The 576,716-nt window shown below is 38.9% G+C and overlaps 2 protein-coding genes across 9 annotated transcripts; one reads left to right on the top strand and one right to left on the bottom strand.

Annotated features, from left to right (window-relative positions):
• Positions 1-111,415: 111,415 nt before the first annotated feature.
• Positions 111,416-119,117, bottom strand: LOC116784139 (translation initiation factor IF-2-like). The gene is made up of 3 exons (XM_032682431.1): positions 118,504-119,117; positions 111,891-111,979; positions 111,416-111,607 (listed from the first exon to the last, which is right to left on the bottom strand). Exons 1-3 carry the CDS (start codon positions 119,115-119,117, stop codon positions 111,486-111,488), a joined length of 825 nt encoding a protein of 274 aa, XP_032538322.1. The 3' UTR covers positions 111,416-111,485.
• On the top strand, positions 118,768-508,049 carry FHOD3 (formin homology 2 domain containing 3). 8 transcript variants are annotated; one of them, XM_032689333.1, is made up of 28 exons: positions 118,768-119,280; positions 157,177-157,283; positions 174,146-174,210; positions 295,744-295,811; positions 310,178-310,283; positions 350,751-350,845; positions 379,268-379,379; positions 386,268-386,362; positions 392,116-392,259; positions 394,166-394,398; positions 407,308-407,406; positions 409,729-410,100; positions 413,667-413,792; positions 424,129-424,263; positions 427,511-427,561; positions 431,755-431,969; positions 438,666-438,977; positions 442,585-443,474; positions 450,084-450,242; positions 458,500-458,682; positions 463,790-463,909; positions 464,377-464,538; positions 474,240-474,430; positions 475,990-476,182; positions 481,540-481,563; positions 484,116-484,287; positions 486,380-486,541; positions 502,150-508,049. In XM_032689333.1, exons 1-28 carry the CDS (start codon positions 119,116-119,118, stop codon positions 502,230-502,232), a joined length of 4,839 nt encoding a protein of 1,612 aa, XP_032545224.1. In that variant the 5' UTR covers positions 118,768-119,115; the 3' UTR covers positions 502,233-508,049. The 8 variants fall into 8 exon arrangements, with proteins under 8 accessions (XP_032545224.1, XP_032545237.1, XP_032545253.1 ...); XM_032689346.1 differs by lacking the exon at positions 427,511-427,561; XM_032689362.1 differs by lacking the exon at positions 438,666-438,977.
• Positions 508,050-576,716: the final 68,667 nt, after the last annotated feature.

Here is a 576,716-nt window from a genome sequence, read left to right as displayed (position 1 = left end):
CACTCCTCATTAGACTTGTGCTCCAGACCCTTCAACAGCTTCATTGCCCATCTCTGGACATTCCCCAGCACCTCCATGTCCTTTATGTAGTGAGGGGCCCTAAACTGAACAAAGAACTTGAAGTACAGCCTCACCAGTGCCAAGAGCAGGGAGACAATCCTGCTGGCCACACTATTTCTGATACAAGCCAGGATGCTACTGGCCTTTTTGGCCACCTGGGCACACTGCTGAGTCATGTTCAGCTGGCTGTCAAACAACACCAACAGGGTCCTCTTCCACTGGGTGGCTTTCCAGCCACTCTGCCCCAAGCCTGGAACTTGTTCTGACAAAAGTGCAGGACCCAGCACTTTGCCTTGTTGAACCTCATACAATTGTCCTTTGGCCATTGATGCAGCCTATCCGGACCCCTCTGCAGAGCCTTCCTGCTCTCCAGCAGATCAACACCCCCACACAAACAAGGGCCCCCTCATGGGCCAGGCTGACACCCACAGGCAAGAAGGACATCATTACAGGTTTGGCATTTTGGTCCCTATACACAGTCCTCCAACACTTTTCTAGCATTGACCAGAGGAGTAAGCATCGTTCCCTGGAAGATCTGGTAAACTTAATCACATTGCACTGCTCAGGATACAGTTTTGACTCCTGTCTTTTGGTATACAAGTTTTCCCTTGACTTTTTGTCCTACAAACATTTTTCAAGACCTCCTTTGAATCTTGCTAACTTCTTGGCTTTAGTATCAGCCCATGAATCAATCTAATTGTGCAGTTCCTGCAGTCTTACAGCATGTGCAGTATTTCCTTTCAACATTTTAAACATCACTCCCCATTTCACTAAAAAAAATTGGCAAAGCATATTTTTCTTGTTTATTATCTGATTCAATATCTCACTTTCTGTTCTCAGGGCATCTAAACAAGATTTAAGAGTGATTAACTTCATTATCTTGCCTATGAAGTATTCCTTTAATCCTTTTCAGTTGATAAGTTGGGTCCTCTTTCCATGTTCAAGGGGTGGAAAATAAACCATATTTGAATCTGTGGTGGCTTCTTACGAGACTTTCTCTAAAAAATCTGAGATTCTCACAATTTCTCTCGATCTTCACACACTGTGCTCTTCTAGCTACAGCTGGACAAGTAGTTCCTCTGATCAACAGCCCAGAACAGAAAGTTTTTCCAACATGGGGTTTACCTCTTTCATTGCCCTGATAATCTTTAATCCATCCATTTTCATCAATCTCCCTTCTAAAATAGGAGAGCCTATTCTCATCCACATCCTTTAACATGGAAAACTAAAATTATTTCCGTCACTTTCTCCAAAATTCAGTCAGTAGCATCAGGGGAAGTACCTATAAGTACAAACAGAAGTCCAAATGAAATTGCATTAAAACTTTTAGAAACTGAAAAAAAAAAATTCTTTTTATGGTTTATGCATTGTACTTATTCTCTTTGCTATACTCTATCTCCTTCCTCAGACAAGTTGAGAAACCATTTGCTATTTTTGACTAAATATGAGAAACCAGAAATCCTTTACAAAACACCCACATTGATGTTCGGGTTCATCAGCTGACACTGTTCATTTACTACAACACAGGAAAACACAAGGACTGTTCACACTTTTTTTCCTCTCCTTCTACAATATATTATTTTGCTTCAACAGTATTTTGAGTAACATGTCTGTGACACCTCTGCTTCAACACCTTCCACATACACACAACAACCTAGTAGACAAAGTCACTATGTGACCACAGGGCAAGAAAACACCTTGGTAAGTACATATTTGCTTTATAATTACGAGCCAACTAAATGGAGATGCTGAAGTATTTCATATGCTAATTTTACTAAATTATCATATGATTACATAGGTAAATTGACATCTGCAAAGTTGTCTGAATGCCAGACAAGCCCAGCAGCAACATATTGTATAAATTCACATTTTAACAGCATGAAGCTTATTCCCACAGGTCTGCTGTTCCAAATCAAGCTGTCAGTATTATTTGGTGTGATTCAGGTGCTTATATGTGCCAACATTGCTATATTGTCTCAGTCTGAAAGCAAAAAATATTAGTATACACCTAAACAGAGAAAATATGATTATCAATTCAAGTAATTACACTTTAGTATACATCACCAATAAACCATTTAATTCAAATTCTTATCCTCATATTCACATCCTTATTGACTTTTATTTGTCCCTTCTAGGTCCCATTACTTTTCACTTTCACCATGTGAATTCAAGTTATATAATTTAACATATCATATTTTTATATTACGAAAATTATGCATAACAGCTTTTATTTGTGAGATATTTAATCATAATATTTTGTACTCAGCATAAGATCATTTGTGCCCGAGTCGCAGAGAACTTTAGAGATATCAACAGGGATTTCTAGCCTTTTTCCCTCACCAATATGGGGAAATGTAAGACAAAAATTAAAGTTAAAAATTATACTGTCAGGCATTGGTCCTACCCAAAGGTCCATCAGCTGTGACTCTGTTCAGATGTATATGGAATTCATAGAGGCTTTCTGTGAGGGCCAGGTATAATGCCATAAGATACTAAGGAAGTAAACAAGCTCTCAACGGGGATAAGAAAGACAATCATATTCCTTAATCAAGCATTGTCTCAAAAGGCCTTAAACTCTTCATGCTCAGTTCTTGAACAACTCTTTGTTTCTTTCAGTGAAGAGTCTCCTTTCAAGCTAAAGGCCATTGGGCTCAGTTCTTCAGTTTACTGCTAAGGGGAGGCAACATATGTGCTAGAAGAAGGACAGTCATATGTCTCATGGCAAAATCCTGGCAAGAATACTTTTGAACAGACTAACACCTGCTATAGCAGAAGGAACTCTACCTGAAAGCCAGTGTGGTTTCAGAGCCAATAGGAGTACCACAGACATGGTATTTGTTCTCAGACAACTGCAAGAGAAGTGTAGGGAACAGAACAAAGGTCTCTATGTAACCTTTGTTGACCTCACCAACTGTGAGCAGAAAAGGTCTATGGCAGATTTTGGATTGCTTAGGTTGTCCTCCCAAGTTCCTTAAAATGATCATCTCACTCCATGAGGATCAGCACGGCCAAGTCAGATATGGTAATGCACTTTCTGAGCCCTTTCTAATAAGCAATGATGTGAAACAAGGCTGCATTCTCACACTAACCCTATTCACAATCTTTTTCAGCATGATACTCCAAAGGGCCACAGCAGACCTCAATGATCAGGACGGTATCTACATTTGATACCGTACTGATGGAAGCCTTTTCAACCTAAGGCGACTGAAGGCCCACACTAAGACCTTAAACCATCTTGTCCGGGAGCTGCTTTATGCTGATGACGCCGCCCTTGTCGCCCACACAGAAGCAGCCCTGCAGCGTTTAACATCCTGCTTCGCAGAGGCTGCTGAGCTCTTTGGGCTGGAAGTCATCTTAAAGAAGACTGAAGTTCTCTATCAACCTGCACCTCAGGAAGTCTTCCATCATCCCCACATCACCATTGGCGAATCAGAGCTCAGATCAGTCCAGCAGTTTAATTACCTTGGTAGCCTCATCTCCTCAGACGGTAAGATTGACGGAGAGATAGACAACAGGTTAGCAAAGGCGTATAGTGCCTTTGGAAAGCTTCATAAAAGAGTTTGGCGAAATAAACACTTGAAAAAAAGTACAAAGATCAGTGTTTACAGAACCATTGTGCTGTCTACTCTTTTATATGGTTCCAAATCATGAGTCATTTACCGCCACCACCTGCGTCTCCTAGAACGCTTCCATCAACGCTGCCTCCGTACAATCCTAAACATCCACTGGTCAGATTATGCGACTAATACATCTGTTTTAGAACAAGCAGCAATCACAAGTATTGAGGCCATGTTGCTGAGAACACAGCTGCGATGGGCAGGGCACGTCTCAAGGATGGAGGACCACCACCTCCCTAAGTTCTTGCTTTATGATGAACTTGCCACCGGCTACCGCATGAGAGGAGCCCTGAAGAGAAGATACAAGGACTCCCTGAAACAAAATCTCAATCTTGGCCATATTGATCACCATAACTGGTCTACTCTGGCCTCCAATTGGAGGTCTGGAGACACATCATCTATAATGGTGCTGCTGCTTTTGAGAAAACATGCAGGATCACTCTTGAGGAGAAAAGACAATGCAGAAAGAATCATGTCTTGCAGAATATACCACCTAAAGAGTCCTTCTGCTGTGCCTTTTGCAACCAGACCTGTCTATTTCGTATTGACCTTTTTAGCCACCAGCGCGCTTGTAACAAACATGGGTAGAGCCCTCCCCAAATCTTTGTTCATGAAGCCCAGCTATGAAGAGTTCGTATTAAATAAAATATAAGCAAAAAAGGGATAACAAATTCGTCTACATGCTGATTCCACAGCTTGTTAAAAAATTGTCTTGTTAGTGGTTGCTGGGCTTGGAGATTTATTTTAAAGTAAAGCAGTATCACAGAGAACACTGAAACTTCAAAATCCATTTACCAGTCTCCTCATCTACAGTTTTGATTTTTACATGGCAAGTGATAACTCAAATACTTAATTCTCTTTGGTAGAAAGGTACACTAAAAAAAAACATAAACAACCCACCTTTAGCTTTATTCAAATTGAATAGCTTTATTCAAAATCTGTACAAGGGTGTGTTTAGTCCTCACCAAACAAGCAAAGCTGATATGTTCTTGATAATTGAGGTTAGTTCAGTTGGTTAGAGCATGGTGCTGATAGTGCCCAGGTTATTTGGTTTGATCCCCATACAGGCCATTTAATTAAAGAGCTGGACTCAGTGACCCTTGTGCATTCCTTCCAACTCAGTTAAACAATTTTAAATGGGACCAAACATCATCGTTACCTCAGGTAAAAGTGATAGCTTGGTTCAAATCCAGATCTAACTGCTGCTGTAGTTTTACACTGACTCCATGCAGAAAGGTACCTCTGCGTATGCCTTCCAACAGGAAACATAGGAAAACTGAGTCTTCTCCAGTCACTGAAATATGCCACTACTAAGCCAAACCGCACTTAATGGGGTGGCGGGGGGGGGGGGGTGTCTCTGTTCATATTGTCAGCACAATAACCTTGTTGCCATACAAGACATTCACAGTTATGTTAATCTGCTTCCAGTAGAGCAACCTTTAATCACCAATGATGTATTACTCAGCACTTCCTAATTCACTGCAAAACCATGAGTGTTCTTAACTTAGTTAACAATAGCTGAAAGTGTGCTATGACTTAGTTTCAGGTGAAAGAGTAAAGTCACACCATATCTACAGGCAATAATCAACCAGTTCTGGAGTGCGAGACTACAAATTAGGAAACAGTAGAAAACAACTGGGTTTAGTTAGTTGTAGCTCCTCTGTAATTCCCAACTGTACTGGCACAAGGAAACAAACCAAAAAAAATAGAAAATAGGTACTGTCAGATTTTGTGCTCAAGGCTGTTGGGAAGCCAGGAATATACCTCAGATGCTAACTCTTTGGAAGTAGGCATTATGAAGAAGAACATTTTCAGGTTAGGTATCCATCACGAAGCAGCCCAGTACTGGGACATCTACAACACCACTGAGTTTATATTTCCTGGCTATGTAAGCAACTAGCCCTAAATAGCATGTAACCAGCCTAAATGATGAAGTTCTCCATCTGCAGTTTCTCTTCTGTGAATAGATACTGCAAATGAATGCAGCTGAGGGAGGAATAAAATGTATTTATTTTACGATGGTAATTTTAATAGAATCACCTATGCTTATACCTGACAAAATGTTTGATTTGCCAAATGTTGAACAGGCATTTTTAAGGCAGTTTCACAGACATTTTAAAAGGTCTCATAGATAACTCTCTTCGCATAGTTTTCTGTATCTCTTTATTGGCCAATGTTTGCAATAAGTAAAGCAACACATGCTATGGCATTCCTACATCATCTTTTTGGCATATTCTTGATATGCTTCTACATTCATTTTTGTCCTTCATATATTTTGTCCTTCACACATTCAACTACCTTAATGGAAATTTTACATTTACTGTTTTTAGTACAATATATTATTTTAACATACCAGTCTACAACCTAGTTCTAAGAAATCATTCTTCTTAATATTATATTGCTATGAATTTATTTGGCTGGGAGTTAAGTCTGAGTTTCTACATATTAAGGAGGATTATCATGGTACTTCTTCCCTTTGGTAAATGGAGGCCATTTGACATCATATATCTACATAGATGCATACAGAGAACTAGATAATGTCTTATGGCTTACAATGTACTGCAGTACTATGCTAGTAGAATTCTACAGGACTATAGAGACTGACTATGATTTATTTTTTTTTATGCGGCAAGCTTTAAATTAGAGGTCTTTATCACCCTGAATAGATATATTCTACTGAGACATAGCTGAAAATAAATTTCACTTATTCCAAACAAATGACTCAATTACATCCCCAGGAAAGGTGCCATCTTAAAAAAGTAAACAAATTCCATTGGAGCAACTGTAAAATCACAAACCAAAGTGTAGCAAAATTATTTAGTGCCAGGATAACGAATGATGTATGACTCAACTCAATGTATGAACAAAAAGAAGAAAGAAATTCTTGGTATAATTCAAAAAAAATTGATGTTCAGCATCAATTGCTAAACATTCAAATATCCTGTACTGATCATTAATAACAATCTCAGTCTCCATTCGAGTTCTATCAGGGGACGTTGCTTAGCACCATAAAAATTCCATAGAACAGGGAGCCATACACAGTGGTTTTTTTCCATTTTATTCTCTCCCCCACCCCTTCTTTTCTTCACTTTTTTTTTAAAGAAACAGAAAGCATAAACAACTTGTTTCCCTTTGCAGACTTCACTGTCAGTAAATAGGGCCTATTTACACTGAGGTCTACTTGCAGATTGTACTTTGAGATTCAGTATCTTTAGTCTAGCACTCTCTCTTCATGAAGATCATGTCATGCATCTCACCTTCCTACCATTACATACCACATCACCTCTCCTCCTGACAAATAGTGTGTTTTCAAAACAAGACACAAGAGCAAACACTTTGTCTTGAAAAGTATAATCTCAAAACTGACTTTCAGCTGTCTTAGTTATTACATGAATTCCACATTATTGAAACGTGAGAATGAGAAAGTGTTAACACAGTTAGGAATCTGCCAGCAATAAAATAACCCAGGAGATTTTCTATTCTTCCACCAGCTTGCAACATAAACATTGTGCAAATTCAGGATCATCAATAAGGTAGACTCTCAGCTGTTCTATAGATGTACTACTGGCTGGAATGCTTTTCAGGCGCTGAAATGGGACAAGGAAATTAATACTGAGCACTCCAATGAGGCAAACAAAATGCTTAACAGTAACTGATTTTGCCGATTCAGAGACTGAGGCTTGCAAATAAATTGACTACAGAAGGGAGATGGATACTCTCTTGATCTCCCAAAAGCAAACAGTATAATTCAGTTTATGTCACGTGGCACAAACAGCATTCTCCATGCCTGTTGGACTGCTTTGTAACACCCCTGATGGCCCACTGTTTCACTTGGTTTCATTTTGTTTCGTTGGTTTCATTTCGCTCCCCTTGGAGACTGCAAGACAAAGTCAAAGATGTTTGAATCTAATGAACTTAATGCTTCACTACATTCTCAGTCAAGAAATTCTCTCAACAACTAATACCAATTTCTAAGTTTTTGATGTTACTCTACAGAGCCCCAACATTCATAAAACCTAGTTCAATAAATTAATATAATGTCCTGGGGTCCATTTGCACCTTGGTGACCCCCTTGGTAGGGATTAAAGAAATTCTGCTCTATTATGGCTTAAACTAAGACACTAAAGTATGTACGCTGCCCAGATTGCACATAACACTTACTTCTCACTACTAAATGGAGTAAGAACTGAAAAGTAAATTCAGCAGCAATATTAATTCAGTGCATATAAATGCTTGTGGAGGAACAGAGGGCAAACTGAATTTCTGCATTTCAGAGTCCAATTTTTTTACACTGTATTAATTTAAAACCCTACTGGTGCACTGACCGTATATTTCTCTGTTGCAGTATGCTAACAATTCACTGAAAGCTTCTGATTAAAAAATTCAAGTTAAAAAAAAAACCCAAACATTAGTTTCAAATGTTAAGATGCACAGGCAATGCAAGAACCCAGCATGACTGTGGAAAAACTTTTTCTCACTACTTACCTCTTCCTAGCTACATTACACAGAGAATAGCAAGCCTTGTGTCTAATGATTGTAATGTCTCCACATCAAAGGCTATGTACCAAAATGATCTTTCTTTTCCATTTCCTCCAGTGCTTCAGAATCTGAATAAAATGCACCTTTTTAGGCATAACTTCAAAAGCTAAGGTAAATCAGGCTAAAGATGATAAATTGCAAGCGTCATGACATACTTATAGAAATTCTGTGCTTGCATCGTCACAGTAATTTTAAAGGACAAGATATAGTTTTCTTTAAGCCAGCAAATCACAAGAAAATTCAGCATCATGTCAGAGTAGAAAGGAGCATTTAATTTATCAGAGACAATGCCATGATTTTGCAGATCCTAATGATTTTTCTGGGAAGTGATTTGGAACTAGTGCTGTTCAGAACAAAGGCATACCCTACTTCAGAAAACCAAAGAGTTTCTATGAAAAGGGAGCCGCTCAAATATAAAAGCCTGAAATTCTGGAGATTTAATGATGGATGTTATATTTACCACACAGAAATACAAAATATGCACACATTCACATGCACCTGGATGCCTGGATATTTTGCAAAAAAAAAGAAAAAATGCAGCCATCCATAAAGCTTTTTACAACTACGCAAAGACTCTTCTGAAAGATTAAACATCTGCAGAATAATCATGCCGAAATAATTTTGAATTCATTTACTAGACAAGACCTATATAATTGTATATTCACAAATCAAGAGTAAGGCAGTCATTAAATACTTCATTCAAAAGATAAAAAACACAACTATTAATGCTAATGGATTTTAATCTATTGTATCTATGAAGTACTATGAGAAAAAAAGATTACCCTGCTGTGGTAAATGTATTTTACCTTGAAAACTCTTGTGAAAACTTTAGGCAGATTATCTGCTAGTGAATTATTATTTCTCTGACGCTTTGCTTTTTTCTCCACTTCTGTTTTTTGTTTGTTTTCTTAAGTTTTTATTTTACCTCTGAAAAAGCATGAGCGCTATGCACAATTTATTTTCATCATTTTGCTTAAACCGTGCAAGAAACCTATTTCCATTTAGAGAGAACAGTCAAACACTATAGTATAATAATTCATTTCACATAGCTGGAGAGAAGAGACTTAATGCTAAACTCTATGCAGTGATTGTCCTGTTGATCAACTTACATGACACAAAGGTGTCTACTTTGAAGCCTTCAGCTAAAAATCGTTTTCAAGAAGTCTCCTATTCGTTATAACTGCAAGTTAAATTAGACCCTAGAATAATGCCACACATTTTAGCTATTAATACAACCAATTAAAACATCAGTATTAACTGCAGTACCTGTAATGAGATACCTCATTCTTCATATGTTTCTAACTAGGTATTTATTTTTTTCAGAAAAGCCTCCTGTCCCCTCATTCTCCTTCTCTCTCTAGGTACTTTTATTGCCAATTAATCGGTAATTGGGCCAAAGTAATGCTGCTTATGACTCACATACCTCAAATATAGTGACCTAATACTAAAACAAAATTGGAAAAGCTTTAATTGCAGTATGTCCATTTTAATTAAGCTAAATTTTAGAAAATAAGGTGAATGCTTGATCAATAGATTCTTCTCGACCAACAGATTTCTCTGCAAATATTCCAGTTTCTTCTTGTCCTTTTAAAACAACACAGTATTTCTATGATTTATGTGTCTCTTAAAAAACACCTACTGTCTATTCAGCGTGAAAAACATCTGTCACCTTGCAAACTGGCTTTTTGAGTAATCCACAGTGAAAGGCCTTTTCTTGATGCCCCACGAGAAGTCACCTTCACAGAATTGAGGACTGCTAGAAATTAGGATATCAAAATGTAAGAGACACTGTACTCAAAAAGGAAAACTTCTATCTCTTCCTAAGTGGCAGATCCAGTGGCTGTAAAATGCTGATGATGTTCTTAAAGCTGTAGTTTCAGTACTTTGTCAGCTCCTCTTGTACGTATTCCAAAGTGTCCATATCTGTTGATATTGAATGCGACATGCAGCAAGGGAATGACACTTAAAGAATCAAAGAGGTTACTGATGACGTCTTGTCTTCAAGGGGCTAGTGTTCGTAGCTTAGTCACACTATTTCATCTCTACTATGCAATCAAAGGAAGAGAAACTTAGCACACTACTATAAATGATCACCAGCTCTGATGATTCAAGCATTATCTAAACATTGTATTGGCTGCTGAAGGGAAGAAACTTTCACCTGTAATTCATGCCCTTGACCACAGCTGTTCCCATAAGAATATTACAAAGCTTTTAATAAGACTGGATTTTCATTCTTGGAAAAATAAAGCAGTTCATAGAAACTTCTTGAAAAATATTTCATTATTTTTTAATATTATACATAATCATTATTTGAAAGTGGGTTTCCTTATTAATTCTACCTAAAGCCTATATAGTTTTCACAGCCATTTGTTCCACAAGTCCAGAAACTGAAAAGTTTACATTCCTGATTGTTTTTTCAACGTTTTTACATTTATAAGAGCAGCTCAGTCCATCCTAAATCAATTCTATGAATTTACTTTTTCATTTTGGTGTTCATGCTACCTCTCAATAAGCGTGTAATACTCAGCGCCTCACAAAATACACCCATTGCTTCCAAGGTGGCTAGATACGCATGTTTGCAGCAAACCTGCTTATGTACGCTCAGCAAGCAAGGATTGAACTGGTTTCATCTTCTGTAGATGGCATTACATCCAGTTACCCCTGCAATACACCCTAATTCTTTTTGCAGATGCATTAACAAGAGTCCTGTCCCCTTCTCTCCTTCACGTAGTCTATGCTTTGATTTCAATACACTCATATTCTGATTGATCAAGATAAAATAATAAGTTTTTTGATATATAGGTAATTGTTAAAATTGTTTTGATCATCTAGTAGCATGATGCATATAGTTACTACTCTAGCGTTTTCTGTCTTGTCTTTTCAGAAAGTATGTTCCTTGGCTCTGTATTATCACCAGTAAGCATACTTCAAACATTCCTTATAACTATCTGTGATTTCATAATTCTCCAATTCATTTTCATCCAGAAATATGAAACCTTCTACATGTAGAGAGTCACTAAAAGAAAAGCTCAATTTTGGCTCTACAGTAGTTCAATATGCTACTTATCTGCTTATAATAAACATGGAAAGTAAGACAGCAAAGTCTACTGCAGTCTTCTTAGCTGTACCCATACAATACCCTGGAACACATCATTTCTGTGCCAAGGACAAACTGGTTCTCCCTGTTTCAGAATCATTGTTATTAACAATATCAGGCCACAAAACAACAACACAGAGGAAGGTGACTACAAGTCTAGCCTTTTACTAATCTTTCTAATTTGTAGTATTTCAAAGACATGGAAAGAGCTAAGTCCAGAAGAAGGGGGGCTCTGGATGTCTAGCAGAAAAGGTTAAAATTTATATCTAATCCACTCTCTACTATAAGATCTTCCCAGGCAACTTTGAGAGTTGCTCTACAAAAACTCATCAAAGATGTGTTTACATCTCACCAGTGAACGTGACTTTGTTCTCTTTCCCCTCAAAGTTTTAATCAGTATTTCAGGAGTACAGCAGAGCTGATATTTACCATAGATGTGTTTTAATTTTTGTTTGCCTTCATACTGGAAAGAAAAAATAGTGGCATAAAGTGTGGGTAAGTAGAGCCCTGAGGCTAATACCTTTATAGTAATAATGATGAGCTGACAGAAAGGAATCATCTCTTTGACAGAAGTCTACACAATGAATGTGTGGAAGTCTACAAGATTTTTTGAAATGCTAAATACATAACAAACTTTCTAACTTTTGGCTTAAATTGATTCTTCTAGCCCATCCTATCAGTCCCAATAAAATAATCCTTTGACTTCAGAATGGAGGAAAATAAGAGTTATTCTCCAACTTTGTAGAAGTGTTTTGCACTTTGCACAGTTTTACTTAATATTGTTTCTTCTTAAGAAGCAATCTGAGGTATCATCATCTGCATTTTTCTTTTATGCAAGAAAACCAGAAAAATGTTCAAGCTACTGCATGTGTTTTGCATGTAGGTACCCAATATATATTTTGACATATAAATAATGTAACAAATTCAGAGAACAAATGCATCTTAATTTTTCTAGCTTACTCTAATAGATGAAACATCTCAACTAAAGTCCTGGAAAGAAAAGACTGTAGAAACTCTGCAATCATGTACATTTTCAGAACACTGTATGTAGACAGAAAAGAAGAATAAGTATTTCTCTTGTGAATTGGTTTGCACATTCCAGATGACTTCCGTTGTTTAATAATAAAATCTTTCTCATCAAGTACAAAAAAAAAACCTCAACTGCCTTTAAATGCATCTGTTAATTGAACTATAAGATGCACTAGGTAAAAAAATAACTTAAAATAATTTTAATGGTTGTGATCAGGGATCTCAGAATCACAGAATCACTGAGGTTAGAAAGTGACCTCTCAAAATAATATAGTCCCAGCCCCTGCTCAAGAGAAGTCATCTACGGTAGGTTGTCCAGGACTACACCCAGCTGACTTCTGAGTGTCTCCAAAGATGGAGAATCCACAGCCTCTCTGCCCAATCGGTTACCCTACTTGACCCACCTCACAGTAGAACAGTGTCCTCCTGTGTTCAAATGGAACTTCACATGTGTGAATTTTTTGTCCATTGCCTCCTATCCTGCCACTGGCACTGCTGAAAAGAGCCTGTCTCTATCCTCTTCATTCCCTCCCATCAGGTATTTATACAGGTTAAGTTTTCCCCTGAGCCTTCTCAGGCTGAAAAGAGAGGAACGATCACCTACCTTGACCTGATGCTAGCTTTCCTTGTTACAAGGGTGCATTCACTGGGTCAGCTTCTTGTACACTGGGACCCCAAGCTCCTTTTTTGCAGAGCTGCTTTCCAGCCAGTTGGCCCCCAACCTATAAGTCATCTTTCATATCATTGCAAGAATATCTATTTTTTTGATCCTACACATAAAAAAAAATGTCTGTTATGACAAATTCCTTTCTTATATGACATCTTCAATACCGTGGATCTTCTGTTGGTCCAAGAAATTACTGCAGAAAGAAAGTAGAATGTATGGAAGCAGAAGACACCAGTAATCAACACTGCATCAGGTTTCTGTGATGGAAGAGCACATGAAAACCCATTTTGTCCAGGCAGAAAGTGGCAAGGGTGCTTCTACTCTTTTATAAGTAGTGAGAACAGATATTCAAAGGAGTGGGAGAAAAGTCTGACAATACACCCTCTCTATAAACAAACTGTGTGTACTAAGAAGAGACCAGTCTTGCACAAGAACCTATATGATCATCATAGGAATGCAAGAACAGTGGAACAATAGGAGAAACAAATGATGGAAAATGCACACCTAGAGCCATAAGGTGCACAGAAGCCCAAGGAAACACAATCTGATGTATCAATCGGAAAAGAAATTGGCCCACTAACCCATTCCAAGGTGCACTGTACTAAACACATCAAAAAACATTTCTTGGAGAGCGTAAGGACAACAAGAGGTTTTGACATCCAGTTTTGGGTATATTCTAGCTCAAAGCTTAAGGAAGGAAGAGATGAAATGAGTATGAAAGAAACCCAGCAGACAATATCTCTCACCTGAAGCTACTTTTTATAGTTCTTTTGCCTAAAAGACTTTCCAGAATTACATTTAAATTTTCCATAATTTCACTGGGTTTGTGTGGCAATATTTTGGTAGCACAAGGCCAGCGGGTGAGGGGAATAGAGGGTGAGGCTAGAAGGGTGGCTTCTTTGAGAAGCTGCTAGAAACTTCCCCTACATCTGACAAAGTCCGTGCCAGCCAGCTGTGAGATGGACCCGCTGCTGGCCAAGGTTGAGCCCATCAGTGACAGTGGCAGCACCTCTGGGATAATGTATTTAAAAAGGGGGGAAAACTGTGAGGAGTCCTCCACCTGAGGAGGAAGGAGTGGCAGAGACAAAGTGTAATGAACTGACTGCAGCCCATGTTCCCTGTCCCTTTGTGACACTGGAGGAGAAAAGGTAGAGAAAATCAAGAGTGAAGTTGAGTCCCAGAAGAAGGGAAGGGGTAGGGGGAAGTTGTTTTAGTTCTCATTACCCTACTCTAATTTGTTTGCCAATAAATTAAACTAATCTCCCCAAGTCTAGCTGTTTTATTCATGATAGTAATAAGTGAGTGACCTCTCCATATCCTTGTCTCAACCCAAGGTCCTTATATTTTCTCTACCCTGTCCAGTTAAGGAAGGGAGTGATAAAGCAGCTTTGGTGGGTACCTAGCATCCAGCCAGGGTCAACCTACCACACCTACTTAAAAGTGTAAATGGAAATCTTATTTTATTAATGCCTGTGTTTCCACAAATATACTTAACTTCTACAGTAACACAGAAGGGTTGCTTTAATGGGCTGCTTTCTCAAAAATATATGTCCTGAAAAAAATCATCAAGAACATGCCTATCTTGAACCACAAATTGATGTAACTTAGACTTCCCCATAATGCAATGAACATTCTTTTCCTGAATAATGAATATGAATATTCCCATGTATTATGCATTCCTGACCACTGAGAAATAGAGTGCTCCCTCTGGGAAGAGAAAGATTGAAATGTTCCCACTGAATGAAATAGCATATTCATATTGCAGCATTTCATCCGTGTCCCACAGGAACCTAACACTTTTTAGTGGTCAGTTTGCATTGACTTGATGGAGAATAGAGGTTGCATACTGGATCCTTGCATCTAAATATTCTTAGAAGCATTTAAGTGAATTATTTACTCCTCTCATGGCAGAAATTTTCTCCAGCTTATAAAAATAAAGACTTGTTCATGTTATGAAAAGTAACATATTTCTCTAAAACATGTGTTCTCTATTTCTGGATCTTCCCTAATCTCATGTAGCATAAGCACATAGATATGAAGTATATTTAAAAAAAAATCAGTTTGGAGTTGCTAAGTAATTTGTTTAATCAATGCAGTAACTAATCCGTAATTATATAACAGAAAAAAAATACATTTTTTGTGACTCTGCAGTGTCATATTGGATTTTACTGCTTAGACAGTCAAAGCTACGTGGAGTGCTAAGTTTTAATATTTATACTTATTTAATATTTAAAGATTTATCATTATTACATCATGTACCCAACATTCCTAAATCGACAGTATTCCAAAAAGATCACTAAGTGGAAGCAAAGCCTTAAGAGAACTGTTTATTTGAACTAAAACAATTAAAGGGTTGAAAACTAAAGTGCTAGAAACATATAATTAATGACAAAATGTGTGCACATTTAATTGTTGTTACCTCATTAAGAGTGAAAAAAAATTGATCATTGTTGTTCTATAAATTAATAATTTGAAGGGAAATGGTCTATGAAGGAGCTCTCTTTGCTAGAAACTGAGTCAAATCTAACTTAAGTTCACAGGCAATAGTTGTGGACTCATTCTATAAAACCGGCTTAAGTTAGTTAAGCTCTAGAATAAACCAAACTCAGGAAAGATTTTGACTCATCCCATTTTGCTGCTGAAAAACTGTTTGAAACAGAATTATCTTTCTTTGTCTTTCTGGCAGTTTCAGATACTTGAATTTAAGGAAGTGGATGAGAAAGAGAGATAAAGCATCTGCTCCTAAGTAGATATATATGGAAATGCATAGCCATACTGAAAAACAAATGCTCTTTTCAAACCTGAGGAAGTGGTGTGTTCTCCATTAAGCTCAATATTTCTACATCATGCTTTTTTTGTGCAATAAACACATACCCAGTAATACATCAGTGGGCATTTTCTATAGTCAAGATCCAGATTAAAAAAAAATGAATAAATAAATAAATAAAAGAAAGGAAAAATTGGCTCTTCAGAAACAGTTTCTGTCATATGGTACACGAAGCTAGACAAGGTCGCTAAAAAGATCACAAGAATATAAGTAAATTTTACAAATAAACTATGAAATTTCTCTAAACAAGCAAGGAAGCACAAATCTCAATAATAATTACAGGAAGATATTGAATGCCAAGCAATATCATACAATGCTACACAATTTAGATGAAGAGCATCCTCACATCTGTTGAAAGAAATTTGCTTACTTACTAAATGTCATGTAGATTTTTCATATTTTTAGAATAAATACATAATTATGTACTATTTTTAAACAAAATACTGATTTTTTGACTATTTACTCCAATTGTTCTCTCTCAATCCTCCTTCCTCAGCCTCCCCTTCACAACCAAAAGAGAAGTATCAAAAATTCCATAATTTCCTCTGATACTCATTTGCTTAATTTGTGTTCTGCTCAGTCTAACTTTGTGATATAGGAAGAAGAACATTACTAGAGTCTAAACAGTACTTAGTTTAGAATCACCTGGATTTCTGAACATATGAAGTAATTCTCTCCCTGAAATCCGTATCCCATAAACTAAACCTAAAGTATCAATATTGGACACAACACCAAGAACTGTGATCTAGAGAATATGTTTCAATGTTGTTATTTGACAGCCAGCACGACTTCACCAAGCACAAGTCCTGCCTGACCAGTCTATTGGCCTTCTATAATGGAGTGACTACATCAGTGGACAATGGAAAGGCTACAGATGTCATTTATCTGGTCTTCTGTAAAACTTTTGACACGGTCCCCCATAACATCCTTCTTGCTAAATTGGAGAGAGGTGGATTTGATGGGTGGACTGTTAGATGAGTGAGAAGTGGTTGGATGGTCGCATCCAGAGAGTAGTGGTCAAGGGCTCAGAATTCCAATGGACATCAGTGATGAATGGTGTCTCTCAGGGGTCTGTATTGAGACCAGTATTATTTAACACTTTCATTAATGACAAAGACAAAGGGATTGAGTGCACCCCCAGCAAATTTGCAGATGATACCAAGTGTTGGATTCCAAAATATATCTGCAGAGAGAGATTTGAGTGATCTCTGCAGTAAGCCATGGGCTAGGAAAGATGGGGAAAAAGCCTCCATGTAAGAAGCAAACAAGATACCATCGGTTTGACATGCCCTGCCCAAGGCAGAGAGTCCGCACCCTGATCTCATCAGACCTGTGCAGAAGACCTATTGTATCTTATCTCTCCCTTTGTGTTCCCTGAACCCCTGCATTCTGTAGACTCGAATACTTTTCCCCCCTGTAAAATCCCCTAAGATAAAATGGGGTTTTCCCCATGGGGTAATTGTTAAGACCCAAAAATTTGTTAATCTGGGTTTTTCCCTTTTGTCAAGGAAGGTGATTCTGCACCTGTTCTTTGCTCTCTTAAGATCCCACCTGAAGTATCGCATCCAGCTCTGGAGTCTCCAGCACAGGAAGAACATTGAACCATGAGAGCGAGTCCAAAGGAGGGTCACCAAGTTGATTAGAGGGATGGAGCATCTCTCTTACAAGAAAGGACTAAGATCACTGGGATCACTGGAGAAGAGAAGGCTTCACAGTGACCTAATTGTGACCTTCCCCTACCTGAAGGGAGCCTACATGAAAGATGAAGAGAGACTTTTTACAAAGGCATGTAGTGACAGGACAAGAGGGAATGGGTTCAAATTGAAGGCAGAAAGGTCCTGCAGAGAGACCTTGACAAAATACAGGACTGGGCAACCGCCAACCATATGAGGTTCAAGGGAAAGTGCCAGATTTTGCATCTGGGATGGGGCAACCCCGGATGTATGTACAGACTGGGGAATGAGATGTTGGAGAACTGTGCCATGGAAAGGGACCTGGGGGTCCTGGTCAATGGCAAGCTGAATATGAGTCAGCAGTACCCTGGCAGCCAGGAGGGCCAACCATGTCTGGGGGGGCATCAGGCAAAGCATCGCAAGCTGGTCGAGGGAGGGGATTGTCCTGCTCTGCTCTGCATTGGTGTGGCCTCAACTTAAGTATAGTGTGCAGTTTTGGACACTGCAATATAAGAAAAATATTAAACTCTTAGAGACTGTCCAAAGGAGGGCAACAAAGATGGCGAAGGGCATTGAGAGGAAGCCGTATGAGGAGAGGCTGAGGGCACTTGGTCTGTTCAGCCTGGAGAAGAGGAGACTGAGGGGAGACCTCATTGCAGTCTACAACTTCCTTGTGAGGGGAAGAAGAGGATCAGGCACTGATCTCTTCTCTGTGGTGACCACCGACAGAACCCAAGAAAATGGCCAGAAGTTGTGTCAGGGGAGATTTCGGTTGGATATTAGAAAAAGGTTCTTCACCGAGAGGGTGGTTGGGTGCTGGAACAGGCTCCCCAGGGCAGCAGTCACAGCACCAAACATGACAGAGTTCAAGAAGATTTTGGATGATACTCTCAAGCACATGGTGTGACTCTTGGAGATAGTCCTGTACAGGGCTAATGGTTGGACTCAATAATCCTTGTGGGTCCCTTCCAACTCAGCATATTCTGTGATTCTGTGAAAGAGAATAGGTTTAGATATTAGAAAAAAATTCTTCACTGTGAGAGTGGTAAGGCAGTGGAACAGATTGCTCAGAGACGTTGTGGATGTCCCATCCTTTGAAGTGTTCAAGGCCAGGCTGGATGGACCTCTGAGCAATCTGGTGTAATGGAAGGTGTCTCTGCCCATGGCAGGGGGCCTGGAACAAAATGATCTTTGGAGTCTCTTCCAACCCAGGCTATTCGGTGATTCTGTTATAGCTAATCTGACAAACAGAAAGAAATAGATAACAGGAAAAGACTGGAAGTATTAAGTCCAGCAGTTTGTCAATAAAACAAGTATTACACCTGGCAACAATGATCCATCCAATGATTTGCATTTTATCTTCATTAACTTTGTAATAATGACGTTCTTTCACATCCAGTTAAATGCTTCAAGAGTGACAGGCAGCCTGAAACAATAAAGCTCATATGTGGAAGTGAAATCCTTTAATATAACAAAAATCTGAGATTAATGCAGTGTCCTAATTTCGGCTACGACACGGGAGAGGGCATGGCTGAGGGAGTGTGGTCAGGACCCAGATGTTGTTCTATAGCACCTCAGATCATTGCTGGGGGTGGGGGAAGGAACACTGGCTTCTGAGAAGAAAGACATGGCTTACAGATGAAAAAAAATGTGGCAGGCAGGCGGGAAGCCATCCATCATTGTTCATTGCCTCAGGGTCCACAGTGAGCATTTCTGTAGGCTAATCACCCTCTCTTTTGGATACTTTTGTTATTAATACTGTTGCTGTTACTGTTCATTTTCTTATCTCGGTGCTGTTTCCAGTAAATTATTCTTATCCCAACTCATGATCTTCAGGTTTTGTGCCTCCAGTTTGCAACTCCATCCTGCCACAGAGGGAAGGGAAAAGGAAGGGGTGTTGAGAGAGTAGGATATGGTTTGGGAGAGTCTCAGTGGGGGCACTGAACTGGGGAGTACTATTCCTAAACCACGACATGCAGATGGTATTTATTTGATATATGAAAGTGCAGCTCAGATAGCCTCACGTGGCAGATGTTCTTCAACAACTGCCCAGAATTAAGGCGAAACCTTTAGTATCATACAGAGAAGTGGGCACAAAAAGAAGGGGAAAAAAGTTTGTTAAGGCTGTAGGCAGATGACCAGTCCCTGTCTCAAGTATTACCTAATTGGGCTAAGTTAGGTAACTGAGTTACCTCATATGCGAAACCACATAAGAAATAAGAAATTGCTGGAGATAAATTGATAACATCAAGCTGCTAACATGTTTCTGAAAGCACAGTAGGAGCTCTATCTGTTGGTAGATTTCACAGATGATTAAGGAGGAGGTATGCAAGAAAATACCAAAATTTGTTTTGTAATTGGAGGGGAGAGTAGGGGATCTTTTGGAAGACAGATCTTCCAAGATCAGCAGTAGTCCCATTAATAATACCATTCTTATGAGCCAGCTGAGAATACTTGTGTGATCCATGAGCACACATTAAACCAAATTAACTAGAAAGGAGAATCAGGCCAGGCCAGTAGATTTGTTCATGTTTTCTGTGGATGCTGTTTATTTTTCTGTGGATGTCCCCAAAAGTGTTTTTCCCCTGCCTGTTTTAATCTTTGTACAACCAGCTGTGTCTGTATTGTGTGGATGCACCAATTGGAAGCACATGCTCAGTCTCAAGGATCTGGAAACTGCAGCAGGTCTTGAAGACAAGCATTTGGGCTACCCCTAGCAATTTATATGGAGATTTGAGAATGACAGAAAGAAAATTGTTTTCTATTTGAGAGAGGAAAAAGAATGTCAATAATAAACAGGTACCTGGAGTTCTTGATTTCTCAAATGACCTTTCCAATTGGTTGTTGACTACTCTTACCATGCCACTTTAACAGAAAGGTATTTCTCACCAGTAAGTGATTTATACCAACATAAAATCAAATTTATCATCTCTTATGACATATGTTATTGGTACACATATTTGAATAAAGTTCTACTTTTTTTCTTTAATACTTTTGTGAGCAGATTCATGCTATTGCATTACTTTGGAAAAACCGAATTTGCAAAAGCATCTGGTGTCGTGTTTTCTTTTTGCAAGTGTATTCACAAAGCCTTCCCCTTGAACAGCACAGATCTGACAAAAGCTAAGGGCGAGGATCTGATGAAATCTATTTGTCACTAAACCAAATAAACTTCCTTATACATAATAAGAAAGATTTACTAGTACTGAGCCCACAACTGCACATTGTTGGAAGCAGACGTCATGTTTTCTAAAAGTTAATGCAGCACATTGATAATATTCCATCATAATCCATTTCTGTTATTCAAAAGAAGGACTTGCATTTCCAGAGTCATTGGTTTCTTAGATATTTAAGATCTGGGCAATCACATCTTTTGAAAATTGACACACTTCTACTCTAAAGTACCTCAAGGAGCCTAAATTGGACAGTAAATCTTTTGCAGTGCTTAGAAAATTACAGAATGATGAGGAAGGAAAATGTCAATCCACTTGGCTTGGTTGACTCCAGACATGGCAAAGTTGCAAAGTGTAAGCTGAGTCCTTATGTTTTCGAGTCTTCAGTAAATTGAATTTACCACATCTATATAAGATATATAGATGTAAGTATCTATCCAGATTTGATCAATTGTTGATGGAATAGTTATAATTTTTCAGAGACCTTTTGCCCCACAGCTCACATAACCACAATGTTGTTCTGGTCCCTAAGAAACAGTGGGCTTCAGCATATTTGCATTTTAAGTATCTAGTCCTATGTTTTGTGCTCCTCTCTCACCCTGCCTCTGCCCAGCATCCAAAACAAATTGGTTAAAACACATATCACGTTTAAACAGATAATTCTGTTCTATCACAAAAGCAAAAAAAAAATCCTTTTTTATAAGTTGAGTTGTCCCATTACCAAGTAGAGAAAACTTACTTCATTCTTTTTAAGATGGAAAAGTTCCGTTAGATTTTTTTTAAACATTTTAGAGGTAAATTATAAAGAAATTTACTCTTTAAAGCGTGAATTTAAAGAGTGAATTTAAAGAGTGAATACACCTGTACATTCTGTTGGTCTGAATATCTGCAATACAGAAAACCATTGTTCAAAGAGTAGCAATCTAAAACAGCATGACAGAGGACTGACCCTTCCCTATGTGGAAGAACTACTTCCACACTCTGCAGAATAACGTCTCAGGGAAAAAAAAGTGATCAAATACAGTCAGTTACAGTTAGTTATAAAGCTACCTTGAATACTCTTTAAAGGGTTTGCAGATGCAGCTGTGGCAATGGGAAGAGTACTTTAAAACAAAATTCATCCAAGTAGTTAAGGAGCAGAAAATCGAACTTATGATCAGAGGGCTAATAAATTAAAAAATACATTAATTAATACTACCAAGGGAACACTCCAGTTCTGTTCAGAATCATAACTCAAATTGCAGTGAGGCACTGGAACAGGTTGCCCAGAGAAGCTGTGGATGCCCCATCCCTGGAACTGTTCAAGACCAAGTTGGAATGGGTTCTATCAGCCTGGTCTAGTGGATGGCATTTCTGCCCATTGCAGGGGGCTTGGAACTAGATGATCTTTAAGGTCCCTTCCAACCCAGGCCATTCTATGAATCTATGACTTATCACCATGAAAACATATTTAGTCATCAAGGAAGGAAAATACAACAAATAAAAACCAAAGGAAAAAAAAACACAAACAAACCCGAAACAAACTACCACACTGAAAAAAAAGCAAGGTGAATGCAGTGTTGTCTCTGAATTTTAGGAAACAAATACATATTATTGCAAATTTCATAAAATTTCAAGGAAAACCTTCAGAGAATGCTGTAGTTTCTGTGTTTGCTAGGCACTCATTGAACTTCAAAGTTTGTTACTTAAAATGCACCCTTAAAAAGCCCTCTACTTCAACAGCTAAATTTAAAGTGCTTTCAGTGCAAAGCACATACAAAAGAGAACAAGTCCTGTTCTCGGGCTGTGTAGAATGAAAAATTCTCCCAGAATTTCTGCTGCACCTCTCCTGGACAATCATGAATCAGCCTCATGTGAGAGTGCCTTTCAGGACTCAGCTTACAGCTGCACTTGATGAGGTAGTAATGATGTCCTGCAGCCCTACTGCATTTCAGTGCAGGGCACTGAGGAAGCCACTGGGACTCGGTTGAGCTAGAATGCTCTAACACGAATTTTCTCCTTGGTTCCTCACTCTACCATAATGTGGGCCCTGGTCTACTGTGTAGCTGAGAGTAATGCTTACGTATTTTTAGAACAATCATGTCATATAGAGAAAAAGGAGAAATCTTTATTTTGTCAAATTCTCTCGTGATGGTAACAGTTCACTCACTGTCACTGACAATTCATTTGCTGTGCCTGTCTCAAATGTGGTTGGAGCTACGCCATTCTTGCATTCAATTATTACCTTGAGGAGAGCTTTTTTCCAACACTGTGCTGATACTGATATTGCAGGGTAACAGGGAACAGTGCTTCCCACAGACAACCCTACAACATGTTTTCCCGAAAGAAATGCAGAAATTCCTTCTTCCTCCTCATTACTCACCCTAGCATGACCCCATTTACTCCCTATATCCTCCAACTCTCAAATACAAACAAAAGTAGTCAGAATAAACTACCCTACTCTCCCTCTCTAGGAATAGAGGTATTTTCAATGTTTTGGGAAGATTTTTCAAGATGGCCAACTGTATGAATTTAAAACAGGATTCAGAATTGTGTGTATGGGTTGAAATACGTAAGATAGGTGAGGAGAATTGGAAGTGGGGAAAAGGGAAGCTGTCTAAAAGCTGCAGGGTCCAACACACTCACAGATTACATGCTTTACATTCAATGAAAAGAAACATTGATGTTCAAGTTGTAGGTTAAAATATGCTAACTTCTGAATAAGTTTTCTGGAAATTTCTGTGTTACACGGGTGCGTTTAACTGAGACATTTGGCAGCACTGGTACAATATAAGCAGCTGCTGTTCTAAAAAAATCCATGGATACAAAGGAATAGAGAAGCACTGGTGAAGGGAAAGAAAAAAAGCATTGCCTGGATGCATTGCCAAAAATATAATTTATAAATAAACAGCCACTTTTACTTAAGGTCTTTCAATATCTGTCCTTACAGCTAAGTTACAGCTGTTTGAAAGACTCAATGTGAGCCATACAACAAAGCTATGGACCTTGGAACTGAGTTCCTGAGCAACAAAATATTACCTGGCATTTTTATTGTGTAATTCACAGATATGTTTGTTTGTTGTTATTTAGGAGCACTGTAGTAGCAAGCTGTGTAAAAACAACACTTGCAAATCCCAAAATTCTTATGAATTTTTCAAATGAATGCTTATTCACTCTCATTAGTAAGATAGGGTAGCATTCCTCTTTCCTGCAAGAGACAAAATGACAACATAGCAACAAAAATAGCACAGAGAATCAGAAAAAAAAAACCTCCAACACTAACTAAACCAGAATGTGATAGTGACTCACGCAGATTATGTTGGAGATATCTACCAATAACTGTATACACTGAAATCAAGACTTAGTTGTTAGAAAGACTATATGAATCATGATAAACGATTATTCACTGATTAAAATGAATGAATTTATCCCAATTTTTCTTCACAAAACACAGAAACAAGTGGTTAATTCTGTAATCAGTTGTAAAATGTAACACAAACTAGTTCTTTAAAGTGCCTTCTCAGCTAAAATATACAGAAGATAAAAAGCACACCCTAAAAACATCTTGAAGTACACACGAAAGATAATAATTTAGCTGACTTAAGAGGATATAGCATAGGCAGTAAACAACAAACAAAAAACCCACCCAACTTCAAATTCAAACATTGCATATTTAATGAGGAGTAAAGTACAGCTCAAAGGACCAGTGACTCAAGCCAATAATTCTAATTAACCCTCAAGTTTTGCACAGCCTTAAGGTAAATCTTTTACTGGCTAAAGTCCTAAGACACAAATTCTTCTTTCTAGTAAGAAAGCAAGATAAGATTTGTTCTTTGAAGCTGGTAGATCAGAGTAGTAAGATACTGAATTGCCAGTCAGCTCTTTCATACTGCATTCAGATGGCAAGAAACATGTCCAAGATCTTTATAGAACCACCTTACTTATATCCTGCATTTTCCTCCTACAAAAGTCAAAGAAAGAGTGACACATAAAAACAATGGGGAAACAGGAGAAAAGGGGGAGATTTTTGGTTTAATTAATTTTGCCAATCTCTAATAGTTATACCCACAAATAAAACTGACTTTGAAAAAAGGTAAAATTCAAAAGTACTAGCTACAAGTTATTTACATTCTCTCTCCTGTACCAATACCCTTATTGATAAGTCTTGTTCCTTCCCAAAAAAGCAACAAGATCATAATTGGAATAACAGGTAAATCACTATTGCTACTTCTAACCTCAAATTTGGAATGCATATTTAATTCTTTTTTAAAGTCTCACTTAATAATATTCTGATTTTTATTTTTCATATTCATTTGCTTTTTCTTAAAAACTGGTCAGGCATACATGACTTTTATTTTCATGAGACCATTGGGCATGTACTTACAGAGGACTATAAAGGACTGTGCTTATAGCTTTCCCAACGCTCCTTCCCCCTTAACCACTTCTCAGTATACAGTCAGTATACAGTCTTAGTATACAGGGTGAATTTAAAGAGAGTTATACACATGTCCAAAACACTGCTTTCAGACTCATCAACTTGATCATCATCGCAAAAAAAAAAGTACATAAGGGTTCACAATTTAAGAGAAGCTGAGAACCACAGCTCCAGATGCTACAAAAATTTAGCTACAGAGACAGCAGTTAAATATAATTTTTCTTAGATTGGCTTATTATTCCACCTCTCCTTCCTGAATCAAGTTATTATTTCACTAAAGATTTTTTTTTTAAGTCTTGTTTGTTGTGTTCACAAATCATTTTGCCAACAAATTAGCACAAACGGAAGACAGCACCAGTGTGCTGTAGCAATAAGTAAGGAAATTTGAGACAGAGTTTCTTTAACTCCTGGAAAGAGTTTAGCTTTTTTTCCCACCCCCACAACAATTAACTTACTACACGATCCACTTCAAAACAAAAATAATAGGACACCAAAGGATTTCTTTGCTTGACCATAATAAGACAGAAAATTACATTCTATTTCTGTCATTCAGGAATGGCTGTGTCTAAGCATCTTCTCACATTTGGAAATGTTTCTTTTCTTCTCAAAATCTTTCCCACCAACTTGACATATTTAATACACCAATCATCATTTCTACTTGGATTTCATATTTAAAGAATTGATCTCTCAGCAAGACATAAGTGCACTAAAAACAGAAGAATAATGAGTTATTGATTTCATCCAAAAAGACCAACAATTTGAGCAGTAACACTGAATTTAGGGAGCAAGAAGAACTCAGAAATTGAGAGTGCACAGAAACAAGTTAGGAGAAAAAATAATGTCAAGATAAGCAGTATTACAATTTTATTGTCTATAATTTTATTTTAAAAAAATAACCAAACACAAAAAGCAGAGCTAATCAAGTATCCATTTCCTTACATTCAGAAACAGAATGAACAGGGTAGTAAAAGGATTTTTTTCCTTCAGATAAAAAACATTTTGTTCCTTCTAAATCTCCCAGTGAAAATTTACTTTTGCCTTCACTTACAATTTTAAGTGATAAACAGTTCAGAGGACGAGCTAAACTTCACCATTAGTCCATTTATTGCAAACCTCTTTGTACAAATCCCTTCCAAGAATACTCAAGAATAACTGTTATTATTGATTTAGTTGTGGTCTTAAGAACTTCTGGAAAGTACTAAATTACACTGTCATAATGGTATTATACCCAGAGTCTATATAACCGCTCTATCCTAAAAAACCTGTTCGACTCGGACAATAGACTGAGTCAAACATGGCCTATAACCTTCCCAGGGCTTTCCCCTCAAGGAGGGCTGACTTAGCTCACAGGTGCTGATGCCTTTTGAGATAACTAGTAAAACTAAGGGGATTAATATGTCACAGACATGTGGCAAAGATAACATGAGTATTCACGAAGCAGAAAGCAAACGAATAAGAAATAACTAGTCACACTCAAAATTCTACAAGAAGCTACCTGTTATTTGCTTAATTCCCTTTAAGAAGAATAGCCTATACTACCATATACAATCTTTAAAGAGCATGCTTGTTTACAGATTAATTCAATTCCTTTGAAGAATCCACCATGTTTCTAACATATATGCAAGAAATAGTATTTATAGCAAGGATTTAATATTGACAAGGGCATCCGTGACATTCAGTTCTAATATAGTAATATTTGCAGCAATTCAGGCTGCTTAGTAAGAAATTCATTTTTTTATATCACATCTAATTCACAAAGATTCCTCATTTCATTTACTTGTACTACTTCTTTTTTTTTTTAACCTGGAAAACTGCTGAATTTTTAGATAAATGTGTTTTGCCATGCCTCAACAGTTAGCTCTGTCAGCAAGTATAAATACTTCTACGACACACCAGAGTTGGATATTCCAAAAGCAAGGTTTCTCAAGCAGAAAAGTGACATTTCCCGGCTAAGCCTTAAAAAGTTTTACTACATAAGTTAGAAAGTTATGGAAGTAGGATTTCATTCAGCCTTTGGAGTGCCTAGAGGAAAATTTACTGCATCAATGAAAGAAGATAGAGTAGGCAAGGATTGGGAAAACTAGTAGTCAAATAATGCCCATGGGTTCTGCCCATCTCGACAGCCAACTGGACTCTCAAGATGTTGCCAAAAAACTTCAAACAGAATGGAGATTAGCAATGTCATCATCTCATTTCAGCCTTACCAACACGTCTTGGGAGACAGAGTAGAGTGCTTGTGTTGTTCCAAACCACAACTCAGTTCTGTCCCTCATTCCAAAAAAATTGTAAGAAATGTCATCACAATCTTCCTAGAGACCTCAGATCCATCTCTCAAGCAAATGTCATGACCAGATTTACAATTTTCCAGGTGGCAGCAATGAATCTGAAGAACATGCACATATGTGTATGTCATATTCCTACACCTTATTTGTTCATACTCACAGTGGGTGAAATGTGTCACCTTCTTTCCCTTCCCAGGTACTATCAAACACATCAAAAGTTACTTCTGCACCTTAGAATGAACCCAGACAGCAGGTGCTTACACACTTAACTAAAAGTCTGATTATAGCATGAGGTTTTTGTGGGACTTTTTTTCCCATACAGGCGAAATACTCTCATGTTGGGGACGAAAATCACCAACTACGAGAGGAATGGGAACGGTTCCAGGCGTGGAGGAGAATCTATGAATCTTAAAAGACTGCTTACCCCCAGATGGACACTTTAGCCTGAAAAGGCTACTCAGAAATGGACATTTGCAGCCCTCAGAGGCTGCCCCTGGACTGGACTACTCTCTTGTGTTATCCCCAGTTAGCTGCAGTTTCCCCCAGTTTATTGTTGTGAAGTTATCTGTGTGTTTGTACCCCCAGTTGTTGTTTAAAAATCAAATCCTCCATGTTGTCTCCTTCCTCCCCTCACTGTTTTCCCGCCTAAAGTTGTTTACTCCCCTGCTTTCCCGCTCCTCTGCCTGTGATTGGTTGCTAGTTGCCGCAGTGCAGAGGTAGCTCTCATTGGTCCTTTCCCCCAGATACCCGAAGTCTCCACCCTACCTCATTATACCATCCAATCCCAGCCATCCCTTACCTGTCAATCCTTCTCTCCTCCCCTCGCCTGAGTCCAACCCCCAAGTTACCCTATATAAGTCCGAGCTTTCCCTCAATAAATTGGCATTGCTTCACCGACCTCGACTGTGTCTTAGCCCTTCCTTGCAGTGCCCTTTCCTTTTCCCAACCCACGAGCTGTGGCACTCTCAGGTTCCTAAAGTCTGAAAGCTGGGGTTAGTACAGATGGGGACAGATGCAAGAAAAACAATCATCAACTGGTCTTAATACAGTGTTAGTTGTATGTTATTAGTGCAGTTATTCTGAAGACACGAAGATTAGGAAATCAAAGATTAAGTGATTTTTAGTAATAAATTCCAGCTGATTACCGAGCATCTTCCAGAGCTAGCAGCAGCAGCAGCAGCTGCAACACTTTGTGTTTAGCCTGATATTTATGGCTGGGTGGTTACAAACTTCATTCTACAACATTCAGGTAGACTGGGCCAGTACATTTTAACTACAAATTCCCATGCCTCCTTTTTCAAATCATTAAAAATGAACCATTTTCACATAAGACCTCAAAAAAGTGAGGTTAGGTACTCAGTTCCTTTGACATAAACATGATTTAGTGTCTCAGGCCTTTCAATGAAGGCCCGAGACAGGATCAGATGACAAAAGAACCATCACTACTTTTCTTTTGACATACACACAAATCCCTTTTAAAATATAAAATGATCTTTAAATCATTAGCTTTCTACCCACTAAGGAATGTGCACAGACTAAAAAGTAAGGTGCCTCGACATAAGTAATAGTACCACTTTCAGAAGGTAATACAATATCATAATATAGTTCCCACAGTCATCCAATATTACTCCCCATAAAAATGTCAGCAGAAGATATACAGCTGTTCTGCCTATGAAACTGATATGAAGGGCAGTAAAAAACAGGCATATTATTGCATGTATGCTCTAACACAGACACTGTTAAGTCTGCATCCAAAAGACTTGCTCCATTTTTATGCATTGCTTGAGTAGTTATACTTCATCCACTGCATTAGAATAAAGGTTAAATTAAAAAAAAATAATGATACTTGTGCTGGACCCTGTCACCTGCTCACTTGACATGTGAGAAGAAGGTGAAACCCTCAAGAATGCATTGGCTCATGCTGAGGTCCTAGTCTGCATTACTAGACAGAAGTCCATGTAAAAGAGTATTTAAGGCACTGCCAGTACAAGTCAGTCACACTCATTTCAAGAATTTTCCTCTCACTCATTTTAAGAATTTGCCTGTGTCATGGTTTAACCCCAGTGAGCAGTGAAGCACCACCCAATCACTAGCTTACTCCCTCACCATGGGATGAGGGAGAGAATCAGAAGGATAAGTGTTCACCACTTCACATGGGCAGGCAAGTGTGCAACCATTCCCAGGAAAGCAGGGCTCCATTGCAGCTAACAGCAACTTGGGAATACAAACACCATCACTCCCAATGTCATACCCTCCTTCTAACTTTTTCCCCCCTCTTCCTTCTTCCCCTATGCCCTCTGGGTATAACTTTATATAGTATAGGATACCCCTGTGGTCAGTTGGGGTCAGCTGTCCTGCCTGTGTCGCCTCTTAACTTCTTGTACACTCCCAGCCTCCTCAGTGCTGGGACAGTTTGAGAAACAGAGAAGACCTTGATGCTGTATAAGCATATCCAAAACATAGAACCATACAAACTGCTATGAAGAAAATTAACTTTATCCCAGCCAAAACCAATAGAGCCACATTACTTAAATAGTCTAAGACAACTAACTATCAAAGAGATAGATAAGGAAAGTAATTTTTCCGTACAAGAGTGAAAGATCAGTCAAGCTTAGTCAAGACATAGATCTTCCTGTCAAAACCTTCAGAGCAGTGACAAAGATACCACTTAGTTCAGCAGAGTTCACTCCGTCTTTCAGAGATGAGGGCAGCACAAGTAGCCTGCTGCTCTTGAGAAAAGCATGTCTGAAACAGATCTGCCCATGAAAGCATCTTGCTAGTCACTAATTTTGTCTTGGTCTGAGTTTTTATCTGGTACAACCCCACTAAATATTCCTGAGAGGGTATACATTTATGAGTACATGTCTGAGTACACAGAACCTGTACAAATTAAGCGCAGTTAATTGACTACCAAGTCTCCCTCAAAGCTAAAGAGATTTTGATAAAAATAGAAAAGGCTTACTAAGATGCTACAGGTTTTATCACTTCCACAGCATTCACTGAGACATAATCCCATTTGTGACTATGGAACGGATGGATTGCAACTTTCCAGCCATAGTCTTGGTTCCTCTAGTCTACAGGCCTGTACTGTCACATCAATCTCTTCACAAGACCATCAAATGCAAAGTCGAACTTACTAGCTTTGCAATACTCCAATTGAAAAGGTTGATCTTGAAAGAGCTTTTGAAATTCATTTTAGAATTTGGCATAGTTTCCAGGGTCATCATAACTGTTGGATTAAACTAAGACACCTAAATTTTAAAGACTTTTTGGTAAGAAGAGATGATGGCCAAGTGGAAAACTAGGACTTCTAACAATATGGTAATAGTTGCTTGTGGAAAGGCTCATAGATACTCTTTGGGTTACAGCAGCTGCAATTTCTGCAGGAAAAGAGGCAACTGTGTACAACACAATGAGAGGGTTGGTTTGAGGGTTTTATGTTTACGGATCTGGAACACTGGGATTGCCTCTGTAAAGGAAAGAAGAAGAAAAAAGAAAACAGAGATTTAAAAGAGCGTTGTAGGACTTCCCAACACATCTCCACTGAGTGTTGCAGATGCAGTAGAGCACAGAGAAGTTTGTGTCACTGTGAAGAATCAATGAGGAAGAACTGTTCATTTAATTTAATAAATAGAAAATCCACAAGCACAAAAGAAATTTTCAAAGTAGTCTGTAGAGACTGGATGCCCTACTACATGGAGAGATGAGAAGAAAAGGCTTATCGCAACAAAGGTAAATGGTTAATTAAAGAAACTGACTGTACAGTGAATCAAAAAGTCCTTTCAGGAGAGCTCAAATTCCTCATAGAAATAAGTAGACATCGTTCCTATCTTAAGAGATTCAAGTAGCAAGAAGGAAACATCTTCAGCCAAACAATACTCAGCATCCTCCTGTTTAAGACAAGCCTCATTTGCTGGCTGTTACCTGGTAACAATTGGGAAAAAATATGAAGGAACAGGATTAGAGAGAACTAAAAGAAAAGGGGGAAAGAAGTAAGCCTAATATCTTGGTCTTCAAAAGGTGTAGAGTTGGGTTTATCTCAGTTAACTAAACTATCAAGTCAGACTCATCACTTGTAGTAAACCTCATAAATCAGTTCCGCTGTTTTAGTCCTACCTGCATTTTTGCCAAGATACAAGCTCACTAAATTCAACTATTCTTAAAGAAAAATTCAAAGCATAGGGCTGCTGTTAGCTTGCTTAGAGAAAAGAAAAAACTAGTAACCATTAAACTCCCTAAAAAGCAGAGGTAGCAACTAAGAAAACTGAGGTTCAATTTAGACTTCAACATAAATGGAATGGTCCAAAAAAGCATAAAAATGAGTTAATATCATCTTAGTGCAGAGCAAGTAGAAGACAGTACAGCAAGAGAAGTGTAAAAATAGTAACTCTTGCCACTAGGTACACCAAATGCAAAATTCATTTCAATCAGTGTGTGAAAGATGCCAAAACATTATGAGTAGTGTAAACAACTGTTGACTGTTGTTCTAATGTTTATTTGGGTTTTGCCTGACTTTTTTCAGTTTCAGTTTTGAGATGTTAGCTCTTGTTATACTTCCCAGAGCTCACTGAAACACTCTTCTGTTACTGAGGTTTTCTTCCCTGTGAAAATACTTTTAGAATTATCTTAACCTTTTCACAGCAACAATCACAGATGATAGTAAAATGCTGCAGGCAATGTAACCACACATATATAAAGATAAAACCTTAAGTATTTTCTATGCAAGCAGATCTCAAGGGTGTTTAACTGTCAAAATCTTGAGGTTAGAAAATATCTCTTCAGTTTTGGATGAAAATAAAGTTTGACACAACTTCTAAAATCCTAAGGTAGAGAATCTAAACGTATTTCTGCTGTGGGAATTTAGTTCACTTTCCAGTATTAAAAAATGTAACGTCATTCAAATAGACCCAAATGTTTCCACAAGTACAACTGGAACATTTAGACTGGAATTGTTTTAATTTTTACCTCTTCTAAATTAATTTTGTTGTCTCCAGATTAGCAGGATCACAATCTTCTTTTTATTTCATATGCAGTGCTATACAACAAAGTTAACAGAGTTATCTCACTGTGCTTTTACCTGAGTTGAATTTTGAGTCTTCTCCATCTTAAATATCCTTATCTTGTTCTCCCTCATGTCCCCCTCAGACATCTTTCTAACACCTTTATTACTTCTCTCTAGACTTTCACCATCATCCCACATTCCTCAAGATGTAGTTCAACTAGTATTAAAAGTGGCATACTCACACCTTCAACCTATGGTACTACTTCAGTGTACCTGAAATAAATGTAAGTGTTCTATTTAAACTCCCTACATCTGCTTTGGAATTAAGAAAAGTTCTTGAGTTCGAAAAGACGATTTGGTTAGGGATATTCTTCTGGAAAAGAGGTGCTGGTGAACAACTTGCCCTTATCCCTGTTATACTACCACATACAGACATATAAGCTTCATACTTTTAACATCAGGTTACGGTTTAGTTACCTCCCTGTGTCTTCTTTGTCCTCACATTATGGTCTGTCATATCAGCTTTCTCCAAGACCTAGAAAGTTCCTGAGGAACACGGAGCAGCCCCTCACTCCAGGGAAACCCATGGGAATGGAGAGCTCCATGAAACCAGAGCTCCCAGCACCACTCTTAATTAGGTTGATAATGCCTTTGATCACCAGAGGAACTCCATTGAACAGCTACAGTCATTTGTTGTTCAGAGCCCTTGTTCTCCAGATCTGCTGAATTCTGAAATATTTCCAATAAATTTCCACTTACCTTGCATGTTAATTATTCACAACTACAGCATTTTGAAGAGCTGTAACTGTAAGCACAATAGCCATTTATTTTACCAGCTACTGCCCCAGAGCAAAGCAAGGAGTATCTGTTAGAGGATTTCAGTGCCTCCAGGAACTCTAGCAGCTTGTGCTTCTGGAGGTCTGTGAATTATCTTGAAAATAAAGTGAGAGACTCTCATATTAGAAAAATAGTAGCAATAGACTTGACAAAAACAATATTGATTTTCTAGATCAACACTCACAACGCAATAAATGCTTTTCAGAGTTTAAGAATACAACAAACTCCGAGTGCTCACAACTGCCCATCATGTCAGTAACAACAAAATCCAAGACCCACAGTGCAGTTTATACTTATCCCAACATGAAGCAACACCATTCACTTTTTATAACCCAGAGCAATCTAGCTAATCAGTTCACTGAGTAGTATCAGATGACAGTGTTTTAATGTTGATGGCCCTTTCTGTCCTAGAAATTTGGATTAAGCATCTAGGATGGCCAGAAGTAAAATTAGAAGAGTTAATAGTTTCCTATTCTCTGGAATAGGCACTGTGTGATCTTACAGCTGTATTATTCCATTTTATTTTATTTTAGGGCAGGGCATGGAAAGAATTCATCTCTCTAGCATCATAACAGTGCTAGGAAGTGGAGCTCTTCAGAAGACTGCAGATCACAAATCCATCAATTATCTGCTCACCTGGTTCTTCATGACCCTTTACAGCAGTAAAAAAAAATTCTCTGGAAGTGAAGAGAACCCTAAAAGCCTCATAGAAGCCAAATCAAACTAAGGAAAAGCAATTTAAAGAAAGCACTTTGTTTCACTTTTTGCTATACCAAGCATACCAAGTATTGACCTAGGGACGCGGAGAAAACACGTTTTTGTCCTGGAAAAAGGTCAAAAAAATCTTTCCACAAATAATCTTGAAAGGAAGTGGATTATTCAGTTCAAAACATATGGTTCAAATTGCATTCCAAGTGATTTCTCACTAAAGCATCTTTTGAGACAACAACTAACAACTATTAGCAAGAGAGAAGATGGTCTGTGTAAAGGCATACAACAGGACCACAATTTTTCCTCGACGAGAAGGACAAAAGTTCACTTTTGTCCATAAAGGAATATGCTTTGATCTTTTCTTCCAAATACAAATCAAGAGCAAATATATCATAGAATCACAGAATGGTTTGGGTTGCAAGGGACCTTAAACATCATCTGGTTCCAACCCATTTAGCCATGGACAGGGACACCTTCCGCTATACCAGGTTGCTCAGAGTTCCATTCAGCCTGGCCTTGTACACTGCCAGGAATGGGGCATCCACAGCTTCTCTGGGCAACCTGTTCTAGTGTCTCAACACCCTGACAGTAAGGAATTTTTTTTCTAATACCTAATCTAAACCTACTCTCTTTCAGTTTGAAGCCATCCCCCCTTTTCCTGTCACTACGTGCCCTTGTAAGAAGTCCCTCTCCATCTTTCTTGTGAGCTCCATTCAGGTACTGCAAGGTCACAGTTAGGTCACCCCAAACCCTTCTGTTCTCCAGGCTGAACAATCCCTAATCTCTCAGCCTTCCCTCATAGGAGAGGTGCTCCATCTCACTCATCAACTTGGTGGCCCTCCTCTGGACTTGCTCCTTCCTGTGCTGGGCTCCCCAGAGCTGGATGCATCACTTGTGGTGGGGTGTCATAAGAGCAGAGTAGAGGGGCAGAATCACCTCCCTCAATCTGATGGATGTATTAATAGACAAAAAAGGTCTTCTGTAATAAAAAGGGAATAGATCTATAAAAGGAAAGCAGCTAAACAGTCAGAAATGCTACCAAAGTAAATTTAGAAAAGAAGAAATGCAAAACTTAAGTGACTCCCAAAGATTATGAAGCACCAAGTCATATTGTTATAGCCAACATATATTGTTTATCCTACAAGAGATTCATTAAGTTAGTCAGATGGTCTGAAATTATTTAAATAACAAATATTGGAGGAAGGTTTTTGGCAAGAAGAAAGGAGAGGTTCACAAATAAAAGTAAACAGCCATTTGTTAATTAATTCACAGACAGAAAAGATCTAACTGTTCCTCACTTTGGCAGCTCCTGGTGGTAAAGCAGCTCAAGTAGTTAATGACAGGTAGGTATCCATAAGATGTAAATAGTGACAAAATTCCCTTGTAACACTTCCCTGCATCAACTTTAATGATGCTGTACTGTACAAAAATTTATTTCTGCAATTACCTTTTCAGAGTTTCAACTAATTTTTCAGAAACCAATGTTACTAAGCAGAAGTCAAAGGGTTCACATATTTTGTTCAATCTAAGTCTATTAGTAAGACATATCCCTAGCTTGTTTTCAAATGACAGTCACTGTGCATACGACATTATGGTTCTCTAATCCGTTTTGGGAACATAGACTTTCTTTGACTTTATGTCTCTGAAATACAGCACCTACAACCAATATATTTGCACTGCTGTTGGAGTCATAGAGACCTTTATGAACTTACCTGTCATAAATCTATCCATCATTCCTAGCCACCCAGTCAAGCACAGCTGCTAGCACTGTCTACTGTTTCTAGCTCTCTCATATTTCTACTAAGCCTGAAAACACTTCCCTGTAGTTTATCATCCCTGTCATTACAATGAGGTGCCAAATTATCCTTGCACTACTTGCTTTTGAGCCAATATATATAAACAAAGAAAAACTTTCTCTACACTAACTCAGATTGCAAAAGTATACTGGTTTAAAGAAAATTACTGATTAGGAAGTCTTGTTTTCTATCTATATCAGTAGTTAAAATGTACAAGGACAACTTGATTTATATTCCACTTCTGTCCCATTCTACCTTCCCCTTAATGTTACCTTAAATAGCTTAAGGGCACTGATTTGTCTGCATATCTATTCAAAAACAGTGGTAAAACCAGTCAGTCTATTCCAAAGTTCATTTTTGTGCATTTGTTCAAATACCTGTAAGCAGATGCAAGCACTCACCAGCAAGAAAATTTAACTACTTCTAAGACATCCCTATCGTCATTCAGTTTACTTTCCAACTACCTTTAACTAGGAGTGAGAATTCTGAATAACCAAACCAGATAAATTTCTATCTGAAACTAATTAATGATCTATTTAGCATATTTAATTTTATTGCTTTTACAAAACAGGACATACCCTCACGCTGAGGAAGAGGTCTTCAAGAAACCATCCTCTCCCTCCTTTCTCATCTTCCAGGGGAACACATTCCTCCACCTTGCGCAGACCGAGCTGAAAGGCCTATAGGCCAACCCAAGCACACAGAAGGTTCTGGAGTGGCTTGTCACCCATGGCCCCAGAGCCAGGGACTTTGGCCAAAGAGGAGGACTGGGAATGCAACATTCACAAAGAGTTGTCCCATGGGATGTGGGAAGAGGACCTCAAAAGTCCAATGCCCTTGGAGATTCGGGAAGATTACAGCAAAACCCAGGTGTTCAGAGATGTGTCAGAAGACCACGGCAGCAAAGAGCTGCTTCAACAGGAAGATACAGAGGGCACAGCCACAGCAGGAGAGGCCGTCAGCAACCAGCAGAGTGCATCTCCTGCCCTGAGTGATGCTACCAACAGCAGGGATGACCCAGCAGGGATGACCCAGCTCGACCCCAGAGTCGAGCACTACCCCAGCCAGGGCAGGTCTGGCCCAGCCATCCTGGAAAGCAGCACCACACACACCAGCGCTGGCCATGCACTTTCTACTCTTCCCTGGGAAGAACCCTCAGCACCAGGGGTGCAGGTAGGAGCTTGCCTGGTGCCCACCCAGCTCCTTGGGGACAGATCTCCTTCTCCCACAGGCATTCACGCCCCAGCCCAAAGGCCACAATGCTTCCCATTCAGGCGGGCGCTTGGGGCTCTGCGAAGGGTGTTCCTTGGCACCTGCAGCCCACGGGAGCAGGAGCAGCAGTGCCCAGCTGCCAGCACTGGGCAGGAGCCTGGAGATGATCACCCTGAGCTTGACCAGTGTTCCTCTGAGAGAGCAGCACAGGGAGGCACAGGAGCCATGGATGCAGGGACAGTGCCTCAGGCACCCAGCTGTCCCAAGGGCATCCCGCTGCCAGACTACTCTTGACCATGGTTTAATGGGACCAGCCTATGATTACCCTTCAGACAACTGAATTAGTTGTTCTGCTTAGAAGGATTTTGTTCAAACACTTTTGCATGTGGTCCACATTTAAGAGTAACAGAAACTTCCCAAAACTGTGCAAAAACAGATTAGAGTTGGTTTATATTTTTATCACAGATATTTTTGTCAAGATTTTATACATCTTCTTCAATGAAAAAGGCAATTTAGCCCAATTAAATGAGTTGTATAATACAAAAAATTGGATTCAAATACAAAAAGTTTGCAGGTATCTGAGATAAAGAACAGTTTTAAATTTCAGATGATCTTTTTATTATCTCTAAGCGGGTGACAGACATTGCAGGTATAAAAACTATCTTCCTTGACTCCAGTCTTCAGTCTTCTTTAACTTTTTAAACTTTGAAAGGAAGATTATTAAATGAAATCAGGAACTTTCGCTGGAATTTTCACTGAATTGCATTTTAATTAGTGTACTGACTTTTCCCCTTAGAGTTTTCAGCTATTCAGAACTTGAAATTATCTAAATAAATACTAAGGACTATATCTAGATGACTTGATAGAATAATTTTAGACTTCTTCCTGTAAAATGTTATAGCAAAATAAACAGATTTTAGTAAGACCGATATTCCCTCAGACATGTCTTCAGTGAAATTTATAACAGTTCAAATCTCCTCTCCCAGTCCATTTGCTTATTCAAATGTTTGAGCACATCAAAGGGGGAAAAGATTATTTCTTATTGTTACTTTTACTTTATATTTAGAAACCATCATTTTAGGAAAAAGAGGATTAGAAGAGATCAGGTGCACCCTCAACAGATTTGCAGATGACACCAAGCTGAGTGGTGCAGTGCACACACTTGAACAACGGGATGTCATACAGAGGGACCTGAACAAGCTGAAGAAGTGGGCCCATGGGAATCTCATGAGGTTTAAAACCACCAAGTGCAAGGTGCTGAACCTGGGTCAGGGTAAACACCAGTATCCCTACAAGCTGGAGGATGAACAGATCGAGAGCAGCCCTGCTGAGGAGGACTTTGGGGTGCTGATGGATGAGATGCTGGCCATGAAGTGACAACCCCTTTTTGTCTTGGGCTGCATCAAAAACAGTGTGGCCAGCAGGTCAAGGGTAGTGATTCTGCCCCTCTGCTCTCAGGATACCTCACACCAGAACTAGTTCATCCAGCTCTGGGGTGCCCAACACAGGAAAGACACCAAGCTGTTGGAGCAAGTCCAGAGGAGGGCCACCAAGCTAATGAGTGAGATGGAGCACCTCTCCTATGAGGGAAGGCTGAGAGATTAGGGATTGTTCAGCCTGGAGAAGAAAAGGCTCCAGGGTGACCTAACTGTGGCCTTCCATCACCTGAATGGAGCCCACAAGAAAGACTGAGAGACTATTTACAAGAGCATGTAGTGACAGAAGAAGAGGGAATGGCTTCGAACTGAAAGAGAATAGGTTTAGATTAGATATTAGGAAAAGATTCTTCGCTGTCAGGGTGTCGAGACAATAGATCAGGTTGCCTGGAAAACCTGTGGATGCCTCATCCCTGGAACTGTTTAAGGTCAGATTAGATGGAGCTCTGAGAAACCTGGTGTAGTGAAAGATGTTCCTGTCCACACCAGGTGGGTTGGAATCAGATGATGTTTAAGGCCTCTTCCAACCCAAACCGTTCTATGGTTTTATGATCTACAATAACATTTCCACCTTTTATGTTTCATTTTCTATTTCAAGGAAAAGTCCAGGTTATAGAGACTTACTTTTACAGAAATAACTCAAGCTTGGTTTGGTTTTATAATATTTATAAATATTTATAAATATTTAGATTTTTCCCTTTTTTTTTAATTTTATTTTTTTGTTGTACTGGTGGTGGTTTTTTAAAATGTGTTTATTAAGGGATCTACTCTTGTCTTTATGTCTATGATATATTCAATTTTTGTAAAGAGAAGTAGCAGCCCCAAAAGAAAACTGGAGACAAAACATAATCTGATGGCTGGTCTGTATACACACGCTCCCACACAGAAACACACTAATCATGATAATAAAACACCATCTGTCAAAAGCACACAATGTAACTCCTAAGAAAAGATTAATGAGTAAAAGATGGAGAAAAGTTTTCTTAGCAGGTTTTAGTGAAGGAAGATTCATTTTAAAAGCACTTTCTGGTTTGTAAATTAAGAGAGGAACTACCACAGCCAGGAGAGGTTTTATATTTTATACTTAAAATTTTTAAGCAGTAGTACAACTTTTTGTGTCAAGTTTATCCTTCTACCAGGTCTCCGTCCCTCTCTTTCTCCCTCCCTCTCAAGCATTTTGATGCTTTTCTCTATTGGTTCTGTTCTCATACTGTTGTTGTTCCCCAGAATGTACCATGTACATTGCTAATTAACATTGTTTCTGTTGCTAATTAACACCATATAAAGAACAGCCACAGAATCACCCTTTCTCTGAACCTCATAAGCAGACTTTTTTGCAAAAATACAAATCAAAACCAAAATTTGAGATCTCACAAATCAAGTTCAAATCCACTCATGTAACTTCCAATATATTTATTCTTGTTGTGAGCTCAGAAACTCAAAAGAGGTTCCTCCTGAAACATAAGTATGTCAGCAAATTGCATGTACATTCCCTTTTTTTCCGTATTAAAGGTTCAAAAACTTACTTGAAGGATGAAACACACCTTATTATTTACCTGATGTACTCCAAACACAGTTCTATTCTATAAAATAAATAAATCAAGACTGGTTTCCAAACAGATCATAAAAATAATGAACACAGGGGTTTAAAAAAATCCCACCTTCAAGTTCTCTTGTGCAAGCATGAGAGCAAGAAACATATTCTTGTTATCATAATAAAATTAAGTATCATTTATACTCATAAGAGTCTAGGCATTTGCTATTTAGGAAAGATACCACACAGCATCAGACTATGAGAACAGTGGAACAGTTAGAAATGCCAGGCATCAGTCTGTAGTTTACCATAACTGGCTTTCCTCTTACCTTTTAAAATAGCACTTCTCCCAGATAAAGATCACCGTCTTTTTAAAAGCAAATAAAAGCCATAATGAGCTCTCGTTGAAAGTGGTATCTATCCAGGACAAAGCCATCGCTGTGAAGTTCTTCCTCATGTTGAGGTGGAACTTATTGTGTTTTAGTTTATGGCCATTGCTCCTTGTCCTCTCACTGGGCACCATTGAAAAGAGTCTAGCATCATCCCCTTGACAACCACGCTCAAGATTCTTGTGAGTATTGATGAGATCTCCTCTCAGCCTTCTCTTCTCTGAACTAAATATGCCCAACTGCCACAGCCTCTCCTCATAAGAGAGATGCTCCAGACCCCCAGTCATCTTTGTGGCCCTCCCTGAACCCTCTCCAATAACTCCTTGTCTTTCTTAAACTGTGGAGACCAGAATTGAACAGAGTACTACAGATGTGGCCTCACTAGGGCCAAGTAGAGGGGGAGGAGCACCTCCCACAGCCTGCTGGCCACACTGTTCCCAATGCACCACAGGATACCATTCGCCCTCCTGGCCACAAGTGCACACTGCCAGCTCATGGTCAGCTTCTCATCTACCAAGACGCCCAGGTCCGTCTCTGCAGAAAATAACTTTTAGCAGCAGAAAGTGACTCATGCAAAGGAGCAGCCCTGAAGAATGCTCCAGAGCACAGCACTTGTCCACACACTTGAACACCTGAGATCATACTACCTGAAAATGTCTCTTATAAATAATTTCAGCAAAAAAATTAAAATATTTACACTGTCCTTGTACATGTAATACAACTGATAAATCTGAGATTTTGACATTGGAAGACTGTATCTCAAAAATATCTTTGTAATTACAGATTATATGGATCCCATGGGTGATTGAAGATTTACCCATTTGTGTGCAGGCAAAGCCTTCCTTTGTTTGCAATATAATATTCCATGTGTTAGTGTTTGAGTGTCAGCAATTATTTTAGGTAATACACCTTACAAGGGATTTAACTAATCAGAATATTGCAAAAATGAATTCAAATGACATATGATTTCCAAGCGTAAAATGTCTGTGTTCTTCCTGCAGTTAAGAGCAACACTACTGAAAGAAGAGGTATTGGTATTGCCACTGGTTTCCAACCCAATTTCTGTATGCTAGACAGTTTATGGAAAAGAGCAGAGGTTCCTCTTAGGGTTTAGGGTTTGGGATTTTGGTTTTGTGGGTTTCAAAGGGGGACGGCGCAGGGCAGGGGGCGTGTCTGTGTGTTAAATGCACTCATGCAAGATTCTCCACTAGTCCACAGTGCTTGTCAATTTTTGATTTCATGTATAAAACTATTCTCAGTCCACATTTTTGTTATTAGCTTATGTAAACCATCATGTCTGAGTAGTAGAATACTCTGCCTAAGTGGGGGTAAAATAGATCAAACTTTATTTGCAAGTTATCAGTGGTGGGTGGGTCACACTCTTTTGGTCTTGAAGAATTCCAAGACTAGCCTGACCCATCAATGCTGAAGTTAAGCATTCTGAGGATGTGAAGAACAATGAGAAATGAACACCATCTCAACCAGACCCAATACTCTGTACTTAATAATTACTTTGCTAGCTTTAAGATAATTGCTTTAATATTCCTTGAAAAAAAAAGTGCACTATACTAGTAGTTATAACTATCAGTACTGTGTAGTAAATAATTCTGATTGAAGTTTTTTGGTCTAGTAATTATAACCAATATGAATAAATAATTAATCTTATTTATGTAAATATATTTAGTTTGTCATCCTTAATCCCACCTAGACTGCTCTCTGAGAAGGAGTTTAGAAAACAAAAGGGTCCTTTCTGTGCATAGTGACTCAATAGGAAGGTCTCCCTGATAAACCTGTTTTGAAGTTTCCATTCTGCCAGTGACACGTTTTAATAGATTCCATCTGTATCTGTTTCAACATTCATTGAAGTGTATAATAAGCATAAGGTGAGCTTTACAGTAGTTTTTAAAAGCTTGGTCTCATTTGCTAAAGTAAACTGCCCTAAAGTGATACTACTACAGAAAAAATGCACTAAGCAGTCACATGCACAAAATCCCATGAGAGAAAAAAGAAAAAACAAAACAAAAATTCAAACAAACTCAGCCCCCCCTCCAACCTCCTCTCCCCCAAAAAAACCCCACACAATTTTTCCTTTGAGAGTTTCCACATTTACTCTTTCCTCCACTTTCAAAGTCATGACATCTAACTGTAAGAAGGCATTTGACAAGATATTCCTCTCTTCTGTCATCACACTAAAAATGCAACAACCATAGCAAGACACCAGAAAGGGAGGCAAGTGAAGTAAGTAGATATTGTATGGAGACATAGAAATTCTTAATGAAAAATACTTTCAGAGATGCACTTTATATTAAATCTTATAGGACATAAATCACTACCCTTGCAATAAAAAAAAAAAAAAAAAGGCATTTCCTCTTTCTCCCAAGTTTATATGAAGATTTCCCTTCTGCAAGAAGGCAGTCATTTTACTTCTGAGTAACCTTTCAAGATGGAGTAACATGAAATATCTGGGTAAAGCAATCAGAGAACAAAAAGCAAACTTTTTTCCCCGGTAAGGAAAAAAAAAGGTGAGATAAACATAATCATTTTATTATAGAAAATAAGTTAACGGAGTATTAGCTGTAACCTTTCTGTAATACATTAGTCTTGCCTCTTTCCATTCAAAATACAAAAATGAGCTTCCTATATAAGCTAGTTAAGCAAGAGGAAAAAAAAGGGTTATCTTTCTGATATGCACCATAACAGGGGTTTTTTTTAAGTTTGATGGCATTATGACTTTAAATGCATGCTAAATGACAGAGAGAGGGAAGATGAAGGACAGGAAAAAGCTTAAAAAGCCAGTTATTAAGTACCAAGGAATTATGCCAGAAAGCTATAGAAATCGGTATATACAGGAAGACATCACTTCCATTCATAGACCAAGTTCATAGCTTTGAAAAGTCTCTATAGAAGACACTGCCTTTATGCATGTATTTAAGCATAGTTATTTTATGTACACCTGTTGTTCTGGCCTCGTTTTGGCATTTCTTCCACAACATTTTAAGTAGGAGAGGTACTGTTCTCCATGGGCCTACTTCTTTCATGATGAAGATCAAGAAGTATACATACTCTGTGTCCAATTAAATTGATTTATATCAAGTGTCAAGCAATTTAAAAGCATAATTTTATTTTCAAAACCATCCAAATCCTCTAGAAAATTTAATTTTTCATTTAAAAATTTAGGGTTTCATGACTCATTTAGTGGCTGAAGCATTAGAATAATATTTGCTTTTAATGACAAAAGCTTCTTTTGTGAGTTTTTCTAAACAGACTAAACTCTTCAGTTCCCCACTTTCAATCCTCTCCATTTCCCAGTATTCTCTAGTACAGTTCTAATTTCAATATCTTTCAAATTGAGTAGAAACAAAGCTTGAAATAGAAGGTTTTCAAAAGATATAAAACTGAGAATAAGTACTCTGCAAACAAGCCATTATTCAGCTTTTAGTGCAGACACTCTTGCTGCTTGCACTCCATTTTTCCTGGCAACATTCTTAAATATAAACATAGAATCACAAAAATCATAGAATCATGGAAAGGCTTAGGTTGGTAGGGACCTTAAATATCATCTACTTCCAACCCTTGCACTGTAGGAGAGATGTTTCTTATAATGACATTTATATATGAGAATCAGTCTTTCAAGTTTCCTCAACTTGAAATTAAATAGTTGGGTTTTTTTCTCTGTGGTAAACATCATTACCTAGGTGCTTGAATAATACAAACTTAGGAAAAAGTCTGGGTTTCCTGTCATACAGAAAGAAGTATTTTTGGTCCTTCGCCTGCAAATCTCAGAAGTGACAAAAAGGCAATAAATTATTTGTCCCTCTCTACCAGAGAGAGCTCAGGAAGTTTCTCCATCTACAACAAGTCATACAAAGTATGAGGTGGTTATCTGTTGTGTAATTCATCAGCCACATAAAATTTATGAACAGTAACAGTCCAGAAATACACTCTCATCACTCTGCAACACTATTTTCAAAGAAGTTGGTCTAGACTATTCATACTCTCCACTTAAATATGTTAAAACATGAAAAAAACCCTAAATATGCAAAAACATAGATTTTTTTTTTAAAATTGAGATGTAGTTCATATCATGTTTTTCCATACACCAACTATGGCAAAGATATTGCTTACAGCCACTCAGTTACAACAATGCTCAAACTGTCATCAGAGCAGGAGGAAGGTACTAGAGACAGAAATTTGGCATCTAGTTGGCAAGAGAATTTTTTCTTCATGACTTATCAGGGTTATATGACAATCTTGATATGTGAAGCTGTCCATATACACTCACAAAACCAGACTTTTTGTCCAATTCAGGCATTTTTTTATTTTTAAAATATTTATTATTATTATTATTATTATTATTTAATTAGCTCTTCAGAAAAAGCTTAATCAAGAACCTTACTAAGAAACAGCCTGGAATCTTGACTGCTGAGCAGAGTTTTGGGGAATGGAAATCAATGCAAATCTTGGAATATTAATCTTGAGGCAGAACATCCTCCTGTTTGACTAGACAAGATGGAAAGATAACAGAAGGTGGGGCTTACTAAAACTAGAACCCCAAAAATCTGTGTCAGGATGGTTTCCTGCCCATTTTTATGCTGTTTTCCCATTGTTGGCAAAGTCCTGTTTTGTGAAATCAAAAGCTATAGAAAAACAGACTTAATTTTCTTCACAAGGTACCACTTCTGCTCTCATTTTCATGTTTATATTATTTCAGTTCAGGAATCACAACAGCAGAGTGGAGCCTAAGGAAAGAGTGATAATCTGCACTTATTCTACTGCTTCAGCTTGAACTTAAAAAACCACACCTGATTACTATAGAATAGAAGAAAGAATGGGAGAAAATAAGTCTGAGAGAATCAGCAGGAGTGAAGACTCAGTATTATAGTTCACTGGTGCTTTATTCTGAATGAAAATAAAGGCTCACAACATTAAAAAGAAATGCAGGACAGGCCCTAGATTTGTTTCACTTTTAAACCCAAAGTCCATGCTTTTAAAAACTGAATTTTAAATTGAAAAGTAGAACCAGATACTCTCCCCTAAAAGCTAAGCACTACATGTTACTTAAATAATAAACACATTTTACTCATAATTTATGTTCATGCTTCTGCACTCCTAACATGGCTGTGGGAATCCACAGAAGCAGAAGGAAAAAGGAGTTGAGTTCAATTTCCCTCCTCAACACTCAGTACTTAAACATTTACCTGTAAAATAAAATCCGTTTATAACAAATACATTGTCATCAGTATCATTTTGTGCTAACTACTGATAAATTACATGATTATACAGAGATTTGAATAATGCAGAAATTAAATTGATCACTTTTTCATATTAAACATCTGACTTATTAATTTCATCTACAGGGTACCATTTGGTAACAATAACTGATCCCAGCTTTGTCTGTTTATTCTACTATTTCTCTTTATTTGATATAAATATTTAACACAACAAAAGTAGGAAAACCCCCTCTCAGAACTGCAATTAAATTCGAAGTAGATGGTCTTCGGGAGCTGAAGCAAAACAAAACATACAAGTGTAAAAAAGTTGTTGGAAAGTTAACCCATATGAGAGCAGAGCCACTCTTTTTTAATAAAAAACACTATGAGTGAGTCGTGAAATAAAGAATGGATACGACTTCTTCCATAGGTGATAGCAAACCCACACACACAAACATTAGAGCTTTGAAAAGTACACAACTATTTTTAGGAACCTGGAAGCAGTGGGTTTTGTAACAAGGTAGAAAAACTTCCTAATAACAACAAGTAAGTAAACAACCTTCCAAGTTTCTGTTGAACTATATCCTCTAAGACTTGTTCCCGCTTTCCTTCCACTCACCAGTAGACCTTTGTGAAAATTTTGGAAGTATATTTTCCAGAAAACAGAATCCGTGGTGGCACACCAGCTGCCAACACAATATGTGAGCAAACTGCAGTAACAATTAGTCCTCTGGTCTACTCTTACTTTCAGAAAAGAATACCTGAATTCTTTTTAGGACAAGCTGAGCAAGTCCAGTAACGCAACCTTTTCTAGACACCCACGCACCCACCACCCATCCCTAGAGATTAGCATTAGACACATCACCTGCATGGAAGAAATGGATACAGCCTATCCTAGAAGTTCTGTTTTGGGCTCAGGACCAGCACAATTTCGATTGGTCCAGGGCGTTGTGGATGCAGACAAGGAGAGGCTTAGCCTGTATGTCCCTTACAGATGTTTTTCAGGGCAAAGGAACTGCCTAAGCATAGAAAAATGGTGCACAGGTACAGATAAAGGTGATATTGGGGAAGGTATCCCAGGTTTATAACTGACTGAGAGGAAAGGGATTGCCTTTACAGTAAATCAGAAGAAAAATGCACAGGAAGACCACAAAAAGATGAAATTCCAAATAAGGAAAAGTAACTCCTGAAATTACAGTGTCTTTCAACCACAGAGGTAAAAAAGGTGGAAAACTTGATGTACTGGATAGTTTTTGCATAATTCTGTCTTTCTATTACTCCAATTTCTGTTCATGCTAATTATAGCAAGCTTCTTTTGAAGTATTGGGTTGCCACATTGCCACTTCCTCTGACTAGAGCATACCAAGTATGATGGAAAAGGCTAGAAAAAAACATTTAAGCAGAAAAAAAGGAAAAAAAGAAAAAAAAGAGTCACTAAATAAGTATTTTCTCCTCTTGTACTCATCGTAAAGGCATTTCATTGCCTAGAAATTATAATTCCATAAAAGGAAATCCTATCCCAGGCCCTAACTTGACATCTATAGTTCAAATTTTAGAATTAGTCTGGATGCATGCAAAGTTGTGCCCTTAATAAATGTTGGTTTAGAGTTGCTTCACACACAAACACAAATAGCACTAGACTTTTAAAGATAAAAAAAAGACTGCAATAAGACTATAAAAACAGTGACATTAGCTGAAATGAACACAAAATGTCATTGATTGCATTTCACTGTGCAATCCTTTCAAAATAAAATGCGCTAATTCATTACCATAAAGTAATGTTTGATATTCACATTAAATACATGATTATGCATTCATTCATGTAGAACCAACATAAAAAGCACCATGTTATACAGTGAGAGTTGGCAAAGTTTTGCATCTCTACATATCTTTCCTCAGGTCATTAGTCTTTTACCATTGATTCAAAAATTGCTATATAATCAGAAATACAGGAACATATATATAGTTCTCTAGAAGGAATAAATCTTCATTATATAGCTTGTATTAATAAATATCTGTCAGTGGGGGAAAAAGAAACTGTTAATAGAAGGACATTACAGACTAATCAAGGTGTCCTTGGTTGACTTACACAGCAGAATTTCACATAATGAGGACCATGACAAAGTTTGTGTTCCAAAGCATTTTATGTCATTTTAACCTTGCCACAGGCACCAAGGTTAGTGCTAATCACTCTAGTTAAAGCCATTAACTTTAGAAAGCTAAAACCAAAAAAAAAAAAGGATGTTAATGAACTCAAAAAAAATACCAGCATAGACTCTTTAGCTGAATTTATTACTCAGACACTGCAGAACACGTACCTCAGAGTAACAGCAAAATTCACATTCCTCCACAACACCATCAGTCTGGAGTGGTGTAGGGCACCAAATGAATAATGACAAATTATCTAACCTATTATTTACTGTTTAAATATCTATTCTCTTGATCAGTGGTCTCTGACCTATTGGTAAGTAAATTTGAGCATGCACCCCCAATACATACATAGTTATTTCATTAAAAGTTACATAAATGTACTACTCTTTTAGTACATTATGCCTATTTTCAATCACACAAAATATAAATTAAAAATAATTAAAGATTAAATAATCAATATTTTTAATTATTATTTTACTTATTAATAGCACCAAAAAAATTTTTGCTCTTCCCGAAAATAATATTATTTTTTTCAATTTAACCTTTTAGGGGAAAGTATGTGATCAAATATGTTCCATTATTTTTGAAAATCTGGTTTAACACTTTGTGCAGCAATTCAAAGGTCTGGTTCAAAGTTCCATTTATTTCTATACTGATTGTTTAATTTTTTTTTCTTGTCAGATCTGATAAGGACATCATTGTTTTTACATCATAATGCAGCCAACAAAGAACTTCTATGGGGAGTAGGAAAAGTGTCAGCTCTGCCATTTTCTTCTTGTTTACTTGTGCTCACATTATTAACATTACATTAAATCCACACTTTATTTGCAGGGGTCTTTTTAAGACACTTGTCTACTTTGTGAGGGTTAGTTTAGCTAAAAGTAGATACCGTAATGTTTAAATCCACACACATGTAAACTTTCATACATTGCAATATGTTTCAAGCGAATGAACAAGTGAAGGCACCATTGTCAACCTCTCTATATTTTGGAGCATCCACTCTTCCCTGAGGTGACCTTGGGACCTTACTGTGGCCATCTGACATACGGACCAAGTAAGAGCACCAGCGTCAAGCCATATATTAAATATTGGTAAAGCTTAATTTTGTTTTTTTTTTTTAATCTAAGAAATAAACAAAAATGAAGGTTCCAGTATTTCCTCCCACACTCCAATGGATCATCTTGCACACACCCTGCAGTGCACATGCCTTACTTTGGAGACCACTGTTCTGTTTCTATCCCTACAAGATGCCACATTGTATTTTTTAATAGAAGAATGACAATATACTGCCCAATATACCTACTTCATGCTTGATGGGGATATTAGCTGCAAAAACAAATATTGGGTTTTTTATTATTACTATTTATTTCTCACCATCACTATTTTGGAAGGGGAGAAGTCCAAATTAAGGATTGTCCAACACTTCTTTGAAAAATACACATTTAATTTGAGTCCAAAAGCCAAGACTGCAATCCCAGTTAAATTTCATGTATCTTCAGTCTCCAAAATTATTATGTTTTCCTTCAATACCTCAATTGCTATGCCATACAGGTCACCTGTTCCATAGCATAATGAGAGTAAGGTCTCTGAGTTGCCACTGCCTATATCTTCAAAACATGCTTAGCAAAATACATACTAACAGCAGAAACATATTTCAGTTATTCATACAGCCCATCAAGCCCAAGAAGTGAGAAACTTGTTTGTTCACTTAGTAAATAGAATAATAACTTTTGCAGGTGTAACACCCCAGGCTCTTTTCACAAGCTCATCAAAGAGGTCTTACACTGAAAATATACAAGGCTCCAAAAATCAGTCTGACAGATTTATTAAAAGGACCTTCAGTTCTTTTACACCTCTAGGCCATGCACGGGAGAAACACTACAACACTTCTCTGGGGGACAGAGTGATTTTATTTTCTCTGTACTCCCTGGTCATCCCCCCAGGTGGGTCTTCCAGTGTGCCAACTGGGGGCTGGGTTAGGGGCTCCAGAGTCTGTGGTGTGGGGTAGTGCTCCTGATGTACCAGTGACTGGCAGCTGCATCAATGGCTCTCAAGGAGGCAGGGTTATGGAGGGGGCAAAGCACCATTCCACCTTGGCAGAATCTGATCAACCCCATCCCACACACACAGAGCTGTTTCAAGCCAGTAATGATTTTTTAATACCTTTTTCCAGTCCCTCGCAGCATGGGATCCAAAGCCCTCTGATCACAAGCAATGACTGAAAATTTGGCAATCACATCCTTGAAAAACATTCACGGGATAGAAAAAAAGGGAAAAAAGTCTAGACAAAAGCTTTTGATAGTATCATTCGTCCTCCACAGAGGCTGTGGCATCAAGATCACTTTTTAGTAGCCTCTGGTATTCACTGCTTTGTTCATTAGTATCTCTTGAGACATTTTTAGAAGTTCAGCAACATAACAGATTTCCTATCCCTTGTACTACTGAATTCAAACTCTTCTCTACATAGACAATATCCAAGCAAAGTATGCTGCTTCAGTATAGAAATTAGTGGAACAATTTTCTTTTAATATTTTAAATTCTCATTTGATCCCTCCATCTTAACTTTGCATAACAGCAGAATAAAACTGATGATGACTTCAGATTTATACATGTCATCACTGATAAGTTTTTCCTTCCAAGTTACACACACACAGAGAAAGTGTCAATTTGACTACTAATAAAACAATTATATATCAGAAAAGAGTAAACATAAAATGTGTTTGGTGCCATCCACACAACTTGCACACCATTATTGTTTCAATAGTAATTGATACAAAATGCAAGTCATAACATACATTTAATTGTATCAAGTGCAGCTAGTTAGCATAAAGATGTATGCAGCAGAGAAAGAATCAAATCTGATTTCCTCAGTTTTTCTTAAAAGCAGGAGGTCAAACAGCAAAGAGGCAACTTTTTAAAAAGCAATGAGCAATCAACTTGCAAATCCCATCCACACACTGAGTCTGGACTGATGGAACAGTGACATTACTAATGCAGCCAAAAGACTATTCGTACAGTTACAAGAGAAGGATAAAAAGTAGCTCTCAACTTGGAAGTCAGTCCCTCTCCTGACTTTAACTTCCCTTTGTCTTTGTAATCTACATTCCATGAAATGTCACTGTACCAACCACTCTCCAGAGCCACCCAGTGCTTTGGAAAGGTACTCATGCATGGATGCCACAGGCCCAACCACAAAGTGCTTCCTCAGCTCAGAAACCTTCTGTCTTAAGGCTTTTTGGTGGCCTACAGTTGTAATGTCAATAACACTTCTTTGCACAAAAAAGTCTGTTCAAAAAGGCTTTCCCAGAGAGTTTCTGTTCTCTACATGGATGTAATAAATAATAACTTTACAAAGTAGCCATTAAAAAAAATGGCCAAGAATGATTCAGGATGAAAGACTAATCAAGGATGCACTTGCAAAAGAAAAGCTTCCTGCTTTAGTCTTCCTTGTTTTAAGAAAAAAACAAATAGCCAAAGTTCTAGGAATAGCAACCAGATATCAGTGTGGGGGGAGGGGAAGGGAAGGAAAGAGGGGTGGGAGGAGTTGGGGGAAGAAGCCACAGACATGGAGAGATAGCCCGTCACTAAATTTAGGCTACATTATGATTTCATAGTTAATTGTTAGCCATATGCAGAATAGTTAATTTAAAGCAATAACATAAGAGTACAGTATTAGAGATAGAAAACTCCCATGTCAGATTCCTTTCAACTCAGGCCCAGGACATCAAAATTAGAGGGAGTATAGTATGCAAGAACAGAATTTGAGTTAGATGTTTACAAATTATGAGGATTTATATAAAGTAACTGTCACGGTTTTGCAGAATATAAGCTCACATGAATTTTTTTTCTACCTTCACTAATGCGTGTAACACTGCTTAAATTGACCTCTGAATTTAAAATTCTTACATTCATTTATTATTCATCTACACTGAACTCAACATTCCAGCAGTGTATACATACAGCAGGACTCTAAATTAACTAACATCAGGCATATGCACTCTGCAAGACAAATTACCACTTAAGTTAGAACCTGAGCCTTAATTTTCAGACCATTGCTTGCAGAGTTTTTGTTCTCTTCCTTACAACAGCTAAAAACCTTCTTGGAGTAGAATACCAAGAGCATATCAGGTTGGTAGTGAAGACTGAACTCTTCTTTTACGCAGCAAGAGCCGTAAACTGTGCAGATACTTCGGCAACACACTGAGTGAATTGCTCTCTGTGCTTGCCTGAGTACTCATCTGCTGTTTCAGTGCAAGAGAAAACAAGTGAGCTTCACTATGGACTGGGAGAAGACAACTACATACCAATTCTTTGAAAATACGCAGAAATTATCAGCAGTAGTCTAACATAGATTTGATTTTAGTTTACAGACACACTACTCAATAAAACCAAGTCTGAATCTTAACTACAGCAATTCTATTTTCCTCTGCACATTCTGTAGAATTAGTAAGCCCCATCTCTGCTCCTTTAATACAGCAAATAGTCAGTACAGTTCACTATCAGACCAGGACGAGTCAATCAGCTTTAAAGACTCTGATCTGTGATACTTAAATAAGGGTGTCTCTCAAGCTCTCAAACATCAGGCACTCATTTTTGTTCTTCTAAGTGAAGGCCCCAGCTATTAGGCTACCAAGTCAGCCTCACCATCAATGTCTTGAAGAGTTATTCAACCCAAACCAGTATGATCTTTCTTTTCCATTTCCAACTAGCCAGGCAACTCTACAGAAGAGGAGGAATACCTTCCACTCCAGACATATTGGTGCTTTGACAGAGAAGTTCTTCTACCATTGCTTCTTTTGTCCACTCAGTCCATTCACAAAGTGATTATTATTCCTGGTGTCAGATCTATCTGGTAAGCCCCATAACCCTGCTCCCATAGTTTCCCAGTCTGAGGTTTATTACTTGACCGAGGAAAGAAGAAAAGGCATCATTACTTCATTTGTAATGTTCCCAGAGTGTTTCTGACTGAAGAGTATTTGTGAAAAAACTTTCTAAAAAAAAAAAAAAAAAAAAAAAGGCAAAGAACTGTCTACTCTGAGTGTACTATAGATGTCACTGTTAGCAGACCATATCCTCTAATCTCTACAGCCATCAAGCTCTAGCAGAGAACAGTCTTTCTTGAACAACTTTCAAGAAATAGTAACACAGAAGAGCTACAATCAAATGGATTCTAAATCAAGCCAACTGATATATTATGCATATATTTCCAGATACAATTGTTTGAAGACTTTGCAACAGCAAGAGGTTATTTGCTTTCTACTTTAAACTATTACCCTTCATTTATTAATGTCTTCCTTATGAAAATAGATTAAAAACATCAACCTTCTGTCTTCTCCAAAATAAGCTCCCAGACAGCCCCTCCAGCCAGGTTGCTTTCTTGACTCACCAGATCTCTATCCAGAAGAACCTTTAATTTCAAAAAGTTCACCTCAAACGCATTGCCTGCCCTTCTGCAGTCACAACAACCTACACCACGCATACACTTTTGCTCTTCAGTAATCTAACTCCAAATGCTCAAGCGCCAAGATCCAGTTTTAAATGGGTGGGACCTCCCACCCCCTTGAAGGGGTAGCAGGCTGCACATTCCCATGCCTGCAGCTGCCAAGCACAGTGTAGGTACAAACACTGAAGCAGTTTGAATGTTTAGCTATACCTTCTCCTTCAGCAAACCTACCCTTCAGTCTCCATGCAAGACAATTATACTACGGAAATATGGCATCTGCTCAGTGTGCAGACCTGCTTTCCAAGAACATTTCAAGTCATCTTTGCTGAATTGACTCATTGATTGAAGTGCTTCCTATTCCTGAATGCACTGCAAAGCCAGCATAGCTACAGACAAGATTGGATTCCTTGTTTGAATATATGAATTCTGACACAACAGCACGTTGCCTGAATTTCACCTGCTGAGCCAAATTACTCTCTGTAAACCGCAGTCCCACTGAAGACAATTAAGTGCATCTGTGCAGATCCACAGTCATAGTCACAGGTGTAACAGGGCACAATCTGAAAACAAGTTATTCCACCCTGCCAGGACTTCCCATGTGTGAACAGTTAACAGCTGCTCCTCACAAGATGTCTTTTACATATAGAGAACACTGGGGTATTTTTAAGGCATTACTCTAAACCCTGGCTCAAATAAATTATGTTAAAATAAAAAGTTCTTCTGTCTCCTCTGGACAGCATAGGGCATAATTTAGGTCATAGGAGCTGAAGTCATCCACCTTGCTGCCACACAGTGAAAACAATAAGCCATTAGTATATTTTAATGACCACCTCCACTGCATTCAAGTTATCCTGTAATTTAAATCTGATAAGTACCCACAGAAGCTACTTAAGGCATCAGAAGTCCCAGTTCAGAAACACAATGTGCCTCCTATCTGATCTCTGTCTTTCTTTGCCTGGGGTTATAGGCAGCTAATTTTTAAAACCTGAAAGGATAGTACACGGAATAAATAAATATCACAAATATCGCCACATATACCACATAGATTAGGCTTTCATCTGTATAACCAAGGCTGTATAGGTGGAAGAAACAGGACAACTACACAGTTTTGCCAGTGGAAATTTCTGATGTTGGTAATGGTTTGTAAATTAATGAACCTGTTTGACCTCCAGGTGCCAAAGGGGAGTACTTGGGATGTCTGATTCACACATTTCTTTTCTCTCTATTTTAAAGCTGAGCGCACACACTGTGCGTAGTAAAAGCTGCTGTGAAGGAAGGGATGGACGAAAGGGGGATCATGGGAAAGGGCACTTTTTTATCAGCTATCCAACAAGCCTTGTTGCTACCGTCATCGTCTGTGAATTCTGAAGCACTTAAAAGCATTATAACATTCGAAAATTCACTTTGGGGAGAACAAATAACCTGCAGGCCTTAAAAGGAAACCCACATTTGCCAGGGTTTATGATAACAAAATAGTGAGAGAACTACACATTAATTGTGTTACCCTATTAATAACTCAAATTATGCAATAATGACTAAACTCCATAATCAGATAGTTGTATTGTGAAGGGTGTAATAAATTGTTTCAAAAGGAGACAAAAATGGAGGGATTACAAAAGATATCAGACATCTTGAGATGTCTGAGGGGAGTGCATCCTGACAGATATACAGCTGCCATTAAGGTGCAATCCCTCATTAGCTTAATTATCATCAGCAATAGTCAGCTGAAAGCAGAAGCTTCCTAAGGAAATGGTTTACATTTCCCAAGATGCTCCCCAAGAGCAAAACTAAAATCATCACTAGATTGTGGTTTTGTCCACACATAGTGTGTTATTAGGATGAGGTACTTTGGCTAACTATTCTCCAACAGGCTGTCTTCTCACAGAGAAGAAAGAGTCCTAAGGAAATGCTGAATTAACAAGGGTATCTGACAGCTTGTTATATCATCAAGGACAGCCCTTGATAGGATAACTGGGGATTCTAGTACTGGACAGGAGATTGCTTGACAGGAGATGCTAAATCCTCCCAAGAGAAGCAAAAGGACCTCGATTGCTCTCAAAGCCCCACAAAACTGCTGGCCATATTAAAGTGTTCATCAGACTGAAATCTCTGATTGCTTCAGTCAGCGAGAGAACCCCTATCCAAACTGCTCAACTAAAACAGTCTGAAAATGGTAGAAGACTGGAAAGAATAGAAAACCTGAAAGAAACAATGTCAGATACCTATATTCACAATGCTTCTGCCAAAATAGAGAACATTAGCTGACATTCCAGTATCTTCCAGAAAAAAAAAAAAAATCAGAATCACATAGGACAGACTTGAAACAGTGTCAGGAAACACATCACATCCTTCCTGCTCTACACACAGGGTGACACGACCAAGGTCTGCAGGACACCAAGGCACACTGAGCTTGTGACAGTTTGCATCATTCTGCATGATATAATTCCTCAGGACTCTTCTCTTCAGAAAACCCTCTGCACAGAATCTCAAATCTACCTGGGGCTATAGTTGTGAACTTAGGTGTAGTGGGTTGACCTTGGCTGGACGCCAGGCGCCCACCCAGCCGCTCTATCACTCCCCTTACCAGAAGGACAGGGGAGCAAGTAATGTGGGAAAAAAGAAAACAACTCATGGGTTGAGATAAGACAGTTTATTTAAAGCAAAAAGCAAAGCAAAGCTTGCATGCATAGAAGCAAAGGATAACAGGTTTTATTCTCTACTTCCCATGAGCAGTGATGCTCGGCCACTCCCGAGAAGCAGGGCTTTGGTACACGTGACGGTTTCTCAGTAGGCAGCCATTAGACAATGAATGCCCACCCTCCTGCTCTCTGCCTTAGCTTTTATATCTGAGCTGACGTCATATGGTCTGGAATATCCCTTTTTTCAGTTTGGGTCAGCTGGCCTACTTGGGTCCCCTCCCAGGATCTTACCCTCAACTAAGGAAGGAATGTTACAGTGCTCATGGTGTGCTCAGCAGTAGCCAAAACACCGGTGTGTTATTAACACCCTTCTAGCTGCCAACAAAAAGCACAGCACTGTGAGGGCTACTGTGGGGAAATTAACTCCAGCTCAGCCAAACCCGATACATTAGGCCAAAAGCTTTCAGAAAATATTATTTTGCTGTACTGTATTTGGTTATGCCAGGAAAATTGAAGGAAAAAAGCTACCTTAAGTGCAATGCCAAGGCTCTCTTTGTCAATCAAAGCACTTGTCTTTCCTGCCTCAGTTCACTTCCCAATACAGGGAAAAGAAGAACTTCATTCATCCTGTGCTCCAGCTGGCAAGGTTTCCCAGTTGCTCCATCTCTAGGATCAAAGACTGTGACCAATACTGCTCAGAGAGCCTGTCTAGCTGTAAGTATTCACAGAAGCCTCATTTTTCATGAAATGGATAATTTTGTATATCTAGTTTAAGAATCCCTGGAAGATACTTTCTCAAAAAAGGTAATTAGCTCTGAGCCCTCTGTGCCCTCCTGCAGTCTGATGTTTCTCCTGTCATGTATCTGGGTTGAATAACTCATGGCAATGTATCTTCCTTTAGGTTTTTTGGAATGAAGTAGTGACTGCCAATCCTATGAGGAAAAACTCTGAGGAAAAACTGTAGAAGAGCAAAACACACATAAATACACAGACTTATAAGAAAAGGAAGGTTAAAGTCTGACTAAAGGACGGACTTTGCATTAAAAGATCAGAGGCCAAATGCAGCATTTATGTCATCACTTCCTTAAATAACTCTAACAACTGATGGACTGTCTATGGTATTACTTTGAAATAGATTTCTAATGCTTCTCCTCACACCATTTTGCCCATATGTCCTTTTGTATATATATATATATGTGTGTGTGTGACAGGAGACACTACTTCATTACGCTTTCAGGTCCTTGCTGTACTGACAGGTTAGAAGCAAACCTCCATCTGACAAGCCAGACATTCTAAACTACTAAAGTTCTACCTTCAGACAAGTGTATCCGTATCTCCCTTGCTAAAAGAGCAAAATCCTTTTTGAATTAATATTGAAGTAGGCTTACTGTGAAAGAGGCATAAGTTCCAGCCGCCACTAATGAAAGTGACAGTTTCAGTGTTCATAGGATAGATTCAGATGTTCCAAATACATAATTAAGAATAGGTGCAAAGGCAACAATGACCTAAAGAGGGGCAAACTGATTACTATCACCTACTTCACTACAAAAGAAATAAGAAGAACATTGGATTGTTTCCCCTGTAAAATGTCAGCTTTTGTTCTGTCTATAGTGTGCTTTTCTGCACTAGGCTGACAAGGAGTCTTTTCTCAGGTTGATAGCTCCATTATTTTTTATTATTTCTTTTTAATATCAAAACAATGCTGTAGTATCTCAGACGATAGTGCATATAAGCTACTACCTATTAGGGTCAGAAAGCCTTCTGGGTTTTTCATCTGTTGTGATACAGTAGGAAATTGTGACTGGCATCACTACACTCTGAAACAGTCCATAGGAAAGTCATCTCACAACATCTGTGATATGACAAGTAGAAAATATTTCAGTGCCCAAACCTGTCTTCTCGTCAAGACAATGATACACTATAACCTTGGAAAGGGTGAAATTAAAATTTATTTCTAATAACCCAGAGGTAAAAGTAAGCAAAATAACTTGAACAAAGAAAATATATTGATTTTTCTGTTCCCTTTTAAACTGATTGGCAGTGACTGCTTCTTTACTCTTTTTTCAGAGCACCAACATACACCATCACCTTTAGTTCCCTAATCTTTGCTGGCTAATGTTTCCTCCAGCCTCTGGGCTGGATTCCCTTCCATTATTCTGGTCTCTCCTGTGAGAGAGATTTTACAAAATTTCATTTTAATTTACAGGCTTTGGTATATTTATCAACCACAGACTGCAAGTTTGGTTTCCTGGAAAGAGGTATGTCCATTTCTTCTTATTTTGGTGAGTTTTTCCCACTTTTTCTTTTTTCACTTTTAATCTGTGAAGCATAGACTTGACAAACACTCTTAAAATTCCCTGCATTCCCTCTTCTTATGGAGCAGGAGAGTGTGGGACATTTGCAGGAAAATGGACACATTATGAACAATCCATCTTTTTAAGAAGCACTGGGCCTTGCTTGGCGTAGCTTTGGAGATTACAAGCTGTGTGAAAACTCTTTGTTTATACTTGCAAACTGTGTGAAACTATGCAATGTGTAAAAATCATGTGTTTATAGTTAAAAGTTGTGGGAAAACTGGAGATAAAGGGACACCTGGAAAATCTCAGAAAGCCCCTAAAGGTGGATCGATAGGAGGGACTTTGCGTGGCATGAATGATGTCAGAGTGCGTGGACAGAGCACCAGAACCAATGAACTGAAGGCATGAGATGCGTGCACAGACTGAGCTATCCGATCACCTTGTTGTGATCACGTACCCGGAAAAAACTAAACTATATAAAAGTTAACTCATTTAAATAATAAATTGAACATCGTCTGATCATATTGATCGTCTGTGTGTGTTCCGGAACTCCTGCCATCCATAGGAGAGCAATAGATTTCAGAGATTGCTGAGAAACATTCATCACAGCAGTCCCCAGTATTTTACTCCTCCCTGTTGGTCTTCACCGCGTTATTTCCTTCATTTCTGCAAAGGCAGATTCTGAGTAGTCAGAACATTGCCGGTTTAATTTTCTAATCAGAAGTCTTTAATAATAATAACTCACAAGCAAGCCTCCACGGAATCACTGCCATGGCTCAGCAGAGAACAGAGCTCATTTGTTGTGTCAGATATCCAGTTACGCAGTCAGCTGTGAAACCACTGCAGTAACAGGCTGGTTTCTGTGGGTTGCATTCCCAGCTATCCCTTCTTTTTAATTGCTCTGTTTTAATCACTTCAGCTCAACCCCAGTAGTTAACCAGAAGATTCCTACACCAAGCAAAAATCTCCGAAGTATGACTCATAAAGCAATGCCTCAGCACCATCTGCAGCAGAACCTTGTCTGCGAGAGCACATCCCAGCAAAAATTACCGATGGGAGGGGGTGCTCAGGTGACCATAAGGGCATGTCTAACACAGAAAGGCCACTATAGTGTAGATGCTGGGAACTGCTGTCACTATTTTTGCGGTGTGTATCTTCAGTACCAGAAAGGGCATCTGTAGTCCATTTGACACACTTTACAAGCTTCATTCTGCAGCTCACATGTATGAGAAGTTACATTATTTTCTAAAGCTGCATGCAAATCAAACCAGTTATTGATATTGAGAAGGGTATACTAATCCAAGTGTGGTGTATATATAGGGAACTCTTCAATTTAGTGCTGGTGAGTGAAACTCTAAAAGGCACAAGGATGAGGAGTGTACAGAAATGGTTTTCAGTTGCATTCACAAACCTTGTCCTCAGTCAGCTACATGTGGCATTTCCTTATATGTTTAAGGGTCTAGTCACCAGTTTGGTTCTTGTCATGAGACTTCAAACAACTGAATTTCTTCTCAAAAAAATGATACCAGGATTAAAGAAGTAATCTATACCAACAGTAGCAAAAAACCTGCTGCAGGCCTAAAATTCATTCCATTTCCATTCCTTTGAGACTCCCTATAGGACAGCATGAATTTTTTCACTAAGCAAATCAGAATTTGACTAAGGTTCACATCATAGCAGGTCCACTTCTAGACAACCTACTCAACTGAAAAGAGAAAAGGGGAGATGCTAAAGCATATTGCTTTTATACTTACTTGGACACTTATTCAGCATAAATACATAAGTTTAAAAACATGGAATCATAACCACTGAATGGTTTGAGTTGTAAGGGACCTTAAGGCAACCCCCTTTCCGCTAGACCAGGTTGCACAAAGCCCCATCCAACCCGGCCTTGTACACATTGAGGGGTGGGGCATCAACAACTTCTCTGTAACCCCATTGCAGAAGGTTACTAAATTTGTCAGGCACAATTTGCCTTTAGTGGCACCATGTTGTCTGTCACCAATCTCTTCCTGATTTTCCATGTGCCTTAGCATAGTTTCCAGGAGGATCTGCTCCATGATCCTGCGAGGCACCCAAGTGAGACTGACTGGCCTGTAGCTCCCTGGGTCTCCCTTCTTCTCTTTTTTAAAAATGGTAGTTATATTTCTTTTTTTTAGTCAGTGACAACTTCACTTTTCAAATATGATGAATAGTGGCTTAGCTACTTCCTTCATCCTTTTCATCAGGGCCCATCAATATGTTCACCAAATCCCATGAACTTGTGCACCTTCAGGTTCCTTAGATGGCCTCAAACCTGATCTTCTCCTACAACAGGCAGTTCTTAATTCTCCCTTGCCTTTGGCAAATATGGTAGTATGGCTGGAGCACTTGTCAGTGAAGGCTGAGGCACAAAAGTCGAGTACTTCAGCCATCTCCATGAACTGGGCAACCTGGTTTCCCGTTTCCTTCCAGTGAAGGCCCAGATTTTCCGTAGTCTTCATTTTATCACTGATGTACCCGTAGAAGCTTTTCTTGTTGCCCTTGATGTCCCTGGACAGATTTAATTTTATCAGTGCTTTAGCTTCCCTAACCTGATTCCTGGCTTCTTGGCCAATTTCTGTGAAGGTAGCCCCTGTAGGCTTCCTTTTTGAGGTGGAGTGGATTCAAGAGTTCCTTGTTCTTCCTGCCGTTTTTGCCTGACTTTGTTGGCATTCATCTCTCAGTAGCTTGGAGGAGAATATGTGATGTCTGCAAGTCACTGAACTATGTCCAATTTAACACAAATTTCTCTCTAAAGGGAACCGAGTAAACTGTGCGGCTTGTATGTTGGCATAAATATTCATGAATTGCTAAGAAAGCTAATAGAACCAATAAGAGTGCAACCTAAAAGACTACATCTCTCCTAGTAAGCAAGGATCCAATCCTGTTGACAGCCAACTCAAGAAAACAGTTTGTCATTGTCTCTCTAAGAGTCAGGGCAGGGAACGAAATTGCACAGAACTACTCCGCAGCCAGTGTTGTAGTCTGAAAGGAGCACTCAGCTTGGGAATCACATAGAGGCTACCAATAATACATAGGTCTAGTGAGAAAAAGTATCTTGCCATCTAAAAACTGCAACAAAACAATTTTACAAAACTGCAAAAGGAAAACACAAGTACAGATCTGAGTTAAAAATTAATGTTCCCCCACTCCTTTTACTGCTGTTTTTTTCCTTTTCGCTCCACTGGACCTTTGAACTGAAATGGCTGCCTGCATAATTCTCTACATCGTGCTTTACCTTTCTGCTTCTCTGAGGATCTTCTCACTCTGCACCACTGCTGGCAGAGGGCTCCGACAGCTTCCTTTGTCATTCCCCTCAGTTTCTGTCATATCACATGAATGTTCTCTGGAGTATGGAAGAAGAGACTCTTCCAGCTCTAGTGACCAAGGACACCCCATTTTGCCCACTGTCACTCTGGTGATGAGTATGCCAGTGTTTACTGCCAGTAGAACACTGTCCATATTCAGAGCCCCATTATGGAACTCCCACATGCAGGGACCACAGAATACCCTCCAGACATTTGAGTTCAGCTCTCCCTTGTCTTGATGGGGCACACAGGGGCAGGGGCTGGCTGCATGCTGCCTTGAGCCTCCTGCAGTCAGTTGTGGGTGGTTCTTTGGTTGTGGGTGGTTCACAAACCCCCTGTGAACTTCAGAACCTCCACAGGCAGAGAAGCCAGATAGGGTGCATGACGAGGAGTGTGAGGAGAGCAGGCACGATGGGCTGGGCCCCTGAGGGGCCACAGCCCACCCACAATGGGGCTACTGTTGGGACCGAAACTCGGCTGTCAGCAGGAAAGGGTCTGATGGGATTGAGCAGCCGGCCTTGAGCAACAGGAGCTAAAATTCCTTCATCTGAGGACCAACTGGATGCTTCATCATAAGACTTGTTAATATTTAGCTATGTTTGATTGTCCTGTCTCTTTCAGCAAGATATGAAAGACTTTGTGATGATGACGTCAGACGACGTAGAAACCCTTTTGTTCTCCTCCCCCCATGTGGTCCTCGCTTCAGGAGAATATTAACCACCTTGTGTAATTGCAGTAGAGAATTGTGTAATCCTCTAGTTAGCATAACCCATACCCTAGTTAGCACAACCCATCTTCTTCATTAACATATCCCGCCCACCTGACCCTTATATTGCATGTCGCGTGTTCAATAAATATTCCAGCTTCTACCCCCGACCTGCGATCGCGTAGTTTTATTGACCACTTACATCTGCTGAACATTCAAACTTGTCCACCTACATCTCTGCTCTTTTATAATCATTAGGCCTTCTGAAGTGAAGTTCACTTTGCATTGAGCCTTGTTCTTGTGTAAATGACAGGTTTTGTGCCTGTAATGTCAACAAATCTGGAAAAGAAGCTACCATTTTGAGGAAGACAGACAAACAAAGTTACCAGGTGTGTTACCAGGACTATTCCTACACTCTTAAAAGTTGGTCTGATTTGTCAAAGCCCCATCCATGTTACAGGTGTCCACTTTTAAAGTGAGAGAGAAGAAGGGAGAAAGACAAAGGAAGACAAAATGTTTTATTGCCTTCTGGAAGCAGGCATATTTTTATAAAATCTCATAAAAAGCTCTGTTCCCAGTGTATGGACTTACAGAAAGATTTTTTTTTTTTTATTTCTGCTTACAGACATCTGTTCACATTTTCTGGTGGGAATTCTTGGATTTAAACAGCCATCTGCTTCCCACTGTAGCAGCTCAACAACAAAGGGCATTTTTTCAACTAGCAAATAAGAATCTTTGACTAATATAAAGACATAGTTATGAACATATGCTACTTTTTCCTTTTAACCTTAGTCAATATATTTTTTGTCCATTTAGATTACACCAATATACCAAAACAAACTGAATAACTTGTTCAAGAAACTGAAAAACTTGTTCAACATCTCATTCAGTGAGTTGAAACTTCAAATAAAACTTCAGGTGTGCTGCTATTGTATTTCTGCATGAGCATGTTGCTGAACTCTGTAGCCTAGCAAAGATGAAGAAATTCCATGAGGTTGTACTAAGGCTTATTTGTTTGAACAAGACGGGGAAAAAACTACATGGCTTGTACAATAGAAAGCAAAGCACACCCAACATGTCTAGGAAGCAGAAGGCATCTGGAAGCTTCAGAGCTGTCTATGTGTACTGTTCTGCTAAAGTCTAACTGATCATCATGAAATATGAGACTAGCAAGGCTAGACAGCTTCTGACATGTGAGCTTGTCTCTGCAATAATCAGACTAGGCATTCTTTATGATAGGTTTATGGGCAACATGTTGTGTATTAACTTCCTATAAGTGGTACATGCTAAATATAATATTGAAGGGTCAGTCTTCCCCTTTTCCCCTCCCACCAAGGGCATTCAGAGTATTATTAACATTGCTTTATATTATGTGAATAATCATATTACAGTTCCAAGATATAATCTATCCCTGAGCACTAAAGATCTTCAAGGATTAACTCTGAGACAGATCTCCATTTAAAGTAGGTAACATATGCATTATATATATACTTAATGAACTGAAATGAAGCTGGAAGTTACTGTCAATACAGATGAGATCAAATCCGAGAAGAGCTAAGATGACCTGGAGGAATTTATAGTGATAGAACTGGAATAGAATACAAGGTCATGAACAGGCATTTCTACCATACAGTAAGCATGTATTAAATAGAAGCTATAGAGCTACTCATTTGATAATTCTGCTCCTGGGATACAATTTTAAGTTGTACCCAGACATGTACTTCCACTGGTCACCTTAGGATGTCTGTGACCCTTGTAATGTAGAGTATGTTCATTTTGTTGCTGCACTTGGGAAAGATATATTCCAAACAAACCACAGAAGAGATAGAAGGCTAACGGAAGAGTGTAACTCAAAAGAGTGTACACTCAAAAGAGTGTAGCCTCTGATTAGAGGCAAGACTTAATTTTAAGTTACCACTGGCTAAAAGGAGGTTGAGATGAGTTTGTTCTCAATAAATTCAGCAGGAAACAAGCAGCAGGAAGAGTAAACTGTGACATAGGCAGGAAGGTGATGTTGGCACAAGAACAATAGGTATAAGCTAGCTATGAAAATAATTTATAAACAATATTAAGTTCTGGAATAGTTTTTCAGTGAGAGTGGTATAAACAAAGAGCAACAGTCTTCAGAGATACTTCAATCAGTTTATTAATGGGATTAAATACTGTATTTTATTACAATGACCCACAATGATTTCCCCCCAGAATTTGGGGGAGCTGTCACTCCTGCCCTGCTGTGATCTGGAGAAAGACTGGGAAATTCTTTGTGATGGACTTGCCTTCAGATCATAAAGGTACATGTGTTGTCTGTTGTGAAGAACTCTACCATAGATTTCACCATTTCTCTCCTCATTTTTTCTTTTTTTTCTTTCCCTTTCCCTCACCCTCCCCCTCTCCTCCCCTCTCCTCTCCTGTCCTTTTTTTTTTCCTTTCTTTTTTTCTCCTTTTTTGTAGGCTCCATTTGCAGTTACATCTCTTCTCTCCAACAAACATTACAAGGTTTTTTTGGCATATATCTCCTCTCCTCCCTGAACCTTTTCTTGTCCAATTTCACAAAACTAGGATCCTACCATATTAAATCTTATACTTCTGTTGGTGTGGGTAATATGTGATACAGATCCATATCTGATCTTACTTATACCAAGTGTTTGTTCAAAAAAATGAAATGAGCCCATCTTAATATGCCAGATTTTAAAAAGTGTAGATTTGTGACATTGTTGAGGACAAAACCTCCACAGTCCACTAATTTGATGAGCTTGACCTTGGCAAACATAATCCAATTCAGAATCTCGAAACACAGTGAATGCTATCTGAATAAAGGTTTTTTTCATTACAAATTCCAGTAAGTTTGTTGCTATGGACAAACTTAGTGGGGCACAAAGTTTAAAGCATCAGGGACAGTCTTATATGAAAGGTCAATGGGAGAAAAATAATTTTTTTACTCTCCAATAATCCACTGACAGGTCATACCTTTATGTGGTTTTTACATCCATATATCCAGGTGGGATTTGGTTGGGCTTTGTGTTGTCACTCCAAAGTGTCCCATTGCTAGAAATTTCTGCATATGGTCCTTTTTCCAGATCAGCTTCAGTTATGAGTGACACCAGTTCTGCCACAATTAGAGGACCATCTTAGAGAAGGGATGTTCCTATCTGCTTGGAAATGGGCATATAGCATAGGATTCTGAAAGTACCTACTGGCTTCTGAGGAGTTAGCTGGGATTTTATAAAAGCACCTACTCTTTCAAAGATCTGCTCTTTTATTACCAACAAGACCACCCAAAAATAATTATTCATTTTTAACTCTTGGTCACTGATATTAAAAAATTGTCTTCCTCTCTGTCCACGCAAAATCTTATTAAAGTTTTGTCCACTGGCAAGTGGAGCAGCTTGTCAGTCAGAAGACTGTCACTCTGGAGTCACTTAAAATCAGTGGATGTCGGCCAGAGGGTTTCAAGAGCCCTCTCCCACTGGTATTAGAGCTAGAAGATTAGGTACATGTCTTGTCTAGGTACATCTCTTTGATGTTGGGCCTGGAGAGAGGAAATGGGAAAGTGACCTTTTTACTGCACATACAATAAACAAAAACGTTTAGGAGGAAAATGGTAAACATCTGTTTCAATGAGCAAAACAAGCCAATTAAAAAGGAAAAAAAAAAGCCCCAAAGAATTAAAAGTACTATTAGATGAGACCAGTCCAAGATGTTGCTGGGATCTATGTACATGCACAGAGACCCTGATGCTGAATTCTGAGTGGCTACTTAAAATTAACTGTCATTTCAAGACCACTAAAGTTGTCCATGCAAATCCACGTTTAATATCCTACTGAGATGCATTTAAAACCCATTAGCAAGATAATATTCATATGCCTCATAGAAAGGACATGAAAAGAATAGATTTTTAAAGAGCTGAATCTTCACTGATTTTCCTGGGAGCTTGCTTGAGGAAGGACAGAAAAAACATTTCACCATTTCTGTCAAACTGGGCTAAAGGGGCAACCTGTTTTGGCAAATAAGTCTTGTCAAAGAAGCAAGTCTTTGAATTCCTTCCACTCAAGGAATTCCTCTCAAGCTGCTGCTACGAAGTTAAACACTTTTTTTCAGTAGAAACCCATTTACTCAGCTTTCCATTGCTGGAACAGACTATTCAAGGTCTGTCTTAGGAACAGGTCAGAGTATGAGGTCACACTTCTTTATTTGGTTGTATCTGAGTGCTTCCTAATACATCTTGCTAAAATGTCTAGGGCCTGATCCCTTGCTGGTGATCAGAATCTTTTCATTAGTCTAAGCAAGGAAGATTTGACTCTCTCTTACTGGTTTATCGTTGATGCACCAACTCAACAGAAGAGGGAGAGTCTCTTAGACTTTAACCAATTTATTTGCTATCACAGTCAGTTTTACTTGTCTCCCTAAACCCAAAGACTGTATGTTTTTCAGTACATCACTTGTTATCCTCTGTTTTTAACTAAAGCTGACAAATTCTATGGGGAACAGAGTTTTGTAACCGATTTCCCTATTGCGTTCTTATGTTCGTTCAATACTTTTACGTGTGGTGATCTCTCAATGTTATTGTCTCGTTTGCTTTATATAACCAGCATTCTTCCCCCACCACTGTTTTAACCCTTCTCTGACAGAGAGTTGAAAGAAAACCAAAAGAGAAACAAGGCTAAGTCCTTGAAATCTGGAGTGGGGAGGGAGTTCTTTCTCCGCTTTTTTCTGTAGTCCAGGTCTACAGGATTTGTGCAAAATAAGGGATGGACACCATTTCTGTGGGTGAGATAGTATTTACTTCAGGATTTTCACTTAATTTAATACCAATTAACAAACTTCAAGTTACTGATTTGGGTATTGAAAAAAACCAAGACAATAAACACTTATGGAAACATTTTTCTTCTCCTTCCCCTAGGCTCAGTTTCAGTCCAGAACCTCTCCTCCCCCCTTTCTAGTCTCAATTCCTCTTGTTTTTACTGTAACTTATGTTCAGTTCCCTCTCAATTCCCTCTGTGAGGTAACAAGTGGTGCTGAAGGCTGGGGCCAGTGTATAATGGTTTCTTTCAGCTGCTCTTGCTCCTTACTCTTTTTTGCCTCCACTGCTCCGTGCATCTTACTTAAAAAACGCAGAACCTGGAAGGTCACAACAGTTTGAATAAATATCCATTACAATCTCAATCCTTTATTTCTACACACTAGACTATGTAATAATACAAATTCACATCGCAAACTTCTGGCCTTCTTTGTGCAAGACTCATAGCCAAGAGCATTGCAGCAGTTTCATTACACTCGCATTACAAATTCCACTTTTTGTCACTGCAAGGGGGTATCTCCTTTGCAAGAGCAGCAGGATTGGGCCATCACTGATCCCGAGGTCATCTTGCATTTGTTGGGGCAGTTTATATAAGGGAAACAGCCCCCAAGTAAGGCAGATCAATGTTTTCTTAAAATCATTATCTGTATCCCAGCAACATCACTTTGGTTGTGACCAGGGGGATGTTGGTCTCTTTTCCCAGAAAATGGGGGGGGGGGGGTGACCCCAAAAATCCAAGCTCAAAGCTCCCCCCACAATTTGCCTCTACACCAAAGAGAAGTTTTCAGAGAGGCACACCTCAGCATGGGGGAATTATATTACAATTTATTATTACCACACTAAATACTATAGAAACTAAAGAGCAAATAAATACACAGTATTAATAATAATCTTTACTACCCCTGGACCCTCCCACATCAGTTCAGGAGAAGTTTTCAGGGCGATAGTTAAAAGTCTCTCTCTTATTGGGGTATTAGGGAAGGGATTTTCTTGCACCCCCACCAGCCCTCAGCTCCTGCTGAGGTCTCCTCCTGAGCTGCAAGGGAAACACTTGCATCATCAGGTGTTCATCACAAAAGGTCCAGGGAGTCAGCTTTTGAGTCCTTTCCCCAAGGTTCATGAAGGTTTCCTCCCAGAGAGTAAGATATTCACTCTCACTCTCCAGGTTGCAGGCTTCTAGGTCTCACTCAGTCTTTTTTACCCCAAATAGTTTTTACCAAAAGACCTTACCCAGAAAAAGCCTGCTGGTTTGGCTTTCTCTCTGTTTTAGCTGCTGCAGCTTCAGCTCGACTTGCCACGTGACAAAGGGAGGCCATCCCCTGCATTCCTCATCCTTCGTTTTTCGGCTGCCCTCGTCCAAACCTCACATAGGGCCTCCTCCAAGCCCTGTCTCCCAGGTTGTAGGTTTCTCTCTCTCTCTTCTGCCTAGAGTTCTTCCAGCCCTGCATATCGCAGCTGCTTCTCCAGACCCAGACCACCCCCAGCCCATCTCCTGGCTCAGCTCCAGTGCCAAGTCATAAGTCCACACCACTGCCTCTCCTGGGCAGTGGGGGAGAAAAAAGCCCCCTAGCCTTGGCCACAGGTACCCAGTCCAGTTAATATACTGTCCCAGGCTCCCCACAAGGGGCCAGAGGCCTCCCTCCTCTCACCTCATGGTCTCACACTCACACACACAACTGCCAACAACGGCTGTTGTAATATCCAATTTTCACAGGGGCAAAAAACCAGCTCAGATTGGTCCCTCAGTGGAAACTCAGCTGGGAGCAACCATTTCCAGCCCCCTCCCTGGAGAATGGCTCAAACCAAGACAGTATCCCAGCAACATCACTTTGGTTATGACCAGGGGGATGTTGGTCTCTTTTCCCAGGTAACAAGCAATAGGACAAGAAGAAATGACCTCAAGTTGTGCCAGGGAAGGTTTAGACTGAATATTAGGAAAAAGGGCTGCCGTAGCCTGTGGAGGTCAAAAACTAAGCAATCCCAGGTTGGGGGGTAGAAGTGGTTTTAATACAGGGTTTGTTCTTGAAAACTTTTATTCAGTCTAAACACCTCTGCAAATGAGCAACTGCATTTATCTCAGGGTCATGTGTCTTCTGTTTTTTGTCTGAGGGTGCTTATGTATATATGAGGTAATGTGGTTTCTGTATTTTTTGAGCAAACCATAACATACCAATTGTCATACATTCACACATTTACATGCTTTCACACAAACTTTCATACATGATGGCCATCACCATGTTCTCACACAAACAGACTTTTGAGTTTTATTTTACTGTGTGTTCTGGTTATGAAATGAGAAATTGTTGTTCTTGTTTCTTACCCTTAGAATAGCAATATCTAACTGTGTGTTTCTTTGGTCCTTGAATTACTGTTTTGATGAGAATATAACCTGTAAAACAGGTTCTGCCTCGTGTTCAATTTAAAATTCAAAAAACACATAATTTCTTCATAAACATTCCTATAGTTCAGAGGTAATATATACCCTCCCCCTATTTTCAAAGCAAATATCCATCTGCCGATGTTAATTTGCTTGGGATCTAAAGAGAACTTGTCATAGTTATTGCAAAACCTAGTAAAAATTGTCACAAATACAAAAACTTCATTCTACTAGGGACTGCCATCTAGATGAACAATTTAGAAAACAGTTAGCAAGGTTACTCTTGAATTAGTTTACATTATTAGACATCACTTATTTAAACAAAGACTTGCTGGTTGAGGTATCTGGGCTAATTAATAAAATCTTCGTTATGTCCAGGCATGCATCTGAAAACAATTTTGGCTATTAGCTATGGAAGGGTGTCTTCGTCAGCCTTGCTGCGTTCCAGTTGTTTGCTTTCTTTCCTTACTCCCCCCAGTTTTTCTGTCTTGCCTGGGGGCACGGGGGGGCTGCCAGGCCATCTCTCCACCGGCAGCACCCTGCCTGCCCTACACACGCAGAAACTGAAACAGTCAGTTAATTAGCACATGAACAAAGAACTTGCAAAAGAACAAAAACCAGCCTTTAATATAGCCAACTCAGGCTGCAAAGAAAAAAGGAAGGGAGGGGTGGCAATGTTCCGCCGCTCCCTGGGGCCAAGCTCTCACGGCTCCATGTCCCCTCTGCCTGCCAGGCTCCCCACAAGTTTGCAGGAGAGATCCTCTACGGCACAGCGGCAGCAGAGATGCAGGCGCCCCCAGCCAGGTTGAAGCAGGGCAGGTGGAGGCTGTACCTGTTCACATCGCGGGGGAAAGAGGCAGGCGACCGGGTGATGGCGGCAGGCAGGGCCATGAGCACCATTAGGGGTAGCTAAGGCCTCACCCCACACCGCTCTGCACCACCCCATGGGCCACTTCCCACACTGACGGACCTGGCGCCACCGCTGGCGCGACTCCCCCAGCCCCGCCACCCCATCTGCCGCCCTCGCCATCTTCACCAGGGGCTGTCCAAGCAGCAGGGCCGGGCAGGGGCAACATCTTCATGCTCCCATCCCACTGCTTCGCTCAGCTCTCTGAGTTCTCCTGGCTGCATCATGGCTCCACCCACCACGATGGTGTGGCACACAAGTTGGAAATGCCACAGTGCCGTGTTGGATACATGTGTCTTGCGTGCAGAGACTCTGCCGCTAATCCCAGTCCGCGCTCTCACCGCACCGTCAGAAGCTCACGGGCACCTCATGGTTGCTCCCGCTGCGTGGACACTACGTTGGTCGTCTGTGGCTCTCTCAGTTTTCCGCCACCTGGATCCCAGCGATCCTCATTAGGGTCCTGGGCGGCGAGGGCTTTAGATGCATTCGGGAGTGCCGGAGCAGAGGGATAACCGCCATTCTATGGTCGCCTTTCCCTACGTAATGGTGCAGATAACTCGCCTAACGATGGTTTGGGGAAAGCGCTTTCTTCTCCTGCCATATCTTGTGGCAAATAGTCAAGATGGTTATCACTAGTTTTAGAGGAGTGTTTTTTAAGAGTCTCAAAGACTGTCCTCCATGGCCTGAGAATTTTTGATGCTTGTTTATCATTCCGATTGCAGTATGCTCCTCAGAGAAAGGAGTTTCTCCCAGCTCCTGCTGTCCTCCTGCAAGGATTGTTCATCAGTCTTTGAGCCATACTGTTTAAGCAGGTGCTTCATGACCGAATAAGCGTGGCTTTGATCAGAAGACAGCTGCACCCCCATTCCCTAATTTTACGTTTCAAAATCTATCCTAAACAACTTAACTAGTTCATGGCTGCTCACCTGCAGTCCCACTGCAGTGTGACAAATTCTGTTCACATTCTGTCTTCCAGTTCAGCCATGCACCACTACGGGGACAGGAAGCGCTGCTATTCCTGCCAATGCCAAGGGCTCTGGATGGCTAGCCTCTAAATATTAGAGACTGAGGCTCTTGGCCCTACTCTTGGACGCCATTTGTAAGTAGTCAATAAAACTACATGATCCCAGGTCGGGGGGTAGAAGCTGGAATATTTATTGAACATGTGATACACAATATAAGGGTCAGGTGGGCAGGATATGTTCATGAAGAAGATGGGTTGTGTTAACTAGGGGACAGGTTATGCTAACTAGAGGATTACACAATTCTCTGTTGCAATTACATAAGGTGTAATTGCTTCAGGTCCTCTCCTGAAGCGAAGACCACATGGGGGGAAGAGAACAAAAGGGTTTCTACATCGTCTGACATCATCATCACAAAGTCTTTCATATCTTGCTGAAAGAGACAGGACAATCAAACATAGCTAAATATTAAGGGGTCTTGTGATGAAGCTCCTCAGAGCAAGGAGTTTCTCCCAGCTCCTGCTGTCCACAGCCTGCTACATAATCCTATTAGTTTCTTTTCTGCTGATAGCCAAGTTTCAGATTCCAACAAGCAGAGGTTTTGCTAGCACAACCTAAGTCCTGTGTCTCTTTTAAATACACATTTTCCTTCATTGTTTTTCATTGTTTTGTATCCAATACACTAGAGAGGAAGACTGCTTACTCTTAATTACAACATTTCACATCTAATAGTACATAAAATTTAATGCACAAACATGCAGCAAAAGATTGACAGCTGCCCATAGGCAGCATTTAGTGTCACAGATGCATAATGAAAGTTTTGAGTTTTGAAAGAGGAAAAAAACAAATGGAAAATACAGACTTTATAATATGACACCCCTTGGTGATTACAGAATATAAAACCAGCTTAAACTCAGTTCTTGTGCCCTTAAGGATTCCACTCTGATTTTCTCTTACAGTTGAATTTCAGCCCTTGAAACAAAAGCAACCACATCTGAGCCTTCTCATGAAGTTGATGAGAAAAAAAGTATCTTCATGACAGTTAAAGCAACATCTGGAAAACATCCCTATATTCACATGTAGAACAATGGGTTTCCAGCCGTCAGAATGTGCTGTTAGGGTTACTACCAACTCAGTGCTCAGTAGTGGTCAGAAAAGCAAATGAATGCTAGGTATTATTAGGAGAGGATTAAATAGCAGCATGGATACTATCATTTTCAAATTGTGTAGGATCATGGCCGAACACCATATACAACACTGGTCTTCCTTTTCCCTTCAGAGAGGGTTCAGAGGACAGTGATAATGATTTAAAATATGCAATGGCTTCTAAAAGAAAAACAACAAAAAAAAAAAAACCTGCAACAAATTAGGATGCAACAGAGGTCTGTAAGATCTGTGTATAATGATAGGAATAGATAGAAAGGAACTGATTGTTCCCTGCTCCTCTCAATGTGAGGGCTGCAGGCCTTCAGTAAAGCTGACAGTTGCCTAGTTTAGAATAGGTAGAAGGGTCTGATTATTCCCAATAACACATAGTTAAAATATAGAATGTACTATCATATGTGTTATATGTTAAAATTTTACAACTAATGTGAAAAAATGACTGGGTAAGTTCATAGGTAAACCCACTGAGGCAGTATAAATGCATAGAACCCCTAAGCTAAAAATGTTAGACTAGACTTCAACAAGGCTAGAACAGAGTAGACCATTTCTACTCTAGAAGGGACCTAATGATCTATTATATATTAGATGAATGATCATCTAGTCCAACTGCCTGACCACTTCAGGACTGACCAGAAGTTAAAGCATATTATTAAAGGCACTCCAAACACCTCTTAAACATTGACAGGCTTGGGGCATCCATCACCTCTCCAGGAAGCCTGTTGCAGTATTTGACCATCCTGACAGTAGAGAAATGCTTTCTGATGCCCAGTCCAAACCTTCCTTGGCAGAGCTTTGAACCATTTCAATCCATCCTGCAACTGGATCCCAAGGAGAAGAGCTCAGTATCTCTCTCTCCACTTTTCCTCCTCATATTGCTGCAGAGCACAATGAGGTTTACCCTCAGCCTCCTTTTCTCCAGACCAAACAAGACCAAAATTCCTAGGTGCTCCTTACAGGACACTCCTTCCAGTCCTTTCACCAGCTATGTTGCACTTCTCTGGATTCAGGGACCCTCATGTCCTTTTCCAAATTGTGGGGCTCAGAATCACACACAGTACTCAAAATGAGGCCACACCAATGCTGAATACAGTGGGATAATCACCTCTTGACCAGCTTGCAGAGGGATCTAGACAGGTTGGAGCATAGAGCAACAATTAATGGAATGAAATTTAACGAGTTAAAATGCCAGATTCTACACCTAGGACAGAGCAATGCCAGCCATAAGTATAAACTGGGAGAGGAGTGGCTGGAAAGCAGCTGTACATAAAGGGACCTGGGAGTGCTGGTCAGCAGCAGGCTCAGTTCGAGTCAGCAGTGTGCCTTGGCAGCCTGGAGTCCAAACACAGCATGACCAGCCAGTCAAAAGATGTGATCATCCTCCTGTATTCAGTGTTGCTCCTTGTAAAATGTTTGAAGGTTGAGCTGATTCTGCTCTTGTTCTCTGACATTTTAGCACCATCAGAGACAGGATGCTGGAGCAAACAGATCTTTGGGCTAGCTCAGGCTGGTTCTCTCTCTGCTATGCTGTGCAGAGGTCCCTACAGCCTGACAAATATCTAATGCTACCACAGATGGACTGTAGAAAAGATTAAGAGTCTCTGTTCTTCCATGCAGTGAGGCACTACAGACATCTTCCTAATGCTGTAGAAAGAAAAAAACAGAATCAGAGCAACATTAAAGGTGCACGTAAACCGTATCATTTTTGCTAGGCAAATTCAGAGGGTTATTAGGCTCCAAATGTATCCTATTGGGACTCATAAATATAGCTTTCAGATACACATCTTCCATTTAGCATGCATGAGAACTTTAGACAGCAACTGCATGCATTCAGAGATAAAAGAAGAAATAGATGTGAAAACAGAATTATTTCCAAAAGCACGGCTAGAGAGAGCCACCCAATTAGATAGAGTATCTTTAATTTTTTTAATAAAATTGGGGGAAATGTTGCAAAAAGAACAGGTATCAAGCAAAATCACATTTCAAAGCAACTAATTTTCTAATAAAAGAACATGCAAAAAAGCATTCTCTTCTTACTAAATACTAAACTAAGCCGATAATCTGAGTGCAAATCATTGTCACTGGCAAACACTCAAAAGATTATTATTTCAAGAATTTTAGCTTTGCACTCTTTGTATCAGTCTTAGCTTATGATGAAAAACTGAAGTTGTGAATCACACAGATTAAGAGTTTTTCGTTATGATTAAGTGCAGATAATGAGTTCATAAATCCATGGCAGTGGCAATCAGAAATCCATGATTCAGCTTAGAGCTATGAATTTCAGGGGGTACAATTTTTAAAAAAAGTTTTATCATATACACCCACAATTCCAGAGGAGGTCTATTCCTGAAAAAACAGGAGGACACAGTCAAAATGTCCTGTTAATTCTGATTAACTCTTAATCAATATTCTATTCAACTTAGTGGGCCTACTGATTTTTTTTCAACTATAGGGACTTGTAGGTTTTCACTTTGATTAAGAAGTACCTATTTCCGCAGTTCCTTACTTCTTGCTAGGGAAAAGAAACACTGAAGTCATCCATAAAATCAAGGAGGTTTTTTTCTGCATTTTTCTATCTCACTTTCCTCTGAGAATCTTTCAGTGCTTATAGACATTTATTGGCAGCAGAGTTAACTTGATATAAACCTATCATTTCTTTTACTCCACAATCAAGAGATACCAGGATAATATTTCTCAGGACACAATAATTTCAAGTGGACTTAGACTTCTTTGTGCAATTTCTTTGTAAAGCAAACTAACCACATGGAAAAGCACAAGATCGTTGAGTACAAGATATGTGAGTGGGAAGGAAATACCCAAGCTTTCTAATATTGAAACTGTTTGAAACAACCAACAGCATCATTTACTAAACTGACACTACTTTCTGAGGAGTTTCTGACAGCTGTTATATGTCTTTGTCAAAGAGCCTAAGTGACACTCACAGGAATATAAGTAGTTCTTTATCACTAATTAGCATGCCATTGGCTTTGAGATCTTTCAGGAAGAGTTATTGTTTTTAGAACATGGGTTAATATAGAGAACTCAAATCTTCATGGTTCATTGCAAGCCTGACATTCATACAAGGAAGAGATGTCATAGTAGGAACATACAACAGGTTATAGAACTGATTAAATGGAAAGGAAATGGGCAGTAATTTCAACAGATCTGTCACTCATGTTAAGATGGTCTATAAAGCATTTAATTTTAATGCCTCTGTAAAACTGAAAGAAATAAAATCACAGCTATGCTGGTCCATACTCTGTTCTCTGTTTCCAGGCCATGGGCAGAAAAGCTGTTTAGAACCTCAGAATTAAGATGCCTGTCTTTACCATAAATGGTGGAACACTTCTTCTGGTAGCCACCCGATGAGCACTAAGCGAGAAAATAGAAAAAAATTAAGCAGTGCACATTGATGAAATTAAGTTCTAAAAAAATCCCAACAAAAAATTAACACCATCATGCTTGAAGGAACTATCCTGTTTATTCAACAATACAGCATTGTTCAGCTTTAAGCAAAGTCCAAGATATCTGGGATTTTACTTTCTACTGCACCCAAAATAAAAGGTTCAATTAGTCTTAGCCAGATTTTAATGGGATTAGCATAAAGCGGAGAATTTCCATTGAATGTCATTACAGAAAGCATCCAAGCTAGATTAAGGCTCATACTGGTTTCAGAGTTACAAATCAGAAGGCCAGCTTTAAATCCGAAGCACTAGTCCTTCAAATTCTATTCCTTCCCTGTACCCTGACAATCAAGTAAATGCAATTCACTCCTCTCCACCCTCCCTCTACTACCCCCTCCAAACTTTTCTCCCTAGCCTTTATTTTCACTTGAATGAAAACAGGAGATTTTACCTCTATGAAAATTGCCAACAGAGTGTACCTGACAGGAGTCATATAAGTCAGCAGTTTGCGTCACAAACACAGATACTGGACATCAACAGGTACCAAATATTACTTTGCCCTACATGGGAAAATGACACGTACACCATGTGCACTTGCAGGAATTGAGACAGTACTGAAACCTTCTTTTCTTTCTGAAGATGCAGAAATGAGGCAAAGAACAAGTTTTTAAGACAGAGAAAATAATGAAAAATGGGTAGGGCAGGGGTTCCGACTACTTGAAGTAGGGGCATGAGGAGTTTCCTTACCTTCTCCTCCTTCCTGAAAAGAGCTCTACAGAACATAAGACAAATAAGTCAACTGCTTCTTCCAGGGTCTGCTTATGTTACTTTCAGAAGGCAATGTTTGTTGCAACAGATGCCTTATTTAAGATGTAAAATCAAGTGAACTGGAAAACCTGTATGAAACATTTTTTTTTTTTTACTCTTAGCTTATGAACCAGCTGCGTTCATCTCCAGACATTTTATGCTGGTATGGGCAGGAGTTTCTTTCTCCATCCAACTGCTTCTCTAATCTGCTATAAGGACCTCCTCATTCTAACTTCTGCCTCCCAGACAGCCCCTCTGGATCTCACATTCAGTGTTTTCCACAGTAGCAAAGCAGTAAATAATATTTGTGGAATAGTTAAAGAATATGTCAGGGCACAAAATTTTTCAAAGAAAAAAATATCAAAATCTAGACTTGGACAGGTTTGTTTGGGTTTTGGTTTAGTTTTTTGGTTTTGTTGTTTTTTTTTTTTTTTTCACATTTTAACCACTGTGAGACATCTTACTGTAGGATATTTAGGTCTTAGTGACCAGGTTGTTTTAAAAGCGCAACTGTAATGTGCAGTATCTAGTCCTTTTCCTCCTGTTTTTTTCATAATACAGTGACCATCACATGTAGAACTTCACATCACTTAAGAAACTGGGCCTCTGGTACTAAGTGTTTAATTTCTGCCACTGCTGTAATTTCCTGATGCCTGTCTCCCTGAACTGCTACTTGGTTTATCATCTGCTTCTGTGTGTGCAAATCTGCACCTCACTGATGATTTTATACAGGTTTGTCAAACTGCCTGGAGTTCTGTGAGTATCACCAGAACACAACAGTAAAGAGGCTGTCAAAAGAGCATTAAATATATGACATAAATATCACATACAGGATAATTTTTATCTGGTTTTTTTTGTTAAGGTACCTATGGCATAAACCAAGACAGAACTACAAACAACAGAATTTAAAACTTGTTTTTTGCATGTAAGACTGGAGTGAACAAGCAGTAACATAAAAAAAAATAAACATCACATTTTTATTTTTCTTTAAATGAAATTACAGGCATGATCTCAGTCTTCAGAACTATAATGTCTGTATAAACAAAGAGCTGTTTCATAGAGATAAATGAAGACTTTTTTTGTGGTGATATAATGCCAGAGCGAGTTTTTTACAACATAGCTCTGAAGATCTGGGCAAAACAGAACTGATACATAAAGCTGTCTCACAGCTGATCATCAGAGTAGTTCTATGGAGCTATTCCATACGGCTTTAGAGCAGCCATTTGGGTGCTCTAGGGTTTGCTCACACTCATTTCAATTTGCATTTGAATTCAAAATTAGAAATATCAGTTAGAAGTAAAAGTAGTTTTCTGCATCCTACACGAGTGGAAGTCAGTCACATTCACATTTCTGGGCCAAAGCTGGAGATGGCAATAACAGGTCATTTGCACTGGAAGCAACAGTGTCCAGAACTGGACATTGTTGTTCATTTTCAGTTCAGACAGTGTCTCATTTAAAATACATTTGGGGCACACTGGGATTCAGGAAGTAACGTGAAGTGTACCTACAGCTGCAGCAAGCAGTAAAAGAAGGTGAATCAGGTCTGCTCTGGATGGCAATGTTGCATTTCATAGTTGTTTTCTCACTACTTCAGATCCATATTTAGAAAAATACTGAGTCATCTAAAAATTAAACTAGATCTTGCCTGTCAGTCAGATTAAGTACTCAGTTTGTTCTCTTAGATGATGTTTTGCCAGATATCTGCCACTTGCTACATCTTTGCTGCTTTAAAAGTATTTTCCATTTATGCAATGTTTTACGTATTGGATGAAATGCATGAATTACAGGAAAAAAATAAGGGGTACTAAAAAGCTTATGATAGGTTTTGCTTAAGAAGAAATAAAATGTAAAATTAATGAAGGCTAGGCAGAGAAGTGGAAAGAGAATGTGGAGTGATCTGCCCATATATTCTGGCTCATGTTTTATTTTTACTTTTTTTACTTTGAAATCACTCCAGTAACCAGAACTGCCTGATACACAATAAATATTACATTTGGTTCTTCTTTAGCTTTACCATTACTTTTTATCCCAATCCTGCACAGCACTACAACCTATCAACTCCTATGCCTGAAGTCAAAGTATAAGCTGGCTATCTTTGTTGCTGTAGTATGTTAATATTCTAGTTGCTAAGGTGATATGCTTATTGAGTTAACTCTTGATGAGTAGTTTGCCTTAAGAACACGACATTAGTTAGTGCAGAGTACTGTAAAATAACAGCTAGATAATTCCTGATTTTTCAAGTTGAGTTCTTTAAAATTAGTATAGACATCCCCAAGCTACACTGCATTTTGCAGCACAGCTTATAGATATGCTTCATTTTCCACAGTGCCATCAGAATAAAAGAACTAAAAAATTCTCCCATATACCAGAAAACAGAATTTGTTGCTCTCTCTATTTGTTTTTCTCCCCCATAATGATAGTAATATTATAGTATTCTGGACACCACTTGAAAGGGAGAGAGAAACAAACATGGACACTTTGCTATGTTCACAGAGTATCTATTCATAGCTGAATGATGTTAAAGCCTCAGTAAGAAATCCACAATTCTTGGGTGCTTGAGTCAGAACAAAGATTAAGGGACAGGAAACAGCCTTTTTGGGAAAACAGCCTATTTGCCTCCTCTTGCCCCCATCTATCTGCACTTGTATCTCTATTCAGCCAGAAAACATTTCACTGAACACCCATCCTTGCAATTTAGAAAAAGCATTTAGTGACGCTATCATCATCCTACTTTGTACTTCTAACCACCTACGAGTGACATTGTGTTTCTCTAATAGGCCATTATGTTGTCTGCTCGGAAGCATTTGATACGATTCCTTGCAAAAGTACTAGATCTCACATTTGTTTCTATCTTTCTAAAAGTATTTCAGACGTTTAATTTTTTTCTTTTTTTTTTCTTTTTTAATGATAATACTTTCAAATGAAAGCAGTTCTCTACCTGTAACTTCAGATCTGTTCTCCCATATTATGATTGATCCTTCCTAACAGTCAGGAAGGCTGTGGTTAAGTAATTTGGTTTTAACACTCTCCACTCTCCCTGTATTACCACACAAAAAGCCCAGATTTAAAAAAAAAGTCCATCCAGCTCTCACTATTCCCAGAGATATCTGGGTAACTCCCGCTGAATGAAGGGCAAGAGTTCTAGGAGTCTGTTTTGAGAGCTGACAAACTTTCAAGAACAGCTTTTAACTAGCTTCAAATGAGGAGTAAGGATGTTCAGAGACAAGCTGCAAGTGAACAGTTCTTTCCCTAAATTGTAAGCTATTATAAATTATTTTAATAATTTTCCTTATTCAATTGTTAGTTGTCATTAAAAATCAAAAGTGAAATCAAAACTCATCTGTCTTCTGGGCATAGCAGTTGCAGAGGGACCTTTCATTTTATAACCTTATTTCATAGGCATGCTACTTGGAGATAGCCCTGAAGATAAACCAGAGGAGCCAGGTGATGCAGACTGGGAACTGCAGATCACTCCAGGCATGTGACAGTGTAATCATGAAGGCAGTTATAGATGCAAATGAACTCTAATACTGAAAGATGTGAACAGCCAAAGTTCTGAGCTATCTGCATATATGAAAGTTACTCTGTACCAGCACTAGGTGACATTGATGTAGATCACTGTGTATCAGCGAGTAAAAGGTTGAGGGGAAGATGGGATTGTTTACTCTTCTCCCTCTTCATTTTAACATTCAACCTAGGAGGGATTTTTGAAGGAGGAGATACACAAAGCCTTGTGTGTCTGGTGAGGAGTCTGTTGAACAAGAAAATACTCTCTCTACCTCTTCCCTGCTGATCTAAGAACTTCCAAATAGCACACAGACAACATCTACATGATATATTTGCAAAGCCTTTTAACTCATCTAGATCAAGAAACTCCTGGAAGATATGAACATCCCTTCCCTCCACCCAGTACACTCCTGGTCTTCTGAAGAAAAAGAGGGAAGCAGAAATGGCAGGCAGAAGTCCTGACCTATAGAGGAGCTCCATGCTGTGAAAAAAGCCATGAAAAGTAGAATGTTCCTCCATAAGATCAGGCTGTTCTCAATAGATTGTGATGGTAGGGTCAAGTCAGCATCTTTATATCCAAGTTGCGTGTTAAGTGATCTTTCCTTGGAACTTTTCTATTCCCTGGAAGACTTCTCTCTAGCAGAGAGAAGAAAATCCAATCCAGGTAGTAGGTTTGAGGAGTTCAACAGTGGGCCTAAGTAGGAATACTTATTGCATCTCTATGTTTCTCCTCCATTACAAGGGGGCTTCTTCAAAATGTGAATTACACCAAGGAAACTTGCTGTTATTTATTCCACTGAAAAGAAACTGTGACAAATCCAGCAGCACAAAAATTTAATAATAAACCCACATAAATAAGGAAAAAAACATAAATAATGTCCTATGCACCGGTCTAGCCACTAAATTCTGTCTGCCATCAAACTGTTGATACTCCCAAGGGCAAGGCTGCCATTAAAAGGGACCTGGACAGGTTGGAGGAATAAACCAACACTCACTTGGTTAAATTCAACAAGGACAGAGTCCTGCCCATGGGAAGTAAGAGCTCATTTTAACACTGCAGACCGGGGATGGACTGTCTGCAGAGAAGCTCTTTTGGGAAGACCTTGGAGATGTACGTAGGTACCAAGCTGAAAGCGAATCAGCAGTGTGCCCAGGCAGCAAAGAAGCTAACAAAGTATCTAGGGCTGTATGAAGAGGTGCACAGTCCCTAGACTGAGGAGAAAGGCTATCTCCTCCTACTTAGAACTCATTAGACTGCATCCAGACCTCACAATGGTATAGACAAGCTGTAGGAAGTTTAGCAGAGGCCACCAGGTTGATGGGGACTGTTGGACGAGGACTTACCCAATAAGGAAAGGCTAAGGGAGAGAGGCTTGTTCATCTTGGAGGAAAGACTGCTTTGGAGGGCCCTCACAGCATTCCCAAGCACCTACAAGGAAGGCATCGAGAAGATGGAGCCAGACTCTTCAGTGTCATGTGGTTGGAGGATGAGAGGCAAAGGGCATCAGTTGTACCAGGAGAAGGTCCAGCTGGACAGGAGTTACTTTCTTACCTTAAGGACAGACAAGAAGCAGAACCAGTTGCCCATGGAGGTTTTGCAGACTCAGAGATTTTCAAGACCCAATTTGATAAAGCCCTGATCGACCTGTTCTGACCTCAGAACTGGCACTGCTGGGGAACAAGAGGTTAAATTAGAAACCTTCAAAGATGCTTTCCAACACAGAAAGTCCTGAAATCCTATGAAAGGAGGAAGAACATGCAGATGTGGCCACTGTTTGCGTCCCCAACATACAGAACTCCCATATTAAACATATAAGGACATGTATACCCATTCCCTTTTGTCTGTGGACCTCTTATTCATGAATCTGGCTAAAACCCTTCCCCGCTACTTTCCCTGCAGATATTGTGCATATGATTTTACAAATACTAATTTTAGAACAGTTTACAAGTATTCCCTAAGCACAAAGTAACTAAATTTAAATTATTTGGTGAATTATCTGCCTGACTCCATGGTCACAATAGCAGCTGCACTTTTAATCTCCAATTCTGCAAATATTTATAAAAGCACTTTTACTGACTAAGCAGTCCACACACTTTTCACTTTTACCAGGATTTCTTATCTGAGTGAAGTTACACTTATGTTCATGGTTGCAAGGGCAGGTAATTAATGCCATCTCTCTGATCTTATCTCCAAGTCAGCAGGGAAAATAACAGGTTTTTAACATAGGAAGGTATTTTCAAATCCTTAACTTGCATTTTCTCCATGCTGCTCACAAGCAGTAAACAAACAAAACGAATATAGACCAGAAGAGGTAATATCAGTGTTTCTGAAGAGCACCCTGTCTGCATATGGAGAACTTCCTCACTTTTTAACATGCTGCACAGAGGCAACTGAGCCTTATTTCCCATAACATGTTCTGAGCCTCAGCCTGAAATTATATTTCAAGTCTTTGACTTTTACCTGATGCAACAATTTGTGCTACTGTGGGGCACGTAACCATACCGAGATAGTAAAATTAGCATATTAAATTTGGGTTGTGGGTTTTTTGTCCTTTCAGTGCAAGGAAAGGATTTAAACTTAAGTTTTCAAGCTATCTGTTCTCTTGAAACAGGCTCCACTCTGCATGAACCCTGGTGTTCTTGGTGGAGTCTAGCTAGCAACAAGCACTGGGCCGGCAGGTTATGTTTGCAATAAGGGATAACATCCTGTGAATTTTCAGATAAGGCAATTCCAGTCAGTCCTCCATTTTCCTTTTGATAAAAATTGAAATGGGGTTAATAGTTTGCAGGATAAAGGCAAACATGCTTATGAAGGAAGGTCCCTATGAGCCTAGGGCTGGATAAACTCTGCTCAAAAATTGAGTTAAGTTAGTTATTGCTCCACATCTTCCACATCTCATTCTTCCTCTCAGATTGAGGGGCTGGAGTGTGGCAAGCAGCCAGGAGCAGGCACCAAATGGGCACAACAGGCCAGAGGAACACAGAAGTGCTTCAGTACTACTGAGGGCCTGAGGACCAAGATGGCAACCAAAACTGAGTCAGTTCTATAACAATATCTCTCACGGAGCTCCCGAGAACTCAGGCACGGACCAAACATGGAACATATCCACTGTGCATTGCCACTGCTGACAGTCTCCTACAGGCAGACATACTGTTCCAATGCTAATGCCAACCCTATAATTGTATTTCACTTTTATTGTTTTACTCCTTTGAACACTGTATCCCTTGAATGTTTCTTAGAATGGAATTCCAGAGCTCAAAAGCCCCTTGAAAGAAAAGGAAGAAATCCAGGGTCACTTTCCTGGACTACAACGGTGGATTTCTGTCTCTGCCCAGCACTGTGCAGTATTTATTTCATCTTCTGGCTTTCTTATGCTTTGCTCTAAAGTAATGAAATTTCTTGATTGGCAAGAGCACTGATCAGACCAGTAATAATCTGCTTACATGCTTCACTGATGAAAAAGAGCCAGGTTATAGCAGGCTTGTACTGTGCTTCGTCACCATATCCATTGGGGATTAGGATGATTACAGCAGTGATCAAGGCCATGGAAAGGATTTTGTCCTGATCACGCTTTTCCTGCTGACACACTATCTGTGGCAGCCATTTCCTTAGTCAGGTTAATGAAACTCTCTTTCATTTGTGTTTTCTCATTTAAGATGACAACTGCTATAAGAAAAGATAACCCCTCTGACCTCAGCCATCATCTCTCACTGTGGTTTTTCATCACTGAATCTGTTAATTGAAACTCCAGAGTCAGAAGAGCAGCACTCTACATAGTTCAGTTCCTAATCACGTGAAACCTGAATCCCAGTGAGGAATTTATGTATAACACTAATTATGACTGACATTGCCTGTTAGGATGGGAGATAAAAATCACATCACAGTGTAGCTGGAATGGTCTTGCAACCTCTCTACAGCTGGCTTAATGTTTCTATACAAATAGCTTGACCTTTAGAAAAGAGACAGCGGAGGAAAAGCAGGAGACGCTTTTAGCGTTAAATGATTCCCATTTGTAACTCTATGAATGGCACATTTGGTCCAATTTCCAGACTCTGGCATTTCTAAACTGCCATGTTACAAACAGGTAGCAGGTTATAAACTTTCTCCCTAGAGAGAAGAAAGGCATTCAAGTCAGTGCTCCCCACAGCAAGTCTGTGATGCTGCTGTGTCAGAAATCCAGCACCCACAAGACAGTGCAGTGGCAGTTCCATGGAGTTACAGTACAAGGCCATTGGCAGCATGGTAAATACAGCAACAAGGAGCTAGTGATGTAGATTGATGGTACTTCTGCAAAGTGATGCTACAGAAGGCATAAAGGTGATGGAAAACTGGGACTCGGTTCCTTTTACCGCCTCTGCATTGCTCTTAATGCACACAGGTACTGGAGAAGGTTGTTCCAAGGCTAGTATTTCTTCCTCTCGTTCTCAAATGCAATAAAAGGGTCTGGGAAAAGAAGAAAAAAATGAAGGAAAGAATCAATGTAGAAAGAAAATTGAGGCTTTGACTGAAAGTCACAGAGAGTTTGTCACTCTGCAAGTCTTGCCTTTTGCCAGCATCACTAGGACATATCATTGTTCATATGTTATTGTTCATATGGTGAATGTAAGGAGTAGTCATCCATGACAGACAGCAATTTTACAATACAAAAAAAAGTATCCCAATTGGGGGATTTGTTAGTCATTGTTCAGGAATTAGATTTGATGGTTGGCCACAAATTTAAATTTACTCCTGTTCCACCCATAGCTCTTCCATGATCCAAGAGATATTGAAAATTGACCAACAAATGGGTTCATACAAAGTAAAGACATCAGTTTTGCAGGGTGGAAGGGGGAGAAATTCAGTCTGGGCCCTTATATCTTCTCCTAAAACCAGAAGACTGTCAACTGCTGTTACCACACAAGAGGTTAAAAAGGAAAGGACAAGGTTGAACAACATCAAGAAATGAAGATCTTGTATTTCAGAGAGGTGCTCTACAGTTCCTTCAGTTTGTTTATGTGTTTTTCTATAATTTTCAACTCAAATACATTGCTTGCTTTGTTTGCATAATCTTAGCTTTACTGGTTTCTATGTATTAAAACTAGTTGGGAGGAAAATTTAAATATATTGAGCAAATAATACGTATTTCATGCCTAAAATTCTTCCAAAGCAAAAAATACGTCATGGATTTGCTAAATTGGGGCTCTCACCAAGCTCAAATCAAACACTTTATTCACATGGGTTTTGCCATACTGTTTCTAATAAGAGCAGGAAATTACATACTCAGACTTTTCAGCATCTGATGGTAATGACTTAGAGAGTAGACTCAATAAAGTTTGCATTCTAGCTCCCATTTGGCACCTTACAGCACACACAAGCTACAGCTTGCCTTTATCATGAACTTCAGGAATGGAAGAGTTACAAGACTGTCGTCACAACCAGCAACCAGGAGGATGCAAAAGAATCAGCCCTTGGATGGACAGCTCTGTTATTTTAGTGATGCTAGGCAGGTATATACTGTAAACAAGGTTTGCTTTTTGAAATATTCACATATGTCACTGCTTCTAGCAGCAACCACTATTCTCAAGACAAGTGTGGAATCTCCCCTTTTATCACCTCTGTCTTCCTGCCAGTCATAAGCAGGATCTTAATTCAATTTCACATTCACAACAGATTACTTACTGGCAACTAGAGTACCAAATAGAAAGTTCTACAGATTTACAATTTTGTTAGGCAGCTACACAAACATTTTCAGATGTTTAACTTTTATAGGAGTGGATGGGATTGTACATTAGGTATCTCTATATGTGGACATGGTTTGTAATCTTGAAATTGCAAGCTGCGTGGATATATGCTTTAATTGGATTGATGAACATTAAATCTGAGGAATCATGACAGCAGCAGGAGTTTACACTTCTGCATATAACCCAGCTATGGTATGCTCCATGTGTCATCACATGCGTGTATCCCCAGTGCCAAGATTTCATGGCAAAGCAAATGAGTTCGGTCTGAAATATTTGGAAACAGACAGAGAACTGGGTGACAGGGGGATGAACGTGACATGGAGAGGACACATACATGACAACTCTCCTCGAAAGCCACTGTTAGTGCAGGGGTGCCAACACTAGGAAACATACTTACGTCTTGCCAGTTCAACTAGCAGTGGAGTTGTGGGAACATAGGTTGTGTGATAGAAGGGGAACACCCACACATGACAAGATGTTGTGCCACACCTCTGGCAGCAGCTTGAATTTTTATCTCTTTCTGCTGTCTGATTTGAAGAACAGGTGGCAGTCATCTCCAGAGGAGTACTATGAAACTTGTATCCATATATGCTGTTTCTGAGGGGAAAGGAGTTATTAAGTCAAAGAGACAAGGAGAACTTAGATTAACGGTCTCAATTTAGTGACCTTCCTTGGAAACAGGACACTCCTTTACAACCAGAAGAGCAGTTAGTAATTTTCTGCAGAAGTTGCTACAAGAGCTATAACAGGTCTTGCTAAGAAAGGAGTCCTAGACAAACATATGGTAATATCTAAAGACGGGCAAACTACTCCCAGTACAATATCAAGTGGAAACATTTACGTATTATAAGAAGAAGCAATGTTTCAGAGGCCAGGACAAGCACTTTTTCCATGCATAAATTGGCGTTCAACAACTCCCAGTTGAAATACTACAAATGTGCTTATTTAAAACACATATTAAAGTGCATGAGAAAGTAGCATTAGAAAAAATTGTCACCAAGAACAGTTGAAACATTTGCCCACTACAGAATAGGCAGGCAAAGGAAAAAATGGCTGAAATCAGTTCTAAGCAAAAAAAAACCCTCAGCAAAAACTATACAAAACTTTTCTATAGTTCCTATCAGCATAGGGTGTATGGTTCTTTAAAAAAAAAGGGTCATCTTTCTTTGATTGCCTTACCCCCAAAGTACTCCTTGGCCGCTCAATTTTTGCTAAGGCAATTAGACTTTCTGAATTAATTCTTCTTTTCCCATTGTGGGGGAAGTTTAAACCCCTTAAAATCTTGCCTAAAGTCTTTTACATGACAAAGGCAGTCTCATAACCCTTCTTGAACTCGGGCTCAGCTGAGAGTTTAAATTCAACATAGAATTATTTGGAATTTGTACTAAAGAAAAAAGAAAGCAAGGCTTTCAGAGAAAGTCAGTTCAGAAGTTCGCATTTTAGGAAAATTATATATATATGGATTATATATCATATATATCCAGAACATGGATAAAATCACTCTCTGGGAGACTGATCTTAAAAAAAATAATCCCCCCAAAAAAAGAGAAGACACATATATGTAGTATAATTACTTAAAAAAAGGTTCAGAGTGAACTGTTCCTGATACCTTTACCAAAAAGCAAAATAAAAATGAAGAACTAATTCCACAGTCATTCTGATGGAGAGAGAAGAGGTGGAGGAAACAGAGAGAATCCTTACTAAACGAGTGACAATCAGCAGGTATCCATTTATTTGGCTAAAGCAGCACTGCGTGCCAAAAGCACTACCTTTTGCATTGTATTGCCTCTTTTTGACTTTTACTTCAGATTATTTTCCTCAAAACTGGTATGAAAGAGTTTCTTTTCTTCTCTAGTGGTTCCAGTAGAATTTAAAACATCTGGCTGGCATAAGCTATCTCCACAAAAGAGAAGATAAACACCAAAGACTCCGAACATGCACTCTTTTGGAAATATGCCTCTTTCAGAAAATTGTTATACTTGTCCACACTCTCTTCTGAAAGGAAAAGTTGCACATACCGGAATTTAGGTCTTCAGAGACTGTACTCAGACAAAGTGCCTTATGATAACATGAAGTGCTATGTGTACTTGGGATGTGTTGGAAACAGTATCCACAGCAGGCGGTAGAAAAATACCTCCTTGGAAATGACAGAAGACACCAATTACTTACAGTTTAAAGATTAAAATACAGACATTCGCATGGTGTTACACATCACTAGTCAACTCCTCCACATCATTAGTCCTTCCACTGACTTCAAAGCAGAATAAATCTCTTTCATGGAGAAGCATACTTCATTAGTGCCATACTGAGAAGGACTAACACCCTCCTTCCTCCTCCCATCCTGTCATTCCCATTCCCCTCTAAACAGAAAACTAAATCTCAAATCAGCTTTTCCTTTCTCTTGCACAGGTGCTCAAGAAAGGTCTCAAAGAATAGCTGTTTAGGAAACAGCAGGAGAGAGCAGATTTTGAAAGCATGGAAGAACCCTACTGTGAGCTTCTTTCATGATGGATCCAGGGCTGTATTTACAACAAGAAAATTATTATAATCCTGTAAAATAAAATGTTCATTTTCAGTACCTCACCTCTTGGTCACATATGGAACTTCAATAACTGTATGTGTACTACAGTATAATTAACAACTCCATTACACTTATTAAACAACTTCTGTATGTAACTTAGAGACTCATTTCAAGGATAAAGTCTACAGTGCTCAAAAGCTGGTGACCCAAAAAGCAAGCTTTGAGCAAAACAGTAATTTGGTATCTGCATGCATCCGTACATGAGGCCACTTTAAACAATTTTACTAAGTTTGACAGATATCAAGAGTGGTTCCTGAATCATATTTTCCCCTTTTCTTCTCATTTTAGCCCATTAGGAAACCCATTTTTCTTCTTATCTGGTGCATAGTGGGAGTGGGCAAAGAAACATAAAAGCAAGTCTCATTCTTCTTCAAAAGCATTTGGAAAAGTGGGGGCTGGAGTGCAGGAAAATAGTTAGCTTGTTAAGGCTGTCCAAAGCATCAATACCCCAGTCTTCCCCATTTGTACATATAAATACTGCATTTTACATTTGAAACAACTTCCTGGTTGTTTTGGCCTGACATGGAAATTACTAGAAGCCAGTATTTCTTTTATTTAAACTTTATCCTTTAGAGGCAGGCTAGTTCAGTTCCAATGTCACCACCACTACTTCTACAAAATGCTGAAGATTATTTTATATGAAATGCTTACTAGACTGAAATTACACCCTCAAGTCATTTCATAAGCAAACAAGAGAATTAGGGAGTGAAAACAGCATGGAAAGGAAAAAGGTTGTAATTGCAGAAGATAGGCAACATAACCTCGCTTGTACGCACACTTCAGGTTTGATAGAGGTTTCTCCTAGAACTGTATTTGGATGTATTTTAGGCTTGAAATAACAGCTTCAGCTACTTACTCTCTGTAGTTACAACAACCTCTAAGACAGTAATTAAATATTAATGAATAGAAATGGCTATTCCACCACTCAGGCTCCCCCCCCCCCTTAATTCTCACAGCAAGATCTCTTGGGCAGATTTCTGTAGAATTCAGCCAACCTATACCTTTGATCAGCAAATCAGTCTGACACAGAAAGAACCACTGGTAATCAAAAGCTAGGGAGAAAGTAGTTTGACAGAAAATGTGTTTGTACATTAGGAGCAAGGGACCATGTAGAGATTTGAATGAATCAGTATTTGCACTTGAGACAGGCTATTTCAGACCAACTATTTAGTTGTGCTTTTGCTTAAACCTAAGATAAAACATTAAATGTCATGTTTGGAAAAAATCACTTACCTTTTAATAATATCTTTTTCCTCATTATCTTCTTGACATACAGGCACCTATCAAACTATTTTACCAAATCTGTCACAACTTTTACTCACAGACAGATCAATTAAAGGTTTAGCATCTGTTGGTATTTTTTCCTGACAATTGCTTCAACAGAGTAATTGCCCATAGACAGGAATATAGTAACTTTTTTTTATTTTACTTTTTCAAATACAGTAAGTTGTCATGGTATAACTTGGGGCCACAGGGATGTGAGACCACATAAGGGATAAAAGAGGGAAGATTACAGTTAAAGGTTCACTGTTTTAAGTGCAATACTACTTCTCTTAAGAGTAAAGATTTAGGAGATTTCCAAATTTTATCAGTTAGCAGTAGGATTTACAGAAGGGAATAGTTCTATCATTTGCCAACATTTCTAAGCATTAGATGAAGGAGGAATTATGAATACTTTTATTTAGCTCTTGAAAGACTTGATCTTAGTAATAGGACAGATATTAACATATGAATGATATGACTTTATACACATCATAATGTAACCTGCTATTAAAAGTTTAGTCTGCTTTCTCCCCACTCCTCGGCTTAAAAAAACAAAAGGAACATAAAAGAAAACCAATAATGGTGTTTGTCTCTATTGAGGAAAATATAATGAAATTACATTCTCCTTTATATATCAAGATTTTAGATAGGGATAGAAGTGCTCCAGGCCAGCTCTGACACATATGGAAAACACAATTTCAGCCTTTGTATGAAGACAGAAAGCAGAATAATAAGTTCTTAAAGAAATAATGCAAAACAATGGAGACATAAAGGACTGACATGAACGTTGAAGGAATAATTCATTTGTTTAGTGCCAGACTATCAGATAATATTGATTATTTGGAGTCATATTTTTAAAGGCTGTAAGGTGGGAGTTTTTAGCAATTTCACTTTTTTGCTGTCTTGCTCCTCTTTTTTTAGTGCAATAAAAAACTACAAAACTGTTTATAAGCGCTGTGCAGCAGGAATACGTAGTAGGCATCCAAGTTCCCACAGCTGGCTCAAGTATCTAACTCATCTCAGTAGCTGACAGCATTTATGTAGAAGGACCCATGTGGGAGAGCCTTCCCTGTCTCCATTTACTTTGGGCAATGCTTTACAAGAACATAGTTCAGGAAAATAGCTCATCGTCTGCAGATAGCCACTCCATAGTGAAAAATGCAGAAGCACAAACTGAACAGCAGCAGATGAGGAAATAAGAACCAGTGAATACACTTTTTCATGGTTTATCTTCTCCTGCCTCATTCCTACTTGGAATAGGGCAAAGACATTTCTTACATTTACAGAGATCTAACTTAGTGGAGCTTGGTGCAAATTTAACCATAGATTTCATATTAATTCATACCACACCATATTCATAATTCATATGCAATTATAACAAAGATATGAATTATAGCATACAGATTAATATATTATGTGTTATATATTATTCTAATTCATACAATACCATATATTTCTTATTAATTTTGTAATAATTCAAAACTGAATATTTATATCTGGGATTTTTAATTAAAAAATACTATTCTGAGAACCTAGCTACCCAGCATATGTTTAGGTACTTAACTCCTCTTGAATTCAGTGGTGTGCAATTTAAGCATTTTCATATTTCAGAGCTCTTGAAAACAGTCATTATCCAGTGAATCCCTACAGACTTCAGGGAGGGTAGATATATAGGAAGCAAATATTCAGGAGTCCTGTCAGTAGGAGATACTGTTTCCATAAGCAACAGGCACGGAGAAAGATTGTTAATCTGGATAATAATCATACTATCTAAAATACCACACAATTAGCTGCCCAAAATTTACAACCTAAGATGTTATTCTTCTCTTTTAACAGCATTCCCACATTTCACTGCTGTTGCAAGTTGCTAGATAACTCCATTCTCCATATTTACTATGGGTGTGTTGTCCTAGGTTATCTGCCAGGGACCTGGCACACAGGGATTTGCTCATCGGTGACTTACTGATGAGCTACTTTTCATAGAATCATAAAGGCATTTACATTCAAACACACTTCTTTCCTACAGAGCAAAGCACAACTGATGATGAAGGATCCAGAGGATGGAACCTCACCTGTGGGTGATAAGAATGTCCGCTTGCTCCACCAAAGTGCGCCAGTTCCCCAAGCCAAGCATTTCCAAGATCATCTGTAACCAGAAAAGTAACAAATGCCCACACTAACAGCCAGAGAAAAGCTCAATTATTTTCATCTAACTGCATAGCAAATAAATTTCACAGGTTCATATCTCAAAACAATCATGTCAACAGTGAGACTTAATTCCCATTGCACGCTAAGCAGCATCAAGATCCTGAGAGGGAAACATATGAGAAGCTTAATTTTTAGCCATACAGATCAGCAGTTCTCCACAACAGGAACAGAGTGGCATTTTACAACTTTCAGTGAAGCACAACCTCTTTCACCTAAATTCACCATAGGATTCATGAAAGAAACACTTCCAGTGTTTGCTGGCAGCTGAGCATCAGGCATCAGAGCAGCACTGGTACCTGGGCTTTTTATACCCCCTATGCAGATCCAGTACCAAGAATGAATACAGAACAGTCACAGTGCAGTGAAAGCAGAGGTTCTCATATACCTGCGAGACAACGTTGGAGACTGTGCCTTGACTCTAGCCCCAACCCAGGAGGCATCCAGCAAAACAGTCCCAGTAGAAATATAGAGGAAAAAATTCTATGCAGGACTTGAATGCCCAAATTCTGTGGGGAGGTAAAAAAGAGGTCTTACCCAATATAGACTTGTGTTGTGAACTAGCATGGAAAGGCAACCAAGACCAAGTTCTTTGCCTCAGAAGAGATAACAAAGGGGAGTTTCAGCCCTGTCTAGGTGTTTTTGCTACCTAGCCACAAGCAGCACTTCTTACATCAGCCTAAGCAGGTAAGATCTGTGCTGCAATTCTTATTACTCATCTGAGGGCTTTAAGTATGTAAGTAAATGATGATTTTCACTCTTTTGTGCACAAAATTAATATTAGTAGATTCCAAGCCTTTTTTTCCCATAAATATCCCATTTCCTACAATTCAGCGCTCTTTCATGCTGTTTGGAAACTTTAAATGTTTTTTGGCAGAGCAGATAATTAATCTAGATCTTTCCATACTCTAGGTCATTCATCTAACTGCTAGTTTCAGACCACCTCTGGTCCTGGTCCACTGAAGCACTCTGTATGAAGTGATTTCACCCTTGTATTACCTTTATTCTGCTTCTGCTGCTCCTCTCAAACCTGTAAAGTCTTAAGCAAATAAGTAATTTTATTTGTGTTACACAACTGACAAGTCGGACTCAATATCAGAACTCCTCTAGCAGAGGACAGCAGAGTGAGAGACAAGCTTTATCCTGAAGACAGGCAAATTAAACTGCTATCTCCATTGTACAGACTAAGCAGCAGAGGGGGAGATTAGGCGAGTTGCCAGAGGTTGCACAAGAAAACATCTGTGATAGTGTAAGGAGCAGAGATGCCTTGAACCCTGTTCAAAGCTGCAGATCATTGCTTTTCTTTAGCCTATAACTAAAAGGACAGGGAAAGCTTTACCTCAGTGAGTCTGGAAGGCAGGTTGTTTCTCAAGTGTTATCAGCTTTGTGAACGGTTTTGTTCATCTGCCTGGTGACATTTCCCACTGCTGCTTGCAAGGTCTCACACTGCAGCAGGGGAGAAGAGATTGCTGTGTGCAAAGCCAGGAAATAGGAAACCTGAAGGAATCAGCAGAAGAGCTGACAGGCAGGCAGAGCATCCGAAACAGCTTCAACTCATCCCTTAATCAATTGAATTGCTTTCCAGCTGATTGAGCCCCTTAGGCTTTCAAATCCTAGCATACAGACTGAGTATTAAAAACTACCTTTTGGTCTGCATTTGTAACTGTAGGATTCAAGGTCAATTCCAAATAGGAAATCTTCACACAAATCTTCAAGATGATGACTTTAAAAAAAAAAAAAAAAGCTGGGAAGAAAATTAACCTCACATGAAAGCTAGTAATAATCTTGACTCTTGACTCCGATGCTCTCTATGGTTATTATTCCCTCCCAACCCCTTAAAAGAGGAAATCCAGGCAGAAGCAAAAATATAAGAAATGGATTTTTCTGAGACGACACTGCCACCTATTGTCACTGCTACGGTGTTTCACTTTTTAATTGTCTTATTTTACTGTTCATCAAATGTCTGGTCAAACCCAAATCTTTCCACTTCTCCCTCAATCAAAAACTGTTTGAATTAACCCCAGCTCTTTTCTTCTGCTGAAGATACAACCTCAGGAACAGTTCAGAATTTTGTTACTGGCCTTCATTGCTCCAACAAACAAAACAGATTTAACTGAGAGTAAGCTCATTTCCTAGTCCATGTTCTTCAACTTAAACTATTCCTCTTTTCATTTAGTTACCTTTATCCTTTCCAATTTTTAGTTTGTACAGTGAAAAAAATAACATTTTTCTCTTATAATCCAACTCCAATGTTTTTGCTAGCTTCCTTGTACATATTCACACACATTTTATGTTTAGATCCCAAGTATTTAGGATAAGCCAGGAAATACCCAGGGGCACCAAATGGCTCCATATACAACCACTCTCAGTAAAACTGTACACAGTTGCACTCCCACAGACTGACTTCATGAGCAAAATTGACAAGAAGGCTCATGCAGCCAACACACAGTGCCCATGACAGACCTTTAGGTCTGCCCTACTGAAGCTTCCTCCTGAAAAAGCCCAAAGTAAGAAACTTCTAAAGTCACCTAGCAGGTAAATGCTACCAATATGGCCACAAGTGAAAACATTTGTGCATTAACTCAAATTTATACATGAGTAATTCCAAGTTAAAGTGAATATACTAATATTGCTATATGTAAGTGATGAACAGGCCAAAACCAATGAAGGATCAGGTACTTAATATAATTTCTGGAAGCATTTTTTTGCTTTCTACAGATACTTTTGGTGCCTGGGTAATAGTACTTGAGATGGTGCTTAGAGTGATTGCTGCCACAACTAGAAGAAACAAGTAGCAAATCCCAGCACTTGTGGAAATTGAGGTGCTAGGTTTAGCACCAGAAATCATGCAAGAACAGCAAAAATAGGCAGAACACATTGGTCTTTCAAGGTTCTTGTATAGTTCATCACAACTTCCATGTATCCCTGGGGGAGCCCTGCAGCAAGGAACAGGGCTGTAATCTCTTCCTCAGGGCAGCCCAGTGGGGGGGTCCTTGGTGACCTTCAGTGATCACATGCTGTGGTCAGAGCTCACCAGATACTTAATGTTTACCTGGAGGGGGAAGGCTTAGGTGCTTTTGCCTTCTGTTACTCTTCTAGAATTAAGATGATTCGAATTGGTTTTCCTTTTTTTTTTTTTTTGCCTGACCCATTCTTGGTTGCTTACAACCAATGTGATGATTATTTCTCTGGCCGGATCCAGCCCCATCTTTGCTTTCAAGGTGCTGAAAGTATCCAGTCTCCTGTCTTCAGTCCTTTAGGAGAACACAAGGCTTTTAAGTGTTATCCTTCCCCTCCCATTAAAAAAGACCCTGTTTGGTTTATACACTTTAATTATTTCAAAAGAATACTAACAATTTTCCTCCACAGCAAATTTCTTAGAAGTGTTATTACAACAGCAGTTTTGAAGGTGCAATCATTTCTTGCAAGTTGTTTTTCTAATGTGTTTTAAGTAAAAAAAGTTCAGAGCCAAAGGAAGTTTTTGACAAGAGGGGATCATTTAAGCATGAAAACTCATTTGAAAAATAATTACTTCAAGTCTTGTCAGTCCTGTATATTCACCAGAAGCTGTTAAATCCCCCAAGTTAAAAAAATAATACATAAACAAATAAATCAGGTGGGAGATGGGGCAATAAAAGGGGAAGTATTTTAACAAAGACTCAATAGCAAAATGTGGTAAGGAGCAGTTTCTACACAATTGAATATAATGATATTGTGATGTGGGACCTGGGGAACATTTTCCTCAGGTTCTGTGAGCCTGTTAGTGCCTTTAACTGCACTCTAAAGAAGAAATCACCAGATCAACAAGATACACAGCACAGTATTGCTCTGTGTACACATATTCATTGGCAGAGGAAAATCATTTGGCTTCATGTCTTTGCTTTTTCTGGACGACTTCTTTGAAGAGAAAAAGATACTGCAATTTAGAAAACTCCTGTGGCAGATCTCAGCCTGAATCTTGGTGGTTGTAAGCAACCTTTATTGCATGGAAAAAAGCCCTTGGTACAAACAGAATGCTCCATATGGTTGAATTGTAAAGTCTCTATAAACACGAGCCCCTTGGGCCCCTTTTTCTTTATTATAAGCACTTCTGTTTATTTCTTCTCCCCATAATTCCAAATTCATGCCCTTCGACATGGCTGAGCTACCACGGGTAGCAATAAAACGCACAGCCCTGGCAAATAAACAGGAACCTGTGGGATGGTAGGACATAGGGCTCTGAAGACATCAGGTAGCTGAGTGGACCTAGGATGACTTTGTCCTCCATGCTAGGGCCTATGCCCATCACTGAACACTACCTGGAGAGTGCATGGTAAAGAACATGGTCACTTCTCTGTAGCTGGCAATAACTAAAATAAGAAGGACACTTATTTTCATTATATTTTTCTCTTGATTACTCTTCAGTGGTTTAATTGTTCATTTTTACACTCTCTGTTCAGTATTTGCTACAATTCTCTCCCACACATCACAATCTACTTTTCCTAATTATTTCTTCCATTTACCTTTGTTTTTCTAGCTTTTCCTACCATATGAGATCAAATTCCCCTGCTGCCCTTCTACTGTGTCCAACAAGCTACATAACTACATTCCTATATCACCAAGTAAATCCATTATCTTCTAATGGACTAGATAGTATTAAGCATAGTCTCATGTTAGTTACTGGGCAGAGGTTATTTTTTTTTTTTTTGTGGAGCATTGACCTCCAGGATATCATTTCATAATCTCCTTTCCATCCCACTAGGATGATGGGGAGCTAGCAATAGTAAATACGCATAATCTGTGCTACAGATAACTTGGAGGACTGATATTTGCTGCCTCTCTTCACCTTTATCTCAGTCTTAGGAGTTCTTAATCTCAGACCTCAGGTAGCTCTATGAAAAACTGAGTGAAAATAAATTGCATCTGATGAATCATATTGTCCCCAGCACTTTCACACACCTGCTCTTGAAACTAATGCTATTTTAATATTTAATAATGCCCTCTTGTGGAGATTCTAATACTAGATTTTCTTATTTTAAGACTTAGCCCACAATCAGTTGTTTTCAGAGGGATGCTTTTTTTCCCTAGAGACCCAGTCAAACTTCCCTACAGCAGCAATTCCTGGCTTTCTCTCACACACACTTGGGAACACCTTGTACTTCAGCTAATATAAAAGGAAAGAGATGAGCACACCACTGCTGATGAGTTGTATGTTTGGGAAAGCCAAGTGGCATAAAGGCCAATTATTCCCCATGGTGCATGGACTTAAGTGGCTTAAGCTACCCAAGCCTGCCTTACCAGTCCTTAAACTGTGCACCTTCTGAAAAAGAAACAAAAGTCTGCTAGGATTCTAGGCTACGTCATATTCATTGCCTTTCCAACGAGTCATCTGGAATTCAATGTACAAATCATACCACAGTCAAACATGACTGAAATGTCCTTATCACAAACTTAGGTTTTTCTCTGTAAGGTCCTATGGAGTAAAAGCCCTACATACACACACTTTTCCATTAGCAGTGTAAGAGATGGAGCTATAACACTACTATGAGCTATTTAGATTTGAATATTTTATCTTAGACTTTCAAACTTTGAACTTTCAGGTTCCTTGAACATTACTCAACATAATCCAAGGGTGTATATATACAAAAAAATCAGCATTATGCTAATATTGAAACTAAAGGAAAAACAGTGTTTCAATCTTCCCCTGCAAATCCAGATTGAAAACTACAGTTAGCTGAATACTTTGTGTTTGATGAAAATTCACTCATGATTTCAAAGCTTTTTTCAGAATGAGTGACAGAAAATTATTTTCTTACTCTTTAATTTCAGAAATATGACATCACTTCTCCAGGTCCTTCATTAAGAACCTAGGAGTCTTTATTCTGTCCTTTAAGTAATTGAACTTGTAAAATGTGTTTCTGCTCTTGATACCATGTTAACCATGACTGGCTTGTTTTGATTGAATTGGCTGTGCCTAATAAAGTTCAGAAGCAGAGGACATTTTTAGTAGCAATCTGTATGTCAGTTATGTTAGTTATACTTCCATTTTAATTTTCCTTTAAAGTTTTCAACTTTTTTTGCTCAATTTGAAAATGCAAATTCATAATCAACAGAACACCAGTGTCTCCAGTGTCCTCTTGACTTATTCAAACCACTTAGTTCCCAAGATGATCTTAATGACTGTGTTTTTCTCAATTTAGGTTTTGGGGTTTTCTTGTTTAGCCCAGAAGCCAGCAGGAATATTGAGAGGGGGGGTTAGTGTTGTTTTCTTTTAAAATTATGCAAAGGGTATTTCAGAAAAAAATGGAAACTTGTACAAAGTGTCACTCAGGCTAATGGATTACAACAAATATTCTTACAAACATCATTTAACCCCAAAGCTGCAATTTATCTCTGAAATGGAGTACTGAGTGCTTTTGTATCATACCCTTCTTAATTATTTTTTTTCCTTTGAGAACAGCAGCAAAGAAGTTGTTTTGCTTTAAAAATAAAATTCTGATTCCATTCAGTCCTAAAAATACAGGCCAAATCCTTTACCCTTGTATCTTGACAGTAAAATTACCACTGGCTTTTGAACAACAAACTCAGGTTGGTGGTAACTAAAACAAAATTCTTAGAGCAATTCCCAAAGTCACTTGAGTTTTTTGGGGTTAGCATGGTAGTTTCCTTGTGATGTGCTGTGTAAATCAGCAATATGGTGTCAGCATCTGGGAGCCATGGCTGTAGCCCAGCATATACATACTACATTGATGCTTTTTCTTGCTTTTCTAAGGCATATTCCAGCTTTGCATCCAAAGTCAGAGATACGATGGTTACAAGGCACCAGTGAAAGGATGCCAGAGCTGCAACCACCATCTGCCTTTTCCTTTCCAGATTTCTTGTACTTCTGAGTTTCTTAAAGATCACCTTCCATCTGCAGATTGCTTTAATGACTGCATGCACTACTCTGCTGAAGTGTAAAATATGTTTGACATGTTTCCAAATTAATTTGTAAATATTTTTAAAGCAAGCTTTTTTATAAGCTGCAGTTTCCTCGGATTTCAAGTGTATGGAAATATGGGATGGTAGTTTGCCCACATGACGAGACAAGCAACTATGAAATCTGTTTAAAAGCTCGGATTCATCTAACTATTTAGGAATCGAGGAGTTTTCATCCATTTCAGTGATGAGTACTCACCATATATTTTCAAATACCCTTTTTAAATTAATATTAATCAAAGTGTAAGTTTCCGAGTCTTAAGGAATCTTAAAGGACTATTAAGGACTTCTTAAAATAAATTTAATTGCAAGATATATTTGACATTCATTATGTCTTTTCACATATATTTCTGGATATATTCGACCTAAAAATTCACAATATATTTTCTTGCTAAATTAGGTATTGGCTTTATCAATTCTTTTACTCATTTTGATTATTCATAATTTCTCTATGCCATTTTCAGGACAAATAAGAGGCACCTTGGGGTTGTTTTTTTTTTAAAAATGTTCTCAAATTTCAGTCCTGTGGATTTGTCCATTACACTATTATAATAATAATATTACATTCACTTCAGTCATGGCTATGGCTTTATTTATTTCATTTTAATCTTCTAAGTTGGTGCTGCAGGTGGCACTCTATGCCCAGTAAAGAAATCAGTCATCTTTAGTACAGTAAGGGCTCACTGGTTCCCTTTCTTCTGAGTGCAGTAGCTGCATAAAGCCTGTATTTGATCCCTGAAATAGTAAATAATGATCCTTATCTAAAAAAAAGAACTTAGCCATCTTACATGCAGTGCTACTCTGTGCACTTCACTGATCTGAAGCAACATGTATGAAAATCAGCCCTTAGTGTTGTACACCTGTTTTCTCTAGGTTAAGAAAGCTGTAGCTTCCAAACTTAGGACTTGAAGCTTTGAGAGCATCTAAATCTTCATATATATACAGATTTTTTAAGTACTTTTCCATATGTTTGGAAAGTAAAGGTGCTAGCAGTTCAAGTAAGGAGGCAGTAGCCTCATCAGTAGGTCTCATGGGTAGGCAGACTACTGCATTGTACTACAGATACCCAAGGATGCAACAGCTTCCTGTTACCCCCTTTGCCATGTTTTCCCACATTTGCTGAGCTCCTGAAAGAGCATTTGCTTCCTTTTATTTTTTTTTTATTTTGTGTCTATTTTAGCTGTTATACTCTAATCACTTCAGTGGAGACACTCAAGCACATCAGCAAAAAGCCTTACATCAGTAAGACCCCATTCCCCACTGATGTCTAGGCATTATTATGAAGCTAAGCTTGAAAAGCTTAATGATAACAACAAAATTGGGAAAGAAGATGTTTCCATAACTTTGCTTTTTTTGCTATTCTCAAAAAATAATAGCTGATTCACAATGAGTTGAGTCCATCTGAGGCTCTAATTTACCATTCTATAGGTAAAATGAAATCTGAGAAAATCGAAATCCAGATAAAAAAGTGAGACACTGCATTCATATAGCCTATTATTCAGAATATAGTAGGGTCTAAAAAAGTCACATAGAAAATAAGCAGTAAGTGTGTTTATATGGATACAGTGCCTCCAGGAAGCACAGCTACCAGATGACACCAGTTTGGATGCTAATTAAGAACATTGCTTGGGAATTAAGAAGTTTATATGTTACACCCAAAGCTACAAAATCCCTTTTCTCTTTCAGAAAGAGGGGTGTTTCAATGAAAAACAGCTATACAACTAACAATGCATAACAGCAAATATGTTCTAGAGAAAGTATGTGAAGGCTTTTGCAGCTACTAATTTGGTATGATGAAAAGGTTATCTAACAGGTAACCTGATCTGGACAGTAGTAAAAAAATGCAAGGGAGCTGATCCTGAATGGTCTAAGCATGACAGCTTTAAAGAATAGCATCAGGTAACACTTTTCAGTTGACTTTTGGAGAAAAAGAACAGCCATCAGCATCATTTATCTTTCCTTCATAAAAATCATTTTGCTCTGGGGAAGCCCAGATTCTTGTCAATGCCTCAACAGTCCTAATAGGCAATAATTGCCCCATCATTAAGGATTGGTGAGGCCCAAACCAAAGCCAGATATTGGAAGAAACTCATGGATCTCCTCCAAGTGTAAACTCCCCTGTCCTCATTGCACCATCCCCAAACTGTATTCCTCCTTAGAGATATGCAAAAGCCACCTGGACGTGGACCTATGCTCTTAAGCAAGAGGGTTTGACAAGATGACTGCCAAAGGTCTCTTTCAATCTTGAGTGTTCTCTGGGTCTGTGAAACCAGCAGGCAGGCAGACTGGATTCTACCCCATTTCTGCTTCACTCACAAAGAGAGTGAATGAAATCATGTAACAAGACCTCCAGCATCACACCAACTTTCTCCAAGATGGATGGGTGACTTCCCCTCAACAGTCAGTATTTTGCCTATGGCAATAACATCCACATACCTATGCCACAAGCTCCATTCTTTGCTAATTTCAGTTTCTACCACCAAAGTATTCCAGCCCCTTCCCGCATTCCTACAGCCTGCTTGCCCAATTTCACCAAGCTCACAATCTCCTCATAAATAAGGCCAGAAGAATCAGTGAGAGGCCAGCAAGCACACGTACCCAGGCATTTGCTACCAAAGTTAGGCAGGTTTAGCTTTCTAGAAAACACAGCCTGATTATTCAATCATCTGCCAAACCAGACCATTTTCATATGGGGCCTTTTCCCACTGCTGACCTAAGCCCACTAACAAACTTCCTTGAGCACACACAGTCCCTGTAAATCCATCTTGGTTTTTTTGTACTTCCCTGTTAAAGCCAGACCTTTTCCATCACCAGCCCAGCTCACACGCCCCAAAAACTTGGACATGAGCAGCCAGATTATTAAATACAACAATTTTTTTCATTTTAACTTATTTCAGCAGAAGCTCAGCAGCCACCAGAGGTAAAGACTTGACCAGTACCTCATTGACATCAAGCTTCCTTTCAATTTCTGGTCTTTCCAAATTGCTACTGTTTTTCCTGAGTTGATCTGGGACTTGACTTTTTATTTCACCTCTTTGTGTTCAGTGAGGGGCTGGTAAAGCCTGTAGATCTCCTATTTTTTGACTGCCCCTGCTCAAGGGCTAAGTTTTGTTAGTGAGACTCTTGTCTGTGTTATAGTCATCCTCAGCTCCCAGCTTCTTCTTCCTCATGAAGTGGTCTTGCTCATAATTAATCCCATTGTCTTTGTATATCATAGTATCATAGAGTGGTTTGAGTTGGAAGGAATCTTAAAGGTCATCTATTCCCAGGCCCCTCACCATGGGCAGGGACATCTTCCAGTAGACCAGGTTTCTCCAAGCCCCATACAACCCAGTTTGAACACTTCCAGGGATGGGCATTCACAACATTTCTGGTCAACCTGTTCCAGTGCCGCATCATTCTCTCAGTAAAGAATTTCCTCTAACATCTAATCTAAACCTGCCCTCTTCCACTTTAAAACCATTCCCTCTTGTCCTGTCGCTATCTGCCTATGTAGAAAGTCCCTCTCCCTCATTTTATAAGCCCCTTTTAAGTATTTAGGGAAGGCTGCTGTCACCCCTTTCTTCACGCATCTGTCTTACGTGTGAGGTTGTGATACAGGGATTTTCTGAGAGAGTTTTCCTCATGTACAGGACAGGGACAGAAAGGAGCTTCGGAAGCTGGCATCGCAGGTGGGATCTCCGTATGTGTTAGGTCAGCCTGGATGTGAGGCAAGTGGTCTGATAGCCTCCTCTCCCAAACTCATGAGTACAGGTACGCTGAACATGAGGCTCACATGGTTGGCTCCCACTCTACAAACACTGTGCGGTGGAGGGGAGGTATTGTGCCCCTTCACTGTGGCTACATAATGCAAGGAAACGAAGAGGTTTGCCTGTGGAAAAGCAGGGGATAAAATGTTAGGTGCAAACTGCAAATACCATTAGATATCCCACTTGGCTGGGAGCAGAGCTGTGGGAGGCTGTGACTAAACATAAATGTGCTGTGCATGGGGCAGGAACTGACTTATCGTTTGATCATAACACTTATTTCTGGAAGATGTCAGTCAAAGAAAATGTTACAATGTTGGTTTTTATTTTACTTTAATTGAAACAGGTTGAGATGTGGAGCTGCTTGCTCCCACCCATGAAGAACAAAGATTTAAGAAGACAAAGGGGGGAGACTTAAAAGACGGGAAAAGCATAAGAATGTAAAAACTGAGCTTACATCAATATTTTAAAGTATGGAAAAAGGTAGTAAAGCAAATACTAGTTTTCTTCATTACATTCCTGGTGGTTTATGACTGTTAAGCTTAAGTTAATTAACATACCAAAGCAAAGATGTAATGTAAATACATTGTTAGTACTTTAAGTAACACATAGAAATTATAAACAAGAAAGTTGTTAATGTTTGTGTAGCTAAGTTTATTTTACCCAAAGCATTTACATATTTATTATAACCTTATACTCTGAGATCGCACATATGTGAATTCTCACATATCTACTGACCAGCTCCAAGTGATATGAAAGAATTAATTTTCTGTCAGTGGCAATCTGGAACACCAAATTTATTAGGTAATGTCAGTGCCAGCACTTTTAGTACCCTTTAGCCCACAGTAATTAATTGCAATGCTAACTTGACCTAATAGCACAATTGCTAATGCTAGTCTGGATATTCCACACATTTTTTCTTTCAGGATTCAAATACTTGTGGTTTTTCTTCTGAATTTCCTGGAACAAACATTTGTGGCATGTCTAGACCAGCACTTAGTGTTGAATTCAGCTAACTCAAGTTAATTGGTAATCAATTAACTGGAGGTAAAATAGGACCAAAACCTCTATTCCACACATATTGCAATCCATCAGACAAGAAAGGTCCTGCAGCTTGACTCCGAGAGATCTTCATCTTTCCTATTTAAGTGTAAGATTCACTGAAAAATATTTGCATATGAAAGTTGGTAGCAAAGAAGTTACTTGTATAACAGTCCAGCAGCCATCTGCGAGTGCAAAGTACTCACAGAGAACTTTTTGAGGAGTAACTTTCTCCTGCTATAATGATCTCTAGGGTATAAAACTAGAGCTATTGTATGACTGGTCTGCAGCCCTGTCCAAGGCAGTGACATGGTGGAGATGTACGCAGGACACAAAGCTGCGTGCGAGCACACGGCATGGGAGCTAGTACTTGGTTCCCTGTGGTAACATTTGGCTTCCCGGCTGGAGGCTGTGCTTCCCCGGCTGCTTGATACAAAGCATCCAGCACGCCCAGCAGACACTGGTGGAACATCACTGACTGTCAGGTGGTTGTTGATGGGGTCAGCTAACCATAAAAAAGGTTCAAAGTTCTCACTGGAAATAGATCTCTGTACTTGTGCTGGCAGTGTTCGCTTTATCAAGACCAGCTGAAAGTGTTCTCCAGAACGGGTGGTCCCTGACCAAGATCCCCCGCAGAGCAGCACATCGATTACTGTAACTGCACTGGCTTTTCCTTTTATAACAGTCTGTTCTTTCCCAGCATTCTGTCACATGTTTCTCAATGGGTTCTCTGGCATTCTGGACAGAAAAACAGTATTATTTTTTCCATTTAGAAGTGATTGTACTGCCGTGGTATTTTTGTTTATGCTTACCAACTGTTCTGAGAATCCAGATTCTTGTTTTCTCTCTTAGTCTGAAAATGAGGTAAACTAATCCTGTTGACAAGATGCTCCCTGATAATCTTGTAAAAATTGCTAATCCAAGGGGTGTGTTCACTTAGAGAGTAATGGTGCTGTTTACATAATATACACAGAAATTTACACAAATGTAACATCTCTGCAGACCTAGCTATATAAAAAGGGTATTTTTAAGATTGCAAGTGGTCATTTGCACAGGACTGGAATAACTAGACTGGTGTGAGTCTCCTCAATAACACTACAGCTGCATATACAGATCTATTTACTTATGCTGCACTGATCTTGTTTAAAAAACAAATGGTCACATGCAAGCATCCCTGGGCATCCTCAGAGCTTAGAGTCTACCTGTTTTGTTTTAATCACTAAAATCAGTTTTCCAGTAACTTTTGCAGCTCCCAAACCAAATCAGTGTTTACAAGGAGAGATAAAGAGACACATCCAGTACTGGAGAAACATTATGAGTTTTCATATTTGAGCTATATATTACAGTTAGATTTTTCTCCTCTTGTAAGCTAAACATGATACAGCCACTAAAAGAAGTGGGTACAATTCAGTTTGCATTAGCTCTTTAGTGGCAGGCTTCAGCTGGGCATCAGCTTTAGTGTTAAGTGATAACACAGGGGTTCTTCACACTTCAGCTATTTGCCAAATCTCATTATATTATTTGCTAATGCAGTCAGCTTTGCCTTTCTCTCTGCATGGAGAGAGCTGGAGATGTCTTCCTGCTAATTTCCTGACCCATGGATCCCACGGGATCCTTGAACTGCTTTTTGAATAACTGCTAGAGGTGCAATAGCAGTTTGTAATAGCCAAGGTTGTCAAGCCTGAGGTTAAGCTCAGAGGACTATATTTAGGCACTTCAACAGGTGGCCTGATGCACAGAAGTGCTGAGCCTGCAAGCTCCTGCTCAGCTACTTAAATACTGAAATCCATAGACCAGCTGAGAGAGGTCAGGACTCTTGAACATCCAGACATGCACTAAGTGCCTGAATATGTTCACAGGAACACAGTGAAGAATCTTTCCTTTTAACTCTTCTTAGCGTATATTTTAAGCTAACAACAGTTTTATCTATGTGATCAGTATTTTCTTCATTGTTGCAGAAAAGCTGATGCCTGATATTCGCCATCAGTTCTCTCTTCCTCGTACAAGCACTGAGTCAGCTCGATGGCTAGATCCCACTGTCAATACCTGAGGAAAGCTAGCTGATTTCACCTTTCCTTCAGAAAATAAATGAATAGTAAATTCAGTGTTGGTTTCTTATCAGTCAGTATTACGTGGCCAAAAGATAAATGATACCTTAGTTTCCCTTTGTGCAAAACAATTACTGCCCTGTAGGAACGGCTTACAGATCACTGCTCAGTTTTCTGAGAGATTTTGAAGTGTGGGCATCTTTCTGCTCACAGTGGGCTGAATGCAAGTTTTTGAAAGAATGTTACAGAATAAAATTCTCTCCAGCCACACAAATTCTGATGATCTAACCCAATAATCTTTATCTTTTAAAAACCTTCCTATGAAATGTGATAAAATGCTCCATTTAATCTGCTGTTAACACAGACACGTCTGCATGAAATGTTTCCACCAGCTGAAATGGTGTATTTTAATCACAGAAGCGTTCTTCAAAGAGCAATAATCAAGATTCTCACCAAATTCCTGAGTGTTTGAATGAAGCTGATTTTAGTCTGTTATTGTTTTCCTTGTGAGTGTTATATATAAAAATGCTTTTGATACATAATACAGCTGTTGAAAGTTTAGTGATCTTTTGGCATGTGTCAATTTAAGCCATTATACCTTGCAGACAGTTCATAACTCCTAGACAAAAGCTAAATACTACTTTATCCAAAGTTCTTAGATGTGGCCATTGCTTGGATCAGAAACTCCCTTGTTTGGTCTAGAGGCAGATCTGAATGGGGTCCCATCCAGCGCAAAACGGTGCTGCCCAGATTCTGAAATCAAATGAACAACAGACTTTGCCTGTAGTGAATAATTAAACAAATGAGCCTAATGTTCCCCGCCTGTGTTGATTTTGGCTTATTAATTGTGTGTGTGATCCCGTGACTCATATTTCACTGCAAAGAGTAACCCCCTTGCTGGCAGGCTGTAGGGCTGCTTCCTGCTTTGTTCTCCACCACTGAGCAAACACACCATTTCTACTGTATTTAGTTTAACACCCCTATATAAGCAGGCTCAGGATTAGACCTTCTGTTTATAAGGCTAGGTTTAAAACAAGTTTGTTTTCTCTACTTAATCCAGATTAATAAGAGATTTGCATTCTGTGTCATTCTTCATTAGCTATAAAGCCCATTAGGATATATTGCTTGCTGTATGACTGTACAGATACTACAACAATACTCTGTTCTCGAGCTCAGCTATAAGGACATTCTTTATAATTAAGTGCTGTGGATCTAATTGTTTTAATATGATGCCTCTGCTTTGTCAGCCTTTTGAATTCAGTTGACAGATTGGCTTTTTCCCTTCAGAGTTATCAGCTTCCTTTAACCTTGCTTTACATTTAGAAATAGAAGATAGGGCAAGAGTAAAAACTTATAGACCGTGAATCATAACTGCCAGTTTTAGAGGAAAAATTATATCCACATGCTGTTATTAGTCTTGATGTTGCATCACTTTTACATGAATATTTAAGCTTTTGTTCTTTATTTGTGTTTTGTAACAAGGTAACTCTCAGCAGGTTTTTGGAAGGTCCTATTTTTTTCTTTCTAGCTGAACTCTGCTGTCATGGAATCTGACTGCAGATGTCCTGCAAATATGATGCTGAGATTGTGCCCTAAGAAAGAAAGACAAATCTATTACCTTTTTAATACTACAAAATCATATTCAAGTTTGTTTTGTTCTTTTTTGGAAGCAATACGACCATGTCTAGGAAAGTATTCCAAAATGGTTTTGACTATTAATACCCAAAAGATTAACTATCTATTACCTTGAAAACCACAGAAGAAAACAGTGGTTCATGTAGGTATGAAAGCCAGTCTCACAATCGAGGAGAAAAGAAACTACGCGTTATTAGGAGTTTATAACTTTTGTTCCCTCCAAATTTTTTTGCACTACAGTCCTTCATGGATTTTTACTGATGCTTTCATTTTTGCTACATAGCCAGTTCAAGTTAAGATGAGAAGAGAGAGACAGGAGGGATGTCTGTGATAGCTTAGCCAATTTCTTAATCAAAGAAAATCAGTACTAAGTAAATACCAAGCCTAGTGCCAAGGGCAAAAAAAGGCTGTCAGTGATTCTGCAGTTCCAGCTGCTGAACGCCAGAGATTCCATGATCAGTCACTTGGCCGACCCAATACTTTCCCCCAGCGCAACGTTCATAATAAAAGCATATTAAATCTGTGCATTGTGGAAGTGTCATACTTCATCACCTGGGTATATCCAGGGATGGCCCAACCACAGCAGCATAAGGCACTGAGTGCAAGTATTGGGGTAGTTGTTACAGCTAATGCAGTACTGAAAATGAGCTGTTTCATGCTGACCAATAGACTTAGCCCATCAGCCTAATTCCTGCGTCCCCCCCTTTACCTAGGTCCTGGCTGAACTTCACTGCTGGCTCCCTAACCTTCCATTCAACAGGAAAGCTGTTTGTGATCCTCTTCGGCCATCTGTGCTTCATCCACAGTCTCACACGTGACTTATTCTAGCTGTAGCCTCATTAACTTTCAATATCCAGTCTAACACTCACTGACTTGGGGGCTCGAAGGGAGAGGTAGGTCAAGGTCATCTTCTGAGTCTTGATTACAGGGTTTTATAGGAGCTGCCCAGGTCTGTTTGAGCACAGTGGCCTTGAGCAAAAATTCCCTTCACTATTCCTTATCTCAGCATAGATCTACAGGTTATTTGCACTATTCAGCAGCTAGGGGAAAAAACCCTCACAAACTAAAGAAAGTAAATCTAAAAGCTTCTCATATAGATAACATTGAGAAGTACCTTTCTGCAGTGAAGAAATAACAAGCAGAGGGCAGCACGCTGATGCAAATGAGTTTCCAACCAGAGGACATTTTCAATATTAATAATAAAATATTGTGTACAATTACTATTTCCGTGACAAGAGAAGAAATTGCCCTCTGTCCTCCTAAATCAGGTGTCCATTTCTGCTCCTTGCCTAAGATGCTGGCAGATGGCAGCTCTGGCGTGAGGACCAGGCCACCAGAATTACACATCATGGGTTTGATTTGGGGGTGCTTTCAGAAAGTGAAAAGGAGGAAACCTTGTCACATTAAAATATAGGCTTTAGTGTCTTCTGACTTCACGGTTCAATTGGTAAGCATGATATGCTGGTATCCAGAGGTGTTTTAGGAATAGCACCAAGTAAGCACACAGCTCCTTCAGGGAGTTCCTTTCTCTTGATTAAAAAAAGCTGTTAAAAATCAATGTTATTTTCAAAAAGTGAGATCTTTGTGCATATGAAGTGCTCACAGGAGTTAAATTTTGCTATCACTCTTTCTTGTTAGATTAATTTGGGCATCCTACAAACACTTGGCTGATCCTACAATATCAAATATTTATGATCCTACAAACTTTGCTTCTGCATTTTACTTAGAGTCTGATTAGCCCACCAGGATAAAAGACATCTCACATGAATAGAATAGTTCCAAGTTTTGGGCCCAGAGCATATAAAAAACTTTCTAACATCAAGTCCCTGCCCAAGCCAAGAAGGATGATGTGCCACATTCTCCCCTACGTGGGGACTGAAGCTTCTGCTGGAGAAGAGCATAGTGGTTGTGACTATCTGGCACTGCCAATGCCTATAAGGAAACTGTTGAAGAAGTGCAACTGCTTTCCCTCTTAATCTAACACAATTCAAGGAGACAGATAAGCAACCTCCCTGTAGGCTTGTTGTTTGTTTGTTTGTTTTTTTCTGTACCACTTAGCAGAAGTCCAAAGGACAGAACTGAAAAGTAATATCAAAAGGCAAACTCCTTAGCTGACTGGTGTCAAGTGGCGCAGGTCCAAGGATTAGGCCTGCAAGCTTTAACCAGTACAAAAAGTTTCTACCCATCCTGAATACATAGGGATGCCTTCCTATTTCTTCAAGAAAAGAAAAATGGACGTTTACTGAGTTGCAAGTCGCCACCTCAGGCTATGACCCAGGTAGAAGATATTTAGATTAGCAAAGCAGAAAATAGCTTGCTGGCCCAAAGGCAATAAGATTCTTGTGCCATTCAGCCCTCAATCAGGAGATTTTAACTAAGAGTCCTAGTAAGGAATTATTTTGCAAGTCTTCAAAAAGTCAATGTTCAAAATGGCCACCTGCAACTCGAGAAAGACACTTAATTGCTCCCATAAGCATGGGATATGCAGGAGTTCTGTTTGCCTATGCATGCAAATATTTATGATCAAATTTACAAGCACATTGATGTACACAAGAGAGATGAGGTAAGGCCAGTGATTACAACAAATTATTCAGAAAACTTAAAATATGCAATGTGTTTCTGCTATAAATTGGAAGAAGCAGTATGCATCTGGTACAATGTCTTATTAGGTTCTATAGTAACTGTGCCCATTCCAGGAAAATAACATTATTTTATTCTAAAGAGATAGGTGAAACTCCTGCTCCGTGTACACTAGGGGCTGGAAAGCCAAAAATTTAATAAATAAAAATATTTGGATGCATGAAGAATGGGATAAAAACTAATACAGAAAACATTACAATGGCTTTATGAAGACAGTTTCTTTTTACTCTTACAACTCTCTGTCCAGTTTTCAACTTTCCACGCCCCAAAATACAAGCCAAACATACAGCATGCTCAGAGATAGACTGAAAAATAGCACAGGAATGTAAAACTTCCATTTGAAGAGAGGAAAAAAATATTAGGTGTGTTTATTTTAGAAAGTGAATAAAAATGAAGGTGATAAAACTGTTTAAAATAATGAATGGTGTAAAAGAACAAGTATTAGTATACATGCAGTTGTATAATAACGCAAGCTTTCAAGAAAACTGAAAATAGGGGAATTCCAAAATGATGAAGAGGAAGGCTTTAAAAAAATCCATATTTAGCCTCTGGAACTTAATACTGTGAGACTGTGGTGAGGTAAAATATATGCCTGTATTCAAAAATGGAGGAATTTTTTATGCTGATAAGACTATACGAACTCAGAAAACTACATTAAAGAGGAATATTTCAAACTAAAACTTTTGTGGAATATACAAAATCATCTGCTAAATCGTGTTTATCATTAAAAAGGTATGTACAAATTATCTTGCAATTTCTTGTGATGAAGTCTCTTACTCTTCACCCTGAGGTAGGTGATATTGGTCACTAAGCTTAATATTCTCCATATTTACCTATCTCCAGAAATTTGTTTATGATCTTGCATTTACAAAAGCAGTAACAAGTAATTTTGCATTGAGGATGTTTATATCAGCATAGGACTTTTTACATCAAAATAAATAATGTTGGATTATCTACAGTCACTTCAATTGTTTATAAAAGTTGATATGAACACTCCCCTGTGTTTTCATCAAACCACAAATATTTATTCTTGGCTCAATCTTAGAATACACTTGTCGGATATGTATACACTGACTGGGGAAAATACATTTTAAGTAATATCTTAATTAGCAGCTATCTAACCTAAGGTGCAAAAGTCTGACTATGAAGACAAGTTTTAAAGCTGTAGAAGCTCATTTTGTTGACAAAAGGATTGATAAACTGTGAAGCACACTTTCAAGCATTTGTGGCCTTTTTCCATAAATATTTTTCCCCTTGAAACCTCTTTATTTTAACCTTCCTAGTTTCTAGATCAATTTGCATCAAATAAGCATCCACAATGCAAAGTGGATACCTAAAATGAAAAATTATGAACTACTTTTTCTCCTCCAAAGTTTAGTTTAAACAAGTCACCGAGGCAACACTCAGCACTACTTTATAAGATATAAAGTGATGTGATAATTAATCAGTTTGTTAATGCTGTCAGTAACAAAAAAATTAAAGCAAATTTCATATGTTCAGATTCCAAACCGAGATGTTCTGTTTTCCTCAAGAAGAGGCTATTTATTTATCTTAGAAACTGCTTTAAAAATAAACTGGGTCTTGGTACTTTTTCAGATGTTCTCATTTATTGTCATGTGCCAGCAAATGGCCACCGCATTGCCGGCCACTGTCTGTTAAATGTCTGTATGGCTTGTGTCCAGTCTGGCATTTGTTTCTATTGAGCTGAAAATGCAGAAAAGGTCATTAGAGCTACAGCATGTCTGTAAGCAGGCTTCTTTATCCCTTCTTCTTAGTCCTGTGATGATAGAGACTTTCTGTACAAACGTGTGTGAAACACAAGCTTTCATGTTTAGAAAACAAAATTAAAGTAAGAGCAGTGCCATAAATTACATCTGAAAATATAATTTGCTTGATAAGTAATGTAATCTATGGATGGGAGTATCTTCCCATTTTTCAAGAAAGACTCATTAGCTGAGTTTTATGCTAAGACCTCATACTAGCAAGATACCATTATATTTGATAAAACCAATGTCAGTTTATATCAAAATTCATATATCAAAGAATGAGAAGCAACTTACCAACCGTTCTCAGTGCTGCTTGTGGGTCTTTTTTCAGCTCACATGCTTTTATAATGGAGAAGAAGGACTGTGCTTCATTCTTTATTCCACTGAAAAGAAATTATCAATTTCTATTGCTGAACCAAAAAATCAGTTTGCATTACGCTTTCAGAGACTGCCAGGCAGGAAAATACTGAAATTTTTGGGGGGGTCCTTAGCGGAATTTGCTGTACTGGGACAGACAATTGGTCTAACATGGTTCACCTTGCTTCTGAAAATCGCCTTTGCCTCGTGTCCTCTCTGAAGACATCATCCAGGAAACCCCTGTTACCACTCTCCTGTTCTCCATTAGTGTACAGCATCAGAGAATGAGGAGAGAAATGAAGAGAGGCAAGCTCTCTCTACCCTCAAACAAACTTCCAAAAGCGGATCAAATGGCTTTTCAAGTCAAAAGTCAGACTGTGTTCAGATATAGGCTAGTATATTTCCAGTATATTCAAAGTAAGGAATCTATAACAGAAATAGAAAATGCTTGTAGCCAACTCCTCTTGCAATGATCTAAAAGAGTAAAGTCAGAGCTCACTTCAAGTTCTATTTGCAGTCAATTCATTAACTTTTTTAAGTTCCAGCAAACTCTACAGCCTCCCCTCTGCTCCCTAGCAGGTTTTCTTTCCAGTGTTTTTGTGGTGCAGTTCAGCAACCTCTCCATCTGAGCATGATCTGCAGGTTCTGAGGTCTCTCCTGGGACCCTCACTCTCTGCCTTCCCATACTCTTCAAGCTGTGTAACCTCCTCCCCATGGTCCTAAGCAGGTGCTTCAAGGAAAGGAGCAATATTAAAATCACCTGCAGTATCCCCACACCTTTATATTTTTTTAGAGGAGGATAATGAAAAATGGACAGAAAATCTATAAAAGACATACCTCACTGATAAAAGGAGAACTTTTATTCAAAGACTGAGTTTTTGTCTGATTTAATGGCCAGCTCTGGAGAATCAGTCACCATTTCAAAAATCATGTGTAGTTACAGCTCTGTAACATTACAAATGGTAAAAGATCCCACAAGCAGAAATAGCTTCTAAGTGATTCTTGCTTGTTCTCATTTTCTTACACCTATGTCCTTATATACCTTAGACCTGTTTGTGGTCTCACTGATGTCCATGGGCTTGAGACCTTGAGCAGTTACAGTTAACCGGAATTTGATAAAGCATGGATGGTCCTTGGCTGGAGGTTTGATGTGTAGAGTAAACAGTAGGGAGCATTCTCTTTAGAATCTGAAAAGGTGGCTCTGCATATGTATATAAACGTTTACACAGATGCAGAATAAAATATTTTCAGAATAAATTTTAATTCACAACTTCATATTGTATATGTCTTTTCTTTCTGAGAAAGAATCAGAGCTGAGTAGCAGACAGGGTTGGTTTCTGCAAGCTCTCCCCCTCACTTGTTGAGGTACTTAAAGTGAATGAATCCAATGGGTTGACGATTTAGGTGAGAGCATCTAATGGTTAAGCCCCATAAATGCTGCCATAGTAAAATTCCAGCGCAAAGTTAAAGTCACTCCCAGTGACTTTTTCAGAGTCTCATTGCATGCATTTCCTCCTCTTCTGTGCAATCTGGTGTTAGCTGTAGAACACCCAACCAGCCTAAGCTAAGGTCACTCTCAGCAGCACTTCTAACTCATAGTGTTCTTAGATGTTTTGGAATCTGGTTGTAGGCAGATTGGCAGAATTAGACAGCCAACAGCGGTGGTCACTTTTGACTTCATCTCCATTTTGTCTGGTAACATTCCAACCAACGGGGGCAAAATGACCTCTTCCCTGCAGAGGACCGTTGTGATTATAAATTAATAGACAGTTGCAAAGCAGTCATCTGATATAGTACTGAGCACTGGAGCAAATCTTTTGAGGAAATTAGTTCTGTCATCAGAACAGGGTTTAAGTAGCGTGCAGTGGATATGGCAGGAGGCCTTGAGCATTAAACGGTGAAGGTGAAGTAAAATACCTGTGAAGTCCCCTTGCCTATGTGCTGAAAGAGACAGGAGTCTTGTAAGAGACCACAAGTGTATTTGTGTAACCAAGACTGTATTAAATGGCATTGAGCAGCATGCACATCATAGAAATCTCACTTTTCAGCCCTTTCAACAGGAGTTATATCTTTAACACCTATCTACCTCAGGTGAAGACCTTGCAGAGAAGTAGGTGATCTATAGGATCACTGTCAGAACATCAAACATTATTTCCTAGGGTGGTATGATCCATGGATCATACCAAACCAGGGCTTGGTTTTTACAGATCTGTGCAGCATCTTTGAACGTTGAGTGATTTTGGAATCGTCAACCTTGAGCTCATCTTCACCATCAAACTGCAGTATTAGCCAGTGTTAATAGCATATAGTATTACTTCATATAAAGTATTAGCCAGCAACCACAGACGAATAATTTTCAGTACAACTCAACAGAATTGGAATGCGTGATTATGTAATTCAACCTTGATGATGACACTGACAGTCTTTGGGACCATTGTAAGTCCTTAGCTACAAAAAAGAAGTTTTTGTTAAGGTGGGCTTTTCTGTGGATGTCTTCTGTTACCCAGTCATATGACACCCAGTTCAGGTTCTATTGCAATCAGTAAAAAAACACTTCTATTAAAAAAAAATCATATAAGAATTGTATCCTTGATCTGTCAGCCTCTCAGTTTCCCCATCTGAAGGGCAGGAATAAACAGGCAACATTTAATGGTAGCTGAGCACTCTGAGATCCTTGGATGAACGAGGCCAAAATCTACAGTATTATTTTTGGTCTTGTGACAGACTGGATTTCACTTACACACCATTATTTTGAGAAGTGTGTTAGGTTATTTGCCTGTCCATGCTAACAATGATAATAAATCGCTCTCCACACTTCACTAAGAGAACAAAGCAGTATCTACAGATTACAGTGTGGATAAGGCAGAAATACTGTTCCCATCACTACAGTAAAGGATCTGTCAGCACTTTCATTACCGTACTTTAATTCCAGTGGTTCACAAGCCCATTTTGATTACCATTACCAAATAGACTGCTATTTTTCAGCTTTATTAAGGTTAAGTGAATAAATCATGGAAGTTAAAATCGCTTTTGTTCTCCCATAACTAAAATTGGCTTCAAGTTCAAAAAATGAAATTTGGAAAGCAATTCAATTTGTCTGACAGGGAGAGATAAAGCCAAAGGACTGGCCACTTCATATACTGTAATCTCACAATCATGTGTCTAGATCTGTGTTGACGTGATGATACACCAGAAAAAATAATACTCCTATGGAGCTATGCCAATTGCTCTGATACCTAGTATCATTTTTTAAAACTGCTTAAATGCACATTTACGTTGTGTCTGGGTGGTCCTTGGGTTAAAAAATATGCTTTCAATAACTTTCCCTCAAATATATATTTTTTATTTTTAATAAAAAAGAGGAAATTAAAGACAAAAAACCCCATGTTATTTTAACATTGAGGTTTCAACAATAATGAAATTCAAATTTAAACTTGACACACCATCTTAACTCATTCAACAATGTATTTCTAAGAAATGCCAATAACGGGATGAGTTAAGATGAATAAATCAGCCCTAAATGAAACCTCCTAAGTTATGTTTCATTTCTGAAAAATGTGTGCACACATTTTCCCCTTATGATTTTATGAAAGGAACTTGGGAGCTTGAAACTGGACTTTACTTGATACATGGAAAGGGCATGTGAGATAGACTCAGGGACTCCAAGGTCAGCAAGCAACACAGCCCATCTCACTTGTCACCTCCAGGAATGGGACTCACTAGTCCATGATACCACTGAAGGCAGAAGGAACACAGCCTGGACTGTGCTGAGGATTCTTCATTTCTCCTGAATGCTGTTTTCATTCAGCATGACTGAGGAAAATGCTCTCACTCTCTGAGAAGGCCTTACCTTCCATAATGAGAAATGGGGTGAGGTGACCACATCTGCTGTTCTTGTCGTGCCTCCGTCCTTCCAGATGCAATGCCCCTGGTGCTTCATGCTGTGTACTCCTGACAGGCAGTGTCTGGCTGTTCATTTGAAGTTGACTGTGTGCTAAAGTAATTTAAAAGCCATCTCATGCTCTTTTGAAAGGTTGTAGTGGAACAGTGAGAAGCGAAGTTGCCTGCTCACCTTCATTGAGCTGCTGCTCTGAATAAGCAAAACCTTGTGAGAGGAGAGAGGAGACAGGAGAGAAGAGAGATGACAGAGGAGAGCAGAGAGAGGGGAGAGCACTGTCCTTCAGTCTGCAAAGCAGATAGAGCGTGAGGGAAGGACTTTTCAAAGGACAAGGTATGGCTTTGCAGCGGAAGCATAAACTGGTGACTGGAAGAGGAGGCTATACACTGCCCTGGCTCAGGCTGATGGAAAGAGACTGCAGATTCAGAAGGCCTCTGAAGAGTATGTAGAAGAGTGGGAAACCATTCAAATGGTGAATTTAGGCATGTGTCTCTCCCTCTACATGCACACTCACAGACTTTGTAATGTTATTCTGCTTTATTCAGCAGATCTGTTTTTTCTTTCTACCTGTATTAATTGAATTCAAATTCAAGTAAAATCCAGATTCTGAAATTCATTGGTTTATAGTGCTTTGGGGATGTTTACAATTAAGAAAAGTTATAAGAAAGTGTGTGTGCGTATGTGTGTATATATATATATGGGAAGTATAGGAAAGTATAGGAAAAGGATGCACCTCAAAGCTCTGGCTAACTCGGAATCCTTTCATGCTTGTATTGCTTTATTTTCCTTCCTTCCTGGTCGTAAAATGTGTCTCCATCAGTCACCTTGTATTTGGAAATCCAGTTGAAGAGCATAACATACAAGGTTCCTTATGGGATTTAGAGTCTGTGGCTAGATGTTAAGCCTTAGGTTATCTGATCTCCATTGGCTGATCCTTCGTTTTCATTTTTCATTATTGGAGGAAAGATAATGTGATGCTGTCCCATATAAAATCCTGGCTTCCATAATTTATTTAAAACTGCCCTCCAAGTATTCATGCCTCTGCAATGAGACAAGTGCCATATATTAATTTAGCAAAAGTCAGGATTAATCCAATGAATAGCAAGAATAACAATCTTATACCACTTCATGTCAATAATTGGTTAGCAGAAAATGCCACCTCATATTAACCATTGATTAGCAGAAAATGCCACCTCATATTAATCATTAATTAGCAGCAAATGTAATTTTTTTTACAAAAATGGAATTTAAATGATAATTCAGTAAATCATAATTTATAAACCCAAAATATCCTTTTTAATTTTAACTTCACGTTGTGACAAAAATACACAACATAAATAAGCAGACATAAATACACAACATAAATAAGCAATACTGTTTTCTCTAGAAACGAAATTGTTGGCACTAAAGGAAAGGCAAAAATATATTTCTTTGTAAAATAGGAATTTTGTAAAATAGGAATTTTAAAAATCAAAACCAGGACTCCACCACATATAACTTCTCTTTTCCGAAAATATGCATAACTGCTTGCAAAACCGAACCATGACAAGTTAGTCCCAAGAAGAACAGAAACAGAAGGACAGACCACATGTGGACAGAAATCCCCTTTTGTGTCAGTGCTGACAAATACTCCCAAACCAGTAATCATTCTGGGAGGAAATTGTTACTTCATGCAAATGCTATGATCTAGATGTCATGCTTTCTTGCCTAAGACATTTCTGTGATAAATCCTGCAGTTCTCACCATGCTACAGGTCTTGCCTCACAGCCCTCTCCATGAAGGAAGAAAGGATAGGTTGTTATGAGCCATGTCTGTAAAGTACTGTGTGGTGCGTCCTCTTGGGTAGATGCTCAGCCTATGCAAATGCAGCCATTCCCCCAGGACAGGGAGCCCCTTTGTTCTCTGTATTTCACCCATAACTTATTTCATGGTCCTTCTCCTGAGGTCCACACCCCCAAGAGTGAAGACCAGAGTGTGTGTATCCTCAGTTCCCACCAATGAGGCTGCAGTCTGGGTAACATGTATAGATGCACCTTGAAGAGCTCAAAGCTCTGCTCTGTGCCTACCCAGGTGCTTGGCACTTTGTCCCCACCTTCCCCTGGGAGGAGGAAGGAAGGAGAAGGCCTAAGGAAAGAGGAGAGCCCACATGTAAAGCCAGGCAGCACCTGGCGTGTCTCCTGTCCGGGGTGGGGAGTCTGCCCAGGCCCTATGCCCTGGGAAACCAAACGAACCCCAAGTACATACAACCCTAATGGCAGAGAGGGTTGTGTACAAATACAGATAAACACATCCAACAATCTTATATCGAATACCCTGGTTTCAGGTTACAGAATCACAGACTCACAGAGTATTTGTAGTTGGAAGGGACCCACAAGGACCACTGAGTATAACCATTAAGTGATTGGCCTGAACAGGACTGAACCCACATCATCATCATCTTCGCGAACGAAGATTTGAGATTGAACCCACAACCTTGATGTTATTAGAAACAGGCTCTAACTAAGTGAGCTAATCTCAAACTTTTTTTTTTCTTTCTAAAGCGGGTATTATTTAAGGCTTCCCTTTAGAAAGGGGTAAATATTACACTAAAGATTTGGGACATTTGGGATATTTGTGACAGGAAGACTGAGCTCAGTGTACGCGCATTCTTGCCGGGAGTCAAGGATGAGTCGCTCCCGCTCCTCTGATGCGGCTGGAAAGTCTGGCGGCCCCGCTCCCCCTTTGTCTCTCGCAGCCTCTCTATCTGTTCCCGGCGGAGGCGGGGGATATCCCGGGTGGACTCTCCCTCCTTCCCGCCCGGCGGGGAGGTCTCCTCGGGTCGGGGGCGGCTCCGCCGTTGGCCGCGCGGGGGCGCTGGCGGCCGCCCCGTTGCCCGGCGTTGCTCTGGGCTGCCCGTGCCGGCCGCGGCATTCCCGCTGCTCGCTCGGCGCGCAGCGGCCGGGAATGGGGGAGCTGCTGCTGCTGCTCTGCCCGCGCCCCGCGGCTCCGGCGCCGCCTCCTGCTTTCTCGGCCTGAAGCGCTCCTGCACTAGTGGATCCCGGCGGGGAAGGGGCCATGGGCCGCCTCCCCGAGGCGCGGCGGCTGTGAGGCGGCCGGCGTTCGCTCGGGGAGCCGGGGGAAGGCTGCCGGCTGCCGGCCAGCCCGCGCCGGGGAGGGGAGTGCCGCTCGCAGGCGGCGGCGGGCGCGCAGGCAGCACCTCGGTGCCGGTGACTTGGGGGTGCCGCTGCCCGCCCGCGCCCGGCCGCGGCGGTGCATGGATGCGCCATGGCCACGCTGGTGTGCCGGGTGCAGCTGCTGGATGACACCGACCCCTTCAACAGCACCAACTTCCCCGAGCCCACCCGGCCGCCGCTCTACACTTTCCGAGAGGACATCCCGCTCGCCACCCAGCTGGCCGGGGTGCACCGCCTGCTCCGCGCCCCGCAGAAGGTACCGTGGGAGGGCAGGGACGTGTGTGTGTGTGTGTGTGTGTGTGTGTGTGTGGCGGGGGCACCGGGCGAAGGGCAGCGGCCTCCCCGCATGAGCCCGGCGGCGGGGAACAGAGGCCGGCGGGCGGCCCCCGGCCCTGCGGGGCGGCAGCCCGGGCTCTATGCGGGGAGAGCGCCCGGCGGCGGGGCTGCCCCACTGGACCCTGTGTGCCCCCGCCGGCTCCCTGTGTGTCCCTGCCGGCGCTATCCCTCGCTCCGGCAGTATCAGTATTTCCTTAAGTCCTGGGGGGAGGCCCGGGGCTCCCTCCGCTGCTTTCCTGTGCTCCCAAACGCCCTCAAGGGCAGCTACCACCTCTGCTGCAGTTGTGGCTGTAGCTGCTGCAGACATTCCTCAGGAGAAGAAAAACCTCATCAAACCGAAGCCCCAGATGGGTATCAAGTACTGTCCTTCGCTAGCGTTGCCGGAGTGTCTGGGGATACTGAGGAATAAGATGGTTCAGTACAGCCGGGCTGCGCGGAGCAGGGTCGCGCCCGGCAGGACCAGGACTTTGCCGTGGTGAGGTTTAATGAGCTAGGCAGGTCCAGCCAAGGCTTTGGTAAAAATAGCAGCGTGTCTGCTGCCCTTGAAACAATCGGTACTGTTAGTCCCTCTTGCGAAGAACTGCAGCATGGCCCTTGTCAAATCTTACCTATCTCTTCTGCATGCTTCTTCTAGTACATATGCTGGCATCTGCAGGTCAGCCCTTGAAGTCAGGCACCCGGGCATGATCCTTGAATTTTTAGTCTTCAAAGCACTGCCATTGATTGGCATAATAATAATGTTGTTTCATTATTATCTTGTATCTGCACATTAGGTATGCAGAGTGCACCGAAGAAAAAAGGAAAAATGCCCACTTCTTTTTTTTTCTACAAAGTAAAAGTTGTAAAACTTTTATTTGCATTGTGATGAAGTGGGAGGAAAATACTCTCTTAACATCACTTCTTGTTTTATGCTCATGGGAACATGCGGGAAGATGACAAAGGGGTGTGTGTCCTCTTAGATTTAAGGCTATCCAAAACCCCATAAAAGTATTTCAGAGGAAATCTCTTGGAGCAGACAGAAGTTTTGCATTTGTAGAACGATTTCTTGCATAATAGTTGCCAAGGATACAGCATCCAGTGAACAGAGCTCTGCCTAACACACAAAAACTTTGGAAGCTCTTGGTGTGCTGGGTCAATTCTGTTTTCATGTGCCCAGTCATCCCCAATTCAGAGAGTGGTCTCATTGTTTTCAAGGGAGGCCTTTTTTTGGAGTTAGAGCTAATTAAAAGAAGGGCAGGATGGATTCTGACACCTAATGAAGTAAATAAAGAGATAGTTTAAAATCTGGATTCAGAGTTAATTCAACCTCATTTTCAAGCATATTCCACTGTGTTGTGTTTTGCATTTGCTTTGCTTTGAATACTGTCCTGGCATTTATTTATAACCTTATACTAACACCACCAGCAACCCCCACCTCTACTTAATGTCCATCCAAAATCCTTGACCACTTTTATACACTTAACTCCTGCCCAGTGTTCCCACATGCAATGTTTCTCAAGTTTAATTAATGTTTGGAAACCAGACTTGCAGACTTTGGATGAGAGATGGCTTAAGTCCCCAGAGGTGCTGCAAACTGAGCTATTGAAAGATAGTACTCTGCTAGAGGCAAGTCCTGGTCCAGTGACTTGTTAATCTGAGCTTCTGCCTCTTGCAAATATTTTGTTTCTGCTGTTGTAAGAATTTGGGCAGGCTCATTGAAATCTGCTTACATGGCTGCAGTTACCTTTGTGTTTGCAGAGCCATTGCCTGTCTCTAGAGTGCCTTAATTATGTCTCTTGGCTTTGTCTTGGCTTCTACAAAGTAAAAAAAAAAAGGTGTTGATGAGACTTGTTTTCTTTTATTCCTTATACTGAGAGCACAGTTCTTTGTGTGCACTTGCAGTTAGGGCAGCATTTCTGTGTTTGGCATTACAATCTTTGTGATTCTGATTTGTGTTGCTTTCTAAGGACAGGCTTTCCATTTTCTATTTGGGAGGTGGGGATATTCTTTCTGCATCTTTTCCTCAAGACTGTATTCACCTGGTCAATAGAAGATCACAACATTAGTTGCCTGAGAAGAATTTTGCTCCATTTTACCCAGAGATCAGGGCAAACTCTGTGATCCCAGAAGAATGCAGCTGTCAAAGCAGAGCATGGGTTGAAATTCAGGTGTCAGTTCACATTGACACGTTTGAGATTTGATTGATTAATTACTTTGAAAATTAGTGAGCTAATGGATTGATGGTCCATTTAGTATTTTCATGGTGATGAGCACAAAATATCTTGAAACAGGCTTAAGAGTTTATATTTCAAATGATGTCCCTGCTCATGGCAGGGGGGTTGGAACTTTAAGGTCTCTTCCAACCCAAGCCATTCTGTGATGATAATGAAATGCATAGTAACACCACTGTCTAAATAATTTCCGAAATCTTATAAACTGTTGGCGTTTTTGCCAGTGAGTTTGAATTATCAGTGCTAGTTTTTTTTTTCATCAGGTTTTGAGTTGTCATCTCTTGACTTGGATGAATATTCACTTACTCTCTGAACAGAGGTGCCAGCTTGCTGCCTTCAAATCACTGAGGAATTTGTACATCTTGTAGATGATATATTGCTATGAATGTACTTGAGAGGATGAAGTCAGTAGCTGGAAGCCAGCTCGCTTCAGTGACTGTCAGATTTCGCTGTTCCTGTCTTGAAATTAGTAGTGACGACAGTATTTTTGTAGTTAGTAAAACAACTTGTGTATTACAAGTCCTTGTAAGTTAAACATTATAAACAATTATGAAGTAAACAATTTAAAAAGTAGATGAAAAATGCTTTGACATTCTGACCTGTCATAGTATGTCATTAGTAGCTTTTTTGTAACCAACAGATGTTACAGTTTGACTCCAAAGGGCAGGATTTCTTCAGTCCGGTTCTATGGAAATACAACTCTTAATTTCACATGTTGGTTTTACTACTTCTCTTTAAACTTACAATTTTACTTGAATCTGGATGAAAGTCTAGATTTACACAGTGTCTTCTGAGCAGCAATGTTTTTTGATCCTTGTGAAGGAGTGCAGTGAAGTTAAGAAACTGAGTTCCATGAATAGTCTCTGGGATGGGCTTTACCACCCTCAGTAAAGTGGAGCACCTAAGCTGGTTGATAGGGAAAACTGAGAAGATGCAATCTTTCTTTGGCTTGGAAGTTGGTGTCTAATTGTAACCTCCTACCTCACTCTTGTTTCTCCACTTCTCTCTGTGCACATACCTTTCCCTACATCCGTATCTCTGGATACAGCAGGTTGCTGTTCCCTGGGTTGTGCTCAGTTCTCCCTGGTATACACGCTGAGCCCCATGGGGCATGGCACTGCCATCAGGAATGCTTGTTTCAGGTATCTTCCATGGTTTCATGTGCTTTGGTCCTGGATGCTGACACACCATCTTAGTTGGCAATCCAATGAAGTGTCAAAATTCTGTTATGGTTTTTTTAGCCGCATCTACAAATTCTTGCTGAGTAACTAAGCCACATTGCACAGCTTTTGTGGGCTGCTTATATTGATTTGGCTGCCTAAGGTGCCATTTTGAATTTGACTTTTATTGTTTCTGAGGATTTTAGGTCACTCCTACTGTTTCTTCTATGAAGAAGAACTGGATCTAGTCTGGACTCTGAATTCAGATGTCCCCTTTGCCCATTTCTGTGAACCTTGGGAAAATTCAGAACTGGGTCTAAATTTGTGGCTCAGGCACAGTGCCAATAGTGAACTTTGAATCTAATTCAGTACATTGGGTTTGTTGGTTTTGAATTGCTTTGAGTTACTTGATACTTATGACTTGCTGACACAGGGTCGTTCAGGAGAGTGGCTATATATACATGGCCGATGTCAAGTGGCGTGCTTTTTTTAGAGATCTTCTTCATTATAACTTATTCGCATAATTACAGCATGCTGAGTATGTTGCCATAGTCTGTTTTCACATCCCACAGTACTGTTCAGTGTTGGGGCAGCTCTGTAAGAAATACAACTTTACAATAATATAGGAAATCAAGCTGTCTAATTTATCAAGAAAACATAATCGAAATACTTTGTGTAACAAGGGAAAACAAAAAAAAACAATGCGTATGATGTACTGGTGGTGGTGGTGGAAAGGGGAGATATAGTGCTATAAGGATAATTGCTTTGACCTTCTGTTCCCTCTGAGAAAACTGGAGGCAACTTCTGTGTTTAAATCCCATCCAAGAATTTGTAATTAGGAACAGTATCATTCAGAAAACAGTGGTATAAGCAGATAAATCCAATGAGCACTAGAGGGATTCAGGAGTTTCATTCATAAAGCAACCATCCAGATTTCCATCTTCAACTGTTGTGATTTAGCCCTAGATGAAAGCCAGGGTTGACTCTGGGGCATGGTGTGATGTAAACTGATAGCAAGGGCTGTTTCACTAGTTGTGTCCTGGCATGGAGCTCAGCTCTTGCATTGAACTCTGTGCCAGGTTCTATCCTGGCATCAACCTCAGGTTTTCTGAGAGCAGTAAACCTACCCACTGGCTCCTCTTCCCTGGGTTTCCTTGAAGCACAGTGACATTAAGAAATGCCTTGGTGTACAGAGGCTAGGCAGAAACAGAAGAAGAAAGGATGGTTTGGAGCCTAATCCCAATGGAGGCACTGGTAATTAGAGCAGCTGTTCTCTGAAGAGAGCTTTTTTGGGTTAGTCACAGTGATCTTCATGGGAGCTGAAGAACAGAAAATGAAAACTGGAATATTGTCATTGTCCCAGGGAAAATGAACACACAAGTAGGGGAAAATGGCTGATATCTTCTGCAAGTGTTGCTACTGAGTGTTAGGAAATATTTTAATTGAGGGCTGTCAGGACATATAGGTCTTTCATATTCTTCCTGAAGCAGGTGGACATCAGCCTTTTTTCATCCTTTGAGAGAAGAGGGGATTTAACACAACAGTTATTTCCAACAGGTTTCCAAAGTATTCTGACTCCAGTCAAGTATTTCTGGAGCTGGCAGATTCCCATGCTTAAAGGGAGCCGTATGTGCTTGAATTTTATAGGGAAGTATCTGTGAGGGCAGAGGGGGTAGGATACTACTTTGTCTTCTGACTGTCAAGCACAAGCTGTGTCTGAGTCCTGTGTGAAACACACTTTTCTGGGGGAGTATAAACACCCACCCAAAACCACAACTGTGAAAAGCTTCTTGGTCTCCAGGAGGTTCTGTGGTGTGGGCTTTCAAAAGAGCAGAGATACCCGTAGAACAGATACAAAGTAATAGTCAAATACTGGGCTTTAGCTGCGGCAGTTTAACGTAAAATAACTTTGAAGTTCTTTCAAGGTTCTTCTGACAAGTTATGATTTGGACAAGTTGTAGTTGTTTGATCTAGGCTTAAAAGCTCTATTGTAAATGTAGGGGCACAGATCCATCCCAGAAATTAATTTCCTTACTTTGACACTTCTTTCTTGCAAGTCACTCAGTTTGGCTGCTCATAGCTCAAGACTCTTTATAGAACTCGGTGTCAAGAACGGTGGGAGCGAAGGTGCTCAGGATTCCACTAAAGTTTGAAATCACAGATTGGTCAGATGCAGCCTCTGGAAACTTGCATCACCCTGTGTTTCCTGGAGGTTTGGAATCAAATGAAGGAGATGAATAGGAAGAAGTTCAACCTTGATGTTCCAATACTTCAAGTTTTGTACTTGCAGTTACAAATTTTGCTGTTTTCTGTCAAAACCAATTTGTTGATACCTCATTTCTTCGAAATTCTTCTTGTCCGAAGATTATTGATGGGTTCACTTAGCAAGACACTGAGGTGACTTCAGTTCCTATCTGTGTTAGTGGAGGAATGGTCAGAGATGTGTGACCTGCCATGTTGCAATCTCATTTTCTTCCTCTGTTGTTCTAAATAAGAACCAAAGTTCTAAAAACCTTCAGGAGGAGTTTTTGCTTCCCAGTGCTTGCACAGCTGTCCTACCTTGCCAGTAGTTAGGGTCTAAATGAAAGTCCCTTTTCTTTCTGTCTGATTTCACTCACTGGGTTGTGAGGATGACTATTACAACTCTTGTGCAAATGTATGCAAGGCAGCTGGGCTGTAAGTCGCCCCTCCATCACATTATCACTTACAACAACCCTGCTTGGTTTTACAGTTCACTTCTCTGACTGTAATTTAGCCAGGACAGGTGGGTACCTCTTTCAAAAGGTGTTTTGTATTTCTCAGTGACCCCAGGTGGTCTGGGCTGGGGCTGTACAGCTCCTTCGGTAAATGTTGCTTCAGCAGGCTGTATCGATGTGCTAAGATACTACTTCATTACCGGCTGGAGAAAAGAGTGCTGGCTGCTTACACCTCTGTCATCACTTTACACACCACCTGGATTGCATTAGATTAATATTAACTTTATATTGTATTACAGTTATTAATAAGACAGCAAGGAATGTTGTTACATATTTTTAGCAGAGAAACAAGTTGGGACAATAGTTACAGTGAGCTCTCTAGTAGGCTCAGCTACCTAGAAACATCTGCAACCATCTGGCATATGAAACTATTGAAGCAAAGGTAAGCGAGACTTGGAAGTTCACTTTCCACATGTCATCAGCTTAAACACATATATATGAAAAAATTTATTGCAGTTTCCAATTCCAGACACTTAAAAAGAAATAATTCTGTCATTCCTAGCATTTTAAGAATGCTTAAAAACCCCACAGAAAACAAAGGCTTAGACCTTTTCCTTTATTTCCAGTATGACTACTTGACTTTAGTAGTCATACTTCTCAACTGAACCTCTATTTTGTGAAGACAATATTGAATTACAAAGTCCTAGAAAATTGCTATTTTTGTACCTTCCTATTTACTATTGTTAAAAAAGGGCACTGCATTATTATTAATCTTTTTGATCATATTGCTCATTTAATATAGTAGTGCTCAGAAGGCTGAATAGTAAAGAATGGGGTGACTGCAAAAGCAGCTTCATCTCCTTTTAGTTGTAGTTCTAGAGTGGTTTTTAAGGCAAAGTGTTAATACTTGAAAAATGAAACTTGGACAGTGTTGTCTTGTGTTTACTAACAGTTAAATTCTTGATATCAGAAAAAGCTGATCTTGATAAGAAAAAGCTGTATAAATAAACAAGTTGCAATACAAAGTCAAGTGAGGTACATGTGATTACATGCAGTAGTGGAGGGGTATGTATGGTCTGAAGCTTTATGTTCGTCAGCCACAAAAGTAGTAAACTGTACCTTGTGCAACTAAACCAGTTGTATTGCTTTAGCTCTATTGATACAGGTAAAGCAATACACTTTTCCTCTTGTACGCAACATGCATGATTATGTTGGAATAAAATGCACTTACAAATAGCTTGTATTTCCCTATTTAGGAAAGAAAGAAAGTTTGCCATCACCTTGGTTTCTGTGTTGTCTTCTTTTTCAGAAACTACTCCAGTTAGACTATGCCAGTTAAAAAGGTGATTGTAAATAATCTTGATATTGATTAAAAAATAAAAATGCAAGACATTTCAGTGCTGTTCTTTGAAGCAGGTTGCTTGAGATTTACTAATGAACCCTTCAACATTTGTAAGTGAAATTGAGAAAAAAGATATTTTCTTTAGAATTGTAAATATACTGTTGCAGCTACATGTAGCAGCTTCAGAAGTAAAGTAGCTGTTTTAACTGCTGGTGAGATGCCTGGGGATTTTACATAAAGCTTTTTCTGATGGCTGTGTGATCAGCATGGAGATGAAGTTCCTGAACTCTCTTTGGTGGGATTTCTCAGCATGTTCGACATGAGCTACCTGGTATGATGTGGGGGCTGGCAAAGGGGGCATCTGTAGCTCTCATAGCTCTGCCACCTAGGTTGCTTATCTAAGGGTCATATGCAAGGTAAAGCTTCTTGAAAAAGCGTATTGTGTCTGTTTTCCTACTTCATTACTACAAGGCTATTTTACAGTAAGGCTTGAAAGGAAAGAGCATAGTAGTGGGGTGTGCAATCAGGAAACCATCAGGAATCTCATCTGTGCTAGTGAAATGCCAAATGGGGACTTGTGCCTGGTTTTTGTCAGAGTGGAATAGAAGTTCTGAATTTTCTCCAAAGCACCAGTGATGACCCTTTTCTAGTTCTCGGGTAGACATAAATAGACTTTAGTACTCAGAAACACTTGGCATTTTATGGGAAGTGAAGAAATCGAAAAAGCTACATATCTACCCTCTGTTTATTACCATGCTGCAGCAGCTGGCCCTGGAGTGTGACCTTTGACTCAACACACAAAGGGTTGTTTTTTTCCCCTTCAGCTCTAGCATTGTGAGGGAGATGTCTCATGCAAATCTTGAGTCCTCTGCCCTCTTTATAGGAGGTCTTGGTGTCCCTCTTGGGGAAGACTGTTCCAGGTTTGCCAGGCAGAGAATTAAGGATACCTTAATTTCAGATTCTTGAAATTCGTCTGTGCTGCCCTGTCTCACAGGCAGGGAGGACCTCTGTGTCCAACTATTGTCTGTCAAAAGCAAGTGAACTTGCGGGATTTTCTTTGTGGTTTGACGTGGGTTTATTTATTTATTTTTTAAAAGTTGGTCACTTTCAAAAGGTGCAAGAACTAGGAAGCCTGATAGTGGTGAGTGCCAAGGAGCTGCAGATTCTCGTGTATCTGGTTGTGATATTGTGCTGGTCCTAAGGCTAGTGTTATCTGAATTTTAGACGTTTCCCTCATGAGGCATACTTTGTCAAACCCCTTCCTTTAGGCATCTTTATAGGGAACTGTAATGTGATTTGAGAATGGGTATTTTTTGAAAAACTTCCTGAGGAAGTAAAAGTACTGCTAGGGTAAATTATACTATTTGTGCTTTTCAATCTCTACGTGTATTCTTTTCATGTTTTCATCATTCTTTATTTCAACTACTCTACCATGCTATTAATGGATTTGAGCTTCATTTATAAAAACAGGTGGACTGTAACTCTCCACTGACTATGAGTAAGGTAGGCAGCCTTCATTTACAAGTGGAAAAGCAGGGTATAAGGAAAAAGTGGTATTTTATTTCATAACTGATTCAGTCTGTATTAGCATTCTAAATGATTAATGTATTGCGGTGATCACTGCTGGTCACAGTTGAAGGACTCATACTTTACTGTGAATTTTTTTGTTCTGGTTTGATTATGATATATGAGATGTTTTTGTCCTGTGGCTGTACAAGGCAAAAAGAAATGCAACTCTTCTGCGTTTAGTACCCACTGTTTTGTTTGCCTGTGACTCAAGCATTCCTTACCTGTCTTATAAGCCTTCATTTTACAATGTAGTATTCCTCATTATTTTTTCTTGGTTTTGTCGCCTTTATATATTTTTGCACAGAAGTGAGCATGAATGACTTCAAGTAATGCATTTAGATTTATTATACTTGCCTTATAGATAGTAACGTGTTCTTGTTTAGATGCTGAGTTCAATTGTTCCTTTTTTTAGCCTAATTAAAAACTGAATTCGTCTGCAGAATTGTTTCAGCTACTGTATTATGGGTTTAAGGGGTGTTATTCTGCTTAATGTGCATATTACTGAAGTTAAGAAGCTTCTTTTAGACTGAATTTTGGCTTGGGAAGGAAAACGAGCCATTTCTGATAAAGCTGAAAGTTGTGAGGGAAGTGGTAGAAGAAAATCCTGATCTTTTAGAAATTAGAGAAGTATGGTTTCTGAGACTTAAACTGTGTTTCTCAGTTCAGATGCTGATGAATTAAGTGTTTCGGTTTCCTGTCTTCTTGATGGATTTTTTTTTTTTTTTTGCTTGGTTTTGAAATGCAGATAAAAAAGCCACCAGTTACTACTGTGAATTTATGTTAAGCTCATATCTTTGAGTTTCTGAATTTACTATTCAGATTCTCAGAGTTTGTTTTTTTTTTCTGGTGTCTTTGTTTCAACTTGCTGAAGAGAAATGACCAGCGCTCAAAAAGTGCCTCTCTGAGAAATGATCACTTGTAGGAAGTTTGAATTCTGGAAGCTTGTGATAATGGAGAGAATTATCTCAAGATATAGAAATCCTTTCTTTGCTAATTAGATGTGCTTTAATTTATATGTGTGTTGAGTTTGAAAATCTTCAGAATATGTATGTGTTCCTTGTAGTGTTTTTCTCTCTCTCATCAAGAGGTTTGAAGGAAGCATCTCCTGATGCTCATCTCCTGTACAAAGATGAAGATAACCCTGTTTAGGCTAGATTTCAGAAGCTGTATCAAAAAAGATTAATGGCCCTGGGAAACTGGTAATGAAACGCAGCCTTATGCTTCCTCACATCATTGATTAGTATTCAGTTCTAGTTTTAGTGTATGAAAGTCATTACTGTTTGATGGATCATTTAGCTATGTCCTAGAGGACAAGTGATTGCATTGTGGTGTCAATTTTTTTTTTTTAATAGTCTCAGAGTATTAGGTCCTATAAGTTCCTAAATTTGATGCAGCAAGACTTTTTTTCTCTTATTTTTAAAAAAAAATCTGTATAGTTGCAGGGGAAAAGCCTGAAAATGTGATTCCTGAAGATTAAAAACTCAGCAAGAGTGTAACATTTTAAATTAAAAGTTAGCACTTGAATGTGTAAAAATTCATTGGCTTGAAGATTTAAGTTGTTTTTTTTTTCAACATTATGGAAGACAGGTGTTTAAAAGCATCCTTGCAAACGTTGTAGCTGCTGCCTCATCACAAAAGTTCAGGAGAACACAGGATGAAGACAGAGTTGTCTCCTCGTTGACAGTATTCTTAGAGTAGGATTGAAGTGGACTCTTTAGCGTTAAGGCATCTGAAGAGCTGCCAATGAAGGTAAAATGATATTGATTTTCAAGGTTGCCAAAATGTTGTCTGTTTCATAAGTGCTAAATCATATTGAAAGGACTTGGAATAAAACTGTCATTTGTTTTAACGCTTTTCTTTGTGGACTCTTTGTGAAGATGGGCAAGATGCGGGTGCGCGCTCTGCCCATAAAGACATCCTCCACTGCGGAGCAACTGCTCCTCCCAACACTGACTCCAGTTTACCATCAGGTTCTCTCAACGTGTTTCAACATGTAATTGCATTGGCCTATATACAGCAACGTGGCTGTCTTGGACTTTAATCCTAGCCATTGTAAGAGTGCTGATTGAATTGCAGGCTAAAAATAGGCTGTACTCAGACGTGGTGTGTGCTATCAGTTGCACTCTGCTTTGGCAGGCTGTTGGTAACATGACAATTAAAAGTTGACAAATGCAATAGGCAGAATGCTGTCCAATGATTTCTAGGATTTCATGCTTGAAGAAGGTATTTTCTTAACTTGATGAATTTGACTCACATGGCTACAACTCAAATAAGTGACCTACTGTACTGTTCTTCGATCGTTCTGGTAGGCTGTTGAAAGAATGCCCTTGCCTTAAAACCATTCTTTAGATTGATGTTTCTTTTGTGGGAAAGCCACTGGTAATAAACCATAGCATTTGGAAATTATTACAGCTAGGTGTGATTTGAGTGACAAAAAGGAGATTAGAAATATTTTTCAGTGCAGTGTAAGTTGAGCTATATTTACTTCCTTTATGTTGTTATGGTTTGTCACTGATATTCCAACAAATATTTCAGGAAGATATATGCAGCTGATGAGGGGACAATAGCTTGCTATCTTGTGAGTAGTCATCAGCTAGTGTTATTTTAAGAAGCTTAAAGGAAGATTGATTAAAATTATGCTCTCGTGGGCTTCATCCACCCCAAATTAGATTTCTTGAAATGAAAACAGTAATTTAAATGTCTGAGATAATTAGGCACTAATTTGTAAAATATGGTTTGAAGAAATATTCAAAAGAAAAAAAAAACACAACCTTTTTCCTTTGTGAATTCTTCTAGCATGGGATGCAAGCTGACAGGTATTCAGTCTCTATGTTTAGTTGCTAAAATCAGGGAAGGGGAAAATAGGCTACAAATAATTACTATAAAAAGATTTTAGTTTCTTGGCTGATTGTGTGTATATGTAGATGCAATCAAAGTAATGTTAATCCTACCTTTGTTTTCTCATGTTAGTTATTTGTCCATTTTTTCAAAATAAGTCAGGACTCAATTGTGTTCTGTAGGTGAGTCATACAAGGTTAATGTTGAAGCCATGCCCCTGTGTTACTTTTTAACCCACTGGCTGTTTGACAGTTTAAAATAGAAGTGACTGATTTAATGCTGTATTTCCATGTGGCTACTAAGAAGTTCTATGGTTTGAGTTATTTCTGAAGGCAGATTTCTGAAAGCACCAAAGACTGATGGAGTTGGGTGATGGTGTACACAAGAAGGAAGAAAAGAGGGAAGGTCTATAAACCTTTCCAGGCCCAGAAACAAGAATCCAATCATGAGCAGGTTGCTAGCCAAATTTAGTGTCTCTTGTAGGCTGCAAACCAAACCTTTTGTTTATTTTTTGTTATCTCTGTTAAGTGTTGATGGGATTTGTTGTGAGAAGTTGTGATTGGCTGCTTGGAGAAGTATGAGTGATTTGGCATGAATGTTCTTACCGTACCCTGTAGCAGCATAACTGTGTAAACTTGCGCCTGTCCTGCCAGGGAATTTGACTCTCATTTTTGCTGTTGCAGGGGAACCTGTTTTGACTTGATTGTAAAGCTGTCACCACTGGGCAATGACCTGAGAGGTGCCATATTAGTGTCCGCCTTTAGGAGCTACTAATGGAAACGGAAAACCCTATTTACCTAATCAGATACTATTGAAGCTAATTACTGTGTTTAGTTTGTTTTTCTTGTGGAGAAGTGAGGTGAGTACAAATCCGCAACCACAGAATGTTTATACAAACACATCGAGGTGTTTGAGCAATTACAAAGGCCAGTGTAGCAGAGCAGGCTATATGATTTGTGCCAGGTTTTATTCATCCCCTTTCTGTTTTTCAGTGTTGCAGGCTGTGCTGGGCACCGGCTCAGTTTAAAACTGATGGTGGTTTGTGGGTCACTGTGAGTCAACCTCCTCAAAGAGACAGATTTTGGCTATTAATGATAACTACTTTGTTACTCTTGATGGGTGAAACCATGGTGATGAGTATTTTGTGAATGGGACAACTGTCTTAAGTAGGATCTGCTCCTTTCTTGCACTGCAGGTAACAGTGGAAGAAAACTAGCCTGGAGAAAGTCTGTACTTTCTCAAGGAGAGTGCTTATTTAAAACCCAGAAATAGTAGCATTGTAATTTCTAGATTCTCAGAAGCAGTTTCTCGAGGACTGTCTATGAAAAGGGTGTGGCCATAAAAAGATAAGCTATTAATGAATTTACACTTAAGCTTTGCAGTACAACCTCATATTGAAAACCTTGTCCACTCATGTCCAGGTTCCTGAGTTACAGTTGGGAAACTCTCCCTGTTAGTTGCAGAGGTGCTTGTACTGGGTCGGATAAAGATGATGTTAATTTTTTGACGTCACTGAGTGAAGTACTTCTGTTTGAAATAGAGGAGAGTTAGAGCTTTGAAGCCCATATATATAGAAGGGCAGAGCTGATAGAGCTGCTATGCTAGTGCAAAAGGACAAACCAAACAAAACCCTTGTAATACAGACAAAGTCTACCGCACTCTTGTATTCATGCATAATGAAGAATGCAAAACAAATATTCTTTCCTGTGTCAACTCTTGGAAACTAGCCATTCCTTCTTCCCAGAAACACGAGATGTTTTGGAACACGGACCATTGGCTCTCTGGGTGCAGGAGCAGGTGAGTGGGTGGAAGAGAGTAGCACCTGGGATTCCAGGAGAAGCATTTCAGCTGAATGTCTCCTAATGGCAAAATTGGCATGAAGTTTAAATACCACAGTGCTACTGGCAGATTATAGAGTTAATGTTTTGTTTATGCCGTTCTACTTTGAGACTTGTATGTACTTGAGTCTATGCCCTTAGCATAGTCTCCTAAAGTCATACAAAACAAAGGACTAAGCTGAATGAGAAGTCTTTTACTGTTTTGTTCTGGTGAAAATAGGTTTGTACTTAATCTATTATTTTATGATTTGGAGGCAGAGGAATTATTTTGTAGTCTTTAAATTCTTCAAGATTTTGTAAGTGAAAATAAGGTTGAAGAAGTATTTCTATTGCCTGGAACAAAAAATATGAAGTTTATCTATCTTCCCTGAACTAAGTGTTATACTTAAACCAGCCCCTGAGAAAACTTTGACAATTCATTTCACAAATGAGTTGGTGTCCAGCTGTTTTATTGGTCTGGAGGAAAAGCAGTATATATGTCTTGGTCTCATCAGTGTCAGAGCAGCAAGTGTCTAAAGTTGCTGTGAGGAAAACTGTCTTTTTGCTATATCTTAGGTGAAACGTGTTTAATCTATGGTTTTAATATACTAGTTCGGTGTAGTAAAAATGACCAGTTAGGGTGACAAAACTTCATCTAAATGGACTAAGTGTAAAACTCACGTATTTGAAAGTAGTTAGTTGAATGCTTGTTGAAAAAGTTTTGAGGATGAAAAGTTTTACAGAATTTTTCAGGGCAGTCATATCGATACTTGCTTACGCAGTTGATTTTTGAATGGGGCTCTTACCAACGTTCAGTCTCCTTTGCCTGAAGAGATCTATCTCTCCACTCCTCACCTCTCAGGAGAGGGATGTCACTGCTAAATGTGGACTATTCCTCATTTGTATTAAAAATAGAAATTCAACATACAGGATGGTGGTGATGTTTGACAGTATGACCCATCCTGCAATCCCCCTAGTTTTGGCATGTTGAATTCTATCGTTCACACGGGGAAGGTGTTAATGAGACTTGTCTTTGGAATGTGTTTTTTTTAACAGGCTTAAGAGTGTTTTAACTGTTGTGTTTCCTATTAGAATGTTAGTGATTTTTGGAATTACATTAATGAGTAGGAAGTCAGTTTAAAAAACGGTATGTATTTTTGCTATGCAATTTAAGTAATTTAAATTGGAAGAAAGTAAAGAAGGAACATACAAATGGGAACCTAAACAAAAATATCATATTGATCTTAACTTTTGATTTGAGAACAAGATTTTTTTGAACTCTCTTCAGTTTTTAGTAGAGACTATAGAAAATGAATGATGGGAAGATACTTGTTTGCAAAAATACTTACAATTGAAGGACAACACCATGTTGGCATATGTAGTGACAGACTGTCTTGATGTAAGGTGCTCTCAATACAAATATATTTTGGTTAATTTTAGTCTTACTTAGCAGATTGTAATGGGATGGTTATCAGAGGTGGGGATATTTTCTCCATGCTCTTGATGACACAGTGCTGGCTAATGCTTTGTCTCCAGGCCTTACAATAAGTAATTTTGGTATTTTCCTGCGTATCTCCATAGCGCAGTGAATGACTGGTACTTGGAAGTGATTTTCCTACTTGCTTAGCTATCTTCACTGAGGTTTTCTAGAGGAGACATTTTTCTGGGAGGTCTGAATCATCTGAAGTGGATGCAGTGGAATAGTGACCATGAGTATGGCCTGAATATGCAGCTCACTCTCAAATGTTATTTTGCAAGAGCTCTTTATGGTGAAGTAAGTGGTAAGTTTCTGTGGTAACATTATCCTTATGTAAATTACAGTAATTGTTTTATTATCCAAACCCACATTACTTCTTTCAAATATACTATAGATACCATTTGGTTACTGGATGGACATTTAGTGCCTTTTGAGTGTAGCTGGTGCGCATGCTTTATTTTGCTTTTCTTTGTGATTATGTACTTCTGTTGTCTGTTACCCCTTTGTTAGTGGCTTTTGATCACGCTGTCAAATTTTTCAGTATTCATAATATAAGACTAAACAGCTTCTGGTTCGTACTTGCCTATTGAACTTGATAGTTCTGCTTTTTCTTTTTCCTGGAAAAAGTAAATACACCCTTTTGGGTATTGAAATGGCTGTTTTGTCACAAGCCATCATTTATACTTGTAATAATAGTCATCCAGCAGCTGCTATAGGCTTTACATGGAATTTGTTGCTTTTTTTTTAATATTGTTTTAGGTCTGCAAACAAATAAAATGCTACCAAAGATTATAGAACTATGTGAAACTGGACATGTCTCAGGGTAACTCAGCAGAGTGGTTTGTCAACCGAAAGCCCTCTCAGCAGAAGTTCAACTGTAGACAGTAGTGAATATAGATTCCTTTCTCTTCACATTCTGTTGAGATTTCAGCAACCGCTATGTCTGTTTGAGCCGTAGGAGGGTCAGCTTGTTATCACGACACCGTTGTTTAGACCTTTCTGGAGTGGAAATTACTGAATGAGTTGGTTATACTCTTTGAAAAATGATCATGGTGTACCAAAAATGCCTATGACCAGGGAAAAGAATCTCTTGAGTATTTTGTACCACTATTCTCAAGTGTGACGTGTGTCACCTGATGTTAAATTCCAGCCAGGGCTCTAGTGGGAGGGAGGCATGGATACCTGGGTTAGCCTTTGACGTGTTATACATTTATATGCTGAGGTGCTCTTTGCCTTTCTGCAAAGTGCCTCTCTGTGCCCATAAGCTGTGTAATCTTTGTTGTTGTTTTATGGATTCAGTTTTCTGGTTTGGTGTCTCACCAAACTGACTCAGAGCTGTTTCTGCCACCCTTGCTTGAATTGTTGCCTTTGCTTAGCAGACCATTAAGGTGCACAAATACCTTTGCAGTCTAAACCATCTCACTACTCATGGCATGAAAAAGTTACTAAATATACCAAATGGCACTGTTTCTCAATTGCAGTTTGATCATCCCCTAACAGAGGTTGAGATGGGGGTTGCTGCTCTGGCCTCTGCCCAGACAGCCTGTGATGAGGCTGGAGATGTGAAAGTTGCTTTTGGGATAGAGACTGTCTGTGCCAGGACTTGCTAACTTCCACTTTTCTGGCATTTTGGGGACCTGTGGTCACAGACCATGTTTCTAGGTTGGGTGTAGCAAAGTGGTAGAGGGAGGGAGGCAGGCAGAGACCAGGCAAGTTCTTGAAACTTAGAATCCAATGTCTGTGGTGTCCAAGATTGCAAGTACTGTCTCTAAGAGGATTTTTGCTCCCCTGGTCTATTACAGCAGGAAAAACAGCATTGGCAAAGCTAATGAGGGGAGCCTAATGCTGGGGTTGAAAGATCCTAAATAAGCTTACATTCTAAAGCTTCACTCGCAGGATTTCTGTCTATTATGTACTTGCAGCATTCTGGCTTCTGTATTCAATACTGGACTTGAGTTGTGGTTCCCCTCCAGTGCAAGGATAGAGTTACCACTTATATAACAATTGCAAAGTATAGTAGAAATTGACTGCAGATCTATACCCTAGGCTGTTTACAGCCAACCCACCCAGATTAATAAGTTGTTTCTAAAGAAGGACTATTTATTCACCAGTAATCAATATTTTCATATGGTTCTATAGGGCAGTCAGGACAAATGAATTGTGTCTATTACAGACTTTTCTGTTGGTGCATAGAGCTTGCAGTTACACATCCAGTTACTCATCAGTGCAATAAATACTGCAATTTCATATAATAAACATTGTGTCTAATTAAAAAAGAAGAGAGTAAAAGAGAAGTATTATAGGTTTCATTCTCTTACTAAAAGTATCGTGTGCCCCAATGAACATAAAATCGATTTTAAAATTTTTGCTAGTGCAGCTCAAGATACAGCTTTGTACATTTAGTCTTATAAAAATATCAATCAATTAAATATTATCTTTTCTGAATGTGTGCTAATTGAGACAAGAATAAACTACCTTCAGAGCTCTGAAGATATTCTAAGTAAATCATTGTAAGCTGTGTTGCCAGAGCTTTCAACTTTATTCTGAGATGCAGGACGTATTGAAGATGACTGTGTGTGGAGATTTGTGGAATAGCTGTGCTTATGATGAGAATGAGAAGGGTGTGTATAACCATGAGAAGGGTGTGTATAACCATGAGAAGGGTGTGTATAACCATGAGTATAATAGAGATCCGTCTCTTGTTCCACTGAAGCGAACAGTTTTTTGTGTGCACCTTAAAAATCAGGACCATCATATTTTCCTGCTTGATATTTGTCAATATATTTTTGTAGCAGTCTTAGAAATCTGTGTGTGCAAAATCTGTCTGTCCCTACAGGTGGCCATGTAGTGTCCCCGTATCTTCTTTGGAAATTGTGCCTGTGTATCTATGAGGAGTAGGAGGTGCTGCTGCCAGAATAATCCAACAAGAGTATGTTAAATAAACCTGTGTACCTAGTCTTGTATAGTGCTGCCCAAGATGGCAGCTGACATATTTCCTGTTTAAAAAAACAGCATGTGGTATTGATTTTTATTCCCAGTGTTGCTTGCTTAGAATTCTGGTGCCACTGTCTGAGGAAAAGAAGACAAAGCTGCAAAGAAAGGTAGTGTTCTTTTCCTGGATGGTATGTGAGCCTTTTCTCAGGTCTGAAATAGGAGTTCTGAGGCCTGAATGTCAGGAACACTTGCTCATAGCTTGACTGGATCATGTTAACGTGATAAACAATTTGAGAGGGAAGATGACTTATAACTGGGGTACAGAGGCAAAGTTAGCAAAGGTGGGGAGAAGCAGCAGCAACTACTGCCTACAAGACATCCAAAAGTTACCTATTGATGAGGAAAAGCAAAAAGACACATGAAATTCTGTCTACTGAAATAACTTGACCATCAGTGGTTCTGCATCTTACTACCTAAAAGATATCTGCATCTTACTACCTAGAAGATATCTTATGGGTCTACACATCATTTAAGCTACAAAAAGACTATCCAAGGCTTTTAGAAATGAAAACAAGCCCTCATTTTGACCTACTTCATGTAATTGCAAATATAGATGATGTATTTTTTTAAATTATATTCTTTCTGTCAAATTTTACTTGCCTTAAAATGCCAAGCAAGGATACAGAATATGCAAAATACTTGTAAGAGGCAAAGACTAGTAAGACTTAATTGCTGCTCACTCTTTCAAATGGTCCTAAATCCGGCTGGTGGATTCTGCACTCATAACCTATGGATACATTTATAATAATCTCGTAAGCAACTTGTTGGAAAGAACATATTCATGCCTGTCACATAGAAAAAACAAGTTTGGACTATTAGATATCTCAGACATCTGGAAGGGCTATGAATTTCCTGGTGGAAAACCTTCTCAGTGAAACATCTGGGGCTTGTTTCTCTGTCTAAAACCAAATAACCTGAAAAATGTTTGAAGCATGTATTTAAACATAATAGCTAGCAGGATGTTTGTGAAGAGCAATGAAATGCTTCAGAAGAAAAAAAGACACAAAAACCCCAACCTGAAGTACCTCTGCTGTAGAAATTTAAGTATCATTTTCAAAATAAAGGATAAGTAGGAAAGTCTTCTTGTGTGTGTAGTTGCTTTTTGCACTGCTGACGCTTACTGAAAATGTTTTCTGAACTTTTTCTTTTTTTTTTTAAGGAGGGGAAAACTATTTTTCGTTTCTTACTTTGAACCTTCTTCGTGCATGACAAAAAGGTGCATTCCCCTTCTGTTTTAGGATGATTGAGTCAGCTATTTCTTGCCTGGCCAAGCTGAACAACCATGTTGTTTTCTTTTTAATTGGGCTTCACAATGGCTTTTGGATCATCAAAAACTTCCTGCTACTTAGGTTGTCAGCAGTTTTCCAATCTGTGGATCTTTGTTTGTTGGCTTGTGTTTTGTTTGGGTTTTTTTCCCTTGGACCACTGCCAGGATGGGCTTGAATGTTGCCTCTTGCCTTTTTTTTTTTTTTTTTAATTTATTTTTTGCTCTGGAAAGTGAAAGGTCATCCAGAGGGACTGCAAGCAGGAAAAGTGTGAGTATCCATGGCCACAGGAATGCCCTGAGGTGCCAGGGGTTGCCATGGCCATGCCCCAATCAACTACAACAGCAAAGCACCTGTAGAGAATTTCAAAACAATTATCTTTTTCATGGGCTGTCTTTTGAATGCATCCCCAATGCTCAGTCCTTGTTTTGACCCTGATAAATAGAGAAGGCTACTGTTTCAACAGGGGAAGGTTTTTACACTTAAAAAAAAAAAAAAAAAGGGGTAAGCTGTCTGGGTGGTTGAGTCCAGAGTGTGGTGGTGAATGGAGTTACAAACTAGTAGGAAGCCAGTTGCAAGTGGGGCCAGTCCTGTTGAATATCTTTGTCCATGATCTGGATGATGGGATCATGAGTACCCTCAGTCAGTTTGCACACAACACCAGCTTGGATGGGAGATCTGCTGGAGGGCAGTAGGGCTCTGCAGAGGGATCTGAACAGTCTGAGTTGATGGGCCAAGACCAATGGTATGAAGTTCAACAAGGTGAAGTTCCAGGTCCTACACTTGGGTTACAACAACTCCACATAGCTCTACAGGCTTGGGCAGAGTGGCTGGAAAGCTGCCTGGTGGAAAAGGGACCTGGGGATGCTGGTTGACAGCAGTTGAACATAGCCAGCAGTGTGCCCAGGTGGCCAAGAAGGCCAATGGCATCCTGGCCTGTATCACAAATAGTGTGGTCAGCAGGACCGGGGCAGTGATTTTTTTTTTTCCCTTCTACTGGGCACTGGTGAGGCTACATCTCGAGTCCTTTGCCCAGTTTTGAGCCCTTCCCTTCAAGAAATACATTGAGGTGCTGGAGCAAGTCCAGAAAAGGATAATGAAGATGGTTTAAGGGTCTGGAGTACAAGTCTGAGGGAACTGGGGTTGTTTAGCCTGGAGAAAAGGAAGCTCAGGGGAGACCTTATCACTCTCTACAACTCCCTGAGAGGAGGTCGTACTGAGGTGGGAGTCAGTTTCTTTTCCCAGTAACAGGCAATAGGACAAGAGGAAATGGCCGCAAGTTGCATCAGGGAAGGTTTAGATTGGATATTAGGAAAAATGTCTTCATAGAAAGGGTGGTCAGGCACTGAAACAGGCTGTCAAGGGAAGTGGTGGAGTCATGATCCCCTGGAGGTATTTAAAAGATGTGTAGATGTGGCACTTGGGGACATTGTTTAGGGATTGACTTGGCAGTGCTTGGTTAATGATTAGACTTGATTATCTTAAAGATCTTTTCCAACCTAAATGATTCTATGATTCTATGAAAGCCAAACAAAAAGGTTGGGCCTTCTTGCATGTTGAAAGAACCAGTGTCTTATTTCACTTTACAAGCTCTTAGAGAAGATGACATCATCCCTGCAGAGCTGATAAAGTTACAGCAGTGTATACATTGTGAGTACAGAATGGCACCAAAGATGTTGATGCTTTGCAAAGTACAGTTGTTTATATGCTTATTTTTTTCTTATATAAGGGTTATGCCCCTGTCTTTTTACTGCGTAATGTAAGATGGAAGCTTAACCATGCCATGCTACTCTTCCCACTGTAAGAATTGCTTTCAAATTAATTGGCAAACAAAAGCACCATGAATAAAACAGAGCTTTGTGCTTCATATTTCAGAGGTTTTGATTGTAGCTAGCTCCTGCTGGAGAGCGTGAGCAATGTGAGACATTTGCCCGTAGTGAATGAAACTGGAAGGATGAATAGCAACAGCTCCAAGGTAAAGCTCTGTTATGTTATTGCGGTGCAATAGTGGTTAAGCTCACACTGAAAATAAATTAATTCTTGCTGTATTTCATAGTAAAATCAATACTGAAGTGAGAGAGTAATGGCTATTTTTTTTTTTCTTGAATGTGTTGTTTACTTGTTCCTGTGTTTTAGAGTTGTACTACTGTTTTTTTTAAGTCAGTGAAGAGAGAGTATGGTGATTAAAGAGAAAATATGTAAAGTGAGAGACATGCCTGTCTCTCACCTTCATACTAGTTGCTCAAAATGAACACTGTTTTTATCAGAGGGGTGAATTTTACATTTTATTTGAGTCAGATACTTTATAATGAGATTTAAGTGACTTTTTTTAAGGGAAATCTGTTTTATTCATCATTATTAGTTAACATTATCCTTTTTTTAGCATAAGGTACTATATAATTAGTTCTTGTGTCAGAAGAAAGTGTATACTTTTTTTTTTTGAGACTCAAAAGTCTCAAAACAAGTACCAAAGCAAGAACCAAAAGGCCGTGTTTGGAAAGGGGGAATGAGCTTGTGATGAATGCCTTGATCTAAGGGTTGGGAGAACATTTGCTCTTTCTGAATGTGCCAGAAGCTTGCTGTGTGACTGTGGGTTAATCACCTTAGAGTTGATTCTGCTGTGGGAAGTGTAATTCTTCCCACTGTTTTAAATTTGCTCCTAGCTTTGTTCCAAACTTCAAATATTGGCCATGTTTCTCCATGTGAAAACCTTAAAACTCTTTTGAGCTTTTAGTATTAAAGGTGTCTACATGCAGCCACGTTCCCTTCACAAACCACATCTAAATTCTCATTCAACTCCAAACCATAAATCAGTGTGTTTAGTGAGGATTTTTTTTCTTTTTTTTTTTCTTAATCTCCCAGAGAAGTCCTGCGTCACAGCACTAGGAAGTCCCTAGTTTTGTGAGATGCAAGTATAGTGTTCCTGCACCTTGCAAGAAATACTAAACCCGATAGTCCATACAGCTTCAGGGCATATGCAGCTGCGAGGAGCATCTGAACTCAACCAAATGACTTATCTGTGGTACAAAATGTTACATAATTAAATTGGGCATGGAAAGATGTGTGTAGCCTAGGCCAGCTCCTGAGAGAGTACCCCTAAGGACCGGATCCACCCAGTAACCCTAGGCTTCTCAAAAATAATTTTGACAGCTTAGTCTTCAAAATAGTGTCTTTCCCTTCCTCACTAATTCTCAGCTATATAAAGGCTAGTTCTTCCATAACACAGGGGGTTTTGGCACTTCTAAACAGCTTGTCCTGGGCTGTTTTGACAGCCTGATGCCTGGTTTCATTGAGAGGAAACCCAACCATTTGTTGTGAGGTAGATTGTCAAAGTGATCTATGGTAAAAGTTGCAACTTCTGGACAGGGGGCTGGAGTACACGCATGAGGCTGTTTGCTCTGAAGCTGACAAGTGCCAACTTGGCTGATGATGACGTGTCATAAAGGTGCCATATACAAATGTAGATCTTGTAGCTGTCTGTGACCATTCCCAGCATCTTTTTTTACAGGCAAATCCATTTGGAATCAATTAGCTACACTTTTGTAAGTTCAATCAAGTACTGCAGAAAACCATGTTCAGTATTAGTGGGTTTGACCCATTTTACCTATCAAAACTGCTATTTATACTTTATTTTGGTCTTTCAGATGGGTTTTTTTTAAGCTTTGGGAGGAAACACTGAAGGCAAGGGCACCAAGTGTATTGGTTTTTATGGGCTTCTATGCTTATAGCAAAATACAGGTACTTTGTAGTTCTTTCATGCTTAGAAGAAAGTGATAACTAATGTGAGCAATCCGCAGCAGGTGATACTGAGTAGTTTAGAGGGATCACTGAGGTGATCAGTTCCAGTGCAGGCACATTCCACAGCAGAGTGGGGGATCATGGCATACATGGGTGGTTTTCCTGAGATGGGGAAATCCCAGGGGAGCGCCAAGACCTGCCAGGAGCCAATCACTTGCACGAGACATGGTGGGATGTCGGTCTTAACTGACAAGTGCTCCAGCCACAACACCCACAGTGCAGAAGGCAAAAGCAGGTACAGACAGAATGAAGAACTGCCTGCTGTAGAAGATGAGGTTTGAGACCATCTAAGGAACCTGATGGTGCACAAGTCTATGAGACCTGATGAGATGCATCCATGAGTCCTGAGGGAACTTGTGATGAAGTTGCTAAACCACTGCCCATCATATCTGAGAAGTTGTGGCAGTCTTGTGAAGCTTTCACCAATTGAAAAGGGGAAACATAGCCTCCATTTTTAAAAAAAGGAAAAAAGAAACACCCAGGGAACTACATAGGAGTCAGTCTCACCTCAGTACCCTGAAAAATCATGGAGCAGATCCCCCTGGAAATTATGCTAAGGCACATGGTAAATCAGGAGGTGATTAGTGACAACCAACATGGTTTCACTAAGGGCAAATTGTGCCTGACAAATTTAGTAGCTTTCTGTGATCTGGCTCCAGCATTAGTGGATGAGGGAAGAGCAGCTAGCATCATCTACCCATACTTGTGCAAAGCATTCAACAAAGTCATGTACAATATCCTATTCTCTAAACTGGAGAGACATAGATTTGATGGAGGAACCACTTAGTGGATAAGGAGTTGGCTACATGGTTGTGCTCAGTTGTTGTGGTCAACAGTTCAGTGCCCAAGAGGGGACCAGTGACGAGTGGTGTTCAAATGTCAGTAATGGGACCAGCACTGTTTAACATCTTTGTCAGTGACATGGTTGGTCAGATTGAGTGCATCATTGGCAAGTTTGCCGACGGCACCCAGTGTGTTGTGTGGTCAACATGCTGGAGGGAAGGGATGCCATTTAGAGGGACCTCAACAGGCTCTGCTCCCATGACACCCCACCTGGTCCCAGCCCTGGGACCCCCAACATAAGAAGGACGTGGATCTGTTGGAGAGAGTCCAAAGGAGGGCCCCGAAGATGATCAGAGGGATGGAGCACCTCTCCTATGAAGACAGACTGAGAGAGGGGGGGTTGTTCAGGCTGGGGAAGAGGGGCCTGCAGTGAGACCTTATAGCAGCCTTCCAGTACCTAAAGGGGGTACAAGAAAGGTGGAGAGGGACTTTTTACAAGGTGCTGTAGTGATAGGACAACGAGGAATGGCTTTAAATTGAAAGAGAGTAGGCTTATATTGGATATTAGGAAGAAATTCTTTACAGTGAGGGTGGTAAGGCAGTGGAACTGGTTGCCCAGAGAAGTTTTGGATACGTTGCTCTGGAAGTGTTTAAGGCCGGGTTGAATGGGGGTTTGAGCAACCTGGTGCAGCAGAAGGTGTCCCTGTCCATGGTAAGGGGTTGGAACTAAGTTCATCTTTACAGTCTCTTTCAACAGAAACTATTTTATGATTCTATGATCTATACTGAGGACCACCCTAATGGACCAATTTAAATAATAGATATTGGATGGCTTATGTCTTGAAATGTACATGTTTAATTTGCTCTTCATTACAAAAAATTAGTCTTCCTATTCCTAGAAATACTTAATGGTATGTGATCTCTAAGCTTTGAACTCTAATTATAAACTTTATTGGCCCATTATGTACTTTATCAAATGTTCCCTTTTAAACAGTTTTGCATTTCTTTCAGGCTAAAAGCATAATTAACTTTTTTTGTGTCATTGTTCTTGAGTACCATGATCCTCTCCTGCTATTTCCACCAACGTTTTCAGTCTTTTTGTTCTCTTAGGGCATCACCTAGTCTTCTCTGGTACCATTAGGGCATGTCCACTACCAAGGAAAAAAGATCAGGAGTTTATTACTAAAGCCATTTGTTTCTACTTATTTTCTCTATGTCCTTTGAAACAGAGTGATCGGAGTGTAGCCTAGGAATGAGCGTTGTTGAGATACGGCTGTTAGTGTTGTATTCATTCCTTCCCCACAAATTTATTATTTTACTTGTAACTGCATTAAGAGCGTGGGTTTTTTTTGTTTCAGTGTTATGCAGATGTTATCCTAGTGAACACAGAGGGGTTTTTTTGTTTGCCTGTTCTAGTCCAGACAACTGTTTTGAAGCTGGGGGCTGAAACTGTTTGGCAGCTAATCAAACAAGGAAGAAATGAATGATTAAAAAAAAATAAATGATGAAGCACAAGTGCCAAATAAATTCTGCTCAGGGGTAGAAAATGTGACTTGAGATCCTTTGTGCTTTTATAAAATCTCAACATTAAAAAGAGTGTCTGCAGGGTACATATATTTTCACCATTTTTTCAGTGCTCTTATATTGAGTTTCATTCTTATAAACTTTAATCATGCTCTTTTAATGACATCCCAACTGATGTTTGGTTTAGAAACCACAAAGCCTTTAAGAGGCAGTCTAACTATTAGGAAGAGTTGATGACTGTTCTCATTAGAATATTGTACCAAAGTTTTCATTTAAACCTCCAAGGTTCAGGCTGTGTCTGAAAAATGATTCCGTTGACAAGTGTATGATGTTCTCTTTGGTAATCCTATCTTACTTTATTTTCTTTTATATTTCACAGAAATTCTTCATGTGAATGTTCTTAATGTGTTTTCCTGTATCATAACCCATGGATTTGTGCTAGTGTTTTGGTATTTGCTGTTGTTGTGGTGGTTTTGGTTTTGTTTTGGTTTTTTTTTTTTTAGTTTTTAGACACTTAATTGGAAACCTCTGAGCAAAATTTTGGTTTAACATAGGACACTTTGTCCTGGGTTTGCTGTGTCTTTTACCGACTCAGTCTTTGACTCTCATCAACTCCACATCTCCCCTGCCCTCAAAAGTCTGTGAATTTTACTAGAGTTGCTGTTATTTCAGAACTGCTACCTACTCCTCTCCCTCTGCAGCTGTCTTGTTTTTCCCAAAACCTCCCTGCTTTAGGTTTTCAAATGGCTTGGTATCTTGTCCCTACCTTCTCATTTTTCCTTAGTTTTGATTTTTCATGGAGAAGTGCTCATGGATGCAAATAACTTCTTCTATCAAATCTTGATTTTTAAGTACACCTTATCTCAGGACTGACATTTCAGCTGCACTCTTCTTAAAAGAGTGCAGATGTGGGTCATATGGATGGAAAGGCAATCTGCACATTAAGTTAGTTGTTGGTGTCTTTCTTTTTGTAGTATATTGTCTAGTAGGTGTTTAACCGCTTATGGCAATGAAAACACCACTGCAGAAGATGAGTGATTGCATTATGACTTACTGTGTGCTTTGCTGCACATCTGTAAATGGTACAAGTAGTTCTGAAGTAGTCCAGTATTTTAGTTTTGTGATAGAATAGTGAGCAACTTGTTTCCAAGTGTCTCAGATGTAGTTAGAGTAGCAGTGGTGCAATCCTTAGATTAACCTGTGCCTTTTAGCTGCTCAAGCAAAGTGGAGGATATTAATAGAAAGCTTTTTCTCAGGGTTATGCGTTAAGAATAAAAGTCTGCAAGTTATAGGTTCATTCTGCTACATGACTTCAAAAAACCTTTTCCAAATATGAAATACTTCAGTTTTCCATTTAATAACAGGTGTACAAAAGAAGCCAGATGGAATTGTCATGAAGTAGTTACCATTTTTGCCTTCCTAGATCACTACTTACCTTTAAAAGAATGATTTCTGTGATTTTAACTGAGTGCTTTTCATACACACGGATACACCCACTCTGAAAAAAAGATTCCTCAGATGATAAACTCCATTGATGCTAATCCTTTCCCTCCTCCTCCTCTCACTTTTCTTGACCTATCTCCTTCTTTGAGGTTATTTCCATTTCCTTGGATACCTTCACAGTAATTCCAGCCAAATGGTAATGAGAGCGTGTCAGCTGTAGGCATCCCCTGCATATCAGCCAAAAAGTTGTATATACCTTCAAATAAAGGATCCTGTTCTTATGGTCGCTCTCCTTTCTGTTCAGCTGAAGATGTCCTTAACTGTGAAGGTGAGGAGAGCTAGCCCTTGGTCTTCTTAGTTAGGAAAAGCTGAACACAGGTGCAGAAAGAAATTTGAAGAATCTAGGTGCCAAAAAGTTTATGAGAGGATGCAGAGGTTAGGTTATTCTCATGTTATAGGTTTGTTATGTTTACTGTGAGAAAAATTTTATTTTTTATTTTTTTTTTTTATTTTTTTTTTTAGTTAAAGAGATGGAGCATTTTATGCTCTAAATTTGACTTTGCTAAGTTCTGTTGCCTGTTTGGTTTGCATGTCAGCTCAAATTTAAGTAACTTAAAATTATTGAATTAGGTGGGAGGGAAAGAATGTGTGTTAGTTCCCCATCCAACATGCAGAAATTCAATTATTTTTGATGTTTTCACTTAGCTTTTTTTTAGTTTATATTAAACATTGCGGTAACACCCTCCTCTAAATGAATTTGGCTTTCTTTTCCACGGCTATTGACATTTTGAGTATTCATATGCTTTCTAACAATGCCTGTGTGGTGGCTGTTGAAAGCCACGGTGTCACACTTGGACGCAGATACTCTAGTAAATTCTAAATTGCTCCCTGTGGAGCACTGTGTTAAAGGGAATCGTGAAGCAAAAGGCTGAGAGTCAGTGACATAACTGTCTGAGAATAGCAACAGGTAGGCATCCACACGTTACATGTTCTCTGTGATGTGTTGCCTGTATTTCAGAGACCCCTAAAATAGCAGTTTCAAAATTTTGAACTCTGAACTTCCTTTTATTATTCTTAAGTCAAACCCATAATATTAATATTACAGCTTTCTGTGTTTGTTTTCAATGTCTTTGTTATTTCAGCAGAATATTTTTATTGGCAGTGTATTTTTCCAGTGGCTCTTGAGGATCTAATGTGGCATTTATGTTTCCCTTCATGCACTGTATTACCTGACCCTAGGAGTATTTTGTGGTATCTACTAGGCCACAGATAAAAGCTGCTGTTTCAGACTACGAGTACAGGCTACTTTCAAAATACCAACATTTCCATATCAGAATAGCAGTTCCTTTTAAAGTAATTGTGCTCTGACTGCCCTACGCCCAATTGTGCAAACCTTTGGATTATACTTTGTGTGTAGGCTTGGCTCTGCCAGTGCAACTGCCATTAGCTCTGCAAAGCATACAAAGTTTATGAATTAATTTGACAATGACAATTACTGTGCTAAAAATAAATCAGATGTGCATTACATTAATAACTACTCCTTCAAGATATGCTGTTCACTCCTCAAGGGCTGAAAAATTTGGGAATAGTCTACATGCTACATTACTTGTTATAATGTAAAGTTTAAGATTTAGGAAATAATTAGGGTTTTTTTTCCCGCTCTAAATGAGTATGAGAGAGTGAGTTTGCTAGAGTTCAGAAACCTTGCTGACCTGTGAGCTTGGATGACTGAAGGTGACACAGTTGCCATCACCACAAATGACCTCGTATACAGAGCCTGTACTTAACCTTACTTTTGATATTTTGACCTCATAAAAGTACTGGTTTAATTACATTTTTAAAGGAATTTTTTTTTTTTTTTTTAGAAAATACTTTGAGTTTCAAAATTATCTTTATAAACAAAAAAGGTGTGAGGGAAGGAGCATTAGTTTTCTTTCAAGTAATTGCAATAGAACTACTTGGCGCACAGGGACTTTTAGATGAATAGAGTGCTTGTGTGTTGGGTTGCTGTCATACTTGAAGATGAGAGTGGTTTTTAGTGTACACTGCTAATTTTGGACACTAACATGTGACTTACATACAGATTACTTCTTTCCTTTTATCTCATTAATGTCCAGCTTTTTTCCCAAGATGGGTCAGTGGCATCAGTCCTGGGCTAGGTACTTTGTTCCTTTTCCCTCATGTTGCCCAAAATGATGACAAGATGGCACAGATTGGATAGCACCTACTCACATGAGAAGGGAAATACCAAGGGTCTTATTAACAGAGCAGTTGCTTGTGATTCTGAAGCCAGATAAATATTATGTTGGGTTTGCTATGATCTGTGAGATGCAATAAGACCATCCACATTTTTCATTACTCTGTGAGAACTAACAGTGACAGCAACCTTGTTACGTTTTAAAGGGCCGCCAAAGGATCACAGGCCATGTGCCAGTAGAGAAAACCTGCATCTGCTGATCTGCAATAAAATTTGTAAAACGTTAAAATATGGTGCATTCTGAAAATAGCATGTTCATTCTCAGTGTGAAGCTTGGCCTTGAATGAAACAGTATTAAATATTCATTTGCACTAATCAGTTTGTACCAGTTTGCTAAGTAATATGGAATATTTTTGGGCTCGTGAACAGGAAGAGCTGCTTTTTCTGATTTTTCCTGTGGAGTAATTGGTTTTAGTAAAGAAGGGAGGATACGGCAAAGGGAAAACTGAGACTTGCTGGCCTTGGTAACAGGATTCCCACTGTATTGGAAACAGCTGAACCAGAAGGGAGAGTGTTTAAGAACTGTATAGCTTGAGAATGTGAATGTGTCAGACTTGTGATGTGTAAAGAGAAACAAGGCCTTAGATTTAGAAAGGGAAAACTGAGTGTAAAGAAACTATGCTTTTCATCAACCCTACTCTGCAAAGCATGCTGTGAATGAAAAAGGAGCACACCATCACTAATAAGAACAATTGTAACCCAATAACGTTTAAATGAAAGATGAACTTAAAACATTTCAGTAAGATAAGGATTTTCAAAGGCTATGCCAGAAGCTAGAATTGAAGAGGGATTTTCATTTCTGCAGCTTGATACTGAATTATGCTAATCTCTCCCTCTCTCATTTCCTTTCTATGTAATTCTGGAAACAACCAAATGAACAAAATAATCTGGCTCTAGCTCAAATTACTGGAAATCTGGTGAGCGTTGGTTGTGCTTTCAGCTAGTGGCTGCGAAGTCAGTTGGTTTTGGTGATTTGTAGTAACACCAGTAAACAAGTGTATCTCCCTTCTCATACTGTAGGACCTTTTGTCTTATGAGTGTGATCCTTGATCACTGCCTAAGATGAATTTTTGAAGGGTGTCCACTTTTATTTAAATAGAAGCTAATATAGAGAGGACATTTGGCTATATCTTGGCACACACTGGTTGCTGACTTGATAACACCTTCTTTGCATTGATCATAGATTAATTTGGGTTAGAAGGACCTTAAAGATCATCTAGTTCCAATCCCCTGCTATGGGCAGCAATGCCACCCACTAGATCATGTTGCTTAAGGTCCCATCCAACCTGGCTTTGAACACTTCCAGGGATGGCACATCTACAGATTCTCTGGGAAACGTGTTCAAGTGCCTCTCTACTCTGAGTAAAGAATTTCTTCCTAATATCTAATTTAAATCTGTCCTCATTTAGTTTAAAACTGTGCCCCCTTGTCTTATCACTATCTACCCATGCAAAAAGCTGCTCTCCCTCTGTTTTTTAAGCAGCCTTTAAGTACTGGGAGGCCTCAGTGAGGTCTCCCCAAAGCCTTCTCTTTTCAAGGCTGAACAACTCCAAGTGTCTTAGCTTGTCTTCGTAGGAGAGGTGCTCCAGCTCTCTGGAGCTCTCTCCATCTTCATGGCCCTCCTCTGGACCCCTCCAATAGATCCAGGTCTTCTGCTGAGTACCCCAGAGCTGGATGCAGTACTCCAGATGGGGTCTCAGAAAGGCAGAGTAGGAGAATCACCTCCCTCATTTTGCTGGTTATGCCATTTAGAGAGATTTGTCCAAAATACGTTCTTCTGAACAGATTCTTGGGCTAGGGGATCGGAGGCAAGGGAAGAGCATTTCTCATGATTGTTTGTTGAAAAAATACAACTCTCTGGTCTTTGAACAAACAGGGAAGAGGAGAATGTCTTGTGGCTCTGCTGTGCTTTTTGAAAAGACAAGAGACTGCATCTGGCATTTCCCCTCCTTAACCTCTGCCAACCTTCTGCTGCTGTGGGGCAGAAATATTAAACCAAAGGAAAGTCCACTTTGGATGTGTGCTGATCTAGCAAAGCCTTCTGGAGGAAGAGAAGACAGACTCGTGTGAATTTTTGTTGGCACAGCAAGGTGTAGGTTGTCTCTGCGTTGAATTATGTACTCATGGGCTTCTTGAGTGAGGAGACTGTTGTGCACATGGGGCACGTGCAAGTGTGTGTGGGGAGGAGCAGGTGTGAGGAAGAGCTGCTGACTGTACTCAGTCTGGGGATGGGTGTGTGAGTTGCTTTGTTCTTCTCTCCTTGTACCTCTCACCCTCTGTTTCTAGGTATTTCTCTTCACTGGTAAGAAGCTAAAGGCAGTAGATGAAAACAAGGACTGAACTCAGATTTATTTATTTATTTATTTATTTATATTTAACTAGTTTCTGAAAATGGCAGTGGTCATTTATTGGCATCACGTAAGTGGCTGATCGTCATCTTCTCTTGCTGCTCTTTTTCCCCCCCCTGCTGTTCCTTGCTCCTTTTGGTCATGTTCTTCAACTCTGAAATGAGTAGATATCATAAGCTTTTGTGTTGCACAGCAACAAGGGCTTCTTTATAAAGAAAAATGAGTGTTAGCTCTTTCTGTGGATCAGTGCTTGAAATAAGAAAAAAATTAATCACTGGTGTACTACTATTGAACTTGCTGAGTCTTTTTAAGCTCGATAGTCTTGTAGTGTGAATTATTTTGGGACTAGCCACTACTAGCCAGATTTGATTACCTGAGCCAGAAGATGACAAACTGAACTTCTGCCCTATGGTCTTGATTTACTGGCAGCCTGTAAGGAACACTTGCATGAGTGGGTTTCTTTAGCTTTCCGGCAGATAGGCACGTTGCTGCTGAGGGCTCTCTATGTGCTGGTGAGGTGGAGATGACCATTGAAATAAGGCAAGGATCAAGCTCTGCAGCTCTGACCTTGCTATACCCGTCTCTGCTTATAATGGAAGACAGGTCACCCTTCTCCTCTTGTGTGGCGTAGTTTCATTCTGTAATGACTTAAATGGCAAAGGATGAGGGAGTTGGATGCTCTACTTTTAAATGTTCTCATATTTTAACTATTAATTCACATATTTGTTTGGTTTTTGCTTAACGAATTGTGCTAAGCTTCTCTGAGTGAAACTTAAACAAGTGTAATATAAATGTAACAGTCTAAATATTATTTGTAATCTTATGATCTTTTTATGTCCTTCCTCTTAATTTTTCTTACATTTCTGTTACATTTTCTTACATTTCCATTTTTCTATGAGAAAACTCTATTTCAGTGTTATTTAAAGAGTTTCTGACTGTGGCGATGACACATAGACATCAGTAAAATGTATTGTGCTGTAGCTATCATTCTGTCTCATTTTTTAAAATAGCCTTGGTCTTAAATACTTACATGGAGATGATTACAACACTTAAGACAAATTTATTGTACATAAGACAAAAACCTGTACATGCAACCTTTTTTTTTTTCATTTGGACACATACATTATGATTCAGTCACTAGTGGTATGTTCATATACTGCTTAATTCTTAATTCTTATTGAAAGCACATCATAGTTCTGCTCTGAGAACACCTGCACAGTAGCGTATGTGATCTGTCTTGTTTTCTGGAAATGTTTTGGAAGTGAATGAAGCAGGAATCTGCAGGAGAGAAAAGTATGTTGTGATTACAGTCAATGAATGATGCTGTCCTGAAGCTCTGGCCTTTTTGTACACTTCTTTGACTTCGGCTTCTCCGACAAAGCTGTGTCTTCCCTTCTGGCTCAACTTCTCAAATTTAGGCAGTTGGTACTTTTTTGAAAACTGCAGGTAAAAATATCTAAAATGCATGCATAACATATATCCATATATATATCCATATATATTAAAAAAAAGAATATATATATATATGGAACTATTGGGATGGTGGTGTTTAGATTTGCGTGTGCATGATGCTTTTATGGTTTTCCATTTGTATCTGTTTTGGTTGCAGCATAGGTACTATAGTGTTTGGACAGTGTGGACCAGTTGCCACTGTAACTATGGTCGGAGAAAGTTCAAATATCTCTGGTTTTGTTTTAGAATATTTATTACAGAAAAACTGTTTTAATTAAGTAGCTCTACCTGCATTTCAGGCTGTTCTGTAGAAACATCTGGTTCTCTCACTGTTTCTATGTTTCTGGTCAGTTATGAAAAATCAGTGAGTAGCTAGTGAGGTCACTGCCACCTAAGATGCCTTTCCCAGGTTCTCCTCTTGTCCAAACAGACAGCTATAAGTCAGTGAATCAGCACCTAAGCACCTACCTATCTTGTCATGACAGAGTACAGATCTTAGTATGTCAGTATGAAACCGAAGATGATAATTAGCACATCTGTTACATTTTTAATGAGTAAGACTTGCATAAAGGCAGTCCTATTCTTCTTGCTTCCTTCTGACTATCCACAGCTGGTGATTCTGACTGAAACACTTGTTTTATTGACTGTCACATGTGTTTTTGTTTCTTCAGTCCTATGAAAGAGACTACTCCTAGGTAGACCTACCCTTTGTAGAGACAAGAGATTCTGAAAATATCAATAGGGATTCCAAAATATGCCATGGATGTTTTTTCAAGAAACTTAATTTGAAAAGATAAGAATGTAATTGAACACACTTTTAAAAAATATCTTTAGAGATGCTTGTGATATCATTTTTGATGCTTAAGCTAAAATCAGAAAACTTGAAATTTTGCAGAAGACTGATGATGGAGTAACCCTGCCTTTGATTCGGAGAAGTAGCATTACATTTATCCCATCTGATAGTGTGTCTTTCTGTTCATGATTCCATGATACCTGTAATACTCTTTTAATGTGACTAGAGGAAAGTATGCAAAATTGCTGTAAAGCCTACAGGATGAGTTGCATGTAAACTACTTGTATGAACCTTTTGGCTCACCTGGGCAATACAGTAAAGTGTGATGAAAAAAATGATAAATGATTTGAAGGGAGTGGTAAGAGATTTTTAGAACAAATAGTTTTGTAAGGTTTTGAAAAGATCTTGGAGAATCTCACCTCTTGGCAGTACTATAAATGAGTTATACAGTTTAATAACAACAAAATGCAGATTGGAATTTTGGGACCAGTAAGGAATACTGAAGGGTTAAACAGACTTGTGAAGAAAAAAGTGAAATAAATAAAAGTAATTTCTAAAGAGCTGAATAGCGGTCTCATTCATGATGGTGTAAAACAGCTCAGTTAAATGTTCTTTGAAACACTGTCTTTATGGATTCTGCCTTTTCATTTTCCTAAGAGAAGATGGTTGTTAATAAGTATTTTAATGTGAATTATAATCAGTGGGAAAAGCATGTAATGAATGAACTAGATGGGGCCATTTGTGAGGGTCTCCAGAGACAGGAGAAGTGATGTGTAGCAGATAAACATGGGATTAACACTGAGCAGAGGGAAGAGTCCAACATCCTGAATTGTTACTAATAAGCCCTAATGAGTGAACATCAACCATCCTTTGTGTTGAAAAAGGCAGGCAATTTACTAATTAAAAATAATTCATAAGGTGGATTCTCTTTTTGTATTCTGCCTGTAAAATATACAAGTGAAGCTTGGAGGCAGAGTAGCAAAGTGATCCTATATAAAGAGGATTTTAGAGTTTATTATCTTAATACTTAACTTTAAAAGTATTGTTTTGCTCCCTTCCATCTTTGTGTGTACACATGCAAGAGAAGAAACAAACCAACTTTTTGGCAAGACTCAGCATTAAGTGATGGAAATAGAAGATATTGCCAATTCTCCCATTACTCTAACTCCTGTTAACAAATACAGCATGCAGTATACAGTGCTTTAAAACCTGAATGGATACTATGTTCAGCTGAAACTATGAAAATGAGATGAACATAGGTAGAATGTACTATTCTTATTTATTTTCTACATGAAGGACTTCCTGTTCTCATCGTGGTTTTTATACACTAAAGTCACAAGATATTAGTGAGGCAGAGTTTCTTTTCCCTAACTGTGCAGTATAAATGGAAATTGTGGGCAAATCTCCTAATCTCCATAGTGAGAGCAGAACATTTATCTAATTAGTAGTTTGCCTTTTGGCATTACTTTGAATAAATTAGCATTTCATTATATACCCTGAACTACTTGGAAAAAGTTTCCCAGAGTAGTATTTAGTTTTTCTTATCTAAAGAGTGTATTTTAAATTAGTATAGGTTAATAATATCCTTTGTAACTGAAAAGAGATAGAGTAGCAATACTGTTGTTATTCTTAATATCAGGGGCTTGTGCTTGCAGGATTTTGCTTTCTTTAATCCCCAGGAATCAGAGTAAAAACATATATCACCTTATTTAATGAATTACTCCTTCCCCAGGGAAAAAAACCCCAAACAAACAAACAAAAAAAAACAAAAACAAACAAAAAATGGAACAAGTTTGAAATACAATGACCTCCTCTCTCTTTCTTCAGAGGATGAACTTTTCTTTCAGATTGGAAACAGTGCAAAGCATAGTGGTGTGGACTAATCCAAAAGTTGCACTCTATCACTAATTATAAATGAGCTTTTCTACACTACTTCAAATGTAACTAATCTAGAATACACTATTTGTCTTCTTTTCTTGCATATATAAATCAGTGACAGGAAACTGAGTGACTGAGTATTGACTGCCAGATAAGAATAGTGGCTGCTTACTATGCTTTTCCTGAACAGCTACTGGGAATCAAAACTTTGATGGGAAGTTAAAAGAGGTAATTCATCAAAGATAGATTTTAATTGATTTTCTTTTTAAGTGTTAAAAAGAGCAGAAAGAAAAATCCATGGATGTGATAAAGGTTTGTAATTTCCTTTCCTTGAATCACTGGCTGTTTCAGACTCTTGCTCACCTCTTCAGAGTGTCCTCAGCAGCCACCTGTGGTAGAATTTTCACGTAAAGTATGGTGTTAAATATTCTCCTCTTCCCAAAGTGGCCTTTGCAGTACAGATGTATGGTTACACCAACGTTGCCATGGTTGCCTTTTGGTAGATGGAGGCATGCAAAGAACCTGTCAGTTTGTTTTTGCTAAATCCAGAGGAATGAAATATCTTCATTCTGCGTTCTTTGATCATGGGTCAATTTACGTGACACTGAGCCTGCTGGCAACAGACAGGGTACACCTGTCTCAAAAGGCAAAAAGGATCTTTGCACATGAGTTAGCAAGCCTCACTCATTGGGAGAGCTTTAAACAAGATTCTCAGGGGGAGGGGGATAAAATCATGATTGCTGAAGACAAGCCTGGAGGCGGCATGCCACTATTTGAGAGACAATGTGCTAGTGAGGTCCTTTGGTCTGTTGTCTCATTAGAGGTGGGGGATAGAGATCATGTGGCAGCAAGGATGTGCAAGGTTACTGAGGTACTAGAAACTGCAGAAGTGCCTGAGAGTGGTCATGCAGGAACTGGAGCTTCTCCCCCGAAAAGGCAGTGGGATTGATTACCCAGCTGAAGTGCATCTACACCAATGCCCATAGCATGGGCAACAAACAGAAGTAGCTGGAAGCCATTGTACAGCAGGAAAACTATGACAGTTACCACCACAGAGACTTGGTGGGAGCAGTCACACAACTGGACTGCTACAATGGATGGCTGTAAACTCTTCAGAAGGAGGGGCAATGGGGTTGCTCTGTGTCTTAGCAAGTGTCTTGATCCTAATGGTAATGTTCAGTGTTTATGGATAAGAATCAGTGGGAAGGCCAACAACTCCTGGAAGGAGTCTGTTATAGACCACTCAACCAGGATGAAGAGGCAGACTAAATATTCTATAAAAAAGTGGGAGTAGTCACATGATCGCTGGCCCTGATTCTTGTGCGATGAGCTCCCTGCAAAAAAAACCCAGAAAATTTCTTTACTAACTTTGGTCAAATCTGGCTCTTTTTAACAACAGCTGGAAAAATTGATGTAAAATTGGAAGATGAGGGAAGACAAGGTAGAAATAAAGAGGGTTTATTAATTGCTCCCTTCTTCTTAAGCATCACTGCAGGTAGGTTCCTGCTTTCAGTTCTGGTCCTTGGTTCTCTCGGTACCTTTGTAGGAAGTTGGCACAGGTTTCCAGTCCTCCTCCCACAATGCCTAGGAAGGTCTTTCATTGAACCTCTGAGGCCAGTTAGTGCCTGGTCCTAAAAGCAGAATGCCAGAAATATTTATGTCTTGGTTGACTGTACTCCCCCTTGCTGCAGGACCCCAACTTTTGCCTGCCACATTTTGCACTGTCCCTTGGCTGTATCCTTCCTCATAGGGCAAATTCAGTAGCTCACAAAAAAAGCTCCTTGTTCCTTCTATCTTCATCTGGAGGCCCTGAAACTGTCCTTATAAATGTACTGTAAGAACAGAGAACAGTCATTCATATCCTAGATATACATTTAAATTAATTTCTCTTTCTGTATTATATTTTAAAGGCACTGCACAAAACCCTCTCTAGTCTCCTCCTGTATGTTGAAATAAATTTCTCTGTGTTAGTTGGTTTGATATTGCTGTGACCAAGCATGGTCTAGTGAACATGGACTTGGGATTACATAAATTGCCAAACAACACCCATTTTTCTTATCTGCTCACAACACATGGTTTGTTTTAGGGAGATTTTCCTGGGGACTTGGGAAATGGAAAGGTGATGTTAGAGAATGACTGCTGTAATTTAATGGTCTGAATTTTGTTCTACAGCTTGATGACTGCACCCTACAATTGTCTCACAATGGTACCTATCTGGATCTAGAATCTACCCTAGCAGAACAAAGAGATGAATTAGAAGGCTTCCAGGAGGATGCTGGGTAAGTAAATATTTACTAAATTTAGATAAATAAGCACTGAGGTTTCAGGAGAGTGTGTTCAGATCAGCATAGGACCAGAAAAGATAAAAAGATAAAGATCTTTGTAAGCCCATATGTCTGCCCATATGTATGAATAATAATTTTATACTTCCTATCTATGTTCACTCTTACAGTTTCTCCAAAAGAAGATAGCATACTGTAGAGAAATCTATAATATGCATGTCTTCAATAGTCTAGAAAGATTTTATATTCCTTTGGAACTTGATAAATGAGGATGGCTGGTTCTGAGAACTCTGAGATCTTTCTTACAATAATAGTCAGTGTAGAGGATTATATTGGGGTGGTGCTTCTGAAGTTATAAAGTCAACTTCTTTGTGCCTTGATATTTAAGTCCTCCATTTATATTTTTGAAGAAAAGACTTGTATTGATTTCTTTTTTTTATTCCTGGAATTGATTTACCCAGCCCAGGGAATGGGGGCACGTGCTGCTTTTCAATATTCTCCTCTCTTGCTTTTTTTTATTTAATGATTGCTGGCCCACATGGATTGCTATGACACAACTTTCCATAATAATCTGAGAACTGAAAGTGAATGCAAAAGTTAGCTTCAGTTTGTGTTTTTATGAATGCATATATACAATTTGCTTTTTTGAAGAATTTTCTTTTTCTTGACCTTTCTGGTGGTAGTCTTTGTTAAGATATAAAATGAACAGACAGTCTGGATCTATTTTTGTCTTGCTGGTTACTATATTGGACTGGATAGTTGGAATTATTTTATAGGTGTGTTTGGCATAGACTTCACACATGTGAGTAATGTAGCTATTCCAGAAGGAAATTCATAAAATCATAGAATCACAGAATATGCCGAATTGGAAGGGACCTATCAAAATCATTGAGTCCAACTTCTGGCCTTGCACAGAACACCTCCAGAATCACACCATGTGTCTGAGAGTGTTATCTAAATGCTTCTTGAATTCAGACAGGCTTGATGCTGTGACCACTTCCCTGGGGAGCCTGTTCCAGTGTCCAAACACCCTCTGGGTGAAAAACTTTTTCTTGATAATTAACTGCATTTTGAATTGTCAGGGCTTGTTAATAGTAAGACATGCAGTTCTTTTGCCTATACTAGTTTATCTACTTTTTCTGATAGCTGTCTTGCCTTTGATGAATAATTCTTACAAATTTAAACTGTGTCTTGGAAGATTGTTTTATGTGGAGAAGAATTTTAAATAATATGTTACAAATATTCATGTGTGTGCATTTGTTCATGTCTTATTCACACATACGAGTTTGAGGCATGTTTTTATAACCATTGGAAGAGGAAAATTGTTCTGTTAAAAACCAGTTAGAAGAGAGTTCTTCAATAGAAAGGTAGCCAATACAAACTGAACTGAGCCTCCTTTCCCATGCAATAGGAGTGTTGAGTGTAGAAGTTGATCTAGTCCCCAGTTTTATGCAGAGGTGGTAAAAATCACTGCAAAGAACAGCAAGTTCTTATTTCCAGCTAACTTTATAATGAGTTCAAAGCAAATAAGATGAAGGAAAAATTTTGATGGGATTTTTTTTTTTTGTAGCGAAATGTTTGAGTTTAAGGCATATTTCTTTTCCTTCCATTTGTGTCTCTGTGATAATTCTAGTAATTTTTAACTTCATTACTTTTGACATCCCACAGTAGCAATTTGGCACCGCCAAGCAATTTGGCAAGTGAGAGACCACTTGGTGCTTTTCCTGCTAGACTTTGCACCTGAAATGGCAAGCTACCATTCACCTTGTTTTATTTTTATGCCTCTGTTGGGCATATAAAGTCAATGATAGGAATTGTTCCTGAAACATGACTAATTTTCTCTGTGGTGGCTATCCTAGGAAAAAATGAAACAAGACGTGAAACTAACTGTGGTGCTTGGAGTTGCATGTCTACTGTGTTGTTTTGAGCTCAAAAATCAGGATATACTTTTATGTACATGTGTGCACAAGCCTCCTCTTAATTGTAAAATCTGTTGTCATTTGAGTAATTGCTTCTTCCAATGGCTTGTCCTGCTGAGTAATGTGAAGTCTGCCATGAGATCCTTCATTCCTATGCAAGGGTGAATAAGGAGATATGAAACTGTGTGCCACAAAGGTGCATAACAAAAGCATGGGCTACAAATTAATATTTTAATTATCTTTTGAAATTAGTTTTATGAGATGAAAGAGAACAACTATTGTGTCTGTTGTTGTCATGTATGTAGTCCTCATCTTCACTGGTCTTTACCCTGCTCTCTGAAGTTGTCCCTCTCCTTGGTAATTGTGGGTCAATAGGATGTGCTCTGTTTCAGCTGCCTGCTTTAGATACAACACCAGGACAGGGTGTGTTAGATGCTGCCATTACAGCGGTTGTGAACCATCTTTCTGTGGTGTCTTCCCACTACAGTCCTCCTTCAGACCCTACTTTCTTACCTTTGTAATAAATTACATAGGCGGGGGGAGTTGCAAAGGTTGAAGTGGTGAAAATGGAAGGAAGGAAGAATGAAAGGGGTGTTGGGAAGTAAATCAGCAAGTGAAACACATAGGAGCACAAAAAGACGTGTCCTGCTGCAGAGGGAAGAGGGGAAGATTGCCCAGGGGAGATGCTACCTTCGGCACCTTTCCTGAGGTGCTTGTAGGTACAAGTGGTATATTTGCCTTGAATAATTCCAGCTTGTGCTAACCCAGCAGTACAGGGGTTAAGCTTTAACTTCATGGTTGTAAGGTTAACTTGAGGTTGAGGGTGTTTGGTTCTATCTCCCTGACATGCACGCACCTGGTAACTTGCATGTTGGAGCCCTGCAATCCTTGGGCTTTGCTCTGCTACTGTGGGATGCAGGTCAGTGAAGTACAAAACCTTGCATTTAGGAGTAATTGGCTAAGGACAAGCAAGTACTGGTCCGGCAGAAAATGAAGAAAGGATGGCACCTGACTTGTCAGCAGCATGGAGGAAAGGATCAGACATTTTTGGGAGCTGTGAGCTCAAAACAAATCAGTGATTATGATGCTGTGAAAAAGGTATGGGATCATCCTAGGGTGTAAAGCGGGAATTTATCTGCTGAAGTGCAATGAACTTGGTGTTGTCAGTACTGGTGAAGATTCAACTGGATTTCTGCATCCCATTTTTGCCCACATTTTTTGAGAGAAGAAAAAAGAAACAAGAACCACCTAAACTTTATTTGTGACTTAGTAACACTGTTACTTCAGGGTAAATGCAACTCATGTGATGTTATTCAGAAAAATTGAATATTCTAGACGTAGGGTAACAAATGCAGTCAGTAATGTCTTTCTCTATCCTATGTTTCTAGCAACCTAAACTCCATAAACTCCATTTTTGGGCCTTGCAGTTCTGAGACTAAAGCACTGAGCCTGGAGGGTTCCTGGATTGGAGCTTCTGGCTGCAGACCTTGGGAGCTTAGCAGCAACATGCTGTCTGGGAGGGACTGGCTGCAGAAACCACTTAGTCTCTCTCTTTTTCTGTCTGGGTCATTTCAAGGTCCTGCTCTTAATCTTCAAAGCTTTTAATTTTCTGAGATTAGGCTACCTCAGGACCTGCCTTTCTGCCATACTGAAGCTGCTGTGTTCATCAGGATCACTGAAGCTTGCTGAATTCTGAGTGAAGGCTTTAGTAGCTGGATATTTATGGCATTTTTAAAATTTTAGAACCTCTGCTGTGGAAACTCCTATTCAGAGTGACCGGAATGTCCTGCAATCTGGCTGTTTTCAGCATCTTTTTTGCCAAAAGTTCCTGTTTGCCCAGGGAAAAATGATTAAGATATTTATTTATTTTTTAAGCACTGTTGAAAGGAGACTTATGAGTAAAACAAAACAAGCAGAAAACGCATTCTTAAAAATTTGTATTGGTTCGAGAGGCTGCAGGTATTTATTTTCTCTGTGAAGGATTGGATGAGCATAGTGGAAAACATGGATTTTTCTTCAAAAGGAAAGAAAAGGATGGTGGCAATTAGACTGGAGGTTTATAATGTGTATCTGTAAATAACCGGTATAAGAAACACATGCACTCATGCAATTTCAAATGAATTACCTTCTGTTACTGAATATAGTGAAAAGAGGCATTTGGCAGTTGCTGTCCGCTCCAGCAGAATCTAAACTTCTGTGTAGGGAAGGAGAAAACCCAACACACATGCTCCCATAGCCTGTAGGGCTAACTGAGAATAAAATGGATGGGGATGGGACTGCTTTCGTGATTCCACAACTTTAGTGCTGCCATTTGCACCCTTAGGAATAGCTGTGGGATTCAGGAGAATCAGATAATTTTTGTATGAGGGTTGTTTTTGGGGTAGTCAGGAGGTGGCCAAATAATGAGGCTGGTCCTGCGGAAGATGTTGCAATCAGAGAAAGGGTCGGTAAGAGGATGTAGGAAAACTGGCTTTCTGTTCAAGGAATGGTTAGTTTGCTTGTTGGGTTGGCTAGTTGAGTTTTTTTTATCCACATCCTTCCAACACAAGTTACTCTGTGGATGCTTAATTGTGGAGGTAGTTTAGATGGGCTGGCTTTCAAGGTGTTTGCTAAGGTGTCCATGACAGGTAGGTCCTTTCCTTTGTGTTTCCTTGTGATTGTACACTGCAAGCAAGAATTGTAAAGAAGTTGATGCATTTAAATTACCATGGAATTGCTTAAGTTCTTTTTATGGCCGTACCTTAACAGGCCCTAATAGCCCAAAAGGTAACACGGTCCTAAACCACAGAACCCAAGTTTTTTCAGACAGTGCGCTGTGAGCAATGGAGATTTCCTCAGGGAATATGTTTTCAAGACTTATGTTCAGCAGAAAGATAGTTTTAAAATACTTTTCACAAGTCACTTCAGCACTAATGTTTTTGCATTCCTTCTACATGCCCTATCTCAAGCCATTTTGACTGGTGAGCCACATTTAAGTTGGGTGACAGACTTTTTCCCTCTTGCTACTGCTGTTCATTCTGGACTCGATTCAGAGTGTTGAAGGCAATGGAGTCTGGCATTGATCTCTGATATTCTTTTCCTGCTTATGTACTGTGGGGTTTTTTTGCCCACTTAGACTTTGCAAATAGCACAGTTGTGAACATGAAAACTTTTTGTCATTTGTTTATATAAGGAAGCTGGGGATGCATTTGAAGGTTAATTTGGTTTTTTGTCGAACAAAAATTATATGGCTCATTTCTTGAAGCAGTACTGCAAACTAGCATAGATTCTATGGTGATTTTGTATTAGTTTGAACAGAGTGTATTTGTGTTTGTTCGCTGTTGGAAAATGCTCTCAATTTATGATAGATTTCTCTTCATGTTTTGTCTAGATGTCATTTCCATAATGTTTCTCAGTTCCAACAGGAAGAAAAATAAGGGAGTGCCTGTGGAAGACTGTCATTGTATTGCTACAAACAGTAGAGACTGCCACTGCTAATTGAAATTATTTACTCATGTTGTGAAGAATGTATTAGTCCACCCAAATATTTTGATTTGTCATATTCATGTTTAGTTCTTAGTTTGACCAAATACTCAAGCTGAAAAATGTAATGGATGGTCACAATAAAAAGCATGCAACAAAGCCAGGAAAAAGTCCCGCAACCAAACCAACCCTCAAACCAAAAACCTGTGCCAAGAGGTTATGGTGATTTTTGGAGGGTATAAGACTTTCTACAAGGTAGCAGTATTTCAGTCTATCATGTATCAGATTACAGTGTTGAACCACATTTTGAAGTATGCGTAGCTAAAACTTTACTGTTACAGAATAAATGGCTGTAAAGATTAAGATTTCACATTCCTAATCAAATACATTGTTTTTCTGCATGACTAAGTTGATGCTTTTTTAATACCCTCACAAAGTTAGTGGAAAATAGCTATTACTACCTATGTTTTCAAAACTTTATGCAGCTTTTTAACTTCTTAATTTTTAATCCTAATAAAATGTCTTTCTATATAAAAGAAAAAAATTAGATAGAATGTTGAAACTAATCTTTAGGTGGAACTGTGGAAATTTGTTTTCGTAGTTATTTTGCAGTAACCCTTGACAGCAAAATGAAATAAAATTACAGGTCTGTTACATTCTCTTTAACCAAGACAAGGTTTCCCTTCTAGAGAACAATAGACAAGCATTGTCTCTGAGCATTCACGCTTCCAGAGCATGTAATCAAAATAATTACGCAAATGCACATATATTTTGTAGGCCTGACAAATGAGACGTGGCTTTGAAGGATGTGCTCTGAAAGTAAGATGGAGTCAATTAACAGTTTAAAGTTCTACCTTGGAAATTATTGATCACTTATGAGATAAGGATTTCTTATCAGTGGATCTGCTTGGCACAATATCTTGTGCAGAAATGGTTGTTGAATTAAGGTTTCTTGCTTGTCGTTAAAAGCTTCTTCTTTTGTAGTTAAAGAATGAATACTGATGTGTGAATGTAAAATTTATTTAGAAAACAAGCATCTGCGTATATAGTAGCAAACTTCACTAAATTATACTGCAGACCATGGCTTGTTTTCTCACGTGGTTTCAGCTTTAAAGCTACCTTGATGGTGTAGAAGTAAATCTCTTCTGCATATATTTAGGTCAGAGACTGCAAGCCACTTTGCTCACACGAAAAGACACAAGATGTAAGATCCATGGGCTTGTGAAAAGAACCTGTGATCCCCTGTATTGGTTGGCTGTCCAGCAGGGAGCTGGAGTGTGACAGTAAGCACAGAAATTACAGCCATCACGACTATCTCTGGTGTGTAGTTGAAATCTGGGAGTGTAAAATGGGGGTGCAGTCCACACACCTTATGAATTCATTCCAGTCTAGATGGATAACCTTCAGGCAAATAACATACAAAAAAAAGGGGTAATACGGCATAATCTTAACTTTGATATGCTGAACATGTCCTTCAAAGGGAAGCAGAGTTGGTTTTGCCCTTCTCCAAGTGCTGCAGTCTTCAAAACTGTACCACACTCCATCCAACTGAGGAGCCAGCATCCATAGTAGCGCCTTCCTTGGCTTGGGCAAGGAGGCTTCACGAGTTCTTTCTGCTCTGCGTGGTTTTGGTTTGAGGGGAGCAGCAGCCTGGAATTGGTAGACCTGACTGGGGCAGGTCATGGGCAGCTCTTGCAGTTGACACTTGTGAAATGTAAAGGGACACAGTCCTCTTAACCCATGTGCTGAATTGTTCCTGTGGTCTGGTTTTGGCCTATGGGCTTGTTTTTTTTTGTGGGTGGTTTTCTTTTTTGTGAGCATGTTTTCCTGTTGGTTTTTTTTTTGAGAACTTGTCTCATGATTTTACAGCTTTTGTTTGCCAATGCTGTAACAGCTGTGTCTATTTTGCTCCCACTTTGCCCCAGAGTTTACTCAGACATCTCTGTTGTTGAGGGAAAAAATCTACCTCTGTACCAAGGTTCCTGTGGAAACGTTTGAAGATCTGCTATTTTTGAATTTTAGTGATTACTGCTGGCAAATGAATGCAATAAGAGTGCTTTTCTTCAAAAATCATTTCCATTGCAAACTGTATTGCAAAAATACTGTTGTGCTTAGCTCTCTCCCAGGCTGTTACATACCAAATAAAGTGCCAAACCAAAAAGCGTGTGAATAATTCTTACAGTTTTTCCTTGGACAACTTTTTTAAAGATAGCCTAATTTGGCATTCAGGTTTACATGTGAAAATAGCTGAGAAGTCCAGTATTTTATGGTGGAAACTTAAATAAAAACAGCTTATGGAAACAGCTGATGCCAGATGTTCTATTTAAAACCATTTAATTTTATTAACATTGAAGCTCCTTAATAGCTATGTTTGCACTCTGCCCTCCTCCTCGATGACGAGGCTATAAGCTAAGTGAGCAGCTCTCGAGGCTTGGAAATGTGTTTCTCTTCAATTTGTGAGGAGGAAATCCCTTTCTCTCTCCATAAACAGATCGTCTGCAGGGCTTCAGGTAGGGCTGCCAGAAAGCACTGTAGGACTACTCCGAGCTCAACTCCAGTGTCAAGTAAAACCATTGATTTGAGAATCCAAACTTGGGACAGCAACAGCATCGTGTGCACTCACTGTCTGTTGGTGCAAACTGTTATAGTAGCAGTGCAATTGCCTGGAGCATGTGGGCAACTGGGCGAGTTTGTGCTGGGTAATTAGTAAAAGCTGTGAATTAGCTACACTTCCTATTCCATGGCAACTATTCCTGTGCCTGCTCCTGCCCTGTGGTAATTGTGGGGGAGATTCGTGTAACTCACACTCTGGTTTACCCCATGGGAATTCATTTGTCTGTGGGGTGTGTTTGTTTTACCAACAACTAAACTAAGGTGGTAATCCGCTTCTGATAAAATTGTCTCCAATATAACCTCCAGTTGTGAACTAACAGCTTAAACCACTGCAAATCTGTGACTAGCCCAGGATCTCCGGTAATGAAGCTGTGAAAACTAGTGACTACTGCCAGGGTTAAGACCACAGCAAAATAGAAATTTATTTCACGTTTACTGCTCTGTAATTGTGCTCACTAGCAAAAGCCTTGATGGCCCAGCAATAAATGTAAAGCCCATTTCCGGAGTGGAATTAATATGGAGAAGTAAGTGGCCTGAGGGCAGTGTTTTATATTTAAGAATTTGTATGTCAAGTTACAAAGAAGCCCTTGCCAAATATGATGCTATTGGAAAACTTCCAAAAAGCAGAAAGAAACACAAAGTGGTATGTTAATCAGTGCAAAGTAGACTTTATGTGCTTACATACACATATGCATGTTCTACTGCAAAGTAGGACAGCTTTAAAATAGTTCTTGCTGAGTCTGGTTAAATTAATTACATTCTGAGAAAGTGTAAATGGCCATTTAAGCCAGTAGGACATTGCTTTGAAATGTGTTGTGTCACTTTGGACAATATTTTCTTCAGTTTGTTATCTAATCATCAATTACACTGGAAAATCATAAAAATAGGGTTTTTTTCCTTCAGGTAATAGAGAACAATTTCTAGTAGAAGGGAAATATTGATGAAAATTTATTAAACCTATTTTTTACAAACTAAGTCATTTTTTTGCTCATTTTAATTTTGAAAAAAAATTAGATCTCTCCCTTGCTTTTGCAAGTCAGCATTAGGTCAGGTAGCAGGGGCCTTTGTGAGAATGAAAATTTTTATGCAGGTGCTGTTTGCCTCTGCTCTGCAACTATGGAACTTCTAATGAAGTTGGTCACAGAATCACAGAATGGGTCAGGTTGGAAGGGACCACAGTGAATCATCTGGTCCAACCTCCCTGCTCAAGTAGGGTCATCCTAGAGCACATGGCACAGGATTGTGTCCAGTTGTTTTTGGAGTATCTCCAGTGAGGGAGACTCCACAACCCTCCCTGGGCAACCTGTTCCAGTTCTTGGTCACCCACACAGGAAAGAAGTTCTTCCTCGTCTTCAGGTGGAACTTCCTCTACATCCATTTCCGCCCTTTGCCTCTTGTCCTATTGACTGTCACCACTGAGAAGAGCCTCGATCCATCCTCTGGACACCCTTCCTTCAGATACTTATAGACATTGATGAAGTTCCCTTTCAGTTATCTCTTCTCAAGGCTGAACAGGCCCACCTCCCTCAGCCTTACCTCATAAGAGAGATGCTTCAATTCGTTAATCATCTTTATAGGTCTCCAGTGGACTCGCTCCAGGAGTTCCCTGTCTCTCTTGTACTAAGGAGCCCAGCACTGGACACAGCACTCCAGACATGGCCTCACCAGGGCTGAGTAGAGGGGCAGGATCGCCTGCCTCGACCTGCTGGCAGTGCTCTTCCTAATGCACCCAGATCACCCAAAGTGGTCTGGGACTTTTTTCTCCTGGAACCAAAGCGGTGAGTCTGACAGTGTGGCTGGGAGCAACCAGAGGGACCCTTTTTGCCTGAAGAGGTGGAAGCATCAAGTGACTCAGTTGCGGGGAGGTTATTTTACTTTCCTCCTTGTCCTGTAGGTTCTCAGCCCTTCTAATATATTTTTTTTCAAAAATCCTGATTTTTGAAAGGCATCTGTTTTGCCAAGTGTGAAAAGGTTTTAAATTAAATTTCTGATGTAACATGAACTTCAAAGTACAGGTGGTAGCAAAACCACATGACCAGAAATTACCTGGTGTAAAGATTCCCGGTAGGAATCTGCAGCCAGAGCTTGAGAGCCACTGACAGCAGTGGGAAATATATAACCTAAGAACTGAAAAGCATTGGTTAAGTTATGTGTCTCCTTGCAAGAATATGATGCAAGGTTGACAAGAAGCGTAGAAACAATGTTTTTGGTTTTTGTTATAACCAGAAGCAATATTATTGTTGAAAGAGCTATTCTAATGCAAATTTCTTCACCATTTGCCAATTCATAAATTTTGTGTTTTCTTAATACAAAAATATAAGATACAACTCTAACTGCTCATGCTATGAGTGTTTCACTAAATAACACTGAAAACAGTTGTATATAGGTTGAACTTTGGGGGTGATAGGACATAGATTTGTTCATGAATAAGAACAGCTCTTGAAAAATGGTCAATTTGCTGACTGCGAAGGCAGCAGTCAGCCCTCAAATATTTGAGGGTCTGTTAGAAGGTTTTTGGTTTAATATGTAGAAATAGAGCCATTAACAACTGAGAAATAACCAGCATGATGATTGAGAAAATAGGAAGAGAAAGTGGGGAGGGGATTCTCACTTTCCAGCTTCTGAGGTTTGCTTGCACATAAGCTACTAAAAAGGACAAATGGAACAAATGTTCCCCCATTCTGAACTTCCTGCATTTCACAGTGTGTAAAACTGATTCATTGTCTTTTGGCAAAAATCATTGCCTTGTGGTGAGGTACACAGAAGACTCCACCCAGACCTTTACTGACACGTATTCGGAGTACATTAGTAATAAATAATTTGGTGGTATTCATGTCGCTTATAATGCATACTTGATGAATCTCTTGAATGTTTCCCTTGATGCTTTTGAGTTTCTCATTTTCTTCCCCCTTCTCCTTCTATCCTGTTTTGTTCCTGTTTAAAAAGAGGTAAAAATAAGAAAAATGGCAACCCTACCTAGGAAATGTTGTACTTGGGAAGAGTTAAGGGGACATAAAAACCCAGCACCTTGTAGTGACCAAAGTAACCTTTAGGTAGTCCTTATTTCCTATCTTTGGCTGCCCAATTTTTGTTTAGGGAATATACTGTTGAGATTGTTTCTATGTGGATTAGTAAAGTTTTAAGTTAAACTTCCATGTTTTGGTTTTTTTTAATGAAGAGTGAACAGACATCTGAATAGTCGCTGTTTACCTATTTTTGTCCACTCTTGTCACACGATTGTTACTTTAGTAAATGTGTCACGATCCATGAATACTCTGAATAAAACCACTATGCTAAATAATTAGATGACTTGCAAGTGTATTGCAAGAACAGGATGCAGACACATTCTGACTTCACACTAAGTTTTTAGATAGAAAAACTTAGGTAAGAGACAAAAGTCCACTGACTTCTTATGAGGAGGAGTGTATGTGTTTGCTTTCAGCTGCCTGTCATGTACCAGAATAGATTACTAGTGCTGTCATTCATTTGAAGCATATTGGAATCTTAGCATTTAAAAGACTTCTTTTTAATTATTGACTTTTTTTCCTGAGCTCCTTTGTTTCCATTATTCAATGGGAATAACATGAGCTTGAACATGACAGTTAGATCTTTGGATAATAATCACCAAAAACTTCAAAAAGGTTATTTGTTTGGGTAAGATTTGCGGATGAGTTTCAGAGAGATTCTTAATTCCTCTCTGCGTTCACATGTGTGTACTCTCTCACTTTCAAAAGACTTGGCTTTTATACAACTTTTTTTTTAAAGTGTCAGAGTTTTTTTTTTCCATCTCTTGAATCTGCAGTTGAATAGAGAAGCGTATCATAGTGAAACTGCAGTCAAACCATATCTTAACAGCTTTGAAATCAAAGCCTAGAATTTATGCTGTCTGATTAATAGCAGTTTAAGAAACACTTTACTTATTGTGTGCATGCTGGCTTGAAGATCTTTTTCAGGGAAAACCTGATAGATTCAAGTGCTTGAACTCTGGCAAAAATTTCATCCTTTATGCATTCAACAAGGAACAGTTTGTTTTCCACTGCTGATGTGGAGTACCTTAAACTGTGAAGCAGCTGACTGTGAAGCAATACCCCAATACAGAAGTGTTTTCCACTCCCTGAAAGGTGTGTGCAAGTGAAGATGGAAATGCATGGGTTCTGAAATGAAAATGTGAAAGACCTTTGCAAGAATAATGCACTCTAGACTAGAGTATGTCTGTTGCCACACACTTCCTTCTGGTAACATAGTATTGTCCGGGTTTCTTTTGTGGGAGTCAGTGATTCCTTCTCAAGTGTAGGAATTTTTGTTGGTTGCTGTTCTCATTAAGCTACTCCTCTTGGAAAATGTGAATGTGATTATTGGAGATGGTTAATGGTCCACGAAGAAACCTGAGTGCTATGAGAGGCTGTAACAAAATGTGAAGCATGTGTACTTTCAAAGCAGCATCTATGTTAGATAGGTTTTCATAATGGTTAGATTGTTACATCAGGCAGAATTAGGTGCAGAATTGTTATAGGGTAAGTCATCAGGTTAGGCTGATGTTAAATGCTGTCCAGGTCTGGAAATATTTTCAGCGTTGCTAAGTTAAGGTAAGTTTTCATCCAGCCTCTTCTGTCTTTGCAATAAAGAGGCAACAGCCCATGGTGTTAGTTTAGCTTGGCACAGTAATCTGTTGTGTTTGCTTTGGTAGTGGTTGCAAAGGATGATGAAAAAGTCATCTAATTATTTCAAGAGACACTTGGGACCAGGTTAATGTATGCCTGGCTGATCTGACACCAGAGAGTTGGCTTCGCTGTGAGTGATTGACTGATATTGCACCTAATAGCAGTGTAAAAAAACTAAATATGGGGGAAGCTGGAGGTTGGGGGAGCAGGAAACCTTCCCATCTAATAACGGTTGAATATACAAGATACCTATACTGTTTGCCAGCATATGATTTCCCCTTTATTTTCCCAGACTTGGTGAAACTTAAGAGGGTAAACCTTATCTAACCTGTGGGTTTTTATGTGGAGTTTCACGAGTTACATGCAGGCTGCAACTGTGAACCAGTTGCTCTTTACAGTGCTCCACCAAAGTAGGATAAGGAAGGGGGTAAGCTGTGCTGTTAGCCCAGTGCAATGGGAACGATAAGGTCCATGCTATTACTAGTTTGAATTGAAACTTCTAGAATCCATTTTCCACCACATCTAGGCTGTCTTGCCAGAAACTTGGGTGGGATCTGAGGGAAGCATGCTTTTATTAGTTTATTAGTTTAAGTACCAAAACACATAAATGCACAAAGAAACTACTACAATTTTCAAGAGGTTTTGTGTAATTGTCCTTGGTAGCATAGCTAATGATTTTTCTCTCCGAGTTATCCTTGAGAATTATCCCTATCTACAGCTGACTGATAACACTAATCTGAATGGATGAAATCCCTGCTTGGAACAGAGTAAAATGAGAGTCATGGGAATATGCTAGTTTAAAACTGCTCTGAGGGTAGGATATGATTGCTTATTGTAATTTATTTATTTAAAAAAACCCAAAAAACTAGAAGCATCCCGAAAAGATGCATCACTCTTAGTTGCTGTGTTGCCATATGAATGTGTGTAGCACTTCATGAAAGATTCAGATCCACGTTTGCCTTTATGAGGTTAGGGGTTTTTTTTAATATTCTTTAAATTTTTCAGGAATAGAAGAATGTACAGACCCTAACAAACCCCCAAACAGACCTTAGACACTCTCTTATCTACATTAACTGAAAAGCTCCAAGTTGTTCATGAGCTAAAATTGTGGCTTCCAACAGTACCAGACTTTGCTTCTGCTTGTGATAGTCTTTTGATAAATCAGATGTTTGCTACAGTTGGGGGTTTTTTTGAGCAAATACAATGAAGAATAGTAAATTTGCTTGACAGTCAACTATATTACTAGAGATTGTTATTAAACCCATTGCAATTTATCTGCTGGTGTGCAATCAAACTGTGGCTTTTTCCATGGTTGTCAAGTACTGGGTAGAAAGCAACAAGAGGAACCCAGAAGGATGTAGCACAGCCTTCTGTAGAATTAACACCCTTGATCTAGTGAATTTTTTTATTGAGTGATTAAGTAATCATGAAGAATATTTGAAAAATATTTTTCTCCTTTGGTTTTAAATGGTAAAATAATGTGTTTCCAGAAGCAGGAGATTGTTTTAAAAGAGACTACATTTATTGAATTGAAATATCTAGGCCTTTGGAAAAATATTAGGATGTCTGAATGGTTACCTGCCCTGAAAGAAAGAAAACATTGAAATAGAAAATGTATGTTAATTGATGCATTCTCCTATTTTGCAAAGATGAGCTTTGACAGTGAAGTAATTGTGTTCTGCCTTGCTAATAATGCCAGTGGATCTTAATTGTACAATTACGTAAAAATCCAGTTTTTTATACCGGCAACTAAATTTTAGTATAGAACTGAGGAGAAGGGATGTCAGTGTCCTAATAAAATAGGCTCTCTTAAAAATTCCTTACCAAGTTTCCTTGAAACATTAAGAGGAAAATTGTGTTGGTGTTGGTTTCTTTTGATGTGTGGTTGATTTGTTTGTTTTGATTTTTAAATTATTATCATTTTATTTAATAATATTTTCTCCCCTTTCTCCCCCAACACCATTCTTGGTATTTCTGTTCTGGTTGAGGAATTGCTTGGCTCAGATATAGGCTTTACTTCAAAACAAGTAACTGTTTAAGACAGCCAATCGAGGTATTATTTTTAAAATGTCATTTAAATCACGTATTGGGCATGTATAATTGACTGAAACTATTTGTAATGTGGTACTTTAAAAATTACAAAATAAAGCATTATATTGCATAAGACAGGCACTCAGTGAGCTGTTGGCTTGTGTTTATTTACATTAATTTATTAGAGAAGTTGAATATAGAAAACGTTTTGTATGTTGGTGCCTCCCAGGAGTAGCAGTTAATCTTCTTGTGATAACGATTCTAATCTCAATGTAGATTAACAGAATGCTATGTCAGCACAATATGCGGAATTTACCTACTCTACTGCTGCTAAATTGTATAGCTATTAACTCTGTTACTTGGCATTTTTTAATAAATAGTAACCGGTTGCACTCACTAGAACATATTCGTTTTTTAAGAAGTCATGTCATTAAAACTACAAGCCTTAGTTAAGAATAGATTGCAAGCTTTCTTACATGTCTAGATTTTGGTTTTAATAAATGAAGCTTTTTTGTTGAAAATTCTTTTCTGCAGTATTTTTGAACCTATTTTTTTTAATGCAAATTATCTGTCTGTCCCACTCTGGTATCGGGAGAAACTTGCTTACAGACATACTTTTTGATGCTATTTTAATGCTATTTAGGCAGTACTTTATGAATCTGTGAAATCATGGATGGATTTCAAGGTACCCCCTTTTTTGGCATGCTTACCATGAATTGGTGTGTGTATAATCATGGATGTAATAATTTTCAGTGATCTTCATTTTGCAGAGGTGTTATTCATGCTGTGTGATAGTCAGAAGCATTCAGCAGGCAATTGCGTAGTTTTTGGTGTTTTGCATGTCACTGGTCTTATTATAATTAGCTTCTTAGTAATATACGTAGTATGTCTTAAACCCATGAAATGCCTCTGTAGTGATGATCATAGTGCAGCCTGGGAAGGAGTGGGGAAATGCACCACTACAAGTGAGTCTTCATCTTAGTAATTTCTGGGGTTTGAATCATATTGATTTTGGTAGACTGGAAAGATTACCAATGTGACCAATGTGAGATAGGAACCGAAATAAATGTTTGTGAGAATTTTCTGTCTTATGAGGCACAACAGTTGGGACGATAGGGTAGAACAGAACCTGTAGAAGAGAGCTTGCTCAAAGTTTTGCTTTAAGTTTTCAGGGGTCTTTGTAGGGAGGTGAGGTAGAGGGAGAAGTAGCACCACTGTTGAAGGTTGGAGAGCTACCAAAAAAAAAAAGGTATTCTTTATACTGAGAAACATCATGAAACATCTTTAGAAAAGAGGGAAAGACTGTATGAAATTGTAGTGAAAGAATATGCTGCTGTGCAAACAAAAAAGACATTTGGCTTTTTTTACCCTCCCACCTTCCCTCAGGTGAGCAGGTTTTGCCATGGAGACAAAATGCTGTCCATGTCTTCATGCCAGTTTGCAGGTGTAGCACCTAGAAATCAAGAACAGTGTTCTTGTCCAGATTGAAGAAGTGCAGCTAATACTAATTTGTCTGAAAAACAAAGGAGGTATGTAGCAGCTAATTAAAATACTCATTCCATTTAATGGAATCTCAGTATGGAACTGAAAGCCAGAGTGAAGGAGGACTCAGTTTTGCCTCTTCGCATGGAAAACACAGCTATCTTTGTGCGTTTAAAGACTGATTAGGCTACACGAGCAGGTCTGTGAAAGTGTCGTTAACCTCTTGTTTGAACTTGCATTTTCCTTTAATGCTTGACTAAAGCTAGCATTAAAATATTTCTGTGAAAATTAAAATGTGCAGTCATCACTTGGTACTTGTCTAATACAGATTTCTAGAGAGGGGTTGTGGTGGGTTGACCTTGGCAAGCTTCCAGATGCCCACCCAGCTGCTCTCTCGCTCCCCATCCTCGACAGCAGGGAGGGAATAGAAGATGAAAAAACTCATATTGAGTGAGATAAAGATGGGGAGACTGCTTGCCAATTGCTTTCATAGACAAAACAGACTCGACTTGAGGAAATGAATTTATTCCAAATTAAAATAGCAGTGGATTATGAGAAACAAATATATAATTTGTAATACCTTCCCTTACCTCCCACCCTTTTTTTCCTAGGCTCAACTTCATTGCTTCATTCCCAACTCCTCTACTTCCTCCCTACACCTTTATATATTTTTCTTCTCTTCTGTTTTTAGGAGAGGCAAGAAGCACAGTATAATTCTGAGGACCCAGCTGTCGGTGAGAGTCCATGCCTGCATTGGTAAGTTAAGTTCCACGTGTCCGAAAGAGAAGAAATAAACAGAATCGATTTCCAAAAAGCAAATCTGGGGAGTATCAATCAGAGTTGCTGTGTTCCAAGTTGAGGATAATGGCAAATAAATTGATTTTTTCTTTTTGTTCTGCTTATTGTGTGCTGAAATTAGGTTGCATTAGTTACACTATCCTTAAAGCATGTTAAACATCCCAGGGAAATATAGTGTTTGACAGTGAAGTATAGTGTTTGACAGTGAAGTGTGATGGCTGGGAGGTGCTTTGGAGAATCTTTGATTATCTGTCTTGTCACAGCCTTTATGTGTGTCCAAAGAAGATTGTGTTCTGGATTGGGAAGGGGTTTTGAAGACTTGTTGGCTGACAGCTAACTAATGCATTTTAATAGTATGTAAAATTTATTGCTTCACATCTTGCAGATTTTGGCTGCATATTTGTCATTATCACAGTGTCAGTGTCTTAAAAACCCTGATTAAAACAATGCTGTCACAAGGAAAAGTGTGATGAAAGTCATAAAGGGTGTGTCAAAAGAGTTTAGGGTTGTGTGAACAGAGGTTGATATACTGTGATGGGGTTAATATGTTCTCCAGCGTTCTATGGAGCAGAGTGTTTCAGTGAGTGTTAGTGGCAAAGCTGATGTTCATGTTCTGATGATACTATGATATATGTTATGGGAGGCTGGTTTAAAAAAAAATAAAATTCCTGTGTGTCTGTGCCACAGTCACCTGTTTTGTTTTCAACAACAGTGTCTTCAGCATTCTAATACGTTTAACTTGTTGTTGCTCTTGCTTCAAGAGATGATAGCTGAAACCTTGAAATATCGGTATTTTCCTTGAAAGGAAGAGGAGAAAGTAAAAGTTTTGTGTCATTTCTACAGTGACACTGCTGTTGGAGGCTTTAAATACAGCTAAACTTTTTTCCCCTGCCCCCAGGACGTGTTGTGAAATGGCATTTCTGAAAATCTGAACTGAGCATAAGCAACCTACAGAATTCCTCAAATACCTTCCATTGAGAACAATCTCTAGGCTGCTTCATACAGGAACATTTTCTCCTCTACTACCATTGACTTGAGGAAGTACAGTAGAGCAAGCCTACGTGTTAAGTGTTAGAGGAGGAACAGAGATGCTGCAAAGTCTAAGCTGATTTTATAAATGTGAGTGAAATTAAGAACAGCTTGAAGAAGATTGTTCTTATTAGATCTGGAAGTATATTTGGCAAAACAGACCAGTGCAGCAAGACAAGACTTGATATGTTTCCTGGATTGAGGTTTTATAAAAAGAATTTTCATGTAATTTTTTTTCTCCAGAGTGCAGCCATTGAGGAATTAGAGCACATCAGGTTCTGAGCTTCCACGTGTGATTGCACTGTTCTAATATTTTCATTCAAGCTCAGTGTGGGCAATTAGGCATATTACTGTGCATGTATCTTGATTGTTCCTGTATGAAAGTGCATTCCTTTGTCAGGTGCTGTTACTCTCTGGCAGCAGTGATACATTCAGTGGTGAATGTGGAGGAAGCCAGGCTGCAAAATTTGAGTCCAGATTTCAAACTTCTAGAGAAGAGGTGTGTTTGGATATGGGTTTTTGGCTTGTTTCATTATAGGCAGAAGAGCCAAATGCAAGTTCTGGTTCTAATTTCCATCCCCCCTGCTGAAGTTTAGTTTTTTGGGGTAAGTTTTTGTTTCAGCCCATAGATTGATGTAGTGTAGTTTCTTCTCTCTTATTTTCTTTTCCATTTTTGCATATCAAACATGCCTTATTTTTTGGTATGGGATAGTTTGAAAGAGTCAGGGGACACCCTGTGTTTCTTAGTACTGGCCTTGTTTGGTGAGCTGTACCTGGCAGTTAAACATGTCACAAAATAGTACGGTTGTTTCACTGGCACAGTAGGTACTACTTCTCTTCATTTTGCATGTGTGTACACATCCGCTGCCTATTAACATATCTTTTAAACTGTAAGCGTTAAGTTTAGAGGTTAAAAGATGTGTTACATATTTGGGGTAGAAGCCAGGAGCTAGAGGAATCTGAGATGGTGTTATGTGGACTAAAGCTGTCTTGCTTTGGCTATTTTCTTGCAGTCTTTACAGTATGCTTGGAAAGCATTGTGGTTAGCAATGTTACTGACTCTGCAAAGTCCCCAACAGATAGCTACGGCTGCTTTCTTAGAAGATGGGGTTTGTTATGTAGCCACCTTTCTGCACAGTCTCCTGTCATCTTTGCGTTCTGGGTTTTACTTTGCTCTTAAGAGCTAAGAGGTGTAAAGTAGTAGTTTTCCTGCCATAAACTTTCCCATTTGGCAGTTGGATCAATATTTTTTTCCTTCTTCCTAACTCACTGTACTTTTAAATTGTGAGAAATACAAAGGTGTTTTTATTCAGATGTCCAGATAAAGTTTTCCATCATTAGTGACTTCAGATCTCAAGGAATTTTCTGGGCTTTAGTGTCAGAGGATGTATTGACTACAGGCCAATATTTTCTGAGACTTGTGAAGACTTAGCAAGTCCCATGTCAAGTGGGGTGGTTTTTTGGTTTTTGGTGTTTGGGGTTTTTGGCTGGGGTTTTTTTGGTGGTTTGTTTGTTTGTTTTAAGCAGGACAGTGAAAGGATAACACTTAATAACTTGAGTGCAAAAGTTGGTGGTAGTTTCTACCCTGTTGCATACCAGTCATTCTTAAACATCTCACTCATTTTAATGAATTAGTACTTTCTTTTTTTTTCTCTCAATTTGAGTTCTTGTCTTATGTTCACACTAAGGACTTTCAGCATGAAGGAAAAAAATTTCTTTTAAATACCTCCCTGTTTCTTTTCCCATTTTGGCTTCATCATGATTGAATTATGAGGACTAATCAAGGCAATAAATTTAAATGGGTTCAATACACACTTCAATATTTAGAATTTTTTTAATATCAAAAGAGTATTGCTGAAACCAGTTTTATTCGGAGAACATAATTAATTGAAAATTTTAGATGTATTTTTGTACCTGTTGATGTTCAAAGACCTTAGCAGAGGAATCATAGAATCATAGAATGGGTAGGGTTGGAAGGGACCTTAAAAATCATCTAGTTCCAACCCCCTGCCATGGACAGCAATGCCATCCACTAGATCAGGTTGCTCAGGGCCCCATCCAACCTGGCCTTGAACATGTCCAGGGCTGAGGCATCTACAGGTTCTCTGGGCAACCTGCTTCAGTGCCTTACCACCCTCACAGTAAAGAATTTCTTCCTAATATCTAATCTAAACCTAACTTCTTTCATTTTAAACACCATTGCCTCTTGTCCTATCACTGTCTGTTTATATAAAAATTGTTCTCCCTCTTTTTTTTTTTTGGTAAGCCCCTTTAAGTATTGGAAGGCTGCTTTGAGGTCTTCCTGAAGCCTTCTCTTCTCCTGGGTGAACAGCCCCAGCTCTCTCAAGCTGTCTTCATAGGAGAGGTGATCAGAGCATCTTTGTTGCCCTCTAGACCTGCTCTAACAAGTCCACTTCTTTCTTGTGCTGAGGACCCCAAAGCTGAATGCAGTACTCCAGGTGGGGTCTTACAAAGGGTAGAGTAGAACGGGAAAATTATATCCCTCGACCGGCTGGCCACTCCTTTCTCGATGAAGCCTAAGATGCAGTTGGCCTTCTGGGCTGTGAGCAGATCCTTAAATCAAGGTAGTGTCAACTCAGGGATTTTTTTCCCCACAGGCTTTCAAATTTGACCATGTATTCAAATCACATTTATTACGAGTTAATACCCTTGTGGGAAAAGTCTTTTTAGAACTTTTGGCAGCTGTATGACTTTGTTTGTATTTAGTTTTGCCTTAACATAATTTTAGTTTGTATATATTTTAACAATTACAGGACTCAGATGAAGCCTTAATAAAGTCTAATGTAAATGAGGAGGTAGCTATACAGAGTGAACACCAACAGTGTAAAAAGCTTTAGCCCCTGAAACTAAATGGAGGGTTGTAGTCAGAGCAACATTTTGACAGTGAAACTTTAAAGATCTTTACAAGCTTCACTTTTCCTGCAGAGTGACTTGGTGTAGCCATTAGTTACTTGCTGGGCCAACTCTATTTGTAGCTCTTGCTGTTCATTCCTTCTTGGTAGTTTTTTTCTCAAAATCTGAAGTGAATTCTGAGAGAAAAGGCACCATTTGCTCTTACATATATGGATGCAGTATTTAGCTCAAGAGACACCCGTGTCCTCTTCTAAGATGCTTACATCTGTGATGTTGAATCAGAAGTGTTGCAATCAATACTGAAAAGGATGTTTGAACAGGGATCCATGACAGTGACTTAGAATAATTCTGCCAAAAGCAGTTTGACATAAGCTTGAATTGTTAATACAATGTAATACAAGAAGAATGCAAATAACAAAAGTTGATGTGATTCTGAGTACACATATTGACCTGGGATTACTTAGAGTACTGTATCTTGGAAGGTCAGCAAATGTTGCAAGCAGTATTTTAAATTTTACTACCTCTTCATGTCAGTTTGTTATTTAAAAAAAAAACAAAAAACCAAAAACAAATCAAACAAAAAAAAAACCCTAACCAAAACACACACACACACAGAGTACCCCCAGTTAGTTATTTTAAATGTTTTTGCATTATAAAATTACATTTTTTTCTATTGTTATAACTCCTTCCTATATTTATGCAAAGTCTTTCATCTGTCAATAGATTAAAAATAATTTGCATAGATATTTGTGTATGTTACATTACATAGCTTGATCCAGAGAGGGCCCTAAACAGTGTGCAAGTATATTATGGCAAGAATCACGCTAAACGTATAATATAACTTCACTGTTAGTTGTTCCAACCATTTTATAATCTTGTTCTATTGGCTTTTTTGCACATGAGCATTTGCAGAGCTACCAGAGCACGGTGCTTAAGTGATCTGCAGCAGGCCCATCCTTCCCCATCCATCCACAGATGCTCAGAGGCAGGTTATTCCCAAGTCTGTGACTCAAGGTCTGCCATGCTGCACAGTGGCTGTTTCTAGCCTGTATTATTAGGGCATCTGCATTAACCAGCAGTGTTAGCACCAATAACCCAGCCTTTCCACAAAGCTCTTGGGATTATCTTCTTGATATCCTTTCACTCTTGATATCAGTTATGAAATGTAGCCATAAATACTTTCTCAAGCCTGCATTGTTCTGGGATACCTGAGGGAAATGCTGTAAGCTAGTTGCAACTAGGGGGCTAGTAGAAGCCAGCTGTTTTTATTTGTCCTGTAATAGCTGAACTATGCAGCTAGTCCTTTTTTCCTTGTATAGTTTTCCCTTCTGTTATCCATTATGTGGACTTGTCGTGTATGCTACAGAAGATATGATTACGGCCTGCAACTATTTATGCATCTGTTGAACCTTCTGGTAGGACCTGCACCTCAGGTATGAGAAGGAACAAGTTCCTACCCAGTGGAACCACAGTACTTTCAGGAAGAAAAAAGCTGTCTTGAGTCTGTATCTGTACCTGGCCCTTTGTTGCAGAGAAGTTGATATGTGGACTGAAGGGGGAAAAAAACATTGTTTGTCCCCTTAGGAGTATAGCATGGAAGCATAGAAAAGCCAGTGCTGCTATACTAAGGAAATGTGAAATCATGTTGCATTTCATTCCCTGAGAGCAGTTAAGCTTGTGCCTACAGCCCATGAGATACTCCTACCTGCAAATATCCGTACTCTATTTCATCTGTCTGGCATATGTGTGTTTGTTGTGTGCTGAGTACCACAGTAGGTTTTTCATGGCCATGGGCAATGTGAACTTTCTCTAGTTCATGCTTTAAAACTTTGATTTTCTTTTTTAAAGAAATAAGTTATGGATTTTAAAATAAACAGCTTCCTTTTGGTAAAGGATTTTCTGAACACACTAAGAAAAGGAGTCTTGTTAAAAAGCTTTCCTAAAGGAAGCTTAATTGTGGGACTGTGGAGTCTTCATCTGGGCGAGTACTGATATGTTCCAGTGAAAGAGAGGAACTTTGGGTTGTTTGAAGGACATTTTACAGTTTTATGTTCAGTGTTAGGCATTCCTAATAGAAAACATTTTCAGTTTGAGAGAGGGAACATGTGGAGAGCATTAGCAGTTCAGTAAAACGTGCAACCAATTCGGATTTAATTTAAAGGGAACAAAAGAGGTGCCTTGAGAATTTGTCGGAAGCGCTATGGTTTTGCCTTCTTTGCACTGATGGTAACAGGAGAGAGAGAGGTGAGTTGAAATTGCTTTATCGAATATCTTCTTAGCATAATTGGGACCAAAAAGACTGTGATTAATGGATTCAATGGTGCTACACAGGGATCCTGTATGCATTATGGATTTGTAATCATGATATGCTTCCTATGACTCTTGCTGTAACTTGGTAAAAGTCCTGACTTAAATGAAGATAATAAACAACATGTTTATTAGATGTAAACTGACATCACACAAATTGAAAAAACGTGAAAAGGAATGCCAGAGCTTGGGAGAATTTTTTTTAAGGGTTAGGCTTTTTTAATAGAATAATTTGAGTTCTAGTTAAGACAGTGCACACAGTACTTGCTGGGCCCTCCTTCCAGATGGGATTGAAGATATCTGGTTCAGCTCTCAAGCTTTCAGTTTGAGTGAAATGTGGAATAGCTGCAAAGGCTATGATAAAATACCTTTTTCAGCTTTTTAGGATTATTTAAATTTTCTTTCCTGAGAATGTGGAACACAGATGCTTTAAGTAAAATCCCCTGATTCCCAGATCAGATTACTTTGTGAAAAATCTATCCATATAAATAACTTGTGGGTTTGCTTTAAAAATGTACAACTCTTTAAACTGAAATATTAGACTTCTGTTCTACTCCTCCTGCATGTGTTTAGTCAGCCTCCTTTGTGGGGATGAACAATTGTACTTCACCGTAACTTGTGATTTGCCTTCTGTTATCCCAGTTCTGTACCAGTCCTGTAGGATCTCAGGATCCTGCTTTGAGACAAAGCAGGTAAATTTTCAAGATTAGTCTCTGCATATTTAATTTAAATTATAATACTTAAAATAGACTTTGTAGCAAGAAGAACCAAGAAGCTGTAGAGCAGATAAAGCCTCCGTTAGCAGTGATTGTCACCTTAAAAGTAGTAGATTCCTGCTTTAGATGGGCTTGTTCCAGCTTTGAAAGGGCTGCTGTGGAGCTTGCTAGTGGGATGCTTTTCTTGTCTTGGGAAGCTTTGTGTTAAAATTTGAAAGCTTATCTGACTCGACTCACACTGGGAAGTACTCGCAGGAAGTACTGCAGAAATCGAGTGAAATGTCTTTGGATTTGGATATCTTCTTTCTGACATGTTTTTTTTTTCTGACAACTTTGCCCTTTTTTTGGCAATGTGTAAAGATCTGCAAGGGAGAAGGAAACTACTTTTGACACTGAAAACATAATGAGAATTAAAATAAGTCTTGTTTCTAAACAAAACAACAACAATAAAAATTCCTCAGTCATCTTCACTGGTACTTTAAAAGAAACCATTTCCTCATAAAGCAAAGAAGGAAAATTAGTATGAAGTATCCTAAAAAGTAGTGAATTAGTATGGTGTATCAAAGGGATATCCTAAATCTCTGTAAGTGTAGGAGTTTGTACAGTTTCCTTAAAAGGAAAATAAAATAACAAATTTTATATCACCTCTTAAATCAATACCTGTTGTTAGTTTTCATGTAGTTTCCATTTTAAGCTATTTGCACTTCCCACTTACTTTATAGATATTTGTGTTTACAGACAATGTAATCCTTTCGCTTATGGCTGGTGTTCAGACTGTTGAACTCATTTTGCTGTAGACTGAAGTACAGCCTGTTCAAACCTTTAATTAAGGAAAAAAAGTTCATATTAAATATCTACAAATAAATTAGCATTGCACTTGGAAAAGAACAGAATGATTTGTTTTCTGCCTTCATGTAAAGCTGTTCTATACAGAAAATATAAACCAAATGAATTGAATTCAGATTAGTTCTCTTGAAACTTTGCAACACTCTATCTTGGTTTAAGCTTTACTCTGCAGAACTTATAGCAGTAAAACAAAATTAAGCACCTAAACTATAGAAGAGAAATTAGGAACTTCCTTATTTGTAAGGAAGGCAGATGGATGCTGATTTTGGTTAAGTAGAATTAGGGTAAATATAGTCCCCACCTCTCTGAGGTGTTCTAAGATGCATGGACCTATACATATAGTGGAAGATGACATAAAATACATGGGGTTTCAGAATGCTGTTGGGCTGATTTTTCATGAGATTTATTAACTTCCTTTCCACAATGATATGTAATGGTACATGCAGTATTTCATAATTCAACAGTCAAGAAATAGTTGCTCTCTGTTGTTGATTTTCATTGTGGCATTCAAATAATGTGTACTGATCTTTCCTTGCCTTCAGCTATTCTATTCCTCTTTCATTCATATTCTTTTCATCTTTTTCATGTGCAGCTGCTTTTATTTCTGTAGAAATTAAGATGGTTTAATTTGTAAATTCTGTGCCTCTCAATTTCTTTCTTTGTTGAAGGAAATACTTCAAAGACTGAGGAGCTTTATTGAAACAGGTGGCAGAGTACCCTGATGTAATGTATGTTGGTTTCTCTAAGGCTTTCAAGTGAGATATCCACCAAATCTATCCAGTGTCACGAATAAAGTGTTTAGTATCATGCAAAATATTGTGACGGTATTTGTGGAAGCATTTGGATGAAATCCTCATGTTGGGCTCAGAACATGCCATGGTCAGACGTGATCATCAGTGGTGGAAGAACCACCACTCATTGTCATTATGGTTTTGTACTTGTATGAGCTTGATGAAATTGAGGAAATCATGGTATCTCTGTCTGGGAAAGGGGGAGAGAGAGAGAGATGGCAATGTTTCATTGGCAGTAGTATGTAATACAAAATACTTGCTTTGTTTCATAGCTTTTCATGTCTTCAAGCGTTTTTAATCATAAGTTGCCCTTTTCTGGGTGTGGCAGTTTTGTTTTTTGTTTTGTTGGTTTGTTTGGGTTTTTTTAATGTACAGCATCTGTATTTTAATAATGATAACAGCTCCTTTAAGGTTTTTTTTTTCCTGCTCAAGACTGAATAAGGCACATAAAAATTTAGGCTCCAAAGAGGTAAAGTTAAAACCTCTTAATTTAGAACCCCAACAGTTATTGTGGCTGAGCAGCACGCTGTTTTAAGATGTAGGATGTCATAAGCCGTGTCAATTCATATTTAGCAGTTTGAGATGGGTCTGGTATGTATGAAGTTGTATATCAGGTTTCTTTTAACCTTTCAGACATTAAATATTTAGCTCTGGTCTTGCTATTAAAACATGGAGTGTGTTGGTAAACTCTGTGCTTAAAAAAAGCCCCTGTTTCTGCAGGTTTATTTCTCCCTGTAGCTGTCAACAAGGTTTACACTTCAGCTTTAAGGCCTGGTTATAACTTCAGAATGTCTAAAACTGGTGTGTCAAGTTAACTTGTTCCTGTGCTGAGGAGTGAAATATAAATGTTGGATGTGTTCCTTACTTCTTCCCATAATCCTAAATTTAGGTTCAATGGACACTTAAAAGCCTGTTCAGCATCAAATACCACTGGAGAGATTTGCTTACTTCTTGACTTCGTGTGAAATAGGGACAGCTGAGAGTGTGGAAAGCTTCTCTGCAGGTTGGGCACAGGAGGAGGCCTGGAATTGATCTCACCCGTGCCTGAGGGCTGGAGTTTTCCTCAGACTTTTTAGCAGTATAGCTTATTCTGCAGGGTATGGGGACCACATGAGCTGTTCCGGGCAGGGGAGGATGGTGATGATGCTGGCAAGACGGTAGCCAGCTGTCACTGCCTTTCTGCCTCTTGCTGCTCAGAGCATGCATGACTGGTTCCCTGTTACTCCATCAGAAACACATCGGGAGGCTTCCCTACCCTTTTTTCTTTTTTCTTTTTTTTCCCTTCGTGCTGTTATACTGAAATGCTTAGTGTTGCACTGAGGGAAAAATTTGCTGTAGAAAAAACATAGGTATGTTTGCATGAATGGTCCAGCATCATATGTAACTAACCAGAAAACCTTTAAAAAACCCTCATAAGGGACTTCTGCCATGTTATTAATTTCAGCAATGGTATATTAAAAATTATTGATTTTTTTTTTTAATTAATAACAGTATGTTAAAATTCCCAGTACATGAAAAAATAGTTGAGATCCAAAAAGAGTGGATGAGGAAATAAAATCCTCTCTATATCTTGCTGGAATAGTGAGGTACTACTGCATTATTCTCAGGGATGGTGTACCCTGGGAAAGGGGAGCCATAGGGATCCCCTGAACAGCCCTTTAACACCCTGGGTGTGAACATACGCTGTGACTTTGACCAAAGGTTAGTATGAGCGATGAGTATACAAGCACTGATAGTTACCCTACGTCGTGGGGCACTCCAGTAGCAGTGACTGGGTCTCCCGTATTCCCACTCTGAGGTGAGTGGTCTGCACGTTACTGTCACCCTGGTCTTTCTGTTTTGTATTGTGTACTGCAGGTGTTGTGTGTGGTTTTCTGTTCTGTAAGTTGCATGTTCAGGCTCACATCCAGTCATTTACAGATCTTTACTAGGACTTCATGAGGAGTTTTTCTAACCTAACAGCTATGAGATCGAATCTTTTTGTTTTAAAGCCAGTAAAATATGTATAATTTTAGAACCACTGTAACATGTAACAGGACCCAGAGGACCATCTGAGAGCTGGCAGTACCTGTTTGACTAGCTACCTGTTACCTTGGGTGCTGCGTACTATTTCCAGCTGGCCCTTGGGAATGCTTGTCAGGAAGGTAAGACAAAGGAATGCCCAAACAGTTCCTGAATTTCTCTGTAGGAAAAGACAAAACAAAATGTAAGAAAAGCAGGATATGCTACACAGAACAAGTATTTATGTAACTGTATCTGTTTTATGAAGACTGGGAACCCCTATTCTTACTCTTAAAACAAACAAAAAACCCCCCAAAAAAACCCCCCAAAAAAACCCCAAAGCAAAACAAAAAAGAAACCCAAAACAAAAAAGCCCACAAAAAACCTAAACACCTAAACCTCAAAAGAACCTCCCAAGGCAAAAAACCCAAACCAAACAACAAGAAAACAGCATGGACTTAGTTCTCCCCTTGTTTCTTTGTGGGTAGGACCCTTACAAACCTAATTCAGCTGACAGGTTGCTTCAAGGCACAGGGTATAGTTCTTCTTCCTCATTTTGCTTGAGTTACTCTTAACTATGTAGGTAAAAACTGTTTCTAGGTGAAGCTTTGCTGCTGTACCACTGCCAGGAGTCCTCTTGTTGTCAGCCTCCCAGTCATGCCAGGCATGCTGCTGCATTAGCCACTGGGCCCCCTCTGTCATCAGGGAGCACAGCCTGCCTAGAGGGCGCGTCAGAGCATCTCAGTTATGTTCCTGCCCTGAGCTGCTCTTGTTCCATTGACCATAAAGGGACCAGATCAAGGAGAGGGTTTGCCTGGCTGACACTCCTTTGTCATTTTCTGGTTTCTGTCTTCAAAGTCAGGATAGTCATTCTTGAATGACAGCAGTTTTTATTGAAATTTGGTTCCTTGCCAAGCTCTGAATGTAGTTGCACTGATTTATTTTCCCTAGTTTCTATCAAGATCCAATATGTAATTTGTATATATAAATTTACTTATTGGAATAACTCCTCTGAAGTTATGCTGGAAAGAAGTTTGGTAAGAGCAAGAAAGATTTAGGAATTCAGGCTCCACTGGCGTTAAGGCCCATCATGTAGACAGAAGGAAATGGAGAACATGTCTGCTCTGCACTTGTACCCAAGTGCTTTGCTAGGACTGAGGCAGAAATTATCAATGTTGGAGCACAAGACTTTCTCTGCAAATCCTCACCTCCCGTAAGATGGTTTGGGATGAACATTGGTCCATTCTATCCTTATGGAACACCAATCTTGCACTCAAATCAGATGGTGTTTTTTGATAATTGGTACCACCCAGTTTCCTAGTGATCAGATGTGCAGGTGCCTCCCTTCCCAAGGGAAGAAAAAGTTTTATTTTGGTCTTTCTGACAAGACCACCCTCAGAGGAAGCAAGCAGCTTCCCACATTGCAGAGCCTGCCATGTTATGTGCCAAGCTGTGAACACTGAAGGGTTTCTTTTCTTTTTGTGTCTCTCACATTGCTTCTGTTACTTTTTTGTATTGCCTGATCATCTTCTGAGGCTGATGCCACACAGCCAGCAGCTTCTGGAGGTGGCTGCTGCCTGCCTGTGCCACCTCTTGATGGATGGGTCGGTGTCAGGTGGTTAGGCAGCCCAGGCATCTTACACAGTCTCTCCCTTTGAGGGTCAGCTGTACTTAGGCATTAAGCTCTCAGCTGGAAAGATCTTTTCCGTGTTTGCTGTGAATTACAAGGAAAAGGATGAAGGAGAGAGTCATTTTGTGGGCTGTAGCTGTACCTGCACTCTCCCCACCAGCAAAACAAGGGATCTGTTTTCAGGACAGCTGCATGTCCTGGGCATCTAAATGAGATACCTTATCGGAGGTGGCTGTGGCACATGTCAGCATTCACCCCTTTCACCCTATCTTCTTGTTAGATAGTGAATTTGTGACTTACACCTGTCAATGCTGCCTTCATTATGTAATATCACAGTCAGCATTACAGCGACTTAACTACACCTCAGTGACCTCGTTGCATCTCTTGGGTTCTGAACTGCTGTTTATGTGCTTACACATCCATGACAACATTGCTTTTAATTTTTCTTTTTTTCTTACCTCACTGATAGTACATGAAGTGTATTACAACCTTAGTACTCAGGGTTAGCTTGTTTTCTTTAGGAAGAAAAACAGTAGCACAGTTTGAACGAAGAGCCCAAAATCCTATCTGACCACTCTTTCTTTTCATTAATTCCTTGGGGTTAAGTAACATCAGAATTATGCAGGGAAACTCCTATGTTTACTTTTGTCAACCTCTAATTTTGGAGCAAAAGTAGCTGTTGCGGATGGAGTATTTGCTTGCAGATATGTGTTTGTCATTTTGGAGTAACATATCCGATTCAGCCATTGACTCTTTTAGTGCTGCAAGATAGTTTCTTGGCTAATTCAAACCAATGTGGATCACCCCTTCAGCATTCACCCCTGCCTTGGTCTGTTCAGCACTGATCTGAGCAGCTGTGTCCATTTCTGTCTGTTGGTCTAGTGCTTTTTCAGTAATCCTGTGGTGCTCATGGGACAGAGGGAGCACTTGGCTTCTTCCTCTGAACCTGAGACTCCTGAGCCACTGCCTCATGGCTGCTAAATCGGCAGCTTGCTTGTGGCTTTCAGGGGTTTTAATAAGACTGAACAAAACACATGCTGGGTAACAAGGTGATGTTCCTATTCTGTGGATTCTTCAAATGTGCTGCAAGTGACCTGGTCAGTTCTACCCTTTTGAGGTAATTAGGATTATGTTTCTCAGGCTCACTTCCTTGACAGTCTTGGTCAAATATAAGGAGAATAAATTTCTTGGAAAAACAGGTTCTCCTGAGAATGGGTATTTCTTCTCCATTTTGATTCGGAAGACTTCCATTAAAGACCTGTTAGTGAATAGCCCAGTTATCTCAATCTTATGTTTATTGTTCCATGTCCTCTTGGTTTGGGTAGCTACCTAGTACTTTGGCTGCTCCACAGTTGGGAAGGCCATTTTGTGCTGCTTATGTTCACAGAAAATGAATGAACTCCTCTAGACAGCTGCAAAACAAATGCTGGCTAGTTAGAGATACTTGGTTATCTGCTTTCGGCTCTGAAAAATTCCAGCCTGGATTTCTATTTTTTTTTTTTTAAATGCCCCCTTTCTTTAAGGATACTTCCCCTCTGACTATCGTATGAAATCTGTTATACTTTTCCTTTTTGCAGCCGAATCACATATGCAGTAGGAAAAATGTTGCAGTCTCTTGCCTGGGGACTACTGTGCAGGTAGAAAGCAGGGAGTCCTACAAGCAGGATCTATGGGAGCATTCTTTGGTAGCAAGTGAGATAAGAGCATAAAAATTTATTCTATTTTCTAAAAGGAGACTGCTTTTTAACCCCTAGCAACCAAGCAAAAAGAATAATACAGTACCCAACCCTTCCAGCATGGGTGTGCAGATTTGGAAAAATAAGCAGGTAACAGTTGCAGAAAGAAGCAGGAGGACTGGGGAACTGGCCTAGATGAAACTTTATTCTGATCCAGCAAGGCTATTTTGTTATATAGCCCATTTGTGATTAACTTCATGCTTGCCCACTCATTTTGAAAGAGAAGATAAAAAAATCTATCAGAAGTTATCCATTGGGAATAACCTAATTAATTTCTGTGAAATAATTCTCTAGAAAGTAAAGCAATCACCTTCATAGTTTCTTCTGATCATGCAGGATAACATAAATTAGTTCTGCGCTTACTTGCACTATACCTGTACACCAGATATGCTTGCAAGTCTGTTTCATCAAAGCACAATAGCAAGGCCATGTATACACAACTTCACCACAAACAATTGCTTCCTGAGGATGCTGGAGTTATTTACCACTAAATTATTACCTGCTTATTTTTCCACATTCTTTATGACTGTAGTGATCAGCTCAGAGCCCGTGCATCAGATCAGCTAGACCCTGAATTAAAATTTTGTAAGTATAAATTGGATATAATTTTAGCTCTGGACTTTCTGAAGGATTAATGAAGGTCTGAGTTTGCCCTCGTACATCTCTTCTGATGTGAAAACAAAGACGTAACCTGATGCATGTTCAGGTGTACTGAAGGAGCCAGAACTAACCCTTGTGTTCATTGTGCCAGGGTGGGCTTGTCTTAACTTGAATGTGATTAATCACCACACATGTGTTTTTCATTCTAATCAAAATGTAACTAATACTTCTTTTTGCTTGCTCATCAGTGATCGTGCATGAATCCATAACAGACTCAAGAAAAAAGTTTGCTGAAGAAAAAATGTTTGGCTGAAATTTGAGATAATTTGGGTAAAATTGCTTGAATATGACCAGTAAATTTTAGTTGTTGTTATTTAATAAGAATAATAAGTTTAATTTGACTGAAAACAGGTCTTTGCTATATGAGCTCAGTACTTTATCAGAAATAATACCACACCTCTTTTACTGTGCTTTCCTCTCCTCTTGTTGAACTGCTGAAGATGTAGCGTTTGCAGGGGTGATTTTCTCTTCTTCCTTATGGTAGTACATTCACAAGGACTGAATGCAAGAGTTTTCTGCAGACATTTGCTGAGGAGGTTTTTATCTTTGGAAAGGTCCAGCAGTTCTCTGAGCCTGTATTTTAATAATTAGGGTTTAGGAAGGATCAGTGTGGTGTCACAGCCACTGGTGTCATGCCTTGTGCACATATAGGGAGCAAAATGAATTATAGCAATAGCTTTCTGTCTCATGGTCAGTTTGGTGATTTGGAGGAGCTGGAGGACCCAGTGTGAATTGAGGCTTAGCTCAGTTCAGGTTATGGTTTCCAAGGGGAACTTGCTGAGTGCACGCTCCTGCCCCTCCATCATGTTTTTCCATTCTCTCAGTCATGGGGGTGCCTCTGCTACACTGTGCTTCTTGCTGAATCACCAGAATCCTAGAAGTTATCACAATCAGTGTCCTGGCTTAGGAGGGAGATGGACTCCAAGCACAGGGTGGTAAAAGTTGTCTTATACACTCCTCAATTTTAACCACAAAAGATGAGCATCCTGTTTTTTTTTAAAAAAAAAAAATTAAAAATATAGTGTTTATCAGGTATGCTAAACTGATGAGGATTTAAAAAAAGCAGTTTGCATTCACTTGTGCAAACTGTGTCATGCAAACTGGTAAAAATGTTCTGCTGAGAGAATTTTTTCCTTGTCCTGCTTTATCTAACATGCTTTAAATCTCCTGATCTCTTTGTCCTCCTGTTCTTTGCACTCTCTGAACAGATTTTTCCCATTTCCAGTCAGAAACTTGCATTAATTTCTGCTGAAGCTTTGGGAACGTAGCTTCTCTGAAAATCAGTCCCTTTATTTTCAAATATTCATATTTTAAGATTTTCTGTTTTTTTCTGCTTTCTGCTTTGCAGTGTCTTAGAGCTATGTACTTCAGTCACTACTACTTGTTCACCAGCAGGCAATGTGCTGATGACTTCAGGTTTATGACTTAGGTTGCTCAGTAATTGTGAGTTCCCATTTGAAATGGGTTGAAAATCCTAAAGCTGCACAGTTTGTTTTCATGTGTAAATCTGTCCCACAATGGCACAGAAAAGTATGAGGGTGCTGAGGGCAATTACCTGTGAGTGGGGAGGGCAGGTGATACACCCTTGTATACAGAGGAAATCAGTTTATCATGGAAACTCACAACAAGTCTCTGCAAATCTGCTACATATATCAGAAATATGAAGCTGCTCAGGAGGTATAAGCATTGCTTTCCACAAGAAAAAAGAAATCCTCTGCAGCATTAGTTTTTATGCACAAGGGTGTTTATGGATGTTAATTTGAAAATTTGTGCATGCTTTCAGAACTGTGTGCTATAAAGAATGTGCTCTGGGGAATCAGTGCTATTTTGTACTGTTCTGTATTAAAGTTAGTTTAATAGATCACATCTAATAAAAATCACTTTAGACAGGTATTTATTTTCGACAAATCTCTATGAAGGGATTTAAGATGGGAAAGGGCATCCTCCGAGGGTAGTCCTCTGCTATACTGCATTACATAATCTTCCCTATAAAATTCCTGCTTAATATACATCAACTTTGCAATGACCACACTTTTTGCTTTCAGTTGCGTTTACGACTTGCTGTATTCACTCTGTGGATAAAATTGAACTTCTGCTATCCCTGCAGCCCGATATTTAATTACTGCTGACCTGACTTGGCATCCAAAGTTTGGGAACAGCTGTGTGTGCTGAATCAGATCTTCAACCTGTGCAAACTAATTCTCCTGTAAGTCAGTTGAGAAGCTGGTACAGCCTGTATGTCATTTCTATCATGTATAGATGTGGAACACTTATGCTGACCCTTGTTGTTGCTTAGATTTTGGGTTCAAAACAGCAAGAAGCCTCCAAGGTGGAATCAGAGGGTGGAATAAAATTAATACAAACACAGTTGGGGTAGAGATCAACAGTTGAGGAGTGATTAAGGTCTCATGCTCAAATTTCAAATGGAACATTTATGTTCAGCAGCAGTTCTCAAGGAATTCTGCAAAACTTGTTTTATGTTAAGCGTATTCTCATTGCATTGGTTTTAATCAGCAGAGTTCTGTATGTGGCATGTGTTCATTGAGTATTGACAACTTTAGAAGCACATAAACCAAGGTCTAGAGTGGTCAGAAGCAAGAGGCTACAAGTTTGTAGCTGAGTCTTGAATTTCTGAATCTGAGCAATTCATCTTGAGCAAATTGTGATACGGATTGCTGCTGGATGCTGCCGTGTTTCATACCCTGCAGATTTCCAAAGGAGCAGCTGTGAAGGCTGTTAAATTTGCTGAAGACTTTCCCTGCTATTACAGTAGGGTATTTGGCACCAAAAATGAAATCTGAGGATATAGAAATACTTTCAAGGCTACTAAGCTAACTCAAGGGGAAAAAAACCAGCCAACTCACCCTTTCCTCCCATCCTTCTCTGAGGGAATGCCTGCTTCTGACGGTGAGGAATTTGTAAGTGGGTGTATGTATAAATTAGAGTGGTCTTGGTCACCAAAATGAACACTTGGATTTCCTCATTGCTTTAGGAAAAAAATGATATTGGGGAAGCCTTCAGTGCTACTGTAAAGAGATACCTGGGTTGAAATGAAGCTGAGTTAATTCAATACAGGCTCACTCCTAGAGGACGCATCAACTGAGCACAGGCAAAATACTTCTGCAACAGATGGACAACTGCCTGGGAAAGAGATTGAAATAGAGTAAGGTAATTAGGGCAGGAGACAAACATATTGCATGACACTACATACATGAATAGGGCTAGAATCAACAGTTACCTTCCTGGAGGTCTTTGGCTGTAACACCAAAAGGAAGGAGTATATAAGTCGAAACAAAGCATTATTTCTATTATAATTTTATATGCTTACATGCAAGGTACTTTCCAAATACTTGAAAAGAATAATCTCTGCTTCAAAGCACTCATTTTTTGACTACACAAATGTAGAAAGAAGTTAGGGGGAGGGGAACTACATAAGGAAAGTATATGTAGTTTAGATGCCTAATTACACATCCAGAAAATCTTTGAAACAGTTGAGGTTAAGAGTTAAACTTTCAAAAGTTACGAACAATGGAATTATAGTAGACTTCAAAGCTTTTATTATGGTGTATTTCAGAGCTCTCTATTTGTGTGTCTGTTCTTGGCCATGCGTACTGTAGAAGAAGAGGCCAAATGGGAATAACTGCCTACGGAGTTTAGCTTCTGCTACTTCAGGCCCCTATGTGGATTAGATACTGGGTGAGAAGGACCTGCAGAGCACATACCATGGGCCACGACATGCTTCTCACCATCCTACATGACATTAAAGGCCAGAGTGAAGTATTGAAAGATGTAATCACAGCCTAGAAGATGCAATTCCCACATGCACCGTTATATGTGTCTTAATTAAGCATGGCATAGAAGTCTAAGAGTTGTGTTCTGCTTTCAAAGCTTTCTGAAAAGGACTCTGTTGAATTCTGTGGTGTGTCATCCAGGGTTGGGTGCAGGGTTTCTGAGGATACTGGTGAACCTATGTTGTAAACTTCTTGGCACTGCCGGTGCTGCCCTAAGGGATGGGAGGAAAAGGTTGAGGTCTTCAATGGGAACTCATATTTTGCCTGTGGTTTTCTCAGTTATTTGCTGGCATAAAAAGTATGTTGAAATTGACAAACTCAGATTTATCTTCAGGTGTTGGAGGGAATGTGTGTTAGAAAACACAAGTTTTTCTGTTTTGATAGCTATAACTTCTAGCTACTGGTAGAGGAGAAAAGGGACAAAGCAATGTTTCTCTCTTCCATGACAGAACCATTTTTCCCCTTCTTATCTTTCCCTGACTGCCTCTTTGCCTCCCAGAAGGGAGAGAAAAAGTGAGAGACAGCAGACCAGAAAGCTAAAGTTTGGGTAAAAAAAATAAACAGTGAAGAGTAGGGTCTTAAAATAACAAGCATTAGGTGACATTAACAAGAGGCAAAGCTACCAGACTGACTTTTAGCTAACCTGCTGATGATATTCTGGGACAGAAATGTCACTCTGAGGTTGCTAAGGATGATGAATACAAGTGGTGCTTCTTCCATCAATGTGTAGATCCAGGGAGAAAATTCTCCTTAATTAACAATTAAAGAAATGTAATTTTAACTTTCTTACATTTCTGTTACTGAAAAGAAGATGGTTGGTACTGTACACCGTTGAACTCTTCCCCTTCTCTCCTTTATTTTTAGAACAGTAGTTACCAAAAGATGTAAATTATCCCACTGATTATAAAGACAATGCAAGAAAAGCTTTAGCAATAGCATACACATTTGAGTTTTTTCTGTATCAACTTTCAAGACCATATTCGACTGTTTGAATATCTTTCCAAAAGGTGGTTATTGCCAAGGACTTCTTGTGGAGATATACCATATGTAACTGCCAGTACCTTCAGCAGGCAATTTATTGCAGGAAGAGTGCCACGTAAAAACATATGTATCTTAGTTGCCAAACGTTGGATCGTGGACTTTATTATTCCTATTTGCAGTTCTAGGTGGCCATTGTACAGGTTGCATGCTATCTCAGAGGTCCAATTCAGGATAACCTCATTTATTACTTCACTTCCTTCATTCCCCATCACTTCGCAATCTAAAGGAGTATACAAGTCTGCTGCTTCTCTGTATTGATATACAAAAAATGGCAGTCAAAATACTCTACAGTTCAATTAAAGTAAATAAATACATTATCTCCTGTAGAGCAAATCAGCCAGGAGTGGAGATATATTATATTTAAAATATAATTTGTTAGTTTCTTTATGTACTTTTGTAGACATGGCTACAGCATTGGGAAGGTGAGATGCTTTATTGTTATTTGAAATAAAATTGATGCAATAGTGTATGAAATCCTAGAGTTAAATGTAAATATATATTATTGCTAAAGATTTCACCACCTAAATTTGACGAAGTTATATTACTTTAACTTTTTTTTGTCGTATGATGACTTTATGTATTCAGGTTTTAGTAGCTCACTAATTGTTTAGGTATCTCATTGTATCTATTCAGCTTTTCCCCCTTTTCAGGAGATGTACACAGCGTGTGTACATCCATTCCATTTTTACTTCTACTTCAACTGAAATGCTTTATGGAATATTTCAAAGAACTGGTTTCTGTGGAAGTATTAAATAAGAAACTGGGAGAAATGCAAAATGTTGTATAGCAATCTGATGGTTACAGGCGTTGCGAGGCCCCTTTACTTCTCCAAAGCTAAATTTTCACTGTTAAGGCCAACTCGTGCCGTTCCTGTGTTCTGCAGCACCTTTGGGCTGGCTCCTTCCTCATTTCTGCCATAGGCTGTGTTTCTGTGGAAAACACTTTGGAAGAGCAATCATCTTCCAGGGGCTCAGGCAAGTGAAGATTTTTAAAGAGCTGGACTGGAGCATTGAAACATTTCTGGGACCAGACTGGCAACCTGTTGGAGGTTGCTGAATGGTATTTGTATGTGACACACAGTGTGTGTGCTACTCTGTGGTGAGCTACAACTTACTCCTCTTTGGATGAGTACATACCCAGAGTGTGTTAAATTCATATTATTAAGTGTCATCTTGGACCACCTTGACAGCACAAGTGCAGTCAGTCAGTCTGACTGGCACGCAAGTTTCAGCTGTTCTCTCCAAGCAGTTATGTTTCCCTGCCCATGTTATTTCTGTCTTAATAACTTAAAGAAAAACAAATAAAAGTCAAGCTCCACAGGACAGGGGATCCCCAAGCTCTATTTATAAAAGCTGCTTACTCAACTTGTCATTATGCTGAGGCAACTGCATGGTGAAGCTCTTACACTAAGCACACTTCAACTACAGTATTATAATTTCAGTTCCTTTGGTTGTAGGACACAATGGTGTCGTAGATCACTTTTTGGGAATCAGATAGAAAATACAAAGTGATTGTGACATTTAAAAAGAGATCACCTGTTTACGTGGGTCTGCGTACAGACATAGTACACACAGTTGTGTATACATCCATATTCAGCCTTATGGGAAATACTGTACTCCTGTTTGCAGAAGGGGACAACAGTGAAAGAAGTCAATAAGTGAGGACGTCAACTAAATATCAGTATCTGAAGGAGAAATGGTCCTTGCCTCCATTTTGGTTATCACTGCCTAAAAGCATGGAACACTTGAGCTGTTTCTCTTGAGCTGAGCAACCAAAGTCAGGTTCAGCTCTTTGAGAGGTTCTTCCAGAAGAAACAGTGAGGCAGCAACATTGCTGTTTGTTTTTATTCTTCTGTTTGTTTTGGTTTTTTTTTTTAAATCTTAATGCATATAAATTTAAAAAAGCATTTTTTACCATAAGAGAGCCTGATAGCTAAAAGTAAGGAAAAAGTAACTACTGTGTTCTAAAATTTATGTTGGTACTTATCAGTTCTGATTATCTTGTACCTTATATTTTGTAAAATCTGTTGATTTATTTCTGTCATAACTTTAACAAACTTTATGGTAGGTGAAGATTTGTCTCCATTTTCTGAAATGGTTTGTTCTTTTTTAAGGAGATCAGAGAGCTTGCTGCTCCTTCAAAATCAATGAGCTTTTGAGTTTGGACTTGCTATGTACTGTGTACCACAGCAATGCAACAGCCCTGTAAATCTTCAATAGGTAAATTGTCTAAAGCTTTGTGGAAATATTTCTTTTTGTCGATCCACACACTCAGGCATCCTAATTATCTGCTAATTGCATTACTGAAGTTCAAGAGAGTCCTGTTACTGCTAAATTGTTTCCTCCTGTACTAGCTTTTCAGACTAGTGAAATACATCCTGGATTAGAGTGAGCAGAAATAAATAGTTAAATTAATATGATATTTTTTTCCTTTGAAGTCCTTTTAGTTCCTTAGGGCTTGGATAGTGAATGTAGGTAATCGGATTTGGTTCCTTGCTGAAGCCATTAGCTAGGTACTATGGGCTGATCTGTCTGTCAAAAGAAATCAGATCTCCTCTCTTGTGTAAATAGAAAAAAGTTAAAATAGAGGAAAGCTCAATTACAGTTAAAGTTGGATGCAACTCTGATGTTGTCTTAGATCTTCTTTTATAATAGGTTTGTTCTTTGTGACCACTCACAAGCTTATACATAGAAATGCTGCCATAAGGGTTGACATATTGTACAGGTGGTCTGCATACAAAAGGGAGTTGTTTTCTTCCTTGATACCAAGAGTCACTGAAATACCAGGTACAACCGCTCTAAACAGGATATGGAAGCAGTAAGAGAGCTCGTACTTAGCAATGTATCTAAAGGAACTGAGTAAAGGTAGAAAAAGATTTTAAAACCCAGTAACAGCATCCGTACATGCCTTCCTGAGCTGAGGTCAGCACAGCCCTGTGGTGTCCCAGTGCTTCATTTTAAGGAGCAGAGCTCTGCCCAAATTTCAGTTTTAAATGTCAGGTCTTCCTTTGGGGCAAAGAGATCTTCAAGTGCTGCCAATGACTATGTGGTGGCTGAGGCTGTACATAGGCTATTGGAAGTTGTGGGGACAGGCTGCATCCCTAAATCTCAGTCTATCCTATGGCTTGGGCAATGTGTGGGTGATGCACAGTCTGAAATCTGTCTGTGGGGGTGGAGTGGGGTCAGCGGGTTTGGAAGGGTTTTTCAAGTACAAAGTGGGGATGATTCTTTCTGATGGCACAGTGGGATAGCAACAGGAAAAGGTCTCACTCCTAGTGGGCTGACAGGTGTTTGCCTACCAGCACCTTCTGGCTGAGCACAGGAAGGGTGCCTGGGCAGCCCTCAACAACAGGATTTTTTATGTAGTTTTCTTTCTTTAGGTCAATATTTTGGGCTGTGTCGTTCAGTTGTTAATTTCTGTATTGAAATTTTGAGAATATTTATTTCCTATATTGTGTCAGCATTGCACTTAGCTACATTACTTATTATTATATTATTCCATTATATATATATATATATATATATATATATATATTTGGCTTTGCATTGGTAAGTAAGTAAAAAGCATAGTCTTCTGGTGTGTTGCATATGTAACTTAATTCTATGTGAAACACAGTTTATGTCTCCTCTCTTGATTTTATAGTCCTCTCAAAGGAAGGGGAACATTTAAATCCCAGGTTGTTGCTGTCTTTAGATGTTCCCTATCACTTGGTTTAAGAAAAATAGCTCCCTTGTCATCCTGCAGCTGTAACCTCATGCCCAAATCAGGGGGTTAAGTGGGCAAAACACACTTCCTGAATAAAAGATCTAAGAGGGGAAAATAGTATGATGCATTGTTAGTAATCTGCAAGCCAATTAGCAGGAATATAACACTTTCAAGAAATATCTTAACAGCAGAGCAGTAGCTGTCTTAGCTCTGTCTTTCATGAATGGAGGGTGTAACAGATCTTTTCAGTGTTGCTCGGAAATTACATTCAATTCTCTCTTCTCCTACACCAGAGAAAAGTATACACCAAACAAATGCTAGCATAACTTTTCTTGCTTGTCTCATGTGAGTACTGCTAGTTAATAAATGTTTGTTTTGCTACTGGCATAAATAGGGAAGCTCCAAATGCCTCATGAAATGAAAGTTACTCATGATAAAGAACTAGGCTAGCACAGTTCAGCCTGGGGCAAAGGCGGGTGGTGGTGGGGAGTTACAGTTTTCAGAAGGTTTGTGTGCCTTTGTGTATTCTTTAAATTACACAAAATAATAATGTGTCCAAATGATATAATAACAGTAATAACAACCATAACAATACAGTAACAGTAACAAAATAATAATGATTATCTCCCTTGGAAAAAAGATGGTGGCCGGTATAAGAAAGCAACTATGGTGGTAGTATGTAGCCTTTCCCCCCCCCAAAAAAAATCTCAACAGAAGCTATCCTTAATTTACAAGAATTTCACATTTTCACTTTTAAATATAGATAGTTTCTGTTCTGAGAGAGCTGTGTAAGGGGTGGGATGAGAGGACAGTTGCAGTCTGTCGTGCATTTCAGTCCTCATGTACTGCCATGCAGATTCCTAGGGATCAATCGGTAGTGTGAGTCCAGCTGGAGAGGAGCTGTGAACTAGAGACTTGGCCAAGGGTTTTTAGTGTCTCCTATGTGGTTTTGCCCATAGAACAGGTTCAGGGCTTTTTTCTTCTTTAGGTTTAAGACATCAGGAGAATCTGGGCTTATATTTTTAGACTTGGGGTATACAGCTATGATTTTTTCCCAAAAGATTCCAAAATCTGGGAAGCTCTAGGATCTGTAGAACTTGCTACAAATATGCAGGGATAGATTTGGCTGATAGTGGAATAGTTACTTTTAAGTGGGAGACAAATATTCTAGTTTGAGTATTTTTAGTTGGATTTTCCCCACTGAATACGGTGGATATCTGGAAGTAGACAAGGACAGTAGCATTCCTAGAAGAATTTACAGAGATAACTAAGATAATTCTGACATTGGTACAAAATTTTTATTTTGAATATCATCCCAATGCCCTGACTCACAAGGCTAGCCATCAGTTATCACTGAGAATACAAAGGCAACAGAAAGTTAGATTTTTAACTTCAGATCTGTTCCATCTGGTAGAAAACTCCATTGGTTTGAAAAGTGCTGAGAATTTGTTCCCTCTCGTAGAATTATTTCTATAAATTTTATGCAGTGCTGTCCATTTAGTGAAGATTTTACTGGGCTTTACTACCACATTTCACTTTGACTGAATTCTGTCTGATATGATACAAGCAGCAACTAAGGCACTCAATTGCAGGTTACCTGTATTCATTCTCCCTCCTGAAGAGGGGTTTTAGTGAATGTTCTTAACTTCATATATTCCTCAACTGGCAACTAAAAGTGGCCTAGTAAAGAGCTGAAGCACACACTGCCAAGTATTTAATTTCTAGAATACAAAGGAAAACATAATGAAAGAGGTAAGTATCTTGCTTGCTGCAAGGAATAGGTTATGTCTAATTGGAAACAGAGCCTGGTAACTCAAAAATCTCCTTAGCACTTGAAGCGAGGTGCAGTTATACACACTTAGAGCTGTTTTTCTTGAAAAATTTGTAACACCACAATAAGAACAAATTCCATGAAAGTTGCCATTTCTGTTAAATTGCGTTAGATGCATCGTTTTTTGCAAAGTAATGTGTGAAAGAGGGAAGCTTTGGTGTATCACCCTCACTCTTTGTTCTTGTGGTCAGTACTGCAGGTACCATTAGTACTGTCCTGAAGAGCAAGAGTTTAAATTTTAAACTATTACTGAATGCTGGAGTTTTGTCAGAGGGGTGGCATTGGCATTACAGCTCTTGGTAGTGTATAGGACAAAACTGGCCTTGCTGAGATGTGTTGTCTGTGTTGCAGAAACTGATCTCACTTGGATTGAGTCTCCTCTAGTAGCGCTGCTGAAAATGGGAAAGGCATAGTGTTCTCTTGTTTGGGGAAACACTGAGTCCTAGCGAGGTTTGGGGAAAAAAGGCATCTAAAGGCTTTCTGTAATGCAATTGTGTAACCTTCTGGTTTTTAGAGATTAATGAGTTTGTGCACAATATTGAAACACTTGTATTTAAACACTCATACTATCCCTGATCATTGTTCATAATGATTGTTTCATCAATTACTAATTTTATTATATTGGAAACTGCCATATTCATAAATGATTGCAGAGTGTGGACACTGGATCATTTTTTCTGCATACTGCAGAAGAATTAGTTTTGATTGTCATGTAACTGAGTATATTCTTTCATTGATTCTGATTGTACGAGTAGTTTATTAGATTTATTTAAAAATTAAGGTCATGATTCTGTAAACTTTGGGCCAAAGCTTGGCCTACTGTATTTTGAGATCTGTCAATAATTTTACAAAGTATTTAGGTGGGTGATTTTGTTTACAGTATGTATATGATGTATCTTAAAATTTTCTATTTAAAAGGTAGGATTTTTCAGTCCTGACTCCTACTTGATAATATATGGATCTCTAGAATCCAAATTCTAATTACATGCATATTAATGAGTAATTTGGTAGATACAATCACATCTGTACACTGATATGATTGGTGTTGAGGCCTTGTAGTGATTTACTTTGGCTGAAGACCAGGTGTCTGCTGAACCTGCGCAGATTCCCCCCCCCTCCCCAAGGGAAGATGGAGGAAAAAAAAAAAAATGAAAAAAATCTCGGGTTTACCAAGAACGAAAGTTTATATTTACATGGAGAAAAAGAAAGGAAGAAACTAATAACGTTACAGATACACAGGCAAAGGAAACCAACAGTAAAAAAAATTCTACCTCCCTCACTGAAGGGCATTTCGGACAGGCGCAGCTGTCTACCCAGCCATTCCCGGAAGGAAGAAGAAGGCTGAGTTGAGTTAACTTTCCCTCCCCTTATATAGCAGGGCTGATGTAACATGGCATGGAATATCCCGTTCCTCCCAGAAAAAGGAAGTTCTATTTGACTACACAAACCTATTACAGGCCTCTAATCCTGTACTATATGCATCTTGGAGTCTTCAAAGTGTATTTAATTGATTCCCCGGAATGTCTCACCCTAATGTGTATGTCACTCCCTGCTGTATAAAAGACCAGTCATTGATTTGGACTTTCATTTTGTCCTTAGGAGTTAGAACATATATGTTGTGTGACTGGATCATGACTTCTGGTTTAATTTCTCTTCAAAAGGAGGAATATATTAGCATGCACCAAAACTGCTCTGTAAACCAAACCAATGAATGACTAGTGGGAGCAAGCAAGGGATTTTTTTCTTTTCAAAACAATTGCAGCTGCTATCAAAGGCAAATTTAGTTGTCAAGAGAGGTTCCAGAAATTCAACTGATGGAAATGCTTTGCTGTAGTTTTCCATCTAGCCTGTCATATCTAGCAGTGTTGCTTGTGCAACAAATTAAAAATAAATGCTGTTACAACAAAGTACTGCCATTGATGTCATTCCTTCTGGGGGTATAGTAATGATTTGCCATCAGCTAGAAAATTTTATATCACCGTTTTCAAGGTAGTACCATTAGTTGAGTGAAATAGAGAAGTGCTGCTCATTTACAGCACTGTTTCTGGCTGCAGCTCTCTTCAGGCTCCAGGCCAAAGGGAGATCCTGCACCTTCCTGTGCCAGGCTGTTATTTCTAGTGATTGTGGCAGTGGGTTGTGTTTGCTGGTTAGGCAACATGACTGGAAATGCGAGTACATGAACTGGAATATTATTTCAGAACTGGTGTTTCCCGTATGCTTAATGCACTATGTAAAAGCAGCCTGGGTGTGTATCAGCACCCACCCTCTACAAGCAGGTTTTCCTCTTTATGTTTTTGTTAAATCTTCATGTATCCAAGAGAGCAAATCTATAACTATACATGTTTTTCTGTATTAACATAAGAGTTGCAGCAAACATCTCTCGAAATAGCACACTAAATTTATATATTTCTATTTTCACATCAACTTCATTATTAAAGGATTAAAAAATTGGAACAAGATGTGAGATATTTGTTTTCAATTTCAAGTCAAAAGACAGAAGTTGATGTTGGTTAATTATAGTGAACATGCTCAAAAGTTTCTCTGTTTCAAGTGAAGCAGTTGTCATCATTTCACTATATAATTACTCAGAGAGATTGCAAGTGATCTATGTTGTGAGTCTAATCCCCAGGGTATTGGTGCATATAAATAACCCTAAGCATATGAACTGATTTCAGCAGTTGTACTCAGTGCGCTCCTATGCTGAAATTGCTGCTGTTTGGACCAGGATCTCGGTGGAGTTAACATGCCACCAAACTCCAATAATTTCTCACCTCCCAGGACAGAAGTATTGCTTTGTAGCATTCACAAATGCCTCAACCTGAATGGTGTGTAGCATACTTCTTCATAATGAAGAATGCAGTCTTCATACTTTTAAATTTTCTTCCATGACAGTAATTTGTGTGTATTTATTAAAAAAATATTTCCAATATATGCATTGGCATGCTTACTGTATTACCCTCTGTATAGCACTGAAGTCTTAATTATGTGGTTGATTTTTGTCTTCAGAAACATGAGAGAATAAAGAATTTGTACTTGACTCCACAGAATTTCTGTTTGCATGCTGTGCAAGAGTGCAAACAGAGGTTTGGGGCTTTATTGAATTAAACACTTCCATAATTTCAAATAAATATGTATAATGTGGAGTGGGAGTCTGTCATATGAGAAAAATATGTGCCAGATATTTCACAACTACTGTGTTTTTTATTCTGAAAAATACTGCTATTGCATCTCTCCAGTGTCTTAATTTTTAGGTTGTGTGGTTTGCACTGTCTATAAATGTGCAATGTGTAAATTGTATTGAAAAGATGTAGAAGTTGTAACTAAAAAGACTGCACCCATAAATTCTGGATCTGCTTTGCTCTTGCACACTGCAATTTTCATTTTATTAGGGAGAAGTGGGTGACTTGGGGTTTTTTTTTTGATTGTGTTAGGATTTTGTTGGTTGGTTGGTTTTTTTGGTGACTGTAGAGTGAATGCAGACTCAGATTTGTTTCCTTTCAAAAATATACATGAACCATGGTGCCCAGGCAGAATGCCAAGGTCTTTGAATTTCTCGTTTTTAGGAAGTTTAATTCTAGGTTTAAAATACTATTTTTATGCATTGCCTTGACAGTGCTAATGTGATGTCCAAGTCCAGCAATCTTGAAGCTTGTGGAAAGGCTGGAGCCTGAATTGAGTCAACCGTCCAGTGTTTGACTCCTTCCTGTGCCCCTACCTGATGCTTTTCTAGTGAAGTATTTTGTTGCGGTTTCTCCTTGCTCCCAGAGTCCTTTATCCCTGTTGTTCAGTCTGAAGGACCTGTATAGAAAGAAACTTTCCTGGAAGGAGCATCTTCCAGCTGTGCCGTTGTGGCTCAAACCAGGGTGTGCACACTCAGCATAGAAATCAGAAGAAAATTTAGAGGCTTGCTGTAATTTGCAGGGATGTTTCAGCATTTTAGTAGTATTTTTTGGTGAAAACAAGCTGTCAGTTTCAATGGGTGGAATGGCAAAAAGATTGAATTTAAGTGGGGAAAAAAGGGAAAAATTTCTTCTAAATGAACTTGATTGACAGAATTTATTTTATTAGCAAATATGTAGGTACTGCTTTTCAAAGGCAAAAATGGGGTAGCTTTCTTACTGACTAGAGTGGAGATGAAAAACATTGCCCTGGAAAGATGACACACTTGGCTTACATAGTGACATCCAAGTGTACTTGCCTGTTCTTGTGATCATGGAAGTTATGTAGCAATATTGTATTTGATGTGTTGTCATTTTCTGTGAGAAAGATATGTAGTCTGCTGTGTACTTTTTAAATGCAAAATTAGCAGTTTTAGGTTAGTTAGGTTTTAGTTTCTGAACCGTAGGCATTTGCACTCTCAGAACTGTGCCTTTTGGAGGAAAGTCTTGCTATAAATGTTTGTCACATGGTAAGCCCATATGCCTGGCAATTCAGGAGACTCCTTAGAGCAAAATCTTGATCCCGGTCAGTCAAGTCAATGATCAAGTTATAATCAACTTCAGAGTTGATGTTTCTATTAGAATTAGAGGAGTCTTTCTTGTCTGTAGGCTAATTGCTCATGTCAGAAGGGAAAGAGAAGAGTTGTCGGATTATGCAAAGAACAGTTTTAAGTCACTTGAAAATAAGAGGACATGTGTTGAACAAGGAGGCACTAGAAATTCTCATATTTAGTTATCAATGCTCACTCTTCATGGGATCAATTTCTAGAGTAGACTACTGTGATTAGTTCCTTGACGTGGTTTAATTTTAAATTTTCCTTTTTGTCTGTGAATGTTAGACTTTCAAATCCATCTGCAAAACATCAAATATTCATACTTGCCTGCATGCAAATAATGGGAAATCTTTCATGATTTAATTATGAAGTTGCTATCAAGATTTTCCTTTTGAGCTGTGCTTTTTATGGTATTTGGAAAGATTAATCTGGTGTATCAAAATCACTATAGGACATTTAACTTTCAGCATAATTGCTTGGCACTTCATACAGTGTCTGTGTATAGGCCTGTTGTTATTTGTTTCTCTCTCCTTAGTTTGTCATCACTGTATTTTATGTTTTACCTTAAGCAGCAGGTCACAAGTAGAGAAAAGTATATACTTGTAAGGAGATGGTGAGTCAGGCTAAGTTTTTTGTTGTGATCTAGTAAACATTTGTCAGTGGTCCTGGCTACTAAGGAAACTGCTTATCTATTTTATTTCTTTCTTTCTGGTCAATATAGTGTATAAGTTGACTTTGATTTGCTTTGTATATGAGCACAGGTTCTGAAGAAGAGCTTGATAGTTTGATGTTTCTGTGGAGGAGAGTGCAACCTCTGGCTGTCCATCCAATTTCACACTTCCTTCCTAACTGAAATGAAGCTTAATTAAAAGAAAAATCAGTGTGTTATGGAAAAGCTATGTTACGTATTCAGCATTGTGCAGATTATCTGTGTAGCTGGAAGATTGACAGGAAGCTGAACATGAGCCAGCAGTGTGCCCAGGTGGCCAAGAAGGCCAATGGCATCCTGGCCTGGATCAGGAACAGTGTGGCCAGCAGGACCAGGGAGGTGATTCTTCCCCTGTACTCAGTGCTGGTGAGGCCACACCTTGAGAACTGTGTCCAGTTCTGGGCCCCTCAGTTCAAGAAGGACATTGAGGTGCTGGAGCAGGTCCAGAAAAGAGCAACAAGGCTGGTTAAGGGACTTGAGCACAAGTCCTATAAGGAGAGGGTGAGGCATCTGGAGCTGTTTATCCTGGAGAAGAGGAGGCTCAGGGGAGACCTCATCACTCTCTACAACTCCCTGAAAGGAGGTTGTAGCCAGGTGAGGTTCTCTTCTCCCAGGCAACCAGCAGTAGGACAAGAGGGCATGGTCTTAAGCTGTGCCAGGGGAGGTTTAGGTTGGATATTAGAAAGAAATTTTTTACAGAGAGGGTAATCAGGCATTGGAATGGGCTGCCCAGGGAGGTGATGGATTCACTGTCCCTGGAGGTTTTTAAGAAGGGACTGGATATGGCATTAGTGCCATGGTCTAGTAACCACGGTGGTGTTGGATCAAGGGTTGGACTTGATGATCTCAGAGGTCTTTTCCAACCTGGTTGATTCTGTGTGATAAACGCAGATTTTTGTTAGATGTACACCTTTACACATATATAATTTAATTTTATATCTCATCTATCTCATTGGGAGTAAGGAAGAAATGTGCTCTTTGGATGCTGTTTAGTATCAGATTTTATTTTGCCATCTGATTTTGACATTAGTGTTACCGAGTGACATGTCATGTTCAGTTCAGTGACTGAAAAACAATGAACAGGATGTGAAAGTAATAAATCAATTTACAAATAAGAAGCATTTTTTTTTTAATAGATTTGCTTTAAAGGGTGGAAAATGAGAATAGTTGAAAGTTCTTTTTCCAGTAGATACTATGCTGGGTAGTAGTAGTGCTGTTCATGCACTCTATTTTTGCTCTCACCATTCTCTCTTTCACACTCACTTATTTTCCACAGGTTTTTCCAACTTGCAGAGTTCAGTTGACCTCGATTCTCTCCTATGTATTCCTGTATTTCTGAAGTTAGGCTTCAGAACATAATTATTTAACGTATTGATGTAATTATTTAGCAACCTAAGTAGAATAGCTTTAATTTAAAAAGTAGGATCAACTGGTGCTCTTCCGGTTAAAATCTTGGAAACACATCTGTATTTTGAGGTCTCTGAAAATCATTCAACTTCTATTTCAGTAATGATTAAATTTTAAGTCTGCAGTTTGAAAACATTGGCTGTAGATGGTCATATTAAACTGGAGGAGAAAAAACTCTGGATTTTGATTTGGAGTGTGTTTATAATAGAAGTGATATAATAGTTGTTTGGGTTGAAGATAAGAGTAGAAACTCTAAAAACCTTGAAAGCTAACTGTGGGATGACTTAGGGGTCTGTGAAGTAATATACAGTGCTTGATTTCCACTGAAACTGGTTGGAAAATACTAGCACATGAATCTGGACTGAAACAAGAAGCAATTGGAGCCCATAATTCAATGTGAATTTTACCATTTGTGTTGGGTCTCTAAATAAAACGGAAATGTTGGAGTTATAGTATGTGTGTGTATATATAAGCAGAGAAGAGTGAAGTTTTTAAGATATTCTGTTGTTATGCTTGAGGAGGATTGTTGTAGCCTGAAGTGCCTTTTCTAATTCCCCTCAGCTGTTTTCTTTAAGTCTTTCACATAACCTCGAGGACGATTTCTTTGTGCTCAGCAGTGCCAACATCCTGAAGAGATGCAGGGATGCTGCTCTGGGAGCTGAGCTCCTCTGGGAACTGCAGCCTTTATCTTCCCTCCTTGAGGTGGGATTGAAAGAACTTTGATGCCATTTGCATGTCAAACGGCAGCTGGGAGTCCCAGAGCACCCTCTGAAAGGCCTTTGCTACCCCTGGCACAGGGGGCTGTGGGAAAGCAGCAAGAGCAGTTGGGGCTTTGTACTGCTGGCTTTGTTATACCCTGAGCCCCATCAGCAGTCACCTAACTGCACCGGGGACAAAAGGTGGCAACCTGAGAAATTCTGCACTTAGATCAGTGTGCAGGCTGTATTTCTTCATGCTGAAGATACGCCATCACTGAAAACAAATGAATGTAAAGTTGGTAGAAAGTAGATACTATAAATGTTTATTTGAAGTTCATATGATTTATTAATGGTGATTTTAAAAACAATTTCAGTTTGCAAGTGGACTGCTGCTCTTTTGTAAGCTTACCTTAGATGTTGTAGAGATGAGCCCATTAATACTTCAGTTATTTTGAAATCAAGACAGGAAAACAACAGGCAGTTACATAATTTCATAAGTCTTTAAAAATTAGGAAAACGGTTGTATTGAAATACTTAAAAATCCTCGTATCTTCTTATAAGGTACTGTATTAATCAAATTTCATAGCAGATCTGTGACATAGGCAAGTTTGTGTCTGAACAACTGCTTAGTTCACCAGAGAAGAGTTCCTGTGCTCACCTGGAATTAGTGGTCAGGCTGAAGAAACGTGACTTGGCTGTATTTTGCAGCCGGAGCTGTTCCTGTGAAAAAAAAATATAGTCCATGTTTATCAAGTCTAACCTTTCTGCAGTGTGCTTGTAGTCTAGACTTCCTTAAGGATGGCATTCTGCCTTGCATAGTGGAAACAATTTTTCTAAAGTTTCAATTAGGTCACAAAACTTGGTGTTTTGGGTTTTTTTTAGCTGCCAAAACCTGTTTGAGTATTCTAAGATACCATTAAAAAGTTTCTGGATCCAAGGCTAAGAGCAATTCAGGTGTTTTAGGGATGTTCTTTGTGAAGAATTTTCGTTCACTACTTTAGTTTTGGTCATGAAAGCCTGGAGAATGTTGCTTTCCACCTTTTTTATTTTATTTCTGGGGTGAGATTTATGCCCTGTATTCCAGCTTTTTAATGAAGTGCTGTCCTGTGAGGAGAAAAAAAAGTTTGTATTTCCTAAGACTAATTTTAGGCAAGTTTAACTGGAGTAAAATCCCATAAACTGTGCCATTGGCCATTTGACAGGCTGATGCATCTCCATTGAATCCTAACAAATAAAACTTTGGGACATATGCCTTTATCTAAAATAGAAATTAAGAGGCACTGTAATTCTTGAGCTTGGGTCCTCCGAGTTGCTGCATGTAGAATTCAAGTTATTTAACAGTATTTGCTGGCTGCTTTGGTGCCTGTTTTTAGAGACTTTATCTTCTGGTCAACCATTTTGAAAGCCATTTGTTTATGTTGGTTAAGGAATACAGTATTGCCTGTGTAGATGGTCAAGCGTGTATCGTCTGGTAAGGTTTCCTGGTTCACTGCTTTGGGGTTAACGCTGAAGAAAAATGAATAAAGAGGAAGAAGTACTCATAACTGATGAAAGATGTAGTAAGAAGGTGTTTCGTGGGACTACAGTTCCTGCTGGTGGTCTGTTTGATTATTTTTGTATAAAATTTTTGTGTGAAGGGAGGGGATCAATGGTGTCATATTTACAACTGTGTGTGGTGGGATAAAGTTTAAATGTTGCACCTCTTGATTTCTTTGGATGAAGGCAACGACCAGTTTATCCCATGCTTTTTTGAACAGAATGTTTTTCTTATTCTGCAGGTGGAAAAGCCCTTAAGAGGAATATTTCAGTAGGCCGTGGCAACTTCAATCGGGTTTTGGCACTACTGCTGTATTGTAATAATGTATTTCTGACAGGTTATTTTTGACCATTTGATGCTTAAGAGCATAGTTTGTAATTCTCTGGAAAAGGTGAAAGAAATTTAACTTTGTCAGTGGTTCCAAATATTGCCCTCTCTATTTTTTAAGACCTTACCCTACCTTCAATTACTATGAGTTTTGGAAAGTACAGTATTGACTTCTTCATGCTCAAATTCATTTAGATTAGTACTTTTTTTGCAGAGGGGTGGATGGTATTTTTTAAAAAAGTAGTAGTAAGAGGAGATGCTTACCAAGGAAGAGAAGGAAAAGAGTAAAGGAAAAAAGAATATATATGTATATATATATATATATATATCTTTTATATTTTTGAAAGCTTTAAATGTCAGAGGAAGGAGGTAACTGAGTAGCAGTTTTGTCTTAAGGTCTTCTTAGTTTGCGTCATTTTGATCAGTAAGATTATAATGCTTCTTATGGTATGTGTTGTATTTAATGTAAAACCTAATGAGGAATACCTCTTGAGCTGCAGAACCCAATCCAAAGGCTACTGACATTAGTTGGTTTTTCCACTTGCTTCCCTAAGCATTGGATCAGACCCTCCAAAATCAGCTTTCAGAAAGGCTAAGCCTGAGAAAGCTTTGAAATTCAAGAAGTTGCATTTCTGAGTTCCCTTAAGAAATTATCAAGGGGACCATGCTGTCGGAAGAGAAAGCCATTTCTGAACCCTTTGTCAGCAGTGGGTCAAATTCAGCCCTGAGATGAGTTCTTACATGGATCTGGAGTGCCCCTTGGATGCCCAGTTTAAGGCTTCACAGTAAAGTTTTCATGGCAGCTGGACAATTAGTATTTGTGCGTAATCAGAAGTAGATAACATCTTCAGTCTCTGAGGTTCAGGGATTGAGGTGATTCCATTTTATTTTTTTTAAAATCTGATTAATTAATTAATTAAGCTAAAATTTGTCTTGTAAAAACAAAAGCCAAAATTCATATGCAGTTTCTGGATTGCAGGAACTGGAACTTCAAGAAAAGAATATTCTCTCAAGAGTGAAGTACTGTGTTTCAGTGGGTTGTAATGTTGTGCTCTTAGTTTTAGCTACATTGTCATCTTGCCTAAGGCTGTCTTTGCTTGTATGTAAAAGTTTATACATTTGAAAAAAAAAAGTTTATCCAAATTTTTGTTTGTAGTCAACCTAGGTTCCAGATTTGTTTTATGCCTCTATGTCATTTTATGTTAAATTCATAGGTTTATTTTATTCCTTAATTAGTGTTTATATGTACAATTTAAACTTAGTAGGATACCTGCAAAGCACTTTATGTCATTGCTGATGACACAACTGTGCACAGAGCCCAGAGCACCAGTCTGCTCGATGAGTTTAAGCTTGTCAGTAGACTTGCTTTTCTTAACCTGTTGTTTAGACACCCCTTTCAAATGGTCCATGGCCCAAAGCTTGAAAATTGCTAGTGTAAAGTAGGAAATATTAAATAGCCTATATATTTACACATATATATATCTCAAAGCCCTTGCAGTAGGATGTAAGTACAGCAGAGTGTAGCATAGCTGTGCCCACCCTGGCAAGCTCTGGCCAGAGATGGGTGAGGTGTAGCCAGCATTGTGCAGCGTAATGTGTAGACGTGCTTCAGATGCTTGCTGTGACGAAGTTTGGTTTCTATTTATGGCTGGCTATTGTATAGTCTGCATTCCTGCCCAAATCCCTCCATTTCACTGGAGTGCTGCTCTTGGGTTGAAGTCATTAGAGAACTGCTTGAAGAGTTCACTTGTACATTCTCTGTATAATTTTAGCAGCCTGCTCACAGGCTTAGTTATGCCAGGCATGATACTGGAGAGCATTATTATCTTTGGAAACCGTTGACATGACAAAAACACATGGTCTGGAAACTGTTCTGTATGCTCATGTTGTAACCAGTTGAAGTCAGCTTTCAATAAAAACATTCTATCTGTTCCCTTAGAAGTCTTATTCCATTGATAAGTATCATGACACCATAGTACATTCAGAGGGGAGAAATGAAAGAAAATTAAATCACACATTTCACTCTATTTCTGTTATAATATTAATTGGCAATTGCAAAACATAAATAAAATTGCAACACTTTGCACGTGTCAGCCCTGGAATATTCCTTGCTGCTTTTAATTCCTAGTTCTCTGTTGAGCCTCAGTTCAAAGAGATCCTCTCATTTTCCCAAAAGTTCAGGAATGATGAAAAATACTATTTGTGATGAACATTTTTTGAGTGCTCATCAATAATGGTCATTTAAGTTGACTCTGGAGCTCAAGTCATGGTGATGCTAAAGGCAGGAAAATTTTGAGTTGTACGTACTAGTCAGGAAAGAGTTAAAAGTGTTTAGTTCCCAGAAAAAATAAAATCTCCTTAGGTGATTTCCAGCAGAAATCATGACCTTTTTGGATGCCAGTGTAAAATTAGTATCAGTCAGATAAGGGTGGGGATTGAAATGTTAGGTCATGAGCATTATTTGATCAAGTAGCAGCAGGTTTGATTTCACAGTTAAAGGGCTCCTTGAATTCCCAGATCAGTCTGTTATATAGTTCAATTCCTTTATTTGACAAACTTAAATAGGATGTACAAAAAAAAAGGGAGGGATGTTTTGTAAGGATGAATATACTCACGTTAAATACATATGTAAGTGTGTTAAAGACTGAAAAAGCTAGAGTTTTGGAAAGATTAAACATGTACTACATTGAAAGAAGAAGCTATTAGAATTACAACACCAAGTGGGATTTGAAAATGCCTTTCTTGCCAGAAACAAGAAAGAATTCCATTTTATTTTTCTGCTCTTATTTCAATAGGAACGATTTCTTCTTGTTCCTGTGGGAATGGTCACGCTTTTGAGAGGACTGGTCTCTCTTTAATTAAGAACTTGGATATATCACTAACCAAAGTTTCCATGTAACAAACTCTTCTTAGAGAAATACAGATGCTGTTTATGTGTTTTTATTTCAGTGTGAGTTTGTGAGAGAAGGTTACAGTGAAGACACAAGGTCGATGAAGTGTAGGATGTAGTTTGTGTTCATAGGGAAGGGGAAGGTATTGAAATAAGTAATTTTAGGCCTGTTTATGTATTCTGGTTTGTTTTGTGTTTTTCCTTTCATAAATGCAAGATCAAGTCTGTATCTTCAGAGCTTCTAGTCTTGCAAGTGGTTTTAAGCAAAGAGCTTCTGAAGTTATGTGGATGCTTCATGAAAAAAAATTACTTTTTTTTATCTTTCTCTTATCATTTTTACCCCATATTTGTTTAGAAAAATCCAACAATAAGAAAAAGAATACAACCCAAACTTGGAAATTTTTGCTGTATTAATGAGCAGTAAACATTGTGTATTGCTCAAGCCCTTCACAATATACAGTGCTTGCCAGGGTGAAACTTAATATTTAAAATCTCAGTCTGACACAGGGTGAGCCTTTTTAAACAAACTGGAAAAGATCCCTCTCCACGTTTTCCTTAGTGTTGGATGAAGTCAGACCCTGACAGAGGGCCATGGTTATATGTTTATTACATTCTAATAAATGCATGGCTCATCTATACTTTCCTTAGCTTTGAAGGTTACACATCTAGGATAACCTTCTTTGTATTCATGCCTTTAACATTTTCAAAGGTAAATTTAAGTAGGTAAAAAGTATTTTGTCAGAGAACTTCTGAAATTCATGTTGTTTACAGACCGTCAGAGTCCAGCCAGCCTAATCAGTAGGATGTCCTTGTAGTATACTCCAGAGGTGTTAATTAGGATGCTACGGGTACTTTCCTGCAACACTCCAATAATTTCCATGAAGAGAAGTTCATGAGCAGAAGACTGTCTTGACTTGCAAGAAGTAGATGGACAACTGTGTTGTGATGGCATCCTCTGGCACATTTGATTTCCCGACTGAGAATTATTATTGAGATTTTGCACTGAGTGGTGAATATTGTTCATCTTGTCTTCACCATAGTATTGGTTTAAAGGTCTAAGTCTTTTTAATTCAAGAATCACAGTGTTGTTCCGGGGAGCATCTGTTGCACATTTCCTGTTTATACCTGTGCCTGACTCCACTGGATCACCTTGAGAGCTGGGACCATAACCAGACTATGAATGAGAAACCTCCCTCTCTGTGATGGGTGTTTGATTTTCTATTGGTTTGTATTGGGATTCCTCCCCTTTTTGTGGTCATAAAATGCTAAGAACAATGGGAATATTTTAATGTAATGTAATATAACATTTCAGTTGGAAGAGACTAGCCCTTTCTGAACCCATGTTGACTGTGCCTGATAATTGCATTATTCTCTAAATGCCTTTCAAAGATTCTTAAATCATATTTCAAAATATTTTACATGAAGAATCAGAAGTTGTGCTAACTACTTTGAATATCCATTAAGAAAATGTGACAATCTGAATAAAGATTTTTGTCCCTCTGAGACACCATTATATGTTGCAGTTAATGTAAGGTGGTTCTTGTAACAGGAGTTGAACTTTGATGTTCCTTGTGGATTCCTTCCAACTCAAGATATTCTGTGATTCTATGAACACTTAAAACTTCTTGAAAATGCAGTTTAAAGTGTCCTGCAAGCTGGCAGTGTGTTGTTTGCGGGTGTGTGGGGCCATCCTCTCTGTGTGTGTGTGTGTGTGTGTGTGTGTGTGTGTGTGTGTGTGTGTAATTACACCATCTGCAGGATAAACAAAAAGTTGGGGAAGTGCTTGTCAAGACTTTGAATGCCCTGTGTAACCTTTCAGTAAGATATATCTGCACAGGGAACATTTAAGTGGCCATTTCTTTTCTTGGTCTGTTTACAGATAGCAAAGGGCTGCTTAAAGGACTTCTAAAAGGTGGCACTTAGGCTAATTTGTGCAAAGTATTTTGGTATTCTTTTGTTTGCTTATTTGTTTTCAGAGTTAATTCTATTTTTATTTTATTTGTGGGGGTTTTTGAGTTGTTGGTTTTTTTTAGTGTGAATACCAGGAATAGTTGATTCTCTAGTTTACAAGAAGAATTCTGGGAATATAATTAGGAGCTGCTTCTTTTTAGTTCTGCTTAGGTTGAAGGAGAAATAACCTTGACCAATTGGTGTTTTCTTTTGAATGTGTTGTTAGCTGCTAGAAATGTGAAAAATACTGAAACTTCAGATTCCTGAGGAAAAATATCTTCTCAGTTTTTCCATTTTATCCTCTTTATTCTTATCGTGCCCTCATTTTACTACCTCTTGTTTAGCAAGAGGTCCCCTATGTGAGGAAAGATACTGTTGGTGGTTAGAGGCAGTAATGATCCTGCAGTGATTTGTAGTGAATTGGCCTCCAGTGGGGTTTTATCCACTTGTATTCTCACTTTTAGTAAGTGTATTTTTGAAGAGAGGAAAGGTTTTATGTTTTAGTAATAAAAACTCAAGTCAGTTTGTTCACATGCAATGTCTTAATTAAAAAAGCTTGGAAGCTTTTACTCCTTTTATTTCTGTGGTGTCAGAAACTGAGAATACCCACTTTGTTAGTTGATCGTGTCATCTTCCTTCCTGAAGTAATTCTGTGTAGTAGCAGGAACAGTTTTAAATGTACTCATCCAACGGGACTTTAGAAAGTGCAATGTCTGCTTGTCATGTAGAAAGAAAGATGGAAATCCTAGCTAAGGTAAAACAATAGGGACAACAGGGGTGTTTTACAATTTCAAGCAGTTCTGGAAAATGAAACATTATGTGCCAAGATCTGACACATCATAACTCTGCACTATTGTTCTCCCTCCCTGGCAAGGAGAGGAATAAAATGGGGTAATGTGATTAACCTGCCATATAGCTGATGAGAAATATTGTGAAGGGAGAGAGAAGAGAGGGAGTTTAGGAAAGGAATCCAGCAACTTTGCTGGGATGTCCTTTTCCCTCTACCTGGCTGCATATCAGGGAGGTTAATGAGTGTTTACACCTCTCTTTCACTATAACGAAAGTCCTGTTTCTGTTATATCTACTACTGTGTAAGGTGCACTGATCAGAAAAAAATTGTCCTCTGAAGAACCTGACACATAGTTGGAATTTATAATCTATAACGGATGAACCACTCCTGAAATTACATTTTTCAAACTGCAGCTCTGCTATAACATCTTTCTAGAGAGTAGAGGGCAAAACACAAGCACTAACTCATCCACAGATTTTTAACGAGGAACTCAGGTGTATGTATGAGAAAGAGAGAATGAGCTCTTGACCATGTTTAGCATCTATTGCAGTGTACTTAGAAATTGAGTAATATTTTGTGCTTCTTCCTGTTATTTCTTGTGGCATATACTTACAAAGGAGAAGAAAAGAGATAATGCACACAAGCTGGACATTGACCCATCCCCATTACTCATGGTGTAATGCTGGTGTGGAAGTATTTAAGTGGGATGGCACAGCTCAGGTCTGGGCTTTTTGGGCAGGCTGACTTGTTGCCATGAAAAGTGTTTTGACAATCATGGGCTGACATAGATTAGACACTAAATTGAAGTGAAGAGAATAATTTAATAAGCAAGACTTTAAAGACTTTGCCTTTGGAAAAGCTCACCTTTCTTGTAGATGCATTTGAAGCTGCCCTTCCTAGGGAAGCATGTGAATTTTGCAAGATTTGTTCTGTATGGAATTTCTTTTCCAGGATCCTTTTTGTATTCTTGAAAAAGTCTTTAACTACTGAACATCAGCCAACTTTCCTTAGACTTCCTGTAAATTCAGGGTGCTCTTAATGCAGCTGGCTTTCCAGTGGCCTGCAAAAATGTCCTTCCCATCTGCTACAAATCCTTTTATATTTCTTACATCTTGCTTTCACTGGGAAGACAGATAGTAATGTTGATTTTCTGTGAGTTGATTTTCTGAGGTTGGTAAAGGAGCCTTTAGCCTGGCCCTTATGTTGTTAATTGGAGTGACAAAGTGGGTCTACCAGGAGATTCCCACTAGTGCCAGGTCCGCGCACGCACAGCTACTGAATTGCTTGTCTGTACCTCTCATCCCAAAAGCTTGTGTAGGGTCTTAGAGAAACATATAAGCCCTCCTTCAGCTCCACTCATGTTTATGGAAAGAGACTTGGGGCTTAACCATGTATTTTGCTCTCGTTCCTTGTTATTTGAAACACATGACTATAATTCAGTTAAAGACTTTGTGGTAGCGCTTTCCATGCCTCTTACACTAACATAAATGTGCTGGTTTGCAACATGACTTTTTGATCTATATAAAACCAGGAAAGAGAAGGGGGAGGACGGGTGGGATTGAAGGGGAGGAAATCAGTTACAAAGAGAGCAGGTGGAATATGTTTTTGCCTATTTCATTAAATAACCTTGAAAAATAATAGAATTCTAGGGGATTTATTGGCCAAGTGCCTGCTGTGAATGGAGATGTATTTCTATAACCTGAAGGTGGTTTCTGTGCCTTGCCACAAAGCCATTCATGTTCTTAGAATAAGACTGGTATTTCTTTACTCCTGCTTTTTCCCCTCCACTGATGCTTGCTTGAAATGTGCTTTGGTAAGATGTTTTGTGGTTTTATTGTTACTGCAATATACTGAGGTCTAATAGGGGATTTTTTGCCTGGTGAGAGAGGTTGGGTTTGTTGATTTTTTTTTTTTAATTATTTTTTTATTTTTTTCCTGCTGGAGACAGTTTTTTCTTATGCTTGATTTCTCCCTCACTCAAGTGCCAAGACGTGGGTTAAACGTGAGACAGCATTTCTGTTAAAACAAAACAGTAATACAATGTGGTAAAATTTGATCACCTGTGAAATGTTTTTTAGTATCATGGTTTTATAGCCTTTTCCACTTCACCGGTGATTTACGTTATTTCTAAAAAGCCTTAAAATGACAAAACTATGCTACAGAATTAAAAAAAAAAACAAACCCAAACCAAAAATCACCCAGACAGCCCCAAACATTTTTAATTTTCTTGTTCTATTCGTGGCACATAGTGGAATATGTTCAAAGCTACTTGGCTGCAATAGCATCTTGCACCACAAATGGGGAGGTGGTGGGACTATTTGCTGACTGATTCATCTTTCTGCCCAGATCTTGTTTTTAACCTGTGTCCTGTGTTAGAGGCTAAATTCTTCCTTGAACTTCCTTGCTTTGATGGGTATTAGACTCCACCACCATTTTAATTTCCTTAGTGATCTCCTTTGTCAAAAAATACCAAGATTTTGCAAAAGATTTTAGTCACCCCAAAGTAAGGATGAGACTTGCACTGCCAGTGCCTACAGAACAGAGATGGAGAAAAATCTAAACCAAATCCCAGGCCACTTATATATGTTTTGTTATTGCATTGATGGTGTTAATTTGAAACAAAAAGTGTGTTGGTCCATAATCAAAATACAAAAATAAAATATTTTTTAAAATTTTGATTATACTCCCTCCTTTTCAAAAATATGTTATGACAATTCTTAAAAAAACTAGTACACAAATGTAATTTTTCTCTTTGTAACTTCACCCAGCAAAACCAGGACAGTGTGTGTCTCCCTGACTGACATTTTCTCCTGTGAGGGGTAGGACAGCTTGTACAGCTGGAACCTGGCAGGGGCAAAGCATTTGGCATGGGATGGGAACCTAAATCCAGGTGCCTGCTGTATTAACTGCCCTCAGTAACGTTGCTTCTGGGTATAGACTGCAAGAGAAATTTCTGTAATTGTTTAGTTTCAAAGCAATAAATTCTCTGAAATCATACTTGATGAAATTTGTCCTTTCATGAAATGTTTTTAGAAGTCTTGGAGTGTTTTCATTGGGAGTGTGTGTAGTATTGATGGACCATGCTGCCACTTCGAGAAAAGTGAAAATTAAATTCTTAGCTTTTTATCACTATAAAACTTTAGTAATATTTACAAAGGGGTTTTTTTTTGTGAGTAGTTAAACCAAATTTCTGAAAATAATTGAAGAATGGACATCTAGGCAGCTCTGTGACTTTACTAAATACACCTATCATTTCTTTTGCATACAAAGAGAAGGAGGTGTATTGTGTGGCTGGTTTCTGAGTTTTCCCTGAGCTCAGCCTAGAAAGCAAACAGGCTGTCTGTGGTATATTTTCATCTTTGAGAATGATTTAATACCAAGAAATGTCAGTATTATCAGAGGAGCAAGTGAATATAGAACAAATGTATGTTAAATGTCTCCAGTGAAACTATTTGTGAAAATTCAGTGGAATGATCAGAACATTTAAATAAAGAAAAAATAAAGGAAGCTAGTTGCATCAGTATGGGGTTTTGCCAGTTTTCTCCCCTGCCCCATCAACTTTTAAGATATCCATATTTTTGACTTCCAGAATGAGACTCTATTCTGCTATATGTTTAAGAAAATTGGGTTTGGGTGTAAACCAGTAAACTCTGGTCAGCCCTGGCATGTTCTGCAAATAATGTGAGCGAGTGTTAAAAGGACTTTTGTTTGCTGCTTCCTGTGTGCTATTGTATTTGTTTGCTGCTCAGTGAATAGTAGTTAGGCATAGAAAAGAATAAGCTGAAGTAATGAACAGCAGAGACATCCCAAAGAAATTGATTAGCATCTTAAGTAGCTGAATGGCTCAAAAATGCAGTTTTAATTTTCTCTGGATGTATTTCACATATTACTTGCATCAGTCATCATACAGAATAGGGCACTGTGTGTGCCTCAATTCTTTGTGACAGTGCTTTTTCTACTTCTGTTTATTCTTTTTACTTTCACTAATTCTGTCTTCTGAGATCCCGGCAATAAAGAAAGATGCCTGACCTCGTAACAACTTTAGAAATTTCGTCATTCAGATCCCTTCTTTGTACTTTCTCTAAAATATCATGGATCTTTTTGCATGATTCAGGTGATGACATGCTTTGGTTCTTCTTTGGTGAAACGTACTGTGATGGATTTTGGCTACTCAGTAATGTGTACATAGAGATGAAAACCTGCTGCTGCAATTTTTTTTAGGTAATATTTTAATAAATACAACCATTAGTAATGGTTTAATAGTAATAATAAAATATTTCATTTAGCAGCTTTTTTGAACTGGTCTCTTCACTTTCAGGAAATCTAACCTAAACCTCCATGTTAGCAGTGAATGTGCCCTCAAAAAAACCAGCCAAGATGTGCTTAGGCGGCCGGAGTTAGGAGCAGTGGAGGCACTGGGAGAGTGCCCATACTCTTGCACACCTAAGCAGTACCCAAATGCTACTGCAGCTTTGCAGTAGCAAAACCCTCTTTAGGCTGGGCTGTAGTTATTTTCATAACTAATGATGAGCTTATCAATACATAATGAAACTGTGTGCTCCTCTGTCTTGTGTCTGAGGTCTGTTTCTGGCTGAGGCTGCCAAAAAGCTGATGTTAATACCTCTCGAATGCATTGTACTTGAGATGGTTTCAGATAGTCACAAACTCCAGGAACTGATGATATTTTAAGAAACGCAGAATACCCAGTGTAAATGTTCACTCTCGGTGTTGGTACCACTACTGATCTGGAGTGGGCAAGGGGCTTTCCGAAGTCTTCTGTTACAAGTTAGTACCAGGTAGCTAGTTTTGAGTTGTACCCTTGTAATGTTGCTTTTTAATTTGCTGAACATGTGTCAACTTTTTGTCCAATGCAGATTTGGAGGAAATACGGATTCTTTAATTGTTGATAGTTTTAAGTTTACCGGTATCAACAGAACTCACCTGTGGTTAACTGAGTTGTGGTGTATTAAGGAAAATATACTGTAGGACAATGTGATTAAAAAAAGTAGGGATATAAGAAATAAAACACATATATTTAGAAGAACTTTTACCTTATCATTTAAACACTGAGTGGTTAAATAGGTTTAATACCATTATACCAGAGCTAACACGTAGCCTGCAAGCAGCAGTGACTTAATTTGGAGAAAGGGAGGGTTGACTTTGTAAGTATAAAGCAGTGGATACACAAAACTTAAGTCTCAAAAATTCATTGATTACATCAAATGAAGAGATTTTATTAAAATATACTGCATTTAATGCAGTTCAGTATCTCTGTAAAATCATTGCCATGTATTCTTCTGAGTACATTTTGCTAATCACTGCTGAAGCAGGGTAGAGAATCTAAGACAAAATGTAGTAGGGACTATTGCCTTGTTTTCACTTCATTGTTTAAAATGTCAAACAGCAGGAAGGTTTCTCATGAGAGGCTCAGATTGTCCTCATTTCCAGATATCTCCAATGCCATCAAACTGCTGAGCATTATAAAGTAATTTTGTAATGTTGTTTATCAAATTAAACTCAAAGCAGTTACTCTCAAGCTGTTTATCTTGGAAGTTTGCTACTTCTATTTTAGGCCTGAAGCAACATTTGAGTTTCCTCTATGTTTCCTTCCATCTCCTAATTCAGTCCATTGCTGCGCCATCATTCTCTACAAACCCTGCTTTGAACAATATACTGCATTTAAAGGAAAAACTACAGCAAAATCACTAATAATTGAGCTCATAAGAAATATCTTGAAATCCTAAACATTTAATTTTTAGAAGTTTAAGTGTTTTGCTTTTGGAAGCCTGATTCCAGTGAGATGTGTTCCTAAAACAGAAGTGCCTAAAATTTCACTTTATTTTTCAGCTCTGTCGGGTCTAGACCAGTTGAAACTAGTTTTAAAACATAAAATAAAATACTGAAAGAGAATCTTTTGTGCAAAATGGACACCAGTCTAGTTTCAGACATCCAAGGTGGATGCTCTCAACTACCTTCTGGATGTACCTGCCTTGCCCAGTACTTACGTAGGATACATACTTAAAGACAAGTATTTGAGTCCTTCTCTGACACTAGTCTCCTCTTTTCTGGCAAGAATTTAAAGATCCACACAGCAGGCCCATGTAACTGCTTATCTGTGGTAAAATATTGCCAAACATAGCCACAGTTTTATGCAAATATTTTCATTCTGTACCAGGAATAACTCCGTACTGAAATAGAATGAAGCAGACCAGCCTCAGTCTCATTAGTTACACTAATGTAACTGTGCCCCTGGTTTGAGAGCTGTACCAAAAGAGCCTTTAGCTGATTTAGGACAAAAACCCAAACAAACAAATAAATAAACAAAAAACCAAACCAAAAAGTCTAGATACATCACCCATTCAAAACTAAAGTCTTAAGGAATACACTGAACTTGAATTTTGGACAAAAGGTTTCTGTTCTTATTCTAATCCTCTGAATAAAAGTTGAGCTTTAATTTTTGAGTAACCGATTTCTCAAAGAAGCCTGAAGAATTCCTGTGTGATAGCTTATATCTTGGATGCAAATTACTGTCTTCTTCATCATCTAGCAGCTCACTTTTCATTGTTCTGTGCTAATGAGTCCTCAAGTCAGTCTTGACTCTTCTAATTGTTTTTTATCTTTTTTTGGCACTGAACCTGCTTTTCTGCTCTTGCTCTATTAGTACACTAATAGATCTTCTGAAAAGAATTTATACAATAAGAAAACAGTTCACGCTTCAAGTAACCTGCAATTTTAAAAATTGTATTAATCTTCCTGTGGGAAGGGTCTGCATAATTCTTGCAGATAGTGCTTGTTCTCCAACTTGTTTGTGAGAAATCTATTGTGAAGAGCAATATTTCAAATCTCAAACTGTGTTGTTGACCTCTGATAAAGCCCATGGATTAGGTGGTACTCTGATCTGTTCCCCAAAGTAAGAGCCACTAGATTAAAGTGCATTTATAGTGCATATATTTCTATTTGCTCTCAAAATTCTCCTTTGCAGAAGTTCTCAAAATAATACTTAAAGCAGCTCTATGCAATGCAACTGAGGAAAGCTCATTTTTCTTAAAACTGTCTGAATAAACCTCCTCTGCCATAATCGCTTAAGATTTTAAACTCAACATACCTGTTTCCAGTATTATTTTAAATGTTTGATGCTTCAAAAATTGTTGACTCTGGGTTTAATCATCATGTACAGAATAGCTAATTTAAGAAACTTTTCAGGTATTTTTAATTGATGAAATCAAATTGCAGACTTTGAAAGATGGCTGAAACATTGGGAATTTTCCAGTGCAGCGTTCATGGAACAGTTCAACAGAAGCTGTAGGAAGCATTCAGTACTACTGTCCAGTCAGTGACATCACCACTGTTATTTTAATTTAAGGCTGACCAAGATTTTCTCAAAGATAGTGCTGTTTACACAGGATTTACAGAATGTCACTAGAAGAAGGAAATAATTCATTCATTTTACCTGTAACCACCTCCAGGCTAAAAAGCAGGAGGAAAATAGTACTGTTGACCTGCAGTTGTCCTCCACTGTAGAGGCTGTTGGCATCCAAGTGCTCTTTCCTAAGAATATCTTGAACTGTGCTTTTTTTCTCCAAACAGATGATTCCTCGTTGTGATAGATGAAAGCCTGAACATCAAAGAGAAGCAGATACTTAAAGAAGAATTAGGAAACACAGGATATCTAAGGAAGCATGTGTGTATAAGCAGCAGCAAGCATAGGTGTTTGGCTAAGAGCAAGTGGGCTTTTGGTTTTGAGGGAGTGAAAGGACTCTTTCAGCTGATGCTCCTGTGCAGAGCATTGTTGCCATTCATGTGTTAAGTGGAGATCATGGCAGCAGGATATACTACAAAGCAAGTCCATGACCGAGGTTGTACAGTTTCCTTGAACATCTGTGTATGAGCGCACATGTGTATGCACTCAGCCCGTAGGAGCTTTTGAAACCAGATGGAAGGTCTGGTTAATGTTCTCATCACCTCATAGCATTTCACATGCGGCTTCTTCAAAGCAGGCAATGGTAGGTAGCATTGCAGCGCAAGCAAAGATCTTAGCTCAGTCACAGCCATAGCTTTGATTATTACCTGAACTGGATGGCGCAGACACACCTTCTGACAGTAAATCACAGAATCACAGAATATGCCGAGTTGGAAGGGACCCACAAGGATCATCGAGTCCAACTGCTGGCCCTGCACAGGACTATCCTCAAGAGTCACACCCTGTGACTGAGGGTATTGTCCAAATGCTTCTTGAACTCTGTCAGGCTTGGTGCTGTGACCACTTCCCTGGGGAGCCTGTTCCAGTGCCCAACCACCCTCTGGGTGAAGAACCTTTTTCTAATATCTAACCTAAACTTCCCCTGACACAACTTTAGGCCATTCCCTTGGGTTCTGTCAGTGGTCATCACAGAGAAGAGGTCACCCCTCTTCTTCTCATGGGGAAGTTGTAGACTGCAATGAGGTATCCCCTCAGGCTTCTCTTCTCCAGCTGAACAGACCAAGTGAAATACATGGCATTGATACATTAAGTAGGATTTGCTGTATTTGCTACAGCAGTGCCATAGATCACTTGAATCCAAAAAGTTAAAAAGATAAAGCAATGTAATATCTATTTCTGTATATACAAATAGGAGTAATTTTACATACTACTTGAAGTAACGCTTAATTAAGAAGATTTTGGGGACAGAGGGCAGGGAATAGGGAGAAACTATCTTAAGTACCCCTCAAAGTACCTTGATACGAAGCCTTTTAAGCCTACATCAGCAGTTTAAAGGGAAATGTAGCTTAGCTACTTGGCATACATAGCTATATTTAAATCTGAATGAACCTTCTTACTTCCCTGCCAGCCACTGAGCCCTGAGGAACCCAGGAGTAGATGTTTCATGCCCATAGTCTGGTTCAGTTGCTGTGAGAAAATTCCTAGTGTGGACTCGGCATCAGCTGCAAGAGCCTCGCACAGAGTGAGCTTTCTGAAAGTTGATTTGTCCTGCCCCGTGAGGTATACATTTAGTGGTGTCAAGGACTTGGTTCAAAAATGGAGATTCTAGAAATCCCACCTGCTTTGAATCCGCTGACTTCACGTACATGTGCATAGACACACATGTAACTGAAAATGCTCAACATCTGGAAGACGGCTGTAAATGCCACTGGCTTTTGTGAATGGTAAAAAGATTGGATGATGTTTTATGTGAGCTTCTGATAGTATCACTTCTAAGGAATATTATTCACGTCTGAATCATCCATTTGTTTTCATGCTGTTCTCTCTCACTACAGCTACTTCAAGACTTTCTCACATGATCTGCCAAAGATTAGTCACCATCCCAGTGACGTTGTGTACAACCTCCTCTTTTCCCAAGGGCCAAGAGTTTTATTCCAGTTGTATTGTGGTGGTAGTTTGGGTCAGTGCTTTTGTTGTGGCTCTTTGGAAATGGGTCTCTGATTTTGGCTGCTGTTTGCTTTAGGAATTGAGAGGGTATAAAAAGATCCTGTTGTGGTAAAACAGCAGAAACATCTGCTGAAGAGTGGGAGGAGGAGGAGGCCACTAACCAAATGCAGCAGCAGGGAGCTTGCAGTTCGTCCTCCTCCGCTCTCACCGCTAGATGTGAACCTGCTGTAATAAAAGGGCTGGCACCACAACACAGGCTCCAGAGGGAAACAGGTCTCAGGTCAGCCAGCTAGAGAAACCTCAAAAGAAAACATTAAAACTGAATAAACATTGGAAATAGTTTTGGTAGATTAATTCACTCCATTCCATCCCTAATGCAGTTCGGAAGTTGTGCGTAAACTCCAGGGAAAGAGAAAGCAAGGCAAACTTGTACAGTCTACTGCTTCTGAAAATAATGTCAGCCTTTACACATTAAACTTTAATTCCTTTATCAAAAAATGAGAGAAAGAGATGGAGACCAAAAATCACTTAACTAGAGGTAGATTTCAAATCATACTCTGCAGTAACTACCTGAAGCATATGTACTTCATATTTGCTGCAACTGAGTGCTTCCAGCCAGCCCTCGCCATGGCTGGCTTGAGGGGTGAGAACAGCTTGCAATTCTTTTGTGTGCAGCATGCAAAATGTTTCGTTGTCCCCTCAAAAGCAAACTGTTGATTAAATTACTGATGATGTATTTCTTTTATTAGGATCAGGAGGCAGAAAATTCTGGGAAATGGTAAAGATTACAGGGAGGTAGATTTCTTATGAAAAGAGAGAGAATCATAATCTCAGAAGTGGTGGTTGTGAGCTTCCACTGGGAACAAAACAAATACACACTAGAAATTTTGTAAGCAAATATTAGATTATCTTACTTGAGAAGATGTAAAAAATTATGTGAAAGCTTTAAGGTACTGCTGTCTAACTCAGAGGTCAAATTGTTGGCTTTCATAGCTTTACCACATTCTTTCAACTTACTGATTTAATCAGTGTTCACACTGTCAGAACAAGGTGCAGAGTGCCAGCACAGAAATCTAGTATCAGCCTGTGTGTTTGATCTCCGCTCTGCAAACCACATTTGCCCTTAAATCTGGAGACCTCTCTGCTTCAAACTTCTTCATAAGGAATCGAAAGATGAGGAGATGGAATTGAAACACAGTGGAATTGAAACAGATCAGTTGTTCTACCCATCTCACCTGGTACTACTCTGTTGGGTGCAGGGGAATTGGGAGGAGTGGAGCAGTGTCGGGGCAGTGAGTGTCATGTGCCCTGGCTGGCAGCAGCCCAGGTGCTATATCTGGCTTAGAGGTGGCAGGAGCTGCCCTTGTCCCACACTTCCTAGCTAGGGAAGAAAGGGCAGGACTCTCAAATGGATTTTGAAGCCATTTTTTATCTCTGTTTCCTTTCTAACTGCTGCTGCTGCCTAGAGGTTGAGGATGATGGTGTTTTGACTCAGCTGCACTTCTAAGCTTGGACATACTCAAGAGAGACTGCCTACAGCGTCTATATACCAGCAATTACAGTGAAGCATATACCAAAGACATGTTTGTATTCTAAATACGTGTGGATGAAGCTCAAGATTGCAAATGGTGGCCTTCTGTAGAGGGCTCCACAGAATAAACCTTAAAGTGGCTGCCCTCTGCCTTTCTTCAGAAAGCACAGTCCTTGCATAGCTGTCATTGTGTCTTATTGGAAAAGCTTTTGTGAGAATCAGTGTCCTAAATCTATGACTTGTAATAACATAAACATTTGCCGTAGTGGGTAGTTACATTTCATTCGTTCTGGTCTTACAAGTTTTTACACAGTTATGGTAATACACATTTTGGATCAAAAATGGCTTACAGACTTTCATGTTGTCTTGTCAAAATAGCACGCTGGATTGCTGCCAGATATGGATTTGATGACTTTTACCTTTGAGTGGTGCAAACCAGATACAGAGCTTATAGAGTGATACCATGTTCTTGGTAGCATCTCAGTAACTGGGCCTACGTTAGCAGTGAAGCAGAAGGTTATATGGGCTAAACAGCATCAGTACCTGTCATGCCTGGAGTTTTGGTGAACAGTGCTGTGTCTCAACTTTGAAGGACAGGAAAGAGAAGGAACATCCTTTGTCTCTGGTGATTCGTTTGTGTGCCAGAGGACGAGGAGACACTGTAATGGGCATCTCAGCATTGCAACATGTTGTTGTTGGTTTTTTTTTTAAATATATTAAAGGTAATGGGAAGATGTTTTTTATGTAGAACTTCTCTTATTGTCGCTATGTATATTTCTTTGTGAAAGGTCCTTACTTTTTACAGAAGTGAATCCAGTGAATCCCTGGCAAAGGAGCTTAGAAGTCATATATTTCATCCTTTTATATCTGTTGGTTTTCTTTCTCTTTGCTTTAAATAAACCCCACAGAACATGTGGTTTAACTTCTCTTTTAAACCGGTTGAAATTAAAGGTCGTCTTTTGTTTGTGAAGGCATTGTTTAGTTTGAAGAGGAAAGAATAGGGATAGTAATTTGTGACCCAGGTCAATCAAGCACTTGCATTTTGAAAGTTCAGTTCCTCTAATTTCCTGACAAGTTTGGTTGCAATTTTCCTTTACCCTTTTTTGGTTTGCTTTAATTTTTATTTTTTTTTAACTTTAAAAACTTCCTTCCTCCTTTTTCTTGTCATTCAGTCAGAAATGTTGAGGAACTGAAGTTTCTAAATTCACAGCTCGTGGAATTGCAGATTACTACCGGAGATCTCAGCTTTAGGTGGGAGTGTAAGTTCATTTTTTGCTTTTTTTTGCTTTTTTAAATGAGCAACTTTGAGTTTTGATCTGCCTAAGCTGAACAAGAACCTCAAAAAGGAACTGAAATAATCCACAGTGTACTGCTTATATAGCATGAAAATTGTTTGTAATTTTTAATCATCTGCAAAAATTTAGTTTGGGTTTTAATGCAACTTTTTTTTTAACATGCAACTTTACTGCTTTTTTAATTTAGTTTTGATTTTTAGTCTTTGTATGCAGACATAGGTGCTGACTTACGATTTTTTTCCCCCTATACTTATGAAATACTGTTTAACACTTTTCTCATTCCTTTCTCATCTCATGTTATGAGGTAAAAGACCTTTTCCTCTTGCAGACTTCTGTGTTCAGCCATTGCCCAAACCATCAGTGATGAATATTGATCAATGATAAATATTCTCCTCAAAGATTTCTAGTGATAGAAACTAAACTTCTTTAGATGACTGACTAAAAAGTCCATGTTAAGTCCAGCTGGCTCAGAAAATGTTGTACTTGTGAGCTTATGTTATGGGATCTTTTTACTTGGTTTGACTCCATTTTTGGTGATGTTTTATACTGTGTTGGCACTGCAGCACGAGACCACTCTCTGTGCACTAGTGAGATGTGGATAATTTTTGTTGGTGGCTCAAAAGGGCAGTTCAGGCTGTAACTGGTTCCCGGTCACTAAACCAGGAGATAATATAAGGAATGGGAGAGCACACTGGTAAAGCACTGAGCTTTTATTTTCTTGTTTTCATAGTTATTCTTTTGTGGTGACATAAAATAAAGGAAAACTAATTCTCTGGAGCTGAGCAACATTGGGTAAACTGGTTGTATTTAATCACTGTAAATGTACCTGATGTTAAACAATGTTTTATTTGGGTGGCTGGTGGTCTTCTGTGAACACACAGTGCTTTCAAAATCCTGTCACCCAACACCCACTGCCAGGCCTGTCAGCACTTTCATCTGAGCTGTCCTTACTCTTTCCTGCTGTGAGAAAGGATGACAGCTCATTTTATCTGCCTTGCAAGCAAACACAAAGGCTGGATTTCCTGCATATTTTTTCTTCTTCTCCATGGGATGAAGGTTTGTGTATGAAGAGATGCTGATTAATGCCAGCTGTTTGATTTGCAGCTGAGGACGGGTCCCAGCTGAAAGGCTGGAGACACTTGCCACCATGAGAACCAGTGCCCATTTCTGAGACCTGAAACTGTTTCCCTTCGATAGCTTTTCCAAACCTAGAGTTTGAGCACCTCAGATATAGAAATGGTAAATCTAGATCTTAATCTTGAGAGTCTTTTGCATCTGTGTTATCTAATCTGTGTTCTGTACCTAATCTTCATAAGGGTGATTAAGTCATTATAACACTCAATAGTAAACTGTTTTGAAAAATGGAAGTGCTATGGTACTGTAAGTCTAAGAATGGAGATGGTTGCAGAAAAAGTGACTGATATCAGACTTTTGATGCAAAAGTTGAATGGAAGATTTGATCAGGGAGTTTTATACCAGGGCCATTCTTCCCTTCTGCTCCCTTTTATTTCTACCTCTTTTAGTTTTACACCATCTCATCCCACTCCTTCCTAGAAGAAGCCGTGAGCAGTTTGTAGAGAAGGAATAAAATCTTGAAAGTAGAACGGATTTTTGAAGAGCTACTATGAGCAGGGCATCTTTCTAGGCACACCTGACATATTTTAAATATCCTTTCCCAAAAGGGTAATAGACTCTGAAGAGTGAACTAAACTTGATTTGTAAACTTGTTACTATGGGAAGGTCAAGGCACAGGAGACGGATTAGGGGCAGGAGAAAGAAGATTAAATGTCCAACAAATATTTATATAGTAATAAAGCATATCAAATCTAACTTGAACCTAATGTGATATATGTATTTATGTGTTTTGGTTTTTTTCATAATTTGTATTCTACAAAATTGTGTGGCACATGTATGTTGCTTGGAGCATGAAATTCTTTCTCTGGCTTTGCTGACAGGTAATTGTTGTTATTTGCATGGGTTACTGCCATGTGCTGTAGGCCAGGAGCAGAGAACCAGCTCCTTTGCTAAGGGCCAATGAAGCCTTTGGAATACCCTTCTACAGGCCATGTATTCATGCATACCTTTGTGGTATTTGATGATAGCATACAGCAAATCAGCCATTGGTTGTAGAAATTATGCTGTAGACTGTGTGCATACCAAGAAGTGCTGGCTTCTGACTCCTGTCTGTTTAATTTATGCTCTGTCTTAATTTGGTTCAAAAACTTTAACTCAGTGCTGTATGCTTCTCATGGTACACATGATATACACACTCAATATATAGAGCAGTGTTTGTCCTTTCAGCCTGGTTCTGCACCATAAACTGCTTTCCAAAAAGAAGAAGAAGAAAAAAAAAACTTCTCCATGCTTATATTGATTTTTGTGTTTCTGATGTAATTTAGAATGCCAGAATGAAACTAGCAGGAGAGGGAACTGTAGAGTTACTTGATACTGTATGGGTTCAGTTCTCTTCCTCCAGGTTAGTGCGTGTGGGGCTTTCTGGAGACCTGTCCATGCTAAAAGCAATGTTCAGGTTGGAATATTGTTGTTGAATATAGTCATTGTTTTTGATGTAAGTTGAAATTTGACTTTAGGCATTTTTACATGTTCTCAGCATTGAAAGAAACATTTTGGTTTTTTGCTGTAACAGTTAACATTCATGTGGTATATATTTTGAATTCCACAAGATAATACTTCTTTTTACAGTGATACTTCCAACTTATTTTCTTGAGAATCCTATGCTGTTCTTTCTGCTTTCCAATAGTTACTTGGCAAACTTCACAAAGAAGTTGAATATCATTAAGAGAAATGTATTTTGCAATGTGGCAATTACAGCTGGCATGGAAGTGGCTCAGAATTATTGGTTGTACGGATAGCTTGTTTGCTCTGACTTTTTTTTCCTTTCTAGAGGGGCTCTGATTACTCTTTATTTTTACCCATGATGTTTTCTGTGATCTATAATTTTCTTTCAATCAGATGCTAAGCCAGCTGGATTCATGTTTCAAAACAAATTACCGCCTTTTCTTATTTTAAAACATTTTTTTTAATTCTGCTCTTTTTAGAAATCTTACAACTTGTCAGGCGCTTCTGATTTAATAAAACTCTTTGTTCTTTTGGGGATGTTGTGGCCAAAATATTTATTTATTTTTTTCCTCCATGGGAATAAAACCCCTTTTGTTAATTTTATTTTTCACTGTGTACCTTATTAAAAGGCAAGTGAATTCTGCAGAGTTTGTTTCCTGAAGAAATTTCTCAAAAATCATCCTATTTTACATGCAGCTCCATACTCTGTCCAGTTATTTGTGTTGCTCTTGCACATTGTTTGACTTGCTCTGCAAATCTGCTCTTATTTTCCCCTTTCTGTATAACTCTCTGCAGCTAATTCCATTGCAGATGAAGATTTTTGCAGCCATATTTTCTGCTTTCTGATGTAATGTAGAGCATTGTAGAGGAGGTGATCTGTTCCTGTTGCATTCGGAGTATTTTCATTCCAGCCTCTGCAGAATGAGGATAGAGGTTGGTGCAGAGAAATGTAGATTTAGTTTTAAAGAGCTGTGAAAGGTGCAATGTAAATGAGTACACAGTGCTTTTAGAGTAATTTCTAAAATTTGCAAATGTATTCCACTTTGGAAGTATAGCTGAGCCTCTAAATCACTGATATCAGTGGGTGCTGGTCTTAGGGACTCAAGGAACCTTTAAATCACAAGGATGGCAGGACAGTGCTGAAGACACTGAGGTGATATGGAAGAGAATGAGATGAAATAAGAAACAATTCAACAGCTGTGAGAGGGGCCATGTGGAGATGGGGTTGCCCATGGCAGGAAGCCAAGGTTCCAGGTGTCAGGTGGCTGCACACCTTGGTGTGGCCTGGCCACCAGCCTGTCTCTCAGGCTCTTCCTTCACTGCCTGGGGAATGTAAGTGGCAGCAAACTGCACAACCAGGAAAGAATCGGAAAGAGAGAAGGTAAGGGAGAGGAAATACAGAATGGGAAAAGAAAAAGTGTTAATAAATCCTAAAGCAATGCATTGTGTTGATGTTGCTGAGTTGTCCTGCATTTACACATGTTGATATTGGCTTTTCTTCTTTGTTAGAAGGATCTGATACTGTTTGTAAAGGCATTTGAAGATGAAAAATGAATTTTCTGAGATGTATTTCTGTGGTTGTTCCAGGCAAAGCTCAAAGCAAGAGCAACTGAGGAGACTGCAGTCAAGTTGCTGCTTTTGTTTGTATAAACCAGCATCTCTGACCTATTTTTAACTGAGGTATTAAAATCATTTAATCAAAGACCATTTTACCTTATTTTTTTTCTTTCAATCATACTCCATTGAAATAATGTGTTTGTGTAAGTAATCTTTGCTAATAAGAGGCCAAAAAGAAGTATATGATGAGTTTAAGTTCTGTATAACCTGTGGTAAAATGGAAGGTTAAAATTGGAAATGAAAGGTATTAATGGTGATTGGATCCAGAACAGCACACAATGGCAGACTTTCTGAATTGCTTATAAAATTATAGCAATAAATAAACTATAAATAAACTAAATAAAATAACTTTTAAGGTGCTGTAGCATCCAGAAATACTTTTTGCTTAGGAGTCCTAAGTTCCTTCGAGACAAGAAACCACCATCTGGGATGTGGTGCCAACCTACAAAGTACAGATAGTTCAGAATTCCCTAAAGAAAAATAAGGTATCCAGCAAAATTTCTATAAAAGAAAATAGCTAGATATTTGGACTAAGCTATCCCAATGAATATTATGTGTTATTGATAATTGTTTTATTCCATGGAGCAGAAATAAATATTAATGTGTTTGCAAGGTGAGACCCAGAAAGAAACTTGATGCCCCCTCCCCATCTGCAAGATTGTAGTTTGAGGGAAAGTTTTGTAAAATATCTATTTCAAGGATTTTTTTGGTTTCCATGACTGATGACTGAACTCTTGAAAAAATATGTTTTATGGCATAGATGTTGTTTTGAGTCCCAGACTCTGCTCTGATATTTGGTATCATCTTTGGCAGTCCTTTGGGGATGGTAGCACAGCCAGCTCCCTGGGACCCTTCCAGTTGCCTTATTGCAGATTTCTTTTTGAGAATATATTTTTGGGTAGTTTCCTCCAAAAGAAAAGAATAGTCTTTGGTCTTCTCTGGTAAGCGGAAATGTTGGCCTCACTTAGGATCCTTGAGGAAGAAAAAAACGTGAGTTCTGACTGGCATTGTCAAGTAGCATCTTTTGTGTGTGAGGCCCTTGGCACCTTACAAGGATCTCCTCTTTGGAGAAACTCTGCCCAGTCAGTCAGACTTCGCTGCCAGCCCAAATAGCTCTGACGAGGAGTCAATGAGGGCTCTGTTGTGTTCCCTTTGTCTGGCCATGTAACAAAGCGCCTGTGTTAGCAGGGTGGTGGAAATGTCATGCCTTGCCACAATAACCTGAGTGGGGGCTACATGAAAAGTTTCCATTTTTAGCTTTTCTTAAAATAATGAAAGAGACTGTCTGTGGCAGTGTTGATATGAAATGAAACTTTGAACTATTGAGTAAATAAAACCACTGAACATATGTACTTTGAAGTTTTGAAGAAGCCACTGTGAAATGGTTGAGTTGCTCTCACATCTAACTGGAGCTACAGGTGATGTTAACTAAAAACTAAAAATAATTTTTAAAAAAGGAGCATCTTATTTATTGTTGTGTTTAAGGTAATCAAAGTAACATTGCATCTGACATTTAAGAATCAAAGCTTATGTACGGGCAGATGAAAAGATGCAGAATAAGTCCTTGGGAAACTGTGGCCTTCCAGGGGAGCAACAGGCTCCAGGCTGCTGAGGCTCCCAAGTCCCTGGCCTCCAGCCCTGCCTGGCCAGAGGCTACAGCTGTCTACCAGGCTGTAGGCACCCACCCTGTCCCAGCCTACAGCTACTGCCTGTGCCACCTCCTTGCAACTCTCCTGGCATGACAGGCAAGATGAGGTGAGCTCTCTGCAGGCCCTGGCTCTTCTTATGACCCATGGTCAGCCTGTCCCTGTGGCAGGAACCTCCCAAGGGGTGGGAAATGAGGGAGGAGAAACCTTTAGCTGGCCCCAGTTACGCTCGTTTTTTGGCAGATTAGGCTGTTTATAGTAGCAATTTCCTGACATTACAAAATATGGGAGCTTGGGAAATTTGCAAATTGGAGAAGGCTAGTAAGTATTTTACTTGATATTTCGTTGCAAAAGCTTTTTCTCTACCTGAAATGACTGAAGTAGGTGTATCAGAATGCCATTTAATGAAAAGTCTTGGGGTTTAGTGGTTGTTTTGTGTTTTTTTGTGTTTTGGTTTGGGGTTATAAATTTGTTTGTTTGTTTGTTTTAATATATATATAAAGATATGATAGTGCATGAAAAGTTATTTCCCTAGCAGACTTTACTTTTCATTTAATTAATACAAAGAAGACATTTCTTTGACCTTTTTTAGTTGTCTTTTTGGTAGAATATGGATCAAAGTAGTATAGATTATAAAGTAGTATAGATTACAGACAAATAAGTGTGTCAGGTTGAGTTTTAGTGGAAGTCATTGACATCTTAGTCAAAGCAGACAGATCAGTGCTCACCATTGGCCTTAGCTGCCCAATATGGCATGGGGCTTCGTAAGAAAGGATAGGAACAAAAAAAGCAAAGACAATGCAGTATATTTAAACCTGGAGAAAACTGCTTTTTCACTAAAGTTACGTAAATTTGGAATTAATTTTTCTTAAAGACAAAACTGATGGTATTCATAGTGCCTTGTTTTATTTTTGCACTTTTTGATAGAGCTTATTTCTTTATGCTTTACTGAATATTTACTTAAAAACAGGTTACATGGTACTTTTGGGCTTATTATTTCATGGTATTTATGAGCACCATGTCATGCAGTTCAGTGCTAGCTTCCATATTCTTCCCCTTTAGTGGTAAACATCGTCCTTGTCCTTCAACATCCGTGGCTGATGTCTGAAAGCCTTCTTGCCATACTCTTGTTTCATTGGACTGTATATGTTGTATTCTTGTTATATGGAATGATGTTTGAAGGAGAGCTAAACTTCAACTTCTGAGCAGTGGCTGGTAGAGGCAGAAGCCCAGTGGCAGCTGTCAGTCAGGTTGTTAATCCACTTGGGAAGATTTTCCTTGCATACAGTAATTTTGCAGCTGCTGTGCATCAATACACTGTGGTTTCAGTTCTGCATTTGCAGTGTGTTTTTCTTGGTGTTATGCACATATATTCTTCACATACCCTGTTATGTTTTGTAGTATGTGAAGCATAGTTTTGATTGGGTGGTACCTGGTTTTCACTTTCGCTGTTCAGTGTAGTGGGTGGCCTCTGCCTCTTGACCAGCTGCTGAAGGTGGATATTTTTGTGCTGCTGTTTAAGACCGAGTTTTACTTTCAGAAGTCTCTTGTATCATTGGCTAAGTAAAGATACATAGAGCAAGATTTGCCTCCATTTCTACTGTAGTAAGTAAAGATACATAGAGCAAGATTTGCCTCCATTTCTACTGTAGTAATTAGTCAGAATTCACAGTGATTTTAATCAGACTTTAAGGGAGTGAATGAAATCTTAATATATCTCATCTTTTTTGACTTTGTGACTCTTCTGGAAATCATAGTAACCAGAATGAGTAACTTCACAGAGTTTATTGATTTAAATTTTTCAAACTGGCATCATGATTATCTGACTCACTTTTTAGGACTGTTCCTGGATTGAAGTATTGTTGACGGGAACCAAGTCAGACTAGAGCCCTTGCACTTGGCCCAGGGCCTTTAGTTTGTTGCTAGGATTGCCCCCATTCAGCTGCAATGCTCTGGGAACAGGAGTTAGAAGTATTCTGATCTGGGGAAGATAGGGAGCTGTGGTTGTATGCATTGCACCACCACACTCAGTAGGTATTGTTGTTTATTCCTTTGAAGGCAAGTAGCTTTATATAAACTGTGTAACATAGATAGAAAGTACTTTCTGCTACAGACAATTCCTGTATCTCAGCAGCTTGGAAATGTGCTGAATAATACCTAGCATAACACATGGAAAATAATACATTTTTCAGAGGCAACACACTTTTGGCACTTTTTGCTCTTCTTCTCTTTTCCATTCTTTTACTGTTTTCTCCCCTCAGGCTGTGCTCTGAGGGGGAAGCTTGTTTCTAAGAAACAGTGATTCTGCAATATTGAAGAGCAGTGCAAAACTCAGTACTAAAGCTGCTCTACTAGTTCTGAAGTCTCAGGAACGTTCAGTACTTCCAATTAATAAGTTCTTTCACACTATGTTTCAATTTCCTACAGACCTGTTGCCCTTTCACTAGGAGAGGTATTTCTAATTATCAATAAAGTTATTAAACTCCATACTTGAGACCCTAAATCAAATGGTTGGTCATTCAAACTGAGAGGAGAAGGTGGTGGGTAGAACCCCAAGTGTTGCACAAGTGCCACAGACCTTGCACCTCACCCTCCAGGAGCTGCTGCAGCTCCCAGCCTGAGGGAGGGTGTGTGAGACTAGGCATGCCCAGGGTCTGACTGGCATCTAATTTCTTTCCTTCTTGGAAGATCCAAGAACAGTTGATTGATATTTGTTGGTAATATTAACAAGTCCATTAATAAAGCTTGTTGCTTTTAATAAAAACAATCTCACGAGCAAGGTGATTGGGTAAAAGTTTGGGATGAATTTTTGTTAGAAGAAAATTTTTGACTGTCAGTCTTTGAAGGTCATGTGAAAATATTTGTGCATGTCTTCTAATTTTTGAAATTAAATGGGAAGTAAAATAATCTCTAATAATTTTAAGATGATTTGATTTTTTTAAAAAAATCTTAATATTTCTGAGCAACAGAGTTTGACAGCATTGGACACTGGCAAGATTTGAAGATGTCAAATACCTTCACTGTCATGTATTTGTAGCCAAAACAAGAATAAGAGGCTGCAGCCTATGGCTGGTCTCAGAGCACACATTCAGTGAGAAAGCAGTGTCTGTATGTGTGGGAATGTTCTTCTGACATCTTTGTGTAGTGTGGTTGAGCCACAGCAATGCTAGATTTAGCAACAGCCTTATTAATCTATGATAAATCTTACACTCACTTGAGTCTAGACAGGCAGAAAGCTCTAAACTGTACAGTGTAGGGTTGAGGCTGCATTATTCTTCTGCTGAAGTTAATCACTCACTGCTCCAGCTGTTGGTGTTGCTCTGCATTTAAGGCTTGTGAAGGCAAAGATGGAAAAGAGAGAAGTGTTCTTTGTCACACTCAGATTTATGTTATGATTTTGTCAGAAGCTTTTGGACAAGCATAATTTTCTTCATTTGCTGCAATCTTGGACCAACTTAAAGTGAATCTGTTCTTTCTCATATTTCAAAGCAGAACAAGAAAATTTGATTCAACTTCCAGGGGTCAAACCAATCCCTACTGGTTCTTTCTAACTACATTTCAGAGTTGTCTTTTTTTTTTGTTCCCCCACAAGATGCAGACAAGACAATCTCTTCTTCATTCCTGCCATTCAACATCTCACTGAATTTTGACTGCAATGAAACTAAAATTTATCTGAGTTTCCCTTCAAGCCTGTTTGTTAGTTTAGTTTCATTTGTGTCTTCTGAAACTAATATACTTGAACTGCTTAAGTGGCAGAAATACCGTTCAGTGATGCATGTTTTCTCTTGGACTTGCTATCTGTCAGGATTTAATGTCATCTTACAAAACAAGGAAGGCAACCATATCAAAGGCTCGAGTAGATGCCAGAAATCCCATATCTGTTTAGGACTGAAAATGTGTCCATGTACTGGGAGCATTTTCTGTTTATTCGTGTGGGATGCTTAGCATTTCCAACCCAGTCTCCTGGGGCAAGAGCAAGTGAAGTGCCGGGACTGGTGTAGCCACTTGCCTTTCAAAAGCCAACTGGTTTTGCAATTCAGCTGCATATAAAGGAAACTGCAGTTAAGAAATCAAAAGAAATTGAAAAAAAAAGCTGTGTAAAATCAGTGAATTATAAGGGTTTGATGAAGGTATAAGTAAGTGCCAGTTTCCCTTAGAAATTTCATGTCACTCCACTTCTGAGTCAGAGGGATTAAAAAAAAAAATCCAGTTCCTTTTAGGCATGGAGGGAGAAGTAGCTAGTTGGCATAGAAAATGGAAGGAAAAAGAGATTTTAAATTAGGGTTCAGTCTTTGTAAAGTGCACAGGAAGAGCAGGTGAACAGTCCAGGAGGCCTACAGCGTCTGAGGTTGTTGACCATGTGCCAGAAGACCAACAGGCATTTTGGAAGGGGCCAAGAGAGTTAGAGGAGACCAAAGGAAATATTGGAGGTCTGTGAGTCTGGGGAAACCTTAGAGGGGTCTCAGATTATTTTTCATTTTTAATTTTTTTTTAAATCAGCCCAGGACTGAATCCAAGTTTCTAGTTGAGTGTCAAACCTGCAGATGAAGACCTCTACAGAAACCTGGCTCGCAACTGGTCTTTCCATTTATGCGTGTATAGGGGATGTGTTTCAGCCATTTCCTTAACCTTTTCTGGTCTAGACCTGAAAAACTAACACTGCAAATCTCCTGAATGTTGCTGAGTACCTTAAAAGAGCAAAAGTAAAGGCAAATACAGGTGTTGGACTGGGTGGGAAGCTGTAGACCTCCCAACTTCCCATCTGCAGTCGTAGGCATTTAATCCCAAGCATCAACAGTTAAATTTTGTCTTACTTAATGTAAATGAAAAGCAATTTAGGTTGTCAAATCATCACCAAGTGTCAATCTAGACTAAATTTCTGTTAGTGGTATTCCAGCAGCCAAAATTCCTCATGCCTTTTGGGTTTTCAGGGTAGGAGAACGCTGTGGGGCTAACTAGAGTTACCCAGGAATCACTGAAGTCACTGAAATCAGAAGAAGATCAATCATTAAGTTTTCTTAGACCAAGGGTCTTTACAGCTGTAGAGTCAAACAGAAGCTGGAGGAATTTCCTTTCCTTCACCATGTGAGGGGTGTGGTGACCGAGATATTTATCCAGAAGCGTTAACAAAAGTTTACTTAATGCAAAGTGGAATTCTGATCTGCAATTGCTTTAATCTGCATTCCTCAGTTTTCACCTGACCACAACCAACCACATACCAGTACCACAATAACACACTCTGATTATGGCAGCACACCTGTGCTGGGTAGGTTTTCTGGCCAACTTTTTGTTATGACTTTCCACTGATTTTATCTTATACCATAATGATTTTATTCCTTGTAATGATTCTCAATCAAGTTAATGAATTTCTTTTGGAAAATTACTTTATCTATTTATATTCAAAACTAATCTCCCTTTTAAAAATAACTTCCTGTTAAGTCTCTTTAAGCCCCTCCTAAGAAGTTTAGTTAGGTAGAGAAAAGTGTTTGAAAATGACAATACTTTAAATTTTCATGGTTGTTGTAGTATTATATCATTAAGAAATAATGGAGGAGACAAAATTGCCAAAAGAATAAACAAGTTATCAAAATGTGCACTGGTGTTCTGACCACAAACCATCAGTTCTGCTGCTTGAATGCATTTTATGTTGTGAGGACTCTGAAATACGAGTAGCAAAAGAAAGCAAATTTTATTGAAGAACATATGTAAGACCTGCTAGAAATAAAGCCAAATTCTCACTGCTAGAATTCCAGTGGAGTTGGATGTAATATCTTGTGTCTTAATAAAGAAATAATATCTGTGTGGCCAAATAATGAATGTGAAATAAGCTCTTTTTGTTCACTCTTTTTTTATGCTTTGTATCATCAATGTATGTGTTTTAAATCACAAGTATGCTACAGAAACTGGTGTAGGTTTCATTCATTTTGTTAATCATTACAACTTTTCACTTTAGCTCCTTCTGAGCGAACTCAGCTGCCGTCCCACTCAGCTCTTGAGTGTAACCAAACTATTCTTACTTGTCATTGGTTTTTAATGTATGGTGACATAAGTGTCCAGTAGCAGATGAATAAGCTTTTTAGGAGTAGTGGGAGTAAATGGTCTAATACTATACAAGAGCTTTTACTATTTTATTTGACTTTCGTTTGGTAAATAGATGTATTTAATTTTGCTCTCTTCTGTAAATAATTATATTACAACACAAAGCCAAATTTAGGAATTGTTCAGCAACAAAAAAAAAATGAATTCCCATGTCCATTTGAGTCCTTCTAAAGTGGAGGAGTACACAACTTATTTTAGGTTACAGTAGATACTATTTGCACAGGTCTTTCTACAGTACACATACCTGCAATGTTTGCCATACGAAGATTACTTTCTGACTTGTAATATTATATGCCTTGCAGAAGGTCTGGCAAACACCATCCTTTTCCATACACAATACGATATACAACAGAAAATTCAACTATTTGTTACATCTGTCAGTTATGGGCAACCTGGTGGTGTTGTTTCACTTGGTTTTGGTCAAGTTTTCTGTTTTAAATTTTATGAGAGGAATTTTAGACTTACAGTCTACAGATTCATGTTGTTTAATTTTTGTTGTTCTAGAGTCTTCCCATGTTTGACCTTTCTTCATGCTTTCCCTCCACACTTAAAAATCGTGGATATTAAATTTTGTATGTAATAAATTTCATTGCATAGGTTACCACACAAATCTCCAACCAGGAGAGCCCACCCATGGAGTTGAGGCTGATGGTCAAGGAGTTAGGAAATGTGTTTAATGTTTTGATCTGACTTTTTAGTTATAAAATCAATTGCAGAAGCAGCTGTCAGGATCGTTTATTTGGGATATGCAATTTATGGTGCCTTGAGTTGTTGGTGCAGTGAATTCAGCTTCTTCCCTGAAGGGTAGAGGTGCTAAGACCAAGAGCTGTGGCAGTGAAATCAGAAAGGAGGCTGAGGAGGGTCCTCTTCTTCCAGCTCGTGCTATGGAATATAGCCAGTGTGAAGACAAGCAAATAGATCAAGTACAGTGGCAGGGAAACAAAGGGAAGCACTGAAAGGAATCATAGAAAGAAGCCGTAGTAGGGGAGATTTCACAGAGAAATAGGAATAACAGATACAAATTACATACTACAAAGTAAATGCCTGTATTTTACTATATTTCAGTATGTTGTTTTATCATCAGTAATAGTCATACTGCTTCTCAGCAGGGGCTAAAACTGAAAGAACTGGCATGTGTTGTACCACCCCCCACCCCCCCAAAAAAAAAACATCCCCACATTGAACAAGAGACATTGAATTTTAATGCCTGGGGAGATTTTAAGGCCTGTGGAAATCCCCTGGAGGACAAAAAAAAAAATAATTATTTGCAGCCTCGATAATTATCTATGTATTGATATTCAAGTGTTGTAAACAAGTGTAGTCACATGCTCAATCGTTATCAAAATCTGAATCATGCTTACTACCCAAGACACACACAAAAAAAAAAGAAAATGTGATTCATTAGCTTCAGTATACAGAAAAAAAGATTTTGGGAATAAAGGGCTAGAGAATAAGATGCAACTTAAGCACAGACCAGTGACGACACAACATATGTACATGAGTAGATCACACGCTACGTAATTGCATATACATATGCACAGAAACAAGTGCATTCATAGGTCATGAAGCAATTGCACTCAGATAAATCCTATATGTAAATTAAGTTTCAGTAGCAGCCACTGTTTTTGTCTGATTTCTGGAACTGCTGGTTAGGTACCACTGAAGAACGTATCACTTGATAAGTGACACCATCATTATTTATAATATAAGCATACACCCCTGCCTTTGTGATCTTTTGACATATGTTACTTCAAAGGTTGAGCTTGTTGATAAGAGATTCCTCAATAAAATGTTTCCTTAACGCCCTGTAAATCTTAACCTAATAGAGTTTGCAGAACATTTATGTATCTTAGAGCACTGTTGTGTATTTTGCAATGTAAAAATCTAATACCACTCTAGAAAGTTGATATTAATAAAACTTTCCAGAATGAAGGTCCATTTTGCTCGAAGTAAATGTATGTGTAAATCATATAGGATATAATCTATACTTCATTTTTCTGTCTTCCCCCAACCACTCTCTCTCTTCTGAGACCCCCTATTCTTGTGTCACTAAACTCTTAACTTTCAGTTTTGGATACAATGACGATTCAGTGGAAGTAACTAATGAAACTTGCCTGTCAAATATTTATGTAAACCATACTTATGTGTAGCGAATGAGTTCATAAAGTGAGCTATATTTGAGCATCTGACTCTTCTGGGGTCTGAAATAAGATTTCTAGCAGTATAAATGCTGCGAGCTGAAACATCAATGTGAAGCACTGCAGATTATAGATGCAAAACTTGGACATGGGCTTTGGTGGTGCTATGGAGAAGACCTTGGTAGGAATGTAGCTCATAATTACTAATTCAAGGAACCATTAAGTACTTTCATTGTTGTCTTTTAAATGGTGAGGAGGGGGTTGATAATGATTAAGATACGATGCATAGTCTCTAGAACCTAATGTCTTTTCTAAATGTATGAAAATATCTAGGATGATAAGCATTACATTCTTAGGAAAGGGATTTATTTTAGTATCTTTGGATTGCTATATGTAACTCATAGATAGCTTGGAGAATGACTTATGTGGTGCTTGTCTCCTGGAGGACCAAATACATAAAAGACAAGTAGCTCTTGAGACTTGCATTTTACCTGTCAACTTGACTACCTTCCTGAAGTCTGGTAGTGGGGCCAACACTGAGATGTTTCACTTTTATTTTTGTATTCAAGATGGCTGAAGATATCCTGAAAATCCTTTCAAGGAGAGAAAAAGAAGCTTCATTTTGCAGTAGCCTTAGTTTTGATGGCTTTAGTATGAGAATTCACTTGTTTTCCTCCATTTGTTTACCAGTCTGAATAAAATATCTCTGTATTTGAGAATTAATTTTCTCTCTGGTGCTTGATCCCAGACTGGAGGAACCAGGGGACAGGGTTTGCGTCATCCATATCCTAAGACTCTCAAACATAAATTTTACTAAAAAGTTAAACTTCAGACCAGCAGCACGCTGAGTCACTGGAGATAAAGCTTTTCCACAGATGCATTGTTTACCCACCTTATTCAGATTTCTTTGTCCAGGAACAGTTCTGTTCCCTTAGCTGACCTGAAAGAGGCCTTACAATTAGCTTTATTTTGGAGGAGAGGGTTAGTAGTAAAATATTTATATGCAAAACCTGCAAACCAACAACCAACAAAAAAACCCAACCAACCAAAACAACTTGTGTGATTTAGTCCCATTCAGTGAATTTCTTGTGACTTTTGAAGGCAGAGTTATAGTTGTCAAGTTTGATTTCATTAAACCAAATTTGACTTTTTCCCCTAAAACCTCGTCAAGAAGATGATAGTGAAGGTGAATTTGCAGGAAAACAGCTCTAAATAGCTCTAATTTAGGAATTTCAGAAGGTTAAGTTAATTAAATAGAAGAATTTAGAGCCATTCCACTTTGCATCTCCTATAAGAAATTCCTGTTTATTTTATAGGATTATCGTTACCTTTCATAGTATATTTGTTAATTTAGGACTCTAGGAAAGACTCTAGTGTTTTGAAGTGAGTCACTATACATTTTGTTTACTAAGATCACGAATTATTAGATACCTAGCTGAAAAGAGAGTCTTCAGCTTTCTTCAGGAACACGTAAACATTGGAAAGCCTTTTTTTTCTCTGTGTATTTTCCAAAGTATCTTTTGCTAAAAGTCCTGAAGAAAAGCCACAGATCTCTTAGAGATTTACTGGTAGTTATCAAAAGAATGGTAAAGGTCTGCTTGTATCATGACTACCCTTTTATTTGATGTTGAGTGCTTATTGGCATAGACCCCAGATACTGACTGAAACTCTGCATGTGAAATCAAATAATTACTACTGATAGGGATAATATATCAGCATTAGGACACTGATAGTGGTAATTCTCCATGTCATTTAGATAGTAGATAGCAGCACTACAGGAACTGATAAATGATTAGCTCAAGTTGTGAAATGAGGCACATGTGTGTTTTCCTAGTTAGGTATGTGAGAATTGCAGTTAAGTTTTGTTTATGCAGGCGTGTGATGCAGACAATGATTAGATAATAGATTTAGCGAGACAGGAAGAGAAGAATGTCTTTTTTCAGCTCCTTGCTAAGCTGCTCTTCATTTTCCTTCAGTATTTCAGAGCATGTGAAGAGAAAAGCTCTACAGGTCTTACAGATATGTCCCTGAGTAAGACAGTAGTATGTACTCTCCCTAGTCTGTAATGAGTTTCCAGACATCCTCATGTTCAAAGGATGCTCTCTGTTCTTATGCTCCTTCTAAATCTGAATTGGAGGGGAGGGGGAAGGAAATGCCTGTCTTTCCTTCTTGCTTTTGCTAAGATTTTGGACATATGAAAATATCCAAGGAATGGAATTAGAGCTCTCTCCTCTTCATGAATCCTCCTCATTCGCCTGTAAATCTATGTCTGGTTACTTTCGTGGAGATATAGTAAACCATTATCTATCATAATCCAACCTCTTATCTGTTAAGGATCAAGATGTGCCTCAGGATGCTGGCTGACTATCCCACATCTGTCTGTGATGGAGGTCTTGCAGCTGTCTCTTGAGCAGCTGGGCTGTGCAGCTGTTAAGTCATAGTACCTCCACTCTGATTTAATATAGCAATTCCTCAGTTTCAGTTTTGCCTTTCATTGTGAATTAATTTTCACTTAATTCTGAAATTATGAGCAAAATCATGTTTAAAATATTCATCATAATTTTCTTAATGCAGCCAGATGTACTTCCTTAATGAAAGCTATGAGCTAGAAATAATGAATTTATGAACAAAATAGAAAAGAGATCTTTTGCCACACTAACTGCCTACTTGCCATACACTTCGAGCACAGAAACTGAGTATTTTGTACGCCTTTTGCTCCCTGTTAAATGATTTGTTTTGCTCATAGTCGCTGATTTTTGCTATGAATTTGAATGAGTGGTAAAAGGCACATGATAAAACTTGGAATTGAGCCAGGAATGGATGTTGTTTAACAAGAGTTTTACCTTCATACCATTTTTTAATATATATTCTCTTCTAAAGTTTGGCTGCTCAGGCTCTAGCAACCCAGTCTGAAAGTCTGTCCATGTTTGATGAAAAACAGAATATCCTGTAAGAGACGTAGAAAAATTGCAATGAAAGAAGCGATGTAGAAGAAAAAGCAGATTCAAACAATTCTTTCAGCCACCCACACCGTCACAGCAAAGCTTCAGGATGGGAAAGAGACATTTTGGAATTAATGCAGTTTTGCTTAGACTTTGGAAAAAACCATATAGGTCATATTGTAAAGGCTGTGTAGATGTTTGTGGGCCCAACAATGATGCCCTTACCTGTACCGAGTAGTAGCTTTTGCCTCCCTTAACTTACTGCTTCAACAGTGCAGCACTCTTGAATGAATTTATGAGTATGAAAGTCGTAATTTTGGCTGCAGAGTTGGTTTTTGGCAGAAGTGCTGCTTTTTGAAAAATTAGGGGAGAGACGTGTAAAAATGGTGTGCTTAGTCCAAGCCATCCAAAAGTATAATTACAGCTGAAACAGAGACATGCAGTCAGAATAGACTGTATAATCACTTCTTACGCATCTTTTGGCTGCTGGAAATGTGATCAGTCGCCATAAATCCTTTTTTTTATAAAGATAGTAAGTAGAACTCATTACAGCTTTTGGGTTGTTTATGTTTCGCTGCTGGCTATCAGGACGTGACAAGGCAACGTTAATCTTGTGTCTCTGGGAGCCAGAAGAAGCAGACTGCACATGGGCATCCAGAGGCTGCAGAGGAAGCACAGAAATACACACATTGGAAAAGGTGGAGAGGTCAAGTTTAGCATTCAAACCCTGCTCATGACTAACTTAAAATATTACCCTTCAGCTGCAAAAGACTGGATTTCAGCAACAAATTTGACCAGACGGACCACACAATGAAGTCATCAGTGCTGAGACCCACCAGCTTGAAAAAATAACAACCCCTGGTGTTAAGACAAATGCTTTGAAGAGTGGTTGATATTAATCAGGTGGTGCTACTGGTTTGGAGTTCCTTAGTCATTCTGTATGAATAAAAAATGCTGATAAAGGACACAATAACATTACAGAGCTAAGGCAATTTTGTAACACAAGAAGCCACAGATCTGAAACCTACTTAGGGAGAATTGGTCAGGGTCCATTTCAAAATTCCTTAAGCCAAATTCATCTCTGGACTAACTCCTTTGAAGTCACTGGGGTTACACAAGGAATTAATTTGGCCTTTCGGCTCTGTACATTAGCCGTGATCCTGCTCACCATGCTGGAGGTTTACTGTTTCAGTGTGGTTTCCTCAGAGGAACTTCCAAGACAACTCATTGCATTCCCAGTGTAGGCAGCCCTTGTCTTCCTTACCCTCTCTTCCCATCTGTTTCTTAATTGCTGTAACTATCCCATACTATGAAAATATCTCCTTTTTTATATTGAATGTTTGTCTATAACTGTATTTGATAACCTGAATCAAATTTCTAACATGTCAGTTCTGGGCATGGCCTCGGTTCACTGAGAGAAGTAAAAATTCAGTGTGCCTGGCTACACTTGGACTGCAGGCACAGCTGAATCCTGGTAACATGGGGTTGGATCCAGAATTGTGTCCATCTGATAGAAATGCACCGTCTGTTTCTGTCCTCCTTCTCCCAGTAACCAGTATTTGTCCACCTATGTAGTAAACTGGACCAGGGAACCAAACTGAAAATTAACCCAGAAAATCCATGTTCAGCTAAATCCATTACCTGCTCAGCAGAAGAAGATGTAAGGAAAATGGAAGGCTGAGAGCTGGCTGGAGGTGACTGTGCTGGGCTTGGCCTCCATTGCCCCCGGTGTCTCTTCTGCACGTTGGAAAAGGGGGAGGAATCTCCAACCACCTCCAGCTATCTGCCTTTTTTTACATTTGGGACACTGCTGAGGTCTGTATGTCCCTTGTCTCTGTCAGTGGCTGTTAGGAGGGGTGACAGGAGGAGGAGAAGGTCCTGATGAGCTAATGGTGGGGAAGAAGAGCTGCTGGCAGCTGATGGTGGTAGTCCTGCAAAGCCAGAGGTGTTCAGGGAACTTGTCTGGTAAAGCTGTGGGGTCTCGAAGGTGAGAGAGAGCTGTAGTGTCTCAACTGTCTGTTTTGCCTGTGGGTGATAACATCAAAGTCCCACTCGAGGGATCTGTATCCCTTAAGCAGTACTCCATTGACCTAATGGATGTCCAGAGTACATGTCTGTGCCCAGCACTGAACCCTGGCTAGGCCCGCCAGCTGCAGAAGCACACCTGAGTGAATGTGCCCTCTGAAGTGAGCAGAGCTCATGTCTATCACCCTTCTCCCTAGGAGATGGGTCAGATGTCTATGATGAGCAAGTGTCTTTGATCATCTAAGGGATTTTTCTGCATGTGAGGAAGAGAGATGTAAATTGGAAAGAGAACAGTACCAGTGTCTAGCATTTCTATTCAAACCCTCCTAGAGATTCAAAACATGAAAAATATGTAAGAGCACAGTTTTTTTCTCCACTGAATATAACATTTTTCTCCATTGCATATAACCGGGGGTGGGAGAAGGTTTTCTGTAGGTATATGTTATGAAAATGAGGACAAGCATTTTTGAATAGTGGATTAAAAAATTTTTCACCTTTTTCTCTCTAGCTCTTTCCCTTTTCCTCTTGTTTTGTGGTGAAGGTTGTCACTCAGTGCCCAAGTCAATGAGTCTGACATCCATCTGCTGAGGGACTGCTTTCGCAGAACCAGACCTAAAGTCTGGCCTGTAAATTACTCCCATATTTAACATGACAGGCGGTTTAATGTTAGGTAGTTTGGTTGTCTGAGACGAAGATAATATGATACTTTGAGGAGCTGAAATACCTGCTGCATTGCAAGTTAAAAGTTGGAGGTTTGTTGTTTTGTTCCATTTGTTTTGGGTTTTTTTTTTGCCATCGAGGAATATTCTAAAATATAACAGACTGCTACCTAAATATTATTTCTCAAAATATGTTTTGTTGTGTTACACTTGCTTCTGACAAAGGATACTTTGGATTACAATCTTGGTGCTATGTTACACTGCCTTTGAGAAGTCCATGTGTTTTCCCTCAAGGAAATATGCACAAGTCTTTCACGATAACAAGTGATGATGCTTGAAAATTTAACTTCTCCTCTTAACAAGCAAGCAGAAAATAGCACACAGTGTCACAGGGAATTACAAGATGAAAGTCCACTCTGTAATCAAAAATTCATAGTAAAAATCTTAACATCTTATTTCAATTATAAATTTGATTCTGATTTTCACTGGACTCTGTCAAGTAGATACCTGCTTTGAAATCATATTTTTTTAATGTGTTAATATGTATCATTCAAATAATATGGGTGAAAGGAGTATGCAGCTGAAAAAGTGGTCCATCAGGCCTTTCTGGAACAGATAACATAAACTGTTCCAAGTTTTAAATCAACAGATCCCTTTTTTCCATTTCTTTTTTTTTTCCTCCAGATGAAATTGGTTGGGCTCAATCATTCATTGATGTGGGTATATTGATAGGAGTGAGGCGTACTTTCATTTACATGCTGTAGCATCATGGAAGTAAAAAAGGCAACTTCTTTTCTACATGTTTAAGGGACAAGGCGGCGTGATTAGGAGATGATTAGTTGTAGGTCACTCATTGGGTTGGTGGATTTCACAGTGAAAGTCTGAATTTTCTCATGATGAAACCACTCCTCAACCTTTGAGGCCCCTGATGGAAGAAGCTTGCTGCTTGCTGCCCTTCACGACACCAACTGGCACACTGCAGGCTCACTTCTCCGCAGGAGAGCCCTGGTCCTGTGCCTGGAAATGGTGACCTTCTAGCTTTAGTGTCCTAAAACTATGGTTTAATTCAGACATCTGCATCCTAGATTTTCATCTTTTGATCTGCAACTTCATAGCATATGCAATATTCTTGACACAGAGCTGAAGAACATTTTCAATCACACTGCTGCCCAGTCCTTACTGCTCAGTCATCTCTTTCAGCATTTCTACCCTATTGGGGAGGATAGTGAGTAGTTGACTCTTCCAAGTTTTAGAATTCAGATAATGTGGTTTTTTTAAAGCAGAGCACATTTCTGGGATGTCTAAATAGTACAGCAGATGCTACTGGAGTATTTTGAAAGTAAAGGACAAGACTAAAAGATATGATAAAATTCCTGCTGATCAGACTGTTTGAGGATGACAGTTCAGCTGTCATGCTTGACAAGCGGCTCCTCTCAGTGCTGACTTTTGGAGCTCATTCTTCCAGAGCTGCTCACATCCTCAACTAAATGGATGACTTCTCAAAGGAGCCAATATGGCTCTGGTTCAGTGACTGCTGCCCACTGGATTCGGGGCACTTGAAACCATAGCCAGCAAGAGTACTTGCTGAGGTTTCAGTGTATCTTGGAGTCAAACATTTAGATACATGCCAAGGCATGGGCTCTGCAGTCTTTGCTTTCCAGGTAGGAGCTGCTGTCCCCCCATTCATACGTAAACTATGCAGACAGCAGCATTCCTTACATTGTATGAGGCATTAGTACACTCTCCCTTACAGCTTCGGGATAAATACATACCCCAGATTCAAGTTACAGCAGGTAATAAAAAATTAAATAAGGTCCCTGAAATCATATTTATTAAGCCCATTTGCACATGGTCTTTAGAAGAGTGGATGAAAATTAAGTTAAAGGCTCACATCCTCAGTTTTTTCAGTAAGAAACAACAAAGAGAAGTGAAAATTAAAGTCTCCCTTTGCCATCTCTGATTTTAGTGCTCCTGGCATGGTTTGTCATGTTTTATGTGGAAATTACACTAAGTTGCTCTTATTTTATTTTCCATGCATGCTCTGCAGAATATTTTTTATTTGTATTTTTTAGACAAATGATGGAAGGAACTTGAATATAAAATAGATATGCATAAATTAATATAACTTTCACAAGAGCAGCATAATGCTGAAGAGAAAATGATTGTTGTTACCTCAGATGACAGGCATGGAAGTGTGATTTAGTGGAACTGATGTATGCAAACCTGTGGGTATTGGACTGAGACTCAGTGGACCTGGATTAACATTCATGAAATACTTCCCTCACTGGGTCTCATTTCAGACTGTACAGGGACAATGGCTTTCCCTGAGAAGTGTTTTAATATATGCTGCTTTCCTTCCTGGGTAACAATTATTTTTAGCAAGTCAAAATTTGTACATCTTTAGAAAACAAAAGCAATCAAGGCAATAACAGCTAAATTAACAAATGAGTACTTACTTTTCCATAGAAGCCAGAATTGGAGAAGTCTGAAGAATGCAGCCTGTGTGCATTACCTGCCAGGGCACCATGTCAGTGTGTGAAACTCCATTATCAGAACTGCAAGGTTAAATCCAGTTTTCAAAATCTAATCTTATTTATATATGGTGTCTTGATGCAAAAGCCTCTTGAAATGTGGCGTGTTCCATTTTTCTGAAATAACCCTTTGTTCATGAAACATTTAGAAATTTATTTAGCAAAGGATTTTGCCCATATCCTGCTCTCTTGCCTTATATGGCTTTTTTGCAGCTATGTGCTATATTGAAATCTTAGACTATGCTTTGGTTGTAACCAAAAAGGAATAGTTTCTTATCTTTTCTGGAACTGACATTCTGTTCTGTAGCTCACTGTATAGTTTTTTCAAGAAGCTATTAATCTTCTTTCTGTAGTCCTTTCATTTTTCCTCCATACTTGCATGTTGGCTTTTCCTGGACCCAGTCTCATGTTCAGCTGCTGACACACAATCTCTACCTGTTCCAGTGACAGTTGTGCAAGCCCAAACAGGGTGTTAAACCTTAAAAGCTTGTTGCTTCTTTGGGTTTTTTTATATGAGTTTTATAGTAATTTTCTTATTGTAGAAACGAGAAACTTTTTCTCATGATTTATTTTGGTTTTAACAAAAGTTTTGACTGCTCTGACTTAAACCAAAACTTCAAGAAGGATGGTAAGAGATGTCTTCTGAGAGGGTACTAGTTTCAAAACTATACTATAGCATAGTATCTAATATATTAATATATTGTAGTACACTATCTTTCCTTTAGTTGCCAAAACCTAATGCTAATACAGAGTCAATGGCATAGTAACCCTTGTAACAATTAAAACCAGGAGAAAACATGTTGAAGTAATTAGATGATTTTGCAGCATTATATACTAGAATGACCAGTTTTTGTGTTCAGGTTATCATTCCTAAATAATCCTAGTTCAGTTGTTTAGGTCTCATTTTGGTAGGTATGTACTCGCAATGAGAATGACATTTAAGATGCAGCTAAATCTTATGACATCTTTTTATAATTTTTTCAAATTACTGTTATCATTAGGTTTATCTACTGAAAGGTAAAATCTCAGGAGATTTAATTTTCTGTCATTATGAGATAAAATCTTGCGCAACTTTCTCTTATCTGAATGGGAAAGAAGACTCTTCCCCCCCACCTTGGGTCCATGTTAAAAAAATAAAGAAGTGTGTTTTTGCAAATTCCAAGTGCAGCTTGTCCCTCCTAAATAAGACTTCCCCCCCACATATGATGTTGCTTTTTTCTCCCTTTTATTTTCCTCCCCTCCCTTCTAGAAATAGTAGTTCCTTCTGAGGTTGGTTGCCACAGTAATTTTGAAGTCATCTCATTCAAGGTGGCTTCTGTCCCTACCAAAGCCTTCTGAAAAACATCAGTCTCCTAATTTGTATGCCTGCTGAGGCCCTTGTGCATATTGTCACTATGCATCTACCGTCTTCCAAGGTCATTCTGTAGCATGTTCCAGAACCTAGCCAAATTGGTCAAATCTGTCCTTGTACGGAAAACAATAAACAAGAAAACAACAACAACAAAATCCCTCCTTTGATCTAAAAACACGTTAGAAGAACAGAAATAATTCTGATACCCCTGAGGTGTTCCCATCTCAATTGCCTTCCTCCCCCTGCAGCGAGCGTTGCATGGAATACTGCCTGGGGGACGCCACTATGCAAAGCACAAGGAGAACTGGCAGCCAATCAGATGCTCCAGTGCTGATTTCTTTGTTGGTTTTAGAAATGAGCACTTGTGCTGTTGCTCTTTCTTCACCCTGTGTCAGTTACATGTGTTTTGTAGGCTGGTTGAGGACCTTGCTAGAATCTGTTTGATGTCCATCACTAGGAGGAAAATAGGATAGGAGTGTGTAGGAAGCTAGGCTTGGTGGCTCAGGTTCATCCCCAGTCAGCCCCATAGTGAGGCAATCCATCAAATGGCTTGTTGATGGAAGGGAACGGACAGAGTGCTCTTAGATCAATGTGATCAGGCAAAATGTCAGGTTTATTAGGAGAAAGACAGTTTATATAGTGCTCATGATGCTTAGTTTCTTGTTCACACTACATTGGTTACATAAGGAAAACATACTCTGCTGTCCACTGTTAATTGGACCACAACAGGTGGTCATAGGAGATGAGAAAACTTTATTCACCTGCCAAAACTCCTCCTTGGCATCTGGCATGAATCCACCTTTGTTCTAACTTCAGGTCCTGTAGCCATCTTAATGGCGCAGTATTTTTTTCTGCACCCAGCCATGCCAAGGCAACACACACAGAAATGCAAGGGAAATTGTTCACACAATTTCTACCTTACGACAATGGCTGCTGGTGTGAGGTCAGAATGTGAGGACACAGCACTTCCCCTGGACTTGCCTCCCTGCGTCCACCTGCAGTTGTTTGCATCTGGTGTTGATTTTGTCTCAGGAGGAAAAGAGATGCTTATTAGAAAGGCTCTTTAGAACTGGGACTCAGTTCCCTTCATATCAGACTGAAAAAAGATTTTCGCTACAGCAGTTTGAAGTACCTCTAAGACTTCTGAAAATTAATGTGTTCTATAGACATTACAGACTCCCTTCATCCAGCAAATACTCACGCTGAGAGCCTGCAGAAGCCAACACCTTGGCCCTAATTGACTGGATCCAGTCCATAGTCTTCACGTCACTTGGTCTTGTTAAATGTTTATATGCATCTGTGAAAATTCCCCACACTAATTCCTCATTCTATCCAGCGTCTAAGTATTTCAGACAGAGCAAGTAATAAATGAGGCTGAGGAACCAATACTGACTAACAAGATAAGGATTAGATTGCCTGTGCTTGGTGATGAGTGAATTACAATTCACAGGGTGGTGTGACTGGCTTGATGGTGAAAAATGAAATTGCTGCTAAGTGAAGAAAAAAGCTCTTTAAAAAAGTCTTGTAATCAGTGACCAAACAGCTTTCATATGTATAGGCTTTCTCTTATTATCACGCTGCAGAACAAGACCTATGCAAATACCTGTATTTGGCCAGAACTACTTTAGAGAACAACTCACTCAGCAGAAAATAAGTTCAGTGCACTTCCAGATGATAGTTTCCTTTTTCTTTATATTTCAGTGTTAACACTCTTGAAACTGAATCCCACAGTTGCTTTGGTGGGTCTCACACCCGGCTGTGTACATTTTGAGCATTCATCCAAATTTGGTTAATGAAGTATGTTGCTCTCTAGTCCTTTTAAATTTAAGTGGTAATCTGTTACATTTAAGACCTATGAGTGTTACACAAGCCTTAGAGCTTCATGCATTTTCTTCACTTGGGTGCATTCATACAAGGTTTTGTATTCTTTTGTTGCCAAGGTTTGGAAGGTTTCTGAAGACTGAGATAAAGGCTAAAGTTGAATTTTTTCAGCTTCATAGAAGGTGGAGGTTTCTCTTCATTTGAAAAAAAAAAGGTATTTTTAGTGGCCACAAACAGATAGTATTTTGTTTTTTCCACATTTTACTTGCAAGGCTACAGAAAGCCCTGGGTTGTGTGCCCATTCTTCCTCAGACGAAAGAGCAATGTTTATACTTTTCTCCCTTAGGTACCTAAGTGCCCTTTAGCTGTGTCTCAGCCATGATTATGGCAGACATCCTGAAGCATCCTTTCTTTCTTTTTTTTTTTTTTTTGTTTGTTTGTTTGTTTGTTTTGTTTTGTTTTTACTTTTTTTTTCCCTGTGGGAGGAGAGGATTGGGAGGAAGTACTCAACACCAGGATTTTTGTTTTCAAAAATGGGACTAAAGTGAATATGAGACAAAGTTAAAAAAATTCCCTCCTGGGTCTATATGTGCTCATTGCAGTCTATCTAACTTTAGCTTAGAGGGTCTTTTGTATCTAGATGCTTTCATGAAAGTTCCTGTATGTTAGGATGGAGGTGAGGAAGAAATAAAACCATTCTTTGGAGGAAGACTTGTTGAATCCTGAGCAAAATGGGCGTATAATTTTGTGGTGCCTCTGTTTACACTTGCATGACTCTGGGTGTGAGAGCAGTGGCCGAGGTGGTCTGCACTGAAATGATGGCTCCAATACAGGTCTGAGTGCAAGCTTCTCCATGGTGCAGTCTGTGTGCAGAGTCAGGTCCAGAGGCCGGCATAGGGCACGATGACATTTTCTGTCTGTCTCTATGCCTTTTAAAAATTTCTTCTCTGTAGCAAGCACTTAGAAACTTCCTGCAAGATAAATGAACTGTGATGGCAAAGGGAAGCCGAATGCTTTCCAGGATTTAAGAGGTGTAGGTATTTCAGATTTAAGCAATACTTTCTGAGGTAGAAAAAAGTGCGTGTTTTGAAAGGTTGTTGACTAAAAACTTCATGTGTGTTGATTCTATATTGCCTAAAGTCCAGTTAAAAGGTTTTTGTTTAATTTGCAGAAGATACCAGCAGTGTTGTAATGTAGAGCTCTGCAGAGGCACAAAGTTTGCAGTATACAGCCTAGAGTGATAGGTCAACAGAGGTTATTTGAAGGATGGGAACAACCAGATATATCAATTAAAAATGTTTGCTAACTCTATAATATTGAGTGACAGGATGGAAAAATCCCATTGGCCCTCATTTAGAAAGTCTGCTCGCTGTCTGGTTGTAGTGGTAAAACCCATGCCCTTGGCAATGCAGCCCTTGATACCCCAGGGTTTTCTGTGTGATTTGTAACTGCTGCACTCCTGACTGTAATGCATGTCCTTTTAATGCTTTACCAACTTGCAGAATTCTTTGCTACCCGTGATTTGCAAAGGAACCTGAGTTCTGAAATTGTGCTGATGTAGTGGTTTTTCTCAAAATTTACTGCAAGAGCATAGCAGGCCAAGCAGGACAGCATCCAGGTTACCTTGTGCTGCTTCCAAAAGCAATGCTGTTAGAAAAGCTGAGGGAAGTAATCTCCGTGAGCTGGAAAAGGACAATTTGAATGTGTAAAATTTGATCAAATGCAAAAATAAGATTATATCACAAAAAAAAAAAAGGCTTGTTTAACTGTTAGCATGAACAGTGGTGCAAGTTGTTTACGCTAAAAGCAGCAACAGAACAGGCAGTCATGATTAGGCTGAATGATTTCTTTCTGGCTTATTTGCTACCCTCGAGGTCAAAGCATCTGGCAAGAATGGGGAACCAAAATTGAGGGTAGACACCTGTTCTACCTACATCCTTATCTTCCTTTTCTCAAATCTGTTCCTTGCTCCATCCCACCCACCTGATAGCTACTTGCTTGCATTTAAGTAGATGATGATGCATCTCATCTCTTGGGGTGAACTGCTGATGGACTCTGTGGCTGGTGCATGGATGCTGATTTAGGGAAATGAAGTGTTTCTCATTGTTTTAGCAGAAGTGTCTTTAATTATCTGGCTAGCTTTCATTCCGAAATCCTTACTTCAGTCAACATGGATTTTGGTGTCAGAAAAATCAAGTCTGGCTGACCTTGGCAAAGCAGAAGTTTGATTCTGCCAGACCTGATTGGAAGAGCAGAAAAGAGGACAGCAAGCACTGTTTGCCCCAGCGAAATGCCAATTCATTAAAAACATGAAGAGGGATGGACTGGATTCATTAAACTGGTGCTGATTTAATTCTTTCTCCCTTTCCTAATATTTAAAAAAATACTATTTAAAATTATCATGTTCATTAAAGAAAGGTAGTAGTATTACCATGTGCAGGTAAAAATATAAGGCCTGTAACAAAATAATTTTTGGAATATCCAGGAGCCCAAGAGCATAAAAGTGAGAACAGGACTGTTATATGATGATTATTTGAAATTTCACCATAGCATAATTTTGTTTCTACTTATTTATTTAATAATTTTATCTCTTTGAATGTTTGAGGTTATTTTTCTTAACTGTAAACTTCAGAAAATTGGAAGAAACAAGCTAACAAAGACAAGACTAAAAAGTAAAAAATCCAAAACCACCGATGGTAATACACATTGTGTGACAGAAGGTCACTGATAAGCCAGAATAAGAGACTATGAATGCAAACAGATTGTTACCACAAATAATAATATGCAACATATGTCTGTGGTTAACAGCATGGCTTAGATGCCATGGAAGCTTGTGGTACATGTTTACAGTAAAGAAGGTAGTCACTGCTAGTATGAACATGAAATTTCTGACCATATCAGAAACTTTCTCAGTGCTGAACTTTGAAACCCAAGAATATTTGAGAGAATTTGCTTTTAAATATGGTCGAAAACGGATGAGGATGATCTTTCATTTCCCACACAACATCTTTATCTCCAAATTGGAGAGGCATGGATTTGAAGGGTGGACTATTTGGTAGATAAGGAATTGGATGGATGGACACAGCTGCAGAGTTCTGAAAAATGGCTCTATATCCAGTTTGAGGCCAGTGACAAATGTTGTCCCTCGGGGCTCTGTCTTGAGATGGGTGCTCTTCAATACCTTCATCAGTGACATAGTGATATCAAGTGCACCCTCAGCAAGTTTGCAGATGACAGGAAGCTGAGCAGTGCAGATGACACAGCACAAGGACAGGATGCCATCCAGAGGGACCTGGACAAACTTGAGAAATGGGCCCACAAGAACTTCATGACGTTCAAAAAGTCCAAGTGCAAGGTGCTTCACTTGGGTCAGGGCAATCCTAGACGTGAGAACAACCTGGGAGAAGAACTCACTGAGAGAAGCCCTGTAGAAAAGGACTTGGGGTTCTTGTGGATGGAGAGGGGGCCATGACCTGGCAATGTGCATTTGCTGCCCAGAAGGCCAACTGTGTTCTGGGATGCATCATAAGAAGTGTGAGCAACAGGTTGAGGGAGATGATTCTGTCCCTCTGCTCTCCTGAGACCCCATCTGGAGTACTTCATCCAGCTCTGGGGTGCTCAGCACAGGAAAGACATGGACCTGTTGGAGCGGATGCAGAGGAGGGCCACAAAGAGGATCAAAGGGCTGGAGCACCTCTCCTATGAAGACAGGCTGAGAAGGCTGGGGTTGTTCAGCCTGGAGAAGACAAGGCTCCGCAGAGACCTCATAGCAGCCTTTCAGTACCTAAAGGGTGCTTATGAAAAAGAGGGAGAGGGAATTTTTACACAAGCAGATACTGATAGCACAAAAGGCAATGGTTTTAAACCAAAAGAGCAGAGATTTAAATTAGATGTTAGGAAGAAATTCTTGACTGTGAGGGTGGTGAAGCACTGGAACAGGTTGCCCAGGGAAGTTGTGGATGCCTCATCCCTGTACGTGTTCAAGGCAAGGTTGGATGGGGCTCTGAGCAACCTTGTGTAGCAGGTGTCCCTGCCCAGGGGGTTGGAACTAGATGAGCTTTAGGGCCCCTTAAGCCATTGTATGATGCTGTTATTCAATTTCTGATGTAGCTGGAAATCTTTTAACATGATGAGTTGTCTCATGAAATTCTACGATTGTTTCATGATTTGACCTCCAAAATGTGGCCATCCTTTGTTAGCTTTTACTGCTTATTTTTCAGGCAAAAGATGAAGGCACATTCTAGAAACATGGAGAACCTTGTATGTGTGTTCCTGGCTGTGAAAAACCACCTGTAACTTCATTCTTGAGCATTTCCCGCTCCTACTACAGAGATAATGGAAGCTGAATCTGTTTATTTTAAGATATATTCTCCAGTCATTCCATGGAAATATGAAATTATTTTAATTGTTAGAAGGTTTTGAGACTTTTTTTTAAGCAGCTGCTGAACAGATGGTAGAATATTGAACAGTATATTTCAGCATACAGATATCTTCTGGGTATTTTGTTGTTCAACACTTTTGAAGTACTTTTGCTTAAAGCATATTTATACTGACTTCCAGTCTGACAACTTTCTTCATGCTAGTGTTTGTTAAATGATTCAGTATTTTTTTTCTTGGAAGTCTTCTATTCATGTGACTTAGCCCCTGTTTTTAATAGAAAATATACTGGTTTTAATGCTTTAGATGTAGTAAGCAGGAAGCCTCAAAAACATAATACCAGATCAGGAGTTTGGATTGTAGTGTCCTAGAAAAAAAAAATAAAAGTCACTCTTATCATTCAACTTATTGGAAGATACAGTCCTACATTCAGAAAAATCTATGCCTCATTGTGTCCTGCTGACATAGAGCAAGCATACAAGCTTGAAGACGTGGTTTTGGATATTCTGTGAGCAGCTGTGTCACTGTTGCATATGACAGCATTCTTACTGTGTAGCAATTTTTTTTAATGAGTTGGAAAACTTCAAAGCTAATGCATCTCCAGTAGAATAACATCTGCATTTAGCCATACCTCTCTGCGTAAGCCCAGTCTTGGACGATGATGTCTGTCCATGGCTCAGAAAAGCTGTGTTTTGGGATCTCCATTAGTGTCTGAACTGCATCTGGTTCCAAATAGTTTGATGTTTTTGCTGGAGAATGGAGAAATCGTGGTGGAAACCACAGAGCCGGTTGGGATACAAGAAGTAGGATGTGTCAAGTTTTGGAATTTAGTTTCTTCTGAGTCAGTCTTTCGAGGTTAATAAGCACTCTTCACATGCTGCTTTCTGTGGGATAGCTTTCTAATCCTTCCTTCTGTACTCTTTGTTGACCACAGGAAAACATTGCCTGGAAATAAAGGAAAAAAGGAATTTTACTATTAGCTAATTGTAGAGTTAGGATACAGCTAAGGATGCAGTAAGTGGTCATGTTGATGCTGTTTTCATAATTGATAGGTTATTTTTTCATTATTAGTTTATTTATCTAAGAATTATGCTAAGCATTCTGGGTTTTTTATTGCTAGATTGTGGTGTTATTTTCACAAATGTTTCAAATTTAGAGATTTGCACTTATATGGGCATAAGATGTTTAAATTCATAAAGATGAGTACAGAATTGTTATACTAGATTGCTAATTTAACCATAAGAAAACCTCACATTATCTGTGTTCCTCAGAGGGGACTGTTCAAACATTTTTCTATGAGTGGCAGTCCAGGAAATGGAGAGACCTAAAATGGCTAAAAAAATGGCTTTAAAAGCCTAACATTTCAGAAAACAAGTTAAAATCAAGGACAATTTTAACATCAAAACCAATTTTCATCTTCTGGTAATTTGACATTGGCAGAATTGAAGAGCTTTCTGAAGGAATGGCAACCCTTTTTGCCTCTGAAATTGCTCTCACTGAATTTCTCTGGTTTTGGCTTTGTGTTAAATTTGCTGATCATCAGAATCTGTCACAGGACAGCTGCCACACCGCTCCTTTGATTTAATTTATAATAATATATTACATTAGGAAAAGGAGAAAGTAAAAGTCATTGCAAAGTCTTTCAAAGACTTAATAGCAGGAAGGAAGATGCAGTTTTGCACCTTAAATGCACATGAAGTAGAAAAGTTAATACAGATCAAGACTTCCTAGAAGAGGGGACACTTGAGAAGTTGCAGAAGGCATGGCTAGGTCTGATGTATGGGCAGCAAGATTAGATTTATAGACCGCAAGAAAACGGTAATAGATGCTCATGTTTAAGTTGCAACTTGAGATTTTTTCTGCTTATTTTCTTTAGGGTGCTGGCAAAATAAGTATTTTACACAAATACTTGGCTCAGATTGTTTTACTTATTCTTCTGTGGGTCTCAGAGTAGATACTTGAATTGAGCAAACTATTTGGCCCCTAAAGCTATTGTATGACAGACTGCTAACATATCTGCTAATCTGAAATACAGTAAGCATAAAACTGAAGCATTTATTGCCATTACAAATATGGTCTTGAATCTTTTTTTGTAAAGAATAACCTTTGAGCGATTGCTGTCTTTATTTCTTTAAGGTTTTTACTGTCTTTGTTTCTTTAAGGCTTTTGCTTTCCTTTTTCTTCCATTCCTCCACCCCTCAAGATGCCTTGCAGTAAGGCTATACATGAATTCTTCCTTTGGTAGTGACTTGCCAGTGGTTCATCTTCACAGAATTGCATAGACACTGCAAAAAATCATTCAACTCCTACTAAAAGGGTTTGCAAGAAAACTTTTTGGTCCTGCGTTGCTGTTGAGGAGAGGACAGCATGTCCTGTGCAGGGCCAGGAGTTGGACTCAATGATCCTGATGGGTCCCTTCCAACTCAGCTGATTCTATGATTCTATGATCTTCTGTGTGATGTGTGTCCTGTCTGGGAGCCTCGCTGCTCTGAAGCCATGGCACCCCATTGCTGGATACAGCCTTTGGGGAATTTACCTGATACAGTGTGCATAATAGGGTTGGTAATTGAAAGAGCATTATCCTTCAAGTTCCTAAGATAACTGTTTTCTTGGCTTGTTTTTGTGTTGAACTTTTAGTCAACACCTTAGGGGATGGATCCTTCAGCTCTTCATTAATGGACCGTGGTCTGTTCAGCTGCAGAGCCCTGCAGGTCTGTGTAATTGCTTCAACAAGCTGGGCTTTGGCTCAATAATTCCTGTTGCGTATTTCTTGGTGGTTGAAATAGAATTGCCCAACAAGCATCTTTTACAATACAAGAGGCTAGTTTGTGCGCCAGGTTTTTGCAGTAAGTGTACATTTATACAAATTTGTGGTGTGCTTTTAGTAAGCCTTGTAAACTCAAACTTTCAGAATTTCTCATTATGCTGCTCATGTCTCATCCCCCAATCACCGCTTTGTCTATCAGTCTCACTTCAGCCAGTTCTTAGCTGGAGTTCCCTTAGTCTGAGTCACAATATTAATTTTTATATGTTTTAAGTCTACTTTTTTCCTCTGGTTCACAAAGTCTGCCTTATATCCTCTTTCACATGAGAACAACAGTGGTCTTTTACATTAATTTTTACATTGTAAGGGAATTATATTAACTCTTGAACTTTGGCCTGGGCCCCAGTCCAAGCTTGAGAAATAAAGCCTTGTACCCAAGTATCAGTGCTTACTTCTGTTTTTGTCCATGTATTCACAGTGTAGGTCTAGAAGTATTTGCAGTACATGTGTTTCTGGTGCTTAGTCTTCATCTACCATTACCTTAATTTTGGCGGAAACCCAATCATCAGTGTGTCTGGAAGGATATACATAGCATTTACACAGGGAAATGCAAGTAACAATCACAAAATGGTCAAGATTGGAAGGGACCAACACAGATCACCTGGTCTCACCCCCTTCTTGAGCAGGGACACCTAGAGCCTGTTTTCCAGGACTCTGTTTGAACGGCTTTTGAACATCTCCAGGGATGGGGATTCCACAACCTTGCTGGTCAATCTATACCAGTGCTCTGTCACCCTCAGAGGTTCCTGATGTTCAGACAGAGCCTCCTTTGTTTCCATTTGTGCCCATTGCCTCTTATCCTGTCACTGAAAATAGCCTGGCTAATGGAGACTAATTATTCTTCATGTATTCCCTGATTCTCTTGAGTTGGTTTCCATCATTGCACCAAATGCTGTGCAGGTTATCTGCCTCTTCCTGTTACAGCTCAAAATGCTGATTCCTATCTTTTTAGTCCTGAGCTATGCAAGAGTTTTGCTTTTTTTTTTTTGTTTTCCTGTGTAGTATCAGTGCTGAAGCCACCCTTAAGTATGACATGCATTCAGAGGTGAATCGGGAAAATGCTAAATCAACATAACTGTCCTCCATAACCTGAGCAATCAAGCCGTAGGTATGTAACACAAAGAGTAGCATACAAGGAGCTTCATGCCGTGTGTCTTCTTTGGTGGCTGAAATAGATTCCAGAGGCTGCAATTGCCAAGCTTGGCCTAGATATTTCTCAAGTGACTGCCAAATTACCATCATGAGCTCTGCTGCTGTAAGTCAACTAAGTCTTGATTAAAATTTCACATAACTTTAATCCTGGGCATTTAATCAGCTGTTGAAATATAAAAGAAACATTGCTATGTTTTTGTCCCACAGATAAGGGCTATGCATCTGTTATTTGTCTCAAAGCAAATATGACAACACTGTGCAAAAGGGAAAAGAGATTTTTACCATATTTTGTCCATCACTTAAAGAGAAGTATTATTAACTGATAATACTTCTGTTAAAATGAAGCAACAGTGGAGAAAGGAGGAGAGGAAATAAACTCCCTGTTCTTATTTAGTAGAAGATTTTAATGGTTACTGTGAAAAAACCCCAAAAAACAAAGGTGGACAACAAAGCAAAATATGACTATCCAACTAGGCTTGATTTTCTTTGCAAGTGAAAATTTCCCAATCTGTTATGTAAAGACCTCAGCTGGGAACAAGAGGTGTCACCTTTTCTGTTCCTGTTTGCAAGTCAGTGTGTCTTCCAGAAGTACAAAGAAAAATCGAATTTGTAAACTGAGCAGCATTCTGTGAATAAGCTCAGTTCTTCATGCTTTTCTGTAACTATTGTTTTCCTCAAAGATTCAAGTGCCAGAAAATTAGTTTAACAATAGCTGAAATGCAATTAGAAAATACACAGACATGTCCTTCACCTCTTTTCTGCCTTTTATGGTCTTTTTACAGAACATCTATGTTCATCTCACTTGACATGGAAGTAAAATATTATTTTTTTTTATATTAGCTGTCAGTGGGCTGAATCTTTCTAAGTAGTATTGGAAACCAGTGTTTTGTGAGATCCAGAGGCAGAAAATATAGATATATCCCCTACTCCCTGTTTTGTTCTTGTTGTTGTTGTTTGTTTGGCAAAATACTGTTTTTCATGTAGCTTCTTTTCTCTACTCTCAGCCTCAAAAACTTCAAGTTCTTGTATTTATATGTACTGCAGCCCTGTCTGATTTCTTTACAGAGCAAGAGTTCTGTACAAGTGTTAGTGTTGTTAGAAAATAACTTGCTAACTGGAATTAACTACATATGCAATATACTCAAGTTGGCATTTCCTGTGGGACTGGAGCAGCCCAGTTCTCTACATCAAGTTAATGTCTGAGGAATCCTGTCTCTTAGCTCAGGGGCTGCTTCTCAGGCGACCTAATCTGTGAGCGTGTGTGTGTGTTTTGTGTGTGTGTGTAAAGTGAAAATCATGAGAGGTATAAAGCACTTTTAAGGATTGCTATTCATATCTTGATATTGAAGGGACATTTCTTGAATTTTGAAGTGCAGGAATTTCAGGCACATTCCTTGTTTTCTTCAGTACTTGTTTAAAAACTACTTTGACTTAATTCTCTAGAGACAAACAAGAAAAATGTTGTATTCAAGAATACTTGTATTATTACTCAGTAATCTGAGGTTATATGTTCACACTGTTTTAGTGAAATTGGATAAGTGTAAAGCATAACTTAAACTATGATTAATTAAAATTATTAACACCCACCTCAAATTAAAATGTTGTTTATTATATTTTGAGAGGCTTTTTGTGTACCATTTCCACTTTTCACGTAATGGTAACCTGCATTAACTGCATTTGTTTTCTGCATGGTATCTTCTTTCTCCCCTGATTGCAATGTGACTTTCTATCTACACCCTGAGTCTCCTACGTGGACCTGTATAGCTTCTGGGCAGGTCTGTGGGTACCGTATCTCCTTCCTTACTAATCTGGCATAAAGAACTTTGTTGGTTGTTTTATCTCCATCTGTGCTGCATAATCGTTTGTGGTATGTAATGCAAACATGTTTCAGAAACTCCTTCAAAAACTCATTAGTGTTTGTTTCAATTGTCTAGTATCTGGTGCTGAAGAAGCACTGTCTAAACCAGGAATGCATAATAGCATGAGTCTGGAAAGTGTATAGTCAAATTACAGGGCTTAATAACATCCCTGGAGCATGGTATGATTGTACTGGAGGTCTCACATCCAGCAGGAGAGAGCGTGGAAGCTTATCCCAGGAGCTGGGTCCAGATTCGGGGGTGCCTACTTTGAGCAAAGGAGATGTTGAATGTATGTGCCTCCAACAGCTCAGTAAAAGCATCAGTGAATTTGTGATAGATTCCCATCTGAAAGCAGTTAAGTTACATGAGTACAAGAGTCTATTTCCCATCGCAGCTGGGATCCATCCACAAGCTGGGCATGGGCAGTGGTGCGAGGGTAGATGTTGCGTGGCTCAGCAGGTGCAGCACTGCCTCGAGGAGCTGGGCTGCATAGCACCTGCAAAGAGGTGTCAGCTCCAGGAACTGACTCAGCTTCTGCTGAGTTGCTATCAGCATGCTCTACCAGTAGCTTGGAAAAGAAAAAATTTCGTCTTTCATACTGCCACTTAAGCATTTACGATCCGTATCTTAGTTCACTTCTTCAGGATTTGACCCTGGCTGTTAAGTCACTTCACTGCTTTAGAAAGTTGTCCTGAAGCCTACAGCCAGTTTTTATTATACCGTTGAGCTCTGGTAAATCCTGGAAATTGCAGGTCAACTGTCAGTTTTGCTTTTATTAGGTAAGAGAAACAAGAAGGAATTTGATAAGTATGTGGTTAAGATGTTTATATCTGTTTGAGCTTTTTCCTCATTTGTTGACAAAATCTGGTCAATGCATAGGAAATTTATAAATGAAAATCTGTTTGAAAATTGGAGTACCTTGTAATATTCCTGGACTTGTCGGCTCGCGAGTGAGAAGTACTCATCCCCAGAATACTGAATGCTGAGTGTAAGAAGGAACGAGGAATCCCCAGATCATCCTGGTAGCCAGATGCAGTGGCCAGCTTTCAGCTCAAGAGGTGACTACTGGCTCTTGGTGTAGGCAGTTTTCTTGACCTATATTCTGAGAGCACTAACCAGGTGGTTACTTCTCTTCAGTTTTGGTAGTTATTTGCTTATTAAGTGGTTGATCTATAAAATAGCCTGTTCACCTCAATCCCTTCTGGTCTGTGCTGGAGTTGGCACAGATAGCTCTTTACTCCATGGCCTTCTGGATAACATAATTTCTTGTTCTCTTCTATTAAGTTTAGCTCAATGTATTGTTAATCTCCAAGCTGAAAAAGACGTGGGAAAGTGGAGTCGAAAGTACTTGTATTTTTCTAAATACCCCCACCCTCAGACCCTGCTTTGGCTGTCTTCTTGTTTCACATTTTCATAGCACTGGAGGAAGCACTGCCAGTTTGAAGTGTTTTCCCAGGCTCTTTTCATAATTTACAGTCTTGAGGTAAATTTTCCCGGTGTACTCTCATATTTTACTAAATTAGACAGTCTGTTTCTTATTTCCATACCTGAAGATCAATATGCACATCTCGAGATACCTAGCCACTTTCTGCAAATTTTTCAGGCTGATGCTTTTTGCTTTTTTTCAGATGTTATGTTTTAATGGTGGCTAGACAACGGGTTTCTCTGAACAACGAGCCAATTGTAGGACCAACTTTCCCCAAGCCCTATTCTAGGGAAGACTGCTGGACTGCGCATAGGCTTTATTCAGCTGTGGGCAATGGAGAAGACAAAAGGTTGTGTGTAACTGAGGACTGAAAGGAACAGGTCAGGAATAAGGAAAAGATTAATTACTTTCTAGTAACATTTTGTGCCTGGGTAGTTTCCCAGTATTTTCCTGTCAGTCTCTTCCATCTGAGTGGGGTTTCAGACCATATTTCAAATCTAGGGCTGCTTGCAGATACGCAGTGATTTTAGAGAAGACTATAACTAAAAATTGGATCTGGTGCTACAGATCACTGTTGGAGCTTAAAAGGTGATGAGAACAAATGTTATGCTTAGCCCTGCTGTGGAATTTCTCTAACGAATACAGAATAAACCAAGATTAAAGAAGTAACACCATAATATTTGGTGCAATTTCATATTGAGTCTTCAGGCTGCAAGTTTAGATCAAATTAAATAAATTAAAAAAAAAGTTAAATTACATCTAGGATATTTGCCCAGAAAGATAGCATTACACTCACAATATATTTTACCTGTTTGTATAGAATAGTACATGTAGAAAAGCCTATTCTGTGATCAGAAGTAACTTTTTATGAGACATAGAAAGCGCTACCAACTGCTAAGCTATTTGTGGTGCCATGCTATGGGTATAGCAGAGGAGAGCAGGGTTGTGGTAAGGCTCTCAACAGTCCTAAAAATATGTCATTAGGTGTATGTACTGAATGCTGAACAGCATGAGCAGAACTGCAGGCATGAAAACTGCACACAGACTTGCTCACATACGCACACAGTTATCAGATATCAGCAGAAATGCAAGGGCAGATGTTATATGTGTCTCGGCACTGTTGACAATAGCTGAATCACCTGAAATTTCTGTGTAACATTCCCATCTCTAAAGAGGTGCAGTCTAGCTCCCCAACTACAGGATTCCCAAGCTGCAGCAGGGTCTCTCTGGCTTTTGAAGAAATATTGTGGCAGAGAGGAAGTTTAAACATTTGTGAAAAATGAGGTTTGGGGAGCTACACCTTTCAATCTGAATTATTGCTCTAATTGCCAAGGTTTTTGAAAACATTTTTCAAAATAGCTTCTGAATTCTCTGGAGTAACTGTGTATTTATGCGTCATTGCTGTAGAAACTGAAAGAACTCGGAGCAGGTTGGGAGAGGTTGAAATAATTCCAATGTACTGGATAGAGTGTTCAGCTACAGGAAAATCCATAGGCTTCTGTAGTCACATGATTTTATGCAGGATTAGAAAATGTATTAGCAGCTTTAACTGTTGAGTATACCCAAGCAATTTCAGAGTTGTGAAAGTTATAATCCCAAATTGTGTTGCATTTATGGCAGTAATATGGCAATAATTACAACTCTAAGTTAAGAGCTGGGATCAAAGTGTTGTCATGGTAAAGAAAATGTCCTTTGAATGATTTCAGATTCTCAGGAAACATAAGAATTTCATAGACAAATTTTTATCAATGGAGTTTGAATAGTGGCTAGATCTGAAATTGGTACATAACAGATATATATCAATTTGTCTTTGTAAGAGCTTAGTTATGGTTAAGTTCTGATGTGAGATGTTTATTTCATGACATTAAATCTTAACTGCTAAAATTGTAAAGATGTCATAAATGGAACAGGTCATGGTATTTACAAGGTTCTAGACTCATTTCAGCATGACTTCGGAGGTTTTTTTTTACTGTTAACATGGATCCAGACATGCTTGCCCAGATAGTTTCTAAGATGAACCAGAAATTTTCTTCATAGATTACTCTCAATTAACTTACATCCTTCCTTACTGAAAAGGGGAGGTATCGGCTCCACTGTGGGACTGCTGGTTATATATAAAAATCCAACTGCAGATAGTCACGTGTTTCTCCTTTTGTCTGTGCAAACTGCAACCTCACTGAGAGACATTTGATCTCCTCTTATCATGCCCTGAGGAGACCTTTCAAAAGTGGGCGTTTTAAATGCATGACATTTTGAACAATACCTAAATAGCAGCATTCTGTTTCAGTGCTTAATTATGGCTGAATGTACCCTTTCCCCAAAGGTGTTGCTGCAGCATTTGTGATTTCTCTTCATCTGATGGTCAGGTTCCAATGTGATGTGATAACATTCACTGTTTCATGCTCTACAGGAGTGTTGGGTTATTTTTGCTGCACTGACAGCTGTTTGATAGGGCTAAATCTGAGTGACCAGAGGCTTATTTGCTCTAAGGAATTGCACAATTGGCATTTTGGGTTTACGTGTGAAATATCCTGTCCTACTGACTGGAGACCACAGGGTCCATAAGAAGAACAGGTGGACGTGGGTTTTTGTTTTGGTTACAGCCCATGTCACCCTCTACTTGGAAGTCACCCCTCAGCCCTTCATGCCAGGATATATTCCCTGTGGCAAAGCAACCCTTGGCTGAAGGTCTGTTGCTCTCATTAGAGCAGACACTTGAATGGTGAGAGAGACATCAGGAAATAAGTCTGGGCTGTGGTAGAGAGAACTATAGAATTAGTGTAATTACACGGTTTATCTGAGGGATACCTTAGGAAAACATCTGTAGCAGGAAATCACAAAGACTGGTTTATATAATAAGCAAGGAGTATAGATTACTTCATTTCTGTAAAGCTATTTTGAGATCCAAAAAGCTGTATGCTTAACAGAATAACTGGCCACACAGTAATGAAATAACTACCAAAGTTCAGGCAGAACTCTGCCTGTGTCCTCTACACAGAGAGAAAACTTAAAAGCAAAAAAAAGCGTTTTAAGCAATTCAGATAGGCAGACCAGTAAAGCAAACACATATTCATGGCAATATACAACCTTTTGGAGCAAATAGGAAGCTATCCATTGCTTTTTAGTGAATGTAGGATTACGTCACTTGTTCTGCCATTTACTCATGCATCACATGCTTTCAGAAGGCCTGCATGGAGCACTTCAAATGTGAATTGATTAAACTTTGCAAACTGTTGGAACTACTCACTTGATATGGCCATGTGAGCAAGTCCCTGAAGTCCCTATTTATATATATAGCACTGAGATGCACTGCCATTTTAAACTCCTGCAGTGAAAAAGACGGGGAGATGAAATAGAAACCATTCATATATCTCTAAAGAACCCCTGTCTTTTAGTATTTATTCAAATGCTTTCGAAGTCTGGGAAAAAAAAAGAAAAATTCAATCATTAATGATTTTTTACTCTTTTTCTCCTTCTTTCTTCCCCTCCCCCTCCCCCCAGTTTGATCACTTCCTACATTTATTCTCTCATTTCCAAAAATTTATTTCTGATTGCTTTCTGGTCAGCTCTCTTTTTCAGCTCAAATGTAGGTATTTTTTTATATCTCCTCTTTAAATTTGGGCTCCCTTTTAACCACTCTGTAGAGCCTTAACCTTTGCTTCTGAGTAGCCAGACAAAGCTATTTCAGTGTAGGAGTCCAAGCAGCTGCAGATTCTTGGGTGTAATGGATGGTTTTGGTTAGAAAAAACAGCCATTCAGTGATACCTCCCTTGCATTTGAGAACCATTCAGTGAAAGAAAGAGGATCTGATAGTTTTCTTTAGGACAATGGAGACTTCTCAACCAGATGTAGCCAACTGTGGTCCCACTAAAGACAATGCTGGAACTGGGTGTCTTGACATTTTCTGGTTTCATTGCATACAGTTCAGCAGCTAGCTTACATCCAGGTTTTCAGAACTCTGCTTTGAGTGAAGGGTTAGGGTGTCCTTGACTTCCCTTCCAGTCTAAACTATTTTTGATTCTGTAACTTTATACTTCTGCTGAGTTGGGTGTAGAAGTATGTTTGTACCTTGATTGCTCCTAGCAGGTATGGCAAACTGAAACCATGGCACTTTGTAATTAAGGTAATTCCAAACTTGTCCCAGGGATGGATGATGCAATGGTGATGATTAGAGGAGCTCTTGGTTGACACGATTGGTCTGTTGTTGTGAGAGAGAGTCCACTTCTTTCTGCGTAGCATAAATGGAGATCTGCTACTCCCTTGTTTTCCTTCGCCCTTCAGCAGGGCCTGCTGCTTTTGCAACTGCAGTAGTACGGGAATGAGTGCAAGAGAGAAAACCTCTGTGAAGGACTGAGCTCTGTTTTCTTGGTTCTCAGTGCAGTTAGCTGGTTTCAAGTTATCCTGTGGCGTATACAAACCTAGACTTGTTGGAAGTGGAATTATTTAAGCCTTATGTGATATTATGTTGTATTTCACATTTTATTGTATTATCCTTTTATGTATTATCTCTTATTTCTCATGTATATAAACCCCATTTTCCTACTGGTCGTTATTTGATGCATTGCAGCAATTATCTGTGTATTCCCTTTATGGTTATAATTTACATGCTCCGCCTTAACACCTCCTTTTGTTCTAGCACCTTCCCTACCCTACCTTTTATAAGACGGAAGCCATTTTATGTTGGGGTCTTTTTCTTGCTTACCTTTGGCTTGTTCACCCACAATAAAGCCGTTCTGCCATTCCCACCTGCGAAGTTGCGGACCTGCTTATTACTAGCACGCACCGCACAGACTTATGTCAGAGATGTTTTAATGTAATGCTCTTTTTGTTGCGTATTCATGGGCTAACATGAGGATAGGTTCTCCAAACTAATACCTGTGAGCATGCTGCACAGCAGTGTGACTACTGTTGCTCTTAATTTAGTTTGCAACAGGGTTGGATCAGGGATCAGGAATCTTCTTTTAATGTACCAAGTATAGTCTGAGTTCAGCACATCTGAGTTCAGCACCCGTTGTGTGAATACTGTAAATTTGTAAGAAGCAGTTTGGGGGACACAGCTGTAGCAGTGAAGCCTGGGTATGAGGGGTGGGGGACAGATATCTCAAGTAATTTAGGGACCTGGGAAATCTGAATTGTTTGTATTAATTGATGGAAAAATTAATTGCTTTACAATTTCTTCTTTCCAGTGACTGCATCCTGTAGACACACAGCAGTTCATTTGAGGACTTGCTTATTTTTTTTTTCTTATGTTAGGCTTCCTGTATTTTTGTATGGCTATAGAACAGAACACTGGTTATTTATAAACGTTTTTCACACAAATATAAGTTTACTGCTGTCAAGACTTGTAAGGTTAGTAATAAAGAAAAACTGTCTTTTGGTAGGATTGACTCCCACCACTACCAAAACAAGAAAAAGAAACTAGTTATTAATTCAAGTTAAAGAAAAAATATTAATCAGAGAACAAGTGAATGAGTGGCATAGCAGATGCTCTCCAGAACTGGTCTAGAAAGCTACTACTTTAAAAAGCAGTCTGCTTCAACCGTCTCTTACGAGTCAAGACCGTTGTTTTTTGTGAAACTTGGTCACAGAATCACAGAATTTGCTGAGTTGAAAGGGATCCACAAGGATCATCGAGTTCAACCCTTACCCATGCACAGAACCAACCCCAAAGCTCACACCATGTGCCTGAGAGTATCATCCAAATGCTTCTTGAACTCTATCAGCCTTGGTACTGTAACCATTTCCTTGGGGAACCTGTTCCAGTGACCAACCACCCTCTGGGTGAAGAACCCTTTTGTAATATTCAACCTAAACCACCCCTGAGACAACTTCAGGCCATTCCCTTGGGTCCTGTTAGTGGTCACCACAGAGAAGAGATCAGTGTCTACCATCTCTTTCCACAAAATTAAACAGTGAAAATTAAGCTTTGAATTGGATAGATTTTCAAACAGACCTAGTGAAAAAAAAAAAGATTGTGAATCCTGCCATCCACTTACAACTTCCACTAATATTAAAGAATGTTGTCCCATTTCGAGTGATTGAGCAGCATGGCCCATCCTCTGATTAAATACAGCAAACTAGCCAGTAGTGGCTATAGCAACCTCTGGTGCTGCTTTTATTTACACTACCTTTATATTGAGATACCTACCTCTTTCATTTGACAAGGAGGAAGGGCCCTCAGTATTTTGAAGTTGCCTGGAGATGCTTTGAACTTATTTAGGCATTTGAATAAGTCTGAAAAGCTGACATCTGCCTATAAATATTTATTGAGAAAACCAGATAAAATCACCTTGGGTTTGTGATCAGAAGGAAACTAATCAGATTGTGTTGCCGGGTTGGAGATCCCTAGACTGTCTCCATACAGGCTGGTTTCAGTCAAATGGGGTGCAGTAGCTCAGGCATCAGACATCCCCGTCTTTTCTTGTTAACCTGACACTCAACGCAGTAGTGAGTGCAGCACAAAATTGTCTGAGCTTGATTCTCTGAGGTAAAACTTAGAGAGCAGTAACATTATCCATACTTGTTCTTTAACAAGAAAATCAGTCTCCCTCATTCCACACTAGGACAACTAATGGAGAGTTGGCTCCAGCAAAATAAGTTAACTAAACCCCAAATCCCAACTTCTGAGGTCTAAAATCCCCCCAAAACCTGTATACTAATAATGTTTGTGTTTAGTGCATGCGATATCCATGTGTTTTGTACACATATATATTTATTTTTTTCTAATGATACCCAAAATTTTGTAATATATAGGTTTGAAAGGGAATTATGAAAGGGTTTAAGTTTGGGGAAAGAACCACTGCAGGCCTGTGAAAATGTCTGTTTTTGATGAAAGACAGGACTTGATAAAGCAGGGTAGTCGATCAGTCATCAGTAATTTTATTCTATGTTATGAGAGAAATTTATCCAAGAGTTAATGAGACATTCCAAGGTATATGATACACTGAAGACCAGACAAAAGACTTGTGATATCCTCCTGAACATCTCTTCCTCTCTTAATGACGTTCTGGTAGTGCCCACAGGAGAGCAGTGTTCTCTTCACTGTTATTTGTAACCAGTCCAGGCTCGGAGCAACTTATGCTCCAAGAAGATGAATGATGGGAGAAAGCTGAAAAGATTATTAAAAAATCCTTACTCAGTCAAAACATGTTGTTCAGAATGTAACCTCCAAACCTGGACAGTATTAGTGAGCTAACTATTTTAGGCACCATAGCACAGTAGGGTTTTGATGAGAGCGTCATTCCTTAGCTAGAAATATAATATAAGTCTTTTAAAGAATTTCTGGTCTGAGTAACAAAATGAGATACATTTTCGTCACAGAGGGACACAAGGTGAAAAGTTCAGGTCTGGATCCACTTTGGGCTTGGTCTATTTATATGGATAAATCTGATAAAATGCAGCTGTGAGCTTCAGATTCATGTTTTTCTAATGTTTAGGAGAACTTGGAGTCAGTTGGGTTTTACACCTTCTGCTGTTTCTAAGTGTCTGCTTCTGGGGAAGGAGCCGTGCCACTGAACAACAGAACTCGACTTCTCGTTCTGGACTTGTGTGGGTATCATGCTGTTTCAAAAGTTGATTGAAATCCTAGATCATAGCCATTGGAGCTAAAGCATCTTGACAACTCTCCCTGCACTGCCCTTGCTACTCTAAAATTATTTTCAAGTCTAAAATCTGCTGAGTAATAAAGTGAGATGCCATTCAGGTCTCTGATCAATGTCTGTACAGCGAGCAAATTGCTGGCCTTAAAACTAAGTCAAGTTCCAAGTGCAACAAAATTTGTGTAGTCATTTGGCTCCACAAACCAGTTGTTTTAAAATCCAGGTGTAAGTGGTGCATAGCAGCAAATCACATGCCTCTCAGGCTGGAGATTGACACTTTACATAATTGTGTATGATGTGTCAACCTTGCCTCTGCTCTGTTTAAATTAAAACTAATCTGTTCTGAATGTAACAAATGTTTGGTGCCATCCTTCATCCATTAAGAAATCTATTTATGTTTGACTTGTTCTTGTAAATCTATCATGAAACAACTTAAAATAGCCTGCTCTAAAGGCATATCTGAATTTCTATTAAGTATGCCAATACTATTCTACCCATTTTAAATATGAGAAAACAAGCAAAAACTAGCTAAGCAACGATTCTGCAGGACTAATGCTTATTCTTTACACACAAATGGTATTTTTGACTTTCAGGCTTCGTTCACAATTACAAGTGCTGAGGAATTTATTGGTCCAGGCCTAGCCTGCTTGCAGGAGTAGGATTGTGTTGGGTTTGTCCAAGTGCATACCAGTTCTTCACCTCCAAGATCACTTTCTTTTTTATTAATTCTGGTCTGGGAGAAAGGATTGTGAAGATACTTATGGTATAAATGTAAGAGCCAGTGAGGCAGTAGTTGATATGTAAGGAGAAACATGTGCATGCAGCAAAGGCATCTCCTACTTCTTTCACTTGAAAGCTGCAGCAAGGGCTTACCTCAATGGGATTAGCTTGCAGCTGGCAGAAGCTATCAGTTGGTATACTAAATAATAAGGTCCCAATGAGACTTAACAAGCACTTTTAGTGTGAAATTAAAACTTATCCAGAGTGCATTGACATGCTTGAGAGTTGGCAAAGCTGCATTTGCACTCTTTCGTGAAGTGCTGTTTTCTAATGTGAAGCACCAATTGCGCCAGAATGGAGAATATGTTCCTGACCATTAATGCTCTATTCTACCATCTTTCCTGTATAAAAAGTGCTGTCTAGGGAACTGTGATTAAATTTACTACCAGTACAATGATACAACATTGAGTTTGTAGCCCCAACAGTTGCTTTGCATGACGTTAAGAAAAGAGGGTACTGGAGGAGATAAAATTTTGATGCTGCTCATCAGTTTAAGGGCAGTCAGTGCCAGTGAATTCAGCTTACCAAAAACCTTGAGTTGCCCCTAAGATTGTTCACCACTATCCTTAAGAAAAGCTCACATCTTCTGGGAAAATCTGCTAAGAAAAACTTATAAAATATATATATATATATATATATATATATATATATATACACACACACATATATATATATTTGCAAAGCTGGCTTTTTTTTTTCCTCTGGCCATTTGGACTAGGGAGGGCAGGGAAAGGAGATGGAGAGACTCTCCTGTTAACAGGCATTTTACCTGTTACCCTATGCAGAAATAGCTTAGCTGCTGCCTTTGCCAAGGTGATTTCAAGACAAAATGTGGGCATTTGCTCTCACCAGATCCCCAGTGTGCTGCAGATCCTCCTGGAGCCCTGCCAATATGCAGGTCCCAAACACCCTAAGCTGTGGGGGGGGCTGAGCAGGAACTGTTCTGTTTATGTCTCATGTTAGACCTTGGATCCAGAGACAGATGGACAGGAGACCCAGTACAGCAAAAGTGGACCAAGCTGTCTAGTTTGTTACCTGTTGTTTGATTTAAAAAAACATGCCTTTTTTATCTGATTTTACAACACCTTAGTCATTTGTAAGAAAGATCAAGGATTTCATCTGATAATTTTATCTACTTTTATCATTCCTCATGAACGTACTGCAGTAGGCCCTGCTGAGCGTGAAATCAGCCTTTTAAAGAAAACAGCTTGTTCCCATTATAGCAGTAAATGAACACTAAAACTGGGCCTTGCTTGTTACAATAGCTGAATCCCAGCATTGCCCAAAGTTATATTCAGATATTAATGCAGGATTTCACATTTCTGCTTGGCATAGGAAATGGGCGCGTGATTGGAAGTCAGCACCACAGAACTTGTTTGATCCCTCCTGTACCTTCCTCTGCACCTGAGTTGCTGGCATCTGCATTGCAGCAATAGGTTATGTTTATAAAATATACTTTCTTGGAAGCCATCTCCTTAAGATTTTATTGTACCAATGCCAGATCCCAGAGAGCATCACATACCAAATCTTCTTTGAAATTACATCACCAGAAAAGTTTTGCGTGTTATACGCATCCTCATCTGGTAGTTGAAATCTGTGCCTCCATCAGCATAGGATAATCAGATTCTGCTGCACGTGAATGTCTAATACAAGTTTATTGTGGATGTCTTGGTCTCAGCTGATGAGTAATTCTGTTCCGTTTAATGCACCGATGTTTATGTGAGTTACTGATTTAAAGCCATACTTTCAGAGCAATGCTTAGTCAGTAAATTGTACTCATAATTTTCCAAGTGGCCTTACAGACCTGAGTTGTAATAATGATTATGGAGCTGACAGAACATCAGCAGCCCAGCACTGGGTTCAGTACAGATGAAAGCAAAACTGATGGTCAGAATGGAGAGGGTTGGTGTCAGATGGAAAGCAGTCAGTGAATCAGATCAATAATCCATACTGAACCAGAGGAAAAGAAACAAAATTAAGTAGATGGCAGAAAGCAATTCACAGATTGAGTTTCCCCAGCCAGGACCAGGTAGCGATGATCTGAATATATCAGTGAGTCATTTTAAAAGTGTTTGTTTCTTCTTCCAGAAGCCTTTTTTATGTTGTATAAAATAGAGAAAATTACTTAGGGTGTCAGTTGTGTTTGATGACAGAGATGTTTGCACTGTTTCCAGGAATATGCAAAATAGAAGAAAAAATCTGCTTTCTAAAATATATCGCAGAGAGTGTGAAGGTTTCATCATAGACCTTGCAATCATATTAAGTACTAGGAAAACCTCATTTTTGTCTCTCAGCAAGATACACAACCATCCACAAACTTTTCAGTTGGGGGAATGAGGATCGTGAAAGAAACCAGTGTTTTAGAGAACCATTTTTACGATCACCAGGTGGGGAAGGAGTCTACATTTTAATATTTGTGCACATCTAAGCTCATCACTGTCAATGGGATTTAAAATGTCTACTAATCAATATGATAAATGTGGTAGATGTCACAGAGTAACTAATGCGATGTAATGCAGTAGCCACTGTATACAGGGAAGCCTCCCATGTGGCTGTAAACATCTGCTTTTATTATCAGTGACTCTAGAGTCATCATAGTTGACAAAGGGGAAAAACAAAGGTTTGCAAAAGAGACTTTGAGCTTTCATCTGTGTGGAGGCTCCTCAAGTGAAATGCCTGGAGCTGTGGATGTCCTTTCTCTCTAGCTGTGAAGTAGATCCCTCTACCCCCACGGAATGGTTATTCTTAGTCAAAGGGTCCCAGCTTCTACACACAAATCACTTTGTTGAAGAGATGATGAACAGCAAGTTTTTGTGCAAGCCTGAGAGAGGGGAGAGATTTACAATACAAAGACATCCTGATTTGCTTTAAATTAATGCTTTTGCCTCTGCTAATGATATTACCTGTTGCTGGCTGCCTGGATCCTCTGACTCAAAAACAGAGTTCTGCTGTTGAAAGTGGTGGATACCTGTGGTGTGGGTTATCACAATTCCAACTCCATGGGAGTGTTGTCTGACGCATTGCAGCACAACCCAGAGCACCATCTTTTCCAAGAGGGAGGTGTCAGGCTATTGACTCCAGCACCACATAGGTGTATACCTTTACAGTCCTCAGTTCTCACCTCAAATCTGCAATGCCTGTGTCCCAAGGGTGAACCAGTTTACCTCTAAGATTGAATTGATGAAACACTATTTTCAAGCACAGTGTTGGCACCATGGTGGCCTTTCCAAAACAGCAGGTGACATTTTCGTCAACTTTCGTTTGCAAACTGGATCCTTCAGCAGTGAGGTGGCTCAGTCCAGCTGTGTTGTGTTGTCCCATGCAGTCCCAGGAGGGAAAGACAGAAATGAGCCCACACTGATTTACTTCCTGATAGCCTTTTTACTGAGCAGGCATAGGAAGATACTGCTGCTGTGTGTGAACACACTTGCTGGCTTCAGAAGTTGGAACAGTAAGAGGAGAGAAGCTGGGCTCTCAGAAGTTACACTCCTGGTACCTGAAAACCTGTCAAATGTTTTAAACCAATGCTGCAATCAAAATACTCACTTGCCATAAACTCCGTTTGCAAACTTAGGCACAGGCATACTTGTGGAAATGATTTGCTCCTGTTTCACTTCTGTTTAAAATTAGACTTTCTGTTATTTTGATAATATGTGCTGACAAGAATTTTGTGGATGCGATATTTTAATGTTTGCTACTTCTCATTGCTTAAACAGTAAAAACACCCTGAATCCATTGCAATGGAGTAGACAGATGGAAAGAGTGATCTAAACTTTAGCCACCTCAATGACATTTTGATTCACTAATGCTATGGTCCTTGTTATTCCAAGTTAGTTGGGATGCATGGGATGTCTCATTCGAATACAGACATGTAATTAAATTGACTCCTTTTTTGAATATTTCACCCCATTACTAACTGAAGTACCTATTCTATTCTCATTTTTAAGATATTGCACTGATACTGTAATACAGTCAGAAAGCTCTTTAAAAAATACTTTCCGTGTCAGTGGTAGCAATTGGATAGAACATTTTTCAGTATTTTTTTGTTTGGTTTTTTTTGTTTGTTTTTTAATTGCACCATTACCCTTTCCCCCCTGCTTTCCCTGAACACATGTGCATGCATGTCTTCCTCCTCATCTTCATTTCTGTTGGATGTAATCCTTTCCGGGTAAATCCTGTCTCTTGTGAGCTTTTTTGATATATAGGCTCTTTGTTTTAAGACAGCTGTAGTGTCAGGCCCACCCACACTGTGCTGTCCCCATTGCTTTGAAGCCAATATTTCAAACATAAAATAGCCGTCAAGTCTTTGCTTTGGTTCTGGTTGCTGCGGATGGCATGAAAACAAAAGTTTTGTGTTTTGGGCTTTCATCTAAGGGAGCCAAATCAGTAAGAGTTTCAAGGATTTCAACCAAGGACTTGTCATGAAAGCTACTTTTGACTTAAAAGTTTATCAAAAGAGAGGAAAGCTCACAGAGTGTATGTGTGCATACTGTATATCTGTAGCTTTTTGGTGATTTTTTTTTTGGTGCCTTTTTTTTGTAGATGAAAAAAAGTTCATTTTTGCCCTCACTTAGTCTCTTCAGATTTAGACAGGACTGTGCCTCTGGATTCTTCAGGCTTGGTCTGTAGGGGGAGGGAGAGCAGTTTGACTCCAGACAGAACAAGCTGGCATGATATGTCCTGTGCTGTCCTACCCCATCGAGGGGGTAAGGAAATGCTGCTGTGTGAAGTCATTCCCATGCCAAAGCACTTACACAAATCTGTTCACAATCTTTTGCTTTGTCCTTCAGAAAGCAAACTGAGAGAAAATAAAAACATGACCAAGAGACACACAAACATTTTCATCTAGTGCCAGAAGTTTTTGGTGAGTAGGTAGAACAATGATATTCTGAAGGCTGTAGCCTGGGAATTGATTTCCATCTACCTGCAAAAGATTTCTTTTACTTAGGATTTTCATAGGACAGCATCTCAAAAAGAAAAGGTAAAGGAAATATGCCTGGCAGTGTATTGATTCACTGTAGTTTAGTGCTAAGGGAGTAACTGCCAGGGAAAATTGAAGCCAGATACTAGGCATATAGGATTCCCAACTGATTTAACCTGCCTCCAACAGCACATGTAGCATGGTTAGAGTGCTCCAGCTTCAGGAATGTTGATTTCTTTAGGCAAATTCTGATGTAATGACAGAAAAATGATGGTTGATTTTAATTGCATAATAAAGTTTCATTTGTTCTGATAGTCTGTAGAAAAAGAGCACGTTTGCCACGTTCAGGCTCATCTATGACTCCAGAGTTTAGGGAGTGATTGAGTCTGAAGTTCAGGTCCTGGGTCACTTCTTGCAGGAACTTTGATTTTTTTAATTATTTTTTTTCATTGCTGTTTTCTAGCTTCAGAAATTTTTGAAGTGAGATGATTTTCTGATTGCTTTTAGCTAGCCAACTTGTTTATCCAGGGTATTTTACGTAGTCTCTCTGTTGTCTCATCCATTCATGATGGGAAGAAGGCCATCATGCCTAAGGAAAAGCAGTTGAAGTGGATATTGCTTTACACCTTTGTAGGCATGCAATTTTTCAGTGAAAAATTTTTCAGTGTTTCTTTCAGTATTCAAGTATTTGATAAATTACCAGCCATATTATTGGTACAGGAAAACAGCAGTATATTTTGATCAAAAGTGTGACTAAATTCAAGGTACCAAAAAGATGCAATTGCACAATATACTTTGATTATATGCCTGTGTTTTTGCGTGTGCATATGTTTCTTGTAAATTCATATTATATGACTGCTTAGTATTGACAATGGACACAATATAACACAGAGGACAAATCTAGGTAGTTTCTACCTATCCATAGCATGTGATGTCTTGAGGACTTCTAGGAGATGTATTAATGCTCTTGAAAGAAACAAGATGTATGGAAGTATTTAAAAATCTATTTTGGCAGTGTAAGCACTGTAACTAATCCAGTCCTACAGCAGCTAAAAGATCTGTATAAAAACATATTGCTGGGCAATGGAAGTGACCTTGTACAGATGTCATCTGTAATTACGCTTCTTGTCCTTCATTAATTTCTAGGTTTAATCTGCTCTACTCTCATTGAAGCAGAGTTTAGTACTGGTTTTGCTTTGTTACATGTCTTCTCATGAGTAAGCTTTGCTAAGGGTTGATGAAGCACCCCAGAAATCCCAGAATGATTAGTAGCTACCAAAGTAAGTAGTAAACATTTTTATGGATAGGACCTCAGAAGCTAGTCCTTTTCCCTCTGAATTTCTGTCTGGGTCAGTAGCAATTCAGATGTGATTCTCACTGGAAGAAATGTGTATTTTGTAAATAAGATAATACAGGTGAAATTCAGTGTTTCAATAGTATTCTGCTTTTTTACTTGTTTTTAATGTGGTCATTTCTGCAAGGCATATGAGCAGAAAGGACAAAGGAGGGCTCAGGTATTCACTTCTGGGCTCCTCTACTTCCTGTGCTTCATTGGCATGGGTTGTCATGCTGTGTCTGCAGGACAAAATGTGGATCACAGGAGCCAGCAATGGGTTTTTGCAGCAAGCCCTGTGTTAGGTCTACACTCCATCAGTGCACAGTGTTGGCACTTCGAGGCACTGCTTGTGGAGCTGAATTCGCAGTACCCGCCTGTGAAAGCACACTACTGGAGCCACCCATCCTGGCAGCCAGGCCTTTTGCTCTGATTGTTCCCAGTTGAATGTCTGAGGGGTACCTGGGCTTTGGCTGCTGGGTGGCTTGAAACAGTTCTGCCACTGTGGGAAAATGAGTTAGTCTGGAAAATGCAGGTGTCACAGCGTCACAGCAAGGACAGTGCTGAGAAAGGGCTCCTGTCAGCTGAGAGTAGATGTGGGAATAGCTAGTGAGGGCACTGTGTGGAAAACCAAGTGGGGAACAGCAGCCCAAACAACGTGGGAATGATTATCTAGCAGGCCTGCCCATGGTGAGGACAGAGTGCTTGCACAGGAGTGCTGATAATTTGGGGTGCTGAGAGCAGTGGGAAGGCTAGGGGAGCATTGCTGCTTCCTCTGCCGCCAGCTGCTTGCCTGAGACACTGAGTGGCAAGGGTTGCTCCGGGCAGACATGGAATGCAGCGTGCTGGGTAGGGGCAGAGTTGCCTGCCTGAAATCTCCTTTTTGACTCGCACAGCCCTAGTGGACACTTGGTGTTCCCTCCTGCCTTGGGAGCTCAAGGTGAGCAGGTCCCTGCAGCCCCCCGAGGGTAGCAGAGCACATGAGGGGCAAAGGCAGGCAGAGGAGGAAAGGCAGGGAGAGAGCAAGTGCGTCACACCAGATTGCATCCTCTCTGAAATGTCTGCCTCTGTTTGGAGGGTGCTAAAGTGTCTGCTTGTGGCTAATGTCCGTGCTTTGCAACTGGAGCTGAAAAAGCAAGTGACTTCTGTGAGCCCTCATCTATCTGAACTGTAGGGGGTTTGTTCTGACCAAAGTTAGAACTGCTTTATCCTTGCTTGTAAGATGGAGAGAGACTTTCTAACTCACCTCTCGTTTATTTCTCCTGTAAAAATTTCTTGGATGCTGTTGTGTCACAGGAAAAGGACACTTTTGTCTGTAGGATTTATTTGATTTGATTAGCTGTTGTCTCTGTTAATTAGCTATGAAATAGTCCAAGACCGATGCTATCTGACTCTCCAAGGCATGTACGAGGAAGTGAAAGGAAAATAAGCTGTCCTCTACTGACTCATGGTCTCTGAAAGAATAGAGAAGAGGTAAATAACACAGATAGGCTTTATAAAGACAGCAGTCAGAGTAAGCCAAGTTGACTCCCATATTTTTCTTTAACTGTGTTATAGGAAATGGTTTTGAATTGCTTTATTTCCTAATAGTCACGTCCTTATTAGCCTTGTGTTTTTCCTTCCCATACCCCCTCTGTGGGGTGTGTTGTACGTGGGAATTTCTAGCCTGTAAAACCTAAAAACTTGTGATAGAAAAACAGTTTATTATTTACAGAATCGTTAGTCTGTGTTCTTGCCTGCTCATCTACGTGCACATGCTGAAGTATCCAATGTTTTATTGTTGATGTGGACAATGTTAGGATTATGCAGAGTTTTTCCCTGGCTATTTATGATTTTATTAGTCTTCATAAATTAAACGTCGTCTTTATTTTAGGAAGGTCATGTCAAAATGCCAGAATGAAGGGACTGAGGGAGAAACTCCATTGTTCCCTTCAAATGCAAATTCTTTTCTTCCTCTTTCTCCTCCACACTTTGTGGGGTGAGTAGCATAGCACAACTTGCCTGAAGTTTGAGCTCCCTGTTGCAGGGAACCCTATGACATTACCTTTGTAGTTAAATGTGCAAATTCCTTTTTTTTTCTTTTTGTTGTTTTCAGAGACTAATAAAATCATAGCCAATTTTTCTTACTTGAACCCTGTTTTAAGTTTTCAAGAGAAGACTACTAATGCTTTTTTTTTTCTTTCTCCATGACTGTATACATTTTCAGTAAAAACCATCATCTGTGTGCATTCAGAGGTTATTTGTATTCAGTTTTTTCCCTCATTTTATTGGTTTGATTCCTAAATGTTATCAGTGAGCTAGAGCTGAGCTCTTTTAATTCAAATGGCATAATGCCCAATCCTCTGAGATTAGCTGGCAAGCGATTCTGGGCACAGTGCCACCTGGCATTTCTCAGAAGGGGGCTGCTAATGAAACACCGGAAAAAAATAAGATTGTTCCAGACATGCAAAATTCTGAAGTTGCAGGGAGTGAGGAGTGACAGAGCTTTCACAAACACACCCAATATTCTGTGGCACAACTCGGAAACTGCTCAGGAAATACCATCCTAATACCTCTGCAGAAAATTGATATTGAAAGGTACTCTGAGTACAAATAAATTTTTCTTTTCTGAAATTTGTGACTGAAGTGCACATTTCTCATTCTTTTTGTTACTTGGGCTCAGGATTGGGCTCTCTGGGTTGTGTGCAGCACAGCTTGGGCTCCAAGAGCTCTCAATCTGTTAGGATCTGCAGTTCTCTTCTCATTTGTCGCACCGTGGTGCAGACTCACAGCTTCCCACAGCACCAGCCTTAGGGCTGACAGCCATACCCTTCCAGGGTCCTCAGTTATAATGAATCTAGCCAAACTTCCTTGGGATCCTGTCTTTGATCTAAAGAAAGTTTGCTTACTGCAAGTGACTTTCAATGCAGTGTTTCCAATTTAGCGACTGACATTTTCTGATCATAACTTTTGTTTCATCAGAAAACCTCCAAAAAAGCTCAATGACTGGATAAATAGATCCCAAGACATTTAGGGCTTTATAGGTCTAGACTAACATCTTAAAACTAGCAGGCTGCCCAAGTAGATTATGCATCACGTATTTAATATGCTCATGAATTAAAATGCCACTTACCAAGCAAGTTGCCAAATCCTGCATCAGCTGAAGTTTTCTGTACACACTTGAGAGGTTGTCTCATATGTAGCATGTGACAGTAGGCTGTAGGGCACTTATTTACATAAAAAGCCTAAGAGAGGCTAATAAAAAGAGCAATAAAAAAGAAGTATACAGTAAGGAATCGTTCTTCAGATAAAAGAATAAGCATATTGTTTGGGTTTTTTCTTAAGGTCTTTTGTCCCTTCAGCTTCATTGTCTGCTTTCTGTATGGAAGATTAGTAGTGGTTGCAGACCAGGAGTGCCACTGAGGCAAACTTGAGCACCTGGTAATTTCTTCATGGTTTGCTTTCTGTAGATGGTAGTCCTGCATTTCTTGTTTTCTGAATGTAATATATTATAATCAGATGTGCAAACCCTATTGTTTTCTTGCTGGAGCTGTCTTCTGTACTCATCCCCCATCATCATCTTTATTTTCCAGTGTCTCTTTATAGACTTTAGAAATAATGACAGGGTGGGAGGTGAGGGAGACAAAGGGATAGATCCATACTAGCTCTCAGAACATAGAGATTCTCAAGGTACTGTTGATATAAGAGAAGCAGAGATTTTTCGTTCTCGGTTTACTGCCCTGGCTTCTACCTGGGACTCACTCTCCCAGGACACTTCTGATTCCTAATGTGAGAAAGGGTAGGGACTTACTTATTTACTCTGAGGTCTGCACTAACCCACCTGTGCTGTAAAGTGAAAGTGTGATGATGTAGTTCATCATGGTTTTTTATATAGTTCTTCAAGGGAGAAAAAGCTAGCATATGAGACAGCCAAACCATGCAGCAAACAGTTATTGATTTCTTAGGAACAGTGAATGGATCTTGAATTCCCGCAGTCCATATGACACTTTTTGAAATACATTGATTTGGAATCTAGAAAGCCTAGGCAGAAGGTAGGATCTGGTCCTTCTAATGTTCTTGCAAGTCTTAGCCGTTAGCTTGCTTCTAATTTTGTGGTTACAGATTTGTGTCAGTATGATCAATGGGCAATGCCAAGTATGCAAAAAAAATACCGAAAAAAAGAACAATGAAAGATCTTCCTTCTGCAAGAGACAAGAAGTAAAAAGACAATACAGTGCTCGTGCTTGTAATCACAGAAAGCAGAACAGCTTTTACTTTCCAGTTGCAGCATCTGATTCCAAACTACATTGACTTAGTGTGCATGATGTTGATACTTAAATGAATTTATGAATTCGTGGATTTTATGTTACCGTGTTTTCCTGTGGCTGGGGTTTGTCGGATTAAGTAGCTGAATGTGTGTAGCCTGTGTGCCGTAGTATGGGTATTTTGCACATAGAAACACTTTGCATGGTAATTGGCAGTATTTATATTACAAATAGCAATTCAATGTGTCAGTTAAGCTTTTCTTATCACATAGATCTTCCTAAAAAGAAACTCTTACATTTAAATGTGTAGAGTATATATATCATATATATATGTCTATAAACATATGTAATATGTATAACTAATGTGTGTATATATTATGTGTATTAATATGTATAGTATATGTGTGTATATAGTTGATATTCTTCTGATCAATTAGATAAGTAGATAGTGAGAGCTTTTTACAGCTAGTGACTGAGTTAATAGCAAACAGAGAAAGATTTAGTGTAGCTGAATGCTTTCATGTGGCTTTGGTCAAATTACTTAGAGGTGGAAATAATCAGTTTTTGAATTAAGCAAGAGGCCTGATACATACTGGAAAACCTCCATCGTCTGTCAGATGTTTTACAACTGTGATGAATGAGTTTGGATAAATAATGCAAACGTGTTAAACAAGTTCAGGCCAAGTGCCCTATGGTATGGTAAACAGAAATTGTGCTTGAGGAATGTTTGAAAATGTAAATGTGTGGTAGTGTGGTATGGTTTGAGCACCATGAGGATAGCCCTTCCTTTTACCCTGGAAACTTGCAAACTTGTCTGGAAGCTCCCCTGACCCACGACAGAATGGAACCATATGGAAAGGAGACCCAGGAGAGAATGGAGCCGTATGGAAAGGAGCCCGATAGCTTGAGTGACTTTTCGTTTAAATTATTTGTTATAAAAACTGTTGAGATGTGTAGAGGTTGAGGGAGAAATTTAAGCAGGAAAACATGCTAAGTGAGGCTGGGCTTGCTCAAGGGTCTGTCTCTGTTGACAGCAAGAGACGTGAAGAGCTGGTGCCCCAGTGGGCAGTGCACAATTGCTTGGGGAGGCATTGGCCAGCTTTTGTTTCAAAAAGGAAAATGTGTTGCCAAAGCAGGGGGTGGATTTCTGTACAAGCTTCTCTCCGGCTGCTAATGCATTTATGTGAATTCACTGATTCCCAAATGCAATTTAGAGAAGCATCTAGCACAGCGGTTTTTAGTTGTTGTGTTAATTGTTGGGGGTGAAATGATTGTTCCGATATTTGCTTTGTATTTTCTCGTGAGATGCAACTATACTGTTGTGGAGCCTACAAGTATCACACATCTTGTTCCTGGAAAATCAGGGATATTTTTCACCTGTGAAAATGGAGGAGAATTTCCAAAAGTGAAGTTTTCACACGATTAACGTGGTCTTTTTTCAGTAATTTCCTGATTATAATATGTGTAGCTTTGGATACTTCCCTTCATCCTAATCGTGATTCTTGGAAAGTGGAGAAGTACCCTACTTTTGCCTCATTTTCATATGGATGTGAAATACCTAAGTACTTTCACTGTTAAATCTTTGTACATACCTGTACATCAGACTACTAAAGACAGTATGAAGGTGTGTCTCCTCTGCTGGAGAAGCCTTTATATTCCCAACAGTCTGAGTAGTAACAAAAAATAGTAACTGAAGGACAAAATTGCACTGGAGCACAGGACAGCAGCTGCAGTGCTCTCTTGCAGGGCTGTTGTGTGCGGTATGTGAAGCTTGAGGCTGTTGGCTACCCCGTGGTGTTACCTTCCCTGCTAGTGTGTTAAGCTTATCACAGTGCCTGTACCACGTTCTTGGGATGCCTATTCTTGTCCCTCTTGCTGTAAGACATGGGGCAGCAGATGGAGCAGCGATATGCCAGCCACCTGCACCGCCTTGTGTGCCAGTGTGACCCAAGAGATGGCAAGGCACAGGGTGCAGCCGCTGTAGAAATGCTGGGAGGTGAGTTGTCCAGCAGATAGCGGGGATCTCCAAACCTCCCCAGGCTACTGCCATGTGCTTGATCTGGCACGTACATCGAGATTCATGCATTGGCATGAATTTAGCCTGAGATCTTCGTGATTCTTTTCCGCTTTATTTGTGGGGTTTGCTTTTCTTTTCAGTTGCCAAAATGGTGTATATTTCATGTGTCCCAGCAATTTCAGAATGATGTGAAACTTGCTGACCCTGAATTACTTTGACATCTGCTAAAAGTATTTGTGCTGCAGTGTTTCCTTCTGCACATCTGATATTTCTTCATTCTCCCTCTGTTGCAAATCCATCTCTCTTAACTTAATTTCTGTTAATTTAACTATTTCCTTCAAATATCCTAAAGAAGCATCCTTCCAAGAACCCTAAAATACATCAAGACACATGGAAAAAGTCAATTCAAATTATTAGAACAAAGCTGGTTAACTAGCCTATTGTTTTTGACTGAGGTCACGTCTGTTAGGAACTATGAGACTCTTACTTAAGGGATTGTTCTTTGCTGTGTGACTGTAATACTAAACCAAAACCAAATCTTTGTCTATTGAAATGCTCTTTCTTCTTTTTACTCAAAATCAGTAAAACCTTAGTTGAATTGCTGTGTCTGGCTTTGCACATTTAAAGATGTGAATTGACTAGAGGATGTATACAAAAACAAGAAGGTGTAGGAAAGATGAGCTACAAGTAAAGTTTATAGCATAAGGAAGAGGCTATTATATGGAGACATTGAAAGAATTTTCAGACTGGGGAGGTCTAAATATTGAATTTAGAAAAAAAAAGTTTTAGAAATCAATATTATTATCAGTAAATGTAATGAAAAATGGAAATAAATTTACTGGAGATGCTGTGGCATTTTCATTGGAGTTCTTTGCTTATTATGTTTTTTAATAAGTTTTGGGGTAAAAAATCCTATAGATGAAGCTCTGCTGGATTCAGGTGCTACATTTAGAAGCTTCCCAGAAGGAATCTTCGTGATTGTGTGGCTGATGCTTCTGGGTGAAGTAAATACTAATCCTTAAATTGACAGTGTGTCTCAGTCACAGGCACGTCTATTGTATGTGAGGATTTTGTGGTGGATTCTTGGTCTTGGCCACTTCAAATGGTCAAAAAAAACCCCAACATTGAATTGGAACCAGCTGTGCCCAGCAGCATGGCTGTGAGATGGGAAGTCTCACATGCACATGGGCAATGCAGGCTATTTACAGATGCGCACACCATTGCAAAAACTAGTAGAAGTCTGAGGAGAAGCAGCTTTATCAGGTTTTCACCATCAGCTGCTGCTGCTCTTTTGCCCGTTGCTTGCTATCTGATGAGTGGTTCATACTTGCTGTCCAAACTTTTGAACAAACTGATGTGCTTGAATGCATGCAGTTAATTATAAGACTGCTTCCTCTGAGGCCCAAGGGCTAGTTAAATCCTGATGCACTCCTGAGACTGGACCTGGGATCACTGGAACAACCTGATCTTAAAGATGTATTTTGACATACCTTATGCAACAGAAAAACTTGGTATGAACTTTAAACTCAGGAGCTCATTCACCTTCTTGGCACAAACCTGTGATGTCTTTGCACTCAGACATTTCACCTTTTGCCTAGCTGTCAGCACAGATAAGGTATCCATAATTCTAGAGATAGTGGGTGTGTGTCTAAATTTTTTGTCTTTTTTGTTGATAGGTTGCTATAATTTGCTTGTTACTCTTTGTTTACTGTTTACTAATACTGATTGAAAATGTAGGGGAGCATTTGACACTATTTAAAATAGAATAAAACCAGAAAACTCAAATCATGGCTAGTGTGTTGTTATTAAGTACTTTTAATCCAGGAGGCACTGATGTGCTTGTTCAAGTACAAGCACACAGGTCAGCAATTCAGAGGCCTATTTGTAAACTGAAATAAAACTTAAATATTGACCTCAACATACTTTTAAAAATTAAGCTTTAGCCTCAGATTGGCTACAGTAATCTCTAAAGAAGCAGTAAATTTTTGTATATTATTGTATTATTATCTCTTGCATTATGTAACTTATATTTTAATGTAACAACTACTTGCCTACTGTATTACTCTCTAGGGAACAATTTTGCATCAGTAGGGGGATGAACGACATGACCTCTCAAGTCTTTTCCATCACCAGTTGCTCTAATATGGTGATGTAATATTTGACCTTGTAACGCAGCCTTTTCCCTTTTGTAACCCTTTGACTTTTAAGGAAGAGCAGTCACAGCATTTTTTAGACATGCAGAAGTGCCCTCCCTTGAAGTTATCAACCCAAAGTACTGTTTCCTGCACTTCAGAACTGAAGAGCATATTAGTGCCTTTTGCATTCAAGTGGAGAGGACCTGTATAAATAAATCATTGAAGGGAAGTATGCTATGGTGCCTCTTCCATAGCTGGAATGAGTAAGCTGAAGAGGCAGAGGCTCTTGATTTTGATAGTATGTTGGAAAGATTGTAACTTTTGAATATGTCTTTTTAGTGTTGCTTTTTATTTCAAGAAAGGAAGGAAATTGAGCTGATTGAGCAATTTGTTCTAGATCTGTACTGTGTGCATGGACCTACACAGTGTACCTACTTCACTGCTGTTGTTTCCAGCAGCAGCCTTTCCCCATGTGTTCAAAGTTATCAGTAGGCATCAGATTCAATGGGAAATGGGGAATTCTGTATTCTAGCTTGCAAAATCAGAAAGGATACATAAGAGAAGCAATTTGGAAATGGAAATAAAAGCTATGGTGATAACCAAATGAGAAGTGGATTCAAAGATGCCTTGCTGTTCCAGATTGTTTATAGTTTTCAGCTTATAGAGGGCAGGAAATGCTTTTTGTGGCATTGGCCTGGCAATAATCTCCCCAGCCTGACCATGAAAGCCAATTCTAAAAAAGATCTTTTTCCAATGAACTCCCCTTGCATTTTCTTTATCTCTCCAGATATAACTAATTTTAAAAGCCTGGGGGTTTTAATAATTGCAATTCTTGAGATATTCAAGTTTCTTGGGGTTGTTGCTATTGTTTTCTGTACAGTTAAATGATTCCTTGTTGACTCTGAGTTTTAATGTCCCGGTCTGATTTTTACTTCATAATTTAGGTAAAATCTGCTGTTGTGCTCTCCTACTGTTGGGCTTTTTTATTGCTTATGTCTTTTTTTCCACAGTAGCAGTAAAAGACAACTGACAGAGGTTTCTACAGTAGAGAACTGGGAAAACAGTGGTGAGCAGAGAGATAAAACTAAGGGGAAAAGTACTAGCCCTTTTCGTCACGCAACTTCACCCTGCTCTCAGCCCACATCACCTTATATGTCCTTTTTTTTTTGCTTGTGAGTAAGCAGGGCCTTAATATACTAAGTAATTTAGAAATAGAAACAGCAAAAGAAGTTTTGACACGATCAGTTTTTAAGATCTTAACATAATGCAGAGCAACATACAGAGAACACCATCTTCCATAGCTGTAAACCCCAGGATCCAGCAGATGAAGACTAAGGTTTCCTTTTGCACTTAACTATATAAACACTTGCTTTAGCATAAATCATTGGCATTTGTTTGCCACAGTGTGTGCAGATAGTATGACAAATGTTCTTCCTAGTTCCACGTGCATATGGATGGGCCTACAGAAGCAAAAGGATAGTAATTTAGAGCTTTGTGAAGGGGAAACTTTGGCTAATGGTTTATCCATGACGTGATTTGCTTGAAGCCAAGCATTATGAACAGAAGTTTGGTACAAATGGTTGAGAGAAGAGATCAGTACAGTCCCATTCGACTGCCAGAAGGGATGTGCTGGTTTTGGCTGGTTCATTTTCTCCATTGTAGTTAGTTTGGGACTGTATTCTGGATTTGTGCTGGAAACAGTGTTGATAATTCAGCGATGTGTTTGTTATTGCTGAGCAGCACTTGCACAAAGTCTTTTCTGCTTCTCCTACCAGCCCACCAGTGAGGAATCTGGGAGTGCAGGGGTGCACAAATTCTGACCCCAGCTGATCAAAGGGGCATTCCATATCATATGATGTTATGCTCAGCATATAAAGTTGGGTAAAGAAGGAGAAAGGGGGGAACATTCGGAATGATAGTATTTGTCTTCCTTCCCAAATAACTGTTATACATGATGGAGCCCTGCTTTCCTGGAAGTGGCTGAACACCTGCCTACCCATGGGAAGTGGTGAATGAATTCCTTGTTTTGCTTCACTTGTGTGGGTAGCTTTTGCTTTTACTATTAAACTGTCTTTATCTCAACCCATGAGTTTTCTCACTTTTTCGATTCTCTCCCTCATCCCGCTTGTGGGGGAGTGAGCGAGTGGCCGCATGGGACTTGGTTGCCACCTGGGGTTGAGCCATGACAGTGCAGTATGACAAAGACTGGAAATTCCCTTCTACCAACTATGCACATAAAAACCTTCTTCTTTTAAATCTCACTGAATTTCTTACATGTTGCTGTAGCTGGTATTGAACCTCCAGCATTGGCTAAAACCTGGAATCAAGGACAGGGGAGCCTCCAGGGCATTCAGGAATGATGTGTTCAGAAAGAAAAGAACCTACCCCGAAAGGATGATTTCTCTCTCTGTTTTACACAGATTATTTGGTTTCTCACTCTGTCTTTCCATACTTCTGAAGAATTAAGTTTAGTTCTCTGTAGCTGATTGTTTAAGCATTATTACTTTCTTTAAGCACTATTGTTTTCATATTAACGGCACTCCAGACCTTCATCTCTCCTGCTGTCTGTTCTCACTCTTACTGACTTCCCTCTGTTCTTCTGTACTTCTCTTTGAATTGTTTCTCTGTTGTTGCATGTCTCTGATTCCTCATCCTCAGGGTCATCATCTTTCTGCTTGGTCCTTTGGACTTTTCTTACATGTTACTCATTTTCCCGCAAATGATTGAATCTCATTTCATATGTCTTGGAAACATAGGAGAAAGAATTAGGGAGGACACTTGCACCTGGAGGAGGGGATACTTTTTTCAGTGAACTTAAACGTATAATCATTCTTGTGCTGACAGTTTTGTTAATTCCCTTGTGATAGAAGTTAAGACGTTTGACATTTAAAAAAAGTTTAGCTCCAATACATCTTCCCAAAGCAGGGTTTCTTCCCTGTGTACTCTCCCTGTGGAAATCCAGGGACTGTTTCTGCCGGGTACTTCTTGCAGCAGCAGGAATGCCGATTTCTGCCCTCAAAGAAGCAGGAAAATCCCTACGTGCGAGTGTACAAAATTGCTCTGAAGTGCTGGCTCTGTAGGGTATTTTTCATTCCCAGGGGAGATCCTGCCCTGGAGTTCTACCTGCTTGTCTGTCCAAACCCACAGGCTCCCTGGAGTTTGCAGGTGTCTCTTTGCACTCTGTGCTTTGAGCTTCTGCCAGCATGGCTTTAGGGGATGGGATAGGAAAGGGTGTCCAACGCTATTTTGTCTTTCCCTCCTCCCACTCCCCACCTGCAGGTCCTTTACAGAGAAAGGGAATAAGGATGCAGGCTTGAATCTGAGCTCTTCTCATATGCGGGCGTAATAGGATCCTTCCCCAACAAAGGATTCCCCTCTCCCAGTGGGGGCAAAGGACCCTGCTCGCTGAGGGGACCCACTGTCCGAGATAATTAGCTAAGCAGCTGCTGTGAGTCTGAATGAAAAGGAGGGGAGGGAGGTTTTATCTCTGACGGGAAGCCGGGGCAGCATTCCTCGGAGGCAGCCTGCACATTCCTCCAAAGCAGTCGGTGCTGACAGTGACGTGGACTCAGCTTCCCAAAATTTGTACGCAGCCACTTGCTTGGCCTAAGGTCCTTTATTGTGGGAAAACTCCTTTCCTGCACTAAGTGCTGATCATTTATCCCTGAATCAGTGGGAGAATATTTACCTTGCGTTCGTATGTGACATTGCATTAATTAATACCTAACTATTTATACAGGAAAAAAGGAAATTTGCAATATGCAAAATGAAGTAATCTCAGCAGAAGCAGCAACTGTGCTAATGCAGTAGTAGGCAATGTGCCTGTGTGGATGGAAAGGAATGAATCCTTTCTCCATGCATTTTCTGGGGGGTCTAGGGAGAAAAGTAGAGTGCCTTGTCTGGCCAACACATTTATGACTAACTTTCATGGACAAAAGCAACACTAAGAAAAGAGCCTATTCTTGGCACAGGACCAGATCTATCTTAGAGAACTGCTTTAGTTTGTTTGACATACAGTGAAAGACTGGCACACTACGCTAATTAGTTTTATATACAGTTTTTTTATAGTTCTGCAGCACTATATGTACCCATGGGCCTACTCACGTGAAGTCTACCAGACTGCTTCCTGATGCCTGTTCACAGGATTGGACCCATATGCCTGACTTCTTGCTGTGCTGCTCAGACTTCTCCCTAGTTTTATAGTTGCATACATTCATTCAGATAAAATAACACACTTTAGAATTGGAATAGTGCAATAATAAATTTAGAAGTGTGGCACTTGGCCTTCACAGAAAGAGGTTTTTTATCATTATAAACGTTTTTCTTTATTCTTTCAAGTCTTTTTTCCCATCAGTGCTGCTGGAAAGGTAGGCAGTTCATTAAATTCTGACAGCCTATTACTTTTAGCACTAATACTTTTTCCTAGTGAGCACTTAAAATAATGTTTTATTCATTGTTGCGGGGAGAGTAATTAAGTTTTTAGTTTCTGATTACTGAGTAGTTTGCGAGTGGCTGTTGAAAGCCAGAGAATATTTCTACTTCTGTCCCGTGCAAGGTAGAAATGAATGGCAGGAAATGTTTCAAAAGTCGTTTAGGTAGATATGCACCAGGTACCCTGCTAATGTAATCAAATGTGGAGTTAATCTCCCTTTTATGTTTTTGTAAGGAAAGGAGCTTCATCTTGAAATTATAGTTTAAAGAAAAGAGGCATGGATGGGAGACATGGAGGTCATTCAGGCAGCAACAAGTGAAGCAGAGCAACTCCCATTTGTGCTTAGCCAGATGTTCACGAGCCTTTGCCAACAGCTCAAAAGGCTGATGCTATATAAATTACTATATCCCAGGGACTAATTCAATGGGTGTGATGGAAGAGGAAGGGAGGAGGATGGTACTCTGTCGGTCAGAGGTCAGGTGTAACATGTGAGGCTAAACCAAGCAATATTCAGCCAGGTCTGCTGCTTCTTTTATTGTGGAATGAAAACATTCATTTTTCCCAGAGAAGGCAGAAGAAAAGTCAGTATTTTAATTAAGAATATAAGGACCAATTATTATTTTCTTTAAAAAATCCTTTTTCCCATGTAGTCAAAAGAGTTGAATACACAGTGAAATTTGAGCCTTTGACAGTCATCTTTGAAAATATAGAATCCCTTTTGAAAGCTGCTTGTGGTCCAATAAAAGATCTTTAAAGACTTCCTTTCTGAAAAGATACAGATTGCAAACCAAACTGCCTTCCCTCCACTGCTGCATTTGCACCAAATTCACCTATAGAAATCTATTTTCACTTAGCATGAGTTATTTTTCATGAAAGTAAAAGCAAACAAAAATACAGAGTAGTAAATAACATTTTTCTTTTAGAGCGTGAAGTCTTCTCTTAACCAAAGTTCTGCCCTTGCAAAAAATAGGCACTTGTAGGTTGCTGCCTCTCACACGTGTCTGTCTCTATCACAAACCCAGTTATTTTGATGCCCTGTCTCTAGAAAGAGGTGCTTAGCTAAGGGAATCTCTTTGTCTTTCAAGGATATACACCTACCTACTATGATGTGGACGATAATTTAACAAATATGACTCTTGATTTTTGCAAGAATGTAAATAAAACTCAGGCCCTGGTTTTCTACCCATTTCAAAAGAGTTGACTGATTTTGAATGTTTGAGATTTGCAGTGCTGATGCTTTTTAATTTCCTAGACTGTCCTACAGTCTGCAGATTAAAAGCAGGATTTCAGGGATAATGAAGTACCAACTCAGCATCCCAAACAGTACTGGTCAATCAGTGGGAAGCCCGCGGAGGAGAGTGCAGTTTTCTTTCATAAAATAAGGAAATAAGCAGTGCCCTCTAGTGTTAATTAACGCCAGAGGGAACCACCAGGAGAATTTTCTGTCATCTTGGTATATGCAGTGAAACCTATTTCACGGCTGCAGATGCAGTTCTTTATTTCTTTAAGAAAAGTAGTAGAAAATGACTTATCAGGGCATAACTGTCAGAAACACCATCATTAATAAGTATGACAGTCAGATATCACTAACTCCCTCACCTACAAACTCCCTGACCTGTTTTATCTTCTCTAATCTTGAAGTATGTGAATGTAGGATGTCTCCAGACTGTACCTAACCTAGGGAAGGACAGGAAAGGTGTTTTACCAAAGGGCCAGAGACTTGTGAAGTTTCAGAGACAGGTGTAGCAGCACGTTTTCCTGCTTGAAGTTCAGAGATTTGGTTTCTGGCATAAAGCAGTCCTAGTGTACATATTCAAGCTTATCTACACCTTATAACAAAGCAGTGAGCACATGGGTCTTTTGGACTGTCCTTGGAGCACCTCATGATAGTAGCAGGTTGGACTCCTGTTTCAAAGCTGTAGGCATCATTTGTTTCCGTTTAAGACAACTCTGCCAGGGATGCACCATGGGAATTAGTCACCTCTATTCTTTAGCACGGAAGGTTATTTCTCAGTCTGTTTAAGAGGGCAACACTTTAAACTGCTCATGTAAAACAACAAACATTAGAAAGCATTTGCTATCTGGTGTCAGAATCGTCTGCAGTGTAAAAACATCATAAGCAAATGTGCCTTTTCCTCTCTGCTTTTTTTAAAATCTGATTTTCTGCCACAGAAAAAGAGTTCAGAAGTGCTTTTTGCCTTTCAGTTTCTTCTGATGCATTTTCACAGGCTCAGTTGCACTCTGGTTCTTTTGGGATAAACCTGAAGTTCTGTGGTATTGAAGTTGTTGTTGACAAATGGGAATTCTGTAAGGCCTTGAGAGCACCTTAGCAAGTGTCCCTGAGCTGTAAATCTGTTGTATGCATTTACTGTTTCCTGAAAAACATCACACACAGTAAAACTACAGACTTTTATAAGGGGATCCGTGCAGTACCTTGGCTTACACAGGCTTTCCTGCCCTGGGTGAGGTTCGTCTTGGATGAATGTAGCACAATGTAAGCATGACTCCATCCCACTTTCCTCCTTGTGTTATGCTCCGTGAATGTTTCTGGCGGCTGCTCGCACTATAAGTGCTGGACTTACATAGACGGTATATTGCCCATGTGTAAGAATGAAAGGTGAAGAGGTGAGGAACTTGTATATCTGAGCTGATTCAACAGGATCAGCTCTGCATGAGAAGGGACCAGTGAATGTCTTTGGTAATAGATGTCAGATTTGAGATGACTTGCCTGGACTGCCACTCCTCAGAAGGGTTTTCAACCCAGCTCAAGCATTTGTGATATGTGCTGCTGTCTTTTTGCCATGACTGCTGTCAAACTTGATACTTCCAGTAGTTATTGATTCTTAGCTCTAATGACAGACTCCCTTTTTAGCTGCAGTCAGTAACTTCTCCTCTTTGCTATGGACAAGCAGGGAGAGCATTGTTCGTGCTGATTGCCAAGGATGATGTTATGCTCTGTGAAAAGACCAAGGAGAAAAATGTGCAGCATTGTTCCTCTGAGATGTACCAAAACTCTTCACGCACCAATGAAAGCGACCAGTGTTATGGTATCATAACAATAGTTTGTTAGGACTTTACCCCAGGCTGGGATGATGATTCCTGTTAAAGACCAAGACCAACAGATGGCATTTGTTAGGACATTGATATTTATGTACAAAGTTGCCAGCACTTTAAGAAATGGTGCCTCTCTTAATTAAGATGATAATGCACTGCCTTGTTTGGAGACATTCTGCTCATAATGATGCTGGTGAATTATGAATAGAGGAAAATTAGTAATAACAAATGCCAGATGGAGGTATCTTTCAAAAAGGAATATTTTGTGTAATAGTGGCATGTAAAGTTGACAGACCGGGTCTTAGAAGATCTTTATTATTCTTTAGGCTTTCCTGACAAAATTACTCTTTATCCTGCCAAGAAATGTAGTTTCACATGCCAGTGTGTTTTTAAGTGAGAGTAATTAAAGTGTGCCTCTAAGTTTATGGCTTGAAGTGAAGTCTGTTCCTCCAATGTTTTGTCAGGACTCTATAAAAAGTGCAAGAAAGGAGACAACTTACAACAACAATAGTTTTGCCAATTCTACACATTCTGCCTTTGAAATCAGAGGCAATTAGGGATGAACAAAACTATTTTCAAAGTTAAAAAAAAAAGTCAGTTTTTCTGAAATTTTACTTTGCGTTTTTCCTTTAGTTGAAGATGACTGTTGAGAATAAGAAATGTTTTTCTAAAAATAAAACCCACCTTCTTTGATTGAAGTAAAAAATGATTAGTGAGTTATAAATGCATTGAATACTCAAATTCTAGACCTTCTTTGCAACTTCCTGAGAAAGAGAAATAAAATTTAATTTGGTTTGGTAGTGTAAAGTAGTAATTAAAACAGAAATAGACAAGGGAAAGTAAGAAATAAAATGTTGGAGTTTAACAGTTAAGTTTCTCACAAGAATATTTTCACTCCATGAACATTCCAGCTTTTATCTCAGGACCTGCTGGCCTCTGTTTGCTGCAGAGACAGTCCTCACATGATGATCTGTGGATGAGGCAAAGTGTGTCATGTGAGGTGATTATGAAAATTTGATTTTCCTTTCTAATTGTCCTCAGATTGCATTAGAGTAATAAAATTCAATTTAGAGCTGTAGAAGTGTTGCGTAAAGTCTCTTTCTATCAGATATGCGAAGCGTAATAGACTAGGAATATTTGAAGAACACACCTTCTACTCCATCCCTACATAGTCACAAATTGCTTCCAAATTTGCAAGAATAAACTTGAGATGCACAGTCCAAGATTTCTTCCAAAGGCACAAACATTGTATCAGGGTTCAGAAACACAGCAGAGGAGTTGCTTTTGTCTTCTTTAAATTATTTATGTGAGTATGTATTAGTAGGGGAATAAATGAAGTAATATATTTCAGTATTGGATGATGAAAAGAAAGCTTCTACTTCATTTAGAAAAAGATCAAGATCAGTTTTCATGAGAATAAAACACTGTTTTGAATTATGCTTAGAACAGACTGTCCGACTATTTCTGGTATTAACGTTCATTGCTATTGTAGAAAGGATTTAACAATAGAAAGATGAGAACATGAGAAAAGAATGTCTAGAGGGAAGGCAGTCAAGGATGGGATTCAGTGGCTCTAGCTTTGATAACAAAAGCAAAGAGTGCTCTCAGCTGAGTTTTTTTGAGATTAATCTGGTACTTTCAATAAGCCCTAAATTTATCTTAATGTAGAAAGAGCAGTATTTCTGAGCATTTTCAAAAACTCCTGAGAGAATTGTTTCTCACTAATCTCATTGAAGCTATTGTGAATTTACCTGGGAGATGCTATCTGAAGTTATGGAGAACTAAACCCTGGTTTACATGCACATTTTTAACTAATAAGTCCTGTATATATATTTTTAAAAAAGCTAATTTCTTTAAGAGCAGTCTTCCTAATGGAAAATGGGTGCTATGACTCTTTTGAAAGCTGTACTACATTTTTGCAATGTTGTCAGTTTTGTTTATGCTGAACTTCTTTCTGTTGTCTTTTTTTCTTTTCCCAGAAAAACTTTACAATTCCAACGGACGGGAACTGAGACGAGCACTTTTTTCCTTGAAACAAATATTTCAGGTGAGCAAATAATGGCTATCTATTCTGGGATTTGAACATGAATTTAATTTCTTTTTTTTAAATATTGGGAATAACTTCCTGTTTCTGGCAAAAGAGACTTTTAAGACTTCACTTGTAATGTGGACTTAGCCAATTGCTTCTTAGGGCTTTTTCTTTTTATGGTCTACAAACCTTCCCCTGCTCCTTCAGTCTGTCAGAAGGCAGAACCAGATATGGCATAATGGCACAGTGAGTTGCTGAAACCTACCAGGAAAGGAGAAAATAAAATTGAAACTCTTAGCTGGAATCTTAGACTGCTTATTAGACAGTGGCATAGTTCTGTATTGGGAAGACTGGAAGGGGAATGTTGGCCTTATAATGGACAAAGTCTGGGTTTAAGTCACATCAAAAACTAAAAACGGATGTGGGAGATGTGACAAATCTGTTGAGAAACCAGTATGTACTGGGAGATCTCTGAAGGTGTTTGAATTTAGATTGAGTTTAGAGAAAAAGATTTATTGACTAGTGAGAAAGATACTTCACAGAGCAGAGGAGGACATGGTAGTGACAGATCATTTTGAGGAAAGGCATGGATTTAAATGTGAGTGTTCCTTATGGCGGAGACTTGAAATCAGGAGGATTTTGGGTCCCATGGGGAAGTAGACAATGTGATAGACAGGTGATGTGGATGATAAGAAATGTAATTGAATTGAAAGCTTGGATTTCATATTGGTTTTACTGGATAAGAAGGACTTGAGAATGCTTCAGGGCTGGAAGGAAACTTGTTGGAGAGAACAGGTCAGGAGAAGTGAAAAAAACCCATCTGTGAAAATTAGAGCATGCTGCCAATGTGATTCTAAAATGGAATTCAGTATGATACATTCCATTTCCATCAGTAAATATTAGTGAAATCAATAAGAAGAGCACTTCTCTCCCTTTACTAATGGATCCAAATGGAGGACGACAACCTATAATCCTTTTTTTAGCTACAGGAGGTAGGTAGAAGGATTTCAGCCTCTGGGTTTATCATTTTTTGCTTTGTTTTACATAGACATTTATTCTAAGAATAACATTTTAAAAATCTGTAAGACTGCAGAATTGCAAATTTTCTAAATACACAATGCTTTTTATAGGTTTCAAAGTTAGGCAGTTATGCCAGATTTAAGATTTTCTGAACAATAGGAGTGAATGGTGAAGGACAGACCATTTAATGTAAAATTTTGGTAGTTAAAAATGCCTTCTGGGTCAGAAAAATGTCCCTGAATTTTGAAATTTTTGGACAAAGGAGGACTTCCAGTTCCAAAACAGTTTGGTCATCTCATCACCGCAAATTAGGAAAGCCATTGTCTCTTCAAGGCATTCCAAGGGAGAGACTGTTTGAGAGTCACAAGGATGCAAGCTGGGTTTCCCTGTGAGCTTGCCAAGCAGGTGGACTGTGTGCTCAGAGGAAATCAGGCAGCTTTCCAAGAGTCTTCTCTAGTTTCTTCTCTTTTTGTTCAGCTCAGCTGTTTCTGGGTAGTATTTGTATTTCTCTGATTTTATGTATTCCACTGGTTAATCTGGGCACACACACATATTTAGAAATAAGTGCTAAATCTTTCTTCCCACCCATCCTGCATCTCCCATGCCCTCCCATCCTGAGTTCTTCCAGTTTGGGTATTCATAAATGTTCTCTTCCATTTAGGTTATTTGAAGTTGAGTAGGTATTTCTGAGCACATAGTGCTCAGTACTTTCAGTGAACACACCAACAAGATTTCTCTCTTCCCACGGATCAGCTGGCTTGAAGAGTGGTGAGAGGGAAGGGAAAAGTGATGCACACAACTACATATGAATTTAGTTTTTAAGTGAAACTTGCATGACAGTTTCAAAGCATAACTTTCCTTGAAGAATTCAACTTACCTGCTTTCTAATGTATGTGGTATGGAAAGGAATTTGGGAATTATCAGTTACCACTTAAAGTAGCTCTTTCTGGTAGAACTGTGGCTATTTGTTGAACAAACATACCGTTAAAAAAATCTTCATATACTCTTAAAGTACAGATTCTCATTAGTGGGTAATTGAGAGGTCTTCCTCAAAGTGGAGAGCATTCATATAATATGCTCAAGTGTTTAAGGGAGTACACTTCACTGATAATGAGACCCTGTAACCCCCTGTTTACCTGTCGGCTGCCAACAGTTACCAGCATTGCTAAGGGCATCCTTCACATACAATTTCAGTTTATCTCATAATTAACCATGAGAGAGAATGTAAGATAGTTTTTGTGTCTGTTTTAGAAAGAAAAGCTGTTTGAATTTTTTAGTGAAGAAAAACACAAGTAAATATAAGGCTATATTGTAAAGAAAACACCACTGTCCAAAAGGTCAAACCTGATTTTATTTTTTAGTCTGTGACATGAATGTATGCCAGCATTAGAAATTTATCATTATGTTAAAAGTTTTTTAAAAGTGTGTTTTTCAACATAAATATATTTTTTTTTTATTTTGGGTGCCATTATGTACAGTATTTTAAATTCCTTGAGAGTGTAATATTTTGGAAATAAAATGTTGACTTAAAAAAATGTCCTTATTTTCATTTGAACAAATTTTCAGAGAGACTTTTATGGACACTTCTTCATGTTTTTAAATGCCAAGACAGTTCATATTTTTTATAATCGTTTTGTTACAGCTGAATTAATTTGGCACAGTTCTGTGTCAGTATCATTTTTAATTCAAAGATCTTCAAGGTAATGTGCAGGGACTTATTCGCATTAAGTGGGAATAAGCCCAAGTTTTACATTGACTATGATTTCCAAATAGTCGGAGTTCTTGATTTTTCACGCAAGGCCTCAGGAAAGCTTAGCAATGCTTGGCAAAAGCAATGCCTTTGTTTCAAAATTTAGATGAAAGATCCATTTGGCAAGTCTAAACTTGGAATTTCTCTTTGATTTCTTCTGGTGGGCTGGTTTTGGCAAAATGATAAAGGTTATGTGGAGCATTTTTCTTTGACAGTAATGCCATTCAATTCCTGTCATTCATTCTGAAGGGATGAGAGAGCCACAGTCATCATCTTTTTCTGGATTATACTACAGTATTCTTCTTCTGGTTTAGTAGTATGCTTTTTGACAAACAAACTTACAAAGTAAGATATAATTGACAACCAATATAGCTTATCTCTCTTTGAATGTATTATCTGACAGAATTCTGAGTTGCCTGGTTCTTGTATTTATCAGAATTCATGGTTTTTGTGCGAAGTGCTGAAATTCCCAAAGGCAGAATCCAGCTGAACATGGCACTTACAGAATCAGGCTCAAACAATGTACTTAATACCCTGGTCATGATATCATAAGAGAGTTAGAAGTACAGGTGCTTAAAACATTTAATTCAATATCAATCTAAAAAGCAAAAAAATTGAATATAAGCACAGTAATAAATGTAAATTGGGCTACATGATTTAACATGACCTGTGATACAACTGGGTGTAATATAAAGCAGGCACGTTTTAGAACCTATAAACAAGGGTTTATAAACTTGTAGTTACAAAGCATAGTTACAAATCATGTTGATTTCATAATTTCAAAATATGAAATAACTGGGTAAGAATATGGTATTGTAAGAAAAATAAGAAAGCTATAAAGCATGTTCAAGTCTGTTGAAATCTATGATCTTGTGTAAATCTGCTTCCTAAAGTTTTGGAAAATATTTTTAATCTGTCAATGCATTAGGTTTTCTGGAAAACAGACCTGAAGTGTATGCTTTAAAGTCTTGAGGAAAAAAAACCAGTTTTCTTTTAGGACTGTTTTCCCAACCGAGTGTCATTTGACAAGTGCAGGAGGTCTCCTGTTAGTTTTCTCAAGGAGCCTAGATTCCTATTTTATGTTGTGATCAGAGTATCAAGGGACACAGTTACAAAATTCTCTTACAGAATTTTCTTCTATTGTTGAGAAATTCATTAATCATTGAACAATTGAGCTTTGTGTAAAATGTCACAAAGAACAGCTATGTAGGGGCCCTGGAAACATTATCTAGAAGGTGTTTGGATAGACACAATCTTATCAGTGAATGAAATCAAATGTCACACACTTCAGCTGCTAAGGAGTCATCAATCATCCTTAGGAGTGCAGAAGGAGTATTCTGTGTTTACCTCATTGATCTCAAGGAAGGAGGCTGCTCCTTCCCCTCCTGCAAGCATGACTGATGACTCCTTAGGGTTTGAAGCTGTGTGACACTTGATTTAGGGGCTGCTGTCATCATTTGTGGGGCAGGCTGTCTGCCACCTCTCCCCTTTAAGAGCCCCTTTGGAAGCATTCTTGATTAAGTCATGAAAAAGAGAGAAACTTTCATTTCCTTCCCAAATTGAATTCACCAGAGTTCTGTGTAGCAGTTTACAGATCTGTTTAATCCTGTTTTACAAAGAAGATGTCTCATTACTGTTTAGAGATTATAAATAAAATAGATATGATACATTAAATGTCAAAATCAGTTTCTTAGTTTCATTGGCAAATAGAGTGCCTTCTAGACAATGTTACAGGCTGATATCTAAACAGTTCTTAATGGGACTATAAAATGTGAACTACTTCCACCACAACTATAGCCTGAAAACTTGGGAAGCCACCACTACTCTCATTCATTGAGAATCTTTGAGTTGAAATGGGTAACGTTGTTTAGTGTTGAGCCCCTATCTACTTGAGCTTCCTCAGGTATGTAATACAGTGCCTGACTGTTGTTTGATCTGTTGCTTATCTACCATGAAGAATATCCCTAGTACGGTCTGCTCCAGTTGAGTTTTCTCGTAATTTTTAATTCTTCTATTAACTGGGAGGAAAAACCCACAGTGTGTTGATTCATCTGCTGTCTGCTGAAGGTGCAAAAGATGAAATTCTGTCTCTACCAACTCAGTGGCATAAAATGTCAAATAGAAAACAGCGATTATTGTAAGAAGTTACTTTAGAAGTTACTTTAGTTTCTTTAGACAAGCTTATTTTTTTTTTTTAAAAAAAAGGAAAAATATTGATATCAAAGAATCATTGAATATTAGGGGGTTGGAAGGAACCTGAACCTTAAAGATTTCCAACTCCCCTTGCCATGTGAAGGGGCATATCTCCCTAGACCAGATCACTCAAGGCCTTATCCAACCTGGCTGTGAACACTGTCAGGCTTAGGGCATCTACAAGCTCCCTGGACAACTTGTTCCAGTGTCTAACTACCCTCAGAGTAAAAAATTTCTTCCCAATATCTAATGTAAATTTCCCTTCTTTCAATTTTTACCCATTGCTCCTTGTCCTGTCACTACAGCTTCTGATGAAGGGTCCCTTTCTGGCTTCCCTGTAGGCCCCCTTCAGATACTGGGTTGTTACGAGGTCTCTCTGGAGCCTTCTCTTCTCCAGAATGACCAGGCCCCACTTTCTCAGCCTGGCTTTGTAGGGGAGGTGCTCCAGTGCTATGATCGACTTCATGACCCTCCTCTGGATTTGCTCCAACATTTCCATGTCCTTCTGATGTTGGGGGCACCAGAAGTGTAGGCAGCACTCCAGGTGGGGTCTCACAAGAGCAGCATAGAGGGGGAGAATCACCTCTCTTGACCTGCTGGCCGCGTTGCTTTTGATGCAGCTCAGGATTTTATTGGCTTTCTGGGCTGCCAGTGCACACTGCTGACTCCTGTTGAGTTTTTCATCCACCGTCACCCCCCAAGTCCTTCTCCACAGGGCTGCTCTCAGTCACTTCTCTGCCCAACCTATAGGGATTGCCACGACTTGTGTGCAGAACTTTGCACATCACTTTGTTGAACTTCATCAGGTTTGCATGGGCCCACCTCTCAAGCCTGCCAAGGTCCCTCTGTATGGCATCCCTTCCCTCGAGCAACAAAATTGATTCTTGGAGGTGAATTTTCATTATTGTCATCACTAGATGTCAAACTTTTGCTTAAATATTTTGCCTCACTGAAAGTAAAGAGAGATGGTAATCTCCATGCATGCTGCCATAAAATGTTGCTCCATGTAAATAGAGAAAAGAATAGGAACAAGGGAACAATATAAAAATACTGATATCTGTGTGTCGTGTTATGGCCATGCTTCTACACAGATGTAAATACAATGAGTTGTGAAGGTGTAAAGGCTGGTGGACAGAAGAAAATTAGTGGAGTCAGCAAGGAGGACCGTAGGGAAAATCTTAGACGGAAGAGGAATGGAAGCTTGGCACAGCTGGTGAGGGCAGTACAGTGGGTGAAGTGCATTTGCAATCAGCAGGTTTAGCAAGGGGAAGGAGATTGCATTGAGAGACAAACTGACTGCTTGGTCCTTGCAAGCCCTTCAGCACTAAAATGCTTCTGCCTCAGTTATGTCTAGCAGCTGACTGCCGTTTTGGGATATCCCAGTCCTGGGCAACCTTGTTCTCAAGTTGTTCTTCTGGGTGTGCTGGCGGGAATGTGACAGAAGGCAGACAGCAACTGAACTTACCTATCACCTATCTTGGGGTAGGTTCTGAGTTGCCAAGTATCAGGGAATGAAAATACTTGTCTTAGAGAAATGGACTGCTTGTGACTGCTTGAGACAACAGACTCTGAGGTTTCTCTTTGTTTCATCTTCTAAAAGTAGTGTCCTGACACAAAGTAGAGCTGAGGTTTCATGTTTAGTACAAGACTTGCTTGTTTAACCAATGGCTCATCTGGTCCATACATGGAATTGTTTTGTAGCTGTGTAAATAATTGACATAGAAATGGCAGAACAGTCTTGAGGGACTCATAGGACTTCAGTTTATGTATGTATGTGTATATATATGTGCGTGTGTGTATGTTTTTGGAATGATTTCTTCCCAGATTTGTTTGCAATAGATGACTTGGCTTTTAAAATGGACTGAAATAAACAGTGACAATTGAATTAGATAATATCAGGCACTTCTGGATTGGCAATCTAATATTTTAATTGTATCAATAATTTTGGAGTCCAAAGAACAGAACTATAGTTTCAAGTGTGGGAAAGTAACTATAAATTATATCTTGGCGATCCATGCTCCTTCAATCACTTCCTGACTATGTTTACTCAGTTTTCAAGCCAGAATGAGCTTTTCTAACTGCAAACATTGCAAGCCAATCTTGATCTGTAAAATGCAACCTGTCACTTAGCCAGTAAAAAAGCTGGACTACAGAAATGCTCTGGGATTTCTGTTTCTAATAGAGCACGACATAACTCTTTTATTACTACATCATTGTTGTCTTGTCAATGGGAGTAATTATTTTGCTGGTAGCTTTAGCAGATGTGATGCATACTGAAGGCAGGTAGCAATAGTTAAAAATAATCTTATGGAGGCTTAATTGTGGTGTATTTCTAATATAGGCTCTGGTGTTTCAGAGCTTGGCAGCCGAAAGGGCAGCTGAGAGGAATTGCCTGTTAATTTTCCATTGCTACTGGGATGGTACATTGTATAAGCATTTGAAATTATATGGGGAAATTATGTGTGTGTATATATATATTTGAAATTGTGTGGCTCTTGGGTAATGGAAGTGTGTTATGGTCATAGCCCTGTGCTACCACATTGCTACTGCTGCCCAGGGCAGTCAGATTAGGAGCAAAGTATGGGGTTGTTTGGGATTTTTTTGTATATGTGAGGGTGTGCCAGAGTTGGAGGAATGCTTAGGAAAGGAGATAGTAGATTTCTATTCTCCATGCGCTATTAAGTATAGGAAGGGCAGAATAAGGACCTACTCATCATCGATGCTTTTGCTAATAGAAACCCGGATTTTATCATCCTGTCTTTATTCACTTAGTAATAGAGAAAGATTTTCAAGTGTATTGGGTGGTAGTCCTTTATTTTACTTTTTTTGTGGTGGAGTGCCAGAGGTATTGTCATTTGAGATTTATGCCAGCAAAAGCCTGCAGTCGTGCACAGTTTGCTCTTTGACCTGCCTCCTCCTTCCTCCCTTTCCTCACCAGTCAGCTGCTGTCCCTCTGCTGCTAATTTACATCCCTAAATGAATGAAGCTTAATCCCTAAACCTTAATCCTCCTAAAACCAGCTGAACTTTGTGATCCTGTCTTGACTTTTCAGGAGATTAAAAAAAGGGGGTGTAGTGAAAAAAAATGTGCTTTAACTTCTAAAGAGTGCAGCCATCATTTATATTTTTGGGAGGACTTTCTGCAAGTGCACTGGCATTTTATTGATTGATGTATTTTTCCTAGTTACTTTATTTTTTCCACATTGAGCATAATCATCTGGGGTTTCTGTTTCAATTCTGCTTCCTTGCTGTGCAGTGTGTACTCCTGGCAGGGGAACCTGAGTAAGAGGGGTTTCCAAAGAGACCTTGCTCAGGCGTATTAATGTGGAGTGGGGACGGTACACTTTGCCAGCATACTATTTCATAGATGAACATAGGGGAGTGAAAATTTTGTTAGCTCTCCCTCTTAACAAGTAGGGATGTTTACTTCAGGAACCAAGCAGTGTCTGAATGAGGCATGACCTTTGTGCTTGTAGGACTCTCTATTGGTAGGCTGCCAGCATCTTGTCCTGGAAGATTTCAGGCAGCAGAGGAGGATGCTTCTCCACTTTAAGTCTGATAGGGTTTACATTTCTGGTCATATGCACGGTGCACAGTGAATTGGAAATATTCATCTTGTCTTTTGCCAAGGTGAATTATCACAACGTTAAAATGTGAATGCGGTAATCTTTGTGAAGTTACCATTTTTGATTTACAGACAAAAACAGAAGTGGCCTGATAGTCAGAGTTTAAATCTCTCTTAATAGGGATGTTGTAGAGTGACAGAGCAGAGAGGGAAGCTCTTCCTCAAGCAGAGAGTGAAGTACATCAACCACTGGAGCTCAATGTGAAGGCAATCCCCTCTTATAAACCCACAGGCAAAGCTTAGCAAGGAGATTCTCATGGCTATGACTGGTACCTTGTCTGTTTGTGCTGCTCTTACTTCTAGATTGGATCATAGCAACTTTTGCATTTTGGTAGGTTTGGTTAGTACAGAATGTGATTGCTGGCCCAGTAATATGTCATGTGGAGAGCACAGGCTGGGGAACCCCATGGTTTTCCTTATTTAAAGAAATTAACATTATAAAATGTACAATGTTTCACTTTGTAACAGAAACAGAAGAGAATTATACAACATAGAATTAAATATGGGAATGCTCCAGCAACCTGAAAGAACGGGATAGCTTATGAAAGGAAAGGGAAACAAAAAAAAACCTCATACAAATGAGATTCTTCTTGGTGGAAATCTTATAGACATGCAACTTGTTATGTGCTATGACTCCTTGGAAAGATGTGTTCTGCACAGCTGTTAGCCACGTAAGAGAGAAATATGTATACGCATATCCAAGTGTGAATATTCAGTTACTAATCCAGTTTCCCAAAAAAATACTTTGAATGGAGCTTTCAGCAGAACTTCTTATGTTAAAAAAAAAAAAAAAAATTCCTCTTGAGAAACTCTGTTCCAAAACCTCAATTCTTACTAGGAAACAAAGCAACTTTCTTAAAATAATCATGCTTTGGGTAAAAGCTTTCAAACATATGGCCCACAGAAATAGCAGGCTTCAGAAAGATTTATGTTTAACAGTGTATAAACAATTTATCTTTGCACGTGGAAGCTGCACGTCAGATAAAATGTGTTCTTGCAAAGTGCCATTCCTTGGAAAAAAGTCTTCAGTCTCCATCTTCAGGTAAGACCCTGTAGAACTGCATTAGAGAATATATTGAATGGTACAGAGATAAGAGAATGGGTAGGAAAGGAGACATTCCTTCCACATGCTACTTCTGCTAGTCGCACATGAGCACAGTGTACACTGTTTGTGGGGTCCTTTTAGTAGGTAGGCTGAGTTTTGGAGGTGAAATTATGATTTGTGCATTTTGTCAACCACTTAAACAGGCTTTAAACTCACCAGATTGAGTATATTTGATGCTTCATTACACATTGCACAAAAATAGACGTTTATTGCACAGACATACATTATCTTGTTTTTTCTTCCTCCAAGATACCTAAAGAAAGGAAGAGCTATTCTATTTCAAGTCTATGAATAAATGAGTAAAATACAGTTTCTGATGAAGACAATGGTATGTTTTCATGAAGACTTTAAGTAGTCAGCCTTCGTGTCACTGCACAATCTTTATGGTTGCAGGAGCTTAGCAGGAAGCTTTGAGAGCTTTGCCTGTGTTTTGCTGCTTTTCTCATCAAGGCCTTAATGTCTTCTGATTAAGGGATCATAAATCTTTGCAATATTAGCAGAGGAGTCCATTTCCATAGCAAATGACAACATTTCTCTGCCTCCTTCTAGCTGTTATCACACACATGTGGCAGATACTTGTATGTATCATTGTCACACACATGCCATATATTCTGCACAATGAATGCTCTCTTCCTGGAAACCTGAACCTCTTACCACTGCTAGAGAGTACCCTTTACTCTTAAGGTCACCTAACTCGGCAAGTCAGTGAGTTAATGGGTCTGAAAAGATTATCCTAGACCAAAATTGATGTAAACATTCTCCTTTCAGTGTGGAACGTATGGGCTTGAATGCCTTTCATCTTTCGCTGCACATTCCAGATGTTTGCTTCTTTCCTCTCATCATATATACATGGTGGTATAGATAATGTACCGAGTTCAGATTTATGCCTAGATCCTGATGTGTTTGTACTCTGCTTCATTACACCTTCTTTTTCCCTTTTATTTGGGAAAAGGAGAAGTACCTTAAAAGCCTTTCTTTAATTCAGGTTTGATTTGTTTATTCCATGCTCTCCCAAAGCAGACCGGTTAGAGTTCCTCATGCCCCTTCATTTCCTCTGCTGTCCCTCTGCAATATATCTCCTTTCAGTCAAGGGTGACTCCATGACTTGGTTGCTTTGAAAAAGTTCAAGGCGGCAGATCTCAAAATTTGCTTTGAAAAGGTCCTTCTTAAAAAAAAAAAAAAAATCACAAACATAAAAACAGATTTTTAGCTTGGTTATTTTGACAATCAAATGCTAATTTCTAATTTTTCCCCAGGTGATGCACTAATATACATTCACTATTTAAGATTATGGGGAACATCCTAAAGGTGTAATGGGTATTTCAGTTTTTATCTTTAACTGAATGTCAACAGCCCTTAATGGATAATGCTGTTAAAAATTTTATTTTGTTTTTTGGGTTCAACCTGAAGGACTCTGAAGCTTCACTACTGTTATCTTCTCCGGTATATGGACAATTTATTTTTTTTTTATCATACGAATGCCATTTATTTTTCCCAAAGAGGCATGGTAGGTCTATTGATAAGTGTCAGAATCCAAATACCACAGTTATTCTTCCTTTTGCCTGTTTTTCCAGTCTTTTTTATTTCACTGGGTCAATCCAGAATGGATTATTTTTTTCCTCAATTCAAGGAGAATGCAAACACACTTGATGCAAAATCAAAACAAATGCTTGAGTATCAACAAAAGGTGTTTAAAAAACAAGGAAATGTTTTTGGCTCGGATAACGCCATCTGGAAAAATGATTATTATTTCACTCAACAATTTGATTGCTATATATATTATTTCTCTTTAATTAGACAACTGTGTTGTCTAAGTATACACCTATTTGTCATCTGATTTTTAGAAAAGCTATTTTGGAGGGTGTTTTCCCCACAGCTTTCTTGATTCTGCACAAATCTACCAGTTTCTGTTAGTTTTTCTAAATTCTACGTACTCCTGTCATTGCTGTCCCTTGCCTTTGCTCCCACTACTGCCCACTCTGAGCAGGGGAAATTTGGCACCTTCTTTTTTTTAGTAGCAGGGAATTTTTAATCATTGATCTTGGCATATAGAGTAACTTATTTTCTAGGCTTGCAAAGTCTTTGTGAATTACCATGATGCATAGCCTTAGTTTACCTGAACCTTTAATACATTTTCCATTAAGCTTAGCTGACAGATTCCATGGATATGTTTCTTCTCTTGAGTTTTAGGAGAAAAAAAATTCAAAATTCTTGAAGAACAAGAAAGTATTCAGGTATCTTTGAGTTAAAAACACCATAACAAAGGGATGTATGGGAGGGAGAAGTTGCCTGGCAGCCACAGAGGAGAATCTCCTGGGTTCCCTGGGTATGGTTCTGCCTCCCTGCACTGCTGAAGGTTCCTCTCCATGTAAAGTGAGCTGGAATGTTACTTGCTGTCCACTGTGATTTGGATCTGTGTGTTGCATGAATGCATATTTATTTATGCATTTATTTGCAGCTACTTGATTTTAAATGAAGTACCCCAAGTTTAGGGCGAAGGAACCTGAAATTTATATTTGATCATCAGAGAGTATTTTATCTTGGGTCCTTTTCTTATTTTTCCAAGACTCCAGTTTTTGTGAAATGTTGTTCTGGAAGTTTACCAGGTGAATTTTGGCCTCTCTTGCTACACCATGCCCTTTCTTAGCCCCCGTCCCACGCATGAGGACGTGCTCTTTAGATTGACAACTCGTCCAAACATACATCAGCCTCAGTGCCAGCCAAAGATTCTCTTCTGTAAAGCTGTCCTGAGCTGCTCAGTGTAAACAAACATCTTAATTCTTCTGTTCTTGTCTAGTATGTCAAAGGGAATTCTCTGGTGGGCCACAGGAGAGGGGGATCTGTGCATGCACCTTAAAAACAGGGTTAGGTGCAGAAATCGGTGTGTAATTAGGTAATTAGTACTGTCTGTATTAACAAGTAGCTTGGCAGTGTCCCCTTCTGCTACCCCTCTGTTAATCTCACTGTCTTTTGAGTGTGACAAATGGATAGAGGAAATTTGTTGTCTTCATGAAATAGTTTGCTTGCATCCGTAGTGCCCTGGTCTGACATAGGACTTTGTAAACTTCTTAGCTCTTGTATCTAGCTACTGAAAAAAAAACAAACAAACCACTCTCAAAATGTAAAACATTGAGACTAAGAAATAAATAAAAAGAAAATAGGTCAAGTGTGCACAGTGGTGAATTTTATCTTATGTATTTTGGGCTTTTAAGATATACTCTTGCCAAGATGTGTAGGATGATTGTATGTTTCCTCTTTATATGATTTTCAAAGGATAAATCACCTTTATCGTGTGATAAATTTGTGTATCTATGCATGACTGTATAATATTTTTTAAATTGTTTTAACGAATTTGACCTGCAGAAACATTAAATGGGGTTTTCTCTCATAATTTCTAAATTTCTCAGAATTTGCTAGAATCACATTGCAGTTTTAAATATCCCATTTGGTCAGGCTATAAAAATTACATAAATTACCTGGTGAAAGAAGGAAATTTGTAAGAAATAAACTGTCAGACTGAAATAAACTTGCAGTAAGTGAATTGTCACACGAAAAGGGGCTTGATTATTTTATTTCTCTTTGCAGTTTTCTAAGTGTGAAATTCTTTGCAGTGAATTCAGAAATCACTCTCAACAAATCTGTATGGATCTTGGCTTCGCAGGGCTGCATTACTGGAAAGCTGAAATTTATATCTGTCACACTGCTGTGTATGAAAACATAAATTAAGGATACTTAAGGGACTCAGCAACTGTGATTGTCTGCTGAGTTCTCCATTAATATCTTAAATTGGTTTTACGCCTAGTTTGCGTGACTAATTCATTAACTACTGTTTAATCAAGTTTTTAGTAGCTTCTTGTTTGTCTACATGAACCTTCTGTAAGAGGAGAAGGCAAGCTTTAGATATGATGCTCTGTAGTCCCTTGGCACAGCAGTTATGTATGTAGGGCCCAGGAAACCCCTTGTCTTCCTGATGTCACATACACCTGTGATATGGGGTCATTCTGCTGCACTGAGTAAAGGACTGGTGGTTACAAAACAATGAGTCACATCAGCAAGTTGAGTGAGTCACTTGCTTCAAGAGAAGTGAAGCAAGTCACTTCTCTTACATTTGCTGTTTTCCATCGCAGTGTGGGAATATTATCTGCTAGTGTTCTTATCTTCAACGCTACACTTTCCCATTCTAAATATAATGTACTAATATAATGAATTAATATTATGTTAGGATAATGAATATAATATTACATTGCAATAAAACCAGTTTTAAACTTTTACTGTACACACTTTAAATACTGAAACTGGAATTATGCTAAGGCATTGAGATGGCGTTCTCTTGTTGAGCCTGACCATTTAGGGCTTTAAGGATGTTTGTTTATGTGATATGATGAGATTATAGTATCTCAGAGAATGTTTTCAAGCCTTCAATGAAATTATAAAAAGTCTTATTTTACAGATTTTAATTTTCTGTAGTTGACTGAAAGATAAAATCTTGTACTTTCATGCTTTGTGCTGATGTGTTTCATTCTGATTTTAAAACTCAGAAGTCTTCTGTATAACAACTTTCGTATCAACTTGCTTACATCATGGGAAACATAAAGTCAATTTTGCAAGCATGTATTTGGTTTTACATTATAATAGATCCTGTTTGTTTGTTTTTCAAAATTCTAATGCAGCTTTTCCTTTCTCCTGTGACAGGATGACAAGGACTTGGTTCATGAGTTTGTTGTTGCTGAAGGTCTGACTTGCTTAATCAAAGTGGGAGCAGAGGCCGACCAGAATTATCAGAACTACATCCTGAGAGGTAAAGGAAATGTATCCAAAAGTTGTTTTTATTGCTTGGAAGGTCTCACAGGTCTGTGGCAACTTGAGGTGTTAAGTGTCTTTGAACGTGCTTCTCGGTCTGGTTCTGATTCTTGCATGTTATACACAAGAAAATTAAGGGAAGCCTAATACTCACTGCTGAGCAGAACAAATTGGAATATTTGCAATACTGATAGTCTCCCCATTGCCCACCTTTTCTTGGAGATTATACTGCAACTCTGTAATTCTAAGAAAAGGCACTCTAAAACCTTTACAAAGGAGCTGCTGTGAGCAGGCTGTAGTCAGCAATGGAGCCATTTTGTGACCAGTGTTTCTCTCCTGTTCTTGCAGCGATGGGTGGCTGTTGACCTCCCAAGTGCAACGGTTTTCTTTGTGCTGCTTAGACTGTTCAAAAGTGCCATGGAAATACAGAGGGGCAGCAGCCAGTCTGCACCATCACCCTGCTGGGAGATGTATTTTTGTATCCCTTCTGTCTGTTGTGCTGCAGCAGAATGCAGCATCATCAGTACCTATGGCTATCATGCAGTATCTATGGAATAAAAAGTGAGAAAGTCATACTTAATGGGACAGTTGGCTGGAAACAGTTTTTAGATATCTGATATTTTGGAGTTAAACAGGTAATAAGAGGTTTACGTTCTGATCTTTGCACTTAAAAGATAACTGGCAAAGGCAAGGTTTGGAGAGTGATGTGGAAAAGGATTAGAAAGCTGATTTACTCTATTGTGGCCCAAATAGAAACTCAAGACTGTAAATTTGAACTGTTTCTTCAGTATTTGGAGGGGAGAACAGTCACACCAAAGGATTTTTACTGCCACATGATCTCAGAGTAAATAGCGAGTGCTAATGAATACATAGTTGTGGTGAATTGTTCATTTGAATTTTCTTAGACTGACATATATATCTGTATTTAAAAATGTCACTTTGTTATATTTAACTGTTAAAACTCAAACTGCAAATTCAGGAGAAAAAAAAAGAAAACAAACAAAAAATAAGTAGAAGGATTTTGTAAGAAGCAGAAATGCACGCTTAAGTTATAGAAAACAAGGATTCAAGCAGTTAAGTATGGCTTCATGAGAAGATTTTGAAGATAAGACTGTGCAAATACCAGCTTTTGGAGGTGTAAAAGAAACAAACCAGTACCACAGAAGTTATGTTCTATGTCAGTAGTTCTGCAGTCATAGAAATGTACTTGAATAGTAGACAGGGACACAGCAACATGTGTCCTAAAATGTTTCTGGGAGAAAACTGGCCATCAATGATCTCAAAAAATTCAGACTGGAAATAAAGTAAAAGTCTGTATTGGACAGTCTGGCCTTCAGACTGGGGACCTTTCCCTTCCCTTTCCCCTCCCCTCCCCTGCCCCCTCTTCTCTCCCCTTCACACATCCTGATGCATCCAGAATTCAGGGAGAAAGAATGATCTCTTTCTTGCTGTGGCTGTCAAGAGCTTGGTATCCATGATCTAAAGTTAGAAATTTTCCACTGAATTCAATGAATGATAAAGGAGAGCCTTATTGCCAATGTCCACGGCATCATACTAATGAAACTGCAAACTCATCTTGTTGCATTGTTATTAACAAGTGATTACAGCTTGTTCAAAATAAATATAAAAGCAAGCAAACAAAACAACAACAAAAACTATGTAGAAGTATGCCATAAAGCTAAACACATTATTTTAGGAAGATGCTTTTAGAGATTGGTACCTTCTCAAATCAGGTCTTTTTTTCCCTATTTTGCTACTGTGGGAAGCTGAAGTTTCTCTCTGGGTAGTGTATCCTGGCATCTTTTACAATAATATGATTTTTCTGTGTGATGTGGGTTTTATTTCAGAAGCTAAATTGATCTTGATGGCCTTTCAGGAAGTTCAAAGCTTGTTACAACTCCAAGATTATGTCAGCTGGTTTGCAATTCCAGGAGCCAGCATGTACTTTCTGAATACATCTACATGTGCAATGAGATAAAGAACGGTTTGGAAGTACAGTATAGCCAGACAATCTTATCTAAATACATTGAGGAGGGTGCTGAAAAGAAGCATTAAATACATCGTGTAAGAGGGTTTCTGGTATATTGTTTTTGGAAGATCATAGTGATTGGTTAGGGTTTTTTTAATGACAGTTGTGTGTATTTATTGTAGTGTTGCATTTTACTCAACCTGAAGTAGTGAGTGAATAGGTGAATAAATTTTACTGAAGGTACATGGCAGTTGGCACTGAGGTTGTCCCATAAGCTTTAAACTCAATGTTAAGCAGTAGAGATCTGCGAACTAAAAAGTAGTTGTTGTCTAAATTTTTTGTACCTTGCTGCTGTGGTGTTCTTGTTCTGCAGATCCTTTCGGAGTGGAATATATTCTCCTTATTTTCACTGCATTTAACCTAAGTCATAAATGGGTTGGATTTCTCCTTAGTTCCATGTTTCTCCAGCACCTTTGGTGTAATTCACTGTTTTCCTCTTGCAATCCTAACCCAGCTTGCAGAGCTTGTGACAATAAGTGGCAGCCTTAGACATGGCATTGCCTTCTCTGCTTCCGGGGCTCACCCACATGCGACTGCCTGACATCTTAACTGAGCAATTTCCCAGTATTTCACATGAACTTGTTTGCCTGTACTTATCAAGAAATAGCTTTTGTCTCAGTCTGAAGAAACTGGAATGTTTGCTAAAGAGGATTAGTTATGAGACAGACCAAACTCCTCTCTCTCAGCAATTGTAAATTCAAAAATTAAGGGACTTTAATGGAGGAAGTGTGGAAAAAAAGAAGAAATAACAACCCTTTATTAAAAGATATATGTATATTGGCAAGAACAGTAACAGAACACAAAACCAACTAAACAATACTCCTGTACTCAAAAGTCCCTTTCAAACAAAAGAAACAGTCTGAATACTTCTCTGTCCTTTAGCGCAGTTCTGATCACGGTCGGCAGGGGGCGCTGTTGGATCACTGGAGGTGCAGAGCCTGCAGTGCTCTGTGTTGGCCTGCAGGGGGCGCTGTTGGGCTCTGGCGGTCACCACGTGGGGAGGGGGGTCTGGGGGGTGGTGGGAGAAGCCAAAAAGAAAACGGAGACCCTTCCCCCAATGGAAGAAGGGCAGAAGGAAAAGCAGTCCACCCCCACGGGACTCACTGTTGTTCTCAGATGACAATGTTCCAAGGCTCCTCCCTTCTCTCCCAGCGAGCACACAACTCTCCGATGAAAAACCCAGTAGGTCCCAGCTGGAGTCACGAGGCAGCGTGTGAGCCGATCGAGGCCGGTGTTCAGGCCTCACCAGGACGAAAAACCAGAAAGACCAGCTTCCAGGCCTTTTCCCCAAAAATGCCCGGACACAGACCCTGTCTCCGTCCCAGAGAGAGAACTCCACAGTCTCCATTCTCCCCTCTGAGAAGAGCCAGCCACCCCCTCCCAAAACTCCTCCCCTCTCCCCCCAGCTTCTCATGGGCCATCCGTTAGGAATGTGGTCTCGCCAGCTAGGTTCTTTTGTAAGGCTAATTGACCCCCATCCCCCCACTCACTCCATTTTCTTACAGTGGAGCAGGGGAAGAAAAATTCCCCTATTGGATTTATAACCTATAACAGCTTTATACCTAGGAGGGAAAATAAGGTGGAAATATATGTATACTTAAGGGCTGTAGGTGGTTCAGTGCATTCAAGGTACAAGTTATTTCTTGAGGACATTGCTTTCCTTTTTCCAAAAGTCTGCATTGTTTCACTCTAATGTTTCCTGGTTGTGAATTTCTGCTTAGGGGTTTTGACTTGGTTCAAGCCAGACTGAGCTGCCAGAAAAATGACTAAATATGAGTCACGAAAATTTAAGTTACTTTAATGGGTAATGAAGAGAAGGTAAATGTGGCTTTTACATACAATGCTGAAAAATCCAGAAAGTTTATTGTTGAATGCTAAAGAATGACTGTTTATTTCTGCTCAGGTCCCTTGATCTAGGGCTGTTTCCCACAGTGTTACCATTTGTCTGGAAACCAACAGTGGCCAGGACTTCTCTCTCGAGTTACTCTTTTGAAAGACTAGTTTAGAAAACAGCTTTTGTTCTTTCCTACTTGTTAGTTCTTCAGCTTAAATTTATTCTTCAATATTCCTTCTAATTATTATGGACCTCTACAGAAACTGTGTTTTGCGGGATTTTTATTCCCCATGAAAACAGATTTGTATTCCTTTTGTTATTTCCCCCTTTTTTTTTTCTTTGGTGACAAGAATCCATAAGGATAAGGAACTTCACTGATACCACTGAACCTAAAAGTTTCTGTCCCACTTACAACATTGTGGTATGGTGGATGTTACCTAAATATTCAAAAAGAAGTGGAAATGGGTTAAAGGTAGGTGAAAATGTCTGCAACTGATTAGGATTATTATAAATCTTATTATAATTTTGAAGATTCTTTGGATATAATTTTGAGATCACCTGTTCCTTGCACAGACTGAGAAAGCAACACATGAAATGCCATGGCTGAGCACATACTAATTAAATAATTGCTAGAAACATGGTAATTCTTCATGTTTTCTGATAATTTAGCCAGTGCTGTTGGGAAGGTGAGAAAGAAAAGCAGCTTGTGTAGACCAAGGCTTAATTATTTTAAAAATATATTGAATAAGTAAGGTATGAGGGTTCAGAGATGACTTTGACACTGGGATGTGAGAAGTTCTGCCTGCTAGGATCCTATGCTGCCTGTTCCTCAGATCCAATGGGGAGGTTGTTGTCAAAAGGTCTTCCAGCCTCTTTTGTACAGTGTAATTGTGTATCCCTATTTGCCTCCTTATGAATTCAGATCAGTATTTAGAGATGTACATAATTAGATTAAAGCTGGAGATTTTTCTTGTGATCTGAAAGCACAAGCCATGTGTCCAGTCTGAGCAGGCAAAGGCCTTGACCTTGCTAGAGCACGAAATTTCAATGAACTAAGGCTGAGAAAGTAATAGGACAGCAGTCTGTGCTTGTACTAGACCATGTTTGAATCAAATTCAGGTTTTGGATGCAGCTCTCTGATTTATTGAGAGCCATGTGCTTATATGGGGAATCAGAATTTGAGTTTCTACTCTGGATGAGAGATGGTTTCAATTTTGGTGGTTTTGAATTTTTACCGTTGGGTTTTGTTTAAAGACAAGCAAGTGCTTGAAGAAGGCTAAGAGTTATGATTTGAGGTAATATTTATGCTTTAAATTAACTCCTCTCCCATAAAGCCCCAAACTATTCTTATAATCTAAAATTTAAGATAAGTAGAATCACAGAACCATTTAGGTTGGAAGAGACCCTTAAGGTCATTAAGTTCAACCATTAACCTATCACTGCTAAATCCACCACTAAACCATGGCCCGAAGCACCATGTCTACATATCTTTTAAATACCTCCAGAGACAGTATAGACAAAATTTCAATAATTTATATTTAATTCAATAATCTGGGCAGAAGACTAGGTTGCAGTAGAACCAGTTGTTGGATTTCCTGTCACAGGCCCACTGCACTTCTGATGAAGTGATAAAGTCCTGTGTGTTTCTACAGATATTAGTGCAAGATTAAGGAAATGGTCCTGGGTAAGGGATCTGACATACTTTGAGGGACAATGTCATACCATTTAAGAGAATTAAAGGTTGATAGGTTCATACACAAAGTCAACAGCATCTTCAGCCTGATGGAACAGCAGCTTTATTATTATGCTATTTTTTTTCCTTAAAAATAGTAAATGTAATTTGTTTCTGAATTGCATTTGTACAGATATGCTTTTATCTTCATGCAGATAGAATGAGTGTATATACTAGTGCTCTTATTTTAGTTTTCCTCCTGGTTTTGCAAGACATTTCAGGACTTTAAAGTAATTTTATGAGGGTCTTTTACCAAGAAAGTCCTATGTGAGTCCTAAAATGTAAGAAAGAAAAAACAAAGTATCTTAAAACACTAAAATCACATGTGAAACACAAATGAAAGGCACATTCTGATCCTTGGTACATGTTTAAATTATGATAGATCCATTAAAACAATCCTCTTCAAGCCTGATAGCTGCAGTTCGCAGAGTTGTGAATTACCGGTGATCGAGAAGTTCCCAAGAGGAGCAGTGACTTCCCAAAGTCAAGCAATGAGAATTGAGAAGTCTGAAACTTTCCAATCCCCCACTGAGGCATGCAAATGGGGGAATATTTTGATTTTTCACCTGTCTAGCTGCTAAATGGGAGTCAACCTTTGCACAGGGATGGATGGATGGAGAGAAAGGATGTAGCTTTATCTGGATAGGTACCCTTTTAGTGACCTCAGCTTCCTTCTGCAGCAAGATCATTCTAAATCTGTATTTTGCATATGCTTTTAATTATACAGTACAGCATAGCTGACAAAAATAAAAAATGGAAAGAAATTGCTGTAAGAGCTACTAGTTGTAAAGCAGAAAGCAACTTTGCTGTTGGAATTAGGAGATGCTGAGCTTTCTGACATGTTGAACATGCACAGGAGCCACCAGAGTCAGTCAGAACCACAGATGAATGCCCAGGCAGGGGGTCAGGTTTCTAAAGGAACAGGCAAACAGCTCAATCACTGACATGTACCAAAGCAACCAACGGTTATGCCTATTTATAAAGCCAGAGGCACGCGATCCCACCTGCATGCCAAGTTTAGAACTAGGGGCTGTGCTGCATATTCTGGGAAATCAGATTAAATTCCTGAAACTACTCAGTGCTGGATGGTAAAAGACCATCTGGTTATTGTCTGTCACCAGGACACTGTGTGTGCCCCTAGATGTCAAGGAACTAGAGGAAGTCGAAGGTGAGGGTGAGGCTTTGCAAGCAGGCAGTGGAAGCTGCTGCTGATAACCCTTTCATTCTGAAAGCCAGACATGAAGTTATCAGCGAGCTGGTGGCATTTCTGCATCAAGCCAAATGCTACTAGGAATGCTTGGGGTTTGTAACTGTGCTCTCTGTAATGGGGGGGATGATCCGTTTCCAGGAATTGACTGGCTGCTTTTATCAAAAAGACCCCTCATTATTTACAAGGACATGAATATTTCCAGTGCTCTTGAACTTTCCTCCCTCAACCTGATCAATTATGTGGCTTTGGCCTTTTGCATTAAAGGTTAGGTATTACAAAGCATTTAACATGGAGAAGCACCTTCTTCTGCAGTAAATGTATGTGAAGCATTTGCTGGAAGCGTATGTATGTGAAACAAGGTTTGTGCAAATAACAAAAGACTAGAAATGAAAGTCTGTTAGAGGCTATGTCTATCCTAAATAGACATGTCTTGCTCTTTGGTACTACAGCAGTAAAACAGATGGCAATGTAATGTAATACTGAATATCGTGCATACCTTTGCATTATTCCTGTTTCAGTGCGAACTGGAGAACTGTTTGAAGTTTTCCAGCTGTAGAAAAGTATCCCAGCCCCAAGCAAATAGAAACAGGCAGCACTCGATTAGGCTTACCTTTGTATTTCTTTCTTTTCTTAAAGCAGAGTATAAAAACTTCCCTGACTCTCTTAACCTTCAGTGTGCAGGTAGCAACAGTGAAGTTCCTGTATATATCTCTACATTTTCAATTTGTCTTATGTGAATTCCTTTAAAATTATGTAAACTTCCCAGTTGGTCTCAAAGTAGCTATAGTAACAGCCTGTGCTTTTAAAAGAAGTGGGGTTCCTATACCTTGATTACTTGGGAGTGTTTCTTCTGGGAGACTTGCTGGCACAGTCTCCCTGTAAATTCAGTTCTTTGATCTTTCTTTCGAGTCTTTCAGAAAGCTTATTAGAGTTGGACACTTGTCCTATGGGGATTTCAACATTCATATCCTTCATTTTTATGCTGGACATCAGACCAGAGTTCCCATGAAACCATACCAAAAGATGGCAACTCCACCTGGAGGCTGTTATGGCCATATAGTATGGAGCAGCTCCACATGGAGATACAACCTAGGTTCCCTACCACCAATACCAAAAAGCCCCAAAACAAACTCAACCAAACCAGATCACAGTTGTGTTAGCAAATTAGTAGCAGATGAGTGTAGCAGTGTAATAAGACATGTTAATGAGCAGCATTACTGAGCTGAGTTACAGCATGACATGCAGCTGTGACATCTCTCCTTGTGAGGCGGACTACACTGCCAGCTCTCCATCAGTGAACTTTGTTGGTACCATTTGTTGTAGTTTGTTTCAAAATTAACAGTCCCAGAAAAATCAGACCTATACTTGATGGTTCAGTACCTCTTCCTACTACATGTGCAGAAACTTCAAGATGTGCCTCTTCTTGAAAAGCCATGGAATGAAAAAATACAAACGGATTTGTCATCCTGATTTATGAACCCTCTAGAAATAATGAGATTACAATGCTCTTTGTTGTATGAGAGAAAAAAGGGCACATTATATTGTCTCTATGATTAATAATATAAACACTAAACCTCCTTGTCTTAGTGGCTGAATCCTCTTTCACTCCCGCAAATATTTCTTTAAGACTAAATGCATTTATTTACTTATGCCAAGCTAGTTGGGAGAGCTTGACCTTGGAAGCCATACAATTTAAAAAGAGGAAAAATTTCCTCTTTGCTTTCCTCTCTACACTTTTAGTGTTTCCTTTCTGCATTTCTCATCTGCACATTTTAAAATAATATTTATTAAAATCATTCTGTGCAAGCATTACACTGAGTTCACTACTGGACACAACGTTGGGCATTCCCTTAGTTGTTAGAGGAAGCACTACCCTCTCCTTTGTCCTCCTCCCTCCTCCCTTCTCCCTGGATATGATTCTGATCCATCCGGAAGCAGAGTCAGATGGTCCTTACATGCAGCGCACAGTACAAGTCCTCCCAGTTTGGGATGGGAATTGGCTCTGAAGCAAGTTCAAGTTCAAAAGTTTAACTACCCTGTAGTAATTTACACATCTACAAATAAACTGAGCTGTTCCTTGTTCTCTGCGTTATATGAAGTGGTCTTTCGTGTTGGGACTGCTTGTGAGGAGGATGTAGGGTTCTCATGGTCTACATGGAATTCAGCAATAACACCACCATAAAATTATGAATTTCCCTTGTTTTCAAAGCTGATGGAGGCTGGAAGGCTTTGGGTGGCTCTCTGTTTCTATGAAAATGAATCTTCAGGTTCTGTGTAATTTTTTTTATGCTTTTTGAAATTCCCATGAAATGTGACACCTCAGGCTATGCAGACTCTGCGTAAAATGAGGAACCGAACATGAAAAATGCACATCCTAAACTACTAAGCAAAGAGTAAATACTTGGGAAGTAGCCCCAAGGGCCTTTAAAGCTGTTGTGGGTGTTATATGATTTAAATACTCAAACTTCATGAACAAGCCTTGAAAACAATGTATCTATTCCAACTAGTAGGAGCATATTGTAGCATGTTTCAGCCTTTTTGTAGTAATCTTGTAGCTTGAGAGCATCTCATTGAAGAAGGAGAAACTGTATAGAAAATAAAGACATTCATAAGCCAGCACAGACATGAATACTTGCACAAAGTATGTGGCTGCTGGTAATTTCACTATGAATTACTTGTATTGAATATATGCACATAAAACATGTTAAAATATGGTTGGGAAACAGTTTGATTATTCCCATTTTAAGATTAGAGGCTTCCACAGTTATTTTTGATGGTAGTTCTTGGGTACCACATGGTGTGCTCTATCTTGATACAGAAGCAGAGAAAATTAAGGACTAAGGAGAAATGGGAGAGGTAGGGTCAAATGTATAGGATAATTGTACTGGTTGCTATTCCAAGAAGGTGATTATTGTGTGGTATAAGGATATGACAAAAATGAGGTTCTTCAAATCTTCAGAGTTAAATTCCATATCCAGTTATGTTAGAATTATTTTAAGTTGCATATTAGCCCTGTCTCTCTGGAATTTTTGGAAATGTGCATGCATATGGATTTCTGTCAATTATGTTCTCATAGGTGCAATCAGAAAACTGGAGCAGAGGACCATGAACTCTTAAAATACTTATTTTCAGCACTGTGAGGCAGTGACCTGCTTTTAAGCTTCTGATCACTACTGCATCAAATATTGAAAAATTGTAGATGATTGAAGAACTTAAATGCTAAACCATAGGACTTACATGTATTAATTATTAACTGATCGTAAATGCTGTGTTCATACATATGTGTTTAGGAAAAACTGTAGGATATTCATAGTCTGATGACAGTGAGGGATAATCTTAGTGAACATATGGGAATATTGTTTCTGTTTCTGCTGGCAAGGGCTTCTTCTTGCCTTTTCTTCTGCACATCCCTAAGGAGCACAGACAGAGTAGCACATGTCCCTTGGGAAAGCAGAAGTAGAAAGTAGGTGCCTATGTACACAAAATGAATGAGAAAAGAGGGAGAAGTTTTGCTGCTTTGTGATTAAGTATAAGGACCAGCTTACCTGCTGCCAGCACCACCCTCCTCCTCTACCCTCTCCACCACCTTCCATACACAGGGCTGGAGACACACCAGACACTCCAGTGGTGGCATTGGAGTGACAAGAGGAGTATGTGGGCTGGCATGCTCCCACTCCCCACGTGTGGGGGTGGGATGCGCGGGGGGGGGTGCTGAGCAGACTGGGTAAGGCAGCAAATTCAAGGTGCCGCATAAAGGCAGACAGGATATTGCGTCTTCCCTTTGCAAAGCCAGAGGGAGAAGAGTTATGTTTGCAGCTCCCTGTCTGCTAGTGGGGGAAGCAAAAGTTTATCCCATTCCTACAGTTTTGCAGAAAGTGGGGATCGATAAACCATTAATTTATGAATTGTAACATGATTTCTTTCTCTCCATATTATCGAGCAGTAGGGAGGGTTTTTTCTGTTTCCAGTGTGTGAGGTGTTTCCAGCTTTCTCCATTTAAATTCCTGACGCTGAAGCTTGGGCTGTCAAGCCAGGAGAGGAGACTGTGCCTACCTCCTGCACCCAAACAATACAGGAGCACTGTCTTGCAGTAGCTGCTAAAAATACAGTACTTCTGTTGTTTAGGATATGTTTTTCAATAATTTATCACTTTGAAGTTTCTCCTGAGACACTTTAGTGAAGAGAGTTTACTGATGTAGATGCATTGCAAATACGTAATTTTTTTCCTTTACCTCTTTTTATTTGTTTACAGTAAGAAAACAAATATTCTTCCCTCCTACAACCTTATAAATGCTTTGATTTCCCCACACACACTCCTGGAGATGTTGAAAGTGATTAAGAAAAAAGGGAGAAGGTATTCAGGGTGTATGGGAATCAAGAGGACCACAGGGAGGTGAAACTTAAGACCAAGGCTGGAGTGTTTCAGTTCCACAGATTGCTATTTCCTAAAAGCAGTAAGTTATAGGATACTGGTCATATATTGCTACTGAATTTGCTCAATAATCTAAAAATTTCTGGATGAAAGAGAATACAGATAGGAGGAGTTTAAGATTTGTGACTGAGGGGCTCCATGATGTATCAGGTCTGAAAGGAAAATGGTATGTGAGCTACTGAGGGGGTCTCCAAAAAGAAAGGTCTCCCTACTGACCAGGAAGCCAAGGAATGTTGCCATCCCACAGGAAAGATTACTGTTTAAAGGCAGATCCTAAGGATTGCTTTAAGAAAGGCTGAGATGGACAGACTTTCTTTTGGAGTTTACTGTTTTTACTTTTGTCATTAAAGTTCCCTGAAATGGAGAAGAAACTCTAAAAATACTGTTGTGTGCTGTGGGAACTGCCATTAAATGGCTCTACTGTTACAGCACATTGACTTGAGTCACTGAAGTGCTACTCAGGATTTGCTGTATCTATTGCGTGTTTTTAAAGTAGATTTATTTAAGTGACAGGTGGGGTCTTAAAGGCTTCTGCCAATACTGGGCAATATCCTGTTTCCTCCTACTTAACCTTCCTGCTTCTGTATGTTATCACCAGCTTAGACAAGGATCTCAACTTCCTCTGTCTCGCCTGTCTCTGATCCTGGCCCCCCCCAACCCCCCTGACTTCCTAATTTTGTACTCCAAATCCCTTCTTCGCAGACACTTCTGTGATTTTTCAAGTTATGCTCCAAATTGACTTTGGGTACAGCATGGTTTCACAGCATTTACTCCTGATGACTTTCAAGCATCTATAGTGACAAGGGTCCCTATCTGCAGACTTTCACCTGGGTGTTCCCAATCTCAGTAGCCTGCCCTGGCATGCAGGGAGCAGTCTTGGAAGCAGACACTGTTTCTCACTCAGGCAAAACCCACTCAGAGGGCAAAAATTTTGCTTTTAAAGCAGCAGCTTTTAAACAGGATTTTGAAACTCCCAAAATTCAGTAAGCTTGCTTACTGAAGTATTTAGGCCAATATTGATGATGGAAACATTGATTGTAATATGAATTAACTAGATTTATTGGTTGCTAAGAATATTCTTTTATGTGTGCTTGTGATCAATGTGGTTTTTTACTCTCTAAGATGATTATGGACAAAAGCACTAAGAATACTGTTAAGGTTGATAAATAAAACTCTTGAAAATTAAAAATACCTGTATGAGCTTACTTTGCAGGCATGCATACCCCCTTTGTGTGGCAGCTGATCCGTCCTTTGATCTCACAGTGGTACGGCTTTTTCTGCAGCTGCTCTGCTTCAGCTAATGAGCACCATGGCACCTGTGCACTTATTGAACATCTTTTAAATAGCTTGTTTTATCTTCAGTCCTTCCCAAGGCTTTGGTATTTATTTCACACTAGGCAAACTTATAAAATGTTTGCTTTGCTCATGGATTTTTCTATAGTTTGTCACTAAATGTTATCCAAGAGCTGAAAGGGCAGCATTATCTTTGTGTGGTAGATAAGGAAATGAGGCACTTGAAAAAGACATTCTGAATTCAAAAAGATTCAGTACCTCTAAATGCTGTTTTGAGGCTTGTCCTTGGGCTGGCTTTTCAAACTTGATATGGTGCTTTCTCTTTATTTCTTTTTAATTTTTACTCTTAAAGTTTCGTTTCCTACTCAGACTCTTGCCCAGCCTGTCCTAGTTTTCTTTCTCTGATCTGTCTATTTTCTTGCTTTCCACATCAACTTCCTTTAACCTACATCAGTCTATCAGTTTATTTACATAATCAATCCATTCAATAATATTCATAACTTCATTTACATTATTTTCTTCACCAGTTTAAGCTGACTTAAACGCTTATTCTTCCTGTCACCTCTTCCCACCTCTGCACTGTCTGTCCTGGGTTCTGTGCTTGTGTGATAGTGTAACGAACTTGACAGAGGAATGTGTTCATTTGAAAAATGGGTGTGAAAAGGTGGGTATTTTGCTATTGTTTTGAATTTCACTGTTTTAGTACTGTTGAATTACTCCAGTTCTCAGTGGTGGGACACAAACTCCTGTACCAGCAAAATCCTGGTTTTGACCTGAGACAAACAAGTAAGGGAGAGTGTGTTGCAGTGTTACTATCAAATATGTAGTCACAGCTTTGGTATCTTATCTCCTGTACATTTCTTTCCTCAACATCACTGACATCAGCCCTAATCTGTGTGTTCCCTCCAGACAAATAGCTATTAGTCTTTCCCATTATTTCCCTCATTTATCCTAGTCACTTCATCTTTCTTCATAACTGTCAGACACTCATCAGGTTTTCTGTCATAGTTCCTCCCTCTTTCACTTCCTTGAATGTCTCTAGGTTTAAATTTTGTTTCCTTTAGTATTCAGATCAGAATTCTTCTCCTCACCATCTGAGTAATAAGATAGGTCCTTTCAAACAGAACCAAAAAACCCTCACAAGCTGCTTTCTCTTACTCTAAGTGCCATGGCCTTCCTTGGTGGGCAGCAGCTGAGAACATTATGGGGATATTTTACACTCCAAGAATGGAGTATTCAGAGGTTTCAGCTGATTGCTTATGTTCAGTAAAGGCAATTGTAAGTGTCAAACAACACAATTATTTCAAAACATTATAGTCATACAAATTTTTGACACATTTTAATGTCCGTATGAACTTTTTCACTGACATGAGTTTATAATTTCATGAGTTTTCCAAAGAGCTCAAAGTCAAGAAATACTCCAGTGTCCAGAAATATTCTCAACAATATTTTTAATTCCACTGAGAAGTTCTCTTCCTCCTTTTCCCTCCTACCTTGCAGGAACTCACTCCAAATATAAGTGTTGAAAATTTGTCATGAAAAAAGAAGGTCTTGCATTTCAAACACCACCGAGAAAGTTTCAGTCCAAACTCAAAACTTGAAGAAACTATGGACAAAACCAGGAGTGTTTTGATGGAAATTTTAGTAACAAGAAGCCTGACCCATATATAGTGAACCTTCAATTTTAGTGTCATGATAGTTTACTTTAAAATGCTGAAAGTGCATAGGAACCTAGTGCTTTATTGGCTAGAAGTAGAAAATTTCTGGTGTTACTTTATTCAGGTCTTTAGCTACAGTAATGTTATTTGATGGTGTGACTACTAAATAAGTTACACTGAGACTGAAATTGTTTGGGTTTTGCATACAAAGAACTGACCTAAATTTTTTTTGAATTTAGTGCTCTAATATTGAGTTCTTGTGTAACATCTGTATCATGAATTCGTAGAGCAAGACCTGATTGAGAAGTAAATGTTTGTCAGAAATGTCTGTTGGAATCCTGTCTTTATATCAATCCTTTGGAATGTATAATGACAGTTAAAGATGTAGGAAGTATCATTTAAAATAATCCCTTTTAGCTGGATTACAGAGCAGGATTTGTCTCACCTAATTCCAGTACCTTGTCTTAGGTAGTTAGCTAGACTCCCAGAGCAAGACAGAACCCAACACAACCTTGTGATGGAACTGGATTTGCAGTACATAAAACTGTCCTGGCATACTTGGGACTATTAGACTTGTTAGGATGGGGGTCTTCCTGCCCCACAGGACTCAGTCAGAAAAAGACCCATGTTCTGTACTTTGTTCCACTTGGACTCAATATTACCCAAGAGCCTTGCATTTTCGAAGGCTAGGCTTAGTTGCTTTCCAGCTGGCATTCATGGATGGCAGAATTGTCATTTCAAGGGGTTTGAGCCTCGGTAGAAGAAAGACCTGGGTAGGTCTTTCAGGAAAGCAATCCCAAATCCTATTCACTAGTCCACACCAGCAAAGTCAGTTTTTCACCAACAAAAACATAATGCGTGTCCTTCCAAATGTGACATAACCTCTGTGTAGTTGGATGTGCCACCTAAAGGCAAAGTCATTGCACATGGTGACCCGTGTTGGCCCTGAGGTCGTTGATCAAGTACCATGGACAGGGGCAACTCTGCCACAGCTTGCTCAGGACTAGGGGCTTGACAACCTTGTTGGAAAACATATTATAAAACTGCATATTTGGTGCCAAATCAGTTGTTATTGATTGCATGTAAAATAGCCAAACCTTCTTGAGCTTTTTCTCACAGGCATTCCAGATTCAGTCCTCTTGTGCAATTATGTTTGGTCCAGAGCTTCAGACAATACCAGGTACTATATATATATATTTGATATATTTGAGTCAGGAAAACAATGTTAACTTGAGAGACGAAAGCTTCTTATTTGTAATAAACTAAATGTGCGGTGCTCAAGTACCCTATGGGTACTTGAAGAATGACTAATGTTTACCCTCAAGAATCTGAAATTTCTTGGTATGTAGTCAACGTGAATAAGGCATTATCTGTTTTGTCTGTGACTTATGGGTTCTTCCCCCATTCTGCACTTGTAATTGTCAGGGAATCAGAGGAGTGTTATGGCTGCTCTAGCCTTTGTGCATGGCACGGTGAAGAGCAATGCACCAGGTCAGAGTGGATCCAGGGGAAATGATGGATACCTGAGCACAGCTTCAGCACCATAATCAGTGCGTGGGCTCTAACACAGTGCCTTAAAATATTATGTCTTCCCAAACCTATGGAGGGGCGTGGCAGTGATGATGTTGGCCTTTGAATTAACACGTATGTATGAATTAAGGTGAAAGTAAGCTCCTGGAATACTTCTTTGTAGCTAGGTTGCTGGGTTTTCTAGCATGTGTTTTCAGCAGCAGTTTTTTGTCTGCAAAACTGAGGGAGAGCATGATGAACCCCAATGTTCTAAATTGTAAGACAAGCTTAAATAACACTGAATTACTAGAAAGAAAATGTACTGGATTCTTTGCATTTTCAGAGTGATATCTGCATGTAAGAGGTATAATATTTTTAAATTTTACTCAAAAGCTTGGACGAGATTGTCTGCTAATGACTTCACTCCAGACCTCAGCTTGTAGTTAGAAGATAAACAGATTGCTGTGGAGTTATGGGACCTTCTCCTTATAAGGTGATGGTGCAAGAAATACTGTTCCTTCTGATTGCAAATGTCCCTTGAAACAGCTGCTGCATCATACAGGCATGATGTGTGTGCATCATGACCAAGCCAACACAGTTCTGTCTTTGAATGTTGTAAACCAGGATGGTTCTTACTAGTGGTAATTTGCAAAGTTTTATTTCAAATTAGATTAAAATCTGATGGGCTTGATTGTGCTTTTGTTTATTATATTGACATGAGTAGAAATTAACTCTTGACATCAGTGTGAAACACACAAATTTGGTCCAGAATCTTAAATAATAAAAAACATTAAGAGTCTTCCATATTTATTTGACTGTCACTTGTAATGTTCAAGAAAACAAAAACACAGCAATCTTGATAAATACATTCATATTGAAAAAGTCATCTCTATTTTTCCTGCGTGATTGGATTGACATTTACTGGCCATTTTTCTTTGCAAAAGGAGCCATGAAACATGAGCTTTTTTATGTAAATGCTCCAAAGTCTTTGGAAAAGTCAAAAATAGGCAAAGGAATGCAGTGTTGCTATAGCTGAAGAGCTCATTTTTCAATAGTGCTCTTTCATGTTTATTTGTATGTTTAAAAGAAAAAGTCTAAAGATTAAAACATCTGATTGCTGGATCATCCTGTGAGAACACAAACACATTACTATACATAGTGAAATGCCAGTAGATATCTTGCTATATGCTTCATATACAATACATAGGACTGTGATTTCTCTAAATACAGTGATTTGGGGGTTTTTTGGCATTTCTACTTTTCCCCCAACACTTGTGTTCCCCAATAAGAACCACATTGCATTTGAGAACTTTTTTATATGCTCTTATAACTTGAAAGAATTTTAAATCTATGTTCTTCTTGCTGCTAATGAAGAACATTGCATGCTACATTTTTGGAAATAATTTCTTTTTTTTGGTCTTATTTTTCCAGTCAAATAAAATTCAGAGAGCTTTTAGTCAAAAAAAGAAGAAAATTTCAAATTTTTAATTTCCTGTCCTTGATGGTTCACATCCTCTTTACATCACCATTACTTTCAGCAGATAAAATCCAGGAAATCAAAATCGTGGACACTGTTTTGCTTTTACAAAGCAATATTCCCGTTTTAACAGGCAGCAGAGGGAAGCAACTCTACTAATCTACTGCCTTAGGAAAGTGTTCATAATGTGGGAGTGTGTCCTATCACTGTGTTTCTGGAGTTATTTCTTGGGAGATGCCACTGGGTTTATTAGAGACTGGGTAGAGAAAGGGAAAAAGGAGTAGAGCAGAAGTATTTATCCTATTCAACATTACACACCTAACTTAGCTAGATGAAGAAGGCCCACTGAGTAATTGATAGAGACTCAAGAAAACTCTGCAGAGCAAAGCCCAGTTTTTGTTCATATGTTCTAGGAGTGTAGCCAGATAACCACTTAGGTACCTAAAACCAGCTGATACTTAGATGAGTGCTGGGAAGAAAGTGTGAAATTCCTCTAAAGGAAGCCAATGAACTTGTAAATGCTTTCAAAATATTGGCACAATGTATAACAGGCATAATATTTGTATTAGAGTATGTCAGAGAGAGGGTGGGGTGGATATCCTCAGGAATTCGTATACCTTTTTCTAAGTACTCATATATGAAGCTGGATTAAGGTTGTTACAGGATTTCTTTCCTTTATCTGACTAAAGTATAACAGTCCAAAAGTTATTAGTGTGTATTATGAGACACAGATTAGAGCTAGGTTCCATTTTATTTGACATTTAACTCTTTTCTATTCAGGAGCAATGGTATTGAATCAGTCTCATTCCTGAAGGTAAAAGAAAATGGATGCCTATTCTTTGAATCCAGTTTTAGTCAGTTTTTGAGATGTAAAATACAAGGACAGTGAAGATCTCTAGTGCATTAGAGATGCTGGATGGGAAAGAAGGCAGAATTCCTTTCTATGCCTAGCCTGTTCTGTCCCTTCCAACAGGTTTGAACTGTGCCCAATTTACCTCCAAAGAAACAGAGGTTTTGTTGCCCTGTGTGTATTTCTAATACAGTGGAGGGCTCATTGGGTCCTGCCTTTTTTCAGTGTGGGTTTTTTTTTTTCCTAGCCTAGTGCAGCTTGCACTGTACTGGTTAGAGAGTTGTAGACGAGACTATCAAAATATAAAGCTCTTCTCCAGCAGTCTTGCTTCCCCTTAAGCAAAAAGTGACTTGTGAAAATGACAGCTAACTCTGTACCTCAGACTGTTCTATTGCACTTTGGAAAAAAAAAAAAAAAAAAACAACAAAAAAACAAACCAAAACTAAATTACCTTGAAATTAAAATTGTGTTTATTAGTGCTGTATTCATGTTGCCCTTTGTTCTGCCAGGCTTCTTACTTCCTATGAGACAGGTCATGTAACATGAAATTCTGCTTTCCAGCACTGAGTACTGATAAGTCATGTAGACAGCAACAAGCAACCATCACTTGATATCTCATGTGAGATTGAACAGTAGACTCAAGTGGCATCTGGAGTAATTAAGTGAAAATCAGCCTTAGTTACCTAGATTGTCCCTTTCATTAGTAAAACCAATAAGTAGAAGAAGGATGGTCTTTGCAAAGTTTTTTCCTGAAATTAATGTAGATTGTGATTTTTCATTATAGTTTTTACCTCAAAACACCAGGATATTCTTACCAGGCCTGTCAAGGTGTGACAGTGCCTTTTTTTGTCAGTGCTGTCAGTGAAATTTAGTTGTGTGTACTTTGATGAGGTTTCTTGTAGTGACTGCCTCTTCTGGTGTTCTAGTTAATTTGTGTCATTAATCAAAGAAGCTTCTGTCTCATGGAAAGGAAGAGATAATTTAGGATCATGGCTTTAAGTTTCAATAGAAGAATCTAGTTTCTTGATACGTGTGAAGGTTAGAGGGGAAAAGAGACCACCAGCTCATAACTGCTGGAAATTGTCCGAAGGAAAGGCCCGTCCCTTTTTAGCATCTGTTTTCTACTAACAGAGACTGCCATAATTTAAGTTAATTACCTTGTCTATATGTCTCTGCTACTATCATTCTCTCTCCTGAAAAATAAAAATTAATGAGAAGGTACTTCAACTTATTAGGAAGCCTATATTCATATTATTTACACTTTTGACATTTCCTTTATGGCTTTTTTTATAGCTAATCTGGGGCAAGAACTGAGTCAGAAAACCCCCAGAACCCTTTTTGACCTGGGAAAGGAGGGGTGGAACCCTGCTTAAGGGACCCCCTGGAACTCCCATGGAAGGAAACCTCCACAGAGCAGAGGATAAAGATTTTGAGCTTTAACTCCCTGTGTTCCGTGAGTGTCGACCATAGTGATAACGAGATGTTTCCTTCGAAGCCCATGGGTGAGACCCCCAATTGGAATCAAGGGGCTGAGTGGGGGTGAAAGAAACCCCCCCCGTACTTTGATGGAGAGAGAGAGAGATTTCCCAGCTATGGCAAATCGGAATTCCTACCTTAAAGATAAGAGACACTTCCAAGTGCCGCAGAAATTAATTTGGAAGACCAGTGGCCTGAAAGTGAAAAGACTTCTTCCTCCTGGACTTTATGGGGGGAAAGGAGAGGTGGTCTCTATAAATGTATTGTTTTATCACAGGAGAGTTAGTTAAGATTGTTACATATATTGCTTTATAATTTTCTATTCTATTAGCAATAAATTTTAATATAATTCCCCATGTTGCATATGTCTGCCAGTATGAAACTTCTCTCACATTCGAGCAAATTTGTGGGAGGGCTTGAAATTGGCTTTTAAGAGCTAAACCCACGACAGTAAATCATTCAGAAAAAGATAGGAACAGGGAGATCATGTGCATTACTTCAGTCTTCTGCTCACTGTTGTTTGCTTACTGATTCATCAATGATGAATGATTCACTTAATGATACATCAGTCAGATGTCTGCTTTAGCCAGTAAAATCAAACATGGACTTTGAAAATATTATTTGAAATATCTTGTACAAATAAATAGCAATCCTTTCTTAAAGTAATTATACACTTATGAAGGCATTTATCATGAAGTGGCCATGGTACTTTTTATGATACTGTAAGAATTTTAAAAGAGGGATATTTAAATTCAGATACATACAGTTACATATGTTTATTTGCAGATATGCATCTGTATACATGTTTTATATCTATAAGCAAAAATATGTGCACAAAAATATCAAAAGGTGTTACTGAAAGATGCAGGGAGAAAAAAAAAAACATTGTTTGACTGTAGAAGTGACCTGGAAGAAGTTATTTACACTTTAATAATACATTTGAATATTTCCTAATCTTCTAGCTCTCTGAAATTTATTTGCTTTATCATAATTGTAGGTGCTAATGTAGATGGATTTGGAAAACCAAAGGGAAAATTTTACCCTGTTTGGAAGGCACAACTCTTTGCATAGGTCACGACTGGCCTTGCTAAATCTGGGGTATTTGTGTCTGGTTGTGCAAGAAAACATGCAGTACAAGAGATACAAGAGGAAAGCACCATGGCAGCCCAACACACAGAGAATCATAGACTCATAGAATCAGCCGGGTTGGAAAGGACCTCCGAGATCATCAAGTCCAACCCTTGATCCACTACCACCATATAATATATAACTAATCTTTGAGTTCTTAATTCTATAAACTTCATATTCTTCATGTCAATTAGATGAGAAATGTGTGCAGTGTATGCTGCATACAGAAGCCTTGTTAAAGTTGGCAGTCTAGATTTAAGAAAAAAAGGTGGTGAAAGAAGACAGGAGGTAAAGGCAGCAATATCTGATTTCAGCTTTATAGCTCTGGAGGGCTCTGAGGGCAGGCAAGATTGGTGTGACCTTGGAAATCCACCTGGGACTCCAGTGCCTTGCTGTGTCTCTGGTTTACATTTAACTCTCTAGCTTTATGAAATGTCATGTAATTAAATCCTCAAAAGAAATGAGAGCGTTGAATCTCAAGAGTATAAAGTATGTCATTATTTTTTTTTCCTTGTCCTTAAATATCACTTCTTAGTGAAAAATAATAGATACATAGAAAGATGCAGAAGATCTACAACTTTTCTGCATTCATTTAAGAATTAGAATTTTTAAGGAAGTGGTAAACATGCCTTAGGTTGAACAGTTAGCTCTACAGGTTCTGCTTCCGTGAAGTGGCCACTTTTCATGTAGCATGTAAAGTGCATGGAAAGGTTTTGCTTGTTTTGTTAGTTGGATCATTTCCTTCAAGCGTGTTCTTAAAGCCCTTTGACTAATGAGAAAACTAAAACGTGTTTCTTTTGGCAACATATAAATAAAATATCATGTTGGAAATCATCCCAAAAATAAAGAAGACATTCTCAATGTTCAGGAAAATCCCATCTCTCACCTTTTGAAAATTTCTGCTCAGAGAAGGAGTGAAAACTCCTCCTGGTGTTTCCTTCCAGAAGGTAAGGGTAGGACGGGAGGAAAGTAGAGTGAAAGGGCAGTATGCCTGTGGTCAACCAAAATTAATTGCTTTGCTAATGCAATCGTCTGATTGACCTTCTCAAGGTGTTACCATGTTTACATTGTAAGCTGGACCAGCTGCCTGAAATAGGTTGCATGGTAGTAAATGGTGTTCCCTCCCTCTGACCCCGCTCAGGAATTCAGGAAGGGAATAGGGGAATTAATTGGGTCTTTCTCAGAGGCGGCCACAGCAGCAGTGTGGGGTACCCAGTTGCTGTAAGGTTTGGGGGCTTGTTTCCATTTCCATTTTATTTAATAAACACATTACGAGGAAGGAGATTCATTCTTCTAAGGAAAGATGTGGTACAAGAAGATTGATTGAAAATTGCTGCAAAAAGCTCTGTACTAGCCTTTCCTTCTGAAAAGCAGCATTAGGAAGAATTGCAAGGTTTTATGGGGACAAGGCCATATAGTCTGCACAGTTTGTCTAGAGATTTATGTAGTTTGGATAAGCATTCTGGCTCTGAGTCTTTCTGTATGTTAAACTTGAAATGAGATTAAGGAAGGAGGGAAAGAATAGACTTTATTTTTTTAGTGCTTGTACCAGCAATGTTGATTCTTTCTCTCACCACTTCATATTTTATTTCTTTTTGTAAGATCATTTGGATTGGATCCATTATAGGCAACCTATTTATGTAACCAAGTTAGAAGCTCTTTCACAAGTTGATATGCAAAAGTGGAGCTCTTGGAGGTTCACACAGAGTGGTATTTTGGCGCCTGAGCACTTTATTGTAAAGATGTAAAACAGTTTAGTACTATTTATTATGCAGTTGTGAAATAATATTTTACAGGTTTGTATCAGCTATAGTACTGCAGTGTTGATTTTATCAAGCTCTGAGATTTTCTTACACAGTAGCAAGCAGATGTCCTCATTTAACTGAACTATTGCTTACATTTTTTTTCTGCTATTTAACTGCAGTATGTGAATTACTGACTTTTGAGCTTTTCTGTTACTTTTGCACTTTGTGCTAACATAAATTTCTCTGGTTCAAGCAGTGAATCAAAATGTGTGTATTTTAGATCCACTTTATTCTATACACCGATAAAGTATTTTAGATATTTTATTTATTTATTTTATTTTTTCATAATTTGTACTGTATGAAAAGTGACAGACTGCCCTTTGGCCTTGAACAGTCAGAAGGGATGAGATTAGTTAAAACTCATTCCCAGTTACAACTGTGAAACAAAATTAACAATCCTAGAAACAGATTTTAGATTTTATGAAGAGCAGGAATGCTTTCATGGGTTACGCTTTTCATAGTTTAGTTTTATGTGGACACAAATAAGTAATTGACCCTATTTTGTTTAACAGCCTTTCATTTTACAAACAGAGGTTGTTCTGGATGGTAACGATAATCAAAGTGTTAATACTTGCTGCTTGCAGCATTCTCCTGGGCATAAGGATACCAGCCCCAAAACAGGGTGAGATGATTTTTTGACTAGATGCTTGGAGCTAAAGATGCCATTCCAGGACAAGTGGGAGGTTATAGGAGCAGCAGCCTGGAGGAACAGTGGCCTAGAGCAGATCAGAGGTCTGTTGTCTCTCTCCATCTCCTAATCTTCACTTGCCAGAATTTGGTGTGAAGGGCAGCAGGATGCTCATCATTCTCTAAGAGTTCAGTAGGGTGATGAGAAAGTGTTGGAGTTTTGTGACATTTGATCAGTGCTGCTATTGAGGAAACAGGGATAAAGAGAGACGTTGTCCCAAATCCAGAGAATAGATTAGGGGATGACCAAACTCTGCATAATGGAGGTAGGTGGTGTTTTGTGGAAGCTCAAGGATATCAAAACTGATCTGCCAAGTAACTCTAGATATATCAACCTCAATTACTGTCCATCTGAAATATCTCTTCCTTCTTCAAGCTCCAAGTATTGTTGCAATGATGTCCTGAACTTTTTAAATCATGTCTGGTGAAGCAACTTCTGACAGTGTGACTTCAACTATAAACCAGAGATGATTTGTAGGTTTGATTGTTGCTTTAGAGTGTGTAAACAGTTAATAGGAGAGGGATTTATTCTGTTAAATTAAATGGCAAGATCCAGTATAATGCACCTGACAGTTTCATTCCACTTATGCCTGATGTAGGATTTTTTTTACACACCCCCTTTTCTTATTTTTTAAGTGAAACAAGGATACCAGCTCAAAAACAAAACAAGCCAACCAACCAAGCAAAAAAAGGTAATCACAGATCACACAGAATATTCTGAGTTGGAAGAGACCCACAAGGATCATCTTAAACGAATATAATGTTTGTAAAGTCAAGTTTTCCAGACACTGGAAATAAGGCTGCACAGAGCTAAATCTAAACTCGAAATACTATTGTATCAAAAAGTATTCTCAAATTCCTCAAATACAAATCAGATTATCAGATGTCTCAGATGTGACACCCAGACCTAGTGGAAACCCCAAATTCTCTACATAACAGAGTTTCTTTACCGCATTGGTGTGCAGAAAATGTGTTCAGATCTGTGAAGCACTTACTACACTGATGAACATCATCCTACAGGAGATGAAATATTCTGTCTTCACAGGATGTTTGCACTAAAAGGTTCCTAGGACCACACACACACACTGAGGGAGTGCTTTCTAGACAGTATTTTCCAACACTTGCTTTGAATGAGGTAATACTCCAAAGCTCAGAAATGTTTCTTAAAATTGATTTTGACATAGTTAAATTTGTACACAAAGTAGGCTGAATAAAGTTCTCTCTTAATTCTGGCATTTCTTGAAATTTCAAGTGCTTGAAAGCTGTACACCTAGTGTACTTTTAACTTCTTTCTATGTACCCAGAAACCATTAATTGCCCGTGATGGATTTATCTTGTTTGTGAACTAATTATTCCATAGATGCACAGACTTCTACACCAGTTGTGCATAGATGGTTTCGGTTCAGTTCACTTACTGGAGAAGCGTTGTGCAGAGGTGTCTGTGATACTTAGAGGACTGATTTGGGTCTGGAAGCATTTTAGCTGCTTCCATGTGGAGCCTGATGTTCACGGAGCAGACCTCAGCAACCTTGCTCCAACCCATCTAACACGAGGAGCTGTAAAACACCCCTGTCTCCAAATTGTCTCTGCACTATCTTCTTCAGTGTGAGTGTTATCCTGGTATCCTGTATCCATATAGTCCTATGTAACTCCCGGTAATGGGGTGCTGACCAACAATACAGTCACAGAAACATGCTTAGTTCATATGAGGATTACCAATAATGCTGTGGTCATTGAATTGTAGAGTAATCAGCAAAATGGAATAAAATCACCCAAAGATATTTTTTATAAATAAAATGTGGTTGTTCAACTGCATTTCTCATTTACATAGTTACTGATAAATAAGAAATGTAGGTTGTCAAAACTGAGTAAATCCAGCACCTTCATCTTCCTATTCAGCCTTTATATGATTGTCTTTCCCTGCCATCACACAGGTGACAACTGGTTGTCAATGACAGACCTGACATTTTTAGGTCAAATGAAGCTTATGCCCCCAAATATATTCCTTTTATTCTTAAATCTATTTTATTCATATTATGATTTAATAAATTTTTGTAGATGTATTTTTACCTGAGAGTTTTAAGAAGGGGGAAAATAGAATCAGTGTGCATTCTGCTTAGCTATCCACCTATTAAGTCAGAGAGGAGAAAAGTCTGGGCATTACACTGACAATTTTGCTATGTTTCCCTTTAAGAATTGCTGTAATAAGGTGGGATTCAGAATTCAAAGGAGTTCTCACTATCAATGTGCTGAAGAGGAAAAAAAAAAGAATAGAGGGATTAGAAGAGAATTACTGTTAATTTGGAAGGAATCTTTGCTCATTATCTGAGATGAATGAGCAGAGACACAAAACAGCATTTTCAATCAATATTTTGGAAGAGTGTGAGCTCTGTACTTAAAGGGATTTGTAATTATATCTCTTCCCTGCACCTTTCTCAGGTCCACTTCAAATGGGAGACATGAACTTGTGACTTAAGCACATTCTTTACTGTGAGGTTTGAAAGGAGATTGTATAACCCTAAATTTCACATAGCAGCAGACATACTTGAAACAAAAAGAAATAAAAAACACATTTAATGAAGTGTTGTATTGGTTTGCTTTCTAGTGCTGACTTTGGCTTTGTTTAGCCAGTAGTTAAAGAATAGAGTCTTTCATTAATTTGTCTTAACAAGCATAAATTCAAGAGATGAAAGTGAATTCTTTATTGGCATGCACATTACTGCGGGGTGGAGTCCATCTGAAATGTTAGAGACAGGCTGAGCATGCTGAGGAGCGATAAATATCTGAAAAATATATCAAGAATTTAGTTTTAATGTCTGTCATGTGTAATTACAATGAAGAAAATTAGAAAAAACTGTTGTTTTTAAGGCAGCTTAGTGAATTAAAAGTGACAGATGCATTTTTTTTCATAAAATCATTTGATGTTGGGATGCATCCCTCAGTAGACAAAAGACACAGATCTTGATTCAATCAGCTTTTATTTTCAGGCTGTTTCATTTGATTCTTTTCTAGCCAACATGCAAGGGTGAGGAGACTTGAGTGCTGCAAGAAAACCCTACATCCAGTCTTGTCTTTGTTTTGAATGGACACACTTTCTTCTGCACTTTGCTTAAGAACTATTTTAATGTAGTTGCTGAATTGAAAGCATAGTGGGGTTTTATTTTTCCTGCTGATTTCTACTCTTTAAGTCAGTCCTTCCTGAGGAGGGGAGGAAGCTTTTAATGTACTATTCATCAAGGATTTGGGATGCTTTGGAATTATCATTTTTTCATGACTAGGCTTCACGAACGAAGATTTGGAAAGGGCTTTACCCACGTTTGTTACAAGCGTGTTGGTGGCTAAAAAGGCCAATACGAGACAGGCACATCCGGTTGCAAAAGGCACAGCAGAAAGACTCCTTAGGTGGTATATTCTGCAAGGCACAAATCTTTCTGCGTTGTCTTTTCTCCTCAAGAGTGATCTTGCGTGCTTTCTCAAAAGCATCAGCAGCATTATAGATGGTGTGTCTCCAGACCTCCCGATTGGAGGCCAGAGTAGACCAGTTATGTTGATCAATGTGGCCAAGGCTGAGACATTGTTTCAGGGAGTCCTTGTATCTTCTCTTTGGGGCTCCTCTCTTGTGGCAGCCAGTGGCAAGTTCACCATAAAGCAAGATCTTAGGGAGGCGGTGGTCCTTCATCCTTGAGACGTGCCCTGCCCATCGCAGCTGTGTTCTCAGCAACATGACCTCAATACTTGTGACTGCTACTTGTTCTAGAACAGACGTGTTAGTCACATAATCTGACCAGTGGATGTTTAGGATTGTGCGGAGGCAGCATTGATGGAAGCATTCTAGGAGTCACAGGTGGTGGCAATAGATGACCCATGATTCAGATCCATATAAGAGAGTAGACAGCACTATGACTCTCTAAACACTGATCTTTGTACTTTTCTTCAAGTGTTTATTTTGCCAAACTCTTTTATGAAGCTTTCCAAAGGCACTATATGCCTTTGCTAACCTGTTGTCTCTCTCTCCATCAATCTTACCATCTGAGGAGATGAGGCTACCAAGGTAATTAAACTGCTGGACTGACTTGAGCACTGATTGGCCAATGGTGATATGGAGATGATGAAAGACTTCCTGAGGTGCAGGTTGATGGAGAACTTCCGTCTTCTTTAAGCTGACTTCCAGCCCAAAGCTCTCAGCGGTCTCTGCAAAGCAGGATGTTAAACGCTGCAGAGCTGCTTTTGTGTAGGCGACAAGGGCGGCGTCATCAGCATAAAGCAGCTCCCGGACAAGATGGTTTAAGGTCTTGGTGTGGGCCTTCAGTCGCCTTAGGTTGAAAAGACTTCCATCAGTATGGTGTCGAATGTAGACACTGTCCTGATCATCGAGGTCTGACGTGGCCCTTTGGAGCATCATGCTGAAAAAGACTGTGAATAGGGTTGGTGTGAGAACGCAGCCTTGTTTCACACCATTAGTTATTAGAAAGGGCTCAGAAAGTGCATTGCCATATCTAACTTGGCCATGCTCATCCTCATGGAGTGTGATGATCATTTTAAGGAACTTGGGGGAACAACCTGAGCGATCCAAAATCTACCATAGACCTTTTCTGCTCACAGTATTGAAAGCCTTGGTGAGGTCAACAAAGGTTACATAGAGACCTTTGTTCTGTTCCCTACACTTCTCTTGCAGTTGTCTGAGAACAGACACCATGTCTGTGGTACTCCTGTTGGCTCTGAAGCCACATTGGCTTTCAGGTAGAATTCCTTCTGCTGTAGAGGGTATTAGTCTGTTCAAGAGTATTCTTGCCAGAATTTTGCCAGCAATGGAGAGCAGAGTAATACCACGGTAATTTGAACAGTCTGATTTAATTCCTTTCTTCTTATATAAGGTGATGATGACTGCATCGTGATGGTCTGATGGTAGTTCACCTAGTTCCCGACAGCACACCACAAACTCGTGAAATTTAGCATGGAGTGCAAGGCCCCCATGTTTCCAGACTTCAGGTGGAATTCCATCAACCCCAACTGCCTTGCTGATTTTCACCTGCTGTATGGCCTTGAGGGTTTCTCCTAAATTGGGGCTGTATCCAATTCATACTTCACCGGTTGTTGTGTGATGGACTGAATAACTGAGTCTTGAACTGCACGGCTAGTACTGAAAAGAGTCTGAAAGTGTTCAGACCATTGATTCAGAATGGAGGTTTTATCTGTCAGAAGCATTTGACCATCAGTGCTGAGTAGAGGACTTTGGGCTTGGTATGTAGGCCCATATGCTGTTTTCAGGGCTTCATAGAACCCTCTGTGATCACCCATGTCTGCGCATAATTGTGTTTTTTCAGCTAGACTGATCCACCTCTTGTTCTGGATGTCACGGAGTTTCTGTTGGAGCTTGCTGCATGTAATGGGAAAGGCTGTTTTTCTTACATGACAGGGTGGCAGTGCAAGGTGTGCTTGGTGGATGGTTCTCTTCTTCCTCAACAATTCCTGGATCTCTTCAATGTTTTCATCGAACCAGTCCTTGTTCTTCTTGAGGGAGAACCCTAAGGATTCTTCAGAAGACTGCAGGATGTTGTTTTTTATATGGTGCCAAAGTGTTTTAGAAGAGGTATCTGTAGAATCCATGGAATGGTTTTCGAGCCTAGTTTGAAGATTAACCTGGAATTTGTTTCTCACTGTGGTTGACTGGAGGTTGTTAACTTGGAGTCTCCTCCTTGGGATACTGCCCCTTTTAGGTTTGAGTTTAAGATTGAGGTTAAGTTTACAGCGCACCAGTCGATGGTCTGTTTGGCATTCTGCGCTGGGCATCACACGGGTATAGTGGACATCGCACCAAGACATAATCGATGAGGTGCCAATGCTTGGATCTGGGATGCATCCAGGTTGTCTTCAGACTATTTTTCTGCTGAAAGTGATGGTGAGCTGTTGCTCCGCACAGAATTCTAGCAGAAGTCAACCATTATCATTGCAGCTTCCAACACCATGCTTGCCTAATATTCCTTTCCAGGCTTCAAAATTCTTTCCTACTCTGGCGTTGAAATCACCAAGGATAATGATCTTATCATCTACAGGCACCTTTTGGGTAAGGCAGTGCAGGTCAGTGTAAAATTTATCTTTTTCAGCAGGGTCAGCTTGGAGAGTCTGGGCATATATACTAAAGAGGACGTGTTGCTTGTTGTTTAGCGGAAGGCGTAGGGAGATAATGCAGTCAGAGTGACCTGTCGGCAGATTTTTGAGTTTAGGAACAATAGAGTTTTTAATCATGAAGCCAACACCTGAGAGATGCTTTTTGGTTCTGGGTTTACCTGACCAAAGAGTGTGTAACCGGCACCATGTTCTCTGAGGCTGCCTTCTTCGTGAAGGTGAACTTCACTGAGAGCGGCAGTGTCGATGTTGAGGCGTGACAGTTCATGGGCAATTAGGGCAGAACGATGCTCAGGACGTCCGCTATCTGCCAAATTGAGCATGGTTCTGATGTTCCAGCATGCTAGAGTTAATTTGGGTACACCTTTGGAGGCAGGTGTGTATGCCTTTGTCTTTTGATCTTTGTGTGACTGTATTTGTAGAAGATGTCGCTACAGAAGATGTCGCAAATGTGGGTAAGGCCTTTGAGCCTGCGCAATGGATTTTTTAGGTGAGACGCAGTATGCGCAGAACTGAACTCATCCTTTAATCCTAAGGTTCATCTGCCAGGGCTGAGCAAGCTTGGATGGTGGCAGTGAGGTCCTCAGGACGTAGGTTTAATTAGAGTGACCTTCTCTTAGATGGATGGCCTTACAGGGCTAAGCGAGCTCCGTCTGCCCAGGTTTAGAGTTGTCCTTCTCCTCTGTGTGCTCCGGGGCTCCCCCTCTCATCTCCCATGAGGGCACAGTCCACGGCGGTGAAGCTCCCCCTCTCTCTCTCCTTTCCACTCCCAGGGCCGGGCCTGAGAACCTGGGTCCGGGCTGCGCCACGCGCCAGCAGGCCAGGCCAGGGCCGTGCCGTGCACCCGAGTTCCGGGCTGGGCCAAGGCCATGCCGCACCGGTTTGGAATACGGTTAAGGAAAATGTGACTTTCTGTGTTCATTTACAGTGCCCTTTAAATCAGTTGGTTTAAGATGATAAAAGCATTGAAGAAAGCTTAAGTTTATATTGAAAAGTATAATTTTAAAATGCAGGGCTTCTTTATCGTTTTTTGCTGCTAATATTTCAAACACTACTCAAATGTCCCAGAATGATCTTAATACATCTGTGCTGTCTGTTCACTTTTTACATTCCTGTCTGTTAGGAAGAAGAATGCCAATGCATCCCTTTATAGGAAGTTTTGGACTCATCTAAAATCATGTAGCTGTTGTCACCTAAGCAACAAGTATTGAGAAATACTAGAAGTCATATCTACTTAAAGTGTTTTGTAGTGCTTCTTAAAATAGTCTTTCTTCTATTGTGTAATTTTTTCACACATGGTCCTTCATTTTGGAAGAAGAGGGAACAGTGTTTGGAATACATAGTCATGTGAAGGAACTATGTAAGAATTTAGAAAACAGCTTTATATAGAAAGAGTATAGCTGGAGAAGTTTTCTTGTATTTTTGTTCTCAGTGTATCTCTTCCATGGTATTCCCCAAGCACACCATAAGTTAATGACTAGAATAAACAATATTTAAATTTAACTGAAAATTAGATGGCTTCCTAAGGGTCACTTTTGGCAGCACACTTTGTTTCCGGCAAAACCGTCTATGAGAAGTGATGTGAACTGTTTTTAGTGATTTTCATTCGTCTTTCTTTTTGTTGTTGTTCTTCAGGAATATAGTATTAATCATTTTAGAGGTGCAGGCTTATTGGACAAATGCCACAATATATGAATTTTGTAGACTGGCTTTTGGCTTTTGACCAGCAGAATAACTTTATATACCCATGGAAATCATTATGACTCTTTGTAAGCCTCTTGGCCAAACACTAATTTCAGTGTATTTAGTTACCATACCAGTTGCAGTGCTGTTATTCCAGGATATCAGACTGAGACCATGTTTACCTGCCCAGGACTGCACCTTGGAGAGAAGTTGAGCTTAGAAAACGTGAAACTGCTATCTTGGGAAACACTAGCACTCATGATCTGGTGGAAGGTATCCCTGTCCATGGCAGGGAGACTGGAACTAGATGATCTTTAAGGTCCCTTCCAGCCCAAGCCATTCTCTGATTCTATGTTAGCTACAACATGTTACTACAAGAAATCGCTGATCAATGTTGGGCTTTGCAAAGACTGTGCTGATGCCTATGGAGCGGAGCAATGTTTGAAGTTTCAACTGGTACAGGAGTATGTCTTTTTTTTCCTTCTATTCCTCTAATAAGAGGAATAATATGTAAGAATAGATTCCTCTACTATTCCTTTAATAAGTGGAATACAATAATATTCCTCTAATAAGAGGAATTTTATGAATATATGACTATTACATATTAGTATAGGAATATATTAATATATTCCTCTAATAAGAGGAATATACTAATGCTGGGAATTGTTGTGTTTCCTCTTTTTGCTTGCCTGAGAATCTTCCTTTTTATTTAGGAAGCATGTAAATATTATGTAAATATTTCTCAAGAGAAAGGGGGGAAAAAAGCTGACAGTAAGAATCTATCATTTGTTCACTTCAAAACCAACAAGTTTCATTCTGGAAGGTTTACTGTTGTACTGAGAAGAAATACTGTTGATGACTAAAAATGTTCAGGATATGAACACTTTTACCCTACCATATATCCTTTTGTGCTCTAATGTTAGTCCATTTGTTAAATAGCCCTGTTGTGTCACACTTCTTTACTTTCCAGAGAGGGCAGGAACCCCAAGACAGTGTGCTTTTTCCTTACTCACTGTCAAAAGTACCTGACTGCAATCAACAAAGATGTATATACTGATATATAATTGAAAAAAAAATTGTTCCATGTACTCCTTCGGGGTTTCTCTGCCCCAGGTGCAAAAAACCACAGAGTCTGACAATCAAAATAAGCTGGTTTTTTATTGAGTCTTGATTGGATTTTCTTCTGAACATTTCTGACTCTATGGTGTTTCCTAGTCCAAATGCTGAGTTCATTCTCAAATCTTAGCTTTTTGGCATGTAAAGCAGATACTGGAATTCCAAACTGATGTGCTGTATGTAACTGATAATGACTGATAAAAGACAGCTTGCACCTGCAGGACCTTTCTTTGTGCAGGGTAAATAGGTGTCTGAGGAGTTCAAGAAGGGGAGCTGCAGAAATTATCTTTTACATTCTGCAAAGGTTAGTTTGTGTTTCCCTCTTTGTACCTTCAAAGTCAGGATTAGTATTGTTTACACAGACAGAAGGCTTATGTTCATGGTGATTAATGGAGAAGGAAGGGCCTTGAAATCCATCACATTTAGCACATTGCCAAACTAAATTACTCAAATCCCAAAAAGAAGGGCTAAAGTATCACTTCTTACCTTGAGAGTCTCACTGAATTTCCCTAATTTAATCCTAAATTGAAACTACTTTTTTTTTTCTGACTTCTAGCTTAGTATGTAGCTTTTGTTTCTTGACTATGGATTAATCTTTGGTTTATATTCAATTTAATTCAATTTGAATATTATGAAAGGGACTACATATATGATTGGAGACAGTAAAGACAGAGCCAGACTTCAGTTGTACATAATAAAAGGACAAGAGGCCTGACATGGATACTAGCTGAAACACAGGAATTTGATTTAAACTTAAAAACCAAGTAAAAAAACCTGTGAGGGTGTCTAAGCACTGGCACAGACTGCCCAGATAAGTTGTGCAGTTTCCACCTCTGGAGCTAAATTCAACACCCAACTGGACAGAGTCATAAACAACCTGCTCTGGATTTCCCTGGTTTGAGCAAGGGATTGGACTAGGCAGTCTCCAGAGGTGCCAACCAACCTCATCCAGCCCGATTCAATTTTACTGTTGTTGTAAAGCACTTGGATGCCTAAGCATGATAAATCCATTATGAAAAGTTTAAAATTCAAAGATGAGTCTTTTCTGAAATAGATGAGAAGAGACGCCTAATCCTTAAACAGATCTTAATTTCTGCCCTAAACTCATTTGCTGCAACATCAGTACTCAGTACAAGAAAATTTGGCAATCTTGCCATCATGTCCTCCTCCCTCAGAATTTAAGTTCTGAGGCCCAGTAGGAAAGTCTCATCAGAAAATCCTTTAAAGCTCTAAATCTCAATTGTTAGGAAAAACGTGTAACTTCATATACACATTGAAAGAACATTATTCAGTGTTACAGGCAACATTGTTTCCATTAAGAAGCAGCTGCTTTAATTCAGCCTTATATATGCATGCATTATAATGTTGTCTTAATTAAGGGATAGTACACATTCTCTTTTTACAAAGGAGTTTTGCTTCATGAAGCAGTGTGGGTGAATGGGCATCTTTCAAAGCCATCTAGTTAACATTTTGTTTTCTTTTGTCTTTTTTCCCTTCTTCCACCTTCCTTCATTATTTCTTCATCTTTTTTCTTTCTTTCCTTTTTTTTCATTATTCCATGCTTCTAGTCAGCTTACAAAATAGCAGTTTAATGCTGGGATAGACTTGCTCATTTATTAATAATGTGTTTCTTTTTCATGAGGAAATGTTTCTACCTATTGCTGTATAAGCTTTACCCAGCTTACTGTACATTGCTATGTTATTAATCTTGTAAAGCATGCTAGAATATAGTGCATTTAAAGTGTGAGTGCTGCAACATAAAATAATGATTAAAACAATTATGACTAATGCAAATCTTTATAATACTTAAAGTGCATATGTGTAAGTCAGATTTCAGTTCATATAAAAAGCCTTTCATCACTGACATAGTCAAGTGAGAGTCTATTCTTTCTTTGCACTTGAGTAAATTTTAAGAAATAAATACTGGAAGAGCAGCAATTCTGATGTGCTTCCTTGGCTTTGATGGGGCACTGCCACAGTTGTTGCATGGTGGGTAGAAAGGACCATTTTTTGGTGAAACATGTGAACTGATTAAAGGTGCTGTATCCCCTTTGATTTTGCTGTGTGCTGTTTTTTAAAGGCAGAAACACCAGAGTAAAAGGGTGGCAGAGGAAACATGGAGATGAGAAAATTCCTCTGTAAAAGGTTTCTGAAGTCCTGAACTTGCCATGTATTTGTCATACCATTGGGCAGGGCTGCATTTCTCTTCATTTGAACCCTGGGGACACTGAGATCCATTTGGAAGCAGGCATTAGGACAGGAGATGTGTGTGTGTGTGAGATTGAAGTGGTAACTGCAGCCCTTCTAGTTAGGGAACCTCAAATTAGGGAGGTGTGAAGGCCCTGACCATGACGGTACCTTTCCCTGAAACAGAGCTAGGGAGGAGACCTGCTACTCCCCCTCCGCCCCAAAACCACAGTCACAACCTGCTTTGAAATTAGGCCAATAAATGCTCTGTTTCCTACGCCTGCTTTGTTGCCAGGGTGTTATCAACATCCAGTTTCCGAGGACCAAAAATGTTTGTGTTCCTTGTGGATGACTTCTGAGATCAGTACCTGCAGCACAAATAACTGTAAATGTTATCGAGGCTTCAAAACTTTGACATGATTTCCCAGATTCTTGCTTGATGGAAACTCTGCTCCAAGTCTGGAGCTGGCAGCCTATTTCCCTTCATTTTCCTGTAGTAATCAGCAGTGAAAGCATTTCTTTTGCTAGCAGCCTCTGGATCTCACCAAAACTAAAGTTATCGTTAAAGACGGACGATTAAGTGCAACAGAATAATAATAATAACACATCTAAAGGTCTTTCCATTGTGCCAGAACTATCAGAGTTATGAATCTTCTCCAGTATTTCCTTTAGGCTTTTGTGGATGGTGGAAATTGTTGCAAGGCTGTTCCATTTAAGAACCCAGTGTTGAGCATGGAGTTACATCGCAGGGCCAAAGCGTGCTACAGAAAGGTGTATTGATTGCACAGGAGAGTGGCATATCCAGCCTTCCTGGTTTGTTTGACCTTGCCCGGTGTTGACCTCTGGATGGCAGCCTCCCCTAGTCTGCTATCCAGGGTAAAATTATGGTTGTCACTTTTTTAACTCATTTTTCGGCATTAGAAAACCAGATTATTTTTATTGTGTCTTTATAGATTTTCTCTTAAAGCAGATTGAGGGAATAATGAAGATTAAGTTTGATCTGGAAATGCACTGTCTCTGCAAAAGACTTGAACTTTACATAGCATTTTAAGTCTGAAACTAGCTTACAGAAGTTTCCAAACTGCTTAAGACTAAAAATTAGACTTTAAATAGTATTGGCTAGCATAAGAACTTCTGATGTACATTAGCAACATAATACATTTACATCTGTACAGAACTGCTTTGCAGCTTTGGTTCATAACATTAGTTCTGCAATGTGGGTTTTTTTGTGAGAAAGTTCAGTTCTTATTTAATACAAGTTTAGTACGTGGTTAATATGGGAGTTCTGAAAATTAGTTTCTTAGCATTTTTCAACCATGATGTGTATAATAATAGAAAGAACAAATAAGCAGAGGGTAAAAAGACAAGATTAAGAAAAGAGTTGATATTTAAAGAAACTTTGATAAGAAACAAAATATTCATGCATTTGTGACCAGGAACAAGATTGTTTTTATCTTCCTGGATGACATTACAGATATCTTCAACAGGATTAAAGAAATGGGAATGACTGTATAAACACAGATTTTGCACTGAAGCTAAAACCAACCCATACAAATAGTAAGAGAGGAAAAAATAAAACCAACCCCCAAATGTACAAATGTGGACTTGTTCTAGCCCTGTGGAATGAGTGTGAGTTAAGGTTTGTCACAGTATTGCTTTGCCGGATCAGTTTCAGAAGTAGGGGAGAGTCCAGGTAATTTGTTTTATCTGATGTCACCTCTCAGAAGCAAGGAGCTCTGCTGTGATTTTGTTAATTTTCAATTAGCTGGATGGTACAGAAGTTGTATTTAATAATGATTTATCATCAGGGAAAACACTCTCCAATATCCTCGAATATTATAAGCTCCACCCTGAGGTATGCATGCAAGCACAGTGGGAATGTGCTACAAGCAGAAGTAGAAGTTTCTGACATCCAGCATGTTGGGGCTGAGCTGAGTTGAAGATTTTGTGCTCAGGCCAGTCCCACTTGATAGCTAAGATCTTGCCTCTCTCTAATGAGGAAACACAAAGAAAGAACTTTGAGGTATGGTTGTTTTCTTCGGAATTACCACCTAGTGCTTTGTAATAGTGTATTAGGCAACTGTATTACCTCCTTCCTGGGATCCCTCACTAGACATATATGGAATTTTTTCTCTTGATTGTGATGTTTATTTTGATGCAGTATGCCTTCTTGGTGCCCAGGATAGCAAACACAAACTAGTAATCTGTTTTTGAATGGAGTGAATGCAATCACACAGACCCTTAACTTCTCATTGATGATGATAAGATTTTAGCTAACATTGAAAAGATGAGTTTTAGCAGCTGATTCTTCCCCATTAGTTTCATCACAGTTCTGTTTGTTGTGCACACCCTGTTGTTCTATGCAGCATAGAACCTGTTGTTCTATGCAGCACATTACATGCACCACGGTGCTGGTTAAGAAGTGCCTGATGAACTTGGGCCAGAAGCTTCCTTGGGAGCTGAAACTTGTAGTAACAAGGTCTACCTTTGGCCTGATTCACCCTCTACCTTTGCTTATTCTGATGGAAACAAATGCAATCACAGGATGCATCCCTGCCATAATTCTTGACGTGATGCATGGGGGTTTGACTCACAGGAAACTGTAAGAAAACAGGTTTTTTCTCATTCAGTGATGTTGTTTTCTCTGAGCTATTCTTTTGTTAAAATGCAAAGCAAATAGAGCATACTGGAGAAGCAAGTGCGTGGGCAAGGAACAGCTTTGAAACTTTCACCGCTCTGGGTGGGAAAAACAGACTTTAATAGGTGATGTTCATTTTGATGATGTTTTGAGCTAGAGCTTTTCCCCTTTGGTCCTGTTAACTTTATGTAGGAAATATCCCAGGAGAGTATCAGTGCCAATACTGGCGTGTTTTCAGGGGCTTTCTTAAACCTCATATTTCACAAAAATCTTTGAACTTTCTGGCTGATCTATCCTGGTCTAGTCTAAGCCTTTCCTAAGAAATCCAACAATTTTCCACTTGAAAATAGCTATGAGTAAAGTCACACACTACTTTCACATAAGATTAAGGGTTTGACAAGCGTAGTGGGAACAAAGAAATTCCAAATTAAGTCTGCTCCATATTTAAACCCCACTCTCCCAGCCCCTTATTGCACAATAGCAAACTTTCCTAATGCAAGTAGGTTGTTGATATACTTCCAAAAAGAATTCCAGTTAGCTGAGGGATGGGATTAAATGGATTACATAGCCTCCTCATTTTTGGGGGAAAGGAAAAAAAAAAGTTTGATTAAAGGCACATACAAATGCGAATTTAAATTATTTTGGACTAGATTGGCCTTCCAAACTGCCTTGCAAATTAGCCTGCCCTTCCTTGACGAGGCCCTGCATGTTGACAGTGGGTGTGTAAGCATGCTGGGCACGTGGAGTGTGCACTTTTGCTGCAGCCATTTCAGCAGACTACGATCATGGACTGGGAGGTGAGCTGTCAGTTGAGCAGAAAAGCTGCAAAGAATGTAAAACGGTGCAGAGTCCTCTGTGGTCAGTCAGTCTCCATTTAGTGCTGAACTGTCGTGCCCTACTTAGCCAGACCCAAGCCCTGGGAGGGCCCAAGGACCTCCAGCCCACCATCCTGTTCCTACACTGGTGTTTTTGGTGGTGTCTTCCATTTTACCTCTGTGTTATGTGGTTGCAGTGAAGGTGTTACCTTTTCTTTCTCAGTACAGACAGTTTATGTGGTATGAAAACCAACATTCTCCTTCCTTTAGTTCTTCTTGTAGAATTCTTTTCCTAAGAATTTATGGGGCATCAGCTTTGTACAAAGTACGTGCAGATTCTCCCTATCTTGCTCTATCTCATAATGAAAAGAGATTTCTCCTCAACATTGCCTATCTTGTCTTTCATTTTTCTGACCCCTGAAGACAGGAAATAGCAGTATGAAGGTCCACACCAAGGTCTTGGCAGCAGCTGATAGCTTCATTGTTTGTGGACAGCATGACTCCATAGCAAACCTGTTTTCATCTTGATCATTTCATGGCATCCTTTGTAATTCTTTGCCCTGTGAAACTTATTGGCCACTTGTTCAAGTAGAAGCTGTGGTGTTGTTTTTCTTGTGTTACCGATTTTTCATCAGTATCCTGAAGACTCATTATGTTTCTGAAAAGATATAGGTACCACCATATACCTAGGGTAGCATCAATAACAAAACAAAACAAATAAAATAAAAATAAAGTGATGGGAGGTGTTGAAGGGAGCAAGGTGAGCAAGATTAGTGGTAGCAGATGAATATTTTCAGAAATACCAACACATTTTTTTGGTTGTTTCTAAAGTCTACTAATTTGCCTTAACCTATTGCTATTATGAAGAGTCTCATCTAAGAGGCTGAAGACTACTGCGTGCCAGATCTCACTTAGGCATCCAGTCTAATTGGTCTTAAGTATAAGCAGTGGAGTTATTTTTTAATGTGTGCATGTTTTCCCTTTAAAAGCAGACTTCTTGCTGTCTTTGATTTCTATATTAGTTTGGAAAGCATGCGCCAAGAGTAAAATTTGTTTCACATTTGTTTCAGATTCAAATTAAATCCCTTCACCCCCCACCAAATAATTCGCAAGGGAAGAAAAAAAATGGTTTTGTGACCTTATCATGACTGGATCTCATCCTGATCCAGTGCCAAATCTTTTTAGCATTGAAAGGAAGTAAAAACAAGAATTAAGAACTTTCTCTGATTACCGCTGGAATAGCAGCATTTCCTCTACCTGCAATGAAATGCTTCAAAGCAGCCATTTATTCAGGCAGCGTAATTCATATCTCATTTTACTGACTGACTTACACCTTTTATTTTACCATAACACTTGGGCCTGTGTCGCTCCTACCTGGTTTTATTTACCTGAGAGACGTGTCTTCAGAGTGTTGTGAATGATTGCTTCCTGGAGAGGAGGAGCAGAGAGTGAAGGGCATACCCCAGTGACAATGCAGCCTGCTTAAGGGGTGTGTTACCTCTGTGCTGTAGCCCCCCCTTGCTGGCTTTTTCTCAGTCCTCCTTGATCACGTAGTGTGACTTTGCTTCTCGTGTGATAGATTAGATAGAGAATATAAGTACCTAAAACTAGTACCTCAGATTTTTAACTGTAAGTCGACCAAATAGAGCAAAGAAAAAAGGAGGAGACGGTGTGAAAATGAATGTTAGCTGCTTAGCTGTAGGGATACTTAAGTGTCTTTGAAAATCTGCCCTCAGGGTAACGATCTGCACTGTGCACAACCTGTGCAAAAGTTAGCAAACATTCAGAATATGTTTGGGAGGTTAATAGTGTCATAACTTTCCTAACCCTGTGGGTTGAGTTTTTTTCCTTTTTTTTTCCCCATTAAGCAGCATACTATGGGCTCATAAGGTTGTGCATTAGATAATTGAGTTGTTATGCCAATAGACTGTGCTGAAAGGTGCTACATCAGTGATTTATTTTTCATCCCACTGTGCTTTTGATTCCCTGCTTTAAAGCAGATCTAACAGTGGAAACTTTTGAAGATCATAGATGAATTTTACTAATTCACTTTTTATAATCCTTACAGAAAATGTCTGTCCTTATCAGTCAGAAAAGATTTAATAGCTGTTGTCTCTCGAAAGTCTCGTATTATCAGGATTGCAAACTATGGAATTACTGTTACGAAGTCTTTTAGCAGCATGTTGTGAAATTCTGCTGTAAATGCTTTAGAATAAATTAATAAAGATACTTCTTTGTTATAAACACCCTTTGTTTTTTGTATTTTCTTGCTAAAATGTAAAACTCATTTTCAAGAGTGCACTGTGCAATGGTGAGTATTTGATGGTTTTATTGATGTTAATTGCCCAACTTTAATTTCACATTATTGGAATTCGCTGAAACAATCAATTGAAATGTACTAATTCAAAACATTATATGGTGCTGAAACAAATGGTAAAAGTCTTGGCTCACAATATTTAAAGCATTGTAGCTGATGGAACCATTGTGACACTAAGCAGTGTGCAGAGTACTGTTTGCAGATTTGGGGACCATAAAATGTGGCATCTTCTAGAATGGAACAGGTGGATGACATTCACACTTATATTGTCCAGATTAAGTCAGTAAAGTTAGTGCAGTTTCCCAAGATTTTGTCCAGCACAATCTTGCCCAATATATCTTTCATTAGTTGAGCTCCCCACATCTCTGGAAAACCCTGCTTATAAAATATTGCCAGCAATGCCTAGAATTAAAAAAAGTGCTCACAAGTTCTGACTATATTTTCTCTCTTTTCTTTACAACAGCTTTGGGCCAGATAATGCTCTATGTCGATGGCATGAATGGAGTAATAAATCATAATGAAACTATCCAGTGGCTGTACACACTTATTGGGTCAAAGGTAAGGCACTCTCCAAAATTCTCATTTTATATGGTTCTGGTGTTCTTTAAATGCATTTTATTTATATTATGTATGCTTTTGGGGTATAAATGGACTGCGTGTTAGGTTCTAAAATATTTCATAACACTCTTCATGGTAACCAGGTCACACTGAGCTGTTACGTCTCTTCTACTGTTTTTATATTCATTTGTTGGCACATACTCTGCTCTTAAGAACAAAGATACCAAAGATGCCCTCGTTACTCTCTGTGCTGCCATTGCACTTTACTGTGGAGAAGATTTTTTGGTCTTGTAGTTACAGTTCCCAAGACATTCTTTGGAAGCACTTTTTGGGGTGGTTTTTTTTCCCTTCTATACTATAAATTCAATTCATTTTCTACTCACCATTCTACACTGCTCAACTTTGCTGAGCACTGGGGTAGGACAATTCAGAGTGACTTCCTTCTTAGACTAGAATACGCTAGTCCAGTTAGAAGTTACCTACAACAATATCTAGTTCTAATGCCTGACCACTTTATGAAGGGCATTGTCCAAATGCCTCTTAGACACTGACAGGTTTGGGACATGACCTACCTTTCTAGTAAGCCTGTTCAAGTGTTTGACCACTCTCTTGGTAAAGAAATTACTCCTAATGCCTGAAGAGCCCTAGAAGGCAAAGTCTGGTACTTACCTACAGGGTATTCTTTGTTGGTCCCTATATATGAGACAAAAGCTGAAAGGCAGAATATATGCTGCTTGGGTTGGTCTTCTCCAAGGGAATAGTGATTTATTTAGTGCACAATCCACCTTTAAGGCCATCTTTGCTAAAATTTGAAAAGGACGCAGAACACAGATGTGCCACCCTGAGGGGCTGTAGGGTAGGTAAATCACAAATACACTGTTCTCCAGTCTGTTGGCTCTCCAGCTTTAGGAATTTTATTAAGGCCTGCCAGGGACTGCTGCTGCTCTTGACATGTAGACCTGTACATAGCTAGATCTGTATGACACAATAGCTGAAACACAGTGTGGTAAAAACTCAAAAGTTGCTGTAGTTGGTGGAGTTAAATCCATAGTTATAGTTACTAAGAGATTTCCAGAAATGTTTCCTCAAGTGTCTGAGTCACAGAAAGTTGCTGATGGATACTGTAGTGACATAGAGATGCTGCTGTTTTCCCCTTTTCCCCTGATAGCTTTCATAACTCAAGGAGAAAGAGCTTGATGTCCCAGGGGTCTTTTTTAACCATTGCAGATTTTTTTCTGCAGTGTGGAAGCTTCACTGCTGCAGCAGATTATTAAGTCAAAAGACAGATGCTACGGTATTGAAAGAACTGACTTATCTTGGGTTGACATACCTATATTGATAGATAAGTAAAAGTAAGATAATTATGGTTATCAAATCCCAGGCTTGAAGGGCATGGTTCATGACTGGGAGACGATGAGGAGAACCTTTTCCCCCATGTAAAATGTTCCACTGTTGTCTGGGCATTATGCTGGGCTGTTTGTCCTCTTGAAACAGGGCATATTTGCCACAGTTGGAAAAGCAGTGCAAGATGAGAGAGAAACAGTTTGCTTAGTATAGATCCTCATTTTCTGTGGAACAGATAAAAAAGCAAAAAAAGAAAAAATACTTATGATTATTTTAGTTCTCTAGTGCACATAATGGGAGTGGGATGGGAGAGAAACATGACTGTATTGCTACCTTGCAGATTAAATTCTGTCTAGATTTTCTTGCCCCGAATACTTCAGCTCTTGGATCCTTAAGCTCCTTTCTCCCTCCCCCATCAGTAGCCCGAATGATTATCTCCATGTCCTGGCTCAGTGCCTGCAGCTGAGGAATGCAGGCAATGTGCTTTGAATAGTTTGGTTTCAGGTAGCATCAAAGTTGCTTTTTCATTATTCTTTGACTGTCTTGGGAAGAGATCTAAGTCCCTGTCTGTGTGCCAGAAGTTAACCAAAGGTATGGTAGGCTTACTGTCAGAGTGTGGTGGGACAGCTGCTTTATGCACTTAAAGGTGGTTTTGACTTTCTGTGAAAAATGAATCCCTGGAATTTGCAATGCACCTACAGTCTAATTTGCAGCCCTGCTATGCTGGTGCCTTCTCCACAGCAAAGACGATGAAAAACACATTAACATTGCTGAACAAAAAAGGAATAGTGGAGTTGCCAATTAAGTCTTGGGACAAATCCCCCTAATAGGATTCAGAAGGAATATAGTTATTCATCTGCCACACCTGCAACACATGGTTTCTTGCCTTCTCAAAAGCTCTGACCAGGTTTAATATGCTTAGCAGTGGAGGTTATTGAATCTGTTCCATGGATATTTTTTACTTTTTTTAAATCAAATTCTGTAATGGTTTTGACCCTTTCTTTTTGCTTGCTCTACTCTATTTGCATAGGGCTGCTGACTCTGTCACCCTTACTCACTTTGAGTAGTGTATTATTTTACATGCTGGTCCACTGCAGCACACAGGTTCAGCAGAGGACCTTAGGGTCTGGCATGCTCAGAACTGAAACAGCTATAATTTTGGTACCCAGCTCCAAGATCACTTTATGTACCTAGCAATACTTTTGTATAGGGCACAAAAAGAACCATTTGTTGCAGATTGGTATTATGTAGGTGCTAGAATGGAAGTTTGATGGCGGCAGTACCATTCTTCTGTGATACTATTAGAAGAGAAGGGCATTATTGGCACATCCCAGACTCTTAGGGACACTGCTGGTCCTTTGCAAGATGCATCCAAGTATATGTGACCATACCAATGTGTGCCAGTGGGCTTTCACAGACTGGTTGTAGACTGCTTTCTGATCATCAGTGGTTGATACATACCTGGCATAAAACATTGACAGCATAATCCCAATTTAAATGTACACTACTGCTCTTTTATCATTAATTATGTAGGTAGCAATTCATTGGTCTTTCCCTGTTAAACAAAGTGGTCAAGTATGTACTTAATTTTGGATGTATGGTTACATGCTGTTGGCTTCCAGATAACTGAGGTCAGTAGTGTACTGCTGTAGGCATGCAAAAGAGGGCTATGGTAGGGCCAAGGCTGTAGCCATCTTATATAAGCTAGAAGTTATGTAAATAGGAAATATCTGTGTCAACCAAGTTTTCTTTTAGCATTTGTTGCTCTCATGGGACATTCATGCAAGAGAATTTCTTTTTTAGAAGACAAAACCAGGAATGGTCAGTGAATGTTAGTTAATAGTGCTTTCAGAATTACTCCTTAATTTTTCTCTCTTTTTTAAAGCAGGTAAACTAGCCTGTCAAGGATGATACCTTAACTGACCATGTGCTGTAGCATATGTAGGGTCTTTCAACCTCAGTGTCTGGGAAATGGTATTTCACTACTTTCTCAGTGTTTCTGCCAGCTACGCATTACTACTTCTGAAGTTGGAATTAAGTTTTTGTGTTGTACTGCAAATATATTTAGACTGGTTGTAAATGAACATGAGGCATTTGTCTATGCTGGCAGCTGGCACCGGAGCTCTCAGGTGGATCATCTGCAGCTAAATAGCTGTTTCAGAATTTCTCTTACCCAAAACAAGGGACATCAAGTTAAAGATGTATATATATTAAACCATATTAAGTCCTTAAAATGTATTTTTCATCTTTTATTATGTATGAGGTAATATTTATGTTAACCTTCATATGCTGGTAATCCCTCTGACCTAGTAATAGAAAGTGGACAATACAGTACCTTAACCTCTCCAGGACTAGCTACTGACTGTTTACAAAAAGTACATTTCTGAACCAAATATCTTGGAAAAAACCCAGGTGTTTAAATCTTCCTCTAGAGAAGCAAACATTCCTTTGCATCCCAAACCCATAGGCTTTTGCCGATCCACCTCGGTCTTCAAAGGCATATCTAAGGCATTCAACGGCCTCAAACCTGAGTCTAGTTTCACCTTTTCTTTCCCCGTGTTTCTGACTGCTACTGATAATGGTTATTTTTTTCCCATTTGATGATCCAGGCTGTTCTAATTTCCCCCAGGGGAGCTAAAGCCCCTTTTTGGCATTGTTTTCAGTGGAAAATAACCCATTTTCAAAGTGGCGCTGGGTAACCTCAGAAGACAGGGTGGAATGCTGGGCCCAAGCTGATACAACGAGCTTGATTAAAGATTCCTATCTCACATCTTGTTTTAATTTTTTTTTTCTACTTTGCTTCTGTCTGGGTCCTAGATTGCAATGTCAACTACAAACTTAAACTAGCAAGTTGTTCCCTGTGTGAATCTTTTGCTTCCCTTGGTATTAAAAGAATGACTTTTCAAATTTTTAAAAATGTTATTCAATCAAAAAGAAGCAAAAAACCCTCCTATTTCAAAGCAAAAGAAAAAAAAAAACACATTCAAACAGGACATAGTTATAGTGGGTGGATATGTTGATTTCAAAAGGAAAGTCATACAATCACAGAACTATGGAATGGTTTGCACTGGAGGGTTCTTAAAGATCATCTAGTTCTAGGGCCCCCTGCCACAGGCAGGAGTACCTTCCACTAGACCAGGTTGCTTAGAGCCCCATCAACCTGGCTTTGAACAAGTCCATTTAGGGGCTGCTTTTCCTGCATGGTGCCAGTGGAGGATTAAAACATATGCATGGTTACTAAGTCATTTAATGAGAATTTTGAGAGAAATAATAGTTTTGTTCACAAAAAGCTCCCTTTTGTTGTTGTTGTTTACAAATGAATAATTTAAGGTATGTAGAGGTAAATACTCAGTTGAAAAGCTTGATTAGGTTAGTCTCCATTTCACAAACTGTTTATGCCCATGCTCAACTGAAGTCATAAGTGAAGCCGAGAATACCATGTAACTTGATTCTGTTCTTTTCCTTGGGAAATTTCTCACCCAGTCTTATACAAATGGATTTTCAAGTGGTCTCCAAATAAATATCAAAAAATGGTTTGTAGCCATGGAGAAAGTTACAAATTAAAGGGGCTTAGCAGATACAAATAGTACTAAAATAGTGACGTTAGTAGTACAAAAGCGCAAAGCATGTTGAATGAAACCACTGCCAACCTGGATGGTATACCCTATTGTTGAGAGTCTTGGAAATACAAGTATTTGCATCTCATTCATTTCTCTGACCATATCTTTTGTAAAATAATTGTGGGTATGGATGGTTTATTCTGAGCTAACGTTGCCTGGATGATACAAATGAATTTAAATAGGAATATGCCTGAGCAAGAGGCTGTGCTGTAGAAGTGTCCTGCGCTTTATTCTTAACATGTTTAGAAGGTGATCTAGAAAAGCTGGCCAGCTAAAAGTATTAAGAATCCACAAAAATCACACAGCTTGGGGACCTACTGTGGTTAATTTTGCATGTTCTCTTCTTCTCAATCTGCTGCCTTAATGGTTAACAAACTCTCCTGCAGCCTCTGACAAATGAGACTCCACATACAACTAAAACACAAGTTATGCTATGTAGATTGCATCACTTCTCTTACCTCCAACCACAACTCTGATCAGCCTATAGTTTTGTTCTGTTTTTAGGTATAGTCCAGGTAAAAATATCAGTTAGGTGGCAGTCCTACAGGCTTTCAGGCTCCTTTGCTTCCTGGAATAGTTCAGAGCAAAACTAATATCTCCCCTCAAGCCTTAAAATCATTGCAATCTCACCCATGGGCTGCCCTATGTGTGAGATCTTGAGATGTGGTGAACAGGTTTAGCTGCTTTGAGTTCAGTGAAACTGAACATTCATGTCAGCTTAGCAGCTGACTCTTAAATTTAACCTACTATGCATTTGCCAATGAACTATTGTTATGAAAATGGTTGTGTGAGGGAGAAACAAAATCCTAGATTTATAAGAACTTTCCTATTTCCTGCCTCTCAACGACTTGAGGCGATGCTCACCCGGGTTGCCAGAGCACTTTCCTCCTCTTTCACTGAGAAACTGTATCAGCACTGTTGCATGAACAGAGTTTATTTTGAACTGTGTTTAACTAATGCTTTGAAGATAAGGATCGGGATGTTGCAATAAACTTGGAATAGAATACACTAGCCAGTGCAGACTGTGTTAAGCGCCTGCTTTGGTCTTTCCGACTCAGCAGACAGACTGCTGTGAGTACTGCTGCTCCTTACCAATCATCTTGGTAGGTAGGTTTCAAAGTCCTTCCATCAAACATGAGAGTTTGCAGTAGCCGAGTCTGTGAGAGACTGAAATGGTTAATGCATTAGACATTGTTAGGATCACCAAAAAAGACTTTTGTCCACTGTAGCAAACTGCAAAGAAACAGCTGTTCCTCTACCAAAACCCACCCCTTCCTGAATATATCTACTAGTTTGGACTGCAAAAGGACGTTGAGATAAGATAAGGTGGTAGTATTGTCCAACTATCCCAGGTCAGAGGAGAAGACTGTGTCCCAAATGTAAGAGATTGAACTGCTCACATTCAACCACCTGCAGTAACCCCCTGGATGCTGTAAGAAACTGGTGCTAATGGCTCAAACACTTGGATGGCTGCTTTGCTAGTGATGCACAGAGTGGCCTCTCAGGTGCAGAAGGGCATATATACCTGAAGCTACAAACTGGACTTTCAGATAAGGAAAAAGGCTGATAAGAGGCAAAGTCCTGCCTTACATGATGACTGCTGTTAAAACCCCTCCAGGGAGCCTTGAAGATACTCACATCTGGCCTGAGCTATTCATCTCGGATGATGGACCATAATGAGCCATGATTGATTCAACTAGCTGATGTAAGGGGCAGCTGCAACATCTTAGAAGGTGTCAAAGACTCATGAAGTGTCCCTTGATCCAGTATTGCATCATCCAGGGGAGCTACAGATGAGTTTCCACCCAGCTTCTGCACAATATAAACCCCACGAAACGGGAGTTTTGTAGACTCCCCCCACCACTCAACAGATACAGTCTGAAACCACCAAGAAGACCAGAAGAAGGGGACCAATGGGATGTTTTCAGAATCTGTGGAAGGGTGATACCTTTTTTCTACTTAATCTGTTACTCTCCTTCTCTCCTCCTACTCTCACCTCTTTCACTTATCTCTTTCTCTTTCCTTGAACCCCTCATTTACTGTTAAATAGAATCTATACTATTGACTTCAGCACATGGTCTCATTTACGCCTTATTTCAGGCAGAGGCATCTGTCTAATAATTTTAATAATCGGATCGTATCAGAGTCCTACAGCAGTAAGTATTCCTGTAGCTCCATCTGTTGCATTCACTTCTGAGTATTTTGGAGGGATAAGTACACATTTTTCTGTGTTCAAAATGAACTCTTGTAGATTAAGGAGATACTAGAAAACACACAGTTCCCCCACATCACATCAGAGATCTGATTTCAACTTGTTTCAAGTGGAGAATGAGAAAATGTAATGATTAATTGCCAGCAACGTGGCACGTGTTCAGACCCAACTTTTCACTCAGTTTCATCTGTTTAAATCTGTATGAGAAAGTGTCAGGTTAGCAATGACTGAAATATGTCCAAGTATTACCAAAAAATACCATGCATCTATGCAGATGTACAAATTTCTTGTTGCAAAGGAAAGGCTTGAAAAAAGAAAAAAGCAAGTGTTATACTAGAATTAAATGAGCTGAAAAACTGAAAACCAACCTAAAAGTCAGTGCTAGTTTTTAGAATTGCCTTGGTCTCTCACTACAGTAGTTCAGTGTCACAGCAAAGGGCTGTGCTTCACAACCTAGGTGTTAATATTTGATATTAGCTACTAGTGTTTTCTGACAAGCGTTTATCACTATACAATACAATATTTATTCTGTGACAAACATAGTTTAATTAATTCATAGGATGTGGGTAGGATGCTTTTGTTAATCACTTAATTTTTCTCACTGTTAATAGTGAACTTTGTTACCAAGTTGCTTCTTCCTCTGACCTCTATTTGGATGATTCTTGAATTGTTATTAAAGATTTTTGAGAACCATACAGTTAGTGTAGATCCTTTTTACAGGATTTTGCAGAAATGCAAGTACAGTTTGCAAGGAAACAACAGTAGAAATTCCACAGAAAGTCTGTTTAAATGTTTGTCTGTGAAAGGATCTCATACTTCTCTAAAAATATGAACTGAATCTACTGTGTACTCTGTGGCTGTTATGAGGCATGTAGGTTCCATCTTCTTCTGCAGAGCTGTGCTGCTTAATCTTCTCTCTGAATTATTTTTCTGAATGTCCTCTTTCTGGAAATTCTTGAGGCAGAAACTACATTAGTATATACTTCACTGCCTTTGTCTTTCCTCTTAAATTCATCTTAATTTTCTTCTTAAATTAGTGTCTGTCCTCGTTCCCATACATATATTGCAGTAGTGGAATTCTGCCTGCAGGGAAGAAGGTGGTATCCAACATTTTTTGCAGCATCATGTAAACCAGATCCGAGACAGTTCAGCCAACACAGCAGTTAATATACCAGTGTTTTGCTTGTAGCTTAGCCTGGAAGAATGGCTCAGCTAGGGAGGGAGTCTGTACATTGGGAGACCCAGGCTGAATCCAGCTCCCAGGCACATTCTTGAATCAGTTTTCAAATCCCTTTTTGCCATGGTCCCTCATCTGGAAAATTGGTATTTGGATTTTAGAGCCCTGGGGGAAGAACATAAGGGAGTGGAAGGACAGATTATATGTGTTGAAGACAGATACGTAGGTGAAAGTTGAACTTACTACTAATTGTTACCATATCTGTTCTTCTGGCATCACTCATTCTTTTACTTATAGTTGTTCTTTAAAGCAACAGCTACTAGCTGAAGATACTCAGATAACAGGAAAAAATATGCTGTATCAAAACTGTAAACTACCAAAACATACATGATGGCTTTATATTCAGCATGTACTGTACCCCAAGAACCTCTGAGTTGCAGCCAGCTTGGGTCCCACACCAGATTATTGCCCAGAACTATCGTGGCTACCTCACAGATTTTATGTTGGTCTCCTCAGTTACAGGACTAGTCCCTAGTAAGGAAGAGGGATATGTGGATCTTAACTATTTTTCATAAGATCAAAAGGAAGGAAGGTTGTCTGATAGGCTTTTTTTCTTCTTTCTTTTTTTTTTTTTTTTTTTTTTTAATCCACGGTCCTCTAGTAGTGGTTTATACCATACAAAGTCTTTTCAGAATAATTTCCAGCATACCAGCAGGTTCTCTAGCTGGTTCCCATGATACACTGAAATGAGTCGCATCTGGGCATGCTGTGTACTCTCTTTCCATATTCTGATCCTCTTTGATCACAGCAATTGAACATAGAGTTCAGATGCTTCCTGGTTTGCCCCCCTCTATCTCTCCACTATTTTCCTTTTTGAAGGCCACATCAATAAAAAACAAGAATGTGGTGTTCGATATAAAAAATACTGTTAATACCTCTGCCAGCATGGAATTTCTATAGATTGGTCCCTTTTATTTTTGAATTTCCTCTTCTTATTAGAATACACAGAACTGTAGCAAATGTCTTTGTCTTTTCCAGCAAAGTGTAACTGCTCCCTTCTTTAACTTAGTAATAAAACAACCTCTCAGAAGCCATTTTTTCTACACTGCGCTTTAAATGTCACTGTGTGGTTGTCTAAGCATCTTATTGTTGTGATTTTGGAGGGAAATGTAAACCTTCACTAACTTGCAGTTTGAATGCTTCCACTTCCCCAGTGAAGCCTTGCATATGACAGGCTTTTTTGCAGAATGTAAATGGAAAGAGTGAAGGGGGAAAAGACACCCCCAGAGGTATTAATATATGGAATTACCTCAAAACTGTTAATCCCGTGGGGATTGTGTTTCAGTTTGTTGCATTTTCCTTCAAATAGAGAGGATAGAATTCCACTTCTTATTTTTTGCTCCTCTGTGTCACTACCACTCTCTGTGTTTTGCAGTGCTTTGTGATCAGGTAATTTTTTCTTTTTGTATTTCTCACTGTGATCTAGCTTCTCCATCTACACATTCTTCCCGTGTTTGGTGTCTGTTGGGCCACTCTTCCATGCTCAAGGGAACTGTAAACTCTCTGTAGTAAGGATTCTTCATGGCTGTAGGGGTAAAGATGTGATAGACAACCTGAATGTAGGTTTGCTTCCAGACCTGCACTGTCTGGTGATTTGCTCAGATGGACCTCTGTACTAATCTGGATCCGATAGTAGGATTTGTGGCAAACTTCCTTAGAATCGTGAGGTACTTCAGTTCTTGTCACTGGCCTGCAGAATCTTCCCTTCTTTCCTTGTCATCCCCTTCTGATGCGAGGATGCAACGTGAATGCCCAAGTTCAGTTTCTGGCAGTGTAAGATCATGCATAGCAGAGCATCAAACAGAAAATGTCAACTCACTACATAGAAATTGAAGTCTGTGTTAAAGACAATAGCCTTGCCATTTACTAGAGTGGCTTTTGTATAGGAACAGCAAGGGTTCCTCTGAACCTTTGAGTGTCCCAAGGCGTTGGACCATGGGACAGGATCTGAAAACAGAGCACAGATTTTCCTGATGTCATCACCCGATGTAGTATTACTGCAATTACTCATCTTGGGGGTTGTTTTGTTTTTCTTCCCTTTTGCTCAGAAGGGTGGGTTAGGATTATTCGTCATCTTTGGCTAAACAACCGTGAAGTTATGTGGAACAGATGGACATCACCAGACTTACTTTACCTACAGGTCTGAATAGTTCAATCCCAGTCTGTACCATTTATGATACTATGGATGTTAAAGCACTGATAGCATCCCACCACTTGAGTTATTGGTTAGTTCCAGAACAAAAATGAAGCCTAAAAAAGTATCCTACCCATTACCTCCCTTTTTAGAGGGTTACCTTCTAAAGTTTTTGCAGTAGTTTGCCTTTCCTCATAGAAGTGAGTTGCAATCTGAGAGGAAAAAATTGAGATTTTTCATTCATTGGACCTTCAGGGAGTTTTAGTCTTACTCTTTCCTTTGAAACCATGCTTTTAATTTGTGTGTCTCATTTAAGTCCTTTTTTGTCGATAAAAATAGTTTGTTTGAAAGTTCTGTATCTTTAGAACCAAAGGAAAATGAAAATTTGGAGGATTTTAGAGTAGATATTAATCTCTTCTGCCTTCATCTGAGCTTCCTGCTTTCCTGCATGGGTATGGATACATGGAGATGAACACTGAGGTACTCATTTTCTCTGACTGCTCTGGAGAAGCAGCATCCTTAGTGGTGGCCACTGCATGCCTACAGCAAGTGAAGAACAAGAAAGTAGACCTAACAGGACACATCCTGTACAGCCATGATACAAAAAACACTGCAGCTCTTCTCATGTAGAAGGAAAAAAATATCAGTGATGAGAATGAAAAACAACAAGCTGCTTTTTCTGCCTTAGAAAATCCCACAGCACCACCTAGCAGTCATAGATGGATATGAATAAACAGCCTGAGGACAGGACTGGAGCAAAATGCTCCTGGGAGAATACAATGTTGAGCACAACTGCATGCCTTAAAACACTTATTCCATCTCATACCTAGCACAGGTCATTGATACAAGCTGAGCTGTGCTGTCCTTCCCTTGGGCATTTTTATGGATATTTCACAGAATATTCTGAGTTGGAAGGGACCCGTGAGGATCATCAAGTCCAACCCTTAGCCCTGCACAGGATCATCCCCAAGAATCACATCATGTGTCTGAGAGTGTCATCTCAATGCTTCTTGAACTCGTCAGGCTTGGTGCTGTGACCACTGCCCTGGGGAGCCTGATCCAGTGACCAATGACCCTCTAGGTGTAGCACCTTTTTGTCATATCCAACCTAAATGTCCCCTTCAGGCCATTCCTTCGGGTCTTGTTACTGGTCACCACAGAGAAAAGATCAGTGTCTGCCCCTCTGCTTTCCCTCACGAGGAAATGGTAGACTGTGATGAGGTCTCCCCTCAGTCTTCTCTCATACAGCTAATCAATCTCTCTGCATATCTAAAGAAGTACATCTTGAATTTTGGGGTATTTTTGGTAATCTGAATTTGTGCTTTTTAACCTCGTGTATTTTTTTAACACACTGACCTAATCAGAGTGATGGCATTAGTTATCATGCAATTTATGTTTTTGTCTGCATTAGTCCAAGGTGCTGGGGAGAAATTACCCAGCCGCCTGCTGAGGAATACTGCCAGAGCAGGGATTTTGAAGAGGCCAGCAAACACATCCTCATCTCACTCCTGTGGCTGGGGAAGATATGTTATAAAATAGTTAAGCTGCAGCTGCTGGCTGTCTCTGTTTTTAAAAGTAGTTGTTTTACATGTTTGTTTTTCTAGGGGGCCCAGAACATGAGCTTGCTTTTGGGCTGCAAATGTGAAGTATTAATTTGTGAATCTATGTGCAGCCTATTGTTTCTACTTTGTTATTTGGTTGATTTTTTTCATCTCTATGCCTCTATACCTTTTAGCCTTCATCCTGCCATCCTAAACAGGTGGAAATGAAAGGTTCTGTCAATACCCACTTGTGGGATGCTGTCTAGGAGCTTGAAGGAAAGCTGCAATTCAAGGTGCAATTTCAGAGCAGGAGCTATAGTTGGTTGTGCAGAACCAGAGCAGCACTGGGCCTCCTATGGATTGTGCTATGGTTTAGAACAAATATGACTCAGTAATAGAGAGAAGTAGTAGGACTTTCAGCTTGCAAAGGTTTTTAGTTTGGCCTTACACATATAGGCAGATAAGGTTTACAACTCAGTGGAAGTACAGAGAGATCTCTGGTAGCAAGACTGAAATCCAGTCCCTTCCAGGCTCTGATATCTTATTTTCCTGATTTAAATGTGTGGCTGACTATCAAGATTCTTAATTTTCTCTGTAGCATTGACAAAAATGTTGTTGTTGTTATTATTGTTATTATTATTTGTAGTCAAGAACTATACAACTAAATACATAGTGGTTATCTAAAATAATTCTTTCAGATATTCTGAGACATTTTACTTTTGTGAAAGGAAATGTGTCCATGCAGGAACTTGAGGGGTGAGAGGGCAACCACCAAAAAAACCCAGCTTTTTTTTTCTGATTTTTTTCATGATCACTGTGGTAATATCTTTCATGCCATTCACACAGTTGCTCCATGATACTTCTCATCTCTTTTATCGGACTATTTAGATGATTAAGGAAATGTTCCTTGTTAAGTGCTGTGAGAGCCTACCATGAAACACTAAAAGCAAGTAAAATAACACCAAAAGTAAGGGTTTGGTGTGATTTTTAGTACTCTCAGTAAAGTCATCTCTTCAAAAATTGTACTCTACTGAGTTAAAAGGGTCAAATTTCAACTACGTTTGCTTTTGGCTAAATCTATAGGACCTATTCCCATCAGACATTACACAGCTACCGCAGTGCATTTCACTTGAGCTTTCTGGGATACAAAGGATCATGTTCTGCAGCAGTTTATTTTACTGCTTCTGTGAACTGCTGTCCCTCTTTAGGGCATCAGTGTATTTACTGATTTTGCCTGCAGTTACTCTTGACTTCAGAAGAAAGTGGAAGAACTCTGTTGTGGTTACTTCACGAAAAAGAAAGGGTTGTTTTGGGTTTTTTTCCATTTCCTCTCTCTCCCTCTTTATGCTGTACTGCTCCCAAACAACTGAAACAACAGCCTAAAATTGATCTATAATGCAAGTCAAATCACTGCTGATTATGATCTCATGCTTCTGTGGGTTCAGCTCTTTGAATAACCATGGCAATTATTTGGCTAAAAACTATACAAGTCCCAGATGCTGAATAATTCTTAAATACTGCATCTCAAATATGTTTCATTCTGACAAAACAAAACTGAAATATGCATTAAATAATGCCACAATAAAGACACATCTCACTGTGCAGTAGTTTGGTCAAATGTGTTTAGTCTTTAGGTTCAGAATAGTGCACTAAGGGTCGAATGCAGAGAAACAGGGACTCTACTAGCTATTCCCCTGTCCTGGTCACTACTGCTGCAAACCTAACTATAGCTTGGTAGCTACAGCCTCCTAGGAATATACAGGCACATATTTGATTTCAGTTTTCTTATTAAATTGCTGTTTGGTATTTTTAGGCTTGTGGTCACATTTCAGGTGATTTCAAAGGATACTCTTATTTCTGAGGCTCTGTTAACTTCACTTGGGAGATAAAAACCCAGTCCAGGCTTGTCTTTGAGCTGCACATCCAGATTTCCAGGAAAGTAGGCTTAGAGAGACTTTACACATGCAGATGGGTTAGTTCAGAAGCCCGGCTGGACCTGTCAGTTTTGAACATGAGTTTCTAAGCCTACTGTATAAGTCTGCTGTATAAGTCTGCTGTATAGAAAACATGTTTCTATCCCTTTCGGTCCGGTGTCAAACTAGTCTGAAATTAAGGATGACTATTATTGTGGTACTGCTGAGGAACTGAAACACAAATTCTGTGAGTCACTGGAGGTTCATCAGCAAGCCTCTCAGTATTCTCTGCAGTACCTGAGAAAATTTAAGTCACTTAAACTACAATATCACAGATGTTTACTGTAATCCCAGACTACACCTGGTGTACAGAGAACTATTTGAACCTCATTGCATAAAAGGTCTTGTCTTCACATGATTTGTGAGCTGAAAAGTACATTTTGAGCATATGTATGGCCATCTGAACCTTAACATATGTAGAACTGCTTTGTTATATTGAAATAAGATAATTGCTGTGATCTAGTGAAAATAAGTGTTGTGGATTTTTTTGTACCTGCATGTCCCTTTCAGTATATGTGTGTATGGGTGTGTGAGAGAGAAAGAGAAGGTAAGTTGCAGGTGCCACGCTTCAAAAAATAAAGGGTGCTTTAAAAGAAACATCTAAGGGTCCTCATTTTTTCATTCATGTTTTTCATATAGCTGTTATTATTTAGTCACATTTTATAAATTCAACACAGTCCTGGACAACTAACTGTAGGAGGCTCTGCAGGCAGTTGGGCAAGGTGACCTCCACAGATGTCCCTTCCAAACTCAACCGTTTAGTGAAGCACTCAAAGTTCCTTCTCCTTTTTCTGCTGTAGTGGTACCCACATACATACGCTTTATACTTTGAAGAAAACTGTAAAAGCCAGATCTTCTTTATGAGTTTAAACAAAGAAATTTCCTTTTAGCCAAACTACAGTTGGGATCTGGACATGGAGGTGAATCTGAATATTAGAGTTCTCTGAAGGATAACAGAGCTGAAGCTGACTTCATCTAATCTGCAAACCTTTGAAACCCAAATGAACATGAGTGTGGTTAAAGTTAACCCCAACTTGGGGAACCTTTGCCACATTACCAGAAGTGCTTTATAAAAACACTTCCTTTTTTATTATCCAAGCAGGAGTCTGAGAAGTCTTTTTGCACCTCTTTCACCTTTTTGTGATTCAAAACATCTTTTCAGTTTGTATGCTTGTTTGATTTGCTGTAAAATTGATGGTGGCTGTGATGAGTTTTGGTTGATAAAAGTCAGAAGAAGGAAGTAGCTTGAGATAGAGATTTTTTTTTATCTCTCTATCTCAAGTTTTTATCTCCTTCAACACTGAACTTTGTTAAAAAGTAATCACCATAATATGAGAGCGCCGTTGTTTACAATAACCTCATGTATTCTTGTAGTTCTCCAGCTATATCAAGAAGTTGCACACCTACTAGCATTTATGAAAACAAAATATCTCCATCTCGGTCCTCTTTCAGCAAAGGAGGGACTTAGAATCGTGTGACACTGCTAGGGCTGTGTAATTAAGCAGTGCCTTGGCTGATACGCATTGACTTGTGTCCCCATAAATCAAGTTTCTAAATGGCTCTGTGAAAGATTCTTCCACTCACCTCAGAAACCCACCACATGGGAAGCTGGAAATGTGTCTAGGCTCAGTTACATTTTTGTTTTCATCATCAAGTTCTGTGAATTTAGAAGAAAGCATCTGGACTAGACTGATGATGGGAACTGGATTTGAGGAGAGCGACCTCTTCCAGATTTGGGAAAGACATGACAAATAGGAGAGTGCTGGAGAAATGTCACTGCCTCTGTTATGTTTAGATGTCCCTCAGAAAGCATCTTTATTCATTAACTTTATTTTGCAAATTGTCTAAAGTTAAATAAGTATGTCTGGTTTTGCAGTCAAACCTCTTCTGAGTTCCTTTTTGTGCCTGATAATACTCAGAAGTTTGAGAACAGAGAAAAATCTTCAGTCTGTATATGCAGTGAAATACTAGTACTCTTACCATTCCATTAATAAGTGGAATATATATATATTAATATATATATTCTTTCTCTAGTTTTACTTTACTAGTAATTCTTTCACGAGGAGTTTGTGATAGGTTTGTTCCATGGTTTTATGTGCGATATTTGTCCTTTCAACAGTTTTATCATTTTGGTAGTTCAAACCATTAGTATGTTGCTGCTTAGGGTGCTTAAAAAGGATAAGCTGTTAACAATTATTTGCTTAAGAAAGATGTTGTAATAGGTAATATTTTATAGTTTGGAGTCTTTGTTGACATACTGTCTTCAAGCATTTCCACACATTTCATGCATAGGTTGTTGAAATGTTGTCTATGAGATTCTACAATGTCAGGAAAGGACTGCCAATCATATATTAAGCTTACAGGGTTTTTCAGGTGAAGTTATTTAAACCCAGCCATAGTTTTGGTATTTAATATGAGTACTTTTTAATGGAACTGTTGAAAGAACAAATTTCACGTGCATAAAACCACAGAATAATAATAGAGTAGTTTTCCACTGTACTTGCAGACTCAAATAGTTTTTCCCCCTGGAGTCCTTGAACTCAACCTTGGTATTATTTAAACAGGACATCGCCAAGGCCACTAACTCTAGCAAGTTGTTTCATAAGCACCAGAACTAATGAAGCAATTTGTTATCTTTCTTTTCCTCCTTCCTTGCTTTCTCCTTCCCATCCCGCATACTCTTGGTGCCTCAGTCTTGCTGTGTGTCCTGTGCCTGTTGTCTTTGGTACAAATGTCAACCTGCAGCACAGCTGGCAGAAGGCTACATGAGGACTAATTTTCTAGCTGGCTCCCTTTCAAAATGACTGGAAACTTCCTTTTCTCTTAAGAGAACAATGACTTGGGGTCTTTTGTAATGCCATTTTCAATTCGAGGAGGAATGTAGCTCAGTTACTGTCAAATATGACAATTCAGTCGTAGACAATTCAGATCCCATAGAAACAGGAAAGAGTTAGTCCACAAGTGGGCAGTGGGAGGGACAGCAAAGCTGCCTGAGGAAGCAAGGGTGAAGAAAATGCAGTGCTTCTCATGGCTGTCGTGTGTTTGAATGGGTTTAATTTTGAAAGGAAACTCTGAGAGAAGGTACTCTGGTAGTTTCCTTATTTCTCTGTTTTCCTTTGGCTTTGACCATAGTTCATTGGAGCCACACATTTTATTGGTGATGACTTTCACAGACGGGGACAGGGTGATCTCTGAGCTCCACCTGAGCCATTCTGTGCCTTGGCCAGACAGAGAATTAACATCATGAAGACACTCAAGTTTTGGGATGCTGCTTTATACACCATTCCCCTATCAAACATACTGCAGGTCTGAAGCTTGTGAAACATTCTCTACTGCTGTCATGAGGAAACTTCTTTTTGCATCAGCTACACGCTAGCTGTATAAATCAGAGGTCTGGCTATGATAGGCAGAAAGTAGTTTGGTATGGAAAATTGATGTGGAGCAAGTGGACTTCCTTCTACACTGTTTCTAATTGCTCAGGAAAATGATAATGTAATGATTTAATCTTAAATCTAAAGCCTGAACTTGGAATTTAAAATATTTCTGAAAACACTAATTAGTCAAATATTTACCGGGAGGCTTAAAAGAAAAAAAAGAAGTAAGATTCAATGTTACATGTTCTGTTTGCCTTTTAAATTTACAGTACTTCAGCTTTTCCATACGTAAAATGTGATTAATTGCAGCATGTGCCATAGAACTGTTGGGTGATTTGATTAATTGTAGATGGCTTTCAGATCCCTAAATGCTTTGCATGAGATGTTACCTTAGTACTAGGTTATTTAATCCCTTCTCTTTAAAATTGATTGCTTTTTATCTTGAGTAAGGTGACTTTGTATTACATTAGATGTTTTCACAAACCAGGATGTCACTCAGCAGTATAACAAAGCTAAGGGAGTGTGATATGAAAGGGATTTTGGAGAGGGGGTGTGAAGATAAAGTCCTATCTGCAATTAAGTTCATAAAAAAATCTTTTCCTCTCCCATTCATTTTGTAACACAGCTAAGGAAATATCAACTTGGCCCTGCCCAAGGAAAAGAAGTTGCTGAAACTGCCATTCTCTTAAAATTTTCCGGTTGCCAGAGGTTCAGCCCAATGACCATCTGTTGAGGACAGCATAGTTCAAGGCTAACATCATACATCAATTTAGAGGGCTGGTGTGAAGGCTTGGCATGTAACTCTTCTGTCGTGAAAAAAAAAAGAGGTGCCAAACGGCCTTAATCATATTTCCCTTATGTAGGCACACAAATGCCATTCTTGTGATTGATTTTAATTTGTAAATTAATTTCTAATGTGGAATTCTAAATCTCTGTGGTTTCATATCTTGTTGCTTATTATCTATTTATCTTACTGTTACCAAAACATAAAATATCACTGTTGCATCCATTGCTAAACAGATCATCAGGGAATGAATTATCTGTTCAAGAGAAACAGGTTTATTTCTCATTTATTCTGCTCATCAGAAACGCGTGTTTTGTTTAATAGACATATGGCTAATTCCTAAAGACCCATCATGTTTAAACTGGTTTGGTTATGACCTACAGACCTCATTCATTTGCAGTAACTACCAAAAAATGGCCTAGTCAGACAGTATATTTCCAGATGCTAAGTTGCATTAGAATGACATTATACACATCATTGTAGTTTTTTTTTATTTTTGCATAAGCCTAGTTTAGTATGTGCTCAACCAAGGTTATGTTATCTAATGAAAGGAACAGACTTTACTAGACAATTTTACTCTGTGATCCATAACAGGAAAATGCTAGAACACTGATGCTATATTTAAACAAGGTACATGTTTATAGAAGACAAAAAGAGAATAAAAATGTCTTTTCCTTATCAAAAACTGTTTGATGGCACATTACACACAAGCATGAGTTTAACCAGAAATTGCTTCTTGTGCTATTGTAGTCTCTCTCAAGCTAAGTGCTTTATACCTTCTTTAAGATAATTTAATCATAATCTTTACCCAGACACAGGAGACAGAGTAGAGGTACTGATAGTGTTCATTTGCCTGGAGTCCTAGAAGATACCAGCATTTGGGAAGGATTAATAAAAACGTCAACAGATTGAGTATGATGAAACTGCACAATTTGAAGAGAGAAAGAAAATAAAATCTTAGTGTAAATCTTTACAAGCGAAGCATAATTACTGTTCGGGACACAGGCTGATGGCAAATTACCAGTGAAATATTTTTGGTTTGTGTTTTGCAGTGGAAAAACTAAAACTTTAATTGAAACCAAACCCTTCTGTTTCAGCAATATCTGAAAGAACAAAAGAGAAAGGTGCTCAAAACTGTGTAATAATTAATAAGTATGTGGTTGGGTTCTCGACAAAGGTGCAATGACACCAGCTCAGGAGTCACTTGAGAATAAAGAAGTTTGATCCTTTTATGTCCTATAATCTCCAAATCCTATCCTGCCCTCCCTTCTAACTCAATAATCACATGTAATTTTTACACAATGAACAGTTCTTAAGGAAGACACTGGGGGGATTGGCCTGGTTCAAGGGGAGAAAAACAAGACAAGATTGCTTTTACTTTGTGTGTTTTCCTAAAAAGCTGTGAATGGTCTTTCATTCATCCTGTCATAAAACAAAAACCCCCATCATTTTAGAGTACTTCATGGGACGAGAAAATCCCTTCCCTACCTCCCTAAGATTGTCGTTACTATTCCAAAAGGTGGAGAGGGGAATGCCCAAAAAAACCTTGTAGCATCTCCTGTCTCATTTCAGGCTCTGCAGCCTTTAGGGTGTTTTTCAAAAAATGTCTCTTTGATGTGGCAATTGCTGCATGAGTTCATTAGAAATGGCTTAACACATACTCTTTCAAAGCTCTCATCAGAATTGCATGTATTCATCTGAGAGCCACTTTGACCTGCAGTATGCTTTGATTTGTTGTATGAATTGCCTGCTTCTGTGTACAGATTTTTTTTCATTTTTCCTCCTGCTTCTGTACCATGATTGATGTTGGAAATAATAATTTTCAGGCATGAGCCTTTTTTTTCCCTGTTGACCATTCACTAATCACTATTTGCTTATCCCTGTGTTTTGTTGGTAAACCAGATGAATTTCTTTTTAATTACCTTCTTTCTCTTCATGTCAGAAATCTCACCACAGATAAATGACAGATACATACCACATATGTAACAGCGCACAGTACTTACCATCATTACCCAGTACATTTGCAAAGTTCTGAGAAACTTTGTTTCAAGAATAGTAAATGCATGTATTTCTCTGCTGTTCCTACCATTACGTGTTCTGTATTTAACTGTTGCTTCCCATGCATCTCAGCTTTGTGATACCTCCCTGTGCCATACACATGCCTTGACTTGGGCAGATGCTGCCGCTCTGAAAAGAAAGGCAGGAGTTGGCATGTCTTCATTGCAGTCTATAAAGCAACTTTTGGGGCCTCAGCACATATGAACTCTTTCTACCTTCCCAGAAAAGGGTGATTAAACTCATTTGGAAAGTTTTGTGTGGTATTCTGTAGGTTGAGTTTCTAAATTTTACATCATTCTCCTTAAAAGAGGTTTGGATGGAAAATTAAGCTGACTAGAAACACTTGACTTAGGTGACACAGAAGGATCTCATTCATCTGATCCTTCCTACATTCAGGAACTATGAATAAAAAGGAACTGAAACACTAAGTAGAGTTGTTACCAGTTTTTGGAGTGAAGTAATTGACCTCAAATGTCACTTTGGAATAGAGAGAGAACATAAAGAACTTGGATTGTTTCTGTGTTCTGTAAGGCATTTAAAAATCCTAGTAACATAGAATTTCAAATATTTCCCCCCCTAGTGTCTTTTCCCTTCCTTATTGACACTCCCAAACCCCAATTTGTCTGGGTTATGTAAGCGGTCTCTACAACGCATTTCCAAACTCTTGCTGTAGACATTACTGTTCTTTCCCATGTTTAGCCAGTCGTGCATATTTCTGAGATAGCTGGTCTTTAGTCATCCTATCAGAGGTGGCTCTTCCTGCTTGTCCATTCAGTGCTGGGGCTCTTGGCTGGCTTGCTGCAGAGCGAATGTGGGAAATGTCTAGTGAGATGCTGAACACAGTGGAGACATTCTTTTACATAAATACAGTTGAATAACTTGTGAAATACTGAAATGGAATTGTTCCAGAGATTTGGGAAAATTTAATATTTATCCAAAAATACTGGGATGTTGTATGTGTCAGGTAAACTACATTTTTAAAAGACTGGCTACAAATATGCATACTTGTCAAAGGGCTTTAGTATGCCATGGATGTGCATACTTGACACTGCCTACCTGATCAAGAAATAAGGTCACCCTCCCTCTGTTTTGTATGCTTCCTGGTTTATGGGCTCTAAATACCTAATTTTTACCAAAGTTATGCTATGCAAAGGATATCAACATAAGATTATCCAGTTGTCTGTCCTCATCATCATCTGTTTTCCCTATTAAATTTCTGATTTTGAGATGATTCTCTGTGAACAAGAATGTACATGATCCAAATGCATTTTTACCTTCTAGGGAAAGAAAACAATAAAAGAAACTGGAATGGTTCTGGGAACTGCCACAAAATACAGACACCTTATGCCAGAGCATTGGTAATATAACACTGTGTTGTGTGGTCATTAGAGGCAAACCTTTTATAGCAGATAGACGGCTCTCATTGCCCATATCCAAGTTGAAGTTGAAGCAGAACCCTGAGGTTTCTAGTACTGTGTAAACCCAAAGTAAAATAGTAAAGTGGTAGAAACAAGCTTTTATTCCAGTACATATACTCTTGTAATATATATATTAATTTTTTTGTATATATGGAAGTGTTTATGTGGTGTATATATATATATCTGTGATTTTACCAGGTGCTGAAGGAGCTTTTGAACTATTAGTGACAACAAATATGACAGAAAAACAGAGCTGATACAAACTGTGGTTGAATCCCAAGTTATAATCTGGAAATGTTATGATACACACTTTTCATCACGCTTCACTATAGATCTTTGTGGGGTTTTTTCCCCTTACAGTTCTATCCTTGTACATCTCATGAGATTTATCCAGAGGCAAATAAGCTAAAGCTGTTCTTAGGTCTGACTCCTCTGTCTGAACAGGACAGACGTGTTGGGAACAACAGATATGGGAATATATGAGACATCTGATGTTGTATAAAATCCTAGGAGAATCTCAATGCTTTTTTGTTTATGTACATCTAACTTTTTGATAGATAAAGTGAACATTACCTGTACTGGCCTTGGCAGTAGTGCTGCAAGTTCAAAGTGGATCTTGTTAGGACTAATTTTTCTCATGACAGGTTTTATCTGGCACTTTTTGTAAATCTTCCTTTTCTGTCTCTTTTTTCTTTGCCTGTGATTCTTTCTTGAAAATTACGCTTTAAGGATACTGAGTCATAATGTAGTCATATGATAGGGTGTTTTGTGTTTGAAGGAACATTAAAAATTATCTTGTTCCAACCCCCTACCACTGGCAGGGACACCTTCCACTAGATCAGTTTGCTCCAAGCCCCATTGAACCTGGCCCTGAATGCTTCCAGGAACAGGGCTTCCACACCTTCTCTGGGCAACCTGTTCCCATGCCTCACCACGCTCACAGTGAAGAATTTCTTACTAGCATGTAGCATAAGCCTACTATCAGTTTAAAGCCACTACGCCTTCTCTTCTTAAAATCCGGGAAAATTATAGGTGTTTCTTTTAGCATCACACCATTTGATTCTGTTTACTCATTCTGAATAAGAAAATATGAATTTGAGCACAAGTGAGTAGTATACCATTGTGTGAATGAAGGCCAAACACATCTAGGGCTGGGTTGACAGGAATGTAGCCACCAAGTTGAAGGAAGTGCCTTTTCCTGTTTGGTGCTGATAAGACTGCACCACGAGTTCAGGAGTCCAGTTTTGGGCTCCTCAGTATGAGATAGATATTTACCTACTGGAGCAAGTCCAGCATGTGTTCACCATTATGGTGAGGTGGGGTGGAGCACTTGATATATGAGTAAGGGAAGTGGGTTTGTTCACCTAAGATAAGAAGGAAAGTCATATTAGGGCCATTCCGACTTTAATTATTATTCTGAGATTCTCTCAAGCCCAATATTTATGTTTTCCTTTTTCTTGATTATTACAAAGGAAAACATTATATTATGATAATATTAGATATTACAATATAACCATATAAATACTATATATTTATTTTGTATACTATATTTGTTATTTATTATAATAAATAGTGGGTTTATATATATATACTATATATATTATGTATTTTATTTGAATATGTATATAAAACCTTTCATTCTGGGAAGATCTTTCCTCCTTTTGTGAACAGAAGGTGATTTTAGCCCCTTATGAAACACAAAATTTAACTGCATTACAGGTGCTAGCAGGATGCCAGTGGGCTCTTCCCGCAGCACTACATCTGAAGTCGGAGGCATCCTTGCACCTCACAAGAAAGAAGGGTTCCAGTTTCCCTATGCATCTCTCACTGGCAGGCTGGACACTGGTTGCACTGGGTGATTCTTTAGCTACAGCAGTGCTTGGCTGTATCCTATCAAGCAGATGAGCATGTGGCCTGCAGTAAGTCTATGCCTGCACTTGGAATAGGACCCGAAGGATGTGGCTGTAGTAAATCTTGGTTTAAAAATCCAATGCCCATTTCTCCTTTAAATTTACATAGTGTAAATCCAGTTTAAATCTGAACTTTATAAATATTGCTTTGGTCTTTAAGTCAATGAACTTTGTGACAACATTCCTTGTAAAGGCTAAAATCTTTCCTGGCATGTGATTAACAACTGGAATAAGCCCTTCCATGAGATATGAGTTTTGCAGCCTGTTGTGTGGTATCTTTGGCTGAGTCTGTAATTGTCTAAACATAAAGAGATAAAAAGGAAAGGTGCTACCAAACTACACTGTAAAACATAAAGTGAGAAGGCGGGAAAAGGTTTATAATTTTTCTTCCTTTTACATTGCCGGCTACATCTTATCTTTAGCCAGAAGATACTATCATTTCCTGTCTATAAATTGGCTTGCACATCATACAAAAACACAATATGAACTTTCTTTTCTAACTTAATAGCAGTTTTGATACTTCAGTGCTTTGACATTCAAGAATCCTGATTTAATCTCAGAACTGTTAAAATATCACTTTACCAAGCCAATGAGTGTGTATATTGCCTCAATGAGCCTTCTTTTTTAACTAAGAAGTAATATTTAAGACGAAAATTTGGATTTAATTGCAACAACCAATGTTTGCAAAGTGAGGATAGCAGGACCTTTTTTGAGCTACCATGTCTAAATCTTTTATTACCCTTCTGATATCTAGTCCTGTTTGAAGTAATAGTGTGATTGTCCGTGGACTTTTAACAGAACTGTGATTATTGAAGCAGATTCACAAAGCAGTTGAGCCCATCTTCAATACTAAATAAAAACCAGAAAAAAATCCCAGAAGCCATATTAAAAGCTTTCATGAAGTTTTTAACAATGATTCATATTATTAATGATTCACTTACTTGTGAATGAAATATGAAACTTGTTTCTATTGCTCCCATTGCTGTGCCATCTGGGTACATCATGTGAAATAATGTGGTAGCAGTGGCTGGCAAGAACTCCCATGACTTCACAAAGGGATGCAAGAAAGTCAAAGAATTGCTACTCTTTTTTTCCTGTTAAGCAATCTCCCAGTTTTGGGATTTAGTTATTTTATTTGCAGTGTAGCTGTCTACTATTTAATTAATTGAAAAGGTATGCCCTGCAAACACGTTTTAGAACTCACTCATGAAGCTGTGAGGATCTCTGACAATCACCACAGTTAATCACAAATGGGAACTTTCTGGATAGCTCTGGTATTTTGAAAGTTGTGAAACAGTCATTCTTGGTCTTGGTTGAAACCCTTCCCATTGTGATACCCGACACTTAACATGTCACCAGCAGCATGCATGAGCTACCACAGGCAGGTCAGGCCCACAGGTGGTCATGAAGTGAACATTTAGAAGATAGGCTATGTGAGAAAATTCACTGTGCTTCACATGGGTCCTGGCAGCAGGTATCCCTGAACAGATCTTTCAGAGACTTCTTGGTGCCATGGTGGATAATTCGAGTTGATTTCAGTGTGAGCATGTCAGACTCTGGACTGTTCCTGTGTCTGGAGGTGACAGGCAGTCACATGTCTTGGAGGGTCTTTGGCTGGTTGAAGACTTCAGTCTCCTAGAAGCAGTGCAACTGCTCAATGATTGCCTGCTTCTGTCAAGAAGCACTGTTAAAGCAGTATTAGAAAGCATTTGCAGGATGAGCACAGAGATTATGTGGGTTAAGGTAACTAGTAAGTCCCCAGTATAGGCATTGTGCAGCGTAGTCTAGGACTGCAGTGTTTAGTTTTGTCCTTGCCCAAGGTGTCCAAAGCAGTAGACAGGCTTAAAAGTGCCCATGGGGATCTCAAGTGCCATTTTCTATTGAGCAGGAAAAAGCACTGTTTCAAACACAGGTTTTCTCAAAGCTAGTGTCTGTGCTGATTGCAAGCAGAACGCGACCACGGTATGCACCTTCGCTGGAAAGCAACTCCACTTCCAGCACTGATTGACTCTTTTTTTGGGGAATTGGATAAGCTCTGAAAATTTGCAAATTGAGGAACTGAACTTACAGTATCCTTCTAGTACCTAAATGGCAAGCAAAACATTGCTTTTCTAATCTCTCCTTTTCTCCAGGACTACTTCTGAGTGGTATTTATTCCTTAAAATACCATCTGTTAGTTTGGTAAGCACAGGAGGCTGATACCAGCAGACAGCACCCAAAATCAACCAGCTTGAGCCTTGGTCTGGTGCGACTGCAGTGGGCCTCCTTGAGGTTTCACAGGATTTGCAACATGGCAGGTGCATAGGGACTAGCTCCTTATTACAGCAGCTGCCATGGCCAGCAGGCGTCACTTTGAGCAAAGATATTGCCAAAGGTTCTTCTTTCTGGAAGAAAAAGAGATTTGCAAAAATAGAATTAAGCCCGGTATATCTCCTACTGATTGCTGTCAAATGGAAACGTACGGGAACTTTGCCATGCAGCATTTATGTGTAAATGCATCTCAGTGTCACCATGTGGCCAAACCTTGAAGTTTTAAGAACCATCAAAAGCAATATCCAAGATTTCCTTTCTAGGGAAAGGATCCTGATCAGATTAGGGGGTAGTATGTAAGTGGTTATCTGGGAAGTATGTTACTGCTAGAATAGTTTACAGTAATCTGGTATAACTGCTATTTTACAAAGTAACATTACAAAACAAGTGAAGACTTCTTGGAAATTTCTACAATATGTCTATTAAACAATTGAACTTGAATGCTAAGGGAAATGTCATTGCAGAGCAGAAACACCATGGTATTGGCCTGACAGGCAAATACACAGTTGTCCAGTGCAATTTTGGGGAAAGTGATTTGTTGTGTTATTGGGTTTCAATTTCCTTTACTTTGACTACCCCCTATATCTGTGAAGTATCACTGAAGCAGTACAGTTGCAAATTAGGCTAACCAAGTGTCTTAAGGGACCTGGTCAGGTTTGTTACTAGCATTTCCTGGCTGTCAGCCCTAAAATGAAACAATTTGATAATACATCAAGCCTGAAAGAGTCTCGATTCAACAGCAGAATATTTCTCATTGCCAGTAGTGCCATTGCAGTGCATTAAGCTCAATTCCACATGAGTGAGTAAAACCCAGGAAGCTACGGAAATAGCTGGGTCACTGGTGACACTAAAGTCTGTGTTTATAGCAGCAAGCTACATTGTAGGTCATCACCTTCAAGTGAGCTCTAGTACATCTCTGTGAGTGGCTGTGTGAACACGGCCTATGCCTGTTGCGCTTGCAGTCTTTTTTAGAAAATAGACACGGTTGCTGTCTTAGTATGCATCTATGCTAAATGATTAATGGTGATTTTTTTGCCTCTTAGGAGAGTTGTGTTGAGAAGACTTTAAAAAAAATGAGGGAATGGGACTAAGCCAATATTGACAGAAACTGTATATATCTCTGAAACAGTTTAGCAATATGGTATAATGATTTTTTTTGTTTTTTACTTCACCTCTGGGTGAGACCTTTTAATGACCAGGTGGATATGTTTCAGAGTACCTATCAGCTCAATGTAACGAGACAAAGCCATGGACTTTCAGAACATGGTTTGTCTCCACATGAATGCATCCTAAAGTAGATTTAAAAAATTTGTCAGTTGCAGAGGAGAGAGTAATGTCCACATTACTGTAGCTGTCTCATTGAAAATCTTACATGTCGTTGGATATATTCATTGCAGACCAATGTAGAAGAAAAATAGAGTAAACTTAGAAATACATGGGCTTTTTTTCTGGAGCTTGATTCAAGCACAGTAGGTTGGAAAGTGTGTTTCTGAGACCAGCAGCGTGTCACCATTTATTTGGCTTTAAATCCATTGTTTAGATTGAGGGTATTGCAAATTTAATCTAGAATCAATTGTCACAGTAAAAGCCTTCTCAGCTGGGCATGTAGAACCCTGGCTATTAAAAAATCCTTCCCTTTCACATCTCCTTTTATTAAAAACTCCAAATATTGCCTTAAATAAAGGGCTGCTTTTTCCCATACCTTGTCATGCCAAGCAATCGTACTTGATCATCCCTAGAAATTCTCACTCAGCTCTTTTAGTCAAATGATCCTCTCTGGAAATAGGAGATCTGTGATGAAATTGATAGAGTTTGACTACTGATCTCCAGTAGATCAATTTTACCAATGCTGATTCTTTGATGAACTCTCTCTCCTGGGGTTGTACAAAAAAATGAATTTGAAATCTTGCAGGCAGAATGCTTAGTTCCAGTCAATTACACATATCATGACAGGGTGGGGTAGTTGGAGTTTAAACACACTTCCTCCCAAGTTCTGTTTAGTAGTGAAGATCAATCTATTTAATAATGTAAGCATTAAACATTAACATAATAAGAAGAGAAGGAAGTGTAAGGAGGAAATTATCCCATCGTACAGCATTTTGACAGGATTAAAGGCTTACAGCAAAAGGAGGAAATAAATGTGTTAAGAAATAGAGAAATGTATGGTTTGTTAGTTCGGTAGGTTCTAAGTACATCAAGCCTTGGACAGCAGTGTTGGGGATATGCATAGGTGGGATATTCAACCTTTTGTTACATGTGGCAGTGTTAAGCTTTCATTTAGATTCACTGACTGTTGGGACTTCCCTGAAAGAGCACTGTGTCCAGTGAATGAAATTTTCAGCCAGCTGGCTACCTTTCATTTTTGCGCTGCTGTCACAGCTTAATCTCGTCTGATCGTCTGTTATTACCAGATGTGGACTGTTGCACTTGCATCTTGCCCAGTGTCTTTTCACACATCTGGAAGTGCTGTGGTTTGCAGTATGACAAGTTGCACTCTTTTCTTCTAGTTTCGCCTGGTGGTAAAGACAGCGCTGAAGCTGCTGCTGGTGTTTGTGGAGTATACTGAATCCAACGCACCGCTTTTAATCCAGGCAGTGTCTACTGTTGATGAAAAGAGAGGTGAGTAGCCTTACTTGGGGGTTGCAAAATTCCAGCATCACTAAGATCAAGGTGGCATTTCATCACGGATTTCAGTGGCTATAGAGTTGCTGTCATGATGCTGCTTTGTGCAACATATCCTTCATTTCTTGATTAACAGCATATTGTGAGCATATTGTGTTTTTATAATCTAAGATTGTCTGAGGAATTAATTATAATGAGAAAGTGAAGAGTGAAAAGATGAGGAACTCGATTGCCTCCCTGGGTACCACTGTCATTGCCCTGTCCCTGCACCCACATGCAAAGTAAACCCCCTTGTATCTTCTGACCTCAGAGGCTCCTCCAGGCAAGGCCACTTCCTTCTGAGAAGCAGCAGTCTGATTTAGAAGAGAAAATGATATCTAATCAGTGTAATCCCTTTGAAGAGAAAGACGAGGTCAGTAATAGTACAGGCCTTATAGTAAAAGCAAAACCATCTGTCATTACATTAAGATAAAGCCCTTGAGCAGATATTATACTATGAAATCTGTTACCCTTCAGGCTCATGAAAAATACTTGAATATGTATACTGTATTTTTTACAAATAAATAGAACAAAAATGGTTCTTTCTTGTTCTTCCCACAAAGCCATCACTAAGCTCCTGGGGCATTCTCTCTTGATGCAAAACATTCCTTTGCCTCAAGGAGCGTTTTTGAGGTTAGGAGATCCATTGTTGTGGTCTCAAACATTGAGGTTGAAAGCAAAGTTCCCTCTGTGGAGCAACTGCCTCCATGCTGAACTTGTTTGAGTGACTTGATATGGTAAAAGTGAAACAAGAAAATGTTGGGGGTCGGGGAGAAAAGAAAGGTGGTGCCAGAAATAGGAGAAAGGAGCCAGATTTTGCTTTCAGCTACCAGAATGCATTGAGAAGAAAAAACGCAAATTGTCTCTTATGGCAGGGAAGCAGGCAGGGGCAATTCAAAAACAATGAACTCTGCAGGTCGGCTTTCTGGTTTGAATTAAAACCATTAAACCTTACAATGCCATAAGCATAAATGTAATTACGATATTCATGTAATTGTGAGCGTGATGATTTATTTTTGCAGTCATTCTTAGAATTTCCTCAGCTTTCTGAACTCATTGGTATTCTCAACATGTGCAAAGTGCCATCTGTTCACATGCTGGTAAACCTCATTAAAGAAAAAAGAGAAAGGAGGACCCTAAACAAATTACTATGCTATGTGTATTCCCTTCTGTATCTGTAGAACAGCCTTAGGCAAACATTTACATGTCCCAAAGTAATAAAACAACTTAAGTAGCCACATAAGACTTGAAGAAAACCTGATGTGTGTAGTTAGATGAGTATATGTTAGGAGCATGATGAGAGGTTTTATGGGAATTCTCATACCTGTGCTTTGGTGGATTGTCTTGAAAATAACCCAAATATCCAGTTTTACCTTCTTCCTTTTTTTAAAAAAATTATTTTAATTTAGAAGTCGTACTTAGCTCCTTAAGAGATTTTTTCTGGGTTTATATTTATTTCCCTTTTTCGGTCATCAATGTAATAGTCATAGAGTCATTTTGGTTGGAAAAGACTTTCAAGACCATCGACTCCAACCATTAACCAAACACCACCAAGTTCATCACTAAACCATGTCTCTCAGTGATACGTCTACACATCTTTTAAATACCTCTGGGGATGGTGATTCCACCAGTTCCCTGGGCAGCCTGTTCCAAAGCTTGACACCCCTTTCCATGAAGAAATTTTTCCTAATATCCAGTCTAAACCTCTCTTGATGCAACTTGGGGCTATTTCCTTCCTCTCAACCTGTCGCTTGTTACCTGTGAGAAGAGACTGACCCCCACCTCACTACACCCTCCTTTCAGGTAGTTGTAGAGAGTGATAAGGTCTCTCCATCAGCCTCCTTTTCTCCAGGATAAAGAACCCCACCACTCTCAGCCACTCCTCATAAGACTTGTACTTCAGACCCTTCAACAGCTTTGTTTCCCTTCTCTGGACACACTCCAGCACCTCATGTAGTGCTGTCTTTCATGTAGTGAAGGACCCAGAAATGAACACAGGATTTGAGGTGCAGCCTCACCAGGACTGAGTACAGGGGGATGATCACTTCCCTGGACCTGTTGGCCACACTGTTTCTGATACAGGCCAGGATGCCACTGGCCTTCTTACCCACCTGAGCACACTGCTGGCCCATGTTCAGCTGGCTGTCAACCAGCACTCCTGGGTCCTTTTCTGCTGAGCCACTTTCCAGCCACTCTTTCCCCAGCCTGTAGCGCTGCATGAGGCTGTTGTGTCTGAAGTGCCAGGACCTTTTTGATCCTCATACAATTGGCCTCATCCCATTGATTCACCCTGTGTCATCAGTCCTTCCTGTCCTCCAGCAGATCAACACTCCCATCTAACTTGATGTCATCAATCTCAAACTGACTGAGGGTACCCTAAATCATCCAGATTGTTAATAAAGATATTAAACAGGACTGTTGCCAACACTGAGCCCTAGGGAATCCTTCTAGTGATCAGCTGCCAGCTAAATTTAACTCCGTTCACCACTATGCTCTGGACCTGACCATCCAGAAGTTTTCTACACAGCAAACAGTGCACCTGTCCAACCCCCGAGTAGCCAGTTTCTCCAGAAGAATGCTCTCAGAGACAGTGTCAAAGCCCTTCACTTTTAGCTGTGGATGTGCTATGTTTTAATTTATATTTTTAAATTGAGGAGTACCAACCTTTAATGACTGACAGAACAGAAATACAGAGGAAGAAAAAAGCAGTGTGCCTTTTCTTGAACCATTGTCATAAATCTCACAGGTATGTAATTAGGTTTAGCACTGCTTTGATAAAAGTCCAGTGTTTCATGTACATACAAGGTGATGAGATATGACATAATTCTTCAACATGTGTACCACACGTGATTAACATAAAGTACCCCATATTAACTCAGCCTGGTTTCAAAGCAATCCCATCTGTGGTTTCTATGTGTGAATACATCCATATGCAAACTGAAGTACAGAGATCCACAGAAGTACCGGCTTTACTCTCAGATGCAAGCAGACCATAACTGAATAACTGCATGGCCCTCATCATATAGGAAGTAGCTTCTACTTACAGTTCCATCTAGCTCCCCCCTTCCTCCCACTCTTTCTTGTTTTAGAACCCCAGAGGAATTTGGTCTCTTTTCAATTTAAGCATACCAGACTACACAGGCTCTGGAAATTGGAGCTAGCGTTGCACTCTGCTTTATAGGGCTGCTTTATCATGAGCATATTTTAGGTCAGAGATTAAAGCCCCGTGACTGACCTGGACACTGTCACGTACTGATTTTGAATTATCTGCTACCCAACTCATTATATTATTTGTAATTATCTGCTACCCAACTCATTATATTATTTGTAATTATCTGCTACCCAACTCATTATATTATTTGTAAATGGCCCTCATTATCAGTTCTCTGCTTTTCCTGCCATTTTATTCATAGTTAGATATGCACTAAATTAATGCCAATGCTCTGGGTAGGAGCATCTGGAAGAATGTAAGTTCACTCATATTTAAATAGCCTGGAGTACAAGATGTTGAGGTTTTTCAAAGCGTATTAATACCCTTCCATCCTGTGTCTGTTGGAGACAGACACACTCTAAGTTGATGGCATTACTCATGTAAGTTTCTGCCCTTGTGCAAGGTTCTTCCTGCTCTATATATACTGTGCACATCCTTTGTAGTTGGGACGTCAAGATTTTGTGTATGACGTGAATTGCACCATTAAAGAGGAAACTGAGAAAAGTCTGAAACTTAATGGCCAATGTTATTCAATAAATAGAGTGTATTAATGTAATATTGGGTTAGCTGTTGCAGCCTCACAGTTTTGTGTGTCTATGCACCATGCTTGATTACTTGGAACACTGTAAGTAGCATGGGGGTTGAGGCTCCAGCCTCCTGTCAGAATGGCTGCAGTAAAGACCTCTGTCCAGTGACGAGCCTGTAAAGGGCAGTCGAGCAGTTCTCATTTTACCCATTAGAAGGCAGGAGAACGCACACAAAACTCGACCTCTGCTGTTTTACTTCACAGAGCCTGTTTCATCACTCCTATCAATTTTGCCACAAGTTTTGCATAAAAGTCATAATCTTATGGGAACATCCCCATCTGCTCCCAGAAGAATCCCTGGGATGCTACATCATCATTCTTCTACATCGGGATTGACTGAAGGAGAAAATTCACCTATTCCCTAACTAGAATCAACAGGAGGTGGTACTGTCAATGACTTTGATAGAACTATTCTAATATGTACCAGATTAAACCTTTCTTTTCAAATGCTGTTTTCTTCATTATGATCCCAATCTGAACAGGTCTCTCTTTACTTAAAGCATACTGGACTGCACAGGCTCTGGAAAGTGGATCTGAGAGTGGATGAGAGCAGACACCTGCTCTCGATATCCCATGTTGTCTGGATCATAGTTTGGAAACTATAGGCCCTCATTATATCTTAGCAAGGAAAATTAACCCAACTACAGTAACGCAGTAAGTTCATGGTGCACCTTCCACACCAGAACTGCCTTGTCCCTGGGTGGGTAGATGGCCTTATGGCTATTTCCATGTTCACTTCTTGTCTGTTCAGATTGAGATCATAATGGGGAAAATATCATTTCAAAGGAAAGGTTTTATCTAGTACAGAGTGTAGCTTTATCAAAGTCATTGATAGTACTGCCTCCTCTTGACTGTAGTTAAGGAATAGATGAAGCATTTGGAATTAAAGCCTAGATTTTGGAAATTGTCTGAGTTTAGTAGCAGCAGCATAATGAAAGCCTCTAAAAGATAGATGAGCTATTACAGGGCTTTACTTGCCTTTCAGCTATTTACTTGCCTTACAGCTACTTGCCTTACTAGTAAGTGTGCCTGATTAACAATTTTTAAAAATTGTATTCTAAAATAAAAAAGCAGTATGTGTAGAAGAAAATTATAAATCATTCTTGCAGGAAAAAGCGAGATGACCCTGAAATTATTCTTTTGTAATAATCAAGAAGTATTGAGACATTCAAGAAAAATAAATCAAACACATGGATGCTGTCTAAAAAACAAATCAGTATTATTCCAATAAGAATAAAACCTACCTGCAAAAATAAAGGCAGATTTCGCTAGAAGGGCTCTCACTAAATAATGCAGTGGATTAAATAATTCATTTTTTATGTTGTTACCAACTCATTTTTGTTTCCAAATGGTATTGTTATAAGTTAGACTTGCGTGGTTTCCCTATTTTGTTTCTCTTTCTTATTTCCTTCCATTTTTTTATTTTTTCACGGGAAACCACAGGAAGGCATTTTTGTAGTGAGGATATCATTCCTGCTGATCATATATCATTTGTGAGCTGAGTGAATTTGTTCCACATGTCTTTGAACATGTACTGCCCAAAATGTCTGGCAATATAGAGAACCTGGTAAAGAGGTGTCTAGTGTATTTTCATTACAGGTATGTATTTGAATTAGCATTTAATTAGTAACGCACATAAATACTTCTGGAGAGCTGATAATTAATCCCTCTCCACTGATTTTGCTTGAGATAAAGAAGCTCTGATTTATTATTCAGTAGTAAGGATCAGAGGCTGTCTCAAAGAAAGGGGGAGAGAAAAGAGGAGAAATATTGCTGTCTGCACATTTATTAGTAGACAGGTTTTCCACACGCTGCACTGCCATTGCCTTGAAAATGCAGATCCTTGGTTAACAGAAATCTGATGTCTGTGTAGCAGGGTATATATGTAAGATATCAGCTTGATTAAACAAGGACTGTTATCACTGTGAGAGTAATGCAGAGTTTAGACCTCAGGGTTACTGATCAGTCAGCAACAGGTGGTTGTGATGGCACATTTGCATTTTACTGCCTGATTATACTCAACTCTCATTCCTATAATGTTATGGGGATGTGGACTGTTGAAATACTCTGTTTCTCTCTGAAGACTCTCACAGTTACACTTGTGTAGTTGAATTGAATATCACTAGGATATGGTTAGCTCTCTACTTTGTCCTCCTCACCTCTAACTTTACTCCAAACAAAACACTGAATTATAGTCTTTCAGTATTTACTTCACTTTTCATAGATAAAATTTAGTAGATGCAATCATCTTGCCATTTAACCAAATAAAATAGTATGGTTTTACACGGTACCCTCCACACAAGGGATTGTCTTGAATATGATGTTTTTAGCACAGTAACTCACTAGGCCACTAGAGTTTGGTTGTCAGATAAATATGCAAATTCAAATCAATATGCAAATCAAGCAAGTATGTCATAACTAAAAGCACAAATTTTGACCTTACTTAGTGGAAAATGAGAGAAATGTATCTGAAAATTCTGTAGATGGGTTTCTTATTAAAATAATTTGAGAATGAACCACAGCAAAATTCTTTTCCCCTCATTGATCATTTCTTTTACTTCTTTAACCTGTAATTTGAGAAGACTGTTTCTCTGCCACACTGTTTTGTTACCTTAATGCAGCATAATTCAGCAATAGCACCAGAAATATGAGCAACAGGCACACTGAAAGCATAGCTGAAGATTTATCAAAGCCTATGTGAACTTATGATAGGTTCAGTAAAATTCCTCCCACCTGATTTTTAGAAGTTCGATGTCAATCACACTGGGCTAACAAAGCTTCCTTCATCAGCAAGGAAGAGAAGTTGGTACCTTTGGAGAAAGCCTACCTGGCATACTTTAGATCCCTGGATTAGGCTGCACTGCAGTTTTCATTGTCTGCATTAACTTCACTCTCAGGGAAACAGGAGAGAACGTAGAGAAAGCTGCATCTTTCCACTTGAACTTTCCTCTGGCCACATAAACCATCTTATGCTACTTCTTGGATAAGTGTTGATGCTATAGCTTTCCATTTTGATCCCTGTAACCAAGAGTTTCTGCTTTTCCTCTAGGAACCAAGCCATGGTCCAACATCATGGAGATACTGGAGGAGAAGGATGGAGTTGATACCGAGCTACTGGTTTACACAATGACCTTGGTTAATAAGGTTTGTTTACTTTTTTAGCATAACTGGTGGACATAGTGTTTTCAGTTGTATGATGAACTTCCCTGTTGAGAGTACATGACAGAGACCTGTCATGGAGAAGTTGCAGATCATGCTGTAATCAATCAGCACACTCTTATTACTTGTGCTGCAGTCACCCAAAGGCAGTGGCTGGGAGTAGAATTGCTATTTTGCTAGATGCTGCGTGGAACTGTGATATGACACGGCTCCCAATGCCAATGCTGCAGTGCTAAATGAAAACTCAAGAAACTAACTCAACAGATTATCCAACGGGAGAAAGAAAGCAAGTGCTGGTGAAAAGAACACATACTCACAAAGGCTTGCATTGTACACAATTTTCTAGTTCAGATAGTTTAGGTAGTTTTTTTTTAATGCAAACTAAGTATGATGAATTTAACAGGTCTGAGTGCTAATAAGAGTACTTCTGCTTAAAAAAGTAAGGTTACATTTTTTTCTTATTTCCTTATATTTTATGGTGACCTGATTTACAAGTAGTAGTCTTACAGTAAAATTAAATGTTTTCAGAAGTATTCACTTGTGCTATTGAGCAGAAAAAAAAATGGAGAAAATGGAAAGGTCCATGACAGTTAGAAATGTATTAGTGTAAATACCTTAAAAATCAGCATCTAGTTCTAGACAAATCTTAGGGTAACTAAACTTGAAGATTAATTTTTAAAGGGACAAAAGATCAGCATACTACTGGCAAATCAAACTAACTGTGTGGTTTATGATTATACTTAATAGGACAGAGTATTTGGAAATATTATTATTACTCATTATATTCACTTGAAGATCCTGAGTTTGTTGGCTGCCAGTTTATTGGGTTCTTGGCTACATGGTAGGGGTTGTGGGTTGCTCTGTTGTTGATGTTATTTATAAAATGATTTCTTAATGGCAGATATTGTCCAGCAAATATGCCTGAGATGGACTAACCTCTCCTGGTGACATTTCTGACATTACTCTACTTTTGCTTAGAGTCACCCTGCTCCTGCTTCCATGATAGTAAAGTTCCTCTTGAGTTTAAAAGACCACCTTATCTTATGGCTGCACTCTTTCTGAAAAAGCATCACCAGTTACATATGCTTCTGTCTGTAGCTGCTATTAAAGGCAAAGTGACCCAGTCTTTAACAACTCCACTTTACACCTTGGTTTTCTTGTGTACCGATTCCTGTTGCTGAGGTAATTCTCTTCATCACTTGCACAGTTGTAATCTACCTAGTATTTGACTTCCTCAAAGATTTTGTTCTCTGTTGACTCTTTTATTATCCTATAGTTGATTCCTTTAGTCTGAGATTTTCAGTACATTTAAAGCTATTTTTAGGACAAGATAGTTCTTTAAAAACACACACAAAAAAGAAAGCATCTCACAGTCAAAGGAGCAACGCAGTTACAAAGATCAAGGAAGAGAGGAATCCCACAAATCCACACTTATAATTATGATCTGGCTTATGGGCAGCTTTATGATGTTTTTAATGGGATATTTTTCATGATTATAGAGAAAACAGCAAGCAGCATGTAACAGTTGTAATTTTTTCCCCCACAGAGAATACAAAGAAGGCTCAGATGGTTTCAGCTTTTCTAGGCAGGGAAATGGCAAAGTTTTCAGAGCAGGCAGAGTCCTCGTGAAGGATTTGTCTTAAGGAAGCCTACTTCTACTCCCTCTTTCTCCATGTATACATTTACAGACTGTTTTCCTTCCTACTCAAGAGTGCAAAACACATCTACTCAGGCATAAAAATTGCTCCAGTCCTTTTATCCTCTCCCTCTCTTTTGCTGATGATTAACCAACTTACTTAAGATAATATTTCATTAACCCTCTCTTAATCTGTGAGGATTTAGGCATTAATGAATCTCTTAAATGAGAGCGATACCAATGCAGATACATCCGGTTATGTATAGTTCTGGTATAACCTTTGTAATCTTCCTTGGGTTAGTTCCTATGATCTGTTAGATCTTATTCTAATCTCTACTTCCTTATGTTTATTACTGAAGTCTGGATAGATTAAAGTCTTTGTGTTTCCTTTGTATAAAAGAACTTCACCAACTACTTATCAAATGCAGAAAAAAAATTCTGTGTTGCATTTAATTCACTTTCTATTGAGTTGAATAAACCTCTTCATCATTGAGATTACATTGGAAGCTTTGTAAGTTTTAAAATTACTGCTGATTTTCTTTTTACCTGTTATTAATATTGCTTATTCTCTCATATACAGTATAGTTTTAAATAGATAAAATAATTACAAGTTACATAAAAATTAATATGTATTAGTGTAGTCAGATTAAACACCGAATGGTTTTTAGAAGGTCCAGTATAATTTTAGAATTTAAGCTCCAGCTTCCAGTCCAAGTGGGAGCCTAGAGTACCACCCACCAGTAGTCCATAAACTACAGTTAAAAAAGTGCTGTTTCAGGTCAGTGTGGTGTTAATACAGCAGCTGGCACATCAGTTACTGATGACCTGTCTTGAGAACCATCACAACTATCGCACTGCAACAATGATCATCCCAAGTCCTGTGTCTAACATTGGCCCTACCAGATGTTTTAGGAGTTGTGGTTCCTGGGAAAAAATGAGAGAGGCTTTTTCCTATCCCAAAGCAACTGAAAATTTGGCTAATGCCCTAAAGTGTGTTTATTCATCATGTAGTGCTTTTCACCATAACATGTAGGGTTTAGCTCATGTCTCTCTCTCTAGTGCGTGAGCCTGCTAGTGGAGTGCAGGCTGTTGGGCATTTGGTAGCCAAGGCAGGACACTCGTATTACTTAAACTTTCATGAAACGTTACACACCAAACGGACTTCCTGTTGTCTATATCATCTCTGCACCACTGCTTTGTACTGTGATTGTTTTGGAAATTACAAAAGTCACCATAATTACTAGTTTTACTAACAAATGTTAGCTATTTTAAAAACTGCAAATGCATAAAGCCTTTCAGTCTGGGGCTAATTTATGTCAGCATTTGTTCAGAGACATAACTGAGGATATGTAGTGATAAGAATATTCTGCTATTACCAGCTAATTATGTTGTCTATAGGTCTTATCATTTAGGATCACATTTGGCTGATATACTCCCATAAAGCTTTTCCTTTTTCCACTCCTAATACAACTTCATGTTTTCTTACCTTTCTTTCTACTGGGACCTTTAAAGGTAGTGGTAAGAAAAACATATTGTTGAGGGCTTGGTAAAATGTTGTTAAGAGGATATATCAGGCTCAAAACTTTTTGGCTGGGGTTTTGGTTTTAATTTAGTTCACCATTCCAAAAATAGCCACTCAAGAGGGAAGAGCTCAAAACTGTAAAGCCTTTCTTGCAAGGGCTTGAGAAAGCAACTTGGAAAATTACACAACACACCAATAAAAATCTTAATTCAGGGATGTTTCCCCAAACCAAAACTGGATAGAGGCATAGGAGTGAGTCTTGACATTCATATTCATGCCTTGTTTTTACACCTGAGTTCTGAAGAGTTCTGGATTTGACATCTCATTTTTGGTTGAAGATAGCAAGACTGTAACAAAATTCAGCAAGCAAACCACAGAGTATGGTTTAAACATACTTCTCCAAGTGTCTAAATTATAATTCTCTAGACAGGTTTTCATTTTTTAAGGTTTAGTCTTCAGAACACGAAGAACTATTTGGAACTTGTGTGTGTATTTTGATATTGGAGTATCAGTTTGAATTTAACCAGGTACTCAGGAAGGAGCAAAGGCTCTTGAAGGACCTGCTCAACCTATGATCTCCAGTCTTCTGTTAGCAGTTTTTGTTTCCTTTATAAAGCCACCAAGAAAATGGGAGTCCACTCTTGTTTTCTAATATCACAACCCAGAATTAATCAATCATTTATGCAAGCACTTCACATTTCTTGTGTTTATTTCCTGAAAAAGTGTTTTTCCTATGATAGATTGAACTGACCTCGTTGCGACACCAGTAGTGCCCTTTTACATTCCATATTATAATGTTAGAAATTGAATCTTATATACTTTAGGCTCTGAAAGTGAGTCTGTGAGTTCCATGACAAACTGTGCAAAGGAAAAATATTGGATTTCTCTAGTTGAGAGTTCAACTGCCCAATTCTGGCCAGTAATATGCAGTGAAAATTAGATTTCCACTGCTCTGTGATTTAAAATTATATTAACAAATAAAAGGCTGCTGACAAAAGCAGTTCCCAGTAAATACTACCTTATGCTGCTGTTTTTCCACTCTACAACTTGCCTTACCTTGGATTTTAAAAAAGGTGTATTTGAACGTGGGTGATCTGCATATCAATGTTAAGACCATTTCCTGATATTTTTAGAAGTAAATGCTCAGAAGATATGACTCTTTATCCCCTCTTTTGCAAATATAACATTACATCTTACTGTGCAATGAAGGCCCTCAGGTCAGAATAGTTTCAGTTTACATCTTTCATTTGCAAAAGAAAGCCTGATAGTTGAACACCGTTTTCTGTTATAATATTTCCATATCCATGTTAAAGTTCCATTGAATTTGTAGTGTGATAGCTTCATTTGCTGAATCCTCAGATTTTTCCTCAGTGTTAGTTGTCAGTTTAGGAAGGAACAAAATATATGTGGTATCTGTTTGCAGCACTTTTCAGGAAGTTTTAGTTTCATAGTCTTCTGTGGGTTTTAAACAGAGGCTTAAGTACTGTCCTGGACAGAGACAAATTTTTAATTAAAACCTGAACATATAACCTGAAAACTTAATTGGTATTTGTGCTAAGAATTCCTGTTGTGGTTATTTTCACCCGGCAATTTCACCAGTCCTGTAATGACTGAAGAAGAAAATGTTGCTGTGTTGTGTTTAGTTAGGAAAAAAGATAGATTAAAAAGTACCTTGTTGATGCACATATTTCAGTGCCTCACATCACAGGAAAGAGGTGTTTAAAGGACAGATATGTCAGATAATATGCACAGGATTACACTAATTTTTCTGAATCATCCATTAGGAGCAGTAAAAAATCAGTACAAGGTGAGTAGAAATCAGTGGCTCAAGCAGTTAGTTTTCAATAGCCGTTATTATTAGCATTCTTTATTTTCTAGTGTGCAAAAGCTCCTCTACGTTGTCACTGGTAACAACTTACCATATAATCAGGAATTAATAACTCTTTTAACATTTTATAGGAGTTAATGAGTACCTTTAATATGACTTTTCAAGTTGAAAAGGAGAAGATTCACTGTCTCTGTAATATAAAAGAATTTGTGCACAGGGAAGATGGCTGCTGCTGCAAGCGTGGAGGACAGTAGGCACATGATGCAGGATATTTCCTGCTGTCCTGACATCACACAGCTGTGCATTGGACTTTTTCTTCTTAAGAGCTAAACTTACAGGAATCAGTAGGAAATCAGCTTTACTCATTTCAACTAAACTGGTTTTTTTCTCCTTCTTTGCTTTTATCTCTGTGTTTGATGCTTTGACATTCTCTGTTTTTTAAATCTGTACTTGAATGAAGTCAGGAAGAATCCAACTGTGTATTTTAAAGGCCCACATTTTCCATACTTTTTTGTATGAAATAACAACATTGATTTGTTTTGCCAATTATTCATTTTTCTACACAGTGCACAGAGTTGTTTGTTAAAAGCTGTGCCACTTGTTTTTTATTTTCTAGCGGTGTCTCTAATCCCACATCATGGGTTTTACTTTATTGAAATCATGCATAGCACCACTTACCACCTGCTTTTAAAATCCTTTGTTTAATTCTTTTCAAAACAAACAGATTTAAATGTTTTTCCTTTGATTCTTAGACGCTGTCGGGATTGCCAGATCAAGACTCTTTCTACGATGTGGTGGATTGTCTGGAAGAGCTAGGCATTGAAGCTATTTCACAGAGACACTTGAACAAGAAAGGAACAGACTTGGACTTAGTTGAGCAATTTAACATTTATGAGGTAACATAACATACCCTGTTTTATGCATCTTACAGCTTGCGCAAACTTCAAAGACGAGAGGAGGGAGGGAATGTAACCTAGGTGAAATTTGGTTATCTATTTTATTTTAAAAGAAAAACATCTGGTTACTAGAAGTATTATACACATTTGTAGATGTGACCTACTGCAGTACATAGCTGTATTTAATGCAAAGGCATTTCATACTAAAGCTGGGGCCTACTCCAAGGCAAACCAGCAAATTTACTAGCCTTCTTTCTGCAACTGCTAGTTACACATTCTGAAATAAGTAGAAGTTCTTTCCATATGCAAAAGTATTCAGCTCGTGAAAAAGATTTGACTGAGCTCAACTTCACAAATACCACTTGTTCTGCAACTGAATATCCAGCAAGTCCTTGTTTATGAGTTTACACTGGACCAGATCCTATGCAGTTTGCAGCAATGGAGTAATGAGTGACTCCACATTTACCACCTAGGTATAAAATAACTACTTTTGAAGCATTTATATGTAAGAGTAGGATATCCAGTTTCTTAATAATTAGCGTCTTTCCAGACTTTGGAAAGTGTTGAAATGGGGAGGTTTAGGCTGAAGTTAATGTAATGTAAGTGTGAATTCAAGTTCTGGTGCGATGAAATTAAATTACTTCATCTCTGCCGAAGTCCAGCGAAGGATTTGATAGATTTGATTCTACATTTCCTTCATCAACTCTACATTTATGCCACTTCACTAACTTTAGCAGAGTTAAGTTTTATATCCATCAGTTTTCAGGAAGAGCCAGGCCAGGATAGGAACAAGGGAAGGAAAGGGCACCATATCCTTTCTTTTTCTATCATCTGAGGCTTTGACTTTTTTAAATATGGTGATTAATCTTAAAAACAGAAGTTTTTTGTGTGTGCTGAGCCTACTGAAAGACTTTTTTGCAAAATTAGCAGTTAACTTAGTTGGGTACCAGCTTTCTCTTGATGACCAGTTTAATTCTAGACATGCCTATGCAGGTTCTTCTTTTTCTCTGCCAGTGTTGGTTTTTATATGAAAAATCTCTTCTTCCTCACAGAAACAGATTTTACACCCTAAGGAGAGATATCTCACTTCCCCTCCCCCCCTTTTTTTTTAAGTCACTTCTGGTAAGAATTATCAGAATTACAAGTCTAATAGAAAGAAGAAGATATGCATTCTTCTGATCACCCACATTGCCCTCTTCTGTACCTCTGCCTATTTGAGTCGATCTTTCTCATATAAGAATTACTTAAATGTTAGGCTGCATTTCAGATGAGATCCACAATAAGTTTGTTCTTTCTGCCAGGGATATCTCTCCTCATGTACCATAAGACAACACTTGCTTTGTTTCTGTTAGAGGTATGTCCCCTTGGTGTGTCAGTGATGTGCTGTAGTTTGAGATACTCAGGTATTGCACCCATACTTTAGTCCTCTACTATTTCTAACACTTTCTAAAGTGTTAGGTGGTAACTTCAACTTGATCACTGCAAGTGTCATGTCCGAACATGAGGAAATGTTCAGTCAGTCAAAGCATGAGAGTTTTTTTCTGCTGATTTCACTAAAGCCAAAACTTCATCTAAGTATTTTGGAAGGAAATAAAGGACACTGCTCAGCGTCCTTGAAAATTAAGTCTTACATTAAAAAGAAAATGAAGACAAATTAGGAGATACATAAACGTGTTGTTACAGGTCTGTAGTGTTCTATACAAAGCATTGGTATATAATTCCATGATTAATGCTGCCACGCTGCACTAATGGATAGACAGCAGCTTACAGGGAAATCTGTAGAAATAACAATGCTAATAGGAGTTAATCGTGTTGAGATCAGTAAATTTTTAAGCCAAGGGGTGAAGACTTGTGATACCTAAAGAAACTGTGTCAGAAGCCTCGGGTTTCTTCCTTTCTTTCTCAGATGACACTGAGGCATGAAGACGGAGATGAGAGTGCTGACCCCCCTCCCAGTGGGCGCAAGGATCGGAGAAGGGCCAGCCTTGGTGCTGGTGAGAGAAGGGGGTTAGAGCGCCGACGGAGCCGCAGGCACTCAGTACAGAATGTCAAAAGCACTTTATCAGCCCCTGCGAGTCCATGTGGCCAGTCCAGCTTCATGCTAGGCCATGGACAGCGTGTTGACGAACTCAGTGAGAGGTAAGTGCACAAGCTGAGGAATACTCCATTCTTCTCCCATTACTTTCCCTTATGTTCATTGCACTTTATTAATATGACAGACTTTTCCTTAGTTTCCTCTTTTCATTGAAATAAAAAAAAAAAGCGTATTCAGAGTTAAAACACCACCACCAAAAAGAGATGGATTTGTAGGTGACTTACCTACATAGCTAAGTTCTTTGGCACCATCCATCCTAAGTAAGTCGACCCAAATCACATGCGGTAGAATATCTGATATGGGAACTAAGCTTAATTTTATCCATTGACAGATTTTATGTTCACTATGTCCACGTAACAGAAGATTGTAACAAGAGCACTGTACCATTAGTGCAGAGCTATTTGTCCTGTATATATTACAATTCATTCTTATTTTTTTCCTCCTTTACAATCAGCATTTCAGGCTAAATATTTTCCTTTGGGGCTACACGGTAGTAGTGAATATATCTACTGTTTTATAATTAGCAAAAGAAGGGCAGTAATGAGCAGCAGTCTGCAACAGTGGAGTCAGTCATTGTCTTTGCCAGTCCTATAATGGTTTTTTTGGGCTGTGCATGCTTAGGAAAAAATGGAGCTGCAGATCCCCAGGATGTCTGACTACTGCACAAGACGGCTGGAATTAATTTTGCGTAAATTAGATGTCTGATCAGCTCAACTCCCTTTGATGTCAGTGGAGTGCAGCAAGCACTGGTAGGCTTTCACTTATCTAATGTATTCTACACGCCTGAAATTTCAAGATGAATCGTGCTCTGAAACTAGCTGTTTGCTGACTATAAAGGGAATCTGGCTAACTAGCTCAGGTGAAGATACATAAGCTACAGATAGCTAAACCTGGACACTGTCATCCCACTGCTGAAGATGCCGTTTGCAAAACTGGAGCAGGGTCCATGAAGAGCATATCTTGTATTAATTATAACATTTGGGAAGTTCATTGGAGGTTTTCTGTTGGTTAGCACTGGGTATGAATTTAGAGCTTTAAAATCCTGCATTACATGTAAAGCAGTCCTTCTTGCAAAGCAGACTGAGTTGACTGAGTTGATTAAAGTTTAATGGATTCTGGCAATATGAAAATGTAAGACTCCAGATAACTGAAACAGTAGTTGCATATTGTATACCACAGAATAGCACTTTATTTTCTTTCTTTTTTTTTTTACTTCTTGAATTCGGCAACACATTCATGCTTGTTTTCCATCATCTTCTGTGGCCAGGGTCTTCAGTGGGCTGACAGCTGAGAGTCCCATTGTCTTACAGGCTGATAACAAGGATGACAGTGCATTTGAGGATGAATTTAAAGCATCTTCAGTGTGAGTACAGCTGGGAACTTCAGCTGCTCTGCCTGGTGCATGACCTTGAGCCCTGCTCCATGACTTAACAATGTGACTGGGAATCTGTATCCATGGATGTGTAGCAGATATCACTGGCTTTTTTCTTTAAACTGATGAATTTAGATTGGCGATGAGGAGATGCTTCAGCTCTACAGAAATTGTTCATTCTCTTACTGTTAATTAATTAAACAAATAGAAGCCATGCAGGATAACAGCTTCTACCAATACATTTTCTCAATATTAATGTTTGCTTGCTAGCTTTATTTTGCAGTGTTGAGTAACTCCTAATAAATTTGGTTTTGAGCTGATTTTTAGTAGGAATAAAATTGAGGGAATAAAAACACGACAGAGTAGTTTCATAAGTTCATTGAAATATTTTTTCACCAACATAGCATAATTTCAATAATTATCCTACTTTTTGAAAAAAAATTATCCAGTTCTGGTCCACCTCCTCTTGGACAGTGACATAATTTAAAGCATAGTTTAAGTTTAAATCCAGGAAGTCTTTATCTAAGCAGTCAGATTTAATTTTGTGTTGCAATTATCCTTGAAATCTTCTGTAGGAGAATAATTAGGTTCTCTTCAACTCTATTTGGAATTTCTAACTTACTTACCTGCCTCTGTAAGGAAAAAGGCATTCAGCGATGAATGTGTGTAACACTGATCTTTACTTTGCATATAGTTAAATAACATTCCTGCCCTCCTCTTAGCAGGGAAAGACAGGAAATATTACTTGTAGCTAGCAAATAAGATTTTTTGCAACTGGACATTACAGATTACAAAATATGTATCAGTACCTGAAGATGCAAGTTCTATGCCCAGTGAAATTTTTAAAGTTACCATAAAAAGAATTTAGTCAACTGTTGGATCTTCTATTATTCTCACTGAGTTTCTGGTAAGCAAGCATTTCATATAAGCAGATTCTGTCCTTCACATTTTTAGTTTCATTATCTGCCCAAATCTGTAGCTGTGGTAGGAAGAGGAAAAGTAGCCTTCCTGCTTTATCATATTCCAGCAAGTCTCAGCTTTCAGTGAAACAGTCCAGATGTATGCAACAGTATCTCTACACTTGATAGCGAAACTAAGCAAAAAAAAAAGAAAAATCTTTACAGCTTCTATTCATTAACATTTAGGCAGAAAATAGTGAAGTTGAATGACTCGTGCAAGGTTTTTACACATTTATAAAGTTTGAATTAACATTAAGTGGAAAAAGGTTTTGTGGAATCAAATTTTCAAATTTGAGCACGTGGTCTCCAATACAACATATTTATTAGTTTAAAGGACCTTAATAGAGTATCATCAGTGTAGGCCTTGCTGCAATTTGCATTGAAATTTTAAAATATGATGCAGGCATCACCTGGTTTTGTCAAAAGAAAAGTGTGTTATGTCCCTTCTGCTTCCATTGTTAATGTTGTACAGAAGAATCTGTACAAATGGATAAAAATTGCTGTAAACTGGAAGTGGCTTCTCTTCACCCTTAAAATAACTGTCTTCTGCTAATGACCTTCTTCTGGTTCATAATCTGGGTCCCTCTTGAGAAAGGAAAATGTTGGCAGTAAGTTTTTGAAGAGCTGTATTTCCAAAAATTAGTCTTCAAAACGGGTATTCCTTCACTACATTTTCTTTCCCAATAGGAAACACGTAACACTACTAATGATAATCTTATTGTGTTGCTCCTGCTAAACTTTGTGTGTGGTTGCTGATGTCTTATGTCTGGTTCTGTGGTGGATTAGACCCAGCAGAATTGCAATGGTTAGAGATTGAAGTCACACACTTACACTGTTCTAAATTTTATTTTGGGCAGTTTTCTTTGTTATTTTTTGACTTCTGTACCAAAGTCAGTAGAAGATTCAAGTTCTTCCTCAACGTTCTCCTTCCCACAATGTTCATGTTTCTCTTCTTTCTAGCTCATCAACTGTTTTGGCAGTTACTTTGCTTTTGTTTACCACATCAAACAGATTGTCCACAGTCATCTGCTCTATGTCAACAATAAGTCTTCCAAAAAGAGAAAAATCCATGGTGCCGGTAAAACAAAAAAAGACAATATTGGCCAAATTCTGTTCTGTCTCACAATGCTCTATATCCAGAAAAGCTGCCTGAAGTCAATGGAGTTGCTCTGATCTACGCCAGGCTAATTGAGAGCAGACTTTGGGTTTTGAGCTGGGTAAAGTTGACCGTAAATGCTAAGGGCAACCAAAAGGACAACTTGCAGGCCTTTTTCATCCATTTGGCAGCCTTCTTCCAAACTAAATGTATTGCTTTTTAGCTTGTGGTTCAAAATAAATAAGGACTCGAATGTGCTTTGTGTTAAAATAGTTTTCATGGATCCTGATGTGCCTGTTACTAAATAAATAAGTAAAGAAGTAGATAACAAATGCTAACTAAGAAATGCTGAAGGTTGATTTAAGGGTTTGTACCTACTGCAGCGTACTTTAAGATGCCTGTCCTGACCACCAGCAAGTTTGTTTTGCTTAAACTGCTTTCTGTTACAATGATGGTGTGGAACACCAATAAGCCTGCGGAGAATTTCAGTCCTGTCAAAACGTTGTTTTAAAAAACCCTTTGCTGGGGGTACCTCCTAAGATTTTCTGCCCTGGTCCAAATTGAGTACTCTCAATCTGTGGTCTAGCATGCTGTTTCTTAAGCATTAGGCTTTAAAACACATTCTTCCATGGATTGTGTTAGGGTTTTTTTTCTTTTTAAAGTAAAGCTAGCTTTTTCCAACCACACGCGTGGATAGAGTCAGGGAAAAATCTAAGGAGTGGCATGGAATTTGCACTAGATTTATGTTGTTATTGTATGCAATGATCTCTGGCTATATAAGCATTAAAAGGCAAATTTCTGTCTGTCTGTCTTTCAGTCTTGTCCTGTCTGGCTTTGAGGGAGTAGAAGGCAGGTAGTTCAGAAGTTCTCAGCACTGCTCTAAGGAGTTCTGTACATAAAAAGCAGAAACAAGGGCTTCTCCCAGTTTTTCAGATTAATGTGTTTCTCGGTTTGCTGTGCACTTCCCTTTCTTCGGTACTGCGCAGAGACCATATTCATCTCTCTCCCACCGTGTCCCATCAGAGCTGTGTCATCCAGACTTAGCCAACACACTCAAAGGAGCTTCTATGAGATTTACACTGACACCTCTTGGTGTCATTGGATTGAATGGCTCCATCAAAGCTTTATGGAATTAGTTGCAATCAAAGACTGATGTTCATGAAGTTGCAAATAGCTAAGATTAGGTATTTACCTCACCTTACTAGACTCTCTGCTTTCTTTTTTTTCTTCATAGCTTTGATTTATTTTATATCATCAAAAATCACCAAAGAATTACTAAGATTGATCATATAACACTATATATGTTCATCTAGAGATAAATTGGCTGTGGTTAGTACTTTCTTGTCATTATTCCTGTGTTTGACACTTAACAAGTGAAAGAACTGACTGCAGTCTTAAGAACTCATCAGAGTGGAACCTGGATCCTGAATCAGTGACCAAAGCTGGCTTCAGCAGGCTATCTTTTTTAGACTGTGGGGCTAAAAAGTATGAGGAAGACTAACTTTTCAGATTCACCTGAAGCTTCCAGATTTTTTGGTCTGAACAAACTTTCAGGAGAGCTATATAAGATTAAAGCTTTATGAGATAAAAACAGCAGAGACGCAAACAGGGAGTTGCATGTCTATGGAGTTTACTTTCGTTAGGGTCCTGCCTTAAAGGCTGGTAGGACTCTTCCTCTGAGCAAAGAGTAGCACAGGGAATTCCAAAGTTTCCCACAAATTTCTAGACTAGATGGAAACAGTGTGATTGCATGGTGCACACTGGGCGCAAGAGCTTTCACACCCTTTATGGTCCTAGGGAAAAACTAGGAAATTTTTGTCTAAATAAAGCAAGCTGTGCAGAAAAGTCATAAGGATCTGTTTGTTAGAAAATACATGTTCTTGATGCTTGAGGATTGCCAAGATGCAGGCAGAGATCATGACACTATTTTGGTTTTACCAGAAAACAATTAATACAGCTGAGCCTCTGATGCTAAGCATTTTTTGTGCTTAGCTTCAGATTCCTGTCGAGTTTCTAACCAACAGCACAGGCCTTAGCTTGACTATTAGACCCCATGAACTGATTGTTCAAATTGCTTCATGTAGAGCCAGGGCTGCAGAGTTGGTTCATCCAAAACACAGCTGAGACTTCTTTTTTATTATTATCATTTTCCATGTTTTCAGACATCCTAAACCATAACTAATCTGTGACTTTTCTAGCATTTACTATGGCAAAATTCTAGGTTTTGTCATGATGTTTCAAGTTATATTGACTTTCCACAACACTATATGAAATGTTTTGATTTTATAAATATTTATGGCTATAAATCAAAGTGCTGGTTATAGTGGTGTGTGGGGTTTATTTTATTTTGTTTAGGACGTCTACATTCCCCATCTCTTAGAGTTGCTATCTGTGTCAAATATGATGAGTGGTAGGATAGCTATGAAACAGCAAAGTGGGAAGACTCAACATCAGCATTTAATGTAAGACTCAGGCTGTGGTATGGAATTAAAGGCCCAGGAGAAAGAAGAAGTTAATTTCTTTTTTATTGCTGTAATAGAAGAAAACACATGTTGGGTGGTTTTTTTTTTTTCCTTGATGTTTATCTCTGAGTCCTAGTTTTGGATATTTAAAACAACTGAGGCATGAAACTTGACGAAGAAAACATCTTCAAGATAAACACGCAGTCACATATCTGTGGATATGCTAAGAATCTCTTTAATACACACACATATGAGCTGAACTACCTAGCATTTGGGTGTGCTTTGGCCTAGAATGGCATATGATCAGTTGTAGGAGAGATAATAGCTTTTTTCACTATTTGATTGGTATGGGTAAAAATGGAAATGGAATATAAAAAAGAAGTGGATTTGGGAAGATTTATCTGTGAAATTAAATGGCTTGGTAAGGTAGAATTTGTTCATAAAATCAGACTTTTATTAGTCTTTGACAGCAATAACATACAAAATCTGATCTGCTGTTTTAGGTTTGGAGTAGGGAGGATACACTTATTTCTCCTGTGCAGATAGGGTTATTTGAAGCATGAAGTCAAGTAGACTTGTAGGGAAAGAATAAAAGTGTGAAATTTGTAATCTTAGTCTTTGTAAGAATATCTTGGAAGCTCCTATAAGGAATGCAGTAGAGGAAGAGACATGAAATAGATTAAGAAAAATTTTCCTTTGAAGCCATACCATAAAAAAAGACTTCACTGATGCATAGGTAAGGATTGACCCACTAATGCATAAGTAATAATAACACAAAAATTTAAAAGTTACAGCTTGATGAGTATCTCAAGTACAGGTCCTATTACCATTGATACCATCATTTTTTATTTGAATTAAAGTATCTCTATAGATATATCAGGTTTTCTAGTAGGGATACTCTTTGCTGACTGTGGGTCTTGATGAAAGGAAATATTTAATACTTGGTATAAATGCAGAATCCAGTTGGCAGCACTGTACTTTACTGTAAAAGCAATGGTAGATTTTCCTATTTAAAGTTCAAGAGGAATGAAAAAGGCACTGAAGCGTAAATGAGATTATGTCTGCATGGCGAATAAAGTCACAGCATTGACTTTCGTTATTTTACTTTATTTTTCTACTGAGTGTTTAGCTTTGGTGAACTACCTGAGGAAATGCAATGCCAAACCAGGAGGTGAATGTGTTTCTCTGGATCTGCATGATAGTGTCTTATGCACTGGAGTTTACATGCCTTCAAGAGTTCACCTCTACAGTGTGTTTTACAGTGTTTGTAAACATGATCCTATGAGGCCAGGAAATTTTTTTTAACACATAGGATGCAATGGGAGAAAAAAAACCCAACAGTTTGGCAGGATGCCATTTCCCTTTGAAGTAAGGATCAAGAACAGTGACCTTCAAGTGTTAACCAATATGCAGTTCCAAGTTCTGAAAATGCCACTTCTCCTCTCTTTCTGTATATATTTCAGTATATATTGCTCCAAAAATCTAGCTACATCTAACTATGTTTCTTTACCCCTCTGCTCACAGAAATGTAAAAACAGCAATCATGTTCAATGATCAGAGAGTTGTGACTCTTGAAAAGTCTTTGCAAAGCCTTGACAGTATCTTAAGCAATACTCTGCTGTCTTGCTCTGCTTTATTATGTACTATATAACAAGTGTGGAGGTGTTACCTAAATATTATTTAGGTGTGCAAAGCTGTTGCTGATCATATTTTAGGGATAAGAAAGTAACAGTAACCTAAAGAACAGCATCATATGAAGGCATAGTGAGTGTATGTACTTCACATCATTTGTCAGTTCCTCAAGTTTTTGTCTGAACTGTTTTCTTTGTTTAGGGAAGAAATACCAGGATCATTTTCCTTTTGACCTTTGTAATTATGCATCTTAGTCTTGCTGTATGCAGAAGGTCAAATTTTGAGGCTTTGTAAGTATGTTGTTATGCAGATCATTTCATGTACTTTCATCTTTGCATAGTTGCACCAACTGCAGTGGTCTGTCATGTGTGGCAGTGGAATGGCAAATTGCAGTGGGGTTAATAGGTTGTTTCTTTCATTTTATTTTTAATGAAAGAGGAAAATATATTGCTGTATCTTTATATAGAGTAATAAATGATGAATTTAAATTATTACCACTTTCAGCTTTCTCATAAAAGACTAGTTGAATCTGTTTTGGCAGCTAGGATAGAAGAAAGGAAGAAGCAGCAGAAGTGTACTAAAGCATTTGTTTGTTTTACAATGACTTAGGAATTTGGCTATGAATTGTGCTGTCTAACCTGTGAAACTGGAATTTCACTCATTGTCCTTCATAAGGACAATGATAAGAGAAAGTAAAGTTGGATCCACTGTGACTTGTAAAGATCTTTCCTTGATGGCACCTGTTAGAGGTTCAGGGATGCAACTTCCAAAGTCATAAGAGGTAAAACAGGTCAGAGGTTTATAGGAGAGAGAGTGGGAAACAATCGTGAAAGGAAAAATTGTGAGATCGATTGTAGTATTTAATTTAGAATAATATTGTGGAGTGGCTAATGGTGACCTATTTCACTGAATGAAGCCTGTAATCCTGGTCACAGAATCATAGAATGGTTTGGGTTGGAAGGGACCCTAAAGATCATCTACTTCCAACTCCCTGCCATGGGCAGGGACACACCTCACCAGACCAGGTTGCTCAGAACCCTATCCAACCTGTCCTTGAACACTTCCAGGGATGGGGTATCAAAGGCAGTGAAAGTTTAAATGGAAGTCATTTGAAGAAGCTAAACTGTATTTAATGTCTGTATTTAATGGCACATAAGGTGATTTTCAGAGAGTGTGGGAAAACTAACCAATAGCTTTACAGATCCCCAGTACTTTCTTCTCTGGGTCACTTCATAACTCAAAGACTTCTTTTTCGCTGAAGTTGAGTGTTTGTGTTTCTTGGAAATTTCTATATAAATCTGCGGATGCTTGCAAAAGGCTCAGAAGTACACTTAAAGCTGCAAAATTTAGAAGGAAAAAGACTTTAGAAAGGTTAAATGAGCCCTATACAAAGTGGAATCATACCACAAGGAAGATATTTTAATGTGCTGTTATCTCATGAGTTAAATTCTATGTGCATTGTATGTGCAGACCAAATCATTGGTAGCCTAATTATGGCAAGACCATCCTTTTTTCTATTGTTCTATATTCAAAAATTAGTGATCAAATTCTTCCCAAATTAAAATGATTTAAAACTGATCTTACACTTTCAAAATTTCTTTCGATACCAAGCAGAGCAGGATATGTTTCTGTGCTCATGCTTATTTTGTTGGTGGGCCTTTTTTGTTTTGCTTTGTGGAGTTTTTTTTCTTTGATTGTTTTGGTTTTTTGTTTTTTTTATTCCTTCACAGCCTTTGATTTTTCTATTACCTCTACCTTTGGGATTTTTTTGGAAAGGGGCAGTGAGAAACTTGTGTTTCTGGGCTACAAGCTGGAACAAAGAAATCCTAAATTCATTCAAGCTGCCTTTGTCAAAACTTTGCAGAGGAAAGAGATTGGGGAGAGCCTGGAGAGGACAGAGGCTACATACAACTTTGTACACTCTGATTGCTCAGCTCTAGGGTCCTGTGAGATGGAGAGCATTTTTTGGTGCCTTGAGGTCTTGTGGAGTAAGAGCCATGGTCTTCAGAGCGGTGCCTTACTTGTAAAATCATCTCACTGTGACTAGGTTAGATGTGCATGAGTTACGATGCCGGGCATTTTATGGACTTTGCCCCTCCCTTCAGCTAAACTTATGGACGAATTTAGCTCCCTTTATTATCATTTCCTTTTATCAATCTGTGTTTGTCAGTGTTTTTCTCTCTTCAGCTTTGAGTAGCTATTTAATATCAACAGGACAAGTTTAATTGGCACTCTTTTTATTTTTATTTAAATTTATTTTAAAAAGGAGAAAAGTTAATCCTTTAGTTCTCAGTCCTTTGTCTAGTTTTTGTTTTGCTGCCCTAGTGGTTCTCAATCTGTAAATTGCACTTTCATGGGTTTTTTTAATATGCACATTACTTTAAGGGGCTATAAATACTTTCATATCAAATTTTAGTTGAAACAACTGAGAAAAACCTGTGCCCTAGAAAATGTTTGTGAGCTGCCATGACCAATGATGTATTTTATAAAGATTTGTGGGAGCTTGGGGTTTTGTTTATTTGTTTAGTGGGGGTGTTAGCCTGTAGCAGTAATCCATTTTAGAGATGAAAATAAACACAGTGATTGTTTTGAAATTTGTTTTCAGTGCCATAAAGCTTTTGTATAAATACTTCTAATACTTTTATCATCGTAACTGAAGTAACCCAGGAACAGCCTTAAGGTTAGCTGAATATATCCGATCTTTCAGCATTAGCTGAAACCCTTCCTCCCTGCTGCAGGATAAATACTTGCCTTTTGTTAAACAGGATAGATTCCCCTGCACTACTGAAAAACACACTGACTTCTTCAGCCTTGTTTAATTAGAAACCTCCTGATGAATCCTTTTTCCTAATTTAATTCTACTATTGCATTGACACAAAATTTGCATGTGTATGTGGGAGGGACAGTGAGCTTTTCTACATCATCCCTTCTCCATTGCACACAAAAACGAACACATAACCCTGAACAGTCCAGATGAATTCACAAATGTGTCTGCTGTTCTGTTTGAGCATCCGAATTGCATTTGTCTGTAGTTGGTGTTTTCCTGTTTTAATAAACATTCACATGGAAGTTTTCCTTTTCTGCCTTTTAGGAAAGATTTATCTAGCAGGTACTACCTGTTTTCATGGGCAGAATATGTGTTCTCTAACAAGACTGGGAAACGACTGCTACTATTACTTTGGTTAAAAGAAGACCACACATCTTTCCTACCTGGGAACTTACCCCTCTCCTCTGATCCATTTCTGGGCAGAGTCAAGGAGTCTGAAACTGTGGGTTAAGTTGCGAAAAGAGGTCTTTCCAAGTTTTGAGTGCCTCTCATAAGCACACACTTATTTCCATTGTGCAAGTTTTCCTTTGACCAAACTGGCTCCCCCAGGTTGGAAAGCATGCTTGCCTCTGTGCACACCAGTCGTCTCTGCAACCAGCTCACTCAGAGCCAGCTCCTCCCTCCAGCTTTTCCAAACAATTGCCATGTAGTTGCCGTCCTTCTACAGTTAATATTAGCAAAGAGCTTTCCCAATCAAAGTTTCTTCTAAGCTTTTGATCTAGAAGACAAGGAGACTTAAGGAAAGAGTTGGCCTGACAGAAGAATGATCTCGCTGGAATCTCTAAAATTTCTTTTCAGCTCCTTTCTCTGTTCAGTTCAATTATAACTCACTGGTTCCCAGTTCAATCTGTACTGTGTAAGCTCCCATCCTTACTACCACACCTTCATGTGAAGGAATAAATTCTCAAAGAACCTTTTCAAATTTATGATTTATGAGATTCACTCTATCAGATGATTATTTCATTTATGATTTTGGGCATTTTGAGGCAATTGAGTGGGGGAGAAATTTTGACATCATGGATCTGGAATCCTGGTGGGAGCTTAAAACACAATAATAATGGGGACATGTTTGTTCATATAAGCAATAGCTGTGCTGCCAACACTATAGGATGCATTGTGGTCTTATCAGAGAACCGTGATCCCACAGAGCTTCAGGAGTTATTTCCCAAGTGTGATTGCTGTAGGACTAACAGGTAGATGTTTCCCTTCACAGGAGATAATAGCAGAGCTAATCTTGAGCTACTTGCTGGTAAGCAGAAGGGATTATATGAATGCTCCCTGGTCAACTCTTTCTTTTCTTTTTTTCTGTATACCAGTATATATGTGGAAGTTGAGAAGTGTCTCTGTAAGTAAGGTGACCTTAGGAATGGTTGGAAGTGTCTACCTTGTAGATGCTTGTCAGAATATTGGAAAAATTCCAGGTGCTGCCATTTTCCTGATTAGTCTGTAACTAACTCCATATAAATGCAACAAATTTTGCATTGACCCTTTGCATTGCACTCAGTGAGTTCATGATCTCACATTGTAAATATTCATTATTCTTATAACATGGCAATTAATTCTAAATGGAAAAAAATCCACTGAGCATCCCTTCAGAATTAGAGGAAAGAAAACTACCTTTCAGGAAAATGCAAGGAATATGAGTGTCTTACAAACTTCATGACTGTTTGTATGGTTTCGTTTTTGCACGGAGCATAACCTAATGGTATACAGCATTAAATCAAATGGAGAACTCGCAAATGCAAAAGAAGCCCAAAGAGAGAATATTTTCTAAATCTTCCGTGAGTCTCTTGGTTTGGGGAGGAAAAAGCATAGATGAGAGGGAGAGGAGGCAAGACAATGTAGCCTTTTTTGTCATGTTTAATATAGTTTTCTTTTTTTCCTTATGTGGTTTGTAGGTTATGGAGCCTTTATGCATGACTTACAATTCTCTTTTGCCAGAATTACTACCGAACCGAAGCCTGCTTTTACCATACTAATAACTCTACTGAAATAATTCATGTACTGGCATCCAATAACTTAAATGTTGCTATTTGCAAATAGTCCTGAACTGATTTAGTCTCTCTGTTATTTCTAACTCAGTGGTTCACCCTGTTTTCCAGTTGAGCTATTGGTTGCTTAACAGGAATGTTTTATTTGTGTTAATTTAGAAAGAGTGATGTCGAATGCCAGCTGTCTCATGCCAGCACAGTGTGTACTGTCCTTTAAGCCAGAAAGGCACAACTTAATGACTAATGTGTTGAACATTGGTATTGTCATGAATGTTTTCCATTAATGCCTCTGCAGGTAGGGCAGCAGCAAATAGAAGACCAAGCTCAAGAAAAAACAATGACATCTTTGAATATCAAAAATTAATATTAAAAATATAGATGGGGAGAGGATAACATTTTTATATTGGTAGCTACCCTTGCGCCAGCGCATACTTAGCAGTAAGTTTTAGGTGGCTTTCAATTTAACATAGAGGAGCCAAAACTCCCTCCTCCTCAGTGTTTTCCTTCCATTTCTAACTTCATTACATTTCTTTTTCTGGGGACTCATGTTGTTTTCTCTTCCGCCTTCTGTCTTTCCATCCCACTGCATGCCTCTTTCCTTGGTCTGACCTCAGAGAGGACGAGTATGAAGAGGAGGAAGAAGAACAGCCAGTCACAGAGCCCAACACTGAGGATGAGGGGGAGGAAGAGGCCAATAGGCAGGTCAAAGCCAGGTACCAGGATTCAGCTTTGTCCCTCCACCTTTTCTTCAGGCTCTGGCATGAACTCACCAGCACAGTGTGCAGCAGCATCTAGTTTTTCATTCACATTCCTAGATCACCTGTTAAAGCCACTGCCCAAAGAAATGTTTCTGCATTTAAAACCCTTGGGGAGGGCTGTGGGCATGGCAGTGTTAACGGAAACGTGTTTAGTTATGTAGGTTCAATACACTGTCTGCACTCACTCCCTTTATGTAATGCTCACAAATCTTAAAGGGTTTACTGGAAAGCATAGCTTCTAAGCATGGCTTAGGTTTATCTTTTTAGTTAAGGCAATGGTGAAACTTTGCAATGCTTTGCTGAAGATGTTGCTTGGTTTCTTAGGTTTTCATTCCTGTCTTTATAATGCCACCTTGTTAGAAATATCTGTTGCTATGCAGTAGCATATGCATTTTTGAGTGCTGCCTATGATTTCTATCAATTTTGTTCATGGTTTAATAGCAAAGAACTATGAGGCTAAACTGATATATATGTGTATATATATATAATTTCATAAACACTTACCCATCTCTGTAAATATAGATATAAACAAATCACCTATCAATATTCTCATGTAAAAGTTTCCACTTAGATGTGAGATAAATATGTATTTGGCATTTAGCAACTTGATTCTAATAATCTGGAAGCAAGAAAATACATTCTTTGTTCCAGACAGACATTTGATTTAGGTTAAATTATTTGGCTTTGCAACTCAGCAAATGAGATTGGATATTTTTTTTAAATAAACCACATTTATGCAGACACTGTACAGCACGGAAGGAAGAAAGGAAACTGTTTAATGTGTGAATTCCAAAGAAAATACTGTACTGTTGTTATTAATATCTTCCAGTTTGCAAATCTTGCCAATGGCTGCCTGAAATTTCAAAATTAAGTGATAATTTCCTCAAATCTGATTCTTAAAAGTCAAAGTAAAGGCACAAGTTGTTAGTAAATTGCATGCATATACTAAAGTACTATTAAAAAACGTGAGGAAGAGCCACGCAGAGATCATAATGTGTTTTCAGGTCATTGGTCTTTTAAAATAATAGTCACTTTGAGATAACTGGATGATATTCCTATGACTTTTCTGAGTACTTCCTTTCACTGTCACTGTAGCATTACAAAAATGATCTGTACCTTGGCCATTCTTGTCAGGTGCTGTAAGGACAGGTAGGACTAACCTGGTTTCAGTGTCTCCTGTCAAGCACAGCAGGTGCAACAGATGAAGGTTTCCAGATTGCCCACTGTGCTTCCGTTGTGAGAACAATTAGCTGGTATATATCTGATGATTCGCTTCTTAATATCCCAACATATATGTTTTGTGTTTTTGTTGCATATACTGTGCCAAACCCACAGTCCTCAATTAAGGGCCATGCCTTCCATGCCTGTCAGTGGAGCACAGAGGTGGTCTCAGTAGAATGAAATCAGCCACTTGCCAAGTGATTCAGCCCAAAGCACATGCACAGTGTTTTTGCTGGAGTTACTAGCGAAAACAGATATCCTGGAGTGCAGATCCCATGGTTTTTCACCTACCGTGTGCCTTCTGTCACTCACCAACATCTGTCTTCAGTAGAGCAAAGCAGATGTGTTTTCTGTTTCCCTTGATGCAACTCTGCAAGTCTCTATCTAATACCAGCATGGGATACTGACACTCAGAGAAATCAGAAATTAGTGCCTTCATACCTAGACAAATGGTCTGGTAAGGCGTTGCTTTCAGGATCATTCTAAACTTGAATTTTGACAGAACAGTTGTGATTTGAGTACCTTTTTATTTTCATCTTTGACGGATGAACGTTTCTAGTAAAAATATCATATCCCCAGGGAGGATGATACTCGGATATCTGAAGATGCTTCAAGAAACAGTCATACAGTCATGCATCTTGAAGCATCTGTACTCTGTGGACCATGTTATCCAGTGTATTGAGTCTGCTTGTACTGGCTCTGATGATGCTTACAACCTAACTTGAAATTCATGAAAATTGTTCAGAAAATACTTGTGAAAAGATTCATGAAAATTAGTTCTGAAGCCTGTAGGTTAAATACTCTCCTTTCCTTTAAACTGAGTTGCTTCCTTTCCCCAGTATTTCCAACCCCAAGAAGAATCCCACTGGGATACAAAGATGAGAGTTATCTTACTTTATTTAAAAAGAGGTGATGATTTTCTAAATTTTGAAAGCTTTTGATTGTCTGACACTCCTTTACTTGTTTTTTTCCCCTCCAAGTGTTACTATCTATTGATCTCTCTTTTCCCTGTTTCTCTCCTTTTCTTCCCTTTCTCATGATTTTTTCCTCCTGCAGTGAGGTTCAAGGTGTGCGTGAGGCTGTGAATGGAAACTTTTCACAGTGTTCTTCAGCTGTCTCCAGTACCATTTCTCCAGCTGAGAGGTCTCTTTCCTGCTCCAGAGCAAAGAGCTCTTCTAGCAGCTCCGCTTCTGTACCTGACTCATCTGTCTGTCATCATAATTCTGTCCTTTCATCATCATCTTCACCTGCGACAGCATTACTGAGCTCTCCCCAAAATTCCTCAGCATCCATTACTCCAAAGGCATCTCCAACGGTGGAGAAATTACCTTATGTACCACATACTCCTTTTCACCTCTTCTCATATGACTTTGAAGAGTCTCCAGCATCTGTGAAAGAGAAGGAAGCAGAAATGATGAGGGAAAACAGGTAGTTTCTATACAGCTGACATTAATTTTTAGCTAATGAATAACACCTTTCAAGAATTTTATAGCGGTAATAGTGCACTCTATGTGTTGTATTATTTCCAGAACATACTGTATTAGTTTTAGTCCTGTAAACCTGTATTTTGATTTGATTGATATTCTCTTGTTGCCTTTGTTGCCTTCATTTCATCTTACTCTTCTTCGAGGTCTATGGTTAATAAGTATCCTGGTTTCCTCAATAGAGCAGTGGAAAAATTTGGGAGATCACAGAAAGGAGTCCCATTTTACTCTCATTTACAACAATGTAATTTGAAGACATGATTTTATGAAAATTAATGGAGGTCTTTTGCTATAAAACCAAGAGAGGTCAGATCAGCACTTGAAATTCAGGGGTGAAATTCTAGCTTCAAAGGCTGAACTGCCAAATCCAAAATTTGTTGTTAGATTACAGTCCATGTCCATGTCATGGGCAATTTCAACTCATGTTTGTAGTAAGAGATCTATAAAGATAATATAGCACTCAGAATAGACAGTTTTATCCTCACAACATCTGCTCAGTTCAGTTGTTCCTCTTACATTTCTCTTAATTTTTAATTTCCCCATCCCACCCATGTAAAATTAAAAAAAAATTGCTTTGTCTCAGTCTGTTTTCAAGTAAAACAAATTGACAGTAAGTAGCATTAAAAACAATGATAGAGAATCACCTTGAAAAGAGGTTGACGATTTTTTGCTGTCTCTCCCAATTGTCAGTGTTCTTTGAATTAGGTGCTGAAAACGTACACGTATATTGTATGTATATTTATTTCTTCCTCTCTCCAGCAGTCCTTCTGAATTTCTGCATGTGACCAAATATTTTGATTCCTTTGATCCTTTTAATTTTTGATCTTTCTCTTCTAATAGGTGGGTGTGTTTTGTCACTTTTTCACATTGCTGAAAAGCCTGTAAATCCAAGTAGCAGTTGACAAGGGACTTAGTTCACGTATTTTTTCTTACCTGCAAATTGAAAACTGGAATTCCTCTACATTTACATTTTTCTGCATAGAAGCAATTTTCCCCTAGACCTCTCACACTCATTTACTGCTCTCCCATTGCTGCTCCTATACTTTAGAGAGTAGAATCCTTTTTATTTCCTGTACCTACAATATTTAATATTTATGCAGTGATTTTTTTTTCTCTGACCATCCTTTGCACTTCTAATTATACACAGGATCGAGGGTGCTGTATGTGTGGGAATTCTGCTGGGTTTATTTGGAGGAAAGGGAAGGCAAAGTTTGCAAAATTTGGGCAGTAATATGTCCATAAAAGAGGTAAAGGTCTGGGGTTTCTTGAGAATGAAGGCTCCTGGGATAAGGGAAAATGGAAGTAATAGCCAGTACCACAGGAAGGTTAGAAAGATAAACTTTGTGTACAGGATGCATACTTACCCTGAACAATACTCTCAGGCACATAGTGTGACTTGTGGGAGTGGTTCTGTACAGGGCCAGGAGTTGGACTTGATGATCCTTCTGGGTCCCTTCCTATTCGGCATATTCTGTGAATCTATGGTGTTCTGGTTTTACCATGTTACTCTTCCAGCATCTCAGTCTCCGTCTGATGGGATGTTGTGTCCAGACCAGTCCCTCTGAATTTTATTTTTTTAGTAGAGGTAGGTCTGAGTCCATAGGAGGTGTGTTTCCTCCATTTTCAAGAGAGTTAGCTTTGGACTAATTGAAATTCCTTGGTCTGAAAAAGGGTTCTGCACTATGTCAGCTTTTTCATGGGGTAGAGGAGAAGAAAAGCATATGTAATGGTTGACAAGAAGGTCTCCTTTCAGTTGATCAAAATGGAAATGGAGGTTTCTGTTAGTGTCAGGAAAATACCAAGTGAGCTCTGCATTCTTGTTAGGGCAGTGGAGTTTTCTCATCGCTCATTCAGTACAGGTACAGGCAGAACATTTTCTGGGCTGAGTTAGAGAAAAGACCCAAACTAGGACTGTGCTACCAGGGAAGCTCCACACTGTCCAGTTACACATCCCTCCAGCGGGCCACTGTCTCCAGTTTCTAGTGAGTTTTCTTATAGGGGAAGAAGGCCTGGATGGCGATTATTTCCTGCAAAATTCCTTGTGTAGCTCAGATACATGCATGTTAGAATTTTTTTCTAAAATTATTCCCCTGTTGCTGGGCAGTCAGCATGGTGTCTCAAAAATAGATGCTGGTGGTGGGGTGTTTTCTAAAACATAAACCTGGAATTGTTGTCCAAGAGGGCACGTTCCATAAAGCACAATCCCTTCCATTATAAAAGCACCTAACTGAAATCTCTTCTGATTTTAACCTGGGCCTTGGCAGGCAGCAGTGCTGTTGAACCCTAAGGAATCAAGCTTGAAACTTTGAATGAAGTTTTGCATGGCTAGATGAGTGTGCTAAATGGAGCTGAAGGAAACCAACCAGCCTTTTCAAATAAAATTGCCAAGTGAAATTACTGAGTGCTGATGTGTGGGAGGGAAGAAGCAACAGAGAAAGGATATGGTGAAGGAGGTTATATTATATCTTTTGAATTATAATAATGAAAATTATGTTTCCCCATTTCCTGAAATTAATTTTGTCATTTGGATGAGTTGGCCTTGCAGAGTACTGACCTACAGAGCATCATATGCTTTCCATGTGGTAAAATGGCATCGTCTGTGAACAAGAATATTAACATTCTGCCAAATCAGGAATCTCTCCTTGACATGCTGGTTAAGTACAATGGTTAAAAGACACAGCAAAGCAACACAACTGCCTTTTCTATTCAGTACAGGAGCCAGGATGAAAACATTGATAGAAGGGACTCTGGGGAGGTGACTGTTCCAGGAGTCCTGGAAACAATTTCTCTTTGATCAGCAAGCTCGCATTGAAGTCTAACGAGTTTATGGTTTGTTTTTTTTTAATAGAGGGAAGGACTGATAGAAATTTCTAAAGCCGTGCTTCCGGAGACATGTCTTTTTAACCATGGTGATGATTTTTTACAGACATTGTAAGAAATGGCACATAAGCTATTACTTATGTTGGGGGAGGGGAAAGAAAATGCTACCGGCTTTAATTGAAAAGAATGTGGTTGCTTTCCATTTAAAATACAAGCATTTGCAAATCATGGATGTCCATGCTCTGATCATGTCTTGGGAATGCTGCTTTTTTCCCTAATTTCACTGGAAACGAATACTGCTGACTTGGACTGGTTTGATCCCTTTTCTAATGGCTGGATATCAGCTCCCAAAACAACTAATAATTTTCAGTAACTGAGCAGTAATTCAAGTATTCCTACTATGAGTTGTCACTTGGGAGGACCATTCTAACCTCTCATTATTTTCCTTACATATAGTTCACTGTTTGCATCACGAATGTTCATGACATGGTTGGTATTAAAAGTACATGATAGGTTGCATATTTGGAAGCTGGAAATAGAGCAACATTTCCAGAAGGTGAATGTTTGAGAAGTTCTTGGGTATGGGATCACTAGCACCCCGTAAACAAGAGGATTTACTGTTGCATGCCTGCTTGCTGACAGATTCTTTCTGTCTCTCCCTTTCTCCTACTTTTCTTCCCATTTCTTCAGATACAATAGCTATGGCAGCAGCTCTTACTCTTCTCCACGACCCTATGCTGGTGTGAGTGCTCCTACAACCCCCACTACTCGTTATGGGACAACTCTGTCACCACCTCAAGAGACCAAATCTGACAGGTTTGTAAATTAATCAATGTTTTGACAACAGTTCCTTTGTAGACAGGATGAAGGAGATAAATGTAATCTGTTCTGAGTGAGTACTAGAAATATCTTCTAGCCAGATTTTTTCTAATGTTGGAAAGAAAATGGACAAAAATCTGAATGTGTTCATTTCCCACTCATTCTCAAGCCTTTCTGTCTGACTTGGTGTTAAAGCCTGAGTGTATTTCCATCCTACTTCTACTTCTTCCACTTAAATGCATAAAGCAGAGTTGCTTCACACATATGCTGTTCTAAGTATTGAGAAGAATTAGAGCTATTTTCTTTCCATTTTTAAAAATAAATTCAGATCTATTTTCACTTCTATCATCTTAAATCAACAACAAAATCTTGGAAACATGCTTAACTCAGAATTTCCTAGGCCATAATTTTGTCCTTTCTTGAAAATACGTGATATATCTCGTTGTATTTCATCAAGGGCAAAACATATCTTGCTGTAGGTAAAGCAAACTCATAATAACCTACCAGTTATCAGCTCACTTTTAAAAACATGAAAAAGAGAAAAAACAAAACAAACCAGCAACGAAAAAGCAGTATTTTGAACAATCAAAATACTCTTTTGAATTATGTTAGATACTAGAAGAAGAAAGAAGATAAGAAAATGTTATGGATACATGAAAGAAATTCTTGGCAAGAGGTTTGGACCACCAGAAATTTACTGTCTGTTACAACCTGAAAGTAAATGACAGCTTCAAAGGATGTCATACTGAGTTTAAGAAGGAAAGGTATAAGTTTTAAATTATGTCAATAATTTAATATAATAGTTTCATAAAACTATCCCCAAAACATGGGATTTGGATTGTTTGTTTCCAAACTGGCCTCTAATTCATAAAAATTGCATCTCCCACCCTGTTTTTTCAACTGAAGGTCAGGATCCTTTGCTTATATTCCAGCTAATTTTTGTTAATCTTTTTTTAGAATTTTTCTGTTTGTATATAAGTGTTTGTGTGTGTGCGTGTGTATAGATGTTTGAACCTTCCTAATGCCTCACATCCTTTCCAGGCTACTATTCAGAATGGTTCAAGTTAGGTTTTTCCAGCATACATGTATTTCTAGCCATGAGGTATTGATTTAATCCTTTTTTTCAAGTGAGTAATTACATTAAGTTTGTCTTTGGAGAAAGACGAGTTTTTCATTTGCTCATCTTCCTAGAGTACCTTGCCTCAACTTGTCTTTCCTGGTCTCAATTAAATTATTGCTGAGTGAAACCATAATAAAAAACTCTACACTGGCATTTTCACCCCCTTTTTACCTCAGCAAAATAGATGCTAGATAAGCAAGAGTTAAAAGTATCCCACTGCTTTGGAAGTTTTAGATTTCCAAGTCCCTGCTGTTGTAAGGTTCTGACTGCTGTTGTGGCAAAGAAAGCCCAAAGTGGTCAAACGCTGAGATGGCTAAAGATGGTTGGGCCTGTCCTGCAAGAGGTTGATGGCGCTGGCCCTGCTCCAGCAGAGAGAGCCAGCTTTCATTGCATCCTGTGTGTAAGTGCATTGCTGGTATGGAGCCAAAATGCCTTGGCCCCACAGGATGAAGCTGTAAAATTCACAGATTCATGGAGAGTCAGGCCAGAGGGGAGCTCTGCAATCATCTGTTGTGACCTGTAATGGGTCTCACAGAAGCTAAATAAAAGACCCCTGTTACCTTCCTGTGTTTTCAAGTGGCAGCATGACTTCTCCTGGAAAACATGCCAGTATTTATCATCACTTCTAGGAAAATATTTTATATTTTCTGGACAGTTTTTCTAACAGCATCTTCTGGCCATCATGCTTTGTCCATCTCTTTATTGTGAAACTGGGAAGTGCTCTGCTTTCAGCTATCAGATCTCTCTTACATATTCTAAGTGTCCGTACACGGTGCTCGGAGTCACATCTCTATCTTTCCCACAGGTTATGTTTACCACTTTCCATCTCACATGACAAAAATCTCTGTACTCTTGTTTAAATTCGCAGCCTGCTGTTCATGGTAGTTCATGGACTCACCAGGATTTCTGCATTTGAGGGATGTTACAGCCTGATGCTTCCTGTATATGAGTCTCTGAGAAGTCTGAAAAATATGTGTACACAAAAACTGCATGTTGCCTGCAGAATAGATGCAGTAACTTTTTGAAAGATTATTAAATTTACAGTTTCAGATGCTGTTTTGCATTGTCTTGTTCTTTTTGCATGTGATACCATTGCAGATCTATAGTTCGGTAAGCTCTAATTAAGTGATTGCTTTGAAGAAGAGCAGAAGCCTGCTTTTATTTCATTGTCCTGAAATGAAATGTTCTGCATTGCAGGAATGCCCATGGAGAGATCGATGGATAGAATTTGCTTATTGGAGAGTAAGCTGTGTAGTGCATGATGCAATGCTTGGCACTAATTAGTAAATGGAAAGTATTGTGGAAGTTTTCACAGTCTTCTGTGAATGGTGTTTGTCTTAGAGATTATGTAAACATTATTTCCTGCCTCCTGATGGTAAAAATTTATATGGATTCAAACACAAAAAAAAGAGTTAAAAGATGGGGCGGGCAGAAAAAAGCCCTTGATAAGAAGCAGATGCATATCTATGGTTAGCTCCAAGGTGAGTTTTCTGCTTTCAGCTTATGACTACAGTTATCCAAAACCTTCACAGAAAGATTCCTGTCTTTTATCATGCAGGGAAGAGCTTCAGATGAAGTTCCTGGTACCGTTTATCTGACCTTCGAGAATGAGGAGGAAGGAAGAAGCAGAATCCAGAGCAGTGCCCAGCAAAATGATTCATGTTGCCCTGACAGGCCTTTCAAACCCTTGGCTGCATTTTGCTTATGTAAACAAGAGCTACAACTTAGGTGGAAAGAAGCAGTGTGGTTGACATTTTGACATTCATACTTTTAAAACCTTCTTTGGCTAAGATCAGTAGGAAATCATAACAGCAGTATAATTCAGTACAAAAGTAGCTGGATTTTGTTCTTTAAAATCCACATCATCTATATATTTCTGATTGTACAGCAGAAGAAAAGGCTTACTTAACTGTTTCTAAATTCAGCTGCGGCCTTTTGGCAACTTCTTGCAATCCTGTTGTTCTCTCTCATTGCCCTGGGTCCCCTGTGGAGAGCCATGGTTCTGAAATGCATATTGCAGCCATGAGAATCCTGCTGAAGGAGGGCAAACTGCAGGGCACTTTTTGTTCAGCCCTCCATTGGGAGAAAAAAAAAGGATGTATTGGTTCTCTTGTATTTCTCTGCTTGTGAAAGTTGCTCTTAATGAATAAGGAGTATAGCCCAGTCTGCCTGTTTTCAAATGCCAAAGACTGCTTTGCTCCATAAATATACTGCTCCCACTATTCACGACTTAAATCACCAATTAACTCTCCTCAGTTAGTAAAGAAAAGGAAAATCACTCTCAATTTCAAAACCTCATAATTTTTGGTAACAAAGGGGAGGAACGGGATATGACTGAAGCACACCAGGGAGAAAAGCCTTTTTCTGTCCCTCTGAGTTACCACCTTGCCTGGGGGCAGAAGGTATAAGATTAGTCTGCATTTCCATGCCTTATGCTCATACCTAGGATATTTTTGTCTAGCCAAAGACTGCCTTCTCAGGCTCTTAATCTAAGGCAGTCACTCGAACCGAAAGCTGCAGCCTGGAATCTGTAGCTGAACAGCAAACTCATTACTCGTAAAGCTTCACGCCCCCTCATAGTGTCCTTTTGGTGGTGAAGTGTATGCCATCCTTAGAGGAGACCATGAAGGAATATAACTTACAAGACAAGAGCTTCTGAATTCAGTATCAGCTTTCATTCATTCCACTACCAGAAAAACATCCTGCTGGTGTGTTTACCAGGGTAGGTTTCTTCTGATGCATTTGCAAGGAGACAGTTCCCACTGGGCTTGATAGTCAAACAATAGTATAGTTAACCTATCTCAAAAAGTCTTCTTCTCTGGGCACTGTGTGCCAAAGGAGCAGGAGTTCATGGTCCTCATTCTTGTGCCTCTGTCTGTTAAATCAAATGCCAGAAAGTTCAGTTTGCAAAGCTCCACTTCTTGAGCCTCTTAGCCAGTCACTGTGAACTTAGTCTCCACCTCTGGCTGGTCCCTCAGAAGTTCTTCCGAATCTCCAAGCGTGGTAAAGGCTTGCTGTGGTGTTTGGAGATTGCTCCTGTTTGAAGCATCTCCAGCTTTTCCAGAACATTAGAAAATAAAATATGAAATATATTTCATATCCTTTAATATGTTTTCCATCTTACTTGCTTTGTGATCTACAGCAATACTTTTCCTCAGGCTCCCATGATGTAGGGCCTTAAATGTTGAGTATTCATCTCCATGTTCTTCTATATCTTTTAAAGAAAATGTGCCTTCAAACATTTATTTTTAAACCAGGTCACAGACACTGAGATTAGCATGCCTAGATTATAGGTGATTTTTTTCTCCACTGACATGTAAACACTATATCCGAAGCTTAAACATGAAGTGCAGCAAAAGTCTGCAAAAAACTCTTCTTTTGAGCTTTATTCCCTCTCTAGGTTCCTGAAAAAGTGATTTGCTGACAATCTGGTGCTTTCTTTCAAATTTCTGTCTCTTTAAAGCAAAACAACAACAAAACCAACAAACAAACACAACAATAAACCACCACCAAAAAAAACCTTCCTGAGAATGCCAAACAGCTTTTCAGTTAGACTGTCTACTAAAATGAAACATCTCAGTAGTTGATAACACCAGGGAGATGCTGCTGGATGAAGGTTCTCTATATTTTTCTTTTCTTTTTTTTTTTCATCAGCCATTTATCACTAATCTGCACCCTGGAGTTTCCTTACTCCAGCTGGTAAGCACTAAGATAAACCAAGAACCCTATGTTACAAAATCTTCTATAGAGCTTACAAAGCTGCTGCTCTCCCAAGAACATCGCCTCTTTCCTTGGCTTTCTATTCTTTCTGTGTGTCTTAATATGTACTTCTGCGCTCTCAGACTAGAGATCATGACCATTTTTTCTTGTGGTAAATGTCAAGGACATCTTTCACTCTGAGTAACATAATGAGGAAGGGATAGCTTGGTTGTTGATAATAGTGGCCCAGGGCAAAAGCCTCAGCTTTATTGCTGAGATTCTAAGAGGAAAAATGACATTAGGAATTGCTTGATTTACAATTTGGGAGGCAGTGGTGGCTTACACTGGCCGAGCTGCTTGTCAAACTACTGTGTAAGCAATATTCTTGATTGCAGCTTTTTAGGATTCATCATAGGGTATATGTTTATACAGAAGTATGAACTGGGTTACAATTTCAGACTGCAGAGTGTTGCTGGCTGAGCGCATTGTGTGTAGTGCTGATGCTAAGGGGACACCCACCTTAGCCTAGATCTACCTGTGGGATCTACGTGTCATTTACAGGCAATTTGTAACTCGCATGAAGATGAGAAGCTGCAAGTTGGAGAAAGAAGCACAGTGTAAAACCTGTAGAGGTCAGGCTGCAAGCTCTCTGCAGTTCTGCCCCACTGTAGCTTTATTTTGGGTAGTCCCCTATGCCACTTGAAAGTCTAAGGATAATCAGTTCTTCTCTTGGTCACTCTCAAGTTTCTTTCTCAAAGGAAGCATTAGTCAGTAGTTTTATCTCTCAATTTTCTGTTTATTTTTGAGAGTTTTGTAAAGATTCCTCAAGTAATGTTTAGTCTGTTTGCAAAATCTTATATCAACATGCTTTTGAATTTGCCGTGTCATGTAGGGAGACATAACACACTGAGAGTTTCTTTAACAGTGAAAAGCAATATGCCTCTTGGCAGCTTTTCCTCCCCTTTTGTCTCTTTCTAAGCTGGAAAGTGAATTTATTTTGTTAAAGTCAAGAGACGTTTAGAGTTACTTAAGGCCTGAGTAGGAGCTCTTGACTGTTGTTCTCTGTAGCAATCCCTTTCTGGTGGAACAGGAGCACTTTGTAAAACTAGGTAATTAGTGCTTCCTTAATAAGTTTATTAATGACTCTGAACCGTGTTGTATTAAAGACAACCCTGAATACTAACCTTATGGCCTGGAGGGATTTCCTCTCATAAGTCATCTGTTAACTTTTTTTAGCTACTAAAAATATACATTTTTATTTTGTATTCTTCCTAGAGATACCCATTTCTCTGTAGCAAATTTTAAAAATTCAACTAAGCAGAAGGAAATGCAGCCACAAAAGAGTGTTTCAGAGCTTATGTGAATGAAGAACATTTGAACTTCAGAACTGCAGTTTTCCTGCAACAAAGTGGCTTAGAGTAAGACAGAAATATTTTCTTCAGCTTGCAACAAGATTAGAGTAATTCAGGTCACATATTCCTCTTCAAAATATATAGTCTGTGATGGAGCATTGTCAGGAAACTGCAAGTACTTGCAAAAAAGTGTGAGATATCTTGTGTCTGCCTGAATTTGTGTTTATAATAATGATTACTAATTCACTGCTGTGTTAAATGCTGTAGGTCAGGCTAGCTGAATTTTTATTTAGAAGAGTTTGGACCTACACTAGATGTTTTAGCTTCATGTCCTTTACCCTGTGTATATTTTTTTTACCTTCTTTTTCTTTTTTTTTTTCCTATTATTTCTCTTTCCTGTCTCTTCTTCCAGCAAGATAAGTAACTAATGACCTCTTTGGCCCCAGGTCCCAATGCTATGTTATGGAGCTCTATTCACAAATCCCAAGACCTAGACAAATTCTTGTTGTGTGTTTTCTTTTTGGAATGAGAATGTAATAATGTAGCTTGTTTAGCTTTTACTGGTTTTAACCAGCAGGCATAAGAAAGCTTTTCTTAGCATTTTTTATATTAACAATCCGTTCTTAATAGCCTTGCATTTTCTACAAGACTAAAAATAGTAGTCAGAGCAAGCATCCTTCTGGATTGTATTTGTGGAATTGAACAAATGGTTGATATTACCAGCTGGTAACATATGACACCAGCATTAAAATGCTGGCAAATATCAGCTATAACCCTGTTTTGTGAGTGATCACTCTATTATGCTTTCATTGAGTATTCACATACTCTTTTCTGTTAAAATCTCTTATCACCTTTGATTCAATGCCAGAATTTTTTTATCCTCTTTCTTGCTTACTCATTTTTAAAATGAAGCCTACAGCAATAAGAGTTAAAAATTCCTAAGGCCTGAAGGCACCGTCACCCTTCAAACATCATCAAAGCAACAAACTTACCCAAAGGCTCAGCCCAAGCCTTCCTACCAGCTGGTTTGGCCAGTACTGATGCCATTTGCAATTCAAGCATGAGCTCACTGAAAGGGAACATTTACTTTAAGTGTTATTGACAGGGGAATACAGAAACAAAAATCAGATTTTGTAGAGAAACCATACATAGACAAAATCCTTTTCAAATTGTTTAGATTGTTTGAGGAATACCTCTAAATGCTGTCTTTTCCTCTGGCTGTTTTAAGGGTTTGTACACCCCGAAAGTAACACCTGTTTACTCCATGTTTAGTTTATGCACATGTAGAAAATTAATTAGAGTATTGATGCACCCAAACAGCAGCTGAGTTATAATGTTTGTTAGCAACAGTGAAGCTGTGAGTTTATGAGGTTTCATAAGGCAAATGGTCTCAGCATTTGGTGTCCAGTTGAGTGGGGTGGCCACTGCAAGATCTAACCACTAAGTGAACACTAACTAACTCAGTAGTATCAGTGCTGTTTCTTTTCCTGCCCTTTTCTAAATGAGACGAAAGACCCAAAACCTGACTTATTTGTGTTTTAAGAAGTCAGTGCCACACAGGGAGTCATCTGAACGTGTTCCTGTCTGTTTAGTTATTACCTGTATAAACAGAACCTTCTTGCAGCTTTGACTGTTAGTTTTGACCATCTCATGCACTTAATTGTTGTACACAATGTGACTTTGTTTGGGACAAAGGAATTAAGTCAGGCATGTGTGTGCATGCTATACTGTAGCTTGTAATTCAGATGAAGTATGAACTCATAATAAGTGGGAAATACAGAAATACCAAGTTTGGGCTAATTGTTGATTTGATTAGTTTCAAAGAGGTGGCAAGCTAACATTTTCAGTTTCTTAAACATTAGCTTTTCTTCTGTACATATGGCTGTGGATCTTTTATTTAGATTGTAAAGCTACTGTTCGTACATCTGCAAATTTTAGCCAAGTGAGCAATGCTAGCCAAACTATGCTATGGATCAAACCTCCAAACAAGGTGTTTTGGCATGAGGAGGCATTTTGCTACCAAAGTTGGGTTAGAATCCCATCTGCAGTACTAAACTATGCATCTCCACGTGATTTCCCTGTAATCCCTTGAATAAGAATGTGTATTTATTGTGGAGCCTCAAAGAGCTCAGTCAGAGCCAAAGGTTTCCAACCTGCTAGATGCTGTGCAGACCTACAATCACTCCTTTGGTCTCGCAGCATCACCCCATCCTTCCCAATAATTTTCCTTCAGGTTATTTAAGCCATACCTTCCTTTGACTCTAAATTGAGTTTGCAGACTTCATGGCAGCTCGGTGGGACAGGATGGGATATCAAGCCGAATACTCAAAACACATAAAAGCACAGACTTGATAGGGACCCTCTTTTGCCATCTCTCCTAGTTTATTTTCATATGTCTTCACATGGAGACTTTGTCCAGTTTTCCCCTTCCAAGAGCAATTTCTGATGTTATGTCCAAGCTTATAGCCATGGTATTTCATGCTATGACAGGGATGGAGCTCTAGCTTTTGAATTTTAGTACAGTGCTGCTACTGTTTCTGCTGAGAGCTTTCTCTTGCAACATGCACTGAAAGGTCAAAAGTTAAAATAAATTTAAAATATGCTCAGGGGAAAATTCACCACACGTACTTGACTGTCAGTGTTTGAGGATTTTTTTCCCCTTTTCTTAGTGCTGAAGCATATTAGAGATTTTTATGGTTTTGAGTGTGATCCAGCATTGATACTGTAGCTCTGGAGGAGTGCCAGCACGGAGTCTTACAGAATATCGAGTTTTATACCATCTTATGTAATGTTTATGTGGGTGGGATATGACATATTGAAATTCAATTTATTGAAATTATTGACATATTCATACTGCCCTGCTGCCAGTGGGGCTGAAATGGCTATGTTTTGCAGCGTTTCTGCTTGTACAGACATAGACACTCAGGGAAGATAGGTTTGCATAAGTTCTTTTGTCTTCTCCTGCACATATCTGCGCTAGTGATCTGGTGCCATTACACTAAATGCCTACATTGTTCAGCCAGAGACAAGTAAATAAATAAGGGAAAGGGTCTAAGTCCTTAAAAATAAAGAAAATTTATTCAGGTTTGTATTACTAGTTAAGGAACCTTCTTTTAGGCAGGGTTTAGTTTCTTTTAATTTCTTTTCAGAAAAAGCAGTATCTATTTCTCTCATTAATCCTTTCATTGCAAAACTCATGTTACAACAATGCACAGAAACCGCTCTACACGAGTTATGTCTTTTTGATTTTATCAGTCTAATTCAATCAGTGTGTATCTGTATAAAGCTACCTTGTACAATACAGATTTTTTTTTTTTCCTGTCTAAAAGATTGAAAGAAAGACACGTTTACTCTGTTGTGGGAAAGTTTTGTGAGAGGACCCACTCTCCCAGCCAAAGTAGTACTTGCAGTAAAACTAATAAAAAACCCTGCGTCAACAGCAAACTATAAGTGAATATAAATGTAGCTTTATATATTTAAAAAATCTTTACTGTAGAGGCCATCATTTCTGACAGTTTTCAATAAAGGTTTGAGAAGACTGTCCCTATGTATTTTACTGATATGTCCTTACATGTGATTTGTTTTGCTCTTACAGCACATGCAGCAAGGAAATAATCATAACTGAACTTGTTAATGTATAAAGGAAAGATATGCCCCTACTAAGGAGGGCATTTGAATTCTGAAGGGCTGTTATGACTTTTACTTCCTTTACTTTTTCTTTTCTGTATGCAGGATTCTCAGGTGTTTGTGCCACATCTGTTTTTAACATCATTACATAACATGTTTGTGTTTAAAAATATTGCTGGTTTTTTTCCTTAAAATTTCAAAAATCCTTCACGGGATTCAGCTTTTGTGTTAACAGGATTATAAAGTTAAAAAGAATATTTAACAATATTGCAGTTGAACTAGACTGAAGAACTTTTACACGTTTATTGTGCCTTAGAAATTTGGCAATTTAACAAGCCTACTCTAACTGTTTTCTTAAGATCATCACAGTGTCTATAATCAATTTAGCAAGAAGACACTTAGCCCGTGCTTTGAAAGATCCATACATAAATATTGCCATGTCATTCTGCTGGTTGGAATTATGTTACTTGCTGAATTTTTTGCCAGTATAATCAATAAAAGTGACACTGAGAAATCTGATCTTCCTTTTCTGCAGGCCAGCTTTGGGTGGTCTCCTTACATCATCTTTTCGGCAGCACCAGGAGTCCTTGGCAGCTGAAAGAGAAAGACGGCGTCAGGAGAGAGAAGAAAGGTTGCAAAGGATAGAACGTGAAGAAAGAAACAAATTCAAGTAGGACCCAAATTTACTCACAGTGTCTTGCTTTAAATGTGTGATAGACTGGTAAATCATTGAGAAATTCAATTGCAAAATAATTGAATTGATGAATAGTTTGTAGATACCTTTCTTGATCTAAGTATCTTAAGAACTGACAGATTACGCACATCATGAATTTTGGCATTCAAGAAATAAGGATTTTTTTTTTTAAAGGCAGCTATGTATTTCCCAATTATACTGTCTGGGTATCTACAGAGACTTGTTTTTATTAGCTAATATACTCTCCAAATTATAATCTCAGTGAGGCATGGAGTTTTGAAGATGAAACAGTGGGACAAAGGTATCAAAGGCGGAAGGGACAGCACTGAAACATCTTTTTGCTTTTGTGTTATGCAGTAAAAAGGATTTGCTGTCTCAGGCTGTGTGGTAGCATTTTTTAATGAGTTTTTCCTACTTTTCTGAACATGTGTCACTTCCTTCTGGAAACAGAAACTGACAGAAAGCAATTATCAAAATTATTCTTCAAACCATGGCCAGACAAAGGCCACAGCTGAGTATAGGACTCACATCTGAGAAGATGTTTTTTATGATGTGGGATCCCAGGTTATGCTACCTGAGGATAGTAAGAGACAAGGCCCCTTATCCTCTTAAATCCATGCCTGGAAATCTCCTCACAGACGTTACCAAAGACTGCGGTGGGCTAAGGATAGATGTGGAGTCTATACCTGAAACAGGTTGCCTACAGTCTGAAGAGTGTATGCTGAGAAATCAATTTTTTTCCTCATAGACTGGAGTAAAAAGTAAGCATATTTTTAGTAGTTAGAAGACATAATATAATAACCTAAAGAATGGCAAGATAAATGTTTTGTAGCCTTCGAATTGGTAGTTATGGAAAAGATGGCACTGGGTTTCATGTGAGCTTGTTTATTAGTATGCAGGATTGTTTTCACTGTAATCATCTCTTTAGTAAGAAGTGGAAACAGGCTGTGATTCTGTGAATTTGGAAAGAGGAGTAACTTATGAGTGGTTGGTTGGTTGATTGATATTCTCCTGGCTCCAGAAGATAGCTAGTTTAGAAGGAAATGAGAGGCAGAGAGAAGGTGGAAGAGCACCATAATAGGATCTTTGGCAGCCAACAGCTGCCCAAGTTCTCCTGAAACAGAAACAATAAGGTCTCAGTCTTCAAGCGTCTTCCAAAAACTCTCCCTCTAAGTGGTATCATCAGGCTGCAGCAGGGTGCCATGGACAGCCAACATGATCTTTCAAAAAAGAAGCTCCCAAACCAAAAAAGCCAACAGGGCATTTGGCAGATAGACCTTTTTGAATAACAGATCTGCACATTTCAGTAGAGGTTGGCTACAGTAGTTGTTCTGTCACTAAAAGAGCATCTTTAAAGTCAGGGAGAAAAAAATAAAAATATACATTTTCATCCCATTATTTCAGAGTCAGAAACCGGTTAACTAAACAACATATTTAAGACGATTTTTAAATGCCCGGTGTTTTCATCTTCCAGATTTGAGTTCTGTGACCAGGGGGTCTCCAAAGCCACCAAATTTGCAGACACACAGCATCCCACAGTTGATTAAACAGTCTGGCAGGAGGAGGACAAAGCCACAGCAAGCAGTCACGGATAGTTTCATAAGAGTTCTTGGGATTGCATTATCATATCATCAGTCTGGCTAGAAACCCAGACTCTGAAGATGTATTTTTGATTAAAAATAGCACTTGCAATTCACAGTCTTTAAACTCGTGAGCAGTACTGGATTTACCATCATGACTCATTTGTTATCTCATTCTTTCCAATTCTGCCTTGAGAACATTGCACTAGGTTCTGGCATCATCACTGACAAATTGAGGATAATTTAAAGGAGAGCATCACCAGTTATGAAAGAGCTGGAGGATTAGGAGAGATGCTAAAGAGCTTCATAAGCTATTGCTAACTAAAGGAATGCTTTCCAGACCAAACTTTTTTCTCAGTAGAAGGACAATTGTACCCACTGCATATATAGAACAATAAGTCCTGAAATTCAATGACTGTTCTTCAGCTGTAGGAAAGGGCAAAAGTTTTCAGAGGTCAAAGAGTGATGTTAAAATTTGCCTGCTGAAGATTTCCTAAAATACTCTGAAAATATGATAAAAGTATAACCAGTTCAGGATTTAAAGCATGTGGAGATAGCCTGAAACAGTAATCTGTGTTCCCTGTTAATGGACTTTTGAAGACCACTTAGAAGCAGATGTTTGATAGCTATTGGTATAGTAAATGATAAGTAATTCACTGGATGACACAATATAGAGAGAAAAAATAGTGGTTATTTATAAAAGAAGTAGTTCTGAAAATCTTTCTGGTACTCTCAAGTTACTGTGAAAGAATTTAACAGATAAGGTGAAGGTCTCAACAATTTTGTCTACCAGATTCAACAAAATATTAAAAATATATTGTAAGAAACTCTCTTGCTGTAGTATCAAGGCAGGCTGGGCATTTACTAGGTTCTGCTGCCCGAGTTAAATTTGCATCCACATTTGTGGATGTGGCAGGCCTGCCTGAAATCATAGTGCTCAAGCATCCAGCAAAGTTGACTTGGCAAAAGCTAAATATGTGGGTTACTTGAGTTGCTGCAGGAGCAGCAGCTGACATAAAAGTTTTGTATCTAAAACTCAGGGTGAAAAAATGAAGAAGTGAAAAGTTGTTATCTCTCCAATAATCCCGCACACACTTTCTAAGAACAAAGAGTTGTCCTACTCTGTAAAGCCAGTTTACTGTTCTGTTTCCAACTGTAGCAACTAAAACACACTGAGGAAAGGTGCCTGCTAAGGAAGGCTGATATACAGTATGCTCCCTGTCTTGGCCTAGCCTGCCAGGTGCTGTAGTCACTCTTTTGGGACATTCTAAGATGGAACAAATGCGGAATGGTTTAATTGCCACTAATGTGCCTGCTCATTAGGTGCGGTTCATCATGTCTAATTTCAGATGCCAGGTTTCAAAGCATACTTCCAAATTTTTCAGTTCTTGAGGTTTTTATATAATTACTTTTAATGATCTTCCGAACTGCATATTTGGTGTCACATATCTAGGATGTATTCGTAGATAAGTGTAGACACACATTTTTCAGCCATTTTTACAAAACCAAACATTTTTTGTCAACAACAGCCCTTGTTACATCTGACCAGCTTGTTTGTACTGCTCTCGGTTTCTGTACTTATACTTCTACTACTTACCTTTTTCTTCTGTTTCTGCTGCAATTTACTGTAATTCTCTTTCTAGCCGCGATTATTTAGACAAAAGAGAAGAGCTAAGACAAGCAAGAGAAGAGAGGTTTGTATATAGTGTATGCATCCTTCCCTTTGGTTGTTTGCACTTTACTCCTTACTGTGGATCTGTCATGTATTTACATTTTTAATTCTTCTTGCACAGAACACTTTTATTCCAAAAGACTCCTATAAGAAAGAAGTTGTTAAATTAAAGAGGAGAATTAAGTCCAGCTGTAAGCACAGCAATAAATGAAGAGCAGTGGGACTGGAATGCATAAGAATGATTGATTATCTTTTATCTATTTGTGTGGGAAATAAGCTTACCCCATTTGCCTCAGAAATTTGCCCAAATTTCATAGAGTTGTAAATTGAATAAGCCTATCTTTCTCACTCAGTGGGTCCCAAGCTTTCTGGAGGGTCAGAAAAGGCAACTGAGGATAAAGGAAAATGGGGTCACAAGCATTGCAAAACTGCAGTGACCAATGGAAACGGTTCTGACCCACTCCCAGCATATTTTTATCTTTCAGAGCCAAGTTTTCTTGCTGATCTCTAAACATCAGTGAGTAAATTACAAAGCTTAGTAGTATTTGTCATTGGGACATTGCTTTAGTTTTATTTAAATAGCATATTTAAAGGGACTGAGGGTTTGGAGGTTTTTTCAGTTTTTTTAAATTCAATTAAATAGTTTAGAAACTCTGGGCTAGGCTCAGAGCTTTGTGCTTATGAAAGCACATTTTTCAAGGAATACTCAACTAAAGACCTTTGCCTTTCAGTAGCTTCATCTCTACCTCTGCTAGTAATTACAGCCTGGAGGAAGCACTTGTTTTTACCTGGAAAATATGCAAGTTACTGTACAAAAAGGAGATGAAAAATCATCCAGAGTGCTTCGGTTCTGCTTATATGGTCATCTAGAGATTATTCTCTGGAGATACTTTTGAACTGTCAAGAATTGGAATTACGTTATCAAGATAAGAGAGCAGCCATCTCAGAAATCATTGTGTTGCTGTATTTTGGGGGTTTTTTATTGGTTACTTTTGTGGGTTTTTTTCACAAAATCATCAGACAGGAGATGATAGTTCTTTTCTGCAGACTGAAGTCTTATCTATTGTGGCTGAAGTAGCTAATAGTAAAACATTATTTTGACATCTCTAGGAGTAAGAAAAGGTGGATGGCCTTTCCTTTGTCCTTTCAGTTTTACAGCATTTTCTGAAGTGAAAGGCATGTGAGCACACAAGCATGAAACACTGATCTGAACTGAGTAAAACCTTTTTCAGCAAGCATGCTCATCGCAAGATTTGAAACAAATTAGAAACAAGTTCTCCAGAACTTTCACGTTGTCAGGGAACATGCCAAGTGGAGTATTTTTGGGGAAGTGTTCACCAGCAGGGCATCACTGCTGTGCAGTCTGAGACAATTTCACTAGTCATTAGGAATGTTTCTTTATCCTTAGGGCTCTTTTGAACTAGAATGTTAAACTATCGGTTCTTACTCATAAGGAGGAAAGACATATATTTGCTTTGAAGCACATAAATATCAGAGAAACCTGCAAGTGAAGTCTTGCACCAGTAGTCCATTACATTGGCATTATGTAACTACTTTTTTAATAAATACCTTTGCACAAATGAAGTTTCATTTCCTATAGGAAGTTGCATCTTGACTTGTTTTAGGAGAATGTATAGCCTGTAAGAAAATCCTATAGTTAAGGTGCCTAAAATCCTAATTAAAAACTGGTTTGTATGTTACCTCAGTTCTTGCTGTTCTATGGTTTGAGGCCTTTTTACTTTGCTTGGCTGGGTGTCTTCTAGTGGTAATTAAAAAATAAAACCAGGAAAGGTGAGCTTCCAAGTCCTCTCTAGTGTGAGGTACAGCTCAAATGCTCTCCACCCCATTACTTTGTTGGTACATAAACATTTTAAGTTGCACTTGGTATTGCTCAGAGATTAGAGAACTCATAATGATAATTTCATCTACTCAAAGATGATAAGTGCAGTGTCACATTCATTAGGAATACCACGTGGATAGCCCACAGACTTTTGGATTATTATCTATAGAGAAAAGTCAGCAGAGGTGTGATGATGTCTGAAGGTTCCCATAATTTAAAAGAATATGGCAGCATATGCAGAGACAATGTGTCAATCCTAAAGCAGAGGTATGGTAGCTCATCCTTTCAACTCCTTCAGCATTGGACCTTGCATATTTGATGCTGGCATTCATTCACTGCTAAGATATTGGTCAGAAACAAAAAATAACCTAAATAATGTAATTTATCAAGTGTGAAGTGTTAATAAGAATTCTTGAATGATTTTTTTATTTCTCAGTTAAATTGCTATATCTGATTATTAGGGTTCCCATTTGATAACTACTTATGCTGATGTACTGTCATTGGAGTTGCTGTTCTGGCTCCCTTTTTTCTTTCAGTGTAATAATCAGATACTTTTTGAGAAGGCACTTCTTGATGATAGTCCTCTGCCTCCTCTGCCTTGCTGGTTGACTGTGCAGCACACAGCTACAGAACCTAAAATGTTAAAACAGCTGAAAAAGAGCTCCCCCCATTATAGAAGAATACATCCAGATCTTTGTTGTAGTCTGTTGGCAAACTGCAAAACCCCCCTCAGCAGCAGCCAGCTGGGCTGTACCTGTTTGGTTTAAGTGATCAGTTGGAATGACTCTTCGTGAGTCTGAAGCCCCATCTCTACTTGTGAGGAGACAGAAGGTGTAAGGGACCAATGTTAAAAGGAATAGTAACAACACATCACACTGATGTGAAAGGCTTTCTCCTCTATTGAAAAGGCAAAATTCAGTCTTGAGAATTGGCTTCATGTTAGAACTGTAAACAGTTCCTATTTTATAACCATACAAGTATGTAGCTTGTTATATTTTCATCCAGAGTCTGTAGGGGTTCTTTTTCTTGCAGAATTTGTTCAAAGCCTGTGCATACCTCTGGAGGAATAAAAGAAAATGAGTTTGTTCTTCATTATTGCTGTTTGCAATAAAGCAAATTGCCTCTGAAAACGCAAGGACTGCTCTTCAAAGACACATTTCTATGCTCTATATGGATGTTTGCAAATGTGCATGTGTGTGTGGCTACCATATGTATTAAGCATGTTTGTTACCACATATGGCTGACTTCTTTACCCTGCCTGCTTTTTAGTGCACCCTCATACACTAACTCAGGCTGTCAGTGAGGCAGAAGGGGGGAGGAGAGGTGTTCCCTGTTATGAAGTGTTTACAACACTGGGTTATAGGAGGATGACCACAGTGTTTCAGAGACATAAGTAGTAGTCTTAATTAACCTGTTTAACAGTTCACTTGTGGGTAAGGCAAACAGTCTAAAGCCCGATCCAGCTGCATTCATAAATTTATTCCTTAGCAAATAATGGTGGATAAAATTAGCAGACATCTGGAAGAGGCACATATTTCAAAGTTATTTTGGTCGAAATGTATAAAGCACACTATGAAGAATATGATTGGTAGCTGGTCTTAATAAACAGTTAGTGAGTTCTGCCTGCCTAAAATGCAAAACAGATGTATCTTTGTTCTTTTAAAGTGACTTTGATGAATAAACTACATGTGACGTCAGGTACAAGCTATTGGATGTCTGAGTCCGACAGAGAAATTTTTTAGAATAAAAAAAAGAAAACTTTCCATTGTAGGGTCTGGAGAGAACAAAGTGAATTCCAGTGCATTGCTCTCTGAGCAAATAGAAGCAGGTTCAGAGTCTTTAGATAGTCAATCCAAACGTGGATTATTATTGGTGTTATTTTCAGGTAGATCGGTTTTTGTCTGCTGCATTGTCCTCTCCTTACAGCAAGTCTCAGACTGGCAATTTGCATCAGTATTAAGGAGCTCTTGGTTTGGAGGGTTTTTTTCTTCTTTTGTTTTTTTTCCCTCCCGTTTTAGTTTTGGAAGAGGGAGGGCTGGGGGGAGGAGGAGGAGGAGGAGGAGGAGGAGAGTGAAAAACAGGACAGACAAATGCTTCCAAAAGGGGAAGGACTATGCAGACAAAATACTATATCTAAAGGTTCTTTAACTCTGCTGGTTTTTGCTTTTGTATTGTAATGAGAAATTTAATGTTTTTCAGGGCAGTAGTCTTTACTTTGGTGTGCACTTTTTGGCAGATTGAGCAGGCAGGCAGTTTAATGCTGTACCCCTTGTGTCAGGAAGTCAGCTCAGTCTCTGCAGGTGTTTCATCCATAAACAAGCATCAGCCACAGATTTCTTTTTCTTTACGGAAACCCTTTGGAATTTAACTTTCAGATACAAATACTTGGAGAAGTTGGCAGCAGAGGAGTATGAGAAGGAGCTGAAGAGTCGGAGTGTAAGCCGAGGCAGAAGTGAGCTGTCCTTGAACCTGAGATCTCCTTCAGCTCCATCCTCACCTGTACCCAAGTGTGTCAGCCCAGCATCCATAGAGTCCCAGGAAGAGCTGAAGACCCCTTCCACCCCTTGTGGGACCCCTCAGCCCTCAGAAGGTAAGTGGAAAGGAGAGCAGAGTTAAACATGGTGGGTTTATCACAGTTTCTCTTGTGATAGTGCTGATTTTTGATGCTTGAGTGCAAGAATATAATCTGTGAGGTGCCAAAGTAAAGGGTCTTACATTGTTTCATCCTGTCTTCCTAAATTTCTTTCTTTTTTTTGCATTGATTCAGATGTCATTTAATCTGAATACACTGCTAGCTGTTGCTATGATTAATACGATCATTGTCTTTTGCTATTAAAATGGAATAATTAGAAAATACAGAATACAGAGGGTCTTAATTTTAGCTTCATGTTCCTTATATATTAGAAGTTACTGAATGCTAGACAAACAGTATTCCTGCCAAGGGATTTTGCTTATGTGGATTCTCTGAAAGAAATGCAACAGATGAATGCCAAGATTATAATAACCTTCCAGGAGAGCACAGGCTGAATGGGGCAAACAGAAAAGGTCTTGAATTGAAGGCAGGGGGAGTGTGTTGATTATTTTTAACACCAAAAAAAGCACTTAAAATTGTAGCACAAGTCATAAAGGACTTAAAAGAAACCACAGACAATTAGAAAAAAAGAAAGTATAACTAGTGTTTGCACGGTTGGTTTGCTGTCATATAATTTATTGGTGTACAGAGCAATGTTTTTTGCGTGTGCACGTCATTCCGCCACTTGCATCATATACCTCTCCTTCAGTCCTCAAAAAAACCCACCATACAGATTTATATTTGCACCACATGATGTTGCATTAACACTGGGAGCTAAAATGCATGTTGAGGGTAAATTGTCACCATCATTCATTTTTATTTTATTTGATTTCCTGCTACACGCTATTGGTGATTAATGCATTTGTAACTTGCACTGCTTGTTTTTATTGAGTGTTATGGCTGGTAGCATGCTATAAAGCAAGGCAATTTAATAAAAAGTTACAAATACTGAATGTTGCATATGTTTATCCTCACTGTACTAAGTAGGTGAAGTTTATTTTATTTAGTCTTATATATTTTCCCAATTTTACTCTCCAGTTTTCTTGTTAGGAACCTTAAGAGTCTCAGTGGAATAATTTCAACCTAAAAAACATGGATATTTTCCTCCAATTCTGATAGTCAGAAACATCCAAACACGCATTTTATTTCAGTGTAATATTGCTTTTAGAGCAAATAAGCTGGATTTTTCCACCATTAGGATTTCAGAGCTGGGTAGGGAGCAAGTATCTCTTTTATGATGATTATTTTAACATATTTCTCCTGGAAGCATAAAAAAAAATTGCAGCATGAAATGGAGCAGCGCAATCCATTTGGAGAATACATTTAGAGCAGGTGTACAGGGCAACTTCAGGCAGCCAGAATATGGCAAAGCTATCAACACGTGGGTAGATAGGACATCTCTACTGATGTCCTATCAAACTCCTGGCAATATCTGTAGGCATTGGAGGGCAGCACCTGGAAGCCTGGCAAAGGGACCATAAGGAGAGAGTATATGGGTGGGGCAGGGTAAGCTTCCAGCAGCTGCAGGCAGATAGCCAGGACAGAACCAGAACAGAGGCCTGAAATCTACATACTTCAATGGGATCTGTGCATGGAGAATGAGTGTTTCTTCAGGCCTACCAAAAGTATTGGAAAGGTCATAGGAAGTAATGAGCATGTGGGCAGGGCACTTCCAGATGAAGTGGTCAGATTATTGGATATCAGCCAATGGCTGGCAGGATTAATATAGACCTGGCCTCTATTTATTATCTGACTCCATTATGCTCCATAATGAATTGAAATCTCAATTTTAAAATCTCAAAACACTTGGGAAGTGTTCTGAGTCTGACTTCATAGACAGAGAAACTGAAGCATTAACTTGCTTAAGCCAGTTGTAGAAAAGCTGAAATAGAGCCATGGACAAAAGTCAGATTATTTGCACCCCAAGCAGTTGCTTTGAACATGGGTCATCATCTTCCTAAGCAAGGATGAAACTGCAGAAGGAAAACACTTCCTTGTCTCTGTGCATAGGATGCTCCAAAGACTCTGCAAGACCGGTGTTAAATGATGTGTGATATTCATCTGCAGAATTTAGAACCTGAAGTCTAAGGGAAAGTGTGTTCATCTACTAGCAAAACAATTACAGATTTTCAAAGTCAGATTTATTTTATTCCATTTGTGCTGAAGTATCCTGTGGCCATCCACTATCTACTGGTCTTAAGAAGGAAATAGATTCTGTCTGTGGAACTTTGTCTCACACTGTGAAACGTCTCTGTATCATTAACCAATATAAAAATCTGGATTTATTGAGCTGAAGTGTTTTCTCATATAAAACAATTGGTTCCACTAAAGCAATCAAGTCTTGTAAGACTTGTTCTTGTAAAACTTGGGGTATGGCATTTAGAGGAAATGAAGGCAGTCCCATAACTGCAAAGTGAACTTAGTATTTTTTTTCAGAGCAGCTACTTATTCTTTTGTAATTTTATTGGACAATATTTTATGAAGTGTGCATATACAGTAAAGGAAAAGCAACAATAACTGAGACATCTCTGAAGTCACTTCACAAAGAAATGGCAGGTGAACACTTCTCTGAGAAGAGCAGCTTTTTTAACATTTGAGGAAGTAAGCAGGCCAATCCAAGTGCACATGGTGGCCAGCAGGAGACCTTCTGAACATACTGGTAGCTGAGCAAGGTCCAAATACTCCCCAAAGCATGACTGGTGACAGCCTTTCTGCAGGTGGGGAAGCACCAGAGCATGAGAACACAGTGGGGCCAATGCAGCTCCGGTTGTAGAGCCAAAGGAACTATGACACAGAAAGTCAGAGGAGGACTGTAGAGGTGGGGAACAAAGAAGGATCGTTTCTGACTGCGTCAAGAAAGAGCCAGTTCCCTACTCTTGATCACTCTGCACTAGTTCTTACCATCACAAAGAATGGGAGGAAAAGATTAGAGTGGGGGTGGAGAAAGACAGGAGTCCCTGCAGAATTCAGAGGAAGAGGAATCCTATGCCAGAGGAACTGAAGGGAGACAAGACCTTACGCGATGCCTGAGCAATTGAACCAAGGGGTCTTGGGTAGGCATAGCATCTCCAGTCTTACTGTATGTGTCCTCAAGAGACACTTGAATCTCACAGCTACAAATAGGAAGCAGAGAAAATAGATGAGGATGTTGTTGCCTAATCAATTACCCTAACAGGGGATTAGATGTGGGCCCAGAGGGATATTTATTCTCTCAGAGGGCTTATAGGACTGGAGGGTTGAGGTCTTATCAGCAGGATACAACATCTTGTGTCTGCTTTAAAGTATTAAAGGAAACAAGTATTAAAGGAAATGTCCGTGTCCTTTATGTTCATTATAAGTTCTTAGCCATGCTTTTCAGAAGGGAACAGCTTGCTATCTTTTATAACCTCTCACTCAAAAGAGGACTGTCACCAACATCTGATCACATCATAGCAGATCAGGTTGCTAGCACTTAATGTGACCAAGTCTTGAAAATGTCAGAAGATGGAGATTACACTGTCTCTCAAAACAACAAAATTTTTACACATTCGTTGAAGGACTTGGTTACTGTCTCTTTTAGTGATGAAGTTATACAGCTTCTCTGGGAGATTTCATTCTTCAAAAAAGTCCTCACATTTTTTTCCAATAATACATTTTTAGAGATTAAATTCTGTCAGAAAAAAAAGAAGTCGGAAAATGACTCAAAAATTGATCCTGAAAGCCATGTTCAGTTTTTCTGCTCCTGATTAATCTGTTTGCAAATAAAACTCTGCCTATTTAAAAACCTCAGCTTTGTCATTTGTTTTAATGGGTGCAGGGAGTGGAGCTAAGCCTTAAGAAAAATCTTAAAAACAGTATATGCAAGTGAAAAGAGATTACCTCTCCTACTGAATCTGACAATCCCAGTTTAGGTTTTAAGAACAATGTATGTGTAAGAATTGCGGTTTTAAAAAAAAAAAAATATATATATATATATATATGTACCTGTTGCTTATTAAGGTATCATGCTTCTTAACATCTCAGGCACACCTTCTTTGCTGTTGTTGCTTTTTGATATGATTGTGCTTGCTTCCCTGAATATTTGCATTCTCCACCAGCAGAAGTCTGCAGAGAGGGGATTTCTCTTGCCACCTGTAAGGTTAACACTTAGTGTTTTCTCTGGTGTGAAAATGGACCCAGTAGACATGGGACTGAAAGTTTGAGCTCATTTCAAATAGGCCACCACCAAGCATTCACTGAGAACTGTATTTTTTAACTTCTTTAGAAGTTCTCACTAATATCACCACAATGGATTATATTGATGGAAATGCAAGTGATGGGACACATGTCTAGTTTGCTGGCTTTGTTCTCCTGACAGTGTTTGCTGACAGATTTGATTTTTGCGCTGCTTTTTAAGGGAAATGCTACCGGACTTAGGTCACTATTTATAAGTGATTCGAGTTATAGGTGGATTGTTTGATGTTATCCCTAAAGAGAGAGAGGCTGTCAAAATCAGTGTCAATGTACCCTTGTTTTGTTCTAGAAGTGCTTAGATTTTGGTACTCCTTGAACTTGAAAGAGCAGCCTATGTCAGTATATTGCTCTTTACACTTTGTTATGTGTTAGGTTCTGATAAGTTACTACATCTTTCTGATGTGTGTGGAATATTCCTTCTTAGAAGAGTATCTAGAATTCTTTCGAACATTCTAATTTTATCAAACATTTCTTACATCTCCCCTGACTTTTTCATATTGAATCTTCAGCATAGCTTCATGATGACAAATATACAATAAACCTTAGCAGTCCTGGCCACATTTTAGTCAGCTTCTTTCTCCACCTGAGCTGCTGGAGTGGACCTTTATGGTTATTGCATGATGGTCTTTGTTTTTAGACATTATTGTGATTATTATGATTATTCATGGATTAATTGGTGACATTTGTATGTATGTACAATTGCAGCATGGCAAGGTGAGAGTCTTTCATGCTACCATACCATGTTAATTCCAGGAACTCTTGAAAGATGCGTAAGCATCCATCTCAGTTATGTTCAAATCTTGGTTTGACTTTAAAAATACTCTTGTACTATGCCTACACATTGACAGCTGTGGTGAGAAACACACGCTGGGATTTGGAGTGTTTGGCAACTTCTTGACAGCCTTCTATAATTTTGATTCTCTCCTAAGGAGTGTCCAGGGTACAGTCATAGATACGGTACATTTAGAGAAACAAGACGTGCAGGGGTGCTTGCATATCTAATTTTAGACTGTTAGATGCTCTCTGTGTAGAAGAGAGAGAAAGTTAAACTTCTAATTGGAAGTGTTTTAAAACATCTTAGAGGGATTTGAGTGAGCATGGGATATATATTAAATACACTATGTGTACATTTCCTTTATATAAATGTATTATATATGCATGTCTAGTTATTTTTCTAATTACACTTTTAAAACCAGTTATTGAAGTGCAGAAGCTTAGCTAAAGTGAAGTCAGAGACAAAAAATTATTTGCAGTTTTTTACCCTTAAATTATATGAAATTAAGTGAAATAGTATGGTACTGAAGATGCCTTACTGAAAGCTAGTTTAAAAACATATGTGTTATTGTAAAGATAGGCACGGGTATTGTTAGAAGTCACTATTCTATGTGTGGGTTTCTCAGAAAATAGGATAGTCATGCAACATTAAGCAGGCTTAGGAAAGCATTGTGACCTTCATTGTTTTGGCTTTCAAATATTATAAGGAAAAATAGTTAACAGAGGGACAAAACAAGTATGACTTGATCATTATAATTCAGCCACCCAAAACAAGATTTAGTACACAGGGAATTGGGGAAGTATGCAGAACTAACATGCATGCCCATTTTTGCCATTCTTTGCATGGCCATTCCAGTTTTCAGAAAATTGTGAGCTGCTCGATGTGAATATGTGTGGATGCTGTTCAGTTTCTTTGAAGCATGCAGAGAATATTTGCATGTGAAAATCTGCTATTATAGCTAAAAACCCTAAAGGTGAATGAATTAATTTCACTGTCAGTGATAAAGCAGGGAAAAAGAAACCAAGTGTACTATCAACAGGGTTTGCTGTGTGCCAACTGATAAAAAGCTCATCGTGTGCCATATGCCAAACAACTGGAAACTGAATCTGTGCTATATGCCAAACTTTGTGCAGTTTTGAAGTGGCTATTCTGAAGTAAATGTGCATGAAAAAACATATGGTTTTTGTCAGCCAAATGTGTGACAGTGCCATTTCAAGACTGTGACATTCAACTGTGTTATTAAAACTAATATTTATATTTTTTTTGTTGAAGTGTTCCTCATCAGGCGAAAAAAGAATTCTTCCAGAACCCACAGAAAATTCAATCAAAAGCCACAGTCTACCTCCTTTTTGTTTTTCAAAAGATCTCTTCTTTTCTGGCTCTGTCTAGGCACTGAGTTGTCAATCTCATGCTCAGGTGGGATGCCCATTTTCTACTGGTTTGTTCAAATCCTTGTGTGAGTCCAACACTGCAGCTGTGGAAGTATGTATAAAAATAGTGGGCTGGCTCCAGACAGCAAGTGAGGGGGTTTGCCAGGCCTCTTTCACAAGCAATGCTGTCGTCACACAACATCCATCAGTCGGGTGCTACCAATGCTGTGGACTTGCTTTTTATTTTCTTTCCATAAGGCACTTGTACAACTCTCATGTCACTCTCGCTTAGAGGGGTGAGCCTGAGACAACTCTGTTGTTAAGTGAATCTCTTTCTCCCATTGTTCTCTCCACCAGTGAGTGCCAGTGAACCTGAACCAGAGACAGAGACAGAACCAGAACCAGAACCAGAGCAGGAGGCTGAGGCTGAGGCCAAGCAGGGAACGGAGACATCCAAGGAAATAGAGGCTACAGAGGTGGGACCAGAGAGTGAGGTGGAACAAGGACCAGAGAGAGAGCCAGAAGAAAGTGCAATACTCAGTGAAAAAGAGAGGCAGAATGAGGAAGTAAATGAAAAAGACAACTGCTCTGCATCCAGTATATCCTCAGCAAGCAGCACTTTAGAGAGGGAAGAGAGAGAGGACAAGTTAACCAGTGACAATGAAACTGGTAAAGTGAAACTTTTTCAATAATGAAGGGTTTCTGGTGGAAAAAAATGTTAAATTAGCAGCTCTGATCTTGTGTTAATTACCTAATAGACCTTTGCACCTATATAAGACTTTCTTCACCATGGCCAAGTCTTGTCTACTCTCTGCTTGGACATCCACAGGCTTTATTGAGGTTTCTATGTTTGAGGGACAATAGGGCCTTGATGAAATTAAATTTCCCTAAATTCGAGACTATTTTCTTATCCTAAGATTAATATATTAACTATTGAATCACCATTGCAGCAACTTGCATCTCCAGCTCCTATAGAATTTAGTTGGATTTTCAACACATAAATCAATGAAACAAGGGGCTGTGCTAACATGATTTGTTGTGAGAGGCCAAATACCTTTTCTTATCCTTTTAGTGGAAGAGGAAGAGCAGTGAGGGCTGGGGTGTTTGCTCCTTTCCTTGAGTTCTTCTGTCATGGTTAGGCTTCAGATAGCTGAGAGAGATACACAGGAGCTGCTGAAGATAAGTCTGGGCTGTGGCCATCTTTTGCTCATGTGGAGGAGTCACGTGAAATATACCTTGTCTGTAAAAGACTAGTTCTGTTGTGATGAAGGATTCTGGTCAGATATCCCATCAGATGCCTCTAAAGGCACAGCCTAGAAAACACTTTAAGAACCAACTTTCTGCCCAGAGAGATAATGTTAACCAGAGTTTGTCATGCAGCCCAGGCAGGGAGGGAATAAAAGGCAGGTTTTGAATTTTTTTATCACTCTTTTCCTTTTTTAATAGGGAAGTAAAGGAATGTAATGTAAGTAGGGCATTTGGTTCCCAAGTTTTCCTCAGACTCAACAATGGAGGGCCTTTTCCTAAGTTCTCTAAATTCTTGATAAGAAAACAAAATGTGCTTCAAAGTGTGAAATAGTCTTGATCTTTCCTGAAAGAAGAGGGATAACTCTGAATCACAAGGCATGCCTCACAGAGATGAACTGTCAGATTGAACTGTTCATGTTTAAACTTGTCACTTTTATTTCGGGGAAACATTCATGAATTTTGTCCTCAGTTTGATACCTAATTTCTTTTCAACCAGGACCAATATAAAGTTAATTAATTATACTAATTTACAATTAGTAAATTGTACTCATAAAAGATGCAGATGGGTATATCAGTAGGAAAGGCAGGGGAGGTATGAGAGATGAAGGATGTTGTTACACTGTGATGTAGTCCAAGATAGTTGACCTAGACTACCAGTAGACCAAAGACTTATTCTCTAGTGCTATGCAGGAGGTCTCATGTGGTGAATTGTTTGCTCTCTAGTAGATGAGGAGATTTGGAAAGCAAATGAGAGCACTTTCTCCAGCAGTTCTGACATTCCCAACAAGCAGTTTGCCGTTTATGAGGTGGCTCATTGGTTCTGCCCAGATGCATTAAGGACGAAGGAATAAAGCCCTTGGTGCAGGCTCCTCCTTCATTAGCCATCCTGACGAATTTGGCTTCCAAGAGGCCTTGTTTCCCCAATGGTATTTCAAAGTTTTACCTGTGGAGAGGAGGGCAGAAGGAGCCACCAAGGTAGCAAGAGTCTTCACAGCAGTGATCATTGATCAGCTAGGACAGATGGAGTTGAACTTGGGGAACCCAAATTAGGGTTTGTGTCTGGGGGAATTTTGATGAGCAGTTTTGCAAAGAAATTAAATCTTGGAGGATCCCACCTAGCAATGCGGGATTTGTAGAGAGGATCTTAGGGGCAATCATGAACATCTTTTAAGGAAAGGCTGGGAGTAGGGGGAAATCCTCTGTGAGGGCACAGCTGGGTAGAATCTGTGGTGTGGGGAAGTTGTCTAGTCATGTTGTCTAGTGAAACTACCTCAGAGACAAACTTAAGAGACTACCTCAGGTGACAAGTATTGATAAGAAAGCAAACCCATGGATAAAGTTCGAAGAAAAATGAGCAGGTAATTGAAGCAGTCAAGCCACCTGCAGGAAAGTAGGTTGTATCCGTTGTTGAAAAAAGTCTTTCTTTTGTCTGAGGTTAAACCTCTGAACTCATTTTAAAATGTTGTTTAGAGGTTGATCTGAATAGAGGTGAGAGTCATTGCTGTCCATACGCTTTGTGCTGTGAGGCCCTACACTTTAACATGGTGTAATTTTAAGGGAGTTGGGGTTAGGGGGGAGTTGTGGGGCCCTGGATGTAGATCTCCCCAAGAGGACACCTTCTCAGAGCACAAGATGTAGATGTTGTGGTAAGAAAGCCACTCCGTTGACAAAAGAAGCTGTAAAAGATGTTTAAAACACTAAAGTATTGAAAAAGGTGGGAGCATACGTGGAGAAACAAAGATAAAATGGAAGTTTAAGAAAAAGGGTAACTGACAGATATAAAGGAAAATCTTTAACCACAAGGACCCAAAAGGAAGGCAGGCTAGAAATCAAACTAAAATGATAAAAATTAAAGAAACAGTGTTTATGAAAAATGTATTAATAAAATGTGTAAAGACTATGGGGAACAGAAGGAATTCCATACTAGAAATACAGTAAGTGTGAAGAATTATTTTTGTTCATGTTTAATCACTTCAACTGATGCTCATTGGAAAATGAAGCACCATAATTTTTAGACACATTGTCCACATTGGTTAGCAGTATTATATTCAGGGAAATATAGTCACAGAGATGCTTACATCATATATTTTTACAGTTTGACCACTATAATTTGTTATTTATGGTGCTGTCTCAAACATGGTATTTTGTGTATTATTGGTGAGAAAAGCCGTAGTCAGAAAGATGAAGCTTTATTACAGTGACATGTTAAATGATTGTGATGTGGGAAGGACATTAGTCTTTCAACACCATTCTATAACAGGGAGGGTAACAGTGGTTGATTTGAAAATATTATATGAAGGTTCTCATATTATAAAGAACTTTGAAAATCTTGCTCATGCTTATATTCACTGAGTTACCCTGACAGCTGTACCCTGGGTATGCAGCCTACTTTGCAATTCCAATATTCTGTGTTGTAAAGATGGCCCAGGTACCCAGGAACCTCAGCCAGGGGGTCTGAGGACCAGCCAGGTCTGAAAGCTGTCCTCCCCTAGCCAGCAGGGTGGGAGGAGAAGTAAGCAGCTGCATGTCGACCTTAATATCAGGCAGGGAAGATCTCTTTCATCTGGAAATTTTCCTGGGGTGGTTCTAGTTTATGGCCAGGTGAAGAGTACGATGATAACCTATTTTGTGTTGTTGTCATGATATTTAAGCCCCATTCTAGAATACTAAATGTTATGAGAATTTATGCAATGTGTAAAATGAGTTGGGGTATTAAGTACAAAGTGAAACCTGACAGATTTCAGGGGAAACCTGAACATTCAAATCCTGAGAGTTATAGAGTCCCTTGCTAGCTACACATTATTCTCTACTCCCATTCCTTTTTTGAGAATTGCTTCCAACCCCTCAAGATCAAGCCATATATCAGCACAGTCACTTATTTCAAAATTTTCACAGTAACTTCTTGCCCAGTTTCAGACTAATTGTACATCTGTCCTCCAAGTTATTTTTTTTTGGTGGGTTGAAGTGTGTTCTTGGTGCTCTGACTTCTTTCCCTTGACTCTTCCCATCTTTGTGTGTGTGATTGCAGGTCCATGGTCACAGACCATTCAGGATGCTGGTGTGAATGAGCAGTGCAGCAACATCCTCAACAACAAGCGGTTTATGTTGGACATGCTGTATGCGCATAACAAAAAGCCCAAGGATGAAGAGGAGAAGGAGCTGGAGGCGAAGGAGGAAAAGAAGGAGACGGAGGAAAGTGAGGAGTCACTTACTAGCCTAGCCAGTAGGATCTCTATTCTTCAGGCCACCAAGCAGGCCAAAGATGAAAGTGTCAAAAAGATGGAGATTGGAAATCTGGAAAACCAAGGCAGTGTGAAAGCCTTTGCAGAAAAATTCAGCAGTGGTGAGCTGGCTAAGGGGACAGCCGGGCCTGAAGATGAAATCAGTGAACAGGTCCCCGAGAAAACACCAGCACAGCCAAAGAAGGAATCTGATTACATCTGGGATCAGCTCATGGCTAATCCTAGAGAACTTAAAATCAAAGACATGGATTTTACAGACTTGGGGGAGGAGGATGATGTAGATGTGTTGGACATGGATATGGGTCCTGGGGACTCCCTTGTTCCCCCTCCTCCACCTCCACCTTCTTTTCTGGGTTTGCCTCCTCCACCACCTCCCCCCTTGTTTGGATGTCCACCTCCACCTCCACCCTCTGCTAATTTATTGGCTCCTCCTCCACTCTTCAGCACTCCTCAGGGTTTAGGGTCACCCCAGGTTTCTAGGGGTCAGCCAGCATTTATAAAGAAGAAGAAAACCATCCGTCTGTTTTGGAATGAGGTACGGCCATTTGAGTGGCAGTGTAAAAACAACAAACGCTGCAGAGAATTCCTGTGGTCGAAACTGGAACCCATTAAGGTGGACACTTCCAAACTGGAGCATCTCTTTGAGTCTAAATCCAAGGAACTGCCTGTCACAAAGGTACAGCTTGTATTCAGTTTGCTATTATTCTGCTATTGTATTGGTATTCATTCTGACTTAGATCCAGATGATTTATGTTGTTTATATAAAAACAGTGGAAATTACTGAATGTGTTTCTAGGTTGGCCTATGACAGAAGATATTCCATGGCCTGATGTTAGGAGATGAGCCTAGGATGGTGTACGTGCCAAGCTGCCCTCCTGTTTCAGACCTACCGGTTGTGGGATATCATTTCAGAAGGCAAATACCAAGAAATTTTACATTACCTTGTCCGTAGCTGAGTGCCAAACTAGGTATTGGACTCTGAAATATTTTCTGTTACATTCATATGAAGGTCACAGCATGGTGACTCATAACTGTGTATTTGGCAGTTCTTTACTTGGTAATATTTTCCTAATCATTATGTGGAAAGGTTAGAGTATCAAACTGGATCTTCTGTGTAGAGTCTACACGTGTGCTTTGTTCTGAAGGATTGAATTATCAGCTGGACCAAGTTTACAGCTAAACTCTGCCGGGGTGTTGGGGTTTTGTTTTATACTAGTGAACAGGCCTATATTAAATCCTTAATTTATGCAATGTGGCAATTTTAGGATAGAAGCTGGCACAGGAAATACCTCTCTAGCTAGGATTCCCTCTTCCTCAGTATTTTATAAAATAAATTCACAAAGGCTGGTGACATGGCTGTTTAACATTAGAATCAACAACAAAAGGAAGCTTTTTATAGTTACATTTGGTAGGAATTTGAAGTAGCATTAAAAAAGTTATTAGCTTCAACATTTGTTTTTCATGGCTATATAAAGTCTTTTTCTTCTAAGCAGAATAATCGGTATCAGGGAAACAATGTTTTTTTCTGGTTAAGATGCTAGTAAGAAAGTCTATCTCTCTTAAAATAAATAAATTGCTTGTGTGTTTTCTCTGTGTGCCTATATGTTTTATAGTGACATAAAAAACAGTCAGCACCTTTAATATTTTACTTCTCTTTAGCTAGAGAAAGTTGTCATATCTGTTATGTATCATAGATGTTATTGTTTACTCTAAATTTGGAGAGTCTGGATATCTCACAGTAAAAGTTCTCAGGTCACTTGTCTGTATTATTAACTCAAAATTTTCAGTACTCATTCTTGATCTTCTTGACCGAGTGGAAACATTGTAATTTCAACAATCAAGCCCCTAAGTACCTAGCAAACAACAGGTACAGAAAGAGATGGCTCAGGTAGATCCTGCCATCACTGTTCTTAGTTGAACTTTTTTGTGACACAGATGCATGTAGATCTGAAACGTATGATGTAGCAGCCTTAAAAACACATTCAGCTGATTGTTCATTTAGCCAATGCTGAGATTAATTTCTCTCTCTAATTCCCTTTCTGCTGAGGAAGGAATGCTGGTGACGTCTTGGCATGCTGCTCCTCATCTCTCTCCCCGTAAATACAAATCTGCCACAGATGGTTCATAGATGGAAGGAATGAGAGCATTTTCTTAGATCCATAAAACATTTAATTCCTTGAATTGAATGTGGAATGATGACATATTTGCCATTTCCAAAATTTAGCTTTGTGCTAAATGCCAGTATTGTAATGGATCACTCTGGCTGATTCTTAATCTTTTATTCTCACACAAAATTTTGATAAATTGTCAAATTGTTGGAATTATGACTTGTTTACTTTTCCAGTCACTCATTGTGCGTGTTCCCAAACTGCCCTTGGCCATTTTCCCTCCCTCACACTTGCTTCTCAAACCTGCCTGATGCTTTGGCACAGCTTTTGGCTCCTGGCTGGAAGATGAGTGAGCAGGTTTCTTTGAAATTAGTGCAAGTCTGAGGAATGATTTAGATGACTGCTTTCCTCCTGGAGACTAATAACTGCTCTCTGCATGAGACATTGTACTTTTGGCACTCTTTCCACCCCGTCCCATAACACAGACATAGAACTCTCATTGTCTCTGTAGAGAAGACAATGGGGACCGAGGAGTCCTGTAGTAGAAGTCTACGCACACTTCTGAAACTCCTGCCTGGTTTTGGTGAACACTAGAAAATCTTACAGAGTAGGAGTTGGTCCTCAGATCAAGTGAGAGTAGGAATAATTAAGCAGACCTCTGAATCCGTAAAAGACTTGTACGGTTTGGTACGAAGATTACACTCAAATTAGGATAGCTCTCGCTTTTTCCAGACTGCTTGGTTTATTTCCAGGGATTACATTCCCCGTTGTGTCTAGTTTCTCCTGTCCAATGGCTGCAATCCAAAACAGGTTTATTCTATAATATCGTAAAGTCTGACTCACAGCTCAGTTGGTTCAGCTGAAAAAAAGAATGTAGAGCAACAAATCAAAAGTCAGATCTCCAGATTTCATAGCAAGAGATGGAAGTAGGTGCATGGAAAAGGAACAGTCCAGAAGGATGAGAAGAAAGGCAAAGTCAGGGTGTGTAAGGGGGGGGCTTAGCTCTTTCTTGAGCATATGCTCTTTCATACAGCTGTAACCAATTTTACTCCAGTTTCTAATCCTTCACTGTGATTTCCACAACACACAGCTATAAACAGCTACTTCCTGGCTCATGAGAAGTTTTTCATTAAACACAACAGACTGTAATAAAATAAAGTGGATTTTAAATTGTAGGATATAATACAGGATTTGGGGGGTTGGGGCTGGGAGGGGAGATTCTTGCTTTTAGGAAAACTTATGCCACACTGGGCAACTTGCACATTGATTATAGTTAGTGGAGCACCTTTAGTTGCGGAATGTTTATTTTCTAGAATAGAGGATCATGACATTATATTTTTTAATAGAAAGAGAGTGATCAACTAGCCCCTCCAAGCCACTCTAGTATTTTCTTTCTTCTCAGTCCACCAACCACACATATTTTGACAAAGTACTTCAAAGTGTTTACTCTTCTGTGAACAGAAATGAAAACATGCAGACACCTGAATCAGATGTTTGTTGTTCAGCCCTTCTGTCATTCACTTGGTTCTGCATGAAAGTATTATTTTGCTGATTCATGTATACCCTGTGGGATATAGTTATGCATGTGCCACAGACATAAAAACTTGAAAGGGTGAAAAATTAAGTAATCTGTTTTCATGTACACATGTACGCATACTTAGACATATTCCTTTTGAAAGGATTTGTTGCAATTTGAGTGAATGCCAAGACAAGTCATAAATGTGGACCAGAAATTTCTGAAAAAAATTACATACATGTATCATGGAAAAAGTCAGTCAGCTGAACGATTCCATTTAAAATCTCCTGAACTAAATCCTTGCTAATTGAGATAGAAATAAAAAAAAAAGCCATCTCACTAGTAAGAGATCACTGAAATTTTCCATGCTACTGTTGCAGACTTCTGCAAGTTTAAAGGCAGGAGATATTTATGACTTGATGCTCATATATAATCATTTATTTATATTACCACTTGAAAAGTTATTTAAATTTTTCTGCTTCCTATATTAATTAAAGCAAAGAGGCATGTTTTAGACTATGTGCTCATCAGACTGCAGATCACCTTCTGTGGGATGTAACAGTTTTTAAATCTATCTGGACTGCTCAGGCTTCAACAGAAGCAAGAGAGTCTGACCAGTTAGGTCTTGTGAATATCTAATTTGACTGTAATAGTTAATACATTGCAGAAATGTTTGTTTCCCACACAGTACCTCACCAGTTTTGTATTTTACAATTACTTTTGCATTTGCATTGTAGTATTCAGAAGTTCAGGGGTTATGTTTCATACTGACACATTAAAATATAAAATCAAATGCACTAGTTCACTGTTCTCTCAAGCATTTGAAGTCATTCTCTGTTAATAAATTTATAAAGCTCAGATTGAAGTCACCTATTATTGTAATAAAAATTAATACTTGTAGCTTATTTTAGCAGTCAGACACTTACACATGTGCAATTTCATTGCAGACAAAAAGCAATTCTTTTCCTAGTGGTCAGGTAGTAAAGTTCATAGCAGTAAAATCTTTCTCTTTTCTTCAATATTTTATTTATTTGGAAAGGATTTCTTTGGAACTCAGCCATCGTCCCCAGAATGGGTTTAAAAATCTCTTCTGCCCATGTTTTTGAAAAGGGTTACTTACCCCAAAATTTTATATCCCATGTGCAGTTATAGCTCTGGAAAATACCTACATGCATACGTCCCCTGTACAGCTCATCTGTCTGTCATAAGTCTTTGCTAAGGAGCAAGCGCACTGCTGCGATCGCCATCATCCCAGTGGTCAGTCGTGTAACCCCCAGATGAATATGTCTCTCTTGTCAAACTTTGGAGCCTAAAAACAGAGCTGCAGATTTGAGGCTTACTTACCCATACCACTTGTGGGAAGCCTAAATTTAACTCCTTACCCCAGGCCTTTTCCCTTCTGCGTAGATTCTTTGGAGCTGTGTAATTCTGTGGAGTAAAGGACAAGGTAAAAATTGGTGGTTTAAAAAAGGCTTAGTGCAATACAAACTCAAGAGGAAGCAGTCCCTGTTTGTTTTTAATGTGGTCTTGGCCACTAACTGTGGTCCTGAAAATGTTATTAATGGCTCAAGAAGAAAAAAACTACTGCTTTAAAGGAGAAACTGCATTTCACATCCTTCGGGTAGCTCCCCAAGAAAAAGAGGAGTCTCTTACTCAAAGAAAGAAAAGTACAGGAAGGCATCAGGGATACTTCTGAGGTGTTAAGAAGAGAGCAGTTCTGACAGAACTGACGTAGAAACATTGAAAACAAATGTTATCTCTGCTCTCCTAAAATTTATCCTTTTTACTGCAAAATTGTTATTTCTTTTTAGGTTTAGAAAAACCAAACTCTCTTATTACTTTCACAGATCATACACATGTGGTAGTCCCCAGCTCCTGTAAACTGCAGCTACCTTCAGTCCCATCTACTCACAGAAGTTGCATCATACCATGTTAATTGTTCTGGTACGATGAAAGGTCTGTGATGCCACACAGGTGCTAAGCAGTCTGCGGGGACTGGTGGGTAAACCTCTCCCTGTGCAAGCAAGGAACTGAGCTATGCCATAAAAAGGTATCTTTGTAATGATACAGCTGCATTCCCCATTATGGGCTGACCCACAGCTGGAGGTACTTTGATGAAATCATTTACTAGCTTAGTTCTTTCAATTCAGAAACAGCACATAGGCCTAGCAGTAGGGTGTTTTTTGTCTCAGTGGCTGTGGTGCAGACTCAAAGAAAGTAAGAACAAAGCTTCATGGTCTAAAAAGCAATCCTGAGCAGTAAGAATCTCATCCTGGACTTTCCCCAAATCCATGGATGGTTCCCTCTTCTGAACAGTTGTATGGGTTGCCACACTGCAGCCTGGAAGAAGGAGTTGCTTAGTCTCTTTGCCCCATTGAGGTGCATCTATGGCTGCTGCTGCTGGAACTACAAACCATAGCTAGGTAACAGTGTCTACAGGAAAGTCACAGTCCCATCTCTGCAGCCTGCACTGCAGGTTTATATATAGCAAAGCATCTCTGCACTTACTTGCATCAGTGTGCAGGACTTCTCCCTACATTCCTCTGCTTGACAGCACTCCCCAGCCCATCTCAGATAGGGTGAAGGAGAAAGAACAGAAAACATGTTTACAAAGTTCACATATGTGGAGAGGGAGGAAAAATCCCTGAATATGAGGAGCACAGTTCTCTCATCTTTCAGCTTCCTATTATATAACATAAGTAGTTACCAAAGAGACACCTTCTAGCATGGGATAATGACAGAAAGAGAGGCATGCTGAAACGTGAAAGCAAAGACCACATTCAGCACTACATTATGCCGTGTATTGGTGAGTCACCTTGCATAGTTGGTTCACATTTTGCCAATATAAGGACGGGGAGAAAGAGGAAGAAATTCCTTGGGTCTACTCTAGAATGGAATTTAAAGCATGTGTTGCTAGTTCTTTGTGATTTCATTATTATTTATGCTGGAGAGTGTAAGATCCAAAGATATGTTTAGTTCCAATTAAAACTTAGGAAAAAACAGAAGGGTTGAAATTGTCCTGCGCCTGTGAAGGACTTGATGGACATATCATGAGCATCAAGGTAGAATAACTTTCCCCTGGCAGCCAGAGGTCAGAGAACCATGCCAGTGCCTCCAGGAAGGCCCCTATGGCTCCTTTGTCTGTGTCCAAGGTGGATTCATAACACAGGAGAGTGCTGGCAGGCAGGTAAGAACTACCCTGAGTGTTTCCCAGCCAACCACACACATGAGAGAGGGCCAGCAGCCAGCCCAGGCTGATGCATCCAACAGGGAATTGAGCCCCGGAGCCCACCAGCTGCCCAGCTGCTGCCCCACCAGCCCTGTGCTGGCCAGTCCTGCTGCATAGCAGAGCTCTTGACTGGCAGAGACAGCTTCAGGTGTTTTTCAGACCAGCTCATGCCCCAAACTGCCATTGTTGGCACTCCAGTGTCTTAGGCTATCTCTGCTTTGAACGGCAGATCTCTGGTTGAATCCTGGCAGCTCGTGTTGATACCAGCAAGGATGTGGTAGAAGAATTCAGCTTGTTTTGATGACTACAAATCAATTTGATTTACATTCAGTATCAGCTTCCTTGAGTAGGGGAAGTCATTAGTGAAAGGAGTGACTTTTTCTTTATAAAACAGGTCAGAGGAATAATGCTCTTGTTCTCTTTTTTACCAAGAAAACTGCTGCAGATGGGAAGCGACAGGAGATCATTGTATTGGACTCAAAACGAAGCAATGCTATTAATATTGGCTTGACTGTGTTGCCCCCTCCTCGCACTATCAAGACTGCTATTTTGAACTTTGACGAATATGCCTTAAACAAGGAAGGAATAGAGGTAAGAAAGAATAGTTGATGTCTTCAAGTCTGCATTTTCAATACTTCTCTTTTTTTTCTCTCCATGTTGCACATGGTGCAAGACAGACTTGTCATGGAAGAGGAAAAAGAGGATATATTATGTCATGTCTGAGTATTGAAATTTGTCAGATCTATGTTGTGGGCTCAGAAGCATGTAGTATCCACCTGAGGTTGGGCATGCTCCATAAATGTCGATTATCTGCTTTGTTTGTATCTAAGTTTGAGTAGCAATGCTACTAATTCCTGTCGAGATTTTCAGAGTATTATCTCAAGCTAGACTGAAATACTGTGAAGCAGCAAGAACAGGCAGTGAGTTACTAGGGCTGATGCAACTCGTACAGAATTTAATAAATTTCATGCCCAGCTAGCTGTTGGAGTCATTCTAGATTGTATATCTCATTGAAAACAAATACAGTGACTAGCTCTGCTCAAAATAGCATTTCTGTGTTCCTGTTGTTTGAAGAAAAGCAGTTGGTATAAAGATTACAGATGATGTAATTTTTACCATTACATTTTTAACTTTGCAGATATTCTTACCAAGATCCAAGATGAGCTCTGTTTATTATTTTTTTATCAAAACATTTTTCTTCTATGAAGTGTAAAAGAAGCCTGCTGCTCCCCTGTTTGTTTTTTTTCATTATAGTTGTATTCATTTCAAATTTTATTTTTTCTTTTCAATAAGCCTATATCATCTAGTAAGAGTAATCTACACAACTACTGTTCTCAACTAGTGGCTGAGCTGCAGAGATCATATATTGATTCACAGTCACCTTTTAGAGGTTTGGCACCATGTTTCATGATTTCTACCTTTCCACCTTCGCTGTGCTGACTACATAAGAAAATGAAAAAAGCTTGCTGGAATGGCAATGAAGTTACCAACAAAAGAAATGCAAAAGAAATAGCTAAGTCAAAATATTGTTCTAGCTAGAAGGCAAGGTCTTATTTATCCTTACTCGAAGATAGTTTCTTCCCAAAGCCATTTTACTTATTTGTTATAATAATACTTTACTCGTATTATGAAGGTGACAGATCAGTCTGAAAAGGTAATTTTTCATGACTCAGCCCATGTACCCACCACTGCAGTCAGGAGTACTAAGCTTTACACTGTTGAAGAAGTATCACTCCAGCCAAGCCCAGCTCACAGACCACCACTTAGATTTCAGTGCTGTAGGCAAGGTTTCCATATGAAGTCCAATATAAAATGCCTGATAAGAAAGGACACATCTTCATTAACACCCATGTATTGTCTCCTTTGAATTGTGTCCTTCTCTAGCTTGCTTAGCAGCAGTTCAGATGCTCTGCACAGCCCACCCTTTCCACTGCCAACATTTGTCACTGGGCTCTCCATCTGCCAACCACCTGTGGTGTCCACAGTTGTGAGTGCCTTGTACCACCACACCCTCCTTTGGGTGGCCTTCCCATTAGCTGCCAGGAACCCATAATTTCATTTAAAATATATATATGCAGGCAGCTTTCAAATTGAAGAATTCAAGAAACCAAGAAATGGTACCCTGTTAGTTAGTATACTTGCCCAGTGCTAAAGAAAATGGGGGTTCTGAAGTCTATGTCCACAGCTTGATGATAAGAATGTGAGTAATCCTAATGTGATCATTCTGGTATTTGAAATCAAAAGAAAGGACAAGTGGAGCAGAGCCCAGGTACATTGCACTTTCAGAGATGAAGCCTTCATTGGCTGGGAAGGATGAGGTTCATACAGAAAAGAGCTTTTTTTCCTCAATATTCCATATTTATTCACTTATCAGGTGAAACCCTACACTGAATTCAGTCTCCTTTTCTCAGTCTCCAAGTTACCATTTTTTCTTGTAGTACGTTGTTAGAGTCAGACAGATGTTTATAGTGATATAGGTCTGGATTAAGCTATGCAAAATTGGCCAGGAAGCACACAGGTCGATACAGAAATATATTATTGTGAGTCCCACTGTTTTTGGCAGAGCCCTGCCTCAGTTTTCCATGCTGCCCCTTTGGTCTACAGTGTAGACAAGCTTAGTTTCCTGTTTCTCTTTTCTGCATCTGTCCATTCACTGGCTTTAGCCTTTGGGTTAGTTTAGAGGGGAGAGATTTTTAGAAAATTTTCTGGTTCATATCTGTGGTTCCTAAATATTGGGAAATAATTGGTAGCGATGATAATGAAACAGTAATGATGTAAGAATCAGCTTCATTTATAAAAAAAAAAAACCACAGATAACAAAACATATTATTTGCTATATAATGTAATTGATAGCTTATCTGTGGGTTGAATGAGGCAGGAGTCATATGCAAACAAGTTCTGCAATTGGCCTAATTTAAAAAGTGTATCACAGTGGATACTCAAAAGCATTTCTGCATAGTTAATTGTCTAAAGAGATGTCACATCTAGTAAGCAGAAGAGAGAGATGTAAAGAAAGCAGGAAAAGAGATGTAATGTGTGCAGTGACAACCTAACATTCACTGCTAAAATTTCAGAGAAACTGTAATTTAGGATCCTCTTCAGCTTTTATCAGATCCAACACAGAGCAGAGCACCAACAGCATAAAAAGTCACCTGAGCCATCCTTTGCCTTGGCTGTGAACTCTGTGCTATATCCTTCACTGAGGAGCATCGTCACTGTGATGCTAGTGTGAGTGTGTGTGTGTTCTGCACCTTGCTGGATCAAATGGTATCTTAAAAGTGACCTTAGTGATTTCTTTAAGGACAGTGGATTAAAGTAGTGCTGACAGTAGTTCTAGCAGCAGGGCAGTGATGCAGCAGGCTGCAGGCTCCAAGTTAGTGATAGCCCAATTCATCATCAAGTCCACAGTAATCCAGTAAACCCTCCACAACCGTTCTACATTCTGCTGAATGCTGCTGTGCTAATGACATTGAACTCATTGGTAATCCATCTTTTACTTTTTAACTTTAAATGTATAATTAAGTAGAAAAAATTCTCCAGTTATTTTAAAATTCTCTATACCTAAGTATGTGTTTAAAGAGGTTAGGTACCCCTGAGTTGTGAAAAAAGGCAGAAAATGGAGACACGACGCTAGAAAGGCAGATGTAGTCCACTTACTATGCAAAGCAGGCACTGTTAAAGACGTATTTTCAAAGGAATGCACATTGTGTGTTTGCAAGCAAGCATCAGTCCAGCTAAAAAAGACTTTGCAACCTTACATTTGCCAAAGTGTTTGTGTTTTCCTTTCTTTGAAAGCTTGGCATTCATTGTGTTCAAACAACTTGGAGCTTGCTGCAGAATAAAGAACAGCCTTCTTAGCATGGATGAGGTCTTTCTGTGAGCTAAGCAAAAGAGGCATACTTAAAATCCTGGCACCTAATTTTTATGTATCATGGGCAACTGCAAGAATGGAGTACAGCAAAGCAGTCCTTGGTGCTTGTCTTTAGCAAAGGTAGTGAGTGGATCGCTCTGTAAAGGGCTGCTCAGTAAGGGAACAGGGATCAAAATCAAATTTAGCAGACTAAAATTAAGGTTATACTGTGAGGAAATTAACATGGGTTGCTTTGTACTTTACAATATAGCTTTGTGATGTTATGCAATATTGATTGCATTATAGGTATAGCTTCTAGTAAAACTATTTGTAATTTTAAAATCTGTCTGGGTATGCTAGGCCCTCCATACTTATATTAAGTAATTTGAATTCTAGGTGTCTGGAGTGTCTAGGTAGCCCTGAGATGTAAAAAGAGGTACAAAATGAGAGCTTGGTGTTAAAAAGGCAGATGATGACATGTATAAACAAAAATCGAAATGTGATTTTTGGAAACAATTATGGTATTTACATTTTTATTCTTTTATTATTATGATCATTGACACGGTATATTGGCATTTGCAGTTTCCAATTTGTTTAGCTAATGCTTTGTAAAAGTGTGATGGAATGTTTCAAATCCCATGCTAGCTCATGTGACCTGAAAGAACACCTTTTTTTACAAGTCTAGACAGAAGAGAGAATGGCCTCAATGGTGCCTTGCTGGCTGGACACTCACAGTCAGCCCACCACTCCCCTAATCAGTTTCAGACTCTATTTAAAGAAAAAAGCCGCTCTTTCTCTCCTTGAAGCAAACCTAAACATCTTCTGCAGCTTCTGTGACCAGCAATGGCACATTCATATGTTTCAGTAGATAGCTGAGGAAGTGGAGTGGTGGGACTGAGGCAATCATGTCAGTTCCTGATTTACAGGGATGGCCATCAGCGTTTTAGATGTAGTCCCTTCTCAGAACTGGATTGTTTTTGGAAGAGTTGAAATAAAATTAGTGCAGGCAGCCTCATTTACTGCGAGTTCTGACCTTCAGATACTGTTATAATTTCTTAGATTTTCTACAGGTAAGCAAACCAGCAATGTGTCTTGTTAACAGCTACCTGGGAAGCTGAAGTTTGAGAGAGCCTTTTAGGATTGAATTGTCTGCTGAGACTTGTCAAATATCTGATGAAATACCCACTAATACGTTTTTGGTTATGCAGCTTATGAATTTGTGGGCTTCAAACCACAGAAGCTTTGGACCCAACAACAACCAGATATTTGAGTTACTAATTTTTTTCAGGCTGTTGTTCACCTGTAAGATTGGTTGAAACCGAATATGAAAGTCAAGACATCCTTGCAACCTCATCATCACTGAGAAGCCCTGATATCTCATGAAAGAGATAACTGAAGCACCTAATTTCCTCAGAGTCTCTGGGCTATTTGCAGTTGCTGGTTCGGTGCTTCCTTGCATCCCACACTGAGGCCCATGACCCTCAGCCTTACGGGGTTTATAAATTTTTGCCCTGTGACCATTGTAACTCTTTCCTCTTAGGAACTTTTGGAGATTATACCTCAGGATGGCAGAGTCCCGGAAGTAAGAAGTTTGATCCCTATGCTGAAAGTTCAAGCAAGTGGCTGGTTCCACCAATCCAGCAGCAGAATAATTAGGATCCATTATCCCTTGCAAAAATTACTTATTTTCCTCCATTTTTTGTGCACTGGTTTTCCTCAGAATATATGACTCTGGCCCAGATGGTTGTGTGAGAATGCATGAAGGTGAAATATGCTTGTCACACATACTAGAGAATATGAGCATTGGGTTTGTTAATAACCAGTTCTACTTTAATCGACCTGCAGGCTACCGACACCATCTCAGATATGAGGAAAGACTGAGGTTACTGGGCCTATTTAGCCTGGAGAAGAGCAGACTGAGAGTGGAGCTTACAAAGGCCTATAAGTATGTGAAGGAAGGGTGCCAAGAGGATGGAGCCAGGCTCTTCTCAGTGGTGCCAAGCAATAAGATAAGAGGCAATGGGCAGGAACTGATGGACAGGAAGTTCCTCCTAAATATGAGGAAGAACTTCTCTACTGTGTGTGTGACTCTGCATTGGAACAGATTGCCCAGAGAGGTTGTGGGGTCTTCCTCTTTGGAGATATTCAAGAACCATCTGGATGCAATTCTGCGCAATGTGCTCTAAGGATGACCCTGCTTGAACAAGGAGGTTGGACCAGATGATCCACTGTGGTCCTTTCCAACCTGACCCATTCCATGATTCTGTGGTACTGGGGAGAGTGTTATGAACTAATGATTTGACTCAAAGCTATTTGTGATTTAATGGTCACATCAGGTGCCAGTAACCTTCTGCCCTGCTGTGCTTTTATGCTACTTTTACTGTCGGTGATATTTCAAAAATAGTAGTAATAAAAATTAAAATAATAATAAAGTGACAGATGGTGTACTCATCACTTTCCAACACTGAACAAATGGCTCAAATTAGTCATAGAGTGGAAATCAAGAATAGGAGCATTTTACCATTAGCTCAGGGGCACACCAAGGATGATGACCAGCAGGATCAGAATTATTTTCCCAAGCAGATCAGAAGTGCTGGGGTAGGTCATTGTTATGGGGCCAGTTGCACCCTGGATGGTGTGAGACCTGCCTGCATCTCTGGTCCCATCCAGGCATGGCTTTCAGCAGCAGGGCTGATCCTCAGCAGCTGGCACCACAAGTACAGGCTCTTTTGTTCGGCATTTCTGTTTCACATACTACAGTACAGAGCACAGCAGCTTTGCAGTATTTGGACTTGAATGCTTTTTGTCAGCTCCATCTATCTTGTAGTGTTTACATAAAGCTCAAGGAGGAGGAGAGTCCCTTGGGAAATAAAGCTTACTGTTTCATTCCTCTCTTGAAAATGCCCCAAAGCAGTGCAAAATCTCTGGAGTGAGGCCTCTGCCCCACCACAAAATACTTGTGGGATCCCTGGGTAGCTGCCAAAAGTCCTAGTTATTTGTAGGAGGCAATTGAGAATACTGCTGAAGCGTTAGCCTTTAAAAATGCATCAGAAGCATTTTTTCATCCATCACATGGCTACTGCTAACTCTCCATGTATGGATGTTCAATATGATCCTATTTGCAAGTTGTCCAGTCTCAGCCGAGGGCGTGTTGACTTCTTCTTGTGGAAGAGAGAAGTAGACATTAGGAGGCCTGGCTTCTTCAACAGACACTGCAAAACTTCTTATGAGTTTCAGAATCAGTGCCTTTTTTTTTTCATTAACTTTTTTAGATGAGTATTGGTTAAGCACTGAGAAATGTCCCGAAGCAGCTACTTATAAATTTAATTTTATGTTAGGTATGACCCAAATTACAGATTTTAGCATATGTGGGTAGATGGGTGCAATACACAAATGCTATCAACTGGAACAGGTGTACATCAAGATATTTTCCAAGCAGTCATTGACAGGCTAAGGAAAAGCAGCAGAGCGTACTGAAGGATTTTCCTCCTCCCCTTTTTTTACTTTGGATATTAATTTATTAAGATAGAGTCTTGCAGTGTCCAAGCAAGGAGGCTTTGTTTGTTGTTGTTTGTAACTGAGAGACAGAGCCAACTTAACAGAAAGAAATGCTTCTTTACTTATGTTTGTGGAAGTCAGCAGAAGAAAATGGACAGCAATACAAATGGTGTGACTGAAATTATATAAGTCCTAGTTCAACAAATCGAACATTAATTCTTGTTCTTAATTCTTAATTCTTGTTCTTCCCCTAGAAAGGTCCCTTGCTCTCCATGCTTAGCTTCAGTGCTGTACAGACAACCAGGGGAATTACCAGTAGTAGAAGGAGGCAGTTGTGCTGCTTTGATGAATTGGCTATTTCAGCATTGGAACAAGGCTGCAGTTTGAATTGGCAGGTCTGATAGCTCTTTGGTGTTTTTATTTTTCTCTCCTCCCCTTCAAAACAGCCTCTGTCATTATGGAAGGCTGCAGCAAAAGCATGTCATTCCTCAGATGAATAAATGTAAGTTGTGTTAAAAATCTGCTTTGCTTTAAGAAGGCATCGGTAGGGTAAAGACCTCAACTTATCTGATGCTTTTATGTTATTTTGCTTTTCTTTTTTATTTTAAAATGCACTTCTTATGTTAAAAACTAATTAAGAAGCAATACCTTAGGGAGTATTACTTTGAGAAAAACTGCCACATATAAACAAGCCTGTAAAATGCATTAATTAAAGGGAAATTTTAAATATTTTGAGCCACACTGGCAGCAGAAATTAAAAATATTGAGATCCTTTTTCATCAAAATTTTAGACTTTTCAAATCAAAAGAGAAAAAGGCCATATGTTATGCAATGCGTAATTCAGCTTTAAATTCAATGTATGTTCCTTGGGAAGTTGCCAGTTAGGGTGAAGTTTTTAGGATTGACCTAGTAAGCTGTTTCATAAAAAAAAAAAAAAAAACAAAACAGACAGAACAAAAAGCAAGAAATTATGGGAACAGCAAGGGACAGGAGTCCTCAAGTTATTTTTGTATATTTGCAAGTGTGCTGAAAGATTCTTCAACATTGAGGCTAAAAGAACCCTTAAAATTTAGTCTGATCTGCTATAAATGACAGGCCACAAAACTGCTCTCCTTTTACCTTTGCTTCCATAAGTAATTTGCAGAAAGTTGTTAAGTTTTGACTTAAATATATGAAAGCTGATGAGATCAGTCATAACCAGTCTCCCTTTGTCTGTCCTTCAGTATTTCATCCCATGATTAGCTGTATCTACTGAGTACAGATTTAAAAAAGGCATTTTAATCAAGATATGTTTTTCAACAAACTTCAGGTGTGTGAGATAGCAGGCCTCGTTTTGCTTTCTTGTGCATGGGTTAGTTCTTGGTTACTACAGTGCCGTCCTAATTTAACAGCCAGGGACTTGAGGACTTCTACTGTTGCTGCTGTGAAGTCACCCAGCATCCAATCCTCTCACACCTCTCAGCCGTGCCACTGATGCCTGCCTTTTGTCTCCCTGTACAGAAAATCCTGACCATGATCCCAACTGAGGAGGAAAAGCAAAAGATCCAGGAGGCACAGCTGGCGAATCCCGATGTCCCCCTGGGCAGCGCCGAGCAGTTCCTTCTCACCCTTTCCTCCATCAGCGAACTTTCTGCCAGGCTCCAGCTCTGGGCTTTCAAGATGGACTACGAGATAGTGGAAAAGGTGAGGGGAAGCAGGGAGGCAGGGGTGGAGACTCTTCTAAGGCTTTGCTTAATCTTCCCCGACCTTGAATATGAGCATGCATTTCGAGGAAATGGTAAATGGGTTGCTTTTGTTTCAGTGTCCAACCAGGAAACAGCTAAAATGATCCTTCATAATCTATTCCTTCTATAAAAGAAAATGAGAGATTATGTCTTCCTTCCTTTAATTAGTAGATAATGATATTGAAACAAATAAGAGGGCTAAATCTTGACCACATCTTCTCCAGATGTTGTTATTCAGGAAATTCTTACTTCAGGGCAATGAGAATTTTTCTTTGGTCAAAGACTGAGTGAGGAGTACGGTATTCAATCATATATTGTAAAATGAGAGTATTGATCTTCATTCATTTTAACTAAGAAAAACACAAAAGCGCCATCCATTAAAGGTTTTTTTTGTTTATACTTCTCAAAATTCTAAATAAAAGATAAGACATCCCTCAGGAGTATTATGTTCAGTTAAGTCACAGACAGTTGTTGCCACTTTCTCCATGGATGGCATTTATTCAGAGAACAATATAATACTGTTATTGAGTTGTCTGTCATTAATGATGGACCACAGACAAAAATTTCAAAAAGAGGGTGTAAAATTTTGGTGCCTAGGTGAAAGAGAGTGAAACTGTTTAAGTGATTTCACAGTACTTCCTGCTTTTCACAAGGTCTTTCAAGAATCTCTGCACAGGAGCCTTCTTCTGGCTGCTCTTCTGGTGCATATCCCATGCATTGCTCTTAAAGCAGCTCTCTCCTGTATATATTAGTTATGTATCTGCATCTGTGCACAAATTTTTGTATTGAAAGATCAGTATACCTTTGTGTGATACTTATTCTGAGAAGTGAGACATGCTTGTGAAAATGCCTTATGTTTACCTAGAAATGGTTATTTAACAAGTTGTACAAAAGTGGATTCATTTTCAGTTGATACTGTCAAGATTGCTCCTCCTCTGCTTCATCTTCTTAGATTTTAAGAAATGCAATAACACAAATATTCAGAGTTTTTTAATTATATTTTAGTCTTAACCTTTTACATTTCTGACTTGTATAACAAAATACTTCTATTTATTCTGCTCTGAAATTACCACAAGGCTAAATTGTACCTTTCATGAAAGCTGAGTTAGCTGTAGCTGTTAATTTCTGCATATACGTAGAATTTCTAGTGTCCTCTAAATCGAAAAGTAACATTTGAAGCACAGCTAAAAGCTAAAGAAATTCTGATAGTTTTCCTGATGCTTTGCCTATAATGGTTATACCACAAAGTAAGTTAATGAGTTGCCAGCTAAAATCCATATAGAATGGATGCTAGCACAAAATGTCTCAAATATTTAAATTACTCAAAGAAGCAATAGCTGGAGTCAAGATAGAACCAACATTTTTATCCCTGTCGAAAGGTAGATAGGACTAAGTGCAGTGCTTATTATACAATGGTAGAGGAAATAACGTGTGATAACTCTGGTAAAATAAGAGGAGCATGTGATAAGAAGCCCATCAGACAAGCACAGATAGGACAGACAGCTTGGGTCTTTGTTGGGTGAAGAGGCGGATAGAGGATCAGACATCAGGGCTGCAAAAGAGAGTGAGCACCTCTCCAGTAACAAAAGGTTAAAATCAGAGTTTAAGTTCTAGGTAACCAATAAATATACATGTTATTTAGACTGAGATAAGCACATTCAAATTTAAAAAATGAAGTACTTTGCATTAGTGATTCTGATAATAAGAGTCCCATGAGCTGCTAATATTCTTCTGTTCTTGAAACTGTATTTTTGAAGAAGATCCACCTGCAAAAGGGAAAACCCTTTATGAAACCCAGGTGCCAAAATCACTTAGCTCCACAGTTTTCGTCATTTTTTTTTAGTCCAACATCTGCTTGATTTTTTTTTAATCTATTGTAAAATAAGGAAAATTCATAGCAATTCAGAATGCACTTATTGTTTATCAAGTCACACATATATTTTATGTAAGAAATTAATGAACCTTGGTATTATTTCCATGAGGCTGAAATTTTTAGATGCTCCGTGATATCAACAGTGTGAAATACCTGAGTCGTTGATGTAAGACCAGGGTTCTCATACATGAGAACATACTTCTGCTCATCTACCAAGAACAGAGTTTTGCCTAAGTAGCTCTTAGTTTCATGTCTGATAACCTGAAAGAAAAGAACGTGAATTGTTCAAGAAACGGGTTAATTGGTACATTTTTTTATGTTCAGGAGACACTTTCCAGGCATGATGAATGAAGTCATCTTTCTTGGCTTGAATTTTATAACTAAGGCAAGTCAGGATATATTTGTAGGAAGCACCCTCAAACTGTGAGGGGCTGAACTGAATGAATGAATACTCATTCTTTGCTCTCTACAGAAAATAAAAAAAGAAAACCCTTTCCAAATTGTTTGTTTGATAATGTGTATACTATTTTGAAATGTTAACTTAAATGCCTTCTGAAGATCATTAGTGTAACAATAATTTTTCTCACCTTTATTTTGGTATCATAATTTAAAGGCAAAGAAAAAAGAGGTAGAGTTTCAACTTTAAAACTTGATTTTCAGAGTTCTGATTGCTCTGAAAAATTACAGTGTTACTACTCATTCTTTGTACTGAATTATTTATGATGCAAATGCTGTCAAATTTCATTATCTCAAAGAGAATTTAAAGATTGAAGAAAAAGGAATAGAAACTTTGGTTGTCCTAAATAAGATTTTTTTTTTATTAAAATCACTGCAGGCAAATACCTCCTTATTGCTGACAACTTTAAAGGATCATAAATTAATATAAGCGGGTGTAGAAATGAGACAAGTAGGACTGGTAAAAAAAACCGGCTTAGTTCAGTTTCCCTTTTGCGAAGAAAGATTACTCCTGACTCTAGTCTTCCTGGAGACAGTGTGCTACAGAAATAAGTGTTCAAAAAAATTGTACTTCTGAGTGATGCTTAAACTGTCTGAAAAATTTACAAAATGCATCAGAGCTTTTTAAGCTTTGCAGTATGATCTTGATACTTTTTGTTATTTTGGAAGGATGTGTTACTTTACGCAGGCCAGTCTTGATTAAATGTAAATACAGGAAATTACATGTTGTTCATCTCAAAGTTCCCACCCCAACCATGCTTTTTCCCCTCCCAGAAAATCATGCACATGAATTTCATAGGTGCAGGAAACTAAACTTATTACCAGTACAGCAGGTTGGTAAATGATGCTTGTATCAGATTAGCTGTACAGAACATGTGTACTATGTTCTCCTTGTCCCAGGACCACTGGATTCATTGCAGACATTTAGCTGAGGTCATTTGTCTATGTGTGTCAAACATTTATTAGGCATTATCAGATGTCTTGCAGACAGAAATTCTGGACCAATTCTCAAATTTCATTCAAACATAATTTGTAGGTGAAAAAACGTGTTATCCAAGGATATATCTCTGGCTTATATATCCACTCTCTTTAGGTAGAAGGTGAGTTTTATAGGAAGCAAGAATAGGTACTTTGTCTGGTTATTCAGTATCTTACACACTATATTTTATATTGTTTTTCAATCCTACAATAAAGTAAGAAATAAAGAGTAATCATAAACAGGTACTATATGCAAGAAAGTCTGAGCTCAGATAACTTGCTTGTAAATAGCTAAATAAAGGGCTCAGTATGGCCTGCTTTGGAAGCCTTTTATGCTACCTTTATATTCACCTTGAAAATGTTTTAAGTTAAACTTTTAGGAATGTATTTTTATCAGGTTGAAAATTGATCCAAATAAAATAGATCAGAAGCCTGTGCTTACAGCAGAAGCAGAGCAGTTTGATTCATCCCTGTAATGCAACAAAGCAAACTGACTCAAACATGACTTGAAAACAAGTCAAAGAATTCTGTGCAGCTGTTTCTTGATTTTAGTTCAACTTGATAAAGCTTTGGATTATTTAGCACCTCTCCTCTGATGTATAAATTACTTAGCTCACTATCCCATCTCTTCATTTGTCTTGATTTTGCCACATTCTTTTCAAGAGGTTTATTTTTCTGTAGTGACTAGAAATGTATGTTTCATTCATCTTTTATGGTGAAATATCACTACAGTTGTTGAAGGACCCATTGTATGTCTCCAAGAGAATGAAGTTCTCAGTTATTTTGCCTCTTGGTCTAATATAACAGCTTAATTTTGGCTTCTTGGCTCATAAAGAGTATGAAAAATTTGTGAGATTGGGAGAAAAGATCTCCCTGCACATGTCAGAGGAGTTGGAACTAAATGATTTTTAAGGTCTTTTCCAACACAAACCATTCTATGAATCTGTGAAAAGAATGCTGCTCATGGATGCTTAGGATGGCATTTGGAGATAGAAACAATGTGAACTGTTACCGTGCATACAAAATAAATAACCTTGGGCCTCACACAGAGATGTAGAAATAAGCTCTGTCAACTCAATTACCCTCACTCTCTTCCTTTGAACTCTCTGGTGTAGTTCGCTTCCCGAGGTAATGGAACAGAATTTATATTTTCAAGCATTATGAGTTTACATACCTATACTCAGATAACATGCGTGGACAGAAGATACATTAAGTTAAAAGATTAAAATGAGAATGTTTGTAAAGCTTGATGTTTACAGCAGGGGAGTTTTTCAGTTTTAAATTTGAACAAGCACAAAATCATATCCAAAACTCAGAGATGGCCATCATTTGAAGAAAGCTGTAGGGTCAGGCTAGCAATGTCAAGTCAGCCAGATTTCTAAACTTTTTTGTTTGTTTTTCAAAGATTAGGAAAAGTGGTTTTAAGAAGCTTTTTTATCAGTTGGGGCATGGGGATGTTCATGCATCTGACTCAAATGCAGCAGCCCTTTCTTTGATTCTCTCTCCTGTTTGAAATCACAGGATAATCCCCAGGACAAGTAAGGCAATTGCATACGTAAAGGAAAGTATTTTATGTATTTTTTTTGCTGTCCTTGCATGTGATTTATGAGCTGGAACCTGGAAGAAAACCAGCACTCATGGCCCGTTTACACTCTGCAAGACACCAGTTCAGGAACTTTTTGCAGTAATTAATCTAAACCGTAGAATTAAAAACTAGCCAACTGCAGTCTTCACTTTCTTCTTTCTGTTCTCATGGCAGGAAGTTGCAGAACCACTGCTAGACCTGAAGGAAGGAATGGACCAACTGGAGCACAATAAAACTTTGGGATTTATCCTTTCTACTCTACTAGCTATTGGGAACTTTCTGAATGGAACCAATGTAAGCCTGCTGTCCCAGCATTTCCCCTGCAGCTTTTTCCTTCTAAAAAACAGAAGTCAAAACCATTATGATGGTTGCCATACACTATTTATTTTGTACTAGAAAAGTAGTTTAGAAAATAGAACCTGCTTTTTAATGTGTGTTACGGTGCTTTTTGTCTCTTTCAGCATAATCTGAAGGAAATGTAGAGCTAGGCACTCTTCTAGAGTAACTTCCTTAAATTTAATGTTGATGCTCCATATTCAAGTTGTGAGAACTGTGTCATGAGTCATTTCACTGCAGATGGAGTGATTTTAGGCCTAGTCTTCAGCAAGTTAAAAATTAATAAAAGCAATAAGTTTTTTCTCCCATAGGATTCTTCTTCTTTCCCTTCTGCCCCTTCTTGGTCATCATTTTTGCCTTCTAATCTGCATGTGAAGAAGTAAACATTTTTATTTTTAATTTCCTCCCCTTTTTTCCCCTTACAGGCCAAAGCTTTTGAGTTAAGCTACCTCGAGAAGGTTCCAGAAGTCAAGGACACAGTGCACAAACAGTCCCTCCTGCACCATGTCTGCACTATGGTGGTGGAAAAGTTCCCAGACAGCACTGATCTGTATTCAGAGATCGGGGCCATCACTAGGTCAGCCAAGGTATGTCCAGTGGGTAAATACATCTATATGTATGTTTTTATAACACATCTTAGAAGTGAAATATTTAAGATTTTATTTCATTCTTTGATTTTTTGTTCCTCCCTGGTTGCAGCACTATTTATAAATGTGGATTCATTGTGTCATTTGTACTGAATTTCAAAGATGCCAGTACTTCTTCTTCTGAGCTTTATTTCTGCCTGTTAGATGGGTTCCCTCATCACTGCACTATTAGACAGCCATTAGTTAACGACATTCTTAATGTGTGTAACTATTAGGAACTATTTTTAAGTTAAAACTTTATTTAACCAGTATCTTCAAATATATTTATTATATGGTTTAGGGGGATCTCTTTTTAAGGCAGATGCCTGATTGTATTTTAAGGGCAATGGACAGAATGAATTTTTTGCTAATAAAATTGTTTCCAAAATTAAAGTGTCCTTGAAATACTTCGTTTGACTCACAGAATCACAGAATGGTTGGAACTGAGAGGGACATCAGCACATCATTTAGTCCAACTCCCCACTAAAGCAGGTTCATCTAGAGTAGGTCATGTCTAGGCAGGTTTTGAATATTCGCAGCTGAGGGGGCTCCACAGCCTTTCTGGGCAGTATGTTCCAGTGCTCTGTCACCCTCAAAGTAAAGAAGTTTTCTACTTTTTAGTACTTGTCTTTTCTGTCCTCCTCCTGAAAATAATTTTGATTATTAATAGTTAAGGAAAGTAAATAGATATAAAGGAAACTTGTGGCAGCTCCTTTTTTCAAAAAATGGTAATCTCCTGGTTAATGCATAGGTCTGGTCAATGGCTCAATGTGGTATGCAGATTATTTATAATTGCTGCTAGCAAGCATGATAGAAACACTGTAAACTCACTCTTGGAGCTCTCAGAGTGTGAAATTTCATGAATGACCCTTAAAAATAGTACATTACTTGATTAATGTAGTAAACATGGGAGATAGCAAACATAAAATTCTGTTTAGGAGTCATTTCTCATGTGGAAGTGGAAATAATTACAGCAGATAATACTAGTAAACGTCTACTCCAGTGTCTTGATTCGGACAGTGGACAATACCAGCTTCTGGAAAGATCATCACAGGAAGCTTTTAAGGAGGAGAGGAAGACTTCTCTTAGAAAAATGTTATTTCATGAGCCATAATTCTCATTATATGCATAAAATAAAGGAATGATTTCTTTTCCACAGGCCACCTTGTTTGGATATTGAGGGAGGGGTTGAGGGGGAGAAACAACCCTACATAATATTTTTTTTTTTTAAACTGCGAAAATCAAATCTTATTTTGGCTCTTAGTGTAGTTCTTGTGGCAATGAATTCATAATCTATTTCTGTCTACTATTGAATTTGCCAATTTCAGGATTTACTGTCTGAATATGTTGAACAGTCAAAACATTTTTATCTCTCTATTTAACAGAATAACTTAGGTTGGAAAGGATCTCTGAAGGTCATCTGGTTCATCACCTTTTTCAGTGCAGGACAAAATTAAACTAGGCTGCTCAGATCCTTGTCTAAGTATTAAATGATCCTTTTACATCTTTTTTTGTGAGACCATTTCCACATTTTTCTTCCATCATACCTTTTGGAGTGGGTTAAACAATAGTAAGCACAGTATTCCAGCCTGTCCTTATAAACGTTAAATGCTTACTGTGTTTGTCCATTCTGCTTCTGCTGTCATTTGTTAGATGTCCTGAGGTTTTCTTTGTGTTTTTTGACTGTTGCTATCCTTTGGACACCCATTTTCTTTGGGTAGTTCACAAGGACATCCAGTCAGTCTCCTGAGCTGATCAAGCAATTCGGAACTCAGCCCAATGCACAAAGGAGTCCAATATTGCCTGCAGTGTGCACTTCATTGTCTGAAGTAATGACTGTGATCTGCTGAAGCAGATTTACTGTTTATCTCTCAAACCCCTAATAATCTTCAGTCAGGACTAATCTGTAGATTTTACCCTCTCAATGCTCTTCCTTGTTTCCAGATAATTTTGAAATACAAAGTGCTAACTGTGAGACACCTTCTGTTAACCCTATCATCAAATGAGAATCAATGTGTCTTCCTTCTTTTCTTTTACTCTCTTGACCTCACACTTCATAGGTGGCCTCTCATGCGGCTCTTGTAAAGATTCTGAAATCTAATTTTCTTTACTTACTCTTATCTGTCCACTATTTTATAAACATATACAGAATATAGTGGTTATTTTGATGTATTAAATTTCATGTTACTCATCCTTTCAGCCAGGTTACCAGATGTAGTAATAAAACCTGGACCTCTGCATCAACCTTGCTGCTCTTCTAAGGATAGGTGAAACTTTTGCTATCCTCTGAGTCTCCAGATTACCAAGTGTAGTTTCATACATATTCATAGTAATTTTAACAAGTGGCTTAATTTCTTTATTTTAATTGCTGTCAGAATTCTTGTATTCTACTTGTTTACTGCTGTGTAAGATATCATCCTCCTCCAACACATTTGTTTCTGCTAACAAGCTTTCAAACCTTGCTATTAGTTCACATCTATTCAAAAATATAATGCAGAAAAATGAAAGCAGGAACCAGAACACATTTCTTCCCAACATCCTCTGTGGTGAAGTTGGATGAAAAGAAGTCATCTTGCTTCCTTTCTCTTACTTTTGTCTTCCTCAGTTTCTTTCATCCCCAGTGATTCCGGACCTCCTACATATTTTCTTTTTTTTATTTCATACCATAAAGGAATTTGTGGCTTTTGTTTTATATCCTTAGATATTTTCTCTTTGGATTCCAACTCTTCTCCTAGTTTTCCTCTTGTACAGCCTATGTTTAGACTGATTTATTGCCTTCAGTGAGGTTGTTTTTTCATGTTTGGAAGATTTTAACTTTTTTATGGTTTCGTTTCTAATTTAAGTGATTCTCTTCTCTTAACATTTAGGTATATTGGTTTCTCATTTCCCGCTACTTCTCTTTGTTAAGAAGTTATTTCACTGGTTTTTTTAGGTTGGGACAAAGTTAATCACTAAATGATAATACCATAAAAGAGAAGAGCCTTTGTTTTCCAAAATCCTTACTACTGTGTATGGTGTACTGTCAAGTGAATCTTCTATTTTTCAGTTATAAAAAGTGGAAGAAAGCTTAACCCACTGCTGTCACTTATAAAAAATTTTAGGTCTAAGAGCATGCAAAATTGAGCACAGTCTTTCAGTCTGTGGTTTGCTGATCTAGTGGCCCTGCCCAAAGCGGATGAAATTCTAAAAAGGCCAGACAAAATCACATTAAGAGAAATTATAGCCTTAACCTTCCCCATGACGCCCAAGGTCTCCCTCCTTGGGATGTTCCTGCATGTGTTATACCACTGATGGATTACTGTAACAAGCTCTATTCCCACTTGATCATAGCTACCACAAATCAAAGAGTTAGGACATGGAAGCCATCCAAGCTGCCCTTTTCAAGGGAATGTTCACAGACAAGGGGAAATCTTGGTTTAGGAAAGCTGACAGGAAAGGAGAATTAATATTTCACTGTGGATTAGGCTGTATTTTGAGCTCCATTTTGTCTACAAACATCTTTCAGAAACCACAAAGGCTAAACAATTTCCATCCTGTAGATAAACAGAGATACCCCTTTCCCTGCGATGCGCATTGTATAAGAATTTCCTGAGCCTTTGTTCCTGAAAGAAAAACTCATAAAGAAAACAGGCTGCCTCACAAAAAAGTAGTTAGAAAGTCCAGAAACAAAATGGTATAGTTATTGTAAAACTTGTGGCTTTTTATTAAGGACTGAAGTCACAAATGGCACCAAAAAAAGCAGGCACGAGTGAAAAAATTACAAAAAAAGTAGAGTTCCATATAAATAAAAGTATAAAATCATGCATGGTGCTGATTGTTTAGTATCCCATGATTAAAATCATATGTTCTTTTTTTCTTTTTTAGCATATTTTATTTTTTTCACTGAATTTGTACCGTCACTGATGTGCCTAATACTGAACGAGACCCACAGATTTCTGAAATTATACTCAGTGTTGGTCCTAGAAGTTTCCTTAAGAAGGAGTTGCATCAGCACCACTACCTTCTCTATTAGTAACAAAAAATGTATCCTTATTAAAAAGTTCAGCTTCTCTCTCTAACCCATAAACATTTTCCCTGTGCATCTGAAAGCTGGCCAGCTCCATAGAGTAAACTAGTAATTGTCATTTTCTTCCCCAGATTTTATTTTACTTACAAGATGTCAAACTTCTGTCTGGTTTTTAACCCCTCCAGCAAGACACCTGGATTAGTTGTGGATACTAGGCAGTGGAGAAGCAGGCAGCTTTTAAAAATAAGCCATTGAAAACATTAGCAACACAGGGAAAGGGGCAAGGACTGCTGATAGGAAAGAACTTAGGACGAGACTAAGGCATACACAGGGGAGAAGGAAGCCTACGTCTGCCCTCCAAGGGACTTGGCAGGAAGCTATGGGGAGAAAGGAGGTGTCTGGCACAGAAGTGCCATTTGGCATGCTATAGCTTCTGCCTGATACAGTGTAAAGCAGAGAAAGGAGAAAAAATTAACAGAAAAATGCCTCCTGAACTCCTTCGGTGGGGTTTCTCTTGTCTCGCTTGACAGGAAGTATTTGTGTGCAGTTATCATTCAAGTATGTTTTCCCTACATTATTTCAAACAAAAATAAATGCCAAAAGTCAAATTATTTTCCATGGGAAAAACAAAAAAGGTTGAGGAATGCAAGGTTTTTTACAGTTGTGTCATTCCTTGTGGTGCCCGCAGCAAGGACGACTGGCGCTGCCCCTGCTCCTGGCACAGGCTAGCAGGAACAGAGGTGAAGGCAGCACAGAGTAAGGCAGATCCTGTTGGCTGCAGGGCATGCTGGGACAAGGGGGAAGGAGCTCCATGGCAAATGAGACTTTGAGGTTCTCTCAGAAAGAGAGCAAATGAAGTTTAACACATATGCCTGACAGCACTGTGGTGTTTCAGTAACATTCCAGGTGAAATGACGGCAGGAGTTGTTGCAGGTGACATGACACCATCTGAAGGGACCTACATCACCACTTAGTGGTATTGCTCCTCTTTGTCCCACATTGTGGGAACTGCCATACAGCATCTGCAAAAAGATGCCATGTTAGTGTGTTTATTGTTTAATGAACTAAAATGCAATGGAGATATGTATATATTTGGGTAAACTCATCTGGTCATACCTCAGTAAGCACTTCTGTCCTTTAATTTTTCATTAGTGGGTTGATTCAGCTCCAAAATTGTTTTTGTGGGATGCCGCTTCTTGTACTAGAATTAGAAATTTCCAGACAGAACCTCCTTTATATTTTGCTTTCTTTCAAGAGCTGGCATCTATTGCACTTGAAATACGTGACCCACAGTGTGCGAGTTGGACTAGCATTGGTCTTGGGATAATTCTTGTGACACTTGGTGAAGGAAGCCAGTGTGGAAATATTAGAGGAGACAGAGTTTTGAATGTATGCCACAGAAGGTTGCTGTGCTCAGATGACAGTGTGTTTGCAAGGAGCAATTCTCAGAATTTCCTTTGGCGCTGAACCAACTCAGGAAAAGAGGAAGATTTCATGTTCCGTGCCAGAACGCATCCCTGTAATAATGTGAGAATGAACGGTCTGACCTTAAATTATAAACAGCTCAGACCAGGCTATAGTCTGCTGCAGAAACTATGTTGAACTTTGAAAAGAGAAAGCTTATGTCTGTGATTATGTGTCTTTCTATGAGGTACAATAAAATAGTTGTCATTTTACTGTGAATTTAAGGCAACATTTCTCATTGTGAAAGCATCAGTCTTCTTTTTAATGCACCTTGTGACAAGGATAAAAATGCAGAGATCCAGGTCTTCCTCAGAAAATATCTGGATATTATATGTTCACCACTAAAAAAAACAAGCTCTAGCAATAAACAATAAGTAGAGTATCAAGCAATAAAAAACAATGATGCTGTGCATATGTAATTAGTTATTTACTGGCCTTCAGAATAAAGCTTTGGATATAGTGATTTTGAAAAGAAGTGCTTTTTAAGCACAAACCTCAGCTTCATCAGTTTCCATCCATTTATTTGTTTGGGTTTTTTTTTACTTCAATCCAGTTGTGACATTTTTGACTCCTTTCAAGGGCTGAATGCTAACACAGGAGGCAGGAATCATGAGTGTATTTAGGTGCAGCATCTTTTTCTTTAGGACAGTTTTGTACTCACAGTAGTGGGGGAGCTTAGCCCAAAGACTAGAGGAGATTTAGCTGGGAAAGAAAATGTGTGTGTAAAGCACATTCCAGCTGAGGGAATGCTGAAGAAAAATTACCTGTTATCTCACAGTGGCTACATTTGTTTGTTGTGGATGGCACTGCACACCTGGAATTGTATATGCTGCCCTAGGGAATACATAGTGGAAAGGCACTTTAGGTTTGAGCTACTGCATTTAATTCCCAATGTCACCTCAAAGCAGGCTTTCCTCTGTCTCCCAAGGAATAATAAAGAGTGCAATTCCTGTGTTGCCATGAGGTATTTGGTGCCACAAAGAGAAATAACATCCCAACACAAAAACCAAAAAGGTTCCCTGATACATGTCCTGCCTGAACGATTGGAGCATGGTCTAGTATTTCACGAATGAGAAAGTTTTAAACTTGTGTATGCAGCAGGTGATATTAGATGTATGGGATGGAGTTGAACTTGAAAAAAATAGGCCTTTTAAAGGACCAATTTTCATGAAACCTGAATGAGCAGGAAAGTAAATGCTCAGCTATTTAATGATGGTGGTAGTTTTTGAGTCAGGTGAAAACTGATGAGAAATCATTTGGGCAGTAGGTGTATCATACAGTACTGAATTCTCAGCCCAGTGGAGTAAGAAACTTGGTAGAATTCTTTTTTTGGTGATATTGTTTATGGCAAAGTCACCTGCTGCTATGGTAGCAAGCAGTAAATAATGATATAAAGTGATTAAAATGAGTTCTGATGTTCCTGGCATGTGGCTGGAAGGTTTTATTCTTGGTCTGAGTGTCATTTGTGCAAAATATGGTGGTGTATCAAATTGAAAAATAGATTTTTATTTTTAAAGTTGCCCATTAGTGACTTAGGGCAATAGTTTGCTGAGGTTCCATATGTCTCGTGTCACATAAATGAGTCCAATTTGCATATACTGTCTCTGACTAGTCCACTCTGATGCAACAGTGTCTACAAAGGCACTTCTGAGAAGACTGAACAGTGGACCTAGCAAGAGATTTCACAGATACTAATAGTTCTGAATATTTTTCAGCTAGTGTGATTGTGAATGGAGAGAAACCTGGCAGGAGAAAGGGGAAACATATCAAATATATCTCAGAAGCATGCATTTAGAAAGTTGCTTTTTCTAAATTGGTTTACAAATTAAAATAAACATTACTTAGTGTCTGAAAGAAAGGACATTTTTATTTTGCATAGCAACCTAAGACAACTCATTCTTTTGCCTGAATAAAAAAAAATTATTAATTTTACAATTTGTAGCAGAAGGTAACAGAAAGCAGGGCCATCAAGCTGCATGTTTTTTGCATATATATGTACTGAGGAGGAAGAAAAAGAATATATGTTTCCACCTTCCTTCAAATCCTTGAGCCAGGCACAACATCCATACACTACTGTCCAAGAAGAAAGCTGTAATGACTATTTCAGATTACTGCTTCTCTTTATTCAGGGGAACATAGTTATAAAATAATGCCACAACAATGCTTGATCTGAGTACCTCCTATGCTGAGCTCTGCTGGAGCTACAACTCATCCAAATTCCTTCTTAGTCCCAGCATGACCCAGCTGCAGGCAAAAATTGGTGCATCTTTCCTTTCAAGACAGAAGGAATGAAAAAAAGGAATCATGTTTTTCTACCATTACACAGTATTAATTCTTTTAGTAAAGTGTTGGAAATAAGCACATAAATAAGAAAGTGCTCAAAAAATTATTGTGTATCCCTTAGAACAAGTTGTCATCCCATCTCTGCAGGAACTTCCCACTCTTGTGAATGTGTTGACTGTTGGCAGATTTCAAGAGTCCAGGAATTTGCCGCGTCTTTTCCCCTCAGACTTGTTGTTCTCAAAAGATGTTTCTTGAATCCCTACACATCTGAATCTCTGAGCTTTTTGATAGATTAAAACTCATTCTGTTTTCAGTGAAAGCTGTCATAAAATGTCATAAATTTAAATTTCTCAGCTGCAGGGGCTGAGAGGCTTCCTCAACTAGGTTGGATAACTCTTACTAGTAAAAAGACCTAGACCTTGGCTTTTTTTTTTTTCCTTAACAGGAATGCTGGTATTTTTCCCATATGTGTTTTAGATATACCATCTGTGGAGAGCAGCAATGTGTTTATCATCAACAGTGAAAATACTGACCTGGAAAGGACTTTTTTTTTTTAAACATATGCATTGATAGGGATATAAGGAAAGCAAAAGCCCCACAGCTGCTCCGCCTGCAGGGCTTTTCTGAATAGCAGAATGGATCAAAGGATGTTTTTATTTCCTTGTGAAGAGGAAAAATTCATCACTTTATAAATCACAGCAAAAACAAATCAAATCAATACCAGGAGCTTTTTAATAATAATGGATTTCTTACGGCTATCCTCAGTATAGGTCTCAGCAGTGGATGATGCACACAGCTAGGAAGAATGAAATAAAACCTGTCTCTGACACTGGTTTTCATTTAGCATTAAGGAATTAACTGGGGTACGAGACTATAACATCCCAAGCACTGATGTGTTTAGAATCTGAGAGCTACGTCTGTATTTTATAGCTTGAGTTCATCTGAACTGTGAAGTGGTGTTATAAAATAGTTTTTTCCTTTCTTCAGAATTCAAGAACATGTTGGATAGTTTTATTTTTTTCATCTGTTACGTGCTATGTCTGGGTTGTTAATGCACTTTGTTCAGTTGTTAGCAACACATCCCGAATGTCTTCTGAAGACTATTGCGATTTGAACACCTTTTTTGGTTGATGAATAAAGGACAAGCTCTCCCTCACCTTCTGTGGAATGTGTTGGCTTCTATCCTGATGAATGTTACTGTAGGATGCAATCATTTATTTTAACTGTGTTGAGAGACTTTCAAAGTTTTTACATGATCTTGTTACAAGCTAGTAAATTCATATCGTATATCAAGGGATGAAAGTTAGTGCTGAGATCACTAAATAATACATACTTTCAATAAAGCTTTAAAAAATTCTGGCCTGTGAATTCTGTGATTAGAACTAGATTGTCTATTAACAAGTCAGTACATGACTAGGGAATAGATCCAAGTGCTTCCTAAAATGGAGAAGTGTTGGCGGGGTACAACAGTGAGCAGTAAACAGGGCATAAAAAGCTATGAGTAGTAGAGAAAAGGATTTAAAAAAAGAGAAGTTTTGTATTACCTCAGAAAGAATGGAGTCATGCAGTTACTTGGTGCAGACATGAAGTTATTAGCAAGGGAAAAAACACATCACAATATTTTATTGTCCCTTCTTTAGCTGTTAGGCCTCCAGGACTAAAACCAAATATATACGTGTATGGATATTTCTTTGTTTTTTCAGTTTGCCTTACCAACATTACATGCCTAGACATAGTGTGACAGAGAAAGCTATTTCTTATTTGTTTAGTAGTAATTAATAATGTGAATTAGTGTTGTGCTGCCACTATATTGACCCTTTCTTAAACATACATTGCAGGTCAGATATCTAAATATATAATAACCGTGTTTTCACTTCAAGTGTTACCTTTTATTTTTCTTTTTTTTCAGGTTGACTTTGAACAACTCCAGGAAAACCTGTGTCAGATGGAAAGACGGTGCAAAGCATCATGGGATCACCTTAAGGCTATAGCAAAGCATGAAATGAAGCCAAGTCTAAAGCAAAAAATGTCTGAGTTCCTTAAAGACTGTGCAGAAAGAATCATAATCCTGAAGATTGTTCATAGAAGAATAATTAACAGGTACAAAATTACACTGGGGATTGCAATACCTTGATAGTAAATGACTTGATAAGATTATAAATTATGACATCATAAATATGTTTTTTAAATAAGCATTTAATCCACATTCCTGCAAGAAATGTTACCAGGTTATATGTGGTGCATACTTGGTTATAGACTCCATTTAAGAAAGATCCCCACTCCAGAAATTTCTGTATTTCTGATTAAAAGAAGCAGTTTTCCAGGCAGTCATTTATTCCCAAAGTGCAATAACTGGGTCTTTTAACACCTAGTCCCCAAAAGCTAGTAGCTTTATGGTTAAGTTGCTATATATTCTGTTCATCCTTCAATGTTTTTGAGGGGGCTTAGCTTACTGTCTGATAAACAAGAACAGACTGTAAAAAAAATGGAGTTTTAATGACAAATTTGTCATTTGCAGAAGTTGAAGCAAGTTTTGTACACTGAGTTCTTTTGTAGGCAGCATCACTCTTATTTGCAAGATCTACGACTATGTGTTTTATGGCTATGCAGCTGAAGACAGAATTAAGATTCCTCTCCTCAGGATTTGCAGATGGGTTTAATGAAACTGTGAGAGATTTTCCAACTTCTGGATAATTTCCAAATTGCTGTGGTCAAAATTAGGAACTGGATTCCAAATGATCCCAAATTTGTGGATATACACTTGGAAAGTTGATTCAGCTCTTCTTTTGTTTTCATAATGATTTGAGGTTTATGCCATAAGTAAGCAGAAATCCCAATTGCACTGAAAGGGAATTCACTAGTTTAATGTTGTGGTTATTATATGCATTCTACAAATAAGAAAAATATTAATTTTTCCCTATGATATCCTGAAACTACTTCTGTAGTTCTTAAAAATTGTTTTCATGTACTTGCATCTTTCTAGAATTGGGAAAACTTTTTATCGTTGGGAAGGTAGATGCAGTTAAAAGGAATTCCCATATATTTTTAAACATTCAGCACTCTGTTGTAAATCATGAAGTATAGAAACAGTAGTAAAAATTGCAAATAGTGCAAAAGCTCTGAATGCCACCGAAGAAGTAAAACTGTGAATTGAGAGTATCCCAATGTACTTGGTAGCTAATATAATTTTATGGTCAGTTTTTTGAACCAGTTCTTTCCTTCTTGTGTTTGCTAGCCTGTAAATCTGCATTCTTCTTGTCTAGGCTTTGCCCAACACCCTAATAGCCTCTTTGAAGTTGCTTAATTCAAATAAATAGAATTGAAACTTAATAAATATTTTTTCTATAACTGAAATGAAATTGATCGTTCATGTGCCAAATTAGTCATATAAAGTAGATGGAGTTCCATAAACATCTTATCTTCTGCATCGGCCTGGGAAAGTAGACGAGGATGGAGTTATCATAGTCTAGACTTTCATGGTTTTAATTATTAAACATACCAATGTTATGCAAAGCATCCATGAAAATTCTGTAGCACAGAGGAAGTGATGGGAGCTAGTAAAGTAATAAATGGATTCAGTGAAATGTGCTTTTTTTTCCCCCAGAGACAATAAATAAAGATTTTTTTCCCTTTACATTTATGAGTGCATTGTTTTCCAGGTTTCACTCGTTTTTGTTATTTATGGGTCATCCTCCCTACGCAATACGAGAAGTCAACATCAATAAGTTTTGCAAAATTATTAGTGAATTTGCTCTGGAATACCGCACCACCAGGGAACGAGTTCTGCAGCAAAAACAGAAACGAGCTAACCACAGGGAAAGAAACAAGACCAGAGGGAAAATGATAACAGATGTAAGTGGCAAAATGTATCTCCCACAGCATGGATTTTTAAAACTTTCTTTTGTTGAATACAATATATGAAGTGTTGCTACTCTCTATTTTTATTCTTAGAGGTTCTTCTACTGTAAGTAATGAACTCCGTTCGCTTATGAGACAAAACTTGCAAGTCCTTGATTGTGTGTATTTTCTGCTTCATACAAGTGTATAGGATGAGAACAAATTGAGATTAAGCATCCAAAAATAGCTTCTCTCTGTTGCACAGTGTCCAGAATATCTAGGAGGCAGGAGCTGTCTGAAAAAAGCAAAAAAGCCTAGACATTTGACTCCTAATTGAGAACATAATTTAAGTTATGAATCATGGTAACCATTTAAGTGATTACAACCAAACTTGGGTGGATTTTTTCCCTCCATCTTTGACTATTCTAATATAGTCTTTAGTCTTGGAATTTTATATATTTTTTTATGTATTTGTATATATATATATATATATATGCATGCACATGCAGCAATTTTCTTCTTAACTTTGCAGTACAGAAAAGCCAATTTTATGGGAACAGAGTACTTTGGGGTTCTAAAAGAATGGACAAATTTATGTTCGCAGTAGATGTTACCCTGCAAACTTTGACTGTATGGTTGCATACTCATAGAATAAATTAAAATAAGATTAGTTTTCTCAGCATAGTAAGTTCTAAAATCCCCTTGATTTTTTCTATCTTTTTTTTTTAAAGTTGATGTGGTTTAACTCAATCCAAATAAAGTTTTAAGAAGTGCCAGTACTTAATAAAAATTTCCAGCTGTCTCAAAATCCAAATGTGGAGTCTCTGTTAGATGCAAGTGGTTCATTGCATATGAAGTTATCCCTGCCTTTGGAATGAAAAGCCCTAAGCTGATTACAGTTTTATAGCTCAGGCAATGTGAGTCAATATATATGTATATATGTATTGAAACTGATATAAACTGAGATTGTATTTAAGTCATTGTCTCATGATCATTTGTAGATCTTTCCTGGCAGTATCCTCTTTACATTTGGAAATCTGCCCCATCTAGAGAAAATGTTAAACCTCTATTATTATCAAAAGATTTTCCTTTTGGTCTAGCCTCAGGTTAAGGAAGAGGCTCTGATTTAATACAAAGGCTATAATACAGTCATACAAATTTTCAAAACTACCACTAGGGAACTGAGATGACTTTCCTCAATTGCTTCTTGACTGACATATTCTAGAGGAGCTAAAAGACAGCATTGACCAAAGAGTTCGGTAAATTAAAATTTTCATTTCTTCAAATAGCTTTCATACTTTTTACTAGTTTAAGCAATATTGAAATGCAAAGAAATTACTGTTTCCCTACTCTATGATGTAGCATTTCTGTATTATCTGTCCATAAGAACTGGCTGTGGCAGCACAGAAAACTTCTCTGTATCCTGTTCCTGCAGAAAATGCTAGAGGAAAAGGAGATCTGATCTCTGACACCTGGGTTCAGGAAGCAGAGAAATGGGACCCTTTCAAATCCAAAAAAGGCTCAGGCTTGACAGCAAGTCAGCAAGGAGCAGAGCCAGGGACAATGGCTGTTTCTTGAAAATGGAGGAAAGGAGGCTTCAAGGCCTTTCCCAGAATAAAAGTATTATTGGAAGAAGATTTCTTGTTCAGTTCGAGATAGTGTTGAGATTTGGCAAGAATTAAATGCCATCTGACAGCTAGTGTTACACCTAAAAATATCTTGTAGGTCTCAAGAAAGGGAGCATTTTTTGCCTATCACTAATTTACAATTGTAGAACAGTCCGATTAGCTTAAAACCAAAAAGCCTGCTGGAGTGAAAAATTGCCCTTACAGAAATGTTTTTAAGGGAGTTACTCATGTGGCCATATAGTTATTTCAGAACTTGCTAAATTTTTTTAATCATAGCCCAGTAATATGGCCTCATTTACCTTTCATTTGAATTGCAGTAGATGGTAAAACAGAATTAAAGTTGCATCAGACTGTTTGTCGTGACTTCCTTTGACAACTTCAAAGTTAGATCTACATCAAAACAAGTTTCCAAGTCAGCAGGGTAGAAGATACTTATGTGTGAAGAATGATGAAAATGGGGAATTTTACTGTAGTCTTGTTTTGGCTGTGGTTTGTATCTGGTCTTGATTTTCTTAGTGTTTTATATTCAAAGGCATTGGAAAGGAAAAATAGATCAGTAATGCATTGACGGTGTGTTTACTAGTTACAAAATACTGATAGGAGAAAGCTGAGGTCTTGACATTGGAAAGAAACTCTTTGTAGAAAGTAATTACAATATGTAGTAGCATGTGGAATTTTAATTTCTGCTTTTGGTGACCTAAAAGTGTTGTGCAGTTATTTGAAATTTACCTTCCTGTCCTTTTGAAAGTTTCCTCAGGTTCTCATTTTTATCACCTTACAGTATATTGCTTTTAGGTAGATGAAGAGGGATTTTAGCAAAAGTGGGAAAAGAGTAAGCCAGAACCAAAACTTAACGAGAAGTCACGTATCTCTTAAACCTTGGTCCCCCCTGCAGTCTTGGAAGGCAGAGGGGTGCTGGCTCATTCGATGGAGAGAGTCTGCTGGCTCTTTGCACGGAGAACTCGCATCAGCTTCAGCAACTACTCACATGGAGTAGGGCTGAGGAACACGATGGGGAATATTTCCAGTCTTTCTTTCAGCCTTTTACCACAGATATCTTTATGTTTATGTGTTCTTTAATAGCTGAAGTGGACTGGGCACTGTCAGGAATGTTGTCTGGAGGGGAGGGGTAAGGAAAAAAAAAAAAGAACAGTGAGTTGCCACAGTTTGACAGGGAAAATTGCCTAGTCTCTGTAACCTTATGTCTGGCTTTAGCCAATGTTCGTACTCATTTCAGGCCCTCTAAAAATAACAAGCAAGCAAAATAGGGAAGAAATACAATTATTGAAACAAGTCTGAGCTTTTTAATGATTTATAATAATAGTAGGTAATATAAGCATCTGTCTCCCAGATTTATGAAACTCTGCTTTCATGATACTTAAGAGTTTCAATTCCAAAATTGCTAGGTAATAGAAATAATATTTTGAAACAGCAAATCCACCGCATAGAAATGCTGGCCTAAAGGAAAAATATGAGGGCAGGAGGTAGGGAAGGAGAGAGATCTCAGATTGTCCTGCAACATCCAATCTTGGGTGACAGAAGAATCAAGCAGAAATTTTTTCTTAAAATTAGCTTCTTATGCCTGCAAGTGGGATTCAGTATAGCAATATTCTTTCACAGCTTTTTGGTAATATTACATATTACAAAATTCCTAATTTATTACTATTGCTCAGTGTATTTACAATGATGAAACAAATGATGAAATAAAAGGTAGAATGTACACACCTGGGTGAGAGCAAATTCCCTTGTGAAACAAAAAGTTTATTTATTTTGATACCTTCACTCCTGTTGTCAGTATTTGCTGGGGGCAAACGGCTCTTCAGACATGGAAACATGATGGAGGTGGTGAACTACTCCTCCTGTGCACTGGAGTAGCTTTGGGTGTAGGACAGCGGTTCTAGGAGTGACTGCTCTCCACCCAGAGCAGGAGGAAGAGAAATTGTAATTGTAATTCCCTCATGAAGGTGAGCAAAGTCAAGCAGAGAAGCGTACATTGCCCTCAGAGAAAGTCCACAGCAAATCACTTTTAGCTACATTAGGCGGGAACACCAGCAGCTGGGACTTTAATAATCTATAAAAATCTAGCTTCATATAAAGTAATAATATCATACACTTTTGCTTCGAACACAGTCTTTGCAATGTGTGTTCTCTGCTATTTTACCTTGCAATGATTGCCTTTTTGTATTGTTTAGCTTAATTTGCTGTCCTGCTGCCTTTTACTTATTAGATAGATGTACAGGATGATGTATTTGATCAGATAAATAGATAGATGGGATTAGAATACAATAATGTTCTTGCTTCCCATTCTTCTTCTTTCTGTTTCTTATTCATGGCAAAAAGTGAACAGCAGCCTTCCTCAGAAGAATTGCTTAACAGTGTGACTCCCTGCCCCCAGGGGATGGAAAAAAGACAAATAGATCTTTTTAATATAAAGGTAACATACCTGCCGTGGTCCCTCTGCAAAACACACTGCCTGTTTTTCTGTTAGTACCACTGTGTCCAAAGAAAAATAAACATCTCACTCTTTGAATAAAACATACCCTTAAAAAGTAATGTTAATGTGCTGCTCAGCACTCACAGCTAATCTTCTTATGGAGATTGTGCTGAAACTAAACTGAGGGCCAAAGTAAATCAGGCTTTAATTTTTAATGATGAATGTTTCTGGAACAGAATGTATCAATCCCAGACAGAAATCAGAGCTGAGATGGAGATAAGGTCAAAAATATGTATTAGTAACATTAAGGAGGAGAATAGTTTTGGTGGAATGCTGCTTCTAAAAAAACAAAACAAAACTCACAAATGAAAAAATGCATCAAATTTCTGGACTATGTTTGCACTTTATAAACAATCAAACTGAAAATTATGGAAACGTGGAGCCCAGATACTTGAGAAACTGTGTTTTACTTTGGGAACCTTCTGTGTGGGGCATCTTACAACCCGGTGAAGAATTCCCCAGGCATTTGGGAACACAGCTCTAAATAGTTTGCTAATTCCCTGTAAATTCCCAAATTTAAGAACATTCCATATCTCACAATATTTTTTTATGTCCGTTGCATTTAATGTAGTGTAACTGTCAAGATAGTTTTACATGCCTGGTGTCACAGAGGGTGAAAGCCCTGAATGACAACAGATAATTGCATCTCTTTAATTTCCAGTATCAGGTATCAGGCAGCTACTGAAGAACTTTAAGCATTTATTCAAAGACTACCCAGCATTTGATTTGAGTGCTCTGTTAAATTGGAATTTGAAAAGCCACAGCTTGAAAAAGGAATTAAAACAAGCACTTAAGGGTAGAGAAGATGAATTGCCAAGAAGTCGACCTCTGCACTGAAAGAAACAACAGCCAGGACCTCCCTCTGCTGAACAGAGCACAAGGAAAAGGAGAGGGAGTCCTTCCTAGTGTTCTCAGTTTCCATGGGGCAAAAAGTGGGCAAACAACTGCACAACTCAAAGGAGAGAAATAGGATGGGTTAGGGGTAGTTTCAGTTCATAATTTCTCTAAGAAAAATCAGGAAATTTTTACATACCCTATTGACAGTGACAGACTGCTCTACGTACAATTAGCTACAAAAAAAAAAATGGAGCAAGCAAGAATGAAATCCTTATATGTTTTCTATTTTTATGTCCTCCTATTGCATAAACAGTACCATGGTTACCTCTTACTCTGTTATGGTTTGACCATGCTGTCTTTCCTAAATCTTGCTGTTTGTCCTTCTCCACCCTGTCGTTTGTTTCCGGTGCCAGACTGATGAAGAGGAGGATGCTGAGGTATGGTTCTCTGAAAGAGCATGTCATCCCATGTCTCCTGTGTGCTGTGACATCTAATTTCTAACTCAGATAGTATGGACTGCTCAACTCCATCTGCTCAGCTGGAACTATGAACCATGACATTTTTCTCATACCTTTTTGTCCCAATAATAAGAATGCATTTTTACAGTCAGCTTTAACCATATACATACCTGTCCTCTGGAATAAGGATATCCTGATCTGAGGCCTTAATAATTTTAAGTTTCCTCATTTCATTTCCTTAATGTCTCTTCATTAAACTGGAAAGTATCCTCATCACCCAAAACATCAGTGATCCAAATGTTATGGGGATCATAAATTACCTTGGGCTACGGATTATCAGGATAATTTCATACTCATTATTAAAATGTGTAATCCCACATGGTATTATTTTATAAAGTGTTGAAAAACAATAGGATATAGGGATGTTAAGCAAATTGTATTGTTTTCTTTGATGTACAAATTGAGAATAAGACACTTCAGTCATCATAGAGGTGACTGTGTGTCTATCATGAAGTGCTTCTGAAGGTGAATAAATAATTTAAGAACTATAATGTTCTAGCTATATTCATAATTGTTCTAGCTATATTCATAATAAAACAGTTTATTGGATTGAGGAGCATCTATTGTGCAGTGCATTTGATGTTCAGCATTAGAGCTTTCTTCCATTTGCTGAACATAAACAATGTGGCTTATTGCTCACTGTTTCACAGTGGTGGTCATTTGCTCAAGAAGCTGGGGTTTGGGCAGTAATTTATGGTAACATCTGAAAATTAAGGAATAAAATATAACTTCTGGCTCCAGAGCTTCACCCCCAGTGATGATTTGTACTGTATAGCTTGGGACACAGAAAGAAAATTACATGAATTAGCCTGTTTATGCCAACGTGTAACTAACCTGTGTGAATAGTAACTAATAGTTATGTGAAGGCTTTATCCTTGGGTTTTTTTCTGAGATGGTATTGATTGTCTTTACAACCGACTCTGTATGAGAGAGTAGTCTTAATGCAAAAATGGCATGCACTTTCATAGAAGTTTCTCTGTAATGTTTTTCTGTCTTTTAATTTCACGTGTGAAACTCTAGCACTTGCATACTTTCACATCAAAATGTTGCAAGCTAATATTTTAATAAGAAAACAAACTTTGCACCATCAAAATAGGTCTCATGCTGGTATATTTAGCTCAGTGCCTTGTAGGGATTATTGTTTTGCTACTGAGTTAACTTACTACCTTACCCCAAAAAGTCGCTACGTTAAAATAGAGTCATACTATCATTAATTTCCAGATTAAACAGTTTCAATTTGCAGCCTTGACAGGCCTGGGGACTTGATCAAAGCTCTGAAAGTAGGGCCCAGTCTTTTCTTCCAACTTGCCATTCTCTGACGGAAAGGCTTTGCAGGTTTGCATCCCTTTAACTGACTGGCTTGATACCACCAAGTGAATAATTAATGTTGTTTATTACGCAAAGGAGGAAAAGAATGCAGCACTTTTGCTTTCATCTGTGCTGAATCAGTCAGAGTAAGAAAGATTAAAAGGAGAAAGAAAATGTATTTCAGTGTCTGATGCTAGGCTGATACAACTGAGAGTACTGAGGGGTGTTGTTATCTGTTGATGCCTGTTTGTTGTCAATGGGTTGGTATTTTCTGCAGCCAGGACTATATTTTAAATGTGCTCTGACCTTTCTGTAGAAGAGCATAGTGGTGAATACCACCATCACAGCCCTTTGTAGGCAGTCTGAGAAGGGAGAGCAACCTAGTAATGCAAGCTCTTCTCCTTAGAAAGTACCCATTTCTGCTGTTCTCATCTGTTCCTAGATGGTTGCTTTCAGTAACTGGTGGGGCTGCTGCATCCCCACACTGTGCATGCCCAGCTAATGTAGCTGCTGTTGTTCTTCATGTAGTCGTGGTGACAGAGAAGCAGAGGGCAGATTCCTCATTCTCTTGTAAGGTTTTGTTTGTTCTTCTAACTGCTGACTGCAATTTTTGTGTTTTGACCATGAAATAATTTGGCTGGGTGTTTTGGGACCAGAGATTTTTTCAGGGTTACTGGTAATATATTTTAAGGTTCCTTGTAGATAATTGTGCTTTAGAGGAAAAGGTGTCTCTTTCTAGGCCACTGTCCCCATTTTGCCCTCTTACTGAAAGTTGTACAGAAAAAAAAAGCTATTTCTTGTTTGTGTTGGGTTTCATGCTGTCCCCCTCTGCATCATGCCTGACCCCAGATCAGTCTGGATTGAAGGTTTCAGAGCAAGTCCTTGCCTTGTACCTTTTACTCTCAGACATAAGGACAAAGCTCAAGCTAATGCATCTGTTTTGACTCTGTGTCTGCTCCCTGCTGTCACCCTGTTTTAGATTTATTTCTGGTCAGGGTACATGCTTCTGGGAGAGGAGCAACTGTTGCTGGGCTCTTTTTGGAATAGCTGCACTCCAAACCAAGCCTTGGAGGGCACTTTTCTCCTTGCAATTCACAGTCAAGACTCTGGCCTATTCTCCATCCTGTTTTCAGTTGAAACAACAAATCCATTTCCTCCCACAGTCTGGCAAGTTCTCCAGCAGCTCACCCCCATGCCAGAGCCAGCCACAGGGGCTGCAGTACGCCGAGGACGCTGCTGAGCACGAGAACATGAAGGCTGTGCTGAAGACCTCCTCCGTTGGCGGGGAAAGCACCATGGCGCTCGGGGTCCGCACTCGCAGCCGGGCCAGCCGAGGTAAGTGCCAGCAAGTTTCCTGAGTGGAGCATGGTGCTGATAACACCAAGGTTGTAGTTTTGATCCCTGTATGGGCCGTTCACTTAAGAGTTGGACTTGATGATCCTTGTGAATCCCTTCCAACTCAGAATATTTTCTGTGATTCTGTGATTTTTGCAATGCAGCAGCCACACGGTGGCCCAAACATGGGTCATGGACCCCATGCGTAGCACTTATGGCAGAAAAGGTCAAAGGGGAAGGAGAACACCCCAGTGTGTTTTCATGCTGGAAGTGGCAATTTGGGGCATGAGGATGTAGAAGAATTTGCGTGAAGTTTTAACACATGGATCACAGCCAGAGTAGTGCCTGGGGGCATTAGGAGTCCAAGCCTGCAGAAATTCTCACCTCTCCCCACACCATGATCATGACTGCCCTCTAGAACCCCAATTTTTATTCTTGTTCTTATCATGAAAGCAAAATGGGGCATCCAGGGAATCCATGATGTGACTTTCTTTTTATTTTCAATAGAAGCAGATAGAAAGAAGCAATTCAAATTGAATCTAAAAGACCTTGCAGCATTTTTTAAAATGAATGATTGGGTAGAGGAAAATGGATAGGAAAAAGATGGTGAATCTTTTAACCACCTCCCTCCAAAACTGCAAAGAAGTGGGTATTTTCTTTTGTGTTCTCCTCACCCCTTCCATACCTGCAATCCACGGAAGATGGTTTTGGAGTGAAGGCGATGCACCAAAATTCAAGTCTTCAGTTTCCTACTTAGGTATTTTTTCTCCCTCACATCTGGATATCTTACACTTTCCTGACTCTTTTTTGGTATGACTGCACATCCAGAGCATCCACCACTAAGTTTCTGTGTGTGTAGTTTATTAAGGCTTGAAACCATGATCCTGTCTAATTTAGAGGTTTCACAGCCCCAATTTAAGAAGCAAGTCAGCTAACTGAAGTACAAAGATGAAATACTTCAAGCTACACTGCAACAAGCTGAACAGCTGAAATAATCCATTGAATGCTAACGAGCCGTGTGTCCTTATTGTGAGAGTCTGGTTGTATTCCCCTGAAGAACAGCAGAGGCAGAAGATGGGTGAGCCAGACAGAAGCTTGTCAGGAGCGCTATTGTAATACAACTGCTCCTGACAAGAGCCGGGAGACAAGCAGCAGAGCAAAGGCCTAATCAAAGCTGTTGGTTATTGGCTTCAGGGATGTGATATAGATTGGCCTCGTTAGTGATTTTTGGCAATTCTATTAGACCCACGCTTTTGCAAAGCTCACTGTAAGTGTTCACACAGCACACTAGCCTTCAAATTCTTTAAAAACAAAAAGCACACAGAACAGTAGTCAGTAGTGGAGTAACCCAAAGATGTGTCACGCAGAGCTTTGTGGAATAAGGAGTGCCAGAGCCTTGGATTTGGAAACATGGCTCACTTGTTTGTTTGTGGTTTTAACCAAAATTGCTTATTTAGCTTTTCAACTTGCCAACAGTTCTTCCTTTTCTGCTTATAACAGAGCAAATGCAGCTGTGCGAGAACACATACAGCTTTGTGATGCAAAGGTGAATTCTTCCTTGTGAAAGGGACAATGAGACATGTCAAACAACACTTCTTGGTCTTTTCATGTCTCCTTTGCACTGGGTTGGGATACAAATGCTCGTAAATTTATTCTATCTCTCTTTTGGTACAAAGGACCTGTGTTTCTGATTTGCATCAATCCCTAATGTGCAGTGTCTTCTAATATCTGTGTAACAAGGGGAGAGGGAAACACACTAGTCATCCTTGGCTTATAGGCAGCCTCTAGCAGACATTTGCCAGTTGTATGGTCAAGAGCAAGACTCTGAGGCTGAAAGGAATATAAAATATATATATATATATATACACATTATAATTGCTTTTGAGCTCTTGATTCTCTGCTGATACAGCAAAGAGTCTAGGGTATTATTTAGAAATATTCTTCATTAGGAAAAGTCTTCTTTGGTCAAATTGAAGTTGTGATGACTGAGCTGCCTGCTGCAATTTCCCAAAAAACCCAATTGCAAAACCAAAGTGACTCAAGAGACTTTCTGTCTTTTTTTCCCTTTAATTCACTTGCTGGACTTTTCCAGGCCGTATCGGTTCATGGAACGCTGGCAATGATGATTCACCAAACGCAACAGATGACGCAGCGGATGAGATCATGGATCGCATTGTAAAGTCCGCCACCCAAGTGCCAAGCCAGCGAGCGGTGCCTAGAGAGAGGAAGCGGTCACGAGCAAATAGGAAGTCATGTGAGTATATGGCTATTAAATTTCTCAAAATAAGCAAACATGCAAATATTTATGTATATCGGTGTAGGAACCAGGCCTTGATAGGCAGACATGCATTGGTAGTTCATAGTTGCTTGAGTGTGTACTTATGATCGGCTTGTGTTCCTCTTACTATTGTTTAAACAATGTTGTGTGCAGTGGGTGGCTCAGTCTTCTGCAGAACTTGAAATGTCCTTAGCAGTAAGAGAAGAATGGTTTATGGTACTTCAGAGCTGATGACAGTACTTACATGTAACTAGAGAAGTTAGGTCAGGACCTCAAACGGAGACTGCTTAAAATGCTATAACTTTTGGTGAACTGGCATAAAGATTAATAGCTGTATCTGTAGCTGAATTTATTCATAAAGCAAAAAGTAGCTTGAGATATTTCACCTTTTAAAATCTTTCTCTCTCGTGCTGTGTGCTATCTTTCCGCAGCCCTGAAAACAAAATGTCTACTGCTGCTTGGCTGCAAAGTGGTTATAGAGGAGTTTAACTTCCACTGGGAAGAAAAGGTAGCACATTTATAAGGTGGTCTTTCAATGATGTAGTGTGACCATGGGGCTGAGCTGCAGCACCCAAGTTTGAGGAATTTGGTTTCGTGCTTTAGTAAATACAATGTGTAAGAGGTGATGAACTTTTTGGTTTGGTTTTTTTTTTTTCCTCATGTGCAGAGACTACTGCAATTACTATGAGAAGGATAAGTATCCAAAAATCATAAGATTTAGTGTTTAGTGTCATTCACCATATGTGGCTTTTTGACTACCTTTCCATCCATCTTTTTAGCATTTCTGGGAAGTTAGGACAAAGAGGAGTCAACAACAGTGAGTGAAAAATGACACAGATTTTCTTCTTTGTGGAATTGTTCTAACATAATGGGTGCTCAAAAACATTTGGTATTGCTATAAACTAGCATGTGCTGAAAGCATATTCACTTTCCCCAACATGCTAAGAAAGGAACTTCTGCATGTGGCAAGAGCAAAGGCAAAATAGACACTATGGTTAGATGAGCCAGTCTCTAAGCAAAGAAAATGAGCTGACACTGGATTGTCTGTCTTGCTTTCTGTCATACACTGTGCCTTACCTCTTTGTGGCATCGCCTTCTGCTGCTCCCCACTTCCCTACACAGTTCTGGTGTTCTGCACGTGCTGACTGCCCCAGTTGGCTTGTGCGTATGAAATAAACCTCCTGTATGTCTGCCTATTTCTGTGGTGTATCCCATGATATTTCCTCTGTTAGCAACACTATCTTCATGCACACACATATCAAAAGTACTTTTTTCCCAAGGAAGCACTTGCTGCAGGGAAAACAAAACAGGATAATTATGATAAAAATACTTTATATTTTTCAATGGAACTTTCTTTTATATTCAGTAAAAACATTAACAGAGGTTAAACATTCAGTAAATGTTTAGGCTGGGACTGATTTCCATTGTAATTAATCATGATACAATCCAGCTCTTTTGCTTGTTTTTTCTTCAAGATCTGGATGAGACTCTGAAGTGGATTAAAAGGCAATTTCAAAACAAATATAAAGTTCAGTAGTTTAGTGTCCCTTTCAGCTGACATGTGCAGACGTGTGGAAAGAGAATATCTTAACTAAACTATTTCACTCTGATAAATAGTCAGTATACCTGGATGATGAACTAATGAAGTAGATTAGCTTTAAAATACACTCAGGTGCACTGAGTGGCACCTCCACTCAGAAGGCATCTCCAGGAAACGAACAGAGATCAGCCCTTGTTAATGCATGATGTGAGTTAATAAATGGGCAGAAGATATTTCAGGTAGAAACACATAAACATTTTAGAAAATGGATTTTTAGTCATACCTTAATGATTTAGATTAGCAAACACTATGATATTTATTGTCTGCAGAGCAAAGAGACCCTACTTTCTGATGGGTTTGATTTACCACCTTCAGTCTTCAGGCTCCCATGGACATCTGTTGGCTTTTGCCATGAGCCTGGTATTCAATCTGTTCATGGACATCAAAGAGAAGTTCACTTGAAAGGAATGATTTTCTCTGTGCATCAGGTTGCATATGTCTCACTGCTTTCAGTGCAGAACTGGAAATCTTGTCAGGCTTACTTAGCATTCAGCAAAGATTTTAGTGAACATGAACTGAGATATGCTTTTAGCAAAATCAGAAACCCAAAAGATTTATATGCAATTGCACTGTAAACATTTCCTGTGATTCAGGCAGAAGGTTCTCACTGGCAAGGGATTTTTTTGCCTTAAAGAACACAGAAAAATGTCAAGTAAAAAAAAAAACCAACTCAGGTCATTTATAGGGGAAAGCAGAAACAGGAATATGGAAAAAGTTAGGCTCAATTCAGGAAGTAGTTGTAATGGGAAAATGAGACATTTTGACATGTTCATTTGAACCATTTTACCTTTTGTGTTTGTTAAGAAGTATGAACATATCTGGTATGCAGAGAGCTTAGTTAGGTTGTAATAAGGTAAAAGAGTTTGAAAGCTCAGAGAAAGCAGCAGAACTGTAAAATGGAAGGAGGAATAAGTCAGTGAGTCATCCAACAAAAGATAAATGGAAACATATGTATGTGCTGGTTGGAGATAGGAAGGTCACTGATAAGTCATGATATGACTGAAGCTCACTGAGACCTGATAGGAAGGAATTTGTTCAGTGGGAGCTGAAGTGGATTACAGAAGTCTAAGGAATATGCTAAGTGCATAACAACTGAGTTCCTGTGATGATCTGAAGAGAGAAAAGTTAAGTCTGTGTTAGACCTTTACACAGTGGAAGGTTTTAAGGATAAAATTTGGCAATTAGAAGTACAGTAACCAACTGGAAGTCACTGCCTTATGACAGGTGTTCAGTTACCTACCTACCAGGTGCAGTGGAGTGACATTATATATGAGAAAACAAGTTGTACTTGTTCATCAGAAAACCACAGGACTCATTAAGCCACAGAAACTGAAATGCTCTATGACCCCCTCAAGGTAATCATTCAAAGATAGCTTCAAGACCAGTTGCAGTGGGAAGCTTCTGCTGGTTTAAAGTTGAAAGTTGAAGGTTTTTAATAACGTTATGGGGATCTGTTCAACTTAGCAAAGAAATAAAAAATAAAATAATTAGGATTGCCTGGTTCTCCTACAAGGTTAGGATAGCCTTCGCAAATGGTGCCATAACAAACAATGAGTGCAAGGAAGTTTTAAGTATCACTCTATTTGATAGTCCAAATTTCAGTTAATCCAACTGCTGAAGTAAATTTCTGGGAGCTTACAAAACCATATTACAGGCATTGCACCAGTAGATTTGGGGAAATAAAAATTAAACCCTCTGTATAAGACACCACCGAGATTTCAAAAATCAGTCAAGAAAGAATGTTATTTAGTACAGAGAGCTGCATTAAAAAAATATTAATATAAGGGAGGTAAGGAGAGTTTGCTGTGAAGATTACAAGAAGTAAGAGAAGAAATTTTATAAACAATAATGCTGCTTAGAAAGTCACGTTACTAAATGAGAGTTTCACACTATGATGAACCAGCCAATTGTGGCAATTGTTTCAAAATAGGGGAGACAAAAGATAAGTCTTAGAGCCACAGCAGCTTTGAGGCAACAGAAGACACATAAAGACCAGTAAAACAGTATCATTCATAAAATACAAATTTTACTTAAGTACATTTAATTAAAGAGCCCCCCCAAAACTCCATAGAAGAAAATATGGGTGAGCGACTGGCTCACAGGTCGAACACAGAGAGTTATAGTGAATGGGATAACATCAGACTGGTGACTGGTCACTAGTGGGATTCCACAGGGCTCCATCCTCAGCTCTGTGCTCTTCCACATCTTCATAAATTACTTGGATGCAGGACTGGAAGGGATACTAAATGAGTTTGCAGGCGACACAAAACTGGGAGGAGCTGTCAACTCCCTCAAGGTCAGAGAGGCCCTGCAGAGAGACCTTGACAAATTAGAGGACTGGGCAATCACCAACCATATGAAATTCAACAAGGGAAAAAGTGCTGGATTCTGCACCTGGGACGGGGCAACCCTGTTTGTGCGTACAGACTAGGGAATGAGAGGCTGGAGAGCAGTGCTGCAGAAAGAGACCCGAGGGTCCTGGTTGACAGCAACTTGAATGTGAGTCAGCAGTGCCCTGGCAGCCAGGAGGGCCAAACGTGCCCTGGGGGTCATCAGGCAAAGCATCACCAGCTGGTCGAGGGAGGGGATTATCCTGCTCTGCTCTGCTCTGCACTGGTGCAACCTCACCTTTAATTTTGTGTGCAGTTTCGGGCACCACAGTATAAGAAAGATATTAAGCTATTAGAGAGCATCCAAAGGAGGGCCGTGAGGATGGTGAAGGATCTAGAGGGGAAGCCTTATGAGGAGCAGCTGAGGTCACTTGGGTTGTTCAGCCTGGAGGAGACTAAGGGGAGAAATTGTAGTCTTCAATATCCTCTTGAGAGGAAGCAGAGGGACAGGTACTGATCTCTTCACTCTCATGACCAGCAACAGGACTTGAGGAAATAACATGAAGTTAGAGTCAGGGGAACTTTAGGTTAGATATCAGGAAAAGGTTTCTCACCCAGAGGGTGGTTGAGCACTGGAACAGGCTCCCCAGGGAAGCAGTCACAGCACCAAGGCTGCCAGAGTTCAAGAAGCGTTTGGATGATGCTCTCAGGCACATGGTGTGATTCTTGGGGTGTCCTCTGCAGAGCCAGGAGTTGGACTCAGTGGTCCTGATGGGTGCCTTCCAACTCAGAATATTCTATGATTCTACGAAAGTAGGAAGATAATGCTGTTTTCTTATTTGTCCTGGCTATTTATTTTAATATCCATCCCTTAACAGAAAATCAGTCTTCTCAGGTTTAGACTCTTGCTGAGGTGCCATCTCTGTGTTGATCTCATTGAACTGGATGGGTCTGTCTGAGGAGAATGATACAATTCCTATGAATCAGCACTATGAAAAATCATACTTCAGTTAAATAAATATGAATAAGCATATGGAAGATATTTTCAGTAATTCTGGCATACGCAGAGCAACACTTGTGATCTTTGAGCCAAACAGGCTTATTTTCTGACCTCTGTGAATGGCCATAGCAAGGCTCTGAAAAAGGACCAAGAATTCAACAGTCCTAAGGATTCATTATCTGATTCAAATACTGATTAAGCCACAGGGTAGTAAAACTAGACCAGCTGACTAGTAATTACCTTAAGGCTAAAACATGAACGTACGAGTATTTTCCTTCTTCTTTATGAATTGTTATTATTAGCAACATTCATGCTTGAAAGTGCATCTTCGGGCTCCCTAAAGTCAAGGCAGTGGTCAAAAAGTGGGGATCCCGACTCAGGCTTTCTAGTAAGCAGGTAACTGCATCAAGGAAAGAGCTCTTTAAAGATGGCTTGACTAGGCAACGCTGTTTGCATCTGCATCTTCATCTGACTCTGAATGGTAAACTGTAATGTAAGACCCGGGTGTGACTGCTTTTTGATGGTGAGTAGCACAGTGATGGTTTTATTGGATGCTGCTGGTGACACTGCATGGGGAGGTCGCAGAACAAGAGGCTCATTTTCCTACACATGGTTTCATCTCAGAGTGCCTGTGTGTGTATGCACTCTTATTTCTCCTAGATTTTATTAGAATTGAAAATCTGCTTTAGATTTCAGTTAGAGAAGTGGGTTTGGAACAGATAATAATTGAATCTAATTTAATCTAATATCGGTTTAATCTAATATTCGAAGGAGATAACTTGATCAAACTTATTTGTGATTTTTAAAAAAGAGAAAGGAGAGACATGATAATGCCTTGTTCTTTTATCAGACTTTGAAATCACGTGTTAGCCTAATAATATACCCTTGAGATGACCCTTGAGATATGGAAACATCTCATAAGGATTTATTGATTTATTTGCATAATAGCTTGCAGGGAGTAAAAAATTCTTACAGTCATTATGCAGAAATGGATCTGAAGCACCACCCAAGTAATCTTGCATCAGACTTACACAAGTGGACCATGGAGGAGATAGGAATTGAGTCAAATATATCTGCACTTTAGACAAATAAACTCAGGGTCAGTGGATTAAATTTGACTACAGAACATCCATACTAAATTTCACCTTCAGTAAAAATGAAATAGGGATCAGCATGCTATCATCAGGCGCCAAAACGTGGGAAAGAGCTCTGCCAAAGGACCAGGCGTGAAGACCAGCTTTAGACAAGTTTTGGTAACACATGCAGTGCTGATTTGGAATAAACATGTTTGTAAGCAAACAAAATACTATATGGGAGATACTTGAATCCAAAGGTGTGCATTTTTTTGTTGAGCATTCATAGGGCACTTTATTTAACTTTTTCTTATTATTTTCTTTGGTTTTCATTATTTTTCATTTCTGCATCTCTCTACTTACTTTTTTCTGGCTTTGAAAAGATACAGAAGTGCCAAAATACCAGGAGGGAGACTATTCTGGTATTTATAGCCTGACTAAAAGTAGGAGTTAATGAAAATTACACTTTTAAAAAAATGAAAACTTTACAAAAAGAAAATCTATATAAAATGCTTTAAAGGCAAGCAACTTCACTTAGAATTTGCAATTAATTATTTAGGATTTTAGTAGCTGGATCCTATCAGGAGTTAGAGGAGGGGGCAGAGTAATTTAGTGAGTGATGCATATTTAGGAACTACTCTTTGTGTTTAGAAAAAGTAAGTGTATCACTGATGGTTTTCAGTATCAAAGTCTGTTTGTTCTTACACAAACCACTGAGGTTTCAGAAGGTCAATACCCAGTTAATAAAAATGTAATTATTGAATGAAAACAGAATGTGAGACAAAGCATGGCAGCTGGAAGGTTATCTCTATTAGATACCAAGATAGCTGGTGTCTTGGATGCCTTTTTAGTAATACATTCTTTCATCCTTAGGACGGCAAGATCTCTGCAAGAATTGGAGAACTAAACACCATGATCTACAATAAATAAAAACACTAGCAATAAATTAAAATTACTAATAATAGATAATGAATGAATAATAAATGCAGTTGACTACAGTGAGCTGTAGAAATTGATGTACCTGAGCAGGGTGAGGTATGTGTAGTCCTGTATCTCATCTGTGCCAGAGGCCAACATCAACAGCTATGGCAGAACAAACAGGAGAGGATAGAATCATAGAAGCATAGAATCATTCATGTTGAAAAAGACCTCCAAGTTCATCAAGTCCAACCTTTGACCAAATACCACCATACCAGCTATTATGTGGCATAACCATTAGCCACTAAGCTATTAGTTGCATAACCCGTAGCACTTATCTTGAGTTTTGATAGCTGTAAATCAGTGTATGTATTTAAAGTATGAGGCTGAATAGCTGGTTGCATATTTTCAGTTTTGTCCATTGTAATTGATGGCATATTGACATATATAATTGTGATTGTTGATATTAGTACCATTTCTAAGTTGGTACACATTTATTTATAAGTGTTCAGTTTCTGCTTTACTATGTTTGTTTTGGGGGAGAGGTTATAGCTTTCTTTTAAGATGTCTGATCTTGGCAGACAGGGGTAGACATTCTGCTTTTTGAGTGTTCAAATGTATCGTACCTAGATATTTTGTTGGCAGTCTCCATGAGTTTCAAACTGTATCTTTCATACCTAAAGGTTTGTTCAAGAGTGTTTGCCTAGCCTCAGCACCATAAAGGATACTTGCAGTCATCCTGTACAGTTCTACATCATGTAGAAAAAAACAAAAGGTTTTTTTAAAGGTTGGTTTAAAAATCTAGTTTGAAAAATTGCTTGTAAAAGAGGCTTATATTCATTTTCCAGTTACTATTTTAGAGGAATCTGTAAGTAATTTCTAGAATGAGTTTTATTCTGATAGAAATTATTTCTTCTGGGGCTCCTAGCTCAAACTTTCTGATAGAAACACCTTTTTTTTTTTTAATAAATAAAGTCAGATATAAAATTAACCCAGCTTGTACCAATAAGTCATTCCTTAAATTTACATTGGATTCCAGTACCAGTGTTAGAGATACTGTGGATTTTAGTATTTGCTCAAAACTGCAAAGCACTGTTTTAATACAGCAACTGAAAAAAAGATGAGAAGTCATTGCATTGATCTGGAAAGTCAGAATTAAATATGCAATGTTTACAAAAAATACGTATCTTTTATCCCTGTTTATTTTAGTTTACAGGGAGAAGAGAGAGATGAACGCTACTCAGACATTTACATGTACATGTATGTTACATTACCCAAGCACAAAGGACATGGTTTAGGAACAAGGAGAAAAGTGGTGCTATAGTGGGTAGTCCTAGTGATTTTAGAGTGGCTGTCACCTCATGGGACTGTCCAGGTGAAGCCTGTGTCCCAGCAGGATTTTACAGCATAGGTAGACCATTGGCATCTCCTTGTGCTGTGTTTCTGACACTGGGAGAACCAAATGCAGCTTCCCATGAGCTTCTAGACAAGGACTTACAAGTGCTGGAATTTGTCTGGCCATCTTTTCTTGACCAGATGGCACTTTTCTTAATTTCAGGAAAGGGCATCCTGAAGGTAATGTGGGAAAAACTAGCAGGAGATGAACAGCTGATAAAGAGCAAGTGAGGTCAGTATTATATGTAGGAAATAAAGCTGTTCATGTTCACAGGTCACAGAATATTGGCACTGACATTTCTATATAAATACTTCTGCTATGGTATACAGTTTAGGCACTTTTTCAATTGTAGTTCTGTAGAAAAAACTAACTTTACTTCGTTTGTTTGCATCTTACAAGACATACAAATTGTTAGTTTCACTTTTGCCAGTTTGCCATTCACTGCATCAGTGAATTCATCTTTGTTACCCTCTGTTTTCATTTTAATGGACATATTTTAAAGGTAAAGGCTTTTGAATTCTTGACACAGGATTCATTCCCAAAATTAGGATATCTATGTTTTAAGTATTAAATAAAATTTGTATGGTTGAGTTGCACACCGTTAGTCCAAAATTATAGGATATATATTTTGTTTGCTTTCTTTCTATATTAAAGTGACTTTCAAGTTTATCTCTGGTCAGAAATTTACTCATTTACATTATCCTTCCTTCCTGAAAGCCGATGATTCTCAGCATCTAAGTAAGAATTCAGCACCAGTGAGTATCTAGCTGACAAAATCGCAGAGTTCTTATGCAAAGCACTTCATCTGAGAACGAGAAAAGGCAGGCAAGTACAAGGCGGCTATGCAGGCTGCCTTACAAAAGAAGTGCAGTAACAGAAGCGATCTCCTGTGACTTTCAGGAACAGCCTGGAGCTACCACAGCTGCCAAAGAGAGCCCTCTGCTGCCACCAAGTAGATTAGCAGAAGGGGTTGGAAAGGCAGGGATTTGCGTGGACATGACTGTCAGAACTGTTTGGAGGAAAGTCTCCCTTAGAAGATGAACAAAAATGTTTCACACAAAGCTGTTTTGCATTTATCTTGCCCCCAGCACTGTGTCCAAGAAATACTACGCATATGTATATATATGGCTTTCTCTAGGTAGAATAACATCAGCCAATTAATGTAATTACAAGATTGTTTTGATCAGTTATTTTTAATCTGATAGGTTTGTAGAGATGCTGCTTTTTACTGTTTTATTCCCCAGCGTGGATTCCTAATGGGGATAATTAATTTGCATTCCACAGATAGATCCTGAGTGGTCAAACTTGGTCACAGTCCTCTTCCAAGTCACTCTCCAAGAGACGTCGCCGTGTTCATAAGTCTGATCTACCCTTCTAGTGGGTCATTTTAAAATTCCAAATGGAATGTAAGGATTGCAGGCCTGAAACACTTAGGTAGTTTATTTTTTGTATCCCATCTCCTGCCTTTTTTTGACTTGTGCATTGTTAATATTTAGTCTGGTCTTGAAAACAGTATATAGTGCTTACATGCAGATTCAGTTCTTGGTGAGCTTTATGCTCTTGATGCTTTTCCTATTAATAGTGGAATGGTTTCTGACTGGTGAAGTTAAGTGGGAGGAATTATGAGAGAGGTGGCAGCAGGATTGCTTTTAATAGTAAGTTTTTATAGTGGAATTCACTTAACTTCTGAAAATTAAGGGAGTTTTGTCACAGAAGACTTTCAAGGACGGAGTTAAATCTTCTTTTCTGCTCTACTATTGGGATCATGTAAATGATGATCTGTGAAATACATAAAGTTGGAAACTTTAACAGTTTCAACTACATATTAAATATTACTTTGAAAACGCGTATGCTCTTCATGCAACCCAGGTTCTCTAAAGCAATGTTATATTTTGTTCGCTATAACATAAGCCACCTGGAGAAGAAAAACAAGTAAGGCTTTCCTTATGAAGTGCCAGTTTGTCATTTTCCACTGCTAGACTCCTCTTTATGTCACAGCCACCATAACTTACACCCACAGGTGGTTGTGAACTACAGAACTTCTTGTTAGGAGAGACTTGTGCCATCTATGAAGTGCTGACAGGACTCAAAGCAAAGCTGCAGGGCAGTAGTAATACATAATAATGTGTTGTTTCCGTGAGCTTTCTATGTGGCCAACCCAGACAGAGACCACATTTCAGTTTTCAGTAATTCTTCAGAGAAGTGTGTGATATAATCCAAAAATTCACCTACAAATCCCCAGAAAAAAATCTCTACACACAATGTTTTAGTATTTCTATTGAGTATTTAAACCTACTTGTATTCAGCAATGATATATGCATAATTAAACATAAGTATAACTTATATAATCAGTGGCATAAAAATGCAAAGACAGAAAAGGATTAAAATAAGAAAATATGAGCAAGATTGTCTGGATTGAATTTTTGAGTTGCAAATTGCCATTTTGGACTCATTGGAGTAAAGTCCAAAAGAATATGTTAAATGCAAATATATGAGAACATAGACTACAAGTGCAAGATGGGTGTGGATAGGTAACACAAAACAAAACTAAGATACATTAAATGAAATGAGGTGATGGAGCTGGCCTGTATTGTCTCATGTAATCTGCCCTTCCTGCTGTCCTCGCTGTGTAATTTACAGACACGTGGAATTTTCTTCATTCCAAATCAGCAACTAACAGCTGCATTACCTTTGCATCTGGGACTGTGGGAAAGCTCCGTGTCTGCCACGTCTTTGCAATAGGAAGGACACCCATTCTGTGACCGCTTGAGCAGGAATGGTCATATCTATTCTGCTTTACAAGTAATTCTTACAAATGTAAACACACGTGCCAGAAGCCATTGCAAGTGCATGAATAAATGGTGCCAGGCAGACTGATCTTTACTGTTTGTTGAGTCTTAAGAAAAAAAAGGTAGGGAGAGAGGAAGTTAGAAATTATATTTGCTCTTTAAAAACACAATGAAACCCTAGATAATTATAATCTCTAGCAAAGCTATACTTGGGGAATTACTCTTTTTTAAAACTTTTCCAGTGTAGTGTGAGGGCTATGTATCTGTGTAGATTTTGACCCAACAGGCAGAGTCAAATTCATCGAGTTCATCATAAGCACACTGCATTCTGCCAGGATATCAAATAAAATTCTAGATTTCATTATTAACAAAGAGTATCATATCCTCTGACCCCAGAAAAACAACATTTAGTTTCTTGGTTATGGGATCTCAGCAGGCCTTGCTTGTGACAAGAGTAAAAGTTATTTTCTTTCTATGTTATATTTCTTAAGCAAATGTTTTAAAAATTGCTTGAAGAACCTAAAAGGTCATTTGAAAGTCTTATTTTTATTGTCACTGCCTCCAAAATACATTCCATAACTCAGTTTAATGTGATCTGCAGCAGGCCAAGAGTTTTACAAGCCAAGATATTATGTCTAGTCCAGTTAGAGACATGACAGAGTTCAGTGAAGCAGGGAGAGTGAAGATCTAGTTTGAGAAATGCAATTTTGCGTTGCCTATAAAACATGGAAGGAAAATATCTCCCTACATTCAGTTTTGATGACTGTGTTCATAACCTAATGTAGAAGAACCCTACCAAGCACTTTATGAGGAAATAGACAAATGACTGAGGACATCTGTTTAACAGAATGTCAAGACAAGGTTTACCCACCTCCCTGCTCCTGTAGATAACTCAGCTTTCTCCTGCCTTCATCACCCACAAGCCTCCATATTCCACAAGCCAGTGCAGAGAATAGTGGGGCTTGTTCTTATGCTACTATGGATATACTACTGCACCCATCCATTGTATCTTCAGATGAGAAAATTGTAATTTGTACTGTAATTGTACTCTAATTTATACATATTAGGTATAACTTTTATATAAAGAGACCCTTTATCAGACTACCTTCATCTGTACATATTACTTCAAATTACAAGTGGATTCATCTGTGTCAGACTGGTCTGTTGCATTGTAGGGACAAGAATTCCCTCATGTGAGTCTGGATCATGATTCTGTCAGCTGTTATCCTTCCAGTTGCCTGTTGATGATGGACAGCTTTAATCTTGCCAGTAGCCACCGTACTTTGCAGTATTTGGCCCCACCCACTTAGTTTATACAAGTCAGCAGCTGTCAGTTTTTGTGGGAATTATTCTGTCACTGAAAGGATTCTTCACATCTTTGCTTTTTATTAATTATTTTCTTGACAGTATCATTATGACCATCAAAGTCCTACATTGTTTGGAGCTGTTTTCTCCTAACTACTGGCCTTAAAACCTTAGGTTACTTGAATATGTTAGATCCAAGTTATCATTCTTTGTATTACAGGAGAGCTGAGATAAGTTAGAATAATCATCTGAGGGATATATTGTTTAATGACAGCTGTGTACGTCCCAGCAATTCATTGAGTATTGTCATTCCTACTTGTTTTGCAGTAGCACAAAAAGTATAAGTCTGGGGTTGGCCTCTGTTGTGTGAGTCATACAGCAGACAGAACAGAGCACTTGTCCTTGTCACATGCTGCATACACTATTTCTTTTCCTCAGTCACCAAAGGGTTCAGGCACAAGGACTTCAGTCTAAGACTTTAGTATGTTTGATAGGTAGGCATCTGGAATTTCAGAGAGATATCTTGTCTAATGTAAAGAAGATTCCTTGTTTGTTTCATGAGTATGGTTCTACCATGGTATTTTAACTCCTGATTATTATTTCTGAATTGAGAAATGTAATTTTCTTCAAAGAGACCTATATGTTTTTGTGAATCCATTTGGCTTTTCCTAGTAAACTAGTAATCTTGTCGCTCAGGCTGATGAAGGAATTTAAACAACTCTGTTTTGCTGGGTGGAAGTTATAGAGTCACACATTTCCTTTTCAGTTATTAAATACAGTCTCAGCCCAGTTATTTCTGCAGTTATGTACTGACCTAAAGAAGGTTGTTCTAGATTTATCTTGTCATAAATAAGAGCAGAATTTCACTTAGTCCAGTACATAATCAGAGTTAGCAGAGTACCTCAGTTCCTATAAAATGTTTAGAGACAGGAATAACAATTCTGTTCTCTTCCTATCTTACCATCTGACAAGAAAAAAATAGCTTTATTTTACAGTGGTTATTGTGCTCAGTTTGCAAATGCGAGTGAGTGAGCGTGGTCTGAGAGTTGGGGATATGTGTGAGGGCAGTCATTTGGCTTGACACTTCTGCAGAGGCATCTAAAACTTGGAAATTTGTTCTGCATTTGTTTTTCCAGTTCACTTTTGCGCCAGTGGGAAGTTTTCTAGACAGTCACCCTGTGAAGGCATAGCCTCCTGTATGCATATCTTTTTGTATGACTCTACTGTCTGGTGGCCTAGCTAGCTATGGTCCATGTTTGGCTGCGTGTTATAGAGGGTATGGCACTGCAGGCAGCTAAGCAGGTGAACTGGAGAGGGAAATATCTTTGCTTCTAATATGACAGAAATGTTTTTACTGCAGTTTTCTTGGATTTGTTCTTCCACTCAAGATATAGTTTATTTTGATACGGAAATAAGCATTGGGTGATTCACTGAGACCTTAAGACCCTAAGGTTTTTCACAGCTTGTGTCTAGAAATTAACATTTGTCATCATGGACATTTGGATGTCAAATTTGAGATGTCAAAAAGGGTGCCAGTGATGAGGACTGACTCAAAAGTCCTTGATGGGTATTTTTCACCAAGAAGACCAGAGCATTTTTTGAGGTTTATTTTTCTTGTGGTAGTACTTTTTTAGTCTTTCATAATCTTACCTTTATCAGTTGCATTTAACCCTGTAGTGCTTTAAGCTAAGTATTGTAAACTTGGAAGATGTGGCTGATGAATATAGTAGGAAAAACTGGGTATCATAAAAAGCTGCTGTGCAGACTCCTGGTGGTGTCTAATAAGCATGCAAATACTGTAGAGAAAAGGAGTGGGCCTTGAAAAACAGTTTTCAACTAAGAGTTTGATAATGGAGGAACAACTACACACGTGACATGTCCAGCTCATTTGATTAACCTTGGTAACTGATCAAAGTGGTTTGACTATCAAACATATTATCACATTCATTCTACCTGCATGGTATCGAATATTCAACTGCACCATATTCTTCCTTTATCTTATCCCTCTGTTTTCTACGCCAGTCCGTTCCCTTGTCTCACTCCTGCTCAACCCTTGAGTGTGACCACCCAGTTTCAGTTACATGAACGGAATATTTCAGTACGTTAGAGTTCTTAATTGTGCTAAATGATAGTAATGCAAGAAGTCCTTGACCACTATTTGCAGTTGGTTTCTCTAAGATTATTTGCCTCCAGACTTCACTATTTTGGGGTTCCAGCTATATTCTGTTCAACATTAGGTCACTGTTTATGCTTTGCATGCAGCTTAAACTTCTCAATTGGCTTTTTGTACTTGAGGATCATCAAAGTGGGGAGTGAACGCTAAATTTGCATCTTGAATTAAAGCCCATCCACCTGATGCTCAGTGTGTACAGTCACACAGTCACTTGTTTCTGAATAAAAAAGGCAATCACAAGTTTTAAAACTTTTATGTCAGGGCTAGCATTCAGAATACTTTATATAAAATTAATAAAAACAATTTTGGCCTAGATTTATCATTTAAATTCAACTAAAATGCTACAGACTACTAATGACAAATATGACGCAAATAGTGCTCATATGGGGCAATGTTACAGAAGAAAGGGGTGCATGTATGAAAACAGTAGTTTTAATGATTTGAATCAACTATAAACTAGTTAAGTTTTTAATCTTATACCTTTTGGGGTGGGTTTTTTTCACACATTAAAAGGGTCTCATAGGATTTAATAGTGATAAATTCAATGGAGCCCTATAAAGATTGCAAAGGACTTTTAAAAGGGTCCTTATAAAACGATAAAATAATAGGGCAGATGATACTTTCTATGAACTGAAAATCAACTGATATAATCTCAGAGAAAAAAAATCTTGAAATGCTGTGGTATTTTTCCTTAAAAGTTTTTGTTGACTAAATGTCAAATGACAAATGTCTTTTTGCCTGACTGGAGTTGCTGAGTACTTGATGCTCCCATGGATTTGCCATAGGGCATTACTCAGTGTTTCTGAACTTGAGTCCCTGAGTACATAGCAACTTTTGATTTGATTGAGCTTGCATGTTAACAGGGTTTTTTGCAGGTGAAAGTCTTGTGAAATTATCAATTCTAATTGTTTGCATTTTCTTTGTTGGTTTGTTTTTGTGTTTTTGTTTTGGTTTTGGTTTTGGTTTTTTTTGCCTGCTTTTGGAATTCACGACCACCCAGTGAGAAGGACACTAAAAAGTGGGCTAACACCAGAAGAAGCCAAAGCACTGGGCCTCATCAGCACTTCTGAGATGCAGGTTTGATATCCCAGAGGTGGCAACTAGAAGAGCCATTCATCTGAAGCACACAGGCTGACAACCCTTCAGTGTGACATTGAGCTGCCAGCCTCTTCTGCTGCTCCCAACATCCTGTCCTCTGTTAGTTCAATTTTAATAAACAACAAAAAGCAAAACCCCACAGCCAGGGCAGAAGAAGAGTGTGCCACAGCTCAGCATGTCATCGCAACAGTAACTGAAGAAGCATTTCAGTGCTTGTAGGTGAAAGCATATAGCTTCTTCTTCTCATGGTGTGTTGATGTGGGTAGGAGGGGGCTCTCTGAATTATCTGTCATTATGTGAGCTGTGTTTACGTTGGCTTTTCTTGTGCCCTGTTTTAGTCATGGTAAATGTATGGCATTTTGTCAATGCAAGGAATGGTCCTTAAAGAGGCAAAATAACTCATGTTACAGCAAACCCAATTTTTCTGAAGCAGATTCATTAAGAAAAGATGTGCAGTCTGTGCAACCCAGTGCTTTATTGGTTTTTTTAATTATTTTGCCACCAAAGAATGTAAAAATGTATGTGTACCTTTGTATATGTACAGAATGAATGTGTGGACATGTGTATGTGTATCTGTACATATACAGTCATGGTGTGAAATCATGCTCTTGCTGAAGCTAGCTGGACCACGATTTTCACTGTGGGGCCTTACTGTTCCACCTGGACAGGAGGAAAAGAATGTCTTCTTTGTAGGAACTCAGTGTTATTCAGTGGGATTCACCCTGTGGGGCAGGAGATGGCCTGCAATACAAGTGGAGAATTTAGGATCCTTAATTCATATGTATTAATACACACTCATACTGTACATAGCAGCATGCACACAGAGGAGCGAATGCAATTCCTGCCTCTTGTTGAGCTATGGCTGTACTGTGCATTTGTACAGTTTCAGAGAGATCTGTGTCAACAATTTTACATACTCTATAAATGAATTTGGACGCTAAGTTCAAGAAGTTTTGTTCATTTGCCTGTGCCCTTCATGCTGCTTTTCTCTGCTGCAAGATAATGTGGTGGTTTGGGTTTTTTTTCAAATTAATGACTGAATATGAAATAGCCCTGCTAAAAAGCCTGTTGTGTTTTTGCTGTTCTTTACTGGTTTTTTGTGATTATCCTTGATACGAGTGGAATGGGTACCACAGTAAACAACTCCAATATATTTGCCCTTATCTCACTGTTTTATAACTGACTTTTATAACTGCCCTCAGCATGTTTGAAGAACCTTTTGTCAACTCATCTGCCTTTAAGTGGAGTACATACGCAGCAGTGAAGATGAATTGAACACAGTCAACCCAGCCAGCGCTGAAGTATTTTGAAGATAACTACAAACAACAATAACAGAAAAGGGAACTTTTTAAGCCAAAGTCTGTATATGACCATTTGATCCTCAAGAATGCACAAGATTGTGTCTTTCCATTGCCTTAGCCTCTAAGATTAAGGGTGTGTCTGCAGAGCAGTAACAGCTGAGGCTTCCTTCAAGCTAGTTAACTGGGGAACTGCTGCAGTTTAGTTATGGTAACAGGGTTCAATTTTGGCTACAAAACACACTTGGAAAATAGAATTAAATAAGAGTCTATGCTGGGTTCCTAATGCCATAGCTGTGTTGCTTCTGGCACCCAAGCGAGGTCAGGTGCTTCACATATTCTTCTCTACTCTCAGTAAGGACAGGATAATTGCTGAAGATTGTTGAGGATAGTTGAACCAAACACAATAAAACTTTGAAACCTTGGTCACCTATCACATCGCGTCGAGCACAGCATCCAAGTGATGAGAGAACCAGGTAGCTGACAACACTGCAATGAGATCTGTAGTTGAACATCCCATCAGTGCTGCCCACCCTCTTGATCATAACATTTCATTCTTTACCTGCCGATGCCTTGGATCTTCCATGGAGTAAAAAGTCACTAATGAGCAAAGGTTCTTAAGGACAGCATTAAGTTCAATGTTTTTTTCCCCTCAACTTGTTAAAAAGCCAGTTTTACAAGTAGGCAGAAGGCAGTAGTTGGGTAATTAATAAAATATGTTGTATATTTGAAAGCCATGGAAAGGAGGAAGCTGGTTGGGAAACAGAAGTGGCATGTAACTAATTTCACTGCAAAATATGCAGGACCTACGAGCATCTGGATTTTAAAGTGGATCTTTATGTGCTGCTCACCATTATGGACTTTTAAAATCTCTCTTAAGGATGCTCAGAACAAAGAAATGAAGGTAATGGGGGTTCGTGGAGGTCTTTGATGTCTGAAACAAGAGGAAGATGCCCTGAATGTAATGGTTATGTTGAACTGTGCTACTTGCTAAGTGATAAAAGAAGCAGAAATGCAACAAAATGCATTTATGCTGACAGAGATCCTATGTTTGACTGGGAGGAGAAAATCAAACAAGTTTTTAAATCTGATATTTTAATTAAAATATTCTGAACGTGCAAAATAGGTGGCTATTGGTGACCACTTGCTAACAGGGAACAAAGTTGTGGTTTTTTTAGACAAAGTGCAGGATCTGTCTCTGAGACATAACATAACTGATGAATTACTAATAGTTGGGCATATGTATTTTCCAAGAATTGTGCAAAAATGTGCAAAACTTTATATGCTCCTTATCAAGGAGAACATTAAATATGGGAAATAATAAGGGTTAGAATAAGTTTGGGGGAAAAAAAAAGATGGTTTCTTTTGGATTTTCTGGATGCAAATGTCCTACATGTGAAGCATATTCTTCCTTGTCCATTTTTCCATTATGTTTGTTTTTCCATTTGTGCTCTCTATCTGTAAAACCAATACCATTTTTTATTGAAGAATAACTTGGTCTTGTTTATGCAGTAGTATACAGTCGGATTAATTCCACTGTCCTCAGTGTTTATTGCAGCAAGATCATCAGACGCGGTAACAATTCAATAACTACAGAAAATATTTCCATTCCAGTTCCTGATAAAAATGGCCAGCAGCCCTATGTGCTAATCTGTAAGGTGGTAGTGTTTCCTCCGGAGTCAGCCAACATGTCCTGACTGTGAGAATAACTTTTGTTCCCCTTCATCTAACTAGTGGATTTCAGATGAAATGGAGGAATTCGTAATATCTGCATACCTCTCTCTGTCTGTCTAATGAGATTGTAACCTTCGGGTTTTGGGTTGCTGCCTGCCCCTCCATCATCAGAAGTGCCCACCATAAGGATGTAACACTTGCTTTAAAACATGTGTGAGATATGGATTGGTTTGTAACAAATATAAAAGTCTTGGATACACGATGTAGTAACACATGTTCCCATTTCTCACTTAGAGATACATGAAGGCTGTTTTTAAACACTTGTAGCCATAATAACTACCTCTCTTCCCTTTCCCATAGTACCAGTCAGCTGCAAATGTGGTGCCCGGAGTTTTGTATCTCCACCAAGCTCTCAGAGTCACTGCTGGTGTTCATTTCAGCACCCACCTGCTGCCAATAACTTGTCTGTCTTGGCACTTGTCTGCCACCATAATGCCTTCCTGATCTGGATGCTGAGGTAAACTTTAGCATACATAATACCTGCCAAAGGGAAGCTATCCTAATTTCCTTTCATCTTGTGTGGTGTTCAAAAGCAGACTACATACAATTACTTTGTATTCCCTCACTCCCAACCTAGGGATAACGTTAAGTAGCAGTTATGTGGCTACAGTGAAGAAACACCCCCAGGAAATGCTTGTGTACCATGATCAAGAGTGAAAGATCCATCACAAAAATTAAATTCATCACTCTTCACCTTTCAGTCAGGCCAGGCACCAGACTCATGGATTCCAGATGTTTTATAGCCCATTGGCTGCTATGTATGACCCTTCTGTTTGATAGATCCCTGTCTATAATCCAAAATCAACGAAAAAGTAGTGGTTTAATGAGAATCTTTCTTGCTCCAATAAACACTGGAAGCAGCCTTAAAAGCAGTTTTCAAAATAAATTTCTTTTTCTGTTTTGACCCCCTTTTATAGTAAATATCTGCAGTGATTGACTCCGTCAGCAAAGTAAGGCATCAGTTTTGTAGATAGACAAGACTTTGGCTTTAGCATAATAGAAAGTCACATGAGAATATCAAGATAAGAGTTAATGTCCCGATTTAATAGAAATTTGGAGTTAGAGTCTTGATGTGAGTGAACAGCAAGGGCCTCCTGCAAGATCATGCATGACAGCACCTTAAGTCGCTGGTGTGCTGTGCTCTAAGTGTAGCCTGGCCAACACTAGGACTTCAACATGTGCTGCAACCCCAAAGGTCACAATGTCACTGTAGGTGCAGTGAATGCTTCCTTTTGTCAGGCACTCGGCCTGCAGCAGCCTCCCTGGTGATGTAACAACAGCAAGTAGCGGTCCAAAATGCTTTAGAAGCCATTTGGTTGATGGCAGGAGTCTGGATTCAGGTACACTGTGCATTTTGGTTATTGCAATGCTTTGATTTCACTGAGATGAAGGTGGCAGCCCACCAGTTTCACATCCTTCCTCCTTCCACCGCAACTCATAGGCAGGCGTACACACTGCCTGCCTCCATATAAAGGATGCACAGGGATATGGTGTTAGACAGAAGCAGGAGCATATTTGTCTCTCTTTTTCACTCCTGTACAATCACTACACATTCCAGTCCTCTAATGAGGATTTGAGGTGGGCTGTGACACATTCGGATGGTGGCTCTGTACTTCCAGCATCGGGATGCACGAAACACTTGTCTAAGCTGTAAGGGCTATGGTTGTTGATGTTTCTCTGCAGGAAAAACTGCCAGGTATTTACAGGCTCTGAAAGAAAACAATCTGAAGTGTTATTGAAAGAGAAAATGTTTGGTTATAGGCAACGGTTGGAAGATCACTCACAAAGACTTGAACAACACACAAGGCCCACCTTCCTTCTTCAGCTGGGGCAGAAACTGCCTCAATTGGCATTTCAGATGTGATCCCAAGAAGTTTTTAGGAAGCAGTTTAATAGTTACATAGCAAAGTAATGCAAGGAGTTGCAGAGATTGTATAGTTTTATGTTTATGCAAAAAAAAAAAATTATAATTATTTCTAATTAGTCCATTTCACACTGAGTGGCAGATAGAGATATATTTTGTTTAATCATTATCTAATACAGAGGCTTCTGTGAAAGAAAAGGTGTATTTGTAGCATTGGGTGCATTTCTCCTTTTTAAAGACTGTCTTTGCGCGTATAGTGTCCTTTTTTTTGTGAGCTGGGAATTGTAAAAAAATGTAAAGTAGAAAAGGACGTGTTTCTTAGACAAAGGAGAAATACTGTAAAATTGTGTAAATGTCACTACTCATGTTTTTTCATGTTCTGTGTAGCATAGTGTAAAATAGGCTCTCCAGCAGTGTTATTCTGTGAATTGTAATTTAAAAAACAAGCCATGCATGGTCAGAGATGTTATCTACAGGTCCTTTTGGTTGAGTTTTTGGTTTTGTTTGTTGTTTTCTCATTTTAGATGAATTCGTTCTATGTTAAATTTAATTGTCCATGAAACTGCATTTTTGTTTCTGTTTTATTTCATAAAGAACTTGAACTACTCTTTTAAGATTTTATTACACACGAAGCTCACCTACCGTTTGTATTGATCTTTCAGAAGTTGTGTCACATTTAGTGTAAAACAGGGGGATTTTCTTTTTATCTGCCTCTTCTTCCCCCCACTCTCCCCACTTTACTGTCTGGAAAGATCCAATGACACTTTTTGTTTTTTCTGTGCCATGCAGGGTCAATATGGAAAACTGACCACAGACCTGTGTCCAAAATTTCTTGATATAAGTAGTTAAAAAGCTCACCTCTACAGCATTATGTAAACACATCTTGCAATAAAGCTTTATAAAGCACTGACTGGGCTGCTTCTTGTTTTGTTGATGAAGCCAGTCATGGGAACTTGGGTGAGAAATGAGTCAGAAGGGGGGGTCATGGGTTGTTTTTCTCATGTCCTCCAAGTACCTGCAAAGCCATTATGTGGACATCAAAGCAGTTGCCATTAAACCGTCTGGGTGATCTGATCATAAAAAGCTGATCTTTTATGCCTTGTTTCACAGTTTGAGCCTAATTCCTAATCTTGAGTAAAGAAAATAAAAATGTGTCTCTAGTTCTCACGGTTTTCAGTAATACAGCCCTACAAATCCTCACTAAATATACATGGGTGCTTCTTGCTGCCATGCGCTTGGAGTTGGTTCCTGCCTAAAAAATACGCTCTGCGCAGAGCACGTTACATAGAGGTACGAGATTTATAGAAGCAAACATTAATAAAATAAAAGACTACCTGCGTGTGGGAGAGCATTTCTCATTGCCTCTGCATCAAGACGTGAAACACTGTGCCTGCCAGGGATTCATAGCTGTAAAGGTGGCCAGTAAATGAGACATGCCTTTAACTTGGCTGAAATACATTCCATGCATCACCATGGAATGTAATTTTCAGGTGGCCACCTATTAGTATGCCTGGACAGGCATCAGTCTTGTAGTTTTCACTGTTGGCTGGTGTCTGAGTCTTTCTTTTATTGCTATTTCTCAGCACTTGAGAGAGACTGAGTAGACAGACGGGACATCTCTGACCCTATGGAAGGTAAGTCGTAGCACAGGGACTCTTGCATCTGCTCTGCCCAGAGGCTCAATGACTACGACGAGGAGGGGGGTCAGAGTGACACATAGAAACTCAAAATGCTCCGATTTCCACTGCTAGTCCTTCAAAAATCTACTCACAAGTAATTGCTCTTTTGAGTTGCACATGTAATAGGGTGAAAATACATTATTCAAAGACAGCTGCACGTGTTTATAGCGGCACCCTGGAAAATAAAGTAGGTTGACGAAGAGTCTGAGAGAAAATTTTCAACTGTGGTTTCTGAGACTGTAGGAGCTGATATAAAAGGCTAGGTATGTAAACCTTCATAGGGAAAAACACCACCTTCCTCCTTTTTAATTAGTTTTTAAAGCTATTTCAAATAAAAAAGGTGCCTTTTGGGATATGGCTGCATCCCTGAAAGAGCTGCTTAGCGTTCCAGATGCACTGGTGTAAAGTCTAGAGGATGAAAGGCTACTAGCCAGAAATGTGGTAATGCTTTTTAAAATAAATATATAAACCAAGTTTATTGGCCAGACACTTTTCTTTTCTATCACAGCATATCCATTAGCAGTTCTAAATTCCAGATGTGCAATGACAATGCGTACATATATTTTTCAGACCTAGTGCCCAGTCAGAACTCATATGTTGTCACAGAGAAGCCTCTGGCCTATAGTCAGGGAATGAGTTATTATGCAGATTATCCATTGTGCAGCTGCATGCCCTGGTTTATAGACCCTTCAGAACAGTTTGAGAACACACAACTAAATTAAAAAAAATACATTTTTTTCCTATTATAAGTTCTTCAACTTTTCTGATGGGAATGCAGTTTGGAAAAGGGAAAGGGCTGTTCTCAAAGCTTTACCTCTTGTAAGTTTCTTTGCAGGAAATTAAGAATGACGTCTGTACTCCATTAGGGAACTATCTGATGAGACAGACCTCTGCTGGGAAATCCCAAAAGGAGCACAGCCTATGTGAAGTGTCATGCCAGTGAGGGCCTTTGAACGGCTTTTCCTGAGTGATTTTTGAGCAGGAGCAGGACTCACCCATCTGTGGAGACATTCTGCTCAAAAATACTGGTTTTCAGTTTCCAGGAGTCAAAATCCAGTTCTCCTCTCCAGTGCCCACCTCTCTCTCACAGCTCTGCCAAGTTTGCTCTCTTGATTGAGCCAAGTCCAGAGCTTTTAATTTGTTATTTATCTGGAAAACGCCACGGAGCATGTCAATGTACAGAAGATGCATACCAGCACTGGGAAGGGTGAGACCCTTTCAATGTCCCAGATAGGACTCACAGGATCCTTGGGCATATCCTGCTTCATTATTTATGTTATAATGAGCAGAAATGCTTTAAGCATATGCCAAAATCTTGCAAATAAGTTTTATGGCTCTCACTTGGTGAGCGTTCAGATCTCTTTGCCTAGACAACGGACAAGATGACTAATCTTGACTTTTATATGTATTTTCCTTTGTTTGTTCCATACTTAATGTAATAAAAGAAGAACAACAGTTAACAAGCAACAAAGAAAATAAAATACCAGTGAAATCCATGGCACTTGAAACTGGACAAACTTGAAGGCAAAGGTGAGGTCAAAGCCCTGTCATAGCCTCCAGTAAACATTCTACTGGTTCCATCTCAAGGCAACATTAGCCAAGCCTGTCTTGGAAGAGCTCTGAATTTGCTTAAGAGCAGTGGTTTGAAATCTTATCCCTGGAACAGGGAGGACAAACCACTTCCAGAGCCAGACAGGGCTCAGGTGAGGGGCCAACAGGTGGCAAAGGTTCTGGAGTATATCCACCGCCGCAAAGGCATGTGCCATGACTGCGTATGGGATATAAATGTTTTTACTATAAACCTTGGACTAACCTCTGAAAACACATTTGTCCCAGGTATCCAAAAGCTACAGCAGGGTGAAAATTCTCCTTTTTAATAAAGCAATGAAATCTTAAGGCTCTTGAATGAGGAAAAAAAAAGGAATCCTCCTTCTATCCTTGTCCAGACTTCCTATAAATATGCACTGGGAGGCTTAAATAATCTTGGCAAGATATAGCAAAGGAAAATTATTGTTAAAAAGAGGTCCTGGATATCATTTCAACAAACTTTTTCCCCACATAAACTTATGGAAAATTATTGACCTCATAGCAAAGTCAAGACAGAAAGAAACCTTGAAATATGGCAAGATACCCATTTGAACATGAACTAGACTGCCTTCACATAGGTTTGTCTGGAACGCCTCCCAGATATACTGCCTTAATTATACGGAGCAATAGATGTGCAGGTTAATAAATAAAAATTAAATGATCACAGTGTCAACAGTGATGATCTAAATAAAACTAGCTGTGAGTATAATTATAAAGAAAGTGTATTGAAAATCAGGCAGTAGTGACCAAAGCCAAATGAAAATTTGATGCTATTGGCTCTGTGAGCAGTGGAAAGAACCTGATAGACTTCAACAAGGTTGAATCAAGCCCCCAAAGATAACTATTAGAATGTTAAACTAGATGGAAAATGGAATTTCTTCTCTGAAAAAAAAGGCCTCAAATCATTTTAACCTCACTAATTACACTGGGGAATTCTCTTTCAAGAACAGACAGCACACCATAGCCTGAAAACCAAAAGTGAATCCTTGTTTCCAGAGAAATTATCTCAAATGTGTTCAGATTATAAACATGTGGGATGAAACACAGTTAGCATCCAAAATTATATAGTGTGGAAATTCCACATCTTTTTAGAAGCCAAAACACTGCAAAGTCTGAAAACAAAACAACCTAAAGCAGTCAATTGCAATTTTTTTTTTTTTTTTGCTATGAAATGTGAAAACCATTAAATTTCCTCATAGGAAAAGAAAATTTTAGTAGAAACTCTATCACTCTTACAAAATTATTTATCATTTCTTTACAGACAGACACTGGTAGACAGGTTACTAGAAACTAGTAAGTTTAAGGCTGGTCTTAAAAATGGTGAAAAGTTCCTAGCCATGCAATTTTGCTTATTGTAATAGTTCCTTCTCCAAACCTGTATCCTCCATGCAATGTTAACTTACACACTTCATAAGTTTTTTTACTTTCCTATGATGGGAATGACTTAGTTGGCATACACAATGTGTTAATCATTTATTATTTGGTAATGCCCTATACATCTTTCTAAAGGTAATCTGGATATTCATAAAGTTGTGATTACTTTATATTAGTTAATCTGAGAGTGGGCCTTACATTACAGTATGTAAAAGATAAATATTTTTATTTTCAAATACCTCTCAACAGCATCATATAAATTATTTGCAGGGAGTAATTCTGTGTTCATATTTATGCTTATGGCACATCGCAGGTGGATTTTTGAATATGCAATGGATTCTATAATCTGGTAACATGTTATTTTAACTTCTGAACATATTTTTCAAGGTGGAAAGGCAACGAGATGGTTATATGAGTGGTTTAACTTGTGCAGAGTATTTATTGGTAAGGGAGATAGTTCAGAAAGCAGCAAGGCTCATTGTTCTTTATATCTTTCAGAGTATGAGATCTCCAAACAACAAGGCAGGAGACCTATTACCCTGGGATATGGATTTCCTGAAGAATTATCAGCAGTTTGTTACCTGTTTCTTACACATTCCTAGTGTTCACTTCTAGAGTCACGACTTCTTACATGTTTAGACATCATAAGCTCGCAGGGTCCCAGTAAAGGGGAACACTGAGGCACGTGTGGAAAATTCAGACTCCATCAAAGGTTCTGCTGCAGAGAGGACACTGGGAGAGAAGGTAATTTGGGTAACAGAAAGAAAAGTAACATCAACATCCAAATCAGCAATATAGGGTAAAAATAAACAAGGGAAAGCTTTAATGACAAAGGTTCTTATTTTGATATACAGGTGAACCCAGGAAAGAAAAGTGCAGAGATCATTTTAGTAGCAACACTTCAAGTAAAGCCCTGATGCAGAAGTAAGTTTGAAGGCTGGGAAGGGGACACGTAGCTGAATATGCAAGGTAGAAAGGCTGACTTTTCGAGAAACTCTGTATTGAACTACATGAAAATAAGAAGGGGATGGATTATGACCTCTGTCACTATAGGGAGAGAAAGTGTGTACAAAGAGAGAAGGTAAGAAAGAGGATATCATACATTTCCTGAGTGTTAAGTGGATTTGCCTTAAGCAAACTATCTAAAACCTGTTTTAAGAGTTTGATAATTTCCAAGACTTCTTTTTTGCTGTGAGCACCAAAAATAGAAGTGCAACATAAATTAGGTAAGGGTCACAGAAATGACCCTTACCCATTCTGGGTTTCACTGTCTTCCAACAATCACAGATTACTTTTGTGTGTGGTAGGGAGGGCATCACCTCTGTTTGTCTATGGTATAGATGCCTTCTAACCCCAGCAAGATGCCTTCTAACCCCAGCAAGAGGGCATAGAAGGAGGTTGAATCTCAAGGCAGGTTGAATACGGCTGCAGTGTTTTTAATGTTGCACCAAACCTTGATAAGTATTTCAGTCAATAGCTGGGAGGATTTGCAAATGTGTATCTACCCTAAACAAGCAGAAGTTAAAATGGGATTATGTTGGTGGTTCTGAATGCTGAATGAAATGTGATGTTGATCACTTCCCTTGTAGCCAGGGATCTCACAGAACCTTTGGTCAAAACTGCGGTTTTCTATGTCAGTCACTCTTTGTCCACCCTGATGAAGTTATTCTCTTCATAATAAACCATTTGGGTCAGCAGATACAGGCTTTAATGCAATTCATCCCCAACTGCCAAATCTGATCAGAGGAAATAGGAAGATGAGAGTCAAATAGCTCTGTGGTCTCCTCAGTCAGACTGTTAGCAGCTTAACTTTCTCCTTGGCAATGAAAAGGGTGTAATTGTGGAGAGAAAGCTGGCGTGCTGCAATGTAGAAAATATATATGTTTTCTGCATATAAGGACCACATTTTGCAGGAAATTCTAAAAAAATCTTTACAGAAGGTATATTGTTTCTGACAACATTGCCATCTCTGCTGTATTTAGGGATAGTTTTCTTGTAAAGCAAAGAGAATAAAAGACCTTGAGAACTGTTTCTAACTCCAGGTAGGTAATGGTTTGCTTTCTCTTTGGTCAGCTTAAAGGTTCCAGTTACTCATTGTCTTATGTTTCTGTTAAATTTTTTTTGGCACTGGTTCCAGGAATTCATTGCATGTGATCTAGAAATTTCCTTGTGTGGTCTCTGACGCCAGAGTGCTGACCCCGGAGTAAGAACAGGCTCCTCGGAGCAGAACTCTGACAACACACCATACACACCATTTGCCAGCTAATATCACTGCGCTCCCTTTCTGTGTTTCCTTCCTTTCTGACCAGGTTCTATGATTACTGGCACAGACAAATGTAGGGACTCTGAAAAGGAGAACTTCAATGCAAAAGTTATAAAAAAATTCAGACTGTTAAAGAGAAGGAGATAAAATTTAGAGTGGGGGAGAGACAGGACATGACAACACACAATGAATCCACTCTGCAAAATCAAAGTAACTAGAACTGATTTGGAATTTCTTGATGAAAGTAAAACCAGTGCTGTTTGGAAAGGTGATAAGTCTTGATGAGCTTCCTGGGGGGGGAAAAAAGGAGAGCTTTAAAAAATCTGTTTCTATGTTTTCAACCAAAATGTATGTTTTTAAAGTTCAAAAATAGATTAATTTTGAAATTCTGGTAAATGTAAAAGAAAGTGTCAAGAATCTGGAAAAATCAAATAATTTTTCAAAAAGTTTGAAACTTTTTACTTTCTTTGTAGTAATTAAGACCCTGGGACCATTCTAATACCTCAAAGGTATTAATGGGACAGCAAAATAACTTTATGTCAAGTTATGGAGATGATAGATTGGAAAGCCAATTTGATTTTGATGTAAGGACATAGAGGGAAAAAAATTGCTTGTGTAAAGGGATAATTACTTATTATCTACAGTTTGCTTATTGGAATACCTTCATTGGGAATTTGAGACCTGAGAAAGTGAAGCTGGAATAATAAAGGTCAAATTTAGAAATCTATGTTCACTAGAGTGAAGCTGTTGAAATCCGGTAGAAAAATCAAGACAATACGGAAGATTATAGGAAACACTCATGCTTCAAAAAGAATATAAGGTGCTACTGCTAATATCAATACTTGTAAGAGTTCAAGAACTCTCTCAGAAAAAGGGAGTTTAAAACGTATTGCTCTGACATGATGTTTTTGGATTATGCAAATAGCTTTATAATTTTTGAATAGGTGATGGACTAAATTTTGTAGACAATTATATGTACTCATCTCTGTTGAGTTGGGAGATAACCAGAAAACAGAATCTGAGTTTCAATTACTACTCCTTTATTGTGATATCATAATATTTTCTTGCACTTTTATGAGCTACAGGTTTAAGTTGAAATTTGACCTCACAGCACAGACCGATGGAGAAGAGACTTTCTTCCTTGCGCTTTGAACAACATCAGACGTCTTTGCAACTTGGAACTGTAAATGTATTTCAGAATAGACTGTAGTAACATTACATAGAGAATTATTTCTATATTATTTAGTCAGGGTTACTTATCGAGAGTTCAGTGTTGACTCAGACCAACGGATGCTTCCACTCAATATGACTACAGTATAAAACAGCACTTTGCTACAGCCACAAGGAAAAGAGGCAATCTTTCCTTGTTCCCATTATAAAATGTGAATGCAACCTTGAGTGCACTGATGTCGGAAAATTTCTGGCTGTCAGTAAACCCTGTGTTATTCTTAAGTGAATTTTCAACTATAGATACTTTTCTGAGATGCTTTGACTTTGTAGCACATGATAGCAAATGACTTCTTAAAAAATATATGGACCTTAAGAGCAGCCCTGTCAACATTTTAAGTGTTGCAAACAACCAATTCGGGGCTCTTAACTGAGAGGACTGTGGTTGCAGAATAACTGCCTTGTGGCATGTATTTTCAAAGTCTTTACTTATACTTGGCAGAAATTGCATTATCCGCAGCTTTGAAAAGAACTTTTGGCTGAAGTTTCTGGCTGTGATAAACCTTATGAATATAGTTATGCCTAGAGGGTAATTGGAGTTGAAGTAGACCGTGAGCCTTTGGAGACTTTTTTTTTTTTTTTTAAATCATGATAGTGTTCTTTATCTGTCACCTCTGAAATTTTAAAGTTGGTGCATGAGGCTACAAAATATCACTGCCATTTAAAATGTGTGTCTTTTACATTATAATGGACTGATTATTGCTGACTGGAGTAGTTGCAACTGTGATGATTTCATTGCATGTGTAAACAAGTATTTATTTATTTATAGACCACTTGCATCTCAATACAGTATGCCAATGCCTGTTTGAGCAGAAGTGCCCAGATGTTGATACAGTGTAGCTGAAATGAAAAAGAAACAAACAAGCAAAAAAAAAAAAAACCAAACCCATCCCTACCAAACCCAGCAAACCCAGTAATTCTAGAAGGTGGTCCTGAAAACTTCCCCAGGGACCACGGGAAATTTCGCGCCACAATATACTGCACATTTTATTAGCTTCTCAAAAAAGAGGCTTCTGAAATGCAAAGTTGATACCACCCCTCACACAGGTAGTAGGACATTTCAAGTCATCCAGACCACCTGGAGCAGCACCCAGTAGAGACATGCTAGAGCACTTAGGCAAGGCTTTATGAAGCTGAAAGGCATCTGTCATGTGAGTGGTACCCTCTCTGTCTATTGCAGATCATATCTTGGCCAGGGACAAACAGGAGACCAAATTTTGCTGTGCTTATATGTGAGTAGCTCCCAAAAGTCTGAGGAAAGCAGGGAATGTGGATCTGAAGGAAGGGCTTAACTAGTGCCTTTAGAATGTGAAAAGCCAAGCTCAGAACAGGTAATCATCACTTAGCATAAATGAATATTGTTCTTGTCACCGACCCAGCCTTTAACACGTGCCAGCAGATGACCTGCATGCATAAAAACACCTTTGTAAACAGGTATCAACCGTGGGGCTTGGCACTGTACAGGTTAAGTAAGGTAGAGATAGTTCTTGACTTGAGGAGGTAAGAAATTTGATACTGCATTTGCTTTGCATGATAGCAGAAAATCAAGTAAATACAGCTGCCTGCATTGTACCTGCATTATTCAGTAGAACCAAGGAAAACAGTACAGGATGTGGGGCAGTGATGGGGTGGTTCAATTCACTTGTGGGTTTACCACAGCAGCTTTACCTGATGTAGTAGGGAATGTCACAGGGTCCATGTTCCAAGTGGGTAGACAGTGGGTCCAGGTACCACTGGTCACAAATACAGCTCTGTTATATTAATGCTTTGCTGTCACATGTTTGCTTTGCCACTAACATGGCAACTGCTGCTTCATTGATAGTTTAGTCTGTTGGAATATGGCACATCAGAAAAACAGTTCTTAACACATTGGAACTGATCTATTAACAAAATCACAGAATGGGTAGAGTTGAAAGGGACCACAGTGGGTACTGATGCTTCCATTTGTGTTAATATGAAATTAAATGCATTTTAAAGAGTTAAATGCCTTTCAGAATGCCTAATATAGATTATATCTGCTTAGCTACTTTTATAAACCAATTCGTTTTCTCATCTGTAGTTTGTTTAAATGAACTTATTTCCTACAAATGAACTTGATTCCTACAGCACGTGTTATCTCACTCTTCTTGAATACCTCCAGTTGGGCCAATATCATATTAATTTTTCCATTTAGTTTGTGGAGGTTTAACAGGAGCCTGCTGTAGTCCACTGGGTTATCCCCCTTGCCCTCCCTGACTCCTGCGCAGTTTGAATTCTTGAATTCTGATGGTATTCAAAATATTATTAGAAGTTCATTCCCCTCGACTAAAGATCCCACAGTGAAAATTTTCAGAACTTTTGCATTCAAGAATCTCAAGCCTGATGATTTTTTCCTAGTTTCTCTCTTACTGAATACTGCTTAGCAGAGTGGTTACAACCTTTCTTTTTTCTTATGAGTGTCTTGCTCTGCTTTTCAAATACAGAACAGAAATATTAATGCCATACCTCTGTCTTTTCTCCATCAGCATTCCTACATTGAGTTGTACTGCTCATGAGTGTCATGGTTTGAGATAGCCCAAATTCCAATTCCCTAGCTCTATCCCCCTCCCACATCTCAACCCAATGTGAGATGGGTTTTTCCAGACAAAACACAACCAGACTCAGAATGGGGAAAGGGAATATATTACAATGACTGTACAAATAAATACTACAATACATTATACACACGACTACAACTATCTCTACCATGACATAAGTATTTACAATGGATCAGATCTCTTCTCCCCTCCAAATAAAAGTCCAGGAGGGAAAGAAGGACAGATCCCTTCCAGTCTCTTAGGGCAGCAGCTTCTTCAGAGTAGCAGTCACTAAGCAGCAGCATCTTCTGAGGCAGCAGGCTCTCTCTGTCTCTTCTGTTTCTTGTAGCAGCTGATAGCTGGATCTCTGCCAGCACACACGAGGGGGGGGGGGGTATCCCCCTCGGCCACTCGTCTCTCCAAACGAGTGGTCTTCCGTGGGCTTCGTCACCTCAGACAAGGTCGTATCACCACGTCATATCACGAAGCACAGGGGGTCTTCGTGACGGTCTGGTATCTTCAGGAGATTCAAGCTCCTTGCAGGGCCTCTGTGCCCTGTCTCAGGCTGCGAGCTTCTTTGTAGCTTGCAGCAAGGGAGGGCCCTCAAGGCCAACCTCCCACACCGTCCTGGCTGAGCTCTCAGGACGTCCGAGCCTCTCAGCTCCTCTCTGCAGTGCATGTTGCACTTCAAGGCTCTTTCAAGTAAGAGTCTATCAACTTCCTCCTTCCAGGAGGTCTCAAAGGAGTTTTGGGGGGTCTGGTATCAGTTCTTACCCCCAAGAACTCTGTAGAACTCAGCTGCTGACTCTCCTTCCCTCAGGTCTCCTTCCAGGAGTCCCTTCTCTGGTGCTGCATGTCTTTGTTGCTTCTTCGGTTCAGTTCTGGCTGCTGCTTTCTCCGGCCACTGCCACGGCCACTGCCCACGATGGAGAAAACATCTCCCAGCATAACTATAGGCACCTAGCCCAGCATTATGCTGTTCCAGGTCCCCACAGGCTCCAGCTGGGGCTGGGGGGCCAAAGCCCCCCCCTGTGGGGCTCAGAGCCCCTTCCTCGTGGCTCACAACATGGCCACCTTCTTCCAACCTCAAACTACAACTCTTCTCTTCCGGTCTGGTTGTGGTATGTTTACATTTTTTGCAGGAGCGCTCATTGGACAGAAATTCAAAACTTCCAGGGGTTTCCACCCCTTGGGGTCTACCACTTTTCTTATCCTCTGGGGGAAAACGAAGTCCAAACCACTACAATGAGCTACTCTATTGCAAAAATTAATGACTAGTATATTCAAATTTCTTCTTAACATTTATAGCTTCGCTAGTCATCACTTCTGTTTCTACCATCATCTTATTTTTCATTTGACATTTGTCACCTTACAGATTTCACCTTACCATTAAAACAATTATGAGTTTTTAGCCAAAGTTATCTTCTTTCCTCTTTGGAAAATCAGGAAAACCAATTATCTAATCAACAGCTCTCACAGAACTCTAAGTTTTTATTCACAGTTTTCTCTCTAAATTTTCCATTTCACTTCATTTCCTCTACCACATTTTTCAGACTTAAATAACAAAAATAATCTTACATGGAGTGTTCTCCCTGCATATATAAGCTGGCTATGATCACAGTGATTTCATATATTTTTACCTGTCATTAAATGTTAGAAACGAAAATTAGAAAGTGTTAGAGAGTTATAGAGGCAAACAGGGATTCTGTTACAGTGAATATCAAAAAAAATTGCAGTTGTAAATAATGAAAATGGTAAGGTTCTTCAACAAATTCCTATACATATCCATTATGAGATTTATTGAGAAAAATTTAAATTGTAAAAATGTCAGTAATCACAGTGCATTTTTCTCAATATGGCTCCACATACATACTGTCTGTCATAAATGCAGCAACCACCCAGTCTTCAGTCCAGTCAATTTGCAAGCCTACCAGTTACATTCATACATTTTGTGACCCTACTGACTTGGGGAGAAGGTGAAGTATAGAAATAATAGCTTAAGAGATGCATGGAGTATCAGTCTGTCCTTGCAGAACATTAGAATTGTCTTTTATGGTCCGTCCTTGCTGACAGAAGAAGGCATGGTTAGAATCATAATAAAAGCAAGTTTCTATTTCTGTGTACCAGTCCTGTACAAGTCAGAGATGCACTTTGGTGGTGCACCCAATGAAAGCTTGATGCTCTTGCCTTCAACTGAAGAATGCCACTGCAGATCTTATCACCAAGATAAAACTTTTTCTTCTGTGCACTGAATGAGAGCGCTCCTTCTCCGACCCAACCTGTTGCTTATGGTCCAGGTTTGCCCATGCCGAAATCCATGTACGCTAGGAAAAGCACCTGATCTCATTCCTCTTCCCAGGGACCTCCAGACAAGATGACTCATGTTGGAGTTCCAGACCACCGCTTGCTTCCAAGCCCAATCACACATTGCCTAAGCAAACCTGGGCTCTCTGCTCTTGCCCCTCCTCCTGTCACCTCCTTTTTTTCTATTCCTCCCTTCCTTCCTCCCCTTTTTCACTCTTTCCTGGCTTTTGGCTGCTGGCAGAGTTAATTGACAAATCTTGCCATCAAGTGGAAGATAAGCATCTTCTTCTCATGGGGACATTGGTGTGTGCAGGGGACACCAGCCAGTTCACATGGGCACCTCTCCAGGGAGAGAGGGCATAGAAGATACTCCGGCTTCTTGCCAGACTGCAAGCTCTCTCTTGACACTACTCTATTTTCCTTTCTGAATTTTTCGAGTGAACACTTCTGCAGTTTGAAATGCTTGAGAGAAAGTGGATTCCTTGGCTTCTAGGCAAGCTAGGCAGGTTGGTCTGCATCCAGGTTGGGGCAGCATTTATATAAATTGGCTCATAAGCTGATTGGTTTTGTACCTTTCATTTCCTCTGCACGCTTGCTTAAAATCAACCAAACAAAAAAATCATCACCTCTGACCACCAGACTGGGAACCCTTATACTGTCTCACCTACCTTTGACCACACTGACTGCTCAAAACATTATTACCACGTTGATAACAATCTGTTGACTTCTGATTCCTCCTCTCATCCATTAAGTTTAAGATTGGACTTTTCAGCTCATGGATCTCAGAGGTGTTATCCACCTCCTTCATATGACACAAGGAACATTTCAGAGAGGAGGATGCTTGTTCTCACTGTGTTTCCATGGCTGCCAGAGCACATTGAGGGCACCTTACTGCTGCAATGGCAAAAAAAAAAAAAAACAGCTTTACATTTCAGGAGCTAGATCCTCCAGAGGGCTCAAGACTGGAGAAGTGTCCATGCAAAATAAAAAATATTTCCAGTCTACACCAGCCTTTGAGATCTTCTTTGGCTGTTACATGAATATTCCCTTAATTTTACTGAAATACTAACCAGCTCTGCCACTTGGTACATTTAGCCATGGCTGAGGGTGGATTCTCCTTCATTCATTTGCTCTGGATGAAGCTGACCATCCAAGCAGAAGGTTGCTGTCTTTTGCCTTCCTCCCTCTCTTTTTCTCTTTGTTATCTTGGAGGCCAGTATTACAAGAACGGTGCAACACCCTGTGATCTAAATTAAAGAACTGTCAATATAAGCGGTGTCATCCTGTCCCTTCTCAATTTAGCACTTCCCAATGCACTGTGCATTGATGATTGTATTCTGAGGATGTCCTTAGCCAAGGATATTCCAGTCTAGTCTGTGGAACCTTCTGTATCTTGAACCTTCTGTATCTTCAAGCCTTCAGTATTTGAGGAAAAAATCTTTAATCTTGAAAGCTAGAGAGACTAAATAAACTTCTTTAAGCCACTTAATCAACAGATTAATGGGGTTACAAAGAACTGCATCTTATTTGGAGGGAGCAGCTTTAGGACAGGAGTGAGTAACATCAGTGGATTCAAGAACTGATGTTGAAACCAGATTCAACTAAGATGATCTCCAGGGTGTTCTTCCTGATCCTTTTTATTACTTTGTTGTTGAAATTGTTTTCTAATATTATTTATTATCTCAAACATCACATTCCCATCTCCTGAACAAAAAAGATTGCCCAGTCTTTCATCTTCCTCTGGTTGTATTTCTTTGCCTCATTACACATTTGTTTTTATGGAGTATTTGATCATATTTTCCAAAAATTATTTAAGCTTTGGGTATCTTTCTAATAGATATTTTTTAGTTCAGCCAAGAAGCTATGGGCTTAAGGCCCATCTCTACAATGACAGAAATCTCTGAAGTTAACTACTGTGATGGTTTTTGAGTGGGACATAATAATGCATAAAAACAATGCTGACCTTATTATAGGGTAGTCACCGTATGAATACATTGATTAAGTCTGAAAAGAGGCTGTAAGGAAACAGTGACTCAAGATAAGCCATTCCACAGGAATAGGATAATAGGAGACCAACTGGCTCCAACAGCACTGGCGTGATTTCCTGCTGAGGCTATTGGACTGGTTTTGTCTAGAAGGGCAGCAGCCCAAGAACTGACAAAAACAAAAGGAGTCCCTCTTTCCAGAGAGGAGCTGGCTATTGGAGAGGGGAATCATGCTGATCTGAAGGCACGCAAGACCCCATATGTAGAAAGAAGGACTGTTATGAGCAGATAGCAAGGTGAATATAAACATGGTATGAAATATGTTTAAAAAAAATTCACATGCACTCTTTTCTGGTTTTAAAACAATTTGCAGGGTTTCTTTTTATTCTGTCATAACGAAGGGAGCATTACGCAGGTCTCTAATTCCCAGGTGTTTCCTGGGAAATTTTTCACTTCTCTTTCATGTTTGCATAGATATGCCAACTTGAAGTTGTTCACACATACCACGTGTAAACCTCATTTCTCAAGTATTAGGGAACCGAACCCCCAAGGACCACATGGACTGTGTGTTTCTGAACCACAGTTGTCCTCTGTGTATGTTTTCTTCAACATTTAGTGTCCTAACAGGTTTAAGTGTGGAAAAAGTTCTGTTGGTACAATTCATTTTTGTGCAGCCTGGAAGCTGTCACCTCAGCCTCCTACTAAACTACACATATAAGACAGTCTATTTCTGCATATAAGATGAAAATTTGGAAGTTTAAATGTTTTAACTGGTTCCTCTTTTAGTAAGATAATTCCTCTGTCAGGTTGCTTCAGTTACCAGCAAAACTTACCAAGAAACACAAGTATTTAATTACACTTTTGCTGTCAGTTATATGTGATATAATGACATTTTGGGCATATGTGCTCCTTGCATTAAAACTTGGCCCTGATAATCTCCCCCAGTAGAGGTATGTACACATGGGTGGTGTTTACCTCATTACAAACTGTGGGGGAGACATTATTGTGCTCATGAGGATGTCTGAAGGGTCCTGAAGGTATAACTACTGCCTGCATCTGCTTCTTTGACAAGTTTGATCAGACTCAAAATCTAGATGTTTCTTTCACCCAATTGCTAAGAGAAAGCCCAAGCTCTGATCTCTGATCTACACCATGCACATAAGCTAGACACCTAAATTTTCACATCTGCAACCTGCCCTGCAATACAGTGCACCCATTTCTGTAGTAGCAACACAGAATAGTGAAAAAATTGTCTGCCCCTCAGAACCCAGCTGGAGAGAAAAATACCAGGCATCTCTTCAGCAGCAACCACTGTAATGGGAAGTAGAGGCTTCACAAAATGTCACTTTATTAGTTACTGTTCAAATGCAAGCCTACAACTATCTTCTGGTTTTATGCTAGGGCTATAGAGAACCTTGAGTGCCTGAAGTCTTGGAACAGGTGTGGGAACTTTTCAAGAATCCTGTTTAATTACAGTTGCGTTGTGATAGTCTCTGACTGGGGATTTATAATCTTCAGAAAACTCTATCCCATCCTTCTAATGCTTTTATCAAAACTCTCACTGAAAGAAGCAAAAATATCAAAGAAAAGAATGCTAAAATTCAGAACTTGTATATACTTTACCGAATGTACAGTTATATCATGATGTTCTGCTTCTGCTATTTTGATAGCAACAGCAGAAAACTAATGTAAAAGTTGATTTAGCTTTCCATCGCTTGTATATCTGCCCTGAAAGATGGCCTTGCAACTTCCTTAAAGAACAGATGGATGATCTCAGTGTGGCCTCCTTAGGAAGAAAGCATGTCATCTTAGTTATTCTGCTATAGTCTGGCTTTTGTGAAACTGAATTGCCTACACTAGACTTGCTCATTTAGCTAGGATTGTCCAGACTGCCAATGTCTAGTGTTAATTTGACTCTTTGGATGGCAGAGACTGTTGGCAAACACATAAGCTTGGCTTTGCCATGTTAGTAGCTCATGGACTATTTATGTCGATAATATTGACACTGACCACAGGCAGAAGGTCTGGAAGAAGGTGTGCTTGAGCCAAACCACCGGAGAAGACAGGGTAACTGGGGTATGGCAAATATATTCACAGATTATTCATCTTAATGCTACCTGTCTTTTGCATAAGGAAATTAATACATCATGTAAAATTAATTGATGTTTTGAGGATGGGATGTGACTTCAGCAACAGAAGGGGAGACCCTCACTCCATGACTACTGGCCTGTACTAAACCTAGGATGCAAAAGTAGACATGTGCCTGTTTTCTTGTGCTGGGCTCTACATGAATAAGGTCCATGATTTCCACCTACGTTTTATACTTCATTCATACTTTAAATTGGGGGCCCCCTGTTGGTCTAGTGGTTAGGATGCGGCGCTTTCACCGCCGCGGCCCGGGTTCGATTCCCGGTCAGAGGAGTCCCCCCGGGCAGATGGAGCTCGTCAGCCCTGTAAGGCCATCCATCTAAGAGAAGGTCACTCTAAACAAACCTACGTCCTGAGGACCTCACTGCCACCGTCCAAGCTTGCTCGGCCCCGGCAGATGAACCTCAGGATTAAAGGGTGGGCTCAGCTCAGCGCACACTGTGTCTCACCTAAAAAATCCACTGCGCAGGCTGAAGGGTAAAGACCTTTCCCAAATCTTCGTTCGCGAAGACTGGCCATACATACATACTTTAAATTATAATATTTTCTTTTCTGGCAGTAAGTAGGTGGTGATATGTTATTTTCCAATGCATATAAATTCTGTGACAAGTCCACATGCCTGATACTTTTCTTCAGTTCCACTTTAATAAGACAACTCTAGCATTCTGAGTAGAGAACAGACTTTTGTTTAGAGCAGGTGTTTAAGTACATGTGTGTAGACGCAAATGTACACACACACACATGTGTGTATTAGGGAGGAGTTCGGATCATACTGAAACTTGAAAACTGTGACACCATTGGAAGCTCAACAAAACTGATATTTATTACCAAGAAGTGACCAACAAAACTAACAAACCCAAAAGAGAGGAAGAAAGAGAGAAATAAGCCCCCAGCACGATCTCCCCAGGCACCCAGCTGTTGCCCATAAAGCTATCTTACTGACCTAGCATGCCTATAATTAGCAGTAGCAGAAGCTGCATCCTTGGAAAGTCAGTAAGTTCAAAAGGCAACATTGTCCTTGATGTGAAGCTAGCTTACCTCCAAGAAAGAGCTGTCTGCTTTTATACAATTAACTGAGTGACCTCTGTCTAGGCAGGTGTGGTCAGCTGTGGCACTAAACCTGCACTATATGGGAAAACTGTTGTTTAAACATGTCTTAAAATGGCTTTTTGTGGTCTCTTTGCAAACACATGCTTCTTCTTCCCAACACCCCCCACGGTAGTGTTATCTCAGGAATGTCCTGGGAAGGCGTCCTGAGGTGTTTCTCATTGGACCTTGTCAACCCCTTCCTGTGATTGGGTGTTCCTGTAAACCCCTTGAGACTTCTAATTGGTTACTCTGTGAATCCTCCTAAACCCTATGAATGTAACATCCCCAACAATAAATCTCCCTCTTGCCTCCTCTCCACGCCCGGTGTGCTGTCTCTGTGCCAGCCATGGAGCCATGTGCGTGGGGGGAAGGGGGAGCACTTCTCCCCTCCAGGCTCAGGGCCAGAAGAAACCCCTGAAGAAACCCCTGGAGTTCCCTTTCCCCATCCTTCAAGATGTCGGAACGGTTCCTCAGATGGAAATGGAACTAGAACTGGGTCTCCCCACGCCACGGGGGGAAAGGGATCCAGAAGTCAGCACCGCCCCACCAGAGGTGGTCAGTCCCACCCCCTTGGTTATGTAAGTGCATCACTTCAGCTCATGCGTGAGTACTTTGGCCACACACGCAGTATGCTTCGGGGGTCTTTCCTAATTGAGTCTGGGGGCGTTAATTCGTCCTCTCCTCTTCAGTCTCTCCTTCAAGCAACCTTGGAGGATGATTAGCCAACCACAGAACACCAATTAAAACAATTTATACAAGAAGCTCTCTCTCCAAGGACAAAGTACCCGTTTATCAGTGCTTGTTTTCTCATAACTTGGCAGAGAAAGAGCAAAACTTTTACAGGTGGCTGTAAACAGACCAAAAGTATCAGCGTAATTAACCCCTGATACACAGTATTATCGTCCTGTTGTTAATGCAGTATCATTCCAGTGACATAAATATTATTGGATTTTTACTGCCAGAATTCTTCCCTAGTTCTACTGTGACCAAATCTGACCTTTCAGATATTCATCTGCCTTATGTTTTACACTGTGCCTATTACTATGATGAAGGTTAGTTAGTCTGCTCCATTTTTAAGATGAACCGAGGAAAACCATAAACCCCTGTTTCTACATAACTATATGATGTACTGTCCTCCAACTCTTCTACAAGGCTCCCACCTGGAGCCAGATTTTGGCCTTTCCATACTTCTGTTTTATTCTTTGTATGCTTTCTTGCATGCAAAGGGGCCTTGCCATAATTTATTCTCATGATAAGGTAGAAATGAGGGCCTTTTATCATCAAACATATTTGGCAAATACCTTTACACAATATGACACTTTCTGTTTTATCCAGTGTCTGTGTCTTGCAGAGATCTAGGAAAAATTGATCATACATGCACACACACACTGAGTCTGACTATGGTGCTCAAGGATTGCGAGCTACATATGTGGTGTATGGAGAAACAGGCTCTGTAGTCACCCCATTCAACCTATGCCAGGTTGTGCCAGATGGGTAGACAAGGATTCCTTGAAGCAAAGGCTTCTTAAAGTCTGCATAGACCAAAACTTTTCTAAACATTTCTTGAATTCCTACACTAAGATTTCCTATTTCAATGTGTATTTCCCCTTAGGGTAATCCCTGCAGGATTCTTGGTGGCAAAGATGTGTTTCATCAGGTATGTAGTTTTCATGGTTGCCTTGCAAATTTCTGAACAAGAAACTTCGGCCAGGCTGATTTTGCTGGTGTCAGCCCCTCTGACCCTGACTTCAAAAACAAAGATACAATAGAAACCTGTCATAAGATTTACTAAATTGGGATACCTTGTCAGTCATCATCCCAACGCAAGCATAATATCTTTCTCTGAATGGTTTCTAGATATTCTTGCAGGAAGGTCCCCAGTGTGTCCATGGACAACCTGAGTTCATCACCATCCTTTGGCCCTTTCTCTTACAAGCATCTTCTTCAGCCCACTGACAACTTCATTCATTGACAGACGATATCTCTGTCCAGTTGACTTAATTATCTTCTCAAGATTTCTCAGTTTGATTTTCTAGCAACTGCTCAATTTTTTTTATGCCTTTTTTTAAATGCTACAGATCTTTCATTTTATTACACAAGGACTTTGAAATTTCAGACTTACAACAATAATCTTAAGAAAGATAAATTAAAATAAGGGGAAAAATTGAATTGCAGTAAACAAATATGTTTTCCTAACACACCATGATACACATACCTTATAATTTGTCAAGGTTAGGTATTCTTGGCTTAGCCTGGTGAATAGCTTCTGTTTCTGAAAAATTATCTCTCTGACCACTTCTGTCACACTTTTGTCTTCTACAAAACACTTCTTAATTTTATATGATGCATCATTGCTCTGAACTTCTAAGTGATTACTGATAAATCATTAATTGACATTAAACAAGTCCATATAACATTGTTCAGGCAACTTGCACGTCTTCAATATTTTTTTCTGTCAGGATTTGGCCATAAAATATGTTGTATTGCATGGGAAAAAATGTACACATCAAAGGTGGATTTTTTTACAGAATTAAGAGACTCATAGAATTATAGAAACATAGAAAGGCTTGGGTTGGAAGGGACCTTAAAGATCATCTAGTTCCAACTCTCTGCCATGGGCATGGACACCTTCCACTAGCTCCATCCAGCCTGGCTTTGAACACTTCCAGGAATGGGGCATCCACAACTTCTCTGGGCAACCTTTTTTAGTGAAAAATTTCTTCAGTTTAAAACTATTCTCCCTTTTTCTGTCACTATCTGCTTGTGTAAAAAGTCACTCTCCCTCTTTTTTATAAGCCGCTCTTTAGGTACTGGAAGGCTGTAATGAGGTATCCCTGAAGCCTTCCCTTCTTCGACACTGTCGAAGGCCTTACAGAAGTCTAGGTAGGTGACATTGGCTGGTCTTCCCTTGTTGACAGTCGCAGAATGAATCCTAATGTTGTAGGCAGATATCTCTGGAATCACAGGAGAGTTTTCAAAGATTAATCAGTTTCATATTCGCAGTAGCTAGCACATTATGAAAAGCATCTTCATAGGATGTTTGAAGTAATTAGCATGTATACATGTTTTTATGTGACTGCTTATGGATACTATGCTGTAAATGTTATTTTTTTCTATTTTTCTACAGAAGGCAATATTAAGAGGATAGTTAAAGTCAGATTTCAAACCTATCAGTACTCTGACTTTTTTGTGGTTTTAAAAGAAATGGATATAACTACCTGTAAGTTTACTGTATGGGTTGCAGAACATCTGGTGAACAGCTGCTTTCTAAAGACAAAGTTATTCAGATAATCTCACTGAATAGCTTTAGGGTTCTGTCTAGCAACAAATGGCAGAAACAACCTTGTTATGGCTCATACCTGATGACAGCCAAAATGTCTCTTCTTTTGGCTTTTTTTTTAAGTACTTAACACCCAAAAATATGTAGCGGGGCATGTTTCCTGGGCATCTTCACAGCATTAACACTTGCAATCCTGCTGCCTGTAAAAGCTGCTCTGAGGTCCATTTGCAGAATGGATTGTTTCTTATTAAGGACCTGCATTCCCTTTGGTTGCTTGCCATGAAGGGAAACAGTAGGTCACAAGTTATGTGCAAAATTGGTAATAAGCCCACGCAAAGGAAATAAATACACTGCAGAGTGTTGCCAGCAGTTTCTGGAACCTTGCTCAGCACTTGCATATCATATCTTCAGAGCTCTGAGTTAAAAACATTGGGGTAAGGGATGCTCAGGCACACCTCAACACACTTTTTCTATCATTTGCACCATTTCTTTAAAATGTATGAAAATCTGAAGAATACTCTCAAAAGATCTCTATCCCATTTAAATCTCCTGTGTACTTTGTCCTGAATTTGAAGGCAGACAAGAGTTTTCTTTCCTAGAAAACTTTGGGATAGGAGACATAAGCATTTGGCAGGTTCTTGCCACGTTGATACTTTCATCACAGATATGAGAGTAGCAGTAGTTGTGTGGAACTAATAGTCGAAGTGGGGAGAAAAAAAGATGGAGGTGTACTTTAAATTGCACCTGAAACACCGTTTTGTAAAGTAAGACACCAGATGAGCAGTCAATTAGCAAACAAATTTGTCAAGTTTCATCTCAATTTTTTGTGTTTGTAGCCCGTTCCAGGCTGGTGGCATGAAGTAAATCAGGATACAGCAGAAGTAACCCAGATAATTTTATGTTGCCATACAGAAAACTGATCAAGTTTGTGGAACCATGAGACAAAAAGTTTTACAAAGTAGGAAAAAACCCATCCTGTCTAACCCTCTACCCCACAGCAGGATCAATCTTTCCTGAACCATACCTGTATCTAGCCTGTTCTTATGTCTCCAGAGATGTCACTGCCTCCCAAACAAGCCTTTCTGGAGGTTTGTTAGCTTCACCTGTGGAGTTGTGCCAATGACTACCTTACATTGTTACATTTTTATTTACTGTACGGATGAAAATGATGCATGCCCAACAGTATCTGAAGACTACTCTCCTTAGACTAAGAAACCCCACTTTTTTTCTGATGGGCCATGCCATCAAGGAAAAGCACACAAGAAACAGAGTTGGTGGAAACTCTGGAAAGTTATACTTCACTAAATGAGCCCTGCTATTTTGTACTGTAAATCAGCCATATGCTGCACTTGATGAGGTGAAGACTCATTCAAAGTCCATCTCACATACAATCTGATATGTCTTGGTTCTGCATGTAAGCATCTCTTTAAAAAAACTCCTATCCTATTATACAGATGACTTGTAGGTCTATTTTTTTGTTGGGATGTTTAGAAAATGAGCAGAGTTTGTCTTATAAAGTTTTTTTTAAAAAAACCATATGGCTCCATATGTGTCTCAGATCTTGAAAGGTAGAGATGTGCTGTAAATGCTTCATTGACCCTGTGCCAGATTCTCATGTTGAATCTTCCCATGTGTAGCAATGTGTTGACAAGTCCAAAAGAACCTTGAATTCAGTTGCTTTAAAACTTTTCTTTTGAATGCTACCTCAAGAAATTAAGGTAAACAGACATCAGAAAAAACAATCAATTAATGCATACACAAAAATCACAGTCCATTTTTATTAACTTCTAGACAATGCTTCAATCGTGTATTGTAAGCACATTCATCCTAAAGTACTAACTCTATGAGGAACAATGAAGATCACTTCAACAGAAGGGTATTAATGCCAAATTAAAGTCTAAATTTTCCCTCTTTCTTTTGATATACTTGGGGTTGAAGAACTGATGTGAAATCTCACCTCCAATTTTCCTAGTTTCTGATAGGAATCAGATTCCGGAGGAACACAACAAACATTTTGGCTTTTTTTCAGTGATTTAAATTCCTTTTACTTCTCTAGTAAAAGATTCTTGAGAATTAAGACATGTCAGTGCATGTGAGTGATACAGATAAACAAGTCTTCACTTCTGTAGTACAGACTATAGCTGAAGAGCTTTGAAAAAAAATAACATATATTGTGAAGGAAATATTTCCTCCTTTGCTGTAACTCCAAGTGGATGTAACATCGAAAATATTTTCAGAGATGGATTATATTTTTATTTTACTTTTGTGTAAAGTAAATAGAGAATGCAGATCAGCATTGGAAACAACCCTAGTAAGCTACTAGATTAAGAAGAAGAAAGGTCCTAGTGACTTTTGGCTTAGTCTTGGAGAATCGTATTTAAATTAGTATTAAAATAGATTGCACAGCAATCTATTAAAATAGATTCCCTTCATGCCTCTGAAGGGAAATTTTTTAAGCACAGTAGCATGCTTCAGGGCTTAACCATTTGTATGTGCTGTCTCCTCTGCCATCCCACTTACAGCAGAACTAGAATGACAATATTTGGAACACATAGTCACATATTTTGTTGCTATGACAAGCCCCATCTGAGAAGCCATTTGCACAGCAACATAAAGAAAGAGTATCTGCAAGAAATGTTCATCCAGAAGACAACTCATTTCAGAGCTACTTTGAACAAGTTTTGGGTCATGGGGCTGCCCCGCTTTCTTTGCTATATTTGGTAAAGGCTATCATGGGCCATTCTATAATGTTGGCATGTCAGGAGCCTCAATTTTAAAAGCGTTAAAAAAATCCATCTGCAAATCTTGATTTTAAGTGTTAAGAATAACATGAGGAGAAAAAAAGTATTTGATGAGTCTCATAAGCAGTTAAATTAATGCCAGTAAAGACTCATGTCCCTCAAGTGGCCCTGGTCACTTCTGTGGCTGTATAGAAGATGGCCCAGATGCTCCCCACCACTCCATTGCATGCTGTTATCTTTAAGACAAACTTGCCATGATGGGAACAATCCTACTATATTTTGTTGAAATTGTCATTCTTGCAGGAGTAAAACAATAAATTTTCTTTAAGATCATATTTGCTTTGGAAAAATGTGTGTTTTCTTCTGTAACTATTATATAGTGCATTTTAAAAGTCTTCTATGGTCTTTCTATGGTCATATGTGTGAAAAAGGGGTGAAAACCAGCAGCAGCCATGACCAAAACCTGACAGATAGTCCCTACGTATTTACATTCACTGAGAGTATATAAGAAGCTCAAGGGTGCTCTGCCACAAGAGAGAGATATCCAAAGTCATAATTCACCATGAGTCACAAAAGGTGTCACACTCATCAATTTCTATCGCAGATATTTTTTCAATCATGATAAAGCGTTTAAAATAGCAAAAATTAAGTTATGCCTGCATTATCTCCTCTTTTTTGGAAATGAAAATACTAGCACAACATAAGGAACAAATTTCCATACTTAGCTGAGTTAGGGATGTTTTAATTGTTTTCAATTTCAACTCTACTGAAGAGAAAGAAAGGCTTGGGTGATGCCAATGGCAGGGCTTTCATTTCTCTCTCCCTCCCTTCCCTGTGTATTTTTTGAAGGGCATCTTTAACCTGATGCCAACAGTATGTTGTAGTTATGTACACCATTTCTGGCAGTCTCCTCCCTATGGCCTCTCTGTTCTTTATATGGAGAAGGATGCACAATCGAAGAGCAGGTCCAATGCATGACATTCATTCACTTGATTTACATGACCAGCTTTCCTGCAATAGAGATGCAGACAGATGTCTGCAGGAGGGAAATGTCTACTCAGGTGCAATACAGATTTGGATGCCAGAAAGCTTGGGCCAATAAATGAGATAGATAGTCTTTATTTTGAAATATGTTGAGGAGTGCATATCTCACATACTGTAAGTCACCCATCCCAAGGATGTTCAGAGGGGAGGATAAATTTTCAACTAAAGTATTCAAGAGAAGTGCTGAATTAGAAAATGTTTATCATACTAAATGTATTCTTATTCAGTTTTAAAAATATCCAATTTTTTTTTTCTCTGCTTCAGCTTCAAACTGCCCTTAGGCTAAGGTGGGAAATTAAAGAGCATTGTTCTCCTTGTAATGCAGGAGTTTTTGTCAGGTGAAACACTAAAAAAATGTCTGAATACACACGGTTTCTAGACACCCTGACCTTGTTTGAGTATTAGACATGTCTAGAACTGAGATTCAAAAGAGCACAGTAAAAAGATTCTGTAATTGCAAATTGTAATGCCTGTACTGAACATGGCTATTTTCAGGGGTACCTCAGTTTTACTGCCTTAAATGCAGCTGAATTCATACTCTTGCTAGGAGGAGAAAATAAATGTTTCTGCAGCTCTGTTTAGACCCATGCTTTTTTGTCCACAGCAGACAAAAGTCTGGCATCTTGCCTGTGGTTAGAACATAAAACTTTTCCCATTAAATTTTTGATAACATAGCAAAAAGACACTTATTGTTATAAAGAATTCAGAATTGTGACTTAAGCAAAATAAATGAAACCCCCAGAAGTGCAAAATTTAAAGTTGCAAGACCACAGAGAACAAAAGAAAAATTCTGAGAAACATACATCTTCACTAGGGACAGACACCAAGGGGGACAGGAAGTACTGATATATGTGTGCATACGTATATTAAAAGATGCTTATCCCTTAATAGAAGAAAGAAAGTTAGATTTATAGTTGTTGGGTTGGGTTTTTTTGTTTTGTTTTTTTTTAGCAATTTTCTGCTTCACTCATTTTCACCACAGGAAGACTTCTGGATCAATCATCTTTATTTTGCACTGTTGATTTCAGGATTTTTGATGCAACCATATGTCTCCCCCTGTGGACTTCCAGGGAAAAAAATGGAACTGGAAAGCTGTTGTCTTTCCTTTATTTCAAACATGGTTTTGTGCATCCCTGGAAGAAACTGATTCCAGTTATAGGAGATGCCTGTGTTTACTGAATCCACCGTCTATAGAAAATCTTTTCCCTACTTAAAAAGAAAATGAGTTGGCAGGGTGATGGTAGGCCAGGTCCACTGTGCTACTCTAACCTCCCAGGCTCTATAACTTTTGTCCTACATCAGTGTAGGAGAGGACTCTCAGACCTACACTACAGCAAATGCAGGCATAAGAGGTACAGGCTGTCGCTGCCTCTCAGTTGCACAGTTTGTAGCTGTGTGGGTGAACAGTGGGGTGAGGTAAACAAATGTGTTTGCCTCGGTAGCGATTTATGCCAAGGGATCTGCTTCAGAGCCTGTAGTTGAAAGGAAGGCTGCAGGTTATCTGTATTTGTGTCTATTTAAAGATAAGGATAACCTTTGGATTCAGTTGAAGTTCAGTTACATTTTGTCAGTCTGTTTCTCTGTTCTTCATTTTCACGATGGATGATTTTTTTTTTCCTTTTGTATCTCACCACAATGGCACAGAGAAATATTTATCATATTTTATCAACTCACAGTTGGAAAGCATGGAGTATATTGGCTCCCTGTAGCACCTTGGTGATAGAGCCAAGCATTGAATGCAGAAATCTGGAGTCCCAGGCCAGCCTTTAACCCACAAGATCTTTGTTGTGCTTGGAAGGAGACTACAGAACTGGTACTGTCTCTGCTGCAGTATCACTGGGAATTTCAGGTAGCCATAACCTTTGTCATTCACTCTGTGAAATGTGGCATAGAATAAGAAATGTTACATGGAGAGAAGTTGTTTTCTGCTGTCATTCTGATCTATATTCTTTTATTGAAATATGAGTAGCTGAAAATAAATGTTAACAATGCATTTTCATGTTTCTAATATATAGGTTTATTATTGCTGTGATAATAAGATATTCCCACTCTTTACTAGAAGGTATAACTTTAAGAGCCAAAAGTCAAGAAATCTAGGAGTTTGTCTTTTAAGATAATTTTTTTTACTCCGTAACCATATTCAATATTACATCATGCTCATTTCATTCCTAAAGCCGAGAACAATCCTGAAACATGACTTTCTATTTTTCCATCCCTCTTTGTGGCATTTCAGGATGATTTGAGACATACATTCATATATTTCCCCTCCCCAGGCATTTTATATAGTCTTTGCAATAAAAGACTTTCAAAATAATAAACCAAAGGACATTTTTGGAAAAAAAAGTTGACTTTTGTCCTGTATTATATACTCTCACCATATTCAGCAGCGAGAAGCTGACCTTTGATCATACTTCCAGAGGAAATACTTTTGTTACCTTTTTTTTACCATATGTAATATTAATTGAACAATGATGCTCTAAAAATGTGCATATGGAGACAGTTAGATCCACCCATGTTATTGTAAAGTGACTTGTTTGATGTTTCATATTGTTCAGCAGAAGAACATCATTAGAATATCCTGTCTGGCAAGAAAGGCTATCGCATCGAAAAGAAACCTTGGCCTCAGATTTTTTTTTATTTTCTCTTTATTTTCAGTCTAAATCTGAAAGTCCCCAAATATGCTGCTGCATCAGGCTGGACTCAGAAGTCTCTGTGGCTTCATTTGGACCAGAGTGTCTGTGCGCAGAGGGCAATACAGGCTCTGCTGCCTCTTTTTCCCCAGGGCTCCCCCTATCCTGCCCAAGGCCAGGTCGGCCTCTGTGGTGTTAGCCTTTTTCCCTGTGATGCCGCAGCAGGGCTGGTCTCCAGCCTCCCACAGCCCTGCCAAGGCCAATTAACAAATTGGTGATGAAGAAACAGGCAGCAAATTGTTATTGTATTGTGAATGCCTTAAAAATTACAGATAGGGAAGGTGCTGAGCTGGTATAAACAGCACAGACTTATGGTGCACTTGCTCTGTATCTGCTTGGCACTGGCTTACTGATACCATCAGACATAGCTGAGATGCAACAATATGCCCTTATGCAGCCAGTGGAAAACATTTTGGCATTTATGAAGTGCTGTAACTGGTTGGTATCACACGACATTGGCACATATGTCTTTCTAAGGGAGATCGCTGAAAGTCAGAAGGGAATTCTACCAATTTTATATAGAGTTAGAGGAGGGAGGCCCTTTCCTGTCACAGAATGAAAAATCTGAATGTTCCAAATTAAGACAAGAAAGTCACTGTTACTCCAGACATGCTGTGAACTGGCTAGATGGCCTTGCTCTGCACCTGCCACTCCATGATGATGGGCCAGCTCTGGGAAAGCTCATGTTGACCCCGCAAAAAATACTGCTGTGACTGATGCAGAGGTACATACCCAGCTTGCCTCCATCCTTGGAAGTTTCCCCACCTTATGAGAGGGGTAACGACTCATTGCAATGCCTATCCATCTGCTACTCTTTCTCAGAGTAGATCACAGTATATAGATACTTTGAATGCCTTTCAGGCAGCAAGAAACTACTACTCTGTTGACTTCTTAGATGATTTACCCCACATTGGAAAAAGTAATAGAATTTTATGCTGTAAAGTTTTAATGGTTTTGTTGGTTTTTTCCCTGATTATTAAATTTAATTTACAATAGATGCTATATATCATCTACACCATATGTTTGTTAATCATTTTACCTGCAATGAACATTTTGGTGGGTGAGGTAATGCCAATATTTTGGCAGAAGATAAGTGTGGAAATATCCAGAGGAGGCATTGATGAACACAGCACTACGCTGCACTCGCAAATCAACTCCAATGTTTTGGCATTAGCTTGCTGGGAACTGCACTCTGAATATGGAAAATACACCATGACTTGTTATTCAAATGTGGAATCTCAAACTGATTTTTTTAAAAGACAATTACTATTTTAATGTTATATTACAATCTTTTTTACAAAGCAGGTTTCAAAAAAGGAAGAGGAGTGGGGAGAGGCATGGGAAGTTGAAACCCACATTGCAGTTTTTCCAAAGACTTTTATAGGCTTTGGTGGTTATCTTCTCTTATAATTACCGCACTTGGGAAGGATATCTTGGCCATTACTTGTATAAATTCAATCTTTCACAGTTTAATAAACTGAGGGTAGTCACTGAGATGGATCAACAACACACTCACCAATAGTGGTTGACAGACATCTTAATATTTATCCAGTTCCCTTGGTACATTAGCCTGTGTGCAGACCACATCCCAGCTGATGATGTTTAGGCTAATGCCTACTTTGGACATGGTCAGTGCATATATATATATGGTTTGCCTGAGAAATAGAGTACTTTTTAGGAAAAAACAGGCTTCCAGATATGTATCTTTGCCACTGGCTGGCAATTGAGGCAAGGCATATGACACTAAAATGAAGTCTGATGATTTCTCAGGTTAATGAAGTGAAAAGAGTCCACGAGGTTTTACAGATTTTAGCTTTGACTGATACAATCTCTGAAGATGCAAGAAGACAGTGTGAGCTCTTAGGAACTTAGTATTTCTATTTCCCATACTCTGTACTGAATTCTTGCATTCAGCTCTTCTGCCTTTTGTTTCTTCAGTTTTGCTGGAATAGATCAGGAATTAAAAAGTTTCTCATTTCAGGCTATACTTGTACTCAAATTTGACTTTGGTCTTTTCGGTCATCTGAAGAGCAGCATGCAACTACATCTCATCTCACATTTATTCTGATTGGGTGCAATATATAATCCATGAGGCCTATTTCAGGTAAGTGAATGTGCAGTGTCTTCTGCTGGTTCTGAACCAATTTAAGTTTCTTGTTTCCAAAGGTGCCAGAACAGCAGCGCTCTAATTCTCAGGTTAGACTACAAACCATATAAGGAAAGTACCTTATTCTACTTCTCCACCGCAGATATGGAAATGCATAAACATCCACCTACACTTAAATGTATTTCAAAATTTTGTTAGACATAAAATCACTCCCTTTTCCTTCCTTCTCCAGAATTTTTGGTCAGACTACAAAGTCTTCCAACATTGACCACTGAAAAAAATTATTTTCAGTCTTCTTTTCTTGCAAGTAGACACTAGAAGTTTGTGATTTGCATGGTCAAGAACTAACTGGCCAAAATGACTTGCTAATTTCAGGGTCCTTTACTAGGCAAATCTCTGATTTTTTGAGAAAAAAGTTATCCCTGAGAACTACATAGTTCACATTGCATCTCTCTCCTGAATCCTTTAAACTCTTTAAGCTCTACTGGAACTTAAACATATACTTATTGTTTAATAATAAAATGTTTCTTAACAATAAAAACTTAAGATATTGCTATGATACTCCAGTGTTACATGGTGCAGATCTATTGTAATTCATGTAACTCATGGAACCTTAAAGCTTAAATAAAGTCTATGAACTTTGCCTTAACTTTGTGTAGATTAAGTTTTTAAAAGAGATAATGTTCAGCTGCTGGTTGTCTTTTAAAGCTGTGCTCAAACCTGAAAACCTACCAGTAAGTAATAGTACTCTCTATCATAATTTATTATTTTATGTATTCACAAAAGCAGATACATTTTTTCCAAATGTTTAAGTAATAGTGGATAAGGATTAAAGCCTGTTAATTTGGCAAAAGCAACACAGGTTTGGGATACTGAGCCAGAATATATCCAATTTTGCCTGTCAGTGGCAGAAATACCAAGATTCGATGATTAGTTGCAGGTCACAAAATTTTTGGTTTTGATGATGGAGATGCTTGAATATCATCTATATCACTGGGCTTGTGCAGCTCTGTGTATTTACCAACTTGACAACAACTGTGGGGCTGTTCTAACTCCCAGCTCGAAGCAAGGCTCTGTGGCAAAACCAAGCAAAATGCCTGTTTACCAAGGGAAAAGGACAGCAACTGGCACAGACCACAGAAATAGTTCTCCTAGTCCTGGGTTTGTGACAGATCTATTTCCTTTTTAAATGGGGGATGTTGACAGGGAAGCTGTGTTGCACAGTTCATGGTTAGATGGTCCGTTAGAGATTTGTGTAAGCAAATGGAAAATATTTCAATCAGAAGGAAATGAGGGGCAATAAAAAAGGAATCCCACCACACCTTTCATCTAAGTAGCTGCTCACAGTAGAACTGTACCTGAAGGAGACTCTCGTCCAACTAAAAAATGCAGTGCACTTCTTTCATATAACCACCAGTCCTTACCTTGGCCTCCTTCAGTGCAGAAATAGATACGGGGGCAAAAATGAAGCTAAAGCAAACCATCTGGTGAGGAAGAAGGCATACTGCCATGAGGGACAGCATTAGCACTGTCATTTGAAGGCAAACAAAGTTGCTGGGTTGCCAACAAGATTACGTGCCCATGACTTAACCACTAGCTGTTGTCCCATGCAGTCACACATGAAAGGCTGAAAGTCTCTATGTTTTTTAAGCTATCAACAATGTTTTATAGCCTACAAATACATTATTTTGCCTTACAAATCACTCAGATTCCTAAGTCATCGCTGTTACAATGGCACTGCTACTACAGCAGGGAATCAGACATACAGCTCCTGCTGTTTTTAAACAGGAAATTAGCATTCATCTCCTCACCCCTCATTTTGATAATTTACTATTTTTTGTTTTAAGATTTTCAATATAAATTTAGAATTAAAGAGATCGCTTTCTATTAAGTTGGGAAGTGTCTGCAGCACTTGACAGATGTCAGTGTTAATGCAAACTACATGGCTAAATGTTTTACCTACCATTCTGTAAACTTATCCCAGACCTTGGAATGCTTCCTCACTGCTGCCTAGATAATGCAATGATGATGGACTTTTTCCTTTGTAAAGATAGATTTCCCAATAAAAGTGGTGTTTTCTCCTCTTTTATAGTGGTCTTTAAAACCATTCTTTGATGCAAAGTATTGCAGACACTACACATCATTTCAGTAAATGGTTCTTGTTCCAAGACTTCTTTGAAGACTCTCAGTGGCCTCTTCTGATATTAAAGTACGCCACTAAGACTATTAAATTACTGTCCCACCTGTTTCCTATTCTGTGTTATGTACTCTAAAAGCTCTGCCAGAAACATGAACAGAGTTCTTGTGCTATCAGTAAAAGGCCTTGAAATTATATTGCATCACATACACAGACATTGTTTTGATATGTTTACAGATGCCTTTTTCTATGCTATTATTGGAGATTTTTTGTTTGGTAAACTAGAACATTAGTGTAGCTGCATACATCTGTGTGTTACAAATGGTGAAAATATACACAGGTAAAAGTTACTTTATTTCTCTATAGCCAGTTCTTTGTTCCAGGTGAATGCTAAGCCTTCTCAGTATAGAAGGGCAGCTTGTTATAGTCACCATGGCCATCATCATCATCGTCATCATTTCAGGGGCAAATGGTTATTCCCTACCTTAATCACCAAGTTCTGCCAAGTTTCCCAAATTGCTTTGTTAGACTTCTGAACATCCGTAAATTCTAATCCACAAAGTGGTGAACATGATAATATCTAATCATTATACCAAATAATATTTTCAATCCCATTTTCATAAACTACTTTCCATTCTACAAAGAAGAGACAATGGGGACAAGCTTCACTTTTACTGAGATAAACATGTTTTCATGAAAAGCTGAAGAATCTTTTCTTTTTAGCTCTCTGATGATGCTCATTTCAGAAAGCTGCAAGGTAAGGGCTCATCTTCTCCAGAAATTTTCCCAATGTAGTTTAAACAGGCCAAGTTTTGCTACTGATCACATTATGCAACTCTTCAGCTGAGAACAAGGTTGCAAATCTCTAAACATGAACAGAATCTGTCCCAATACTTAATTTTCATTGTTATTAACAAGCAAAATCATGTATGGGGGAACAAAACTCCCAAACAACCCATCCAATATGCTGTCAACTGTCAAAGCCTGAATGTTAAAAGGAACCAGAATAAGTACTGCTGTTGCCATAGTAACACATTAACTGCAAAGAAATGTCTAGCCCTCTAAAAGCCTAAATGCATCCATATGCAACAGCTTACATGTGATTTAAAGGATTCCTGGTCTTTTCCCTGGTAAAATTATATGCCTTCAATTGGAAGTCTTTTAGTATCTCTTAGTTTCACTAATGAAAACCAAACATGCTAGGAAATGGCACATAAATTGCCTTCACTACATTATACCACTAAGAAGAGTATAACTGGGTACTAATTTAGGTCACCTAAGGTAAAAGAGAGACAGAAGTGAGGTCTAGTCAGCTTTCCTGCAAATATTTTGACTAGAGCAAAGAGAGCCTGGGAAAATCTGTGTGGTGAGCATGCGAGATATTATAGCAGATAAAGCTTGCCAGGCTCAAGAGCTTAGGGAATCAACAGTTATCTCCAGAGAAAGCAGGAGAGAGGATAACTCTTAACCAGAAACCAAGGAAGAAAAAAAGCACATAATACTCTCTGATCTAACACACTAGCTGGTCCCTCCATGAGTCATCTTTCAGACAACTAGCAAAGGAGCTGATCTACCTGGGACCTTCTTCAAAGGCAGTGGCCCATTCTCAAACATACATATTTGTGGTGAAGGTATCTAATTTTTAAATAACTGGAAAAAGAGGTTATTGAAAGACTCCAACTTTTTTTTCCTACAAAGCAAAAACAGCTTGTAAAAGTCTTATTCTACAGGAAGCTCTATTCTTGGTCCAAAACAACTATTTTCTATATTTATTCTTTTCTGGGTCAGGAGTAGATTCTCTGAACCTTTCCACAGCTGAAAATAAATGGGAGTAAGATGCTACTTCCGTTTTCTCATAACTTTTCAAAATGCCTGATGCAATGTAGTTCTCATTACACAGCTCAAGTCCTTTCCACTCGATTCATCATGGCCTGCTTGTAAGGATTCACCTAATGGTAATTACACAAGTGGTCGGGGTGCTCAGTCAGCACAAATAGGCAGCAGGCTCGTGGCAAGTGGCATATGGAAATGCAGACTTGGCACACAGCACCACAGCAGGCACTCCAGTGTTGTGGAGATAGACAAAAAGTGTTCCATGCCTGCAACAGGATACAATTATATGCCACTTACCCACACTGTCATTAGTAAACTGCATTTGTTGTGTTCTGCAGGATATTGAACTCCCATCTCTGTCCAAACTGTTATTCTCTCCTTCGCTACAAAAGTTCTGCTCATCAGATTGCTTCCCTCTGTCACATTATTTCTACATAAGCTTCTTCTTCCTCCATCCTTCTTCCATGCACTCCTCACATTCTCCCTTCTGTATCAATTTCCCTCCTCTCAGCCCTCCACTTGTACACAGGCTCTCCAGAGGGGATGAGCCCAAAGCCAGGTGAGCACAACTGCACCTGGATTTTGCAAGAAACTCCCTTCTCTGAGCTGGCTTACAAGTATTTTTGAGATTTATTCCTCTTCCCAGTAACCCAGATATGATGCTGTGTTGGACACTTGTTTTTTCTTAAGAGTCCAGTATCCTTCAGCAGTAGGCAAGGCTTCTTCCTGATGTCTGGACGTTAGGGCAATATGATGGATATAAGCACTTGTAAATATACATTGTGTAGTTTGCTTTTTGTGGTTTCCTTCTAGCCACTGCACAGAAACTGGCCTATATTGATGTTTGCCACACATGTGCTGATTTTATCACATTGCAAGTTTCATTTTCCTGTCTTGCCACCGTATTTTCATGCCACAAGGCTAATTGTATAAAACTTCTACAAACTTTTCAGCTCCTCCCTGCTTATAAGCTACGGCACTGCCATATCAGTAGCCTGTAATGAAGGTGTTTGGGGCAATTAGGAGTGACTTCTGAACTATGTGCTCCTAACAACTTACTATCTTTACTTCTGTATATAGTTTCTTCTGCTTGAAGAGTTTCAATCACACTTTTATTCTGTAAACACCATCTTGCAAAATAGTACGTTTCTACTCCTGACATGCCTGTTGCACTCTGGGGAAAATTTTGTACCTTAGCACTGATTTCTCGCAGGCGTAGTGTCCTCATTTTTGTGTTCTCATCTTCCTTTGCCTATGGTCCTGATTTGTTTAAAAAACTTTCTGGATCTCTTTCCCCCCGTGGCGTGGGGCGACCCAGTTCTAGTTCCATTTCCATCTGAAGAACCATTCCAACGTCTTGAAGGATAGGGAAAGGGAACTCCAGCATCAGGAGTTTCTTCAGGTCCTGAGCCTGGAGGGGAGAGGTGCCCTCCCCTCTCTCCACCCACGTGGCCCCATGGCAGGCACAGAGACAGCACACCGGCGTGGGGAGGAGGCAAGAGAGTATTTATTGTTGGGGGTGTTACATTTATAGGGTTAGGAGGATTCACAGAGTAACCAATTACAGGTTGCAGGAAGGGGTTAACAACCAATAGGAAGGGGTTAAAAGGGGCCAATGAGAACACCTCAGGATATCTTTCTCAGGACATTCTTGCATGGGATAACACTTGTCGTGGGGGGTGTTGGGAAGAAGAAGCATGAGTTAGCAAAGAGACCACCAAAAGCCATTTTGAAACATGTTTAAACCACAATTTTCTCATATACTGCAGATTTCCTGCCACAAAAACTATTTGGTTTTGCTACTTTGCGCTGCACTTCTGTCAGTTACAAATAAAACCCCACCTTCTGAAAGCCCAGATTATCCCTCAGCATCCCACATTTTTCTCCTTTGGTAAGCTTTGACACTGTTTCAGTAGCTAAAGTTACATAATCTGAAAACAATGCATTTATCAATATCACCCTTCAAAAACTGAATATGTCTCAGTTTTTGTTGCATTTGTTCCAAATTGTTGGTTCATTTCAATGTGCTTTTTCTTTCAGTTTCATGCTTTTTTGTGCTACTTAATTAATTCCAACCATATCCATTCATGAACCTATCTCCACATCCTGTGGTGGGTTTCCAATGGCTCTTTGGGTTTCCACATCTTTTGTCTCTGTCTTCATAAATTAATTTCTCTTTCACTATTTGCTGATTTCATAAGACAGGTCTCAAACATTTAGCTTAGGGTGGCTGTTCTCTTGCTTTTCCAGAATTTTGACCTTTAGTGTCTAATGACATTTTTATTTTCTTACATATTTCTTACAAAACTTAAGGATTTCCCATGGCTTGTCTATGTCTTCTCTAACATCTCTTGTCCACTACACATAATTCTGTCAGTGTTCATATTTTCATTTTGCTTCCTTTCTAAGCCTGTGTCAGAAATTCAGAATTCTTCCATCAGGATCTAAAAAATATCCAATTTATAAACTTCAGTCCTTCATGAGATTTGGGTTGGATTTGGGATGTTACCACGACAACCTTTTCTCTCATTTATTTCATAAATGCTCTTTTGTGAAATTCTGCTATCTGTTCCTTTTCACAGTATTTCTACATTCTGATTTCATGAACCCGCTGAGTTGGTACACTTCTGCTGTACTCATTTTTCAAGTCTACAGTGATAACAAAAGCCAAAGCAATGTGGAATACTCAGGTTTCACTTCTTGTCTTATGCATAGCACTACTTATTCCCAAATCCTTGTTTTAAGTAGTAGTAGTTTTAAATAATTATTCCTTTGGAAAAATGGAAGTAAGTTACTCTGCGTATTGAGGCAGACAGGTAGCTGGTGCAGGCAGCTTGGTGCAGGCAGCTTGGTGCAGGCAGCTTGGTTTGGAAGCTGCAGATTGAGATGCATATTTAGCTCTGTGTGGGAACCTGAGACAAAAGGCTGTGAACTGCTGACATTTTGGATAACAAAGGGCACAAAGATGGTTGGTGTCAGTTGGGTGAAATGCAAATGTACATCTTGCCTCTTTCAGGGTTCTCTGTATAGAGAAAGACTCGCTTTCTTATTTAGTATCATATTTAAGTTCCTCCTAATGGAAGGAAGGCTGATGGATCATAACTACCCAACAAGGGTTTAAAGCCAGTGTTGAACGATCAAAGGCAAAGCGCTGTGTTGGCTCCCATATCCCACCCAAAACCTCCTCTTGTAGGACCACAAAGCACTGAGGGTTGCCCAGTCACTATACCTGTAAAGACAAAAACATACAAAGCTTGAGCATGTTTTATCCAGGTTGTTCTTGTGCAACTCAGCCACTCAGCATGTGGAGGGAGAGTGAGACAGAGGGAGGACAGAGCTCGGGCTGCTCCCAGACTTTCCCTACCAGCACCTTCAACCTGATGCTGTAGTAAGTACTGCTTGCCCAAGCAAGGACTGCTACAGTAGTCCTCTAGCTTTTTAAACTAAATGGGCTTGAAATGACAATATTTGAGATAAGAAAAGATAGTAGTCCAAGATGAGAACAATTTTGGCCTCCTGTAAGTTGTCACCAGGCCTGTGTGCAAGAGGAAAAGAATTTATAGTCATGAAATATCCTTGGGCTTTTACCTTGGAAGCAACCTATTCTGTCCTGAGTCATCTGCACTTGCCTGATTTGATGCTTTTCTTCAAAAATGGCCCCAAAAATGGGAAGCATGATAATGGAAGACAGTATTTGTAGAGGGTTGATGTGTTTTAAATAGCTGCTTTAGAGGGGGAAAAAAATCCAGCCTGAAGAGGGAGTGATTTTATTTAATATTTTCAAAATAGTTTTAAGACTTTTTAGTCTAGGGATTTTTTTTCTTCTTTCTGTTTTTCTTTTTCTTTCTAGCTGTACAAGTATCTTATGATTTTTGGCAGGTGTTCTGGGCTTGTTTTTTAGCACAAACTCTGGACAATGAGCTTGAGTTCAGAACCATTTGCTTGTCTTAGCTGGGATCTCTGGCTTGCACCACATTCCAGCACTAGTTTTGGTGCCATACAGAACTTGCTGGCTAGTTCCAACTGTCCAGGCAGGAAAATTAGGCTGAAAAACTGACAAAACCAGATCTAACCTGCAGCTGAATGTTCGGGGCCAGATCCTCAGATAGATTAAATCATCATTAGGTCATTCATATTAATGGAAGAATTTGCAGATTGACCCACAGAAGGCTTTAACTGGCCTATGTATGTGCCTGTTGAAATTAAGAGAGCTTTCCAATGAGTGATGTGATTTTGAGTCACTCGTTTGGTACATTTTTCTTTTATTCCATTTTTACTGCCTTTGCTTACCAGTGCACAGTCACCCCCATCACTAGCCCAATCAAGGATTGTAATTTTCCCCTTTTCAGATCTTGGATAATCAAGCATTAAACAGCCCCTAACACCAGGAAAGTATATAGATTATTTAGTATCAAAACATAACCCTTTCTGATGCAGCTCTTAGTGGTTTTCTGTAAACAAGGTGAAGTTTAAGTTCCTATGCCCCAGCCACTGTCCGGGCAATTTAAAATCTTCACCCCACAACAAGTTTTCAGCTGTAGAAGACAACCAAACATATTACTCTTATTCAAGATATTTGTTTTGGCTTCTCTTTGCAAACAAAGCTAAAAGACAGAAGAGCTCCAGTAGGTAATTGTTGCAAACTATTTAGAAAATAATTAAGGTTCTCTGTACATCAGGTGCTCCAGTTTTACGTTTTGTAATACTGAGAAGGTAAAGGAAGGCACTGAATGGGAAAGCAACACATTTACCCTTGACAAAAACCAGGTCTTCTTCACAATGCCTGACTAACCTCTGAAAGTCACTGCCATAAGATACTACTGAGTCTTCAAGAAATAGTACAGTTTCAGTATTATAACTAGAGAGAACAAAAATGCTCTTTAGTACTCTGTACTTCAGAAAACAGCAATGGAGCATTGGGCAGACTTTTCTGCCTGCTGCATTTGAAATTTATTTCTGTCTAAAGGAGTTGGTAGGGGCCTTCTCAAGAAATTAGTTTCATGCTATGATTCAGCCTGCCATAGAAAATTCTTATATTTCTATATTTTGATATGCTTATTACAATGTGCCTTTGCCAACTAAGTAGCAGAACAGTATTCAGTCTTTATGTAAGACTTTGTATTCATATATCAAAATACTTTCCACATAAAATTTATTAAAATAGAAGTTAAGACTTAAAGGAACAACTCAATTCTTTTAGTGTTACAGATTACAAATAAAATACAGGTTTCTTAAACTAATCTAACTACTTTTTCAGTTTGTCATGCTTGAATATTGACTTGTAAAATTCATGTGTATTCTTAATTAACTCTGCTGTGAAAAATCAAGCTTAATTTAACACAGAAGTTTTTCAAGAATAATTAATATTCTTACATACTGCTAATAGTAATTAATACATTATTATACAACTGGAATGCCTTCTGGAAACATGAATAGTTCCACCATAAAGGTCTAGTGATGTAATGATAAGAGGTCTTTTTGAGAAAATTATATGGTAGACTAACAGGCTATTTTCCGAGAGATGTTGGAGTGACATTAGAGAGTAAAATCAAGGGTTAGTAGACTTCTGGGAGTCCACAGACTGTTGGTAATGAAGCCACAAGCTGTAACTAAGAACAATAAATCTATCAGTAACAGGATTATATTTACTATACACCAAAATGCAGTTCCACTGAAAAATGTGTAAGGACCTGCAAATCAAACAGGACTGAAGGGTACTGCTCTAAACAGATACTATGTTTCTGCTCCACATCAGGCACAGAACTTGAGAGTGCCCTGACTTCAAAATCCAAATCCTGGTTGCCAAATGCTGTATGAGTTTGAAAATGTAGCTGAAGAAATTTGTGTCAGAAGCCCCCTTGAAAGCTACAGAGTACAAAGAAAGTAGCAGTCAGCTGTAAAGCAGGGAAGGCAGAGAAGGTGTGCTGATGAGTACCATTGTAGGATTGTCCCATTCTTCTGCTCCTTTCTCTAGGCATCCCCTGGAGGCCACTGCCAGGGATGGGGTACTGGAAAAGAAAGATTTCTGGTCTGCCCTGTTCTTATATTGCCTGCCTTCACAGATGGACACTGCCACAGTAAAGTCTTATTGCACAAGGAAGCCTTATCACTAATTGCCTGCCCTGGGTGTTGGATTCTGTTTTGCTTTTTTGTAACATCATGTCCTGCCCCATCTATTTCAAAGACTAGAGAAACAAGCAATATTGTCTGATTGTGGATCAGTAACATCTTTGTGACTCTGTTAATCTGTTAGTTTTACAGTACTGAGAGCCTGAAAAGTGGGATGAAAGCGACAATTCCGGTGAAGAGTTTCCACATGATTCTGCACATAGTGGCCACCAAATCAGGAAAACTGGCGGCAGGCCCCTCAGAGAAATTTGCTTGACATTGCAGAGTATGTATGACCTCTGAAAACAGATCTCATAGTGGTGACAACTCACTCTCTCATCTGAGGTAATTCTTTTTGTCATCGAAGCTGTTCCTCCCCATTGGGCAAGAAGTCAGAAAGTCGCTGTCTCTGGACTATTTGCTGAGCTTTAGTCTAGACTTAGAATCAAACGTTGCTAGTTTCTATGCAGCTCTCATAAAAGTAATTTCCTAGAACAATAAATAACTAGTCCAGGGTCTCGGATACTTTAAAAGCTACATTTAGAGTTACAGTTGGGCAAATACTGCACATTTTTAATGTAAATAACCCTATAAAGTTTTAAATGGTACATGGGTCAATCTCACACTCCTTTTACATTTGTTTCTTTGGAAACATAAAAGTGATGGAGTTCTAGCAGCACTTACGTTTGTGGGAACAAATTTTTGAGGTCATATATACTAACATACTAGGGTTCATGAAAACTAGACTTCATATGTAACGACTCAGATCAGAAGGGCCTTTGGTTCACATCTGTACTCCAACTCCCCATTTGTTTGTACATCTCAACCATACGCAGAATTGCAAAAGTCTTGTGTTACCCCAAGATATACATAACCACCTAACAAGAACTTCAAAGCTTTAGGAAATTTCAAAAAGTACCACTTAAGTTTGGGTATTAAGAGGACTTAGATATGTAAAGATTGGCTATGACACTTAACTCTAAAGTGTAGATTCTAAATATTCTCAGTAGATATTTCTGTGTTAAAGTCTGTCTGTGCTCAGGCTTCTTATATAAAGCATCACAGGTGCTGAGAAAGCCACATACTGAATAAATAACCAGTGTCAGAAAGAAACAGAATGTCTCTCCTCTGTTTTTCTGAATTATGGCCTCACACACCACCCTTCAAAAGACTGCAGTTCATTACAGAATCCAAAGTAGAAAATATCAGCCCACTAAAAGAAAGACTTAAGGCTTGCTGCTATATCACTGCTTTTTATTGCTAATTTCATTATTTTCTTGACCTGAAGCTCCCAACTCTGTGCAATATGTGATAAGTCCCAGAATCTAACTTGAACTGCAGGTTCTGCTTGAGGGTACTCTTGTATCACATGCCACAGCCTCCATGTTCCTTATGGGCTTCAATCTCTGTACTTTCTAAATCTTAGGGATCTAAGGGCCTGTGTTCATCTTACAATTCTGCAAATTGCCTTTCTGAATCTTTAAGCATCTCATTATGTTAGAAAATATGAGTAGCTTACAAATAGATCTAAGGGATCATCTTCCTATGTCCCAGAGTTTTTTTAATTTTTTCATTATTTTAGGCTTTTAGGAGTTCAGCAACTGGCTGGATTAATGTGAAAAAATAAAGAAGGAATATACTTTCATTGAAAACAGAACCCGAGTTCACTTTCACTGTATGTGAACAGGCATTTTATCAAACAATTGTGGGGAAAAAATAAGAAGGACTAACTTACAAAGACATTTAAAGAGCAAAGTGAATCAGGCATACACACAAATAGCAATGGGAGTAAGGATCAAAGTGCAGTTTTTGTAATCTTTTCTAAATGCACTGCAGACAGTCTTGGCTGCCTGCAAACATCAGATAAGAGCCTACATAAGGATGGTGAAAGGAAGAATAATAGACACATTTAAAGGATTTGCATGCCTAGTTTAATAACTCATGGCTAGAAGCTGATCTGTAAGGGAGCAATATTTAGTAGGTGTGAGAAAGAAATTCCAATCATGTCTTGAACTGGAACATAGTTCAAATCCATGAAAAGAAATCAATGACTCAGTACCATCAGCTTAGAAATGCCATGTAATGAAGCACTGAAATTCAAAGAAATCTCCAAGCCATATTGAAGAGATCAGGTAGAGCCAGAAACAGGCAATACAGCCTTGAAGGAACTTCACAGGAGAGCCACAGCTAGTGTCTGACATTCTGAAGATAGGACAGTATGTTTTTGTTCAGTTTGAAGTGGCACTTGGTTCCGTAATCAAATAACATCAGATAGGTGCTACAGGTACATTCAGCTGGATTAACCACACATAACAGTACAGAACATACATTCAGCTGGATTAACCACACATAACAGTACAGAATATCTATAGCATAATGACTGCTTACAGGAAGAAAAATCCCCATTAAAGCCAAGAAAATTATCAGATGTGCCACCATAATAGAAAGACAGTACAATTCTTGTTATTTAACCATGTAGAGATATCCACTACTTAAATTTGCTGAAGACTTCTAAAAGAAATAAATAAGTATTATTTTTTCCATTCAACTGGGGTACAAGCTCCGGCATAGGTGGGTTTGTCTAATTTCTCTCATCAGCAATTCTATCCCTTGAGACCTATGGATTATCACAGGCTCAACACAACAGGGTTTTTTTGTGGGAGCTCTTCAGTAAATTACCAGTAGGAAAGCACTGATTTGACCCTGGTTATTCAATGGTTATCATGAACTACGAACTGTTTTGGGATATGCAAGCTAGTATTACCTTCCCTAATCTTATTTGGCCTCAGCATGAGACACCTCAGCCAACAGCTATTCTTTTCTATCAGGAAGAGATTGATTGAAATGAGAAATTGCAAATAAAGTTTACAGATTTTTCCTTTTAAATGGGACCAAACCAAGCACTGTAGGGAGGTTTTCCCTTTGATCTATTGGAATAGTCTTTGGAAAGAAAAAGCACAATGCTCCAAACTGAACATGTTGCTTCAAATCTCTAAAACAATGTGAGAGAGATATTGGCAGAACCTGTTTTGCTCCTGTAAAGCAGCATCCAAAGAGTGAGGTCCTGACAATACTTGTTTACATTTTTCAGTAAAAATTTGATTTGCCAAAAATTGCACTACAGAAGAAAATGCCTCAGTAACTGAGAATTTAGGCTTAGGTTCATTTAATGATTTCTCCTGTGCTCCAGATGCTGTTTTTAATGACCTCCATTCCTTATATTTTTAAGCAATTTCTAAGAACATTTTATAATCCTATTCATTTAAATGGTTAGGATGAGGAAAAAAGAAAGCCACACAGGGCAGTGAAACTAAGGGGACACTAAGTTTACTAACTGATTTCCTGCAAATGCATCAGTTTCCAAGCTCTTTTGTCCACAATGAAGATGGCTAACTGGCTGCAAGCTTGATTGAAAGCAGACTGGAAAATCAGCTGGCAATAAGCAGCACAGGGGTAGATGAGTGATAAAAGGAACAGAGGTGGTAAGGTAGATGGCTTACTTTTGTACAAAGTGCAATCTGGCTTAAAGGCAGCCTTGCTTGGAAATACTCAAGGTGTATAGGAAGAGATGTCTTTGTACTCACCCCCCCTCCCCAACATATGTTCAAGAGTAGGTTTTCATACTGCAGCACATTAGCATTCAACTCTGATAGCAACTGTGCAAAGCAAACTTCGGACTTCTCTTCGCAGGACTTGCAAAACATTTGCAGTCCCGCACTAAAGAGAACTTTGTTAAGCACAGTAGGCTAAGAAAGCATTGCCACCAGATGAAAGCATGATAGAGCTACAGTGAGCCATTTGAATCAGGTATCACATTTTCCATGTGCAATGCAAGATTTTCCAAGTCAACGTCTGGAATTCAAACCCAAATATGTCTGAATTTCAGATGAGGCTTTTATCTGGAGGAAAAGTACTCCAAAGAAAAACGTTTTCAAACTAAGAAGAGGGTAGACATAAAAATCAGTAATGATTTACTTTCAGTCTCATTTTCATATTGGCTTGTTTGCCAGGATGGCAGAGCCTGCAGTGTATCAGTACAAGCCCTCCCCAGTGAAGACAAAAATGTCCTGAAAATACTGAACACACAAGATTTTTTTATCACCTGTGCCTGTTCTTTTGCAGCTTTCTATGGTTGAATTCCATAAAGAACACGGAGTGCTGTTGGCCCTAATCATCATAAGCCCTAAAGCCTGACAGTTGACTGGCTTCGTTACAGTACCTCAGTGTTTGGAAGGTGATCAGCACAGCACAGAACACACACTAGAGTTCAACCTACTAAAACAGTCTTTAAGAGTTTGAGAGTTTCCCAGAGAGGGATTGCAGCATGGAAAGAGACTCCCCAAAAAATGAACGGTGTTCTTTTCTCCCCTGCAAAATTGTAAGAAGACTGCATGGACAATTGAAAAGTCCAAAATCATCAGAAGCCCTTGGTAAAACAAAATCAAAATGAGTTGGAAAGTGATTCTCAAATTCCATCTGCAATCCGAAACTGTAAAACGCCTCAAGCTCCTGCTTTGTCATGTTTGAGATCTTGTAGATAAGAATTAGGATAAGACCTTAGTTCAGTGGGGTAAAGCTCCTTTATGTTCTCCAGTGTATGAGCAAAAAGGGGAGAGACTTCTCCTTGGAGCCAATTACTGGTTCCAGAGAGCAGGGTTCATCCTCTGGCTCTCATCCAGACTATGTCAACCAATCAATTAAAAAAAAGGGAAAAATTTAATGCTGTCTTCCAGAGGAAAAAAACTGTTCTTGGAAACACAGCAAGAACGAGGCCAACTGGAGAACCACACACAGACCCAGTCCCATTAATGTTCCCCAGTCTCCAGGAGATAAATTGTTCTGTGGCTATAATCACACCTTCATGCTTCAGGGATCTTAGATGCCAAAATTAGTAGTCTTGGGACCTCCTAGGTGTCTATAGTTGATGAGGAAAGAGAGTTGCCCAGAGGGCATAAAATGAGCTCCTTCTCTGCTGCCTTTGTCTGGCAGACCTTTTGCCTTTCTCCATTGACTACAGAAAGATCATAGATGATGAGTTCATTGACTTCTATTGAGCTTAAACTAGCTTCTTTTCTCCTGCTGCTCTGTTCGAGGAAACTGAGAGAAATTCCAACTGAGTGAAATGAATATGCAGTTTCATAAACATTTCCACACATTTAACACCTTCTTCCTTCCCCAACCCTCAATTTCCCAAGGGGACTATGGAAGTTTTTTTTTTAAGGAAAGCATATAAATTTTCTCTTCCAACAGACTGTCCTAACACTTTTTTTCTGCAGGCTCTGGGGGGGGGGGTGGTGGTGGGGGGAAATGCATAGATTTCTCAAAGTGTCACTTTTTCAGAGTGAAGATCTTTTGCTCACAGCTGAGCACAGCTGTTGCCCACAGGACTGCTGTTTGTGAGATTTTATAAACAATTCCAGGTTGCAGTAAACTGTGAATCTTATTATTTCATAAATCATTTTAAAACATGTAATGCATAGCTTTACTTTAATGCATAAATACAAAGGTTGGAATTAAAGCAGAATTTTCAAACTTTGTTCTGCATTTTTTTGCCTGCTTAACACCCTTTCTTTGCTTTAGTGTTCATTTTGTTTAGAATAGGAAGTTCTGTATCCTGCATTTTAGCCCCAAATTCATAGCTGACACTTCTTTCTCCCCCAGATCACTTAAAACCCCATCAGACTAATTTAAAATCAAAATACTTTAAAAAAAATAACATTACATTATCTTTTCATCTGCCCTCTTAATTTCCAAACACTTAATGAGACTTTCTCAGTTGGATAGGTGACAAATTCCCAAGTATGTTCTATGCTGGTTGTAATTCCAGATGTCTGCAGCATTAGGATTCAGAAAGACTCAGCAAGGACAGGTAATGAGCAGAAATATAGTAAGATAAAGAAAAAGGCTTTGTAGCATGCTGTGTCCTACAGCAACAGATTCCTGTTGTCTAGAAACCCATTCTACACATTTCATATGACAAAAGATAAAACAGATCTGAGTTTCAGAAAGATGTTTAGGACAACATCAACCAAGAGTCACACCAAGGCAGACAGAGGCAGTGACTGTACCCACACAGGTGCAGATCCACAGCAGTTAAGCAGGAGGAACAGAGTAGGTCTATTGTTGGCAAGATCTACTACTCAGCATCTTTTTTTTACAGCATTGCCTTCTGGCTCCCTTTATGGCTAATGAAATACCACATCTAATAGATGATGCTGATCAAAAGAAGGGCTTGTCTCATTAAGATGTCATCTGTATCCAGCACTGGTCCTTAGATCAGGTCATTGTACAGACTTTTGACCTGCTGGACTCCTTTAACTTTCATATGAGAACATGTCTTGTGGAGAGGCAAAAATAATGGTGATAATTTACAAAAGACCCAGACATTGCATCATTTCCTATTGGGGTCAGAATTAGCCATAATGATTCATGGTTAATGTGAAGCCATAGAAACTCAGGGAGACCCATATGCTGTATGAGATATGGCAGCCAACTTGGTAGCAGGACAGATTGCTTGGAAAATTATATATTACTGCTTTCTCCTACATGAAGCCCCAGCGTAATAGATTGACATTTAAGATATCTGTCCCAGACACATAAAACTTTCTATCAGTTGAGATGTAGATGCTTCAGGTACTCTCTCTCTTTGTATGACTACCGGTTTCCGAGGTAGTTGTGTTCCCCTGGAATTATAAAGCCATTTGTCTGTGACATAGAGCAGAAAGTGCATGTTGAAGCTACTTTCTGCAGCTTATTCCCATAAAGAAGAAAAGGACATCCTCACTCTAGTTGTTTGACTTCACTTGGGACACTTGGGAAGTGTCCTGGAAAACACTGGAGCACTCTTTTTACACTCTCAGTTAGGATTGGGCCCAATAGCAGATACTGTTCCACTGGGATGAAGCAATTCTTCCTTCTCCCAACACAAGACTTTGTACTAAATGGTCAAAATTATCCTTTGTCATTAGAAGAATATGATGTGACTGTTCTGTAGTACCTTACAGCACTATTCCTGGGCCTCAAAATAACACTGGAAAATATGTTTGAGTTGAAGCTCAGAAGAATTTTATAAAAAGATAAATCATGAGGACATCATTTCTCTACTCCACATCTTTTCAAATTGAGTCTTTACAATCCACCCAGGATAAAGATCTTCATCTCTGTGCTAAATACAAACACTTTTCTGGCACTGTCTGGCATCTATACACCTTTTGGTCTAGACAGCATGTTTTCCTTTTGCGGAATGAAAAGAACAAGTTAAAATGTCAACTTCATAAGCAGAGTGAAAGGCATGTTTACCTGTGTTATTTTGACACATCTATATGCTAAATTAGCTTTAGTAGACCAAAATACAATTTTGCTTTTGGCATATCACCATTACCCTGTCTGCAGCATGTGCAGGACTGAGTCTTTTTCTAAAAAACATGAAGAGTCAAAAAAGCTGTTACAGTCTTTGCCCATCAATGTTATTTCATTATTAACTTGGCCCTGTCTGATCTTTACAGCCGTGGTGTTGAGCTTGATTCTTTTGTCATCCTTCTTTATTTAGTTCTCCAACAGCAGTTACTCATTGCCAGAAATTACATATGCTTGGCAGATGCAGAATCCAGATATTATTGTGTGGTTTATTTCTCCAGTACCAATATCTGATTTTACCTTTTGCTCCTCTCCTTGTTTGTTTGAAAGCCCTTCTAATACCCTTTTTTACTGGTATTGTGGCTTTGCAACAGCAATTTCACGTACAGTGCCAGCTTCTGGGGTCAGCTGAAAAGAATCTGAATGCTGTGACGAAAGACTATCTCCGAAAAAATAAATGTGTAGCTGAACTCTCTGGTTAAACAGTTCAGGAACAGCCATTTTAGGACCTGCTCGTGTTCAGATTATAATTAAGAGAGAATTTTATTGTTAATTTTTGGGAAGTAGAGTGATGCCTGTACAGCCTAGTTTCAAAATTTGGGGCAAGACTTTAATTTCTGATTTAAAGAAATTTCAGAGGAGCCTAATTATGAAGGATGGGTGCAGAGGAACTTCTTCAACAATCTCAGTAATCTTCAATTCTGTTCTTTCTTTTATGGGCTCTGAAACAGCACAACACATCAATATTCCACCACATAGTATTCATGTCTCTATTGCAAGACTATAATTACTGTAAAACAGAAACAAATTAACATTGCATTCCAGAGGGCATCCAAGACAATAAATCATCTTATTTCTATTTGCATGTGCTTGCAAACAGCTTACTTGCTGTTTATTAAGCAGTACTGATTACTTATTCATTGATAATACTTCATCCAAAATGAGTACTGATACAGCAGGCTTACACTTTGATATTATTTGTTCCATTCTTCCTCCTTTCTGAATTCTGACAACATTGCTGCATCCATGCTCTTCTAGAGTAAGAGCAACTCTGCAATGATACTTAAGCCCCATGGATTTTGACAGAGCTATTTATACTTATGGGCACACAGTTGGGTATCTTGCTAAATTAATACTTTAAGCCACTCAGCTGTTGCTTTCTTTTATTCTTGCATAAAAATATAAAACCTCTTAAATATGATATTTGAGCATAATTTTTAAGACACAGACATCTGGGACAGCTTCTATTATAGGTGTATCATTAAACAATTGAATGACTGGAGTATTATGCAGTTATCCTACACAGTTGATAGGTTTATCCAGCTGGTACAACAACCCACACATTACACAGTACTAACTTCACTGCTGTTGAGTGATTATCATAAATCATTCATCTTTACCACTGTATGTAATAATATAATATAAATAATATAATAACATATATAATAATATAAATTATAAACAACTCATCTCCAAGATAATGTTCTGAAGCAGGAGTAAGAAGCTGAAATTCCTTGCTGTATCCAGGTGTATCTGGAAAAATTCATAGCACGGTACACCTGGAAAGAGGTTCTACAGAGAGGTGTGAGGAATCACTAACGTAAATATTGCATTGCCTCATCCTTCTAATGCGATCTGACAAGAATGCGTAAACTAGCTGAACAATAATGCCTTGACAATTTTTATTATTAATGACATCTACATTATGTTGGCAAAACAATAAGAATGTAATTTTAAACTTTACAGGTTTGTTTTAGCACAGTAATGGGTGTAACCACAGGTAAGTGCTATTGAACTTGTCTTATATGAGTGAATCCAAGACACAGAGAAGTCCCATTTGTAGCCAAAAGCGATATTTTTCCTTATCCCCAATACAAGCACTATATATTGAAACAGTTCCCCTGTGTTCTCAAGCCCCCATTGTGGCAATCAAAGTAGAACAATTAGTGCCTTGACGAGCACTTGCCTCTCTTCCAAACAACAAGGAATCCTGAAGAGACGGCTGGTTGAATGTCTTCTGATTCTTAACAGGGTAATAATTTCTGGATGTTTTACCTTTCTGTAGGTGACAGATTCTGCCTTGTTTTAGTAGAAAATACATTATCCTAAAATTAAACTATTACAATTTATTTTGGTTTATGTAAATAAGCTAAGACAGCTGATGTACAGCTTTGGTTTGGGTTCTGATATCTCTCTAGTGAAACTGAGCCATCACCAGCAGCCTCAGAAGCAAAACTATCAAATTTTTCATTAAAAAATCTTTTTTTAATGAAAAATTTACTTCCCATTTTTTCATTTTCTTTTAATTTTCACAGAAATAAACTTAATTTGAATGGTAAACAGATTTTTTTCTCTTTTCTTCCTCCTTGTATAAAAAATTGTTGTCTACCATCTTTCCTCTATCCTTTTATTTTTATACTCTCTTCTTTGTGCCAGGAATTTTTCAGCACTTCCATACCTTTGAAAAAATATGTGAGTGTAGATCTGATAACTGCTTCAGAATTGGAGCAATTTTGAGTAGTCGTAGAATAGCAAAGAAGAAAAGTAGTTGGAAAAAAAAGCAACCCAAAATAAACCTTGAACTTTGTTCATTTTTTATACTTAAAGGAAAAAAGTAGGAACAGGAAAAAATAACTATTTGAATATTCTCTTCTGAAAGGTCACAAACATGTGGGTGGAAAACCAAAAATCTCTCCTCTTAAGCCTTCAGAATCAAAGAAACTTCAGATTGACAATACATATTATAAAATTATTTTTCCATTATTTGAACCAGGTCAGGACTAAATGTACAGTTCTGGACAAAACTTATGTCAATCGCTGTAGTGGTGTTTAATGGTTAGAGAACTTGTATGAATCATACTAGGATTTATACATTATTATGTGCAGGGAAGTTAATAGGATTCTGGGGCAATTGTCAGGAAACTGGTACAATACCTTTTGTGTAGCTTACCAGCAGGACCTTAAAGTTTGAATGATGTGTTAAAATACTCTCACTTTAAATCACAGAGATACTGCAGTAAGCTGGATAGTCCCTATCCAAGAAAAAAATCTGCTCGACCAAATACCAATGAAAAAATAGTATTTTTTGTATTGAGTCCCAAAATGCCTTTTTTTAATGAGTACAGGTTCATGAAAGATGAGCAATTGTTAAACCTGGGATTTAGATTTTCTCAAATTTTGCAGTGTTTGAAATCCAGAACAAGCTCTGAATTACACAGTTCAAGCCTAATAAAATAAACAGAGATGAAGTCAATGAACCTTACAGAAATCAGTGGAAGTTTTATTATGTGCTCCAGTGGAGAAAGGATTTCATGTCAAGATGCACTTAGAATCAGAGAGCCTCATTGTAATAAAGTTATGCAAAACTATAACTGTGCATTTCTGTGAATTGGTCCACAAACAGAGAAATGGATGAAGCATGAAAAGTCCTGTTAACTTCGTCGTTAAAATCCAAAGGATATGTGTATAGACTACATCTGTTACACCCAGGCTTTTCTAGATGAATGAACATAAGGATTAAATCAAGCTAAATTTCAGAAAGCTACATGTATATGCAATGGCAGGAAAGCCTCTAATCATGCATTTTCATTGCCAAAAGTATTTCAGAGTTCTGCCATTTCAGAAGGGTCATCAGGTAGTAGCAACAGGATAGAACAGATAGGACAAACTGAAAACTCCTATAAATGTATTATAATAATACATTAGCATTTACTTATCATTATTCCCATTAGAAATTCACAGGAAAAAAAAAATGATGACAATGTATAACACAAAAAGATCCATGGAAAAATGTGAACAAAACACCCTAGAAATCAAAACAAACTGAGTCTGGCTTTTGGTGCAAATAACTTTGTCTGAAATTTTCTTTCTGTCTTGTAAATAATAAACGTATTTCTATCACTTGCAGTATTTGGATTCCTGTTGATACAGAGCTGTAACAGCAAGCCATGTGTGAATCCAATAAGACATGATAATATTCTGTCAGATCATCGTTTGGACCTTTACACTAGAAATACCTGGCTCTGTCGCTATGTGAGAAATCATGCCAAGGCATGAAAATAATGTGATTCTTTTAAAGAGAACAGTTGTTTAAAATATCCTATCCTACTTTATAGGCCAACCATCCAAAAATAATTATAATACTTTGGAGCTATTCGAAGGCAGATAAGCTGAAAGCATGTTTATTTTTAAATGGTATACTATATAAAGAACATTACACGTCTCAGTGACTTTGACACATTCTTGTGTATTTTGAGTAATGCTTTCTGCAAATTACTTTGTAAAAACTAATCGATGTGATGTTTTGAAATCAGTCAGAGCCAGTGAACCTGGAGACAGCTTTAAACTGTCTGAGTGTCCATTTAATAACGTTTTGTGACAAGACATTTTGTGCCAGAGCATTTCTCAAGAACACAATGATTCATCCCCTTTACCTAGCTCAGTGTAATAGCTAACAACCTGTAGTAACATGGTGCAGAACTGCAGCTGTTGTAAGCAGCACGTGACAGTACCCTGACTGTGACAGAGTGTTAGTGTGGAGCTGTGTCACTCAGTGCCTGATGTCTGCCCAAAAGCACGGTTCAGGTATCTGCCCAGCTCTAACCGATTAGACAATTCTAGTATGCAGTGGAAAAACAAGGTGTGAGAGACTGAAATGCTAAAGGTAAATGAGTCAAACAATTGGCCATTTACAAAACCAGCAGGGTGCTTTGCTGAGGCCAGGTTTGCACCCAGCAACTGAAAGGAAGGAGTAGAGTTTTCGGTGTGTGGTGGTGAAACCTGTGATCTGTAGAAGAACAGCCCTCCAGCAAGGGGATTACGCACCCACCACCAGAGGATGACCATAACAAACCGACCTTTGTTTAACAAGCTGGTTTTTGAGCTAGAGAAGGGTAAAGGCCAATAAGAAGCAGATCCTGAGAGGTGAGATACTGCTTTTTATCATGACACTGTCCTCCCTTACACAGCTGGCTCAGGTGTAAAACCTCCTCTAGGGGAGATATCGGGACCTTCACACATAGGCCTGAAGGTATTCATCCCTTCTGATGGGGCATAACTGGCTCAATTACACTGGCGTGAGAAACAGTGGTCATGTCACAGGTGTCATAAACCATCTGATGCCTAAAATAAAATTCAGGGAGAAAAATCTCCAAGACATTTTAGTTTTGAAGGTGTGATAAGGAAAGGGTTTTAATTTGTGCCTCTGAGGCATAAGATTACAAGATGCGCACCAGTCCTCATGCCTCAGATGTTACAATTTGTAATACTGCCTGTCCAATCCCAGGCTTTCCCACCCTGTGGCTTTTGCCCTGGACCACCCTCAGCCTGTCCCTGGGGAACGGAGGCGGGGATCTTTTTGGGACCCTCTCTTCATCAATCTTCATCTTCTTTGGGATACAGAGGGTACATAGTTACCCAGAGTTTGACTGTACTCTGCAGTTTAGGCCAAGATACAAGCATTCTCCAAACAGAACAGGCCTATCTTAGAGTGAGACTAAACATGTTCTAATGGAATCCAGGGGTAGAATTGATATGGGGAGCATGGAATGGGCTTAGAGGGTTGGTAATCTATGGAGCTTCTGTGTTAAGGGTAAAGGAACAAAATGCTGCTGCTTCTAAATCTACTTCTGCTATATAACTACTTACAAAACTTATAAAAATTAGAAAAATCAAAAAACTAAAAGGACCTTAAGGCATCACATCAAAGATCCCCAAAGCGCCCCCAGACTCATTTATCAGTCCACCAGAGGACTGATCCACAGCGTTGCAACAGCCAGTGTAAAACTTCTCCCCAGGAGAGATACCTGGGTGCTCCCACCTAAGCCTGAAAGTATATTAACCCATTGAAGTTTGTGTTTCATGGGCTTCCCCCACTCCCGACAGATCAAGACTGTGGCCATCACTTCAACCAACAGACATCTAAATTGCAACAATTGCTAGTTGCTGGATACACCAGTGGTGATATAATTCCTCTCTGCTATTTACCCTTATCCTTTCCTCCCTCCTTCCCTCCTTCCTTCCTTCCTTCCTTCCTTCCTTCCTTCCTTCCTTCCTTCCTTCCTCTCCTTCTCTCTTTCTCTCTTTTGTCTCTTTCTTTTCCTTATATATTTTCTTAAGTGATATTTTTATACTTTTATATTATTTTCTTTCTATAGATAATAACCAAAAGGGCTACATACCTCCTTTCTATTGCAACCAAATTGTTCCAAAATAAACCTGTCATATATATGTATTTATGTGTGTGTGTGTGTATAAACACTAGACACTCAGTGTTGTTTCACTCTAATCTGCCCCAAGGGACCTATTAACAAGAACCTCAGTTATCCTGCCTCAGGGGCAGCTTGTAACACAAGGAAGCATAGAAAATTATCATATAGGGAGGTCCTACCTTAAAACCCTGCAAAATGTACTGGGAAAACCAGGTAATGCAGAATTTTCTTCTACTTCCTAACATCAGAGAAAAACTGGTTGCAAAATATAGCTAAAAACTCTCTGCTCTTTCACACTCATGGAAATTAATTCTTTTTTTGTTTGTGATTTCCTACATTGAAATAAAACTACTAGGAAGTGGAGAAATAAGTTTTCCTTTGTGCATTAAAAATACAATGAGCTACATCCAGCTTTCCTTGTACAGTCAAGTACAAAATAAACAGTACAATTCACATAAGCAACCTTAGCAGGATCTGGCACTCAGTCTTCTATACATGTAAAACCAAATTCATATGTGAGTAATGTGGTACAGCAGAACATATTCTGTTACTACCCTGTACATACATCTGCCTTTGACAAAGATGGAATGTGTTCACTTGAAGTAGAGCATATAATAGAAATTTTCCTCCATAAAAGGTAATTCTTTTTCAATTCAGTGTAGTCTCATTACCAATTAATGAAGATTGCACATAAGCAAATGATAGAATATTTTGTCTAGAGCATTACAAGGACGAATATCTTGTGATTGAGAGAGAAAGAGGACTAACTCTTCCAGTCAAAACACAGTATTTAATTTAAAACAGTTAAATTTTTAATGTATGTTAAAATTTTGTGGTTTTTCCCTTGACATTTCTCCTTGCTGACTTTATAGACAAAAATGCAGCTAAGGACATTTACAAGAATGATTACTCAAGACATTCTCTTAGATGGATGACCTTACAGGGCTAAGCGAGCTCCATCTGCCCAGGTTTGGGATTAGAGTTGTCCTTCTCCTAGGATGACTGCCAGAAGGCTAACGAGCTCATCCTGCCCAAGAATGTATCGTATCTGGCCCTATGGATTTGACCTGTCTGGCATGGGCGACCCTACCGAAGGCATGTACCATCGCCAGCATAGCTCGCAACCACATAGGGGTACACGTTTCATTCCTATTAGAACGATTCGGGCAAGTCTTTCATTTCCTACTTTACTAACACCTATCTATATACAATCACAAGGAAATACCCAGGAACAACCCTTTGTCCTGATCACCCTTTCAGGATGTAACAAAGCAAAGTAAACATATCCAGAACATGCCAAACCTGGGGAATGGTGTGAAACAAGGCTGCATTCTCACACCAACCCTATTCAGAGTCTTTTTCAGCATGATGCTCCAAAGGGCCGCGACAGACCTCGATGATCAGGACAGTATCTACATTAGATACTGTACTGATGGAAGCCTATTTAATCTAAGGCGACTGAAGGCCCACACTAAGACCTTAAACCATCTGGTCCGGGAGCTGCTCTATGCTGATGATGCCGCCCTTGTCGCCCACACAGAAGCAGCTCTGCAGCGTTTAACATCCTGCTTCGCAGACACTGCTGAGAGCTTTGGGCTGGAAGTCAGCTTAAAGAAGACAGAAGTTCTCTATCAACCAGCACCTCAGGAAGTCTTCCATCATCCCTATATCACCACTGGCGAATCAGAGCTCAAATCAGTCCAGCACTTTAATTACCTAGGCAGCCTCATCTCCTCAGATGGTAAGATTGATGGAGAGATAGACAACAGGTTAGCAAAGGCATATAGTGCCTTCGGAAGGCTTCATAAGAGTTTGGTGAAATAAACATCTGAAAAAAAGTACAAAGATCAGTGTTTACGGAGCCATAGTGCTGTCTACTCTCTTATATGGATCTGAATCGTGGGTCATCTACCGCCACCACCTGCAACTCCTAGAACGCTTCCATCAATGCTGTCTCCGCACAATCCTAAACATCCTCTGGTCAGATTATGTGACTAATACATCTGTTCTAGAACAAGCAGCAATCACAAGTATTGAGGCCATGTTGCTGAGAACACAGCTGCACTGGGCAGGACACGTCTCAAGGATGAAGGACCACCGCCTCCCTAAGATCTTGCTTTATGGTGAACTTGACACCGGCTGCTGAAAGAGAGGAGCCCCGAAGAGAAGATACAAGGACTCCCTGAAACAACATCTCGGCCTTGGCCATATTGATCAACATAACCGGTCTACTCTGGCCTCCAGCCGGGAGTTCTGGAGACACACTATCTTCAATGCTGCTGATGCTTTTGAGAAAGCACGCAGATTCACTCTTGAGGAGAAAAGATAACTCAGGAAGAATTGTGCTTTGCAGAATGTACCTCCTAAGGAGTCATTCTGCTGTGCCTGTTGCAACCGGACATGCCTATCTCGTATTGGCCTTTTTAGCCACCAGCACGCTTTCAATAAACATGGGTACTGCCCTTCCCAAATCTTCATTCGCAAAGCCTAGCCATGAACTCAAGACATCATTACTAAGACATCCTACATTTTCAGCTGAGCTAATGCAGAACTTGGTTTCCAAGAATAAGAAGGTACTCCTGCAAAAGGTCTTTGTGCCACACTTTTATCCATTCAGGTATGTAAAGTCTTAGGATCAAGGACAGGATATATTTCTCAAAGTGACAGTTATGGTATACCAGTAGTGTACAATCTATGCCTTCAGGTTTCAAGCTTATAAGCTTATAGATATATCTTGTAATGTACATCACACCAATCTTGAGTACTACTAGTAGCAATAGAGGAGCAACTGTGAGCATCTAAAATGATGCTAACTTTCAAGAATGAACTACAGGCCTTAGTAGTATTGGCATCAGTAATTTTTTTAAGAGAAGAGGTCATATACTGAGGGGTTAAATGACTGCAGTTGTTACAGGAGTGACTTATTTAAAATTACTTAGGGTCTCAAGTGTAAATGAGTGGGAGTTAGTCTTCCAGGTGGTTTGTGCAATGCAAGTTATTTAGGTTACAGAGGTTTAATATCACTTTGGTTTTTATGACAAAAAGTGCTGTACCAGATGCATACAGGCAAGGATTTGCCAGCCTCGAAGAGTGATGACAGAGTGGTGATAAAAGAATTCTGTGAGTTGCAGTAGAAAGGGAGAAAATGAGTAGGAAGTGTTTAATACAGAAAATAGGAGGGATTTACTAAAGTTATCAGCCACTCAAAAGGAAGTAAGTTTTAACACAGAGTAAAATTAAACTCCAGAATCCATTGTTATAGGTTAATTGCAAGCATCAAAGTAAAATTGGATTTAAAAAAGCATTAGAAAAATTCAAGGAGAAAATCTATCAAACACAAGGATATAACTTCAGACAGGAAATATTTTCCTACTGAAATGGTATTTGTATACATTATTTTAAGAAAGAAAATATCTTTTCTATTTGTGACTAGATTATACCTGTTCCTAAAATTGCTTCACACTAAATATAGACATTTTTGAAACATACAGTTTTACAGATCACTATTTTTTAAGATCTAATAGAAAATATTTTTTAAATTGTCTTCTGGGGTCAGATTTTTTTTTTTGTTTCTTCCTTTTTTCATTTTTGCTACTGAATATAAAGAGGAAAACATTTCTGCACCCCGATTTTTTCCATTTTATTCTCTGTTTTCTTAGTTTTGATTTGGTTTAGATTTTTTGAGGGTTTTTCTGGCAATTTAATTTTTTCCAAAAAATTGTAAAAGCTACCAAGCAAGGAAACAGGGGTGGGTTCCTTCTTTTTTTTTAGAAAACTAAAGAAAATCACAGTGGAAAAGAAATATAACGGTACCAATATGAGGGGAAAACCCTAGAGGACCATTCCTAGCTGCAGTTGGAAGAGAGGTGCCCAAATCATAACTCAATCAGTTGTTGACAGAGGAGAAGAGAGACAGACACTGTCAAGAGAGAATTCCCAGAGAAGATGATAAAAGTCTGTGGCCTGATGGGGCCTGAGTTCAGCCTCTCAGCCTTTAAACCTCTTTCACTGGAGCTAGTCATTAGTAAACAGATTGCTCAGAGGAGTCAGAGGAGGAACACAACAAGAACAGGACTGTGGGAGCCAGAAACACCATGATTAATGATGTTCTGCAGACATGCAAAAGCAAACACACTCCATGTTCATGGCATCGAACTCGGCTGCAGTCTAACAGTGATTCCTTAATTGTTCTCTTGGCATGTGGCACAAGGCTCTTCTTCAGAAAATAATTTTGTATTAAAATTCCTGGTAATCCCTTTATCCAGACAAGAGTGAACTAAGCACTGAAGCTTGTGCTTGGGAAAGAAATAAATAACTTCGAACAAAATGGTTGGAGAAGCGGTGGAGGTGAAGGGTCCCTCTGGAACAAAAACTAAATGCCATGCTGTAGGAAACCACACCACTTGAACCACCTGGAGAGTAAAGACATGAAAGAAAAGTGAACTTCACACACGCTCTGTCTGAGGCCATCTTCTTGCCAGAAAAAATGTGCCTCTAGCAAGAGCAAAGTTGTCTCTTGTGGTACATGTGAAGAGTAAGTCTAGAAGTGGCAGGGCAGAACCTGAGGTGCTCTGCTGATTCCCAGTCAGTAGACCTGCTCCTCTGATACTGAACCACAACAACCCTGCTGTAGTGTTAGGTAGAAGCAAGGTCTGGTTTCCTGCCCCAGGGTTGGTAGAAAGAATAAAAAGGCTTAGCTTTACATTTACACTCACTCAAAACAGAAACATAAAAAAAAATGATCATATTTTTGCAGTCCTTTCGGCAGTCATATGCCACCAAGTCTGTTAACAGTTGGTGTTCATGGCAGAAAAGGAACTTTGCTATTTATCTGTCATGATCTCTGCTAGTATGGCTATCTCACTGCAGTTTTGTGCATCTGGGTAGTTCCTTTTTGAAGAATAAATTTATAGCCATATCACACAGCCCTTAAATTAGGAGCCACTTTCACCTTTCACAAGCCTAGCTCCTGGAGCTCCCACCACCCCAAGATGCAATGCCAACAAAGAAGTTTAACACAGAAACTGCTAAAATATTCTGAAAACAATCTACATGCAGAATGGTTAGTCAATAACTTAATCTTTCAACTGAATTTGTATTTATGACATATCTTCAACTATTACAGCCCTGGTTAAAGAATAAAGAAAAAACTTTCTTTTCAATCTGCTGTTTTCGGAAGAGGTTTGTTTGGAAGCTCTTGAGTTTCTTCTGGGTTATTTTGTCCAAAGGTTACTTTTTATTGCTTCACTCTGAATGCTTTTCCCTAGAATAGTTTTTCCCTTTCTTAAAGTATAATTTTGCATTGCTCTTCCTAAGACACAAAGGTTATGAGACTCTGAGATCTCATCACAGAAGTGACACCCAGTCATTATGCCAGTGGGGTTGGCTATGGCTGGAAGCAAGCGCAGCTCTACTAGAAGGTGTGGCCAAATGCTCATCTCAGAGGACATTATTACTGCAAAGGCTGTAACTCTAGTGAAGCTGTGAATGCAGGTAGCTGCAGGCAGCAGAGCTGGCCTATCTTATTATAATTAGATGGGAGCTGCTCACTTCTCTGCTTTTCCAAGGCAAATGCTTTTGTTTTGGCACCTGCTTTCCTCTTGGACTGAATAGGCATCCCGAGTTGAATTGCAAGGCACACTGCAAGATCTGCCTAAGCTTTGTGAGGGCTGTGATAAGGTCTGAAATTTACTGGTGAGGGTAATAAGAGTTTTGGAATGATTTAATCTCAGCCTTGTTAGTTTCTTATACTCATTTATGAGAAAATAAAGCAGATGGATTTTTTCTTCTATGCTGAATTTGCTCAGCAGCATAGAAAAGCACTTATAATGTAGAAAAGATCCATTTTCTTATTAATGGAGAAAGGAAAATAGTTGATAAAAAGGAAAAAATGACAACCTATAAACCAGTATTTGCAGAAGAAAGTGAAATACCAACCAGTCTTGCTATAAACATTAACTTTCCATGCATCATTCCTTAATGAAAACAAAATCCAGTGGCTACATCTAACTTATCACGTGATAAATGGGAGCTGCAATCATAGGTTCTACCTGGGTAACACGTGGTGGCACACAAAGCATTTAGCTGAGATATGTCATCAGAAACTCTCATTTACCACACACACATGAACAGAACAAAAAACATTTGTTAAACAACTAAGGGTAGAAATGGTAAAATTTATTCTGGAGACTATTGAGAGCCTAAATTGCAAAATAATAATCTTGTTTTGCCTGGCTTACATTTTGCTCTTTCTTTTCATTTTTAAGATGATACCAGCTCTGACTTCTGTGCAACGTCTTTCATTTGTTTCACAGTCCATTTTTTTCCACGAAATTCTTTCACTGGCAGCTACCTTTATGTCACTTTTAATTTCGACATTGACGTTTAAGATCTGTTCTGTGGCACCAATACAGTTAGTGGCATGCTGACTGCTGTTTCTCCTGGCTTTTTGTACTCTATCAGATAAATTTTACAGTCCAAACAGAAAATATGGAACTAAATGGATCTTTTTACAGCAGATTGGAAGAAATACATGGTTAGCGATGTTACTGTGATAATATACGATAATATACTGTAATATTAAAGCTGTATTTTAAACTGAGAATAGTCTGTAATTGATGCCAAAGGTAAATGTAAAAAATCAGTGAATATTAGTTGTATGTAATTTGAACTTCTGGAAAGTATTTCTTAGATTATGCACAATGCAATTACAAAATAGAAAATACAATCACTCAAATCAATAAGGACTCATTTGAAAAAATTGCTCCTACTCCCTTGGCAAGTGCTACCATGAGCAAAAGCCAAAGTAGTTCTCAGTGTGCCTCAATGTGCAGTTCATTGTGCTGCAGTGTTCACAGCATCATGTGTCTATCCATATCCAGATCAGAATAATAACCGTCAGTATAGGGAAAGCTCCAACAACGTCAGTTGAATTCCATTTTATCTTAAATCTGGTGGGCATGGATACGCATTTAAGCTCGTCAGTGACTGCACAGTGATATCAGTGAGAGAGTCATGGGCTGTGCAAACTGGAGGTGACCTCCAAACCCTGCTGTAGGACTGCTATACACTGGTACGTTCTGCTGAGCTCACTGATGGCATATTGGTACAGTATAAGAAAGATGAGAATCACCTTTGCTATAAACAAGAAACTCAGATCATGAATTTATGAGTTTAAAAAAAAAAAAAAAAGGGGAGGAAAAAAGCCTGGAGACCTAAGTCTGGCTTTGCCACACTGGGAACAGGTTAAAATTGCACTTACAATGAGGACATTCCACATTCTGCCAGAAGCCATTTGTGGCAAAATATGGTTTTCATTGGTTTACCAAACCTACACTAAGCCTGAAATCATTTTGCTATGCATCTGTGCTATGCTATAGATCACACGAATCTATAAAATTTCCACTCCTTTTCAACTGTTAATCTAATTCCTATGTGTTAGGATGAAAATAGACCTACAAGTCGCGTTTTAGTACCTGAGTGATTCCCAGTCCAAGTAGTAAATTGGTCTTTGGCGGGTATATTTTCTGCTCTATAAAGTCAAAATTTGAGGGTAGAGAGGGAAGGATTGATTTTGTGGTATTTTTCACGCTGAATGGGAGATGACCCTTAGGAACTTTCAGCAGGTCCTTTTAAGCCTTGGGACTTAAAGACAGGTGGAGAATGGTAAGGAGTAAATGACATGGTGGCCAACGGCAAATACAGACACATCAAAATAAGTACACTTGGCAACCATGCATGGAATCCTGAGAGGGATACCTACATTACAATGAGGTGCTTACCATATAGGTATAGCAGGGGTTAACTCAGGACAGTTGTCTATGGTGTGTGGTTAGCCCCACTGAATATAGCAAGATTCAGATTTAAAAAACACCAAACAACAGCACAAGTTTTCAGTCATTGGGAGGGTGGGATTTCAGGTCATTTTCAGTACAAATCATACACTATACAACAGGAAGCATTGATTGCTTGGAGTGAGCTGAATTTCTTGATGATATTATATGAAGTCTGTTGGCATAGTCCTGGTACCTCACGAGACCAATGGAACTGAGAGAACTCAAGCTCCTTCCTTATAAAATACAGGCAGTTCTGGCAATCAGTACGTCCCTGTCCTGCCAAATTCTTCTGACACCATTTCATACCGATGATGCCCAGAGAACTTTAATGAGCTTTTTGGAATAACCAGGGTGGGAAGGGGTGCTGGAAAGACAGTCTGTTGAGTACAAGGAAACCGATATCTGTCTCAACATGGAGAAATCAGTTATGTGATTAATTGTTGTGATTTGAAAACAATATAACTCTAAAGTGTTGTTTCATCTCATTAGGATATGTATTTATCTGCAGGAAATCTCATCTACCTGTGCCACAAGGACTGTATTCAAACATACAACTGATCATCCTTCTTTCTTAAAATGCTTTGAGCAATTCCTAGGTCAGACAGCTGGGTTATTTCATTCATTTATTAATGAAACAAGAATTACTTTGATCACAACTAAATAGGTCTGATTCAAAATACCAAGTAGTAACCAAGAACAATGCAATGAGGAATTGCTTCTACATTATTTAAATATGCCTTTTTTTTTTTTTTATCTTGGCCCTGAACAGAGATGGTAGAATGATCAGGAAATTAGTTCTGAATTGTTGATGATCAGTACCATCATTCTGTGCAAGCTGAAATTGTAAGGAGCTGCTTAAATTTCCATCACTGATATAAGGCTTCCCTGGGGGGACACTCTTTCTGCCATTTTCTGCCTGGACAATGAAGTTTACTTCAGGCCTTTCACAGCAGTGGAGTTTCTTTCTGCAAAGAAAAAAAGCTTATATGTATCTTAGCAGCGTGACTCATTCGTGTGCACCCATCCCTTGATCATACAGAAGAATACTGCAGACCATAGTGTTATGAACACTTAATTGAATCTGTACATTTTCTTTGAGAAGTGTTTAAAAAATGGATTTATACATATACTACGAAACTTAATGAAAGATTTTAGTATATAATGATTACATGACAAGTTCCTTACTTAAAAGGACTATGCTGGTCTTGAATTTCTTCCACACTTTGATTTTTAAGTGAACTTTGATAACCCACCTTGAAAATAAGAATGTATTATATGACATTTTTTATTTTCAGCACTGTATAGTACTGTTATTGTTGGGTATCCACTGTAAGGTCAACACAGCAGAGTGCAAGAATTCAGGAAATTTCCAGAATTTAGATGCAATTCTTTAATACAGATTCTGGATGGGTCAAGCACTGGAGGTGCTTCTGCTGGGTTCCTTAGTCATGGATAAGGAAATAGTGGTTGAAGATGTAATACTTGATTATAATCTTGGCTATGATCACCACGAGAGGATAGAGAATCTTACCAACCCTTCAAGGTTGGTAAGAAGGAGGAAACCACAGGCTACCAGCTAGTCAGGCTAACCTCAGTCTCCAGGAAGTTTATGGAGCAAATCCTCCTGGAAAATACATCCAGGAACATGAGGGCCGAGCACACAGTGTCCCACAGTATCTTTCTAGGAACTCAATGAGACATAAGACTAGAGAAGCAGACTACCAGGTGCTGAACAATGGCTGGATCACCAGGCTCCAAGGTTTGTCATCAGTGGTACAAAGTTCAAATGATAGGCAGTCACTAGGTGTGCCCCACTGGAGGGACCTGTGGCCAGCAGCAGGATCAATACTGGTTAATGCCTATGGATGACCTAGGCAAGGAGACAGCATGTACCCTCAGCAAATCTGCAGTTAACAGCACACTGATGGGCAGATGAGGAGGTGGGGGAAGGCAGTCAGTGCACTGGTGGGTAGGGCAGACTTTTGGATGAGCCTCAGTGGGCTGCCAGAAATGCCATGAAGCTCTAAAGAGAAAAGTGCAGAGTTCTGGGACTCTGGAATGCAGCTGCTGTGTGTGGACTGCTGGAGCTGCAGAGCACTGACTGAGGAGAAGCTCTGCAGGAAAGGACTTTCAAGTCCTAGAGGCTGAAAGTGGAACAGGCATGAATAGTGAGGATGGAGGATTATCCCATACTGGGCAGTATTACTGCAACATGGCCAGGTCAAGGACATACTGGGCAGTATTACTGCAACATGGCCAGGTCAAGGACACAGTTCTTGCCTTCTGCTTGGCACTTTTAAGACCATGCCTGGAGAACTGAGTCTGGTTTTGGGTTCTGCAGTACAAAGAGTAAAGCAAAAAACTGGGGAAATTTCACAAAGAGACACCAGGATGATTAAGATGAGACACAAACAGGGACAAAGGACCCGTGTTTCTTTGGCTTGATGAAAAAAAGGCTATAGAAGGATCTAATTTCACTCTTCAGTTACAGAGAAGGCAGCTCCATGCTCTTTTGGAGGTGCGTAAGGAGAGTCTGAGAAGCTATAAATGAGTTTCAGGAAAAATAAGCACATAGGAATGAAACTGTATCTGCTATTTCTAAACCACTAGTGACACCTAGTTTCCAAGAAAAATACCAGTAGCTACATTAGCACTGCAACTTAGAAAAATGCACCAGATTGCATTTAGAATGATACAGGTTTGGTAATTTGAAAGTTCTGCATAGCATAACCCCAAATAAATAGACCTTGACAACAAAACCTTGTGCATTAAATCTCTGCTCCAATGAAGAACACAGGCCTCTCAGTAGAACACACTACTGAGATGTTTCCATGTCTGTGTCTGTGCCATCAGGCTAAATCATGGACTTTTCATTGAGAACTGAATCCCTGATTGTCTGCACTTCCTGATTGATGTGCACTTGGACAACTCTGGGATGGTACCATCTGGCTCCTCAGGCGGGAAACCTTGGACTTGTCATGGAAGCAGCTTACTCACATGCAAGTCCTATTCTCACAGGCATGAGAGATGCAATTGAATCAGGTCTGGCATGACCTGCTCTGCTATACAGTACTCCAAAGACACTAGAGTACTGTGAAGGCCACGAGCCTCCTATCCCTCACACTGTCCCCAGTTCAAATTAAAACAAAAGCAAAGCAAATGCCACACTGGGTACTGGAGTAAAAGGTTGGATTCTCCTTCCTGGGACAAGACCAAACATCTGTCAAATGTGTTGATTTGGAAATTATGTCTCTTGGGGACATAAAGTTGCAAGTATGTGACACAGCTTACAGTTTGTGACAGCCAGAAGATGGAAAACATCAGACCATGCCTGTGGGTAGACACAGTTTCCCACCATTGCTACAGTACTCTCAGCTACAGCATCCTTATCTACCTTCCAAACTTTCCTGTTCCCTGCTCATCATTTGCTAAGAGAAATAAGAATCCCACTTCCATAGAAATGAAGGGGTTTTCCTCGAACTAGGCAGCAGCTGTGGCCAGATGTGAAAGGATAGGAGAGTCACCTAGCAACTACATATCTGGTGGCCTTGGACCACTATCAGACCATGACAGTGCATCTGGTCACCACTTCATAAATCACAGATGCCTGAAGAAACATGGACTTTCCATTCCATTCACAGCTTACTCCCGCACACAGCTGCTTATCTGTCACCAATTCTGACATCGTTTTGAGTCAGATATGGCAAAATGATGGCACAGAGAACAAGTACAGGAGAGGACCTTGTCATCAACAATGACTGGCAAAATTACTGCGCTTGAGTCATGTTCCTGAAGATGTTGCAAGAGCAAACTAAGAGCTCCTACTGCCTGCACAATCTTTCTTTCTTCATAAACTCTCTTCATTTATTGTTCTTTTCTCAAAAAGTAGGCTCAAAAATATGGGTTTTGGGCGAACAAATAAACATTCATTGGGAACAGCCACCTAGCACTCTGGCAATTCTCAATGTTCTTTTCAGTTTAAGGAAGTGAGAAGATTGAGTATACATGAAAGTATACATGAATTTTATCTATGGACACCCATCCATTTGAGAAAACTGTGGCTACTAAAGTAACTGATGTTTTTGACAACATAACCGACAGTTAATATGTAGAAGATATGTCTGACGGCTATGAAGTAACAATTCTAATAGCAGACGTTTCTATCTCACTCTGCCTGCTCACTGCTCAAGCAGGAGTTTGGGGGTAAGCACACCCCAGAAGACAAGTACTCTCTGCATGAAGGATCACACCGACATTCAAGTTAACCTGAGGTGCTCTAAATGATAGAAGAGTAATGTTGTGTAGTTGGACAACCTACTGTGCTATGTGGATCCAAGTGATACAAGCCAAGCAAGCTATGCTCTGTAGTGTGGTATGTATTTGAATCTGTACAAGTACAAACCAAACTGTACAAATACATTGCAAATGTGAATAGTATAGTATACAGACATAGTCTTGAGCATTACTCCATCATCCTCCTGCTCAAAGCAGGTCAGACAAGGTAGTAAGAATTTTATCCAGTCTAGTCTTGAAAATATTCAAGGATAGAGACTGCAAAATATTTCTGTTCCACTCCCTGACTGTCCCTGTGCTGAAAAATCTTTTTCATTCTATCTAGTTGGAACTTCCATTTCAGTTTATCCCCATTGTTTGTCAGCTTCTCGTCACACATGTCCATGAATTGCTCCATTTTTTCAGTTACCTCCTTGTAAGGAGTGGAAAGCTGCCATTAGGTTGCACCAAAGCCTTCACTTCTCCAGGTGAAGTAAGCCTAGTTTCCTTTTTCTCCCCATCTGGTTTCTCTGTTCCAATCATCTGATTGTCTTGGTGGCCTTCTGCTGGACTTACTCAAGCATATAAATATTTTTCCTATACTAAGGGAGACCAAAACTGAGCGTACTATTCCAGATGTGGTTGAATGAGTCTGGAGTAAAGGTGAAAAAGTGCTTCCCTCAGCCCTCTGGCTGTGCTTGTGGTAGTGTAGCACAGTATGCTGGCAACGACCATCTCCAAAACCATGATCTGAGTACACAGTAACAAAAATACAGTGTCTGCTTCCTACAGTTAAATGGCTTCTGGGACATTGTGTCCTCTACTGGATCATAAAGGTGAATCATCCCATTTACTATGATTTAAAGTCAAATTTAAATTTGCATTTTCAGTAATTTCAAGAAAGTTCTTCACACAGTATGTCAACACATTGCAGTGTTTTCCTTTTCCTTGAGAGATAACATTATTTATTGTCAAGAATGCACTTTATTAATTCTATGCTGTGACTAAGAGCTATATCCACTCTGGGGCACATATTAATGACCCATTAATATATTGCTCAGATGTTTAAAATTACTCAGCCTAATGTTTCATGCCTTTCTGCACACCTGAGTTAATACATACCTCGGAGTGCTTTCTTGCTTAGTTACAGCACTCTCTACTAAGGAAAACTGGGACTTGATTGCATCCATATATTAATCACAGTGTATGTTTACATAATATGACTTCACTTAATAGTGTAATGATGAAGAAGCTGGATGTACGTAACTGTCTGGCTGAATGCCTGACTTAGGAAAAAAGGAAGGCTTTCTACAAACACCTTTAGATCTCCACAGAGGGCCAAAGAAATCACAGAAATGTTGGAGATATTTTTTTTAGATTGTACAATCTGTCTTTCTCCATAATATATGGGAATGCCTTGCTGGATCATATATACGTATCTCAGAGAGTGGTTTTTGTTAATCTCCTAAGTAGCAAATAATTTCTGCCTTTAATGAATTGCATTAGAAGGTGAAGTGCTTAGTGGCAGGAACTCATGTAAAAGCACAATTAATCAACCCGAGGTTTTTGGCTCCAGTAGGCAGCTCCTGTGTGTTACTTCAGAGGGCTTCTTTCTTCCATTTAAGCTTTCTTTTGTTCTCTGTCTGCAGGACTTCACAATGATTCAACTATTTTTTTTTTTTCATCCATGCATTTATTTATTTATAATTTCTGTCAGGGATATGCCCTCTTGTTATTCAGGTGTTTAGTGCTTCTGAAGAAATTTGCAGCTGAATTACTGTCACTCAGTCAAGAATGACTTCAGCTATATTTCTAGGTGTTCTTTTTGCATATCTACAATTTTCATGTTCTTATTGGGATAAGGAAGTAGGATCATTTACAAAGAATTCAGTTGTGAGATGCACAAGCATATTGTGACAGATGGAAAAATATTTTTAAGTGCGAAACTTCAGAAACTGTTACAGTGGATGGACCAGACCTGGAAAAATAAAAAAGAACTGATCTGCCAGTGTTGTATTTTTGAGATCCAGGTAGCTATTGGTATGACTAACACAAAGCCTCAGATATGAAACAAGACTAGAGAAATCTCACTTTTCCTTTAATATTATTGCATCTCCTGGGTGACACTATTTGAGAAAGAGCTACAAGAAAGATTAAAATGAGAAAACGCCATCCTTATACAGAGAAATATCTGGTCTTTTCTAGTGCAAGAGTTGTTTTCAACTCATATCCCACATAGCTGATGAGCAATGCTCAGTAAACCAGTAAACCAGTATATACATAGATTGTTTTACTGCTCTGTGTAGTGGTGTAAAATAAGGGTTCCTGAAAAACTTCCAGTGAAGCATAGAATATTGCTAAGGATAAATAAATCAATCAGTTGCATCTCTAAGCTTCAAGAGAAAATGACTTCTAAAGGTGACAGTTGTTCGGGGGAGTGCCCTGGAGGAAACAACTAAAGTTAAAATCGACTCTGAGACTAAGACATGTACACATCAACAAAACACGCAGTGAGATAGGAAGGCTCAGTGAACAACAAAGTAGTCAGAAGGTGTATATTTTTAATGTAGCCTATACCTCTTGGATTTGGCAGGCGGAGTGTTGCTCTGTAGAGCAATAGCAGCTGATTCACACTAAACCATGAGACCACTGGAGTACAGGCAAGCCAGTTTCACCAGGGCTTTGCCCATTTTGCCTCTCTTGGCACTGTTAACCAACACAAACGGCTACCTATGCCATTCTTTTGGTCCTGCTTGAAAGATAAGAGATACTCAGTACAGACAATCTGCCTTGATGCTGACCTCACTTTAAATTTTGCTTTTTCTTGCCTGTTTCAGACAAAATATGTAAACCCCTATGATCTGTTACCTTTAAAATGCTTAGTGATAACAAAACGTTCCTGTCTTGAGGATCAGTTTCACTGATCATGCCTCCAAGAGTACTGGGAGCTAAGCCAGTCAGATTTGCTGCAGACAGTCCAAGAAACAGGGCTCAATGTTCTGATAATCAGAGGTAGTGGTTCAGGCAGACAAAGAGCACACATACACGTTTGTGCCTTGGAATAGTTGCTTTTGAGAGAACGCTACAGTCAAATCAAGACGTAGCATCTCAGTAGAAGCAAGCTTTCTCTTTGAATTACAGCTGGATAATATAAATGCTCAAATATTTGGTAAGGGAAAAAAAGTGAAAAAAAAAAAAGCAAGTATGTGGACTGATGTGTTATTTTGGTTTGATATTTTTTTACCTTTCCCAAAATGTACTGTAAGCATAGATATTTTAGACACAGATGAGTTTAAACACTTCCTACGATTCCTTCAAGGTAACAGACGTTAAAACTTCCAATTTTTACTAGGGTTAAACTCCCTTCTTATGAAAGGTTTTATGTGGATGTCCTTGGGTGAGGGGTAAAGAAACAAAAAAATCTGCAACCTGCACATGAAGTAAGCATGCTGTACAGCCTCTTGGTGACCGTAATTACATCTTTGAACTACTTATATCTCCCCAGTCCCATGTTCTACAAAAACATCAACCAAATAATTTATTCACAGTCATTGTCTTACACTTGCATGTGGCTCCTTTCTTCCAGAGTGGGAGAACACAGTGGACTACCCAGACAGAAGAGAAGCAACACAGAACTTTGTTCTTAGGAAATCAGAGGGAAGATGCTCTTACAGTTCGAACACAGGAATGTGTGGAAGAAATCTTGCTATCCGTTGGCAGCTCCACTGTTGTGGGTGTGGGTGAATTTTT

Source organism: Chiroxiphia lanceolata, chromosome 1, assembly GCF_009829145.1.
Source record: "Chiroxiphia lanceolata isolate bChiLan1 chromosome 1, bChiLan1.pri, whole genome shotgun sequence".
In the NCBI taxonomy this organism is placed as follows: Eukaryota; Metazoa; Chordata; class Aves; order Passeriformes; family Pipridae; genus Chiroxiphia; species Chiroxiphia lanceolata.
Note: the sequence above shows the minus strand (reverse complement) of the source record. Positions and strands in the feature narration are given on the sequence as shown.

Excerpts from the sequence above, each read along its gene's own strand:
- FHOD3 (XM_032689333.1), top strand. The coding sequence starts at position 119,116 with ATGGCCACGCTGGTGTGCCGGGTGCAGCTGCTGGATGACACCGACCCC. Across the intron at positions 431,970-438,665 it reads GACCCCTCAGCCCTCAGAAG|TGAGTGCCAGTGAACCTGAA; the intron begins GTAAGTGGAAAG and ends TCTCTCCACCAG. Across the intron at positions 464,539-474,239 it reads CCATCACTAGGTCAGCCAAG|GTTGACTTTGAACAACTCCA; the intron begins GTATGTCCAGTG and ends CTTTTTTTTCAG.
- LOC116784139 (XM_032682431.1), bottom strand. The coding sequence starts at position 119,117 with ATGGCGCATCCATGCACCGCCGCGGCCGGGCGCGGGCGGGCAGCGGCA. Across the intron at positions 111,980-118,503 it reads CGACTCATCCTTGACTCCCG|TGGAATAAAGAATGAAGCAC; the intron begins GCAAGAATGCGC and ends ATTTCTTTTCAG. Across the intron at positions 111,608-111,890 it reads AGCAGCACTGAGAACGGTTG|GACTAAGAAGAAGGGATAAA; the intron begins GTAAGTTGCTTC and ends CTATCATCACAG.